The sequence below is a fragment of the Cordyceps fumosorosea genome, assembly GCF_001636725.1.
Source record: "Cordyceps fumosorosea ARSEF 2679 chromosome Unknown scaffold_2, whole genome shotgun sequence".
Taxonomy (NCBI): Eukaryota; Fungi; Ascomycota; class Sordariomycetes; order Hypocreales; family Cordycipitaceae; genus Cordyceps; species Cordyceps fumosorosea.
Window position 1 is genome coordinate 1 of NW_017387302.1, and position 438,195 is coordinate 438,195.

General features: G+C 53.8%; 128 protein-coding genes across 128 annotated transcripts; 59 read left to right on the forward strand and 69 right to left on the reverse strand.

Annotated features, from left to right (window-relative positions):
- Positions 1 to 31: 31 nt before the first annotated feature.
- ISF_01157 (serine/threonine protein kinase) lies at positions 32 to 1,135 on the forward strand (the record flags this gene model as incomplete). Its single annotated transcript, XM_018844764.1, has 1 exon — positions 32 to 1,135. One exon carries the CDS (start codon positions 32 to 34, stop codon positions 1,133 to 1,135), a length of 1,104 nt encoding a protein of 367 aa, XP_018707530.1.
- Positions 1,136 to 3,733: 2,598 nt separating this feature from the next.
- On the reverse strand, positions 3,734 to 5,068 carry ISF_01158 (hypothetical protein; the record flags this gene model as incomplete). Its single annotated transcript, XM_018844765.1, has 7 exons — positions 3,734 to 3,849; positions 3,912 to 3,982; positions 4,034 to 4,107; positions 4,161 to 4,192; positions 4,249 to 4,720; positions 4,807 to 4,882; positions 4,953 to 5,068. 7 exons carry the CDS (start codon positions 5,066 to 5,068, stop codon positions 3,734 to 3,736), a joined length of 957 nt encoding a protein of 318 aa, XP_018707531.1.
- Positions 5,069 to 5,827: 759 nt separating this feature from the next.
- On the reverse strand, positions 5,828 to 7,130 carry ISF_01159 (hypothetical protein; the record flags this gene model as incomplete). Its single annotated transcript, XM_018844766.1, has 3 exons — positions 5,828 to 6,350; positions 6,402 to 6,880; positions 6,936 to 7,130. 3 exons carry the CDS (start codon positions 7,128 to 7,130, stop codon positions 5,828 to 5,830), a joined length of 1,197 nt encoding a protein of 398 aa, XP_018707532.1.
- Positions 7,131 to 11,002: 3,872 nt separating this feature from the next.
- ISF_01160 (RNA-induced silencing complex, nuclease component Tudor-SN) lies at positions 11,003 to 13,654 on the reverse strand (the record flags this gene model as incomplete). The annotated part of the gene is made up of 1 exon (XM_018844767.1): positions 11,003 to 13,654. One exon carries the CDS (start codon positions 13,652 to 13,654, stop codon positions 11,003 to 11,005), a length of 2,652 nt encoding a protein of 883 aa, XP_018707533.1.
- A 1,957-nt stretch (positions 13,655 to 15,611) lies between these two features.
- ISF_01161 (candidapepsin-4 precursor) lies at positions 15,612 to 17,364 on the reverse strand (the record flags this gene model as incomplete). Its single annotated transcript, XM_018844768.1, has 2 exons — positions 15,612 to 16,612; positions 16,692 to 17,364. 2 exons carry the CDS (start codon positions 17,362 to 17,364, stop codon positions 15,612 to 15,614), a joined length of 1,674 nt encoding a protein of 557 aa, XP_018707534.1.
- A 1,828-nt stretch (positions 17,365 to 19,192) lies between these two features.
- ISF_01162 (copper-zinc superoxide dismutase) lies at positions 19,193 to 20,014 on the reverse strand (the record flags this gene model as incomplete). Its single annotated transcript, XM_018844769.1, has 3 exons — positions 19,193 to 19,215; positions 19,271 to 19,367; positions 19,430 to 20,014. 3 exons carry the CDS (start codon positions 20,012 to 20,014, stop codon positions 19,193 to 19,195), a joined length of 705 nt encoding a protein of 234 aa, XP_018707535.1.
- A 1,004-nt stretch (positions 20,015 to 21,018) lies between these two features.
- On the reverse strand, positions 21,019 to 22,572 carry ISF_01163 (Cytochrome P450; the record flags this gene model as incomplete). The annotated part of the gene is made up of 1 exon (XM_018844770.1): positions 21,019 to 22,572. One exon carries the CDS (start codon positions 22,570 to 22,572, stop codon positions 21,019 to 21,021), a length of 1,554 nt encoding a protein of 517 aa, XP_018707536.1.
- Positions 22,573 to 25,741: 3,169 nt separating this feature from the next.
- Positions 25,742 to 27,306, forward strand: ISF_01164 (Homogentisate 1,2-dioxygenase; the record flags this gene model as incomplete). The annotated part of the gene is made up of 2 exons (XM_018844771.1): positions 25,742 to 26,086; positions 26,158 to 27,306. The coding sequence occupies 2 exons, from the start codon at positions 25,742 to 25,744 to the stop codon at positions 27,304 to 27,306; spliced, it is 1,494 nt and encodes a 497-aa protein (XP_018707537.1).
- Positions 27,307 to 27,744: 438 nt separating this feature from the next.
- ISF_01165 (Short-chain dehydrogenase/reductase SDR) lies at positions 27,745 to 28,733 on the forward strand (the record flags this gene model as incomplete). The annotated part of the gene is made up of 2 exons (XM_018844772.1): positions 27,745 to 28,469; positions 28,712 to 28,733. 2 exons carry the CDS (start codon positions 27,745 to 27,747, stop codon positions 28,731 to 28,733), a joined length of 747 nt encoding a protein of 248 aa, XP_018707538.1.
- Positions 28,734 to 30,831: 2,098 nt separating this feature from the next.
- Positions 30,832 to 35,961, forward strand: ISF_01166 (Rho guanyl nucleotide exchange factor; the record flags this gene model as incomplete). Its single annotated transcript, XM_018844773.1, has 1 exon — positions 30,832 to 35,961. The coding sequence occupies one exon, from the start codon at positions 30,832 to 30,834 to the stop codon at positions 35,959 to 35,961; it is 5,130 nt and encodes a 1,709-aa protein (XP_018707539.1).
- An 856-nt stretch (positions 35,962 to 36,817) lies between these two features.
- ISF_01167 (UPF0041 domain protein) lies at positions 36,818 to 37,550 on the reverse strand (the record flags this gene model as incomplete). Its single annotated transcript, XM_018844774.1, has 3 exons — positions 36,818 to 36,959; positions 37,040 to 37,176; positions 37,266 to 37,550. 3 exons carry the CDS (start codon positions 37,548 to 37,550, stop codon positions 36,818 to 36,820), a joined length of 564 nt encoding a protein of 187 aa, XP_018707540.1.
- Positions 37,551 to 38,315: 765 nt separating this feature from the next.
- On the forward strand, positions 38,316 to 38,913 carry ISF_01168 (NADH-ubiquinone oxidoreductase; the record flags this gene model as incomplete). Its single annotated transcript, XM_018844775.1, has 3 exons — positions 38,316 to 38,401; positions 38,646 to 38,752; positions 38,828 to 38,913. 3 exons carry the CDS (start codon positions 38,316 to 38,318, stop codon positions 38,911 to 38,913), a joined length of 279 nt encoding a protein of 92 aa, XP_018707541.1.
- Positions 38,914 to 39,274: 361 nt separating this feature from the next.
- Positions 39,275 to 42,767, reverse strand: ISF_01169 (hypothetical protein; the record flags this gene model as incomplete). Its single annotated transcript, XM_018844776.1, has 4 exons — positions 39,275 to 40,631; positions 40,688 to 41,362; positions 41,444 to 41,909; positions 41,966 to 42,767. The coding sequence occupies 4 exons, from the start codon at positions 42,765 to 42,767 to the stop codon at positions 39,275 to 39,277; spliced, it is 3,300 nt and encodes a 1,099-aa protein (XP_018707542.1).
- Positions 42,768 to 43,310: 543 nt separating this feature from the next.
- Positions 43,311 to 43,881, reverse strand: ISF_01170 (Thioredoxin-like fold protein; the record flags this gene model as incomplete). Its single annotated transcript, XM_018844777.1, has 3 exons — positions 43,311 to 43,397; positions 43,464 to 43,829; positions 43,870 to 43,881. 3 exons carry the CDS (start codon positions 43,879 to 43,881, stop codon positions 43,311 to 43,313), a joined length of 465 nt encoding a protein of 154 aa, XP_018707543.1.
- A 1,622-nt stretch (positions 43,882 to 45,503) lies between these two features.
- On the forward strand, positions 45,504 to 46,056 carry ISF_01171 (ribosomal protein L14; the record flags this gene model as incomplete). Its single annotated transcript, XM_018844778.1, has 2 exons — positions 45,504 to 45,632; positions 45,742 to 46,056. 2 exons carry the CDS (start codon positions 45,504 to 45,506, stop codon positions 46,054 to 46,056), a joined length of 444 nt encoding a protein of 147 aa, XP_018707544.1.
- A 752-nt stretch (positions 46,057 to 46,808) lies between these two features.
- Positions 46,809 to 47,587, forward strand: ISF_01172 (Nascent polypeptide-associated complex, alpha subunit; the record flags this gene model as incomplete). Its single annotated transcript, XM_018844779.1, has 3 exons — positions 46,809 to 47,042; positions 47,131 to 47,189; positions 47,266 to 47,587. The coding sequence occupies 3 exons, from the start codon at positions 46,809 to 46,811 to the stop codon at positions 47,585 to 47,587; spliced, it is 615 nt and encodes a 204-aa protein (XP_018707545.1).
- Positions 47,588 to 48,132: 545 nt separating this feature from the next.
- Positions 48,133 to 49,001, forward strand: ISF_01173 (ATP synthase D chain; the record flags this gene model as incomplete). The annotated part of the gene is made up of 4 exons (XM_018844780.1): positions 48,133 to 48,141; positions 48,369 to 48,764; positions 48,827 to 48,913; positions 48,972 to 49,001. The coding sequence occupies 4 exons, from the start codon at positions 48,133 to 48,135 to the stop codon at positions 48,999 to 49,001; spliced, it is 522 nt and encodes a 173-aa protein (XP_018707546.1).
- A 354-nt stretch (positions 49,002 to 49,355) lies between these two features.
- ISF_01174 (ubiquitin-conjugating enzyme) lies at positions 49,356 to 50,062 on the reverse strand (the record flags this gene model as incomplete). The annotated part of the gene is made up of 4 exons (XM_018844781.1): positions 49,356 to 49,531; positions 49,603 to 49,734; positions 49,830 to 49,918; positions 50,010 to 50,062. 4 exons carry the CDS (start codon positions 50,060 to 50,062, stop codon positions 49,356 to 49,358), a joined length of 450 nt encoding a protein of 149 aa, XP_018707547.1.
- A 920-nt stretch (positions 50,063 to 50,982) lies between these two features.
- Positions 50,983 to 52,016, reverse strand: ISF_01175 (porphobilinogen deaminase; the record flags this gene model as incomplete). Its single annotated transcript, XM_018844782.1, has 3 exons — positions 50,983 to 51,249; positions 51,287 to 51,615; positions 51,749 to 52,016. The coding sequence occupies 3 exons, from the start codon at positions 52,014 to 52,016 to the stop codon at positions 50,983 to 50,985; spliced, it is 864 nt and encodes a 287-aa protein (XP_018707548.1).
- A 407-nt stretch (positions 52,017 to 52,423) lies between these two features.
- Positions 52,424 to 56,906, reverse strand: ISF_01176 (WD repeat protein; the record flags this gene model as incomplete). Its single annotated transcript, XM_018844783.1, has 3 exons — positions 52,424 to 55,770; positions 55,852 to 56,696; positions 56,746 to 56,906. The coding sequence occupies 3 exons, from the start codon at positions 56,904 to 56,906 to the stop codon at positions 52,424 to 52,426; spliced, it is 4,353 nt and encodes a 1,450-aa protein (XP_018707549.1).
- Positions 56,907 to 58,017: 1,111 nt separating this feature from the next.
- ISF_01177 (hypothetical protein) lies at positions 58,018 to 58,617 on the forward strand (the record flags this gene model as incomplete). The annotated part of the gene is made up of 2 exons (XM_018844784.1): positions 58,018 to 58,264; positions 58,358 to 58,617. 2 exons carry the CDS (start codon positions 58,018 to 58,020, stop codon positions 58,615 to 58,617), a joined length of 507 nt encoding a protein of 168 aa, XP_018707550.1.
- A 550-nt stretch (positions 58,618 to 59,167) lies between these two features.
- Positions 59,168 to 60,744, forward strand: ISF_01178 (c-14 sterol reductase; the record flags this gene model as incomplete). Its single annotated transcript, XM_018844785.1, has 3 exons — positions 59,168 to 59,214; positions 59,276 to 59,583; positions 59,645 to 60,744. 3 exons carry the CDS (start codon positions 59,168 to 59,170, stop codon positions 60,742 to 60,744), a joined length of 1,455 nt encoding a protein of 484 aa, XP_018707551.1.
- An 826-nt stretch (positions 60,745 to 61,570) lies between these two features.
- On the forward strand, positions 61,571 to 62,878 carry ISF_01179 (arrestin; the record flags this gene model as incomplete). The annotated part of the gene is made up of 1 exon (XM_018844786.1): positions 61,571 to 62,878. One exon carries the CDS (start codon positions 61,571 to 61,573, stop codon positions 62,876 to 62,878), a length of 1,308 nt encoding a protein of 435 aa, XP_018707552.1.
- A 3,169-nt stretch (positions 62,879 to 66,047) lies between these two features.
- On the forward strand, positions 66,048 to 67,289 carry ISF_01180 (hypothetical protein; the record flags this gene model as incomplete). Its single annotated transcript, XM_018844787.1, has 1 exon — positions 66,048 to 67,289. One exon carries the CDS (start codon positions 66,048 to 66,050, stop codon positions 67,287 to 67,289), a length of 1,242 nt encoding a protein of 413 aa, XP_018707553.1.
- An 847-nt stretch (positions 67,290 to 68,136) lies between these two features.
- On the forward strand, positions 68,137 to 69,260 carry ISF_01181 (hypothetical protein; the record flags this gene model as incomplete). The annotated part of the gene is made up of 3 exons (XM_018844788.1): positions 68,137 to 68,199; positions 68,258 to 68,464; positions 68,562 to 69,260. 3 exons carry the CDS (start codon positions 68,137 to 68,139, stop codon positions 69,258 to 69,260), a joined length of 969 nt encoding a protein of 322 aa, XP_018707554.1.
- Positions 69,261 to 70,406: 1,146 nt separating this feature from the next.
- Positions 70,407 to 70,860, forward strand: ISF_01182 (hypothetical protein; the record flags this gene model as incomplete). The annotated part of the gene is made up of 2 exons (XM_018844789.1): positions 70,407 to 70,433; positions 70,495 to 70,860. 2 exons carry the CDS (start codon positions 70,407 to 70,409, stop codon positions 70,858 to 70,860), a joined length of 393 nt encoding a protein of 130 aa, XP_018707555.1.
- Positions 70,861 to 71,421: 561 nt separating this feature from the next.
- ISF_01183 (RING-9 protein) lies at positions 71,422 to 73,908 on the reverse strand (the record flags this gene model as incomplete). Its single annotated transcript, XM_018844790.1, has 2 exons — positions 71,422 to 71,740; positions 71,798 to 73,908. The coding sequence occupies 2 exons, from the start codon at positions 73,906 to 73,908 to the stop codon at positions 71,422 to 71,424; spliced, it is 2,430 nt and encodes an 809-aa protein (XP_018707556.1).
- A 2,601-nt stretch (positions 73,909 to 76,509) lies between these two features.
- On the forward strand, positions 76,510 to 77,379 carry ISF_01184 (hypothetical protein; the record flags this gene model as incomplete). The annotated part of the gene is made up of 1 exon (XM_018844791.1): positions 76,510 to 77,379. One exon carries the CDS (start codon positions 76,510 to 76,512, stop codon positions 77,377 to 77,379), a length of 870 nt encoding a protein of 289 aa, XP_018707557.1.
- A 4,466-nt stretch (positions 77,380 to 81,845) lies between these two features.
- ISF_01185 (C6 transcription factor) lies at positions 81,846 to 83,122 on the reverse strand (the record flags this gene model as incomplete). Its single annotated transcript, XM_018844792.1, has 3 exons — positions 81,846 to 82,662; positions 82,734 to 82,831; positions 82,907 to 83,122. The coding sequence occupies 3 exons, from the start codon at positions 83,120 to 83,122 to the stop codon at positions 81,846 to 81,848; spliced, it is 1,131 nt and encodes a 376-aa protein (XP_018707558.1).
- Positions 83,123 to 88,601: 5,479 nt separating this feature from the next.
- ISF_01186 (Lanthionine synthetase) lies at positions 88,602 to 89,841 on the reverse strand (the record flags this gene model as incomplete). The annotated part of the gene is made up of 2 exons (XM_018844793.1): positions 88,602 to 88,815; positions 88,889 to 89,841. The coding sequence occupies 2 exons, from the start codon at positions 89,839 to 89,841 to the stop codon at positions 88,602 to 88,604; spliced, it is 1,167 nt and encodes a 388-aa protein (XP_018707559.1).
- A 2,470-nt stretch (positions 89,842 to 92,311) lies between these two features.
- On the forward strand, positions 92,312 to 94,257 carry ISF_01187 (hypothetical protein; the record flags this gene model as incomplete). Its single annotated transcript, XM_018844794.1, has 4 exons — positions 92,312 to 92,552; positions 92,605 to 93,824; positions 93,860 to 94,068; positions 94,122 to 94,257. The coding sequence occupies 4 exons, from the start codon at positions 92,312 to 92,314 to the stop codon at positions 94,255 to 94,257; spliced, it is 1,806 nt and encodes a 601-aa protein (XP_018707560.1).
- A 622-nt stretch (positions 94,258 to 94,879) lies between these two features.
- On the forward strand, positions 94,880 to 95,902 carry ISF_01188 (hypothetical protein; the record flags this gene model as incomplete). The annotated part of the gene is made up of 2 exons (XM_018844795.1): positions 94,880 to 95,706; positions 95,758 to 95,902. 2 exons carry the CDS (start codon positions 94,880 to 94,882, stop codon positions 95,900 to 95,902), a joined length of 972 nt encoding a protein of 323 aa, XP_018707561.1.
- Positions 95,903 to 96,627: 725 nt separating this feature from the next.
- ISF_01189 (DUF718 domain protein) lies at positions 96,628 to 97,108 on the forward strand (the record flags this gene model as incomplete). The annotated part of the gene is made up of 2 exons (XM_018844796.1): positions 96,628 to 96,766; positions 96,888 to 97,108. 2 exons carry the CDS (start codon positions 96,628 to 96,630, stop codon positions 97,106 to 97,108), a joined length of 360 nt encoding a protein of 119 aa, XP_018707562.1.
- A 3,587-nt stretch (positions 97,109 to 100,695) lies between these two features.
- Positions 100,696 to 101,944, forward strand: ISF_01190 (hypothetical protein; the record flags this gene model as incomplete). The annotated part of the gene is made up of 3 exons (XM_018844797.1): positions 100,696 to 100,878; positions 100,954 to 101,589; positions 101,822 to 101,944. The coding sequence occupies 3 exons, from the start codon at positions 100,696 to 100,698 to the stop codon at positions 101,942 to 101,944; spliced, it is 942 nt and encodes a 313-aa protein (XP_018707563.1).
- Positions 101,945 to 103,300: 1,356 nt separating this feature from the next.
- On the reverse strand, positions 103,301 to 105,136 carry ISF_01191 (methylcrotonoyl-CoA carboxylase beta chain; the record flags this gene model as incomplete). Its single annotated transcript, XM_018844798.1, has 3 exons — positions 103,301 to 103,423; positions 103,486 to 104,533; positions 104,601 to 105,136. The coding sequence occupies 3 exons, from the start codon at positions 105,134 to 105,136 to the stop codon at positions 103,301 to 103,303; spliced, it is 1,707 nt and encodes a 568-aa protein (XP_018707564.1).
- A 463-nt stretch (positions 105,137 to 105,599) lies between these two features.
- Positions 105,600 to 106,946, forward strand: ISF_01192 (Acyl-CoA dehydrogenase/oxidase; the record flags this gene model as incomplete). The annotated part of the gene is made up of 2 exons (XM_018844799.1): positions 105,600 to 106,786; positions 106,856 to 106,946. The coding sequence occupies 2 exons, from the start codon at positions 105,600 to 105,602 to the stop codon at positions 106,944 to 106,946; spliced, it is 1,278 nt and encodes a 425-aa protein (XP_018707565.1).
- Positions 106,947 to 108,757: 1,811 nt separating this feature from the next.
- ISF_01193 (NAD(P)-binding domain protein) lies at positions 108,758 to 110,063 on the forward strand (the record flags this gene model as incomplete). The annotated part of the gene is made up of 5 exons (XM_018844800.1): positions 108,758 to 109,130; positions 109,190 to 109,259; positions 109,340 to 109,648; positions 109,711 to 109,827; positions 109,883 to 110,063. The coding sequence occupies 5 exons, from the start codon at positions 108,758 to 108,760 to the stop codon at positions 110,061 to 110,063; spliced, it is 1,050 nt and encodes a 349-aa protein (XP_018707566.1).
- Positions 110,064 to 111,774: 1,711 nt separating this feature from the next.
- ISF_01194 (hypothetical protein) lies at positions 111,775 to 113,122 on the forward strand (the record flags this gene model as incomplete). Its single annotated transcript, XM_018844801.1, has 4 exons — positions 111,775 to 111,895; positions 111,959 to 112,149; positions 112,211 to 112,490; positions 112,716 to 113,122. The coding sequence occupies 4 exons, from the start codon at positions 111,775 to 111,777 to the stop codon at positions 113,120 to 113,122; spliced, it is 999 nt and encodes a 332-aa protein (XP_018707567.1).
- An 886-nt stretch (positions 113,123 to 114,008) lies between these two features.
- ISF_01195 (hypothetical protein) lies at positions 114,009 to 115,106 on the reverse strand (the record flags this gene model as incomplete). The annotated part of the gene is made up of 1 exon (XM_018844802.1): positions 114,009 to 115,106. One exon carries the CDS (start codon positions 115,104 to 115,106, stop codon positions 114,009 to 114,011), a length of 1,098 nt encoding a protein of 365 aa, XP_018707568.1.
- Positions 115,107 to 125,086: 9,980 nt separating this feature from the next.
- Positions 125,087 to 126,100, reverse strand: ISF_01196 (GTP-binding protein; the record flags this gene model as incomplete). Its single annotated transcript, XM_018844803.1, has 1 exon — positions 125,087 to 126,100. The coding sequence occupies one exon, from the start codon at positions 126,098 to 126,100 to the stop codon at positions 125,087 to 125,089; it is 1,014 nt and encodes a 337-aa protein (XP_018707569.1).
- Positions 126,101 to 129,261: 3,161 nt separating this feature from the next.
- Positions 129,262 to 129,909, reverse strand: ISF_01197 (hypothetical protein; the record flags this gene model as incomplete). The annotated part of the gene is made up of 1 exon (XM_018844804.1): positions 129,262 to 129,909. The coding sequence occupies one exon, from the start codon at positions 129,907 to 129,909 to the stop codon at positions 129,262 to 129,264; it is 648 nt and encodes a 215-aa protein (XP_018707570.1).
- A 3,826-nt stretch (positions 129,910 to 133,735) lies between these two features.
- Positions 133,736 to 134,428, forward strand: ISF_01198 (Alcohol dehydrogenase superfamily, zinc-containing; the record flags this gene model as incomplete). The annotated part of the gene is made up of 1 exon (XM_018844805.1): positions 133,736 to 134,428. The coding sequence occupies one exon, from the start codon at positions 133,736 to 133,738 to the stop codon at positions 134,426 to 134,428; it is 693 nt and encodes a 230-aa protein (XP_018707571.1).
- Positions 134,429 to 134,467: 39 nt separating this feature from the next.
- On the reverse strand, positions 134,468 to 136,729 carry ISF_01199 (Phosphatidylinositol Kinase; the record flags this gene model as incomplete). Its single annotated transcript, XM_018844806.1, has 2 exons — positions 134,468 to 134,658; positions 136,249 to 136,729. The coding sequence occupies 2 exons, from the start codon at positions 136,727 to 136,729 to the stop codon at positions 134,468 to 134,470; spliced, it is 672 nt and encodes a 223-aa protein (XP_018707572.1).
- Positions 136,730 to 137,957: 1,228 nt separating this feature from the next.
- On the reverse strand, positions 137,958 to 138,856 carry ISF_01200 (hypothetical protein; the record flags this gene model as incomplete). The annotated part of the gene is made up of 2 exons (XM_018844807.1): positions 137,958 to 138,646; positions 138,724 to 138,856. 2 exons carry the CDS (start codon positions 138,854 to 138,856, stop codon positions 137,958 to 137,960), a joined length of 822 nt encoding a protein of 273 aa, XP_018707573.1.
- A 5,714-nt stretch (positions 138,857 to 144,570) lies between these two features.
- On the reverse strand, positions 144,571 to 145,351 carry ISF_01201 (vacuolar ATP synthase 16 kDa proteolipid subunit 2; the record flags this gene model as incomplete). Its single annotated transcript, XM_018844808.1, has 6 exons — positions 144,571 to 144,613; positions 144,668 to 144,838; positions 144,903 to 145,015; positions 145,074 to 145,156; positions 145,224 to 145,254; positions 145,307 to 145,351. 6 exons carry the CDS (start codon positions 145,349 to 145,351, stop codon positions 144,571 to 144,573), a joined length of 486 nt encoding a protein of 161 aa, XP_018707574.1.
- A 1,742-nt stretch (positions 145,352 to 147,093) lies between these two features.
- Positions 147,094 to 150,030, forward strand: ISF_01202 (hypothetical protein; the record flags this gene model as incomplete). Its single annotated transcript, XM_018844809.1, has 3 exons — positions 147,094 to 148,975; positions 149,027 to 149,085; positions 149,926 to 150,030. The coding sequence occupies 3 exons, from the start codon at positions 147,094 to 147,096 to the stop codon at positions 150,028 to 150,030; spliced, it is 2,046 nt and encodes a 681-aa protein (XP_018707575.1).
- A 2,236-nt stretch (positions 150,031 to 152,266) lies between these two features.
- Positions 152,267 to 153,270, reverse strand: ISF_01203 (Pal1 cell morphology; the record flags this gene model as incomplete). The annotated part of the gene is made up of 2 exons (XM_018844810.1): positions 152,267 to 153,033; positions 153,087 to 153,270. The coding sequence occupies 2 exons, from the start codon at positions 153,268 to 153,270 to the stop codon at positions 152,267 to 152,269; spliced, it is 951 nt and encodes a 316-aa protein (XP_018707576.1).
- A 3,082-nt stretch (positions 153,271 to 156,352) lies between these two features.
- On the reverse strand, positions 156,353 to 159,776 carry ISF_01204 (GTPase-activating protein GYP5; the record flags this gene model as incomplete). Its single annotated transcript, XM_018844811.1, has 2 exons — positions 156,353 to 159,298; positions 159,351 to 159,776. The coding sequence occupies 2 exons, from the start codon at positions 159,774 to 159,776 to the stop codon at positions 156,353 to 156,355; spliced, it is 3,372 nt and encodes a 1,123-aa protein (XP_018707577.1).
- An 867-nt stretch (positions 159,777 to 160,643) lies between these two features.
- ISF_01205 (serine/threonine-protein kinase PRKX) lies at positions 160,644 to 161,889 on the forward strand (the record flags this gene model as incomplete). Its single annotated transcript, XM_018844812.1, has 3 exons — positions 160,644 to 160,797; positions 160,863 to 161,508; positions 161,562 to 161,889. The coding sequence occupies 3 exons, from the start codon at positions 160,644 to 160,646 to the stop codon at positions 161,887 to 161,889; spliced, it is 1,128 nt and encodes a 375-aa protein (XP_018707578.1).
- Positions 161,890 to 162,113: 224 nt separating this feature from the next.
- ISF_01206 (inositol 5-phosphatase) lies at positions 162,114 to 163,604 on the reverse strand (the record flags this gene model as incomplete). Its single annotated transcript, XM_018844813.1, has 3 exons — positions 162,114 to 162,319; positions 162,425 to 163,404; positions 163,468 to 163,604. 3 exons carry the CDS (start codon positions 163,602 to 163,604, stop codon positions 162,114 to 162,116), a joined length of 1,323 nt encoding a protein of 440 aa, XP_018707579.1.
- Positions 163,605 to 165,264: 1,660 nt separating this feature from the next.
- On the reverse strand, positions 165,265 to 166,134 carry ISF_01207 (Protein kinase-like domain protein; the record flags this gene model as incomplete). The annotated part of the gene is made up of 1 exon (XM_018844814.1): positions 165,265 to 166,134. The coding sequence occupies one exon, from the start codon at positions 166,132 to 166,134 to the stop codon at positions 165,265 to 165,267; it is 870 nt and encodes a 289-aa protein (XP_018707580.1).
- A 4,130-nt stretch (positions 166,135 to 170,264) lies between these two features.
- Positions 170,265 to 173,457, reverse strand: ISF_01208 (hypothetical protein; the record flags this gene model as incomplete). The annotated part of the gene is made up of 4 exons (XM_018844815.1): positions 170,265 to 170,410; positions 170,471 to 171,157; positions 171,943 to 173,055; positions 173,166 to 173,457. 4 exons carry the CDS (start codon positions 173,455 to 173,457, stop codon positions 170,265 to 170,267), a joined length of 2,238 nt encoding a protein of 745 aa, XP_018707581.1.
- An 8,591-nt stretch (positions 173,458 to 182,048) lies between these two features.
- On the reverse strand, positions 182,049 to 184,801 carry ISF_01209 (hypothetical protein; the record flags this gene model as incomplete). Its single annotated transcript, XM_018844816.1, has 2 exons — positions 182,049 to 182,470; positions 182,521 to 184,801. The coding sequence occupies 2 exons, from the start codon at positions 184,799 to 184,801 to the stop codon at positions 182,049 to 182,051; spliced, it is 2,703 nt and encodes a 900-aa protein (XP_018707582.1).
- A 2,016-nt stretch (positions 184,802 to 186,817) lies between these two features.
- ISF_01210 (peptidase C1B-like protein) lies at positions 186,818 to 187,651 on the reverse strand (the record flags this gene model as incomplete). The annotated part of the gene is made up of 1 exon (XM_018844817.1): positions 186,818 to 187,651. The coding sequence occupies one exon, from the start codon at positions 187,649 to 187,651 to the stop codon at positions 186,818 to 186,820; it is 834 nt and encodes a 277-aa protein (XP_018707583.1).
- A 1,328-nt stretch (positions 187,652 to 188,979) lies between these two features.
- ISF_01211 (woronin body major protein) lies at positions 188,980 to 190,788 on the reverse strand (the record flags this gene model as incomplete). The annotated part of the gene is made up of 4 exons (XM_018844818.1): positions 188,980 to 189,578; positions 189,638 to 189,948; positions 190,202 to 190,463; positions 190,752 to 190,788. The coding sequence occupies 4 exons, from the start codon at positions 190,786 to 190,788 to the stop codon at positions 188,980 to 188,982; spliced, it is 1,209 nt and encodes a 402-aa protein (XP_018707584.1).
- A 2,272-nt stretch (positions 190,789 to 193,060) lies between these two features.
- ISF_01212 (serologically defined colon cancer antigen 1) lies at positions 193,061 to 195,913 on the forward strand (the record flags this gene model as incomplete). Its single annotated transcript, XM_018844819.1, has 1 exon — positions 193,061 to 195,913. The coding sequence occupies one exon, from the start codon at positions 193,061 to 193,063 to the stop codon at positions 195,911 to 195,913; it is 2,853 nt and encodes a 950-aa protein (XP_018707585.1).
- Positions 195,914 to 196,059: 146 nt separating this feature from the next.
- On the reverse strand, positions 196,060 to 198,426 carry ISF_01213 (annexin ANXC4; the record flags this gene model as incomplete). The annotated part of the gene is made up of 2 exons (XM_018844820.1): positions 196,060 to 196,383; positions 196,444 to 198,426. The coding sequence occupies 2 exons, from the start codon at positions 198,424 to 198,426 to the stop codon at positions 196,060 to 196,062; spliced, it is 2,307 nt and encodes a 768-aa protein (XP_018707586.1).
- A 629-nt stretch (positions 198,427 to 199,055) lies between these two features.
- Positions 199,056 to 200,266, reverse strand: ISF_01214 (hypothetical protein; the record flags this gene model as incomplete). The annotated part of the gene is made up of 3 exons (XM_018844821.1): positions 199,056 to 199,562; positions 199,818 to 199,928; positions 199,994 to 200,266. The coding sequence occupies 3 exons, from the start codon at positions 200,264 to 200,266 to the stop codon at positions 199,056 to 199,058; spliced, it is 891 nt and encodes a 296-aa protein (XP_018707587.1).
- A 1,873-nt stretch (positions 200,267 to 202,139) lies between these two features.
- On the forward strand, positions 202,140 to 203,294 carry ISF_01215 (Methyltransferase type 12; the record flags this gene model as incomplete). The annotated part of the gene is made up of 4 exons (XM_018844822.1): positions 202,140 to 202,494; positions 202,564 to 202,768; positions 202,823 to 203,061; positions 203,125 to 203,294. The coding sequence occupies 4 exons, from the start codon at positions 202,140 to 202,142 to the stop codon at positions 203,292 to 203,294; spliced, it is 969 nt and encodes a 322-aa protein (XP_018707588.1).
- A 2,678-nt stretch (positions 203,295 to 205,972) lies between these two features.
- ISF_01216 (O-methyltransferase, family 2) lies at positions 205,973 to 207,710 on the forward strand (the record flags this gene model as incomplete). The annotated part of the gene is made up of 5 exons (XM_018844823.1): positions 205,973 to 206,410; positions 206,463 to 206,508; positions 206,564 to 207,235; positions 207,297 to 207,562; positions 207,615 to 207,710. 5 exons carry the CDS (start codon positions 205,973 to 205,975, stop codon positions 207,708 to 207,710), a joined length of 1,518 nt encoding a protein of 505 aa, XP_018707589.1.
- A 405-nt stretch (positions 207,711 to 208,115) lies between these two features.
- ISF_01217 (Beta-ketoacyl synthase) lies at positions 208,116 to 215,858 on the reverse strand (the record flags this gene model as incomplete). The annotated part of the gene is made up of 14 exons (XM_018844824.1): positions 208,116 to 209,177; positions 209,355 to 209,623; positions 209,673 to 212,952; positions 212,992 to 213,493; positions 213,575 to 213,691; positions 213,761 to 213,845; positions 213,894 to 214,089; positions 214,170 to 214,256; positions 214,317 to 214,666; positions 214,722 to 214,962; positions 215,040 to 215,242; positions 215,300 to 215,365; positions 215,428 to 215,545; positions 215,688 to 215,858. 14 exons carry the CDS (start codon positions 215,856 to 215,858, stop codon positions 208,116 to 208,118), a joined length of 6,747 nt encoding a protein of 2,248 aa, XP_018707590.1.
- Positions 215,859 to 220,955: 5,097 nt separating this feature from the next.
- On the reverse strand, positions 220,956 to 221,367 carry ISF_01218 (stress responsive A/B barrel domain protein; the record flags this gene model as incomplete). Its single annotated transcript, XM_018844825.1, has 2 exons — positions 220,956 to 221,192; positions 221,263 to 221,367. 2 exons carry the CDS (start codon positions 221,365 to 221,367, stop codon positions 220,956 to 220,958), a joined length of 342 nt encoding a protein of 113 aa, XP_018707591.1.
- Positions 221,368 to 223,521: 2,154 nt separating this feature from the next.
- ISF_01219 (Hrf1) lies at positions 223,522 to 226,018 on the reverse strand (the record flags this gene model as incomplete). Its single annotated transcript, XM_018844826.1, has 7 exons — positions 223,522 to 223,993; positions 224,067 to 224,146; positions 224,241 to 224,341; positions 225,005 to 225,050; positions 225,101 to 225,426; positions 225,478 to 225,679; positions 225,746 to 226,018. The coding sequence occupies 7 exons, from the start codon at positions 226,016 to 226,018 to the stop codon at positions 223,522 to 223,524; spliced, it is 1,500 nt and encodes a 499-aa protein (XP_018707592.1).
- A 578-nt stretch (positions 226,019 to 226,596) lies between these two features.
- ISF_01220 (signal sequence receptor alpha subunit) lies at positions 226,597 to 228,645 on the forward strand (the record flags this gene model as incomplete). Its single annotated transcript, XM_018844827.1, has 2 exons — positions 226,597 to 226,830; positions 226,888 to 228,645. 2 exons carry the CDS (start codon positions 226,597 to 226,599, stop codon positions 228,643 to 228,645), a joined length of 1,992 nt encoding a protein of 663 aa, XP_018707593.1.
- Positions 228,646 to 228,906: 261 nt separating this feature from the next.
- On the reverse strand, positions 228,907 to 236,138 carry ISF_01221 (hypothetical protein; the record flags this gene model as incomplete). Its single annotated transcript, XM_018844828.1, has 2 exons — positions 228,907 to 235,609; positions 236,041 to 236,138. 2 exons carry the CDS (start codon positions 236,136 to 236,138, stop codon positions 228,907 to 228,909), a joined length of 6,801 nt encoding a protein of 2,266 aa, XP_018707594.1.
- A 1,587-nt stretch (positions 236,139 to 237,725) lies between these two features.
- Positions 237,726 to 238,520, reverse strand: ISF_01222 (Mid2-like cell wall stress sensor; the record flags this gene model as incomplete). The annotated part of the gene is made up of 1 exon (XM_018844829.1): positions 237,726 to 238,520. The coding sequence occupies one exon, from the start codon at positions 238,518 to 238,520 to the stop codon at positions 237,726 to 237,728; it is 795 nt and encodes a 264-aa protein (XP_018707595.1).
- A 2,300-nt stretch (positions 238,521 to 240,820) lies between these two features.
- On the forward strand, positions 240,821 to 241,990 carry ISF_01223 (amidohydrolase; the record flags this gene model as incomplete). Its single annotated transcript, XM_018844830.1, has 1 exon — positions 240,821 to 241,990. One exon carries the CDS (start codon positions 240,821 to 240,823, stop codon positions 241,988 to 241,990), a length of 1,170 nt encoding a protein of 389 aa, XP_018707596.1.
- A 974-nt stretch (positions 241,991 to 242,964) lies between these two features.
- Positions 242,965 to 246,399, forward strand: ISF_01224 (Glycoside hydrolase, family 35; the record flags this gene model as incomplete). Its single annotated transcript, XM_018844831.1, has 8 exons — positions 242,965 to 243,473; positions 243,539 to 243,785; positions 243,841 to 243,873; positions 243,923 to 244,018; positions 244,081 to 244,215; positions 244,262 to 244,330; positions 244,391 to 244,982; positions 245,051 to 246,399. 8 exons carry the CDS (start codon positions 242,965 to 242,967, stop codon positions 246,397 to 246,399), a joined length of 3,030 nt encoding a protein of 1,009 aa, XP_018707597.1.
- A 178-nt stretch (positions 246,400 to 246,577) lies between these two features.
- Positions 246,578 to 249,238, reverse strand: ISF_01225 (hypothetical protein; the record flags this gene model as incomplete). The annotated part of the gene is made up of 1 exon (XM_018844832.1): positions 246,578 to 249,238. One exon carries the CDS (start codon positions 249,236 to 249,238, stop codon positions 246,578 to 246,580), a length of 2,661 nt encoding a protein of 886 aa, XP_018707598.1.
- A 3,176-nt stretch (positions 249,239 to 252,414) lies between these two features.
- On the reverse strand, positions 252,415 to 252,612 carry ISF_01226 (hypothetical protein; the record flags this gene model as incomplete). Its single annotated transcript, XM_018844833.1, has 1 exon — positions 252,415 to 252,612. The coding sequence occupies one exon, from the start codon at positions 252,610 to 252,612 to the stop codon at positions 252,415 to 252,417; it is 198 nt and encodes a 65-aa protein (XP_018707599.1).
- A 3,378-nt stretch (positions 252,613 to 255,990) lies between these two features.
- ISF_01227 (phospholipase C) lies at positions 255,991 to 258,202 on the forward strand (the record flags this gene model as incomplete). The annotated part of the gene is made up of 4 exons (XM_018844834.1): positions 255,991 to 256,398; positions 256,483 to 256,674; positions 256,777 to 257,963; positions 258,025 to 258,202. The coding sequence occupies 4 exons, from the start codon at positions 255,991 to 255,993 to the stop codon at positions 258,200 to 258,202; spliced, it is 1,965 nt and encodes a 654-aa protein (XP_018707600.1).
- A 15,406-nt stretch (positions 258,203 to 273,608) lies between these two features.
- ISF_01228 (dienelactone hydrolase family protein) lies at positions 273,609 to 274,586 on the forward strand (the record flags this gene model as incomplete). Its single annotated transcript, XM_018844835.1, has 4 exons — positions 273,609 to 273,726; positions 273,818 to 273,986; positions 274,047 to 274,194; positions 274,257 to 274,586. The coding sequence occupies 4 exons, from the start codon at positions 273,609 to 273,611 to the stop codon at positions 274,584 to 274,586; spliced, it is 765 nt and encodes a 254-aa protein (XP_018707601.1).
- A 203-nt stretch (positions 274,587 to 274,789) lies between these two features.
- Positions 274,790 to 275,760, reverse strand: ISF_01229 (4'-phosphopantetheinyl transferase; the record flags this gene model as incomplete). Its single annotated transcript, XM_018844836.1, has 2 exons — positions 274,790 to 275,605; positions 275,680 to 275,760. The coding sequence occupies 2 exons, from the start codon at positions 275,758 to 275,760 to the stop codon at positions 274,790 to 274,792; spliced, it is 897 nt and encodes a 298-aa protein (XP_018707602.1).
- A 485-nt stretch (positions 275,761 to 276,245) lies between these two features.
- On the reverse strand, positions 276,246 to 278,012 carry ISF_01230 (intramembrane protease 2; the record flags this gene model as incomplete). Its single annotated transcript, XM_018844837.1, has 1 exon — positions 276,246 to 278,012. The coding sequence occupies one exon, from the start codon at positions 278,010 to 278,012 to the stop codon at positions 276,246 to 276,248; it is 1,767 nt and encodes a 588-aa protein (XP_018707603.1).
- An 837-nt stretch (positions 278,013 to 278,849) lies between these two features.
- On the forward strand, positions 278,850 to 279,398 carry ISF_01231 (cyclophilin C; the record flags this gene model as incomplete). Its single annotated transcript, XM_018844838.1, has 2 exons — positions 278,850 to 278,882; positions 278,937 to 279,398. 2 exons carry the CDS (start codon positions 278,850 to 278,852, stop codon positions 279,396 to 279,398), a joined length of 495 nt encoding a protein of 164 aa, XP_018707604.1.
- Positions 279,399 to 280,334: 936 nt separating this feature from the next.
- Positions 280,335 to 281,663, reverse strand: ISF_01232 (hypothetical protein; the record flags this gene model as incomplete). The annotated part of the gene is made up of 2 exons (XM_018844839.1): positions 280,335 to 281,384; positions 281,595 to 281,663. 2 exons carry the CDS (start codon positions 281,661 to 281,663, stop codon positions 280,335 to 280,337), a joined length of 1,119 nt encoding a protein of 372 aa, XP_018707605.1.
- A 1,724-nt stretch (positions 281,664 to 283,387) lies between these two features.
- On the forward strand, positions 283,388 to 284,488 carry ISF_01233 (Acyl-CoA N-acyltransferase; the record flags this gene model as incomplete). Its single annotated transcript, XM_018844840.1, has 1 exon — positions 283,388 to 284,488. The coding sequence occupies one exon, from the start codon at positions 283,388 to 283,390 to the stop codon at positions 284,486 to 284,488; it is 1,101 nt and encodes a 366-aa protein (XP_018707606.1).
- A 361-nt stretch (positions 284,489 to 284,849) lies between these two features.
- Positions 284,850 to 286,671, reverse strand: ISF_01234 (glucokinase; the record flags this gene model as incomplete). The annotated part of the gene is made up of 4 exons (XM_018844841.1): positions 284,850 to 284,944; positions 284,994 to 286,371; positions 286,423 to 286,502; positions 286,575 to 286,671. The coding sequence occupies 4 exons, from the start codon at positions 286,669 to 286,671 to the stop codon at positions 284,850 to 284,852; spliced, it is 1,650 nt and encodes a 549-aa protein (XP_018707607.1).
- A 4,317-nt stretch (positions 286,672 to 290,988) lies between these two features.
- Positions 290,989 to 293,434, forward strand: ISF_01235 (Heat shock protein Hsp70; the record flags this gene model as incomplete). Its single annotated transcript, XM_018844842.1, has 4 exons — positions 290,989 to 291,564; positions 291,656 to 291,760; positions 291,816 to 293,187; positions 293,235 to 293,434. The coding sequence occupies 4 exons, from the start codon at positions 290,989 to 290,991 to the stop codon at positions 293,432 to 293,434; spliced, it is 2,253 nt and encodes a 750-aa protein (XP_018707608.1).
- A 2,404-nt stretch (positions 293,435 to 295,838) lies between these two features.
- Positions 295,839 to 296,627, reverse strand: ISF_01236 (ankyrin repeat domain containing protein; the record flags this gene model as incomplete). The annotated part of the gene is made up of 3 exons (XM_018844843.1): positions 295,839 to 296,318; positions 296,410 to 296,532; positions 296,607 to 296,627. The coding sequence occupies 3 exons, from the start codon at positions 296,625 to 296,627 to the stop codon at positions 295,839 to 295,841; spliced, it is 624 nt and encodes a 207-aa protein (XP_018707609.1).
- A 1,003-nt stretch (positions 296,628 to 297,630) lies between these two features.
- ISF_01237 (DNA-directed RNA polymerases III 12.5 kDa polypeptide) lies at positions 297,631 to 298,040 on the forward strand (the record flags this gene model as incomplete). Its single annotated transcript, XM_018844844.1, has 2 exons — positions 297,631 to 297,640; positions 297,718 to 298,040. 2 exons carry the CDS (start codon positions 297,631 to 297,633, stop codon positions 298,038 to 298,040), a joined length of 333 nt encoding a protein of 110 aa, XP_018707610.1.
- A 245-nt stretch (positions 298,041 to 298,285) lies between these two features.
- Positions 298,286 to 298,752, reverse strand: ISF_01238 (mediator of RNA polymerase II transcription subunit 31; the record flags this gene model as incomplete). The annotated part of the gene is made up of 2 exons (XM_018844845.1): positions 298,286 to 298,561; positions 298,642 to 298,752. 2 exons carry the CDS (start codon positions 298,750 to 298,752, stop codon positions 298,286 to 298,288), a joined length of 387 nt encoding a protein of 128 aa, XP_018707611.1.
- Positions 298,753 to 299,596: 844 nt separating this feature from the next.
- On the forward strand, positions 299,597 to 300,691 carry ISF_01239 (Metallophosphoesterase; the record flags this gene model as incomplete). The annotated part of the gene is made up of 1 exon (XM_018844846.1): positions 299,597 to 300,691. The coding sequence occupies one exon, from the start codon at positions 299,597 to 299,599 to the stop codon at positions 300,689 to 300,691; it is 1,095 nt and encodes a 364-aa protein (XP_018707612.1).
- Positions 300,692 to 301,159: 468 nt separating this feature from the next.
- ISF_01240 (Extracellular membrane protein, 8-cysteine region, CFEM) lies at positions 301,160 to 301,788 on the reverse strand (the record flags this gene model as incomplete). The annotated part of the gene is made up of 2 exons (XM_018844847.1): positions 301,160 to 301,648; positions 301,711 to 301,788. 2 exons carry the CDS (start codon positions 301,786 to 301,788, stop codon positions 301,160 to 301,162), a joined length of 567 nt encoding a protein of 188 aa, XP_018707613.1.
- Positions 301,789 to 305,465: 3,677 nt separating this feature from the next.
- Positions 305,466 to 307,229, forward strand: ISF_01241 (Heterokaryon incompatibility; the record flags this gene model as incomplete). Its single annotated transcript, XM_018844848.1, has 1 exon — positions 305,466 to 307,229. One exon carries the CDS (start codon positions 305,466 to 305,468, stop codon positions 307,227 to 307,229), a length of 1,764 nt encoding a protein of 587 aa, XP_018707614.1.
- A 148-nt stretch (positions 307,230 to 307,377) lies between these two features.
- On the reverse strand, positions 307,378 to 309,070 carry ISF_01242 (phosphatidylinositol:UDP-GlcNAc transferase PIG-C; the record flags this gene model as incomplete). The annotated part of the gene is made up of 2 exons (XM_018844849.1): positions 307,378 to 308,723; positions 308,818 to 309,070. 2 exons carry the CDS (start codon positions 309,068 to 309,070, stop codon positions 307,378 to 307,380), a joined length of 1,599 nt encoding a protein of 532 aa, XP_018707615.1.
- A 1,171-nt stretch (positions 309,071 to 310,241) lies between these two features.
- On the forward strand, positions 310,242 to 310,757 carry ISF_01243 (hypothetical protein; the record flags this gene model as incomplete). Its single annotated transcript, XM_018844850.1, has 2 exons — positions 310,242 to 310,588; positions 310,655 to 310,757. The coding sequence occupies 2 exons, from the start codon at positions 310,242 to 310,244 to the stop codon at positions 310,755 to 310,757; spliced, it is 450 nt and encodes a 149-aa protein (XP_018707616.1).
- Positions 310,758 to 312,168: 1,411 nt separating this feature from the next.
- On the reverse strand, positions 312,169 to 313,551 carry ISF_01244 (aspartate semialdehyde dehydrogenase; the record flags this gene model as incomplete). Its single annotated transcript, XM_018844851.1, has 4 exons — positions 312,169 to 312,236; positions 312,302 to 313,036; positions 313,105 to 313,362; positions 313,521 to 313,551. 4 exons carry the CDS (start codon positions 313,549 to 313,551, stop codon positions 312,169 to 312,171), a joined length of 1,092 nt encoding a protein of 363 aa, XP_018707617.1.
- Positions 313,552 to 314,094: 543 nt separating this feature from the next.
- Positions 314,095 to 315,267, reverse strand: ISF_01245 (vacuolar membrane PQ loop repeat protein; the record flags this gene model as incomplete). Its single annotated transcript, XM_018844852.1, has 5 exons — positions 314,095 to 314,303; positions 314,356 to 314,405; positions 314,459 to 314,912; positions 314,971 to 315,070; positions 315,142 to 315,267. 5 exons carry the CDS (start codon positions 315,265 to 315,267, stop codon positions 314,095 to 314,097), a joined length of 939 nt encoding a protein of 312 aa, XP_018707618.1.
- Positions 315,268 to 316,590: 1,323 nt separating this feature from the next.
- Positions 316,591 to 319,048, reverse strand: ISF_01246 (beta transducin-like protein HET-E4s; the record flags this gene model as incomplete). Its single annotated transcript, XM_018844853.1, has 6 exons — positions 316,591 to 317,062; positions 317,121 to 317,204; positions 317,439 to 317,734; positions 317,782 to 317,864; positions 317,911 to 318,106; positions 318,179 to 319,048. The coding sequence occupies 6 exons, from the start codon at positions 319,046 to 319,048 to the stop codon at positions 316,591 to 316,593; spliced, it is 2,001 nt and encodes a 666-aa protein (XP_018707619.1).
- Positions 319,049 to 320,271: 1,223 nt separating this feature from the next.
- On the forward strand, positions 320,272 to 321,382 carry ISF_01247 (nuclease PA3; the record flags this gene model as incomplete). The annotated part of the gene is made up of 3 exons (XM_018844854.1): positions 320,272 to 320,335; positions 320,454 to 321,119; positions 321,192 to 321,382. The coding sequence occupies 3 exons, from the start codon at positions 320,272 to 320,274 to the stop codon at positions 321,380 to 321,382; spliced, it is 921 nt and encodes a 306-aa protein (XP_018707620.1).
- Positions 321,383 to 323,975: 2,593 nt separating this feature from the next.
- On the forward strand, positions 323,976 to 325,526 carry ISF_01248 (hypothetical protein; the record flags this gene model as incomplete). The annotated part of the gene is made up of 3 exons (XM_018844855.1): positions 323,976 to 324,283; positions 324,340 to 324,425; positions 324,487 to 325,526. The coding sequence occupies 3 exons, from the start codon at positions 323,976 to 323,978 to the stop codon at positions 325,524 to 325,526; spliced, it is 1,434 nt and encodes a 477-aa protein (XP_018707621.1).
- A 2,550-nt stretch (positions 325,527 to 328,076) lies between these two features.
- Positions 328,077 to 330,908, forward strand: ISF_01249 (hypothetical protein; the record flags this gene model as incomplete). The annotated part of the gene is made up of 3 exons (XM_018844856.1): positions 328,077 to 329,877; positions 329,931 to 330,428; positions 330,481 to 330,908. The coding sequence occupies 3 exons, from the start codon at positions 328,077 to 328,079 to the stop codon at positions 330,906 to 330,908; spliced, it is 2,727 nt and encodes a 908-aa protein (XP_018707622.1).
- A 300-nt stretch (positions 330,909 to 331,208) lies between these two features.
- Positions 331,209 to 331,851, forward strand: ISF_01250 (hypothetical protein; the record flags this gene model as incomplete). Its single annotated transcript, XM_018844857.1, has 4 exons — positions 331,209 to 331,245; positions 331,363 to 331,474; positions 331,586 to 331,680; positions 331,757 to 331,851. 4 exons carry the CDS (start codon positions 331,209 to 331,211, stop codon positions 331,849 to 331,851), a joined length of 339 nt encoding a protein of 112 aa, XP_018707623.1.
- Positions 331,852 to 332,178: 327 nt separating this feature from the next.
- ISF_01251 (Cadmium resistance transporter) lies at positions 332,179 to 333,123 on the reverse strand (the record flags this gene model as incomplete). Its single annotated transcript, XM_018844858.1, has 1 exon — positions 332,179 to 333,123. One exon carries the CDS (start codon positions 333,121 to 333,123, stop codon positions 332,179 to 332,181), a length of 945 nt encoding a protein of 314 aa, XP_018707624.1.
- A 2,318-nt stretch (positions 333,124 to 335,441) lies between these two features.
- Positions 335,442 to 335,992, reverse strand: ISF_01252 (Dynein light chain-related protein; the record flags this gene model as incomplete). Its single annotated transcript, XM_018844859.1, has 3 exons — positions 335,442 to 335,546; positions 335,615 to 335,899; positions 335,975 to 335,992. 3 exons carry the CDS (start codon positions 335,990 to 335,992, stop codon positions 335,442 to 335,444), a joined length of 408 nt encoding a protein of 135 aa, XP_018707625.1.
- Positions 335,993 to 336,272: 280 nt separating this feature from the next.
- Positions 336,273 to 337,399, forward strand: ISF_01253 (hypothetical protein; the record flags this gene model as incomplete). The annotated part of the gene is made up of 3 exons (XM_018844860.1): positions 336,273 to 336,320; positions 336,368 to 336,440; positions 336,489 to 337,399. The coding sequence occupies 3 exons, from the start codon at positions 336,273 to 336,275 to the stop codon at positions 337,397 to 337,399; spliced, it is 1,032 nt and encodes a 343-aa protein (XP_018707626.1).
- A 599-nt stretch (positions 337,400 to 337,998) lies between these two features.
- Positions 337,999 to 340,288, forward strand: ISF_01254 (DEAD-like helicase; the record flags this gene model as incomplete). Its single annotated transcript, XM_018844861.1, has 5 exons — positions 337,999 to 338,231; positions 338,279 to 338,472; positions 338,524 to 338,961; positions 339,010 to 339,501; positions 339,549 to 340,288. 5 exons carry the CDS (start codon positions 337,999 to 338,001, stop codon positions 340,286 to 340,288), a joined length of 2,097 nt encoding a protein of 698 aa, XP_018707627.1.
- A 250-nt stretch (positions 340,289 to 340,538) lies between these two features.
- On the reverse strand, positions 340,539 to 342,405 carry ISF_01255 (Aldehyde/histidinol dehydrogenase; the record flags this gene model as incomplete). The annotated part of the gene is made up of 2 exons (XM_018844862.1): positions 340,539 to 342,276; positions 342,326 to 342,405. The coding sequence occupies 2 exons, from the start codon at positions 342,403 to 342,405 to the stop codon at positions 340,539 to 340,541; spliced, it is 1,818 nt and encodes a 605-aa protein (XP_018707628.1).
- Positions 342,406 to 344,160: 1,755 nt separating this feature from the next.
- Positions 344,161 to 348,805, reverse strand: ISF_01256 (phospholipid-translocating P-type ATPase domain-containing protein; the record flags this gene model as incomplete). The annotated part of the gene is made up of 2 exons (XM_018844863.1): positions 344,161 to 348,270; positions 348,326 to 348,805. The coding sequence occupies 2 exons, from the start codon at positions 348,803 to 348,805 to the stop codon at positions 344,161 to 344,163; spliced, it is 4,590 nt and encodes a 1,529-aa protein (XP_018707629.1).
- A 3,633-nt stretch (positions 348,806 to 352,438) lies between these two features.
- On the forward strand, positions 352,439 to 353,060 carry ISF_01257 (hypothetical protein; the record flags this gene model as incomplete). The annotated part of the gene is made up of 2 exons (XM_018844864.1): positions 352,439 to 352,537; positions 352,596 to 353,060. The coding sequence occupies 2 exons, from the start codon at positions 352,439 to 352,441 to the stop codon at positions 353,058 to 353,060; spliced, it is 564 nt and encodes a 187-aa protein (XP_018707630.1).
- A 444-nt stretch (positions 353,061 to 353,504) lies between these two features.
- Positions 353,505 to 354,611, reverse strand: ISF_01258 (hypothetical protein; the record flags this gene model as incomplete). Its single annotated transcript, XM_018844865.1, has 7 exons — positions 353,505 to 353,558; positions 353,643 to 353,705; positions 353,773 to 353,787; positions 353,850 to 354,014; positions 354,083 to 354,169; positions 354,240 to 354,428; positions 354,498 to 354,611. The coding sequence occupies 7 exons, from the start codon at positions 354,609 to 354,611 to the stop codon at positions 353,505 to 353,507; spliced, it is 687 nt and encodes a 228-aa protein (XP_018707631.1).
- Positions 354,612 to 356,341: 1,730 nt separating this feature from the next.
- Positions 356,342 to 357,448, forward strand: ISF_01259 (hypothetical protein; the record flags this gene model as incomplete). Its single annotated transcript, XM_018844866.1, has 3 exons — positions 356,342 to 356,470; positions 356,555 to 356,685; positions 356,764 to 357,448. 3 exons carry the CDS (start codon positions 356,342 to 356,344, stop codon positions 357,446 to 357,448), a joined length of 945 nt encoding a protein of 314 aa, XP_018707632.1.
- Positions 357,449 to 357,970: 522 nt separating this feature from the next.
- On the forward strand, positions 357,971 to 359,824 carry ISF_01260 (hypothetical protein; the record flags this gene model as incomplete). Its single annotated transcript, XM_018844867.1, has 2 exons — positions 357,971 to 359,089; positions 359,141 to 359,824. The coding sequence occupies 2 exons, from the start codon at positions 357,971 to 357,973 to the stop codon at positions 359,822 to 359,824; spliced, it is 1,803 nt and encodes a 600-aa protein (XP_018707633.1).
- A 358-nt stretch (positions 359,825 to 360,182) lies between these two features.
- ISF_01261 (ATPase, V1/A1 complex, subunit E) lies at positions 360,183 to 361,069 on the reverse strand (the record flags this gene model as incomplete). Its single annotated transcript, XM_018844868.1, has 3 exons — positions 360,183 to 360,333; positions 360,395 to 360,903; positions 360,950 to 361,069. The coding sequence occupies 3 exons, from the start codon at positions 361,067 to 361,069 to the stop codon at positions 360,183 to 360,185; spliced, it is 780 nt and encodes a 259-aa protein (XP_018707634.1).
- A 765-nt stretch (positions 361,070 to 361,834) lies between these two features.
- On the forward strand, positions 361,835 to 363,459 carry ISF_01262 (DUF803 domain protein; the record flags this gene model as incomplete). Its single annotated transcript, XM_018844869.1, has 2 exons — positions 361,835 to 361,876; positions 361,942 to 363,459. The coding sequence occupies 2 exons, from the start codon at positions 361,835 to 361,837 to the stop codon at positions 363,457 to 363,459; spliced, it is 1,560 nt and encodes a 519-aa protein (XP_018707635.1).
- Positions 363,460 to 363,854: 395 nt separating this feature from the next.
- ISF_01263 (tetraspanin) lies at positions 363,855 to 364,698 on the reverse strand (the record flags this gene model as incomplete). Its single annotated transcript, XM_018844870.1, has 3 exons — positions 363,855 to 363,961; positions 364,014 to 364,179; positions 364,291 to 364,698. 3 exons carry the CDS (start codon positions 364,696 to 364,698, stop codon positions 363,855 to 363,857), a joined length of 681 nt encoding a protein of 226 aa, XP_018707636.1.
- Positions 364,699 to 371,032: 6,334 nt separating this feature from the next.
- ISF_01264 (MADS box transcription factor Mcm1) lies at positions 371,033 to 372,008 on the forward strand (the record flags this gene model as incomplete). The annotated part of the gene is made up of 3 exons (XM_018844871.1): positions 371,033 to 371,281; positions 371,459 to 371,593; positions 371,727 to 372,008. The coding sequence occupies 3 exons, from the start codon at positions 371,033 to 371,035 to the stop codon at positions 372,006 to 372,008; spliced, it is 666 nt and encodes a 221-aa protein (XP_018707637.1).
- Positions 372,009 to 374,398: 2,390 nt separating this feature from the next.
- On the forward strand, positions 374,399 to 375,045 carry ISF_01265 (Ctr copper transporter; the record flags this gene model as incomplete). Its single annotated transcript, XM_018844872.1, has 2 exons — positions 374,399 to 374,877; positions 374,937 to 375,045. 2 exons carry the CDS (start codon positions 374,399 to 374,401, stop codon positions 375,043 to 375,045), a joined length of 588 nt encoding a protein of 195 aa, XP_018707638.1.
- A 1,117-nt stretch (positions 375,046 to 376,162) lies between these two features.
- ISF_01266 (Histone H5) lies at positions 376,163 to 376,489 on the reverse strand (the record flags this gene model as incomplete). Its single annotated transcript, XM_018844873.1, has 1 exon — positions 376,163 to 376,489. The coding sequence occupies one exon, from the start codon at positions 376,487 to 376,489 to the stop codon at positions 376,163 to 376,165; it is 327 nt and encodes a 108-aa protein (XP_018707639.1).
- A 1,791-nt stretch (positions 376,490 to 378,280) lies between these two features.
- Positions 378,281 to 379,366, reverse strand: ISF_01267 (Zinc finger, C2H2-type/integrase, DNA-binding protein; the record flags this gene model as incomplete). The annotated part of the gene is made up of 2 exons (XM_018844874.1): positions 378,281 to 378,376; positions 378,491 to 379,366. The coding sequence occupies 2 exons, from the start codon at positions 379,364 to 379,366 to the stop codon at positions 378,281 to 378,283; spliced, it is 972 nt and encodes a 323-aa protein (XP_018707640.1).
- An 8,655-nt stretch (positions 379,367 to 388,021) lies between these two features.
- On the forward strand, positions 388,022 to 388,400 carry ISF_01268 (hypothetical protein; the record flags this gene model as incomplete). The annotated part of the gene is made up of 2 exons (XM_018844875.1): positions 388,022 to 388,158; positions 388,286 to 388,400. The coding sequence occupies 2 exons, from the start codon at positions 388,022 to 388,024 to the stop codon at positions 388,398 to 388,400; spliced, it is 252 nt and encodes an 83-aa protein (XP_018707641.1).
- A 4,653-nt stretch (positions 388,401 to 393,053) lies between these two features.
- ISF_01269 (ATPase, P-type, transmembrane domain protein) lies at positions 393,054 to 396,416 on the reverse strand (the record flags this gene model as incomplete). The annotated part of the gene is made up of 1 exon (XM_018844876.1): positions 393,054 to 396,416. The coding sequence occupies one exon, from the start codon at positions 396,414 to 396,416 to the stop codon at positions 393,054 to 393,056; it is 3,363 nt and encodes a 1,120-aa protein (XP_018707642.1).
- Positions 396,417 to 399,717: 3,301 nt separating this feature from the next.
- ISF_01270 (hypothetical protein) lies at positions 399,718 to 401,298 on the reverse strand (the record flags this gene model as incomplete). The annotated part of the gene is made up of 2 exons (XM_018844877.1): positions 399,718 to 400,890; positions 401,017 to 401,298. 2 exons carry the CDS (start codon positions 401,296 to 401,298, stop codon positions 399,718 to 399,720), a joined length of 1,455 nt encoding a protein of 484 aa, XP_018707643.1.
- Positions 401,299 to 401,831: 533 nt separating this feature from the next.
- ISF_01271 (hypothetical protein) lies at positions 401,832 to 402,713 on the reverse strand (the record flags this gene model as incomplete). The annotated part of the gene is made up of 2 exons (XM_018844878.1): positions 401,832 to 402,363; positions 402,424 to 402,713. 2 exons carry the CDS (start codon positions 402,711 to 402,713, stop codon positions 401,832 to 401,834), a joined length of 822 nt encoding a protein of 273 aa, XP_018707644.1.
- A 327-nt stretch (positions 402,714 to 403,040) lies between these two features.
- ISF_01272 (streptomycin biosynthesis protein StrI) lies at positions 403,041 to 404,783 on the reverse strand (the record flags this gene model as incomplete). Its single annotated transcript, XM_018844879.1, has 9 exons — positions 403,041 to 403,298; positions 403,350 to 403,426; positions 403,479 to 403,653; positions 403,704 to 403,908; positions 403,956 to 404,139; positions 404,193 to 404,343; positions 404,396 to 404,480; positions 404,537 to 404,561; positions 404,654 to 404,783. The coding sequence occupies 9 exons, from the start codon at positions 404,781 to 404,783 to the stop codon at positions 403,041 to 403,043; spliced, it is 1,290 nt and encodes a 429-aa protein (XP_018707645.1).
- A 1,922-nt stretch (positions 404,784 to 406,705) lies between these two features.
- On the forward strand, positions 406,706 to 408,152 carry ISF_01273 (DUF895 domain protein; the record flags this gene model as incomplete). The annotated part of the gene is made up of 6 exons (XM_018844880.1): positions 406,706 to 406,828; positions 406,887 to 407,288; positions 407,368 to 407,662; positions 407,726 to 407,877; positions 407,942 to 408,002; positions 408,052 to 408,152. The coding sequence occupies 6 exons, from the start codon at positions 406,706 to 406,708 to the stop codon at positions 408,150 to 408,152; spliced, it is 1,134 nt and encodes a 377-aa protein (XP_018707646.1).
- A 1,280-nt stretch (positions 408,153 to 409,432) lies between these two features.
- Positions 409,433 to 410,862, forward strand: ISF_01274 (Cytochrome P450; the record flags this gene model as incomplete). Its single annotated transcript, XM_018844881.1, has 4 exons — positions 409,433 to 410,036; positions 410,094 to 410,114; positions 410,177 to 410,638; positions 410,702 to 410,862. 4 exons carry the CDS (start codon positions 409,433 to 409,435, stop codon positions 410,860 to 410,862), a joined length of 1,248 nt encoding a protein of 415 aa, XP_018707647.1.
- Positions 410,863 to 413,761: 2,899 nt separating this feature from the next.
- On the forward strand, positions 413,762 to 414,412 carry ISF_01275 (hypothetical protein; the record flags this gene model as incomplete). Its single annotated transcript, XM_018844882.1, has 1 exon — positions 413,762 to 414,412. One exon carries the CDS (start codon positions 413,762 to 413,764, stop codon positions 414,410 to 414,412), a length of 651 nt encoding a protein of 216 aa, XP_018707648.1.
- Positions 414,413 to 414,801: 389 nt separating this feature from the next.
- On the reverse strand, positions 414,802 to 416,388 carry ISF_01276 (Type II pantothenate kinase; the record flags this gene model as incomplete). The annotated part of the gene is made up of 3 exons (XM_018844883.1): positions 414,802 to 415,625; positions 415,672 to 415,954; positions 416,032 to 416,388. The coding sequence occupies 3 exons, from the start codon at positions 416,386 to 416,388 to the stop codon at positions 414,802 to 414,804; spliced, it is 1,464 nt and encodes a 487-aa protein (XP_018707649.1).
- A 1,807-nt stretch (positions 416,389 to 418,195) lies between these two features.
- On the reverse strand, positions 418,196 to 419,803 carry ISF_01277 (hypothetical protein; the record flags this gene model as incomplete). Its single annotated transcript, XM_018844884.1, has 1 exon — positions 418,196 to 419,803. One exon carries the CDS (start codon positions 419,801 to 419,803, stop codon positions 418,196 to 418,198), a length of 1,608 nt encoding a protein of 535 aa, XP_018707650.1.
- Positions 419,804 to 422,622: 2,819 nt separating this feature from the next.
- Positions 422,623 to 423,949, forward strand: ISF_01278 (hypothetical protein; the record flags this gene model as incomplete). The annotated part of the gene is made up of 3 exons (XM_018844885.1): positions 422,623 to 423,476; positions 423,630 to 423,847; positions 423,927 to 423,949. 3 exons carry the CDS (start codon positions 422,623 to 422,625, stop codon positions 423,947 to 423,949), a joined length of 1,095 nt encoding a protein of 364 aa, XP_018707651.1.
- A 212-nt stretch (positions 423,950 to 424,161) lies between these two features.
- On the reverse strand, positions 424,162 to 425,058 carry ISF_01279 (hypothetical protein; the record flags this gene model as incomplete). The annotated part of the gene is made up of 1 exon (XM_018844886.1): positions 424,162 to 425,058. One exon carries the CDS (start codon positions 425,056 to 425,058, stop codon positions 424,162 to 424,164), a length of 897 nt encoding a protein of 298 aa, XP_018707652.1.
- An 858-nt stretch (positions 425,059 to 425,916) lies between these two features.
- ISF_01280 (HET domain protein) lies at positions 425,917 to 428,034 on the reverse strand (the record flags this gene model as incomplete). Its single annotated transcript, XM_018844887.1, has 1 exon — positions 425,917 to 428,034. The coding sequence occupies one exon, from the start codon at positions 428,032 to 428,034 to the stop codon at positions 425,917 to 425,919; it is 2,118 nt and encodes a 705-aa protein (XP_018707653.1).
- Positions 428,035 to 430,933: 2,899 nt separating this feature from the next.
- On the reverse strand, positions 430,934 to 431,230 carry ISF_01281 (hypothetical protein; the record flags this gene model as incomplete). Its single annotated transcript, XM_018844888.1, has 2 exons — positions 430,934 to 430,975; positions 431,039 to 431,230. The coding sequence occupies 2 exons, from the start codon at positions 431,228 to 431,230 to the stop codon at positions 430,934 to 430,936; spliced, it is 234 nt and encodes a 77-aa protein (XP_018707654.1).
- Positions 431,231 to 433,455: 2,225 nt separating this feature from the next.
- On the forward strand, positions 433,456 to 434,127 carry ISF_01282 (Dual specificity phosphatase, catalytic domain protein; the record flags this gene model as incomplete). Its single annotated transcript, XM_018844889.1, has 1 exon — positions 433,456 to 434,127. One exon carries the CDS (start codon positions 433,456 to 433,458, stop codon positions 434,125 to 434,127), a length of 672 nt encoding a protein of 223 aa, XP_018707655.1.
- A 534-nt stretch (positions 434,128 to 434,661) lies between these two features.
- Positions 434,662 to 435,028, forward strand: ISF_01283 (hypothetical protein; the record flags this gene model as incomplete). The annotated part of the gene is made up of 2 exons (XM_018844890.1): positions 434,662 to 434,926; positions 434,985 to 435,028. The coding sequence occupies 2 exons, from the start codon at positions 434,662 to 434,664 to the stop codon at positions 435,026 to 435,028; spliced, it is 309 nt and encodes a 102-aa protein (XP_018707656.1).
- Positions 435,029 to 435,600: 572 nt separating this feature from the next.
- On the reverse strand, positions 435,601 to 436,993 carry ISF_01284 (Regulator of G protein signaling superfamily; the record flags this gene model as incomplete). Its single annotated transcript, XM_018844891.1, has 2 exons — positions 435,601 to 436,764; positions 436,820 to 436,993. The coding sequence occupies 2 exons, from the start codon at positions 436,991 to 436,993 to the stop codon at positions 435,601 to 435,603; spliced, it is 1,338 nt and encodes a 445-aa protein (XP_018707657.1).
- Between the last annotated feature and the right edge of the window lie 1,202 nt (positions 436,994 to 438,195).

Here is a 438,195-nt window from a genome sequence, read left to right on the forward strand (position 1 = left end):
CCTGCGGCGGGAGCCGGCGGCGCGGCCGACGATGGAGGAGGTCTGCCGCCACGCATACGTGGCGCCGGAAACGGAGGAACGGTTCCCGACGGCGTCGCTGGCGCAGCTGGTGCACGCGTTCCGCGTCTGGGAGGCTCAGGGCGGCGATCGGCGGTCTCTGTTCGCCGAGGGCGGCGCGCCGGGGATGCGAGACGACTTTGAAGACGTCGTTTTAGACTGGAACTTTAGTACAGCGGTCGAAGCCGATGTTGACGAGGTCCTCGACGCGTCTGATCATGGGGCGCTACCCGGCGCTTACGGGACTGATGTGGACGAAGAGCCAGCGCGGGAGGAAGCGACACCGCGGCGGCGCAGGCGGCGCCCCCCACGGCAAATCGCTGTCAAGTCGCCGCTCGAAAAGGTCTTTGACGCAAACACGCTCTCCAACTACGACGAATACTCGCGGCAGTACTACGCCAAGTTTCTGCCCGCGCCGCCCGTGCAACAGGCCCTACTGCATAGCGACCTTCCCGTGGCGGATAGGGAATCGATCATAGACCTGGACCTGTGTTTGGTCGACAACAACCTCAGCGGCGGCACCAGCGATGGCGGCTCGGCGTTTAACTCGGTTGACCTGGGCGTGGGCACGATGCGCCCTGTCACCGGGTCCGAGGAAGAGGAAGCGAAGGAGCAGGATCTCGGCGGCACGAAACGCGCGACGCAGGACTGGAAGTTTCCTTTTGCATTTTGCCAGCCCGCCGTCGAGGATGGTGGTTTTTTGCCTCCCTGCTGGGACGAGGCAGCTTCAGATGCTTCGCACAGCCGCTCAGAGTCGTTTGACAGCCTGATCGACCTAGACATGAGCGCGGCACCGCCGACGAGTGTTGCTAGTCACCAGACTTACCAGAGGCCGTGCCTGCGGGAGCCGCCGCCACCATTGGCACCACTGCCGCAGGTTCTGATGGGCCAGGCAGGAGACGAGCAAGTGAAGGCGGAGCTGTACAGAATGACGGCTAGCTTGACCGAGCACCTGAGCTACACCACCATGTGTCTTGCCGATATGCAGATCGGCCGGGGATACGCGGGCGCGAAGATGGCAGATGGTGCCGCAGGTCAGCGTCTACCGCCAAAACAGAAGGACATAAATTCACGGTAATCAAATCAGGATGTTATTATTCTCTCATAGCCATTGCAGTGTTTTTGTAAACATCTCAGTAGGGCCGTTCCGTAAACTTCGCCGTGGAAGTCTGTACTAGGCATGGTGATGATCTGCCCCTCTGCAAAGAAAGGCAGCCCAGTATACCAGGCCGCCACGTCTACCCAGGAACGTAATAGATACTTTCATGCCGCTGATGTTAAGTACCACATTAAGATAAGAAAGATATAAAAGATAACAAATAGAAGAAAGATAGGAAAGATGAAGAAGATGTAAAAAAGAATGATAAAATGGCAAAGAACAGTGTCATGACGCTGAAGTGGTCCAAGGTGGGGACTTAGCGGCTGTACAGTGGTTCCGGAGTTGTTTGGGTAATGGGGGTTATGTAGACGGATGCACCTGTGGGCAGTAATTGCTCGCGATTGGGTATCAAGTTGGCGAAACGAGTAGAAACGATGCTGTGGGATTACTGGCATGTCATTTCTATGATTAAAGCAAGGTAGGAATTCCATCGGCTGTAAATTTCTGCCGGCCATGACTTCATACTGGAGTATTTTCTGGTGTGGCGATGCCAGCCAACAACGGCGACAACAACCCACCACAGACCGTATTTCCTCTCCAATAGCCGCGGTCCAGAAATCGGATCAGGACGCCCCTGGGTTCAGAAGCGGTCAATTCATAAAAAAAAAAAAAGGCGTAGCTCATTCTACTAGAAATAATAAGAAAAAAGACCCAGACGATAGCTTGATGGAGCGAATTGAAGAGCTTTTGGCAGAGGAATAGGGATGCAGAGGCTGCAGAGGCGAAAGTGAAGGGCAAAAAGCGGGGGAATTAAAGAAGTGAGAAGTGGTGATAACCTCATGCCTTTACTAGAGTGGCACTATAAGAGAAACTTCAACAGTAAAGATAAATTCATTCTCCTTAGAAATAATATAAGCAGAAAATATATTCCTACAGCCCTGACTTTTCTGGTTTTAATGAATATTATGGTTCAATTCGATTCCTATCAACGACCTGCCAAAAAAGTCGTATCTTCCGGGCTGCTGTGCTGGTCCTCTATCGCTCCAGTTTATCAACATCATTGATTACGTTATCCAAAAACATGTCTAATTCAACATCTGCTGCCGCATGCTTCATCCTCTCCTGCACATCAACAGAGACCTCTTCAAAGGCTATAACTTTCGCGCCTCGTATCGCCATTTCTCTCAATTTAATATACCCGTGAACAGCCTCGCTGAGCAGCGTCGAAGCCGATGATTTTGGCGTGCTTTTTGACGTCTTCTGACGCTTCGCTGGTGGCGTGCGCGATGAAGATCTCGCCGGCGTTAGGCTCGAAGGTCCGTCCGATAGTACATCATCACCTTCATCCGGCGTAATGGAAGGGTCAGAATTGGTGCGTAACGCACGCAATCCTGCTATATCATCGACGCTGACTGTAGTCATTCCGGTAGGCTGGGCGTCAGGCCATATCTGTTAAAGACTATTAGGATCCGGGATGCCGTGTAGCTTTAGAGCCCTGCCGTGCACTGGCATGAGGCCTAGAAGAGTGCCCTAATGCTCCTCTGTTGCTAACACTCTTGACGTCTCTTCGCTATACGATACGCCCTATAGACAGAGATACTTTTATATGCCCTATAGAGGCCATGTAATTGTGAGTATTTCCGTTGAAGCTTCTGTATATTAAATCTCGTATTAGGATACACGGTTCGGAATTCAGTGATTATCGAATTAAACACTAGTGTGTGTGTGTGGTGCTGCTTGGCGATAAATTCGCCGTCGACGATGGCGCTATTGATGTGCTGTATGAAGGCTTTGACATGCTCTTCTGACCAGTAGGACCGGGTAAGAGAGCCCGAACTTTGTGAGGAATCGTCAGCTAACGAAGGGGAATAGCTACTGACTCTCTCTTCCGATACGAGATCTTCGAAGTCAGGCAGTGGCTGGCTGCCGCCGCCACAGGAATCCTGCGTCGAAGCCTGTGAATCCATAGCCTCCGGAAGCCTCCAAAACGCTCAAAAAAACGCATATCCGATCGAGTTGAACACATCAACACATCCCCACCAATTGTGGCCTCAGGCTACGAAATTTACATAAATTATGTTGTCGTTAAAAAAGGTACTTCTGCAGCCAATTTTGGTGGCATATGTACCTGTGGGCGCCCCGCTAAGGTTTTTCTGTGGGCTGCAACAAGAAACAAGACAACTCAGAATCACACTCTAATCTCTCGCCAGTCAACTGTTCTCTAAGAAAATCTCCACAAATCAGCGGCGGCCGTAGGAACATCCACTCCTGGCAACTCCGGTCCGGCGTCCAACAACGGCCATTCCGCATCCGCGCCGCCCGCAAATGCCGCCGTCATGCGCTGTTGTTCCTCGCCGAAGCTGGGCCGCTTGTCATTACGAAAACGACCGCCAGTGAATAGAATTAGCAATGAACAATCACCAATATCAAGAAAACTCGGTCCTTAGGAATGACAGTTTGCTTTGTAATTATTTGCATAACGGCAGCTATCCGCTGACACCACGCCTTCCCAAGCAGACACACCATGCGCGAATATCCCCATGTAGCGGTAGCCACTTCTCGCCACTCCATCAGCCATCACAGCTCCGGTTTCTCCGCCGCCTTGTCCGCCGCCGCACGCAGGTTCGGCGCCGTCTCCTTCGTCAGCGACGTGCTGTGCGCCTCAATGTCAGCCGCCCAGAGCGCCGCGCCAACTGTGTCAGCACCCTGTCAGTCCATGGCCGCCTACATCCTGCATTTGCAAATGCCGACTCACCTGTGTTTGTGTACGTAAAAAACATGCTCGCGATGGGGATCATTTCCAGGACGGTAGCGATGAGTCCGAAGCTGGACGGTGTTAGTGTTGGTCATACTGGCCATGCTTGCCGCGGCACTCACGATGTATAAGCCCCGACGTGCGTGTCAACCCAGTCCTTCTTTTGCGCGTTGGACCACTTCTTTAATTGAAAGTACTGGACTATTGTTAGTACACCGATAATACGATTGCATGATGCCGGCCTCCTACTCTCTCATGAACCGAGCGTCCGCGGTTGCGGCCTGTCAACCTCGTTAGCCACTGCCGCCGTAAACAGCGCATTCATTACGCATCTCACCCTGCAAGAACACAAACGCCACCGTTCCCACGACCGGGATGAAGTTGAGCGGCAGGTAAATCAGGTAGCGGATCATCGCCTTGGGCCCAAACTTGTCAAACGGGCTGCGCAGCACCTTTCCCAGGCGCCGCATCGGGTCGCGCGACGAGCCCGCGCGCAGCTCGCGGCCCTCGGCGACGATTCCCGCCGCGTCACGCGCTAGCAGCGTGCCGTCAAACGTGTCGAGGATGGCGTCCTGCAGCAACCACCCGCGCGCCACGCCGTTGATGATGGCCGAGCTCTCGCTCAGCACCAGCAGCACCGTCGAGACGACCGCCAGGGGCCCGTTGACGAACACGAGCACCGCCAGCTGCGGCAGGTAGGTGAACGCGAACATGGAGCCGACGACGCCGGCGGAGAGCGTCAGCAGTGGGCCGAGGCGCGACAGGAACGGTTTCCACAGCGACCGGTGCGAGAGGAAGTAGGCGATGCCCTGGGGTCATCGGTGGGGTTAGAAACGGGGTTTTTCGAAGCAGAAGAAAGATTCTTCGGGGTGTGAGGAGGTGGGATCGGGAGTACCTTGAGCGGGTAGAGGTATGCGCGACTCTTCATGGCTTCGACCGCGACCTTGCGCGCATTGCCAAAGTCCTCCTTGCTGCGCGAGGTCATGAACGTTAACTGCTTGAGCCACGAAACAACTCTCAGAAAACGTGTCGGAGCCTCACAAAATCTCGCCCGCCTTTTCCCCAACGGCGTCCATGGCGCGCGCGCTGCGCGTCTTGGGCTGATTCTTATCGGCGCCGCCGGCGACGGCGCCCGAGGATGAGGTGTTGGAACTCATTGCCAGATCGTGGGGTGTCAGTCGTATCGCTCGATCGATCGGGGTTGTTTGCGTTTCGGAAGTAAATAGCGTTGCGACAGGTCTTGGTGAGTGTATTGGTGCAACTTGAGGCAATTGAATGTTTTGTAGGGAATGAAACTTGAGATCTCTCACCAGAGAGGAGCTGTTGGGCTGTTATGACAAGCTTCGATCTAGAAACGTGAAGTAGCTATGTCGTCATCGAAGCGCTACTACGAACCAAGGCTAAACTTGGCGGGGGCGGGAAACGGTGTATACAATGGCCTGGATTGATGGCTTGAACAGTTGTTTCGTGCGCCATCAAGTTCCCTATTTCAACTATTGGCAAAGAAAGGATTTATTCACGCCTGGCCCTTCCTGCTATTGCAGCGATCTGGTGGTCACTCTATTGCCCACCCCCAATGCCGTCTTGGTCTTGCGTCAGACAAGGTAACTAGTAAACCCATTACTGTTGCTGGGCGGTACCTGGATCTTCTATCAGAACACCTTCACATTTCGGGCTCTTTTACATAATTGCGGTTCTATTGCGATACATGATCCTATTTTTAAGAATCATCGTGAAACGGTACAGCGCATGCTGAACCCCAGAAAGAGAAACGCCATGATCGCCTTTGACCCCTCACACTCCGACCCAACCCAAGCTGCCAAACGCCAGGAGAACCAAATACTTAGTTATTTGCAGATATGAAGTTCATTATTGTATCGTCGTTTCATCATCAAAAATTTTATGTGCCGATCGCCTTATGCGTCTAATCTGTTCATCCGTTGTCTGTGAAGCTCCTTTTCAAGGGACTCCTCGCTGAATCCGGCCGTATCGATGGCCCGCAGTTCGTAGCAGGTGGCCTTGGACTCGGCTCGTGTTGACTTGCTGATGGAATTCGTATCTGTCGTCTCTCCAAGCATGCCTTCGCCGTCAGACTCGTCGTGCAGTCTGTAAAAAGGGCTGCGGTCGGTATTGTTGTCAGACGGATCGTGCTGCGTCGTCATGACAGAAACGTGCGGCTTTCTGCAGCTAATATTCGATATCGTTGCAATTGTGACGTCTGGCGGCGCAGACGGCGTCGAGCGGGAAAAGTGCATGTTGATGCCCAGCTTCTTGGCAGCGGCATTGAAAACGGGCCGCAGTGTGGGCAGGCAGGCGGAGATGATGCCGGCGCACATCTCAACATCGGACCAAACAAGCAGCGGAGCCAGGGAATAAGGGATATCGTTTTTGTCGTAGTTGAACAGAACCCATGTTCGATATGAAGAGGTAAAAACCGCGCTGCGAAAATGTCAGTGATTTCGTGTCGACTGTGGATGCTGGAGAACCTACAAGAAACCAAGACCGAAAACCAATGTCAGGCCAATTTTTTCACTCTTCTTGAGATTTAGTCTCCAGATTTGAGGAATGGGCAGCATCAAGATCACAATATCACTGAAGATAGTGCTGCCAGCATTTGCCAGCCAGACGGCGACCTCGTTCACACACTTGCCCTCCAGTTCGGGAATCCACAGTTTCTCAATCGGCTTGCAGATGAAGGTGAAGAGGAAGGATATGGTAATGGCCCAGCAGATGACAAAGGTACCAACAACAATGACCTGCTTTTTGAAATTGGGGATGCGAAAGATTCGGTAATACATCATCAGCAAGCTGAGCTTAGTCCAGCAGAGATTCCAGATGTAAATGATTTCGGTGATGAGAAGCCACTTGGAAATGTTGTGGACGGCGTGCTTTGAGACGCTGTCGACATGGTAACCAACACCTTCAATGTACATGGCAAAGCCAATTCCAAGCACAACCCAGTTCCACATCTATTCAGTCAGTATAACCAACTGTCTCGGGCTCGGCCTGTTGCCTGTATCTTACCATGGAAAACATGATGAGATAGTCATCCCACCACAGTTTTTGACTTCTGAGCCGTCGACTAAGTAGGCGAAGAAAGACGGACGTTACCGCCAACGTTGTCACCCATGATGTGGACAGAATGATCCAAACTCTCATGGCACGCGGCTCGTAGTGTGGCACGCCAGGCACCTTGTATCCCGAAAGGTTGGCCACCATTGTGAGAGCTGGGGGGAGGCCAATTCCCTCTCAACGATGCAATTTCCAGTAATGCTGACGCAGAGTAGGAAGTGAAGAAAACAAGAGTTTGCCGGTCAAGGGTCAGTTTTCAAACAGTCTTACATCCCACTTAGCCAAATGGGAAAACGAGCAAGAGCGAAGACCAGGTACGGCGGGACCAGTGTCTCTGAATATATATAAGTGAGGCGTGCTATGGACAGGCGCGGGCAACACCAGAGATTTAGGGCCGGCGCAGTCGACCAGGATAGTAAAAGACGAACATCAGGCTGGGTTAGTAGGTAGGGCCATGGAGTGGTGGCGTCGCCACCTCGGCGCTTCTCGATGGAGTCCTTTTATTAGCAGTTTGCAGATGCACTGGTCACAGCCTTTCGGTAGGGGCAGGCAGAAGTGTCGCACTAGCGAAAAGAGGCGGCGGGCCAGACGCAGCTCACATGCCTTTTCGCTGCAGGCCCGGTCTGCTGCTTGGCTGGGGCAGGAAGCTGCCTGCTCGGGGCGACCCGCTTGATGAATCTTGTTCTGGTTGACTACCACGTGAGAGTTGTCCGTATCTGGATTTGAAGGTGGTACAGGTAGACAAATGGGGAGAAAAGGTGCTATTTATTGATGAAGAAATGAAGAAGTTGGTGATGCAAGTTTGGTAGTGGTTTTGGAGATGCGTGGCGTTTTCTGGCTGGCAGCTGGCAGATGGCAAAGAAGAGCGTCTGGCAGCTGGAAGCTATTAAGTACCAGCACATACAAACGGCCCCAACTTCAGCTTCGACCAACCATCAGCGCAACCAGCTATTTAAATTGTCATTGTAAAGATCTATCAACGCCAAAGCTCGCTCTTAATCTATGTGGCTTGCTCCAGAGCTTCACGCCACCTCCTGTCAAAAGTCTTCGCAGCCTTATACACTTCTAGGAAGCCTCGCTCACTGCATGTCAGCAAAGACGTTGTGGCTGCATACCAGCTTTTGTTTCGTTTCTTTTGTCACTCTCGAGCTAGAGTTGCTACTGCATGCACTTGTGCCAGTGTTGACAAACCTGAGTAAATTAGTAGGCAACCTAATTTCATAGTTCTCTCATTTCCACACCCTGGGCTCTTGAAATAGTACCAATCCACTAGGCAAACCCCAGCGGCGAAGTTGCGCCCGTTCAGACGATCTGAACGAGCTAGTTATAATTTATTCGTACCTTGACCAGCACCCTGCAAGGCATCTAGCAAGCGATAGTTGCGCCCCATGTCTAGTTATTAGCAAGGTCTGAGCGCAATGCAGACGATGGCGCGGGCCGAAAAATTAGTAGCCACCAAGAGCTCGTCGCCACTTTACTCCAGCGGACACGTTCGATGCGCCATTCGAAAGACTGAAACGCTCTAGAGGCAAGCTGTGTAGAGCATTCAGTTCTCCAGGTTTACAAACAATATGAAAAATTGAGAAATCGCGGGCAAGTGGGCTCGTTTGGCATCCAGCTCTTCGTACTCCCCTGGCATGGCATGCCCCTATCCCCCGCTTTCGCCTGCGAACTGTCTCAGAATATTGGCCACTGACGGAGGCTGCCGACGGCCTCCCTCCACATCTGCTTCTAATTAATTAGTAAAAGATCGTCCGCCGTTCATTTCATGCCACAAGCCCCAGCTTCACATGCTTGGCAATTGGACTCTCTCAATAGCCGACGTAACGAATTTCATAACGACGAGCAAGATCCGATTCCGTTGACGCGGTTCAACTCTGCGACACCAAGTCTTTGTTTACTACCGCCAGCGGTGTCTGGGGAAGTGGGCAACTTGACGAGCCTAGGGGCGGGGGATTGTCCAGATCAGGCATAAACCGCTGTCACCAACGCGCCATTGTGACAAGCTCCAGTAGTCACCACAAAAAGAAAACGATGCAAAACTACCACATGGAGTTGGAGAACTGCTATGCAACGCCAACAACCTCGCTCCATGCCCAGGGGGACCGAAAACCTAAGATGCGATGATTCAAAGGCTGCAAATGCATATCTAGCATCACCCGAAGGAGAAGTTGCAGTCGCAGATCAACCCATCGACGCAATTCACACACACAACTTTGACGATGGCCGCACCACCACTCACCCCGCCACTCTCGCCCCCCCCCCCCCTTCCGGTGGTCAACTTGAGCCAGCCGACCTGCAGATGGTGAAGCCTTCGCTGCTGCTCTGCCAGAACGCCATGGACGGCCCGGCGTCGCACTAGGCGATCACTGCGCAGCGAAGCAACCCAACCAACCTGACCTGTCGACAGCCGTTGCAACAGACACCATCGTTTGGTGTGCAGCACACCTAGATCGTCCCGCCTGGCGGTGCATAGCTCCGCGAACCAGCCACAACGAGCCGTTCGGTGGCGCTCGCCCCGAGATTTCGCGCAGTCTAGACTGGAGGAAGCTGTTCGTTGAAGACACGGCCATCGAGAAAGGGCTCGCCCGAAAGCTACAGGATAGGCCCTGCGTGGCGTGCAGCAGTCATGGAAGCTAGGTAGATCATCCCAAGAACCTTTTTAAAGCTGTGAGGAAGAGGCTGTGAAGAGGCTGAAACCAGCCTCTTCTATTCTGTTCACTTTCACCATGCCCCCCTCGTTCTTGGCGATGCTACCCCGCGTTACATCTCCGAAGCTGATCCATCACCGCTGCTGGCTGGATTTGCACCGGCGTTGCTCCCCAGCAGGACTGCGAATATGCCTTGCCGCATGTAATATAGCGCCGTCCTGGACCAAGTCGTGGTGTTGGCCCAAGCATCCCGCCATGACCAAGCATACGAGGTGGGAAAGGGTTTCCCCGCAAACAGACACCGACTATTCATAAACCTGGGGTTCTGAATGCAACGGCAATGTGTATTTCCTTCTCTGGAAAGAATTGGCAAGCTATCTTCGTCCCTGCGTCTGATAACATATAGGAGGCGGCCCGAAGTTACCCGAACTCGAGCAACGTTGGAGCAAAGGCGAACCGTGTCAGAGGGGAGCCGTCCTTTCCGTGCAGACTGCCCGATGCAGAGCGAATAGTCTGTCTCTCCTCCCCATCTCGTCGCTGTTTCTATGCACGCGCATGGACAGGTGATTGGAACAGCGCGAGCGCGTCACTTGAACGTCGTCCTGGCCTCACACAATGGTGGCGCTCTCATCCCTTGCCCGCCTCTTCCCTTGCAGTAGTTACTTTTCATTTCTTTCTCTTCTCCAATGGAGCCGCGTGTGCCTCCGTCTCCTAGCGAAGCTCCCGGGTTTTCTCCGCATGCTGCACCGGCCTCCCTTTCCCATATACCTGGCCTCCGGCACCGGAGAGCCGTGACCGACAGACGAGAGGCAATGCAAGAGTAAGTATGCGGTAATGGTGGGTGTGGTCTGTGAACATGGAAGCAAAGGAGAGTAGTACCGTTTACATACCGCCATTTGTGCCAGAGGAAAGGATAAAGCCCGTCGCAGCTGAAAGAATTCGTCGTTTCCGGGGGAGGGGTGTTATTCACAGCATATGCCTTTCATGCATTGATCTCATGTTTTAATCACTTTCTCTTACCAGAGTCCCACAACCTCTCACAACCTCTTCACAGGGTTTTCGTACCTGTCAAACCGCTTGTTAAGTTCTCGGTGGGTTGCTGTACAGGTGCATGTTTCGTCAATTCATGAACGTCTACCTCTTCTAGGTGGAGCATTAATCATCTTTACATTCTACCCCAGCTTCACGTGTCCCTTTCTGTTCATGCGGCGGCGCTTAAAATGCCAAAGTTTTCTTGAATGCAATCATGAGTCCCATCAAAACACTTTTATATCCTTAGTATGTCAGCCTCCCATACAGTTCCCATTGCCTTTTTTCAAATATATATCTATCGATAGTTATAAATCGTTTTTGGCATGTGCTTCAACTCTAGTCCTCAGTCAGGTCACCATACTCCCACTGGCCCTGGCGCTCAGCCTTGGCCTGGGTCTCCGTCTGGCGGAGGTGCTGCAGGACGGGCTCAAAGGGCTTGCTGCGCTCCCATGCCTTCAGCTTCTTGGGGACCATGCCGAAGCCAGCGGCGACAATCTCGTTGTTGACCGACTCGTTGGGGCCGGGGAGGCCGCCGTCCGCCTTGGGGTCGTAGAGCGTGATGTAGCTAATGTTCTCCTTGTTGTCGACATAGTCGAAGCTGCCGACCAGGCGCTTGCCCTCCGTCAGCTCGGCGATGAAGGCGACGGCCTCGTCAAAGTAATCGGCGCCAGTTGGGAGCTGCACAAAGGCCAGCGAGGCGTCGACGGCCTGCGGCTTGAGCTTCTGGGCACCGAACTGGCCCTGGTCAAGAGGGCGGAGGTTAGACCAGGCAACCTTTTCCGAGTTTCCGTAGTCAACAAACATGACCTCAGCAACCTTGGCAGTGCGGTCATTTGCACGGACACGAGCACGATACCACTGGCCGTCTAGAGAGAATTTGGCCGAGACGTAGTCACCGGTCTTGGGAGCATCGGCCAGGGGTTTGTTGTTCTTGGAGTCGAGATGGAACTTGCGGAAATCGCTCATGAGCAGCTCAAGAGCAGCCGTGCCTTTTCCAATCTCCTGAATTTTGAGCTTACCATTGCTGTCAATATTGGTAATGACAACATCGCGGTAGTCAGTGGGGCGTTTTTCTAGAGAAACTTCGGTCTCCAGTGTCTCTGCGGGGGCCTCCTCTTCCTCCTCCTCATCCTGAGATGGGTCCCAGTCCTTCCAGAGATTCTTGCGGCCTTCCTTGGCGCGCTTTTCAGCAGCAAATAGCTCGTTAGAGTTGCCCGATTTCTGTGCCGAATATGCATGCACAGTGGCAAGACCCTCTTCAACTAGGACCTTGGCGAAGTTCTCGCGACCAATGTATAGCTCTCCAATGAAACCGCCGACTTTGTCCATATCTTGAATGTTGACCTCACAGTCGCGCTGATTGCAGCGGCGGTTAGCCAGGTCGAGGGCCTCCTTGCCGAACGGTTCGCCACCTTCACCGTCGGGGCGGGGAGCACGAGGGCCGCGGATGCCACCGAGAACAAGCGTCAGCTTGACACTCTCACGAGGGATCAGAATAGTGAAGCGAGAGCCGGCCTTGCAAAAGTCAACAATAGCAGGAACCTTCTTTTGCCGTTGTAGGGTGGCGAGCATGATCTTGGCTTTTTGGAGGTTGTCCGAAAGATCGAGGTACTGTTTAGCCTTTTGGGGCTTGCCAGACCACATGCCCTTCTTTTCTTCCTTGGCTTTTTCCTGTGCAGCTAGAAGATCGTCATAGATGGGCGATCGATCGGTATCGTCCTTGCGATGACGAATAACGGTAGCCCAGCCAGCCTCAACCAGCTCTAGGCCAATATTCTTGCCTTTGTCGGTGATGGTAGCGACCTCCTTAGCCTCAAAGCCTTCAGTCGCAGGCTTGTTGCCATCAATGCTAATCTTGACCTGCTTGCCAATGACCTTTTGTCTCAAGAATTCTTTGGCTTCGTCACGGAATGGCGCCTCTGAGGCTTCATTTGTACGAGGGCCACGGACACTGCTAAAACTGATGCGCTTCTCGCCGCCGTTCTTAGTGCGCACGAGCACAGTGTCAGCAGCGAGGACCTTGAAGATGGCCATGTCCTGGTTTCCGCCGTCGGCTTTGGCAACGTGGTTCTTGTGCAGACGTAGCTTCTTGCCTTGTGCTTCCTTCTCGGCAGCACGCAGTGAAGCCATCTTTTCACCCAACATAGTCGAGTGGAAATCATTGCATCGAGCGAGACCCTCTTGAAGGAGAAACTCCGCAATATTTCCGCGGGGATGGAGCACGTGGGCAATTAGCTGTCCCTGGGGGCTCGCGCCGACGATTTCGACCTTGACAAGACGCTGCAGAAGCCTGGACTCTACAAAGGCCTTGGCCTCGTTGCCATGCTCTTCAGCAGGCTGTGTAGCTCCGGTTGAGGTCTGCACTCTCTCGGTGGCCGGGGCACGAACACCAGCAAGCAGGGTCATGGGCTGAACGTGCTTCTTCTCAGAGAGGAGCAGACGCACAAGAAGTCTGTCACCGCTGAGAACACGTTCGACGATACCATCGACGGTCTTTCCCTTCCATTCTCTGATAAAGTCAGGACTGCCAAGGTCGTTTTGCACCTCAATCATGCCACCAGTGCCAGCCCACAAGCCCTTGGACTCGGCCTTGGCCTGGGTTTCAAGAGCACGAAGAGTCTCGAGCTTATCAAGAATCTCTGGGGAATCTTCCTTCTTGCCAGCATCCTCTCGGACTTTTAGCCAGCCAGCCTTGACCAACTCATCGGGGAGATCAGTGCCGTCCTTGAGCTTGACAGTGCCGAACTCTCGTCCAGAGTTGGGGATTGTGTAGTGAATCGTGGCCTGAACGGCCTTGCCGACAACGAGGTTGCGGAGGTATTCGCGGGATTGGAAGGCAAAGGGCTCGTCGCCGTCGCGGCGCAGATGAGGGGCGGTGACGTAGGCGAGGGAGATGTTTCGTTCGGCAGCAGGATTGTTTGGGCTGGTCAAAACCAGAGTATCGCCACTAAGAACGCTCTTGACATTGCCGATGAAAGGCTTGGACATGATGAATAAACCGATAGGGATACACAGGGAGATCTATGAACAGACGCTGGTCAGCTGCATATACTATACGTGGTTGCAAGATTGGCAGAATGCAGGCGATAATTTCTCGGCACTATCCAATCTCTGGTGGAGGTTCTGGCCATTGCGTCTTGCAAATCATCAGAGGCATATGGTAGACGAATGTCCTTCCCATGTTCATGGTGCCATTATCTTTACACCGCCATCGAGCATCTTGTCGAGCAGTGCCTGGCTAAACCCCGCCGACGCAATTGGATTGACGTACCTAGCGGCAAGAGACGTGAGAAGAGCAAGAAGCAGACGACAAAGCCGAATTGAAAAGTAAAGAAACGGTCTTTGAAACAGACAATTGAAGAGACAGATTGAAGAGGTCAGTAGAAGCTAGCCGAATGGTTGGGAGACGCCAGACTGTAGGAAGGGGAGCTTGGATGGAGACGCCCCGCATTGTGGCCTGTCGTGTGCCTGAGAATCTGGTGAGGCAAGGTGGCCGTTCCTTGCACCACCAATACGAGGGTTGCTTTGTAACGGTCGCTTACTACGGTGCAAAAATAAGTTTCAAAGGCGTTTAGGCATGTGAAATTTGGAGACAGACCTCTCAAGCCAATATTTGTCCAAAATACCTGGGTTATCGCACAATCTGGCCACCGTCAACGGCGAGTTATACTCGAGTGTGGGGTTGTATCACCAGCCACAACGCAGCCGCCACAGTGAGGCGTATCGCCAGAATACAAGGAGCAAGAGTGTCAAAGTGAGCCATGAACCACACAGCCAACAACGCAATGCAACCGCCAGGGTTTCTTGTTAGCTCTCGTTTGTTGCGCCAAGTGCACAGTTTAATAGCAATCTCCAGCCCCTCGATACAATGACACACTTGTTTCCCCCGAGAAATATTAACATCCGCTCCTGCGGGAACCCGGAAAGCACCCCCTGCATTGCCAAAGCCGGACGGAGGTTCTCGTCAGAATATTTTTGCATTATAGTCATTTCAACATAGGTAGAATCAACAAAGGTGCACATGCGCCTGGCAAGAACTGGTCAGGCTGCTCAATTGACCCTTCAGCAACCTTTCAGGCTGCGTCCTGTGCCGTGCCGATGACACAGGCGCGAGTACTGCAAGTTGCCGCAACCAGTCATTGAGCAGGCAACAGTATCCTCGAGGCTATTCCATCCTCGCTTGCTCCGTTTTGTTTGACTTTCAACGGCTCCCAGCGTCGTTTGCCCTGAGATTGAGGGCGACAGATGCGGCTGGCCCGCGTCAGCTGGTCCGAACGAGTGAGTCGAACGTGGACGGATGTTTCGGCAAGCACCGACCAGAATCTCGATAAAAAAAAAGCAACAAAAAATATGTGCATATAGCTGCCAGTATGCGGTGTTTGTCGATGCGAGATCTCAATGGAGCGACCGGCGAGGCCGGTCATCGCCTTCACGCTGCGAGGTAGGATGGACGGGTCTTAAAATAGAGAGGTACGCAGCTGGACGCGGCCCGGAACTGCCAGCTCATTTTCATACCGAACTGGCCTCTTTCCTGGCGCGACGTTGGTTTAATGGAGCCCGCGTCATTGCTTTCGAGCCTCGTTTGGCTTCCTTGACGGAGGAAGAAGCAGTGCTTCGAGCCGGCTCATGCTGTAGGGTCTACTCGCCAATCACCCATTCGCATGTTGTCGAAGGAACTGAGCGGCTAATTGATCGGCTTCTTTCATAATTTAGACAATTGATCATTTTATTCTGTGGCTCGGTTCCTTCTTGATTAATTGTTGCCTTCATAATTGTATAGCTTGGAGACTTTATGCTTCACGGCCCGACCAGGTCGGCGCTTGCATTATTGTATTGCTACTTTCTTACTTGTCTGTATCTTCTTGGTACTTTTTATTTTCCCTCTTCTCTTCAGAGCTTACTGTAATTGTTTACCGGTCTCCGAGCTCTCCTACGCTCGGCTTCATCACGGAAACTCCTCCAGCTGCTCGCCCGGCGCGCCCGGGTCGCCCGTGGCCTGCGCGAACCACAGGCTGTTGTTCTCCAGGTCAAACACCGTGTAGACGTCCGTGAAGTAGACGAATCCCATGCTGTTCAGGTTCTCGTCCGGCGCCGACGCGAACGCGCCCACCTCGCAGAGCCCCTCCTGCGTGAGCCTCGGGTCCGCGATCTCGTCCGAGATGCGGATCTTGTCGAGCGCGAGCGTCGTCTGCACGCGGTCGTTGTTGAAACCCATCACGAGCTTGTTTCCGGCGCTGAGCAGGCCGCAGTCTACCGGCCCCAGCTCCCCAAACTCGTCGCTGAAGTCGGTGTCGAGGGCGCGCGCCATCTTGCGCAGCACGTTGGCGGGGAGCGTCAGGGCGACGCCGCCCGTGTCGAAGAGGGTGAAGGCATTCTTTTTGTTCAGGCCAAGGTCAATGAGACCGCTGCCACTCTTTCCGCTTCCGTTATTGCTGCTGCCCTGATTCTTGTTGCCCTTGTCTTTGTTCCGGTTGTCTCTTCCGTTGTCGCCGTTGTCGCCGTTGTCGCCGTTGTCGCCGTTGTTGTTGTTGCAGCTGCAGCTGCAGCAGTTGCCGCCATTGTTGCTGTTTCTGTTGTTTCCCTGGCCCTTGCTGTTGGAGTTGTGACCGCCCTCGCCAGCGCTCAAGACACGCGCTGCCTGAACGTCCTCCTCGCCGGTCTCGTCGCCGCCGCCGTACTTGCCCTTGGCCTTGCTGTAGCCTTTGTTCCGTGGGGCTGTGCGGCGAAATATCGAGCGTTTGAGGCGCATGTGCTCACGCTTCTCGCTCCTTGTGAGCCGCCTCGTCTGATTATTGCCACCGCTCATGTCCAGCCGTATGGAGCTCATCTTGACTACAAAGTCACTAATCTTGCCATCGGTGGTCCGGTCGATCGGAACTTGCTGCAGCTCGCCAGTGAACTTGGACCGATCGACGCCGCCAAAAAAGACGCTTCCGTTAGCGAGGGCTGCATAGAGTTGTGTTAGAGTCTGCCAGAGTTCTCTTCGCCACCAGCAGGTGGGGGTTCTCGCGGGGGAAGCACTCACGCGTCGGGTTCATGACCACACTATATGAGTTGCCCTTGGTGACGCCCGTGTCCTTCATGACCTGCGGCAGATTGTCGTACTTCTTGTCCGTGGCCTCAGCCTCGCGAGGTCCGACGCCGTAGATGGCAAACTGCGGAAAGTCGCCGGAAGGTTGGCCATCCGACGCCAGCGCCACCTGTGCGTTGGGCACCTCCTCGCCCGTGACGTTTCCGGCACCGCCGGCACCGTCAGCACCGCTAAGCCTGCCGGTACCGTTGCTGGCCCCGGTCCCATCCGGGGTGATGACCGTTACAGTTGTTTTGATGTACTCGCCATTGAACTCATCGCCACCGCTGAACCCGGCTTCGAATTCCTGCCCCGGTAGCTCCTCGACGTCGGACGTCAGCTGCTCGTCGAACTCGCCGCGGACGATTTCGGCCCCGTCGGTGCACTGCTGGTTCTCGACCTGGCATAGCTTGGACCCGGCCTGCGGGATGATGGTGTCGGACGAGCCCGAGTCGAAGATGCCGGTGATCTCCTGCGGCGGTGAGCCGAAGCCGAGCGCCAGCAGCGGCTGCCACGGGCCAGTGGCCTCGCTCTGGAAGTGCTGCACGCTGCCCTGAATGACGCGCTGCGCGGCGGTCGTCTCGAGGGCAATGAGCAGTGTGGTGGTGTACGGCCAGCTGTACCTCATGGTGTCGATATTATTATTAAAGGTTCGTTGGTTTGTGAGTTGTGACTTGGGTTCCTCCTTTATCCGGTAAAGGCCAGTGGTCCGCCGTCCAAAGAACTACAGATGCAGATCCAAACGGATCGTTGTACAGTTATATAGTAGATTCATACACGAACTCGCACATATGCTCTCCCAGCACAATCGTTACACACAGCACTTACACTCTGCGCTATTACACATAAATGGCATATGACTGCACATCGGAGCTGGAGAGTGGCTGAACTGAGCATTGCGCTCATCAATTCCGTATCTGACCAAGTCGGGGGCCCCCAAGTCTGGATATCGGGCCGTCACAATAGTGAACACGGGTGGGCTGAAGAAAGCAGAAGGCCGGGCCAGCACAGAGCGAGGGACGTCATTCCGTATGCATAGTACAAACAAGCCAAGAGCAAGCTTGGTTTTTTCTTGTTTCCATCTGACTCGAAGGTGTGAAACCCAAAAAAAGACTCATGGGCTATACCTGATGACATTCATCGGAAGACGTGCCTCTGTTTCCGCTGTCCTGGCTGGTTTCGCACATCAAGTCTTGTTGTGCCAAGAGGATCTCCTGCGGCTGCCTCTGTGTAAGAGACGTCCTGGCCCTTGGCACCTGCCATGGCCTGACTCATTTGCGTTGACGATCGCCGGGGCGGTAAATACGCGGCGGCATAGAGTGGCGAGCCCCTTCGCTTCGAACTACAGGAGACAGGAAGATCCTGAGACAAGGGTGCGATAGGATGAAACCGCCTAAATATTTCCATGCGGCCGGAGTTTTTCTGCACTCAGGGATGGCGGGGAATGCGACTTGTTGCACAGAACCCCCTGGTTGGTCTAAGATATTGGTCCTTTTGCCTCGCCTTTTTATGCGTTCTTCCTTGACAGTGAGGCGGTGCTGGGTTTAAGACGGAGGATGTTTCGTATGCAGCCGCACTACCTTAAACATTACAGTAGATTGCCCCATGTTCCAATAGAAGCGAATAACTTATAATGCGTTTCAACAGCATGAAGGATGTCCTCAGGGAGAAAACCACATAAATTACGCTCTGATGGTGGTTTTACCTTTGGTGTTATGGCCTAGTCACGGCTGGCCGGATCACCCTAACTTCTGCTCATTGTGTCTTCCCGTCTAATCAGAACTAGCCATTGGTCAAATAAAATCCTAAGCGTAGAAGATTGGCAAGAATAAAATCCCAGGGCAGAAAAGTTCCTCCAACATTGCCTCCATCTGATGTTTTGCCGCGTTCAGCCTTAGTCCTTCGTCCGACGCCGGGCCACGCCACATCCGCGCTGAGCCGCGCGCCGCTGCTGTCATCAGACTCGGCCACTAGCCGGACTTTCCCTAGCTATTGGCATGTTTCGTCTCTAAACTGATGCACTGTTTTATACACAAACAACCTTGGCGAGCCAATGTCGCAGATGGAATGTTCTACGGGCCCGTTAGAACTCGTCCCAAGACTGGGGTGAGACGACACCCGGGCTGCACGGCGAAGGTTCAGCATGGTAGTGAGATCCTTGCAGCCTTGCCTCGATGTGGCTTGAGGTGTTTCCAAAAAGGTTTTGGGGGTTGGCACATCAGGTGGCGGCCTCGTAGGGTGTCAAGGTATGTATAAAGATGGGCGCACCAGTGCGGCGAGGCGGAAATCAGCGGCGGCCAGCACAATCAATTCATAAAGTCAAAAGTTCCGAAAGTGAAATGTCTTTTTTTCATTGGGTGAAACTACATGTCAATCTAGTCAAGAATTGGTCCGGCTTAAGACCTTTCTCTCAAATAGTTGCCATCTCGTCATTTTGGTTTCTTGCGCCGAACAGCTTAGTTGGACACACCAATGACACCTGGAAGACAATTAGTATTCATTTCAAAGTGCTTTATTGGAGGAGCGAGGCTTACCGCAAGCGGGACGGGGACCAGCGTTGCCAGTTTTGAGGGACTCTTCGTTGCCGCCCTTGCCGAGGTCGTCAGTGCCAGCGTGGACAACGACAGTGCGCTGGAAGCAATGTTAGCAGATCGTGACAAGTACCGAGTGGCCGCATATAGATGTATACGCACGCCAATGACGCTGTGAGGGCCAATCAGCTTGACCTGAGAGTCCTGGATGGAACCCTTCGCGTTGCCCTGGGCGTCCGTCTTGACGTTGCCGAGGTCACCCACGTGACGGGCGGCGTCAGTGGGCGCACCATGCGTCTTGCCGTGCGGGTTGAAGTGCGGGCCGGCCGAGGTGCAGCCGTTGGTGTTGTCGCCAAAGGTGTGGATGTGGAAGCCGCGCTCGGCGTTGGGGTCGTTGCCGGTCAGGTCATAGGTGATGGTGGTGGGCGCCGACTCGGACTCCTGCTCGAAGGTGACGGTGCCGCCAACCTTGGCGTCACCGCGGAGAACACAGACTGGGGGCGATTGGTTAGAATTGGTTATGGTGAGAGACGGGGGTTCATTGGGGGGGGGGCTCGTCTGGAGGGGAGCAGTGCATCTGGAGGGGAGCAGTGCATCTGGAGGGGAGCAGCTGGATGGGCGGGCAAGACAGGGCGGGACAATGCTGGGTGCCATCAAGGCCCTCGAATCGAGAGACAAGTCTTGCAGCCAGCCAGCCCAATCCATCAAGGTCATCAATAAGATGGATGGATGGCCGTAACGGCACATGGCGGCGCGGCTAAAAAAACCAGCGCAAACCAGCTCGCATTTCCCGCCCAACCTATAAACATCCAGCGCAGCCGCCCCTCCATCAAATCTTATCACCAGCATCATCCGACGACGTGCAGATATTCATTGCGTACGCCTGTGGTGGTTTTCTTAATTCCTTACCTGCTTTGACCATTTTGGATGATTGTTTTTCTGTTTTTGCTTCTCGTTGATGTTTGGGTGAAGGAGATGATGCAATCGATGGAGGGGGAGAGGAGGGGGGAGGAGGGGGAGAGAAGAGGGGGAAGCTTAATAAAGCTCTCCTACGGCGGCGGCGGGCGGGCTTTTCCTGGCCGACGAAAACGCTCGGTTGGCTACGCCTGATCAGTGAGGAGGGGCAACGAAAGGCAAAAAGCTCACGAATCGACACTAGTTAACACAGCTCGAAGCTCCCCAGATTCACGGCCAATGGAGACGGAGCTTATACTGCGCCGCTCCCGAGGGCGGAGTTACGAGACGCCAGCTTTTGCTTGGAAATCACCATTCACGGACCAGTCTCGTCACTGCACGTATCCACAATGATAGCCTCGGAAAGGCCTCGACAGCGACGACAACCAACCCGAAGCCGCAGAGATGAATATTTCTTCGAGAGTCGGGGAATGACGAAGATGCGACATCTGGATTTCAGGCAGGCGTTTGGCGAAGCAGGTCTCAGCTGCCTGACTTGGCACAACGGTGCAGCGTCATCAGAAGAGGACCTTGAACGACAAAAATGCGAAAATTGACGAAAACAGAAAGGAGGAGAAAAAACAAAGACATGAGCAGGATGAGAATTTACAAAAATCGACGCTAGGGCGCAGGTTGAGTTTGATGAACATCGCAAAACCCATCTATACATTGGTTTCGCACTTGTTGCTAACCTAAAAGCCGCCAACAACATCCACATCACCACGAATCCAAAATCACTTGTCACTTTGAAGGACAGCTAGCGATTTATTCGTACAACCAGGGCGCCAACCACTGCCTTACAGCGCACGTATTAAATCAAGGCTCATGTCGTCTCGCAGTACAAACCTCGCGTCGAAACCGTCGGGTTGGCTGGTCAATCCATTCGTCAATTCCACCTTCGGCGTCACTTCATTCCCTTGGTCGTCAAGCGGCTTTTTAACGTCCATCGTGCTCAGAATGCCCGCAACCACTATCCACACGGTGGCCTTGGCAAGGTGCTGGCCGACACAGACGCGCCGGCCAAATCCAAATTGGCCATTTGGAAATGGCTCGCCGCGACCGCCTTCTTCCACAGGCGTATATCTTTCAGGGTCAAACTCGTCAGGGTCCAGGTAAATATCAAGATCGTGAGTCATAGCGCGTGCATTGGCATAGACAAAAGACCCTGCAGGGATAAAGTAGCCATTGTATACATCGTCTTCGATCGACCGATGAGGGATACCAATCGGAGAGACAGGGCACCATCTGAGTGTCTCTTGCACTAGGTACTCAATGTAGCGTAGGTCAGGATTCTGCCTGTCCTCGAAACTCGGTATCCTGTTGCGTCCCACAACTTGGTCCAAGGTTTGTTGCGCCTTGGCTTGAATCTCTGGGTGCAGAATCATGTTAATGACAAAAACCATGATAGTCGCCCATGTTGTGTCCTGTCCGGCGGCAAATACCGCCCCAGCCGCGCCTTTGATATCGTCTAGTTCTAGCTCTGGTGTTTCTCCTTTTCCAAGCTGCGCTTGTCGCTCATCCAGCATAGCCTGGATTATGGACTCTGTGCGCCGCCGGGTCGACACGGCCGCATCGAACGGCTTGTCGTGAAGATTGCGGATAGCCCAGGCCCAATCGTTGGCAAACTTGAGCGACCTGTCGTGCAACCACCTCGGCATGTATCGGAGAATCGGGAAGAAATCGACGGGCGTGCCGGCTGGGGCGCCTCCGTGGCCAAGGGCGTAACTGGCGTCTGCAGCCACTTGAATAAACGGATCCTTATCGCTGTCAATTGTGATGCCGAATCCGATGCCAAGAACGATCGCAGTAGCTAGTCGGCGCACAACATTTTCCCACTCTGCGGGATTCGCTGCCAAGCCTTTGAGCATGATGGCTGTTTCCCGCTCTTGCATTCGTCTGTATTGCACAATACTACTATTTGAGAGGCTTTTCTGTAGAATGCGTCGATGTTTTCGGAAATCAGGCCCCCATCGCAAAAATGTGAGCGTCTTGCCCCATCCCATTACCTCAAAAAGCACAAAGCGCGGCCGGTCCGAGTATTTGTGGCCTCGCTTATCAAGAAGGTCGACGGCGGCCTTGACTGAGTTGAGGACAATGACAGGCTGGCCAAGTATATTGACAGAGAGCACATCTGATCCATACTGGCGAGACCATTGCATGTAAGTGTACTCTGGGCTGTGAGAGGGCACGATGCGTAGGTGGCCGAGTATGGGTTCTGCGGGGGGGCCGGGAGGTAGGGGCAGGCCGTTGGTGCGGCGTCGATTGAGGGCGACTTTGACAACAAACAGGGCCATTAGCGTTGCCAGGATAGTTAGACCGAACGGCCAGGCATCAAAATCCGTGGCATCCATCTTTTCAAGGTGCTGGTTGATAGTTGCCACTAGCCGGCTGCTTGCCGACGGGGCCGGGCTTGCCGATCGCGTCCGAGGCGATGTGCTCGATGATGATTCGGGCACGACAGCAAGCCTCTCTCTACCAAACAGACTTGGTCGTTATCCTGGATTGGTGACGAGGTCAAACGACACGGAGGGGCCGGTGGATCTGGAGGGGATGCCGGAGGATCGGAGCGACGAGGGTGTGTGTGGGCGAGGCACGGTAGATTGGAGCTAAGTTAGGTAGGAGGCTGCGTGCGGCGCCGCCTCTTGGTGCGCCGAGCTGTAGAAGAGGACAAAGGTGAAGTGGATTGTGGAGGACGCTTCTCTGTTGGTGATGCGAGTCGCTGTCTCCTTGGATAACTTGCTAGTACTTCGCCACTAGGTAAGTAGCTCGTGGGTGGTGGGGCGCCTTCTCCTGACGGGAAGAGAAGAGAAGAAAGAGAGAAGAGAAGGCAAGTTAACGACGGGATGGAAAGAGGAGAGGAGATTACAGCCCAAGGCAGTAGTTAGTTAGCGTGGTGGAAGCTGGGCACGTACCGAGACAAGGTGCCGTCTGCCGACGAATGAGTAAACATGTCTACCAACGCAGTTTTCCGAAGCACGCAGCGAGAAGACCGGTACATGTTCGAGCTTGCATTGGAGGATTTCCTAGATTCATAGTTTGAGACCGTTTAAGAGGCTTGTCTTGTTCATGTTTGTCTATTTTCAGATTTTAGCCCGCGATGGCGCTAGTCGTAAGAACATGATCCGATCACCAACAAGGTGACCAACCAAAACGGCCATCTCTCAGTCTGCCAGTTCGTCTTGCCACAGAATGTGCAAATTATACATGTTGGTTCTCAGCTTTATCGCTCCACAGCAGTTTACTTTAGTAGCTTGCGGCGTAGACTTTGGTCCTCGTTTGAATGGAAACCATTAAACGGGCACTTCCGTCTCCTGTACAAAGAAGGAAGCACCTATCCCCGAGCGGCTACATTACAGAGGTATGGCGTCACGCTCGTCAGGATGGTGAGAGACGCACCCCCCGGGGGTGACTGAGAGTGAGCCCAGCCGGTTCCCCTCTACCAGTAGCACTCAGTCGCCGCCAACCTGCAGCCAGTTCATGAGGGCGAATATGGCACCAGTCACGGTTCCCGGCAGCAGTTGCGACTTATTAGCCAACGTAGGACAGAATAGATGCAGTGTGACGCCAAAGTTGCAAATGGTGCGATGATGCCTTGTCGTCGGTCGGCGTGCCCAGTTGTCCGGATGGAGCAACCTGTCATGGGATTGGTTTTGGGCGCGGCCAGTCTGGTTTGAGCTTGACCAACTTGGGCAAGCCCACGTCCCGATTTGCCTGCCGGACAAAGTCGGTGGCTTGATGTCCTGCACCTTGGGTTGCTTGGGGGGCCATCAATCAGCATTGGCTCCATCAGCCTGCATAGCAGACGGATGTTGCGAGTCGCGAGGAAAACGAGAAGCCACGGGATACTGTATAACGATGCGACGCTCCGTCGATTCCATGGCGTTGCGTGAAATTATGACCGGGTCTATGGGTATTCGGTGTTGAGTATTCGGCGGTTCGGCATCGCGAAAATGGACAGGTCTTTTCGTAGGTATCCTAGTAGACAACTAGAGACGGTTATGAGCTTGGAACAGTCCGTCCCGTCCGACTCTAGGCGAGGGAGGCTGGTCCATACATGGCTGCAGCATCTGCAGTATACCTAATGGGTATCGTGAGCGAGCGCTGTTGTGTCCGATGGCCGTCCACGGTAAAGATGATGGCGTGGCCCTTGACAGTTTGCCGCCCGATTAGAATCATTAGGTTCGTGTTGAGGGGCAGTGACTTGGTGCTAATCAGCCAGCGCCCCCCAACGACACCATGTACTTTGACAGAATTAGGGTGAGTGTGCATGATTTACTTGACATCAGCGGGGAATCTGGTTATTTAACGCCGGAGAGATTTGAAACACCATTTAGTGACAGGCCGCCGAGGGCTGCGTTTGGTGTTTGTGAGGACGTTCGTGTACTGGTTAATAATGCAGACAAACGGCAGCGATCCAATAGAGATGATAACTAATGTTCAGTTACCCAGTATTGGGAATTCGGGCGGCAGCTAGTGGTGCTGCGCCTGCTGTGGCGGGGCTGTGGCGGGGTTACAGGGACCTCTGGTGGGGTGATCGTGCAGGCTGCTGGGTTCACAACTTCACTGGTAAAAGGCAAGCGGCCAGCTTAGAGGTACCACAACACCTGGCAGCTAGCGCCATGGTACAACACTGTCTCAGGTCACACAGTGCAGGGCTGTCAAGGGCCTCGCAGATAGAGGTACGTAGTATTAGAACCCAAGAAATCAGCAAGTACCTTATCATTGCACCTATTTATGTACTTAACTTACTATCTGTTTAGCCAAGGTATTGGCTAAGGAATTAGAATTCCGATGCCTGCCGCAATCTGTCGTGATGCTGGGACTTGGAGTCAATTCACACTGTCGAGTTGATTCTCTTTCAGCCGGTGAATCATGTGCGCTCACTCACCACCGCTAAATCGACACACCCGAAAAAGAAAAGCACTACAATCATTTCTCAGGACCGAGGGGCATGGCCGATCTCCGCCCCATCAGCCAGCAGCCACAAAGCTGTCTCGTCTGCCCTCGCCTTTCACCCGGTTCACATCATGTACTGTACGAGGTCGGGTATCCGCCTGACCAGGGCAATTGGCACATCATACCTATCAACATCGGTAGCAAGTAGCACCGACATTTGCCGTGTTCTCCCAGCAAGTCTCCGCTAGGTAGCATCCCGCCTCTCAGCCGAGAAAGCTAGAGGTAATCAAGGTACCTCTGCCGCTTTGCCTGCCCAGCAAAGCCACCAGATTGCCATGTACATACAGGTAAGGTCAGCTACACCTACCAATGTGCTAGACTGTGGGGTGGTGGCACAGCTCAAAGCTTGCCCGTTCTTGATAAATATTTTGCCATGGCCTGCCATGGTCTGTTCCTCTCTCCTTCCTTTGCTCCGTGTATCAAATCCATGCTTTCCAATAGTGCCCCAGATCCTCATCAACGACCACTTCAAATCTCCATTGGGGCAAGCAGTCAAACACCCTCGCACACCCCTGCTCCAACAGCCAAGCTCTCCGTTTGTAGCTCCCACCAAACGTTGGCATCATGGTTTCCCTTCCATCAAAGGCATCAAAGCCGCCAAAGACCGATCAGAGTCCGCTTCCCCCGGCAGCAACTGCCAAGGCGGAATACACCAAGCCGCCTACAGTCGATGATCCATACTCTTATACGACCGGGTTTGGCAATCGTTTCATCAGCCAGGCACTCCCGGGTATCATCTCTTGGTCACAGAATACACCCCAGAATGTCAAGTATGACCTCTACTCGGAGCAGCTCAATGGATCAGCTGTCAACGTCAAGCGGAACGATGTTCGTCACGTTTGGATGTACCGAATTCGTCCCTCGGTAGCACATGGTCCCATTCGTCTTGATCCTAGCATCAATGAACATGTAAGCACTCCCGCCTCTGCCAGAAGAACCTCTCCAACTCGGCACTAACACCTTGCTCGCCTGACACCTAGATTGAGTCCTCTTTCCTCTCCCCAAACCCTAATGTTGAATCGTGTGCCGCTCAACAAGCCTGGGACCCCTTTCCCATTCCCGGAGGCAACAACGTGAACGGCGATATTAAGCCGATAAACTTCGTCCAAGGCATCCGCACCATCGGTGGTAAAGGAGATGCCGGCTTGCAAGAAGGCCTCGCCGTTCATACATACTCGGCAAATTCCGACATGGCCAGGGAAGCCTTTTGCAATAATGACGGAGAGATGCTTATTCTCCCCCAGCAAGGTCGCCTGGATATAACAACTGAGCTTGGAAACCTCATGGTCCGTCCAGGGGAGGTATTCCTAATGCCGAGTGGTATGCGCTTCAGTATCAGGCTGCCTGATGGACCGTCACGAGGTTATATCCACGAGGCTTTTGCTGCTCACCATGAACTCCCCGACCGTGGCGTCATCGGACCCAATGGCATGTCCATGGAACGAAACTTTTGCGCTCCACTTGCTCGCTACCACATTGATGAGAATCCGTGGTCCATCATACACAAACTCGATGGCGCTCTTCACAAGTGCGAGCAAAATCACACTCCCTTTGACGTTGTTGCCTGGCACGGCAATCACGTTCCCATTAAATACGACTTGAACGAGTTTATAAGCCTGGTCAACTCGACGAAGGATCAAGCTGATCCAACCCTTTACACTGTCCTCTCTGTCAAGTCGAACAAGAAAGACACCCCTTTGAGCGAATTCTTAATCTTTACCGAAAAGTGGATTACCGCTGAAGGCACTTTCCGCCCTCCTTACTACCACCGCAACATGAGCACTGAGATCATGGGGCTCGTTTTCGGAGAATACGGCGGCAGCAGCCATGTCCTCGCCCCGGGTGGTCTCAGTTACGAGGCGGCTTACATGCCGCATGGCGAGACCTATGAAACATGGCAAGATGCCAGCCGACGGAAGCTTGAGCCAGTAAGAATTTGCAACGGAACCATGGCTTTTATGTTTCACGTCGGCGGCCCGGTCAAGTTGACGAAATGGGCCATGCATGGCCAAGGCGCCAAATCCCTCCATCCTAGCGACCCTACCCAATGGGACAGCGTGAGGCCTGGTTTCTTCGATCACGCAGAACAAATTGCCGCGGATATAACGGCTGTGAATGGGATTCACTAGCAAAACGTGTCCATATAGGATGGAAGGAATCAAAATATGCAATCATGCAGCGAGACTGGCGGCTCCAGCAATGCTTTTCTGCTTTGGCGTAGCCGAGCAAATAGAGGGGCGTTGAGCTGATATCTGGGTGTTGCTCCTCTGTCATATATAAGATCATGTATTCTAATCTTTGTATGACTTATTTGATCAGCATGTAAGGATGGTGACATCTAGGCTGGCTGGCCGGCTGACTTACACAGCCCTCGCTCAATAAGGAGTGGTCAAAGTTCTTACCCACATGGTTGCCCCCTCTCAACAATGACTTACAGGCACACTCTCCCACTTACATCTTCATCAAGTGCAACATTTCGACGCGTCCAACCATAATATTGTTGAAACTCAAGAGTACTTTTTGCTTATCCGATGTCACAGCTTTTACACACTTTTTTACATTATACAATGGCGAATGCAAGCACAGTTTATGTTATCACTGGTGCCAACCGTGGCATTGGTCTCTGTATGGTGCAGATTCTTCTCGCGCGTCCGCAGACAACTGTCATTGGCACGGTGCGATCCGACGACGGCAGAGCTCAGCTCTTGGCCGGCTCGGCCGACGTGGTGCGCGGCGCAGGGAGCAAGCTCATCAGCGTTCTCGTCGACTACGCCGCTGGGCTCGAGTCCCAAGATATCACGAAGGCATTCAGCGCGGCGCTGGCGGGGAAGGGCGTGCGGCATGTTGACGTGCTCGTGGCCAACGCCGGGCACACGATGGTCATGGGGGGGGTGCTGGAGACGACAGCGGCGCAAATGCGGGAGCTGTACGAGATAAACGCCATCGGGCCGCTGGTGACGCTGCAAGGTCTGTGGCCGCTGATGACGCAAGGACGGGTCGGGCAGGGCCGGCCGGGCAAGGGTGCGTATGTACTGGTCAGCTCCTCGGTGGGCTCGATCGGTATGATGGAGCCCGTGCCGGGTGGCGCGTACGGGCCGAGCAAGGCTGCGGCCAACTGGATCGCTAAAGCAGTTCACGCACAGCTGAGCGGCGGCGACGGCGGCGCGGGTGGCGTGGTTGGTGTTGCCGTCCACCCGGGCTGGGTCAAAACTCCTATGGGCGACACGGCGGCCCGGTCATGGGGTATGCCGGAGGGCCAGGGGCCGACACGTCGCCCGGAAGACAGCGCGAAGTACGTTCTGGGCATTGCGGATAGAGCGGAGGAATTTGGTGGTCGATTCGTAATGGAGGGAGGCAATGACCTTCTTTGGTAATTGGCTCATGTTGTTGACGGAAGCCACCCGTTCAACCCGGTGGATGCGGCAGGGTCGATTTCAACAATTTGGTCCCGATTGGTAGATGAGAGCTGTCCATATGATGTGTTTGGAAACTAGTATAGCTGAGATGTAAATGATTGGTAGTTGGTATTTATAGTCAAACTGTTGCGCTTATATAGAGGAGATTTTCCCGGTCGGGGAGACTATATCGAGGACAGCGTATCACAATAGTGCATCTTGATATCTGCATAATTGTGCATTAGTTCCATACTAATTGTACTAATAAGTTATGAATCGATTGAATCAAAACGGGGCAGTAATAACAGTGTCGTGTTATCGTCATCGCATACTGTGTGAAGGAGGCGAAAAACAGGGCTCGTTGGGCTGGGCTGGTCTGGGGCTGCTCCGCAGGTTGCAGGGGTGGTACCTTGGGAGGGTGATATTGGGTCGAGGGGATAAGTAAGACCCGTTTGTTCCTTTAATGCTTTGCATGGGGATATTTTTCCTTCTCTCAACATTCAAGGCAAGCCAAGTTGGGCAGGGCCGTCCGATGGCGGGGGCGGGCGCAATGAAACAAGGACGTTGCAAGCAAGGATGTCATGGGCAGGGGTTCATTGGTGTTGTTAACCATGTGGTTTGTTGAGAGCTGGGAAGAGAAGGGGGATTATTGGTGCGAAGAAGAAATATACGACGAGACGAGTTTCAATTTCGTCTGTGGTCGTAGTTTGCTGGAGACGCGATGAATGAAGCCTATCTAAGACAGCGGCCCACAGACAAGCTACAGGGTGGTGACAGACTTTAAACTTGTTTGACGTGAGCTCTTTTCCCAAAGGCCCTTATGAAGGATGATGCGAGCCTTGTCAGAAGAGACAGAAGATGTATTTACCTGGTTTTTAATTTGTAGTGTTCCTGTGGCAGCTACGGGAGGCTGAGATCTGTCGGCACACGCCCAGGCTCTTAGGTATCAGTACCTCACAGCATGAATACTGGTACTCCCTACTGTTAGGGTAGTATTGCCTCAATTCGTACAGAATATGCATACGGTGCAGTTGGTTAGATTAGGGCATTTTCGATATCTCTACGAATATACACGCAGATGAACCGTCTGATGTCTCAGCATCAAACAAGCCAGCGCTGGGCGGCCAGCACAGACGGACAGGTAAGTACATCCGGCAAGTACCAAGCAGCGCCGACAGGGCGCAGGATGCTGCAGACGAGTACCTCCGGGTACATTGGCGTCTCGCAAGCTTGGAGGGGAAGACGGGAAATCCTGGACAGCGGGTTGAGCGTAATCTTCGGAGATTTTTTTGCTCTTCCCATTCGTCACTCAAAGAAGTCTTTATTTTTGATAACTTGTACGGATTACTGCCATCAAAATTAGGTAGTTTATATAGCCTCCTCGTCCCTGCAAGGCCCAAAGCAAGGTTGCCTCCTATGATATTCAGCTGCCCGCCCACTTCAAGGCAAACGCCGCCAAGCCACAACGCACTGAAACGTCAGCGACGCCCAGGACAGCGTCGCGAGACAGTCAGTTCCTTTGCCTTTTCGATCCAGGATTATCATGGGTAAAGAGAGGAAAAAAGAAGGGGAACTCTTGTGCTATTATTTCTTAAAATCGCACAGCCCCCAATCAACTAATTACCTATGTAGGTAGAGATAACTATCTGCCACTTGTGGTGATTGCTCACCAGGCCCGCTGCAAACCAAAGCTTGGCTACAGCCTCCTCCTCTCCTGCTCCTCTTCTCGACAAGGCCCCCACTGGCTGAACCGAACCCGACCGACGTCGACACTACCAACCAAAATCCCTGCCAAACCACAACAACAACGACACCACCAAACTCAGCATTCACAACACGCCTTCTATCCTTGTCATCCATATCACCCGTCCCTCCCCCTTCGAACACACATGGCGCCTCACAGGTGGTAACCTATTCCTCCAGCCTTGGGACCTGTCCTCCGCATCCTCCTCTTGAGTCGAACCATCCAACAAGTCGTCGTCTCGATCTTTCTTTCCGCGCGCGCTTCAGCGCCCTAGCGCTTTACCTGACGCATAAACTATTTGTCCTGGCCGCAATCCGGTCTGCCAGCTTTGACGAGCAGAGAAAACAAAACCCCTCCTCGATGACCAGCTGCTGCCGGCCCCCTCCATCCTCGACCTAGGCCAAGCCCCCTCTTCGCGAGGCCCTCAGCTCTCCCTATTGTCTTCCGCCGGGTTTTTTTCTCACGATTTTGCGCGCGAATTCTATACTAACGCCAGCTCGCCGGCCATCGTCATCATGTCCTTTCGCGGCGACGACCAGCGTCGCTACGGCTCCGTTCCGCCCGTTCAGTATCCCGTCTCGGTACCCTACTCCGCGCAGCAACAGCAACATCAGCTACCGCAACAGCATCAACAACAGCAGCAGCAGCAGGACCTTGGCCGCCGGCCCAGCTTCAACACGGGCGACGACAGGAACACGAGTGCCTACTACTCCCACCACGCTGCCGCTGCCGCCATTGAGAGAAACGGGCCCAACTTTGCTCATGCCGCCGCCCCGGCCGGCGCCGACGAGCTCTTCCTCACCAGCCCCTCCACTACCGCCTCGTCCGCGACCAGCCCACTCGCCGGCTTCCAGCATCGCTTTCAGGATGCTGTGCCCCAGTCGCATGCTGCCCCAGCCTCCTCCTACAACCCGCAGACCTTTGTCGCCAACGATGGTACCGCCGGCTCTGGCGCCTTCTCCCGCTCCCAGTCCACCAACTCTGGCTCCTACTACTCGCACGCGGCGACCTCAACCGCGGCCGTCTACGGTGGCACGTCCCCGCCGACCTCGTATACGCCCCAGTCCTATAACCCTGCCGCCTACGCCGCCCAGGCTGCCAATTCCCCCCAACGACAGCCCACTTACCATGGCTACAGCAACTACGATAATAACCCGAGTACCTACGGCCAGTCGCCCGCTGCAACCTATTCACCCTCCTTTTCTCAGGCAACCCAGTCACCCGGCTTCTCCTCTGGCTACCAGTATTCAACCCAGACCTCGACTGCGTCCTACACGTCATCCCAGATTCCCACCCCGACCTACGATCCCTCTCATTACTCATCATCATATCAGTATCCTACAAATGGCGCAGACCACCAAGATACGCAGTACGCCGCCACGGCTGCGCCATATCCAACCGCATCGCAGATTCCCGTCGGTCCCGCCTACGCCTCCAACGACCAATCATTATACAACAGCCAGCCCGTGAGGCCCGGCTCCCAGTCCTCCCAGGGCGGTGCCGGGTCATATGTCCAGCCCCTCGGCTCTCCCGGCCTACGCCGCCATCCCACCAACGCTCCGCTTCCCAGTCGACCTGGCGAATCCACCTGGAATTCAACGGCGCCGGCAGACAGGAACAGCGGCGAGCAGCGTATCACAACCGATAGCATCCTCCAGGAGATCGAGAATACCTTTGGCGAGTCCACGATATCCGGCCGTTCACGACCCGCGCCCATCGATGGTCGCACAGCCGAAGATCAAGCGCGCATGTTTCGCCAATTCAATTCTAATCCCACCACACCTGGGCTCCCTGACGAGAGACGCTCATCGAATCAGTCATATTCCAACGATCTCGATGACGATGAGGCCGCCGCCGGTGCTATTGCTCTACAACAGGCAAACTCGAGCATGAATGAGCCTCACTACTCGAGCGGCTTCGCCTACGCCGATATGCCCGCCATGCCTGACGAACACAACCTTCCGTCTCACCCTGAAGAGCAAGATTATAGTAGCGATGAGAGTGACTTTGCGAATGTTGACTTGGCTGGACTGTCAGGTGGATATGCTGGCAACCTGCCCTACGGCAACATCGACGCACCGCTACCGCCGCGCTCGTCGTCCAGCCAAAGACCGCTGCCGACGCCGAGCTACTTTGGCAATCTCGGGATGGGTGGTCTGCAGCTTCCCACGCGCCGAAGCTTTGACTCTGGTCCAGACCGTGTCTCGCTCCACTCACATCAAAGTGGTGGAGAATCTCCTATGCAGGAGGAGTATCAGGATCTATTCTACCACCCCGGTCTCACAAACAGACCTCTCCCCCCGCCACCAGGCTCAGACAGCAGCTCGTTACTGTCGGCGCAAAACAGCCTGCGCCAACCGCAGCGACCACACTCGCACTCTCTCGGCACCGATGGGCACTCTCTGCGACCTGATGGCCCCGAGTCTTACTACACTGGCTCCAACCAGCTTCTTCAACCCGAACGGTCCATCTCCCTCTCCAGCCACAGCAACGTACCATCCGTGCCGCAGCCCATCCGCTCCAAGACAGACGCCGCAGAAGATAGAAGAAGACAGGGCCACCATCGCCATGCTTCATCATTTGGTGCCCCAGGGCCTGCCGACTATGGCGCAGCGGCGCCACTCATTGGGACTTTTGATGGAATTACGCTACCGACTGGGCGCAAAAAGAAGTTCATTCCTGCGAAGCTCGGGCCGGCAGACTTCCTGCGCTGTGCGGAGCCCTGGGCACTCAGCAATATTGAATCCTGGATGCGTGAGATGGCTTCCGGCGAGGCTGACCTAAAAACTAAGACTGTGGAGGACGGTCTGACTGCACTGTTTACGTTCAAGGTGCCGACGATGAACGTTGCCGATGCCGAAGTCCTCAGCAGTTCCATCCTTGCTACTATGCTGCAAGCAGGCGTCCTCCTGCCCGAGGAAGAATGGGTTAAATTCGGTGATGGCCAGATATCCGGCGTCCTGTGGCAGCTTACCGGAACCGGCTGCTACGCTCCGAAACTGCACGAGTACAACACGCCGGGACGATGCTACTCGATGCATTGCACTCGAACTGTCAAGAAGGCAGACCTAGACGTGTTCGGCGAGGGGTCCAAACCGTCAGATGATTGGCACGTCTTCTGGGGCCTCTCAAAAGAAGACTTAGAATCCAGGCCGAAAAAGGAAGTCGAGCGACAGAACATCCTGCACGAAATCGTCACTGGCGAGGAGAATTACATTAAGCAGCTCGACATCTTCCGCACCGTCTGGCGCGATGACTTGCGCGCCCAGCAACCGACCATCCTCGGGCCGGGGAGGGGTGACAAGTTTTTGGCCATCGTCTTTGGCAAGATCGACTCCGTCTTGGAAATTAACAAGGACTACCTCTTTGCGCAACTCATTTACCGGCAGAGAGACCAAGGCCCTTGGGTCTCGGGCTATAGCGACATCTTCCGGGAATGGATTCGGAAAGCCAAAAAGGTCTATGTCGAGTATGCGAGTGGCTATCCGTTTGCCGGGTTCAATGTGATTAAGGAGGCTTCGCGTAACTTGCTGTTCAGAAAATTCTTGGAAGACAAGCAAAAGCACAAGTTATCACTGAAACAGGACTGGAGACATTTTCTCATTTCCCCTGTGACGCGTCTCCAGCGATACACTTTGCTCCTGGAGACTGTGGAACGCAAGATGATTGGGGATAGCGAGGAGAAGAGCAACTTGCAAAAGGCGATCCTAGAGATCAAGGCGGTCACGCACGAATGCGATGCCAAGGTTGCAGAAACCGAGGAGCGCGTCAAGATGATGGAGCTCAAACGCATGCTCGTTCTCCGTCCTAGTTTCCAGTCCGAGTTGAACCTCGATCATCTGGGTAGAGCCCTGATCACATCGGGCGAATTGCAAAGACTAAGCTCCAAGGGTATGCGTTGGGTCGACACGCACGCGCTGTTATTTGACCATTACTTCATCCTCGCCAAAGTGGTGCAAGGCAAAGACGGCAAAACGGAGAAGAGGTACGACGTGTCCCGGGAGCCCATTCCCATGCCTCTGCTCCTCCTGGAGAGCAATAACGACGAGCCAATCATCAAGCAAAAGGGTATCACAGCGCCGCTGGGCCGCACAGCACCTGCTGGTGCCGCGGGTCAGCAGCTAAGTAAAGTCACCAGCAATGGCAGTGGGCGGCCTGGGCTGGAACACACCTCTACAGGCTCGTCCGGAACGATAATGACCCAGGCGCAATCAAACGACAACGCTGAGAACAAGGTTTTGTACCCCTTCAAGGTGAAGCACTTGGGTCACGAGGTCTACACGCTCTATGCGTCATCTTTAGAGAGCCGCACGATGTGGTGCAGCAAGATTATCGAGGCTAAGACCTTGCATGCCAAAGCTTTGTTCTCCGCGAACGCCGAGCCATTCAGGCTCCGTGTCCTAGCGGACGCGTCCTTCCACTACGACACCACCTCGCCTCACGCCAGGAGCCTGTGCGTGCCGGTCAAGGGTACTCCATTGGACCGTGCGATCCAGGACCTAGAGAGCGTTTTGGGCTCGGCACAGGGTGTTGCGGCAGTTTGCCGCGCTCAAGTCAACTGTGCGGCGGGTTTTTCGGCCTTCGGCAAGGCCTTGATTGCTATCGGCACAGATTATGGTGTATTCATTTCCGACCCGTCCAACCCGCGCGGCTGGCAACGAACCGTGAAAGTGTCAAAAGTTACACAGCTTGCTGTGCTTGAGGATTTCAACGTGTGCCTCGTTATCACTGACAAGACTCTCATGTCATATCCTCTCGACGTGGTGGCACCCGTGTCCGATTTTGCAGCGCCGCCCATCTCAGACAGCGCGCGACGGGCGCCGCACAAAATCGCCAAGGACGTGACTTACTTTACCACGGCGCGCATGAAAGACAGAACGTTGATATTTTACAAGCGCAAGGAGGGCCTTCATACCTCATTCAAGGTCGTGGAGCCGCTATTCCACAAGGCGACAGAAAAGCGATCGCGCGTCTTTGGTGGGCGCAAGTCGGCGGCAGGAAGCACAGACACATTCCGCGATTTTGACGGTTTTGCTTTCCCGGTCGAGTGCTACTCGCTCAGCATCTTCCAGACGTACATTGCCGTGGCGACGTCCAAGGGCTTCGAGATGTTGACGCTGGACCGAAAGCACCCAATGTCGGTCCCGGACCTCAAGAAGCCAGAGATTGCCAACATTGCGAGCCGGATCGGGACCCAGCGACCGCTAGGCATGTTCCGACTCAACGAGAACGAGTTCATTCTGACATATGAAGAGTGCGCCGTGTACGTGGACAAGCACGGCGACGTGTCGCGCACGCTCATCATGGAGTACACGGGCAAGCAGAAGAAGGCGCGTGGCGCGACCATGTATGGGCAATACCTACTACTGTTCAACGAGGAGTATGTCGAGGTGCGCAACGCGGAAAATGGCCGCCTACGGCAGATAATTGCTGGGCGCGATGTTCGCGTCATTGACAGCGGCATCCGTGGCCCAACGGGCGACAATGCCGCCCAGTCGCAGCAGCTCCACGGTCACAACGGCCAGTTGGCGACGGCCGGCGACACCTCCAAGGGGACCGTCAAGATTGCCATGGCCCACCCAGAGCTGCCAGGGCGACAGATTATCCTTGAGATGCTCCTCAACGATGGTCATTCGGAATCGTAAAGCCGGTTGGCTGATCCTTTGTTTTATGTTTAGTTGTGTGGAAGGGGAGCTTTCATGACGTGATGGAGAATGATGATTGCTACTTGACAGGAAATTTCTTCTGGCGCTTTGGACAGCGTGTTTCTTTCTCTTTACTTAACCTTCTTTTGTTTTTCTTGCAATAACCTTTTTTTCTGTTGGATTATTTTTTGGCACGGGATACCCGGAGGTACGCAAAGCACACACACTACAGGACATTATTTGGAAAAAGAAAAAACAAATCATGTCTTCCTGTTCACGCCAAATGCTCATGCCATGTTATTGGACTTTTGATAATCCGGTTCCCTCTTTTGACTAAGGATACGATGTTGATGAATGGAGTTGCGGGCAAGTAGGGGATTTGAATGAAGCATTTACGACCGTCTCTGGAATAAGGGAAGCCAGGGGGATTCTATAATTGAATATTTTCTTGGAGAATTGCATACGCTGATGTCGATGACGCACGCTCTTTGCCACGATGTTACATTTTCTTCCCTACTGGATGGAGAAATGATGGGATATGCCTCCATCTCGTCTGTGATTCGTAGCGGATGGAAACGATGCGAAAAGAAAATTGAGCATTATCTTAGGTTTGTCGGGATCTGGTCCCGACCTTTGTGTGTATTTTTGTGTACAAGAAGCCAAGACGCAATGATTGCCCTTTCCGTTTCGAGAGACAAGTCTTGGCCGTCGCGACCTCCAGCCTGGCTCTTTGATGACGAGGTTCTCTGAGGGGTTTGTTCCCTTTTCCCTTGCAGGTCTCGATGCTTTGTCCACCTTCCACTTCCATTTCCGCAGTCACGTCCCTTTCCTGTCATACAGGGTGTTTTCGGTCGCCTCACGCCTTGACCTGCTCCTTGACCTCCTCCTTGGCCTCTTCCACGGCCTCCTTGACCTCAGCGGTGACGCCGCGGGCAAGCATGATGCGGCTGACCTGCACGATGCCGACGAGGCCGAGGAAGAAGTTGACAGCTGCGAGGCTGTGGTTTTATCATGTTAGCGAGTGTCCCCTTTGTTTCTTTATGTGTCGAGTAGTATCGGAGACGGGCGGACGACGTACAGGTAGTTCTTGGGCTTGATGATCAGGCACCAGCGCGTCCAGATGAGGCCGGTGCAGGTCAGGGCAAAGTTTTGCGTAAAGGAGAGCTTCTCGACGGGACGGGCAAAGTCGGAGATGCCGGCGATGACGAGGCACCACTGCGTTGATGTTAGCCGTCGGTCCCCTCTTCTCTCCTATAGCCAACAGTCCATGGTATACGGATCCTGGGCATTGTGGGAAAACGCACCTTCATGACGGGAGCCCAGAAGTGCACCGTCTTGATACCGATCTCGCTCTCCCACATGCGCTTGAACCAGCTCTGCTGCTGTTGCTGCGACTGGGATCCGGCGCCACCGGCGCCGGCGCCGGCCTCGGAGCTCTGCCACCGGCGGCTCTGGAAGCGGAAGCGCATCATCTGCGCGTGCTGCGACTGCTGGGTCGCGCGAGTAAAGGCCTGCCGGGCGGGCGAGGCGATGGCGGACTGGCGGAACATAGGCCGCGCGGCGCGGAGGATGGTGCTCGTCGAGGCCATGCTGTTCGGAGGAAGGGGGTTGGTTAGTAGTCGTATTTTTTGTTGTTTCGTTGGGTACGGTAGGCGTTGCGCCTGGGGGAGTTTGTGGAGGACGGTAATGCGGGCACGGGGGGGAGAAGGAATCGATAGGACGGTGAATTGAGTAGGGTGATGTTGTCGCGATGCTTGGCGCGCGCGTGATATAACTTCGTCTCGTTTGCTTTTTTCTGCTCTTCTGCTTATCATTTCACGAAATGCGCAAGCGCAAGCGCAAAGCCAGCGGGTAAAAACAGGACAGGCGAGGGGATACGGGAGAATAACAAGGATATGGGGCGAATTGCACTCACATGTTCTGTTCTGAAGGTCGCGAAAGACGATGGCTGTATTGTTCAGACGAAGTCGTTGGCGCGGACTGGATTTCCGTTGAGAGGCAATTCGGGGGTGGATCGCCCTGGCCGGAGATAAACCGCCCCAGCGAGACCGGCGCTACCTTTTTTTTGTGAAGAGAGGTACCACCATTTTATGCAGCAGGCGGAAGTGCATAACATACACACGTGTCTCCACTTTACATTACTTTTGTGCAAAGGCACGGCCAATCCAGTCAATGCCAAAAGTAACAGCCAAGTTCGGAATCCTTGAATCTCGAAAGCTTCCAATTGAGATACCCACGACCGACCGACCGACCGCTACGGACCTGTGCCCGTCGACCTTTTGTGTCAACTTCTTCGCCTCCTTCCGATTCTCTACCTCCCCCCTTCGCGACGAATCAACGACTGCATAGCAACCATGTCTGGAAAATACGCCTTCACCAAGTCCCTCAAGGAGCTTCGCTTCCTCTTCTGCCAGACGTCCGAGGCTAGCGCGCCCGTACGGTACGTCTATCTTTGCGCTCCGGTGCAAGCCTTCCATGCGACGGCTCAGGAAGAGGCAATTGGCGCGAAGTTGGCAAAATGCCTACGCGGCTGGGGTTAGGCTCGCACACAAGCATGAACGAAGCAATTGCGACGAAACGCTCTCTGCAGCCTCGACCATTGCCCCAAATCCTACAGATTTTGTCCCCCCCCCCTGCTTCGGTCACAGCCCCACGAGATTTCATCAGCTGACAACTGACCACAGGAACTTCCTCGTCCGCGCGTACCCCACGATGAAGAAGAACAACCCGAACATCCCCATCATGATGCGCGAGGCCGCCGGCACCGTGCCCAAAGTCTTTGCCCGCTACGGTGCGTATCCTCACGAAACAAAAACATTTACTCAAACACGGTGACAATGGATTGCTGACGTTTTCTCTTATGCAGAGTTTGGTGTCGAGAAGGCCCAGTCCCTCGAGGGCCTGTCGGATAAGCAGATCGAAGACACCATCACCGGCCTTGTCAAGCAGTGAACGGAAATATATTACGGATCGAGCCGATATAAGCATGTTTTTTGTCAGACTAGAAGGTTTCAAAGCATTACCAAGCGTGGTAACGAGGACGATGGGGTCGGGAGGATGACGATAAGAATCGTCGTCGTTGTATATATCGGAGCTAAAAGAAGAACCAAAGCTGTACCATCATCACATTTTATGACATTGTCTCAAGATAACAAATATCAGAATCTACTCTGCGCGTGTATCCTACTCCCTCCTTTCCCCCCCCGGAATGTCGGCCATCCAACTACTACTTTAACCAAAGCAAAAGCAACCTTATCCACAATCCATTTTCACCTTGAGTAGCAAAAAAGAGAAGCCGCCTTCGGCAGCTCTCTCACAGTTTGTGCTCCTTCTTCGCAGGTCCCTTGAACTGCGCATCCTGCTTGTTCCTCTTCTTCCGGGCTGCCTTACTGCTCTTCTTGGGCGAGGTCGAGGGTGGCGCGCTCGGCGCGGCACCTGGATGGCCGGCATCCGAGCCAGATTTGCCGTCAGACACCACATACTGGGGCGCCTCTAGGAAAACTTCCTTCTGCGCGCTGACTGTGGCACGGCTCTGGTCCTCGTCGGAGGAATTTGCCGCCGCTGTCGTCTTCGACGGCGCGAGTATGGTCACAGGGAGTGACTTGGCGCGATCGTGGCCGGGTTTGGCGGGCAAGCGGCGCGCGGGGCCTGCTATCGCAAGAATTTGCTTGCGCGGCGAGATCAAGGGCACAACAATCCTATCCCATGCCTGCTTCCTGTCTCTAATCTCGTCTGGCGTGAACAGGGAGGGCCGGCGATGTTCCTTCTCTTTGGACGCGGGGGCAGCAGCAGCAGCAGTGATAGCAGAGGCGATATTGCCACCAGAGGTAGCTGCGGTGGGCTCTGTGCCTTCGAAAGCGCCAGTTTGAAGCTGGGCTGCTTGGCGTTTCTTCTTGGAATGTCTCACGGGTGACTGGTCTGCTCGCGGGGCAACCACGGGTGCAGCGGCAACCGGCTCATCCGTGGTCTTCTTCGGATAGCATCGGCCCGAGACAGTAGACGATGGAACTTCAAGCCTCTCGGGTAGAGATACTCTGGGCTTAGCAGTTTCTCTACACTTTGCACTCTCTTCGGGTGATGGGACTGATTGGATGGCTCCCTCAACTCCGCTAATCGCACAATCGACTGCAGACGGTGCCGGGGTGTCTTGCTGAGCTTGATCCAGTTTCTCGGCTTGGGTAGGTGCAAGCATGGAGACAGCGCTCTGTTTATTGGCAGCTTCGACGGGAAGGTTGTGGTACTGAGCCTGGGGGTGGAAGGTATGGAATGGCTGCTGCTGCGGCCATTGAGAGTTGCCATCTGCGTTGACAGGAAATCTCGGCTTTTTCCCAAAATATGGTCCGCTTTGGCCAAAATTTCGAGACTCAATTTGTCCAAAGGATCTGTTGGAGTGCATAAAGGGGCCGCCAGATGTTTTCTGAGCAGACGAGCCTCCACTTCCCATGAAGAAGTCTGGAGTAAGGGAAAGGTCACCGCGACGCTGGGATGGTGCCTTGTAGACTTGGTGGATGGATTCTGGCGGTGCGATCCGGCTACTCGTTTGAAATGCAGACGGTTGCAGCACCCACTTGGACCGAAACATGGCAGACATGTTGATCTTGATGCCCTTTTCGTCGATGCGACCTCGCCCGTAGACCAGGGCTTGGGGGACCGAGTCTTCAGAGACAAACCTATCGAGTATGAGATAAGTGCACAAGATGTAAAGATTGAATACACGGGGATTTACCTGACAATAAAGTTCATTGACTCGGGTTTGCCTTGTCCTGGCGCGTGATTCACGTCTTCAACGCGGCCAAATCGACTCTCAACGCCATAACGAACCCTGGTCTGCACGTCCATGAGAGGTAAGTTTTGCTTGTCGGCGACTCTCACCCAGATACTCCGATTTCTCATGGCGCACTGGAAGCAGCCACATGGCAAGTAGCTAGAACGGTCAAGGTTGACACCCACGTTTGGGCAGTCCTGACCGTCGCCGGCATGAAGGAGAGTGTCATTGCGCCGCATGCCTGTGTTTGGAAAATACTGCATGGTATCATAGATTGGGCCAAAATTATCCTGACGTCGGAAATTATTGCTCCATTTTTGAGAGAATTGCTTGGCTCCTGGGCTGAACCCACCAAACTGCGGTCTTGACGATGGTGACGAAGTGTGTTGCGAAGAGTAGCTGTCTGCCCGTCTACCTCGACGTGGAGACCCGATCTTGTTTTCCAGTCCTGCGCCGCTAAACGAAGTCGCACTGAGGGGTTCCTTGTTCGCGTGTGCAAAGTGAATCAAGTGCCTCTTCGAACCGATTTCTCCAGCTTGGCGCGGAGGGGTGCCTGAAGTATTGCTGGCCGCTCCGCGCTGCGGTTTTGACTGATCGTTCCCGACACTCTTCTCGGGACTCCTTCTACTTCCGGATCTTGACACGGCCTTCTAGGCTTGGCCAGGAACAGGCAGAAGAGTATGGTTCTGGTGCTGAACAACAGGGACGGCAGCGGACGGAGCACCGCCCGTGGGAACGAAAGCCAGGGTTTGACCCATGTCGGGGCTTGGAGGATTACTAGGTCGAATGGTAGAGTCTGACATTCTTCGCGGAGAGCCAGACTGAGAAGTGGCGCGTGAGCAAGTTGGCATGGCCAACGAGCCATCGCTCGAGCTTGGACGTGTCTGTCGGCTGTCGGAAGCCACAGGTTTGACGGCAACGGAGTCTTTTTTAGCCACAGCCTGGTTCACCTGATGATGTCTGGGCGGTGACACTTGGGAGCCATTCGCCACAATGATGTGGCCGGAAGCAGCTTCCACAGATGCTTTGAGGGCCTCTACGGCTCCCTTCGATCTGGGACGTGGATCGTAGTAATGCCTTCCATCAAAGACAATACATGGGTGGTAGGCGTGTTTGTCGGAGTTGATGACCTCCTCAGGTTTTGATTGCTGCAATCCACCTTTGCGGTGAATCACTTGACCAGCTAAAGAATAGTCAGCATGAACGGTCACTATGGAGCTGCCAGCGCGGTTGACTTACTCATCCAATTTTCGACGCCGCATTCGCTTTCGAGAGAAGAGAGAAGGCTCCGGGGCTCAGTCGTTTCAGTACGAGTCGGCGACAAGAGATGGCCGCGTCGGCAACTCAGGGCGTTTGCTAGGATGGACACGTCTGCATCGCTAAGGCATCCCAGAGAGTCCCGGTCTGCTGCATCAAAAAGCTTCAGGACTGAGCACTTAGATATGTCCCACCTTTTCAGCTTCTCAGCGTTGTCCTTGACTTGGAGCCACTGCTGAGACCAACGCCCGAGTTCCAGAGCAGAGTTCTTCGACACATCAGCTTTTATAATTCTGTTTTCGGCGTAGAGATGATTGATAATGTTCCAGAGGTTGATGGCACCGTGGCTGTAAAGATCAAATGCATCGAAATACTTCCAAAGATCGTCCCAGCAATTCGGCTCAGTCATGCCTCGCATGGCCTCCCAGTGCAGCCTGCGGATTGAGTTGCAGTTTTCTTGAATCTCATTCTTGGACCACAGATGCAGTCTCCGGCGTGGCAGGATGTGATGCATGGGGCGAAAAGCGCGCTGCCCGTTGCTCGTCGAGAAGATGGCTTTCGCGCCAACCGGCGGGTTCGTGTAGAAACCAAGTGGGAGATTGTCCTCGATGTATTTCACCGGGACTTCGTCAATCGGCGCACCGCACATCTTGTATTCTTTTGGCAGTCCGCAAGGATAGAGTCTAGCAAAGGGCTCCTTGAGTTCATCAACCTGGTCTTTAGCCGTAATTCGGTGATGCGGCTGCGGAATAAGACGCCGAGGGAGTGGCATAGCTTCATCCATCGCGGCGAGGAGGAATCTCAGATCAAAACAAGTGGGCGGTTCTGTCTAAGGTAGATTGGAGGGTGTGAGGGAAATCGAGTGTAAAATTGTGTGGCCGCTGTTCGAGCTTTGGCTGAAGCCCCGTGCAGGTTGGGTTGTGAATATAGAGACAACATGCACGCAAACGGCGAGGTTAGTGGGTGAATAAGTAGGCGCCATACCTGTCCTACGCGTTTTTGTTAGAGTCTTTGGTAACTTGGGCATGGGGCTGGTCGCTGATTATGTTGCTGAATGAGATGTGAATGAAGTGTGAGGGAGCAGAGTTCAGGTGAAAGCTGTTTGAGGGCCGGCTGCCTGCTCAGCTTTGCCTGCGCCCCTCCCCTCCCCCGCCCGCCCAATATACAAAGCAACACAGTTTAAGTACCTCTTTCATTTCACTTTGAATCTAACGCTTGCCGCCCGTAAGGTATCTTTTCGTAGATCCGGTGAATGTCGAGCTAAGCTAACAATAATCCAGAAAACCGTCTATCGTACATAAGCAGAATAACGCCAACGTTGAAGGTTTTAGTCGTTCTTCTTAGCATCGAGAATCTTGAGAATTTCCGATTCGTTATCGCCGGCGATGGCTTTTCCGTTGTTCCAGTCGACGGTCTGCACGGGGTACAGTTAGCAACTGATTAGCAAGTCAAGGGTCGCGCCGATGGAAGGCGCACTCACCAGGGGTCTGAGGAAGTTTTCCTTGCTCTCCTTGAATCGCTTCAGCGCATCCTTCTCGTCACGGGCACCCTTGATGACCTTGGAGATGCCGCCAGTGCCAACGTAGCCGAGGATGGTTTGGACCTGGTCGGTGGTGGGGGCGTCCTCGGTGATGTTGAGCTCAAAGGGCTCACGGCCGGGCTTGGTCTGGGCGGAGTGATCGCTGGCTTGATCGATCGTGGCGCCGACCTGGGCGTTGGCGGAGATCTGCTTAACGAGGTTGGCGACCTTTACAGAGGCGGGTGAGCTCGCCTTGTGGAAGACGGTGACGATGTCGAGCGTTTTGTTCTGTTTAGCGGGCAGTCTTGTCAGCTTGCAGTCGCCAGTCTATCGACGTGGATAGTTGGATTGGTCCAATCTGACTTACGAAGCGAAACATTGTGGCGAATTGAGCTTTGCAGAGCTATATGGGTTCTTGCGACAATGGAAAGAGTGTTATGCGGAAGCTTTCACAGGTATGGCTAAATGACGTTTTGCTCGGCATTACTAACACGGAGCTCTGCCTAGCGTCGGTGGTGGGCATGGCTACCGCTTGTTTCCGATAGGCGTGCCGAGATCCTGTCACGAGTTTAATCCAGATGCTTTATGATAAAGAATAAAAACATCAAGTACAGCAACGCTCAAGCAGACAGGGGTAGTATTAAAAAGCGTACAATGAAATCTGTGTGCATAGTACCTCCTTCCATTTGATGCATATTTCGAGCTCAGTTTCGGCCACCGCACTATCAACCTGCCACTTTAGGGTAACTGCACCGGAAAGCGACACCGGAAAGAGACACTGTAAAGCTACGTCTTGTCCTGCTCGCCCAAATTGTTCCTCGCAACATAGCACGCTATGCTCAGCTGAAAACGGTATCTTCTGTCTCATCAAGGGTACTAAGAATGTCGTCCAGTTAGTGTATTCGAGTTTCTTTAGATTGCTTGAAGCGTTTCCATGAAAACATATGCACACTGGGCAGTAGGGACTAGGAGGATGGAGCAGTACGCGCTCCATCACGGCTGCAAATAAGGTGCAGTCAAAGCATGGTATCAGGGTGCTACGCTGTGACGAAACCCTTTGCCATCGTTACTTCGGATCCAAGGCAGCAACGCCAGTGCACCACGCTGGTGTATGAATCGCGCCGGGTTGTATTCATCACATTCACGATCAACCAACAGTTAGGCTCACGAACTCGTCAACAGTTAGAGAGAAAAGAAGAGTATATTAACTGCAGCTATTGGCATGCATAGTACCACCTACGGTGGATGGGCTACGGTTCGATAGTTGGGAAGAGCGTTGCGAGTTTAAGACCTGAGTTCTTTTGCACCAGTTAGCCAGCCGTCCACTGCCATGAATGCAACAAAAGTTTGAATAAACGAATGAATGTCAGAATATGTAAGAATTGAATATCACTTGTCTGGCCGATTTAGCATCTCCGGCGAGAGAGCCACCGGCCAGAATCAATCGCAAATTTACCTCATCAGTGTGATTGCGAGCAGGTGAAGAGAGAAAAAGAAGAAATAATCTTACCATTAGTACCGGAAGAGAGAAATAGAGACTGTCGAGGCACGCTACGCTGCGTCACATCTCGTCATTTCAGCAGCTTGACGTAAATCAACAGTCAGGAAGTTGAATCACGGGCGACCAAAAAAAGTTGAGAGAGAATATTAAGTAGGGATGAAAAGAGTGGAGAATCGACATGTTCGGCTTAGACCGTAGGGATGTTCGGAGTAGGGCAAAACTAATAGTCCGTGAATTTTCGTTAGGGCACGTTGTGATTTTCATAACCCACACGCCTTGCCTTAGCCGAGACCGTCAAAAAGTCATTTGGTGCTTTCAAGGTGTGCACATCTCCAAACTACATCCACCCCAGACCATATCCGACATTTGGTACGAATAAATATTCCCCGTTCTCGAGAGCGCAAACGATTCCTCGCTGTTTCGAACACAAAGACGTTGCGCCGTACGAATAGAGCATTGCGGGCTGACCGTTCCTCCCCTCCAGATCAACAATAGTCACAATGGGCGACGCAGTCATTGAGGGATCCAACTGGCGCCTCGTCGAGGTCGGCCGTGTTGTGCTGATCACCAGCGACCACCCCTTCACCGGCAGAATCGCTGCCATTGTCGAGATCATCGACCACAAGCGCGTACGTTCGCCCCCCGCCGAAAACCGCACCGACCGTGGAAAGCAGAGCTACATTGGTTTTGTGATGGAGTAGTCATTCGCTGACATGCAATTTCGTTCCCCGAATCTAGGTTCTCGTCGAAGGCACCTCCTCAGATGAAAGCCTCGTTGTCCCGAGACAAGCCGTCCCCCTCAACAAGGTCCTCCTGTCGCCCCTCACCATCCCTGGCCTCATCCGCGGCTCCCGCCACGCCGCCCTGAAGAAGCAGTGGGAGAAGTCCGAGATTGACGCCAAGTGGAAGGAGACCAACTGGGCCAAGAAGCGCGCCCAGCTCGCCAAGCGCAAGGCCCTGTCCGACTTTGACCGCTTCAAGGTCATGCGCCTCAAGACCCAGCGCCGATTCGAGGAGCGCAAGGCTCTGGCCAAGATCAAGGCTGCCGCGTAAACCGTCACCTTTTGTCATGGAGTTCAATTGTAATGTTGGAGCCTTGAGCAAGGGACGTGGTTAGGGCCGGAGAACGCATTGAAGAGGTCAGGGGAGGATTTCACGGTATAGATGGTTGCGGTATGAAAAATTCCGGGACAGGCAAAACGCATTACGGGCAGCACGACAGCGTTTGAAAAGCTGCTTGCTGTTTATCTTTTTATAAACCCCCAATCCCCGTTCTGGAAGGGCTGTATGTCACATTTCATCGATTATGATGAACGGAGTCAATACGGAAGTTCAGAGATTCAAATGAATTACAAAAAAAGAACAAAAATATTGGCACACACTGCAGTGAATTTCGCATGGCTTTGAATTTGTAGCATGTATTTTGAATAATGAAATGATGTTTTGAATGTTCGCGCGCGTTCAATACCACCACTCTTTGTCATTCTTTCTGGTTCCCCAGAAGACATGCCAGGAAGTGGTGGATTGCCTAATGTGGGTTAGCGCCTGTCCACCACCAAACCCTAGAATTTCGCTGTGCAGTTTTGGCCTCACAAAACGGCGGCGGTAGTGAATCGTAGCTCGAGCACGACCCCATAGGATTTGACAATAATCTGTGAGTAGCCAACGCTCCAGTGATTGAGATGCGGCCAATTTTACACCTAGAGAAAGCCACATCAATGGGCCTTCATTTGGAGGGAATTTGATGGTGATGCGGGGATGCGACGGCTTGCTAACCAAGCGAAACAGCACCTACATCAGACACAATGGCCAACCCCAGAGTCGAGGAGCTTCCCGACGACGAGACCCAGCGTCCCACCGTCGACCAGAACGACAGCAGCGACGAGTCCGACGTCGAGGAGGGCGAGGCCAACCTGCCCGCCGGCTCGACTGCCGTCGTCCACTCTCGCAACGAGAAGAAGGCCCGCAAGGCCCTCGAGAAGCTGCACCTCACTCGCGTGCCTGGCATCACCCGCGTCACTCTCCGCCGCCCGAAGAACGTACGTCTATCGAATTTATAAGGCTGGAACCGCAGCAGGAACTATAATGCGGAATTGATGGGAGAGGCAAGCTAACCAAGCCAAACAGATCCTCTTCGTCATCAACAACCCCGAGGTCTACAGGTCCCCCAACAGCAACACCTACATGTGAGTCTCCCCGGCGACTTGGTCGATGAAAACTGGCCGCGCAAAGGAACGGAGGTGCTGACCGGGCTGCCTGCAGTGTCTTTGGTGAGGCCAAGATGGAGGACATCAACGCCACCGCCCAGGCCGCCGCCGCCCAGCAGATTGCCGCCCAGGCTGCTGCTGACGGTGGTGAGCATGCCGGCCACGACCACGCCGGCCACAGCCACGCCCAGGACGGTGATGCCAAGAAGGAAGAGGAGGAGGAGGATGACGATGAGGAGGTTGACGCTGAGGGTATTGAGGATAAGGACATCGAGCTGGTCATGACACAGGCCAGCGTCAGCCGCAACAAGGCCATCAAAGCACTCAAGGAAAACGACAACGATATTGTCAATTCCATCATGGCTCTCAGTATCTAGCCCTTGATATGTTTTGAAAACCTTTATCTTCTTTTACTGCAACGCATACGAAAGACGGCGCGGGATGGGAAAAAATGTTCACATGTTGGTAGTGCGGTAGAACGCATATACTGGCCATGTATACCTAGATATACCTTGGTACCTGGACATGAATTTTATGTCTATAATGGAATCAAACTGAACAAAAACTTGTCTCAAGTATGGATATTGGTCCGACTGACTGCTTGCATAGCTTGGCTTGCTGGAGTGGCGTTATGTAAATTGAACAGATCGTCGTTCACTATATGTCATCTAAATAAGGAAACAACTTTACGGTATCTAAAAATATGCCATAATGTTGGAGGCTTCAAGCCGGGATGGCATTCCCGTCCATGGTACTCCGTACTTGCTTACCTTCGTTTCTCGGAACAAGCCGCGATTGAGGTCACGTGATTTAGTCACGTTTGCGCCTCGTTCCTGGCCGCTCGGGTTGCAGCAAAGTCAATCAACACCTTGGACCAGCAATATACCTCTCCACTCCGAGAAACCTCACAAACAACGACAAAATGGCCACGGTAAGTTGAAAACTTTCCAATTGATGCGACCTGCACGCGAGGTCCACTCCGAAGCAAATCCGAGCGATGCAAACCGCCGCCACGAGGCGCCCAGCTCGACGGAAAAAGGGAGCCTGGCCCCCCGACCGTGCGGATCCGCCGAAGCATCCCCCGAATGCGAGTCCAGCGATGACGAAGCCGAAAAAAAAATGAAGGATTTGAGAGTTGGAGACTAACTCGTTATATAGCGAAGCGCTGCTCTGAAGCTTGACTGGTCCAAGGTGACCACCTCGCTGGGCCTCCGCGGCAACACCGTCGCCTCGCTGCAGGCCTTCAAGAAGCGCAACGAGGACGCCCGCCGCAAGGTGCAGCTCCTGTCGGAGCAGGCGACCACGGTCGACTTCGCCGCCTACCGCGCGGGCCTCAAGAACCAGGCCGTCGTCGACGAGATCGAGAAGCGCTTCACCGCGTTCAAGCCCACCACGTACGACGTCAACCGCCAGCTCAAGGCCATCGACGCCTTCGAGGTCGAGGCCGTCAAGAACGCCGAGGCCACCAAGCAGGCCGTCGACCTGGAGCTCAAGGACCTGGCCGCCACGCTGAAGAACATTGAGGAGGCCCGTCCGTTCGAGGAGCTCACTGTCGTATGTTTATGCTGCTGTCGGGTAGTTGGTGACGGGATAGGTGCTGATGAGATATTTAACAGGACGAAGTTGCCGCTGCCGAGAAGTCCATCGACGAGAAGGCGACTCAGCTCATCTCCAAGGGCCGATGGATGGTCCCCGGCTACAAGGTACGTTTTTGTCTCGGCTCTTGTGAATTTTGGATAAGAGTGCTGACACCCCCGATAGGAGAAGTTTGGCGACCTCGCCCTTGTATAATCAGCTTACGCTGCCCGGCTTTGCAACCCTACAGCTTTCCTTTGTGTACTCTAGCATTGTAGATACAATATATCAAAGTGGTAGGGCTACGTCTCTACTTATACCCGACTTCTGTTTAATTCTTGCCAAGTGATGCGTTGAGTGTCTACGCTGGTTCAACATGGGGCTAAGGCTAATGCAGATAGAACCATGGACGTAAATGAGTTTCATATTTTTTTATTTGTTGTTTTTATAGTTGCGGATTCTAAACGGGACCCAACAAGGAAGCTCCAAATGCAATGCTCTTCATACTAGTATCAACAAACGCTTCAACTCAGCTGCTACCGTGCGTCTACCATGATTTTATGAGCAATATCAAGACTTGGCATATTTGGTAGTCCACTCCTTGGCCGTGGCAATGGCGGCTTGCTCGTCCTCCTTCCAGCTCTTTGCGACGTCGGCGGCGAGGGGATCGTCGGGGTTGGGGGCGCCGAGGAGGGCCTGGATGGACAGCAGGATTGTTCTGATTTGCAGGGCGGGGGACCAATTATCTAGCAGATATGAATGTCAGCCAAGATTACAATGTGCTGGGCTTTCAAGGAATGTAATGGTGGTGCCATACTTTTCAGAACATCGAGACAGATGCGCCCGAGCTTGTCGACATTGGGGTGGAAGATTTTTGTGAGGAAGCGAATCTTGGGGGGCGTCATGGGGTAGTCTTCAGGGAGAAAGAGTTCGAGCTTGAAGATGCCGCCTGCGGATGGGCACGCGCGTCAGTTTCATATACGGATCTATGTCACGCTGGCTCGTGAGCGAGGCGCGGGGGAGGGGACGGCCAGACGGACGGACCTTCGTAGGGCGACTGCGCAGGGCCGTGGATTTCGACGTCAAAATAACGCAGGTTGTCCTCGTGGGGGACGGCGCTGATTCCTGGGACACTGCAGGAAGAAGAAGGAGGAAATGGAACGGTTAGTATGGGAGACCGCAGTGGCAGGAAGTAAGAAGAGCTGGGCGACGGGTTTGACGTACGGTTCGGCCATGAGGCGTTCGGTCTCTTTTATTATTCGCTTCGGCAGCGCCATGGTGACAGGTTCGCTGGACAGAAGACTTGAACCTTGAAATAATGCGTAGTGTTCTATCTGCTTCTTCGGCGAAATGTCGTAGTCGTAAAGGAGAACTCTGAGAGGAGGTTTTGGACTCGTCAAAAACTATGGACTTGCTGGGAAACGGCGCGCAGAGGGACTGGCTGCGTGATCAGCTGCAGGTGGCGGCGAGGCGGGGCATGCGACACCTCTTGCAAGGCAAGACAGGGTAGAGTCAGTGAATGGTGTTGTTGCAAGCTTGCTGGGGCGGAAAAGAGTAAAAATGTCTATTGATAAGCAATTTGTGTATAGTGACTGCTGCCCACGATGGAAGGAGAAAAAAGCCGAAAGGTTACTTTGACTAGTTGGGCGAGGCTTCTGGCGTAGCGAGGAGGGAGGGGAAAGGAACTGAACGCCTTGTTACAGTGGCAGTATAAGTAAGTGGCGGGGTTTTGCGACAATCACCAAACCAAAGCGTACATAGGTACTGAACCCCTCAATCTGGCGGCTATTTCGCGGTGGGCATTGCAATAATTGGCAAAAATAATACTTGAAAAAAAAAACCGCATATATAGCCGGATAAATAGAACCTGGATGCCTGTATTTTTCAGTTCTTTCAATTCTGTATACCTGTCGCTACGCAAACCTGGCCGATGACACGGATGGCGTGTCTGGTGCGCGTACAAATTTTGGATTGCATCGAACAGCTCCTGAAGAATTACAGATTGGAATCTCGATAAAAATTTCACATATTTATGAACCGTATACACCTTCTATATGGAAAATGAGGATGTCTTAACATCAATTTCCACGGAAGGGATTTGCTGGCTGAGTGAAGAGTGCAGCAGCCCAACCAGGCCGTGGGTCGCCGGCTTTCATGGTATCGTCTATGTAGGCTATGTACATTCCCTCTTCTACTATCAATTGGCAGTGACATCAACAGGCTGCTGTTCCTTTGGCAGTCTGTTCGCAATTACCTCTCGTAGAATGTCCTGCGCGCCCGCCTTGACCAAGAGCTCCGCCAGGTCGTACCCCAGCGCCTCGGCCTCCTCCTCCGTCGCGACCGTCCTCTCCAGCACGTCCTCGACCGCCGTCTGCCCGTCCAGGCTTACCACAATCGCGCCCAGCCGCAGCCTCTCGCCCGGCAGCCACGCCGTCTCCACGCCCACCGGCACGGTGCACCCGCCCTCCAGACGGCGCAGCAGCGCGCGCTCCGCCAGGCACGCGCGCGTGGCCCGGGAGTCCGCCCATGCGCTCCAGCCCGGCCGCGGACATGATCATGCACGCGTACTCAGAGGGGGAGGAGTGGTCGATGGTGGCGAGTCGCGTGTCGACGTTGCCGCGGAGGTTGGCGAAGCGCAGGTGCGGGTGGCGACGGCGCAGCTGCGCGGCGCGGCGCACGGATGAGGTGCCGACGACGGAGCCGGCGGGGAGGCCGCTGACGCTGGTGATGCTGGACTGCAGGTCGGTGCGGACGACGAGCGCGTCGCGGGGGTCGTCGCGCGCCGGGATGACGGCGAGCTCGCAGTCCTCAGGGAGCGTCGTGGGCATGTCTATACCCCGCGGGAAGGCACACACACACATGTCAGCAACTTTGCTCTTCTTAAAAAGGGAATAGAGAGAGAGAGAGAGAGAGAGAGAGGCTGGCAAGAGAGAAGGAAAGGAAAGAGGAAGAGGTTTACTGACCTTTCAGACAGTGCACAATGACGTCAATCTCGCCGGCCCGCAACTTGGCCTCGAGCTCCGACGTCCACAGGTTCTTGCCCTCGAAACTGTAGAGCGCCGTGACCTTGTCGCGGTCCCCGAGCGTGCGCATCGCATCAACGGCGAAGGAGCGCGCGGGGTGCAGCGCGGAGAGCGAGGCGCGGACACCTTCGGCCTGGATCTTGGCGAGGATGGACTGCCGCGTGCCGATGCGAACGGCGGGGGGCGTCGCCGGTGCCGGATCTGCCATGGCCGGGCCCGGGGGATGTGAGGTGAGGTGAGGTGAAGTGCGGGATTTGCTAGATGAAGAAGTGATGGGATGGAGGCCAATGGATGAGTCGAGGGGATCTGTACGATTTTTGAGTTTTAAATGAAATGTGTAAGATTTTACCGGTTCGAACGAGATGAGGCTCTGCTTTACCGGGGATATTTTCACCGAGACCCGCCTCCGGCTAGTTCGTTGTGAGAAAACACATTGAAGGCCGAGGCACATGCACATGGCTAGATCGTGAATTTTATACATTGAATTATTTCATTGTTATTACAGGAGTACACTGGCACGACAACCGCTGCTCGCTGGCATCCTTGGGAGGACGGTCAATCAAGCCTCTTCGGGGGCACAACGCACAGAAGCCCGGGCTACCCGACGAGGGAAAACTAGCCTCCTCGCCGGCCGCCGCGCTTCTGGCCCGTGCCCCGTGACCACGACCCGGCCGTCCGCTTAAACGGGCCGAAACCGAGCGACACGGGCGGCGTCACCGGCAGCCTCGACTTGCCGCTCCCGGAGCCTGCCGCGGTATCGAAGCCCAGACGGGCCCATCCCCGAGGCTGCTTGTCCGGCACGGCCACCTCCTCCTGCTCCTCGCCGCCGCTGCCGATCGCAGGGTCAGGAAGCAGGCTCATCGTCGAACGGCCCTTGAGCATCGCTGCCTGCAGCGCCGCCCACGATTCCACCTGCCCATTTGCCGCCTCTTCCACGCAGTTGCATTCGTCGCCGGCCGGGCATTGCGTCTCGCCGGCGGCATGCCATTCGCCTAAACAGTCCTCGTGGCTCGCACAGCCGCACGCAAGACAGGTCGGGAACAGCGCGTCGACCGGCTCCGTGCAGTATACACAGAGGAGCTTGTTCTGTCGTTGCTGGCAGCGGTCGCAGGTGCCGACGGCGCCTCCGACCCTGGGATCAGAGGACGTGTACTGCAGCGGCTCCAGCTGTGTTTCGTGGACGCGGCAGAGTCCGATAATGTCGAGCCCGCGGCCTGACGCAAGGAGGGCCTGCAGGTTATCCTGTTTGCCTATGACTAGTGGTGATGACTTGCTGGGTAGGATGCCGCTGCCGCTGGCACTGAACGGGCTGTCTCCGAGCCCGTTTGGCGAGGCATCTTCCTTTAGAATGTTGAACTTCATCACCTCCAACCGAGCTAAGGGCTGCTCCCACATCTGCAGCAGCTCTGCATATGCGTATCTATAGTTCGTATAAAGGTCGGACAGCCTTGGATCAAGGAGCGGGTAAGACATCCATCCATCTTCGTCAAAAATGCTCTGGTCCTCTAGAATAACCGCAATGTTTGTGGGGACTAGTGTTGTCAAGTCTTCCTTTAGAGCATCGTCATCCGACATGGACGTCCTGCCACCTCCAGAGCCAACCACGCCTGCAGTTCCTCCACCGCTGCTGCTCACTGTGCGCGGTGCAATGCTGTTTAAAATCATCTCAGCTGGACTGGGCTTTTTCTTTCCCTGCAAAGGCGGTGATGTAGACGTCGCGGTTCCAGTAAATGAGCGAGGAAGATTCGCAGCCAAGGTCGACGCAAATCCGGTGCTTCCTTTCTGCTGTATTGGCCGCGAGCTCGGAGATTTGGAAAGCACCACCGTAGATTCTTGATCATTTAGGAGGCTTTTCCCCTTGGACGGCGGTGTTTCACCACATGAGAAGGAATTCGGCCCCGTCTCTGCGTTCCATACACCATCATCTGATGTTTGTGACCTAGCGTAGTTGACCGGAGTATGAAGCGTCCCAGGTGTTGTTATCGCAGAGTTGGTGAAGCTCCTGCTGTAGATGTTCCACGACGTAGCATCTGCAGGGAAGTAGTCCAACGAATATGATGGTGCCTTTAAGGGTAAAGGAGTTTCCTGCTTGGGCAGGTTTGATTTGGCGTATGCGACACTGTGCTCTGCTGAAGCTTCGCTGAAAATGCACGCAAGCATGGCTAGCATTTGGATGTCAGCTGTGCTCTCGAAATGATCAAATAGGTCGGCAATGAGATCCTTCGCTAGAGGATGCTGGCCCCATCGAACCCTGCCAAAAAGCGCGTTGTCACGCGCCCAAGGATCTGGAGGAGCATTTTTATCGATATGGCCAACTCGTGAAACAACGTCTCGCGCAATTACTAGGATCGAGTCGCCACGCGGTGTATTGCCGCCCAACACCTCTAGTGGGATGCCCTGGCGTAGAAGAAGGGCCAAGTACAGCCAGATATTTGAGAGATCGGCAAAGCCATGCTTCTCAGCAACGCGGGCATTATGGTTGCAGACATCTGCGCCATCTCCGAAGATGGCATACTCTTCAGCAAATTCGCGTTTCGAGGGCAAATCTGCGCGGAGGTCATGGATCGAGATGACATTCCGCGCCTTGACGATGCGGCGGCGGCTCATCCCAGTACCAGTAGCTGTTCCAATGCCGGTGCCTGTTCCAGTACCGGTGCCAGCGCCACTGGATCTTACGGAACGGTCCTCGCTCCATGCCTTCTTGGGTTGGCGACTCGGACGATACCACATATTCATGTTATGAATAGAGGTAGATTCTGAGTCGCTAGAGGAGGAATCCGAGGACGACCGGTCCGAATCGGAATCTCCAGATTGGTCATCGGTAGCAGACGCTTCCTCGGTATTTTCTCGCTGGCGTGGACTCTGATCATAAGATAACCGCCCGAATCCTGCAAAAAAAGGTTCGTTCTTGGGCCTGTCCCTGGCGACATCTCCAGTAGACGAAAATAGAGCTCGGAATTTCTCTTCCTTGGTGGGAAAGAAGCATACAAGCTTTCCATCATTGGAGAACCGGGCACCACAGGTTCGAGGGGGCGGCGGCATGATTGCGCGACCATGAGGAGCAATTGTCGTGTCGACTTCGCCAGTGCTGGGGAGTTCTTGCGACATGGACGCCGATCCGGTAGCTGCCGGATCCTCGTCCTCGCTTGAGCTGTCGTCTGCCAGACCATCCAAGTCGTCGTCCAGATCACGCACGTTTTTGAAGAACGTAGTGCTCGACTCCAAGTCCACCTCACCAAGAAGATATGTGAAAGCAACTTCGAGGCAGTTTTGCTTCCGCAGTAGAAACTGACTTGCCAGTTTGTGTATTTCGCGGTGCAATCTCTTGTGCGTCCCTTCTGGCATGAAGGAGGACTTTTCAATGGTGAATTTGGGCGCCTTGCGTTTGGGGTATCCTGTTGGAACATCAATTTTGACTTTGATGAAAATCGAATCGGCATCAACGCCCCAAGGACCAGTCAATGATGCGTTAAATGTCAAACTGTCCATGTCGATGTTGTCCCATTTTACCTTGGGAATTTGCGTGCTAACGCGCAGAAGCTCTTCTTGGATAGTATCAGGCTCGCCCCATTGGTCCTCTGGAAAGCTGTGGGACATGAGACCAACTTTCGATGGGAGACGACGAAAGGTATCTGTTGAAGTTTTGCGCTTGTTCATTGTAATGCCTTTCATCCACCCAATCGCCGACTGGCTGTCTGTGGTCTTTCTACTTGAAAGCGCTTTAGCCTTCATTGACGGACCACGCCAAACAGGCTGTGAGTATCGGTTGTACGGTAGACTCGCTCGAGCGCCAGCGTTGGCGCTGGCTCTTTGCTGGGGATGTCCAGATATCCTTTGGTCACTCATAGTTCCAGTTTTGCGGTCCTTGCTGGATGAATCATCGACTGCTCGGAAGGTCCTATAGCTCGCGCCTTTTCGGGTAATTTTCAACCCTTTTCTTGCAGGGCCACCTCTCGCATGGCCTACAGAGCTCAGTGTAGTCGTGTCGATGCAGTGCAATCGCAGCTCGTTGTCAGTTCCCCACGACACTAATTGAAACTCACGCTCATCCATGCCTGCTTCCGAAACACCGCCGCGACTTCTCCACAGGAATTCCTTTGCTTTGTGCTCTCCGTGACCAGGGAAAATGGCTGCCGGCGGAGGCGAGGCCTCGACCGGAGAGTCGTCCGACCAGAGGCGGTCGTAGAGGAACAAGTCACCCGGCTCATTCTGAGGCATGGCCAGAAGTCCCCAGCCAAAGGGTGTATGCCGCGCTCGCCACACAGGGTAGTCAGTTCGGATTATGTGTTCTGGTTCGTCGCCCCCGGTTTCGTAGTCCCAGAACTTGATGCTTTTATCCAAAGAACATGTGACAATTCCTGTCGATCGCGTTCGGTTCCAGTCGATACCGTAAATCTTGGATGTGTGTGCGGTTATGGAACGAATAGGCTTTGAGGCCTTTCGCTCGTCCCAGATATGGAGCCATCGGTCGTGTGCTGACGCAACGATGTGGGAGTCTTGTCGATTGTACTTCACTTGCGTCGCGCCGGCGAACCAGTCGTAAAAGGTAAGTACAGGTTGACGAGGCCGTCGGAGATCCCACGTGTGAACCGAACCGTCAACTGAGCAGGTCGCAAGAAGATCGGGATGGTGGGCGGAGAAATTAACGTCCGTGATTGCTCTGCTATGCCCTTGAAGAGAATGTTCGATTGGTCCGGAGCTTGAATCCTCCCTCATGTTAAGATTCCATACCAGGGCTCTGTGGTTGGCTGTAGAGACGACCCAGTAGTCTCGGGCCGCGAACGGTGACCATTGTACGTCGACGACAAGCCATGGCATTCCAGGGCTTCGGAGACGGCGAGGCGGGTTGTACGGAGAGTCTAGGTCAATGATTGCAAGGCCGTCGGGACTGTAAATGTTAGCGCAAGCGCTGAACGTGGCTCAAACCAAACACTCACGATGCGAGGGCAATATCTCGACCAGACGGAGAGATTGTGGCCGAGCCGACGAGGCCGTCCACGTGGATTGTGCCATCTGCTTCAAAGCTCTCGCTATCAAAGGCGGATTTAATGATCCTCCCCTTCTTCGGCTCTTCAGCTGTTTTGTCGTGGGACGGCATGTTGTCGCACGGGCGCAATGGTCATGACGCCGATTGATCAAGTCTTGCGCTCGGTGGCGGGGGAAGATCCCTATGCCATGACGGGTGCCACAGGCAGCTCACAGATTAACTGAAGATCGCCGAGCGAGCTGTTTCTGGTCGACACGGGGGTCGCGCGGGACTTTGTCGCAAGTCGATGCCAATGGTAGATGGCTGCTGGAGATATGCGGCAAGATAGCTTCAGAGTGGAACTAGTGACGATGAGTGTGGCGCGGGGGCGTGCTGAGCCACACCACTCAAAACCTCTGTGGCGTTCCTCTTAAGACCAACAAGTTAACAAGCGACAAGGCGCTGTTGCAATCAATCTAATCTGTATTCGTGATTCCAAATAGTCTGACCCGCGCGAGTGATGGACTTTTTTTCTTAATCATGAAGCGGTTACTCGAATTGCGCTTCCATCATGCTTTGTCGGGGATCGTTCCGAATAACTAGTCTATGGCCAGAAGTCTATAAGTCTGATGCATGCAAGAACAAGTCCGAGATCCATTCTTGTCGGACTTCGACATCAATGACTAGCCCTACGAGGATGCCAAGAAATTGAAGAGGGGATTATGGCAATCGCTGAGGATTGACCCCTGAGTTACTTCGCCTGGGGGCCTGAGGACGAGTTGAGTCGAGCTGTGACGACCCAAGGCAACCAATTAAACAAACCAGGCGCACAGATTACTGGTAAACTTTGTCATGTTTCCCTTGAGTTAGGCGAGGGCACTAAGCCGGGCGTGTGGTCTCAACTTCCAAATTGAGCTGGAATGCGAGGAGCTGAAAGCCCAGCGGCACCCAGCGGCACGAAAAAGCCGTCGAGAAGGCTTAGCGCAGAGCAGAGGACAAATGGAAAAGTGACGCCCAGACGAAAATAGCAGTACCCCAGGAAATTACTGGCTGATTTGTATCAGCTTTTGGGAGGACATGAGAGCTGAGGTCCTGGCTTACTAGCACATCCAAAACAGTTTTAACCAGCCGGCCGCCACTCCCCTCAGCGAGCGTTTCTGGCCCCGTAGTAATCGTACAAGTGTATACAAACCTTGCTGTCGAATCTCGATATACTGCCTCGTCGTTAGCGAAACAATTCAACATGCGATTCTCGACTCTCTCCGCTGTCATCATGGCCAATGCCATGGGCGCGCTCGCCATCGAGTCCCTCTCCGAGTCGGTCAAGGACTTCCCCCAGTGCTCCTATTCGGCCTTCAAGAACGCCCTCAGCAAGGAGGGCTGCGATGTCAAGAATATTGGAGCCGGGACGTTTGACTGCCTTTGCAAGCACCTGCAAAGCATCGTCGTGACCATGGTCACGTCCAAACTCGACGCCAACTGCCAGGCCAGTACGTCTCTCTCTCTCTCTCTCTCTCTCTCTCTCTTGCCCGACCCTAGCGTGACAATGCTGAACCATTGACCGTGCTAACCTCATCGTGTAGACTGGAGCCAGGCTTTGACTGGAGTGTGCGCGCAGTGGGAGCTGGCTAGCACGACTGCTACCGACTTCCCGGAGGCCACCAAGGCTCTCGCGTCTGAGCTCGGCGCGGCTGGTGCTGTTGCTACCAGCACCGGATCTGCTGCCAGCAGCGGCTCAACCGCAGGCGCGGCTTCGACGTCGTCATCCAAGGGACCTGCTGCCGCCGCAACTCCTGTGATGGGTCTTCTTGGTGCGGCTGCCCTGGCGGGTATGTTGGTGTAAAGCAATAATCTAGCGAAAGGGAATGTAATGAAAAGCGACGAGTAATAAATATTGATAGCATGAGGTTGGCTGTTCCGTTAGTTATGTGATTGGATGTTGTTCGACTAGCTTTCGCCGGTGTATGAGGCAATCAAGTCAACGTCGTTTGTCGTTTGAATTGGAGAAGGAAAGAAAAACGTCTCGTATCCGCAGGAAATGTCTTTCGTACTCGCACTCTGTGCATTTAAAAAACGGGTCCAGCTATTCAAGTAGGCTTGAGTCGCGTCTCCACCGCCGACGCGACCGGAAATCTCCAAGCCGGATGACCTGAGCTGCGCCGTACATGCACGGCACAGCCACATCAAAATCTTGCAACTAGATCGAGCACGCAAGGAGATCCGATACGCGTATAGCCAAGATTCGGGGCGGCTCCGTACAACCTCATCGACTCTGAACTAGTTGGAGTTTGCTTATATATATTCCTCCTCTCGTGCTTCTCCCTCCCAAGGCTTCCCAGCACATAACCAAGTAGACCACGCCAGTCGTCTAAAAAGGGGCAACACCATCAACCATGGCTCCCAACAACCCGAAAAAAATCGACTATGAATTCGGCGGCCCGTAAGTTGGAAATTCACAAGCAAAGCAACAAGAAAATACAAAATACTAACGCCCTGGCAAGGCTGGGTGCTGCCGCCATCGTCTTTGGCCTGCCCGTCCTCGTGTATGCCTTCTTCTTCGCTTGCAACGACGTGTCCGGTTGCCCTGCGCCCGGCCTCTTCAGCCCCCGCGACCTCACCTGGGACGCGCTCAAGGCACAGATTCCTTGGCCCGAGGATGGCCTGGCCGGCTTCGTCAGCCTCGAGGCCGCAGGCTGGACGTTGGCTTACTACCTCCTGAGTCTGGTGCTCTTCCGCGTGCTGCCATCGCAAAAGGTTCTCGGCACGAAGTTGCGCGAGTCCGGCCGCCCGCTGGATTATAGCTTCAACGGTATGTTCTGTTGTGAGTTTTGTAATTAATGCTACCCTCATGCTGACTGGATATTCTGCAGCCTTCTCCTCCACCCTGGTTCAGGTCGCTGCCTGCGCTGTTGGCACCTACATCTATGGTGCTGACTTTATTGTCTGGCGATGGATTGATGACAATTATCTGCAGCTGCTCACGGCAAGCATTATCTTGTCGTGGTCTATTTCCATCTACGTCTATGTTGCCAGCTTCTCCGTCAAGACTGGCAACAGCCAGCTTCGCGAGCTTGCCAAAGGAGGCCACACCGGGAACCTCATCTACGACTTTTACATTGGCCGCGAGCTTAACCCCCGCGTCACGCTACCTCTTTTTGGCGAAATTGACATTAAGACTTGGCTTGAGATGCGTCCCGGCCTGACCGGGTGGCTGCTCCTCGACCTCGCCTTCATCGCCAAGCAGTACCGCAACTACGGTTACATCTCTGACAGCATGGTCTTCGTGACCGCCATCCAGGGCTACTACGTGCTGGAGGGCCAGTACGCTGAGGCCGGCATCCTCAGCATGATGGACATCATCACCGATGGGCTGGGCTTCATGCTCACCTTTGGCGACATTGTCTGGGTGCCGTTTGTCTACTCGACCCAGTGCCGCTACCTCGCCGTATACCCGACGCACCTAGGCTGGCTGGGAATGGCCGTTCTCAGCAGCGTCTTCGCCATCGGGCTCTACATCTTTCGCGCGTCCAACACGCAAAAGGCCGTCTTCCGCAAGACACCCGACCACCCGAGCGTCGCCAACCTGTCCTACCTGCAAACCAAGCGCGGCACCCGCCTGTTAACGTCGGGCTGGTGGGGGGTCTCGCGCCACATCAACTACTTTGGCGACTGGATGCAGTCACTTCCCTTTAGCCTGGCGGCGGGACTGGCCGGCTACGTGATCCTGCCCTCCGGCGCCATGGCCGCCGCGGACGTCCTGGGCTATAGGATGGCTGATGGTACAGAGGTCGTGCAGAGTGTTGCGAAGGGATGGGGCGTCATCTTTACTGCATTCCACGCCCTGTACTTTGCGGTTCTCTTGATTCACCGCGAGGGTAGAGACGACGCTGCTTGCGCGGAGAAGTACGGAGCAGATTGGGAAAAGTACAAGTCGGTGGTGCGATGGAAGATTCTTCCTGGTGTTTACTAAAAGGACAACACTTAGTGAGGGATTCCCAGCGGCGACGGGGAACGATCGCGGCGGTGTACCAAAACTGACATGACACCATCATACTGAGTTGTTGGGGGCAAAAAACAACTGACAACAAATCTCTGTCAAATCACCTTCTAAAATCCAAATTCAAGCCAGATATACACAAGTTAGTTTGATGTGCCTTTCGGAAGTAGCCGAGTTTTGCGCATAGAAAGATGTGCCGTATCGCTCGTTAAATGAACCAAAAGGGTCATTTTCCTCTTTATTTTAAGACTTTACATATAATAAACTGACACTTTTAACCTGAATTATACACATGCTAGAAGGCACTTTCTTACGGCTGTTGAGGAGGCGAAATAGCGCGTGCTATTTTATTACTACTTATGACTTTGAGGCTCACCAGCTGGCATGTATGTACATACATGCGTACTCGCATCACTTATCGTGATACCGAGCTCCTTCGTCCAAAACGTGCTTGCTAAGCTCCTGCTTGCCAATTCAAATTCCAGTTCACCAGCTTAGAATAAGCATGGCATTCACATACGATATTCAGCATCTGTCTCTGCTAATCTGAAGCCACATGAGTGCCATTGCCCAAGTTGCGTTTAGCTTGATGCGCCAAAGTCGTTCGGCCCACTGCTACCCGTCGGGTGATCTAAACCGAGACAGGGCGATGAATTGCATTCCAGCTGCCGTTTGCTAAAGCTGTAGCAAGTCGGTGTGATCCCCTGTATTTTGTATATAAATGATATAAGGGCATGCCAGTAGGTGTATTTTGAGGACTCTCGGTGAGTATTGAATCTTCCCAACTGCGCAACCACTGATGGCCGGCAATCCATCGACACGACGCTTACGCGAGCCTCGGCAGGCACTGCAAGTGACCATATCCATTGACGACAGCTCTCGCAATGAGCCCCAAGTATACACCACCGGATCCCTCATCTCGGGGCGAGCAATCATCCGCAGCGACATTGACGCATACTGCGAAGATGCAGAGATCCTCCTCCTCGGCCTCGCTGGAACGAGGCTGGAGCTGACGAGACACAAGCCCACACGAGCGTTGTCGCCGTTCTTAAAAATGTACATGATGACCGAGGCCGGTGACGGAGGGATCCTGGAGCTGGAATCGCCCTTTCCCGGGCCTATCGCCGCCGGGGAGACCATCTCGATACCGTTCCGCTTCGTCGTGCCTCAGTACCTCCTCGAGGGCTCGTGTCGCCATCCCTGCGCCAGCCACGCCGTCTGGGAGCGGCACTCCCATCTGCCCCCGACACTCGACGGCGCAAGCGACATAGAGGAGCACGAGTTCCTCGCCCGCGGTCGGATACAATACTACGTCGAGATGCGCCTGCGATGCTACGACGACGACGTCGGCTCCGGCGCCGGGTGCGGCATGTCCAAAGTCGTCGCCGGGAGGCAGGTGGTAACAATCCTCCCCGCGCTCCCGGAGCTGCCCCCCCTGCCGCTGGACTCCGTCGCCCCCGGGTCGTTCCTGCCGAGCAAGTCGGTCGTGGTCCGCAGGAACCTGGTGCAGCGAGCGGGCAGGCTCGCGGTGTCGAGCGCGCAGCCGCCGGCCATGATGCTCGACCCGAGCGGCCGGTCCTCGCCGTGCTCCGTCGTGCGTATGGATCTCGACTTCCGCCCGGGCGACTGCTCAGCCCGGCCGCCGCCGAGCCGGCTGGTCGTGTCCGGCACGGCGCTCGGCACGACGCACCTCTGCGCCGAGCCTTCGGAGCTACTCCCGGAGCTCTCGGGGGAATTCGGCGGCGGCGGCGGCGGAAAAAGTCCAACGACGGTGCAATATAGCTCTACGTGCGAGCTGTTCCCGCGGACGCCGCTGAAGCCGGCCTGGCGCTGGAGCCAAGACCCTACGGATGGTGGTGGTGGTGGTGGTGGTGGTTGTTATCGAGCACAGCTAGAGATGCCGCTCTTGTTGCCGGCGTGTCAGCGGAAGCCGATCCTGCCGACGTTTTATTCCTGTCTAATTTCACAAACGTATATATTGGAGGTCAAGATTTCTCTGGGCTGCGCCACGTCGGATCTCTCACTAACGCTGCCACTGCAAATCGGGGTTTGCAGTACAGACTTTAGCCCATCGCTCACACCGGCCACTCTGGATTCAAGATACTAGATACCTTCATTCTAATTTTAATTTGAAAATCCATCTATTAAATTTCAATGCACGTGGCATGTTGCCATAATCTGGGCATCAATCAATGCATCGCTAATCGGGCAGGTGCTCCTACCCGCCGAGTCCTTCGGCTATGCGCTCCAGCTGAGCCACTGACACCATAAAACCATTAAAAGTTCCATCAACCATTTCAGCTCTTCCTCCGTATATCATTAGAGGCCTTACACATGCCTAGTCATCTTTGCTGTAGCTTTCCATGCACTCCTTCAGTCACAAGCCTGCCTGGTCTGTTTAACAGGAAGACAGGCCAACACCTTCTCAGCGGCCCGACCCGTCCCCCTTACCAACAAAACTGAGAACTGAGCGTGATGCGTTGCCCGAAACACTTTTGGGGGCAACAAGGCTCACTCACCGGAGCAATGCCCGAACGACAGGGGAAAAGGGCTGCTTGGGCGCGGTCCAACAGAAACGAGGCCAGCAGTTTTTGATGGGCGGCACGACGGACACTCACAGCCAATGCCATTTGGTGGGTAAGGATTGTTATTGGCTGTTTCGTACCTGTGTTGGGCACCACGTCGGTGTGCGAGGCGTTCATTCATGCACATCGCGAGGCGTCAGCTCAGCCATGTCACATGAGGAGAAGCGGCGCACCCTTTGTTGCCACTCTTGAAAACTCGACTGATAGGCTACGGGATGGCATTTTGCTACCCACAATGAGAAGCTTGGCTATGTAAGGGAACCAAGAGAAAGGGGCTCGCATTGGTCGCCTTTTTTATCAATTTTGAACCCAGCCAAGGTCGTGGCGCCTTCCTGCAACCGATTCGAAGGCCTGCAGGCTCACAACCAATTGTTAAACGTATTCCAAAACCTCCAAAGTAATATGGTTTGGCGCTGAACATACGCAGTACTGCCGAGAGTGGTTGGCGAGTGATGCAATGGGCTTGAACATGAATGTGGCAAGGCAAATGCCTACATCGCGGCCAACATTAGAACCAAGACGTATTTCTTCTGTCCAGTAAAAGAAAAATTGACGAGAAGCTACGGGCTACTATGTAGCAATACATGGCCATTATTGAAACTCACGACCAGATTATGGTGATGACTGGGTGCGACACAGCTCACATAGGTTTTTGTGGTGAACAACTTGGCAGAAGGCGCACGTTCCGGCACAACCATTACTCCGTATTGGGCAGGGGAAATGCAACCAAGACATGGTGTAGATAAATTTCCATTCACAAGAGAAACAAAAAAGTGGTGGCTGAAACAAGGAGCAAACAAACTATGCGCATCCCAAGCTACCGGCCGAGGGTCCTGTGCCATCTCTCCGGATCTTTCAACATAGGTCCGCCTCCATGATGGATGGAGCGAGGGACATCCATCAATTGAGAGTGGGAGGAATGAGAAATAACCAACCAAAAACAGGCACAGGTATTTTGGCTGACCGTGAGTTGCATTGGGTGGTGAGACACAGTTAAATATGTCGGTGCTACGCGGCAAAGCCTGCAAGTTGGAAGCGAATGAGGAATGGGCAGCCAAGTTGGACCTTGATAATTGGAAGGGGATCAAGTAGGGACACGAGGCTTGGCCATGTACTGTGCCAATGTAGGATGTAAAGGGCATATCCTCAATCCCCCAAGCTGAAGCACGCGAAACAGTGCAGCTGTCATGCTATCGTTGGGCCGATACATAATAGTTAACTGATTTGCGGTTTGCACGTCTGTACGTACATAAGTTACTGCAACGCCAAATGGATGGCAACCTGCAACGGCGAGTCATTCATCTGTACTATGTACGCAGTGTAACTAATATTTAGTTGATCCAAGACCGGTGTGCCGAGTAGGCTAGTTGGAGGAGGTGTTCTTGTTGGCCTAGAGTCGGCGACCCGGGGCATAACGCCCGCCATCACATCTAGACCGACCTCCACGATAACTCACTCCTTCAGGTCGAGAGTAGACGGCCAACTTGCTCCTCCCGCATTGACAACTTGCATCGACAGCGCCACTTAACTAACAGAGGCAACCCGGCTCGGTCCCTCCCTTCCCTTCCCGCTTCTTTTCTGCTGGTCGAGTCGCCGACTGGCCAAGGTCCCCCCCCTCCCCCGGTCCCCTGCTGCTCTAACTAGCTAGCCAGACGCGTGTTTACTGAAGGCGTTATTATCCACTTGGATCACCACCCTGTCAAAAATGTCAACATCGTCTCACGGGAGCGACCGCGGGCGGGTGGGCGAGCGGGCGGCGGGAAGCCCGGCTCTGCTTGCGATGGCTTCAAACATCCTGGGGACGAGTCTGCGACGCATGCATAGGCAGGCAAGCAGGGCAAGCATAGTCCCTTTGGACACGTACCCCGCCTACCCCCATCCTGGAGCCCTGTGGCAAAGAGGATATGATGATATAGAGTGTAGGGGGGTGGCCGTGACCCCCGATTGTACCAGTGCGTGTGCGTGCGTGTGCGTGCGTGCGTGTGTGTGTGTGTGTGTGTATGTGTGTGTGTGTGTGTGTGTGTGACGAACAAGGGTGCTTATTAGTCTGTATCCCTTGTCTCTGATGGAGATCCCTTGTCAGATGCCACTGACGCGCTCGTGAGCCATTACCATCACATCGCATCGGTATCGAGGCATCGGACATGCGGTGTTGCTCAGCTTTTTCCATTCTGTTGCTTCGTCGCACAGTGTCAGCCCTTTTGGCGTTGTTGTACCGATTGCTGCAGCCGTGTCAAGAGGCCACATTTATGCCTGCCTCGCTTTCGCTACCAACTTGCTTGTTAATTTACTGCCTACTACACGCCCATCCCGTCCATATATATGTGCACCATGCCCTCGTGCCCTGCCCGGCTTGACCGCATCTCTCTCGTGTGCACTAACCCAACAAGGCCATGACTTCCTTCCGTCGTCGGTGTGCAGTCTTCACCGGGGTTCCGAAATCTTAACTCTCACATATCATAAAAAAAAGCACAAAATCAAGGACAAAGAAAACGCCCGCTCACTACCCCGGAGGGAACCTGGTAGGGCCCCGGCCGCCGCTCTACCGGTGTGAGGCTAGCTTTATTGCAACCATCGTCAAGAGACCCCAGCTCGCTACTACTACTACAAGCTTGCAATCTTGTCCATCCCTTTCGTCAAAGGCAGAAAAGGGCGGAAAGAACACGAACATCGCTTGGCGAGCGCAAAAGAATGTTGGAGGAGACACCCCCTTCCGGAGACACTGACATTGTCTCCCCGGCTTTAACAGCGGCAACCATTGGCTGCGACACTTCATCCAAGGAGGCGCCAATAGCCTGGAAATCATCGGTTGCGAGGAACTTCAAACGCTTGCCGGCCGAGCTGCGTCTAAAGATATGGCGGTGCGCGGCCGAGCCGCGTGTCGTCATCCTCGACGACGTCCTCCGCAGGCCGAAGGCGTATCCTCTGCCCTCAGTCGCCCAGGTCAGCCGCGAGGCACGGCACGAGTCTCGTGACGGCTACGAGGCCGTCGGTCCGTGCCGCTCCTCCCACGTCCACTTTGGCCGAGACATCTTCGTCTGCGACGCGAGCATCACCGAGACCACCTCGAATCAGCCCCTGGAAGCACTCGCCACGCGAGTCGAGCGGCTTGCTTTTTGGGACTGCTTCCCGGACGACAACCGTGTGGAGCTGCCCTACTTTTACTCGACGTACCTCGCGGCGAGCCAGGCGGCGGCGGCCAGCGCCGCGCGGATATCATCGGGCTCTACACCATCGTCCTCGACGGCTGGGATCGGCGTACCATCCCCCGGACCGAGGCTGCCGGCCGTCGACTTCGACAAGCTCTGGTTTCCGAATCTACGAGACCTGTGGATCGTCAAGGTCGGCGGCGTGGACAGGGCGTGGCTGATTGACGCAGACCTGGGGGAGCAAGAGGCGGCGGCAGCGGCCGCGCCTCCTAAAAACACATCCGCGACCGGCCGCGCGACGTTACATTATCCCGTGCCGCTGTCTCAGCATCCACACTGTCACCGGACCGCTCGCAAGTTTCGCTACTGGGTGCAGCATAACGTGGTGGAGATGGCGCCCCTCAGCCTGGACGATCCGGACACTCGTCTCGTGCTGCGCGAGGGGCGGTGCGGCAAGCCAGACTGCCAGGAGCTCAACCGCGGACGCTCGGTTCTGCTCTCCAAGGTCACTTTCATGGAGGGCGAGTATCGACCGTCGCAGGGGTGGCTGCGCATCGCGCCGTGGGACGGGTGCGACACAACCAGCGCCGATGCCGACGGGAGTCGCATCACCGACAGGGATGCGGTGGGCGAGGGCAGCGGCATCAAGTCCAAAGACGGCTCTCGCGACTCGATGCGGTGGGTAGTAGTCGAGAGGATCCTTACGTTTTCCCTCCGGTGGGAATCATCAGATGATACAGACGAGGGCTCACGCCGACACATTGGGTCTCGCACCCATGGGTAGCAGACACATCAGGACCAGTCTGCCTAATCTTTATTTTTTTTTTCGCCTTTTAGCTGGGCCTCTTTGAATGGGTGTGAAGATCCACTTCAAATGAAATAAATGAAAGGAAAGAAGGTGCTGTGATGAATGATTGGCATGGACGCGACGCCACGCGGAAGATACACCGCAAGATTGAGGTAATGAATGCTCGGCTGCGAGTATTTGCCTTTAGCTCGATGAAGAGCATGGCAAGAATAAACAGAAGGTAAAACCAGACTTGCAAAAGTACGCTAGATATGATCATGAGCAGAATTAAGACGGGAAAAGAGAAGCAGTTCTTCATACGCATCATTCCATATTCCCGTCTTGGTAACTGTCCTCTCAACCCCTCCCTCTCAGGTTCGTCGGCGCAAGGCTGGCTCGTTCACGGCTGCCTTGAGCAAAAAAAGGCTAGTTTAAAAATCATGAAGAATGACGATTCGAAAATCATGTTAACTTTATAGAACTTAAGCGCGTTTTTCGTGATAGCCTATGCGCGAATCTGCGCCGTCAAAGCCTAATAGGCTAGATGGGATGGATGGTTGGGAACTCTGTGTTGGCCTTGTCTCAAACCTTTCTGTTGGGACAGATTTCTCCTTCTTTTGTATTTTCTCCCTTTTAATATATTCTGAAGACTTACTATCCCGTGCCACAACCCTGACATCTGCGAAAACGAAGACTGGGCACGTATTGGCCCCAGCCCGCGAGCAGCTTCGGGCATTTACAGCAATCAGTGACCCGAGGCAACTTGTTGAGAAAAACATTTTCCTCAATATTTCCACTTTCCGCCGTCGACTGATCAATGTCACCGCGCAAAGACAAGACAGCCATGCCTCAAAACGTTCCACCGCCCAGCCCCCCGCCGTCCGACCGCTGCGACACCCCCGAAGTCGTCCCCGCAAGGTGCTTCTTGCGAGAAGCAGCTACAAGGATCCTCATGCTTCGCCCAGCTCCCCACGCACATTCATGCTCTGATCGTCGAGCACTGCGCCTCGGTCGAAGAGGCAGCGCGTGAGGAGGAGGAGGAGGAGGAGGAGGAGGAGGAGGAGTGCGCGGCAGAATCGCCGCAGCTCTTTGAGGGCTTCTCGAAGCTCCCCACCGCGGTGCAGACGAGGATCGTTCACTTTTGCATGCCGTCCGGCAAGTTCCGATATCTGGTACGTCTCAATACGACAAATGAGTGCTCCGACTCGACGCTCTTGCGATGCCCGCCGCCTGCCGCGCAAGCGAGCTGGCTATTCTAAGTACTTCAAGGATCAGCGGAAGCTGACCTCTGTCGGCGCAGAAGGGACTAAGAGCAAGAATAACACGCTCTCATACTTTAACTTTTCCATTGACAAGCCCATCATCGACATAAGCCGTTCCCTGATCTCTCTGAGCACAGCGCCGTACCAGGTACATCACAACAGCGGTCAACGACCGGGGCCTCTGCCGCCGCACGTCGACGAGACCTGGGCTCACACCAAGGCGGAAACAGAAATCAGGTCACTGCCCGCTCCCTTCTTTGCCAGTCTGCCGCCCCTCCAAACGTACTGGCTCGTCATCGGCGACCACGGCGTCGCCGCAGCCGCGGCCGGCGAGCCGGAGTGCCGATGCGTCTTCTCTCCCATGATCAAGTGCCTGTCCGTGTCCACCATCACCGCCAAGCGCCACGTGTTCCGCTACCATGTCGCGCCGGGCCGGGTGGCGTGCGCGGAGATGGGCGGCCGCGACGGCGACTCTGAGGAGTTGGACGGGATCCTCGCGGCGTGCGGCGAGGCGAAGTACCCCGAGTTTGCCGCCCGCGTCACATTTCTCCGCGGCGGCGAGGACAAGCTTCTGGATACGTCAGATGGGCTTGAGTGGTGGGACCTCCCCGCTTGGGGACTGCTGAACTTCAAGTACGACAAGTTGAAGGAGAGATTGGACTGGGGACTGGTGATGGACGTCTTGAAGCAGCAAGTGTCAAACTAGAATAATACGACAAGTGTATGCAAGGTGTACTGGAGGGGGTTGAATTTGGGTATGGAGTTAGGAGTTTTGATAATTGAATAACATGTCCAAGCTTTGCACTACGTGAACTGACCAATCTTCTGCTGTCGCTGACGGTAAAATCATCTTCTGCACCTTTACTGTCTCTCACTCACTCATCCGTAGGTTACAGGATGAGCTTGAAGAATCTTATACTAGCGAGAGACGTAGCTAGGTATTCGCTTGGTGATATCTACTCAATTCATCTGACTAGCCTGTAGGCCACCTGATAAGCCTACCTATGATTTATATCAATGATGTATATAAACACCCGCAGCGGTTAACTAACCGCCCAGCTGCATTATCCAACGAATGGCCACATGGCAGTGGCCGTCGTCCCGAAGCTGCCTTGTCAGCCCTGCTAGTGACCCATGCAGCTTGCCCATGCGTTTATTGACAAATCTTTATTCAGCTGCAGCCTTAATTCCACCACTGTGGGACTGAACTTGCGGATCAAATCCACCGCAAGCTTCTTTCTTAGTTACTCTTCCTCCGCAGTCTCAACGTGCGGTCGGGCGGTCCCGCGGTCGGTCGCTGGTCGACGGTCTTCATTGGCCATGTTACCGCGAAGAGTTGAACCCGTTGGGGCATTTCTAATCAAGTCTCTCCAAAATTTAAATCAAGACGAATTTTTCGGCTTCCTTGGACCTCTGAAGCGGTAACCGCGATCCAGCTTCCCATACGGGTCCATGCTGAGCCAAGCCCACGCCACTCATCCACTCCGGTGTTGAAATGAGCTTGGAATGACGTATCAGAGCAGCAAAAGGATCTCTACTCTATGAATTGCCTCCTATATTGTTGTTGTAATATTGGAACTTGCATTTAGCTACTGTATTTCCCCCCTGGAGCGTGGGGATTGCCAAGATGGAGATGCCTAATTGCGGTAACATCCGGCTTATCAGATGACGGCTGATGCGCGCAAAGAATACCGCATCAGTCCACAGGCTGTAGATAAACCTCACGAATTGATGCCTAAATATATGTGTAACCTTATTTTTCTCTTCTATATAAAGGTCATCTATATTCCTCTGTCACTTACACAAGCCACAACACGCTTCTCAACTTGAAACTAAAACTCACTCAATCAAAATGAAGGCTTTTACTTGCAACATCATTGTACGTTCTCTATAGTTCTCTATATTGAAAAGTCATTTCATATTGACTCAGACTGCCACAGGCTCTCCTCGCGCTCGTCACCACCAATGCCGTAGCTGCCCCAGCTACCGTGAGCGACAGCGTCGACCTAGCCGTCGAGACAACTGCGGGCTCGACATCCGAGCTCTCTACCCTCGGTGAGGAGTCTGTTGATGAGGATTACGATGATGACGAGCCATTCAATCTTTCTGAGCTTCTGCCGGAGCTGTTCCCAGAATTGGTCGCCCGCGCCAAGCCCGGCTGCATGGGCGGCACCTGGAGGGCGTGTCACGACTGGACCGTGAGACAGTGCCCGCTGAGGTGCACCGGCCTGCCGAGGCGTCGGCACCCTTGCACGCAGCGATGCATCCGAGGAGCCGACATCCAATGCCAGAAGGCATGCTCTTGAACGAAGAGTCGTTCCCGAAAGGCAAGGAAGGTGATGACCCGGACAAGGACGCAAAGCAGACAATACAGTCGAGCGGATACCGGAGGTAGCCATCACCTCATGAGAAAGTACATAGACGAGAACGAACGAAAACAATGAGTTGGTTGAGCTTCAAATAGATGTCAATGCATCCCCATTCTCAGTATGATGGTGGCAATTTCTTCCAGGACTTCACGTTCCATTAGCTAGTAAACATGTTTCGATAGATAGTCGAGTTCAAGGACAGTTGGCCATTAATCTCTTTGCTACTTATCCCTTACTAGTAATTCCGAAACAAGACTCGCCGAGGGGGGATGTACGAGATGCGTGTTTTGAGGTATACCTACCTCACTCTAGACACTTTAGCAAAATAGGACTAGATGATAACATAGAACGCCCAAAGTATCAACAATGCCAAAGTACGCCGAAGCTCCATCGCAGAAATTAACAAAAAATAGAACAAGTGGACGCGGTAAAAGAACAGTGTATCCTTCGGGGTTCACAGAGGGGGACGATGTGTGATTGTATCGGCTGCGCGCTGAGCTAGGGGTCGGGATTTTGTCGACGAGGGGCCGGAGATGGTGATCTTGACGGCACGCGCTGCCAACCATTACTTAGGCTTTGAGAGAAGGCGCCAAACCAGCCATCGCCACGAGAGGAGCTCTGGCCATTTCGCGAGGTCGATTGGTTGACGCCCTGCTCAACATCGGATGTTAAGCTCGAAGAGGCGGCGGCATCGTCGTCGCTGTCCTCACGGTATGGCTCGTATCGCGGCATGGAACGGGATGAATGGGCCAGAGAGCGGACAACGTCGCCTTTGCAGATGGGACAGGTGCGGCGCCGAGTTGTGAGCCAAGGGGTACTGCGATCTTGTGTTAGTGGCGGTTTCGTAAGAAGATAGGTAGATAGTTGGACTCACATGCACTCGGCGTGAAATTCGTGACCACAAGGAAGACTCATCACGCGACTGACGCCGTCTACATACTCCTCCAGACAAACGACACACTCGACCTGCCGCCCCATGTACTTGCGCCATTCAGCAGAGAAGCCGCTGGATCCCTTTTCATGCTCGTTTCCAGTGCGGTTTCGGGACCCGCTTGAGGCAGTCGGGATGGACGCACTGGGGACGGTGAGATTTTCACTTTCGGGAACGCCAGTAGTCGTGCGTGAGCGAGGTCTGGGCCGCGACGGGCTATGCTGAAGCAAGGGGGTGGTGGGCGATGAGTTGGAAGGCGAGGACGTCTGTGGCGAGAGACTCGGTGTAGCTGCTACGGTGTGATAGGTGCGCACCGGTAAGCGCTCGACGACAGATTTCGGGGCGCGCCAGCGTCGGCGACGAATGCGCGCTCGCAAGATCAACAACGCGTAAACGACGCTGAGGGTGACGAGGGGGCTGACGACAAGAACGAGCAAAGTGTCGAAGAAGGGGCTCGTGCCGCTGTTTGGCGTGATTGTTACCCAGAGGCCGTGATGAGGTTCGGGGGTTGGTTCACCGTGTTTCGGAGGCTCGCCTTTCCCATCGTCCACTTCAGCTGCCGGAATCTCGCTGCCCTCATCTGGTTCATCTTCACCAAACATCTTTGTGAAGAGGCCACGACCCTTGCCAGACTTTTCCGGCGGGTCTGCATCAGCATTTGATGATGAATCTTTGACCGAAGGCTTGCTGGTATGTTTGCCTTCTGCCTTTCGGGAATCAGAGAGGGCAGTATTGGATTTCTCGCCCGAGCGCGACTTGTCAACCAGATCTGGATCACGCCAGTCCTGGACCCCAATGCGAAATTCGTCTCCCACTGCCTTGGTTGGCTTGTGCGGCTGCTTTTTATTGCTCTTGATGTTGTCCGAAATTTTCTTGTCATTTTCGTTGTCCCATTCATCAACTATCACCCACTCTAGTTTACCAAGACCAGCTGGAGAGTCGGTGGTAGCACGGCGCGAGCTCGCTCCGAGGCCAAGCAGGCGGGAAAGCCAGCTTCGGTCATCCTTGGTTTCAGGTGCGGGCCCCTTGGTAGCACGGCTGGACAGCCTGCTCGACGTTACGGCCGATTTCGCCTTGATTTGAGCAGCCGATTTCGTCTTCTCTGTGGTCTTCTTCGTGGGAGACTTCACGCCCTTCTGGACCTTTAATACCGGATTTCCGCCTTCGTCAATGCTATCCTCGATGAAGCTGCCGGGCTGTGTGAGAGAGGATAGGAGTTGAGCGGTGGTTCGCGCGGTGAACACGGACGGAATGGTGACATTTTCCGCATCCTCGCCTCTGGCAAACATGTTTACGAGCGGACCGCCTCGCTGGTTATCGCCAACAATGACAGCAATAGCGCCTCTGCGCTGTGCCCACATGACCTTTTCCAAGAACCCGCAGCCTCCACGCATCAACAGCACTACTTTACCCTCGATTTCTGCAGATTCTTGCATAGACTGAATATCGGCGTGGGATGATGCTGAAGCGTCCCGTCGGGCGAGGGAGCTGCGGACTGTCTCGTGAAGATAGTTGTCGGTGCCGTCATCGACAGCCCGCGGATATTTAGGCGTACGGTTGTCTGATTCGATTTCTTCGGGGGTACTGTGACTGCCCTTCTTAGTTGCACCGGGTTTGCTTTCGGCAGGCGAGTGATGCGACACCACTGATTTTATGGAGGACTTGAGCATTGCTTGGGGGCTGGCGCCACCCTCCCAGCCAGGTATATCGCTGCAGCCAAGCTCGCCATGAGACTCGAGGCTGTCCTCAGCAAATCCGCTGCCAACCCAGAGCTGTCCACTCAGCCCATGGGCTGCCAGCTGCGGGCCGAATGCGGCAGGGCGCGCAGCAAACGACGTGCTGTTGTCATCCGTCAAGCTGATGGCGGCATTGGGCTGGAAGAGGGAGAAGGGAGGGTTGTAGTAGACGAGTCCTAGAATGGACTTGTGAGAACTTCCGGGTTTCGGACGAACGACATTTGAGGATCGGGTAGCGGCAACGAATACGGCTCGAAAGAGGACGAAGAGGGTAGCGGTAAAGAAGATCGCGAGAATAACAATTCGCGTGGTTCGCATCTTGTCGTTCGCACCTTGAACGGGGTGTATCGGAGGGTTCAAGGAGGTCGAGGAATGCGGCAAGCTGACGAGGTGACACCTGAGTCACCTCTCGCGGCCAGCAAGGGCAGCTGTGCGTGGTTGGCTCTTTTACATCGGCATACGCCGATTGACGCTGGAAAGGTAGATGAAGGGAGCTGATGTGATGGGGGAGGCAGCCAACAACTAAGAATGAGAGGTAGGTAAGTCGGTAGCGCGAAAACTCTGCCGTAGTTTCAGAGGGGCAATCGCTCAGCGCGCAGGGTGATGCAACGGGGATGGAAGGCGAATTAACGGGAGCAAAAGCACGAAGGGAGGAGTGGCAGAGAATCAGGAGGAGATGAAATACACAACGGCGGAGAACGAGCAGCGACGATATCATGGGACTGCGTTAGTCTACCTGGTGCAGCAGGCCTGGGCCAGCCAGTGGCGTGAGGACGCTGTCAATGGGGCCCCGTCCTGTTCCGGGGCTTAGCAGCTCCTCAGGAGGTCAGGCTCGAGTATCTGCGCCTAAAATGCGCTGGCGTCCACAGAAAGACAGGCCATCGTGACCCACCGAAGCAAAGCAAAGGACTTGAGAGGACCCCTGGAACAAGGGCGTGGGCCTCATGACGTCGACCACGGGCTGGCTATGCTAAAGTTTAGGGCAAAGTTGCAACGACAACTGCTTGAACACTAAAACAAAACTCTTCTGGAATGCGTTTCTATCGATCGTTTGAAGAGAGAGAAAATATTCTAGCAAGGAAAAAAAAAGTAGATTTTACAACCCGGCCGCTTCATTTTATCGCGCACATGCACAGTAACATCCTATTGTACCCCGCGTTTGAGGAGTGCTTTGGATGCGCCCCCTCTTTTGGCGTGGTGGCATGGTCATGATGCAAGTTTGTACATGCCACTGATACTGGGATCACGCACCTTGGTCCTCGACCGTGTCAGCTGTATGCCAGACTACCAACCATGTTCCTCTATTCCGCCATGCTTATAATATTGGTGGATAAGTAGTTTATTATACTCCCAGACAGTTTGCGAGCGGAAATATAGGAATGTGCACATGCCAGACATATCTCTTGTATTGCGAACCACGGACTCCAGATGACGACACAGCATTCACAGCCCGAAAAGAGAATGCGCCTGACAAAATCCTTGATAAGTGTCGCTATGCCATATCCAAAATTACAAAAATTCCTCCTAAAGGAGCCCTTGTCCGTTAATCATCTCATCGTACCGCTCTATCTTTCATAGGCAATCAACCTGAGCATGGACTTGATCGTGGCTCATAATTACCTCCGTTCTGACCTTCTCATTTGATAGTGAATGTAAGGTATCGACGACCTTATGCGTCAACATCATCATCGCCTTGTATGTCCTCTCTTGGGTCATACGACGCCGAAAACCGTCTATCTATTCCTGACGATGAACCAACCGCGCCACGGCCGCGAATCTTAGGGGGCAGGGCTGGTCCAATACTCTCATCTTGTGAGTGGCCTAACATATCCTCATCCTTTGTTGACACTGTCGATTTCTTTCTCTGCGGCGAGCGATGCCGGTGGCGTCGGCGCTCCGCGTCTCGGCTTCTAGTTCGTCTAGATCGATGACCGCTGTTGGGGGATCTGGATCTACCATCTCGATAGCTTCTACTCCTGCGAGATTGATACTCATCATCGGACGGATGCTCCCTCTGCCGCGATCGCCGCGCGCCATCGCGATGTTGGCGATTATGCTTGTGGCTGTCGCTCTGGTGACTCGGTGAAGAGCATTGCGCTTCTCCTGCACCATTCTTGGGTTCGCGAGATTTCGATTTTTGTTTCGACTTCGCTCGATCGCAGCTATCCTGTTCTTTGTCTTCATTGTCGTCGTTGTCATCGCCTTGGCGTCTGCGCGTTCCACCACCCAAGATGGCTCGGATGTCACCCATATGTCTCTCTCGTATATCTCTTGTCGTGGGATTTATCTTCTTTCGCTTGATCTCTTCGGCGTACTCCAATTTCTTCAGGCGAGCCTTGGACTCGGCAGCCTCCCTGGCCAAGAGTGCCTTGTTGTGAGAGTCGGTGCCTTTAATAATATTGCGCAAAAATCTCGTGTTCGGCTTGGGTATGTTCGTAGGTCTATGACTTGTCAGAAATGGGTTCTAACGCAGCGGTGCAATTCGGCGCATTACTTTTTGGAGTGGGAGCCCTTTCCTAGGAAAGCATCGACGCCCATGGCAGAATATTTAATCGAACAGTCTGAAGCTTCGCGGCTCAGCAGGTCTGCAACATATTCGTCTGTGAGGATCTCTTCGTTCGACATCATGAGCAGTGGATGTAGCCGCCACGATCCTGTCCAAAGGGAATTACAAAAGAAAGGTATGGCAAAATCGTCTCAGGCTTGGCAGACATTATCGCCAGCCAGTGCAGTCACTGAAGTGGGGTGGTACATCCTAACCGGATTAGGCTACAAGTAAACAGGTGTAACTTTCGCGACCGACCTGGCACTCGAAAACATCCCTCCAAAATTTTGTGCCGACGCGCGAGTACTTGTTCAAAGAAACTTCTGCAGTCTCGGAAACTCTCGAGATATTCATTCTCCTAATTGATTACGGCAATGACGACCTCGCCGCGCAAGACGGTGGCCAAAGCGCAGGACGTGCTCAAGGCGCTGACGCGACACCAAGCCCACCACGAGATTTCAATCATCAAGCTGAGTGAGCCTATCACGAGCTATAGCGCCGAAGAACCGAGACAAAGAACTTCAGATGCTTCGAACTCGGCACTGGAGGGCCCGACGCCGGCAGGCCTAGAAGCCGACCTGGCGCATTACAGCGAGCTCTTTTCAAAACTGCGATTCTCCTACGTCGAGCAAGTCACCAAGGAGAAATTCATACGCGCCATCGTGGGAGACCCGCCGCTGATTGTCAGCATGCGGGAGAATCTCGAGTTGGAGACGCAAAACTTGGCGGCAAAGGCGGAGCTAAAGAAGCTCAAGCAGGACGTTGCGAGCATGGTGGACGACTTGGAGCACAAGGCCCGTGAGCTCAGCCAACAGTACGCGAGCATCCAGCTGGAAACGGCGCGTCTGGAGGAGCTTCCCACAAAAATCCGCGATCTCGAGGCGCGAGTGGCGGAGCTGAAGGCCTCCAGGGCCACAGCGGACTCGAACCCCGAGCTTAACTTGCCGCTCAGCAAGACGAGGCAGCTCGTGTCGCGTCGGCAGGCAGAGCAGCAGCAGGTAACGCGCGAGCTCAAGGCCCTGCAGTCAAAAGTCCCTCATAAGAGGAAGGAGGTCGAGCGGCTGGAGGCGGAGCTTGGTCCTCTGGAGACGAAGAGACAGAACAGCAGGGCCGCGGCGCGCGAGGCGAAGCGGAGGAGGGAGGCAGCACTCGGCGGGGTGGGCGACGACCTGGAGCAGCGGGCGAGATGGTGGCGAGCCAGCGAGAGCATACTCACGCAGCTGTTGGATAGCAAGAGCGGATGAGAAAGATGTGCTGCTCTGTTGGCGCAATTTTGCACACCGGCAAAAGAATGGAGGCCGGTCTACAACAACGGATGACCCAAGGGCTGGCTGCCTGGTTCAGGCTGGGCGTCCAGCCCTACGAATTGGCGTTTGTTAGCGGGAGTTTATGGAGTTTTTTAACTAGTGTATAGAAGTGAATTAGCTTCATCTTTTGCTGTTGATCTCCGACTGTGCGACGGAGGCTAAGTTCCGGCCACTGCCCTTTTCTGCTTTAAGTTAATGTTGCGTAGGGTGCGTGCCGTAGCAATGTTATCTACATAGCTATGTAGCAGCCAGAGCGCTAACAGGCAGGGCTGTCGCAAGCCGCCTCAACGATGATCCTTTTAGCTGCTAATATTAGAAGTAGTTAATGGTTGCACTGTCACAACAAGCCCACAGACTAGCAATGAGTCGACCAACTTGACCAAAAGAGCTTCCCTGTCATCAACGGCATGCGGGGTCGTAAGCCTTGGCTGACCGCCTCATGGCTCCTCATACAAAATCGGGCCAGCAAAGCATTTTATTAGCGTTGGATGCGAGGCCATTGTCCGAATCCGAGTTTCGCGGAGCACTGCCCGCCAGATGGTGCATGCACGAGCAAGCCCGTCGCGGAATGGTTCCTTTTTGGGGGGTTCTTGGCCCTCGCGAAGCAAGCGGCTTGGAAACAGAATTCACGGCTGCAAACTGCGTGTGCCAAGAACTTGCTTGTTGTCTAGGCAAAAAGAAGTAAGAATTTCGGAGGCTGGCGCAGAGGCCAGGCCAAGGGTAGTTCTTCTCTTGGCTGCGGATGCAATGTCACCAGTGGGAAATGGGCAAAGGTAAATTCGAAAACCGTGAGTAAAATATGAAGTGATTCAAAAGATTCAACGGCCTTGGTTAGAGCAATACGCGTAATACGCGAGGCCCATGCTTGGTTCGTTGAGGTAGAATGAGGCTTGCGGAGAGGGGAAGGGGTGTGGGTGTAAAACGGCCATTTCCCGCGCATTTACAGCGGACAACGAATATGCTCGGAAACTTCAGCCACTTTCGGTCCCGAGGACGATGCAAGAACAGATCCATTCAGGACGAGGCAGTGCCCGCGCCCGTGCCCCGGAGAGATTTTTCGGCCCGTCAACAAGGGGAGTTGGTTATTTTTCTGCCTTGCTTTACGGATATGATGCATCGCGGCGAACAGCCACGAGACAGAGTTTACCAGGGGTTTCTCGAGTCTCACAACGCTGAATGTCACGGCTGTGGAGGGTCATCGAGATAGATGATGAGGGGCCGCCACTGTCAGTTCATATTCGTCGTATTCTCGGGGCATTGTCGCAGGTGCGTAGCACTCGCGTACCAGGCAAGGACTGACGCTCCCGTGTTTTTATACGAGCAAGTTTCTCTTGTACACTACTACATGTGAGATATGAGATTGCCCTGGACTGAGATTGGGGTAATTGTGTACATAGGAACTTAGCTGTACGAACTGTCACTTCGTACCTGCCCTGGCAGCTAACACCGGATGCAGCAACGGCGATAAAGTCTAAACACTTGCAATTCGGCAATTGAATGTTGAAACAAAGGGCAAATGATAAGTGCGCTTATCAAGTACCCGGATGGATAAAGATATCTACTATCTCGTTCTTAACTGCAACTCTACGATCCCCTTCTGCTAGCACAGATCAGATCATATCAATAGCTCCAGCCTCAGCTCTAGTAGCGGCTCATACTATTGCTTCTAGGTTTTGCTTGCTTGCCTCTAGGGCGGTGGAATTGCTGTAGATAAACGGATGATGCATTAATGGTGTAGCGACCGAACAGGATGATAGATAAGTAAAAAGACTTCCGAGAAAATCGGTGGCTACTCAAAGCCTGATGTAGTTTAGGATCGCAATATACGTAAAGACGCTAGTGGACGAAATGTGAACTTTGCGGAGGAATAGGCTTATTTGGAATCGAACATTAAGCTACTAAAGTCAACGACTGGAAACGATTCTTGATTAAGCGAGCCTCACTTTTGGTAGAGTTTTAGTGATGGATCGAAACTTCATCACGCAGACCGATTGTCGACAGTCGTGACTTTATCGTTGAAATCGAGAAAAGCCAATTATGAAGAAACAGATATGCAAAAATGTAAGATAAGGTGGACCAATTGCCGCTTGGCATCTGTGTTGAGTTAGTTTTTCGAGAAAAGGAGTTTAGATAGTTAGCTGGGACGGTTGTCAAAAGCGGCATGGATCCGCAAACGCTAGGTTCCAGATCGATGACAACAGAAGGCTATGTATATTGCAACAAGAAAAAAAGTCAGTTCAAACACAGTCTGATGAAACACGGCCAGGCTGGTTGGAATACTTAGCTTCCAAAGTTAAAGGAAAGTAGCCGCATAGCACGCCGCCTCTTTGTGCGTTGCTATTCGTCAATTGAAGGACTGCCACCTGAGCAGAATAGATGAACCAAGGCGCATGGTGACGGTGTAGTGTATAGTTCAAGGTGATTGTGTACGGTCTCTGTGAATGGCGTACTCTATCCCTCCAGGATGCACACGTTCCGTCGGATTTTGCTCTTCTCACAAGTCGCCGTGCATGAGTCGATCGGCACGTGTATACAGCACGGCATCTCTTGTCGCCGGCCCGCTGGCCCGTCTGTGACGAGTCAGCCGCCTTCCCCATGCTGCAGCTTGCTGAGAATCCCGGAGACCGGCTCGAGGGCTGTGCCTCGAGACGGGGGGCCTGCTGCTGAAGCAAGGTAAACCCTATAACTAGCCGAAAATCAGGCGCCAAACGAAACTGCATTATTCCACGGTCGCGTCCGCAGGTTTGAATATCCCCTCGGCTGCTTTCCGGCATCGCATCAACAAAAGTGAAGCGAACAGATAGAGGGTATTTTGTTATGTCGATGCGCGCCTGCGCTGCAACCCTCCCTAACAGGTGGGAACTCGTTCAAGTAAGACACTGCGGGATGCATCCTGGTCTTATTTACACAACTCCGTCGTGGGGACACCGTGAAGAAACGAGTAAGCCGTATCTTGCGTATAGCCCATAAGATATGTAAAAATCAAGGGGTGTGTCCATGCAGGTCGTCTATTAATTGGAAAGGCGAATTGTGTATCATGCCGTGAGGGTGACTCCCTGCTTCTTTGCAGATGGAGTGATCGACAAGCGGTGCCATCCTTACCGAGTTATTATAATCAATCACTTTGCCTGCAGTCGCAAAACGACAGTCCTATACCCCGCCCGCTATAGGCTACTGGTGTTTCTAGACGATACTAAAAAGAATCATCGTAGCAACATTGCCTCTCGTTAAGGAGGAGCGACATGGATCTTTTGAAATACTAGTAATTAGAGGGTCTAGGCAACGATATTTTTTGTAATGCAACATTCGTCTATTTCCGATGCCTTCTCTCTCATCATCACATAAGGTAGCACTCAACCATTGAATTAAGCATTGTCCGATTGCGGGGGAGGCCCTGGGGAAGGAAGACGAAGCTTATTACGGCGCGCTTTGTAATCGCAACAGTGGGATAGCCAAATGTTCAACTAAGGCTGACAAAAAATCCTTCAACACCACTGGAAGTGCCCGAGAAAGGTAGGCGCGTTTTTCTACTCCATCACTGTCCTACATAGGCCTAGCCCATGCAGGGGTTCTTCATCAAATTTGAGAATTTACGGCATCTTTTTTTTCGGGGCACCAAACCTTTTTTTCTTCGTTCCCTTTCTGATGAATGTAGGTTTTCCTGATGATTTCAAATGCTTTGGTGAGCGAACCTTTATTAGAAGTGGACTGGCTTTCCCCCAAGCGGCCAAGCCACAAGACGCCGTCGTCCTCGCCGTTGTTGTCGCAAGCTCCTCCCTCAGCCCGGCAACTTTTTGCCAGAATGGCACGGATCATCCACCAGTCGTAGATATAACGCCCACCTGTGAGTGGCCCGCCTTGGCGTCAGCTAGATTGGGCTGTGTCTGCATGTGTGTTTTTGTTCTGGGGATCGCAAAATCGCCAAGGGTCTACGTGTATCAATGCGAGCGACGTACCACGCGATGACGTGCGCGCTTTCATCTAATTCGCTGGTTTGGTGAGTCGATCAGGGACTTGGGCACGCGTGTTAGGATTTCGCTGTAAGTGGTTATGATAATCATATTCGTAAATCTATAGTCGCTGCGCAGAAGAAACAAAGGTAAAAAAAAAAATCGGCCCAACATGTGCAAGGCCCAGAACTGAAAGCAATTGCAGGTCCTCCCAGGGCCCAGGTCCCCGTCCCCTCTAATGTCATATACCCTTCCTAGTCACCCAAACACCGTTTTCTTGCAGTAGTCACTGAATCAAAAACTCCGTAACCCATTATACAAAAGTAGAAATCATGTACACGCGCAGCCTCTCAGACTCTTACGCCTTTGCGGCATGGGTCGGGTCTGTCAAGGCATCCGGAATCTTCCTCCATCGCATAACTCGTAGCCGTAATCTCGCCCCAGACTCCCACACTATAGCCTCATGTTGTCGTTTTCGAAGCCGGCGTAGATCATGGGGTCGGCCGCCATGCTCATCATGACATCAGTGTTAGCGTACGACAGGATATCGGGCTTGATTGTCGCAAAATCGGCGTCGAGGGCGTCCTGGTTCATCATGACGAGGTTCTGCAATGAGCTCGGGGGTTGCATAAATGACATGGACATGGTCGCCGGCGATTGTTGCTGCTGCTGCTGCTGCTGCTGCTGCTGCTGCTGCTGTTGCGCTTTGGGAACCGCGGCCCAGGATGATGAAAAGTCCGGCATCGATGCGGATTGCGTCGAGAACATGGCACCGGCGTCGAGGTCGATGGGCGTCGTGCTAAACTCAAAGTCGCTGCCGCTGGCGAAGCTCTGCGGCGAAAGGGACAGCGCGTTGTGGCTGCCAAACGCCATCTTGCGGTAGTCCTGCTCCATGTCGGAGTGGTCGAGGTCGGACGACGACGCGCGCTCGGTGGAATTGTACGCCGAGGGGTCGCCGCCCTCCGTGTTGGCGGAGCTGGCGGCGGCGGCGGGGTTGGGGACGTCGTGCGGCTGCTGCTCCTCGAGCTGGCGGGCGAGCTCGGCCATGCTGGCTTCGTCTTCTGGGAAGACGGAGTGGACGGGCAGGTCAATGTCGCTGTTGGGACGGATGCAGCCGAGGCGCTGGGCAATGTTGTGCACGACGGGCTGGCCGCGGTCGTTGAGATCTGGCTCGCCCAGCTCCCACGGCTGTGCGCTGCGGACCATAGAGTAGAGCTTGTGAATGGTGGCGATGAGTGTGAGCTGGGTGTTTTCGAGAACCTCGGCGTATCTGCGTGAGGTGAAAGTGTAAGTGACGGTTCGTGAGCCGGTAAGGTTTACTTATTGTGTGACTTGACGTACCCTCTGGGCAGCTGCTTGTACTCCATCTTCTTGCGAATGCCAGCGGTGCAGACGAGTCCGTCGTCCTTGCAACGCTTACAGGGAAACTCGCCGTCACACTTTATTAAAGAGCAGAGTTAGAATCGATGAGGCCTGAGTGAGTTGAGTGCCATAATTCTATGTGACAAACGCACCTTGGTCTTCTTCATCCGACAGCGCTCACAGGCCTTCCATACTCTCTTATGGCGGCCGTCCATGCCAGTGGCGCCGGCAATTATATCATGGTGATGAGCGGCAGATGCGCTGTTAGCACGCTTCGAAGCGCGATGAGTCGGCTTGGTGGTCTTGTTCGTCGTCTTTTTCGCCTTCGTGTCCTCGGTGGGAAAGGGGGGGGTGTTCTGGGCGCCCATTGTGAGGGTCGAATCTGAAAGTTTTTGGGGTGGTGGTTTTATATAAGTGGTGGCGATGATGCTGTGGTGTGTTTGTCGCTTGGAGGCGTGCGACTGAGAATCCGACATGTATATATGTCAGCGGGCAGTGAAGAAAAAACGTCTGGACGGTAGACTATGGGGAGATGGGTAAACGGGCACAATGTATACAAGAGGTATATCTAAGTCCGAGACGGCGGAGGGAGCGCCGTGTTTAAGGAGGATATGAAGTGTGTTGTATGGGTGTCCGCTTAATAATGGGTGGTAAAGACCACGAGGAGGAGGGCGTGTGAAAAATGGGGCGCTGGGCATAGTAGGGAAAATTCCATGACTTCACCAAAGGGGGGGGGGAGGGGTGCGAGGAGACACGATCGGGTTGATCAGATTGGGTTGCTTTATAATTCAATTTTAGACAAGCTTCGCACAGTTTGTGGTGGTGACTCTGGTGGAAGAGAGGGGGGATGGGCAAAACCTGTAGTGACCTGGGTAGACCTGTCATAAGGAGGGTGTGGCGTTAGCCGCGTCGGTCACCAACCTATGTCCGAGAGTGCGACCAGCCAGCCAGCCAGGCTTTAGGGGCTTCTTCGTCCACGGTCGAGCGCCCAGCGCCACCCAGCCCAAGCAAGGTAAACTTTTTATCTGTGGTACAGGCCAAGGGTTGGCATTTTAGCCCTCAATTACAATACGTGGACGTTCAGAACTGGCTTCCATGCGACAGCACAACAAGGCTACAGACTGCAGGACTGACTGTGGGCTTCACTCATAGCTGCTGCGGACAAGACAAATAGGTGGCTGGTGGCTGAGGCTTGGAAAACTTGTCGCCAATTCTCATCGCTGTATCAACAACCACCACCACCAGTCTTGATAGTTGTCCATCATCAATCCCCATCACCATCACGCCCTCACTATCTCCAACCTAGTTCATACCTAATTATTCATCCCTATCCTCACTACCCTCCACTGTAACTGAACTGTGGATGCTGATGCTTGCAAAAACTCCCTCTGGACGGGCGTCTGTGGGCCTCCTCCAGAAGCCATTCCCTCCCACCGTGGACGTCCATGGCCTGTATTTCCCCGCCAGCCAAGGTCTCGTCCGTCCTTGTCCCTCGAATGATCCTGTCGCTTAATTAAGAAAACTCCGCACTTCTATCCCTGCGCGGACTTTTACTCTTGCCGTATACGGTATACGTAAAATCGGCGGCCACTCCAAATGCGTGGCTTGTCTCACTGATGTTCACGGCCTCACTTGTCTCGTTCTCATTGTATCACTGTTGTTGACATTGGTGCAAGACAAAGCCCATAGCCATTATTGTCTTGTTCTTAATGTAATTCGTATCGCCGTTGACCTTCACGCAAGAGAAAGACCGTAGACTCATTCTTCGGTCAGTCAGTCCTGACTTAGCATTTGTCATGTTATTTGTCGCTCGTCTAATCATCCATCATCTTGTTCCGTTTCATACGCGGCTCCCAGTATCTTAGAATGGCCCGTCTTTGGAGGCAATACTGGTCGCAAAACGATCTACCGGTGAGGTGCATGAAATCATTCCCTATTCCATTGAGGATTGCCTCAACGGGTAAACCTTTTCCATCCTGACGGACGTGGCATTTGCCATGTATTCAAAGCCCGCTCCGTCATTTATCATTTTCTTCTGCTTCACGCGCTCAGTTCCTGGCATCTTCGACCCGTCTTCGAAGGCAAAGCAAATGTCGGTCGCCAGAGCATCTACCGGTGAGATACCCGGGATCATGCCCTCTTTCATCGAGAATGTCTCAACTACCAAACCTTTTTTTTTTCGTTACCCGTCGACGTGGCATCGAGAATAACGCATGTCGCATTTATCGGGCTGGTATAACTGGAGCAACAGGCTGTGAGGCGGCGTTATGCTCTGAGCCAAACCATAAACAGCGATGTTGGCGCAATGCTAATCATGAGCTGAACAAGCACATCTTGAGTGGCTGGAACCTTTTTTGGTCTTCGTTAATAATTAACAAAGAAAGCAAAAACTGAAAGACAGTGAGTGATCGGTGTGTTAGTTGCTCGCTCCTCGCTCCTCGCTTTCGCTCCTCCTCTTGCTTCACGTCATGGATCAACTCAACAAGGTTCTATACTTAACGTTCTTCCTAGTCTACCCAGCGAGGTGGAGCGTATCTGTCAGCGGCGGACGAAAGAGATGATTCATCGGACATTTCTCCAGCCAAGAATTTGACGTGAACAGTGAGTGTGGATGCCCGGACGCAAATAGTCTGGCTGAGTCCCAAGCCACACACAATTCACACCAACACTATCATCGTCGCTCCTGATGGTTTTGTGATCTTGGGAAAGAGGCTTGAACCCCTATGCAGATCTTATGATCCAACTTGTCACTTGACAAATACTGCGTTAAATCCTCATCTCTTCAATCCCCTGGCTCTGGAGGAGCTCTACCGGTTTCCTTCCAACGACGCTCCCAGCAAAGTTTTCTTCACCCTAGATCAGACCAGACCGACAGGCCAATGCAACGCTACGCAATCAGCGCTATGGCATATACAGTGCTTATTCGCGAGGACTGCCGTACAGGCAACGGGGGGGTGGGTGCCGCAGCGCCGGTACGGTACCGCGCGCAGGAACTAAGAATAATCATTGCAAACTCGAATAGCGTACACACACCCCATTTCAGGTTCAGGCCCTAGCCTTGTGGGCGATCCGCCCGTAATTATGAAATGCTGATTCACCGGGCCCGACATGCCCACGGCCCACGGCGCTTTCTTAGCCCCGAGCCCGACTACCGTTTTCAGTCCCGCGGCTCCGCGGATATGGGCCGGGCGGGTGCCACTTATTCTGCTGTCTCTTAGATTCTGCGACTAATGAAGTGCTCCAGTTTCTTAATAGCCTGACTTGAAAAAGAGAGTCTTTTCGTTGTTTCGGCGTTGTCGTCTATTTACCGGTTTAGCCATTTTACCCGCACCAGCACCGGGCGTGCATTTTCGTCTCGTCAACGGGGCCTATTCCTTTCTTTTCCGAAAATACACGACCCCCTCTTCAAGACGTTGAGCATCGCATGCTGCTACCAAGGCACAGGCAATGAATTGACAAGAGATACTCCAATCGTTCATGCATTGCTTGGATCGTCGTCGGTCAGCAGCGCCAAGAACAAACAAGAACGTAGATTGCAGGTTCCTATAGCAGCCGCACAACGTCGTCTTCGTATCCCCTAAATGCACCCGTATGTGTGCACCCAGTTCCGTCAATGCGCCCCTGGGGGGGGATGTGACAACGGGAATTAGACTCACATGGCAGTGGGCCATGCAAAACCAGTGTGGCGTGACTGCGTGCCATGATTCAGTTATCACGATGAATTCCGAGATTCGGGCGACGAGCGCAATATTTTTTTCTCCAGACGGGCATATAATGAACGCGGGAAAGATGAGGAACTTTTCCTTCTCATCCCGTAAACCGCCATAGTTAACTCGCGAACCGCCGAGACGCGGGAAACTTGATTTCGTCATGGCGATCCTGGCGACACGTTATCTCCCCGCCAAGGGATAAAGTCCGGACCAAGACATGCAATCTTGTCTCATGCCCAAAGCTGCATCAGACCGTTCGATAACTGAAAAAGGTAAAGAAAAAGAAAAAAGCAACTCGTCACTTTTCCGTTGCCGATTTTGTGGCGTCGTATCACCGGGTTGCCCGCCGCTCCGCACACGGGATGCGCGCCACCGCCGTCAAGCTCAAAGGTAACATGACCTCCAATTCTAGCAAGTGTACGGACCCCCAGCACTTTCTTAGTATTCGCGCTTCCCTTGCAAAGAGGCTTTTGTCGCAAACTCAACTGCCCGTAAGTCCGCTATGCGCTATAAACTCCATTATCGTGTTACTAGCTATAGCTTTTCATGTCCCTGGCCGCCTTCCGATTCTCCAAGACAGCCCCGGTACGATACCTTCCCACGCAGTACTATACGCCGGGCGAGGACAGATTTATTACAACACTCGAGGTTACCTTAATAAATCTCGGTGCGGCAGCTTCTTTCCTAGAAATGCGCGGCGTTTGGTGGACCCGTCGTTATGCAAGGGCTCGCAATATAACCACAGGGTGTAAAAGCCACAAACAATGCTCGAGAAATTCGTAAATAAAGCCCCGCTGCAATGACTTTGTTTTCGAGTCTATTGGTATCAATTTTTGCATAAGGTAAGCATACTTCTGTATTTTTTCAAGACAAAAAGACAACCCCGTCACACATCGCTGTCAATGTCAGCATCCTCTGGTGATCAGCACCATGCCGGTTGACCCCTGGGTTATAGAAAACCTCCGTCTCTCCAGTCTTTTTCCGGATGATGATTATCATAATCGGGTTGAGAATATAATAACAGACGGATATGACATAAAATGCCCACGTCGGCAAACAAGAGCCGAAAAATGGCCCAATGAAAAAAGCCAAAAACTCCGTACGGCCGTCGCCGACGCCGCCAAGAGACCAGCCGGGTTGCAGCCGGATCCAGTAGGCGAATAACAACAACGTTCTTTCTGCCCCCTAATAAGCTGCTTATTTAATATTTTCCTTTTCCTATCGACTGATTGACTCGAGATTAACGTCCAATAGACGTTATTCGGAATGTACAGCTCACACGCCCCCTCCACTCCTCGCATGTTACTCTCAGCTGCAAACGGCTTCTTGATCTCCGCCGTTGGGCATCTCACTAGGGACTACCAACGATATGCGCTGCGATTGTTACAATTATGGGTGCTTTTCGGGGCTGTTAATTTTAATATCGGTTATGATCCTCAAGTGTGGCGGACGCGTGCTGTTCGTTCGAGTAGGGAGAGGCTCCGACAACTTCTACTTGTTCTTATGGCGCGGAATTATTTATATCTAAAGATTACTCTATTTGGATTCTACTTACTTCGGCCGTTTTAAATCCTGGTAAATTATCTACGTATATTGAAAATTTTGGAGCGTAGTCGTAGGATCCACGGACGCTCCGCGGCATCCACCTCGAAAACTTCGATCTTCTTTGACATCATGGTTGAGGGCTCCATTCTGAGTCCAGGCCTTTATATTACGTCGGTTTGCATATGAGCCATCGATAATCGATAGCGATTTTATTGTCAACGTCAGTGAATCTTAATTAGGTCACGCAGTCCTGACGTAAACAGAAGAAGTGTAGGATCGCCGCCCTTTTAGCGCATGTGTTGGCTGGTGGCTGGCTCCAAGTGCCGACGTGAAAAGACTAAGTTAGTTCCAGAAACTTATTAAGCAGATGCAACTCTAGGTCTGTTATTCTCTCGATCGATGTCTCTTTCTTGTTTATTAGTTTCGCTTCCTTCACCGCATTTGTGGGGATATCGAGCTCACTGTAGCGCTGGTAGAGTCCCTGACACATTCATGACGCACGCCCTGTCTCTTTAGTCTTTTGAATGGAATTGTGATCGGGTAAATATTTCATGACAGTTTGATATTGGCTTTCTGTGGAATTCTAAGCGGGCTATACATCGCTGAACGCAAAAAAGGGAGGGCACTCCTGCTCACAAACACCCCAGACCCAGACCGCACTCATCGAGTAAATCATGGGGATGCAATATCTCATGCCGTAGTTTGCCGTGCCGAAAGCATCCGGGTAGTTTTCCTTCATCTCCTCAGTTGCCTGAGGCTCGACGAGTGCCAAGAAATGATCGCGCTTCTCTCCTCGCGGCAAGGCCCTAGTATAACTGCATCAGCGGATTACTTTCATCTTGCAAATCGATCCCTCATCGCTGATCCCATGATACTTACAGTGCATTTCCCAAAATTCCATGGCACAAGGCCGGCTCCTTAAGCAGCAGCCCCTTGGTCCAGATAATATCGATCCCCTTTGCAATAGCCTTGTCGAAGGCGGCGCTCAGGTGCGGGTAGTAGGGCCGCAGCGCCTGCAGACTAATCACGAAACCTGGGGCGCCGTGGCAGAACTGGACAATTTCAGAGGCCGTCTCGCTCCCGTCCGTCAATTTCGGCCAGTTTCCGTCATCGAACTGCATGGCCAGCAGTCGCAGCAGGTGTGGCTGGAGTACCGGCGCCAAGTGTGGCAGGCACAGCACCAGTTGCGTGATGATGCCAATATCGCCATGGACGGCGCCAAGAAACTTCTTGTCCGCCCAGACCCAGCTGTCCTGCCCGTGGTTGTTGGCCTCCATGATGCGATCGGCGATGGCCTGCATCTGCATCTCCAGCCTCGCCCTGCTCCCCGGGACCCAGTAGCGGACCAACCTCAGGAGGAACAGGACTCCTGCTCTACCGTACAGGATCTCGTTTGCCAGCGTCTTGGATGTCGGGATAGTTGGACTAGCAGCGTCAGACGTGCTGGCGATGAAGCGCTCCACGTCCTTGTCGTCGCCGGACAGGCAGGCAGTTAGCGCTTCTCTACCGAGCTTTTCACTAATGAGGCCGCATTCGATGTCTTGTTCCAGCATCGGGGCATCGGGGGGAACTTTCATGTAGCGCTTGGCGAGCTGGAGAAGACTCTCGCCATGGACCTGCAGGTCTGGGTGAAGCTTGGACAGCTGAAGAAGCAGGTAAGAAATACCAGTAAATCCAGCAAATATACCAATTAACTGCCCATCTTCGAAGGTTTCCGGTACGCCGTTCTTTTCGATGAACTCCTCCAGCGCAGCTTGGAACAGCTCCTTCGGGGTCTTTGACAACGCCCGAAGCGGCTGGTCGTTCGGCATATATCTCGGAACGTCGGTCATGATCGAAATAGGATTCGGATGTCGGGGCAAGTCTCGTTTGGTCTCTCGTAGAAGGCCTTGCTCAGCCTTTTATGTGTCCTTCGGCTTTGCTTACGGGGACACATTATCAACAGAATACCAACCGACTTGAACACGGTTGCCTTGTTAGCGGCAAAACCCCACCATTCAGCAAGATGGCCCTCACAATATCTCTCGAAATAGATAGTCACACTTGGGGCCCGCCCGGCAGTGAGTCAGCGGCCGAAGTTAAACGCCCAGTTCTTTCAGCTGAATACAGCTGAATACAGCTGAGACTGCTAAGATATGGATGGTGAACTATTCATATCATGGTTGCGCGTCGAGCTACGCGTCTAGGTAGGCATCAACTACCCCACAATACACCAGGAATTCGAGTCAGGCGCAAACTGAATCTCATCATAAATCCGCCGCAGTACCCAGATTTAACTACTCATCAAACATAGTTCTATTTTTCTACACATCACGTTGTTCACACATATTGCGCTGTAAAACAGTACACGACTAGCATCACCATATATCTTGTGTGTATTCAGGTCTTTCTAAGTGCGTACCAGAGCCGAAAGACGTCTTAACACAGAGTACCATCACAATACATTGGCCACTTATAGTAGCAATTAGAGCAACAGTTTTAAGCTTATTACGCTAGTTTAATATTCAAACGGTAGGAAATCGCGATGCATCCCCGAACAAGTCATACCAGTACATCGAGGTTCCAGGATGAATCCGGGGTACCCCGCACTACTTTCATATACATACTTCTGGAGCGTTAGCTTTTTCAGCAACTTTGCTGTTACATTAGTTCCGATCTTGATACTTAACGCCATCTCTGCAATATAACAGGTGTCGACTGCGCTTCTTACGGTAGGGTTAGGAAAAAATCTCACCGCCAACGAAGAACGTTAATAGTACAACTCAGGGTATCAGAACCTTGGCACATGGCGCACCAGATCACAGCCGTTGGCTTGCTTACTCGGGCACCCTTGTCAGAATGCCGACGCTTGCATTATCTGGTACGCAGTACACTCTTGGTAATGTCGGTCGGCCCGGTTTGTTTGGAGCAGGGAAAACTGACATGGCATGACGATGGATACACAAAACTTCATGTAATAGTGCGGAACGACTCAATCTAGCTATCACATTATTCCTTTGCTACTACCTAAAAGGTAGCGAGGAATAAGTCTGATGCCGATCTAGCTGTGAGTACTCCTACACGCAAGACTTGGCAGCTCGAGATGCTTTCCACGAAGGGCGACAACTTCAGGAGCCGGCAACAGATCAAGCGTGATGAAGAAGAACCTTCAATAAACACTTACAATTAGAACGGTATTTTTGTAGGCACTTCTATAGCGACAAGTCAAGGTTTGCGTTGTGTCCGGATGAACAGGTCCGAGTCGTTTGCCCACATGTTTTTTCCTGGTGGAGATGGCAGTTGTGAAAGCAAGCACCAATTGCATATTTATCATCTGAACTTTGTGAAAACTCAAGATTTTAGAGCACGGAGTTTTAGAATCTCTCGTACATGGTACTTAAATCGTACCGCTCGCCAGAGCAGAGGATGCAGTCTTTGAACTGGGTAGCTTCACATGGCTTGTCTGCATGAAGCTATTTCCAGAGGTAGACTGCTTTACAAGCCATCCTTGAAACATCCGGGCGGTATCAACTCTTTGATCGGCCTACTTATATGCTAAGTAGGTAGGTACTACTTGTTTGACGGATAAACGCTCTACGTCGTACATAATTTCTCTCAGCAATGCTTGCACTTCGGCTACTTGGGTGACACTGCATGGCCGGTATACTCGACACACCGAGAGCAATCGAGCAAGTCTATCCATATGTAGGTCTCATTTAAAACAATTTGCTATTTGTATCCTTTGCCTTCAATTGCGTATGTATCGCCGCAATTGCTGTTCTTTCACAAGAACACAAGCATAGTGCTTGCTTCGCACCAAAATGTGTGCACCTTCTAACTGAGATGCGGAGAATGATGGCCAATATTGGGGTCGGCAGAGTGTCCCGTGAATGTTTCGAATCTCCCAAAGAGGAATTCCTAACGACGGGTTCTGGTTCACAGGGGTTTCCGAAATCCACGGATCAGTATATAACCCTAGCAGTCTTCGTACCAATCCGTTTGCTTGAAAACTGTCCGTACCTAAGTTGCCACTCGTGCCGTTTGTATGCCTCTGGAGTGAAAATTTTGCTCTCACTTCCTGCTCACATCCTTCTCTGCTCAAGTTTGACAATTGGACTCCTATTTTGATTCATCAACAGCTCGTGCCAGTGCTGCAGATTCTTCCTCCTCCAGTATCCACCATCACCCTATTGAAGACTCAAGTTCCTCTATCACCAAACAATAGCCTTTCAGCAACAGGTACGAATATTCTTGTCTCCTACCTCTCAAAGATATATTCATGCTAACTGCCGATCAATAGCTTTCATTCAATCGTCCACCACAATGAAGTACCATCCCGCTTCTGGTGGGTTCTGGGCGTTCCTGGCCATCGCCTGTTTCGCCGTCTTGTCCAACTGCTTGCACCTTGGGGATCAAGTTTTGGTTTTAAGACCTTCCTACCGTTCACGAGTTCTTGACCGTTCCATGCTTCTCTTGGCTGCCTCTGCACCAGATGATGAGAACGACTCCCCGGCTGCGTATGACTTTGGTAACCCAGACGACTCCACCGCACCTACTGCTGCCTGTAGGAAATTGCCCATTTTGATGTGACTTCCTCTGATATTGACAAATCATAGATCCTTTGCCTACTTCCACAGCTGATATCGATGACGAGCCGTCTTACAACCCCTATCCGGCTCCGACCAGTCATTCGTTGACTGCCACGACCAAGCCCAGATCGCCCGGAATCAGCAATGGCTCGGAGATAGAATCTACATCTACTGCTGTCACACAAGAGCCATCAACTGGAGAGGCACTATCATCAAACACCACTACGCTATTTGACTCTAGCGCAGACCCTGCTTCGCAAACGGATGCGCATGGAGACGAGACTGTCACTGTGACGGTCACAAACTTCGTCTCGAGCGAACCGACTAGCACAGGAGCAGCAATTACCTCTCCCCCTTCAAGCTCACATGCCTCTTTTAACGCATCTACCTCCTCGACAGTGTCAGATAGCTATGTCTCTGTTATCACAATCACGTCTCTCCAGACGATCACGTTGTCCATCGATCGCACTTTCTCTAACGCAGAGCAGACGTCAAGCCTTTCAGGATCGCAGGTAAATACTACATCAACTGTCAAAACTACATCGAGCCAGACCTCTACGTCTGCGGGCCCTGTTACCTCCTCCGCAGCCAGCATCATCACCATCACGCGGACGGAGGCTCACGCAGGCATGTCAAAGACCACTGGAGATGCAACTGATCCAGTTACGTCCAAGGAAATTGCCACTTCCACCATCGAATGGCCCACTCCAATCTCTCGCATCCCCCCCTTCTCTGCTTCGTTCAATCTATCATCTGTCACAGGACCAGCGCTGAACTCCGATGCCAGCGGTGCAGTGACCTCGCTTCAATCTATTTCCCCATCAGGTACTACACACACGGTGTCTGAAAACATCACTGTCACTTTGACCGACCGGCCAGGGACAAGATCGTGGGAGGCGGATACCACTCGCACAGAAGTTCCAACCAACACTAGGAGCATCAACGCTACAAGTGTAGCCTCGGGCACACAAAGCACTGGCACTATGTCTCCCTTGTCGGATCTGCCGAGCAGTCTCAACAGTACAACATCTACAGCCAATTCTACTGTTTCTGAGACGCCTGTTGTGAGCGTCTCCACGCATTTTGTTACCATCACTGTGTATCCTACGCCCCCGGAGACAACAGCTTCGACCCATGAGACCTCGGTGACTCTGCACAGCAGCAGCACTACAACTTTGACTGTCACCCCTTATCCTTGGAGCAACGCCAGCTCATCGGCGTTTCCCACGACGGGAGGTTTTTCAACGGTAAGTAGCGGCGTTCTTACCACTGCAGGAGTCAGCGGTTGGAGCACCAGTCTTTCAACGGTTTCTGCAACCTCCAGCGTGATTGGAACGGTTCTGAATACCACCACCTGGGCTTCGACCGATGGCACTCGGCCAACATATGTCAATACTACTTGCGAGCACACCCAAATTGGTTCAAAATCTGCGTATGCGACCAACCAAAGCACTGCAACTTCGTCCAGTTCTGCTGGCACCAGCTCGAATGGTAAGAGCTATCACACTTGAAAATACGCAACATGGGCTAATGTTAGCAAACAGCAACGGTGACAGTGACAGTGACATATCCCGCCCCATCAACCTTCGGAACCACGGTCTCGCCTACCTCATCCGCCGAAGACGATTGGACTTCGGCCTATCCTTCGCCTTCTGGGAAGAGAATGCCTGGCAGCCCTAGCTGGCCAGATCCCTGGGGTGGAAGTGGGCCGCTCCATCGCGTTCAGGAGCCCGATTTCTGATGTGCATTCTGATCGAAAGGAATCACCGCGACCCCAGCGAGCAGAGGGCAGTGTCTTGGAGATGTTGGTGGGTCACTGAGTAGGCCCCCCAGATGAATCGTGTGTTGAAATCATCCGCCGGAAAATTAATTATATATTGGCTGCCACGGTTGCTTGAATTGTTGAGTATTACTCAGATCAAATAGTTCTTGGCAGAATCATCGAATGAATGAATCAAAGAATGACAACCTATTGAGTATGCAACTAAGAAAGCTAACAAAGAAGTGTCGCGTGTTCCTCTCGATGGCTGGAACCAATAAGCACACGCAACAGCCATTACGTCAGCAGCTATCTTCCCTGATTGTGGGTTGTGTCACTTTGGTGGGGCAGCAGCCATCTCCGCGTCTTCCGGCGCTGGACTCGTCATGCAGTCCAAGTTCCTGTGTCGTGTCGCTGCCCTCCGGCAAGGTTTGCCACCTAACTTGTCTCTTTCAATGTCACCATCAATAGCGTCCGTTTCCATCACGAACAACGGCCGCATCTCTTAGCTTAAAATCCAAATATCGATATAAAGCCTACACGATGCTGTTCAGGCACCTTGTGTTGGCCGCTGTCGCCACCGCATTCGTCATCATCCCCGAAATATCCGAGAATGACGAAAATATATTCAAGGCGCTTCCGATCGATAATCCTGCCGGCGCGCTCCCTTACGGCATCCCAGAGTCGGCCCTCCAGCAAAGTGTTTCCGTCCCTTGCCCCGGTTGCAAGGGCAGGCACACAGAGCTGCGCTTAGACTTCATGATCGAGGATGAGACCAAACTATTACTCAACGGGTTCGAGCTGTACCCGGACGCCAACCCTTGGAGCGGCGACTTGCATGCTGCGGTTGTTCACGGCCACAGACACAGAAAGCCAAAGAGCAAGAAGCTGGGCTACAGCCTGGCCGTTTACCCCAAGGCCACGGCAAAAGAGGACAGCATGGAGTTGATCGAGGTTGATCTGAGGATTATCGAAGTCGGCACCCGATTTGTGGACGGGATCCCTCCTGTCAAGGTTGGGCTCATCAAAACTCCAGGTGGAAGCCTCGCCATGGCCACGGTCGTGTTCGATCAACCAGCCAAGTCCTCATGCACCACGATCTGGTGTCGCGCGAAGGAACTAGCAGACAAGCTATGGGCGCAGGCTCAGAAGGTCAAGGGATGTGGAAAGAGCTCTCCCCCGAAGCTGGACTCTGGGGTTGAGAGCACGAGGCCATCTGAAACCGACAAGACTAGTGCAGAATTTATCCCCGACATGCCGGAGCCAACCATTAGCTCCAAGGAAGAATGGCGTCATTTAATGAAGAGCGTTGCTGGGCACATTATCATGCCTATTGTCATGGGAGTAACAGCTGGCGTTGCTGTCGCTTTGTACGTACTTGTCCGCTTCGTTCCGTTCTATCCGTTTACTAACTTGAACAGCCTTGCACTCTGCATTCAGAGCATGGCCAGGCGCCTCAGCAGCCTTATCCGCGGCAAGCGCAACTGCGATCATCGCAGCGAATCGCACAAAGTGCCACATAATGAGCAGGCCACCTCGGAGGAGAAGGCACAACTTATGGCATAGCTTGAATGAAATCACGGGGTGTCGTCCATCCTCCTGCAACAATATCCAGACTGCATGTACGTCTTTCAACGGCGTAGTCCACTTTGTTTCCGATGTTGTGCCCGTCGTTGAGGGAATTCGATGGTCTTGGGGCGGAGAAAGCTACCTTGCAGCGTGCGTTCAGGTGGCTACTGCATCTTCGCGCCGGGCGGTTACTGATGTCGGCCTTTGTCATTGTGCTCGTTTCGAGTTGTAATTTATTTGTATCGATTACATGTTATGCGTGTGTACCGTCTGTGCTTGTAAACTGTGTTACGATCGCGCCGTGGTAACGTGATTATCTTTAGCTGCTCAACCGCTTGAGCACTCTACCCCGCAGCGGCATCAGAATCGGTGCTCCAGATAGTACTCACCAGACAATCGTAGTTCTATCCTATAATTACCCGAGCACAACAACAGCGCCATGTTTCATCTAGTGAAGGCGATCTAAAAAAAAAAAAAAAAAATAAGCTCAAAGCCGCTTTATTTGTGAGTAGCCACCCTCTTCTTTATACAAGAGGTAGGGTATAGCGAAGCTACCCTGAAGCCCGGACTCGACGGGCCGGTTGGGCAGGATTGAGCGTGGTCAAGTACCATTCATTTTTTGAGCTCCTGTTCATTTCACGGGCAACTCCACATATTCATTTTCGAAGTCGATAAATCCTAAATCATGTTACTGACAATCCATTGGCATAGTCGGTGCCACAATGTCACAGCCAACCTCCACAAGACGTTTTGGTCAGGTCATTCGCCTGAAGAAAGACTGCGTGGAGCAGTACAAAGCTTGTCACGCCAACGCGTGGCCAGAGGTGCTGAAGCAGATTAAGGATAGTAATATTCAAGACTGTAGGTTCTCAAAGGGAGCGCACCATCCAAGATGCAGTCCAACCGCAAATCAGTCACCTAGTTAATATTTGTTACGAGTCAACGGGCTAACCACGGGCCGCATGTCGTATGGTGCTTATAGTTTGCATTTGGTATGACGATAAGCATGGACTTTTATTCTCATCTATGAAGTACGTTGGAAACGATTTTGAAGGCGACATGCGTCGCATGGCGGAGAATCCCAAGGTGCGTGAATGGTGGAAGATGACGGACAGTTACCAAGAGAGCCCGGTGGACGGCGCGGTGAGCTCTGAGATGGGACATTGGTGGAAAACGCTCGAAGAAGTGTTTTACTTGGCATAGAATATGGAAGATTAAGAAATCTGCTTTGCGAGTATGAATGAGATTGGCTCATGGGCTGAGAGATCTGCGTCCTGTACAGCACCAAAAAATAAAACCCGTTGCTGTGACGGAGCTGCGATGTATCGCGTTTAACTGTCGAGACTGATCTCGCCCCGCCAAACGTATTTGCGTCGTCGCGGACTTGACAAATACCACCGCAGCGGCGGGTCAATCCGCCAAACCGGGTATACCTCACCGTCAATATATACATTCGGGTGGCGTGGCACGGAGAGCGCCAGTGATGGGCCGTGCAGCGCAGTATATTTCATCCAAGCTCAGTCCACCGTCGAGTAAACGTCGTCCCGTACACCCGCAGCTGTCGTCAGCTTTGATGAGTACACTTGATTGACGTCGTGTTGCTATCGAAGTCGGCAACGTCACGAAGGTTGCAAAAGGATGGGTATGACAACGACGAGGGCGGATGAAGAGTCATACAAAGGAGGCGGAAACAATATAAATATATTCTAGGAATATAAGGACAATAAAGATACAATTTGAGTTTGTTGACTGTATTATTAAAGGAGTCAAAATGGCGACTGGGCGCCGCAGCAAACCGATTGAGCGCGGCCCAAGCCAACATTTTTCGGCCGCGGGGACATTGACTTGACTGCGGGAACAAGACGCTAGTGTTTTGGATTTGGCTGTCGTGAGCAAGGCCCAGTCCAGTTGCTCTTCGTACTGGGGCTGGGTAACTAACGGGCCGGACTGGACCAGGGGTCTCCCCAGTGCAGCACAATCCTTTTTAATTTGGGTCTGTGCCATGGCTAGTAGGTACTGGTATTGGGAGCAGGCAGATATTTTGGTCCAATGATAACTATTGGACGCCCGCTGTTGCGCACCACGTTAGGTTTGCTGCATGTCTGGCGGATGACCTGTGACTGGAGACTGTCCCGGGTCCGTCTCAACTTGGAACAAGCCACGGCGTTGCAGATGGAGGCCATCATGCCACCCTGCGCGTGGCGATTGGGTGCCTTTTTCCCTATCCTTCTCGCTCTGGCCCCGCCAAGGAGGATGCAATTTAATCAGAAGAAAAAAAAAGGCGCTGAGTGTCTTTTGATGGTTGGCCAAGGCGAATAGCTCCAGGCTATACTGTTGTTTGGAGGACGTTCGATAAGGCTGGAGGCGCTGGCTGAACCAGCACCTGGTAATGGGAGGAAGGACTTTTCTGGCAGAGGGAATACTTTGGCAACCAATTAGTATTCACCCCTCTTCCCCTCGACCCGAAACAAGCTGCAGGTAACATTCCCTGTCATGCTGCTGAGACCACGTATACGACGTACATATGAATACACAAGGTACCCTGATGAGAACGGTAACAACCTATGTATACCTCGGGAATATAGGTATGAGGAGTCTTATGGCAAACCAATACGGAGCTATTCTGGAGTGTGTAAAGACAATGTTTTCGGTTTCCTTGGACAAAGCGCAACTTACTTATCAACTGACCTGTCCTCCCAGCATGTAACCACCAACAAAGGAACTTCACGACACCTGGGGCCGCCTCAACGAATCCAGCAGGCTTGGCCCCTGACAGAAACTCCAGTTTTCTGGCGAGCCGTTCATGCAAGCCGCCGCCGCAGGTTGCTAGCGCTGCGTGCTGGTGGGCTCCTGTGCTCCCGCCGCCGTTGGTGGTGGTATGAGTGCGACCCCCCTGTAAATAACCAAGACCGCCCCCTTGCTTCCGTGTTGCCCAATGGAGTAAAAAGTACTCCGTACGGGCCAACGAGATCGTGGGATCGCTTTTGCAATACGACCTTCGTCCCTAACCCGCGAGACAGCCTGCGTTTTTTACGCAGCCACGTCCTCCGTTTTCTTTCTTCTTTCTCTCTCCCTTCTTCTACTGGCGTCTTTTGCTAGCGCGTTTTGGGCGTTAATTGGTGCTTACCCGTTCTGCAGGTGCCGCTGTTGGGCCACGCCTCCCCTCAGGCAATCCCCAATCAATAACTCAGTGACCTCTGCTTGTCGGCCTCCGCCGTCGCAGGATGGCTTTACAGTAGGCAGGATTTTCCCCATGTTAGTGGTAAACCAACGTAACTTAAGGCAGTTTCGTAGTGTCCATAGGCTCAGATAGCAGTTTTGTTATTTGTCACTTTTCCAACTCTGCGTCCTCTTTCGCTTCCCCATCTGCCGTACCTCTTTTATTCTAGCGCTCATCTCCATCTCGCCAACGGCTAAATTACCTCCCGCAACACTCTTGCAGAGGGCTGTGCGCTTCCCTGCCTCTCCCGCCTCTCTTTCTCTTCCTTTCTACTTCCTACAACAAAGGGTACCCTGGTGGCGCCACTATCCTCCATCAGCGAGTTGATTTCTTTCTGTTGGCTGGTGCCTGGTATTCCCACATCGCCGAACTGCCTTCTTGACCTTTCATTTCCTCCAGCACCGTTCCTTTCTCGCGCTGCACAGCCTGCCGCTCCTTCCCAAACGCTCATTTTTCTTTTCGTTCTTTCGCTTCTTTCCTTCATCCTTTCGTTTACCGTTCGTGGCTCTCTCTTGGTCTTGGCCTTGTTCGTTCTTTTCCATACACCGCGACGGCCGATTTCCTGCCATTCTTTCCCTCGAACGCTCCTTTCGCCGATCCACCGACACACTCTCACTTGGTACTCAGCGCCTACCGTTCCTCGCACTCGCAGACGCGGACTTCTCTTCCATTCCAGCACGTTTTTTTCTCATCCCCGAGTGGCTGCAGCATCGTTAGCATGCGGCAATAGTTCTACTGCTGCGCCCATACCACAACATTGCTCTGTTGATAAGGCTGGTTGGTGCCTGAAACACCACCACTCTCGGCGTGCATTGACGTTCAGCGAACAACTCGACTCTCGGGATACGACTTTCGAGCTAGAGTCGGAGTACGCAAAATCTGTTTCGATCTTGGCTGGGCCGACGACACCTGTGAGATTGACACTTGGTTTTCACCTTTCGCGCGCGCAAACGAGAAGGGCATTGTAGTTATTGTCTCGCGACACATCTGAAAGCCGCACCCACCAGGTCCAGTAGGTTTTCCATTTTTAGCACCATGTCTCACTGCCACTCCACCGGTTGAATATAGTTGGACAATAGCAACTCGATTATTGCCCCCCAGGATCTGCTCTGACAGCAATATAATCGCGGCGCTTTTACTCTTATACTAATCAGTGGGAAGCTGCAGACAAAAAACAACCCGCGCCCTCGCTGTTACACGCCGCGCCACAAACACCGTTGTTCTGTTTGCATCGACGTCCAACCTCAGCCTGTGCACCCTGTGCGACCCAACTCAGCCCAGATATCCGAAACGATTTCTACTGCATAGTGGTACATTGGCAAGCTAGATGGGTGATCGGTATAATGGCAGTAGAATGGACTCGCCAGTACTAGAACCCGGTTCTGTCGCTAGAGCACGAATGCTGGCCGAGCAGCGGCAAGCGGGAGACACACAAGCTCCTTCACCTGTGTATCCGTCTGCACCCGGCACAGCAGATTCAACATCATCATCTAGTTCCAGGAATTTCAAGCAAAAAGGCATAGCACAGTATGAAGGTGGCGCTGGAAAATTGATATCCAGACCGAGCCCGATGCCTCAATACCTGCCACCCGAGACCCCCTCGCCGACTGGAACTGCTGGCTCTCCCAGCTCGTACCGACCTCCTGCCAACAGACCACCCCAGGCACCTCAGCGACCTCCCCGACCAAGCCGAATTCCTTCCATGGTTGATCAAACTCGCCTGCAAGAACCAACCCCTCTATTCATTGCACCAGTACGCACTATCAAAAGCCCACAGGACAGCGTTTATAGCCAACCTTCCCCAGGCTCGCTATACTCTTCTGTACAGTATTCCCCCAGTGCCGGATACATAACGGACCTCCCTTCAGCAAATTCTATGAGCCAGGCGAGCCTACAGAAAAAAGGTGTCATTCTCGGACCTCCCCCATCCAGCCGAAGGGGCGCGTCGTCGTTTTACTCCAATGCCTCTTTCGTTTCTCCCATCATCGAGGAGAATCCGTATGCAAGGTCTCACGGCTCTTACGCCTCTAGTGCTGCGATGCCTGAGAACTGGCCCTCCGCTATAGAGGACAACCGCAACCCGAATGCGGAGACATTTTATGAAGAATCTATTACGGACGCCAGCCCACGGTCAATTTACGGAGACTTTGGTGATGACAGACGACTGGTTCAACCGGTTGAGCTTGACTCTGCTGCCATTCTCGTCCCTCCGAATCAGCAGCAACCTATTGGCACAAACAGGACAGTCGGAGGCGCCGGTGTCAGTGATAAGAGGATGTCTTGGAACGTTCTTGGCACTCAAAGACAGCCTTTGGACGCAGGAGAGTCAGGCAAGGATGACATTATTCAGGCCTACGCTGCCGCAAGTTCTGGCGCTCCCGCTGTTTTTCGCATGGGTCAAAGCCCACCTGCAAATCCTCGCAGCTCAGCCCTCAAACAGGGACTTCGCATTGACATGGACGCAGTAAGAGAAGCTGAGTCACGAGGTAGCCTTACCAGCTTGCCGGATCTCATTCGCAGAGCAACCAAACTTGCGGCTATGATAGATAAAGGCAAACGGCCCACCAGTCGAATGGACAACCTGAGCGATTTTCTTAGTGAGAAGCAACTCAGCAGCGAGGGGCGTGGGGATACTCGAGGTAGGTTTCTGTATTCATGAATATGATTCAAGTATCAGCTAACACATCTTCATTCAGGTGGCCGTCCTGGTTCTGGACTCTCCGACATGCTCGCAGCCTTCCCACCGCCAGTATCAACGCCCCAATTCAACAACGGTCCGAACCGCTCCTCATGGCCTGGGCAAGGTGGATGGCCACTAAGATCTGGCCCGAATGGCGAAGCTGAGAAAGCAAACAAGAAAGGTGGTCCCAAACGTCGTTGCTGCGGACTTCCACTCTGGGCCGTTATTGTGGCCGCGATCCTGCTTCTCTGCATCATTATTGCCGCTATCGCTGTCCCACTCGAACTGTTTGTCTTCAACAAAAATGATTCTTCAAACAAGAGTGAAATAGACAAGTGCCGAATCGATCTCACTTGCCTGAATGGCGGTACCAATGTTATTGCTAATGGTACCTGCTCTTGCATATGCACTGGGGGCTTCACTGGCCCAGATTGTGGTACTGTCGGATCAGCGGGCTGCACAACGACGGATCTCGTATCAGCCGACAAGACATCGATGATCAAAAACGTGACCCTTGGCCAGGCTCTTCCAAGGCTCATTGCTGAGGCAAATTCCAACTTTTCTGTTCCACTATCAGGGACCTCGATATTGGCTAATATCAATGCTAGCGGCCTTTCTTGCATCGCGCAAAACTCGCTTGTTACATTTAATGGTCGCTCATCCTCGGCGACCTTTGAAAAGCAAGCGATCCCAAAAGTGAAAAGGGCAACACGACAACTCAGCACCGCATTGCCTGGGCAAATCACCAATGGAGAGTTTGGATCTGACAGCACAAACACGAACCCACGACTGGCCAGCCCAGAAACTGATGCCGGCATCATTCGTATTCGAAACAACGACGACCAACCGTTTAATGCCACTGATACTGTTATTGACTTCTGCCGAGTTTCTGTACTCTTTGTTCTCCAGGAGCGCGGCGTGAACAATGCACAAGATGCGCAGAGCGATGTGCAAACATTCCTTACAAAGATCATTACAGCGTATTCCAGCAACGCCCCCAAAATTACTCAAAAGGAGGCTTCTAATATTACTATTGGTAATGGTAATTCCATCAACCTTGTCGACCTTCGCATCGATATCGGAAATGGACTTGTTGGGGGTGTAAAGACTGGGTGAGTTCTGCAGGGGGCAGACACGACTGCGGAATCTAGCCCGCATTACGATGCAATTGCGCATGAAGATGAAGGGATCAAGTCTTGTATAAGGATTGGGAATGTGCTGTTCTTATTTCGTTTTTTACCATGAACTGTTTATAGCCGCACAGGCGATGATAGCACCGGCCGGCGTTGATGAGCTCCGGACTAGATACCACGTTACATCTGTAGCAAAATTTCAGAAGATAGCCCTGTTTATTTCAGTGTCAGTTCTGCTCACGCACACAAAGTATAACCTTCGGAAGCTGGTGGAAAAAGCACCATGCAGTTGTTTGGCGACAGAAGCCTCGTTGCATGCATTTCGTCTAAATTGCTTTGTCATGGTGTTTCCCTATTATATTTTACATTCTAAAGACACCGAATTTAGTATCTCCTGCCTTGACCTCGTTTCTACCGCCCATGGCAGCCTTGAGACCGAGTCCGAGGTAATGTCTAGTGTGCTGGGGAGGGATGATGCCGTCGTCCTATTCCAGCAATGTTAGCGTGTGTATGAGGGAGAGGAAACAATTGTTGTGTCAATACGTACCCAGAGACGAGCGGATGAAAAGGTGGCATCGCTCTCGCGATCGATCCTTTCTCGAAGTTCGGGGTCTGCCTTCTGTCCCACCGTCTCCATGACGGCAGTCAGCTGCTCGCCGCCCATGACGCCGATGCGGGCATTGGGCCACATCCAGAGAAATCTGGGGCTGTAGGCGCGGCCGCACATGCCGTAGTTTCCGGCACCGTAGCTGCCGCCGACGACGATGGTGAACTTGGGCACGTCTGCACAGGCGACGGCAGTGACGAGCTTGGCGCCGTGCTTGGCGATGCCCTCGCGCTCGGAGGCGGAGCCGACCATGAAGCCGGAGATGTTTTGGAGGAAGACGAGTGGAATGCCGCGCTGCGTGCAGAGCTCGACGAAGTGGGCGCCCTTGACGGCGGAGGAGGCGAAGAGGATGCCGTCGTTGGCGACGATGCCGACCTTTTGGCCGTAAATCTCGGCGAAGCCGGTGACGAGCGTGGTGCCGTAGTCGCGCTTGAACTCAGAGAACTCGGAGCCGTCGACGATGCGGGCAATGACTTCGCGGATGGGCATGGGCTTGCGGAGGTTGGTGGCGGCGATACCGAGAAGCTCCTCGGGGTCGTAGAGGGGTTCGGAGAAGGTGGTCGCGGGCGGTGGGTTGGTGGCGGCGGAACGCTGCGGCCAGTTGAGGTTGCTGACGCTGCGGCGGGCGAGGACGATGGCGTGGGCGTCGTCGACGGCGAGGTAGTCAGTGACGCCGGAGACAGAGGAGTGCATCTTGCCGCCGCCGAGGTCCTCGTGGCTGACGACCTCGCCGGTGGCGGCCTTGACGAGGGGCGGCCCGGCGAGGAAGATGTGCCCCTGCTCCTGGACGATGATGCTCTCGTCGCTCATGGCGGGGACGTAGGCGCCGCCGGCGGTGCAAGGGCCCATGACGACGGCGATTTGCGGGATGCCCTGGGCGCTCATGCGCGCCTGGTTGTAGAAGATGCGGCCAAAGTGGTCACGGTCGGGGAAAACGTCGGCTTGGTGAGGCAGGTTGGCACCGCCGCTGTCGACGAGGTAGATGCAGCTGGGACAAGGTTAGCAAGATCGGGAGGCGGAAGATGGAGTTTCTGGAACTAGGGCTGTAAGCCTACGGGAGCTTGTTCTCTTGAGCAACGGCCTGGGCGCGAAGGTGCTTCTTCACCGTGATTGGGTAGTACGTGCCGCCCTTGACGGTGCTGTCGTTGGCGACGATGACGCAGGTCACGCCCTCAACGACACCGACGCCGGTGATGATGCCGCCGGCGGGGACGTCGGCCTCGGGGTACAGCTCGTGGCCAGCCATGGGCGAGAGCTCCATAAAGGTCGTGCCAGGGTCGATGAGCGCGGTGACGCGGTCGCGCGGCAGCATCTTCTTGCGGGCGAGGTGCTTCGCGCGCGCCTTCTCCGGCCCGCCGAGCTGGATGCGGGTGGCGAGGTCCTGCATCCGCGCCATGACGTCGGCCATCTGCGCCCGATTCTCACGGTACTCGTCCGACGAGGTGTCGACGTTGCTCTGGATCCGAGAGATGGCGGCCGCTTGGTGCGGCGAGCTGAGGTTTGCGACGCCGCGCAGCGCCGGGCGGCTGAGCCGGGCGGCGGACTGGCGACCGAGGCGTATCGCCTGTTGCGAGGGTCGCGAGAAGGACATGGCGTCTGTGCTTTTCGATGCGCTGGCAGGAAGGGAGGATGAGGAGGTCAGATATTGAGTTTCTGCGCAGGCAGTCCTTGAACAATTGTACCTGCTAGGTCTCTTCTGATGCGTTTTTCCTTGGGTAAATTGAGCCGAGCGAGGGAGGGAAAAGTGCTTGGTGTGTTGTCTCGCACGCAAACGGGGACTCGAGCTTCTAGTAAGATGGGTTGGCAGGTCTTAAGCCGAACCCATCGCCGGTCGCGAAACCTGGGGTAACCAGCCGCCGCGTCCAGCCGCATTAAGCCGACACGTGAGCCGCTGAACACACTCGGCCGCCAGAATCCGGGGAACCAGCACATTTGCAAGGCAACGCATCCTTCTTCCTGCATTTTTCATCTCTCCCGCCGCTTTTCTTCTTGTGCAATATTTTTGGCGAGCTGCCTTTTTATTTTTACACAAAATCCGACCGTACGAACTCACAATGTCAAGCTTAAAAGCATTTAGAGTACTGGCGCGCCCTACCGCCAGACAATTGCGTCCCGCCATCACCGTGACGTCGCTGCAGTCTCGCCTGCACTCGTCGAAGCACCCCAAGGGCTTCGCGCCGCCCGCCACCGAGGACTTGGAGGAACTCCGCGAGCGGGTACAGGAATTTGCACGACGCGAGATCTCCGAGGAAGTCGCCGCGCACACGGACAAGTCCAACGCGTTCCCCCACGAGATGTGGCAGAAGCTGGGCGATGCGGGCTTCCTGGGCATCACGGCCGACGAGGACGTGGGCGGGCTGGGGCTGGGCTACCAGGCCCACTGCATCGTCATGGAGGAGCTGTCGCGCGCGTCGGGGTCCATCGCTCTGAGCTACGCGGCGCACTCGCAGCTCTGCGTCAACCAGCTGCAGCTCAACGGCTCGCCGACACAGAAGGAGAAGTACCTGCCAGGTCTGATTGCAGGCACGAGCATCGGCGGGCTTGCCATGTCCGAGTCGGGCTCGGGCAGCGACGTGGTGAGCATGCGCACGATGGCCAAGGCGGTGGACGGCGGCTACGTGCTCAACGGCTCCAAGATGTGGATCACCAACGGGCCGGACGCGCACGTCATCGTCGTCTACGCCAAGACGGAGCCGGAGAAGGGGTCCAAGGGCATCACGGCCTTCATTGTCGACACGACGGCCAAGGGGTTCAGCTGCGCGCGCAAGCTCGACAAGATGGGCATGCGTGGCAGCAACACGGGCGAGCTCATGTTCGACAACGTCTTCGTGCCGGCCGAGAACGTGCTCGGCAAGGTCAACGGCGGTGTCCGGGTGCTGATGGAGGGCCTGGACCTGGAGCGGCTGGTGCTGAGCGCCGGCCCGCTGGGCCTGATGCAGGCGGCGCTCGACGTCGCGCTGCCGTTCAGCCACCAGCGGCGCCAGTTCGGCCAGCCCATCGCGCACAACCAGCTCGTCCAGGGCAAGCTGGCCGACATGCACACCAAGCTGCAGGCGTCGCGGGCGTACACGTACGCGACTGCGCGCGCGGTCGACGAGCAGGGCCGGATCCGCACGGAGGACTGCGCCGGCGCCATCTTGTACGCGGCGGAGCGCGCGACGGAGTGCTCGCTGGATTGTATACAGCTCCTGGGCGGCATGGGATACGTGGAGGAGATGCCGGCCTCGCGGCTGCTACGAGAGTAAGTGCCCTGGTACCTTGATACATGACTTGAGCTTGTTCATTTGGCTAACAAAGTTGTTCTCTGCAGTGCCAAGTTGTATGAGATTGGTGCAGGCACGTCGGAGATTCGACGAATGGTCATTGGGCGCGCGTTCAACAAGCAGTACGCGAATGCCTAATGGTGTTTGAGGGGCAGTTTGTGACGACGCTGGCGGTTGGCAGAGAAGCCGATGCAGGAAAATACACTTGTAGAGGATATTAACATGACTGGCGCACAGCGGAGGCAGACATGAAGCTGCATGTATACTTGTTTATTCGTTGCAATTGACGCATTTAGAAGCCGATGTGCATTTCGCGTATTATGTCCGCGCTTGACGAACATGTAGAGATCAGACGGGGAGATGGTCGCCAGTCCCCGACACTCCGACAGTGGAGGGAGCTGTGGCTTGCAGAGCTAGGGGCGTGTACTGCTTTGTCGGCTAGTGAAGAATCCAGAAGGGCCATTTCAAGCCACCGGCGTTAAGAGGTGGTCTGAGATTTATTTTGCTGCCTAGAAATGTGGACGGCCATCGGGGAAGTCGGAGCGCAAGTTGTCCTTGTCGGCGTGAGGGCGGTGTCTATACACCGTGTATTGAAGACGACTTGTTAGTATTTTCTACCCGTTTGAGTGACGTGTGTGTTGATGACAGAGTCTGTCTTTTTTTTCTTTTTTTTTTCTTTTTTTTTTTTAAAAAAAAAGGAAAAATCTCGTTTTAGTGGTCGATCCAGAGATGCGGTGGAGTTTGGATCCTGTCGGAACCGGTATTGATAAACTGTTGACTGACACGAGGCAAGGCATTTTATTGCTGTAAACGGGACTGGCAACGTTAAAAGATAATTCGCGGACTAAATATGGATAATTAAGTCATTGGTGATTACTAGGTACCACAGAAAACCCATCGAGGGCTGTCTAGTTATTTGGGGCGATGGAACGAAATACTGGAGGAGTGTTTTAGCAAGGTGGAAAAGATAGGCCTTGACGTACCCTGGTTTCGTCATTTATGCTACCTGTACTTCCAATTGGTAGCGATGAAGCTTTCTACGCGCTCTTTACTCAAGTCTCTGGACGACAAAGCGACGACAGTATCTCAGTGCCGAGCCTCATATCTCCTCAAGATACCACAATACGGTAAGGAGTAGTTAGACAGTTCGGACTAGAAACTTCCGGAAGAACTGCTCATTATATCACCGGCTATCCCTATTCTGTCACTAGTATTACCTTTCTTCACACCTCAAACAATTCTACAGAACAAGCCCTTCTTCAACCTTCCTTACCCATATCCCCGACTTACTATTGTGCAGATCAACGCGAGCCGAGCTCGCAGGCCCTCTTGTAGCTCTTTCTTCTCCACCGAGAGGGGCGTGTAATAAAGCGAAGCTCGAGGCGTGCAACTCCATAAAAAGAAATCGTGGCGGGGAAGACCTAAATGGCCAAAGGGTAGACAAAGTGACGAAATACAGAGGGATGCTGACCCCGGCAGACGTAGCGAATTTTTACCTAGACGTAGAGGCAAGCGATCATCGGAGACTTGTCAATTGCCTTGAAGCTTTTCTGGAACCTAGTCATGCAGGCAGGGATGCTTATAATTTTGGCCAGCCAGTCCTACCCACGTCCCGCCCAGCTACACTTCCATCTCTCTCCCTCCTCTTTCTTCAAAGTTCTTTAACTGCAGAGTGTTTCTCTTTCTCCTCCTCCTCCTCCTCCTCCTCCTTCTTTCCTGTCTCGAAAAGTTGAAATTTTGCCTGCCGCCTTGCCCCTTTCTCTGGTCTCCCTGCCCTGCTTGAGAGACTGAATCTCTGTCGTCACCATCAGCGCTAGTCCTGCGGGAGGTGCTTTTGCTGGCTGACCCCTCAGCTCTACACCGAGCAAGACACGTCGATTTCAACCAATTGGGTGCATCGAGGCAGCTCAAGGTTGATATAATACATTATCGAAAACAAATCCTACGCAATGGCCCCGCGCTTGTTCTACCCGCTCATGCGCAATGCCGCGCGCCGCTGCACCGTTGCCAGCTCGGCCTTTGCGGGCCGCCCGGCGTCGTGGTCGCCCGCTGCCGCCCTGCACAACGGACCGCCGCGCCGCAACACACCGGGCAGCCACTCGCAGACCGACTCGGACATTGAAATTCCCTTCCCGCCTGAGGAGGAGCTGCCGAGCGAGCCCGTGCGCCGCGCCGGCGGCCAGTACGTCAAGCCGACGCTGCAGACCTTCTCCCTGGACAGGAACGTGGGCCTCGTCACGGGCGGAGCGCGCGGCCTGGGACTCGTCATCGCCCAGGGCATGGTGTACTCGGGCGCTGACGTCGCCCTGGTGGACATGAACAGTGAGTCGGGTCGTGTTGAGGCTGGTGACCGCCGTGTTCTGGTACTGATGCATTTACAGAGGAGGAGGCTGAGAAGCAGACCAAGATTCTGGTCGAGGCCTTCATGCGAGAGAATCCTAATGCTGAACGGTGAGTCCTTTGCTGCTGTTTATTCTTCTCTCGCAGGACCCTTCCCTCTCAGCTCATTCTCTAACAAAATTGTGCTCTAGTGTCCCCAAAGTCACCGCTCACTTCTCGGACGTCTCTGACCCTGCCTCTGTCGATGCTTGCATCGCCGAAGTCATTGAGCAGCATGGCAAGATCGACAGCCTCGTCACGTCGGCTGGCTTCACCGAAAACTACGAGGCTGTCAACTATCCCATTGACCGCCTGCGCAAGCTGTGGGCGGTCAACGTCGACGGCACCTATCTATTCGCCACGTCTGTCGCGCGTCATCTCATGGAGCGCAAGGCGCCTGGAAGCATGGTCCTGATTGGTAGCATGTCTGGCTCTATTGTCAACGTGCCCCAGCCTCAGACGTGAGTGGTGCTTCGTAGCGATGATGATATAGTGTAATGAGGACTAATCGGCTGCTTCATAGGCCTTACAACGTCTCCAAGGCTGGTGTGCGTCATCTCGCGGCTTCCCTTGCAGTTGAGTGGGCTGACGCTAACATCCGAGTCAACTGTCTGAGCCCTGGATACATGATGACGGCTTTGTAAGTGGTCTCCGGATTGAACGGGATTTTGGAGTACTAATGCGGTTAACTATAGGACTGCGAAGATTCTTGACGAGAACCCGGAGCTCAAGAAGAAATGGGTATCCCTCATTCCGATGGGTAAGATGGGCGATCCTAGTGATTTGATGGGGCCTGTCATCTTCTTGCTCTCGGAGAACAGCAAGTATGTCAATGGGGTTGACTTGCGCGTGGATGGCGGATACACTCTCACGTAATGAACTAGTTAATAGCTTCATGAGAGGCACCAAATAACTGCTGGAGATGATGGTGTGCTTCAAAAGAAGATGCAATGCGGTGCTCATATATGGCCCATAAGCCACAATTGATATTGCCTAGAATTTCAGCTAGGATAGAAGAAGGGTAATCCAACATTGGTACTCGGTGCGGATCGTGGCGCTGCAGAAGCAACTTCCTGGCTAGTTGCACGTACAGCTTCCTTGTTTACCACGAGGCAGATGCCCCTCGATTCTTGTTTGTGTGGTCGGCCCCTGGTGCAAAAAGGGCCGCGTGACGCACTGGCTTTTTTGTGAGACACTTTCTTGGTCACTTGCTCTTTGTGAGACGCATTCTTGGTGCGGGTTGCTCTCGACGGAGTAAGAGGTGTGTGTTTATATTGTGACTTTTGGACAATGCCCATGTGCTCGCTATTCCCTCCGCCTCTGCCTTTGTGAGCAGTGTTGGTTCTATCGTTGCTATGATAAGTAATGTGGCATTGGGGGAAGCAAAGTTTGCCCTAGCCGTGGTACTGGGCTCGGCCGTGGCGGAGTGCACGGTCTACATAAATTAATTGCATACCTGACTCTCTTGATGCTGCTGGCTGCGATTTTGGCTGTTTCCTGGTATCTTCCTTTGCATGGAAATCCTTCTTCGAGCTCTAGCAACCCGCAGTAATAGATGGATCAATCAATCAACTCTTTTCGTCTCATTAGTCCGATTACCTGGCAGCATTTTATCGCGTGTGGTAGCACCCTGGAATTTATAAACGCTATTCTAGACTAACAACTGACTAGACGGCCGATAATAATGGCGGGTATCACTGTGTCGCGGCCGTGATTTTCTCGACCTGAAAGATTGCATCGAGCCCTGCTAGTAGATCAGGTCACCTATCAGATGACCAGCCAGCCAAGCTCCTCTTTCTCCTCTTTCTACCCACGCAGTACGAGTTATTAGTTGATTAGTAGCTACGTAGGCCTTCTCCCTACTTCACTCTGCCCTGGCAAATCCCCTCGCTCAACTCAAGCCAAGGAAGGGCTTTTGGCAAAGAACCCGCCCCATCCATCATCACACCCGTCCGACCCTGATTCATCAGTGAGATTCAAATCTCCTTTGAACCCCATTCCTCTTAGCCGCCTCGTTTCGTCACTCCCAATCGAAGAAGCAGTTCAACGTGCCTGAATATCATTCAGCCTGTCCCGTGTATTGGTCGCCGCTTAATTTATCTCGCTGCTCGCATCTCGGCCCCGCATTATAACTAGCAAGGGGGGGGAAGGACTTGTTGCTGCTAGCGCTATCTCGACCTCGTGCTGCGCCGACTTCTTCCCGCCTCGGTCTTGACGGACAGTCGAAGCCAACCAGGCCTCCAAACTCTGAAGCATTCGTCTCTTCTCTCTCTGCATCTCAATAAACGACCACTTAAATGTTCGACAACATCAAACCTTGGACTACTGCAACAATGGACTTTCATCATCGGGTATAGCCTCTGACAATCGCCACCTCTCCGGCTCCGGTATCTGCATTTGCGTTCCCATCATCGGCTACACAACAGCACGGCGGTGTCGTCCGACCCAGGTCCTCCTCTCAGGCACGCGGACATTGAACCCGTTTTCCCTCCCTCCATCCTCGAAGCGCCCACCCGCTCGTGATTCTTCCATCCTTCAACCCCATACCCTGCTGCCCTTTGCAGCCGCCCCTTGCACTATCTGCGCCATGGACATCCCCGGATCTATAACGCTGCCAAAGGGCATCCTCACCAACTCTAGCACCGTCTACGACGAAGTGGCCGCCTACTCTACCCTGCCCGCCGACAAGGTGCACCAGTACTGGCACGGTAAGCCTGACTCACCGCATCGCGGGGCTACCTACCTACTGACTCGCATGTTTCCGCCTCCAGTATACACCACAACCAACAAAAAGCTCAAGGACCCAACCGCTCGTCGTCTAGAGAATTTCTGGTGGCATGTCTGGGGCAGTGACCGCTCTAAACTGAGCGGCCCCGTTCTAGCCCGAATCTTTGAAGACATTTCCCTTGGGCCGACAGTTGTCCCGTTAAGAGGGCCGCCGAATAGATGGGAAGGACCAGATGTAAGCCGTTCTGCCTCTACTTCTCTCCATTCCTGCCCGACCTCCGCTGACCCTAGATTAGGCCGCACCGTTGACCGTTGAAATGATTATGGCTCATATACAAAGAAATCTGCACAACGATGCCGGAAAAAAATCGGCATCGACTAGAAGACACAATGAGAGAGCTGCCGCCAGAGTCTCCTCCTCCAGCGCTCTTCGTCCCTCGCAGCCGCCTCCTATCCTGAAAAAGGCAGGCAGCTCGTCTACAAACGTTACCAGGCATACTGCTACTGCTCGCTTCGTTTCGCCCCACGAATCCGCAGAGGAAGATGATGCCGAGAGTGATATTCCGTCATCAGGAAGTACCCTGGCAAACGGCTCTGATACAAAGAACTCACAGCTACCCACGGCAAACACTGGCCTGACTTCCAAGTTATCTGCGACCAGAAATCAGCCCACATGTAACGGATCCCCAACCCTGCAGGCGCACCAAAATCGGAATGATGGCCAACCCACCACCAGTTCAGGCGATGCCAGCCGCCAACGCTCAAGTAGAACGACGCAAAATTCTAACAGTCTTACACAAGATGCAGGAAAAGAGCCATCAACAGCGCCAGCCCGCGATAAAACTGCCGGAGGAAAGCAAAAAGCTACGCGTCGCTCACAGCAAGAAGCGGCGTCCGATCACACAGAGCTGTCCATGGCCAACCCAACGCGCTCCCTCTTTACCGCGGCGACTTCTTCGACAACCAACGTGGCCGTGCAGGGTACCATAATTGACCAGTCTGGGAGCATACCGAGCCTGCCGCAGATATCGATATCGAACTTTCCTAGAGACGAGCCCAGCTCACACGGGGGGTCGTCCACGTCGTCCTTGCGAGAGACGCGATTGACACCAACGCAGCCGAGCAGCTCCGTAGTCCTGCCCCTGGGGCGCACCAAGAGTCAGCTCACGCTTCTCTTGGAACGTGAAAAGGAAAGGCCAAGAAGTTGAGGGCCGAAGAAGAGACGTGTTTATGGCCGCCTCAGGCTAGCAGCTCGTGGCGGCTCTCGTGGCGGCTCGCGATCTCCATATATATAAAGACGTGCATACTATTACAAACACGGTAGTCTATAAAAATAAGTTGGAAAAACAGGACGGGATGCATTCATGGCGTTGATGTAACTCTAATTAAACTGGGGAGGAGGACAAATACTACACCTTGGGGGACGTAACTCGTTTCGAGATTCATTTCATCTTGTCGGCTTCACCGACAATGTAGAGTAGAAAGCTGCTGCGGTATTACACAAAATAACATTAAGCTGTCGTATCAACTCAAGAAGGCGAACAAAAAATCCAGCTGGTTTCAAACTCTCAAGGTTAAAAGATGTAGATCCCCCCAAAAGACGAACCCATCCCAAACGAAGTTCCCTCCTACACGTTATGCCAGCGCTCGAATGTACAAATCCAGTGATGGGAATAAATCGCCCCGATTTTCGTTTTGTAGAATCGAGATTTATATATATATAAAAGTGGCAACAACAAAATGAACAAGAAGCAGCGGAAACGAGGCAAAACGGAACCTCTTCAAGACTTTTCTGTATTGCAAAAAGACACAGGTTGAGCCTCCCTATGTAACAAAAGATAATAAAGACTCGTGTAGAAGACCAAGGTAGGATAAACGAAAGACGGATGACGCAAAGGGGTAAAAGAACCAAACGCAAAAGAGTAAGCCAAGCTCTCTTAGTGGTTTCTCGAAAGAAGAACAGGCGAGAAATAAACGACGTAGTAAAGGAATGAAGTCAAGGGCCATGTTCCAGTGAAGCATGAATGTACATTGTCGGGGGATGCCTCGACGCTCTGCGGATTGTAATGCTGCTCAGCAGCAGGCGGCAGGTCTCTAGTCGTGCAGTCTAAACATCTTGCGCAGAGCGCCAAACTTCTTCTTCTTCTGCGGCACGGCATCTGTAACCAAGTCGTCGTCCATGTCCACCGTGTCTGCCGGGACCATGCCGTGCGATGCGCTGCGTCGTCGCATAAATTTGGACCTGTTGGAGCTGGTGCTGACAATAGCCCCTCCAGCCGTAGATGGACGCTCCGGGGATTGCTGGACGCTCCCCGCACCAGTCGCCTCCGGCTCGGGGAGTGGCCAGCTCGGGCCGCGCTTGTGCAGTGACGCGCTGCGGAGCGCCTCCAGCTCTTCCGGGCTGCGTTCAAGCTTCGTGTCTTGGCGAGCAGCACTCTCCGACAGGTCGCGATTTATCTTGCTCGAAGAATCCTTCTTACGCCTCAGTAGCGAGATAAAGCTACCTCGCCTGGTATGCTGGGGACGGAACGACTTGTCACTGTCATCAGTCTGCGGTAAGGGCACTAGAGCACCCCGGCCAGAGCCAGGCTGGCCAGTAGCAGCTTGTGTTCGTTTGGGCTGCATCAGAATGGCGGCATCAAGTATGGGGGACTCACGCCCGTCGTGATCGAATGGCAAATCAAGAGCACTTGAGGCAGCACGAGCATTTGGCTTCGCGCGTAGTGATATGGGTATATTCTTGCCCTTTGACTTGGTGTGCGATTCGCCATCCTCGGAGCTAGAGTCGGCGAAACGACTCTTGAACAAGTTCATACGCAGGGGCCCCTCGTCTTCGTCACTCGAGTCGCCGAACCGGCTGTCATTCTTTCCTTTCTTTGATTTACCCGAAGTCGATTTTTTAAATTTAGGGATGCGCCTTCTGGCAGGTGGATCTGCAGACTCTCGCCGAAGGGACTGGCGCAGCCGACCTCCGCCAAAGCCGGTCCCGGATGGGAGCGATGAGATAGAGTCGCGCCGTGTGCCGACGGTAGGAGGCGACAACGGGCATATGCCATCAGACGTGGCCAGTGGTTGGCGCATGCTGCCTCGCATCGATCTGCGAAACTCATGTGTACCCGAAGAGCCAGCCCGCGCACGTGTAAAGCTGCTCTCGCTCGAGTCCGAGCCACGGCGACGTAGCGTTGCCTTCATGTCGGCCCCTTGTGCCGCAGCCGCAGAACCGTTCACTCGAAGACTTGATGTGTGCCTGGTGGAAGAAGCTGAGTCCACGGCTGCATGATATGACGCAGGGCGGTCAGCTGCGCTATATGAAGGACGTGATTCAGAGCTAGTCAGGTCCATCGAGCTATGGCGAAGTGAACGCTTCATGCGGGGAGAAGCGGACGAATTCATCGGCTCTGCCAGACGCTGGGGTGCAGATTCTGCACCAGCAGAAACAAGGTGCTCCGATCGCATGGATTTTCGAAGGCTGCCACCAGGCTTTCGAGTTTCCGCTTTGGGCGGTGAACTAGGTTGGTTGCCTCTCATTGACTTTCGCATAGTGCTGCCGTTTGTCTTCGACTCCTGAGCGGTGGGGGTAGCCTCAGGAGTATTATCGTATGGCTGGATCGTACCCGGTGGAATTTGATAAGAGCGTTCTTTTGTGGGCGTCAATTCAGTGGTGGGTTGGGTGGTCTTTGGCGCCTCAGCGGTCACTTTTTTGGCATCTTCTTGATGCCCTTCCTCGCCTTCCTCTATGGCCTCTCGTTCTAGCTGTCGCCGCTTTTCGGATGAAAGACTCTTCCAATAAGCCTTTGCATTCCCCCAGTCATCCGGTGGCTCGCTTTGGTTCGTCGATCCAGCAGCTGCTGCTTCCCTCGCTTCAGCTGCGGTTTTGCTGCTGGTGATCTTTGAATTTGGTGAGCTTGTTGGGCTTTCTAGAACAGCATCCAGGGATAAGAAGCCATCGCCATCCGGTTCGGCTATCTCTTCGTAGGCATCGCTGTACATGTCTCCTTCCTCCTCCTCTTGTATATCATCCATAGGTTGGCCAGTGCCATGGAGATGAGGATCAATTGTCTCAAGGTCTTCGCTTCCCGAAGAACTATCATCATCAACAACATCTATGGGTGCCATCTTCTCGAGCTGTTCGGTTTGAGGCGGGCGAGGGCTTGCGCGTGAAACAGCTATTGTCGGGACTTGATTTCCAGATGAACCGTTGATCTTTCTAGTCGCACCATTCGCAGCAGCTTCGACTCCAGAATCCGGATCCTCATCCGATGTATCTTCCATTAAGGCATCTTCGGAGCTTGAATACTCCTCACCCTTGTCCACGGATGAAGGAACATTCATCACGGGTTCTCGTGGCTTGGAAGTGCTGGGCTCGACTGGAGACGCCGTTGATGCCGTTGCAGCTGTTAGGGAAGTTTCGGTCTGGACAGCATGCTCAGGGCGAACTAGTCGTCTTTCTTCCTGCTCCTTTGGTTTCTTCTCACGTACACTCCCAAAACTAGGTAGAGTTGGTCTGGGAGACATTGTCTCCTCTTTTTCCACGGAAATGGCCTCATTTTTGCTACCCTTTCCAACAATGCTATGCCAAGTCTTCTTCGCCTGTTGGTTGGGGCTGGGGGCTTGTTCAACGGCGTGTTGCATTGGATTTTCGCCCACGACGACTGTATGACGATCGTCCCAACTGACTCTAAAACTCTTCTTGCGAGCGTCGTCGGGCGAAGCTAACGAGCCGGGTACTCCGGAAACATCTGACCCATCGTCGGAAGGCGAGACAGTTCTGGTGGGACTGGCATGCTTCAACGCAGATTTGCGAGGGGAAAGTGATCGCGGAGGTGGCTCATGTCGTATAACTAATTGATCTGTTGCTGATGCCGCGAATCTGGCCGATCGAGCAGGGCTCTCGGAAGGTTCCCTAGCGACAGCTTTCACCTTGGATGTCCTATGTGGCGAGGGAGTTGCACCATTCGCGCTATTAGAAGGTGCTTTCGCCTGTTCCATGGCAGATGGCAAAACAGTACTGCTTTCTGTGGTTGCAAGCGGTTTCTCTGCTATCGTATTTTCCGGAACAGAGCTGCCTGACCTTTCTTCTGACGTTGACTCGGGAGCCACCGAGTCAACCGACTGGAGTTGCTTCCTCTTCTTCTTTTTTTTCGCTTTCGGTTTTGGTGGTGCAGTATCTACCTGGTCGATTTCTTGGCCAGAGTCAGGCTCAGGCATTGTGCTTGAGGGTGATTGAAGCTCTGCTGCGCTCATGGCTTCTAGAGCTGGTGCTTTTGTTCTTCCGACGGTGCCACGTGAGAGATGGGAGCCTGCTCTCGAAATGTGAGCTGGTCTCGGCTCTTTTGGCGCTTTGGGCTGTCTCTTATTGGGTTGAGGTTTCTCTACGGCTCGATCATACTCTTCGTCGTATAAGTCTTGGGATTGAGCCTCGAGTTGCGCTCTCGAAACCATGCGCCGAGAGTTAGGATCGTAGACAAGAGCTTGGTCTTCGGGCTGCAGCGATCTCAAGCTTCCGCTAGGCGATCGCAGTCTTGCGCGAGGATACGAGAAATTTATTGACGGGCTGACGCTCCCAGGTCTTGGGTCGGATGGCGCGCGGACGGAAGAGAGCTGGAGTTCCGAAGTCGTCCGGCGCACCGTATGCAAATCGTGGGCAGTAGCAGCGCCAAACCATGAGCCCCCTTTACCATCTCTCATCCTCTCGCTTGCTGTCCGGAAGTTTTGGGTTTGCGGGCCTTTGCGCGAGGAGCTGGTAGGCCGAGAGGAGGGTTTGTGATTATCGTCATTGGGGATGCGCGGGATAGGAGGTACGTCATGTGGCACTTGCGCCGGTCTGCGGCCGGGCGAAGGTGATCGAAATGTACGCTCCATCATTGAGCCAACACTCGGAGTGCGTGTCAGCTCACGCCGCTTGCCCGTGGCGGAGGAGACAGAAGGGCTTCGTCGCGACAGACGTTTTGATTGTACATCGGCAACATTGGTCGGACTTGTCGGTCGAGCTCGTAACGCAGCTGCGGCAGCTGCGGAGGAAAGAGAGGCATCGGAGGCGCGACGCATGAACGCCGAAGCGGCGGCGGTGGCGGCATTCGCATTGGCTGTCTCCTTGGTCAAGGGCTGCGGCGAACGAACAACATACATGATTAGCACAGTGTGATGATAATGCAGGAGGGAAGCTTCTGATCCGTCTGACTAGGCCTGATCTTTGACGAATGAATTGCAGCCGGTACACCGGGAAAGTTTAAATTCCCATGGCCAGACTAGACAGGCGCGAAACTTACCTGCACTGGGGCAGCATGTCTGCGACCAAACATGACGGGCAACTGGGCCGCTCGGGAGCCTTGTACGAGTTAGGAGCGGGTGGGCATCAGAAGATGGGGATCGATCGATGTCTTTATTATGAGCGAGGTTTGAGGAGCGAAGAGCATGTATGCAATGCTAGACTTTGCCGAGGAGCGCGCACTGCACACTTCAGGGCCAGAGAGGATAACCTGGACTACCTTACCTTAGGTGTAGCACACCTCCTACCTACCTAGGTAGTACCTATGTATGTATGTATGTATGTATGTATGTATGTATGTATGTATGTGGGTAAGTTAGTAGGTACCTGCCCACTCATTTGCCCAGTTTGGGGGACAAATCACTGAAACTCAGGCAGGGGGGGGCGCTAAAGGCCGATGACGACACAGAGTCGTCCACACCCAGGGAAGCCAGGCCAGAAATCGGCCACCGCCGCCTCCACTCTTTTTCAGTTGGCTCGGCCAGCAAATCAGGAAATGCTGCCAACTTTTTGGGAGGCTATAGCCAGAACAGGATTGGCTCCTGTGACTTCAGCTCATTCGTCTTCTTCTTAGTCTGTTAGTGAGATTATCACGAATACATCGTGTGCCTTGGCAGCAGTTCCATCGCGTTCCCCTGGAACGTCCGTTCGTACGCGTTTCATGCATTTCCGAAGCGGCTAGGGGCTCAGGCTTTCGGCCAGCTGTTTACAAGTACATTCATACAAAGAGAAAATTGAGGAGTAACGACAGTTGAGGTAGAGCACGAATAAGCTTGTGAACCAATAGCAGGCAAGCTTATGAAAGGTTCAATGGAAGGGTACTGTCCGTCGGCGCTTCCTCTAACATCGAGCTACGTTACCTTGTGAACGTACATTCGTAATCTAATTCTAGACACGTAACAGGGCAACTTGATCCAGAACAACTTCGGCGAGTAGGTATGTACATAGGTATTTGTACTTGATTTATAGGGAGTCCGTCAAAAACAGCCATTCACTTGATGACCTGCTGGCACACAGTTACGCGCGCGCGAAATCCAACACAGAGCACGTCTCTACCGACATCTCCGCTTCTGAGCCTTACTTCTCACCAAGACAGCCCACTTTCTCTTCCAACAGATTCCGTTCAAACAGTAAGAACACTCTCCAGTGCTGAGTCCTTCATATGCAATCCCAGTATATCAGGAGGGCCTCGAGGCCGAGACTCAGCAGCCTTGTCTTCATAGTCAACTTCCGACTGTGTGGCGCGGCTCTGCGTAGGCTTCATTGGAGCTGCTTCTACTACAGCATGTTCCTCTGGTACTTGACTGGGGCTTTGACTTGCCGACTGCGCGCCATTCGTCCCCTTAATACTCTTCTTACCTTTCCGGCTCTTTGCTTTAGCTTTTTCCAGCAGGTGTCGTCGATCCGCTTCTTCTTGACGAATCTGGCGGTCTTTCATCTCGTACTCCCGTATCAATGCCTTTGGGGGGCTACCGAATATGCGTTCGTATTCGCAAAACTCGCATATCCAGACACTCTCAAGCCTCGGTGGGTGGTGAAGGTAAGCATCGACAGCAGCTTGCCGGCGATCACGAGCTGCCAGCATGATATCTCTCTCGAGTTTGCGGCGGCTATTAGCTCGTGATCTCCTTCGCCCTTCGTTAATAGCCTTGCTGTCTGAGACCAGTGCTGATGGTACGCCTTTTCCATGAGCTAATTGTTTTGATTGCTGGCATTCGGCAGGGCCGCTCGTCGCGGATGAAGCATCTACTCAAGTTATAAGTGACTAGCCCCAGCGTATCCGATTTCAAAGGGCCATACTGGACCAAGATGTACCTTTTACATGTATTCCGCAGGTAAAGGTGAACTGGGAAGCTATTGGGGTAGTTTTTTCGGAGTCATACGGCTCTCGTAACATGCTCCTATAATTCTCCTGCCCGGAAGGGGCTAGTCGCTTTGCATTTGCGATGGCGGTTGAAATGATGCCGTTTGTTCCTTGGCCTGCGGTAAGATGTCAGTCTTCGGACTTGAATGTCACCAGAAGATCACTTTAGAAGTCGAAGAGCCTACCGGGTCCTAGTCCTGTCTTGGATTGTCGATTTGGCCACACATTGTTCCCGTCAGAAAGGGTCCTTAACGGGCTTCTTGCGTGTACTGCACGACCTAGTCTCCCACGTCCAGGACCAGCGATTCCCTCATTGTGCACAGGTCGTATCTCGGACGCAGCTGGGGAAGATGCTGTCCCACAATCCGCTTCGCTTGCTGGCTCCAACCTCTCAGGAGGGTCGCTGGTAACAAATAGAGACCCTCGCAATATAGAATCAGAGGCAGACGGGATCTTTCGCTTCTTCTTATTATTCGTATTCTCGAGCGAATCGTAGCCATCTACTGAAGAAGTAGCCGAAATGTTTGGGCACAAACTGGTTCCTTGATCAGGTGGAGCAACACATTTGACGTTTTCTTGCAAAGTTGGCTGTGGTTTCCTCGCATAGGAGGCCATAGACAAGAACTCGAAGCCGTAGGGATGCAATGATTCCGCACAATCGGGTATCTCGTTCGCTGGCTTCTGACGCACCCCAAGTGCTTTCGAGATATCAGACGCCGGAATCCTGGCGGGGTATGTGGGGTAAAAAAATAGAGGAATACTATTCGCGGTTACGGGAGGATATTCGATCGTTTGAATAGCCTCGGGTGACAGCTTCTCTCGGAGCTTTCGCTTCGGGAGTGGCCGTATTGGCCTCCCCGGGAAGAGCGAGGGTACTCGGTCTGGTGACATATTTTCAGCTTTTTCTCATACTGCGGTCCGGATTTATTAGCCACAAAGAGAATTATTAGGATAAACCACGGTAATTAGGTGCAGAAATGTGCCACGTAGGAATCAAAGCCCCTCCAATTTGATCCTTGCAACGACACTCGCACGTCAATGCTGATTGCGACGTTTCCAGAAGACTTGGTGTTCGCAAAAGAGGACTTGGTAGGCAGTCTTCGTAGCAATCTTACCTTTTAAACATTGTAGGTATTCAGCAGAAAGCTTGGTGTCGAAACGCAAGCGCCGCGGCAAAGCTGGGCCGATTATACGTCGCACCTGCAAAAGCACTGCTCTGATTGGCACCAGTATTATCCAGTCCTTTCTTCGAAATAAACGCTCGTCTCGGTCGGCAGTCGCGGCTTTCGCAACCATGAAATAGCAGTTTGGATTACTCGGACTTCCACTGTGAATCGTTAGATCTTCGCCCAGTCCACAAGAATGGCCGCCATCCTCGGCCCAGGAAGTGTCATTTGGCATTTCCGGTCTCGTATTTGTGTGCAAAGAATCCACCGTCAGAAATCCTCACCTATTTCACGAGCCAGTGCCGAACTCAAAACCCTAGGGTATAGCCTCTTGCAGATGTGACTTAGTCGACTGTTGCTTGCAGTTTCGAAATATGCCGCTGGGGCTGACTCTCGAGCAGGAGGGTTGTATGGGAGGCCTGGTCTTCACAGTCCTTTATACGAGAGATAATGACAGAGCTTCGACTGCCTCTCCGGAGCTGCACCCTCTTGATGAATGTTGTCGTTGGGCATTCCACAGTTTGTGGATAAGGAGGTGTGCCACGCCCAGGGCAAACACTGAAATTAGGTAAGCAGCTGGTGATATCTACAAGTGCTAAACAGAAGAAGATTTAGCTTAGAATCCAATGGAGTGGCTTGTGACATGACCTAGGAAAAATATTCTCTCCTTTCGAGCAGCTCGAGTCTATATCGCGGGCGTCGGCGCCGGTGTCATGACGAGGCCAGCAAACAGCCGTGGTCGTCATCATTCAATTGCAGTGTAACATTTGACACCGGGAACGAATCACCAGTAGCTACACAAGTTGAACATTATGCAAAGTTGAGATGATAAATCTGAAAAATATGAAGAAAAAGTACTAATATCAAGATTAATCTTACCATCCCTATTTAGAGCATGATCAACATGGAAGGCTTTCTAGCAAAGCGGAAGCTTCTGCTGAAGTTGTTGAAGACAATCCCTTACTTACACACATCTGTCCAACGCATCCCCCACGTAGCAACCCATAACCCCGCAGGGTCTGTACGTACATACCTTCCCCTTCATATGTATCTACCCATGTATGTATGTACAGTAGGTAGGTATGTCCTAGGGTACCTACCTCAACAAGGCACCCACTTACTACCATAGTTACCCAAGGGACCCAAGAACTTGACAAACCAAAAAGCAATGAAAGTACGGAGTACATCCGTTCGCAGGCGCGCGACCATCTAGGCCGCCTTCAGCCAATTCATCATCCTGCATCACTTTTCGATCCTACAATTGGGAGCCATTCTACAACCACTACGACAGCCGCAATGCCCTATTGCTGCGTGGAAAATATTAATCAATTCGGCAGCGTTTGCGAAATTATTTTTTCACTCCCGCACATTCGTGCCACTCAATATTCACCATCCGCGGCCGTGAGAGCAGCAGAGTGGCACACAAAATAGCACCCATTCAACCAACGCATCCAACATTCACGAATAGACAGTTGTTGCGCTACTGTGATCTTCCCAGACTACATCCGGAACAGCTGCTAGACTGCTTGTCTCGCGTGCCAGAACGCGCAATACTTTCTTCCTTTCTCAATGGCGCCTCCGTCCCCCAGACGTTCCTCTCGAGCTCGCGCCGCCCACCCCCAATCACAACAGTCGTCCTCAGGCGTCTCCAGTCGCTCTGAGAGAAACACGCGATCCCTTCATCGGCCCGCTTCCGATAAATCTACCCCGAGCGCTTCCTTATCTTCTGAACCACTGGAAGATTTCGAGGACGGCCCAATGCCTCGCCGACGACGACGCGGACTCGACGACGACACAGAAAAGATGCTACAAAGTGATACGCTGGACGGAATTACCAATGCGAGCGACGACATGCAGGACGAGGAAGATGAGGCTGTCCGGTGCATCTGTGGCTCGGACGAATACCCGGGGCGGCCGCCAGTGGATGGCCCCGACGCGGAATTGTTCGCATCAGTAGACCTTACTGCAGAGGATGTGACAGGCTTCTTCGTTCAATGCGATGTTTGCAAAGTTTGGCAGCATGGTGCCTGTGTGGGAATATTCAGCACCGAGAGCTCGCCTGATGAGTACTTCTGCGAGCAATGTCGACAAGATCTTCACAAGGTTACAATCGCGAATAACGGGTATGTTTTGTCGCCCCATTTTGATCATCCATGATCGCCACGTCTACTGCAAACTCCTCAGGCGCTTTTTTTGCTATGAAACAAAGGTCTCGGCTCTATGTGCCTGTGAAGCCTAAAATGGCTGGTCCTTTGGGTCTTCCGTAGCTCTTCGGCTAATCTATTCTTCTTCAGACAAAAATATTCAAAATATTTACCTCTGCATCGACAATCGCGACCGACCTCCCGCGCAACTTCGGTACACAAAGATGGCACGAAATCCCCCAAACCGCCAAATAAAGCATCACGCGCCGAACAAGCTCTTCAAGCTTCAAAGAGGCGCTCTACCATGAATAGCCGTGACGCAGCATACGACGATGAACTACTCCTTCGGGCAATCGAGGCGAGCAGAGAAGATGCACCACAAGATGTTGAATCTGGAATGCGTAGAGCAAAACGTGGGCGCAGTGACAGCGAAGAGTGAGCCAAACCATATGTGTTTCCTCAACATGTGTTAATCATATCCACAGGAATCAAGCCAGCGTTAAACGGCAACGTACTGCATCACGTTCTGCATCTCCAGCAGCACAGCCTTCTACGGAACACATCCAGGACGACTCTGATGACGATGCGAGCACAAGAAACGGGACGAAGAAGAATAAGACTCAGAAGGTTTCCAAGGAGAAGTCAGAAAGAGACGAGCGAGACCGCCAAAGGCAGGAGGCCGCAAGTAAACGAAAGAACCGTGCCGAGCGACGTCGTGCCGAAGGTAACGCACTATGGTTGCGCTAATGGACATACTATGCATACTAACTTGCAATTAGATTCAGACATATCGGAAGAAATGCCTCTGGCTAGCGCCAAGTTAATGGTGCCGAAGATTAGCGAATCCTCATCAACTTCTGAACCAACACCGACCGTCACCAATACCCCCGGAACGCCGCCGCCAACGAGTGTGGTAATCGGCAGTTCTCATAAAAGAACTGCGAAGAACCATCACAAACGAGCCAGAGGTAAAAATCAGTATACAAAAGACCGAGATGAGAATGAGGAGTCACCCAACCGCTCAGTGTCTCGAGATATTCAGCGGCCTGCAGAGGAGCCGCAACCGAAGTCTCCCTCGAGCGATACACGACAGAGCTCCAAAGCTAAAACCGCGGCCGCGAGTAAAATGACGATGCTGGACATGAAGAGAAGAGTTGCTGCGATTATGGAGTTTATATCTCGCACACAGCTCGATCTTGCGGCAGAGGCAGCTTATCAAACGAGCTCCAGTTCCGGTGAAGCTAGCCCACATAAGAGGCCGGTGGACGACGAAAGTAATCCTCGGGATCGTGGTAATGCCTTGAGTGAACCAGTGGAAGGCTCCGTCACCGACAAGGACTTTGGTCATTTGACGTGCGTGGAAATGATGGATGTTTTGACCCGAGACATGGTCAAATGGCAAAACCATTATTCATAAGTGGGCTGTGGGTCATTGTGTTTTTGTCTTGTTCTTCTCGGCTTGGTTTACGTTGGCGTATATTTGCCTGGATTGGTTTGGAGTACTGGGGTTTCTTGTAGGGTATGCTATGAGACGCTGTGTTTTTCGCGATGCTGGTAGTTTTCTTTTTTTTCTTTTTTTCGAGAGCGTACCCGACCTTCCTTCATTCTTCATTTGCTTGTGATAACAATGTATATGCATATGGAACGACAGAAATATATATGGATATTGTACAACTCAAGGGCCACCACGTTCAAAGCACAGGGTGTCATGCTATCGACTGGTATATAGACTAGCTTGACTCTTTTGTCTGCTTCCTGTCCAGTTTCTGATGCTTCTTTGCTTGGCTCATGCTTTGGGATGGCCGTTCAATGTTGGCCTGGTGCGCTCGGAGGCTATTTTCGGAGAGATCGTCAAGTACATAGCGTCCGAGCTTGCCTTCCCGCCATTGTGAAAGTACTCTCGCGGCTGCTTCGGGTATATTTGGGAGGCCGCCTGCTCTCAACTTGCCGTCCTTCTTTGCGACGGCAACGAGAAACTCATGAACATCATTTGTTGGCGCGCAGTACCGCCTGTACAGTGTAGGGTCCCATCGGTTCATGCTGTACAAGAGGTAGTCGGCAAGAATTTCATCATGTATCAGACCCTTCTTGATACCATGAGCCAGGGCGACTTTGATCATGGTCTCTCCGTCTTCGACATAGGGTTGGAATATACCGGGCGAGTCCATGAGGAAGACACCGCCACCGACACCACCTTTGTCATCGGACGGAACAATACGCACTGCGGTCCCAATCTTGCGCGTCACTCCAGCCTGGTCGCCAGTTTTTGCAGCCTTTGCCACCTTGCCGGAAATGCCAACGTTGCGAAGTGAGTTTAAGAGTGTACTCTTACCCACGTTTGGCATCCCAACGACAAGGGCTCGCACGCCGACTAGGGAGTCCATGGTGCGCGCTGAGTCCTTTAACCTCTTTAGCAACGCGGTGGTGGTAGCAGGCTTGTTTTTATCCCAGAATACAGCGTTATCTCCATAGATCCTCTTTAGGCTTTGGCGCGCGGCGCTGCTATCGGTGCCAAGGTCGCATTTTGTGTAGACCACAATGCGTCGGCGCCCAGCAACTGCTCGCTCGAGGCTTGGGTTCTGTGTAGACAAGGGTAGCCTAAAATCGCGGCATTCAAGCACGACGGAAATGTTTGGAAGAATGGTTTTGATCTTGCTGGCGCCAGCATGGTGATGGCCCAGGAAGTATGTTTTGGGTACGGTTCCAGGAATTTGGAAGGACGATCTTGGCACGAATTGTGCCATTTTCTGGAGAAGAAGCTAGTTCAACGAAGCTTTGCACCCTTGATCTCATGCAGGTGTTGAATTCGATTTTTGGTGTTCACTGATCAGTTCCCTGTCGTTGCTTCTGCTCAATAAGCTACTTCTGTAGCTAGGTAATTATTGCACTGAATGGTTATCAGGAGACACGCTCCAACGCGCGGCGCCACGTGCCGATAAGATTGGGTGCTAGCGACTACAGAAAAACCACCCATTTATTTGTCAAGCCACTCAACAGCTTGGCATAAAGAATTAGTGATCTTGGCGAAGTTTCTTTCTTTAAAGATTCGGGTACACTGCAGCGCCGGGTTATTGGTCTTTTATGGTACATAGTTACCTGGTTCCTGCTGAAGAGACGGCCACCGCTTTGCGGCGGCTGAATACCACCTCCGTAAACATTCCTGTCAAGCGATAGCCCGTCGTCACCTGAACATCGAAACCTTGGTTTTTAGCAATGTGGCGTGCCGTAGCTTCTTCTACCTAACTGCGTCGAGAATGTTTCGGTACATTAGTCACTACTCAACCGCTTGGCGAACTGCCATGACATTTCTCCCTGTGCATCTCCAGCCTGCTACGCAACTTGATTCCTCCCTCTCTCCTGTGCCACTTCCCAGGAATTCCTTTGCATATTGAAAATGGCAGGGCAGTACGATGATAACAGCGACACTGACATCTCCCCCGCAGGGGCTCCAACTAGTGGTGTGGAATTCGTCTCGCAGGACTCTGGTACTGGCGGGGTTCTGGAGCGCCGCAGCCGTCATCAAGAACCTACCACGCCAGCTGCACCACGTACACGGTATTTTGCCAAAGGCGGTCGACTCCGTCCCTTTCGACTCCTGAAAGTCGATTTTCGCAATTTGAGGCGTAGATACGTCTCTGACTGGACGGTCTTCAATCAGCAGGTACTCGCCAGTGCTGTGTATATCTTCTTTACCAATATCCTACCGGGCATCACTTTTGCCAGCGACTTGTATGTTCTCACCGGCAAGTCTTGGGGAACTATCGAGGTTGTTTTCAGTACTGGATTATGCGGGTTGGCATTTGCATTGTAAGTCTCTTGGACTCTGTCGATGCTTAGCAAGTCTCATGTTTGTTTAAACAGATTCAGTGCCCAGCCGCTATGTATATTGGGTGTTACCGGACCGTTTTCTGTTCTGGCTGAGAACATCTATCAGCTTTGCAATGAGCATTTCCATGTATGTCGGGTTTTTGCCATTGCATTACCGTTTTTTAGCCCCTAATTCCCTGAGACAGGTTGATTTTCTATCGGTCATGGCCTGGTCACTCATCCATGCTGGTTGGATGCATATCCTATTGGCCATATTCAATGCTCACGACTGGACCATGCAATATGTCACGCATTTCAGCGCTGATATATTTTCGTTATTGAATAGTATCATTTACTTCCATAAAGCCGCTCTTGAGCTGAAGCGCACGCATTCACAGGTATCATTGGCAGCCTTTCTCTACGCAGTTATCGGTGCATTCGGAACATGCCTTTTAGCCATTCTACTCTCAACAGCAAACTCATGGCAGCCCCTTTTTCACCGCTACGTTCGATTAGGGTTGTCCGAATACGCCGCGGCAATATCGATCATCATATGGATCGGTATTCCGCGTATTGGAGAGCTCGCTTATCTGGACCACGAACGCCTGGAAATCCAAACAAGCTTTCGGCCAACCAACCCCCAACGCAAGACTTTCTTCGTCGAATTCTGGAAACTCGATATGGGGTGGATCTTTCTGTCTATTATACCCGGGGCGATTATCACAGTGCTTTTCTACTTCGACCATGAAATTAGCAGTATTATTTGTACTGTTAAGCGTTATGGCACCCGAAAGCCTGGCGGCTTTGCATGGGATATTGTTCTCCTGGGTATCACCACGATCACCTGCGGAGTTCTCGGGATTCCGCCCGCTAATGGCCTCCTCCCACAGGCACCACTACATTCGGAATCGTTGATTCACTATATGGAAGCTGACACTACAGAAATAGAACCGGAGGAGGGCAACACACGATCCAAAGTTGCTCGAGTATATGAGCAGCGTTTTTCTCCCTTCCTGCAGGCTGCTTTCATTATGATATTTGTTTCTCCACCATTTCAAAAAGTCTTGGGGCTCACACCGACGTCTGTACTTTCCGGTCTCTTCATGTTTATGGGATACCAAAGCCTCTCTGTCAACCCGATACTTCCAAGAATCGCCAATCTCGTCACGCCCAGGGGCGAGCTGCCGCCTCTCCCTACCAACGTGACTTGGCTGGGGATGCACACCTATACTATCATCCAGATAGTCCTTACGGCCATTGTTTTCGGTGTGACTTTGACGGTCGCAGCTCCAGCATTTCCACTGATAATTATCGCACTGGTCCCGTTGCGGCTTGCACTCATGAACAAGATATGGACTAGGGAAACGCTACGCGCTGTCGACGGTTGGGCTTGCCGCCCTGGTAAGCCCGAAGACTTGCATGATGAGCGGCCGATCCCAATGGACGATAAATCACGGCCCTAGAAGTCCAGAACCCGCTTTGTTCCACATTCTAGGATAAAAGTTATTAGACTACAGGATAGGGGAAAGAGCTACTGTAGAACAGTAGAACGTGGGGTCGGTCAGTCTAAATGTTCAGGCATGAATTTTGTCATATGGAATCAAGAGCAGCTGCTGCCAGCGTGATAGTTTGTATATGCAATTTCTTTCTTAAACAGATGAATAGATGATGTAGTTTAATCTCGTGTAAACCAGCTTTGCTAGCCAAATATTTTGTTCTTTGGCTGTAACTGAGAAATATTCGCAACACAAGTGTTAAAACGAGTGCTAGGTCCCAAAAGGAAGAATGAATCCAGTTATGAGGCCTGGTATTGCCGTAAATACAAAAAACAAATAAATAAAAAGGGCAGAGAGCGACAATAGGGAGTATTGATGCTGTTGTGGGCAAAGAAACAGGCTTCTAATGAGCGGGGGTATCGTAATTCGGACACTGCGGCCGTGATGTTTGAGCCGTCGACTCTATTGGCGGCAAAGGGCAAAGCTGAATATATCCAAGAAGGTTCGCTGCGAACAAGTTTCTCCGCGCGGGCATATTTCTTACGCTCGCATCATACAGGCATATTGGATGCCCTCATGAATTTTCATACCGTGGGGGGTTGTTATTTTATGTTTCGAAATATGTCGGAGCCCAAGCTACCTTCGTCCTTCTCAAGTTCCCGAAGCTCGGGGATCATTGGCGGCGGCGGCTCCAGCGGCTTCGAGGTATCGGGCAAGTTGCTGGAGCTGCCGCTAAAGAGGAAGCTGGACCGTCTTGACGAGGGCGGCTGGTCGCCGTTCCTGAAACGTTTAAACCAGCCGCTATTGCGCTTCGATTTTCGATCGCCCATCAAGCTGAAACCACCACGGCTCTGCGGTCGGTCGACATTGTCCAGCAGCAGCGCGCTTTGGCTGCCGGGGAGCCGGCTTTCTGCAGCTGTGTTACTCATGGTGCGCTTGCTCAACATGCGCCGGAGTGTGCCCTGTTGAACAAAGGGGGTCGGGCTCAACGGGGCAGGCTCGTTGGGGTGGTAGGTACCAGTACTAATACCATTGGCTTTATTCGCAGCGGCTGTGCCATGAGCCTGGGCGTCTTTGGCATCGATCGCGGGGGGCGTTTGCGGGGGCGTTGGGACCTTTGGCGACGGCAGCGGTGGCGGTATATTGGTGCCATCCGTGATGTTGCCAAAGTTGAGATCGAGTGCGGGTAGTTCAAACCGCGGCTTCTTCGCGCCGTTCTTTGGCCGATGTGACATTGTCAGGGCGGGCATGGCGAAATGAGTAGGAAGTTGGCGTAAAGACGGATAGACCGTAGAGAGGTCAGACCACAATGGCCTTTGTAACAAAGACAGGGACGTCCAGAACCGGCAATCTCACCTGTCCGGCTTCTCTTGCAGTTTCTTTCACGGTGAATGAAAGAAACTAGGAAGCAGAGGAAAATTCGCAAGATTACCGCGGCAATGAATCAGGTAACGTGCAGAAAGGAGGTCGGTCGCGCAAGGCCAAGGGTCGAAGCAAAATTGGAGCTCCCCAGTGGCTGGACGCTTTGCAAGGATAATGGACGCTGGTGGCTCTGGTATCCTCAAAACTAGTGGCTCTTGACGAGGTTGCCAGCCAACCCTGACGGAGGTCTTTAATAACGAACGGGGCACAAGTTATGATCCTGGAGTAAACAGATGCTAGACCTGCGTAGCAGTCGATAAAAGTGCTCCCAGTGGCAGGGCATGGGTCGGTCGCTGGGAGGAGGTGAGTCGCGCACTCCGAAGGCCGGACATGCTTGAGGAGCTTACAAACACTTGGGTAGCGCTATGGTGCGATCTGCATCAGTGCAGTGGCAACAAATCACTTATTGTTATCGCACATACATGCGACGAACGGAACCATAGCTTGGCTGCATGGTCTCGTAAGAAGTCGGGTCGTGTGCCAACCAGGTCGTTGGTACAGAGGTCAATTAACTTGTCGAACTTAGTTACAGGTAGTAACAAACCCAGGTGCGCGCTGTCGCAACGTTGCCAACTGTCTTGTGCTCGCCACCAGAGCACATCTCCAACAGAAAAAGGGGACAAAAATTGAATAAAAATTGAATAAAAATTGAAACACTCGGAAGATGTCTCTGTTCTAACTCGCATGTCCTGCGCCTCTTGACGATCACTGACTTGCCCGCCGGCCTCGTTAACCCCCTTGCACCAAAAAAGGAAAAGATAGATTACTTTCGTGCCGCACATCGGCCATGTATCGGGCGGGGTACCTTGACAGAGATGATGGTTCATCTGTCAATTGAATTTTTTTTTATTTCGACACATAACGGGCAGGCTTAACATCTCATTGTCGAGCGGCCCCGATCCTCGTGCCATCTCCAACCTCCCAAACTAGTAACGTCGGCCACCCACTTCTGAGCCACACCCCCTTTTGAGCCACCCAACCTCTTCATTTTCCGCGACAAACCTCCCTCATTAGAAGCGCGTTTTTTGGCGCCTAAAAAATCTAATAATTATCATTTTTTTACTATTGAGTTATTATGAGTCAATACACCGAACAAGACCTTCAAAATGCTGTTCAAGACGTGATTGGTGGCATGAGCACACGAAAGGCAGCAAATCGCTGGTCCGTACCTCGAGGAACGCTGCAGCATCGCATCAAAGGCACAGCATCACGGAAAGAGGCTTTTGAGCCGTTGCAACGGCTTCCGGCCGCTCAGGAATCACATCTCGTCTCTTGGATCCTAATTCAGGATCATCTTGGCAACCCCCCTACCCACCAGCAGGTCCGGAAGATCGCTTCAAGTCTCTGCCGAGCCAATGGCGATAATCATGACGTTGGAATCAACTGGTTATAAGGCTTTTTAAACCGTAACCCAGAGGTCAAAACGCTTAGAGGCAAGCGCCTTGATTTTCAACGTCTAAATGGGGCTTCAACTTATACAATTCAGACTTTCTTCAAGCTTCTCAGCGTCCAACAGATCATCGATATACCCCCCCGCAACCGATACAATATGGACGAAACAGGGCTTGCAATAGGGCTTCGAGAGAATGGCCTGGTGCTTGGGTCATCACAGAAGAGAATTGCCCTGAAGAGACAGTCTGGCCAGCGCTTTTGGAGCACAATCTTCGAGTGCATCTCAGCCATAGGGAAGAAGCTGAATCCATTAGTTCTTTTTGACGGAAAGAACATTCAACAACAGTGGTTTCCTGACGAATTAGGAGCCTTTAAAGACTGGCATTTCCAGGCTTCTTCGAGGGGCTGGACGAGCAATACTATCGCTGTTAATTGGCTCAAAACGATCTTCATCCCCGAGACGAAGCCGATAAGAGCGGAGGAGCGAAGACTTCTTATTATCGACGGCCATGGCAGCCATTGTACGGACGAATTCCTATCCGAATGTTATAATAATAACATATACCTTCTATTCCTGCCGGCTCACAGCTCTCACATCCTTCAGCCTCTTGACGTAGCCGTCTTTAGTGCCGTCAAAAGAGCCTATAAGACCGAGCTTGGAAAACGCCCTAATGATAACGATTCTTCGCCGGTTGGAAAGAGGATTTTTCTCGAGTGTTATGCTATCGCAAGAGAGGCTGGAATAACAGAAAATAACATTCGTTCAGGCTGGCGAACGTCAGGATTATGGCCTGTCTGTGTGGCGCGCCCATTGATGAGTGAGCTGCTGCTTAAGGCACTAAAAACAACGCCTCAAGCAACGCCTCCACGGCCGATAAGAGCGCCTAATGAAGGCCTTCCGCTATTCAAAACACCTATTAACAAAGAAGAGCTTCGCCACCTGTTTTCAGAGAGTTTGAAGCGCTCAACTAATGAGCGCACGATACGGTTGATGCAGCAGAAAATTGAGAAGCAATTCGACATCCAACGAGCCAGAATAACGCTTGCAGAGGGCCAGATCCAACAGCTTGAAGCTAAAATCAAGCTCATCAGGCCCAAAAAACGTCAAACAGTTATTACAGATCCTAATAAATTATTCCTTCAAGTCATAGAGGTTGAAAACACACGGCGGCAGCTTGATACGCAATTAACTGGCAATATCACACATCCAATTATTGAGTCAGCTATAGATTGATTTTCTAGCTTCTTAGCTATTGATTGATATAGCTTTTATATATTCTGAATTTTAATTGTATTTATTATGAAGCTTTTGCGTTGTGCCTTATGTTGACGATGGGTGGCTCAAAAGGGGGTGTGGCTCAGAAGTGGGTGGCCGACGTTAGTTAGTTAGTAACCCTATTACTATTAATTACTGGGTAGTCCGTCACTGGTACGTACTAATAAGGTAGCACCTATGTAGGTGCAAGCGTGAACGTCCAAGATCCATTCCCCAAAAAACGCTCTCTGTCAAGTCAATGAAAGCCCCGCAACGTCATTGGTAACCTAAGAAGTTCATGCCTTTAATTATACGCAAGCCGAGCCAATTTCCTCTTCCGCCGCCAACCTCATCGCAAGGCAACGCATAACTATTATCTAGATCCAATGATGGCATACGCATTAAAGTCTCCTACAACAAGTTTATTGTCACGGACGCTGCGGCTTTCCGCCGCGAGTAACGCCTCCCGGCTCCCCCTTTCCACGAGACGAAACAAATCTGGCCCTTACGGCTATACCCAAGCCAAAGCGCTCGTCTTCTCTAAGCATGGAGAGCCGTCTGCCGTTCTCAGGTAATGGGACGACTCCTTCCAGTGTTCCTGGGTTCTGGCTGACCAATTCCCCCCGAGCAGACTCCATACTCATTCTATATCTCCATCGATCCCGCAATCATCTGTTCTCGTCCGTTCCCTCGCCGCGCCGATCAATCCAGCCGACATAAATACTATACAAGGCACATATGGCACCAAACCACCCTTCACCTCGCTAATTGGCACCGCCGAGCCATCGATCACGCCGGGGAACGAAGGGGTTTTCGAGGTCGTCTCCACAGGTGGTGCTTCCAACGAGCTCCAAAAAGGTAACTGGGTCATTCCAGCTGCATCGCAGATGGGAACGTGGCGAACACATGCTGTATTTGACTCAAATCAACTCCTCAAGGTTGACAAGCAAGGTTTGTCGGTAACCCAGGTGGCAACCGTGAGCGTCAACCCGTGCTCTGCCTACAAAATGCTTCGCTGCTACGGACCAAGCGCGGGACTCAAGGCGGGAATTGAAATGAAGCCCCTTGATGTGGGTAGTGGACAATGGTTCATTCAAAATGGTGCCAACTCTGGTGTTGGTAGGGCGGCAATTCAATTCGGAAAGCTTTGGGGCTTGAGGAGCATCAACGTCATCCGTGATAGAGAATCCACCGAAGAGACTGAGTCTCTGAAGCAAGAGCTTTACAAATTAGGTGCGGATGTCGTCGTTTCAGAATCCAAATTTCTGTCGCGCGAATGGAAAGACCAGCTCGCCGAAATCACCCGCAATGGGCGCGACAGCATCGGCCTCGCTCTGAACTGCGTGGGTGGGAAATCCGCCACGACACTCGCAAGGGCTCTGGGCGATGGTGGTACCTTGGTCTCGTATGGTGGAATGTCCAGGCAGCCAATTGCCCTTCCCGTTGGGCTGCTGATCTTCAAGGATATTCGCTTCGTTGGATTCTGGCTCTCCAATTGGAATGAGCGCGACGCAGTAGGCAAGAAGCACATGGTGAATGATATTCTCGACATGATACGCCAGGGCAAATTTTCCGACATTCCCATTGAAGAAGTCCCGTGGAACTGGGAGACCGAGGAGAAGCAGCTTCAGGAGGCTGTGCAGAGCGGACTCACGGGCTTCAGATCCGGGAAAGGTGTGTTCCTATTTGGTGAGACCTGAATACCCCCAACCAAAATGTATATTAGAGTCTAAACGATCTCAATTTCTCAATGCCTGAGCCCACTCGTGCAATTTGTCAATCACTACCGGGGCGTAAGATGCCAGGGCGTCATCGATGATCCTCCCAAGTGACAACATTGCTTCCTCCTCGTTCAGCTCCAGATGGAAGCGTTCCCGCACTTTCAACACGGCCTTATCCGGCTCAAGTCTAATGTCAGGGATGTTGGCGTCTACCATCAAGCTAAACAGGTTCAAGATCAAGTTAGAGGACTTTCTTAGAGCAGCATAGGCCAAGAAGCAGTACTGCCGAAATTGTTTATAGGGTTCGGATTGCACTCCCCCCATACAATCAACCATCTCTTTGGATAGTTTCATTAGAGGGGCAAATGGCTTCGGGTCGCGGCCAAGAATGTACCCGAAGTCCGCATGGAAGAAGTGACCGTCGGGTGCTAATAGCAAGTTGTCGAGATGACGATCGCCTACGCCAAGGATATATGTAATAACACAGTATCCCGCGCAAGAACGCACGTAAGTGTCCAGTGCCTCTTGGCGAACCCCCAAAGGCTGCGTATTGTCTGGGTTATGGTACCTCAAATACGCCAGAGCCGGGTTGTTTTTGAATTTCCCGACAATGCTAGACAAGCTCTGGGATTGCACAAACTGAGAAGCTCCGGCAGCCGTGCTCGTGGCTAGGATCTTGTATGGAAGAAGCTTGAGATCCAAATTTTCTTTCTGGAGCAGCTGGTCCATAAGGGTAATGATTTGTATCACAAGTTGATCTTGACGTAGATCATCACCCACTTTGAAGATGATTGGATAAGTTTGACCTTCAACAGTTCTGAAGGTACATTTGATGGGGCTCAGTGACGACTTGAAAACTGTAACTTGGTCGGGAATAATGCCGGTTATCTTGATAGAAGGATCCAAAGGTAACCGAAGCGGAGGGTCAATGACGATAAGCTCGTTGCTTGGGTCCGCGAAAAGCGCCTTCACTTTATCGGCCCTCTTAGACATTGATTCGCCAGATTTTCTCACATCGACAGCTATTTTTGACAACGCGGCAACAAGTTCCGCTTGCCGAAGTAGTGTTTTTCTTTCGTCGTCCCCATTCGGTCGATCGGTTAAAATTCGCATGAAGTCATACGCCACTTTTCTGTAGATGTCGCGGCTTTGAGTTCCCTGCTCCGGGCTATTGTCGTCGCATTCTACCATGAGGTACCAGTAAAAGTAGTTACCGAGCAGAAAGCTTGCAGCTGCCCGTTGTATCAAAAACCGGGCCAGCGACGAGTCCGCAAGGGCGCCTTCTACAGACTCTGTAGAAATATGTTCGTATTTCAACGCTTGCACAAGCTGCAGCAAATATAGCAACAGCTCATGGTCGTCGGCTTTGCGCAAACGATCCACGGCATATGAACGCACGGCAGGGTTGCTGAAAGATGACCCAAGCAACTCAAGAGCATCATCAACATCAATTTCAGTCCACCGCCCAAGGACTTGAATGGCCTGCTTTGATTCACTTTGATCAGCCCAGTTTACAGACTTGGCAAATTTGGTAAGAGCTCTCTTGTCCCTTGTAAGGTGATATCTGAATTTCCAAACAAGATCCATCTCTTCGGGAGATAAGAAGTGAGTTGGTGAATAGTTCATAATGGTGTTGAGTTCATCTCGGACTTTTGCATTCGGCCTGAGGTCTTTGTCCAATATTCCATGACGATGAGAGCTTCTGAACAGCCGTCTGTGCTTTGTTTCCGCAGGGTTGTCTCTCTGGCCGACTTCTGGATCAAAAACCTTCGCTATTTTTGCACCTATTGCTGACATACTGTCATCAACAGCATTGATACCGGGCCCAAATTGAACCTCGGGCGCTTGGTGGTGGTGCTGACCCGGTTGATGAATGTGCACCGGTGCATGTGCAGATATTGGGGGAACATCATACTCATGGTCTGCAAAAACAACCGGAAAGTCAAATTTCGGGAGTTCCACATTCAATACAAACGCTGGCGGGCTCGAGTATTCGCTGTTTTTATATTCTGCAAGGTCTGTGCCCTCAGTTTTGAGCTTGTCGAGTCGTCGTCGTCGCTGCAGCATCTGCAAGGAGGATTCTGCCGCTTTAAGGCCGCGGTTCTCAAAGTCGCGGAACACCAGTTGATCGAGCCAGTCGATTCTGGGAATATCACCCATTTCGTGCTTCTTGAAAAGGCCCTCCATTCGCTCCAGTTCCTCCGCATCTCGAGCAGCTTGCACTCCAACTTCTCCAGTCATGGCCTTCTTCCTGGCTGTGAAGATCGCTGGGGTCTCCATTCTGATGGTTCCATCGGCGACTTTATGCCTGTGTACCAGGCACTTTTGGCGTCCTTTTCGAATTTGATTCTCAGCGTCGAACAGAGACAGGGTCGTTCCACCAAATGGAATAGCATGCCCTTGTGAGTTTTTCCCGCCGCTTGGGGAAAGATCCCATATTGTTATGGCGATGCAAGAGTCTGCCGGGAGCGATTTGTAAGAAATGGGGAGTCGCAGCCATTCGTTCCACCTATTATTGAGATGAGTATACTCGCACGGGGCGCGAGAAATAGATGGCATACCGTCTCTCCGCACGAAATGGTTTGTACGATGTCTGCACGGGAACTGTGAGAGCTTTGGAGCCGGCCCAGACTTGGGCCGTGGCATAAAAATCTGAATAGACACTACACCATGTTAGTCGCATAAAATCCAATGCGGGAGCGGTGGGTAGACGGGTACCTCATGTTTGATCCAACGTGACGCAAATCAGGACGACTGAGCAATGTAGACTGTTTTAACGCTGCTCCTTCTCCCTCCAGGCTCATTCTACGGATGGTTAGCTTATACCCATCCACCGATATGTCATAGCATGGTTGGACTTGCATGCGGATGCTGACGCCGTGGTCGACATCATTCGAGCCAGCGAATGAGAACGGCTCCATCTTCCCGTATTCCGTCATTTTTCACTCGGTTTACATTCACATGATCTGGAAGCTTATACCCTGTGGAGAGAGCAGGGAAGAAGCCGTGAGTGCTGACTTTTGAGAGAAGCTCTGGGGATGTTGAGAGGGAGCAAGAGCAAGGTGATGCTGGTGCGGTGGCTGGCGCGTGAGATGAGAGATGCGGGGCCATGGGTGCTGGCAGGCTGCCTGCCCACCAAAAGTGTACATAGATTGGTGTTCAAGCCTTATGTATGTCCATACATAAATAGGTATGTATGTAGGTAGGTAGGTAACTCATTCCGAGTACCGTGTTGCAGCGCTGTTCCACCTCAAATAAGGAAGGCTCCCAGGCTTCATTTTAACGAACTTGTTCAAGGGAAATATTCTACTCGCCCAATATTCAGCACCTATCAACCTACATGGATTTTCTGCACCCAGCTCACAGACTTGACAGAAAGTTTCCATCTCATTTTGCGACAAATGCAAGATACATCTGGGGTATAACATCATGAACTCGCACACCCATTCGCTTCCACCAAACTCCCAATTAAACTTTTGCCAAGTTTTGCACTATCTGTATGTTGCGCTCATTTCTTCCCATCCAAGTGCCAGTTGAATATCTTGTCAAAAACCTGTTTTGCGTCACCCTCAATAACATCGCCGTGGCAGGGGATCAAAGTATTAAAATCCCAGCCACCAATCACCTTAAGACTATCGTTGTAGCTCGGCCTATCCTTGGCAAGAACGTACCAATTGAACCTCTTGATCCATTTGCCTTGACCTTCGGTACTCTGAAGCTTGGTAAACAGCTTGTCTACCACACCCGATGCTTGTCGTTCGCCTTCTGGTACTTTACTGTACTGTTCAGTTGCAGGCAAGTTAAACAACAGGTCCGCTTCAATCAAGACCTTCTCGGGCTTGTAGCAGAACACAAGTTCGCGGTTGGCATGGCCATCAACATATTCGTAGTCGAAATCGGTATCGAACTCTTCACTGACTTTGGTCTCGCGTTTCTTCTCTGGCGTAAACACGACAGCGAACTCCTCTTTTCCAATCTTTGGGTCGTCCTGCTGGGCTCGCTTCTCGGGCAAGCCATGAGGTCCAATGATCTTGGCACCGGGGTACTCCTTCGCCCATTCAGATAGGAAGATGTGGTGCTCAATATCCAGGGCGACCAGGTAGCCGACTTTGCCGCCCATTTCGGTTACCTTGGCCTTGGTTGCGTCTGTGAGTGCTACCGGAGAAAACGCAGCCAAGGAACCCGATGTCAATTTCACTGTAGCAAGACGTTAGCTAACAAGCCTAAACCCATAGTCATTGCACGGTCTGGCGATGGCTCTGCGATTCACTAACCAAGCGTTCCTCGACCGCCGATTTTAGCTTTGCCAAATCTAGCAAACGGGACAGAAAACGTCGCAATGTTGGGGGTGACATTGCGGATGACCATGACATCCGATGGGTTGGGAGGAATAAGCTCTGCCGACATTGTGCACAGTGATCTCTCACAACAGGCTAGACGTATACGTGTGGAAATAAAGCGGCAGCTGGTATTTCGAAACATGTGTGCTGACAGACCAGCGACGAGCCTGTAGTTTTATATTTAAGAGATGCAAGCGGCTGGCGGATCCAGGCCAGCCTCGACTGCTTCAGAACCCTTAACTTACTAGTTACCTGTTAATCTACCCACTAACTTCCTAGCCTAGTACCTACCCTAAGTAGCCACCGAATTTGAGAAGCGTCAACATTGGCACTATTAAGGTAACTATTGTATATGTCATCACTGCATCACTGCATCGGCTCGGCCGGGGCTACCTACTAGTTTCGATAGGTAGGCACGTACCGAATTCCAAATCGCGGCACTACCTACGGGTACGTACAGATATGTACTAATAGCTATTAGCACTAACTGCTCGTGGCGCCTGCTAATGAATTATGGAAGCTATGTATGTATGTATGTATGTATGTACATATGTAAATCGGTGCACTTCGGTACAGCAATCGATGACCTGCTTGATTATATCTAGGAGCGCAATTGTTACATAGTTACCTCATCAGCCTTGCCCGGTCAGCAAAGTCAGCAGCCTTGGAGAGCCAAATATTACGAAACATGTGAATTTGGAATGGTTATTCCTCCTATTCTATCTAGATAGCAGGGCATTCCTCAGCCACTTCCCTCACTAGACCCTTCGCGCTTATCAATCACCCAAACTTTGGTCCGATTCGTCCGTCGCCACCTTTTGGAAGCTTGTTATTAGTTCCTTATTAGTCAACGCTACCCGCGGGAGCTATCGCCAGCAAGTACGCCCTCGTAAGTCCGTTCGCTTGGAGCCACAAATTTCGCTCCTTTTTGGCTTCCCGTAACTGCAAGGATGCCGCGATGATCATTGCAATACCAACAGCCAGGAGAATGGCACAAAGTGACCATGTCAGAGCCCGACCAGGACAGTCTAGAGACCGCGGCAGATGGGCGGCTCTCATTAGCCCACACGCCTTGCATTCTGCATCATTATTGCGTGCGCCTCCAGGTGGCTTCAAACCGACTTGCCTCAACGCTGGCCTTTCGTTGGGAGCCTTTAGCTTCTCCTCCTTGCCAAGGCGCGCAGGGTAGCCTGGATTGTTAACTCCCTTTGTTGAAGTTGCCGTGGTGGTGCTGGTCGTAGCAGGATGACCCGTAAATGACGGCGCGAGAGCGATGCCCTCCTTTAAGCACTCCTCACCTTTCAATGTGCTGCAATGGGTCATCCGCAGTTCTCTGTCGATTGGACTCCCGAGGTTGTCATCCTTCAGCCACTTTGCAGGATCTATCTTCTCTCCGTTTTGTGATAGTACTGCATCGCCGTAGCACGACGCTTCCTGCTCGCCACCCATTCTCATTTCTCTGTCTGTGCTGCTGAGGCTTTTCCGCATATCGCTCTCTGCACTCATAGCCCCAACCATCCGCTGTGCATCTTCAAGGACCTTTTTCTTCTCGGCAAGATCTCGCTCATCCTCTGCCAGCTTCTGTTCATGAGCTTTGACTTTGCCCCAAGCGGCTACGACTTCGGCCCAACCAGCCGCGAGAGCCTCTCTTTTGATTGACTTATGCTTCTTTTGCCCGCCTCGGTCGCTTTTGGGTACGCTGTCGCTGATGTACTGGCTTTTTTCGTTAGCCTCGTCCTGGGCGTCTTGCGCTTTTCTGACAGCCAGTAACCGCGCGTTAGTCTGCTGTTTTCTCCAAGCCTGTTCTTCTTGTTCTGTTTCAGAAAGCCCGGAGCTCATGATGCTATCGTCAGCTTCAGTGACGGGCTGTGGCGTATTGGTTAAGTGATCCATTTTGACTTGTCGGGCACGCGGGGTGAGGTTTTTGCGATGGAATTTCATTTTCAAATTTGCAAGCCCGGTATGTTGAGAAGCAAGAAGCGGCTGATCTTCTTATGTACAATTTAGTGTGTCCCCAAATGATGACAATCCACTTATGCAACAGGAGAGTTAACATTGGTGCTGTCCTTCCCAGAAATACTTTCTCCTTGGTCGTTATAGTTTCCTTTGACATTCCCTGCCTGCATCGCTTCGTGCCGACGCTTTGCTTTCGAGTGAAAGGCCCTTTATGTGCAGGCAGGTTTTCATTCACCTTCTGGTTTGTCTCTTGCCATCAAACGTGCATAGCATTCAGATGAAACGTGCTTGTCAGCATTCAACTATACCAACCTCTCGCCCCAGGGCCGTTATTTACAGGTTCTTGCCTGTGCTCGATCATTGGCTCTTCGATCTTGAAAATTTCGACTATGTCTTTCCAGGCCTGCATATCGATGGATAATACTGCCTGGTGCTTTGCAGAACTCTGACGAGCCAGTTCATCCTCGTGTTCCTCCCCAAGAACAGGCGCTGTGAGCTTTCTGTGAGCTGCTTCCTTGGTACGTGCAAGAGCGCATCGAACTTACCTAATGCAGGGAGATCGTATTCGTCGTATTCAATCTCAATCCTTCCGTCCCGAATCAAAAAACTAACATAGAAAATATTCTCGACTGTTTGTCCGAACGATTTAGGGTTGACCACGAATCTCATGAGATCTATACCGCCAGTCCCCCGGAGTGCGTGTCTGTGCATTATCTCTATTTTCTCTTCGTCACTCATCTCGTCCTGTATGGCCTCGGCCACTGCCTCTTGCAGCTGCTCTTGTGTATTTTGAAGTTGCTGGAATATCTTGCCACATATGGCGGTGAGATCGTTTCCTTTCTTGGCCAAGTCTTCTGTGTTCAGAATTTCTGGTCGCGTTTCAGCAAGATTGTTCGGTCTGAACGGAGCACTGCGTTTTGTAATTCTTCGTTTTTTCCTCTCCACCGATAGCGGACCGAGAAGCAGTCCAGCTAATGCTGGTCTCCTTAGGTGTGGGAGGCACGCGAATCGGCCTAGGTGATCCCAGTTCATCATATCGCCATCCCTGTCTTCGGGGTCATCCATTCCGTTGGAGTTTTCCCTTCTATGTCTTCGCTGTGTCGTCGTGCGGCCTTCTTCGTCCCCGTCTTCGTCTTCCCCTCCGCCCGAACTTCCGCGTTCCTGGCGCATGAATGTTATGCATTTAGAGACGAGTTCATCCACGTCAATGCCTTGCGAGAGACTGCCCTGTGTGAGTCGTAGCGTCTTCCGGTACGAGAGATCTGTCGTGCTGACGAGTAGTCGCGAGTCAATCGTGGCTTCTGTCGTTTGCCTGACTTGTTTCGTGAGTTCGTTTGCCTTGATTATCGCGTCGTATAGTCCATGTGAGCCGGACTGGAGGTATTCTTCCGAGTTTTCCGTTATATCGCGGAGGAGTTCTCTGAAGCTTTTCTGAACCTTCCGGCGCTCTGCAAGCGGCTGGTCGGGGTCGTATACATCCTCGTCGCAGCTAGCCATGCTCTCTGGTGTTTGGTCGCGGCTCGCTGCATCTGAACCGCCCTCTGCACTGCCATGGTTCCTTTTTCTCTTGGTGCCGGGCGGGGGGTGCTCCGCGTTTCGACGCGTGTTCTGTTGCGCACTTGGGGGGGAGTTGTCGGTTTCCCATTGATTTCGTGAATGCGCATCCATCTTCTCGCCGCGGCTATATGGGGCCGCTCTCGATTCGCTGGCCAGTTGACGGTTGCATGCGTTTCTGATTGTCGATGGTGGTGTGTTACTTTCAGAGGTCCGTTGCCGTTGTGGGCGGGCGGTTGCGGAGACGCGTTAATCAGTCCGTCGCGCTGGTGGTGCTACCCTATACCTGGGGGGCTCCCTCGCATGGGAAGTTTGTATGACTTGCCGGATGCGTAGGTGCTGTAGTGCGCGTTTCTACCTGTTTTGTATCGTCTGGTTTTTTTTTTCTGCGGTTCACGTTTACTTTGCTCGCAGTCGTGGCAAACCTTCCACACCCAGTGGCAGGCTGTCGTGTGCACCAGCATCTACCCCACTACGCCTTTGTATTGGAGAAATGAGCCATCAGTAACCTTATTCAATGCCGCGCAGCAAAGGACAGGTATGCATTAACCACTGCAGACATACTAGGCTCACACATGAACGAAAGAATAACCACGCAGCATCCGTGACGAAGGCGGAAGCGGTTGGTGGTCGTAATTCAGCATGTGATACCCCGTCGCGATAAAAAGACGAACTAACACCAAAGGGAGAACAGACGACAAGGCGCCAGTCTTATGGGCCACTAAAACCGCGACTCAATGCCATGTAAGTGGTCTATCTCTCAGCCACCAGCCATTCATCACGCCACTAGAGGGCTGTTTTCCATGCAACAGATAACCACTACGCCGCCGAGGTCACTCATCACCATGACGCTCTGCGTGGCGGGGTCGCGTGCCCACGCCCAAATCATATCAACATGCAGTTACTAATACAGGTCCACTGCGCCGCATATGAGAGGAGGTCAATATTGTACACAGTCAGAACTTCCCCCGCACATGAAGGAAATGAGCTGTTAACATATAGCTCGCAAGGCACACTCTGCACCTCTACTATCAATAGAACCATACGCAGACCATCACCGGGCAGTGTATGTACACCTTGGCAGCTACCTAGTAGCGAAACAGAGAATAAGGATGCCTGTGGCAAACACTGCACCAAGATACAGCACACAAGACCTAGAAACGGCTTCGATCAGATCGGCGGCCCCATCATATGGTGAGCGAGGAAGATGATCATGAGACAGACCGAGCGAGGGAGTCTTCGCAAACGAGAAGACCGCACAGCGCAGTCGGCTAATCCAACGGATAGTATCCGACACGCCGTCATACCACTCGACCGTCCCAAACGCGGATGCGGCACCACTTTACACGCCTGGAAGACACCCAATCCCCACCCAAAGCAACCTCACCGTAGAAGCAGGGTCGCAGGTTGACCAGCGTCTTAGAGAGTCTGCTCGGCCCGAAACGATCGGTCTCCCACCTATACCGGCACGCCCGCCTACTAGGGTGCCGCCGCATTTCCCGATGTGGTCGGCTGCTGATACGCCAACCACCAGGCACTATCTGAAGGTGGCCGAGCGTCGTGTGGTAGACGGAAGATACCAAACAGCCGGCTCACCAGAGCGCCAAAGAGCAGCAAGACTGACTGAGCAGCGGAACGCAGCCCACAACGAGACTTCTCGGCCGCTCGAGGATCCATACCTGGTGGGCGAGCAGGCTGCCGCCGAAGCCAGGAGGGAACGGCTTGCGAGAGAAGCATCAAGCACAACGCTGCAGCAGGAAGAACGGCAGTGGGACTGGTTAATTGGTCAGTACAAACTATGCCGTCATATCGAGAGGAACAGAAATGCACCTAACGGCCGCGAAAGCCCAGATGAGGGGTTGGGAAGAGCGAGAGCGTAGCTGGACCAGAATACGCGGAGAGGCTGATGCCCTTCAACGAAGACGGCTCTCCCGCCGAATTGGCGAGCGCATCTTACCCATTCATTGACGCCACACCCGTGGTGTTCGTCCAGTGCACGCAGGGGTTCCATAGGCATGACTGGGACATCCCGGGCGGACAACAGCGATCAGTATTCGAAGTTAATGTACATCATGACTTGGTATTCTACCACCTCGAGACAGTTATACACAAGTCCGAGGAATATCGACTTCGCAGCCGTCCTATGCTAAGCCTCCCCAAACGTCACCCAAATCGTACAGTATAGTCGGTCACAACACAACCCCTGACACGGCGCAGAAAACTGCAACTCGCACAGTAGCCTGCTGCCAGCGGCGACAATTGAGCCGTGTTTTAGCCCTTGCTTTGAGTGTTGAGAAGCAGCGCCACGATGAGTCTATCAATCTAGTCAGTAATCGTGCAACGGAATTCAAGGGTAGACATCAAATACCCATAGAGTCCAAGAACCTCTCCGAAGATCAAAATCAGTACCATGCCAACGAATACCCTCGACTGCTCCATATATGCTCGAACGCCGGCTTCACCTACGACTCCGATGCAATATCCCGCAGCTAGACCTGTCATTCCTACAGCGATACCGCAACCAAGATGTAGGAATCCGCTACTAAGTGTTAGCGGTGATTGTAAGTTGCATTTGTGCATCACGATGCATGATTCACACTTACGCAAACAGGCTGTAGCTTCCCACGGATGGCGGTGTTAAGTCTTCTGCGATCAGGACCGATATGACTAAAGAGTAGACAGCTATAATGCCTGACATAACGACGGGAATTAGGCACTGCGAGAGTTAGAGCGTTGAGTCCGGGAAGAAAGAATAGTGCGAGCCAGAAATCTACCTTCATAATCAGGTCAGGTCGGAAGGTGCCCACTCCCGCAATACCGATACCGGATTTTGCGGTCCCATATGCAGCACCGATAGCTGTAGAAGATCAGTCAAAATTTCTCAGTTGATATTGTATAATCGGGGTTGGAAGGATCGGTCGTACATCCGAAAACCATTGCTGCAGCGATGCCACCCTAGTCAATGTGTTAGAGGTGTTTGGCCACAGGGCTTCTTCCGGATTCTCACCATGCCAATGAAGGGCGCAAACTTTGGAGCAACCTCTGAATCCATATTGAGTGTGAATATGCCGGACGCTGCGTGTGAGTGTTGCCTGTTGGATGATGCACGTCACTCTGAACACAGGAGCTAGGCGTCTAGGCAGGGTGTAGGTAGGTGGCTGCCATGATTGGCGCCTGCTTAGCTACACCAGCCAGCTGTGTCCCATTTATGCACGTGACTCATAGTCCGAGAATCTCAGAGGTAAAGCAGCAATGCGCTTATTACTTTGTTAATTTGGAGGCCAGAGTATGGTTCGATCAGTGACCCAAAAGAAAGAATCATTTTTTATAGATTTTGGTATAGTCTATCTCGGTTCATGCATCACTCAAAGTGTCCTTTCGCGTCCGGTTTTGGCCCTGAGCTTACCAGCCACCGTGCGCCACAGCGGTGCTGTGGCGCGGTTTAATCACTAGGTACAACGCGAAGATGGTCTAAGCCACATACAAAGACAATTGACAGCTCGCAACCAATCCCTCACGGCGTCGGCGAGGCCTAAGGCGCGACCTGATCGAGACATACTGCAAAAGTACGACGCGGGTGGGAGAGACAACTGTCCAGGGACAAACCGTTTCACTCCGGGCCTACACATCGATACTGCTGTCTTAACCTCTCTTCATCTTGCGGCTGCCCCCTCTTAACCGCCGCACCTACCAACACAGACCTGGGTTGAGAAGCGTCTACAGCTGACCTGACACGACGAAAGCCAAATCCAGCGCGAACCTTCTGGACTACAAATTACACGACCACCGCGTATCTGTTCCCATCGGAGTTTGGCCTTGGTGGTGAGATTGTCTAGTAGATTCGCCTGCCTCTCTATCTCGGTCGCGCCCAAACCACCCCCAAGGTACTGTCACCACCTCTTTGTGCACAAAACCTATCTCACCAACAAGTGACTGAACTCTGACATATCTATAGCTATGGCGGACTACCCTTACGATTCGCGACCCCCACCACGGCCACGAGGCTACCCAGACAACAACTCACAGCGCGATGCTGCCTTCTCTAATATATTTGGCGCCGCGCCACCGCCAGGAAGGTCGCAAACCATGACCTCATCCACAGCACCTCCGATGATGGATCAAGGAAGAGGTCCGCCGAACGCTCCCCGGCACCCTCCTCAGCAGCGGCATCTCCAAGGCTACTATGGTGAGCACGAGTACCCAGCCTCCGCTGGCAGCCGGATCTCCGAAGGTAATATGCCTGCTGGCTATTACCAAGGCCAACGATCTATCTCTGGCGGGCAGTATCCACCAAATCAGTTCATGCCGCAGGAACGACGCCAGTATCCAAATCCGGGAGGCCCGATACCTCCCAGGATGGAGTCTCGAGGTGGCGGACCACCCCAGGCGGCAGGCGGCAGGCACCCTGGGCATAGAACGTATCAGATACCGCACAGAGCTGCCTTGAACACCGACTCTTATCGGTCTCAATCCTTGGCTTCCACCTCTCGACCTCAAATTTACCCACAGTCACAACATCCTTATCAACAGTCGCCTGCAAACCAATCTCGCCAGGCCCCCTATTCGCAACCGCATTCTGCAAGGACCACTGCCCAGGGCCGTATTGTCCCTGAAAGGCACGAGGATCGATCCATGTCAATGACCGGCCCATACAACATGCAAGATAGAGATGCCCATCAGACGATGAGCGGGCGCATCATTCCCAACCGACGAACGCCGTCAGACATACAGACCGCGAACGGATATATGCCACATGGTGGATCGTATGCACATGCGCAAGGCAGAACTACGAGCATGGCTTCATCGACAAGCACCTACGAGCATGCTCGAACTATGTCTATGGCATCTAGTATTGCGCCTACTGTTGTTCCTTCCGACTCTGATTCAGCGACACTTGTGCAACGCCCATCTCGCAGCAAATCTATCGAGAGCGAGCGCCCACAAACGGCAACAAAAATTCGCCCCCCGCTTGTTTATCCTGCGTTACTCTCCCGAGTCGCCGAGTGTTTTAGACAAAAGATCTACGTCGGAGACCGCACCAAGAACGAACTGACGTACAAAAATGCCTTTAGCGGCTCTGAGGCTGTCGATGTGTTGTCTTACATTATCAGAACGACGGATAGAAATCTTGCACTTCTTCTTGGTCGTGCGTTGGATGCACAAAAATTCTTCCATGATGTTACCTACGAGCATCGCCTGCGAGACTCCCAGTCCGAGATGTATCAGTTCAAAGAAACCTTGGTGGACGAGCCCGAAGAAAAATCATCCGTTAATGGTGTCTTCGTCTTACTTTCCGAATGCTACTCGCCTACTTGTACACGAGAGCAACTTTGTTATTCGATTGCGTGTCCTCGCAGATTGGAACAGGTGTCACGCTTGAATCTCAAAATCAACCCTGGACTTCGAAAAGATGACGCTACAAACCTGCACGATGATGAGGCAGACCAGACTGATGAGCAAAAACTCTGGATCAACTCAGTACCGAAAGAAATAGCGGATGCTGTTGGCGAGCGAGAAAAGAAGAGGCAAGAAGTCATCTCTGAGATCTGCTACACAGAAAGAGACTTCGTCAAGGATCTTGAGTATTTGCGCGACTTCTGGATTCTCCCTCTGAGGTCAAAGCAGTCGCCAATACCCCCACAACGTCGCGAGAAGGTCGTCAAAACAATTTTCAGCAACATCATCGACCACCCCAGCATACATACTGTCAGCTCAAGATTCGCATCATCTCTCACCAACCGTCAACAGAAGGATCCGATTGTTCATAACATCGGTGATGTTTTCCTGGAATTTGTACCCCAGTTTGAGCCCTTCATCTGGTACGGATCCAAGCAGCTTGAGGGCAAATTCGGGTTTGAAAACGAGCGGTCAATAAATCAGCAGTTCTCCGGTTTTGTCGATGAAATTGAGAGAAAGAGGGAATCCCGCAAACTCGAACTCAACGGGTATTTGACCAAGCCAACCACTCGATTGGCTCGGTACCCCCTCCTGCTTGAAAATGTCCTCAAATATACAGAGGATGACAATCCCGATAAAGCTGACATACCCAAAGTGCTCACCATGATCAGAGATCTCCTTGGCCGCGTGAATGCAGAATCTGGCAAGGCTGAGAATCGTTTCAATCTGAGACGCTTGCACGAGCAGCTACGTTTTAAACCAAACGAAAAGGTTGACCTTCGACTGACTGAAGAAGGACGTGAACTCGTCTTCAAGAGTCAATTCAAGAAGTCACCGACAGACCCAGCTGAGATTACAGCATTCCTGTTTGATCATGCCGTTTTGCTGGTTCGTATCAAGCAAAAGGGGAAGATAGAAGACATCACTGCGTACCGGCGACCGATACCTCTGGAGCTCCTTGCGATTCGAGAGATGGACGAAGTGATACCTTTGCAGGGCTCGATAAAACGATCGTCCTCAAGTCTTATTCCGTCAATCCGAACAACCGCGTCAGATACCAAGAAGGGCGAAGGCTGGCCCATCACATTTCGACATTTAGGGAAAGCGGGCTACGAACAGACTCTCTATGCCTCTAATCAAGCAGCAAGAAAGAAATGGCTAGAGTTTATCGACAATGCCCAGCAGCGCCTTCGCGCTCGCGCCGATTTCTTCAACACGACTCCAATTTCGAGCAATTTTTTTGGAGGCACCAACCAGGTGAACTGTGTTACGCCGTTTGGTAAGAGAAGCCTGATTAGCGGTGGAGAGAATATGTATTAACCGGTTACAGACGGCGGGAGGAAATTACTCTACGGCACTGATAGCGGTATCTATGTCTCCGATCGCAAAGTAAAGGAGCAACTGCCGAGACGGGTTCTTGAGACGCCGAACGTCACGCAAATCGATATATTGGAGGAATATCAGTTACTCCTTGTTCTGTCAAACAAGACGTTACAGTCATACGCCTTGTCAGCTCTGAACCCCGACGAACCAGCTTTGGCTAAGAGACCGAAGAAGATACAGAACCACTGCAGCTTCTTCAAGACTGGAATCTGCTTAGGCAGGCACCTTGTTTGCTGCGTTAAGTCCACCACACTATCGACCACCATCAAAGTTTTCGAACCTAATGACGCGATGACGAAGGGAAAGAAACAAAAGGGACTTGGTAAGTTTATCAGTAGTGGTCATGATGAACTTAGACCATTCAAGGAGTTTTACATCCCCACGGAATCCACATCAGTCCATTTTCTCAAGTCGGTTCTTTGTGTGGCGTGTGCGAGAGGATTCGAAGTCGTGTCCTTGCAAACTCTTGAGACGCAATCTCTTCTTGATCAAGCCGACACTTCCCTTGATTTCGTCGCTAGGAGGGAGGGAGTGCGGCCTATTCACATTGAGCGGTTGAATGGCGAGTTCTTGCTCAACTACTCGGAATTCTCGTTCTTCGTCAATCGCAATGGCTGGAGAGCTCGGCCAGAGTGGCGAATTGACTGGGAAGGCGCACCACAGAGCTTCGCATTGAGCTATCCATTTATTCTCGCTTTCGAGCCTAATTTCATCGAACTGCGCAACATTGAAAATGGCACCGTCCATATTGTGCCGCACAAGAGTATAAGGATGCTGCACAGCAGTACTCATGAGGTATTCCAACAGCCCCCACCGCCCATGCAATGCTAAACTAACCATCACCAGATTTTGTATGCATACGAGGATGAAAAGGGCGAAGACGTCGTGGAGGCAATTGACTTTTGGAAGAACAATAGACGCTCGGATGTTCCTGGCTCGTCTTCGCCCTGATTGTATGGGAGCTTGTTTCATATCCCAGCAAACGAGCTGCAATAGGATTTGCTGTTCAACTCCTTTTTTTTAGAAGCGAAAATGAGCGAAGTGTTTTTTTTTGTGCATTTGATTGTTAATGGGATTCTACGTCCTCGGCGGCAGATAGTTTTCCTCCGGATGTCTTTTTTATACTTCGGTCAACATCATATCAAGTGTAGAGAAGGCGTCGCAAGATATGTAACTTTGATCCAAAAATTCCCTTTTCAATCATGCCGACTGTGTTTGAGCTATAGTTGAACTCTATACAATAAAGACAGATCATGAGCTATTGAGAAAGTTGTGGGAACTTGCAACTCATGAGCATTGATTTGGATTGACACAACTGGTAACTGTCAACTTCTGCAAATACTAGCCTACCACGTGGTTCTGGTGTCAAGTCTCACAACCATTTACAATTTGCAGGTTAGACACTTTGAAAACGGCCCATCGCTGCTCGTGATGTCTGTGAAAATGGGCCGTTTGGAGTCCTAGATCGTCTTGCAGAACTTCTACCAACGTAGGAGAGTGGCCCTGACGGCCCTTCTTTGTTGAGATGAAGGATTTCTCAGGTAAGAATGTTTTACTTGTTTGATTTTTCTCAAGATCAGTACAGAGAAGATGTAAATCAAGAAACTGGTTGAAAACGAGACCGAAACTTGGTCGGGAAGGGCGTAGGGTACGCACCGAGGCGAATATCGAATGCGGCATATGTTCGGGGCTCCTGTGATTCGAAATCAAGCTGCTGAGGTCTAAAGTTGATTCTTTATACCTGCTACTAGTCTCTTCTGTGGTAGAATTGACTAGGAGTAACAGAGGACTCGTGATCGAAGAATGAGCCAGCCTACGTAATTGCCCTCTCAAGACTGCCAGTGATCTATGAGCCTCCGTCTTCTCTCTCGAGGCAAAGAGAGAGCTAAGCAGGGCCGAGAAATGCGTCACGACAATGACTTCTGGAATGCATCTGGCTGACGAGCGCGAATTATGAGCTTCATGCGCTGACGCGCTTGATTGCTGGCACGGGGTGGCGTGAACTTGTCCAACGGATTGTGACGTGTCTTCACCCTCGCTTTCCGAGATGGGGATGGGCATTCCCTCCGGTCTCTCAAGAGTAGTAGAAGGAGACGCAAGTGCGGTGAGGGGTTGTGGAAACTCGTATAGCGTTTGCCTTATGCCGTCTATGTCAAAGACGACTGAAAGCAACACGCTATCCAGCACAGCCCGGCATTTCTCTTGAGTTTGGACTGGGTTCAATCGGTGTTTTGACAACTCAGATTTTGAAATCTCCACGATCAATTTTGATATCGATGCCAGCGGCTTTGGCGTTATAACCAATGCGCAATTCACTGAGCCTTCTAGGATTGCCCGTATCATACTTTGCAACCCCATCTGAGCGCTTCAGCATCCGTCCTGGAAGGTCCGGGGGAAGGCAACGTACCAGTAGACCAAAACCATCTGCGTCGTCGGCGCTGATGCCTACAATGGAGCCTCTCTGCAGTCCGCCAAAAAGGATCGTGCTGTCCAGGTCCGTACACCCATACTTGACTGGCTGCAACCTGCCAAGACGATTATGCAGGCTTGCTTCTGTTTCGGCGAGCATTGGCGCGCAAACGGGAATAGGCTCGCGATACGAGTCATTTGCAGGCGGTGTCGAAGCATCAAAGGGATTCATCTCCGCCAGGCTAGATGTAGCTGATAAACAACGTCCTGCACGCCTTGTCGTGTACAGTAAAACGGTGGAACAACCTACTTGCTGGTAGCTTATCGGGCCTAATTGTGTCAATAGGTCCGTGGCCCTCTGGTGATGTGGTCCAAACTAGCCCCACCTACATCAAGGCGTGTTACGGTAACATGGTCCGTCGTACATATTCAACACCAACAGCAACTTGATGGATTGTCAATTGAGTCATTAGAACTACTTCTGCATTTGCAGATAGGAATATCGATGTTACTACCGGCCCACCCGTCGTTGTGACGATCACCGACCAAAGCCAGCCTCCTCAGCTGCTGTGTTGTTGTCGGAATAACCATTTTTGGCGTCTCACACGTTTCCGCGAACAGAACCGGTCCGCAGCAGACTCGTACCAGTCTCCTGCCACAACTCAGTGGTGGTAAAACTGATGTGCCTGCTGCGAACACCGCCACACTTCGGCTATCATGGCATAGTCAATGGTGTCCTTTGCTCGTCCGCTGTTCAGTCGTTGGCACCTTTGCAGGTTCAGCCCTGGTTCGCTGAAGTGTTGTTGACACTGTCTACATTCCTGGGCTTTCTACCACCCTTCAAGCTCTTCATTCTTCCCAGAAGGCTGCTTTGCTTTGCAGGAGCCTCCTCTGCTGGGCTGGTAGCATCTGTCGTGGCTCGCCTTTCAAGCGTCGCACCAGAACCACGCCTTGGGACCTGCGGCGGACTGACAGGCGAAAGTGTGCCGTCTCGACGTTGTACCGTTATGCTATCCTCGCCCTTTCCGAATTCGGCGAAGTAGCTTTGATTGGGCTCAGAGCCGTCAGCAGGTCGAGACGGCATTGTGTCAGGTGAATATTGTCCGGTGCCGTGGTATTCACGGGGACCTTTGTTCATATGACGGATGCGGTGCGCCAAAGATTTCTTTCGCTGTATACCCACCGTCATTGCCTCCTGCGCCTCCTCGGCCCGATGTCGAGCAATAGCCGCCCGAGCGGCCGGGGTTCCTTCCAAGAAAGTCGAGGTGCCGAGTCCATGGCTTTCGTTACCATGAATCACCTCACCACGAGATACAGGATTGAATATGGCGGCATCCTTGGCTCGAGCGCCAGCAGCATAGTCTCTGAATGCCTCGTCGGTTTGCCCCATGAACGTTGAATGGTCTGGTTGTTGATTCAGCGGCCCAGAACCGCCAAGAGAGTTGTTGAGGGAGTCTTTTGGAAATGCTTGCATCGGGGCGCGGCGGCTACTTTGTCGATTGCGGTGCGGGTTCAGAGCATCGAAAGGGCCATCGTGGTGGAACACTTCCAGCTTGTTAGTATCATGTATCCGGCCCGACAGTCGCGAGAGTACTTACGTCCAGTTCCGTAGATGCTTGTCGCATCGAGCTGGTCAATTATGTCGATTCGGCGGCTCGGTCTGCCGGACCGGCCTTTATCCTTTCCATCGCGGCCCTCACGCCGCAGCCTGTCCTTTCCGCGCCGCTTTTCTTCAATCATCTTCCGCTCTTCCTCCGTGATGGGCTTTATATCGAAATCCATCACCGAAGACTCAGAGTTGCGTCGCGGACGGCGCTGGGGCTTTCTTTGAGGAGATTTTGACGACCCAGGCTGCAAGCCTTGGGCCTGCCTCTTTGCTCTGAGAGCCTCTTCTTGGGATTTTGTTGGCCGATGTTTCTGCATATTGAGCAGAGGCTGAGGTCCAGGCTTCTCGCCTGGACGGGGAGGCGGTGCGCGTCGTTCCATTGGTCGCCTCGCGTTGGGTAGAGATGATGGCTGAAAATCTACAGGCTTGCTATCGTCTAGAGTCAATGAATTCTGCACGATACTCGTTGTCAGTAGCGTTCATCACAGCTAAGCGGCACGACTCTGGAAGGAGGCACCAGACGGCCTGGGGCTGCAAGCAGGTGCTATGCGCGAGCTGCGGGCTGCCAAGGACGGTCTGTTGCCGCACATACAAATATATCCTCCGCTGACAAACTCTGAGAGTCGGAATGGGTAGATGCTACGCCCGGTGAGCGTACAGCAGGAGGTTGATCGAGGAACGGATTGCGCGAAAGCGGTCGGTGAGGCGCAGGGTCATCAAACGGAGAATTTGACACGCCGGTCGCGACGTTTGACGGAGAGGCGGCACGGTTTCGGAATGGATTGTTGGAGAGGAGATTTGCAGACAAGTGAGTTCTCTTGACTCCCTGATGTCCTATCGAAGGAGATTAGAGATGTATTTCGAAACGAGACAACCCGCTTCGAAACATGTGTCTGCGACCGCGGGGTCCCGGCAGCGGACCTGTTGAGGAAGTGCCTGCACTCTTACCTGGCGGCTCAGAAGAGCCAGCGGTTGACATTGTGGTGTTCTGTTGCAGCAGGATGCTGCTGGCGTATGGTTGAGAGAAGTTCACAAAATACCGAGATATCACGGTCGATGAGGTTGCGTGTCTGATTGAGTGTCTGGTTGCGTGTCTGGGTGAGGGTGTTGAAAGGACTTGGCCTCTGGCGCCGTGGGGTGACAAGCCCCTGGCACAAAAAGGGGCTGCCAGGGGGCTGTTTGTCCCGCTTTAGCACCCGCGTTCAGTTGGATAAACTAACTTTTTATTGACGATCCACCACGAGGAGCGGCCGCATTATTACCTAGTAGGCACCTTGGTTATTTTTAACGGATTCATGAGACTAATAAATGTGTGCGGACGCAACCTCAGGGCGTTGGTTGCAACTGTAGAACCGGACCCGGGACCATATCCATCATTCCAAGGTGCCTCTCTATCGACCAGTACAAACAACATGGTGACAAAAGCGGTATTGCAATCTACAGACAACTACCAGTGCAGTGCAGCTTTACGTAATAGGATCACCACTCACGGATGACTTGAATGTGCAGAGTGTGTGGGCAGACTCTTAAGAACGGGTTAATCCTGTCGCAACAGTGACCATCCTGCTACTGTTGTTGGCAGAGGACTCTTGAGATGTTGCGGACGAGCTCGCCCTGGGCATGGCTACCGTACAAGTCTATTTTAGCTCTTTGTGTTAAAACTAAAACAGTGACCTGCCAAAACATTCTAGAACCCTGCCAAAAAAAAGAAACGTATATATTAAACTTGGGCCGCGAAGCCGAAAAGAAAAAGAACTAAAAAACACGAAGCAGGAGCGGCCAAAGTTCAGTAAATTCTACTGCAATAAATAAAGTAATGGGCCGAGATGAGACTTTTTATTATTATAGACTCGTAGCAACCATTAAAAAGTGTAGAGCACATTTTGTTCTCTTTTCTTTTTAGCTCTATTGTTTAGTACGGTAGGCTCAGCTGCCGAGCCAAAAAAAAAAAAAAAAAAAAAAAAAGTGTTCGCGCTACCGATAAGGGTAATTAGGCCAAAGAAAAAGAACTACGTTAATCCAGAGTAAAGTTTCCTCCTCAAGAACTAATTGAATCCAGCCGAATAGTAGCACCTTCTTCGAACACTGCAGGTGTAGAGGGAGCCTTCGGAAATAAAATAAGGACACAAAATAATAGCCAAACTCAACTAGAATGCTGCTGTTGTTATAGAGGCTCCTCAATTAGCTTCGTTAAAGTTTCTCTCGCGACTTAATATTCCGAGTAGATTATAGACATAGACAGACAGACATACAATACTTTCTTTTCTATACTAAAAATCAAGCTGCCTACGATTATGACTCCTCACCGGTGAAGCTCTTTGCTGTGAATAGTCAGTCCAGCTCCGTGTCGTATGGTCACCACAGCAAAGATTTCTATCGGCGAGGAGTCATAATCGTAGGCAGCCCCCTTAGGAAATCGCGTGCTATATCTTACGATGACCACTATAGATACGTGGATGCCTATTCATCTTCCTTGGCAACATTGACCGTGTTCTTGTACAAACCAATACACCTACAGTATGGCGGATACTGCAGCTTCGGTAGCAGACAACGCTGATGCTGGAGAACAGCCCTCAGAGAACCAGCAGATCCAACGTTTCATTCCGGCAGACTATCTTATGATCTCATGTGGTTGTGTGCCAGTTGATCCTGCAACGCGGAAGATTGCAATTATCTATGACCACAACTCGGGCTACACGCAGTTACCCAAGGGCCGCAAGAACATTCACGAGGATCTCCACGTTGCCGCCATTCGCGAGACCTGCGAAGAGACAGGATTGGACTTCTCTCCACTGCCATTAAAGGTTGCTACAAGAGCGACACCAACACCGGATATGATGTTGGGGGACAGCACACTCACTGTTACACCTAATGGATTAACAGCGGGGTTCGTCAACTGTGAGCCGTCCTCCGTCTGCGTCTACCGATGTCGGGACACGCACTCGTTCAAGATAATATTCTGGTTCGCGGCAAAGGGTGATTCCGCGACCAAGCCAGATGACAACACGAGGGAAGCCTGGGAACAAGGGTTTGAACTCGAATGGGTTGATGCCAGAGATGCCGCAGCACGAATGAGCGCCGAGGCTGATGGGAAAGTGATAGAAAAAGTTCTGGCAGATATGTGCAACACGGGCTACGACATATAAACGTGGCCACAGGCCCCAGTCGTTGGGGTTGATGTAACTTTCTGAGCAGCTTCGCAATGGATAAAAAACTATAAACCCGACACCTTCCTCGTCTTACGATGCCTCCTCTGCCTTAAGTGTCAAATTCCACCACGCCCACGCCCACGCCCACGCCGTCATGTGCTGCAGATTTGGTAACAGATCCATCTTCTGCTCCCATGTCTACTAACTGCCCCCCGTTTTCTTTCATCGAGGCACCAGCGGAAGCGTCCGCACCCTCCAGCAAATCCCGGTCGGAGCTTCGGACAGAGCGGCGCTCGATGTCTGCACTCTGAGATACCACCTCCGCACGTAGAGCCATGTCATCATCATCATCGTCATCATCAGAAGCGCGTTGGCCAGGAGCCGCATTCCTTTCCAGCTCTCTCTGCGCCTCTTCCATACGCCGTCGCACCTCCGTGGCGACTCGCATGCCGTCGGTCACTATGTTGTCCAATACACCACGAAGTCCCCGTCCCGCCCCGGGTGGGCCGATCTGTGGCGATACTTGATGCCTTGTGCCAAAGCCCAAACTGGAGAAAGTTGTGAGAGAGCCAGTTGGAGGGAGAGTGTCTGAAACTCCTTCCACGATGTGAAATGACAAGGGGAATGAAGACTCGAAGAATTGCTCTAAGAGCTCATCTGCCAACACTACCATCCGAAACGTAGGCAGGGTAATGTGAAGTGGGTGAGCGGGATCCAAGGCCGCATTGGCGGCTTCTGCCTTTGCCTTGCTGTTATCGCGGCTCAAAGAGCCCTTCCCCTCGGCTTTGGAGGCGGTATTGTCGACGGCTGCAAGGCCAAGTAGGTCGTTCTCCGCGTGTGCAGCTGGCCCGGGATTGTCTTCATCATCATTGACGTCGTCGTCATCGTCACCCACAGAAAACGCGTCTTCGCCCTTGGATCCTTGGCCGTGGTCACCGTCGACCGTGATTAGATCCTCATTTTCGTCTTCCTTCGTCGGACAGTCTGGATCTGCATATTCAAAACAACGACGAATGAAGGCGCTGACGCTCCCAAGGAATTTCTCGTTCGCTGACGCACTGGCTGCCTGGCTGCCAGAGGGCTCGTTAGTGCCATCGGTGCTGCCCAGGGCTGACGGATTCAAAGAGCCCTCCAAACCGCGTCGCGATAGGAACAAGAGCGCTTCTGAGATGCGCAAGATGCCTTCTCGGTCAACCTTACCATCTCCATCGTCGTCGTAGAGCTCAAAGAAGTACGTGATGGTGCCCATGATATCTTTCTTGCCTTTGATGCCTGCCAGACCAGACACAACATTTTGCAAGGTGAGCGCCTGGTTACGATCAACATCCCATTTCTGAAAGAGGCGCTGCAAGAACTCATGCTCGGCCGGCTCTGGTCCAAATCCCCAAGGAGAGCGCGAGAGGCCGCGGCCGCCGTTGACTCTGCCATGTCGTTCGGTCTCCGCCCCGGTGCCCCTCCTAGACTGGCCGGGCGAGTCAGACACTGCCCACCGGGACATGCTGGCGAGGAACTCGCGGAAGGCGTCGTAGTCCATTAAGCTGGTGCTTGGCCCTAGCCCCACGCGACCTTTTTCCACCTGATCCGGGGCACCAGCGGCGAAGATCTCGGATGCTCGCATCCGACTGGCTTTGGCACGACGCTGCGCCTCCTCTTGTATCATACGATCTCGCTGCTGGCGCTCGTAGAGCACATTGTAGAACCTGTCATATAGAGAGGCTAGCTCATTGTTGGAGAGAAGCTTGCTGTCTGGGCCAAGATTGCGGATAGCCGTTCTCTTAGCGAAGTTTTCAATATTGTTGAGGACCGCATCCTTCTTCTGCAGACGCAGCTCTGTGATGCTACTGTGGGTGATGCCCGAGAACTCCTTGAAGGCGACAACCATGAGTTCCTGGAACCGCGTGACAGCGCGAAGCTTGGGATTCTCGGACTTGGGGTGGGCAGATTGGTCCAGCCGCGCAAAGTACGTCTTCAGAACCGATATGAAGGCACCATCGTCTGCGGCATCAAGCAGCTCCTCCCCGTTGATGCGTAGGATGGCCAGACCAACCTGAAATAGCACCTTCGGACCCTCCACGAAGAAGACGTCCAAGACACGAAAAGCGAATACAAGCGGCATGGAGTTGATGTACAAGGAAAGGAACCATGGCAGCGAAACCACAGACAGCTGGACGTCGCTCTTGACAAGATGTTCCCAGAGGACAGGCATGGTGCGCTCCACGAGAGACTCAAAGACCTTCTGATCTAGGAGGGTGCCGTACATGGTGGTGGAGTAGTATCCCGGTACTAGCCGGTCGCAGAGAGCAGAGAGCAGGAAGAAGGCCTGGGATTCGGACATGTATATGAGGAGAGCGGCCACGACAATATTCATCGCCTGGCAGTAGCCGACATCCGTGTTAACCCAGCTGTAGGCCGTCAATACGCGGCGGAGACGCCCGATGCCGTCTTCACTCTGAAAACCAGGGTATTCGGGTAAGCTCCTGTTGAGATCCTTTTCGATCTCATCGATCGCAAGCGACTCCTGGCCCTCGAACTTAGCTAGCGTATCGGCGTACAAAGTCGGGGACTCCAAGCGCAGGTACAGCGAACCGGAGGTCAGCTCCCACATCTCGCCTCGCAGCCGGTTTGGTAAGCCGACCCGAATAAGCTTGTGGAAGGTAGGCTGCCGAATGAGCGTGGCGGCACGGCCGTTGTCGCGAAGGTACTCTGCCCAAAGTCGCATCTTCGCCCGATCCCTCAATTTCTTCGGGTCGCCAGGGTAGCGAAACGTGAGACCGAGTCCTGCGTCCGGAGGGGTACTATCTCTCTTTTCTTCCGGCCGCAAGAGGTATTCCGAGTAGCATTCGGCGATGACCCTACGCAGTTTTCCCACGTTGCCCACCCCGGCTCGTAAGCCCTTCTTCAGGCCGTCGCAGAACCTCTCGCACGCCTGTCTAGAGCCCGCGAGGTGAATGGTTATTCGCTGTTCTTTGGTTTCTCTGCTATCTTTCGTCCCGGTGTCCTTGTCTTTCTGGTTCTCCGCGAGGAGGCCGTTCCAGGTCGTGATGGCCAGTGCAAACTACATAGGCGCTGTTAGCAACTACCTTATGAGCCCCGAGCCTCTCCAGTACCTGAAAATTTTGGCTGTTGAGCCTTTCTACACGCCTGATGGCGCATAGAGGGAAAGTAAAACCATTCCCACTGGGCCCGCCGCCGTGCGTCTGGCCTGTGAAGGCAGCTGAAGTGCTCGTGCTCGCCGACTGCAGGAAACTTGTGGGTGTCGTCGAGAAGCAGATAAAAGCTTCGGAAAGGTGCAGTTTTCCCGCATAGTGCCAGCCTCGATCGTATTCTCTCTCGCCCCCTGTTCCATTCAATGGTGGGATGGTCAGTTCGGCGGTGATCTCGTAGAGGGGGTTCTGGGAGGCTGGGAGACGGAACTGGCTCTGGAAGAGCGACGCCTTGGAGGGATTTCGATCGGAGCTGGAGAGGTTAAGTCCTTGCGTGGGGTCAATGAGCTGCTGTGCCTTCTGCACTATATTGGTCAAGTTGGAGAACATGATTTCTGCCTTTTCACCAGACGCGCATGGCGACGAACGGAGCCGTTGTCGTTTCAACCCTCGCCACTGCGGAAGAGCCCACCAAATCGTGTGTAGGTGAGTGCAGATGATGGAAGCGCGATCCGTGAAATGGCAAGCGAGGCCCGATGTACTGGGAGATCCTAAACGACGCCGGGGCTGCTCCGGCTTTGGGCGTGATGTGATGCTCTCTTCGCTTGTGTGGCTGCGAGTGGTACCTATGTCATCGCCTGCACTCGAGTCGGTGGAGCTCCCTTCTACTAACTACATGAGAGAGCTTGTATCAGTCGCTAGTGGGATGTGATTGGTACCTACACGACAGGTTGCTCAGGGGGCCTAGGCCGTGGCGCCACACTCTTTCTGCGCCGTCAAGCCACACTTGTCTGACCCAGACTGCCCCGCCTTGCACCTCTCTCCACTCTGGAGGTACCGTTCAGAGCCGCTGTATGTACCTGCTGTCGCGACTGTAGGTACATCGTTGCGCCCGCCACTACCCCACCTTGCACACTCGCGCCGGCGTCGTCGATGTCGTCGCGGTCGAAGGATCCAAACCTTGCATCGCATTCAACGCACACACGTCTTTCTGACCCGGACTCAACTGTACCTAAGAACCCGCTGGCGCAAACATTGCTACAAGCGCCTCTTAACCTGGAGTTAGAACCTTATTTCAGCCCGCCAATTCGTCTGCTTGGTTGCGGCCATGGATCACACCCGATCGCAGCATTGATCAATCGTCTGGCTGTGCTAGACATTGCGGTTTGTACTCACAGGATCGGTCACGGGCTACGAATGGAGGTTACTGCTTTTTGATCACGCCACGGTCGAGAAGTCCGACACTTTACCCGAACCATGGCGTCTTCTTCTGTTGCTCAGCATGCTGGCTATGGTATGGCGGGCGCCGAGCCCAAGGGGTCAGCTCATGGCAGTAGCACAGTGCACACGCTGCCGCCAGCGCGTCCCCTCAAACTGTCTAACTTTGAGCTCGTCAGAACGCTCGGCACAGGTTCGTGTACCCTCAATCTACAGTCTCGCGCCCCACTGCTGTCCACGAAACTGACCTCGCTTTAGGCACCTTTGCCCGAGTCTGCCTTGTCCGGCCGGCTGGTGCAACTGTGGCACTGGACCGGCAAGACGACTCCGAGGTGTACGCGTTGAAAATTCTCCGAAAGACAGAGGTCATCAAACTTAAGCAAATCGACCATGTGCGTCACGAACGAGCTGTCCTTGCAGACGTTGCCGGCCACCCCTTCATCACGAATCTGATCGCCTCGTTCGCCGACACCGATTCCCTATACATGCTCCTTGACTATGTGCCTGGCGGTGAGCTTTTCAGCTATCTCAGGAAATTTCGACACTTTGAAGAACCAGTTGCTCGATTCTATGCCGCGGAGATCGTTTTGGTGCTTGAATTTCTCCACGAGCATCAGGGTGGCGTGGCTTACAGGGATCTCAAGCCTGAGAACCTCCTTCTTGACAGAGAAGGTCATATTAAACTTGTTGATTTCGGGTTCGCCAAGCGACTTGGGCATCATGATGACCGACCTGTGGAAACGTACACGCTTTGTGGGACACCGGAGTACTTGGCACCAGAGGTGATACATAACAAAGGGCACACTACAGCTGTGGACTGGTGGGCGCTGGGCATTTTACTATTCGAATTTCTCACCGGATATCCCCCATTCTGGCATCAAAACCCGCTAGAGATATACAAGCAGTGAGTAACACCGTGGCTTGTCGTCGCAAAGCTGTTCCTAATTATCGCTGCAGGATTGTAGAGAAGCCTATTACGTTCCCAACAGACCCGCCCATTTCCCCCGCGGCGAAGGACATTATTTGCTCCTTCTGCACGGTCGATCGCTCGCGGAGACTTGGAAACATTAGTGGTGGAGCAGGCAGGGTAAAATCGCATTGCTTCTTCCAGGACCTTAACTGGGATGATATCCTACAACGACGAACTTCGGGGCCTATTATCCCGCCCGTCCGCTATCCCGGCGATGCTCAGTGTTTTGATATATATCCAGAGGACGATGGGAAGCGGGACACGTATACATCAGAGATGGCCCAACAGTATGATGAGTACTTCCGGGACTTCTAGGTCAACCGCCTTGCTGGCGTGGGGTTGGTCTCTGCCCTATCAACATCCGAAGAGAGCATGGCACGGGCAGTTAACTAGTGATTTCTGGATAGGCGTCCATGGTACCTGAGGCGAGCCACACACACGATAACGACGATGACCACTACACAGAATGTTGTTGCATTCATGAGCTTTACGATCACGAGACAGTTCAATAGATGCCGTATGACGACGCGTGAAAGTTTCTATGCCGAGCGATATACCCAGTAACCGCCAATTGAGGCAATCAAAAAAGTGGCCAAGATACACGCACCCTCTTTTGTGCTCCAAAGAAACATACTCCAGCCCACAAGAAGCTCGCGCCGTCTCGCCACCATGCGACGCTGCCATGCCTCCGGGTCCAGCTCTGTTGGCAGCCGTACTCGGGGATCTGTAGAGGTGGCCAGCCACTCTGCGGTTGGCGTCAGATCCGATAAGCTTAGGACGGGAGCTTCGATACGAAGAAAAACAGGTCGGTGATCGCTTGTTCGCATCAGCGGCAGAGCATCGTACTCACGGACCTTCATGCTGCCCACTTGCTTAGAAGTGGCCCAGTTGGGCAAGTCCAAATACAGAATACGATCTGTCCAACTAGGATAGCGATGCGACGCAAAATTCCAAAGCACAGGAGCCATCTCGTCCTCGTCCTTACCATCACTCGCTAGTACATCGTACTTGTAGGTCGGAGGAAAGTGTACCGGGGCTTCGGTCAGACCATGTAAAGTTCTCCCTGCTGCCTTTTCTCGCGTAAGTTGGTCCAGCTCAAAAAACCTGGGGTAGTAGTTCTCTGAGCCAGGTTCCAAGCTAGGAAAGGCAGCGTTGGGAGGCGGGGAGCTGGTTGATATACGATAGTTGAGATCCCCACCGACGAAGAGATGCGACGACGGTTTGAATAGTGATAGCTCGTGTAGTTGCTTTCGCAGCTCGTCCATGTCTGGTGCAACTTGCTCTCCTTGTAGCAGTCCTGCGCCTTCCCCTTGCGCGTCGCCTTCGGGTGCCGTAGGGTTCTTCCCACCGCGCATCATCTCGAGCAGAGGCAGCGGGTCGCCGAACGTCATGCACCGCATGATTGAAGCCCAGTTAGCATTGCGCCGAGGCAGGTTCCACTCCATGGCAGCCAAATGCGTCGCAACAAACGTCATTTCGGCAAACCCATTTTCGCCTGCATCATAAATAGTTCTGAGGCCAACGGCACCCTTATTTCCCATGTCAGCAGCGCCAAAACCAACTTCTGCCTCTTTAATATCCATAATGCGACTTGGATCCTTTGCAAACAGCAGTATAGCTGTGTATCCAACGTTCTTGGACTTTATTAGCTCGTACCGCTTTCTTTGTGTCGTTCTTTCGGCGGTGGACATGGCGGGGACAGGAGCTCCGCGCTGTAATCCGTGCTGGGAAGCGGCTAGGTTAATAGCGGTGTCGAAACGCTCGATGTACGGCCGTAGGAAATAATCACCGATGAAGGCGTAGCTCAAGGGTGCAACTTCTTGGAGAGACCTTTTGCGATAAGTTAGCACAGAGTTCGCGGAACAGACATTGCGTCGCACCACTGATACATACAAGACAACGAGGTCTGGCAGCTCTGTGGCATTCTGCCCAAAGGCCACCTCTAGGTGGTTCGCGAAAACCGGCGTATTTATCAATGCTTTTGCGCAGTTAAACGTCAGAAATAAGAGATCAACAGTCGACGGTGCCATTGCGTCTTGCTGCTCAGCGCACGCACTCTGGTCGGGGAGAGTTTGAAGGTTTCAGTAATGTAGGTAGGAAAGTACTAGGGTGTAGGTATAAAGGCTACGCTACGGAGGGGAGGGTGGAGCGCTTCGATTGCGTTGTGGAACAAGTGGGCTGTGCAACGCTGCGAAGTTACAAGGCGAGGTTCGCTTATCTGCATTTTGGGCATGAAACATGCTGGCCTGCTACTAACTGCTGAGAGCTTTTAATAATAATAGGGCAACGGCTATGTACATACCTCCTAATAGTGCTGTTGATATAGAATTTATTCCACATGTCGCTACGACTACAAATTCTAGGTAAGTATCGAGCCAAGTGACGTACAGGCGGCAAGTTATCGTGGGCCAAGCGGTCATGCGGTAAAAAGCCACCAGTCCATCCAACAGAGCTGAAAGGCCGCGTGATGAGCGCGTGACAGGGGCGCTGCCGCAAATTACACCACGTCTTTACGGGTAACTACGTGGGCTAACAGCCATTCGGGCTGATTCTTTGGTAGAAGATAGCATAGGGGATAAAACAATCTGTTAACTATCGGTGCACACTTGTACTATGGGTAATAGGCTCCTCCAGCGCGTGTCTTGAAGCGCATTCTTTTGATATTCCGTGCGCGATGCATAACCACCACCATTGTGTTCCATTTTCCCAGTGATCTTCAGCTGCCAGGTTCTATGGAACGCTTCCGTCTGACACCGGGCACGCAGTTGTCCGGCATCCTTTCCGGTATGGGCACGGCAGAGCTTTTCGTCAATATAGATTGAGTAGCGGAAACGGGTCGACATGGTCGACAACTAGGCAACGAGGTTGCGCTGTCGCTCGGCACCCGATTTACAGCCGGGTTGGTGGCACCTTCAAGCCTGTACAGGCTTGCGGCAAAATCAACCAGAAGACCGAGGAAGCCAGATTCCCATACCAAGATGAAAAAAAAAACACGAACAGCGACATAAAGAACAAGGAAAACTGAATACCGAACGCATCTTCCGCATCGACGAGCTTGATTTCGTAGGACCACAGAGGTTCGGTGCGTAGTCTACCACGAGAGAAAGCCGAGAAGCTTCCCTTTCTCAGCGGTGTGACAGATGGGCCAGGAAGTTCGGGAATGCCAGCGTGGCATTCCCGGACATGCCTTTCCGATGGAGCATTGACGGGGATGTACAAGCACAGACTGCGTGTAAGCCTGTTTTGATACTGTTTCCCACGTGCAATACCATCCGAGCCATGGCTGAAGTCGTAAATGTATGATGCGTTGAAGAACAAGATAGTGTGATGCGTTGTTTAGAGATAGACTGAGAGCCGCTTTGTGCGACAGAGACGGAACTTCCAGCAATTGCCACAACATAGCAGCCGTTCTTTGGCTGCCCTCTGCTGGCGAGTATCGTCTCCATCATATCCCGGGCTGCAGTCTCAAAAGGGTACCCGAAAGCTGAGCCCTTGTAAACGTCATTCTTGTCGGTAGCTGCCAGAGGCGTATCTCGCTCCTTTTGAAGCAGAGCGAAGCCTGTTTATCGTCCACTGAGTCAGCCGCACTTGTCAGCAAATGTCTGTTTCCGCGTAACGTTCGAAAGCGAAGTCCACATATTCGTAGAAATGAGAGTTGTTGAAAATTAGTTTTAGGTTTGATTAAGAAACTCACATCCTATCGCTTCCGCCGATAGCGCGGTTGGTGTCGGGAGTGTCAACGCCGGCACCGGATCCACGTTCAAGCATCTTGCGGCGAGAGCTAGGGATGGCACCAGGCTTGGCAGCACCAGATGGAGTGGCTGCAGTGGCGTTTGCTCGCGAGGCACGTGCTTTCTCATCGTCATCAGCAGCCTGGCCAACAGCCTGGGCAATAGCCTGAGCATTCTTCTGGTACTTGTACACAGTCCAATCGAAGACATAGTCGTACTGGAAGCCCTCCCGGACGAAGAGGTCCCGGAAAATCTTGCGCAGATAGCTATAATCCGGCTTGTCGTCAAATCGGAGAGAACGTGTGTAGTTCAGATAGATGGCAAATTCGTTGGGGAAGCCTCGGCAAAGGACTTCGGTGGGCGTCGTCATCTTCTTCTCCATGATCCTGTCATACTTCTGCTTCTTGGTAGCAGCCTTGAGTCCCTGCCAGGGAAGAGAGCCACGGCAGAAATAGAGCATGACGTAACCGAGAGACTCCATGTCATCCCTGCGAGACTGTTCCACGCCAAGATGGGTATTGATGGAGGCGTAGCGAGCCGTACCCGTCAAATTCTTGTTCTCGCGGTAGGGGATATGGAAGTGAGTCTTCGGGTCGCGGTACTTCTTAGCGAGACCGAAGTCAATGACGTTGACTTGGTTTCCACGTTTACCGATGCCCATCAAGAAATTATCAGGCTTGATGTCCCGGTGGATGAAGCTCTTGGCGTGAATGTATTCGATGCGGGAGATGAGCTGGTCGGCAAGAAGAAGAACAGTCTTCAGCGAGAATTTGCGGTTGCAGAAGTTGAACAAGTCCTCCAGACTGGGTCCAAGCAGATCAAGAACCATGGCGTTGTAGTCACATTCAGTGCCGAACCATCGGACGAACGGGATACCTACACCGCCAGCCAGCGACTTGTACACGCGTGCCTCATATTCAAGCTGAGGGTGCTTTGCTTTCACCGACTCCAGCTTGATTGCAATCTCTTCTCCAGAGATGATGTTGGTGCCCAGATAAATGTCGCCAAACGAACCAGAACCAATCTTTCGACCGATTCGGTATTTGTTGCCGACGCGGAGATCCTGCTCGCCTGTTAGGGCAGATGTTCTGCTTGGGGCTGCTAGTTTTTGAGGGAGGGCCCGAGAGCTATCCGTTCAAAAGGCGCTTTATTTGAGTCATACCATGGTCGTCATTCTGAAGCAACTAGTTGTGCAGTCGTTCTAGGGCCCGATTACCCAATGGGTCGATTTTCGAGGGCGAGGGTTGTTAGGATACCTGGGACAAGCAAGCAATAGGTGTCAGCAAGAAACTGAAACTCCAAACGCAAGAGCGGGTATGCAAGGTGATGTAAAGATGCGAATAGTTCATTGAAAACCACCCAAATTTGCCTCGGCCCATATTGGCAGTGAGAATCAGGCTGGTATCATGCCCAGCCCAGTACACAAGAACAATTCGAATCCAACCGTTGGGAATCATGCAACTAAGAGTACTAACCGGCAACCGCACAAAATACAGAGATGAATGGCACCCGTCAGTGTCGGATGGAGAGGCTCAAGCGGTGACGGCTTTTCGGCTCGATGATGGCGGTAACGAGATGGAGAATTCCACGCAAGCGCAGGCAATATTTCCGCGGTCAAGGACGCTGCAACGTGGTTCAAATCAATGATGAGGGGAGAATGGCCTCAGAAAGTAGATGCAAAACGATCTATGAAGAGGTTGGCAGATGGGGGAGAGGGTGATGGGTGGAGGACGATAAGTGGCAGAGTATCTAGGTAGGGAGGAGAAGAGGGAGAGGCGCCTTATGAACGAAGAAGGAATTTCGAGGGGGCTACTGGGCTTGTGTCAGCCGGTGGAGCGGTGTTGCCGCCCTGTGCGTGGCCTGTGCAGTCCAGTGGCAGGTACATTTCTGGGCTGTAGAACCTGCGACTAATGCCTTGTACCAAACTCCTTTGGTAGGAGGTACCTTGCCCAGCTAGATAAGCTGCCCAGGTACCTAAGCATTTTGCTAGTGCCAGGTGAGTGAGCCCAGCCCAGCACGTTGCCCAACAACCAGCAAAGCAATACCAGTATTCGGCTCTTGGCAGCACACGCGATGCAAAGCGCTGGCAAATGTAGTAGTATGAAAGAAAGCATAGCAATCTATGCTCTGCATGAAGGAATGATTGTATGGTGTGTCGGAAAATCCAGTGGCAACTGAGGGCGGCGCCCGCCTGGGCTCCACGCCCTTCCTTGTTCATAACTCGTTGGGCGCGGTCAACATCCACGCGGCCGTCAGGCTTGCCTCAGGTAATACACCCGATGTACAGTTATCACGCAAGGGCGCAGAGCCTTTTTCCTGCCCTTTCTTGATATGGAATGCGGATGTGCAGCAAGGCTGGAAGGGACGCGGCCGCCATGCGAAGCGTCTGGTTTGCGCCTGAAATAGCATTTCCACGTGCCAATGGAAAAATCGACGCGTCCATAATCTGAACTACGAAAGACGCGTGATATGATGCCATCATCTTCACTGAAAAGTTACATTATGGACCAGTGTATAGTGCGCACGTACTTGTCAAATACTGAGCAGGTGGAAACGTTGGGTGTTACGCCTTACGCAGGAAGCGCTAATGTGAATGAAATACCTGGATAGAAAATACACCCTGAAAAGCCAGGTTTGAATAATTTTTAAAATCTATGTATTGGTAGAGTTTATATATAAATGTTGCCAGATTTGATACATTGAGGACATACAAAGGCAAAGGCAGGGCCCAAGCTATGCAAAACACAGCCGAACGCTTAATCCAGCGATCAGCCAAGATTTGCTGGACTCTACCCACATTCGTTCAGATGTTATAATTTCGTCTTTCCTGAGTTGAATTATAGAGGCCCATGGATGATTGAGGTGTTTGTTGGCTCGAGTTTTGGGCAGGGCGGCTACTGTAGGCAGGGCGGCTGGGATGTCCCGCCGGGCCCTGTAACACAGCATCCAAAGTATCTTCTATAACTTGATTTGTTTTCTCAAACCACTTCTTCGCCGATGAGCTCCCTAAGAACTTTGACGGCGAAAGTGATGAAGATAGCATCGGTCGCTGCGGGGTTGGCGGTGAAAAACGTGATGGTGTCACATTATGCCTTTTTGGAGGAGGGGGAAAAGCAACATTGTTATGAGGTCCGTTGCTCAGACCTGTCATGAATTTTGTCTGAGTGGGATGTCGCGGCGGTAAAGGTGGCGCCTCGGGAGGAAATCTAGGCTCAGCAGAAAATGATTGCCCTTGAGTATGAACAGGCGCGGAAGGTTCCGGTACGATGACCGATGGCCGGGCGGTATTGATGCTTGATGCAAATGGGCTCTGACTTTGAACGTGGCTTTCAGTGTGCATGTTTTCGATGCTCGAGGCTGTGGATTCTTGGAGGGAGTAGGGTGGTGGTGGTTGAGAGTCCATCCCGGTTGACATTTGCCATCTTGGCTGAGAGTGCAGGGGTTCGTTCAAGGTGACTTGATTTTGCATTTGGAGATTATGAGATGAGTGTGTAGGAGTTTCATGCTCTCTCTGAAATCCAGGTGTTTCCTTGGTGAAATCCAAAGGCTTTTCCGGCGAAATAGCGGCGTCTTCCTCCGAATCTGACAAGGTGCCCTGGGTACAAAGTGTGATATTATCTGGCCCTCACTTGTTAGTGGATGTATTTCCTGGAGTTGCGTGTGGAGAATGGGGGCATTGTTTCTTCAAACGTACTCAAGTTTTCGGATGTGCCACTGCAGCGCAGAATTCTGCGAATCCGAGGCTCGCAAGTTGTATTTGCAGGACTGTTCAGGAATACGATAGTAGGATTTGTATGTGTGCTTGTCGACGCTAGTAATTGCAGCGGGGCCGTAGTTTCGCTGTCTTTGAAATGGGATTCCGGCATATCTAGGCGTCGATGTTCATCGAAAGCGAGGGGGGCACGATCGTTGCTGCGGTCTGTCGCGAGCCCATCCAACTCAACCACTGGTTTGTCACTATGCAAGTCCGAGCTAGGTTTCCTGGCCACTATTCCGTCACATTCAGCACGCGATATTGTCGTGTCAGTTGAATTTTCATTAGCTTTTTTATTCCCTGCGGCATTCCCAATGTCAAGGCTATCGCTCTCAATGCCGTGGTATGGCCACGGGTTGGCGAGACGGTAGTTGGTGTCACTTGTCACATTAGTGTCCCGTCGTACTTCGAGACTCCCAGTTTTTCTCGATAAATCATCCAGATGGAACGGCCAGGGGTTTGCTTGCGGCAGAGCGCCCTGGCCTACGCGGAAGGATGCGCCGTGCAGGATGGACTGCGTCGGCAACGACGACTCGCCCGGAAGCTCAAAGACAGCGGTATCCGGGCTGGTAGGCTGCGGGAGTCTGACATGCGGGGCTTCCAGCTCCGCGGGGCAATAATGATCATCCGACATATTCGTTGCTTGATGCTGGTGCGACATTTTCGGCGTAGCAATGTGTGTCTCGCAACTTAATTGCGGAGAGTACGTTGATACGCACGTCAGCGTTTGGTAGCGCGAAAGCTGAGCAACGGTAGTCGTAGCCACAATAGGTATGTATGTACAGTAGGTAGCCACTACCAACACGGGTTGGGTGCGTGGGTACATTTACCTGCAAACCTCGTAACAATGAAAGAACACGACGAAAACCAAGCGCCACTGCAGCCTGTTATGCGGCTACCCAGTGGCTGAAGGCTACTCACAGTGAGTATCAAGACAAATTGAATTTAAAAAGCCACTACAGCGTAGGTAGCCTTAGGCTATATAGCATAACACCGAAGGCGTTGAAAATCCAAACATTTAGATACATCAGCACCGCTACGAGGCTGAAAAGAATGAGAAAATACTATCGTAGAGGCTCCTAAAATTATGCGATTACAGATAGAAACGCCCGGAGCCGAAGTAAGGGAGCCGTAAAGTCCAACCAAGACGCGTTGCAACGAGGATCGGGTTCTGCTCGTTGTGAGGGGAGTGATTGCATGCTGCTCTAATTTGCTGATCTGTCGGTGCCATGGCGACTACGATCAACCCATCTGCGCTTGCCTGTCCGCAGTTCAAAGTGTGCAGCACTAGCTCGGACGTCTTGCATGTTGCCTTCGATAGCAGCGCAGGTTTTGGTCCGGTAGCAGTCCACTGGAATGATTTGTTAGCCTTGAGTATATGGAGTTTGTCACAGTGTCGCAAGAAACTTACAGGCGCGTTGCAAAAATAAATTTCTGCCCGAGAAAACCCTGCTCTGGAGCCAGGCCATACGGTGACCCATGTCGTTGAGCTTCAACTCCCTTGCGCGCCTTGACCTTCTCATCCTGGGAATCATAACCTCACCGTCCTGACTGTCCGGCAGTGGTACCCTGACGGAGGTCGACGAGGCGAGCTTCGAGCCGCGTCTGCTGACATCGCGCCCGTCGGTATCCTGAATACCATCGTCAGACGCATCATCTGAGAAGAAATGTGCTCCAAGGGCATTGGGTGGCGGATTTTGCATCTCTCGAGGGAAGAAGCTACGCGGGTAGACGCTGGCACGTGTTCGGAAGCTATCCGGGATTTCGTTGGTATCCACGCCGTCAAGGGTCACGCGCACTCGGAGGCGAGAGCCGCGTCTGCTGTCCTCTACAAGGACGAATTTGCGCTTCCTCGCCTCCGGCAGGTCGGGAAAAAGACCATCCTGGTCATCGCCAGAAGCACGGCTTCGTTGCTTTGCGGGTACCGCGGACCCGGTGTGAGGCGTATGCGAAGATACCGCACCTGCCGGTGTGGCCGAGGGGTAGTTATGGCCACCATATCCCGTGAATACGTGGGCAGTCCGTACGTCTTGTGTGTTCGTGGTGCTTTGGCCATTGCTTGGGTATGGCAGATCACTTTGATGCGAGTTGCTATCCGCTGCACATGTATGTTAGCTTACACGGCAGATGGCGGTGAATGATGCGAGGGCGTGAGCGGAATGCGAAGGAAGACATCGGGTCTTAAAAGGATAGGTCGCAGCAATCAGGGAATCCAAAAAAAAAAACGACTAAAAATGCTCTTGAGTGTAACATTGATAGTCAAAGAGGCTCAGAAAGCTCTTCTAAAAATCAGCCAAAACCCTGCAGCGTTCTGGAGCAGAAGTAAACAGAATCAGCTGCAAACTGAGGTGTTGGTTTTAAGACAATAATGTACAGGATTGTGTGCGGAGAGAAAAAGGAAAGACAACTCGGTTTCGCGACAGCCCCTTGCCTGCGAGGCGGAAATGTGTAGAGAACAAGTAAAGCAACGACCCGACTCGATTTCCCGACATATGAAACAAAATCAGTGGTAACGGACAGAATTCAACCTTGTACAGAAACGAACTCTCGTGGAAGTGTGCCCCCCAGCGTAAGCCCCAAGATAGCGACAAGGAAATAGCAGCGAGAGGACCAGATATAGGACAAGTAGAGGGATTTGAGTAGATGAAGTATCAAGTGCAGTGAGTCCAAACTGAGGTGAGAATAAATAAACCGACGCAAAACTTTTCTCCCTTGGGGGTGATATATAGCAGAAAATGGGTGGTATCATCAAATCAGAACGCATAATGGCGACAGAATGCGACCAGTTGCAGTGAGGGCAATGCGATGATGAATAAAGAACAAAAAAGGCAAAGTGTGGCAGATGCAAGGTGTATGCAGGGTATCACATCTGGTGGAACATACCGACTTCATCTCCTCCTCCAGTGGCGGCCGCAGGATGACCACCTGCATGATGGTGATGCATCGGTTGACCCATGCTCGCCAAGCTAGGTTTGCTTTCCATCGTCGGTGTAGGACTGGGCACCATGGAGCTAGGTCCATTCGCCAAACCTGGAGGTGGCCCGTGGCCAGGCATATGGGCAGCGGGCGGGTGAGCAGGACCTTGGGACTGTTTGCGATTGTTCATCTTCGCCATCCTGCGGACTCGGCGGCTTCGTAGACGGGGATCTTGGTTGCTGTTGCGCCAGCTATCAACGGCCCTCTGAATCAGACCTCGCTTGCCACGGAGCGGAGCATTAAGCTGGGCAAGAGCCCAGCCAACGCGGTTGCAGTCCGTCTCATACATCAGGCGGTTGCCACGATACTGGTCCTTGGGGCAACAGGCGCGAGGGTAAACACAGTTTTCCTGTTTGAAGTCGGCCGACAACTCATCTGTGTTCACGGATTCAACATCACAGCGAATGGTGTATTCCATTTTGACTCGATCGCGCGAGTACTCAAACGCAATCCATTGAACACCGTTGCCATCTTGCCTCACAACAAGTGGCGTCGTGGCGGGGATCGGACCAGGAGCGGCATTAGGGTTAACGGCCGTACTATGGTTACCGGGGCTCTGCATCTGAGGTGGTTGTTGCTGGTGATTTGCTTGGGGCATTGGAGATCCCTGAGCTTGCTTCTGCATCTGCAGGGGGACCTGAGGCTCGATCTTCGGCCGGGGGCTGCTGGTCATGCCAGGTTGTGTATGCTGAGGGGCATGCTGTTGCATTTGGTTCGGCGCAGTCGTGTGAGACATCATCAAGTTGGCTTGCGAAGTCATCGGTTGTTGCGGATGGTGGGCATGGTGGCCATACGGAGAGTGTCCGGTCTGAGAAGGCATCGGCTGATACGGCGGCTGCGGTTGGTAGTACATAGATTGAGACAAGTGTTGGGAAGGCGCTTGTCCATAGAGGCTTCGGTGCTGGTCATGCTGAGAAGGAGATGCGACAGAAGCAGGAGAGTTGGACTGCGGCGTGTGATAGGACATGGGGGGGTAGGGCGGTCGGGGCATCTGCGCTGCGGCCATCATGTCGGAAGTGTCTGTGAGCAAAGGCTACTATTAGCAACGCCATGCCACTGGAAGATCTCGGCAAGATCGAATCGAGAAGAAAGGGCCGTAGCACAAAGAGAGGCGTATCAGGAGCACTCACCGGCGGAAGTATATCCGCTCGTCGCACCAGGTGTGCTGTACGGACTGGGGTGGTTGTAATAGTTGAGATTGTCCTGCGTGCTTCCAGTTTGATTTCCCTGCTGATACGCAGAAGGAAGGGATTGCGATGGCGGGTGATAGGCACTGTGGTGACTGGATTGCTGTTGTTGGTGAGCTTGGCTGGGATGCTGCTGGTGAACAATGCTAGGCGGCCGGGAGTGATGCAAATGCTGCGTAGGCGAAGGACCTTGCTGTTGCTGGTGGGGAGGATGCTGCATAGAAAGGAGGCCCATCAGTAAGACATTGACATTAATGAGAGAATAAAGAAGAGAGGCTCCAAGGCGCAAAAGAAAACAGAGCCTGGTGAAGCAGGTTGTCAGGCAGTGGTGGTGTTTTATTTAACCCCTTGATGGTCCAAGAGAGAAAAAAACGAAGAGGTCCGGGGAGGCGTGTGGTGGAGCGTGTAAGTCCCCTGGGACCAGACTAGGATGCCACGGGTGAGGCGTGCTAGGCCTAGAAAGGGGGCTGATTAAAGCAGACTGGGTCGTGGTGCAGGTTGTTTGCCCAGTCAAGAGAGCGTTGGGGGGTGGCGGGCCACAACGTGGGGAAGTAGCACCAGCCCGGCTGGGACAGAGGGGGCTAGGCAAGTACTACCCAGGTTGGTAGGTGCTGGCAGGGATTAATTCCTTTCCATCGAGCAACCAGCCCTTGCGCGTTCAACACTTGTAGAACAGGCAAGGATTCGCCGCATCTATGATGCTAGATCACGACTTGACGGGGAACCAGCAGCTTCGACCAGGGGCAGATCAACACATCTCAGCAGAGAGGCAGATTGGCAGACCGGGGACGGGGATGAGCTTGCTGGCCGGGCAAGGTGGCTAAACGAGCCAGTCTAAAAAAACCTGTCTTGTCGGGAGTCTGGACAGCTCTGGAGGGGGGAGAGAAGAGAGGAGAGTCCAAAGTAGGAACTGAAGTGGGTAAGAAAAATGAGCTGATAAAAGGACTTGGGCGCTCCAAATGGCCAGGAGCGGGGTGGTGGAAGGGGAAGATGCCGGCTTGGGTGGTGATTGGCACCATCCCAGATGACACAGACGAAAAACGGCGCGACCTTTGTGCTGGGAAATAAGTCTGAGTAAAAAGTTGAGTAGTAATGTCCATCAGCAGTGACGGGCTAGTGCCAAGTCAGGGTAGAGGAGCGCTGGGCCTGAAAGCAGTGCCGAAGCCGCGGCGCCCTGCCGTTCACTTCTCTTCTCCTATTCTTGCATTCCAGCGATGGCAGAGATCGCAGTTTTGCATATATGGCATATTGTCTCCTTTTTTGCTTGCTTCCTCGCGTCCTCTTATCCCCTTGGTTGCCGGCCTGGTCAACAAGGGGGTGGATGCAACCAGGACCTGTGTGAAGCGCTCATGCAGCGCCGGGGGGTTGTGGATACCGCAATGGACTGGTACGAGTCCAGTGGTGGAGATGGCGTTTGCTGCACAGCGCAGAGAGTGCCCCGAAAGGCAGCGAGCCAGAGTTGACCAGCGACACTGGAACCAAGACAGGCTCCGGCTCTTGATTAAATAACCAATGGCGAAGTATAGTGGCAAGATTGCAATAACGAAGACCAACGGAGCGCAGCGACGAAGCGCTGCGTCTCTTTGGCTGGCGACAGCGGTGTGCAGGTCGCCGCAGGGTTGCCCCTGTCTCGGGGGGGGGCACCAGGTCTTCCCCATCCTCCCATGCCCACGTCTGCCGCCCTTGTCGACGGCAAGCAACCAGGCACAGGCAGGCTTGGACTCGGGTAGGCTGGCTCCCCATCCATCGTGACCGGCCTTGATCACGATGGAGAATACCCACGTCACTCCCCACCAGTTGCAGCGACTGCCATCATGCACGAGCAAGCAGCTGTTCGAATACCTCCGCACACAACTGCTCCCATCTGCAACAGCAACTGACAGTACCTAAGTAGGTACATGGTCATTTTGTGATCGGGGGCGCCGCGAGCCTGAATCAGGGCCTGTCCGCCGAGCTAGCATGCTGTGGCGCAACAGCTTTCGAAGGTTGTCCTCATAAGGTAGCAAGCTGTCCGCGCAGAAGTCGTGGCGTGGCGCTTTCGCGCTCAACGGTACTTGCTCCTCAGCCGTGCTAGACTTCTTCTTCTTGCCATCGGATAAGCCCCTTAGCGGGCCCACAAGAATGTGTTTCTGTGCAGCCACTGGCTGGGGAGGCAGCTTGGTATGCTGGCAGGCTGGCGCGGCTTGCAAGTGAAATCAATGTCCCGCTGAGCCCGTTATGTCCAACCGGCCCTGGGAGTCAGGGTCCAGGGCAAGTTGCAGCTTCGCAAACCACCACTCACGCTGACAGCCAGTCACCCACAAGTTGCCTATTGGCACAGTTGGCTTAACCATTTTTCAACCACGGCGGCCATGTCGCCAAACGTGGATTCCATCACTTGAAAGAACCGTGAAGCTAGTCTGGGCGTTGAATTGTCGAACATTGTGCACGCGGATGCGCACAGAGTAGCACTCAGCCGCCTCGAAATTCGCTTCCTTCACCACGCAATGTGAACATACACCAATCCTCAGCCACTTGGATGGTATTGGTTTTCACCGTGCTCGCAGTCTCCGGTGATTTTCCATTGGTGTTTTCTTGCTCATGTGAAAGAACGCAACAGGAAGAGATTTCAATCAACTTACCAAATCATCTTTAAAGTGGTTCCGGACCTGCTGAGACGTAGCCATGATTGCGACGCTTGACATGAGCGTTTCGTTTGGGTATTGCCTAGTCCACCATTAGCAGATATTCTGATAACACAACGCGAATATTGCTCAAGATTATGCCGATTGTTTTTCTCGTGGCAATGGTCTGAAGCTGCGGTTCTACCTGGCTGCATGTTTTGCCAGTGATGGCGTGTTGGACTACATGTAATGTAGCTCCGTGAAAGAACAACTTACTCGAGATGCAAGATTCAGTGTAGGCAAACGCTCGTATTGTCAAATTCCACAAAGGTCCGACGTTGAAGTCAGCGCAAAACACTGCAAGGAAAAAAACCCAACGGCGTAAATATGGCAATAAAGTTGGGCAAAATGTCGCCCACGTCGAGAAGAATACACCTCGTGAGGGACGCAAACTATCGCCAGGTCATGTCAGTAGCGCCCTGGTTTCGCAAAGAGGTTTGATCAGCCCCTTGCTGTACAGATGTTGCATTCCAGAAATCCGATCGTAGAACTAGCCCCTTACCTAGTCTGCAGAAAGAAGCGAAACGCGCAGTCTCTGTTGCACTTGAATGTGACGACGTAGTTTGCAGTTTTTTGGTGATATCAACTTGGTATGTCGGTAGAATGCAGTGGGACCGTTGCGATAAAGAGTGGGACTAGAGGCCGGGTCAGCACTAGAACCCCCTGTCGTTGCTTGATGTTGTGTGTACTACCTAGGCTGCTTGGAGCTTGGTGACGCCAAAAACTACCAATTGTACAGTCGAGGTATGACTGGGCAGTTAGGAAGGTTGGCGGTTACCAGACGCACTCCTCCAAGAACATTGGTTTTGTGTGTATGTATGTATCGTAGGCGGTAGCGAGGCCTTATGATGGGGAGCGCCAGAAGAAGAGTAGGCACGAATGTAGAGGCTGTCTCAGCAGCACTTTCGCGCCGGTTGTGGGTGTGTAGAAGCGTATGGGCGCAACGATCAAGAAGATACTGCGCCAGTTTGTGTGTACTTCGAGCCCGCAAGGGATATGGTGCTATCGAAGAAGGCGAAGTCTCGAGGTGATTCGAGCCGTCCCAAGAAACGCAGAGCGACGTCGAGGTTGTCGATTAACTGGCGCACCAGAGGGCCTGGTATGAGTTGAAAAGCTTCGCGATTACACTCTTCCAAACTCTGTCCTTTGGTCAGCGTCGAATTGAAACCCGGCTCGTCAAGATGGGCGCAAGAAACACGCTGACACGTCCAGATCAGTAGCACTTTGTAAACAGTGAGAAAGTGAGGAAGTTGGAGAAAAAAGAACGGTTGGCGCAGAACAAGGTCAGGGTGGAAAGGGAGGGCGGGTCAGCAAGGCAAGGCTGCCCCTGTTTTCAAATGCAAGGTCCTCGCGGAGCCGTTGGATCAGAGGAACGGACTTGGGTTGGTGGTCAGTCAATGGGAAGCTCACTTCTATTCTCCAAGCCCGTAACCGAACAACTGGTCCCCAAATACCTACCATGAAGTAACCTACCGGCATGCCGTTACTGCAAATTGGCTAAAAAGTCAAGCCTGCCTGGTGGGCCGGAAAAGGGGGACAACAAGTCTCACCTCGGGCGATATTAATAGCATATTGTCCTCATCCGAAACATCTGCCATGACAATTGTAATTTGCCTGGCGAACCTACGTTCTACATGGTACATGTGCTCTAATTGCCTGGAGGCTTGCATTATGCCCATGTTGCGCCTCATGCATCGCAAGATAACTGCTGGCAGCGAGTGAGGTGGTGGCTTTTGCTTTTCTTAGGCTATCGTCAATCAATCCTTCCGTCATATGTATGCACAGGCACGCACGCGGCACACCCACACTGGCTGCCGTGTGAGCGCCCACCTCCACTCCCCTTTCTTCCCTCCTACTAGCACCCGCATGTTAATAATTAGCGACGGCCCTTTCTAGTTAGTAGTGAGTTGGACCAAGCGCTGGAGCTCAACCTTTCGGGACGAAAACCGGAAGGCTTGGCGTAATGGAGGAGTCTTTGAATGGGGCGCTGGCGGATTCGACGAAATTGGCGTGGGACAGTCTGCCTGTGCCCCACGAAGCTGGCCACCAACTTACCAGCAGTATTGGTACGGCTTGTAACTCCAGATAATGCCTTTTTACCTTCAAAGCAAAGTTACCCAAGATACGTGACTTGTCCTTGGCTCGCTATGCTTCCGAGGTGGCGCTCCTCGTCATACCTACTTGCGTAGCTAACATCATTATTGCTAATATTAACAGCGTACCATGTGCGGTAACTTCCACGAAATGGATACAGAGCATCCACTTCAATATCTCAGTCATTACAGACCAGCGTGTGCAAAAGATAGGATGGTAATGAAACTACATAGCTACTACCCAGATATCCGTACTCGAGTCTTTGATGACCTGCAGACAGCATCAACTTACTGCGACTCCCCCTCCACCCCTGTCCAACCAATACATACGTAACTAGTTAGTATGCAATGCCCAAGCCTTCATGCGGATGCGTGACCCGGTGGCGTGGTTCAGGCTGAAGGCTTAATCAACATGAACTCGTTCTACCAGTATCCTCTCCGCCAAGACACGACAGAATGGCCAGGATGTTGGTGGTGGCGAGTGTGTGGGTGCCGCCGCCTCAAGTGCATGTCCTCGACTGCCCGACACTCCCTTGCTCCTTCATCGATGTAGTCAATGCTAGTCCAGCCAATGGGCAACTTTGCCACGATCATCGTTCCTGGACAAAGGCTACCACGTTCATGTGCTGGCTGGGCCTTTCCCCTCGTTCTGTGCACGACAGGGTTCTTTTAGATCGTTGTTCAACCTGGTAATACGCCACGATCTCATGAAGGCAAACAAACCTCCAGATGCGTACATGGGCGGAGCTGCAGGTGGATTAAAAGTTAAACCCTTGAGGTGTTTAGTGATCGGCATATCGTCCCTGATTAGGGCTGCTACCTTGGATGTCGTATCCAAAAGACATAAAAGTCTCTCTGTCACCGCTCAACACTCGATCTCACATACTAACCTCAGTCACCAGCGAAAACACGTATTCATAGGGTCGAAGAGTGTCGATTAATATCGCTGAGTCAGCTCTCGCGCGTTTGAATTCGTGCATCTTGAATCCTGGCTCGTATTGTATCTTATCATGCTTGACCACGTGGTGATTAGCATCGCTACCACACTACGCCGGACAAAAAGGTCTTCCTATGCCGACACAGGAAGCCATCTCAAGGTACACCGTCTTATAACATCCCAGTTCAGCCGTTGCGGCAACATCAATATACTCGGCAACAGCCTCGATCGTTGCAGAGCCTGGCATGAAGGCAGGGGCTCCCGATGCCTGCACAGGGTCAGGGCCTCCATGCAGGAGCCTACCTCTAGTACCACCATACCACTGTAAATACACATTGTATTATCCAAGCTTTTGGGTGGTGGGCTTCCCACCCCGGCTGCCTCTCCCTGCAGCACGGGTAGGTTGCCTGGCGAGACTGGTGCAAAACCTGCAGAAACTAATTTTCTTCTAGATCTGGGGCAGAAACGCTAGAATCCTTCTACGGTCCCCTTGACGAGAACACCTATGTAGTGGTGTCTCTGTTTGCAACTATGTAAGCACGGTAGTTACTGTGCTTAGCTAGTTGGAGGGCTTGCGACTGTCAACGTAAATCCTAGCGCCAACTAGCGGGAGGAAACATATCAGTTCAACACGATCAGAAGTAGAGGTGCATTCATGCCATGGATACGCGGTAGCACAGCTAGCATCGCTGCACGATCTCCTGCATCTAATCTTGTGTCTCCGAGAAATGTGAGTCGCATTTCGGTTAATAAATCAATTAGTTAACACCAGGGGTCTACTTGTGTGTTGCGACCTACCCAGTCGTAATAACTTTCTAGAGCGCCTGTCGGTGGTTAGCTGAATAATTGCAACACCGGTACGTACCATCGTGGTGAGTAAATCCGGCTGACGGACGACGGGTTACCGAGAGGCTCGGCCCTGGCACAGGCAGAAATCGCAGAACATGAAGGGAATGCAAGGACAGTATCCATTGAGGTGGCGCTAACGAGTACAGGCGAGAAGATGAAAAGGGGCTGGAGCGGGAGGCAACAAGGGGTGGCGCAATTCGAGGAGTTGAAAAGCCCACCCCTGATGAAACGTCGCCTTCTCACAGCAGCCAACATATTGTCGCACATGAATCAAAATCGTGCGTATCTGATTCAATCATCATTGTGGAATCAATCTTTCTTTATTAATGCTAATGCAAGATGCGTAGCCCCGCGACCATGTGAATGAATACATGCACCCGTCTGGACGCCCTTTTCACTTTCCATGATTGCTGATTTCAGCCTTTATCTTCCTCGCACTAATTCGTACCTTCGCCTTATTATTACTATTACCTACCTATGGAGCAGGCAGGTACCCTCCTTCTCGGATGGAGTGGGCTCTGCTCACACGGAATGCAGCCTTCGTGGGGCCTCTGGGCGAAGACTGAATCGCGCATGTTGCTGTGGTCACTTGTAGCGGCCAACTTAGGTGAGAACAGCGCGCCCTCCCCGAAGTAAATAATTACCTACCTAGTTGACTTGGTAGGCGTCGTTATAGTAGTTGTCATGTGCAGTGTTCAGTCGGCAACGCCTTTGATTAACGCACAATGGATGCCTCATCGAACCGGCGCTATACTTAGTGATTTCAGCTGGCCTGGCTTCAGCACGCCAACAGATCTGCACCAAGGGATAACCACCATCCCTCACTACTCCGTATTATGTACTAACTGCCAGTTGCTTCCTAATACTCCATCCAGCACGACTGCGCCCCCGTTGGGCAGCCAGGCCGCAGTGTCTGGCAGCCTTTCTCTCGATTCTTCCGCCCTACTAGTGCAAACTAGAGACCCGACCGCCACTACCAACCAATAAAAGCACTTGTTGTGACTATCAGCGCGAAAAATGCTCGTAGTGCGAGGTGACGGGATGTGATAATGGCTGGCAGGCGTTGTCAGCTTGCAAGTGCCGTCCCCACTGCTCTGTTTCAGGCCGTCGTCACTGCGGAAGACATACGCGGTTGTCACGCACTCGGTTTTGGGGCGTCGGGCGTTCGCTGCCATTTCATTTTATTTGATTTTACGTTTTCCCATTTTCAGGGTTTTTTTTTTTTTCGGCGCGCCTCCGTGTACCATCGGGACTCGAGCCCGCCACTTGCACTTCGTTCGGGTTTTCTTTCGATCTTGTTAATTTAACACTAGTGCGACTATACGAGGTCGGCAGTATCATGGTTCTGGCTATGAGCTCCTTGCCCAGTTCTCTGTCTATTTGACGCTGCTTCTTCGTCGTTGCGCGACACCATTCCACCCCCAATCATATCATCCCGTATTCGCAGCCATCACTGGAAGCGGCCACGTAAGGCGCCGCCAAGGCCTTGCCAGGCTGGAGTATGTATGTAGTTCAAAATACGGTCTCCATCATCCGTACAAATACCTCCGTTGCAGGCACATACTCTCAGGCTTTAAGCATGTGGACCTTCCCTTGCCTGGGCAGGTATTCTTGGCGGCCTTTCTCGTGATTTATCCCTCATGTCATTACTTGATGGGATGGAGAGTCTGGTCGATATGGCGTGTCTTTTGGGGGGGCCTCAAATCACCGCCATTGTCCACGGTCCCCATGTCACAAAACCACTTACATGGGCGTCAATGCATAGTCCCATCGCAACACTTGCCCGTATAGCCAGCAGCGACAAGCAAAATCTAAACACACTGTGTATTATAGCATGGTCCTCCTACTCTGGAGCGCCGCCATGTGGTTGTGTGCATACACGCTGTCCAGCCAAACAGGTGGTGGTGGCTAGGGGGTGCCGCCCTGCTACCCTGTAGTACGCCGGTTGGTGTCACCTGGGCTGCTTCGTTGGTTTTCCTGTTGCTTACTCACATGGCTTGGCTACCCGACCTCGTCCAGCGTCTCCGCGGCCCAGTCCTCGAAGACAAGCGTATGCTAGGGGATATGCACGCCGAGGTCATTGGCTGTAGTCCGGCGCCACTTGTGATGGTTGTGTAAACCGATATATTTACAATAATTAGAATAGGCATGGCCTATCCCAGCAAAGATTGGCTCAGACACGTGGCTCAACATACAGTAATCACAAAGGAGAAGCCCACAGACACACAGCATGACAAATGGTATGGACTAGGCGAGCACAAGGAGAGCTACCGAACTACCGGCCCTAACGGCGATATCTATCGCCATCACCACGATGCTGTTCACGCCCATTGTCATCATCCCTCGCAGGCCTTCTCCGTCGCTCAGAATCCCCATCTGCATTATCATCACGGGCCCTGTCTCGCCTTCTAGCCGCCGTATCACTGTCCTCATCCTCCTGTCTCGATCGCCTCGCCCGACCACCCTCGCCATCGACGCCCACCAACCCACCACTAGGACCGTCAGTCCCGTCATCACTGGCACTTAGTTGCCCCCCATTGGCGTCAACGTTGCCATCAATAGCCCGTGTTTTACCGTCGTTGGAATTATTATACCCATCACCCCACCCATGAGGGCGATGTGAGCGATGATGACGGGAGCTGTCGTCGTCTTGACGATGCCTCCGCTCCTGTTCACGGTCTGGCCGATCCCGCGTTCGCCGTCGCTCTATAGCAAGTTAGAATCATACGTCTAAGCAAAGCAAAATAAGAGCTTACCTCGAAGAACTTGAGTCGCGGCAGCATATGCTTGTATCTCTTCCTTGCTGAGGACTCGCAAAACAATCACGAAATCATCTCGCTCCTCAAATCGCTCCTGCCCAATAGTAAGGGCCTCGGGATTGACCACCTTCCGGTTAATTTTTGTCCACCTTGCCCCAGGCGGGACTTCCTTGAGCTTTTTATCCTCCTTATGAGGAGCAACCCCCTCCCGGACAGGATTAGCCTCCTCAGGGAAGCTGGCGCTTGGCTGCTTGAGGATACCCCTCAGAGGCTTGTCCTCTCTTTTATCACGAGGAGGTGAAACGACACGGGCATGTTTCTTGTCGGCTGGAAAGCCGACAGCATAGTTCTGGTTGGCATTATCTGGTGCAGGAACACCCGGGGCCTCCTTTCGCGGGGATGGGGAGCGGGCCGAACGCTCATTTTCACCGCACGGAGTAGCATTACCCTGCTGTTGACTGTCTTGCATCCGCAGAGCAGCAAGTTGCTCCTTCACCCGGCGGAGATCATCAGCATCTCTGGGGTTAAAAGAGTTGGACGGCCGCGAATCTCTTCCAACTCTGCCCCTCCCCGCATCATCTGAGTCAGATACAGACGGCGTACTGTACTTGACCAAAGAAGCTCCCCCGTTATCCGAGAGTCCACCGGAATCTTCGTTTATTCTGGCAGCTTCTGGTCGTGGGCTATACCGATCCCTCGTAGCCTCTGCAGAGCCTTTGGGTGAAGAAGTCCTCGCAGCGTCTGATGTCTCACGACGGATCGAGTCCCTAGTAGCGGAGCTGGGCCCAGCGTCTCTTTGCTCACCAAGACCGCTGACCGGTTCGGGCTCATTGTCTCTCCTAGACGCAGAAAGTGCGGCCGTGGCAGCGGTTATGCCGAGGCCTGTGCCCGCGGTTTCAAGAACACGGTGAGAAGTCTCTCTGCTATTATCCTTTCGGTTGCCCTCCAGATGTTTGCTTTCACTAGTGAAAAGCGTTGGGCGATCCTGTGTAGATTTGCGAGGTTCAAAAAGTGGCTTCTCCCCAGAGCGTACATGATCACTTCTCCGAGGTTCGTCTCGGTCACGCTGGCCATCACGTCGGCTATTCGGTCGGTTGTCTGGGGCAGCATCCGGGCTTGTGCGAACACCAAAGCCACGACTTGGATCACTGTCATCGTAAAAGTGTGTGGAATGAGGTCGCCTCTTCTCCACTCCCCTGTCATCACTGTTATCACGAGCGTGGCTGGGAGGATCTCGCAGGGCCTCTCGACTGGTATATGAATTGTCCCAATAGGATGGCTCCTGACTGATGGAAACGGGTCGCCGGTGCCTCACTCCTGTGTCCCGTAAGTTCCCAGATGTTTCGGAATATGGGAGTGGCCGCGGAGGCTTCGGCGCGGCAGGCGGGGCTTGGTGATCTGGGTCGAGGGTGTAGTCCCTGTGCGTTTTGTCGAATCTGCGGGTGGATGGCGGGAGGCCGCTGCGCGCATCTGGTCGTCCATGAGGCACGGCATAGGCCCGATCAATCTCGTGTCTCGCGCCATCACTCCTGGGGTCCATGGCATACGATGCTCGAGGACGATAGTAGCCCCGTTCAAAGCTGTCGTATCGCTGGGACCGAGATGGTTTAGGGTGGTCAAGATCATACCGGACCAACTCTCCAGCATTTGTGTACTTGTACCCGTCATCTCCATAGTCGATCGATGCTGCACTATGGCGGGCATTGCTGGAGTAGGGGGCGGAAGGCCGGGGTAGACAATAAGACTCAGCATCGTTGGGGCTTAGGAGGCTGTCTCCACGGCCTCTGCGGTGAGTATGGCCTTCAACGTAGTAGGGCCGCGCAGCACTGCAGGAACGGCTCGTGGAGGCTGGCACTGCATAGTACTGGGAGTTGGCATGGCGGTAGTCGTCGCGGACGGGGCTGCTATTACGAGCACCGGTGCTATGAACTGGGCTGTTATGAGGTCGATCGACTTGTCTTGTAGTTATAATCATAGGCGGCCTTGTTACCGAGTCCATGGTTGATCGCCTGGTGTGGATGTGGTCGCGGGTTGCAAGGTGAGATCGGGGATTCTGAGGGAAAGCGTAAGTTCTTATCGTGGCGGGCTGGCCAGAGGAAGCCGCGGAGCTGGAGTGGCCACGAGGCGAAGTGGCAGGATGGCGGCTGCTGGCCGCGTTCAAATATGAGTCGTCTGCATATGACGTCTGATATACCACCCCAGCCGGCACAGAGGATCGCGAAGGGTTCGTACTTGCCGGGCGGCTGAGGTGATGATAGTTGCGATGTCGATCCGCCATGATCGAAGCCTGAAGTCTCTGATTCAAGCAGCCTTGGCAATAGGCAGCATCTAGGGTCGGTAATGCAGCGCCGTTTTATGCAACGTGGAAATCGGAGGAATCGTGGTGGTCGCGAGCGCCCGCTCTATCGGTGAGGGGCTGCGCACAATACTAGTGGGAGCTGGTATTGTGCACGGGGCTTTGTCGTTAAACACTGTGTGTTGTTTGGTATAGGATTTTCAGGGCTGTAGGATCGCACAGGAGCTGGAAGAGAGCCAAATATCCACCAATGCGATGTAGGTTAGCTAAATAGTTAGCTGCGGGTTGCTTTGAAGCGCGTTAGAGCACTGGTAGATTCCATGGTATTATGGTTGGTAGGTAGGAATGGATGGGTATTGAGTCACTGCCAAGGGCGACAATGGGGAGCGTGAGGCGGGCACATACTCGTCTATAGTAGCTCAAGGGAGGTGACAATTGTGATGCAACGCTAGAAAGCTATATGAAAAAAAAGTCTGATTGCCCTGCAACGAGCGGAAACTCAGAAGTTGGTTGGTGCCAGACACAGATTATAATGGAATGGGAGATGGAGATGGAGCGGGCGAAGGTTGGATGGTTTTCTAGCTCCAGCGAGAGGCTGACCACCAACGACGTCACCCTGCAAAAAGCAGATTGTTACCTAAATAAGTTGGCACGTACTTAGGTTAAGATACTGGGCGTAGACACCACTTACTGGAATTCAAGTACTTGAACAAGTGACAAGGAACGGGCACGAGAAAAAGTTTTCGGAGAATACAAGGCCGCATCCCCGCGTTGGTGTAAATGCTGCGCTGGCCACATACCTATGTACATGTATGTACATGCGTACCTATGTACATACATACATAGGCAGTACCCTCAATTCATTACGAGTGCCAATATGTAACCTACATAGGTACGTGCAGGTCAGGGAACGTTAGTACCTTAGGGTCGGTACCTGCAAAGTGAGTACCTAGGTATGTATGTGCATAGGTATACCTGTAGTTTGCAGGGGCTACAGGGCTGAGTCCCGACTGTCAACAGCAACCAACTTATCCGTACCATGGCACCACATTAGCCAAACGACCCCGCCAGAGCGCCAACTCTGTATTTCTTCCCCCGCCCTGTCTTGTCGTGTTACCGCTGATGAGCGAGGAACAAACTCCTCGCCTGCTATGTTATACATTTTACGGATACCAGCCGCGAGTTAGGTTTTAGAAACCTACCAGCGCTCCCCTAACTAGGGCGCTACTTGCATTCTCGGAACGTGGGCTGCATGACCGGCATGGGTTCGGTGAAGCTAATAACACTACATGGCCTGTCCGATAAACCACTATTGCGACTGCTCGAGGTATTAACCAGGTAGTACGTGTTGGACCATCAGTGACCTCCCACTTGCCTTGCTATCGCCGACATGGCTGCCTTGATTTTGAATTTATGCCGCACTATCGTGAAGGATGTCCAATGGCTGCCCGACATTGGCGTGACAAGGTTTCGCCAACCCCCAAAAAGTTATGCATTCGAGTAGTTCATACTACCAGGCACTGTAAAGGATATACATAGCAGCCCATATCTGTACGACATCATTGGGCACCACTTGTTACTGGCACCGGCCCCATCATGATGCCCAACGGCAGGGATGCTAGAGACATGGCATCCCTACTCCGTATGCAGCATCGCAATATTCTCAAAGCAATTCTTCAACCAGCATATTCGCGTGGCTGCGTCATAATCAAGCAAGAGAGCCCATAGGATCCCACAGTGGCAATGAAATGGGGTCCTGCTTCAAGACATCTCGCACTGCCCGCGTGCACAGTCGTGGGTCAATAACCGCCTGATAAACAAATTCATCCATCCAAGCATCCGTCATCACAAACCAACCCTTGTCACCAGCCGCTAGCCCCCAACTATTCTAAACTCTCCATCGGATGGGTTTTTTAGTCGCATCGTCAATATGCACGGCCGTCAAAACCATGGCATGAGTCATCTTACTCTCTCCGGTTACCAGCCTTTCGGCCTTGCTCATTCCCAGCATATTGGTGTTAATACCGACTTGATAGTCAAAAGATCTGTATCCATAACACCTAGATCCTTGTCGCTGAACTGACCGACGTCGCAGCCAAAGAAGATTGGCATACCAGCCTGAATCATCCTCACACACGCAAATTTGAGAGTTTCCATGTCGACGTTGACATATTCGACTTTACGGCCTCCCACAATATTGCCCAGCCGGTCGACTGTGAGGAGAGACATTGGCTTGTGACGCGGATCATGAACAAGCGAAATCATCCCGCCCAAAGTCTCCGAGTTGACGTGGATCGCTGACCCGTAGATATCGCGAGCAAACGCTTTCGGCGAAGTGCTCAATCTATGAGCCTCGCCATTTTTATCGTTGTATTCCCAGATGAATGACTCGGTGCTACTTGGGGGCGGCCCCAGGAGTAGGGTCATGATCATCAATACTTCCTGCAGAAATCTAGCCTTATATCCCTCAACCATCGCCGGGAGGGGCTCGACAGCAAGTTCTCCGCGCAATAGCTTCCGCAGCGTGAGCGCGTTTTGACGTAGCTTTGTTTTCAATATGGAGTTCAGAACACCTGAGTTCATCGCATTCCAATTGTCAGGATAAATGCCCTTGGGAACCAAGCCGTATTTGGCAACAAGGCCCTGTACCATGCTCATTTGTCCACCATCGCTGATTTGATCAGCGAACAGCTGCTGGACAACCCGACTTTCAATGTCATCTTGGCTGGTATCAATGATTTGTTCGAGGAACCAGTTGGCTTTTTCAAACTTGTCCCAGAAGAACAGGTATGCCTGGGAGAGCTCGAAGGACTCAAGTCCATATTTTTGCATGAGCGCGATCCTAAAAACATTTGTTGAGGCGAAGAGCCAGCAGCGACCACTTGATCCTTGGGAAGTAATTGGATCTCCCTCAAACGGGATCTTATGGCTGAAAATCTGCTGATCAAGCTGGGAAACAGCCGAGGATAATAACACTTGGCGTGGGTTCGACGAGCCCAGCGCTGTAAGAGCAAGTCTGAGCAGAAGTTAACAACCGAGTCATGGATACGGACATTGCTTCTTTTGCTGGAGTAGTAATGTGTACCTGTTTTTCGGGTCTTCAAGCACCTGTCGAATGAATTCGTTTGAAGTGATAGGATCGACACCCTGTGGAGGTCTCAGGTGCAGTTGCAATGTCCACCGATCTGTTTTCTCGTTACATACTTGAGCGTAATCTCCCTCTATACAAAGCTTGCGAGCACGATCATATACCGCCTTTTCATGCTGGCTCAACTGCTTGCGACGTTTTGGACATCTGGCCACCCATGTTGTATTCTTGAGTTGCTGTTAAAGGAAGTCCAAGTTTACCGATGGTCATGTGTATCGTTCGATGTATCAGTGTGAGGCAGCTGAAGTATCCTGAACAAGGCTGCTTGGGATGCTCGCGCTTTAAATAATCACCCTGGCGGCTGTCTGCAACTAGGCCACGGGATCTAACTAGAGCCCAAGCTGGGGTCTAGACTCCTGGATTGAAAGCAACCCGGGATGATAACCCTGCCGCCGCGGCCATTCCCTGTGATCGAACACACCATCACGGGTCTGTTACCCGTGCTTACCACTCGGTAGGGAGAGTAACGTTAGGGAAAAACGTTAGAATGTTTACATAATATACCATACGTTTTACATTATAGCATACGTTTTACATTATACCATATAAATATCAAGGCTACATTCTTGAAATGCCCCCTGGCGATTAATAGGAAATTCTGACGGTTCCCGGTAGCGGGAGAGCACAGTTGGTATCTGGACGGCTTAAGAACCTTGATGGCTCAAAGAGCTAGTTTGTGATACAATGAGGCATGTGCTGACAGTCAGTCCGATAAGGTACCCGTAGTCAATGACCATGTCATGTCACTGACTTTTAAATGGATGTTTACATGTGATATACATGAATGACAGCGCTAGGTTATTGGACAACGGCATTGGAGACGTACAAAGCAGGATGGACCTGCCCAAGAAAAGAGCGGTGACGTAATGAGAGCACTACATGAGGGTGAAAGAGAGGCACAGAGAGACCAGAGTCTTTCATCATATTGTCGAGGCCGACAAGGCCGATATAAACTAGCTACATATCCAAGTAATATATCTGATCTGATTCATACACGAGCGAGCGACGCTCTTTACAGACGAGAGCCGTGGATGACCTTCATGTCAACAGCGAGCTCGCGACCATTGTCGTTGAGGACGAGAGCACGGACGCTGCCACGACCAGACTCGAAGGCGCTGCTAAGGCGAGACCACAAGTTGGACTGGTCAATGACGGCCAGGTTCTGCTTGACATCGCCAGTCTCGGTCATAGCAACAATGTTGCCGCCCTGGAGATCAAGCACGCGGTACTGCTTGAAAACAGGGCCAAGCATGGTCTGAACAACTACGCTGGGAGCGGGGTTGGAGACAAAGGAAGACTCCTCATGCAGCTGGCGGGTGAAGAGGTCAACACCAAGATAGCGGTACTGGCCAGTGGCAGAGGACGTAGAGATGCGGATGACCTGGCAAGGGCGTCCTTGCAGCATCAGGAAGTCACCGATGCGAATGTGGTGGCAAGGGATGGTGACGGTGTTGGGCAGGTACTGGCCGGCTTCAGAGGGGCGACCGCGAGGAGCGGGAGCAGGACCATCGCGGATCTCTACGTCAATGTGCTCCTCATGATGATGTCCACGAGGGTGAACAACGCGGTCAGCAAGCTTGTGGATGCCGTGGCGGAAGGAGTGGTAGTGGCCTGGCAATCATGTTAGAAGCTGGGAGCTTGCGCTGGGTAGCTTGCTGGGCAGGACATACCGTCTTCGTCGTAGTAACCCATCTTGGACTTTTGATCAGCGCGACCGAAACGGTAGGGCTCAAAGGTCTCCTCGGTGATCTTGATATCTTCCTTGTGAACAGAGGAAGGGCGTGCGCCTGCGTCAACGGTGTACTCGTCGACGTGGATGTGCTCGGACTGGAAGGTCTGAGCAGGGGGGTCTACAGTGGTGTTGTATCGAGGGCGGTAGCGCTCGCGATATTCACGCTCAATGTTGTCAATGGGAGTGCCGTAGGACTGACGGTGAGTATCGACCTCGATGTGAGTGTCTGCGTACTCGGTGTGTGCAGGTCTGGGAAGATCGTTAGTACCCGTACTTGTCTGGGAGAACTTTGGCAAGTAGTATGTAGGTAGGTAGATGGATAGGAGGCATGGTGCCTGGGGCAACTGAAACCCCTGGATCGGGGGTGCGTCGTGGCGAGGCTTCACCGCACCTCTGACCTTGGGGGTGCGGGTAGAGCCTGCATGGATGGGGAAAATTGTGGGAAGCTGGCAAGCAGGTGCTGCAGAGGGGCAAATGTGACAAGAGAAGCGTATGGGCTTACCTGCGATCTTCCCTGACGTACTGCTGCTCCGACTGGAAACCGGGACGGCGGCGAAGATCTTCTTCACGGGTAAAACGGACTTCTTCCTCGTTGACCTTGTGAGAAGAGAACTGGCCTTCCCGTCCGGCTGGCTGATTGTTGGGAAGAGTGATGTCAACCTCCTCGTGGGTCTGGGTGGTTGTCTGCGACTCGCTGTCCCTGTACGTCGAGGGAAAGATGCTGAAGGGCACGGGGACACGGGCTTCAAAGTCCAGATTGGCGACTTTTGCCTAGCGAGAGAATCTTCTCATACAACCTTCCGTAGCGAGCACGAAAGGATGACAAGAAGTCCTCTGGCTTTTGTCTTTGGAACAAAAGTCGAAGAAGGGGGAGAAAGAAAAGGGAGGGAAAGGTCCTCGACGAAGTCTTTTCTTTCAGGAGCTGTGAGTTTGCGTCTGTGTCTGGAGGAAGTAATTTGGAAAGGGGAGGATGGCGGCCTGACGGATGCAGCAGAACGATGGCTTTTGAGGACCGGGGGAGACGGGGATTCGGGCTGGCTACATGTTATTACGTGGGCCTGTCGTTGCTTGGGTCTGTACTCCGTCCATGCTCTTGATTCGATGCCTTGCGGCGTGTTCACTGTTGACACGGGCTGGGGGTTTGTTTACTTTCAGCGAAACCGGAATAGTCTGATGATACCTCCCCACTGGGGTGCGCCTCAGCGTGAAGCTACTGGTAGGAAATAGAGATGCACGGCCACCAAAAGCGCCGGCTCAGGCAACCCGGCACTTCCCTTGCTGATTCATCTGCATGGAGGCTGGCAACTGGGAGGCGGTGGGCGGCGGGTGGCACCGTGACCCAGGCGAGGCAGTAAAAACAAGGGGGAAGCTCTCTGCAATACGACCCAACCTATTATTAGGGTGCACAACGGGACCTATCAGGCGAAGAGAAAAGCGGAGAGAATCATTCTGCCTAGGACGTTTGTCATGTCTTTCTCGGGGTTTTCTGGTGATTGGGCTTTTCGGCTTGCATTCAACAATGCTTGATGAGCTGGCTGTTGCCCACAATTAGGCCATGCTGGTATGTGGGAAGGCTTTGTTCAAAACGGGATCTTTTCAAAACTGTCTTGGATAGGCTCCACTGTCTCGGAACCTCATCAAGTAAATATCCCCGTCCCCGTATTCGTAGGTCCAGTAATAAATGACCAGCACTAATCTGTACCTCGAAAGGACGTGATTTGGGCCCAAGGCTTGAAATTCCGGTGCCCAACGGTTAGATCTGGCGAGCAATTTGGCTCTGGCAGTCATCTTTAAACATATATGTGTCATATAAAGGTATGTAGGTAGAAACAGCTTCCATGCTGAATGAAGCTTACCCGCACTGCCCGATCAATCCATGGCCCAGCGAACCCGGCCGCTCCTGGACTCTAGCGGTGGACGCGTCTGATCGCACAACCGAGCAAGCTGTAGCAGGGTTGCCACGACAACCAAAGGTAGCAATAGGGGCTGGCCCATCTTGGCACTCTTTGCTGCCCATTGCTGCTCTCACAAGCTTACGCCGTCAATCAAACAAGCACTCTGCCTGTTTGTTTTATGAACTTGAGCCCGCCTCGGCGATATGGTTCGCCATTAATTAACTATGTGGCGCTAAGAGCGACATGACGGCACATTGTAAAGTTAACTTCTGTGTACGTTTATGCCTCGGCTGTGATTCGTAGTAGATGTACGTACGGAGTATATGTCGCTGCTAAAGAATTGTATTGATGGATGCATACACCTTGCTGATTACGAAGTATTGCTGCACATATCTGGATACCTAATACATGCAGATTGTACCTGCAAGCCACTACATCTGCATATCTGTTACCATCTATGTGCTTTTGGGCTAAAAATGCTGTGAAAACAACTGCTTAATTACGGCAAGGTATACATATGTACGTAGCTCGTTGCTGATATCGGTTCCCGGCTACCTATTTAGTTCATTGTGGCTAACATGTGACGCCAAGGTCTGGTTCGCTGCCTGCAATTGACGACACTGGCCTTAGCCAGATAGTTACCTGCATGGAGGCTCGCTCTCCCGTCAACAAGGGCGTGGACAAGGGAAGCGTACAGAACTCGTAAACTCGCCACAAAAGGTATGTTGAATTAAGCAACAACAACGGTGAAAATAGTGAAAATAGTGATTGGAACGATAGAGATCAATGAATCACGATATGTGGTGATGATACTGCTGATTCTCTGTCGATACACGTGACAATTCAAGCTCCCTACCCGGAAAGAACTTTCAGAGTTCGCCGCGTCTTGCTACCCCGCCATGTAGAAGGTTGGTTGCCCCACGTATGACTACCTGTACTTACTGGTGGCGCAGAACAGAACGAGACCAGCAAATTCACAGACGAAGCTTGCTTGAGATCCTAGTTATAGGCGAGCCTCCAATATGAAGCAAAGGTTCTCCTCTCTAGATGTCAAGGTGATAGCAATTATTCCCCCACGCGCCACACTTTCTTCGATCTTGCTGACGGCTAGCTTGCACGCCATAGGTGATTGCTCATGAACTGAACCAGAGCCTGACTTCGCTTCGAGTCGCCAATATTTACGACCTCTCGACAAAGATATTGCTATTCAAATTTGCGAAACCGGATACGAAAAAGCAACTGCTTATAGACATCGGCTTTCGTTGCCACACTACGGAATTTGCTCGCGCGACCGCAGGAACTCCCTCGGCGTTTGTTTCTCGACTGCGCAAGGTCCTCAAGACACGACGCCTTACTTCGGTATCTCAAATAGGAACTGACCGCATCCTCGAATTACAATTCAGCGATGGTCAATACAGGCTGTTTCTCGAATTTTTTGCTGTAAGAATGCTTGCGGATCCATGGCGATGTATGCAGCCCAGCAATTGACTGAATATGCACAGAGCGGAAATGTAATCCTTACCGATTCTGAGCTCAAAATACTTGCCTTGTCTAGAAATGTAACCGAAGGAGAAGGTCAAGAGGCGCAGAAGGTTGGGCTACATTATTCCCTTGAAAGCAGACAAAACTTCCTTGGAATACCAGATCTTACGCAAGAAAGAGTTCGTGCTGCACTGGTTGAGGCTGTTACAAGGTCGTCAGCCGCAAAAGCTCCCACATCGAAACCGATCTCCAAACCAGGAGATGTACTCCGAAAATGCTTGGCTTTGTCGATTACGGAATTGCCCCCTATTTTGGTCGACCACATTCTACAGGCGAACAATTTCGACACTTCTGTTAAGCCTGAGGTAGTTTTGGAAGATGGTTCTCTTCTCAATGATCTGACGGAGAATCTGCGCCAAGCAAGAGAGCTTGTTGAATCTATCACATCACCTGCAGTATGCACTGGGTTTATATTTGCAAAGAAAACACACCAGGAACAAATCCAGCAGCGCAAGGACAGCGACTCCAGGACCGGCCTGCTTTACGAAGATTTCCATCCCTTTGTCCCAACCAAATTCGAGAAGAAGAGCAATATCGAGCTTCTCAGATTCCAGGGCTACAACAAAACTGTCGATGAGTTCTTCTCATCTTTGGAGGGCCAAAAACTAGAGAATCGCCTTGCGGAGAGAGAAGCAGCTGCTCAACGGAAACTCGATTCAGCTAAACAAGATCAAGTAACCAGAATCAAGGGACTGAAAACTGCCCAGTCTGACAACTTCCGGAAAGCAGCAGCGATTGAAGCGAACATTGAACGGGTCCAGGAGGCTATGGACTCGATCAATGGCCTTCTAAGACAAGGAATGGACTGGGTCGACATAGGGAAGCTTGTTGAAAGAGAACAAAAGAAAAACAACCCAGTTGCGAACCTGATTTGCCTGCCTTTGAATTTGGCCGACAATATCATCTCGGTTCGCTTGAGCGAAGAAGAAGATACCGAGAGCGAAGAGGAGGACCCATTTGAAACAGATGACAGTGATGAGGAATCTGTAGACGGTTTGGAAGCTCTCAAGGAGGATCGGACAAGTGCAGACAGGACTCTGGTTGTTGAAGTGGTCCTAACGCTCAGTCCCTGGAGCAATGCAAGAGAATACTACGATCAACGAAGGACGGCTGTTATAAAGGAAGAAAAAACTCAGCTGCAGGCCGACAAGGCCATCAAAAGCACCGAAGAGAAGATTAAGCAAGATTTGAAGCGAGTCTTGAAGCAAGAGAAGGCGTTACTGCAGCCTATTCGGAATCTCATGTGGTTTGAGAAGTTTTATTGGTTCATTTCTTCTGATGGCTATCTTGTCGTTGGCGCAAAGGATAAGTCTCAAGCAGAGATTCTATATCGGCGGCATTTGCGTACTGGTGATGTCTTCTGCCATGCTGACGCAAATAATGCTGCCGTTGTCGTTGTGAAAAATAACCCGAACACAGCGAAGGCACCAATTGCACCAGCCACGCTCGCTCAAGCCGGCCAACTGAGTGTTTGCTCCTCCGAGGCCTGGGATTCAAAAGCTGGGGTTGGAGCTTGGTGGGTTACTTCTGACCAGGTGTCTAAGTCAACTGCAACAGGAGACATTCTGCAACCGGGCAACTTCAACATCAGCGGCGAGAAGAACTTTTTACCCCCAGGGCAGCTGATGCTCGGTCTCAGCGTCATGTTCAAAATTAGTGAAGAAAGCAAGGCGCGCCATAACAAGCACCGTGTACACGAACAGGGCGCTCCTCAAAGGGAAACTGATTCAAAGTCTTCACACGCTGAACCGGCAATGACAGCGAATGATACCCCACAAGACACCACTACCACAAAAGCCAGCGATGAGTCCAATAACGAAGGAAATGCAACTGACAATGAAGATGAGGATGAAGAACCCGTCAGAGCCAATCCTCTCCATAGCGAGGACCTTGGCGGCGAGACCACGCGGTCTGAGGAACATAAGGAACAAACGATACCGACACTGGCTTCTCTGAATATCACAGAGGAGAGTGATGAGGGCGCTAACGAGCGGTTTGCTGTCCAATCGGCGGCTGTCATCATGGAAACTCGCACAGAAACGAAAAGTACTGCCACGGCTGCGGCCAGTAGTGGAATACCGCCTGAGTCTAAGAAGCTAAAGAGAGGCCAGAGAGGAAAAGCGAAAAAGATCGCTGCAAAATACAAAGACCAGGATGAAGAGGACCGTGCTGCTGCTGAGGTGCTGATTGGATCTGCTGCGGGCAAACAGAAAGCTGAGGCTGAGGTGCAGGCGAAGCTGAAGCGAGAGCAAGAAATGGAACATGCGAAGGCGAGACGTCGCGAACAGCACGAAAAGAAACAAAAAGAGGTAGTTGAACACGAGGAGAGGAGACGTGCCGTTCTCGATCACGAAGCAGACGACGAAGAGGAACAGCAGGCGCCAATCGACCTGTTGGTCGGCACGCCTCATCCTGGTGACGAAATTTTGGAAGCCGTAGTCGTATGCGCCCCCTGGGCTGCATTGGGACGATCCAAATACAAGTTTAAGCTCCAGCCGGGCCCCGTGAAGAAGGGCAAAGCAGTGAAGGAGTTGCTGGAACGTTGGAGGGCGGACGCGAGCCGAAAAGGTGCTCTGGATGAAACGAGCACGGACATGGAGAAGATGTGGCCTCGAGAGGTGGAATTGATCAAGTTCATGAAGCCAGAGGAGATTGTCAACACTGTACCTGCTGGGCGAGTTCGACTCGTCGTTGTTGGTGCGAACTCCGGCTCCAAAGGCGGCCGTGGCACCGGGGGAGGCAAGAATCAAGCAAAGGGTGGCAAAAAGGGCAAATGACAGGTAAAGAATAATCTGCATAGAAGACAAATTCATTTTCTTATCTAGTTAGCTCTATATAGTCCACCGTGGAATACGAAATGGAATTCGGACATACACGTTTGTGCAAGCATACCTGTACCGTTCAGGTAACACATTACGTCCGCCTAGCGACCACCTCCGCTGACCCTTTCGATGCGGCGAACGTGGTTAGGCATTCGCGCAATGCACAGTTCCAAACAAAATATACCCCATTCTCCGCTGGTTGCATCGCGGACGGCGTCTTGAAGCTCGCGGCCGTACCTCTCGCTGTAAGCTCTCTTGACCGCCTGCATGTGCATAGGATCCCAATGGTATCTGACAAGCCGGGAAACGAGCAGCTCGCGACGCAGGGCGTCCTTGCGCGAGGCTGTAAGTGCGTGGTGTAGTAGCAAGGCGTCTCGAACAGGACGGTTGATTACCCCGTTCAAAATATGAGCGAGAAGTTCGCCCTTGGGAAATTAGTCCTCCATGTTCGGTACTTAGATATAGCGGAAGATGGAAGTACTTACCACAAGATTGCCGCTCTTCTTGAGCGCCTCGCGGGCAAAATTGCCTCTATAGTGACGCTCATATTCCTTCAGAACAGCTCTGAGATGAGTGTCGCTGCGTTGCAAAACGATCGCAATCATCAAAGTCTCGCCACCTTTCTCAGCCTTGACTGCTTTTCTCAGCTCATCCACATCGCGATCGACCAAATCATAATCTAGCGGAACTGTACGGCCATAGTGATCATAATCTTCCATCCGTCGCTCCTCTAAGACCGTCAGAACCGCTTTTTTAAACTTGTCCTCCTTCAATTCGGTCTTCATGCATTTAGTAAGGCTGTTGTCGTATTTCTTATCAGTGAATGCATCCTTTATACGGCGAACCTCGTCGTTCGTGCGCCCCATCAACGTTTCAATGAGCAGTTCGCGCCGCGTCTTGTCTCCCTGATACCAGAAATTAGCCCAGTAGGCTTCACTTTCCCACATTCCGAGGGCAACGGAGTAGCACGCTTTCATCAGCATGGCATCTTCGTCTTTGAGTCGCGCTCGAACATGCTTCGCGATGTTAACTCCCTTGCGCTCGGAGCCTGTCTTGACAATACGCTTGTACTTCGTCCGGAGTTCCATCACTTGATCGTGGGACAAACTGGGGAGAATCTCAATGAGAGGCTCTGTATCAGGCGGTCTATCGCCCTTCAAAGCGCGCGCCAAGCGTGATGCGATGTCTTCTGGGTCATGGAAACGAGCTCTGCGGTTGCGTTTTCTGCTGTCTCCCTCGACGTCAGAGTTGAGAGGGGAGAGCGCGTCGACAATGTTTGGGGCTTCATTGGCTGCTTGCGACGCAAGAAGAAGCGGCGATGGCATAGGAGAACAGTCCTGGTAGGTGCCATGGTATGACTCAAGGAGGGGGGATCCTGGAGCTGCCGCTAGCGACATGCTGACGGGACGATTTGTGTCGACTGTGAGGGTTGACATCCGGGTGGTGGGTGGCATAGGCGAGGATTCTCGCTCGGATGACCGCCTGTCGCGAGATCTCTCGCGAGACTTGCCCCGTCCATGCTTGTCAGGTTCGGCTGTCAACAACGCTGGGCCTGGTGAGGCAAGCCTTCTGGCATCCCTTGAGCGATCCCTTTTTCGCTGAGATGATTCCACGGCCAGAGCGCTCGATTTGGAGCTCCTTGGATCGTCCAAGTACTCCCGATAGGAGTTGCTCTTTGGCTTCCTAGACAACCGATCTTCTGGTTCGAGGCTGTACGAACGTCTCCTATTATCATGGTAATCGTCCTCGTACTTGGACCTGCGCTTGTCACCGGCGCTTGACCCGGGAATGTAACTCCCATACGTTGGAGGAGAGCTCGAACGTGCATCAAATGGAGGCGGGCCGCCATAAGTCAAGGCTTCATCTTCAAAGTCCGGTCGCGTGTGTTTGACTTTTCCTCGAGTATCTCCCTTGTCATCATAATTCTGACTGTATTTTTGTGGAAGATACTTCAGTCGATCGTCGCTGGCCTCAATTGTGTCTTGCCTGTCGCGCCTAGCTTCGGAGTGGCGGTTGTCTCGCTTATCATCATAATCATAGTCGTATTTGCTGTAGTTTCTTTCCCCACGGGTTTCTTTGCGACTCTTGTGACGAGCATCCTTCTCGCCTCGGCGAGGCCGGTCCTCGTCAGGGAAAGATCCGGGAAGGTGGTTCGACTCCGGGGAGTCTGACCGAGAATAATTATCTCTATATGAAGAACGCTTCTCGTCGTACTGGTACGCCGGCTGGGCACCAGACATTAACGGTTCAAAGTTGCTGCCCGAGGGATACGCGAGCCGTTCATTTTCAGGCTGTGTGTATTTATCGTCGTATCTGTCGCCATAAACATCGCCGGGGTAGCCATAGCCTGATCCTCGAATATCTGCATATGAGATTGCCCCTCGCTCAGGTTCGTCTTTGGGTCGTCGGTCACGCGACCTGGACCTGGACCTATCGCGGTGCCGTTCGCCTTGCACCGCCAGAGACATTGTTCAAGCGGGGTGGACTATGCGGGGTCGGGAAAGGGAGGGTATTGGAAGGGCGCGTTCACCGGGAGAAGTAGCGGTGTTCAAATGGGCAGTTCCTCAGCACTGGATGCGGGAAATCAGCTAGAGGACGCAACTCCTGCGCACTTGGTGATGCCGAAAAACGAGCGCGACGTCGTAGCTGCTGAAAGTGGATGGCCGTGTGCCCCCTCTTAGCAACGCTTTGCTTTTATAACGCTAGTAGCCGCTAATAAGCTAGCTGCAGCGTGTGCCGTTGCCTTGGAGCATTCATCATCCTGCGGCTGGAGGTGGGGGTGCTGAGTTGATAATTCCCTGTCAAATGACGAGTTTAAAACTCTTGACGCATGTCAGCGATTGGCGCACCCATTTTGATGTCGGATATTCTGTTACAATGCTATTTCTGGCTAGGTAGTGCGACTCACCACCTGTAGATAAGTACCTACGCACCTATGTACATACATACATATGTATACATACCTGAGTACCTATATGCTTACTTGTGCTACAGAACAATGGCTGTAGACGAACTCAGTCGGCGGCGCACTAATGTAAGAAGTAAACATTGGATGTATGGATGACAGAGATAGAGAGAACTCTTGCCTACCTAAATACTATTGGTTGAGCTCTGTTTCTAGGTAAGAGACGCGCTCGCCTCTCTGGAAAATGAATAAGGCCTCATCTTTGCCGCCAAAGCTGGGGAGAGGTATTTGGACGACCTTGATCCAGTGCGGCTGCTCTTTCTCCATATATTCGGCCATTGTCAAGCCTTTGAACCCAGTATATCCATTTTGATTCTGGGTGCCGACCACAGCTATGGTATCACCGTCGTATGCGTTGACTAGGTTTCTAGTAAAGGCGCCTTGTACGCCACCACTGATACTGCCTCCAACGACGGGGTAGACAAGGAGCAGGACCATCTGCTTGCCATTTTCGTGCCGCTTGAGCCAATTGACACCTTCTGATACCGCTGTGTCGTCAACCCAGGATACCCGCCAAATACTTTGCAGGTTGTCCACCGGGTGACATTTCAGGCCGTATGCTCTCAACATGTAACTCCAGTACCCGTTTCCGGAGCCAATGTCAGCAATGTTGCGGCCATCTGCCAAGATTTTGAGCGTCTGTAAAGCCTCATGAGAAGGTGTCGCGCAGCCGAAATGATGCATAAAAATCGGTAGCACATGATGACTGGTAGCTACCCTTTCAGAAGAGGCACACGGACCGCACCACTGCAATGAGCGGCATGACCATTCCCAGAACTGGAAATACGGGTTGTAAATTGACGAGGACTTTAATTTCGGAATTCTCAGCTTCGATTCCAGAGCCTGGTGTATGAATCTTTTGTCGGCGAGATAGGTGGCGCACTCGGCTCGAACCGAGTCCTTCTTGGCGTTGGTCTTGAAGTTTTTCAGAGCGGAGAGCGTTGCTGTCTTGGGATCGAAAATTGATGTATACGCGGCTGTATCCGCTCGCGACGGTGCATCTCTCTTTGCACAGTGGGTGATTAGCAATTGACGCTCGTTCTGCGCGCGCGGCGCCATGGGGGACTTACTCGCGTCCCATCTATGTTTTTATACCAATCGTGCAGCCCATTGACATCCCCAAGCTGTAATATGTGCTGTACTTGAGCAAGACTGACGCTGGCAGTGGCATGGTATATGTAGCCGTCATTCTCCGGGAGCTTAAACAACACCCTGCTGGCACCGAGAAGGTCATCTTCCTTTAGAAGCTCGCCGATTCTGGCCTGTAGGCTATCATCACCGGCCACAGTGGAGGGCTCGAATTCTGCAGAGCCGACACAGTATTTCTTGAATTCAAGTGCCATTTTGAGTCGGGCTGTGTCACACGTGGTGAGACGAGTCTTTTAACGAAGGCAGTCTGTTGTGCCGTTTCGAGAGGTTGCTTTTCGTTTGGGTCGGTGGGTCGCCCACTGCCTCTGACGGACACCTATGTACAACATACTACCTTATTAGTACCTCCTTACTACTAGGCAGTTACTGGTTACCCACGTACAGTACATACATAAGGTATGTGTGTACATACCTCATATGTATGTATGTATGTACGTCCATTCGTAAATTCGCATCTACCTACTAACTAGACAGGTAGTCATGAAGGTAGTCGACGTCCCCTAGGTACTCTGTATTGAAGCGTGAGGGGAAGACTCATGTGTCCTCTATCCCAGTCGTTTACTGCACGCTTTAGGTGGGTTGTTACCTGTATGTTGCTTTATATGGGCCAAGTGTTCTAAAGCCGATATTGTTCGGCTCGCCGCCACATCGTCAGATCTAGAAGCAGGTGGAAACTAAACAGTTTGTCACACTGAATAACTGACAGCCGAATAACAGATGATTGAGGATTGCTGATTGCACACATGAATCACGCCCAAACCGCCTAGCCTACCCAAAGTAAGGGGGTTGCAGACGCTCGGGGTGGAATTGTACCAGTGCAGGGCATGGAGGGTTCCTTATCCCTCTGCATAAGGGGAGGATGGGAATGTAAGAAGCCATGGGAGACTGATAATTGGAAGGTCCAAGCAAATGACTACCTGCTGATAGCGATGCGGTCGTTTGGTACCTGCGAGAGCGGACTCAAGATGTTAGCAGGTACCTTGCGTAGTAGGGAGCTTAGCGAGTTTATCTAGAATGGAGGTTGGCGGAGCTCCAGGCGTGACCCACAAGCGGCCCCCGAGAACTCCAAGGCTGACCCTCGGGATAATGGAGCAGCTCTCATCACTCGTCCGACAGCACTCCTCACGAAACTACGACCTGCCGTCCCTTCACTTCTCACTCCGAACATTCTCTCCACTACCACCAGGAAAGGTTTCTTTCGTCTTTCTTTGCTTTGCATCGTACCGGCGCTGCGCAACACTGGGAGACTGCGTGCATTCGAATGATCTCGACATAATTACTGCGCCTACACATCTGGTATGCTTTGTCGCCAGCATTGGCCGCCTTCTGTCGTGCTAAAGGACTCCTAGTCTTCGGCACAATTGCGCCGCGATAAGCAAATACGACCAGCACGACAATGTGCTGCCGATGCGCATGCGAATAAACTTACACCGTGCCCGTACAACCGAATACCGTGACTAGACATCAGCCATTCTTCACTATCTTTGTGGTGTGGATAACGAAAGCCGGGAATAATTCGTTAAAACGTCATCACTCACGGAGATGGATCTGAAAAACGACATCCAAAAGACCGACACAACAAACCAAGTATCAATGGATATTCTGGAGGGAACGAGCAATGGTGGCGGTGGACGGACGTCCACTATCGACATGCCCCCAAAACACGAGTCCTCCACCGAGGACACGTCGACAGCAGTATCTGGAGCCAGAACCGGTGCGGCCCAAGGCATAATCAAAGGCGCAGAAGGGACATTATTGGGCACTGAAGCGAATCGTGAACATGTCAAAGCTCCCGACTGTACCCTCGACTCTACAACTGCGAGTCACCCAACGAGCAAGGAGCCCAGTGACACAGTGGAACACCATGAAACACAAGATAAGGGCCAAAAAACAGACTCGAACCAACGCGCAGCGTCTGAGGAAGATTCGGCTGCAACCGCAGAAACACTGTCAGAGACTGGGCGTTCGCAGGCAAGTGGTAGACCAGAATCACTTCTAGTGTCGCCTCTTACCCATCCGAATGGTGTAAATATGTTTCCATCACTCTCGGCGACGGAACAAGAACAAATGTCATGGGAAGCCTTCACCCAGGCGGAGGACTCAATTGTTGCTGAAGACGCATCGCAGGACTTCCGAGACGATGCGTCAGACGGAGGATACGCAAGCGAAGGGTTCAGCTCTGGCAGTACTTCTGCAGAATCGTCCGTCCGGGATTACATGTATGAAAATGGTCGCCGCTACCATCGCTTCCGCGAGGGAGCCTACAACTTCCCCAATGATGACGTGGAACAGGAAAGAGAAGATATGAAGCATGCCATGGTAAAGCTTCTCTGTGGCCAGAAGCTGTTCTTTGCCCCGATTGGAGATAACCCACAGCAGATTTTGGATATTGGCACTGGAACCGGAATTTGGGTCATTGAAAGTGAGTCCCCTAGGTTCCCGGCTAAAATGCAACAAACAGAAGCTGACATCGATTGGCTTGCTCGTTCAGTGGGCGATCAATTTCCAAGTGCCAGCGTTCTTGGAATAGATCTTTCCCCAATCCAGCCTGATTGGCTACCGCCCAACGTTAGATTTATTGTCGATGATGCCGAGTCTCCTTGGCTTTACCCTCGGAATCACTTCGACTACATTCACTCCCGACACACGGTCATGGCTTTGAAGGACTGGATGCGACTCTTCCGTCGAGCATTGGAGTAAGTGTTTTGCCACTTCTTTATAGAATCACTATACTAAAACACCTCTTCAAGGCATCTCAAACCTGGAGGCTGGATAGAATTGCAAGAAATTCACCATTCACCCCGAAGTGCCAATGCTGAGCAAGACTTGCCGGAAACCCACCAAGTCGCGCAATTCTGGTCTCACGTTAGTGCTGGGCTGGGAAAGCTTGGCGTGGATCTCAACATTTCTTCAGGCGGCCAGCTGACCAAGATGCTGCAAGAAGCAGGCTACGTGAATGTGACGGAGCGCGTTTTCCACGTGCCAATCGGTACGTGGCCAAAAAACAAGGTCCTTAAGACGGTCGGACTGTATTGGCGCACAATTCTTCTAGATGGCTTGCAAGCAATCGCTCTTGGACCAATGATGCGCGGATTGAACTGGAATCGTGAAGAGGTAGAGGTTTTTCTGGCCGGTGTTAGGACAGCCTACCACGACAACGCCGCACTCATGTACATGCCTCTTCACATCATATATGCACAGAAGCCAGATAATATGGGATGAAGGCTAAGGGAAGTACTCGAGAGGCACAAGGGGCCGTCGCACTGCGTCAAGGCTGTTGAATAGAATTGCCGACTATAAAAACAATGCTGTATTTCTTTTATCAGGGCGTTGAAAATCGGTGTTTATGGAGGCTCGGACACTGGTTTGGGAGCATTTATGATGGGGGATGATTGACTTGTCGCATTGCGTACGGGGTAATCAGCAGGGAATCCGCGGATACCATGTTCGTTACGTACTGAGTCTTGCTTGGATTTTGATTTCTATTATTGTTCTATTTTTTTCCTGCCGCCGTTGTTTGTCTGTACTTTTAGCAGCGTCGATATAAACTTGATCTCAGTTCCTGTCTTGGAGTGTCTTGGATTGCGGTGGCTGTCTTGGAAGACGTCTAATCTCCTTGGGCTATCAGGCGATATGGGTTAACGAAGATTGCACGTAGAAATGATGGGTGGGTGGTTATTGAGGTAGCTACCGAGATTGTTGTCCGGTTATTGGCTTTCCAGTATATCCAACCCTGAGTTTCGGAGGCAGGGGAAGTTGGCGGCGTGCGTCTCATCAGCGGGGAGGTATAAGTTACATAGCAAACACGGAGTATAGAGAAGGTATCTTCTGGGGACACCACGACGGGGCTAGTCGGCACTGATACCAATTTTACAGCGCCAAATGCGCGGAATTTACAGAGCCCAGGCAGAGAAATCGTCTGGTTCGCGGCTGAGAAGGCACAGGGTGACTAGGGCGAGGAAAAGAAAAGAAAGGACAAAGCAAGACATGACTATACCGGATTATGGTATTATACATGAGGGTAACCTGCAGGACACTGGACGAGCCAATCATGAAAGACCAGACACATGGTCCAATGGCGAAAGTGTCCACGCCATTGGGACAGAAACTGCCGGGGCGCCGCCCTTGCATGCAAGCCAACGCGCGGGGGGGCTGGAAGTGTGGGAGCCTGACTGTCTGACTGACCTGTCATAATTGGTCCATGTGGCCTTTCCAGATTCCAAGTTGCGCGGAGCCGGGCTGGTCCGGCCATTGCTGAGACCCTACATACGCCCGGCCGAGCCTGAACTGCCGCCAGGCGAGGCTGGCTGGTTTGGTGTGGTGGTGAAGTGACAATGGCCCAGCCAGCCGGCCTTGCTGCGCATGAATGCCACGCACGGGATGGGATGGGGTCTTGCTTGTCCGCAGCACGGTGAAGAAGCCGGCAGGATGTTGGCTGCACCGCCCAGCGTTGCAGTGCATTGGAGCGGTGGGGGTAATTTGTTGTCATTTGCTATTATAATTAGTTAGGGGCCGCCATGTGGGAGGAAGGCTTCTCTGTGAGCTTGCGCGCGACACAAAAGGCAGCCAAGAAGGAGCAAGGCCACGCCTCTTTAGTGGCTCTTGCAGACACGTCTCCTCACGAAAACTGGATATATATTTGCGCCAGCGGGGACGATTAACCCGACTAAAACAATCCGTACCTAGATAGGTACTATACCTACCTTATGTTTGTAGTTGCCGAGTTACCTTGACTAGTTAGCACCAGCGGCACTACACATAGTACTATGTACTAAACTAGTTACTGCTGCCACTCGTTAGCCAGAGCACAGGGAGGCAAGTTAGGTTAGTTGATGATTCAATAGTACCGCTACATACCCTCCACCGCCGAGCTGTCCCGCCGCCTCGGGTGAAATAAGCAGTGGCGCCACTTTCAATGGATGCAGCTCCTGAGCGCTTTGTCCTGCAACCTGCCTACCTGCCTACCCAGGAGGTACAGCAACCCCCCCCATCCTGTCCATAGTTATGTAGGCAACTAGTGCCTTGCTACCTCAGCTACCACGTTAACACAATATGACACCAAAGGAGCTGCACCTCTTCTATTTACGCTCTCCATACTCGATCCCGCAGCGGTACGATTCTCTGCCGAATTGTTGCTTTACATCGCCTTGCTCTCGGACCAATACATGCTTCTGGACTGCCATTGAACCTTGCTACACCCCAGCAGAGGGCGCTCCGAGGCCGTTTATGCATCACTTCCCTCCCGTCAAATCGCTTGGCCTTCATCAGCATTTCCGCAAGGTACTGCCAACCGCAAATGTAGGAAATCATCACCTCATACTGCATCAAAACCATCCTCCTACCTTTTTTTTTTTTGGCCCTGTGATTCTTCCCATTTCACCGGGGATGCCGCCGCCGCCGCTCTGCACGACGTCCGAGCTGCCTTACTGATCCAGCTCGGGGTGTACTGCCAATCCCTGGCGTCTCCAAGGAGCACAGCTCGGCACGCATATGCTCAAAGCAGCAATCTACCGATTACTTACTCGGTAGCTATCCAAGTTGGGTTGCTTGCTGAAGAGGATCTTGCGAGTCTCTCCTCTTCACGTCAACATGGACAACCAGGTAGAGACTAGAACTCGAAGCTGCTGAACGATTCTCCTCCTATCGCGACTGCATGGGCTACCGACTCCATGATGCAAGACACTAGACTACGGCTTGCCCGTCCTGCCTGCCACCAGCGTCACCCTTTCTCCTTGAACTCTGTTAATTCTTGCCTGTCATTGTCTCATGCTACCGATGCCCATAACGCCACCCCAATGCAGCTCCAATTCATGTTCCCGATTGCGTTGCTGACCTCTACCAGACTTAGATACTCCCCTCGTTAAAGAAACAGACAAATCTCATCCTTGTACTTGCTGGAAATGGGGAAGTTTAAGTCTTGGATCCAAGGCTCAAGTGCCGTGTCGTCACGGTCGGCCACGACAGAGGAAAAGAAGCTCAATCGGCGATCTTTCTCGGGGATCACAAATCTCAAATCAAAGCGAGAAAACGACAGCCGCGTAGGCGTCAAGGAATCGGACATCGAATCCAATTCGGCAACAGAGACGAAGCCTGACACATCAGTCGATTCTCGTATGATTCATCTTGCAAAAATCATCAGCGAAGAGTCCAATAAACTCGACAGCTTTTGCAAGAGCCAAGGCATTGCGCCACCGTCATTTGACGCAGATGCTCCCGAAGACTTTCCGAAGCTCCCTGCTCATATTCAAAAGAGCCGCCAAGAAATCATTTTTGCTGCTAGCGAGCTCTCAACTTTAGTTCGCGGCCCGCGTGAGAGTGTGAGATGGGGTGTCTGGGGAGTAAGTTGATAGCTTTTGTGTGTCTCACGCGACTTGCACTTACATTGCACAGTTCTTGGATTCGTTGACTCTGCAGATTATCAATCATTATGATATCGGTAGGTATTGCAAGATTTCAACTACGAAGATGCCAGCAGTCTAACGTCAGCGTAGCTACTCTCGTGCCTGCCTCGGGCACCGTCTCCTTTGCCGAACTGCAGTCTAAGACTTCTCTGGACGCGATAAATCTCGCTCGAATCATGCGGCATGCAATGACAAATCATATTTTCTGCGAGCCGACCCCAGGGCTCATTGCGCATACTGCTTTGTCTCGCTGCCTCGCCCAAGATACGGCACTGCAAAACTGGATAGGCTTCAACTCGGAAGACATTTTTCCAGCATCGGCGAACGTGCTAAAGTCTCTTAAAGCGTATCCCGAGGCGACCTCGCTCACCACAACCGGCTTCAATTTCGCCTTTGACACCATCGACAAGGAACCCATGTTTGTGACATTCGGAAAGAACCCAAAGGCCGCGAAAAGAATGGGCGCCGCTATGGCTAGCCTCACCGGGGGCGAAGGTTACGAAGTCAAGTATTTTGTCGACAATTATGATCTCTCGGAAATCGACAAAAGCAACGGAACATTCGTTGATGTTGGTGGTAGCCATGGCTTTGTTAGCGTGGATCTGGCAAAGAAGTGGAAGAACATCAAGTTCATCGTCCAGGATTTACCGAAAACCGTTGACAGCGCCCCAAGTCCCATCGCCGAGGACGAGTCTGTCGCAAGCAGAATAACGATGCAAGCTCACGATTTCTTTACCGAACAACCCGTCAAAGGAGCGGACGGTGAGTCATCCATGCACCTGTCAGTAAGCTGTCCGAATTGGCTGACGCATTTGAATGAAAGTGTACTTTTTCCGCTGGATCATCCATAATTACTCAACGCCATATGCGATTAGCATTCTCAGAAACCTGATACCATCTTTGAAGCCTGGAGCGCGAATTGTGATCAATGATCATTGCTTGCGACTGCCTGGCACGGAGAATCCTTGGGATGAGAAGCTGATTAGGGGCATGGACATGATCATGCTCACTCTGTTGAATGCCCAGGAGCGTGACGAGGATGAGTTCAAGGCACTATTTGCTGCTGCGGATCCGCGTTTTAAATTCCGGGTGAGCCTAGTAGCGTGCAGTAATTACTCAAACTCAGACTAACTTGCGGCAGGGTGTTACAAGAGTAGAAGGCTGTCGCATGAGTGTGGTCGAGGCTGTATGGGATCCAGAACAGGAACCTGTAGCCTTGAACAACCCTACCGACTAGAGGATGGGCTGAAATTTACTAGTAAATATGCAAATATAGCGATAATACTCAAGTCAAGTAGTATGTGAACTCAAGGTAGCCCTCATGGAGTGGAAAGTTCAAATCGAAACTATTATTCAAGTTTGGGGGTCTGCATCTGATACATTATATGAATTTAAATACGGTTAAGGTATGTATCAGTTGATCACAAGCGTGATTGGTTTAGTGGTAAAATTCTCCGTTGCCATCAGCAACGTCGGGGAGCCCTGGGTTCGATTCCCAGATCACGCATTTTTGCTCCGCCCATAATTTTTGCTGTTGCCCGACCTTTGTCTTTGTGCTTCACCATTGTAGTTGGATTTCTTTTTAGACGAAAATGTTACTCGAAAGTAGAGTTGATTGATTCATCGTGCACTATCTATTTCCCTATGGCTTTTGGGCTCGCAACCCGAACTTGCCAGTCTGGACCACCAACCTGGACAACTCGAGAACGGTCAAATCGCTCATGATTTCAAAAACAGAGACGTCCACTCCGCAATTCCCGGACACCCAGTTCCGAACACCTACGGCGACCAGGGAGTCGACCCCGTACGCGCTTGGGGTCCGGGATGGGTCGATCTCCTCTGCGGCCATGTTCATCGACTTGGCCAGCATGCTCGACAGGCCACCGCAGACAATGCTGGCGGCAGCCTCGGCATCCCCGCAACTCATCAGCTCAGCCTTGATGCCCAGAGAGGGCGTGGCTGCAGGAGCGTCCAGGTTTGGCTCCGGAACGTCGACGATGTTCAGGTACGAGTACATGGCCGTGCGCGACCAGTACGGGTCTGCGGGCTGGTTCTGCAGCATCAACCCGCCGGTGCCGACGCCGAGAACGATTTGCGACGGCAGTGGCACGCCTTGGAATGTCTCCCCGGTGATGGCGTGCTTGATCACGGTAAGGAAGTCGGCATGTCGAATGCCGTAAAACCCGCTCGCCCGCAGGATGTCAAGCAGGGCCTCGTCCTCTGCCAGCATGCCCGCGCCGAGAATGGGGCCTAGGTCGAGAGACGTGGCTCTCTTGCCGCGAATACGCAAGTTCCCGGCCAGGGCGTCTAGGAAGGCGTTGCCGGCCGAGTAGTTTGCCTGTCCGCGCGTGCCGATGACACCCGCAGAGCTTGCCAGAAACACGTAGAAGGGGTCGTCGGCGACTGCATCCACTGCTTTGACGAGGTTGTCTGCCCCCAAAGCCTTTGGCTTGAACCCGGCATTCCAGTTTTCATATGTCATGTTGTCGAAGACGGCATCCTTGATCACAGCTGCGCAGTGGAACACGCCAGCAATTGGCGGCATGGTTGCAGAAACAGTGGCTTTGAGAAGATGCTCAAGAGCCGCCTGGTCGCATATGTCAATGGAAAACGCCTTGGCCGTCACCCCTTGTTCAGAAAGCCACTGCAAGAACTCTGTCGATGTCGAGGATGATGCTCCGGATCTGCTAAGAAAGGCGATATTCTTTGCCCCGTTAGCGGTGAGCAGCTCAGCAATACTTCTTCCAAGTCCTCCTAACCCTCCAACTAAGACATATGTTGCGTCGTCGTGTATGAAACCGCTCAGAGACATTGAAGATTTTTGTTGAAGAATTTGAACTGGGCTTGCACATTCTTGAGCCATTTCCGCAGTCACACACACAGACCCGATGTGAGGAGATTCATCGACGGCTTCCAGTGCGTCTGGCAGTTGAGATATATCGAACTGCTGCTGGAGAGTGAAGTCCGACATCCACTCCAAGGATGTACTTGCGGCGAAGTCATTTAGCGCACCAATCATCTCTGTCGCATGATCCAAATCCGCGAGGAGCAAAGTGGCTAGATCAAAGCCAACCATGGTCACCGGCATTCCAGGCGCATTAACAGGAGAGGAGTCCTCCGAAGAGTTAATGAAGTGAACAACTGTCCCGCCTGATTCTGTTAGCAATGTTCGAGATGTGTGTACACTTGTTGAACTTACATTGACGAACGCATGCAACCGAGAGCTGGGTATCCATGTGCGTAGGGTTATAGACGAGGTCAACTCCCCGACCTCTGGTGAGAAGCCTGACAAGAGAGGGATAGCTGTCATGGTTACCATCGAGGATATGATCATGCCTAATGCCGCGCTTTTGCAAGATATCTCTTTGCCTGTCGGGTTGTGGGCCCCTGACTGTGGCCAAGACAACGGCTCCAGACATGAGGGCGAGTTCGCTGGCGGCCAGACCGAAGCCACTTGCGCCAGCATGGATCAAAATGCTCTTTCCTTTCCGAATTTTGCCAATGTCGAAGAGCGCATAGTATGCAGAGAGGAAATGGCTAGGCACGAACCCAGGCTTGTGAGGCATGACCAGCGCCGCGTCAACTCGGACTGTGGTCCGCAAACCGTTGCCTCCCGGAACCAAAGCCATCACTTTGTCGCCTATTGTGTAATCTTCTATGTCCTTCCCTGTAGCAGAGACGTAGCCAGCAACATCATAGCTTTGCCATTTGCGAGCCTCTTGACCCGTGGCACCAGGGTTCCCATCCACCAAGATGGCGGACTCGAATGAAATAGCAATGTCTTGGGGGCCTAATTCACCCATGTCAACCTCTCTGAAACAAAAGGGCGAGTCTAGTTCTGGTGGTGAGTCCTGCTGGTGGAGAGATGACTCGAGTACAATTTGACGGCCGGCCTCACTTTCCGTAGTCCGAAAGCTCCCTTCCACGATGCTATTGAGTCTATCGCCCTTCTCGATAAAGTTGTTTAAAGTGCTCAAGGTTTCTAATCTTGGGATGAATAAGGCACCGCCGCTCTCTGCAAAGTCCACCTCACAAGCCCCGGCGCTGAGAGTAGGGTCTGTCATGCTGCGGCAGACGGTGACAAGCATGTCCAGAGTTTTCGGCGCAGACAACGAAGATTCTTGGCTTAAGTTGAATGTAGCAAATTTCTTTTGCAGGTCCTCAGACATGAGGGTTCTCAGAAGACCAATAATCGGCGAGGCGCGGGGGGCAGTTGGTATCATGCCAGCTCCCCTAGTAATCCAAACAATTGTCTTGACGGTGCGCTGTAGAAGGTGGAAGGCATTGAAATCTGCCTCACTCCAATTGAAAATGCATCCCTCCGTGGCTTTTTCTGAAAAAACATCGACAAGGGAAATATAGAGCGCTTCGGCCTGAAATGAACCACGGCGTGCTGCATCTGATAGCTGTTGAGCAGAGAGAGTGGTCGCTGGAAAGTTTACGGCAGCATACTCGCCAAATTGTGCCTCGAAAATAGATGCCTCTTCAGTGATGGTAGAAGGAAAGAGAAGAACAACACTCTGTGGCAAGTGTAGCCCTTGACCGCGAGTAGAGATTCTGCGCAGAATTGGTCCTGAGCTTTCATCCATCTCCAGAGCACATGGCGTCCCAGTGCGCCGACGCCACTCAGTTTGCAGATCACACCGGCTCCAACCAAGGTCAAACTTGGAGGTGGTATTGTTGCCGCTTGGCGTTTCAATTCCGCTACCAACTGCAATCGATTGGAGCATTATGCCGTCGGGCTTTAAGAAGCGTTCAGCTTCGTTGAGCTCGTCCTCGGCGCACCCATTGAACAGTATGAGATCGTATTTGGACTGAACGAGAGCCATGTCTGGAATCTGCTCCAGATATCTGCTGTATGGAGCTGTATTGACATCATTGAAGTCCAGGCTGGACTGCTTTTGATCGATGAAAGAGTACCTCCCAAGACGTATCGGCTGGTCTGCATTCTCCGAAGCCGCCAGCAAGGCACACTGCGCAAGTGACAGTTCGCCTCCAATTTGGAGGATAGAAAGCCTGGGGTTCTTGTGGCAGAGCAACGAAATCGCATGCCTCAAAGACTTGAACTGTGCGGTGTCGCAGTGCTCCCGCCACACTATCTCGGTGGCTAAATTTCGATAGTTTGGGAGGAAGGAAGACTGACGAGACGTGGCAAAGAGATTTCCACTAAAGCGAAGCCCCTTTATGATGATTTGATCCAGTGGTCTATCCGTGCAACACATTGAGATCTGCGCTACGGCCTCGTTGCGCTGCTGTTGTTTGGCAACGGCGTGGCCGACAAACTCTTGGCTGGTGTTCATATCCAGCTTATCGGAGACAAATATACTCTGAACCGAGCAAGGGATTTTGGGTACCGGGTCTAGAGCAAATAGCGTCTGGAACATTGAATCCAGGGTTGCAGGATGAAGCAGGTGTGGGTGCTCGAAGTTGGCTGGCATCTTCGATCTGGTGTCTGGGACGCGAATCCTGCTGATGCAACGGTCAGACCCTTTCTTGACCTCGAGAATGTTTCGAAAGGTTGGGCCGTAGGAGATGCCAGCGCTATCCAAGTGCTCGTACATTTGTCTCGGGTTGACTGATGCGGTGCACGCCTCGCTCACTTGGCCGTGTTGGTTGTGGAAAGCGGCAAGGAGCGCCTCCCTATCCTGCGATTGACAGCAAAAGTGCAGATTTCCCGTCGCATGCCGCTCCCATTCTTTCTCCAAGGCCTTGGTATAAATGGAAAATGTAAAATGGCCATTTGGGAGACGCTGATTCCCTGCGTCGGTTTCTGCTCTCATATTCAGCGCCATCTCAACGCCGTGCGCAGTGTCTGGCACAACAATCGCTTTCTCGAAGCACATGTCACGAATCTCGTAGCCTATGAGATGTTCAAAGCCCCGTTTCAGTTGCCGGGCTCCCTCGAGGACCATAGAGATCATGCCGGCGGCGGGGTAGATGACCGTCTTCTGAAGCTGATGATCTTGGATCCAAGGGTTTTCAGAAATTCTGAGAAACCCGCGCCACCGAGGCTCAAAAGAGACGGAATCTGCAGTAGGTGCTCCAATGAGGTCTAAGCGGCCATATTCTCGAAATCTGTTGGCTAGACTGAGATGGGACTCATGCCAGTAGGACTTGGTGTGGTTCCAGGGATATGACGGTAGATTTGTTAGGCATCTGGGCCGGCCCTGTCCAAATCGGCGAGATATAGCGCTCTTGATATTGACCTCATGGCCAGCTGACCATAAACCGCCGGCAACATTGAGGATCGAGGCCACGCCGGGACGACGCTTGTCTAGTGCGCTGAGAATCTGCTCGGGCTTGACACGTATTCCAAGAGTATTCAGAACTAGAGTTCGTAGAACAGCCGATGGTCCCATCTCAATGAATGTAGACGGCTGTTGGTCCTCTGGAAGAGCCATCAGTGACTCTATGGCCGAGGAAAACTGCACCGTAGACACCATGTTCCTGCCCCAATAGCCAGCATCGAGGCTGGAACCCTGTATCTCACAGCCAGACACGGACGAAAACATCCGCACGGCCTTTCGACTGGGTCTTGGTGAGATGCAGTTGATGTTGTGCACATAATGGTCCTCAACATTCTTCATGTGAGTAGAATGATAGGCCATGTCAACCGGGAGGACGTGCTGGCGAATGTTCTTTGCGGCAAGGTCGCGGGAGGCATGCTCAATCGTCTCACGCCTTCCGGAGAGGGTAATAGAGCTTGGGCTATTGACACACGCTATTTCGAGAGGATCGGAAAATGTGTGGATGTACGAGGTTGCTTGGTCCAAACTCATGAACACTGCAATCATGCCACCCCGAAATCCCGGACGCCTGCTTTGCAATGTCGATGAAGCGAGCCCACGATAATAAGCGACTTCCCATGCCTCTTCACGAGAAAGGGCGCCGGATGCGTAGGCAGCTGCGATCTCACCTGATGAGTGTCCAACAACAAAATCGGGCTCGATCCCCAATGATTGTAGTAAATCCACGATGGCAATCTGGATCACGGTGGTTGCTGGCTGCGAGATGCGAGTGCTGGATATCGCAGAGTCTTGGGTATCCTTGGAAATTTCCTCTATAAGATCAAAAGGAGACCCCAAAATTGTTTTCAAGTACCAGGCCGCAGAATTGATGCTATTCCAGAAGACGGGAAACGGCCTCAGATCCAGGCCCATGCGTGCCCATTGAGCGCCTTGACCGCAGAACAAGAAACAGAGCCGTGGAGATGCCTGCCTGGTAGATCGTATTACCGAGTGCTGTGGCTGGCCCATCTGCTCAGCCAAGTTCGAAATCGAGTCAGACAGAAAGAATGATCTCCATTCAAGACGTGAACGGCGGCATCCCAGCGTGTAGGCGTAGTTTGTCAAGAAGTCGTCGGCGAGATTGTCTGATTCGCGAAGCATCGAGGCATGCTGGGACACCAATCTCTCCATACCGGAGCGCTCATGGGAAGAATAGCAAAAGATCTGCCAATTTTCTTGACCCAGCCCCTGGTGCTTTGAGTGAGAAGATGCATTTTGCAGCGATCCATTTCGCAGTGGCAAGCCGTTGTTGGCTCGGGGACTTGCCGAGGCGTGGTGGGCAACAAGCTGTTTCGTCTGGAGATACTCGGCGGCTCCGTCCAAGATGACCTGAGTGGTGTGGAATTTTAGCCTCAATTTTATGTAGTAGTAACTGATGGAGAAGAATTCGAAGAGTGTCAGTCACTTACGTGTGCGTTTGTGCCGCCAAAGCCAAAGCAGTTGACGCTGACCCGCTTTTTCAAGTTGGAGGGCCAGGCCGTTGCCGCTCGAGAAACCTGATAAAGAAATGCATGTAAGCCTCAGACCAAGATATGCAATGCAAAGGAAATGTCCACCTTGACTTTCCATTCCCTGAAATCTATATCAGGATTTGGCGTCTCAAAATTGACGTGAGGGGGGATCCGCTCTCGCTCCAGCATGAGCACAGCTTTGATCAAACCAGCCACGCCAGCGGCGCCTTCCAGATGTCCTATATTTGGCTTCACAGATCCGACAAATATGGGATTATCTGTAGTACGAGATGCTCCGAGTGTTTCCGAGATGGCCTTTAGCTCGCGCCAGTCGCCTGCCTGTGTGCCTGTTCCGTGGCACTCGACGTAAGCAGTATCGGAGAAGGAAAGCCCAGCAGCGGAGTAGACAGACCTGATGTTGGCCACCTGTGCTTCTTTACTCGGAAGAGTGATACCTGCAAAGTAGTTGGTATATGTAAAGATATTTAATTGCATGCGACCTGCACTCACCAGGAGTTCGCCCGTCTTGATTCACGTGTGTGCCGCGAATGACAGCTCGAATAGTGTCATTGTCCCTGATAGCATCCGAAAGACGCTTCAAGATGACAACGCCGACGCCTTCGCCGCGTCCGTAGCCATTTGCCCGAGCGTCAAAGGTAAAGCACTTGCCGTCTGGGCTTAGAAAGCTGAGTGCTGTCATTGGCATAATCGTGTTCGGTGTCAGAATCAGACCAGCACCAGCAGCGATCGCCTAGGGAAGTCAGCATTTATAACAGAGATAAACCCGAAAGCAAACAAAAAAAAGTGAAAAGGAAAAGAAATTCATACTAGAGATGATTCACCAGAACGCAAGCTTTGCGCAGCCAAGTGAACAGACACGAGACTTCCGCTACAGCCCGTGTCGATGGTCATGCTTGGACCATGAAGGTTGAAATAATAAGAAATGCGGTTTGCCATGATGGCAATGCCGTTGCCGGTAGCTGCATACTGAGGTTGCCAATCTGGATCACGCAAGCAGATTTGCTCATAATCTAGGTGGTCGAATTAGGACTTGATCTTGAAAACCTTCGTTGGAGGAGGACTCGTACCTTTGACGAACGACCCGACATAAACGGAGGTGTCGGTACCGTCAATATCTTCTGTTGTGCAGCCAGCTAAAGAAAAATAATCAGGAAAAAGTATCCCAGCAAAGGTGGAGGGAGTATGAGCTGCATACCATTTTCAAGAGCTTCGTAGCATACTTCTAGAAGCAAGCGTTGTTGCGGGTCAATCGCCTTTGCATCGGCGGCCGCGATGGAGAAGAACTGGCAGCTTGGATTAGTCGTGGGGACACACTGATAATGGTAAATTGTCTACTTGCCGAAGCATCGAATTCTGCAACATTTCCTTTGAGGAAATGAGCTCCCTTAAAAGAAATCTGGTAGTGAGTTAGCCCTGTCGTTTGGGAGGCTGCTTCTTACGATGAGGGGAACTTACAGATCCTTGGCGCTCACCACCAGGGTGATGATAGCCATTGATGTTCAGTCTGTCCTTTGGAATCTCTGACCACTGAGATTCTCCATGCTCTAATATCTTCCATAGAGACTGTGGAGATGAGGCGTCACCAGGAAACCGAAGTCCCAGCCCTATTACAGCAATGTCATCCATGATGAAGACGGACACGCCACGATGTTGAGTAAAGAACAGGGCAAATATGAGAAAGCGAAAGTGCTGAAGGGAAAAGAAGAGGGTTTAAGAATGAATATTAGCCAACGTAAAAGGGCTGCCACTTCTTTTTCTTTTCAGGGTCTCGGGCTGCTGGTCCGTTATGCCGTGATTAGGAAGAGCCCCAAGGAGGGAGCGGAGCTCAAGCAAGAGTATCAGCAGAAGCCGGCACGGGGTAGTTGACTGTGCTATCATCAACTTCGACCAAAAGCGAGCACTTAAGATGTGATGCCTGCATAAATTACCGGGTTGGGTGAGCGGACCGATGGAGGCGTCGTGGAAATACCGCCGCGCAGGATGGGGATGTCGCCTGCCGTATCCAAAACTCCGAGCCAAGACAAGGACGAGGCGGATCCGATGCCGACAAGGGTTGGTCCTGAGAAACAATATTAAAAGTGAACAAAGAGGCAATGACTCGATCGAGAGTCGCTGCGGACGGACGGGAAGAGACCATGAATGGATATATCGGCGCTTGCCCGCCGTCTCGGTCATACAGCAAGCATGCCATGTCAACGGATGCGCCTCGAAGAACTGCGTTGAAGAAACCTGTTACTCATTAATTGATTAATTAACACCTGAAAAATACAGAGGTTTACAATCCCGTGGTTACTGGGCGAGTATGTTATCAACGTAGAAAAGCGGAAGGGCCGCGGCTCTTCTCGCAAGATTCCCCAGAGCTGGTTAAGCGGACACACGATGAGGCTAATCTTCAGCATGACCCGGACTTTTAGTGAGGTATAAAGACAACTGAAACTGAGTAGCAAACAAAGCAGATGCCGATATGCTCATTTAGCCGTCTAATCTTGGGAACTTGAAACTCCCCAGTGCGGGCCGGACATCAATCAGTTGGCCACCTACCGGGGCCACATGGCGAGAGATCCCAGAGCGCGCGGGCCCGTGAGCAAGTACGGTGTGCAAGTCGGGGGAGCACAGAATCAGGCTGGGCATGAGTTGTTACTAATTAGAATGGTTCGAAAGTGTGGACAAAGCAGGGCTCTCGGGCTCTCGGGTTCGGGTTAGCTGATGGTGATGCGCTCGCAGGACAACCCGCGCCGTGACTGGGGCCGCAGACGGTGCATGCAGGTTGTAGACAAACAATTCCGAGAACACAAGGCCGTAAAACAACCTCTTTATTAATGGGTATATACATAGATATGGAGTGAATCGATCTTGAGCATTGCAAGTCATGTGGTGGTGTGGAGTGTATTGTTGCCGCGACGTAGGCCGTTTGGTACGAGGGGAGGGTTTCGGTTACACGGTAGCAAGACAAGAAGGACAAGAAAGAAAAGAAAGACAAGAGTCGACCCAAGCAAGACTTGTAAACTTGGATGGAGCTGCGACCGCGAGTCGCTCCGCAAGGTGTATCACGCCGAGCAAACATGATCGAAGCCCATTGTCATCATCATCATCATCATCATCATCATCATCATCTCCTTCATTCTTTTTCCCCTTTTTCTTTTAAAAAATATTTTTGGCTTAATTTCTTTTAGTGTATTGGTTTGTCAACTCCGAAAAGACGTGCGCAAACATGCCGTGACGACCAAGTAGAACAAGAGAGAGCCATACTGGCCGGTACAGACCAAGGCATGGACCAATCGAGAACGCGTACCACACGGGTAGCTGCACATCATCACACATCACACAATCACGCATCACACAAAAACGTGCACGTTCCATCCCAGACATGTCAGCAAGCCGTTCTCTCTGGTACGTACCACTGCCACTGCTTCGTCATCCTGCATTTGCAATCCGTCGCCATCGACCATTCTGTCACACCAGTCACCAGTCCTTCCTCCCACAAGCGATCTCTTCACCTCGCCTTGGCAGCTGTGCCACATGGCATGCCATTTATTAAACGGGCGACGCGACGGGAACATGGTACACGCCACGGGGGCTTGGGCCATCGGCGAAACAGAACGGTGCTTAAGCCATGCTAAAAAACGACAATGTTTGCGAACAGGCACGAGATGCAGTTGATGCTTGTAATCTGTATACACCGGTAAAGGACCTCGAAAACAAGTACGGATTACATCAAGGACCAATGACATGACAACCGCCGGCCCTCCTCGGTCGCATCATGCAACTGACATCCGAAATTCAGGGGATGAGACAGGGATGGCGAGGGCGATACCTGATTGTTCTGAAGAAAATGATATCCATCATCAACCCACTCAACTACTCCGTACTCCGCACACTCCGTCGAGTTCTTCTCATGTTAACTAGCAGAGCAATCATATTCCTTGTCTTGATAAATCATCCCGCATGCACATGCATGTCTTTGACGAACCCCCTACCAACAATAGACAAGCCACAATACAAGTCAATTTAGAAACATCACAAAGATGGACCAAACGTTTGTTCTGTTTCTGCTGGGCAATACCCACCAGTCGCTAACTACTATTATCCTCGGGCTGCTCCCGCATCTTCGCCTCCGGAGTGAGTGCTTGCTGCCTTGATTGGTAGCCCAACTTGCCACACGGAGGCGACACGGGAAACGTAGGTTTTGAAAGGCTAGTATTTGTACCACAGATCAAGACTCAATGGGCAGGCTCGACTAAAAATGCTCCAACAGACGATGGCATGAAGCTGCATGGGGGGCCAATGCGTACTTACTTGACTGCCCTCGGTCGCTCCTTCCCCATCACACAGCATCATCAATGCTCTCCTTTGACAATTTATCTCTGCTATCAAATAAATGTACATACTTCTTCACACCAAGTGATAACCGGCCGACATCTCTCCGGACACCAAGACGAAGCAGCAGCTGGGTCCCCTTCGTGCCATCATGCCAAACGCAATGGATAACAGCTTCCGTCTCTCGTTGACATATCCAAACCCCTCCCTCTGCCAGATGAACAATGCAATAAACGAAAGAAGAGATAGCGATGAGCAACCCTTGACAAAGCCAGAAGAAGAATCAGTTGTTATTGCGAAGCATTCAACGAGCCGGCTTAGCCAGACTGTCCTGGTGACATGGTACGTCGCAAACCCTGAATGTTAAATGGTCGCTTAAGCTAAATATCAGTAAAAAGTCTCCTTTTGGGGCTTCTTTTCTCTAGTCTGGATACTTCGATAGCCTCCACCTCCTTGGTGACTATATCGCGAGAACTGCGTGATTTCGCAAACGCACCTTGGATCGTGCTGGCTTATCTCTTGACATACATGGGTATGTAAAGGCAAATTCGCCGCATACTGAACTCATACATCTAATTGTTCTTTTTGCAGGATTTGCAGTCGTTATATCCAAATTGAGTGACATATACGGCCGAAGAAACATGCTCGTGCTGTCGTGGGTTCTCTTCACAGCATTTTCGATGGGCTGTGCCTCGTCCAAAAGCATGGTAGCACTGTATGTGTACAAGTGCCACTCTGAAATATTCATGATATACTAACTCGACAACAGAATAATTTGTCGCGGGTTCCAAGGCATCGGCGCATCTGGGCTTTACAGCCTGACCCAGATTAGCTTGGTTGAAGTTGGCCCATCTCATAGACCAAGTTTGATCGGCGCAATGGTCGGCGCTACTTTGACTATTGCGTTCGTATTGGGTCCGATTATTGGCGGCGTGGTAGTGCAGTTCTCGGACTGGCGGTGGCTCTTCAACATGAAGTGAGTTTCGGAGATGTCGCTCGCGTGTGAGCCGCCACTAACAACCACCAGCATCCCTTTCGGATTGGTGGCAATGCTTGCCATTACCAGTTTCTGGCCGCCTGAAGATGCCGCCAATATGCTTTCTTGGGACGCATTCATCAAAATTGACTTCGTCGGCAGCATTACACTGCTGGCTGGCTCCGGCCTCTTGGTGTTTGCCGTTCAGCAGGCTGGATCGCAGATATACACTTGGAACAGCCCGGAGATTATAGTCACCCTCATAATGTCCATAATATGTTGGATATTATTTATTATGTGGCAAATTCTCCTCGAGAAGAAAATGTATCGTGGAATCGAGCCAATATTCCCAATACGGCTTATGCAGCGACGAGTGTATTCCGCTGGACTACTGTGAGTAAGCCGGCCCGGCGGGATAGTCCCATGCACGTACTAACAAAAGAGCGCCGACAGTGTCACCGTTCTGACCGGATTTCCCTACATCTCTCTAGTAATTACAATTCCCGAGAGATCTCAAATCGTTGAGCGCCAGTCGGCCTTGATGGCTAGCGTTCACATATTGCCGTTGCTTGGGGCATGTGCCACGGGCTCCTTCTTGGGCGGGGCAATCTCGAGCAAGAGAAACAATACTTCTTATACTCTGATTGCAGCGGCATGCATTCAGCTTCTTGGGATAACGCTCATGGCAATCATTGAGTCCAATATTCAGGCAACCCAGTACGTGTTCCAGGTTGTATTCGGACTGGGAGTCGGGCTGTGTTTCTCAGCTGCGACTATCATGACAAACCTGATAGCTCCCGAGCAAAAGACAAGGGCAGCTGCTCAAGGGGCTGTGGCACAGGCTAGGGTACTCGGTGGTGCCATTGGATTGTCGGTTTGTACCGTTGTGTTCAATGCCCACGTAAATGGATCGTTGAAGTCAGAGCTGTCGTCGGAGCAACTTGCGCAAATACACAGGTCACCAGTCGCAGCACTACAGTTTCCTACCGAGAAACAGGATATTGTGAAGCATGTATATTCTGGCGCATTTACAGAAGATATGAGGCTCATGGTAGTCATATGCGCAGTCATGGTGGTGGTCTCGCTGTTCACTCTGGAGAGGCATCCGCCCTCACTGGAGATTTTAACATCATTACCGAAAGAAAAGATGGGGCCCAGTAGGAACAGCGATTCCTCGACAGAGCTCTATGAGTTCGCTAGGCACAGACCCATTGTTTAGGTCGATGAGGTGCGGTTCAAAGGCAGCCGGCGCCTGTCGAGAACACCGAAAGTGCTGAGGAAGTTGTGAAAAGATAGAGGGTCTGTCTACTGAAGCAATGCTATGCGCTAGTGGAGTCGTAAAATGACAAAGGCGCAAGTTCAACAAAACATATTTGATCTTCAAATTGATGAATATATTCAGTGATGTTAATAATTTCCATAATGGCTCCTTATTGCGAGATGTTGGGCTTGTAGATGGTGGGTGTAAAGTAGACGCTCATTGCGCCCTCCAGCGTGAGAGATTTGGCGACGCCCTTGAGCGTCTTGTGAGCCTCACACTCCTCATCATAGTACTTCATATCTTCGGCGCTGGCGAATTCAGTCTTGGCGCACAAGGTATAGCCTTGAGCCCGAGGGTCAGCCTCAGGCTTGCCGATGACGACGGATTGCAAGTACGGCTTGCCGTTCTGCGAGGGAGTGATCAGTAAGCATGTCTATCAAGACAAGAACCTCAACTGTTGACCGAATTGGACGAACCTTTTGGTGTGTAGCCTCGAGAATTTTGTACTGCTCAATCAACCTGTCGACATCCTCGGGCTTGGGCAGCTTGAACAGGGTAACTCGGTGGACACGCTCGGCCATTGTGAAGGTACTGTTGGAGATGAGATTTGGGGTTGGAATGGCGAATGGGCTGGCAAGAAAAGAAGTTCCTGGCAATCTTATTTATAGCAGAAAAAGGGGAAACGGAGTCTTAGAGGTATTCGTAGCAGAAATTGGGTTTTCGGAATTGGGATTTGTCGGAGGTAAGTCATGCCTAGTTACTGCTCATGAGAGCGGCTTGAATCGGATGGCACCAAGAGGCACCAAGAGGGGCAGGCGGCTTCGATTCCTTATTCCGACATTTCCGCTTATATATGGATACTTTACCCCGCCATTGCTAGGTCTGGAGAGGAACTGCGGTTCATCAAGTGGCCAATCAAAAATCCCGGGAAGCCAATAAATAAAGAATGCAGGATGGAATTGTTCCATGGGACTTGGCTATGTTGAATGAGAAGCCTGCTTGTAATAGATGGCTGTCTGGGCTTTTCATTGCTACAGGATCCGGGATTGGCGCAGAGAGACAAACCAAGGCGGTGTGCCAAGTGCGGGCATCAATTCACGGCTTGAAGAATTCACCAATGCGAGCAAGGCAGTGATTTTTCCGAGAACCAAAAAGCTGCACCTGGAATGCCATTATTAGTTGAGCGTGAGTCGGAAGGCAAGCGCGTCAGGGGACACGATTTGTGCAGCTGGCAAGGTGGTCCGTGCTTGATCGCCCCCTTGTGGTTCCTTCTCTTCCCATCAGTCTCGGACTTGCATCATCTTCATTCATGTTCACCGCTCGTTAGCAAAACTAGATTATCATTACTCTGACCTCTTCTCCGATTTTACAACCCGAGAACATAGTATTACCACTCGACCGTATCTCGTCATGGCCTGCCCCGGACGGTGCTATTCCCTGCCTTATCGAGACGTCCATCATCACAGAAGCTCACGCCGCGGGACAACCTAGTACCACTGCCCTCTGCATCGGCGATATCATGCGATACGCTTCGAGCACAAAACTGCGCAGCCATTATGTGGCGAATGTGCTGCGCTATTCTTCTACAAGTCCCCCTCGGCGGTCTAGCAGCGCACGGAGGACTCTGTCGCTCGCACAACGAACGAAGACGCTGTCGTACAGCACGCCATGCTGGACCTGACAGCGCTTTGGGCCGAGGTCCGAAGCGGACGACGAGCCGGATCCTCAACCGACAGCGGCTCAGAGACCTCGTCCAGCGAAATAATAGACCTCCGCTATCCACAAGGAATGCACGACGACATTTTCCAAGAAATCCCCTTTCACGATCCAAGCTACGCTGCAATCGATGGAGTATTGATCGAGAGCAATTCAAGCTTGGGCATTCGATTGTGCCGCTTCAAAACCTTTCAAGGTCTCGAAGCTCTTCAGCCCTGCATCTACGACGACGAACAAGTGAACATGTTCAATGCTCTCGCTGAGTGGGAGTCCACCGGCCATCAGATCTATAAAGACGCGAGACTTTGGGCATGCATGGCTCAATCTAAACCCAATCTTCCCACGCCGTGCAGATGGCTGGCTGCGACAATCTTCAATTTCGCGAGTGACATGCTGCGACCTGATAACACACAAGACTTTATGTGGAATATGCGAAGCTGGTTAGAACACTGGCTCAATGTTGCCAGATTAGTGTTTGAAGAGCTTGATGCTCCTGTGTTTGTCCCCGAACTCGACTGGTTTCAACAAGCCTATGGGAGTGAACATACTACGTCTGTGGCGACTCTAGAAGAAGCAGAGGATGACTCGACCAGCTCGAATGGAACGGTTGTGCACCACGTATTACGACCGGAGGCTCCCGAGTTTATTCCGGGCCTAGCTACCACCCCTTAGCCCGAGGGTAGCACCGGATCGCGAGTTCTACGGTGCTAACGAGATATGCTAAGCTGCAAGGCGGGCATGACCGAGATGAGATCCGAAATACTGAGCCATTCTTTGCAGGAAGGTAGAAGCGCTGATTTGTTTACGCCATATGAGTAGAATCCTCTGGTATTTCTTACCACGATCAGGTTAGCGAAGCAGGTGGGTATCAATTTAGCGATATTGAAAATTTGAAATGTTTTACGGTCTATTCACATAACGTGCTGCGTCCCACGCGTCCGCAGCGTGATTCAAATCATGCCATACGAGCATGAAAACCAAGACTTCAAGCAATACAAGGCAGAGAAGCAAAGTTCGTCTCAGTTTGACGAGAACAAACAAATGTAGACACCCCATACGACTCCGGCCAGCGCGCCGAGCAAGTTCCGCCCCTGCACCGACTTGACCAGCGTAAAGTTGATGAGTGAGACGGCCGGCCAGAGCCGGTAGCCCGCGAGGATCAGGGGACAGAACTCTGCCCTGGCCTCCGCCCACACGGCGTCGAGGTCCACCCTGCCAAAGTAGACGGCGTCTGGGCTGACCCAGTAGCGGACGGCCTTGGCCACGCTGGTGACGCGCGGCGCGTGGCCGCTCGCCATGCGCAGCGATCGTGTAAAGGTGCTGTACAGCAGCGTGTTGACGGCGGCGCCGACGGTCTGGTCCAGCAGGAACTTGATAGCCGTGTTGCGCGTGGACAGCGGCGGTTGCTCTGCGGGCTGGCCGCTCTTCTTCTGGGCGGGGGTGGCCGCAGGCTCAGGGTGCGAGGGGAAAGTAGCCTCGATGAACTCTTGCCTGCAGCGACCTGTGTTAGCATTTCTTCATGATGGGTGGAAGGGGGCAAATCTGCCCCGGCGGAGATGGTTACCATAAGAAGTTGGGCGGCGTGCTGACGATGATGAAGAGCAGGTACTGGAAGACGGGGATCCAATCAATCGACAATGACGCCTGCGAAGCCCGTTAGAAACTCATTTCCAAAAATACAAGAAAACCCCCCTAGAAGAACAAAAACCGTGGAAAACTTGCACCGCGGAATGCTTACCGCTTGTCTGTACGCCGTGATGCACTGCGCTAAGATGCTGCTGAGGACGCCGAGGCCGGCCGACTGTATCGTCGCCTCCACAATTGGAGAGGGCATGGCGTCTAAGTCTAAGGTCTCAAGGTGGGTGCAAAAATATATGGTAAAGTACGTTTTGTCGGGAGAACTAAGAAAGAGTCAATTGCCTAGGTGAGGCCGAATAGGGGGGGTGAAAGGTTGATGCAGAACGGGTGCGACTTGGCTCTTGGTTGCTGTCCAGCGTCGTATGTGGGGCGTGCCCTGAATCACTTGGAATCCCAGCACACCGACCTTGACATGCAGTGATGCAGTAATGTACTGATGGATGCATTTTCAGGCTAAAATCAGAGGAGCAGAGGCGGTGGTATTAAGTACGACTTCAATTGTCTGCTAGTTTCACGATGTTTCACGAGGGGAGAGAACATGGTATCAACCAAGGCTTTGGTTTCCTGAGAACATGTCACGTATACTTCATTACATTTCTCGTCGAGATTAGTCTAATTTTATCTTTAGGTCCGTCTGCCAGGGAGATACAGTTCACCAAGAAGCTCGCCCTTCTTTCCCACCTTCGATACCAGATCACAGTCTTCCTTGATCCTGTCTACTGACAGCCGTCTTGGAACTGTGCCGGGATTATGCTCGTGTCAACACCCACATAAAGAAAAATTGCACAATATAGGAATAGAAGAAAAGGAACTGAGTTCTCTGGTTGCGCTTCGCCCTTGAGTCGGTTTGCATAGGGCCCCCACTGCTGCCAGCGTTCTCAGGCAGTAGAACGTATTTCAGAGACCGCATCTGTAGTAGCGTTAGCAATGCCATACCGGAACTCTCAATGTGTTGCATACCAGGAAGAGGGAGTTGGCTAAGAAGGTATAAAGGAATACAGTCCAGCCGATCCAACCGCCGGTGCCCTTGCCACCATTGACAATTTCGGCAACAGCGATCGTGGCGATGATGCCGACAAACTTGTAGCCGGAATAGGCAATCAGATCGAAAAGCTGAGACTGGCTGGAGATGCTGAGAAGATAGCATCCAAGTTTAAGAGCAATAATTTCGACGATAACCACGACCAGTCCTTTTGTTGCAGTGTAGCCTAGGAGCTCGGGTTGGAAATCGCCTCGAAGACCGGCAATAAGAGTTGAGAGGAGGATAAACGTGACGATGGCCATGACTAAGACTCAATTTAGTACATGCCCGCAGAGCGCGCAGCAGACCGACTAACCTGGGATATACATGTCGGGGCTGTTGATATCCTCGCGCGGGGGCAGGTACCAGCCTTCCTGGCCATTGGTCGCCGTGGCCTGCTTTCGCGCCCATGGCTTGTGCCGCCAAGGGAAGAGCACGAGGAAGAGCTTATTGATCACATAGGAGTTTGAGACGTTGAAGTAGTGCTTCAGAGCCGATACGTTGACATATCGACCGATCTGGCGGGTTGGTTAGTCGTCGTGGCCGCAGAGGGACAACCGGAGGGGTCGGGGACGGTGGCTCACGTTCTGCTCGACGTATTCCTGGCCGTGCTTGAGCGCCGTCTGGCCAAACTGGGCGGCGACCTGCGCGGTAGGATCGTTCATGAACTGTCCGTAGGCGCCAAACACGTTGCCCGTGCCGCCGCCCTGCTGCTGATACGGGTTGCCGCCATAGCCTTGTTGCGACTGCGCGGAGCCTGGCGGAGGGGGGGGCGACCGGAGCTGGGGCACAGTCGATACGTGCTGGGGTACGGGGTGGTGCAGGGGCGGCGACTGCCCATAGTTGGCTCGCTGCATGTCGAAGTTGAGTTGTCTGCAGCGTGCAGACGGAGATGGCGAACGGAATGGCGAGACGAGAGATGGATGCGACCGTGGCCAAAGGTGGACGTGGAGGATATGTAGTCGCGCTGGCCACTTTTTCTGGCAGTAGCAACAAGGGGAGCTTTGTTAGCGCTGAGCTCCCTGAAGTTCTACCACCAATTTGGCAGCCTGCAAGTTGGCCCCTACGCCACGACAGCAGCAGCCACACCGATGGTGTACATAAGTGGCTCAACAACCTGGCTACCACACGTGATACGGGCCAGACTCTCCCGGAAGGCACCACTTTCAACTGCCTGGTGCCAGCAGGTGAGGCTAACTGATCCGTCGCGCCGCTATACCTCCGGCGACGCCGCCAGCTCTCCAATAATCCCAGGTTGCGAATTGCAGCACCCACAACATCGCAGCGAGTGTTCGAGACAGACGACGAACCTTTGCTCCTGCATGGCTTATCTTTCCTCTTAATCTCATCTTCACCGCCGCACCTTCTTTCGATCCCTCTCTTCCCCTTCGTTTCCATCTTGCCACTTGTCGCCTCCCCACCAAGTTTAATCGCAATGCTGGACACGTTCGAAATCATAACGACTTCGGGCGTTGTCCTCTGGTCCCGCACATACAGCCCGGTGAACCCTTCGATCATTAACAATTTCATCACCGATACTTTCATTGAAGAAAAGCACTCTGGCAATGTCGTCCAAAGTTCTCAATCGGCCTCCTCAAATCCCGCCTACAAGATGGACCATCACACCCTCAAGTGGACCATGGTAAAGGAGCTCGGAGTTATCTTTGTTGTAAGCCGATGGCATTTCCAGTGCGAAACAAAATCATAGATACTGACGAGCTGCTAGGTTGTATATCGATCACTTCTTCACTTAAGCTGGGTGGATAAACTCGTCGACAACATCCGTACCATCTTTGTCAGTCTCTATGGCGAGCAGGTCAAGAAACCACGCACGACACTGGTCGAATGCCACGGGTTCGATGAATACTTTGATCAACAACTTCGGGAACTCGACAAATCCAGTACCTCGGATCCTACCGAGGCTATTGATGATGTGGGCGACTCCCCAGAGAGCAAGAAACTCTCCGCACCAGGATTGACTTACAGAGGCCGAGCTGTTTCTAATGGCGCTGGCAAAGAGGAAGCATCGGCCGATTCAACGCCCAATACGTCGCGGCCATCGACACCTGCCAGCAATTTAGTAGTTGCTAAGGCCGGTCCCGTAGCCAAGATGTCCAGGCGTGCGCGCAAAGCTAAGCACAACTCGGCGCCTGTCTCGTCGGGAGACGAAGCCTCTCGCCCGAAGAAGGCTGCGGGTGGCAAAAAGGGTAGAAAATGGGACGCCGACGGCTTCGCAGACGAAGATGATGATGTGCAGCTCGACTACTCTGCACATGATGGTGGCGGCGCAGGCAAGTCTGGCACAGTAGAGTCAGTTGACTCATCTACCTGGGGCACATCGGCCAAGGGTAAGTTCGTGCTGCGTGACCTGGGCGACGAGGTACAAGGCATCCTTGCCACTGCGCAGGCAGAAAAGGCGGCTGCATCGCGTGCGGCGTCGGCGAAAGCTGGTATCCTCGGCTCGGGTGTAAACGCTATCAGTGGACTCTTCCGCAACGTCGTTGGCGGCAAGACCCTGACATCCGAGGACCTCGCAAATGCCATGAAAGGCATGGAAGAGCACTTGCTTCGCAAGAATGTGGCCAGAGAAGCTGCTGTGCGGCTTTGCGAAGGTGTGGAAAAGGAACTAGTAGGCACCAAGACTGGAACCTTTGAAGGCAAGCTTGCGAACACAATCCACCAACCATCGCTAATACTAACGTGGCTCACAGGTATCAATGCGAGGATCCAAACGGCCATGGAGGCCTCTCTTACCAAGATGCTCACGCCGACATCATCTCTTGATCTGCTCCGCGACATTGACTCCATCACTTCACCACCTGTTACATCTCTCCGCCAGCGCCGCCCCTATGTCATGTCGATTGTTGGCGTCAACGGTGTGGGCAAATCAACTAACCTGTCCAAGATTTGCTTCTTTTTGTTGCAAAACAAGTACAAAGTGCTTATCGCGGCTGGAGACACATTCCGTTCCGGCGCGGTCGAGCAGCTTGCTGTGCACGTTCGCAACCTCAAGGAGTTGACGGCGCGTGAGGGCGGCCAGGTCGAGCTGTACCAGAAGGGCTACGGCAAGGATGCCGCTACTGTGGCCAAGGACGCCGTCACCCACGCCGCGCAGGAGGGCTACGACGTGGTCCTCATCGATACGGCCGGCCGCCGGCACAACGACCAACGCCTCATGTCGTCGCTCGAAAAGTTTGCCAAGTTTGCTCAGCCTGACAAGATCCTTATGGTCGGCGAGGCCCTTGTTGGTACAGACTCGGTCGCCCAGGCACGCAACTTCAACGCTGCCTTTGGTGCCGTTCGCTCCCTCGATGGCTTTATCATTTCTAAATGCGATACTGTCGGCGATATGGTGGGCACCCTCGTCAGCCTGGTCCACGCTACCAATGTACCTGTTCTCTTTGTCGGCGTCGGCCAGCACTACTCGGACTTGCGCAACTTTTCCGTCAAGTGGGCTGTTGAGAAGCTTCTCAGCAACAACTAGAAAACTTGACTTGGACAATTCTGGATAATAGATATATGCTCGATCAGATGGTACACCAATCGAGAACTACTTGTATATTTATATAAATAAACACTATAAACTCATGCCCTTATTCCCAGTCTAATAAATCAACAATAAAAAAAAGAGTGTCAATGAAAACGTTCGCTGATTCGGCGCTTTTCTTGGTATAATTAATACACACATCTGCTGGTGAAAACAAAAACAAAGGAAAAATAGAATTAGTAAGTGAATATTGAACCCTTAATCCTCAAAAAAGTCGTGATTAAGGTCTTCAGCCCCCTCAACCTCGCGAGCTGTAGGTGGTGTTAGTAGCCCGCTCCTGCTTCGCGTCCTGCTCTTCGTCGGCGTGTTGAGCACGCTAAAGAACGATGAGGGCTGGCTTGACTTCCTCCATCGGTCGAGCGCATTGATGCCGGAGCCAATGGTCTGAGCGACGCGCGGGGTGGCGGCCTGGATACTCTGAGCAATGTTGGGCAGGGTGATGGCCGAGCCACCATTAACGGCTCGTTCGCGCTCTTGCTCCTCCATCTGCAGGTTGGCTTTGAGTCTTATGGCGGCGTCCTTGACTCTCTCGCGATCAAACGAGTCGACAGCCAGGGCCGTGATGATGTCCTGCAGATCGCTGTGTCTCACAGCAAGGAGTTCACGCAGCCAGGTAATTTCGTCATCACGCTTCGAAATCTTGGTAGGTCCTTCGGGGTCCAGCTTGGCAACGTCCTGCTCAAGCTCTTCGATGCGCTGCTCGCGAGCTTGGAGCTGCTCTTGGAGGACCATGATGGATTCGCGTAGTGCCTGGGGTGAGATCTTTTCGGGCAACTGAGAAGCGACTGCAGTGCGAGCAGCAGCAACAGGGGCAGCGACCGGGGCAACAGCAGCCTTGGCAGCCTGAGCGGCAGCGGCAGCAGCTTGCTTGGAGATTTCGAGCTTGTCCTCGAGGTGCAGAACGCGGTCCTTGAGATGGTCGATCTTGGACGAGGATAGGCTGAGGCGCTCCAAAAGGGCCTCCTCGGCTCGTTGACTGTCCTCGGCAGCATTGTTGATTTGGCGCTCGTAGCGGGTTTGCATATCCTCGACTTCGTTCTGATGCTTACGTTCCAGTTCCTCCAAGAGCTTGGCCTTGGTGGTCTGCTCTTCTTCCATAAGCATTTCATTGCGTGCTTTGGAAGTGTCAGCCTCGAGTCTGATGTTGTCAACCTCAGCGCGAAGCTTGGCGTTTTGTTCCTCAAGCTCTTGTCGGACAACATTGACCTGGTGGTTGGCGTTGTCGATCTCTGTCTGCATGGCAATTCTGGTGCGTTTGACTTCGCTGGCACCGGATTCTCTGGCCTCCTCAAACTCGCGCAAGTAGCGCGAAGCAGTCTGCTGGAGCTTATCTTTCTCAGTACGGAGCTCACCAAGGATCCCCTCAAGGCGCGTGCATTCATTGAGTGCGCGCATGCCGCTTCTTTCGTTGGTCTGAAGGCGTTCCATCTCAACCTCCAAGCGCTCGCGCGTCTTGGCCTCAGCCTGCAATCTGGCATCCAACACTTCTTGGCGGGCAAGCATAGCCTGGTCTTTCTTGATGCGCCTGGCACTCTCCTCAGCGACCTCGCGAGCAGCATTTGCCATGTCTTCTTGGAGGGACATAAACTTGCCTCGCCAGGATTCACGAAGGCGCTCATTTTCTTGCAACTGAGAAGTGAGGGTTTGTATGGTCTGTTGGAGGCTCTTGTTCTCGTCACGGACAACCGCAAGCTCGCCCGCACTGCGACGAGCATTCTCGTCAGCTCGCTCAGCCTCGGTGCGCCAATGTGTGTTGTCTTGGCGGACCTCCTTTAGGTCGCCTTCGAGAGCATTGAGTTTGTTCGTCATCTCACTTTGGGACTGGCTCGCGTTGTTGGAAGCGGCTTCTAGCAGAGTCATGCGCATCGCTTTCTTGCCAGCAGTTTGCTCTAACTCTTTGATTCTGCGATCACGCTCCTCAAGGGTCTCGGTAAGACGACTTTCCTCCTCGGAAGCATGCTTGAGCTGGCGCTGCACATCACAGAGTTTGTCCTCGAGAAGGCGGCGTTGTTTAAGCTCTTCCTCCGTCTTCTCTTCCTGCAGCCTGAGGCGCTCTTCAAGATCCGCCACGCGTTGGTCATAGACACTCTTGTTGATGATCTCAACCTCGACGCGGGTTTCGGCAGCGTTTAGCTTACGGTTAAGCTCAGCAGCAGCATCTTCCGCCTCACGACGTTCCTGAACTTCCTTCTCAATCTTGTGCTGCTCGAATTGCAAGCGCTGTTCCAGATCAATATTCTTTGTCTGCAGTTCATCCAGTTTGGCGAGAATAGCATCATCAGACTTGGATGTGCTAGGCCGAATGTCCTCGTCATTTTCGTCCTCTACTTCACGGTCAAGGTGCGATGCGCTGGCGAGTGTGCTCATATGAGCCTTCATCTCTTCAAGTGAAGTCAAGATGGCCGTGTGATCGACAGGTGGCGTCTCGATCGGGGCTTGGACATTCTGTGCGGCTAAAGCCTCAGCTATGGCGACGCGGATTTGATCCATGCGGCGGTCTCTGCGCGGGCTCATGGAGCGATTCACGATCAGCTCGTCATCCTCGTCATCAGCATCGCTTTCCTGGTTTTCACCAGTTGTACTTCTGATGTCGCGGCGCGAGGAGGGAGCGCGACGACTCTTGCTGGCGAGGACGGATTGGATCGAGAGCAGAGTTCTCTCCATAGGCTCAAGGCGGGACGTCAACAAGTTACCAACAATCTCGTTGACTCTGCCGTCAAAGAACTGTGTCCTGCTCTCAAGCTTGGAATGCTCATCCTCTGAGAAAGCACCTTCCCAGTCACTGGGAGGCATAGCCTCATGTTGTTGTCCATTGTCCCAGGCGCTGGGCGGGTCAATGAAAGGGTCCTCCAGTTGAGGGTCCTTGGGGTAAGGAGGAACTGGCTGGTTGAATTGGGGGACAAAGTCGTGTACAGCGGGGCGAAGCGTGTACGAGGCCTGGCGGCTGGCAACTGGAGTGGGTTGATTCCAGATCGATTTTTCCAAGGGCTTCTTCTTAACACCCATGGTAGGATCGATCTCCATTTGCTGCATGACGGCGTCAATCTCCTCAAAGGTTGGCTCATCTGCCTTGGCATCGGTCTTAACGGACTCTTCGCTGAGGTCAACCAGGGTGTTTTGAGCCTCAATAGATGGTATGACATCGGTGGCTGTGGGTTGGACGGTATCCTGTTTGTATTCAGGCTGTTCGGATTCAGGCTGTTCGGATCCAGGCTGTTCGGATCCAGGCTGTTCGGATCCAGGCTGTTCGGATTCAGGCTGTTCGGGCTCCGGTGCAGAGGTAAGAACAGGAGCAGGGGCGGGAGAAGAGGAAGGAGCAGGGGCAGGAGTCGCGGCGGCGGGGATGGCCTCGACATGCGCAAAGCGAGAGGCTTTGAGGCCCTTCGGCTTAGCAGAAGGCATCGGCGAAGAGAATTGAGACTCGTCAGAGACCTTCGGGGAGTCTTTCTTAAGCTCGGAGATAGAACCGGAGTGCGTCATCTTTACAGGGCTTGGCTCTGCACGGGTTAATGTCGCAGGTGACTCCTCTCCATAGGAGAGAGCTCCAGGCGAGAACGGGATGGCAGTAGCAGAGAGCGAGTTTCTCTTATGAGCGTGCTTCTTCGACTTGAGCTCGGCAGAATGTTGGGCCTTGTGGCTGTTAATGACAGCATCCTTTTTGGCCTGGAGGGGTTGCCACTCATGTGTATTTGTAGCCGGCGAAGTCTCAGAAGGAGCGGCGGTAGTCTGATCAGTCTCTACAACGTCCCGAGTACCAGCGGACGACATTGATGTGTCAATGAATAGGGCGTTATCATTGGTACTCTCCGAGATGCTAGTAAGAGGCATCTGAGCAAATGAGGCGACATCCTGGCTTTCTGGCGCCAGAGACTTTGCGCGCTTGGCTCTCGATTCATCCTGAAGGGGGCGGCCATCGCTATCCATTTCATCCTCGCCAGATTCTTCGGCAACACCCAAAAGGGGCAACTCGGCAGACCCTCTGCTAGACGGTCGGATGATGGGAATGGCCTTTGATTTGCGGACCGGGCGGACCATTTCGCTCGTGTCAATGTTAATGTCCCCAAAGATAGAGTCTGTGCGCCCTTGGTGCCCTTTGCGAGGGATTTTGACTGAGCTGGACAGTGACTGGAAGGGGGTAAAGGACGGGGCGTCAGGTCTGAACTTGGGTCCCGAAGTGGAAAAGCTGAATTCGCTCTGGTCTGGGTTAAGTGATGGAGAGCCAGCGGCGAAACCGAAACTGTTGCTGCCAAACTGGGCAACAGGAGGAGCAGGCTCAACGTAGTCGCTGACGCCAGCCTGGAGGACTGCAGGTTGGAAGCTTGCTGCGCCAGGCTGGAAAGTCGCAGCAGAGGAGAAATTGAACAAGCCAGGAGTAAAATTGCTTGTAGGATTGAACTTGAACTCAGGCGCCTTAACGTTGAGCTTCGATGTCGATGGTTTCCTCTCATGCTCAGGAGCCTCGACAGATTCATTCACATTGTTCCAAGGGTTGCTTGCAGTCGACAGTGTCTTCTGATGTTGATGAAGCATGGCGGGAAAGTCAAAGTTTTGCACAGGAGTGCCCAAGTCGCTAGGGTTTGTCTCAATCTCATAAGCCTCGTCGCCCTCGGGCTTGTTAGACTCGGGGATGCCGTTGAGCCGGCCAAACGTGGATCCATCAGCCTGAACATCGTGATCTCGGAAAAAGGTTTGCGTCAGAGATTGGCCACGGCTATGAGGACGGGGATGATGAAGGACGACAGGCTTGACTTGGTCATTAGCAAAGTGTTCAGAAACAGCCAAATTGCCAGAGGCTTGGCGGTCGTGGGCCAAAGCGAGATTCTCATGGTTGGTGGCAGAGTTTCCTTGGGCCTGCGGGTTGTAGTCCTCATGTTCGAGCTGATTGCGCAGCTGCTCCTCCAGGTGATATTGAGCGTCCTGCATTTCAGCCTGCATTGAGGGCTGATGCGTCTTGGTGGGCTCTGGTGTCTTGGAAGGGCTCTTAGCATAGTCATCCACCTCTTCTTCCTCATCCTCGCGCACTTGCTGCAGGTGAGGCGACGCCCTAGAGATGTGTTGAGGAAAGTACTGCAAAGACTGGTGTCTTTGGTGAGCGTTGAAGGCAGGGCTTGCCGAAATGGGAAAGCCGTCCAGATCATAGGGAGACTGTGGCGAGACAATTCCATTCAGACTGAGAAGCGGTGAATCGATGCGAGCAAGGCTTTGCAAAATGCCGGCTTGGTTCTGCCACCCTTGAACATTCGACAACTGGAAGGGAGAGTTGCCTGTTGGTAAAGAGATAGACTGACGAGGGTTGAACTTGCCCTGTACTTGCCCAAAGGGAATCGGAGAAGCAATTGCAGGGCTCTGGGTTGTTGTTGTAGTGCCAGAGAGCAGTTGTGATTGGAAGTTGAAGCCAGGGTTGCTGGACGCGGACGAAGTGGGAATCGGTGGCGAGAAAGGCAGCGGAGGGTATTGCGCGGAAGCTTGTCGCGAAGGAATAGTAAGCGACGGCGATATGGATGGTACAGGGGGTTCCTCAGTAGCATCAGAAACGCCAAGCGCTCTGAGTTTGGCTTCTTGGAGCTCTTGGACGTAGTTCTTCCATGCGTTCAGGTCTGGCAGATTGACCGGGTAGTGACGGCTCGATCGCTCCTTGGTCAAATCGTCGGTGGAGGGCCAGCAGTCTCGACTCTGAGAGTCGTCGGTGCCGAGGGGCTGGTAGTCTTTGACTACAAGATCGAAACCGTCCACGTTGTATCCAAGTTCCTTCCAAGAGGCAAACATGCGCTCAATCTCATCAGGGCGCAGCGGCATGGGGGTCTTGCTAGGCTTACCACGGTCGTCATCGCGAGGGACTAATATCATGATATTTTTCCCTTTCCAGGGAACCTTTTTCTTGATTCTTGGTGTCATGGGAGGCTCTTTCGGTAGAGGCTTTTCCTTCACTCTCTTTGGCGTCGAGGGAATAGAGGTCGCGGCCAGAGTCTCCGCGGCGGCTTTGGCGGGCTTGTCAGCCAATTTGTGTGAAGGTTCTGATGGCGGCCTCGAGCCCGCATTTGTCGCATGTTCTGACGTGATCTGTCCCTCCTCAGCAGACTGGGCGCTGGCCTCGTTGCGCTGGGGAGGGGCCTTGGAGGCTGGCTCAAGCATGAGCTCTGATTCTGCCGCCATACTCGTTGAGTTACCCAGCTTGATACTCTTTCCCTTGGAAGGCTTGAGAGTTTCGTTGCTGGCACTTGCGCGTGGTTGTCGCGTGTGCTTTTTGGCAGCCTGAGCAGCCTTGACGGCTCTAGGAGTAAGCTCGCCTAGCCAGGCTAATTCGGAGCCGCTCAATGAAGAGTGCTCGCTATCGCTTCCGTCGCTGAGCCAGAGACGGGGTTCGATGTTTCCTTCTCCGGCAGCGGTGTGCGCGCGGATCCAGTCCTCGGTGAGTCCTCTGTTGCTGCGCCTGACCCGGTTGGCGAGAACGGCGGCAGCGGCGCTCAGCGGCTCGCGGGCCTCAGTGTCAACCTGTAGCGGGAACTGAGGAGCTGGGCGAAGAAACGGGGTGTCGATGTCCAGGTGGTGAATTGGCGAGTCCTCGGAGAGGTCGCTGCTGGAACTCTGACGACGTACGTTGCGGTCGTGCGGGGGGTAGGGTGAGCCCCAGCTGGCCGTCTCGAAGACGTCGTCGGTTGCTCGGGTTGGCGATTGGAGCAGGGCCGAAATTCGGTCAGGCAGCTTTGGCGCTGGGAGTTCCGGGGCAGGAGGCGAAGACTCAAGGTCTGCGTCGTCGTCTCCGTCTGCGGTGGAGGCGGTAGACAAGGCCGGAGATGCTGGTGGTTGCTGCTTGGGCTGATAGTCTCCAGAACCGTCCAGTGCCCGCGCACGTGGAGGGCCGGTAGTTGACGGCTTTGGGGGCGACGTCGTAATGAAGGGTCTAATTATGGGTGGGAGCAGTCGGTTAGTCGGAGATCATTATGGCCGAAACGCATGTAAATCAAGACGGCCCGTAGTTCTCGGGTCGGTGGCAATGCATAAGACAAGGCGAGTCTATGCAAGGGGTAACGGGCGTTTGCTTCCTTACCAACCGAGATTCAGCGCAGACGAAGGACTTGTCGCCTGCCACTGATTCTCTCAAATGTGTCGTATAAGTCCACTCTCGTGCTCCCTCCTTTTTTCTTTTCGAGATGCCGAACCGGAGGATCGAAAAGGGAGTTGGCTCTGGTGTGTGGGTACGCGTCGCGCGTCGATTTTATGACGACCCTTTCTGGGAATTTAAAGGGGGCGGGTACGCAAAATGCTACCGGCGTATAGCGACAAAAGCAGCGGGGGTATCAACAACGGACAGAGACGAGCTGCTTAAAAAACGAGGGCGAGATGAGTCGATGCGCCCGAACACATCGGAGGATAGACAATCGCGACCGAGGTGCGAGGGATGCTGGAAGAGAAGTTCGAATTGGCGGCATTGGAGGATGGGATGGGGGGATGGGGTGGGTGACTTGTCTTTAAAGCGCTGGCTGGGGTGACAGCAAGAAGGGTACCTCCCCACGAAGTATCAAGGTTTGTAATTGGACCAAAGTAAGTCGGCCAGTCTGCTGTATTATTAGCGACTTTTGGTTTTGACCACAACCTGTGGCATTTTTCTTGCGGTAGTAACCTACTAGGCAGGTACCTGGTATAGCCTACGGATTACCTTGTAACTTAATCTCCCCTGCGATAATTTTTCTTGTGAATGAGAAGAAGGCTGGAAGAGCAGGGGTCCGGGCCATCATCAGTTGAGCGCTTTTGCCAGTTGAGTTTGCCACTGGCCACTGGCCTTTGCGTACAGATGTTGTCAAGGGCCAGCGCATGTACTGATACCTACCCTGGACATGTGTATGTACATAGTAGGCAAGTAGGTAGGTAGTTGAAGATAGACGCCTCTCAGGGTCAGCAACGTAACCAGATATATTGGTGCAGATACCTGAGCATCAACCTAGGCTTTTCTGACACTGAGTTCACCAGTAGCGCAGGTGCTGGTAAAACCTGGTCTCGGGAGTCGTTCGTTTTCTCTTTTTGCACCTTCTACCAGTAATTACCTCTCTACAATAGATGGCGGTGACTTTGACAAGCTGTAGGTCAGTAATTCAGAGGAGAACGAACACAAAAAAAAAAGTTTGAGGGCGCCATCCAAAAAGTACCTAGTTAAATGATGACGCCCACTTTCTGCCCAAGTTGACTCCACAAGAAAGGAAGGCACGGGGGCTGGTGGGGTCCCAGAAAGGGTTAGGCCCAGGGGACCAGCCGAGCGCTTCCCGCCCAAGGCCCAACCTTTTCAGCGGGTTTCTGGTGGTGGTGGGCCAGAGGTTTGGGTTGAAGAGAAAGCTGCGGACTGGTATTCAAAGCCGCCAGTACGAGAATGACAGTAGGCATGTGAGCCATGTAGCTAAGAGCTTGCAGTCGACAAGTGACGGGGACTCTGGGGTTGGCTTTGTTAATAATAAAGAAGGTATGACGTAGGGCCGGAGCGTCCTTTGGCACACCAAATGCACGGTCGCCGTCAGTGACATTATCATCGCCAACGCGAGCGCTATGTGTAGATAAATCTAACAAGTTCATCAAGTCAGTTCGGTACCGCGGCCTACTGCATTGGGTGCAGGACAGCCAAGCACCACACTCACATACCGGTTGCCTGCAGCATCGCAAGAAAGCACAGCGCCGCGCCGGATATTGGTATTCATGCGATATAGTATTAAACGGGTCTAAGTACAATAGTGACAGCAATACTCGCTATGTGGCGCAAAAGGTAACAGTAACAAACAATGAAAAAAGATATAGATGAGGCACTGCGCCCGCGGCTCGCCATGACCGTGGGTCTCGCTTCATTTAATAAACCAAACAAGCAAGCAAGCAATCAACCACTCGAATCGTGCGTATAATGTGTAAGCTGCGCTGGACAGTTTGCCGCTTCTATGCGCTTGCATTACCTCCTTCCACTTCATTCTGTTTTTCAATAACCTGGTCCTTAGGTACAATGCATAGTCCGACAAGCCCTTACCTCAAAGATGCAAGGCTTAAAAGTTGGACGAGGGATTGACGTTACTCGGCTGGTGGTAGTTGTCCAAAGTTGACTGGAAAGGCGTTCGCTGATTGTTGCTGCTAATCGAGTTGGACGGTTCGTGCTTTTCATAGCCATTGGTGCTCATATCGTAGCTCATCAAGCCATCGCTTTCTTCTGAGTGCTTCCTGCGGCCCCAGATCCGATAGGCAACCATGCCAGCGGCACCCAGCAGGATGGCACCGCCAATGCCGACCACGACGCCGATAACCGTGTTGCGGGTCTTGACTGGCATGCCCGAGGAAGCACCGTCCTTGTCCGAGCTGAGACCGGGTGTCGACGTAGCCCCAGAGGTGCTAGCCGGGGCTTGAGTGGTGGTCGATGTGACAAAGCTGGTCAAGGTCGACTTGGGATTCGAGTCCCCTTGCGAAGTCGGCTGCGCGGTAGGCTGCTGCTGCTGCGATGTGGGCTGCTGCGATGAGGGCTCCGCGGCGGTGCTCGATGGCTCGGCTTGCGTGGGAGTCAGCGAGGGGGGCGAGGTAGGAGTCGCAGTTGACGAGGGGGGTGAGGAGGAGGACGGCTCGGTACTGCTGGAGCTGGCTGGCGGCGAGGTCGAGGCTGAGGCGGGGGAGGAGCTCGCGGGTGTTGAAGCCGGTGTCGTCGCACCTCCAGTCGACGAGCTCTTGCTGCCAGTATCCGACGCGCTGGCGGCGAGGTCTGCGCGGCGTCCGAGATGGAAGTGATCCAGAAAGGCCGCGTCAGCGACGCACAGCGCTGCCACAATGAGTAGTAAGAAACGAGGCGAATACATGGCGAACAATGGCTAGTGTAAGCGTATCGAGCGATTGATGTGTTGGTTATGTATGCGCAGGGCAAAGATGAATCCCGTAAAAGAACCAGTTGCGGCCAAGATGCCGTTTGGTTCCGTCGTCGTCGCTATGGATGGTTGAGTGGGTAGGAAGGAAGGCGGTTGGTGGTTGGCCCGCTTCAAACGGGAGGGGGGGGGCGGAAATACTACAGCAGCAGCTTGCCAAGTGCTGTCAATGTCGCTACTGGTATTTCAGGCCAGAGCAGCGAGAGTGCAACGATGACGGGAAAGTGAAACGAAAAGAATAGCAAGGCGTCGTGGGTCTTTGTTGTCAGGTACTCGAGTATGACAGCAAGGCGGTAGCGAAAGAGTACGAAGGAAAAGAGAGAGGAGTCGGCCGGGCAAGCGAAGAAGAGAAAATGACGAGAAAACGACAAAAAAACGGAGAGATTTATTCGAGAGCCAAGTGATACACTTTAGAAGGGAAGAGAGATATTAAAAAGCCATGAACCAGGGCTTGCAGATTGGCGCTGCAAAAAGGAGTGTGTGAGGGCTCGTATTCAAGCGGGCGCCACTTTGATACTTGCAGATACTGACACGGTACTTTCAAGCTGGGGTGAGGGAGCTGGAACTAGCAAGGTCGTGGTGCTACACCGTAAGTACCAAGTAAGTACTGCCACCTGCTACAGAGGTTACGTGGTAAGCCGTGACCGTTTCACTTGACCCTTGTTAGGCTTTAACTTGCTGGGCGGAACCGCCAAGGCTTGCTCTGACGTGTCGCTCAACGGGAGCAATAATAATAACACTATTCGGTATCATGTCGCGATATTTCACGGCGCCAACGAACCCGTCCATAACCATACTGGGTAAGATATCGATGAAATCTGCCGGGAGACACCGCGTAACACCATCGCTTTGCCGCCGAGGAATCTTCAAGTGCAGGCTCATGGGAACGCAGGCTGCCCTGGCGGCTCGGTTTGTCACGATGGACTCATCGCAACCCAAGCCAACTATTATCGACACAAGCATTAACGACGGCCCCGCCATTCTCTCCTGACTGGTTGACCAGTGCCTGGCTCCAGCCTCTCTTGATGCACCAGCCATCATCAGTTGACTCTTTGTCTCTCACCAACCTTGTTGCCAGTTTGGTCCCGGGGCTGCTCATGTCGCAGAGTTGCAGGGGTCAAACCAGGCCTTGCAACTTGACCGATTGGGATGCAGAAAAAACATCTCTGGCTTTCACCAAGCAGCTACGGAGTAAGCATTGCGCATAGCATCAATTGTTTATTTCATGATGCTTGCATACCATACAAGGCCAGTTCAGTTGTAGGAGTGCTCAACAGCAGCCTCCAAAAATAGAACTTGTGTCTTGGCCCCGTCAATACAGAGAGACCCAGCCAACATGCAGCCTGCAGCCATCAGTTCTTACATTCAATTTGCATTCTCTCCAGTTGAACTTGTTCCGGTGTGGTGGTCAGCGACTCAAGGCTGGATGTAGAATCACGGCGCTTGTCACAGAATCGGCCTTGGTCCACGGCAACTTTCCCCGGTTTCACAACACAAACTCCCAACTTGGCCCAGAGGTCGCTGCTGGCTGGCACCATGCCTCCGTCACAAGACGGTCAAGCATGGGCAGTACGTCTGTTGTCAGCTCGCGGATCAGGCACTGGCGTCTTGGCACAAGATGCACAAGATTGGTTGCCGCTCTCCCATCCTTCCGTGCATGCATCATTATCCCCCGCCCAGGTTCGAAGCACATAGCCACACAAGGCTATAACCACTCACGGCAGGGCGTGCAACGTCAATCAATCCTGCAATTGCCTTTTAGATGGCTAGAGCGCAACTGCTTACCGAATATGCAGAAGGTGACTGCACCAGAGCACTCACTCGGCGACGCGTCTGGCCAATTCCGGTGTTAGCTTGGGCTAACAAGCCTGACCAGCCAGCCAGGATCCGTGGCGCCAAATGCATCTCTGCTACAAACAACGTTGGAAATCCAAGAAGCTCGCATTCATAATTCTTCTTCCCTGAAAATTCCTTAGCTCAGTGTGCAGTGCAGTCCGTCTTGATTTGTCTCTTCACATCTCGCAAGCATGGCCACCGCCACGTTCACTGTTCATACTGGCACCCTTTTCGACCCGACCTCTAAGCAATTCAAAAGAACATATCCATCGTCGTCAACCCCGCCTCAGGTGCCATCGAAGATGTCATTCAGCGAGACAGCATTACCGCCGAGGTGAAGCCTGGCGACATTGACTTGCGTCGCAGGGTCGCCATGCCTGGTTTTGTAGATGCGCATACCCATGTTTTCCTCCATGCTTATTGGTACGCACACCAACAAGTGGTGGAAAGGCAAGGATAATGCCACTGACCAAGGACACAGCGAGCGCTCATCAGCGGAACAAATGCGAGATGAAAGCATTGTAGAACGAACCGTCCGTGCCGTCAGCCACATGCGCCTCGCACTGCTCTCGGGATACACTACGTATCGCGATCTGGGTACGGAGGGCCTGTCTTCCCACGATGCCAGCCTTCGGGACGCGGTAAATCGCGGCCTCACGCCTGGACCGCGCACATTTGTCGCGACAAGTTGCCTGGCTACGACTGGCTCCTACGAAATCCGCACGGAAAATTATGCCAATGGCATGAAGCCCCCACTCATATGTGATCCTTGCGATGGTCCCGATGGAGTGCGACGCGCCGTCCGCAGACGAGTGGCCGAGGGCGCCGACATTATCAAATTCTATGCCGACTACAGGCGCAACACCTTGCGTTCCCCTTTATCAGGAGACGCCATCTTGTTCCCTCCAATGAACCGAAACCCCGCAACGGTCATGTTTACCCAAGAAGAGATGAACGCCATTGTCAGTGAGGCCAAGTCTGCCGGCCTGCCTGTCGCCTGTCACGCCGGCACCGTGAGGGGTGTTCTTATGGCAGCCAAAGCCGGCGTAACGAGCATCGAGCATGGAACCGAGGCCACCGACGGCGCGATTAAGGCCATGGCCGACAACGGATGCATCTACGTCCCGACTCTCGCCATCGTCGAGTCCGGAGTCAAAGACAGGGTCCCAGAGGTCCAGGCGATCGCGAGAAAGGCCCATTCTATGGGCTTGCGCCTTGCAGCCGGCGGCGACACTGGTGCCTTCAACCACGGGCAAGGCGCAAGAGAAATGGAGCTTCTGATGGAAGCCGGCGTCCCTGTGGAGGATGTGTTGGAAGCCTGCATGCTCGGCGGCTGGGAGTCATGTGGCAAGGACGCGTGCGGATATCGATTTGGCTGGCTCGAAAAGGGAGCCCGCGCCGATATCATCGCCCTCGACACCGACCCCCGCGTCGACAGCAAAGCGCTCCGCAAAGTCAACTTTGTCATGAAGGACGCCCATGTCTGGAAGCAAAATGGCATTCCCGTCGGCTTTATTGACCGCATCATGGAAGAGTCTGCTTACTCCGACGCTACCTGGGAACTTGTGTAACTATCACATTTCGGAGATTGAAATGAAAGGGCGTCCATCTTGACATGCCTATATCCAGTACTCATAAATATTGCATGCAAGAGGCGCTGCACAACAAGGGCAACACGCAGTTATTCATGTAATAACTCGCCCCGAAACCACACGACCTGCGTCGCGCTCCTAGCTAGCATTTAATGATGGCACACCGGAACCTAGTCAGGTTGTCAAGTCTCGAGCGCAGTTCACGGTCGTATTATGCCGAATGTGACGCTGCAGATGCAGGCCAAAATGAGCACTGGACCTGGCGTCAAGTCTTCCCAGCCCACGACAAAGGTCGACGCTAACAGTCCAGCGCAATCTGCAATCCCAGACGAGCTGTTGACTCAAAAAAAGTAGCGGCACAACATTTGCTACTACGGATAGTGAGAACCGATAGAGAGCAAGGTTGCGGCCTTGGCCCCGTGCGACTCTCCCATCGCCAACCTCGCCCCCTTCATTCCAGTGATAATAGCGTTTCTCTCTAAACTCCGCTTCTGTCCGACCAACTTCCTTGCTAGAACCACTTCACCCGTTTTTCCCATCGTGACTCAGACTACCGGTCCCCTCGGCGTCCTTCGTACACAGCCCACGGGAGACAGTAACTCGCTTCCACTTTACCCTCGTGCTCGGCGTCATGGGGGACGCGAGTCCATCGTCTCCCGGGAGCAAGTGCGAAGTCGCCAATACCCGTGCTTCAACTTGGTATCTCGGCATTGACCTATCCGAAATGGCGCAGCGCGTCAGCGGGGAGCCGAGACGGCGTGGCTCTTTTGCATACGTGAACAAATATTGGCTGCAAGTATGTATGTAGTGTCACTGCTATAAATTAGCAGGATGAAGAACTGGCGCTTGATCGCTTTTTAAAAGGAGCCCGGTGCCAGTTCTCCCCCTACACGACCCTGTCCTTGGCGATATGCTGCTGTAATGAGACAGACAAACTCCTCATTATCCAAGTCATGAAGCTTTCTTTTACCTTGCTGGCGGCTGTTGCCGCGCCGGCAACCCGTTGCCTCACACTCGGAAGTCGCTCCAAATCGTACAACGTGATCCACGAGCCCGGCAAGCGCGAACTCCTGCAGGACCTCATCACCTGGGACTCGCAGTCGCTCTTCATCCGCGGCGAGCGCGCGCTGCTCTTCTCTGGCGAGGTCCACCCGTTCCGCCTGCCGGTACCCTCGCTCTACCTCGACGTCCTCCAGAAGATCCGCGCGCTGGGCTTCAACACTGTCTCCTTCTACGTCGACTGGGCGCTGCTCGAGGGCAAGCCGGGAGAGTTCCGCGCCGACGGCATCTTCGCGCTCGAGCCCTTCTTCGAGGCCGCGACCAAGGCCGGTATCTACCTGCTCGCCCGGCCGGGGCCGTACATCAACGCCGAGGTCTCCGGCGGCGGCTACCCGGGCTGGCTGCAGCGCGTCAAGGGCCTGCTGCGCACTGACGCCCCGGACTATCTCGCGGCGACCGACAAGTGAGTTGCGGACCGACACGTAAGGGTCTTGTGTTCCATGTCTGGCTAACTACCGGGCACGACAGCTACATGGCCAACATTGGCGCCATTATCGCCAAGGCCCAAATCACAAACGGAGGGCCGGTCATTCTGTTCCAGCCGGAGAATGAGTACAGCGGTGCCTCCGTGTCCCCGTTCCCAAACAAAAAGTACATGCAGTACGTCATTGACCAGGCTCGCAAGGCCGGCATCGTGGTGCCGCTGATCGACAACGACTCCTATCCCGGCGGCACTGGTGCGCCTGGCACCGGTGAGGGCGAAGTCGACATTTATGTATGTAAAACTTTCGAAGATGGAGACAAGTCCTGTACTAACTGTTTTTTTTTAGGGGTTTGACTCTTATCCCCTTGGATTTGACTGCGTAAGCAATCTCTTGATAATAATCAATTCTTTTGACTAACACACAGTAGGCTCATCCGGATGTGTGGCCGGCAGGTAACTTGCCCACCGACCTGCACAAGACGCACATGCGACTAAGTCCAAGCACGCCCTTCTCGATAGTTGAGGTAAAATACTTTTTTTTTCTCTTTCGAGAGAGAGCTAAGAACTAAAGTTTCATGCATTACAGTTCCAAGGCGGATCTTATGATCCTTTTGGTGGCTACGGCTTTGATCAATGCTACAAGCTGGTGAACCACGAATTCTCTCGCGTCTTTGACAAGAACAACCTTGCTGCGGGTGTGAATATCTTCAACATCTACATGGTAAGTGCAAAAACAGACGCCACAGACGGATGTCTAACGGAGGCAGATCTTTGGCGGCACCAACTGGGGAAACCTAGGTCATCCCAATGGGTATACATCGTACGACTACGGTGCTGTGAGTTACTGTCTTTCAGTCTGTGCCTGGGAAAGACCAGTCAACCTAATTCTTTCACAGAGCATCCGAGAAGACCGCTACATTGACCGCGAGAAATACTCTGAGACGAAGCTGGAAGCGCAGTTCATGCGCGTTTCCCCCTCCATTCTGGAAACAACGCCTGGCGATGCCACCACGGGTGTGTACAGCGACAGCAAGGACATTGCTATCACGCCCATGCTCTCCAAAAAGGCCGGCAACTACTTCGTCGTCCGACATGCCGACTACCAAAGCCTTAACTCGACGTCGTACGTCGTGAAGCTGCCTACCTCGCAAGGAACGCTGTCCATCCCGCAGGCCGGCGGCAGGCTGACCTTGTCCGGCCGCGACTCCAAGTTCCACGTCACCGACTACGTGATGGGAGACTATACTCTGCTCTACTCCACGGCTGAGATCATGACCTGGCAAAAGTTCGACAATCGGACACTTGTCATCCTATACGGCGGCGCCGGCGAGATGCACGAGTTCGCGCTGAAGAACGCCGTGCGGGTGGGCGACAGCTACGGCAGCAGCGTGGCCTATCAGCAGCGAAACAGCTCCGTCATCGTCCAGTTCACGCCGACGCCGGAGCGTCAGGTCATTCGCATCGGCGACCTTACCGTGTTCATGCTCGGTAAGTTAAACAACAACTCGCGCAAACCCTAGACATAAATGGCCACCTACTAACACCACGCCACATAGATCGCAATAGTGCCTACGACTACTGGGTGCCGGTCCTCCCCAAGGACGGCTCCGCGTACGGCAGCTCCGTGATGAACCCCGACACCATCATCGTCAACGGGGGCTATCTCGTCCGCTCCGCCTCCGTCAGCGGCGCCACCGTGTCCATCCAAGCCGACTTCAACCAAACCACCTCCCTCGAGGTCATCGGGGCGCCCCGACGCGCCTCCAAGCTCTCCGTCAACGGCAAGCCCACACGCTTCAAGAAGACCGCCGACGGCACCTGGCTGTCTACGCCGTCCATCCGCCTCCCTACCTCCGTGCCGCTGCCTGACCTCCGTGCCCTCAACTGGCACGCCGTCGACTCGCTGCCCGAGATCCGGCCCGCATACGATGACGCGCTCTGGACGCGCGCCAACCTCACCGCGACCCCAAACCCGCGCGGCGCGCCGCTCCGCACGCCCGTGTCGCTGTACGGTGCCGACTACGGCTTCAACGCGGGCGCCCTGCTCTTCCGCGGCACCTTCACCGCCGCCGGCGATGAGGACCAGCTCTTGCTCACCACGTCGGGCGGCACCGCCTACGCCGCCGCCGCGTGGATCGACGACGTCTTCGTCGGGTCCTTTGCCGGCCGCAAGGACTGGGATACCGTCATCGTCACGCACACCATCCCACCGCAGCCCGCCGGCAGCCGCCACGTGCTGACGGTCGTCGTCGACAGCATGGGATTCAACGAGAACCTGACGCCCGGCAACGATGACATGAAGGCGCCCCGCGGCATCCTCGACTACCAGCTGCACTCCACCGCGAACAGCACCCGCGGGCCAACGCCCATCACCGACTGGAAGATTGCCGGGAACCTCGGCGGCGAGGACTACCGGGACCGCTTCCGCGGGCCGCTGAACGAGGGTGGCTTCTTCTTCGAGCGCAGCGGCTACCACCAGCCGTCGCCGCCGCTCGACCGCTTCGCCAAGGCCTCGCCGTTCAACGGCACCGCCGAGGCCGGCGTCAGCTACTACGCGGCCAAGTTCGACCTGGACCTCCCCGCCGACGAGTACGACATCCCCATCGCGGTGCGCTTCGACGGCGACGGCAACGCGCCGACGTACCGCGCGCTGCTCTACGTCAACGGCTTCCAGTACGGCAGGTACGTGAGCAACATTGGCCCGCAGACCGAGTTCCCGGTGCCCGAGGGCATCCTCAACTACAATGGAGAGAACTGGCTGGGCGTCGCCGTCTGGGCCATGGACAGTGACGGCGCCAGGATCCCAGGCCTGTCCCTCACTTCCCGTCCGCCAGTCTTGACGAGCAGGAACAAGGTTGAACTTGTCAAGGGGCCGTCGTATACCAAGCGCGATGGCGCATTCTAACTTTTTGCTGCATCTTATGTTGAATCTTATTGCGTGGTAATTATGTGGATTAAATTTTGGAATCCTCTTATTTTAAATTAATTTATATGTTATACTCATAAACCCATCCATGGCACGATCCTTCGTTACACCTCTATCCCGTTCTATTCCTATCCAACACATAGTCTCTTCATCTCTATTACCCCCATATTGGCGCGTTGCTATATGCTGGCGAATAGTAGCTATGCAAGACGCGATACGGCGGCCGCCACACTGCCGAAGAAATCTCGGCGCCTCTGCGCGTCCCGTTGCGATAGACCATTGGCGGGAGGCTGCTGTCCCGCTTGACAAGAAGAAGCGGCGAGCCGTAATACTCGTCGATTGCGCTCGCCGTCGTCGGACGATCGGTGGAAGCTTGCTCGTCAAAGGCCGGAGGTCGAGTCTGCTGCGGCTCCAGCGACGGCCTGCGCGATTGCTGCTGCACTTGCTTACTCTGCTGCTGCTGCTGCTGCCACCGCTCAGCTAGCTCCTGCGCGCGGCGGCTGGGCGTGTTGACCAGTGGCGGCGCGGGCGAGCGAGTCTCGCGCTCATCATCGTCGCCGCCGCTGCGAATGTTGGACAGCGATTTTGCTTGGCGTATCGGCGATACCTCGCGGGGCTGAAAATCCGCGTCGAGGGGCCAGAAGTCTTCGCCGTCGTCGCTCAGCGGCGATACATACGGGCTGTCATTATCGGGGAAGAACAAGCGTAGCTTGGGGGTGTCGTCGTCGGCGGCGCGGGTTCGCATGTACTGCCGGCCCTCGAGAGGCATCCTATCAGACTGGACCTGCGACGGCATAGGGGGATACAAGCTCTGTGTACTTCGCCCCTCAACGGGGCTCTCCTGAGAAACTTGGGTCCCAAATACAATGGGTGGCGGTGCAGAAACCCTGACCGGTTTTCGCCTTTGCGGCAACTCGGGCTTTGGTGTGGGCAGAGGCTTAAACTGCGCTGTTTGAGACCGCCGCAGTTGTTCGACTCTGGCTGGTCTATACTTTTGCTTGGGCAAATCCCCTTCGAAATTGACATGCGGTCTCGACGTCGCTCTCGCTCTATCAAGAAGTATCGGCACATGCTCTGTGGTCGTCTGATAAGACTCCTGGCGATTGCGGAGTATAGGCTCCGGTTGACGATGGGTACGAGGCACAGCAACCTTTTCAAGACTGGAAGAGCGCATGCGAGGTACTTGGCTATCCGAATGACTCCCGACATGACGTTTCCTAGGTTCGCCAGCAATATAGCCACTAGATGTTCGTGGCCGATGCTGCGCAGTCTGGGGATCATGAGTATTCGCGCTGGATAGCAATGGTGCTGAGGGCGGCGCGGGACCATGGTTCTTCTTGGCCAGCTTGCGGCGTGATTTTACCGGGCTCATTGCCACCGAAGCTATAGAAGAGGCGTCTTCTTTAGATGCTGATCTTGAATGCGAGGGCTTGCTGATGATTGCCGCTTTGTTATTTGCCTGCAGATAACTCTTGACTCTATTTTGTCGAATAAGATCTCGAAAGGATTGAAAAGATAAATGCGGCCCATTGCTGTTGTCGGTATGAATATAGTTCTGTTCAGCCGCGATGTCGTCGGAAATCATAACAGGAATGAGGTTATCCGAATATATACTGGAGCTGTCGTCTGTCGTCACTAGTGTGCTTCGTGGTCGTCTAACCAGGTTCAATTGCTCATCGCCAATGACTTCGATGACAGATGATATTCTATTGCGTATTGTTTCCACCGAAGGCCGAGGAGTGTCGCTCGACATTCGGCCCTGCCGCCCTCGAACGGCCTCGCTGACGTGCATGTTGTTGAGAGGCTTCTCTGGGGACCAGTTTGAATTGGCAGGAGAGAAATGTTTGATGGGAGGGGGCTCCGATGGCAAGATAAGATGTGCGTTGGTGGCATCACTCGACGAGCCCTGATTCACATTCATGTCGCCGTCGAGATCCACCAATTGGTCGGCACTGGTTTCTTCACCTCTCCGCATTGAAAGGGGCGAGCCATTTGTTATACGGAGGGAGCCAAATTTTATACTTCCAAGTTGCCTGTAATCCACCTCGGAAGCGTTGCCGAGGTCATTGGCGTCGTCGTTCAGGACAAGGACAGGGGTGGGGGTGGTGGTGGTGAGAGAAGAAGCAGGATCGCCTCTGTCCTTAGCCTGGTCGGGGGGAGAGTAAGGGTGATGTGGCGGCGACGTTGGCAGGTTTCGGCGGCGGATCTCTTCCTTTCCGGGCCGCGTGGCGAGGCCGGGTATTTGTTGCAGGGAGCGGCGCCGATACGGGATGTAATGAGGCGACTCTCGACTGGCGTCCGAGTCTGAGGACAGAGTTCGCCCGGATTCAGTCGACGATGAACTGCTCAGGTCGGGAGGCGACGAAAAAGACTGCTCGTCCAGCTTGTTTTTTTCCACGTCATTTCCCGGCGCGTCACCCTCCTTCATGCTGGCCGCCCGAGCGCTCCCTGACACGGGAGCGCTCCGAAGTGGGTGGAATGCGTCCGTGCTGTGGCGGCTGGGTCGACTCTTGTGTCCACCAGTTGCGGCTGAGAGATGCTGGCCGCGAGCAAGGGTCAAATTTCCCTTGTTGGGTGGTTCATGAATGCGCGACGGGCCCTGGCCCTGCATCGACGCGAGACTTGGTACCGTCGGGATCGCTTCGTCGAGGCCGCGGTAGCCAGCACCACTTCGTGGCGTCGTCGGCGCATCATGAACATGGTAGTCGTTTTCACCCACCACCTGCACCCAGTTGATGACGGCCTGATGCTTCGAGAGACGCCTTCGGGGGCGACATGGGCTTCTCGGCTCCTCGAGTGCTGAAGGGACATTCCCCATTGTCGCAAAAACGAGGTGTGGCTTGGAGGGGGATCCAAGCCCAACAGTGGCTGAGGCAGTATGTTGGGGACAAAACGACGACAAATGATGAAAGCAACTCCCCAACAGCCAGCCAAGAAAAAAAAAAGAAATGAATCAAAGGAAAGTGGCAGCATACTTGCATTTAGACAAACGAGCACAAGGTCAAAAAAATAGCCACGATGAAGTCCAAGACTCCGTGAAACAAGCTAAATCGCGAAACGGCAATTTGAGGGGTCATCCGTCCATGCATGCTATGGCGATGCCGTTTTCAAGGTTCTCATGCTCGGCCCCCCGTGTTGGACCCAGTGTTGCAGAATGCACCCATGCGAGAGCACGCGGAGCGGAATCGTCCGAGCAATGGTTCTGGCTATTTTCGGCTTTCTGTTTTAGAATTGTGTTTACACTGATCGTCTGCCCTTGTGAAAGGCATCCTGCCAGCAAAAGGACCATCCGTCTCGACTCGCCACGTTTCATCCTCTCCTTCCGACGCGAACCAGCACGTGAAAACGTAAATTATACTTTCCGAGGTCAGGCTATTTCTTTTTGTCGATGGTTTTTTTTGTCTAGATAAGACAATTACTTCTAGGCGATTCCTTAGCCTACTCTATACAGTCGCCGCTTTGTTGCGCTCAAAGCAGTCCTCTGGGCGGGAATCGATCATGCACTTGCACGAGGCGGGCAGCCTTGCTGACTCGGTATCGAGCGGGATGTAACTCATACTTTTATCTATTGCTCGGCTCGTCAATGTCAGCTGAGCTTCTGGGAATAGATGTTACCATGCGACAGGCGATTCCTGTCGCATCCTACCGCATGGACTCAGCAGTCGCAACTCATCTGATATGTTGCCTTCTTGGCTCATCACGCACGCGATAGAGTTACAGGTAAGCCCAAAAGGTAAATGAAACTGATTATGGAAGCTTATCTCCAGTTTTAGACAGATCTGTGAGTTCAGTATGCCGTTGGTTCTGAACAGTGGGTGTGAGCATCCCACGAAGACGTACTTTGAGTAACACTCACTATCGCGTTATTCCCAGTCCCGCAAAGAGTGATATAGTATAGGATACAGTATATGTTCCAGGCCCCTCGACCCCGCGTGCTGACCATTGATGGCGACATATTCCCTTGAAAAATGAAGCTGGGGTTGGTCGGCTTTTGGTCCAGCATCGATCCAGCCCCCACGCGCCATGCTATTACCTGGCGTGCTTGGATATAATATCGGGCGATCCCCGTAGCTCAGTCGCCAAAATCAGTAATAGTGATAATGCCGCAGGAGTGCCGCAGGACAAACAATGGGCTGGAGGGGTATAGCACGACGTGCTATTGCGTTGGGCCGTGCATGCGTGGGTAGCACCATGTGTTTGTCCCCCGCTATGTAGGTAACTTGGCTATTGCTACGATAGTTGTGTACTTAAGATACCTAGAACGGTAGAACAGATACCTTGAGGTCCGACCAAATATACCATGTTGGGGAGAGGAACCAACTACAGGGTAGGAACTGACTAAACGGGGGTGGCTTCGGTGATAACTCAAGGCCGTCCAGGTAAACACATGGCTAAAGCCCCATGATTTATCCTTGGATTCAGCTTCCGTAGTAATAGGATGGCGTCTCAGGATGGCGCAGAAGCGTCGATGACGGTCTTGCTGTAGTAAAATACTCGTATTATGAGGCAGCGCAAAGGTGTGGCAGAAGGTGACGGGCTGACTGTCGCTGGTAACGTACCAAGGTACCTGGTTTCAGAAGTGTTAGGCACCCTGGTAAGCTGCCCTGGCCTGCTACAACTAAGTTAATTAGGTAATGTAGATAATGCATATTCTCTAACCTTGTCACCTTTTCTGACAGTCCAAATGTAAATACAGTAAATCAGAAATAACTAGAACCCCGCTGCATAAAATACTAAGCTATCACCCAATCGGTATTCCTCCTTTTACTCCTCTTGTGTAGGTATAAACAAGTGCGATGCTACATGTACATACAAGGTACAATACATTCAGACATAGCTAACACCCAGCGGCCGTAGGTTGGCGGTCAGGTTCAAGAGGCAATTCCCTAAGATTGAGATAAAAACAGGCAGAAGAATTATTTTCATCTCAAATCACCGCGACCTCTTGGCACCCGGCTCTATATGTGGTCGAGACTGACTGAGAAGGCCGCACAGCGACTTCAAAAAGAGTAGATTTAGCAGGTAGCCACGGTTGTGCATTCGCAATGGCCTGATAAGCAATCCTTTTTACTCCATATGATAAGTTCGGTAACATCTACGCTTCCTTTCAGAATAGAAAGCCGGCTCTATCAAAAGCTAATGGGATAAAATAAATAAGGGCTGTCGTGATATTGCGGCTATATAAACGGCGAGCTCGGACTTCGCTCATGACTGAGTCAAGAGAACTTCTTAAGTGCTGAGATTGCTGGAGACAGAATACGGAGATGAAGCTTACGCATGGCTGCTATGGTTGGAAATAACGACTCTGTAGTGTCGTTTAAGCAAAAATGCCCTAGCTTTCACCATGCATGTATTGTAGAAGATGGGGAAAAGCGATAAACGATGCTGTGAGGGGGATGTGGATCACGGTGCGGATCACGGTGCGATCACGGATCACAGCCCAAGCTCTCGGGAATCTCGTGCATTCTGGATTCACCATGGTGGATCATAACATTCAGTCAAGGAGTACCCTTATTGATACTGCGCTCCGTTCAGATATTTCAACACTGGGTGTTTTGGTTCATTTTCTGTAGTCCTATGGCTTTGGCAAGCAAATGCAATCGCACCATTGGGTGTGTGTATGGGAATCTTGCTTCCCAGCGTCTTTTCTTCCTAACTAATGAACAGCAGGCATTTTCTAGAGCGTCATGGCTTAGAAATATATCGTATTGGGAAACATCCGGTGATACATGCTCGCCCCCGGAGCGGTAGCTGTGCATTTCGCACCCACGACAGCTTAGATGATCCCCTGGGATTTTACAAGCCGAGTATCAAGGAAGTTACTTGATCAAAACTTCCTCTTCACGTAGGTTTCCTTCTTGTCCTTGTACATGCAGTGATTTGTACCATGCCAGGCCTTGATGCGATCATAAGCGAACTCTATGAGCTCGTCCACATTGAACGCCTCTGCCCAGGAAGCTGGTACCTCTGTAGTAGATGGATTCCATCTTTCGTTCAACTGAGACAGTTATCTTCATTGATTTCGGCTGGTAGCGGAACCTGACTCAGAAGAGCTTCAGTCTCCGGGAAACCCCTACCGGCTGGAAGTTTTCCGATCATTATCCGCCCAACTAGACGGCTGCTGGCCATGGAAATGGAGTCACGCAAGCCAAACTTCCAGCCTCCGGGAATTGGGCCAGTCGCGCTGTTCATGGTCTCATGTTCCTCGACTTGATATATACGTCCTGATCCGTTGCTGTTCTTTGGCTCCACCCAGATAGACCAATGATACATGGCGTGACCGTACGTTGCCTCCAAAGAAGCGTCCTTCGTGATGCCATCGCGCGTGAAGGCTGCGACCGAAACTCGATACTTGTTGCCTGGCATGATGCAGAGCTGACCTTGACCATTCGCAGGAGTAGCAGGAGGAGTCTCACTATAAACTGGGGCATGATACCATACCGAACTCAGGGCAGAAAGTCGGTTGGCATAGGGTCTTGGCAGGGCCAAACGTTCTTACACCCTGCCATCAAATCGAGGCCTTATAGGAGAAACAGCCGGGCGTGACAAGTCGCTGTGTCATTTCAGGCAGCGACCACCTACATGCCAAACAAGAACTCAACCGGTTCGGCGTCCGGGACCCGGTTGCTGGTTGTTTCTCTGGAAAAGTTCCTATAGTGTAAAGCTGCAGAGCTTGCCAAGGCACGCATCTGCTGCGCTGGGAGCCCATCTCGGGCTTTAAGAACGTGACATGGAGTATTGTTACCTGTTTTATATTTTCTTCTATATATAGAAGAAGTGGTCCAAAACTTCTCGCGTGGTTATTAGTTGACGTGGTATCCTCAACTATCGCCGGCCAAGCCAAATCTGCGATTCAGCTTCACTCCTCATACAGTCTTAACGATCACTAACCGCACTTTCTCCACGCTGGCCTTGCGTGCCAGTAATGGATTTATTGAATGCAGCAATATTTTCTGGTTTCCATAGTAATCGTCATATGCCCAGGGGCTAAGGCGTCGTCAAATATCCCGTTCAGCTTTAAGCTCCTCCGGATACATTTCAATTGTCGAATTGCCCTCTATGGCCTTAAAGAACTCCTGATGAGCGGGACGATCGACAAACCACATCTTAGTATACTCCCAGTATTCAGGGTACCAGCCCGCGGTTTCCCAGTCAATGATGCCGGTGATGCGCCCGTTGTGGTATTGAATGTTTCTTGGGCTGAGATCAGCATGTGTGAACTTGACGCGGCATTCATCCGATCTTCCATGAACTGTCTTGACCACTGAGTCGTATAGCCATGCATAAAGAGGCCCGCCGAGACGTAGGTACGACTGAAAGTCGCCCACGCAATGGAAGAGCCCGAAGTGAATATGACAAGCCCGGTGGTCCAGTAGCGATCCTCTATTCACCGATCCGATGAAGTCCTCCGCGGGTGGTTCGAGGTTTCGTAGTTGGTGGAGACAGGCAGAAAGCTGCTCGCCAAACGCACGAGTTTGTTCTGGGCCCATGGCCGAGTAGGCGATGTCACTGCCTTGGACTCATCCCATGACTACATGAATAGCACCATCAGGCCGCTCATATACATCGTAGACCTTGGGGACAGGTACCGATGTATGACCGCGGACAAAATGCATGGCCTCTACCTCGTCCCAGGTGGTGTTGAGCTTGATGACCTTCCTAAACGGCAGGCGGATGACGTTGCCCATTCCACAGCGACTCCGGCCGAGGTGAGATAAACTGGCTGGCCCAGATGCGTATTCGAATGGACAAGGGCAGCGTGTTTGATTTCAGCGCTACGCGTCGGGGACTGTTCCCAGTTCTTGACGAGAATAAGATTGGCATGTTGAGATTGAGATTGCCGGTGCAAGGAGGAACTTGGTGCGCCATCCGCATCCGCAATCAGTGTTGAAGTTTACAAAACGGGTGCCTTGGTTTTGAGGCAGAAGGCAAGCCTTTGAGCTGGAAACGAGTTGCCGCACTTCCGTAGGCACTGATTTTGACCTCAATATCTACGCACAACTCGGCACGCACTCTACAGCGGTGCCAGCTTTTGTCATGGAAAATACGAAGCGGTACAATGCAAGGCTACAAGATAGTTGCTATTCACATCGGCCAAGATGTGGATCTGCATTCTTGAATTTTGGGCGTACAGGCAGTGCCACTCACCAGCCAGCGGGCCTGAGGGGGCTGAGTGGGGGAGTCAAGTCTGCGGGCACTTCATTATGTGAGTGCCCGTATCAGTAGTATGTATGTATGTACAGTACATACATATGTACTGTAGGTACTCGGTGCTAGCCGCAGGCACGATAGGAACAGTAGTTGACACGGGGCTTCGGCTTCCAACACATCTTCAACATTTCATGGTTTAGATAATAGGTAGTTATTGTTCCAAGAACGGAATACAGGTTACAGGAGCAGGCTTAGGGGTTTAGGGGTACAAATCGCAGAGTGCCCATAGTATCTCGGTACTAAATAACGGGCCGGAGACAACCTCCCCAATAGGCATCAAGAATCAAGATACCTCTATGCATGCACTGACAGGTACCTTGAGGGGGCTATGTACAGTATGTACATACAGAAACCCACTGTAGGTTCATGTATCGTCCAGGGACATTTATTATTGCAGGACGGCAGGGCTCTGTTTGCATGATCTTCCTTCATCCCTTCATTCCATGCCACGGGCAATCCGACTTCTGCCATCTTGCACGCATTGCCAAGTGCCGCCCGGTATCAAAGTTGCACTCTTTTCAAACCGCCTCACTTTCCCTCCATCCAATCACCGCCAATTGCATCGTCCACCGGACGACTCAAGCCCAAGCCTCGTCAGCGTCGTCCATCCACAACATTGAACCACTGCCCCAGTACACCCAGCACGCGACTCAGAGCTGAATCTTTGGTGGTCAGCACTGCCCCGGCCACCACCCACTGGGAAGAGCCGTCCGTCCGTCCCGTTGACGCCGTCGTCCACCGAACAAGCCTAACAACAAAACTAGTCCACAGCCTCATCCGACCTGCCAAAGGCTGAAGACCACTTGCTTGTCGCCCCGTACCCATCCCGTATCCGTTCAGGGAAGATCCGCCTGGCCAGTTCAATTATAATCATGGCCTCTCTTAGTCGCAAATGAGAGACTTCCCTCTCACTTCGCCCCTTCCAGCAACAAAACTAGGCCGTTCGCTGCTTTTCTCTTCGCCCTTTCTCACTTCTTGTGCGGGCTGCATTAGCACCTACACGCTGCATGTCGTGCATTCTACATACGTCTCAGCTTGACGAGGCTGCGCTACTGCTATCGTTGACCTGCGTCGCTGCCTGGCCTACCACCCCGCAAACTGCCAGCGAGTCTTGTCTGCGAACGCGCCTCGGCTGCGCCGTCAGGCCACCATGTCGCTCTCTTGCGGCCTTTGGGTATGTTCGAGCGATCGCAGTCGCACCTACAAATGGCGCCTTGGATCACCCATCAATAACTGACCAAGTCTCTTCAGCCACGTCGTAAATCTCGCCAGTCTCGCCCCGAAAACAAGCGCGGCCGTATGCGAACAATGTCGATTTTCGGGAATACACACGGCCAAGCGACCGGCGCGTTGCACAAAATGGTCAAATTTACGGCCTTTGCGTCCCCCAAAGCAGCTCCATTGGAGGGCCAGTTCCCGGCCGACAGTCGCACCGGCACCGTCCATTTGCCCGCCGATATCACTAGCGTTCTCAACGACATTTACGATGAGCTGCGAGGCAACGACAAGACTTTATCCAAGGCCAAATTCGAGCAGTTCCTCCGCAATATGCAAGGCGAGAAAACGGTCTCCTTACAAGATAAATGCTATACAGTCGGCGACTTTCAAGCGACGTGGTACTTCAACTATTCTTGGAATGCCGCTGCGCCGCTGCCCGACAAGGACTTGACACGGCCTTTGACAGACTACTTTATAAGTAGTAGCCACAATACCTACCTGGAGGGACATCAAGTGTTGTCCAAGAGTTCACCCCAAGCATACAAAAATGTGAGTGCAGCAGGTCGCAGACCGCAGACGCACGAGTATAGAGCCTCGTGTTTACAGCTTTACTGACCATGTCTCTCCCCAAAGGTCCTGCTCAAGGGAGGCCGATGTATAGAAATTGACGTTTGGAACGGTGAACCGGCAACTCCGAGGTCAAGCTCAAAGTCTCCCGCTGCGATGCATGATCACCAGGCATCGTCGACCTCTTTGACGCACGTCTATGACGAAGTTCGCGAAACCACGAAGAAATACCTGGGAAGCGCCTCACACTCTAGAAGTGTGAGTGCCAATAGTGCCACTCTAGTCGAAGATTCGCCAAAATCGAGCCTACACGCATTCCCAACTACCGCTGATAGAACCGACCGTCTGCATCTGCCACAGGCCCCTGCCCCCAGAGGTCGCAGCCCCCCCCGAGGTCGCAGTCCCATTGCCAAAGGAGAACCTGTAGTTCGCCATGGGCCCATGTTGACTTACTACTGTGGATTTCGCGAAGTTGCGGAGGCCATCAGAGAAACCGCCTTTGTGGCCAGTGAACTGCCCGTTATCATTAGTTTTGAGATGCATGCAGATCTGGAGCAACAGGAGGTCATGGTCAACATCATGGAAGAGGTATGGGAAGACATGCTCCTCGGATCTCCCCACGACGAGTGCGATCCCCAATCTCAAGTACCGCGGCTGGAGCAGCTGCGTGGCAAAATTCTCATCAAGGCCAAGAGGGCACACGAAACCTCGTCACAGCCTTTCACGTCCATCTCCGCGCCGACAACACAGATGGAATTCGGCCATGACTGCGAATTGCCGCAACCCCATGCCAAGCTGGGAAAATCCTTGTCTGCCTCTGCGACGTCCGCTCCGCCTCACGACTCGAATTCGAAAGTACCAATCCATGAAAAGCTCAAAAATCTGGCAATCTATACTCGAGGTGTCAAGTTCGAAGGTCTAGACACGAAGCAAGCGGCCCAGCCTAACCACATCTTTTCCATAAGCGAGGACGACATTTTCAACCTTGACCAAAAACACCATCGCGCCATGTTTTTGCACAACAAGAGCTTCTTCATGCGGAGCTATCCAGATGGCCTCAAGAGGGTCAACAGCTCGAATTATAACCCCGCCTACTTTTGGCGTAAGGGCGTGCAGATGGTTACCATGAACTGGCAGTATCCCGACGATGGCATGATGCTCAACTACGGCATGTTTGCTGATGAATTGGGCTGGGCTCTCAAGCCGCCTGGTTATCGAAACTCCGACACTTCGAGCCAGACGCAGCACGAGGCGGCCACCGTACGCACCATGGACCTAGCCCTGACCATCTTCAAGGCGCAGCACATACCCGTCAAGGGCGCCGGGGACGACGCCGAGCGACACGGCGCCGCGTTGCACACCTTTACCAGGGCCGAGATTCGCACGGGAAGATTCATAGATTTCAAAAAGGACAGCACGCTCACGGACGATACGCACGCCAAGAAGACGCAGGTCTACAAGTCAGACCATCCTTCGTTTGGCAGATCTGGCGAGACGCTGACGTTCCATGACATTCCACACGTCGTGGAGGAGTTAAGCTTTCTGCTGTAAGTTCAGCCGCCGTATTGCTAGCTAGAGACTGGGTTGGACTAACACTCACGATTGCAGAATCAAGATTGACGAGGTGGGCGTCACTGGCGTCATCAACTGGCCGACGCGGGCATGGGCGTGCATACGACTGGACCGGCTCCAACCAGGCTATCGGTTCATCCAGTTGATGGATATGGCAGGCCATCCTGTTAAACAGGGCCGGTTGTTCGTCAAGGTCGTCAAAAAGCTTCGGTGAGTCAGTAGACCTATTCGCTGTTTCTTGATGTGCCACAAATGTCCGCTGCTCTGCGTCCGAAATGTTCTTGGGCTGGTTAGCCAGCACAAGGGTGGGTGGGATCGAAATTGTCACAATTACACTGTACCATTGATTACACTATCTTTCTTTCGTGCATAAATTGCGCCAGAATCCAGGAGTACGGGTGCATTCATGGGGACATCACCCCACAAGCATTGTTGTCTATTTTGTGTTTTCTTAGCCATTTAGGTTCATTGAGCCAGATACCACATCTATAGCTAGTTACTTTTGCAAATCACAAGCCATGATTAAGGTTTTCAACCGCATTCGGTCCTACGAATACTCACCAAACCAACTGCCGGACGTACAGTACATATCTTGATGTCCATCTCGCCACGACAGCCGAAGCTACCCATTAAATAACCTTTTTCCTGCATATAAAACCCGTCAAAGGGACCGAAAAGTTTTTTCATTCTCCAATTTTTCTTTTTTTTCAGCTGTCATCAACATCCATTCCCCCCTCCCCTACCGATCCGCGCTGTCAAGCCTCCCACTCTGTAATCGCGACGACGACGAAGAAGAGCCAGGATCACGGTCCAGGGTCATGTCAGGGGCGGGGTGGTGTGATTGTCGGCGACCAACAAATGGTTACGGTTCGGAGCTGCATTGCCTAGTTAGATGGATCGCGGGGATCGGGTCATGCAGCCGCCGCACGAGGCGTTTCTCGTAATGCGTCAGTCACGAAAGAGGAACAAAAAAGTGAGATACGACGAGATTGCCAAGGTTCCAAGCAGAAATGAGGCCAGAAACAAGGGCATGCATTGTCCGTGGTCGAAACGACCTGCCCAAAAGAGGGGACGTTCCCGACGAGACGCAACTCAAAAATGAAAAAAGAAAGAAAATAAAAATAAAAATAAAATCCTCATCCTCGGGGACTTATCGTGAACATCGTCCCCGATGGCGATGGCGTAGAAAGTTTATAGCCGCGCCGGAAAAAAAAAATCATCTGGGAGCTGTGCTCGTCTCTGCCGGGCTCATTTTTCAGCTCCTTAGATGGAACATGACAGTAAACCTTAAACCCGCCATCTTCTCTCTTCCTTTCTCTTTCTCTTCAACACGTTTCCCCGGCTTAGACGGGAACACATTCCGAGGTGCGGCCCGAACTTTCCGGTGTCAGCGATTCTTGCGACATGGAAAACAAGAAACTGATATTCCTGGTCGTCTTCTTTCTCCCCTTAATTAAATTAATTTCACGTTCGTGGCGCATGAAACTGCAGATGCTCTATTTCGGGAGTATTATGCTGAGAGGGCGTCTGTCAGGAGCTTTACCCACTCGAAATAACCGGCTCAGCCTTCCCACCTGTCTAGTGAATAAATTAGTGCCAGGTCAAAGTTCAAGAAGAAGGAAAAAAAAGCAATGACGGCCCAGAAGTCCACTTGAGCCACAAACGCCAATCGCCCCGGAAGCCAGAGGGCCGAGCCGTGGTACGAATAATGTCGTCTTCCTGCCCAGCGTCGACCCCTCTTCCCCCGTTATAACGCTCGCTGCGACGGTGAAAAGACTGGAGAAAAAGCGAAGTAAAAAGCAAAGTTTAAAAAAAGATGCAAAATTTGTACTGGCAAGTACAGAGCTTTCGTGGTAAAGGCTGGCATTCAGCTGGGGACGGAGGCGGTTCGTTTCCCCGAGTAGGGATCAGCTATTTGATTGTGATGGTGTGTGGTGTATGGTGTATGGTGATGGGAAAAGCATATTGTTACTTTCCCATCCCTTCTCCGGTCCCTCCTGTCAAGCTCCGCTTCACGCAGATACCTTACCCTGTCAGGTTAGTATTCGTCCCTTTCTTGTGCCATTATCCCTGACCCAGTTCAACTCCATCTTGCCTGCGTTACCTCTGTGCGTCCGTTTTCCCTTCCCCTCCATAGCCACAACGAATGAGGGCCACCGCAACTCGTTGCAGGGGCCAACGCAGCGCGCTTGACATTCTTGTTTCACACCCCTTTTTGTTGACACCTCTGTTTCCCAATCCTGGACTGCTGCTCTGTTGTTGCCTCTTTCCACGTTGAATTCACTGGTGGATATTGAAGTGGCTCCGACGACTGCTCTTTTTATGTCGCTGCGCCAATACACAGCCAACATACACCCAAGGTCAAGCATCCCAGAACTGAGCCGCAAAAGGCGGAAAGAAGCCCGTGAGACTGCTTCCATCATAGTGGCATGGGACCCCTGAAACATTGCTTAGAGAACTTGCTTCTTTTCTTCTCTTGGAGTTGAATGAGGAAACTGAGACACTTTTAAAGTGCAGCCCCAGCCTTGTGGCCATTGCGCTGTTTCTGGGGACCTCCTCTTCTTTCTGCCTGGCGTTGTCCAGCGCCCCATCCGAGAAGCATCCAGTGGTTTACAGTGGACTATCCTCGCTACCTCGGAGGCCAAACGGCGATAGTAGCTTTGGATCGGGAGTTTGCCAGTTGTCAAGGTTGCGCATGTAGCTTTTATTCATGTACATTCGTAGATCAAACTCTGACATGGCTGAGTCAATGGTGGCAGTGGTGAGAATGCACTGCCAGCACTAGCCAACCGGCGATGAAACGAATGGTGAAATAGAGGCTCCGCGGTCGGTGTTGCGTGTATGTCTTGTTAGCTGGATGTGAATCGCATACCACACTAGTCGATAGGGCGAGACAAACTAACCTCATTTCTCGGCGTGGAAACTGTACGTTGTTGACGAAGGGTGAAGCAAGAGCCAGCCTGGTACTGAGACGCGATGTACTTGGAATTCCTTTTGGAGCAGGTTCAAGTTGGCGCAAATGATAATGATGTCTTGAGGTCGCTACTGGAAATCTGCGGTGTAGAGTTGCTTTGTTTCTGTTGTTGTGTGTCAGCTATTGCCCCTAAAAGGACATATCTGTCTCTGTCTGTGAGAGGTTATCGCGGTGGCAATGCGAGACGAGGCAGCATATTACATCTTAGACGATTTTCACAAAGAGATGCCCCCTTAGCCAAAGATACAGTTGACTTTCTTCTTGTATGCTATGACATGGCTGACATCTTCAGGCATAACACGACGATTGTTCGGCGATTAAATCCAAAGAATGCGATTGCACGTAGCAACCCTTATCTTGTATACGGGGCATTGGGGGAGCCCTGCTGCTTAATTTCGAGTTAACACCACGCTCGACCACTCTCAGCGTGAGAGTTGATACCACATGCGTTGACAGCAATTGCGGGTAGTGACGTGCAAGACAGAAGAGAGGAGGCTCAGTCTAGCGTCACCGCCCTTCCTCCAATATCGCAATCACGAGCGTAGGAGCAGCATATACCACTGCAGGGTGGCCAAAAGAGTTCCACCACGGATATGCGTGGTGGGGTAGCCATGGGCGATCTGACAAGAACCGACGACGCGGACCTGGGCCTCCGCTGCGTGAGGCCATGGAACGCTAACATAAGCCTCTTCCATGGGCAGGCGCAATATTCAATGCACGTCTCGTTGAATCAGATGCCATCGCAAAAGTGATCGGTGGGGAGCTCTCGCGTTCAAGCCGAAAGAGAGAGAGAGTTCTCAAAGAGCTGCATGGGTCCCTTTAATGCGACTCTTTGGATCATGCATCACATTCTCAGATTGCTCGATCATGACAGCAGGAACCGGACTGTTGGAATACGCAGAACAAACCTCAGATATTCGAAAGACGCATCCCGCAGCAGCAACCCGCGAGGCCGGTTGTGAAACTTTACCGAGCTCGATCGGTACTCCGGTGTAAAGATATGTTCTGCAACATCGCTATGAGGCTCTTGATACTTTCAAAGCTGCTGAACTTCGTTGTTCTGCAACCGGGGGCAAAGAGATGTGATCAGCTGGACACCAAAGCCACCTCCTCCACTGAGCCGAAGAGTTTCGGTGACATCAATCCGTGGGCAGGGGTGGCGGGTGTGTTCGGATGTGACAACTGTTGACCGTGGATGAGACTACGATCTCAACACAGCTCACCCATCTGATAGCAAAACACAATTCAATGGCCTAGTTCCGGAATTGTAGAACCAAAAAGAGTAGAAACTTACGGAAAACTAGGGCTTGGTGAACGCTGAATTCACCCATCCGGTGCGCTGTTAAAAAAAGGTAAGTCAAGTGAGCCAAAAAAGCCAAAACCTCGATTCATTAGACAAGCTTGTTCTTCAGGACAGATGACAGTGTCGAATCATCCTTTATTGGTAACAACTTTGAATATCAGATGAAGCATAGTCTGACCGCGGCGACCTTTGCTAACCGGCGGACGGTGTGTGCGTTGCGCCCCTTTTCGTCGCAGGTCGCAACTCGCTTGTTGGATCAGCATCATGGTTAGTTTTCAGCGTGGGGGTCGGCTTGCCCTGCAAGGATGTCTGTACATCCATCATCGGCAGCGACGAGGGAATACGACAAGTATTGCTGGGCAAATGGCAGCCGAGAGCTAGTTTCTCACTAGTGAGATGGGATCGCTGATTTGTTAGGGGTGCATAGGAAGGGACTCAGTTGTGGATGTTGGGAGGCTGAAGAAACCTGTTATTGGCATCTGCATGGGATCAGTAATCACGACTCAATGCTGTCTATCTTGGACAGCCATCGAGTCTGTGCGCGTATGCAGTTTTGTGGTGCTGCAACGGTCATGGGGCGGAATGTTAGACCCTCCTCAGCTACGGGGCCAATACAGTGCCGTGAGTAGGCGATGCTGCAAATTACTTTGACGGCCACAGCATTGTGTTGCTGCTGGGGGGGCACGAGGCCCAGTTTCCTTGACGCGGCTGGCTAATGAAAAAGCTTAGCAAGGCTCTTGCTGCATTCCTCGTATTAGACTCGGTGAAGATGCGGTGAGGAGATGTTGCTGGGAATAAAAGAGGCCATCGGCGACCATTGTGTACAAGCTGAATCGCTGTGCGAGGTTGTTCCTTGTGGCAGGCAACGCAAGAGCCCAATTATAGTGCCTTGATCCGAAGTTTTGCGGCGGCCTAATCCCTGCACCTCGTGCCCTGACTGGAACAACGCATGGAGGCGACATCGACCAAGAAGTCTTATAGGCCGAGAAGGTGGTCATATGGAGTTGGTGGAACATGATCTGGTCTTGATGTTGCACGGATCTGGCGGTGATCGATTGGTGATCGGGTATGTACATACTTCAGGCGAAACGAGAAGGTTTTTTCGGGTGAGACATTCGCGAGAGCCGGTGTGCACATTGAATATGATGTGCTTGTTCGACTGCATTGCCCCTTGGTTGGGGACGTTTCAGTATCCATGCCTGAGCGAGTAGTGTTGGTCTGGCGAGGGATGTCGACCACATTCCAGCGGCTTAATCTGCATGTTCGGACCATAGGGTTGGTCACAGAATGCAATGCATCCTTCAGGTAATATTGGAATTTGCAAAATGCTTCTCCGAGGGATGCTGAAACGTTGATGATTGGTCGTTTGCATGCCGGTGTCGCAATGAGGGCTCTGACGTGGCCGTGTGGTGGAGGTTGGTAGTCCGCCTACAGCCGACCGGCATGATTACTTAGTCTGGGAGGTCAAAGCAGTGCAATTAGTTTGCGCGGGCGAGGGCAGATGAATTGAGATGGATGGATGTATCGGCAGAGGTGCATTTGATGCAGGACGAAAAGAAGGTGCTGGGGTGAAGCCACTTGGAGTTGAGCCAGGTTCAGCCACTTGCCACTGCACTGTATGCTGGGCCAGCGATATCATTGGTAAGAATTAAGCCACACAACAAGCCCGTGGCTGGTGAGGCAGCTAGGGGAAGAAAGAATGGCACAGAATTAGAATGACTCAGGATAGCAAACCCACGTATCCGGTTCCCGTGAATGACTACCTGCATTGGCATTGCTTTCAAATATTCTCGGGAGGATTTGACACAGCAGGAGCTGAGACTTGGCGATTACTATTCCCCTGATACGAAATGCCCACAGCCCGGATCCTTCGAATTCGTCCTTGCTACCAGGTGGTTGTATCAGCTCAGCTTCGTCCGAACTCGGCTTCTATTGCGAACTCAAGGTAGTGTGTTTTCTTACACAGACAGCAAGCATTGTGATCAACCAACGGGTGTGTCATAACTCGCACCACAATAAACCTGCAAGGATTATTCGCCATCACACCGGATGCTATCAAAGCATCCGCGAAACCCCATGGCAAAAAGGAAATAAAAGGAGAGCCGCTAGCTACGAAGAACTGCCCTGAATGCAGAAAAGATGGCCAAGGGCCTAAGCAGCTGCCACACCAACTTACCGCTCCGTCGTCCGTTGCAGGTGCTTTCCCGAGCGTTCGGTTGGGGCTCTCCCACCCAATCGATGCCCCGAGGTTGCCCCGCTGCTGGGATCTGACACCTCAATTGACGTCTTTTTTTTTTCTTAGGGAGGAGGGAGGGGGGGGGGCGCGCGCCAGCTAAAACCAAGTAGGGCAGAAGCACCCGGTACCATGGTGGTGGGATGGTGGTGGTGCGTGCATGGACTCGCTGTCACCTCTCTCGCAGGGGGCGCATGGCGATGCGACGCTGCGATTGATGTGAGCTGTTTTCTCGTGCAAGAGTTTTGGATCGTGGCGCGCACAAACGAGCGAAAAGACGCCATTTCACTGGTGACCTGATTTGTTGCTCTGTCTTTTCGGCCAAAACATTGTCTGGCTAGTCGGGCAGTTACCAGTAAGCAGCCGATCTGAATAGTCTGCCAGCTTTCACAAGCCGGAGAGGTCACAAGACTGTTGGTCCGAAACATGACTGATACCGATATTAATCCAGATATTTTTCACATCTACGATGCGAATCTATCGACAGCCTACCGTTTTTACCGGGAGACACAGACATCAGGTGGTGTCTCAACACGGAACGGACTTGATCAACCAACCGATGGCTTGTGACAAGAACGAGAAGTAGAAAATCCCAAAAAAAGAAAAGAAAAAAAAGGGACAGGGTGTGCGTGTGCGTGCTCGACAAGCATCACCCCTTGTCACCCTCCGTTATTATTCGGCCACTGATGAGTTGGTCGGAGCGGCTGCCTCATCGCGCGTGTGCACAGTTGTGTGTGAGTGCTGCTCCCGCCGCCCGCCGCGCAAGCCACAGGCATGATTGATTGCTCTGCGGATGATGTATTCTCGTCACTTTGCGAGACAAGGCTGCGAGAAACAGCAGTCTCGACCTAGCTTAGCTGTAACTTGAGACGGTAAGCTAGTCGTCGTCGTTGTCGTCTACGGCCCGATTGGTATAAGACGTTGCAAATTTGTCAGTTGCGTCACAGCCCAGCCATCGTCAGTTTCTATACGGGTATTATTAGTTTCTTCTTGGTTGAGACCCGTGAGCCGTCGACCTGGGCATCACATTACGTACGTGCGTACCCTCTTCTCAGCTGTGACTTGCACATTGTGATTCCACATTTTCCTTCTTTGGCGTTATTAGTTTGACTTGACTTTTTTCCGTCCTCTCGTCTCATTGTTCCTCATGTGTCTCGCATTGGGGCTTTTCTTTTCGTTTCCTCTACTCGCCGTGCTTGTTTCCGCATTTACGCCTGGACAGGGGGGAGGGGCGTGAGCAAACCCCTCCCCCTTCCCATATGCTAGTTTGTATTAGTGCTGGTTGCCAATATGCTAGTTGACCAATAATCAGACTGCAGGAGAAGAGAGCTAATATGGAGCATTTGGCTACTCCGTACAGAGTACCTTTGATCTCTCTTTCCCAGTGGCTTTGCGGCTTGTAGCTGGGGAGTCTTCTCTTCCCTGGAACTATGTTTTAATAATACAGTGCCAGTTGTGTTATCCACTTGCCGGTGCATTCACCCTGGCCAACTTTTGCATTTTCTCTCGCTCTCACTTGCTCTTGATTGTTTGAAATTTTTTCAGCAAAAGAAAAACTGACTTCTTTTTCTCCAATGCTCCTTGTTCATTTCTCAGCTCCGTTGCAGACCATGGTGAAGTTGCTCAGTCGTGACGGATCGACGGATCGAGGCAACACAAGTAAGTAAGTGAGCATCAAGGAAAATAAATGGCCTAAACTAGTAACTAATCGGCGCGGTTGATTTTTCCCTCGCTTTTTCCACCGGTGACCGCAGCGGCTCCCGGGCCCTACCCAGTTCGCAGGCTGTGTCGCCTGATTTGTTTCCCGGTTGTTATTCTGGCGGCGACGTGATCATGGTCGTCGTCGTCGAGATGTAACCCGGCCGCAAGCTTGTATGGTTTGGGACCATGTCTGTCTGTGACTTGCTGCATGGTGTGCATGCGACCATACCGTAGCACCGAATTCTAGGGTCGAGGTCTCTCTGTCTAGGCTCATGATACAGAGACCTGCGTGACATGCAGTGCCATGCTGCACAAGCACAAGCACAAGCACAAGCCCATGGTTTGCAGCCAATTCCGGGCTCGCAACCATGGCCGCTCCCAGCTCTCTGGGTTTGCGGTAACACCAGGGCGCACAAGCGATCGAGCAAGACACACACATCTCGATATACAGTGTACTAGACACAATCTCACATCATGAGTGGTGCAACACCTTGCTTGACCGGACAAAAAGGAACTACAGCATCACCGCCACTTCTCGCGCTTCTTGTCCGAAGAAGAATCCCCCGTGTTCTACCCAGTAAGCAAGCAACAAGCCAAAGCGTCTCACAGGTGAGATGACACGGCCACGTCTTGCTCCAGACTCAGGGCTCCGCTTCGTAGAAGCTCCCCGAGACCTCGGCCGCCCGCCCGCCTGGCTGGCTCCCGATCGTCAGATACCGTGGTCCGTCCACTCCCCCTCCCCAATCCCCAATCCCCAAGTCTTGGTTCGCAGGCCCTTTCCCATTCCCGTCACGCCTTGCTTGTCCCAGGTGCCTGGGTTCCACCGCGCTTAATGACCACCCGGAAAGGCCGTGTGTCTAGTAGTTATCCCAACCCGGGCTGGCTTGCCTGGCCGGCTCATTGCCTTTTTTTTTTTGGTCCTGCCTGTGCCTCCTTCTCCCGCTCTCCTCTTACCCTTGTTTTTGCTTTTCGTCGCAATTCGCGAAAAACCATAAATGACATCGGCCCCCACTCCCTTAGCATCTCAGAACAGCCTGCTTAACCATTGGCAATACACAGCAACAACACCTTCAAGCTCTACTCCTCTCCAACTTATAAAGACTTGCTCTCCAGCCATCTCTTCTTTCCCAATTCCTTTACACATTACCAAACTCCCTGCCCTGTCCCTTCTCGGTGCCGTCAGCTCCAACAAACAACCCACTTTGTTACTCTGACATCACCCGCCTTACACAATGGTTCCACCTCGCCGCGTTGTTAACACCCTTCCCTGCCCTGATTGGCAAGAGGATAGCGACCTGCGTTATGCTCCTGTGATGCTCGAGGCAATTGATATGGAGGGAATCCTTTCTTTTGGACCAAAGGTGAGTTCTAGCGAAGCAACCTTGCTCGCCTATCCTGCATGCGACATGATGCGCCTGCCCACCTGTCGTGAGTCCCTTGGCTGACCAGAGCCTCGTCGCGTGCCATAGATTCCCGGCACCCGATGCCCAACCTGCGCCCTGGCCGGAAAGGAAGTCTGGGTGATTCCCGGTCGCTGCTGCGGCTACTGCGGAACGCCCTGCCAGTAGCTTGAGCTTCCTGGTCAAACAGCCGGCCGCCACTTCAGCGCCTGTGAGGAGCGAGCGGCTGGCTGGCGCAACCTGTCCGCCCGCCGGACAGGCAAACGGTTCGAATGCGAATGGACCGAGCAACGAACAATATCATTATCGGCGCGCGATTGCGCCATGCCACTCTCTTTTTATCTATCACGTTTGCACCAAGCTCGCTGTCACGGCGACGACTTGGAGGCACCTACAGGACGGATCAGCAGCCCATCCTTTGACGGTTGACGAGCGCCGGCGCTGTCAAGCAAGGCACACAGTCAACAATGGACAATGGCGGTAGGGCGCCTTTACCATGCACTGGTATAAAGCCCTACAGTTCACGTTTTATTAAGCTGAGACGGTACCCCATACACGCTGCCCACGAGACCAAACGAGCCGAGACGGATGCGAGATTCGACAGCAAACTATCCACGATGAAAAATCCGCCCATCCTGAAGCAGCGCGTGTTCGACGACGCAGCAGGGCAAGAGCAAATTCATTGGCAGCCTCTCTTTTCACGGATACGACCAGCTAGAGAGACTGGCAATGACATGGGAATGCGCCACCTGAGACAACCCCTGTAACCATGATGCCCAGCGGCCAGAGTGCCCCGGCTGCGTCGTCACTGGTTAGTGCGGGCGAGTTAGGATTGTTGGGGCGGTCTGGGCAAATTCAAGCGACCAAGAAGCCGGGGGTCATCGTACCATACGCACACCCTCGCTCAATCCATGCGCCTGCCGGCCGAGGGTCACGACAGCCTCACCTCGCACGCCGCCCAATCTATCTCGTCTCTCTTTGTCTCTCGAACGCTCTTTGGGCACTGGTCGTTGGCGAGCTGCAGGCAAGCGGGGGCATATCGGAAACGCCCAGGTTTATACCCCCACCGTGATGGCCTCTGCGTATTGAGATGCGCGCAGCGAGCAAGCAGGGCTGTGGCCGATGCAGGCGGATATGGATATGGATTTGCCGATGGCGACGCCTCGAGCGCAGTGAGGCACGGACACGCCTCGTCTCTGGGTACCCGTCGGGAATTCGGGATTATGGGAAAATCCTCAAAGGAAGGAACTACGAATTGTGCAGCCTGTCTTACGATACACTCGGGCAAGATGGGTCTATCAATACGTTTTTTTCAAGCAAAAAGGATCTTGTGCTGGAGACTTGCCACGGAGCACTTCCGCGGGCCAGGTTTGACAGGTCACAAGTGAGGTGGGCTGCTCCGTTAGTTAGATATGAATGAACTACCAATCAATATACTGAGTATCTGCATTTTCAAATTATCCATCCTAAAATAACTAGTGCAGGGGCAATGAATGTGCGACTGGCAACTGCAATGCCATCCTTGCGGAGTAGCCTCAATCAGCAAGCACGACAAGCACAACATACACCCCCCGATCTACCTCTCTCTACAGGTTCACAGACTGAGACACAGGTGTACCAAGCACGTACTCGACAGTACAGAGTACATGCATATGTGTTCTTATTGGATGGGCTGGCATGTGGATGGACGGACGACTCACAGGTCACTAACTACGTACATACTAGCTGGGTAGGGTCTTGCGGGAGGGCTTCAGCAGATAACTAACTTGCTTAGCATGCATGGATGGGGGTTGGGATGACTTGTGGCCACCCCCCTGCCGCGCACCAAAGTTTGGGAGATGCAGCACGTCTTGAACCTTTCTTTTCTTTTCCTTTCTTTTTTTTTTATGGGAGGCAGAGAAAGGTCAAAGAACATGCGAATTGCCGCTCGTCAACCCACTTGCAGGGTTTTCTTGGCGCTCGTTGACTTCGACTTACTTGCGTATGACGGAGCCATCACCGTCCCTCACCTACATACTGACATAGGTGTGCGTATACTCGGTACGGCGTTCTATTTCAAGAAGCCACAATCCAGATTCGCCCCCGAAACCTTTCGGATGCCCATTTATTTTATTCATTTTCCAGAAAAAGAAATGCGGCGATGGCCCTTACCTATGGGCCTGTGTAAAGTCCCGTACTGGGTTATAGGACCTCCTAAAGCGCAATCCAATGCCCTGTATTCCACTCTGAAGCCTGCCTTTCCTGAAGAAGAAGAGACTTTTATTTCTTTGAAAAAAGGAAATACGGCTTAACTGATAATCTGGTAAGCCAACATGGCCTCCTCCACACACAGAAAAAAAAAACTCCATATTAGTTTATATTAATTAAAAATCTGACGAGCAAGGTGGGCGTCTCGGTTTATTTACTGATTGGGCCACACCCACAGGATGTCCAGACCACATGATCATCCCACAAGCCTTTTGCAGGGGTTGTGTGGTTCTGCTGTTCCCGTTAGAGGTACGGATCATATCTCGCAACTCTCAATTGCCTATTGAAAGAAGGCCAGGTTTCAGCTGCCCTTTCCCACGAAACAGTTCAAGATCGCAAAAAGGGAGCATCTCGCAAACGGCTACCTGCCAGCCAATGAAACGACGTACCAGGGGGTTGGGTGCCACGCGGCACCGTTTGCTGCGGTGCGCATGAGCATCGAGAGAGAAAAAAACCTGGTTGAGGCACTTTTGCTCCTTTGCCATGGGACCGCTAAGGTTTTGCCTGCTTCTTTTTCGGCATTTGACCAGAGCGAACTTGGCGAGGTGACTGACTGGTTCGCTTCGCTTGGATACCTACGAAGCAAAGGAATCTTGAAACGTGACCGCGCTCGTTCACGGCCGACTAGGCCTCCGGTTTCCGATGGAAGGCGGGGGGGTTACGACGGATGGACGGTTGGACGTATGTACTTTGTCCAAACTGGCTACGGTTCTCGCCGCCGCTGTTTTCCCCAAATCTTGATCGCCCTGGGGCCGTTATATTGTCAAGGTCAGCCCTGTCGCTACCCGCCTTCGCCTCCGCGGGGAAAGCCCTCCTCCCTCTGCGCACGGAAATCCCCCCGTCGATACCGATAAATGAAACACCGACCGGTAGGAGAGGCTCATGCGGGTTGACACTGTACCGGCGCCTGTTTCTATTCTTGGGAAACGAGCAGGTATGATGGTTTCCAGCCTCTCTTTCCAGGGTCTCACCCCCATGATGCGCCGGCTTGTCAATTCCACGCCATGTAACCACACAGACAGCGCCATCTTTTTCCTCTTCTTGGAACCAACTCGCTGGCAATCCGGGTATCCTTTTTCATCTGTTGAACTGGCCTCCCGACGGCTTACTCCACTGGCTAACTAGTTACTTCGTGCCCGGCACGAGGGAAGAAAAATGACGAGTTTCCTTGCTAGGGCCCGTTGTCAAAGTCAAAGCCCTGTTCCTAGCTCCAGGCCACGCACGCAACGGACAACCTACTTGCTAACTACCAGTATTTCCTGAAATTGAAACAGGTACATGCGGAAAGCATTAGCCGGAACCAAGCATGTCTCGGTCGTCGTCTTTTCGCGATTACTCGGACCGACGCGGCAAGCCTCAACTGCCCACCGCGCGTCGCCCGCCTTGCAATACTTAGGCGAGATGCATTCGTTCCTTGGCACTCAACGGTCGCTGTTCCGCGCACGCATCGTCATGTCACGCCCGTCTATTGTCCGTCTAGCAGCAGTTTAGTCCAACGCTTGGATCTACGCCTTGGCATCTTGCGCCCTCTGCTCTTCGCGCCCATCTCAGGCTCCGGTGCCCAACCGGTCCGACGCCACTTCTCTCCCCCCCCTCCCGCCGCCGCCGTGTCCCGACTGTCGGGATGATGGGTATTCTCTCACATCTACTTGCCCGAACAAGCAAGGCAAACCGGGGCCGAGTGGCTGAAGTATTGAGTCGCGAATTGATCCAAGACGGTGCGGCTTTGTGCGCCGCTCTAGCGTCTTGGCGGTTAATGTTTCCCAGCTGAGTCGCCTTGCTTCGCTACCTTGGTCACGACAAAGAGCACTCGGCCTTATCTCGTCCGTGCAGCGGATGGGAAACAGGGAAAACGTGCCAAGCTGACAATGGCATTTTTGCCATGGCATTTTTTACTAATCATGCTCCTTCCTCGTACAGCTACCACTGTTCTTTTTATGCCCGCCTTGAATTAGTAGCTCGGTCCTCGCGTTGCCAAGGCATGACAGCATACGCCTGCTCGGCCACATGAGCGTCATCTCCCCTCGCTTCCGTCCCTCGCCCTTTATGGTAGTTAGACAGAGCGAAGATTTGCGCAGCGATGGGACAGAACCATGACTAGATACCCGAGGTGCCTGACTCTTGATCTGCACCCCCCGCAACTCTTGATGCACGCCTCGCTGCTCTGCTGTTCCGACGGTATGCCTCCAACCATGAGCATTGGGCACGGCACTTTCTCACGGGCCTCTAATGAAATCAATCACGAGTGCAGGGCATCCGACGCTTCAATTTCGCGGATCATTCGGCGACGCCGCCAGCTGTCGTGGCTGAAGCTGGACGGTTCGACGTCGGTTCTGACGGTAAAATTATCAACGACGCATTTCCTACCCTGCCAACTGCTCAAGACCGCCTAGAGGCTTTCAAAGAGCAGTCCTGTCCATTTTGACCCATTCTCAACTCAAAGTTGTTGTTGTTTGTTCTATTCGCTTTTGTTCAGAAGACTGAGAGCAATGTCTGTGCGAAGATCAGGGATGTACCAAGTCATTGCTGCTGAGAGCCAGTCCTAAGCGTGGCGATAGATTGCAGCGGAAACATTCCGGTTAAAGACAAATGAAAGATCAGGGTATCAGAACTTGAAGACTCATGCATATATTCCACTTCTTTGTTTACAGGGTGCCATTGGAAGCGGTTGGTTTGCAAGGCTCTCCAAGTGTTCTCAGCTTTTACGGCGGCGTCACATCAGGTACGATGCGAGCGCCAGACCGAAGCTGACTTATTTCAGACAACATTATTTCAGCGCTACACAAATCGTTAGTTTAGGGTCAATACTGGAGTTTGCGGGAACATGCGGCATGCTGAAGTATACAGCGGGCCGCGCGTTTTGGTTCCCGTAGTGCTCAGCGATATCATGTGGCGTTGCGCAGAAGTACCCGTCAAGAAAAGAAAAAGAAAATACAATGGTATCATTCAAAATAAAGATTCAGGTTGCACGCTGGGAAGAATTTTTACGGTTCGAGTTAGCAAGCTTGATGCCGCTCGTTGAACTTGCGCATGCCTGGTTTCAGCAAGTAAAATACCCGCGATTAACCTAGATTGGTAATACGGTGGTACCGTGGGCCCCGAGGAAAGATTTTTGAGTTAATTCTGGTACTGTCAACCAACAACTATTAAAATGTTATAGTTGCCGCAGAATCTCCAGGTAGAAGCACCATAATAATTTACCCTCGGCCCCGCAAGTGACCATTAAGTCGCTTACACAAACAGCGAGTTTGTCCAAATCTTGCCGGACGATTATTCAATGAGAATCAGTACAGCCTTTGAATATACCAGCTTCAAACGGCAACCAATATTAACTACGACCCTGCAGTGCGACGTCGTGATGATCGAGTTCAATTCCCGCCATCGGAATCTATCTGTGACATCATCCGAAAACATCTCCCGAGGCCCCCGCCACCTTGGCAACCCCTCAGCACCCCACCATAGCTCCCACGATCAACATAGATAGATTACAGATAGCTGCGACTTTTTTTGCTTCCTTTCCAAGCTGTTTTTCCAATCCGTTGCGCGAAACTTCAATCTACAATCTTCACCACGATAAAACTCTCAGGGTATGTACTCTAGGCACAGCCTTCGTCCCGGCTAGTCATCCAGTAACCTCTCACCTTTGCTTTGGCTTCACCCCGACCACCACCCCGCGCTGAATCCCGAACCTTGCCGCTGATTCGAAAGGGAAGATTGATCAACTCTAGAAATATAAAGCACAGCCGATTCGCATCTGTCACCATGTCTGCCATGCCCGCCACCTCCGGCCACTCTGCGGCCTGCTGCAACCTGCCCCCGATCGTGACCAAGGGCTACAAGGCCAAGGGCAAGTACGAAAAAGTTGGCGACTACAAGACCTGTACGTACAATTCCAACTCGATCGTCATCCATCCGAAGTTGGATCCCGTCAATCCCTGACTCAATTGCGATGCTAACAACTTGCCGCCAAGATGTCACCGGTCCCGCCGACGCCACCAAGGCCATTGTCATCATCTACGACATCTTTGGCTACTTTGAGCAGACTCTGCAGGGCGCCGACATCCTCGCCCACAGCGGCGAGCAAAAGTATAAGGTCTACATGCCCGACTTCTTCAAGGGCGAGCCCTGCCCCATTGAATGGTACGATATCCCGCCCGTGTGCAACAAAGCCCGCCACCACCCGAAACTGACCGGTCCTAGGTACCCTCCCAACACGGAGCAGAAGAAGAAGGACCTTGGTGCCTTCTTCGAAAAGAACCCTCCGACCAGCGCTGCGACCCCGCTCCCCGGATTTGTCCAGGCCATCAAGACGCAGAGCCCCTCCATCACCGCCGCCGGTGTCCTCGGCGTGAGCAATCCTCCCCGCCAAACCGCAACAGGATAACGATCGTACTGACTGAAACCCTGTAGTTCTGCTGGGGCGGCAAGGCCGTCGCCCTGAGCGCCAAGGAGTCGTCCAACCCGTTCGTCGCCGCCGCCTCGGTGCACCCTGCCATGGTCGACGCTGCCGATGCGCCCGCCATCAAGGTGCCCTTCATCCTGCTCGCCTCGGGTGACGAGCCCGCCGAGGACGTCAAGAAGTTCGAGGATGCGCTCACCGTGCCCAAGCATGTCGAGACGTTTGCCGATCAGATCCACGGCTGGATGGCAGCCCGCTCCAACCTGAGCGACGATCGTGTCAAGGCCGAGTACGAGCGCGGCTACAAGGCCCTGCTCACTTTCTTCGGCAAGCACCTGTAAACGGTACGCGATGATGGAATTCGTGACGAACAATATACGACTTTGCGCTTCAATATGACCAAAGAATGCTAAAGATGCGCAAATAAAAACCCAAAATAGTAAAAATAGGAAATGGCTCGTTCCCTCAAATATCTCAGCTCCCTCCATGAACATGTGAAAGTTCCATTGTATCCTACCGCATCCACGCTCTCCTACGCATCGTCCTATCTCAGCGCCTTGAGCTCCTCCGCCTGCCGCAGCACCTTTTCTAGGTCCAGAAGCTCAAAGCGCCCCAACCGCAGCGGCGCGGCCGGATCCGGGTTCCGCACCGCCGTCGAGATCATGTACTGCCTCCCGAGGAACCACTCGATGCGCAGGTCCACGTCCGCCACGCGCTTCCCCCCCGCCGGCCCGAACAACACCTCCAGCTCCGTCTCCCCGTCCCCCGGCGGCGCGAAGCCGCGCATCTCCAGCTCGCCCAGCCAGCTCGCCAGCAGCGCCTCGCCCGTCATCTTGACGTACGCCTCGCGCAGGCACCACAGCGCGTAAAAGTACGCCAGCCTGCGGTCCGCCTCCGCCTCCTCCGTACCACCCACGTCCCGCGGCTCCATCTCCCGCAGCCGGCGCGCCTCCACGGGCGAGAGCACCGAGTCGTGCATGTCCACGTACTTGGCCCACCCATCGCGGCCGTCAAGGACGGTCTCGAGGTCGCGCGCGCGACGCTCGCCGGGACACACGACGTCGACGCCGAGCTGCGTGCCGGCGGCGCCGGCCCGGGCGGCCAGCAGCACCACGAGCCCGGCCTGGTGGGAGACGTTGAAGAGCACCGGCTGGGCGCCATCCGGGCCGCGGAAGACGGGCTTGGTGTGCTCGTCGCGCACGGCGGTGGCCGCGGCCCAGGGCAGGCCGGGGACGTGCTGGGCGATGACGAGCCGCTTGAGCAGCGCGGAGCCGAGGGCGAGCTTGGCGTCGCGGACGTGGAAGTAGCGCAGGACGGCCTCGCGCTCGCCGGGGAGGAGCAAGTCCATGGCACGCGCGGCCTTTGTCAAAAAACATTGTCAGAGGACATCTTCATTTGAAGGGAAGACGAGTTGCCAAAGGGGGGGGGTCTTACCACATGCTCAAGCTCCGCGGTCTTGGAGGCTTCTGGCCATAGTTTTCGGGTGTCAAGCACCCATTGAATGGCTGTGGCCATTGTTCAGCTGCAGTTATCGAAAACGTGATAGTGTGGAGGAGGCTCGGAGCAATGTTTGAGGAAGCTGACTCGAGCGGGACAGTTGGTGATCCTTGGCCGGGCCAGCCACTGGAGGTCGCTAGTTAAGACTAGAGAGCAGCACTTCAACAAGGACGTATATGTATCTGAGAACCGCAGAGATATGAAGGAGAGAAGAATAATCTAGGCGCTGGATGCAGATGTAAGATTGGGCTTGTGGTGAGATCTGCTGGTTGGTGGTGTCTGTCGGCGGGGCCTCCTTGTGCCATGCTCCCAACCCCACCTTGCGTGCAAGAAGTGTGCGATGATTATGGATCAGAGGAATCTATGCGAATTATTGGAGAAAGATTACCTCCTGTAGTTTCTATTCATGTATTTGTGTCAAGTTTTGCGATTTCACATACACTCCCCCGAGTCTATATTAGATGGTCATACAAGTCCCTGGAAAGTGCAGCAGCTGCGGTTCTCTAAGCCTCCCCATCGTCGGGGGGCGCTTCCAGTGAAAACAGAAAGACGTGGTGATTTTTTCCCTTCTTGCCTTCACCACCAGCCTTCTTCTCATCCCCCTTTTCTTCGGCGCTACCGTTGATTTCCTTCGAGGCAGAGTCCTGCTTCGAACCAGAGTCCTTGCCCTCCTTCTTCGTCATGTCCACCACCCCATTCTCCAGCTTGCCAAGCGCCTTGACTGGGTTCCCATCTGCGTCCAGCTCCACGACCACGTCCACCGTGTCGAGGCTGCCGTCCTCCGTGTACCGCAACAGATCCCTGAGCTCCCCGCGGGCCACGGCCGTGACATACGTCGCGCCCAGCACGCTCGGGACCAGGTACAGCAGCGCCGGCTGGCCGCGTTTGAACACCAGCAGCATCGCCAGCGTGGCGAGCATGCCGAGCAGGTAGCCTACCATGGACGCGTAAAAGTACGTCTTGCCAAAGGTGCCCGCCGCGACCGACGGCGGCACCACCGTCGCGGCGCGAAGGTGCATGAGCCGGCGCGTCCAGAACCAGTCGCCCCAAGTACCCTTGACCTCGACATACGGCGCTTTGACCTCGCGATGCTTCGTCTCGCTGCGCGTCACCAGCTCCCCGGATGCCGCGTCCTTCTCCACAATGCGCAGGTCCGTTGACTCGTACTTGACCAGGCGCTTGTAGTGGAAGTAAAGGTCTGCGCGGAGCGCCCAGGCGACGAACATGCCGGGGATGACGATGTCACCGAGCCCGAGGATGCTCTGGCGCTGCGCGGCCTTGAATTGCAGCTTGATCGGGACGTCGAGGGTCGTCGCCACCGTAACCATGTACGGCGTGTAAAAAACCATGAAGATATCGTAGAAGAAGAGTCCCCCGAGCATCAGCGAGCCTGTGAGCAGGTCGGTCGGCGACAGCACGAGGAACGAGCAGTAGCACATGCCGTAGCCCAGCATGTTAGACAGCAGTGGCGATGTCGTGGTGAAGTACAGGGCCGCGGTCGCGGCTGCCAGCGGTAGCGCCATCATCGTCGCAAACTTGACGTGCGCCTTCTCCTCCCCAACGCCGTGCAGGAACAACCGCAGCAGCCACTCGCGTTTGAACGTGGCCCTAACGTTCCATGCCGTTCGGTGCAGCCTCTCCGTCGGCGCAAGCCAACCGAGCACACCCGGCAATGGATTGCTACTCCCCGCCGTCGGCGCCGCGGCGGTCACGTTGCCGGCGTCGTCGCACCGGACGATGACGCGCGTCCTCTGGTCCGCCGTGAGCAGCACGCCGTCGTGCCCGCGCCAGTACCGCGGGAACGCAAACGCCGCGAGAAGGTCTGCGCTGTGCGCATAAAGCGTGACCAGGCTGGCCACTGACACGATAGACATGTACCAGCGCAGGACCTTGCTAATGATGGCCGGGTCGTTAAGCCACTGGATCAAGTAGTACAGGCCCACAAGGACGACGCTTGCCATGACGGGGAAGAGGATGGCGTCCGACATCTCCAGACCCTGCGCCAGCTTGTCTTCCTCTTCCGTCTTGCGCCGGGCCTTCTCGTCCCGGGGTGGCGCTGCCGATGGCGGGCGGCGTAGCGCCGCGTGCGCGCCGACGTAGATAATGCCTGCGGCGCTGAGGACGAGCTTGGTTTCGAGCAGCAAAAAGTCAAAGTCCTGGAGGGTGGCAAGCCATGTCTCCGGCTGGGCACGGGCGCCGCTGTGAGAGGTCGAGTTGAGGCCGTCCATGATCCCCCCACTGGGATCCATCAGGGACGAGTTGGTCGCCATGGCCCTGGCTAGATCTCGAAAGCGATGTCGAGAGGCTCTTAGGTTCGAAAAGCTTCGACGCGCAAGACTTGAGGGCAAAGAATGATGTTTGCTGCATTGACTGTTGCGTGAAACGTGATAAGATACGTGGTCCTTCGAGGCCTGATGACTAAGGATTGGGCTACCCGCAGTGTGACGAAGTCACGTTTGCCAGATCAGTTGGGACAAGGATTATAGATACTAAGATGTCAATTTGATGTTTGAATTCGGAAGTTGAAGCAAATCCGGGTTTCCGTCTTTTTTTTTTCTTTTTCTCCACAAAATGACGCTGGTGAAGAAGTAATGGTTCGTGGAGGCGCATTAGCTGTGATCCCTACAGAACCAAACCGGGGATAACTCGATCTTAGAATTGAAGTGCACAGCAAGCTTAGTTAATATCATTATTATACAATTTAAAACACAGTTGTATTATTTAAAAATATTTTTTCTCATTACTGCATAGATTGAAGTCCAAGGTCAATCTCCTTACCAACTAATCTGGGTTGTGTTGGGTTCGCTGAGTTGTTTGACCCCAAGCTCACATGATAGCGGGAAGAGACCGCCATGAGTTGATACATGATGGCCACTTGAACATTTTATGATACCTTTGCTTGTAATAGAACGAGAACACTCAAGATGTATTTAGCCGCTATGCGTCATTTTTGCGGTGCCCACTGAGCACGTCTATTGTGATGTAAACGATGAGGCTACCCTTTAGGCGGCGCCCCACAGTGACAACGTTTGCATCTCGACATCTGCCTTGCGACAACCAGCGCTCTCTTCTCTCGCAGTATCACATCCCCAAACCCAATTCTCACAATGACGACGAATGTAATACTTGAGACCACTATGGTAAGTCCCCACCCCCGCACCCCTCCTGTTCCTCCCTGACCCTTCCTTCCACAGGGCTCCATCACACTGGAGCTGTACACCGAGCACGCGCCCAAGACGTGCGCCAACTTTACCGCCCTCGCGCGCCGCGGCTACTACTCCGGCACCATCTTCCACCGCGTCATCCCCAACTTCATGATCCAGGGCGGCGACCCGACCGGCACCGGCCGCGGCGGCTCGTCCATCTACGGCGACGCCTTCGCCGACGAGATCAGCCCCGCGCTGCGGCATGCCGGCGCCGGTATCCTCAGCATGGCCAACTCGGGGCCCAACACCAACGGCTCCCAGTTCTTCGTCACACTCGCGCCCACGCCGTGGCTGGACGGTAAGCACACCATCTTTGGCCGCGTGGCGCGGGGCCTGGCCACGGTGAAGCGCCTGGGCATGGTGCCGACCGGCGCCGAGGACCGTCCGGTCGAGGATGTCAAGATTGTGTCGGCGAGAGTGGTGGAAGGGTCAGAGGAGGAGCGGGTCTGAAACTTGGGAAGTGAATTGAGGGTATTGTGGAAAAAGGTTTAAAGCTCGTCAGTAATGATACGCATATAATGAATACAAAACAGACAGAAATGTTCACACGGCTAGCACATGCCTCGATAGTCAACTGAGACGAACTTTACGTTCGCACTCATACGTGCATCTCATTGAGCTGCGCAGTCACAAATTATGCATCACCAAACGATGTGAAGAAAAGAATACCCATTCTACTCCAATTGACTGCATACACTTCTGGATCCGCCAGGAAATGTCCATCCATCCATGCACCAACAACCAAACAGAAAAAGAACAAAAAAACGTCTCTTTTCCAAGGGGCAGCTCACTGTAGCCAGCAGAGCAAATCGTAAAAGAAAAGCAATGGAAGGACATGAACGCCATATTCTCCAATAAAACGCCGCCAGGCCCGCATGCGCGGAATGCTAAAGATGTGTGTGTGTGTGTGTGTGTGTGTGTTGGCTGTCTGCCTCTCTCTCTCTTCTCTCTCTCTCTTTTCTTTTATAAGTTCATTCCCGCAAAGCCGAGTGTGTATCATGTGCTTCTTCGCTTTATCTTATTCCGATAAAACAGCTAGCAAAACAATCAGCGTCGAAGCGCACGAAAAAAAACACCAAGAGTCAAGAAAAGCCACATAGCCAAGACAATAAAGGTAATGGGGTAGTGAAAAACAGTGGAGGGAACAAGCCTGTCCCTGATGCAAAAAACGTATATGATGGGGAGGGAAACAAAAAAAGTCCGCTATAGAGACAAAATAGGCTCAGGGATGCACCGGCGGATTGTCGTAAGATTGGCGTGCATCCTCGAGCTCCGATAGTTATCCAAAGGGTTACGTGTTAATACAAGTTTTCAACGCAAGGGCAGAGACCCATGACTTAGAGGACGGCTATCAGTCAGTATGAAAAGGTCCTTCGTCCTTGGCCATCATCGACCTGGGGGTGAAGACATTGGATCTGAGGACTCTGACCTCATGTCAATGTCCCTGCCGTTGCGGGACAGCGGCGAGCTCGTAGGCTTTTGTACCTTGACTTTTTTCAGAGGGCTCATGTGTTTGTTGATGAGCTTTGTTGGAGTCTTGTCAGTCGCCGAGTCACTGTCGTTGAACTTGTGCTCTTGCTTGAGGTGGGAAGAAACGCGGGCCTTATCCGGCTTCATGTTAGGTTTCGTCTTAAGAATGACCTTTTTCGTAATGGCATTTGCAGCGCTCGTCGGTTTAAACTTCTTCTTCTTAGGGCTCGCCTCGGAGTCTTCGTCATCGTCTTCTTCCCCATCATCACTCGGGGCAGCGTCTCGTTTCCGGGGGCTCGAGGCGCGGGACCCGGGGGCGGGTGTGGCCTTTTGCGACGAGGGCGGGGTGCTGTCGTTCTGGGAACCGCCGTTTATCTTTTGGGCGGCGGCGCGACTAGCGTTACGACCGCTGTTGCCAATGCAGGATCCCATGTGGTTGTTGAGTCGGGTGACGAGGATGCAGCGCTTGCATTTGCTGCAGGTGGCTGAGGGGAACGATAGCACGTTGGCAGGTTTCTCGGCCGGATCGGGCTTCTCCATGTCCTTCTTCTTCTTACCGCGGCCAGGACCAGGAGCAACCCAGGACTGGCCGTAGATATCGCAGCCGGGCTTGTCGATGTATGGGTGTCGCTTGCAGTAGATGATGGTGGGATCGGGCTTGACGGCGCCCTTGCCATCGGTGGGCGCAAGCAGCCGGGGCAGATGGCACTTGGGGCAGAGAATCTCGGCCGTCGTCTTCAGCGGGTTGCCCTTGAGGGTGACCTTGCCATCCTCGTACACGGCTGCGTCGGTCTCGATCCGGCCGTCGGGTTTTGAGTCGGGGGTCGAGCTTTCGGAGGCGTCCGAGGCTAGCTTTTCGACGCGGATGACGGCCGAGGTAGCCTTGGCCTGCTTCTCATCGCGATGGACCTTGACAAGGAGGTCGGAGATGACATTGTGTAATATGTCGTCGAGGACGGAGTGTGCCTAGAAGGCAGGGAGAGGGCAGAGCATTGTCAGCAGAGGATCACACAGGCGACACGGGGGCAAGGGCAAAGCGCAATTCGGCATGGCACCGCGGGCAACAGTCGCCCAGCGGCGTGAAATGGATAACCTTGCTGTATCGAGGAGGACAAGAGCATGTGGAAGGGGGTGGGAGGATCGGGATGGGCGTTGGTTCGCGGGCCGAGATCATACCAGTTTCTCCATGCTGCCGGCGTCGTCGCGAGCCTTGATGAGTCCAGCCCGGCCGGAAGGGCTATTCATGATGGGCAGGCGAGCGATGATGCGATACGGAAATCAAAACCCAGGCCAAAATAAATAAATACGGGCTGGGTTTCGAGTGGCGGCAGGCCCAGGCTGGCTGGGGGGTGTCGGCGAGCAACGGCGCAGCGGCGGGAGGATGGGACAATGAATAGCCTCTCTCTGTGTCGCTACTGTTCAGATGCGGGAAACAAGGGCTCGTTGTCGGGATGAGCAGCAGCACAAGCCGCGTATCGGTCGAGGAGAAAGAGGAACAATGAACAAAAGCGACTTCCCCGACAAGATTCGAGATTGGAAAAAAAAAAATTGACGATGCGGCGACCCAAGGCGAATCGACCAGGGGTGGATTTTGGGTTGCCAGATGTCGGGTGCAAGAGGTGGATTTAGGTGGTTTTGGGATCGATGCAGCCTTTTCGGGGATGGGCTAGTGAGAGGAGGTGCCAGGTGTAAGTAAGCTAGGTAAGAAAGAATACAGCGGCGGTCCCTAAGCGCGAGACAGGAAATATTTACTGATGCATTGAGAACGACGAAGAGTTGAAGAAAGACTATAGAATGAATGCTCTTCATGGCCGTATATTCGTCCATTAGGTACTGCCTCATCTCTCAATTCCCGACCCTGACCTCATCATCACCGACGACACCGGCTCATTCGCCCTCTGTGCTGACACCACGCTGTGGCACTCGCATCAGCCTCATCTCAAGGGTACAGCTGTAAACCAATTAAAAATGCACCACGCGATTCAGTCCCATTTGCTCGTGCGGACGATTCATCACAAAAATAATTCGCCACCAATTTCCTACCGCAACACACAATAATATAAAACAGTTGCTTTGCTACCACCCTTTACTCAACATCATGCAACTCGAAGCACCACCCACCCACCGAACACCCCCCCCCTCGCACTACTGCACGCAAAGACACGGGGAAGATTCACCATCTGCTCCTCCATCACTGCAGATCGAAAGCCACACGATCCCGCCTCTGCACCCGTTTGATTCCTTTCTGCCCCGGACAACGGCCTCACTGCCCGCTTAGCACGTGCTCACCTGCCCCAGCCGAGCCGCAGGGCCTAGCCGTTGCAGTCGCCGTCCCGTGCATTGCGTGTGATTTCCTGCGTTGATAGCCATCAAAGTTCCTACCATTCGGCAATCCTTGCCCGGGTACGTACGGATACTCCCCTTTCATGGCCGCTTTGCCGCTGGATCAAAAACACGGGTGGTTAATAGATGTGCCCGTGACGCCTCCTCCCACAGCCAAGCCTTGTCGACCCTGTCAACTCAGGACTACCTACAGCAGTCTATGCATCTTCAAGCAAACAAGGTTCGTTCCGTCGCTGCATTACAAAGTTCAATAGTAGTGGCCTTTGTTGTACTTGCACCCTACGCAATCAAGCAAACGATGCCATGACCGCCACCTCCTCACATTCAGGTACCAACCGCAAGAACCTCAATACAGAGCAACAAATAATAAAAACCACTGTAAATTGAAAGATAAATTGCTCCGTAATGCAGCCAGCTTATTCGCCGCCTTGAGCAAACTCTATCGTCACTACCCCGGTCCATCCAGGCCGGCCTCGCAACAATGCGCCTGCAAAACCCAACTAGCATCCACCCCGATAGCCCACCCTCGTCAACACGCTTCCTTCCTTTCCCGCAAACTGCCCAGCCCAACGTTCCTCTCTCTCACTCTCATTCTCTAAACCACACATATCCACATTCCCCCAGCCATGCCGCTCCCAAGTCAAGGCAGCGTACCGCAGCAAAAGTCGATACGATCCTTCTTTCAACCTCCCAAGCCACCCACTTACGCCCCTCCTCCCTCATCAACCACAGCCACCCCTCCACGACCATCTTCACCACCGCTGCTACCGATACCTCCCCCCCTGACCTCGGCCACGAACCCCTCTCTCCCGCGCAACGCCACCATCCGCGCCGTCGAGCCCGCCGACGTCCCCTCCCTGCGCCGCCTCAACTCTCTCCTGCTGCCCGTCGCCTTCCCCGACAGCTTCTACGCCGCCGTCCTCGACCCGGCGCTGTCCCACCGCTACTCGCGCGTCATCACCTGGGCCGGCGACGGCGACGGCCGCCCCGAGGAGCCCAAGGTCGTCGGCGCCGTCGTCTGCATCCCCGAGCCGTCCGCCGCCAACCCCGCCGAGACGAACCTCTACATCCGCAGCCTCGGCGTCCTCGCGCCCTACCGCGCCCTCGGCCTCGCCGGCGCCGCACTCGACGACATCGTCGCGCAGGCCGCCGCGTCCGCGCTGCCCCTGCGCAGCGTCACCGCGCACGCCTGGACGGAGAACGAGCAGGGCCTCGCCTGGTACCACCGGCGCGGCTTCGAGAGCTGCGGCGCCCCGATCCAGGGCTACTACCGTCGGCTGCGGCCCGACTCCGCCATTCTCGTCTCTCGACCCGTCCGCGCCGGTGCCGTCCTCCGCGCCGTCAACGTCCAGAACGGGACCTCCCCTGCGGACGCCAACATGGGAAGTCAACCGTCCGCAACACAACCACCACCAGCACTGAAGCAGGAGGTAGCGGCCGCCACACCACCACCGAGCCGCCCGCCCACGACGTCCGCCAACCTCAACAGCGACGCCCGCCCGCCACCGCCGCGCGGCGGCTCCTACCAGAACCAGCGCCCCGAGATGGAGTGGAACGACCTGCCCTCGGATATGACGTCGCTGCCACCACCGCCGCGGCGGAATTTCGTAGGTGGGAGCGAGCCCGTCTCCGGCGCGGCCTCGGGCGCCAGCTCCCGGAGCAGCTCAAGCGCAGCACAGAGGAAGAAGCGGGATCGGTCCTATCCTGCGGCAGCGTTTGGCGGCTGATCAAACCCGTGGCTAGATGGAGAGGCGGAGTGGTTGGGACGGCTGGAGGAGGCCGAGAAAAATGTACTAAATGTATGGGAAATGTATGGGCAGGGCATAGGAGAGTGTTTGAACAGCAGCGTTCGAATCTTACAGGGGCATGACAATACAGTAACGACGGATAGACTCATATAGACAGCTTGCATTTCACCCCGCTACATCGGCAAACCTAGATACTTTAATCATACATTCGCAAGAGGCAAGAAAGCGCAAGCTGGTGAAGAAAGAAGAAATAAGATGACTGCCATTGTGTAGATATACAAAGGTAACCCGTTTTGAAAAGATAATAGACGCCATAACCAGACTCCAGCGAGAAAAATGCTTATTGACGCCTCAAGTACCACAACGCCGCGACACCAATAGCTGCAGCGGCACCGATCGCAAGCAAGGCATTGTTCGACAAGGGCGACTCTTCGACTAGACTGCGTTAGGCATGAAACAAAATGAATGACGCGGAATGACATACTTTGTTGAGGAAGACGGTCAAGGCCGCGCTTGATATCAGTGCGCAAGTCGGCCAGGAAGTCGCCAGGCTGTTCGCGGCTCGCAGCGACCAGTGCAATCAGAGCAGCGCCGACACCACTGCCATCCTTCGCAATACCGATGCGAATCTTTTCCGCGCCCTTGGGACCAATGCCGTCCATCACTCTCAGAGCTTCGTAAATCATGTCACGGAAGAAGGGGTAGTGCTCAACAAGACTGCCGTCAACTCCGATGTCGACAAGCTCGCACTCGGGGTCGTCAAGCTTTCCTGATTGGATGGCGATGGCACCAATTGCAACAGCAGAAAGTCGGGCCGCGCGCCGCGCAACAGCATTGGCAATGGCCTTGAATGCCTGCGCATCCTCCAGAGAGGACGAGTAGATGCCCAGAGCGTTCTCCAGCTCCTGTCGCAGGGTGGAGAGCTCGGGGGTGTTATCGCTGGCGGCGACCGACATCACCGCACTGTCGAGACCCCATTGCGTGAAGAGAGAGGACTTGGGATCAATGCTGGTTGTAGTGACACGATCGTTGAAGCTCGAGTTAGTATCCTGGAAGAGACCGATAGACTTCTTCTCGAGCATGTCTACGATGGCCAATCGCACAATTTCACCGAGGAACATGCCCGAGACACGCTTCTCGAACATTTGGAAGCCCTTGTTAACGCTGTCCTGGTCGAGCTTCTTGTCCCAAGGTGTGTTGGGGAGGACGTTGAGCTGGTTGTCGAACGAGCCCCATTCGGTGTTGACAACCATTTCGCCGGTGGAGGTGTCATATTCACCGGTGATGGGCTTTTTTATTTTGGCCGTCTTTTCCATGTACGCACCATTGGTTCCGGTACCGAAGATGGCACCGAGAATAGATTGATGCTTGCCGACCGATGTGTAGGAGCGGGCCATGAGGGTCCCGACAGTGTCGTTGACAAGGGCTGCGACCTTGACAGGGAGACGCAGCCTGTCAATTTCGTCCTGGAGTAGAGCGCAAACATCCTTACCAATCGCATCGGGGATATCGAAGCCCTTGGTCCATCGAATAAGCTTGCCCTTGTTGATTCCAAGCTGCTGGACAGGGAAGCTAAAGGTAAAGCCGAGTCGGAAAATATGTTCGTCGCGGTAGCCCAAAGGGGTGCTAGCAGTATGGCGTCGGCGGACGTGGCTTTCGAAATGGTCGGCGTGGTGCTCGCGCAGGAAGAGCTCTATCTGCTTGGCCAGGAAGGCGAAGAGCTCCTTGGCCGTCTTGGCAACCATGAGCTCCTTGGGGATGGCGACCTTGTTGTAGGTCAGGTTGAAGGTGGTGTCGCCATTGAGCATGATGGAGCAGACGCGGAAGTTGGTGCCGCCGAGATCGACAGCGAGGTATAGTCCCTACGAAATGTAAGTTTGAGGCAGTGTAGGCTTGCAGAGCGGTTGAGGAACCTTTTCAGTGCCATTGGGAACGGCGGTGACGTAGGTCGGAATCTGGCTGACGCTGGTGCCATCCTGCTCGAGGCCAGTGTCTGGACAGGGAGTCGTTAGCCATTGCGCAAGGCAGGGCAGATAGGAAGGTGGTAAAATCCTGGGAGTCATACTCATCTGTTGAATGAATTCGGCGACATGGGAATTGACGTCGGCGTCGGAGAATTCAAACTGCGACACGACCTTCTTGGTTTCTTCTTGCAGGCCCATGTTGAGGGGCCACGAGGCAGGCTGTATTGTGGGAAAAGGAGCTGGGTTCTGGCAGACTGGCTCGATTGTCGGGGCTGTGGGAGAGAATAAAAGTCGTGATATGAAGAAGCCGTGAGGGGAAGAGGTGGAGGAAGGATGAGCGAGCTGGAGGTAGGAGAGGAGAAACTTGGCGTCGTTAAGAAGCAGCTGGGCGAGCTTGTTGAGTCGTTAGCGGCAGAAAGCTGGCTGGCGGATGGACTGGATGGGATGGAGCGAGCATGGCAGGGGAGGTGTGTGTGGGTTGGGGGCGCATTTTGGGTCAGTGGCAAGAGTGCCAGCACCCAGTGTGGTCAGGTTTACAGGCTTGTCTGGCCTGAGCTTTTTGGTGTCTGGTCTGGGGGTGGTTTTTGGGGGGATGCGGGGAGCTCCAGGTTGTGGCGGGAGGCTTGTTTTTGCTGGTGTCCTGCTGTTTTCCAGCGCTGTCTGGCACTGTGTGTCCCATGTTGCCTGCAGCCCCGGTGGTTTGCCGGCTTATTAGCGGGTGCCCCAGCGCACTGAAAATCCGACGCCTGGTCAGACTCACCCGCGGGAGCTTGGCAGCGGTGGGATAGAGAGCCCCAGCTAGGCAAACAGACAGCGACAGGCAATTGATTTGAAACAAGACGATAAATCAGGGACAACAAAAAAGCAAGAAAAGAAAACTCACTGCAAACATGACCAAAAGCCCAACCACAGATATGACATTTCCCACCGCCGTCCTCCTCAGTCGTTCCTTGGCTGCGACATCCTGCCTCCAGCCAGCGCGCCACAAGGCGCTAGCTTCTGATGTAGACGCCGCCGTGGTGATGAATTGGCGGGGGTGCGCAGTAACCAGCACCCGTCCTCCAGTACCAGTTTCAACGACTTCAACGGCGCTAGACTGACTGTGCACTAGATTCCCTTCGTCCAGAGTGTTGTAGGCAGTATTGACTGATGTCAGGTCGTTCGATGGCAACGTCGCAGAAAAGCCCCAGGCTGTGAATTTCACCGAACCGGCCGGACCAGGGGCCTGCAAATTGCGGAGAGACTGCCCCAACAACTCGGGTCGAAGCGTCACTAGAACCAGGAAAAACAAGAGGTTGCTATCAAATGGCGCAGACGGGAATTGGTGATAATTGACGCAAGGCAATCACCGATTGGTATAACTCTGCCGGTCCGGGATTGTTTGGCGGGTAATATTTGGGTCCTGATATGGGGAACGGGCCGAAAGAAGTACAAGACAGTCAGTGTTGGACCGTCGTCGTTGCAGCTCGGCTTGGTGAGATTCGGGTTCAACGTCGTTGATGAATCGCTCGCGGGCGTGATCTCGGTGGGCTTGGCTGGTCTCAGGCGGTAGGCGGCTGTTGTCGTCTTGAGCTCAGTGAGCCATGATCGAACCTCCGTTTGTATCGTGCACAACGGTCCCTCCGAAGCTTCGATTCCTGCAACCGCCAAAGGGCCCGTGTCTTGACGGAAATTCGAGGCGGCAGCGTTGGAGGTTGACCGAGAGCAGCTGGTGTTTGTCATTTTTGAGCAGTGCTGGCTCTTTGGCACTAATTAATTCCTTTCCCTGGCTGACTTTGCCGGCTGGCAGGGGCGTCTCACCTCCACTTGCAAAAGTGTCAACGTGGTATCAATTTGTATAGTACGTAATGACTTATTGGCCGATACGTCGCAGGTAATGGTTGTTATAATGCTACTGGAGCTATGGATGCAAATGCTTTGCATGGAAACATCATGGCACCGTCTGACAAGTTGTATGGTACACGGGCATCGCATCGTTTTCCTTGCTCTATCAATGCCTGCGCTGTGTGGGGGAAGAGCTGGTCCCCCGCAAAATGCAGTGCGCTGTAACACGACACTCACCGTGTCAAGGGAGAGCCGCGATCGGCCCTTGTTCCGATGCTAGAGGTTTCTCTGAAGAAAATCAAACACAATTTAGGGGGTACAGAAACACTTCCCTCGTTGCGCGTCTATGCACCCGCCGCCAGCCATCATCAGCTGAGCCGAATATGATATCCCTACGATTTCAGGCTCCACGATCAATCGGAAGGTGATGACGACAGTATCGGATCCCGAGGCGAAGTACGAAAAAGGACGCCACATATGGATTTACGAAAAGCCACTCGTATCGACAAGCTGCGCCGATTACCAAATACAAGAAGCAGATACAAATACAGATCTATCTTCATTTACACAATGAAGCTCTAAATAAGTAACTACTGGTATGGCGGCATGCTCCACGCGGCACAGCTTCTCATGATAACGGACGAAGAGATTGTAACTAGTTCTCAGAATTGAAGAAGGTTCATGACCAACTTTCCAATTAGCTTCCCCTTACCATGAGTAGGCCAGGGTATCACTCTACACTTCACGTCATTAGTGGTCGAAGTCGTGACGGCTCGTACTCGCTGCCGGATAACTACAGCGCTGACCTCGGATACGCGCTAACTGGTCTCCATAGCAAAGGGAAGCTTACCGGCAAGCTCACACTAAGCTTCCTTATTCATTTTGATAACCGCAACCCGTTTCTATCACTGGTTAGGAAGCCGTATCGCGTGGAGCATGCGGCCAAGCAAATTGTTCATGTTGAACCAAGTTAATTGCAAGCAATACGCTTGAGTGTCACGTGCGTCGCTGACGGAAAGCGCCTGGCCTGCCATTTTAGAAACGAGGCTGAGCTGCAACACGACACCAACAGGGCAGAATCTCGTCCCCCATCGGCCAAGGCATGGTGGCTGGGCACAGCCCCGGGATCGAGGGCGTTGCTATTTATGAACGGGCCCAAGTGCGGCACAACGCGCCATATCGACAACGGTAGAGAGCGCACATGGCTTTCCTTGATGAACCTTGTTTTCAAGAGGCAGCCGCCGCAGGCCTTAGAATCGTCAACAGCTCTTGCTAGCGGCAACTTTGTTAACCACAAAGTGGCTTGCCAGCCACGGGCAACCACCGTTTCATACTTTGGCTGTGTGTTTGGGAAAGGTGCCCTTCCAAGTCACTGGGCGTAGGGCTGGGTTGTATCCAGTATATAACACGCGACGATGGTTTGCGTAACTACTCTTGGGTGACGTACTACGGAGTATGAGAGATTGCGAGAACGGCGAGACGCAGCAGCCAACGGCAATGAGACGGCCTTGGCGAGTAAGAGGTGTCAGGTTGAAGAGCGCTTCGTACTGGTAGCTTGAGGTAGAAGTAAACGGCTCAGGGATGTCGAAACAGTAATGCATTGATGCACATGTCTAATCCGTACGATGCGAGGTTTGACTGCGCCTCGTCTATTCGACGTGCGGTTGGAGGCAGGTCGGGCGGCACAGTGGCTGATGAGCGTGGCGTCGACGGGCTGAAGTCAGGCAAATTAGACTACCATCCTCGAGATTGCTAACTGTTGCGGGTACCAACTCAAAGAGGTGATTAAAAATAAAACAAAATCTGACATGATGGAGGCCCGGGAGCCAGTAACCAGGCACTTGAAATAGCACTTGGAAGAAGCGGCCTGTACTAAAAGGCCATGGTCGTTAATACTGCCCTGTGGGCATTTGTGATGTGGCCTGCTGGAAGAGGGAGCCAGTGTGGCATCGGCTCAGCCCCCTCGTATACCTGGGAAGGAAAGGCAGCTTGCCATTAGCACCTTTACACAGGTACTTGCCTCATCAGTCAAAGATACACTCAGTCACTGTACCACGTCGACATGCATCTTGGGTTCAGCTTGGCTTGGATTCCATATAGGTTACACTAGATGGCATGGTTTGGACCACGGTGACTGTCAATCTTAACTTGTATTTCTTCTTTTTCCATCTCATTTCCCAGGCCTTACTTGAAATCCCCTGCCATAAAATCTTCTCTATTCTTGACCCCGTTTCGTCATCCATCTTCGTTACTAGCTTCACGAGCTGCGCCTTGCCAGCCCACTCTGGTTCGCACGCCCAGGCCGACCGAGCCTGACGCAGCGAGCCGTCTCTCGCTGCTGCTGCTGCTGCTGCTGCTGCTGCTGCTTCTAACCAAAAAAAAAAAAAATACTGGTGCTTCTGTGCTTTGTTGCTCGGGCAAAAAAACCAAAGTTCCCCTCCTTCAGGTACCTCTCAAACGCCCGCTCACGCACGCCGCAACCTCCGCCCAAGAAAGCCAGCCAACCAACCAGCCTGCCAGCCCCTCGCCCGCATCCTGCGGCCTGCCTGCTTACGAGCTCACGGCTTTTCCTCTCCCACACACCCCCGTCTGGTTCATAGCTGTTTTTTTGCTCTCCCTCCCCTCCCACACCCGCTTTCCGCTTCTTCTTTTCTTCCCTCTTCCCCTCCTCTTGGTCTTCTCTTCTTCCTTATGAGCTCGATCAACTCTCGCCTGAAAAACTTCGGGTTCGGAAAGCGCAAATCCACCGCCAGCATCCAGACCGTCGACGGCGTTCCGCCCACCAATACCCCTCCTCCCGGCCAAATACCTCAAGCCAACGTCGCCGGCCTCGCTCCCCTCACCTCGTCCACCTCGACAACCTCGCTTCCAATGAACCATCCAGGGGCCGGCAACCGCCCGCCAAGCTATACCGCCAACTACCCGCAAAACCCTGCTGGTCAGCCTCTTGGTCGCACCAGTCCCCTCACCAACCAAGGTCCCAACCGCACCCCGCCCTCGCAAATGGTCAACGGCCCTCCTCCCATCAACACCGGCGCTCCCGTCGGATATCCCCCCAATATGGCTGGCATGGGCGGCGGCCCTCAAATGGGCCATCCTGGCGGCCCTGGCGGCCCTCCTCAGGGCTACCCTCCTCCAGCTGGATATCCTCCTGGCCCTCCTCCTCAGCCTTCCGGTCCCATGGCCCAACAGCAGTTTGGCCAGAACCGCGCCGAGGTCGAGGGCTCTAGCCAGAGCAAGGCACAGCTCATCGTCGGTATCGATTTCGTAAGTTCCTTCTCTACCCCGCCGCCACGATTCCGCCAAAGTCCGCCCTGAATATGCCCAACGCCAGCGCGCCAACTGACCGCTCCAACAGGGCACTACCTTTTCTGGTGTCGCATTCGCCTTTGCTACCAACAACGAAGCCAAGGAAGACATCATTACCGAATGGCCGGGTGCCGGTTCGTACACTAAGCAAAAGGTTTGTGGTCTTAGTCCCCTACGCTCGCCCTCTTCCTAACACCCTCATTCACCAGATCCCTACCGTGCTCTACTACGACCAGTACCAAAAGGTTGTTGGCTGGGGTCCCGATATTGCTGATGCCCTCGCCCCGACTGGCTACCCCAAGCCTGGAGTGCAAAAGGTTGAGTGGTTCAAGCTCCAACTTATGCTGAGCGGCAACACCTACATCGACCCCATCAACCTCCCTCCTCTGCCCCCGGGCAAGTCCGAGATCGATGTCGCCGCCGATTACCTCTTCAAGCTGCGCCAGGCCATGCGCGCAGCTCTGCAAAAAGCCCTTGGCGAAGTCTTCAATCGCGAAGAGCGCAATATCCGATACTACCTCACTGTCCCTGCCATTTGGAACGATGCTGGCAAGGCTGCTACGCGTGCTGCCGCCATCCAGGCTGGTTTCTTGCGCGACGAGAATGACAACCGTCTCACGCTTGTTTCTGAGCCTGAAGCCGCTGCTCTCTTCTGCTCCAAGACTGGCCTTTTGAACCTCAAGGTTCACGACGCCGTCCTGATCGTCGATTGCGGTGGTGGTACCGTCGATTTGATCGCCTACGAAGTCGAAGAGGAGAACCCCTTCACCGTCGCCGAGTGTACCGCCGGTTCTGGTGACTCTTGCGGATCCACTGCCCTAAACCGCAACTTCAGCAACATTTTGCGTACCAAGATTCGCAAGATGAAGCTTCCTGAGGGCTCCAAGACCGCTGGCCGTGTCTACGCCAAGTGCATCATGGACTTTGAAAACAGAATCAAGGCCGACTTCCGAAACAACGGTCAGAAGTGGGCCGTTGATGTCGGTATCGAGGCTGAGTTCCCCGAGGCCGGCATTGAGGAAGGCTACATGACCTTTACCAACGAGGAGATTCTGCAGTGCTTTGAGCCTGTTGTCAACCGTATTCTCGAGCTGGTTCGCAACCAGATCATTGCCATTCAGGCTCAAAACAGAACCCTCCAAAACATCTTGGTCGTTGGTGGTTTCGGTGCCTCTGAGTACCTCTTCCAGCAGATCAAGCTCCACGTTCCCCCTCAGTTCCAGTCCAAGGTTGTTCGTCCCATGGACTCGGTCGCCGCCATTGTCAAGGGTGCGGTCACTGCCGGCATCAGTGAGCGCATCATCACACACCGTATCGCCCGTCGCCACTACCTTATGGGTACTCTCCAGCCCTTCAAGGAGGGTTACCACCCAGAGGCGTACCGCGTGCCCTCTCTCGACGGCAAGGACCGCTGCAAGTTTACTCGCCAAATCTTCGTCCAAAGAGGCCAAAAGGTCAAGAATGGCGAGACTGTCAAGGTCTCCTTCTTCAGACAGGTCGCACCGGGCGCCACCCTCCTGTATGAGGATGTGCTCTACGCTTGCGACGAGGACCAGTGCCCGGAATACACCAAGGATCCTCGTAAGTCAGATGCAGACATGCTCCGAATAATTACTAACAGCTACCAGGTATCAAGGAAGTCGTCACGCTCACATCCGACTTGTCGCGCAAGAACCTTGAAAAGGACTTTGAGCGCATGGACACACCACAAGGCACCTTTTACCGAGTCTACTTTGATATCTACCTTACTCTGGATGGTTCCGAGTTCAGCACCGAACTCGTTTGCCAGGGCGAGGTCATGGGTCGCTGCCGTGCCCGCTTCAGGTAGAGGGCTAATGACACACGGATGGGGGCACCTCTTGAGCTGTGAGAGGCACGAAAAAGTACGGAGAGCATTGATACCTAACAGCGCCTGAATTATATAGCAGAGGAAGTATTGGATGTTTTTGGAAGCACGTGTCGGGGCTGCATGTAAGCACGTTGCAGCGGCTTGCTGCTCTATTAGGCCGAAAGATTTTTGCATGTTGCACGCCTTGGTGGATTTGACAGAAGCTGCAACCATGGAGTGGTTCTTATTATTATTTATGAATGGTGATGATATTTCCTTCATCTTTATTTTCCATAGAAAATGGACATATTTTGGCTAACGCTTGGACGCCGAATTTGAGTTGTGTGTTTGTTGTATTTGGGGGCAGTCGTAACAGCAACCTGACCTCCTTCCCCCAGGCAGGCAGCCGAGATTGTATACAGCCTACCGATCCTGCCTTGCCAGCGACTTTGTACCTACACTACAGTCTGTTTGTTGCTTGGTTCTGACTTTCATGTCTGATGTCATCAATCTATTCCTATTCAACCTCGGTGCATTCGAATCATCCAACCTCAATCTGCTCATCTACGCACGGTGACGATCATCCTCTATCACCAATCCGCCACACTACCTCATTCTTTCAATATACTTTGCAGATACCTCTACAAATCTGTTCGCCGCACAAAGTACACTCTACTCTGGGCTTGGAGATTAGACTGCCACCGCCGGGCTCTTCTACCTTGACCATCCTCGACTGTCCCTCCCTCCTTCGGCCTTCCCCGAGCACAAGGCATACATATACCAGTAGCAGATCCCGAAAATCTCCGACGGCTTCGAAACAGTTTACTGCGATAGACTCTTGATATGTGCAAGTAATGGAGACAGAGTCGCCGCGGTTGATTCAAAGCTTGGAGCGCTTTTGCCTCACCAGCTGGTAGACATGCCTCAACCATCTCACCGGTGCGACTGGTCTGCATACACGCCCAGTCGCTTTCTTCTTCGACTCGGCATCCTCCTATACATTCTCCAGTGTATAGGCGCAAGAACAAACCACTCCTACCTTGAAAACTGGCAAGCGAGATTCATTGAGCAAACTCCACGACGTGATACTACCCGACGAGGCCCGCCTAAGACTAGCGATGACAGAGTCCCGCTAGTCATCACCAACAGATGCGATACGACCATATGGCCGGGTACAGCAACACAGGCTGGGCTAGGGCCGGGAACTGGCGGGTTCGAGCTGCAGCCAGGCGAAAGCAAGAACTTGACAGTGGGTTCCAACTGGCAGGGAAGAGTCTGGGGACGGACAAATTGCACTGTCAATGGTGATTCTTGCGCTTGTCAAACGGGGGACTGCTTTGCCAAGCTAGACTGCCAGTTCAGTGTAGGTTGATCTCACCAGAGCTCAGTACATTGCGCTCTGCTGACCAGCATAGGGCGCCGTACCGGCAACTCTTGTAGAGTTTAACCTCGCAGGTGGTGTGAATGGAATGCAAACATTTTACGACATTTCACTGGTTGACGGTTACAACCTGCCAGTCGGCATCGAGCACCTTCCGTCTGAAAACACATCTTTCGTTCCTCCAAACCTCACCAACTCGGCCTGTGTCGCAACAGCGGGCTGGCTGTACGATGCTTCACGCTCAGGTACCTATTACTCTAACGAAACGTATCCTATACCCCTAGAGAGGAACGAGACGAATGATATGCTGTCAAAGTGGTGTCCGTGGCGCAACCTGGCATTCCCGCCTCAGAGGCCCAGCGACGGCATCTACCCCTATCCAGACGACAACATTCAAAGACCTTCGTTTTCGCCATGCAAGAGTGCTTGTGCCACAACGGGGAGTGACAAGGACTGTTGCATTGGCAAGTACCACGATCCGAACATTTGCAAGCCGTCCATATACAGCGAAAACGTCAAGGCTATGTGCCCCGACGCGTACAGCTTTGCCTTTGACGATCGCAGCTCGACATTCATTGTGCCCAAAGGTGGTGGCTGGAAGATTATCTGGTGTCCGGCTGGACGCTCAACAGATATCCTAAACCAGCTGGCGGCACAGATGTACGAGCTGGCGAGTGGGGGCAAGCTGTCAGAGCTGTCAATTAGGAGGCTTGGTAATGCTTCCTTTGTAAACGAAAACAAGCAGTCCGTTGACGAGACGTCTTCTAGAGAGAGAGCGCGCAGCTCGCTGTTTATTCTAACTGCTGCCTTGGGGGTTGTCTTGGCTATGTCCTAGTTACCACAAATAACAAATTGTGTCGTTGAATTGAAATGTGCAAAGTTGTGTATGGCTTGATCTACATGGTACTAAATGTAAAGACTTGACTCATGATTCGTATCCATGGTCCTTGCTACCCATGGCCTGCTTGTATTTTACCAGAGACGCTCCCACAATCCCATCTATTTTCTCTTCTCCTCGCCCCGCTACCTCTGAGCCGTCTCTCGTTTCCTCCTCTCCCACTCCGCGCGGTCCTCATCATCACTACCACTAAACTCGGCGTCCTCATCCACCGGCAGTCCCGGCGCCGCCTGTCCCGGCGGCGGCGGTGCCTGTCCCGGCGGCGGGGGCGGCGGGGGCACCGCAGCCGGCGCTGCCGCCGACACGCCGGCCACTTCGACAAAATCGCCCGCGTTCTGCGCCGCGTACTGGTGCCCGTCGATCAGCGCGCGCAGCTCCGCGTTGGCCGGGTCCACGAGCTGCGCGGGCGTCAGCCCGGCCCTGTTGCGCCTTCGCGGGTCCGAGCCGGCCTCGAGCATCATGCCGACGAGCGCGGCGCCGAACTCGCGCTGGGCGGGCGGTTCGCCGTTGAGCCAGCGGACGGCGGCGTGCAGCGGGGTGTCGCCGTCGCGGGGGCGGACGGGGTCGCACTCGAAGTCGGGCTGGTCGAGGAGGAGGTCGATGATCTCGTCTGTTTTTTCTACCCTGTCAGTGGGAAGGCGCGGTGAAGAAGAAGAGGGGGGGGGGGGGCGGGCTTGCAGGGTGGTTGCCGAGGACGGTGGTGGTGCGGTTGAGGAGCGCGGTGATCTCGGCGTCGGGTCGGCCAGCGAGGACTTCGGTGAGGAGGTCGGTGTTGTTGCGTCGGCAGGCCTCGATGAGGAGCTCCTGTGGTGAGGCGCCCTGGTGGTAGGGGGGAAAAAAGAGGTTCGTCAGTATAGGATTCGGATAGCGTGTTGAGAGAAGCTTCGTCTCACCTCGTGCTCTTCGTTTGCCATGGTCGCGCGGGGCACTTGGGGAACGTCGGCGCTTGTGAGGGGTTCTGTGTCTATATGATGCGTCTATCGCCTCTATTTTGCTTTGGTGTATACAGTCAAACGAGTATCAACCTCTCCGGCCAGGCAGATGCGAACGCGGGCGGTTAACGTGCTGGTTGATGCGGCGACGTTTTGACGCTACGCCAGCTCGGCCCCTCGTTTTGTGGCGCAGGACGGCAAGCAGCGGGGCGCAGGTTGTGGTTGGTGGTGTGGTCAAGTTGGCCGCCTGAAGCTTGCGTCTGGCGCTGATTTTTCCGTAGTTATTATCGAAAATGTCGTAAGGGGCAGGGCAGAAGAATCTTTCTTGCTTCAATTGGCAAAGATCGGTGTCTAGATTGAATAGAGTGTGGCTGATGAGTGGCCACGGGGCAGGACTGCGACCTGAAACCGGGCTTACACCAGGACGTCGCGGCATGAATGGTTTGCTCACGGCGCACGCGAGGAGAGAGGTTATTTTTATCTTGATATTTATCCAATATTTTGATTGAAGACAATTTTTGGGACAGATTATTCATTTCAATAACCCTAGTTCTTTTCATGCAAAGAGCTGCAACTTACCTCCAATCAAAGGACTGCAACACAGTATAGCATGATAGACAACACATGAACAGAAATGCTTCTTTCTTTCTCACAGAGACAATTTTGCTATAATAAATAATGAATAATATATTTATTATGCATCATGTAGATGACTCCATGTAGCAAAGTAATCGCATGTTGGCTTGCTGTCAACGAATGGTGGGGCGCGGGCCAAATCGTCACCAACCCCACCATTATCTCAAAAATTAATTCAAGACGCAACTTTTTTGGCCGCCAGCTTGCGCAAACGCTCTCCACGACTAGATATCCTGCGATAACACAGCCGCTGCTGCATTCGACATCGGTCTCACACCAAGCGATCGCCGCTCTCCTCCCAAGCCGTGACTCATCCACCCACAGTCACGCCGTCGGCGACGCCGCCATCATGCTTCTCTGTACCATCCCCCAAGGCCAAGCCCTCTCTCTCTCTCTCTGCGTCAGCTTCTCCTCCTCTAACATCCCCTTCCCATAGTCTGCCCGCACTGCGCCAACATCCTCACCGTGTCGCGCACCAACCAGGGCACCAACCGCCTCGAGTGCCGCACCTGTCCGTTCGAGCACACCATCACCGAGCCCGTCTTCTCGCGGCGCATCTACGAACGCAAGGAGAAGGAGGACGTCTTTGGCGGGCCGGGCGCCTGGGACAATGCCCAAAAGGCTCGCGTCCAGTGCCCTGCCGAGACCTGCGACGGCCTCGAGGCCGCCTTCTACCAGGTCCAGATCCGCAGCGCCGACGAGCCGATGACGAGCTTCTACAAGTGCATGGTGTGTGGGCATCGGTGGCGGGAGAATTAGGGAATCCGGGGCTGCCCGTCCGCGTTTCTCTCTTGTGTTTTCGTTGTCTTTGATATAGTATCGGTGTCTAGGTCGGCATTGCATGGGTTGGCGTTACAAATAGCACTCGCATAGGATTTGACGTTCTCTGCCAAGGTTTCAAATATGCTTCTTTCTTGGTCCCTGTCCCGTTGGATTTTATACAAATATTTCCAAATCCTAATATACAGATAATCGTAGCTTCGTCATTCACCCTTCCCGCTTGCTCAGGCCCCCTCCCGGTGCCACTGCACCGCGCTCCGCATGCCCTCCTCCACCAGCCGCTGCACCAGGTCTGGGCTCATGATATCCTGTCGGAAGCGCTCCTGTTGGAGCAGCTCGAGATGGCGAAGCGTTGGCCCCGGGTACGTCAAGTACTTGAGGTACGGCGGGCGGCTCCAGTACTGCAGGTAGGCGAGGTAGGCGACGAACGCCGGCTGCGTCAGCAGCTTCTGCGCCGCGAGGTGGTTGAGATAGAGGGGGTTCGCGAGAGACTGGACAAACTACATGGAAGTTTGCTGTCAGCTTGTTGTCGGGATTGGGCCTCGGGAGGGGTTGGTGAGATGGGACAGGGTTGGCTTACCTCGAGCTCGATTTCGAATCGCGAGTAGCCGCCGTAGCGCGGCTCGCTGGACTCGGGCGGCGCGGGCGGCGGGGACGAAGTCATGTGCACGTCGCTCGACTCTGCCGCCATGGCGTCTAGTTCTTTCGACAGATGTGGCCGGCGCGAGGTGCGGTGCGGCCTCAAATGCTCGATCGCGGTTTGTTGGTGCTAGGTCTTGGTTTGACGAGGCAGCACCGTTTGTTGGCCCCGCCCTACAACAGTGGGTGTCACGTCACTGTCTGGCTATGTTTGCGCGCTCTCGACTCGTTGGGTAGAATCACGCACGATCGTGGGAGAGAAAAGTTAATAATTTTGGCAAAGATTCAAATTCTATAAGCAAGGGGATCGAAGCTGTAACCAATTCATCTTGGATCTGCCTCTTGTTCGTGGATTTTTTGCAATGTGCGCCGCAGCCGTCTCAGCCTCGTACCCTGTACCCTCCAAGCAACAGCATGTGGAAGGCATTGGCAACGCCACGAAGGCGAAGAAAGTTCGTCTGCCCTGGAAGACGATGGGGCTTTCTGTATTGTTGCAAAATCCGCATGCGAATTGCCTCCAATTCATACATGAAGAAGCCACGCCCGCCAGCCTGTCCTTAAAAAAGGGTAACGCTACCTGGGTGTGAATAACTAACAGAACAACATATGAAGAAAAGTGCGGGAAGGACAGACAGAAGAATACAACAAATACAACCAAGTAGAATACCGCAGCAATATGAGAGAGGACAATTAAAGAAGAAAAGAAAGAAAATCGCAAGGCATATGACTTCAACCATCCGTCGTTCAATTCACGTACTCCAGCCCCCACGGTCACGCCGTGTTAGACATGCCCAACGCTGTCTTATAACCGTCCAGGCACCAGCGCAACATTGTCTCCTTCCTCCCACCTTTATCCTTATCCACCATCTCACACACCCGTCTTGCCGCTGGTTATCATGGCACGAATCAAGACACGCATCCTCATCCTGTCCGACACTCACGGGCACAGCCCCGAGACCACCGCGGCCCGCGACGCCCTCACTGCTGAGAGCGACTTCGTCGTCGCCACGACCGGCTACCGCGCGCCGCTGCCCGCAGCCGACGTCGCCCTGCACTGCGGCGACCTCACCACACACAGCACGCCGAGCGAGCTGCGCCGCACCCTGGACATGCTACGCCGCCTGCGCGCGCCGCTCAAGGTCGTCATCCCCGGCAACCACGACCGGCTCCTCGACGCGGCCTTCTGGAGCCACGACACCGGCGCGGGATACAAGGACCCCGAATACCGCACGGAAGCGCTGGAGATGATTGAGGAGGCCAAGGAGGACGGCGTCGTGTACCTGGGCGGGGAGAGCGCGCACGAGCTGCTGCTCCCCAACGGCGCGCTGCTCCGCCTTCTCGCCAGCCCGTGGACGCCCGCCTTTGGCGTCTGGGGCTTCCAGTACGAGCCCGCCGACGGCCACGCCTTCTTCTCCGGCCCGCTGCCCCGCGGCGGCGTCGTCGACGTCGTCATGACACACGGCCCGCCGCGCGGCGTGCTCGACCTCGCCGGCTTCTCGCTCCCGCAGTACGGCTACGCCCCGGAGCACGCCGGCTGCCCGGAACTGCGCGCCGCGGTGGCGCGCGTCCGCCCGCGCGTGCACTGCTTCGGACACATTCACGAAGCGTGGGGTGCGCACCTCGTCCGGTGGAAGAAGAAGAAGTCGACGACAAAACCGGATGACATCAATGGACGGCAGGGGCAGGAGACGGAGGAGGAGGGGGGGTTTGCGGCGGAGCGAAGCATCGTCAAGCTGAGCGAGGTCAAGCCCATGACGTGGTTGGATCCCCCGGCCACGGAGGCGCAGATAGCGCAGCTGTTGGACTGGAGCGCGCAGATGGGCGTGCGCGTCGACTGGGAGGAGGAGGTTAAACCCCTGGACGTGGACGGGGAACGAGACGGAGAGCACACGCTGTTTGTGAACGCGGCGATTCAAGGGTACAGGCAGGAACCGTCGCAGTTGCCGTTTATTGTCGACATGGAGTTGGACGAGGCGCCTTCAAATACTTGATGCAACTAGTGCTGCAAGATGGGATGAGATTAGTCTTATTCAAAGTGTACATATGTAGTGCTTCTCTCGTTAAAGTTGTGACTACTAGCGTTGGCTTCATCTTATCTCGCCAGCCACCAGATGCTAGCTGTGACAGATCGGGGCTCAGGATGCACGCCAAGACGATGCTGCAGACATGCTCAAGACTCTTTACAAGTAAGTACACTGACATGGCCGAAGGTAATAGTGTTGGGAGCATAGTCATACATTGATATGATTGCATTAATTAACGTAGCGGCCGGCTTAGGGCCAACTTTTACACATGGTAGGCCATAGGCCATTCTCGTATCCACCATCCGTCGATTCCCACGTACATTTGTGAACTCCCAGATTTGATCCACGTATTAAAGGGAGTTCCACACACACCTTTCCGTCTACACACCCGCCATGCAGGCCTGACCAGTCTATACAAGGAACTGCGCGAGACGCTTACAGAGCAAAGACGGCAGCAGCAAGGGCAGCGAGGGCACCAGCAACGGGGCCGGCGGCACCGCTGGAGCCGGGGGCGGAGGTGGTGGTCTGGGCGCCCGAGGTGGTGGCGGTGCCAGAGCCGGAGCGGGTGCTGCTGGTGGCGTGGCTGGTGGAGGTGCCGTTGCCGGGCAGAGCGGTGCTGCGGCCAGTGGAGGCGGTGGTCGCGGGAGGGACGACGCCAGTGCCGGTGATGGTAGCGCTGGTGGTGGTGGGAGCGGCGGTACCCGAGGTCGAGCCGGAGCCGGTAGAGGAGGCCGAGCCAGAAGCAGAGGAGCTGCCGCAGAGCTGATTGGCGAGGCCTTGGGCCTTGGCAATATCGGCGGCGTCGCACTTCGAATCAATGCAGGGCTTGGACGCCGATTCGAGCTGGTCCTTCTTGCCACAGAGACACGACAAGTCGGTGAGGGAGCAGCCGGTCGAGGCCACGGCCGTAGTGAGGCAGCCAAGCTGTGGAAGCACTGTTGTTAGTCGGGGCTCGCAAGTTTGGTTGGTACGCGAGTTGCACATACAGCACACGAAGGGATCTGGGAGATGTCAAGCTGAGCGGCAGCAAGACCGGCGGCAGCAAGGACAATGGAAAACTTCATCTTGATGGATTGATGGTGTAGGTAGAGGAGAAAGAAAAGTTGACTTGGATCGAAGCAAGACTGAGATCTGGAGATAGGTGTGTGGATGAGGGAGGACAGAGGCGGGGGTGAAGGGATAGGAGGGAAGCTGGGCCTTTTAAAGTCTGGGAGAGGTGCAGGAGGTTGACCAGGGGGAGAAGATATTTTTGTTTTCTGCTGGGCAGCTTGTTGCTGGGAACGACGAGTACCGTTGACTACGTACCAGTAAAGCGACGGGAGGATTACCAGAACAGACAAGAGACGTGGAGCTTTCCTGCCAGGTGGGTGTGGAGATGGTGTGGAGATCTCGGTGGAGAGGGAGCAGGCAGTGGGTACCTAGGTACAAGGTACTTTTCTAAACAGCTGGGGGGAGAATGCAGCAACAGGCTCGCGGATCAATGTTGTGGTGTGTGGTTGGCCTTCGAGGACAGAAGGCAATTGGGAACTGAAGGAGGAGGAAAAAAAAGCTTGAAAAATTCACTTGCCGCCGAGATGGAAAATATTGTGGCGGTGGTGCAGCTCGCATAATCTTTTGGCGGCTGGCACCAAGTGCGCTGTCGCCGCCCAGGTACGCGTGGCGTTGCCGCGTTTGGTGCTGAAAGAGCCTCGTCTCCAGGCCATCACTTGGGTCCAGCGGTACATGCAATGGTCCAAAGGGAACGAACTCTCAAGCGCAAAAGGTACCTGATCAACTGGATGTACCACGTCCCTTCGGCCGACGCAACAGTAACAAAGCCAACTTTTGTTGGCCTAGTTTTAACCTACAGGTTATACCCAAGGGCAGCTCAAACGACCGAGGCGCCATTCCCATTGGCGCGCCGAGGCTTGGTCTCGACTTATCGGCTTCCCCTCGAAACTCTGGAAGCCAGCCAGGATTGACTTTTTCTTGGATCTTCTCTCTCTTCCCCATAGTGACGCCAGCAAAGCCAGCCACACAGCCGCTGCTTTACCTAACAAAGTATCCTAAGCAAACCAGGCCAAGCGCTTGGCCTTTCTGCGGCCTTGGTCTGGCGATGGGGTTGGGGTTGGCGATGACCCGACACCCCAGCTGGAAACAGCTGCTGCAAAGACTGGGGGCGTGTCACCGGTGGGGGGTGAGAGACAGCGGCGAGAACTGCACAGAGCCGCACGGCTGCTAACGGCCCAGCCAACGCTCAAAAACGCCCAATGGCCTGGTAGTGGCCGCTCCCTCCTTGTCCGCTTGCATTGTCGATTCAATTTTGCACCCTCTCGCAAATCGAAAACTTTTCTCGGCAGAGTTTCAGGCAGTGGCATTGTTGACCACCTTGTTTTTGCAGCAGTGGCGAGAAGCCAGTGGAGTCTTCTCGCCTCAATATGGGGGAGCAAGAGCTTGGCCCCCACTTGGCAGCTCCTTTAGCAGGAGCTTGTTTTCTTTTCCATCTGCCAAGTTTCGATTCTGCTACGGGGTTACATGGGGAAGGGAGGAGGCAAGGAGCAATACTTTTAGCTCTGTCTAGGGAACGGCAGAAAAAGGAAATAAGCTGTTGCTGGCAAGAGACAGAAAAAAGACAATGAAATGAATTGACTCGGATTTCTGTCGTTGGCCGGAATCAATAATCATGTCGCCCCCCGTAACGACCCTCGTTGCCCTGCCATGCGTTCTGCGACAGTGGGGTTAGACCCCGATTCTAGACCAGTCAACAATTCCCAGGTACGACAAGTGAAAGTGGTGACAGCGTCACGCAGGGTTGCATTACGTTGAAATGTACAGATTAGAACCAGAGCGCTCTTCAACAAGCGTGGGGAAGCTGGTTGAAGTTGTTGATTTCCTCCCAGTCATCTTCAATTTGAATTGATCCAAATCCCATCATTTCCTTCTTGGCGCTGGAAATAACTCATGGCTTGCCAGCCTTCAGGGGCTGTGCAACGGCTTGGTACAGGTAGTACATCAGTACTGTGTTCTGCAGCTGCCCGGCCGGACAAACCGTCGGCCCGCTCTGTGTGCCTTGCCCATCATGCTTCAGCATCCAGTCTTTTTTTCTATTAATATCTTGGACCTCTGGTTGCGTCGCCCTCCACCACGTCCACGGGTCCTGCTCAGCCCCCCAGCGAGCGCCTGCTTCCCTTGTCCTTGTTACAAAGATGTTTGCGTGTACATGGTCGCTCGTAAAGGCGCCCACTGACCTTCCTTGCAGGCTGACTGGACAGGATTCCCATGACATCCCAACAACGTTCCATCCCATTGTCGATTTTGGCTGCAAGCGCGTGCATCGCCCGTATTCATCCCACCATCCCAGCATCTTTTGTTTCAGACAACGGAAATGTCGCTGCACCCGGCAACCACACCAGCGAACCGTCCCTAACTACCACTACACCACGCAAGACAAACCACCACCACGACTGCGTAGCGCCCGACGCTTCAGCGCTAGCGCACTGTAGATCAATGCGACCGGCCAGACTGTCACAATGCGGCCGTCACACCAGCTTGACAGCCCGGCGCTGTAGCTCAACAACCACATCAGACCAGCCTTCTTGGCCCAGCCAGCCATTAACCTCACAAGCCGAGGCAGAAAACTATTTTCTACCAATCGACCCCTGGATTACGTGTACGTCAGGTTCAATCAGTGCTTTCCTTTCTCCTTCTTTCCCGCCTGTACCCAACGTTGCTTCTCGCTGCTATTGTACCACGACGTACCAACTTAGGAGTCTACATGCCGCTCAGTGCTATTGCTGGCTGTGCGAGCTTCTTGCCGAAGCACATGCTCCATCGCATAACTTTTGAATACGAGGTCGCTTTCCAAAATAGACGCAAGGGTTCGCGTCGTCCCTTTGCAGTAAATCCTAGTCAATCAACTCGCCAGCACATCTGCAAGCCAGCGTACGAAGCACACGAAATCTCGGATCTGTGATATGCACACATCACTGGTCCTCGACAGCTGATGGCCATCTCGTCCTCCATTTCACAATAGTCACGTTAGTCAAACGCGACACACCCTTGAGTGTGCAGTCCGTGATGATCGACAAGCTTGAAACTTGGCTCCAGTCTTTGACAGGACAGTCCCGTCCGCCCTGGCCGCGTACTTTGACTTCTGGCCAAGGACTTGAATGAATAAGGGTTGCGATTTAATTCAATTTAACTGAGATTTAATTTCGTCCCAAGGTCTTTTGTTACAAATACATAGAAAGCGCAAAAATGCGCTGATCTTGGTTTGAGGTGAGACGCTGAGTGGCTCCGCTTGCCGAACCCCTCACAAACCGGGGTCAGAAGCTGGAGATTGCCAATTTGCTTCCTGGCATCAGTCAATATCGCTGTAGGATTATGCGCCTCTTCACCCCGCGTATGCGAACTGTCAACTCGATGGCATCTGTCTGCACAGTGAACCCCGAAGCTCTTTGTCTCGGAGCTCTCGCGATGCTTCCCTTTCTCCGTTTGTCGTTTGTCGTTTGTCGAGCCAACCTTGCTTCCATCATCTGCGGCTGAAGCCCTGGCACCGTAGCTGAAATAAATCCCATATTAATATGGATTTGCGAGCTACAGCTGAAGCCATGGGTCACCAAATAGGCAAGTAGGCACAGCCGAGGACAAAATGGCAAGTATGCTTAAAGTTGTTTATATCCGGGCTGTCTATCCATTTCCGTGCCCGCTGACTATCTTTATAGAAACCTCGCGAGAAGCTCGTGCTAGATAACCTACCGATATGAGGCTCCTCAACGCGTCTACCCTCGCCCTCGAGGAGTTCTTCGGCAGCGCCGTCCCCGAGTACGCTATCCTCTCGCACCGCTGGCTCGACGGTGAAGTCTCCCTCCAGGACCTGCAAGCCGGCCGGGCCGCCTCCAAGGCCGGCTACGCCAAGATCCAGAAGTGCTGTGCGCAAACCCTGCGCGATGGCCTTGCCTACGCCTGGGTTGACACGTGCTGCATCGACAAGACGTCATCAGCCGAGCTCTCCGAGGCCCTCAACTCCATGTACGCCTGGTACCGCGACGCCGCCCTCTGCTACGCCTTCCTGTCCGACGTACCCGACGCCGCCGCCGTACCCGCCGCGTTCGAGGCCAGCGCCTGGTTCACGCGCGGCTGGACGCTCCAGGAGCTCCTCGCCCCCGCGCACGTCGTCTTCTACGATGCCGCGTGGGAGGAGCTAGGCACCCGCGACGCCGAGCCCCTCACCGAGCGCATCGCACTCGCCACCCGCATCGATGCCGACGTGCTCCGCGGCGAGGCAGCTGTCACCGACCGCAGTGTCGCGCAGCGCATGGCCTGGGCTGCCAGCCGCGTCACCACGCGCCCCGAGGACCGCGCCTACAGCCTGCTCGGTCTCTTTGGGGTCAGCATGCCCACGCTCTACGGCGAGGGCGGCGCGCGCGCGTTCCGCCGCCTACAGGAGGAGATCATGAAGGATTCCGACGACCAGTCGCTGTTTGCGTGGGACGCCGGTGATGGCGGGGCTCCGGACGAGCGCAGGACCGGCCTGCTCGCGCACTCGCCCGCCGACTTTGCGGGGTGCGCCGACGTCGTCGTCGCCCGCCAGCGCTGGAACCACCAGCCGTACAGCGTGACGAACCGTGGCCTCGCGCTCGAGATGCCCGTCGTGCCGTGGGGCCCGGAGACGTTCCTGGCCGCGCTGGACTGTGAGAACTACGGCAGCGCTCAGGATCCCCGTGTCGGTATCTACCTGCGCATGCTGCCGGAGGAGGGACAGTACGCGCGCGTGCGTCTCGACAACGAGAACGACGACGACGCTGGCCGGGAAAGTCGCGCGCTGCAGGGGTTCCCGCGGGGCCTGACGCAGACTGTCAAGTACCGCAAGATATACGTCCGCCAGACGGACCCCGAGCCGGCGCGGCCGAGGACGAGGCGGACAGCACCAGGCACGTCTTCCCCGACCGCAGCCAGTAGCAGCAGCAACACGACGACCGTCGCCGTCCACGCCAAGACCACCAGCAGCGCTGTCCCTGCCCCCAAGGCCCCCCTGGCTCCCAAGGAGGTATACGGCTTCTACATCCGCAAGCTGCCCGTGCGCGTCGTCACCGTGCCCGACCCCGCCGACCCGGACTACCCGCTGTCCGAGGTGTACCTGGCGCCCGGCGGCCGCGCGTGGGACGACTCGGCGCGCGTGGTGACGCTCCCGCCCGGCGGCGGCGGCACCGTCGCCGCGCTGTGGGTGCGCACCAAGACGCGCAGCTACGCGCTCAAGGTCGGCTTCGACGCCGACTTCAACCCGGTCGCGCAGTACGGTGGCATGCTGTCGAGCCCCGGCGTGCGGCCCCCGATCGCGCCCAACTCGCCCGAGGCCATCCTGCACCCGTCGTGGATGACGGTGCCGCGGAGCGACTACCTCTTCCGCGGGGACCGCCGCGCCGGCGGGCTCCGCCTGGAGGACTTTCCGTGGCGCGTACGCATCACCCACGAAGTGGTGCTGAGGGAGAAGATGTGGGTGCTGGACATTGAGGACATGGATTAGTTGTGACCGTGATTCAGTAAGAGAAGACGGCTAGCGTAGACGAACTGATGGATGAATTACTATCTATTATCGTATCTGCAGTAGTCGTGGTGCATCGTGATTACAGCCAGTGTACAGAGTTTCGTCCGAGACAGGCGCAGCATCGCCCTCAGTCCCATCGAGGCCTGCTCATGATGATGGGCCTGGCCGGGTCCCACGGGCCGCGAATCTCATTCTTGTACTTTTGCAGACCAATCAGCCACCAGCTGCACCCTCCCGCCGCCAGCGCCGCGATCAGCAAGCTAACCACCATGCCGACCAGGCCCCTCCTCCACGGCCACGGCGCCCCGTCGTCGCCCCCGTCGCCCAGCACCATGCCGACGCCGAGCCCCGCGCCGAGCACCAGCAGCACCGTCAGCAGCACGTGGTACCGCCACGCGCGGTGTCGCACGTGCCGCCGGAAGACGGGGAACAGGCCAAACACCTGGATGCTGAAGAGGGTGAGCGAGAAGACCTGGGTGGTGTCGGGCAGGCGGCTGGCGAGCACGGTGGAGGCCATGAGGGCGGCGTTGGTGGAGAGGGAGGCCGGGAACTGGGAGCCGCCGCCGGCGGCGACGCCCGCGCCGGCGACGGGGACGCCGCCCGAGTAGTCGAAGAAGAAGATGTTGATGGCGAGCAGCCAAAAGGACATGGCCCAGATGCTGTCGCTCGAGGTGGAGCGCGTGAGCGACTTGAGGATCGGGCTGAGGCCGAGGAGCGTCGAGTAGATGAGCACGGCCGACTTGATGGTGCCGAGGCGCTGCATGAGCCGGCTCTCCTCGCCGGGGAGCACGGTTGGGTAGGCGAACTCGACACGGCGGACCTCGGAGCCGGCGGAGCTGCGTGGAGGGAGCGACGGGCGCTGCTGCTTTGACTCGACGGCCTGGTCGCCACCAGTAGTCGTACTGGTGACGTCTGCGGCGGATGTGGCGCGGCTGATGCTGGCCGGCGGCGGCGACACGGCACCGAGGGTCAGGTTCGTTGCGGAGCTAGCAGCGGACGACCCAGCCGTGGACGGAGGCGGTATGGGTAGTACGGGCCGCCGCAAGCTACCAGCGCGCGTCCTACGGCGGGCAATCGGGCCTGCGGGAAGTGTAGCAGCAGCAGCAGCAGCAGCCGCAGTGGTGGTAGAACCGGAGCCAGCACCAGACGGTGAGGCTGCTGCTGCCGCGGCGGCTGTCGACCCATTTAGCAACAGCAGCTGCTCGACCTCAAGGTCCTCCTCCTCGGCGACCCAGCGCTCCCAGAGGATCCAGCCGAGAAAGGTGCCGACGGAGCTCCAGCTGACGACGGCGACGGGCGAGACGCGCGAGTGGAAGATGGCGACGAAGCTGACGACGAAGATGATGACGGAGCAGACGTGCTGCAGGATGACGGTCGAGTCGGCGACGAGCGGCCAAAAGTCGTACGGCTTGAGGCGGGGGTTGCGCTGGAGGTTCTCGAGAAAGGTGGCCTGATCGGTGTAGTTATCGGGGTCTTTTTTATCATCGTCGCATTAGCATATTTGACTTGAGTTCCTCCTTTGCCTGACTAGAGGCGCGCGTGTGTGCATGTATGTGGACAAACGTACATGATTGCTTCACCCACATGAGCTTCTTCCACGTTCGCTTGCGTCGACGGCTGCCGCTGCGCTCGCCGTTGAGTCGTCGCATGCGCATGGCAGAGTCGGCCGCGCCGTCGACACCGCCGCCGCTGGTTCCGCCGCCGCCCTCATACCGCCGCGGGGGCGAGACGCACGCGTCGTTGGGGGAGAGGTGGGAGCGATGATGATGATGGCTGCTTAGCGGCGGGAAGGGGATCTCGTCGTCTGTAGGCGACGGCATGATCGCGGGCTGCCCCTCGGGCAGTTCCCTTTGGCCAGGTCCCGAGCGATGTACGTTTCTGTCTTCGCAACCGTGTATTTGATAAACGGGGTCGTTCGAGTATGCGGCACCGAGCACGGTTGCGTTGTCGTCCAGGGGGTTGCGCGAGGAGGGGGGAGGAGAGGTGGGAACGGCGTGGCTCGGCGCGCGGTCCGTGGACGATCGGGACAGAAAGTGCGGTTTCAAAGTATCACTGTCGGTTACTCGAGCCGACTAGAAAAGTTGATGCCAAGATGGTATGGAATTCAGCCCCAGACAAGTCGTCACCGTGGTTCTAGATTCGGCACTGGCGAGGTGATGGCGCAACCAAAATAAAATAGTGGAGAGCTTCACGGGTCGCACTACTGGAACTGCGCTGTTGGTGCAAGCCTTGGCGATCTGCTGCGGCGAAGAGTTGCATAAGACGGTTCTATTAATATTTACGGAAATTGTTTGCCTGAGTCATGGAGAAGAGCAAGCATAAACTTAGATAGTAGCTGGTACTAGTTACGTATTGCAAAATAATCACAAGACTCCCGCGCCACTTGGCGTGATAGGCGGCAGTCCGGTCTGTATAGGGCCGTGGATGGCTTATACGAAATCAACTCTAGCCACCTTGAAACAAGAGTCTCCTGTCTCTCCTGTTGAATCTACCTAGCTAAGAAATGTAAATATCCCTTGTTTCTCTTATTTATGCATCGCCTCTTTCTCAGTCCAGATTTAATACATTCGTCGCACAACTTGGCTGCCTTGCCTGCCTCCTCAAGTACAAACCATCGAAAAGCCTCCCAAGACACAACACGCCCGGATATACATACTGTGTGTACTTTTTATCATCGCAAACTCCAAGCCCAGGGTCTGGCCCTATTAGGCTTTTTCAAAGATCGTCTATACATCAAAACGCTACTGGGAACAGCACTACTGGAGAAAGTTGGCCGCCAAAACCCAATCCCAGAAGTCCTGTCAAGTGGCAGAATTTTGATCTAAATGCCAAAAAACTTTGTTTCCAAGCGAGTGTAAGAAACAGACATTTCCCTGGCTCCTGCTTCCAAGTTTGGGATTGAAAAGTGAGCGTCCTCAACTTCATCTGAGCCAGGAAGAACCAACATCGACAACCCAACACGGACACCTTCACCCCCGTCTCTCCCACCACATGAGACCCTTTGCCCTCTTTGCCGCCTTCGCCGCCGGGGCGATGGGACTTCCCGCACAAATTTTCTTGAACCCCGGAATTCCAGCCAGCAGCCGGAAGCTGGTTCGTCCCCACGGCTACTCATCCATGTATGCCAAGGTGCACCCTGTCGACGAGCACATCCTCGTCTACAACTGCACAGAGCTGGCGCCCGGCGGAAGTCTCAAGTGCCATGAGACCAGACTAGACACTACATTATCTGACCTCCTCGAGACTGCGGGAGGGCCCACCGATTCGCTGCTGCAGACGGCGTTGGTCTTTGCGATCGCCTGGCTGTGCGCATATCTGGTCATCGACTTGGCCCTATTGTAAGTTGGCCCGCCTGATAGCGGTGCTTCTCGCGTATCATTTTATGCTGACCGTATATTTTACAGCTACGTCTACGGGAAAGAAGCAACCAGCGAGAAGGAAGTCGTAATTACATTGCGCAACGGTCGAGTCCCCGATGGAGATCACAAGACGAATGAGGACGTATAGGGCCAACGTCACACGGGAAATCACGCACGGAGAACAAGACTCTTTAATTTTCCCCTCTTTAAGGTTTTCTTTTCAAAGGAAGAATTAGTTGGGATATTTCTAGGAACTGGGTATTGGCGACGGCGGCATTCAAGGATGGTAATGGAGGGCGACAACTCTGCAGGACTAGATGGCAGATTATCGACAAATCAACGTTGATGATCTATTGCCCTTACTTCCTCTGTTTTCTTCACGTGCATAGTTGACTGCAGTCTTGCTTCCGAATACTTGGTGATAGGAGGAAGGTAGAGCCAACTTGGAGAGTAAGCAAGGCAAGAGCACTGCAAATGGGAGGTCTGGGAAACCAATCCATCCATCCGGAAGCATGTTCAACTTGCTACATTTTTCTAACGTGTCATACATTAAAGATCAATATCCATCCGGAAGCACATTCAACTTGCTACATTTTCTCAACCACGCCATACACTAATCGTCGATATCTCTGGCAGCGTACGGCAAAAAGAAAATGCCAGGTCGTCCCATCGGCAGCCTCATACTTCCTCTCCACCTGCAGAGACTGATAGCCAACGGCGGGGTTAGTCTCCCCGATTCGGATGGCGATCGGAAACATTTCAGCGACTCACCCGTCTGGGATTCCAGGGAACATGGTGCCACAGTCCAGGACCATCTTCGTTGGCATCCTGACTGCCTGCTGTCACGGAACACCCTTATTTTCATAGGTTTTTCTCGACACCTGACTCTGGACATGTGGCGGCGTTGGCGTGGTGCAATCTACGCCTCGGACGTCTGGAATCCCCATCATCCCGGCAGGTCCGCGCGGACTATGATGTAGCTTATCACCGATTTTGCGGTGTATGTCAAGGGGGAGATCGAAAGGAGGGTTAACGCAGGGACGCAGGCCGACCAGGAGGCCGCCCTCGACCACTGGTCGCAGGAGTACACGGCCCCATGGGGCGTCCGACAAGACTTGCAAGACGTTTTTCTAGCGCATACGAAGGAACTCAAGATGCGCACCTTGGGGGACCTCGCATATCAGCTCAGGGAGTTCATGGAGTTGCGCTGGCGCAAACTGGAGGCGGCCTGGTGGCGGTCGCTGGCGCATGAGGTGGCCTTGCTTGAGAATTTGGCGGAGCTCAACCCGTGGGACGAAGAAGCGATTGCGAGGTGGGAGGACTTGCGGACAATACATCAGGTCTTCGGTCCGAAGCCGAATCCGTCCGGGGCCGAAGCCGTGGAGTGATTTGCGAATCTCGCCGTCAGCTGTCCCTCTACGAGACATGTCATGTCGATAGCGAAAGTGCATAAAAGCCAGCGTATAATGAATTGATATTTCTCTTTTGAAGTGAGACTGTTTGACCAAGTCGCCGTCTATATGTGTTTACATCCTTAGTGAGTAGCGGACTCGCCGCGTTTAAATATAGCCCTTGAGGATGGCGGCCTCGGCATTCAGGATGGACGAGCCAGCAGCTCCAATGACGGCTATTTTTGTTCCGAAAGGTTAGTATGCGTAGTTTCCACGTCCGGCGTCCAATTTGACAACTTACTGTTGTGGCTCAGCGCGACGAACTTGATGTCAAAGAGGCCGCTCTCGTCCTCGCGCACGCGGCCGACGCTGACCGAGTACCCGTTGCCGAGGTCCCTGTCCAGCCGGGGCTGCGGGCGGTCCGCCTCGTCGAACACGACGATCGGCGGCTCCGGTGCCGATGGGCACCCGAGCGCCTGCGCCTCGCACCTGTACCCGCGCAGCGCCTCCTTCACCTGCTCCGCCGACGGTGCCGGGCGCCTCTCAAACGCCAAGCTGACGCACGCCGTGTGGCCGTCGAGCACGGGCACGCGGTTGCACGCGGCCGACACGCGCAGCCCCTGCTGCTCGACGAACGCCGTCTTGGCATCGTCTAGGCCGCCGAGGATCTTGCGGGCCTCGGACTCAAGCTTGTCCTCCTCGCCGGCGATGTAGGGCACGACGTTGTCGAGCACGTCCATGGAGGAGACGCCCGGGTAGCCGGCGCCGGAGACGGCCTGCATGGTGACGATGCTGACGGTGGCGATGGGGCCGAACGCGGCCTGCAGCGCGGCGAAGGGGATGACGAGCCCGATGACGGCGCAGTTGGAGTTGCACACGAGGAAGCCGCGCTGGAGGTTGTGCGTGGCGCGCTGGTGCGGGATCAGGTCGAGGTGCGGCAGGTTGACGGTCGGCACGACGAGCGGCACGAGCGGGTCGCGGCGGTAGTTTTTGGCGTTGGAGAAGACGGGGATCTCGGCCTTGAGGAATTGCATCTCTGGGGTAGCATCAGTCAGACAAACTGCATATATATTAAAGACGGGGCGGGGGCGAAGGGGGACGGACCAATGTCGCCGGCCACGTCAGAGTCGAGGCCGGAAAAGACGACGTCGCAGTCGGCAAACTCGGAGGCCCGGCACTCGCGAACCACCATGTCACCGGTGGCCGCGCTCATCGGCGAGGCTTGCTTCCAGCGGACTGCGTCCCGGTAGGGCTTGCCGGCGGAGCGCGAGGACGCGCCCACGGCGTGCAGCACCAGTGAGGGGTGGCGCGCGAGGAGCAGGATGAAGCGCTGGCCGACGGAGCCGGTGGCGCCGAGGACGCCTGTTCGATGAAACCGGACGGGTGTTAGCAATCTCGGACTTTTGCAGTTATCCTTTTGCCATTGAGGCCGGGGGTGAGGTGCCTGGCCAGCATGGCACGAGGCGACATGGGTTTTGTCCGGAGGGGTATCGGAGCTCGGTCGAGGGAATGGGACGTACCGCACTTCTTGGGGGGTAGTGATGTGGCCATTGGGACGAGAAGAGACTGGCGGAGTGTCGTGTATCGATTCGATAGTGGAGGAATAGGCAGAATGTAAAAGTGAAACAGCGCAAGGATATATATGTCCCTCGTAAAATATTTCGGCAAGACTCATGAGCAATGCAGATTGCCCCGCCAAAATGGCGCTCTGCTGCCCCGCCAAAATGGCGCTTTGCTGCCCCGCCATCGGAGCATCGCCGCAACGAATCTCGGGGTCCGCTCTGCCTTATCAGCCAGACATCCATCCATCACGAACCTACGATGAAGGGGTTAGATAAATGACGATTCATTCATAGCTACTCTCAAGCGATTCTATCGCGACATAATAAAGCCTAACACATCATGTAAACAAACACAAACTGCAAAAACAACAACAACAACAACAAAGACTCAGAAACCCGGTCCAAGACCTGCCCCGCAGCAGTGCAGAGAAAACGCCTTTATGCATGCAGATTCCAACAAAGCAATGTCAATGCAAATAATTCCACCCCGGCCAAAAAATGTCTAAGCGAGGCATACATCCCGGCAACCTCTTTATACCGACGAGTTGGATACACGCGCGCTGTTGGCGTATATGTGAAATTGGACGAAGATGATGGAATCCTCGAAAATCGTGCCGACGGAACCAAGTAGCCATGGCACGGCATTGAGTAGGTACTTTTTGTCCTGCGAGTAGGTGACCAGGCTGATGCCGTAAGTGGCATTTCCAGTGAGCGAAAGGAGGAAGAAAAGCAGAGCGAGACCTGAGAGGTGTTAGCTGGTACTATGTAGGTTGCTAGGAGGGGGGCAGCATACCCTCGCATGACTTTTCGCGGTAGTTTTTGATGATTTGAGGCACACGAGCGCTTCCAACCGTTAGCGACACTACAGTTTTTATCGTTACATGCACGTTACTCACGCAAGATAGAAAAAGGCACTGGCGTAGCCTAGCATCAGGCCGACAACCTCGAGCGTCGTCCTCTGCTCGGACGGGTCGGACGGCGGCGTGGGATCCGACTTCCACGCCCCGGCCTTGTATGAGATGTACCACCCCAGAAAGCCAATGATGTAGACGGCCACCAGGCTGACGAGGTTCTGCACCCAGGGCTTCGTGTCCAGGGCGTCGTCGCCGATGGGCATCTTGGTCTGGGAGGAGTGGCTCGCGCGGCGCGACGAAGCGCTGTGACGGCGGCCGAGCAGCGGCGAGTCCTCGTTCGCATGGGCGTGGGCGTGGTGGTGGGCGGCGCGGGCGGCGGCCCTGCGGCGGTTGAGGTTGTTGTAGTACAGGCACTGCGTGATGAGGACACAGTCGGCGACGCAAAAGTAGCAGGCGAGCGCAATGGCCGTCGGTGCGAGGTGGGTGAAGAAGGCGCCTATGCGGCCGGGTCAGCTGGGCTTATCGCTGGGCATGTCAGTAAGGATCGGACTCACCCAAAAGATTGGTAATGTCGCCGAGCATCCAGACGACCAAAAAGGTCATGCTGATGCCGTCGGCGCTCTTGGCCTTGTAGTTGGCAACCATTTGAGGCAGCTAGGCGGGCGGGTTAGTTAGTGTTCGGGGTTTGCCGGAGAAAAGGAAAGGACGCTGAGCAAAATGCGTACCATCAGACATATCCACGAAGCCATGCTGATGCTGCCAAAGATGCCCGAGATGGCCTCGAGCAGCGGCATGCCGTCGTCGTGCGGCGCGGCGAAGACGCCGGCCAGGGCCGTTAGAGGGAAGCCCATTGCCGTGAGAAAGCTGTTATCTGCCGCCGACGAAGCGACGATTTGGCGACCAGGTAGAGAGCTAGTAGCCGGTTTCGGGTTAAGCACGGAAAAGACAATAAAATAAATAGAATGACTTCAATCGGCGAGATCCCACCGCAGCGGACAAATGCAGCAAAGTGTCGAATGTCGAATTTTAAAGAATCAAGATTGGATTGTCGGCGGTCAGGTCAGTCGGGGTTCACGAGATCAGGATTGGCGGCGGGCAGGCGCTGCAGTCATACGCAGAAAATGTCACGGATACAAGGTTTCTTATCGCTGGCGTGGGGCAGATTCGTAAAAGGCGACGCTCCCATTGGCTGGTAGGGTATGATTCAGCTTGTTGGCTTGTCACTTGGTGCAGCCGGCCTCGGGGGGTTCGAGCTGTCTTGGGCGTACGGTGGCTGAAGTGGCTGCATCGCTACAGTTGGCTTGGCGTTCGAGGGTCGCGCCACAGTTAAATTTTCTGTCCACTGACCGCCCAGTACGGTTACAGTACGGAAGCACCGAAACACATGATCAGTCATCTCGCATCTTGCAGCTACATATCTGCGATTGATTTGCTTATAGCGCAGCATGATATTTGAACCACCAACTTTGACGATGATGGCTGCGTCATGTCTTGGCGTTTTTGTGGCCTGCTGTTGATCCTGCTGCCGATACCGCTTCGGCCCGCTAGGTAGTCTGACCTACGTTCATGCTGTTTGACGCTCGGATGTGATCAATTCATCAATAGCAAACAGCATTATATACTGCCTCCTTTTAGACAGACTTTGCTACTTCACTGTCTCGATGAGGTTATAGTACGAAATCTTCTACCCCACGCTCACCATCGATACGAGTACCCTTTTGCTCAACAGCGACTCTACACACACTCGCCACTTCCTCGACCATCACCTCGCTGGTGACGCAGGCCACAGACTCGCTCATCCACAAGAAATAGGGTAGTTTGACGGCCTGCACAATCGGGACCGTGTCCTCAAAGCCGCGAAGATGGCCCCTGGCTTGAGGTTTCGAGTTGCGCACTCGTCCATAGGTGCCAACGGTGCTTCGAGGAGAGCAACGTGTATGCAAGAGCGTGAGGAACCTGACGGTGCGCGACACCTGACACCATTTTATGTGGCTGGCAGCACACCCCCAAGCACAGCCTCAGCAATATTTCACGGCTCTGCGACAATCTCATCTTCAAACAGTGCCTCTACACGTTCCTCCAAGTCATCCGTCACCAGCTGAACGCCTCCCTGAGTGCGCTCTCCTCTATGCCCTCCCTCCTCTTCGCCTGCCGAAATCTCCTCATCGTCGCCATCACTGTCGCCACTGCCGCCACTGTCGCTGCCTGTCGCTGCCTGTCTCGCGCGTCAACCTCCCCAGCATCCGTAGATCCTCCCGGAGCCCGCGCGCCGTAACGTCATCCGGCCCCAAGGACGCGCAATAACCATCGTACGCACGGCGGTAGTGTGTGCGAGACTCGCTGTACCTGCCTTGTCGGCGGCGCAGGCGACCTATATCGACTGCGGCGTTGAGCACCAGTCGGTACTGCGCAAAGTGCGTCGGCGTGAGCGCTTCCTCATACCCGCGCAGCGCACCCATCAGCAGCGCCTCGGCTTCGTCCAGCCGTCCCTGTTCCATGCACACTTGGCCGAGGCTCAAAACCAGCGGCAGCCGGTCCTTGTGGCCCGGCCCGTACGCCTTGTCCCAACCGGCGAGCGACCGCCGGTACGCGGCCCCAGCCTCGCGTAGCTGGGACTGTTCGTGGTGCAGCGGCCCAGTTTCCTCGCTATACATGCGGTGTTGAAGTGCATCTGACCCATGCCTTCTCCATCTCCGCCAGGAACGTGTGGCAGATGGCCTCTGCATCTGCTAGCCAGCCCCGTGCGTAGTCGAGTTTGGCCAGTTGGAGGCGCATGGCGGTCGTCGTCCTGTTCTCGCGGCCCAGTATTGCTTCATATAACCGGACCACCTCCTCGCACAACGCCTCCGCTTCGTCTAGCTTTCCCCGCGACTCGCGAACGGACACCAGGCTCACCATCGTGCCCAGTGTATGCAGGTGCTGCAGCCCGTGTAGCGTCTTTAGCCCGTCGAGCGCCTGCACAATCATGTCTTCCGCCTCCGGCAGCTTCCTTTGGAGCAGATACACGGCTCCCAGGTCTTACCGTGTCCACAAGGCAGACTCGGAACCCTTGCCGTTGATCGCCTCGAACCGCCCTAGGATATGTAGGAGCAGTTGCTCGGCATCTTCCACCTTGCCTTGTTCCGTGCACAGGTTCGCCATCTGACCGAGCGTGCTGAGCCTCCTTGTGTCGTTCGCCCCCCAATGTTGTTTCTGTATGTCCAATGTCCGCTTGTACAAGGCCTCAGCCTCGGCGAACCGGCGCTGCGCCGCGTACGTGGACGCCAGGCCGTTTAGTGTGGAGACCAGCAACGGATGCTCGGCACCGAGCACCTTCTCCTGCCCACGAATCACCCGCAGGAACATCTCCTCAGCCTCGCTCATACGCGTCTCAGATACGCACCGGCCGTGGCAAGGGCCAGTGGTAGTCCATCCAGCTTCTCAACCAGTTTCGTCGCGTCCGGATCTACTGCCACTGTTAGCGGAGTCTTACAGTCGTTCCAAGTAGAACACACCTTGGTCCAAATTGGAGCATCCTGATGTGGATGTGAGAATCTCTAGACCATCCGCCATGGATTCGAGCTTCTTGACGCGAATGACGTGCCCGATGTCAATGAGCGATAGCCGCGTCGTGATGATTATAGCACCCTGATAAGCCGTTGGAAGGAACTCGCCAATGTCGACTCCGGCACCGCTTTTGTCGTCCGTCGACTTTGTCTCGTCGTAATTGTCTTATACGGCGAGCCATCTGGTGTTGCCCGGAAGACTCAGCCACGACTTGACAGCCTCCACGGCCTTGCCGGTGTCGTCGCCCTTGCCCAACTCTGTAAAGAGCCGCGAATGAGGATATTGCCGCCGTATCTGCTTCGCCGCCTTGACGAAACTCTGTCGGATGGTGTGCTCGTCTTTGATGTTCAGCCAGAAGACGGCCGAGTACTCATCTCGATACCTTCTCATGTACGCTACGGCGAGCTGCGTTTTGCCGATCCCGCCGAGACCGTGAAGCACGACAACACGACGGCTTCCATCTGAGAGGAGCCGCTCTCGTATCTCTGCCAGCTCGGCCTCTCTTGAGACGAAATGCTGAACTTCTGGGGCTTCGGACAGGCTGAAAGTGATGGACAAGTCCTCATTTGGTGCGCCTGAAACGGTCAGATAGCTCTTGAAACGGGACAGGTCACCCGGGCTGCAGAATGTACGTACCCTTGGTTGCTTTGTGAACTTGTTCTCGCAGTCGCCTCTGTGCCTCGTCCCGTCCCTCGCCGTAGATGAGAGGCAAGAAGACGTGGAATATGCCGAGCATCGAGTAGACCATGTCCTCCTCGAGCGAATCCACGACTCGCGTTCCGCCATGGTGAATTCAGACAGCACGGTGCCGCGCAGCGCATTCACCGGGATTCTCGTAATGTCGCGAATCATGGACTCCAAAGGCTGCTTGTCGCCTAGGAATACCCCCTCCTTGAAGTAAAATTCAACGACTTTGGGCGCGATGAGTTCCTGCAGCGTCCAGCCGCGGGTGAACCATCTGCTGTTTCGAAACGACGCCCTCCAAGACTCTTTTCCTTGTTCCTCTTCTTTTCCATCGTCCTCGACCTTGGAGACATCTGTCATGTAGACGTAGCAGCGCGCCGCATCGCGGTACCACCGAAACATGCTGTTAATGGCCGTCTGCAGCTCGATGCTGTTAGACTTGTCGATGCAGTAAGTGTCCACCCAGACGCGTCGCAACCCATGACGCTGCGCCTGCTCGTCGCAGAATTCTATTTTGCGGTAGCCATCCTTCTGCTGCCACTAGTATTCGCCGGGGGGCGCCTTAGAGATCCGGGAAGATGACCTCGTTAGAGCCCCAGGTATGGGACAGGATCGCGTACGGCGGAATCTCGCAGGTCGGGAGGTCCTGGGTGAGGCTATAAGCCCCAGTATTGTCGCGTTACAGTGACTGCATAGACTTGAGCATGTGAGGTGTACAGCTCGATTGCCTGTGCATGAGAATGTTAAGGTGTTGGGCGGTTGTCCATGGCTAAGCGAGGCCACTGCATGTACTGTAGAGTGGGGTGCGTCGAATCAGGCTGGCGGCTCCTAGCTGCAGTCCATCTTGAAATCATTTATCAGGTATTCAAGCTCCCTTTTTTATTATTAGGAAAAGGCAGCCTGATTGCTGTCGCCATAGGGAGCGAAGGCTGTAAGCGATGCACCTTAAAGCAAGTACTACATAAGCCGCAACGAGAGATGTTGGCTAGGTACGCTCGGGATCATGCCCGTTCCTATAAAGGATGATAGAAACTACTGGGAAGAATCCCACAAATGCGACGTGCTTCTGCAAAGAGCGAAGCCTATGCTGAGCTTCCCGTAGCCATCACTGTAGGCGCGCCTAATTAGCCCGCCCGTTTGCAACCCGACTTGGTGCCTGGAGGCAATCACTCGCCCAATGTTATCTTGCCCATCTATGCATGCCCAACAAAAATTCATTATCATTAAAAAAGCAAGCCTACTGCAATTGAATCAGGTCATTTTCAATTAATTAATTTAGACTTCTGCTTCTTTCTTGATTATTTTTGCCATGTTGGGTGCAAGCAACTGCCACCTGATCTCGGGTGAGCACACTGTAGTTTCACGTGGACCACTGTTTTAGGCCATGGTTTGTCCAGGCTTCAGCCCTCGACTTGCCTCTGCACGCTTGCCGCCGTTATCCTCAAAACACGTCTGCGGCCCTTTCAGGCGGCCAGCTTTATTGTTTTCATCAATCATTTTTGGATATTTTCAAGATATAGATACATAGACACGCCCGGAAGACCTCCTCCTGAATCCATCCTCAGCTTATCACCCCTTCCCTACTCAATCCTCAGTCATACCCGTGTCACAGTCATCGCGACAACATGAGACTCAACGCCGCTGTGACGTGCGGCCTCCTCTCGCTGCCTGCAGTAACTGCATGGGGAAGTATGTCATCTTCAATCCCGAGTCTAATTAGAAAGCCAGCACAACGTTGAATCATTGAGAAGACCCCCCTCGGTACTCCCCCGGTCCTCCCTCGCTAACCCCTCTCCCTCCCGCATAGGCCTGGGACACATCACCACCGCGTACATTGCCAGCAACTTCATCGCGAATTCCACCGAGGTCTACCTTAAGGAGCTCCTGCAGCGCACCGACGACGACTACCTGGCCTCGATCGCCAGCTGGGCAGACTCCATCCGGTACACCAAATGGGGCCGCTTCACCAGCACCTTCCACTTCATCGACGCGCACGACCAGCCGCCGCACGCGTGCAACGTCGACCTCGAGCGCGACTGCAAGCAGACCGGCTGCGTAGTGTCCTCGCTGACCAATTACACGACCCAGGCCTACGACCGCGCGCTGCCCGCCTGGCGCCGCGCCCAGGCCGCCAAGTTCGTCGTCCACTTCGTCGGCGACCTGCACCAGCCGCTGCACAACGAGGACGTGGCCCGCGGCGGCAACGGCATCTACGTCCGCTGGGCCGGCGCGGAACGCAACCTGCACTTTGTCTGGGACACGGCCATCCTGGAGCGCTGGCTCGGGGGGTCGGGCCGCGGCAAGAGGGCGTACGTGCTGGGGCGCCGGTGGGCGGAGCAGCTGACGGCGGAGATTGAGACGGGCCGCTGGGCGGAGGAGAGGGATAGCTGGGTCAAGGGCATCGACATGGCGGACACGAATGGCACGGCGCTGGCGTGGTCGCGCGAGGCCAACGCCATTGTCTGCTCGCACGGTGAGTCACGGTTACCATGGCTGTTGTTGTTTGCACAAAGTGGGCTCGTGCTGACAAAGGAGCGTTGATTAGTTCTTCCGCAGGGACCGCAGGCAATTCATGACCAGGAGCTGAGCGGGCAGTACTACGAGGACGCCGCACCGATCCTGGAGAAGCAGGTTGCGCTGGCTGGCTATAGAATGGCGGCCCTGCTCGACAAGATTGCCGACGAGTACAACGCGCAGCGGGAGGATGCCACAAGTGCCGCCGAACTTGAGCTGTAACAGATATGAGGATTTTCCAAGGATGCAGAGAGACGAATTTTGAATTCATCAAATCTTGAATAGGAAATCTAGAACAACGAAATGTAAGAATGGGCTGATAAATGTATCCGCAAACCCGCCCATCGCCAAATCTCGCATATGCGACAAACCAGCTGGACCGTAATGCAGCCATCTACCGAACGGTGGGCAAAGGGAAGGGGAAGAAGGGCCCCAGAAACAACTGTCATCAACATGCTACACAACAGTACTCAGGCCCGTCCGATAAATGTGTCATCGGAATTGGTTCTTGGTATCAGACGAAACCCATTCCAAATCGGCCCAGGGAAAGGGAGGAGGACGATGGGGGGCCGAACTTGGGCCAACCTTGCCATCGAGTTCAAAACCATGCGGAGCCGCTCAGGTACGGGGAGCGAAAGTGTCTCTCTCCATGCTCGACTAGATTGAGTTGCGAATTCCAGAGCGAGGAAAAGTGATGGCCCACGTTCTGAGAGGGAAAAAAATGTTTCATGATGCCCGGCATCTTGGCAACTTGGCAATGCTGATGATGGCCTCCGGAAGGACGATGCCGTGCAGCGGACAGAAATCAACTTGAACCTCGAATGTAACTGAAAATCTGCAAATCCATTCTATAGCCACAGAAGCTTGCAGCCACCGAAACTTGGAAGAGGACGAGGCGTGGTTTGTGACCTCGGGGGCGAACCCGCTCTTACACTCTACTCGGCACGGCGGCACAGGGCTGCATCGGGTCGGATGTCAGAGGGCTGCATCTCCAAGACATGTGGCTTTTTTTTGCTTGTCTAATGTAGAGTCTGATTTTAAATTGCTAATAAAAGAGCTTTTGGTGTGTAATTGTTCCCCAGATAAAGCCGTGGCCACAAAGACCTGAGACGAGATGGATGCATGCACGGGGGAGACGGCTGAACGGCGATAGTTGCACCACATTGTTGGGCTGGAGCTCGAGCCAGTTACGAGGGAGCGCGGAATGAGAGGCTAGCGGAATGACGTCTTTGGTTTACCCATTAACACATAACTACTGTCTGGCTGCCATTGACTTTGATGGGAGTTACATACTAATAGTTGCATGGTTACTTCTCGGCCGGGGTCGGTGTGCGCGGGGCCGGGTGGGGTGCCCGAAGAGGCATGCCGGAGGAGGGAGGGGCGTGGGTTTATGAGTTGGGCTGAGTGGTGGTGTTATTACAGGTGTACAGGACCAGATGACAAAAGAAGCTTCTGAGCAGGATTTTTTTTTTAATTCTCAATTCAAATTCCAGTAACAACCAGACCAACACAAATTCTCCTATTCGCCTAACGATCCAATTTTTTCTCCCTGTCCCAGACGTCTAGCCATCGTTAGGGGCCCCTCGTCTTTTGCGGCGCCTGCCTCACCTGTGTAAGAGCCCGGCGGCGGGGTGGAGCCCCTCCGGCGGCCGGGCTCCCCCCTCATTGGTCCCCGGGCCGACCGCTGACCAGGGGCTGCCGCACGTCTGCGACGTTGCGCACCTCACCTTTTCTCGTCACCACCCTTCCTTCTCGGCCGGGTTTTCATCGGCGGAGAGAGGGCGCAGGGCGCGGACCACCTTTTCCTCTCTCTTCTCTTCCTGACAGTATGACAGGTTGACAGGTCCGGTCTGGGGCGAACCAGCCCCGCCCCGCCCCATCCTTCGTCCGGGATTCAATGAGATGCACAGCATCGGCGCGCGCCAGCACCGACCAAGCTGCGACTCCTCTGGTTTGGAGCCAGCGCCGTCGATCCTACTCAATTTCCCATCCTTTCTCTTGCGTCTGGTGCCTTGCTTGCCGGGCTTTCCCCAAACGTGAGCCCAATCTCATCGTCCGTCCGTCCTCCCTTACACCCCAGCATCACCAAAGCTTACTTGCACCCACACTCTCCGTGCGAACAGCCCGTATTGCAGTCTTCTCATCGATGCACGGTACACTAGCCTGCCGGTTTTGACCCCGTGGAGATGCGAGCAATGACTTCCCTGTCCATCCATCATCGTGGCAACGCACCTGGCAAGCCGTCTGTGCCGATGTGGTTGGTCCTCCCTCCTCCCACGCGGGTCGTTACACTCATGCAGCCTGCCACCCTCCGGGCACCTGAGGCCATCCCGTCACCGCCCTAGTGAGCCGAGATTCCGTCTCGTCCCTTGTTAGCCTCTCTTTTTACCTTAATGACGCCCCCCCGGAGGGGTTGCCTCTTCCTGCCAGGGTTCTTAAAGGCACGGCCTTGGCATTCTCCTCTGGCCCGCCCCTCTCGTCCTTTCCAACTCTCTTGACGTTTTAAAAACATCCCTCTCCTTTGGCCCTCTGCGCTCGTCCCTTTTCTTCCTCTCCTTTTTCTTCTTTCCCCTTCTCAAATCGCTGGCCGTACACCTATCCTTCATTCTTGAGCGTGCTGGGCTGCTTTTTGTCTTTCGCGTTTCGTTCGCTCCTTTCATCCGCCTTCGACGACAACGACCACGACGACTCTCGCTTACAATAATCTTCGGTCTGGCACCATAGATTGTGACTTGTGGCTTTACCCTTAATTCTTCTTGACAACGATACATACACCAGCCCACATCAACTTTGTCTAGACGACACTTTGATCAACATGCAACTCAAGGCCATCCTAACGGCCCTGGTGGGCGCAGCCATGGTTGTAGATGCCGCTGATATGCGCCGCTCGCCTATTCACGCTACCCTCGAGCGTCGTCAGCGCGGTGGCCAGCAGCAGGGAGGTGGTCGTCAGCAGCAAGGCGGTGGTGGCCAGCAGCAGGGCGGTGGTGGCCAGCAGCAGGGTGGTGGTGGCCAGCAGCAGGGTGGTGGCGGCAATATACAGCTGGACCAAGATGCTATTCAGGCCGGTTCCGCTGACGATGGCAACAACCCTGGCTCCAACGAGCAGGCTGCTTCTCAGACGTATGTCAAGAAGCTTCAACTTGATTTTAGAATGCGGCTGACTAACGTGGCTGCAGGTCGAGGAACAACTTTATCAACTTCTGTTCTGGTCAGACTCTGACAAATGGCAAGCAGATCGATACTGGATCTTGCAACGGTATTCGTAAGTGCCGCGCCTAATGTTAAATGATTTGCACTCGGAGCTAACAATACCTCGCTCCCAGCCATGGGCCAAATCCCCGCCCGACAGAACATGATCTCGGCCGTCATGATCAACCCCCAGAATAATGACCAGATCCCGGCCGGACAGACATTCCAGATTCAGGTGCAGCTGTCGAACCTGGCCGCTGGCTCCTTCACCAACGCCACCACCACCTACTACTCGGCGCCCCAGGCCCTCAACCGCCAGGGCAACGTCATCGGCCACACCCACGTCACCGTGCAGGACACCGGCCGCTCGCTCAACCCCAAGCAGCCGCTGGACCCCCAGAAGTTCGCCTTCTTCAAGGGCATCAACGACGCCGGCAACGGCCAGGGTCTCCTGTCGGCCACCGTCACCGGTGGCCTGCCTCCTGGCAACTACCGCGTATGCAGCATGACGTCGGCCTCGAACCACCAGCCCGTGCTCATGCCCATTGCCCAGCGTGGTGCCCAGGATGACTGCGTCCGCTTTCAAGCTGTCGGTGGCGGCGGTGGCCGCAACAACCAGCAGCAGGGCGGCGGTAACCAGCAGCAGGGTGGCGGTAACCAGCAGCAGGGTGGTGGTAACCAGCAGCAGGGTGGTGGTAACCAGCAGCAGGGTGGCGGTCGCCAGCAGCAGGGCGGTGGTGGCCAGCAGCAGGGCGCAGGCGGCCAGCAGCAGGGCGCAGGCGGCTTGCAGAACAACGGCCAAGTCGCCGGCGGTAATCAGCAGCAAGGTGGCGGCAACCAGCAGCAAGGTGGCGGCAACCAGCAGCAAGGTGGCGGCAACCAGCAGCAGGGCGGCGGCAACCAACAGCAGGGCGGCGGCGGCGGTCGCGGCGGCGCCAGCCAGGCCAACGCCCTCGGCGGCGTGGCCGCTCCGGCCATCACTCAGAGCAACGACCGCAACCGGCCCTTCTCCGTCGACGGCAACAGCTTCACGACCAAGGGCGACGCCGTCCAGCGCGCCTGCGACACGCAGCGCGCCGCCTGCCAGACGGGCATCCAGCAGGGTGCCGTCCGCAACGTGCAGCCCCAGCAGTGCGATAGCCAGCTCCAGCAGTGCGTCCAGGAGCTGTCGTAATGACACGGGAGCAGACGAACAGTGGAAGCTTTTAGATTTGCTCTTTTCTCTAGCTCGCAACGTGCGACAAGCTTCAATCCTGAGCAGAGATGTGTTTTTTATTTCATGATTTTTGTGTGTGTTGGGATCCGTTGGCATGTGAAAATTGCTTCAAATACTCTTTACTTATTTACTCTTATTTTCCCCCTTCTCTTTCCTATGTATCTCCAAGGGTCGGTTCATGGTTTTCCTGCTCTGTTGGCCTAGATGCTCTTGGCCTAGGGATCACTCCCTCCCCCCACACGTGTATTGCAGGTTTTTCATCATGAATGGAATGGTTCATCTTTACGTGCATGCCGTGTCTGTGTGTCTGTGTGTGACTTTGCAGGACCACAATCGATGTAAGCGGGTTCGCCCGATGGCGGCCAACTCCGTCAGGCCAAAGGTAGTCTTGGTAGTATTTTTCCGAATAAACAGCAAAAGAAACGGCATTTCCGCGGCATGCATTACAAATTGGTATCGATTTGCTGCTGGTAGGGATAAAACGCGGGTTAGTGGTGGTCTGAAACTCGGTGTTGGTTTCGCTCATCACCAAGTTTCATGATTCATCACCAGAGGCATTATTCGCGGGCTGCAGGTTGGCAGGGGACGTTTCAGACGGCAGCGGAAAGGCCTGTAAGCACAAGGTCTTTTAAATTACAAAGAGTAGAAATTGCGGAAAATATTGGAGCTGAGAGGCGATCTGATAAATGAGAGTTGAATTACTTTGTGGGTATGGTATGTCTATGGTATGTGGTATTATGGTATCCATGTAAAGAGTGACGCGCTTCATGCTCCTGGCATGTTCCTTTGCATTGCTTGCCTTTCATTGTATCTCGATTCTTTATCCTTTCGACAACTGGTGCTTTTCAGCCTCTCTTCGGTCTTTTGACCAGTTAGCATTTCCCTTGGTCCCGTGCTTATACTGGGAGAATGGCTTACCCGCATCCCTGGGGCGTCACGACACCGAAGAAGCAGTCGCCGGACGTCTTTGCGACTATTTGATCGTCGCGGATGGGCGTAATGACGATTCCCGCACTGACGAGCGAAGCCGCCCACAGCAGTAGAGCTGTTGACGAAAGTTGCATATTGTATTGTGTTGTCGGTTATTGATGTGGTTGCTTTGTCGTATATCTGCAGCGATTCTTGAAGGAAGAAAATGGAAGAAAAATCTAGAGAAATGAAGAGAGCCGCGGGGCCGAGATTATGACAGATAATGGGGGCTGTCGATGATTTTGACAGGCGGGCTCTGCGACACTGGACGACACACAGACTGTCTCCGCCAGCGTTTCAAGACGTGGGCGACTCCATCGCCAAGCTCGGTAGGCCACTAGTTGTTATGAAAAGGGGGCCCAGAGGGATCGTCTGGTACTGGAATGTGTATATATACGTAATAGTCTGCGGCTTATCGCCAGTTTTACTCTAGTTTCTCTTTTCTCTCTTTTTTTCTTTGATGGCCGACAATGGTGTTGGCCCTGTTGTACGAGAGAAGCTCGTGAAACCTTGACAACACACACAAACTGGCGGGATGACTGAGTCTCCCGGGGCCCCTTGTAAACCAATATTATCTAATATTAATATGTGTAAAACAGACTGGTGTCATTTCCCCAGCACAATGGTCCTGCGCCGAGCTGGTTTCCTCGGTGAGAGCGAAAGAGCAGGGATGATTCTGGAGCTCACATGGCAGCATCTTTAGGTCCAACTTTAGCGCTGGTTGGCACATTAGCACTCCTTTTGGCACTAAGCGGCCCCGTTCCAGTGGAGTCGACCCCGGAAAATGGCGTCACGGCCGCTATAGATGGCTGCTTTGTCCGCTGTAACCGCCGGAGGTCAGCTCTGTGCCTGTAAGTACCCAGGTACCTCGCGGGGCACTCATCCAGTGCCCGCCAGGCGCAGCAGCTCCCGGATTGCTTCCATCAACAGGGCCAAAAATGTAAATTCAACTCACCAAATCACTCATACTACCCATTCCTATACACACTGTAATTTTCACTCCTCGTACAATGTCCTGCATCGTTCAATGGCGCGCTGATCTCCCGCCCCAGGGCTGGATCAGTGCGCGTGCCCAGGTACCTCAGAGCTACCAAGTACCTACCTCAGCTGCCACAAAGTCCCTCGACCTCGCGCCACCACGGACCAGCCGGCTTGTCATTCGTTGAGTCCTTGCCCATGCTGCAACCAACCTCAGCCCATCATCAACCTGCATCTTGATGACCGGTTCGTGACCCTTGTCCTCCCCCGATCTCATCCTTTTCCCATGCCTCATTGGTTGCCTTCATCCTCGCCATCTACCATCTCACCGGCTCTTGCTTCCACGACATCATCGGCCGACCTTCTGAAGCTCCAAGCTTCCCTCCAGCAACCTCATCCCTTTGCAAACAAAGAGCAACCCCGCCGCAGCCCTCTCCCAACCGCTCCTGCGTCCTCCCTTTGCCGCCAAAGCCGCGCCGATCCCGTCCCGCCTCGAAACTCGATGCCATTGCCCCCGCCCCCTCGCCATTGCGCCCCCTGCACCTGACAAGACAAGACACCATGGCCACGCTGAGCCAGGACGACGTCGAGAAGCTCTTCTCCGGCGCCCCCCAGTTCTTCGCCCGCAACGACGGACCCTTCATCGCCGTCCCCAACCCCTCGGTCGCCTTCCCCTTTGATGAGGACCTGCAGATCCGTGACCTGACGGACCACTGCCAGATCGAGGCCCGCGCCTGGAGCGGCGTCACCGCCCACCCCCACCTCACCCGCGACCTCAACCACGATGCCGAGGCCGCCGCCGAGCGCCGCCGCGCCGAGCGTCGCGGCCACGCCCACTTCTTCGTCCGCTGCCGCGAGCGCCCCAACATGCTCAGCCTCCAGGGGCTCGAGAAGGGCACCATGGGCTACCAGGCTGCCCTCGAGCTCGCCGTCAGCGATGCCCTCGAGGAGGAGCAGTTTGGCTTCGACAGCATCGGCAAGAAGGCCCGCGCCATCGTCGACGCGCGCGAGCACATGCTCAGCAACGACGGCTGGCTGCACCGCATCCCCGAGGCCGAGGTTCTCGGTCGCTTGCGCCGCAACGGTCACCTCTACCGTGAAAACGACCTCAAGAACCGCAAGTCCTCCGAGTCCTACAACGACCTGTTTGGCCACTTCATGCGACCCCGCTACATCTCCCTCGACAAGAAGGACAGCCAGAGCCTGACCAACCAGATCGTCGCCCTCCTCAAGTGCCTCGGAGCCGCCAACGTCTGGATCGACTTGTCCCACGTCGAATGGCGCATCCGTCTCGGCCAGATCCTCTGGGGCGAGCCGCACGGCGACCGCCTCGACGGCGATTCCAGCATACACAACACCGAGTGCTCCGACGAGATGGCCGAGGAAAAGTACTGGCTTCTGCTCCAGATTCTCATGGCCACCGAGCTTCTCATTCGCCTTGACGCCGTCACCCAGGGTGAGGAGTACGGCGCGGGGTCGTTTCGGCCGATGGACGTCGTCCAGTTCGAGCGCGCCGCCAACTCGACTGTTAAGTGGTCTCTGCTGCTTGCTCGCAGCTGGCTCGACAACATTGAGATTGTCGCAGATGGCGAGTCGACCCAGAGCGAAACGGCCAAGGAAGAAGCCGCCACCGGCGACCATGACGCCACCATCATGCAGAGCATCAAGACAAAAAGCGCCAGTTGGCTTGCCGCCATTGTGAGCCATATCCCCTTCAGCCACCACCGCAACCAAAACCACATGACACCGGCGTTTCCCGCGCGCCACTACGTCATCAAAGGGAGAAACGGACGGCGCCAAGTGGATGGGCTCATTCATTTTGCCAAGAAGCTGAGATGGCCGGGCATCGACGACTATGAAGCGCGCATCACTACCCACATGCGAGAAGCCATCAAGAGGAAACCAGACACCTCCATGTGCGACTGCGGCTATGACGCCAAGTCTGAAGGAGACTCGAAAGACGACTACTTTGGAACTTGGGACGTCACCTGCCAGCGCGGCAACCATAAAGAACGAGCGAGGGCCCGGCGCAGGCGACTAGCGGCAGCACTGCACCCGTCTGGATGGATGTCCAAGTCTTACATCTTTGGACTCATGCTGCCGGGCGATGGGCTGTCTCACTTTCTCATGGCGACGTTGCTGGAAAATGACGACGTCGCTATGAGCAAGCTCGGGTCCTTTGCGAATCTCTGTGGTGGGTTTGTCTACTCTGGAATGAGTTTTTGGAGCACATCGTGTATCCTCGGGCGCGTGCTCGCCGCCGGCAAGGGCTCTGCCGAATGCATGGGGTGGGTATCGACGGACATTGTGCCCATGGGCGTGCAGGAAGGCTGGCTCAACATTGACGTCAAAGACGTGGCTGGTAAGAGATGTCCTTCTTCCTTGTTAAATTAATTGCCAGCTGACACACAATAGAGGATGTTGCACATCTGGGTAAAAAATCTAGAATCTGGGCGAAACGGCGACTCGAACGGGACGCGTCCATTGTCGGCGACGGACAGGAGGACTCGGCATCCCCGGCTGACTTTACGATGCCCTGGGAGAACCGATACAAGAACCCGCCACCCAACGTACACGTCGACTTTGCGTCTCTACAGCTGTCCCCGTCGGCCCTGTCGTTACATCCCACGCCTCTGCCCGAGATTATGGCCACGCCACGCCACGAATCGGCACCGGCGCCGGATCTCTTTTCTCAGCCCGCCTCCCTGACTTTCCGCGTCGGCATCGACGGAGTGCCCGAGCGGCAGCACATCTTCTCGCTGCTGTACGACGTAAACTTTGTCAATGCCCATCCTTGCTCGCCCCCGCGCGGGGTGCGCTTCGTCAAGTCGCCGTCCAGCCCAACGATTCGCGAAATTGACGTGTCCGGAGAGGCATCCCTGGGCAATTCAGCGCGGGCTCTGCATCGCATGGGTACGTTTACTCCTATCAGCTTCCAAGGTCCTTTTTGCTGACGTAGCCTTAGGTCATCCACTACATAAATTCTTCAACTACAAGGTTATGCACATCTCCGAGGTACTTCAGAAGAAGCAGCTGCCGCTGTCCGAGCTCCTTGGCGCGGGCCACCCGGACAACAAGGCGCCCGGCAACGCGGTGCTCGTCATCGACTGCATGACGCAGCTTGTTGAGCTGCCACAGTCGCCGGTGCTCGAGCGGCTCGCCTCGCCGTCGTCGCCACACGCAGACCGCAAGCACAGCTTCTCCTTTGCCGCCCGGATGCACTACGAGTCACACAAGCGGCAGTCAGGCTCCGACCTGGAGATCTTGGTGCGCGCCCTGTGCTCCGAGCAAGGCTGGAACGCAATCATTAGCCGCCGCAAGCGAGGCTGCCTCGCGTGCGCGATCCGCGAGGCTGGGGCGCTGGGCTACAAGGTCATTGTGCGCGTGGACTGAGCCCGCGGGGCGTGCAAAAAAAAGCCCGATGTATCAATAACTCTTTATGATTTTTATACCATGTTACGAAGCGAAAATAGCATGTATTTTATCTATGTTAATTTAGTTAAAATATTACCTCCAATTCTACTCTTTCTCTTCACCTGCTAATAAGTTGATGTGGGTTGGTCTGCACTAGTGAGGCCGTTGGGGTCCGCATCTTGAAGCTACCGCTGTGCAACCCCAGAACCCAGGCCGACTTCCCTCGCACAACCTTCCTCCCATCAAGCCGGTTCATCAACCTCCACGCGAACAGTCACAATGGCGCCGACCAAGGACCTCCGTCGTGCGGAACTCAGTACGTTTGAACCTACCCAGCTGCGCCAATTGCGATGCGCCCGGCAGAGATGAATCAGGAGAACAGCGCAGCCGCACGCAGGTGTCGTTTGTACCAAGATGCTAACATAGCCGGCAGTCGTTCCGTACCAGGAGCCTGTTTCCAAGGGCGACAACCCCGAGTTCAGCTCGACGTTGTCGTCGACGATGCCGATGGCCGCCATGTTTACGCGCAACAAGTTTGTCGGCTGGTACGTTTTGCCACCCCCCCCCCCCCCCCCCCCGCACACGCACGCATGCACGCATGCACGCACGCACGCACAAAATGAAAGCAGCGCTCATGTTTTTGACTTGTTTCACAGGGCCGGCGTCGTCTTTTCCATCCAGAACTGGCTCGGCGAGAGCGCCGAGGCCAAGAAGAACGGCACGCCCGGCTACTTCAACGTCGGTCTTTCCGGTACGTCAACTTTGCCCACCCTCGGATAGATGCTTCAAACCCCTTCCTGCGCGCCCTTCTCTAACGCGCTGCGCAGTCATGGCGCTGGGCGTCACGTACATGCCTCTGTTCATGCCCCCGCCCGATCGCTCCGGCACCGCCACGGGTGCGCCTGCGCCGGCTCCCGCGTAACAAGGTCGAAGTCGTCGATTCGAACGAAATGACAATGAGGGATTCACGGAGATGCGAGTCGCACAGTATGGCGGCAGACGACGGGTGAGTGGGGTGGGCGATATGTACAATACAAAACTAAAGGCGCAACATGGCGAGCGCCTTGAAGAGCCATCATTAGATTGGTCATTGGAAAAATGAAATTCCTTCCGGGCATAGAATGCGTTTGCTATGCCGATGCTAAGGTTGGGAGACGACTGTGGCGTGTGTTTCCGTCGCCACCTACATCAATACATTAAAAGTACATATAAAACTGATCCCAAAAGCAATAGTGTCGAGCGTGTGGAGCTAAACGTATTTGAATCTCATGGTACTGCCCTTGGCTCTCTCACCCTTCAACAGTGGTTCCGTAGAAGAGTGAAGAGTCCGCTTGCTCGGCACCCCGCGCGGCTGCGAAGCGCAGTCAGCTTCTTCCTCGGCAGCATTCGGTTCTGCACCGCCATCTCTCGCCATCACCTCCTCCTCCTCCTCAGTAGCCACTGCGTGCCACCTTCTCCACTTGATGCAAAACATGAGCCCCATGCACAGCAGGAGGAGCGTCGTCGTCGACACGGCCATGACGAGACGGCCCGGATGCGCCGCACCCTTCTTGTCGATGCGCTCAATCGACCACGGATAGCAGTGGGACTTGACAATGACAAAGACGCCAAGGCCCATGTAGAGGAACGGTATGAGCCTCCTAGTGTGCTTTTGCGCCATGAGCAGCACGTGCTCCTCCTTCATGATGAGCAGCCCGACGAGGAACCACACGCCCAGCATGACGTAGAACACCGCGACATAGACGACGATCTCGACGCGCTTCGCCTGAGCAAAGAGCGGTATGTAGCTGCTGACGTTGTCCCCGCCGTTGATCAGCGTGATGGCGCCAACCTTGACTATGCTCCTGAACCAGGTGGACGCCGTCATCGGCAGCTCCGGCTGGTCTGCCTCGACGCAGCCAGTGGCGTCCCGGCCGAGGACCACGTCGAGAAGATTCCACAGCCCGAGGAGGAGCGGCAGGAAGCCCAGGAACCCGATCGGCTGCGGCGCCAGCGCCAGCGAGACGGCGAAGCCGACCAGGCTGACGGCCATGATGCCGGTGAACCCGGCGTACTGGCCGATGAGGATGGTCGCCGGCGTCAGGTGCGTGTTGGTCGCCGACTCGGCGAGGAAGGTGACGAGGACGAAGATGCCGTCGACGTTGGTCGCCGCGAAGGCGATGCACGCCGTGCCGATGGCGGCGCCTAGATTCATTGCCGGTGGTCGGCGGCGGAGGCTGGGTGAGGAAGAACTTGGATTTGTCGTCGCATTGTTGAGCCTTGGTAGTCTGATTGGCGACAGGTAAAGGAGCGACGCCAAACCGTTGATACTATGGCCCAATTGAAATACCGGGATGGCGTGTTTAGGGCCAGAGCCGCACGCACACGTACGCTCGGAGGCCTCCGCGGGGAGAGGACCACACCCTCACCTCCCAGCGGGATGCCGCTTGTCGATTCGGGCTACCGGCGTGCGTCAACTGCCTAAATAGATATTCTCGGTTATCTGTGGCGATGTTGGAGGAGGCAAAACCTTATTTACTTTAGCCAGGGATAGTTTGGATATGTGGCTGCACACTCGCCTTGTACATGAGAAGACGACGAAATAGTCACACGAAACGAATTCCGGGAATTTCATCTCGGCACACAGAAGGAAAATTGAACGAGTGAAAGCAGCGATGCTTCTATCAGAAGTGTGCACAAAATAATTCGTACCAGCTGTGGGGATGGGCAGCTGGATGCAGGAGGCGTCTGTGGTGTTGCTCGCTGTCGTCATGGATCCTGCGAGGTAACGCATTACCCAAGACCCCCGGATCGTCGAATCGATGAGCTGCAATGTAGAAATAGCATGTAAAAGAGAAATGCGAGGACTCCTTTGTTGGTCGGCCCCCAAGGCGGTTTCGGTCATTTTTGAACCTTGAAGGCGGCTGTTGCCTTGTCGATCGATCGATGGGCATTGCGGGCGCTCTTTGCTGAGGAAGTGGTGGCTGGATGTTCCGCGTCTATCCCATCCATGCCAGCCTCGCTCTGTCATCTTTGTACCGTATCCTCTGGACTGCCAGCTCTGACGCGTCGGTCCACTACCAAACACTCTGGGGGTAAATCACTAGACGCCCAGAGATACCAGCATTGTGCCTGCTTGGATAACTTGCAGCGCCTAATTGACTCTCGCAGGCTCTTTCAACATGGCGCCCAACATTCTTTCCGCTTTATCCAAGTACCAAATAGACAACTTTTTTCGCGAACACTCCTCTGTCACACAAGAGTCTTGTGACGCAAAGGCTGAAGAGATACTCGGCCGCTCCGTCACTCCAACCGCAAGCCAGGGAGGAAGCAGATATACTGTGGCCGACGATCGTCTTGTTGTTCAGTTCCGGACTCTGCGGGCGCTGTCCTAGACATGAGATCACTCGCATCTATTGGGGCGGCTTATCGCGGGTTTGTACCACATCACAAGTACCACGGCGACTTTGGCGGCACCAAGGTCTATACCATGAATAACATGGGCGGAGTCTGCGCATACATAGCGCTAAAAGAGCTGCAGAGCAACAATTATCGTCTTCTATGGGTGACTCTAGATGACTATGCGCGGTTTGCCGCCATCATGTAGCCCAAGATCAAGCTCCAAGCTCAGAATTAACCTTGCACCGTAGGTTCTTTGCATCCGCTTACCACAACCCGCCTACTCAGATGGTACGCCCAGACCCCGAGCAGCTGTTGCAGAAATACGCCTCACAGCTTCGACAACTACGTCAGGAGCTCCCGGTGTCTTTTCACTCCCACCTAGATGCGATTATCCCCGAGCTCCCGAGTCTATTCACCGACGGCTGGCCATTTGTGCCCAATCACACTGACCTTTATGAGAACAACATCCATGTTGATGCCAGTACCGGAAGGATCACAGGCATTTGCGATTGGGGAGGCGCCGAGGTCAGTCCCTTTGGCCTGTCGCTTGGCTACCTTGAGATTTTGCTCGGGACTCTCATCAGCAGGGGAGAATTTTGGCGCTACCACTCGAACCATGGCGAGCTTCGGGAGCATTTTTGGGCGAGATTCTATCACTACCTGGGTCCCGTATCCGCCGATGGTAAGCGAACAATTGAGGCTTCCACCCTCATAGGCCTCTTCCTATCCAATTGTTTCGGACTTGACGGAGTGGCTGTCGAAGGGAGTGAAAGCTTGGGCTTTCTTGGCGCGGTTTTGCGAGACAGCAAGCTACCTCTAACATCGCGGTAGAATAAATGAACAAACGGGGCCAAGATAGCGATATGGACATATTTGATTTGTATTTGCTCTATTCCATGCCCTTCAGAGCCTTAGATGTGGCTGGCTATGCTGCTTGAAGCCATTCTCGGCAAGGACATGACGCGAATGTATATGCCCCAGTTCTCCTTTCTCAGACTTCCGTCATGGTAGCGTTTTGTACAACTAATTCGGAAAGGGTATCTTAAATCGCGTATGTAATGTTATGGATGCCATCGCGTGGGCACCGCCTCCTGCATTCATCTCTTCCCCGTGTCGGGGGCTTAGCCGGTCTCAAGAAGTAGGGGTATCGTGGATGACTGTCAAGAGGTATTTTGGGTCCAGCACAATGACGATCTCGTGCTTCTTCGTTCGTAGTCGCAGCAGTCGCAGCTCGTCCTAGTAGTTGGTCAGCACCCCCCCTCGCTGGCACGCTCTGCGCAGGTCTGCTCTCGGCATCAACGTACATCTTTGTCCATTTCCTCCACCATCTCACCCGAGCTGTTGACAAACTTCCAGATCATGGCCGCAAAGTCGTCGATGCCCTTAGAGGTACTCTCCTCGGCCGCTGCCGGCTCGTTTGAGAAGGACGCTGCCGTCGAGGCCGTCCGCGACTGTGTCGTCCCCAGCACCGAGATGTCACCGCTCGTCTTGAGGATCGAGCCGCTCCCCCTGTCAATGACGATGCTGGCCTTGACGCCGGGCTTCTTAGACAGGCGCGACAGCTTCTCGTCCAAGATGGCACTGTTTCCCTAAAAATAGCCCAAAGTCAGTAGGAACCGGCCGGCGTTGAATGTATACGCATCTGCGCCCTTCGTCTGACGTACGTTGGTCACATCGGCCATCATGATGCGGTAGTAGCTCCTGCGAATATGTTTAGAAAATGCGAGGCTTGGTCATGACAAGCTATCGTCGGGCCCCCATCCAGGATGTTCCTTTGGTGGGGAGAGTGGGTGCAGTGACGATGCGCCAGCGCCAGCTCCAATTCTGCCTAGCGACACCGCCAAAATTTCCTGCCCCTCTACGTTACAAGATGTCAAACCCAAGGTCTTGAATAATTACAATCTTTGTGAATACGACGACTGATACGAGTATTATTGCCTTCAAATTTCTACATCCGTCACAATGGGCTCCAGTATGAAGAAAAAGAAGGAGAAGCAAAAGGACTTCCAAGTATGCGCTATGCTAGACTTTGGCGATACCGCTGCTAACCAGGGCAGAAAACAAAATTGAAAGTCGGAAAGACCAAGGCCAAGGCCTCCAATTTTACAGATACTAGCTTCAAGTCGAAAGGTACTATTCCCTCTATATTCCTCTTTATGCGTCGCTGACGATTTCCAGCAATTGTTATGGGACACCAGTCCTTGTCGACAGAAGCACCAGACGTCATCCAGCAGTTCAAGCACAACCTCTCCCTCGCCTCCTCCCGCTCCGACAAGCAGCGCAAAGATGCTCTCGCCTACCTCACCAGTCAACTCGCCCTCGACCCGCCCGTCAATCCTGTCGGCACCGCTGCCGTCCTCACAAAGCTCGTCCCCCTCCTCTCCGACAGCGCGACGCCCGTCCGCCAGCAGCTGCTCAAGCTGCTGCGCGTGCTGCCCGGCCGCGACGTCCCGCCCGTCATCGAGCACACCATCATGTTTATCCGCGCGGGCATGACGCACCTCTCGAGCGACATCAGCGGCGACGCCCTCGCAGCCATGGACTGGCTGCTTGACGTCGCCGCCGACGAGCTCGTGACGTGCCCCGGCGGCTGGGTGCGCACGCTGACGACGTTTTGCGCCGTCATGGGCTGGGCCGTGGCCTCATCAACTAAAGGATGGACGGCGGCGGCCAACGCCCGGACGACGCTCAAGCCCAAGGACGCGCAGAACCGCGCCAAGCAGATAGCGACGCTGGCCAGGTTCCTGCAGGCCGGCTTCAGGGACGAGGTAGCCGCCGAGCCGACGAGCGCACAGTTCTGGGATAATTTATATAGGATGCCACGCTCGGGAAACGCGTTCGAGTATCTGAACCTGTTCGTGGCACAGCGAGACGAGGATGCGGAGATGTACCCCAATAAAGAGGCTAGACAGCAGATCTTTCACAAGCGCTTTTTGGACGCGATTTTGAAAGGGATAGACCAGGCCAAGAAAGAGGGAGGCGTCACGGGGCGAGCAGCGGTTGGGTTAGAGCAAGTGCTCGCAAAGGGTATGAAGGATTTCGAGGTATCGACAGCACTGGATACGCAGGACTTGTTGGATTTATGGTGATGGGATACACGATGAAGAAGCTAAGAGCCCGAGTACAAACATCCAATACGTTAGAGCATCGGGAGATGATGTTATCCTTCTCTGGGCGCGCAAGGATTCACATACCACTCACTGTGCCAGCACTCTCGCAAAACTTCGAGGTTGGCTAATAACACACATGGTAATAAAGGCTTAAATAACAACAATATGCATGTAAAGAATACATTCAATCTATTTCATTTAAGTTTATTACAAACAGAAATTATAAGCCTCTCAAAAATTAAAAAATAGTATCAAAATCCCAAGTTGGAATCGCGTGCAAACGGATGAAGCTGCAGCTGGCAGCTGGCAGCTAGCAGCCGCCAGCTGGCAACAGCACCTGTTGTTTACCTATTTCAACGCGCGCGCATTGATTTTCTTTCCCTCTTCTTCTTCCTCCCTCATATCACTCTCTTCATAACTGTGATGCTCGAACTTTGGCCCTCTTCCCTCAAGCTCTTCCCTCTCATCTACCCGCTTCAAGGTCTGTCCTGCTTCCTGCCTCCATTCGCAATCCCGCGCCCCTTCCCCCATCTGACATCTGGCAGTACTCATCATTACGATATCGTTTCTGATTCAAAATGGATTCTGGGTACGCTCAGGCTGCCTTGAATCAAACCGCTGGCGATGAGCCACCACCAGCCGGCGCAACCGACGCTGGCATCATCTCTTCCGACGCCTTTGACGGAAGTGCCCCGATCTACCAATGGAATGACGAGTACGGAGACGTTGGCCCAAAAATAGAAGGCCTGGAGCTCGAGCTCTTTGGTGATCCGGCTACTCGCCACGAGCGAATGGGCCTTGACTTCCGACGGTTCGTTTGACTGGCTCCCATCTACTTCCCCTGCTAACATGTTCAAGCATCGAAAGCATTGAGGTTAAGCAGGAAGGCCCAGTCAAGATCGAGCCCATCAAGACCTTCAGAGACGCAGGCCTGCACCCCGTCATGTTGGAGAACGTCAAGTTGGCAGGTTATGATTATCCCACTCCGATTCAGAAGTTTACCATCCCAGCCATCGTCCAAGGTCGGGATGTAATCGGCATTGCCCAGACTGGTACGTGTTTTCCCTTTTTCGCTTTGATGTTATCTAACACATCTCTAATAGGATCGGGTAAAACGGCTGCCTATTTGATTCCCATCCTGAGCCGTCTCATGGGTAAGGCAAAGAAGCTTGCCGCACCTCGCCCAAACCCCGCAACCTTTTGCAAGGGCAGAGACGAGGTTACTGCGGAACCTTTGGTTCTCATTGTATCTCCAACGCGCGAATTGGCCGTTCAGATCTTCAATGAGGCCCGCAAGTTCTGCTACCGCACCATGCTGCGCCCTGGTGTCGTTTATGGCGGCGTTCCCGTGGCTGAGCAAGTTCACCTGCTCAATCGCGGCTGTGACGTGCTCATTGGAACTCCTGGACGACTTGTCGGCTTTATCAACAAGCCTCGTGACTTGACCTTGCGGCGTCTAAAGTATTTGATCATTGACGAGGCGGACGAGATGCTTGACATTGGCTGGCAGGAAGATCTCCAGAAAATCATACTCGGCGGAGGTAAGCGCATCTGTTTCACTTTTATCCTCACTATCTAATATTTTCTAGACCAAGACGAGGGCAATGTCAAGTACGGTCTCTTTTCTGCCACCTTTCCCAAGCTGGCTCGTGACTTGGCCAAGGAGCACCTTGCCGCTGCCCACGTTCGATTCCGTGTCGGCCGTGCTGGGAGCACAACTGAGAACATTAAGCAAATTGTTCTCAAGGTCGAGCCTCATGAGAAGCGCAATACCCTTATTGCACTTCTCAACGAGATGCACGGCGTGAGAACAATCATCTTTGCAAACAGCCGCCAAGAAGTTGACTGTCTTGACGACTTCCTGTTCAACATGAAGCTCCCCGTGACTTCCATGCACAGCGATCGAACTCAGCTGGAGCGCGAGGCCGCCATGCGTTCGTTCCGCGCCGGAACTGCTCCCATCTTGATTGCAACTGGAGTCACAGCTCGAGGCATTGATGTGCGCAACGTGATGCACGTCATCAACTATGATCTGCCTTCCATGGATCATGGCGGTATCGAAGAATACACGCACCGAATTGGTATGTATTTCGCCTTTCCTCGCTGCGGCATTAGCTAACGCTCCCAGGACGAACGGGTCGTATTGGTCACCGTGGTGTTGCCACATCTCTCTTCACGGATAGAGATGAGGCGATTGCCAGCGTCCTGACTCGCACTCTTCTGGAGACCAAGCAGGACATCCCGGAGTTCTTGGAGATTTACAAACCCGCCGAGACTGGCAAGATCCAGTTTGAGACGGAGTCCGACTTTGATCCAAACGAAGTAGCTGGTCGAGATGTCGGCGATGTCCCAGCTTCCAACGAGACGATCGAGCCTTCCGGTTGGGGTCAGCAGCCTCAAGCTGTCACCGGCACCAACGGTGCTATTCCTCAGGGCGGCTGGGGCGAACAGCCCATTTCGCAGCCCGCTGTGCAGCCCGTTCCCGCCCAGCTCAATCCTGCTGCCAACGGCTGGGCACCTCCACCAGGTACTCCTCCTCCGGCGTACCCTCCCTCGACTAATGCTGTTCCTCAGAGCGGCCGGGGTGGACAGCCCGTTTCACAACCCAGTGTGCAGCCCGTTGCCGCCCAGCCAGGCGCCGTCGCCAATGGCTGGGGAGCTCCGCCAAGTGCTCCTCCTCCCGTCCCCGTCCAGGCAGTCCAGGCTAACAATGGCTGGGGACCTCCCCCAATTGCTCCGGCGCAGATCCCCCCTGCTCCAAGCTCCGGCGGCTGGGGAGGCCCTCCCCCGCCAGCAGCTGGCCCGCCGGCCCCCGCCGCCCGTGCACCTCAGGCCTGGGGAACTGGTACCCCTCTGGCCTCTTGGTAAGGCTGACATGATCAGAAACTATTCGCAGCTTGGTAGAAGGCAGAAATTTTCGGGGAGAGCATAATTCGTGCTACAAGTTAATGAGAAAGTAGTGGCAATTTCGAGAAAAGGTAGTTTAGTGAATTCAAGGCCGCGTATCAAAAGCCGTCCAGTCCCGTGGCCCGTCGTGTGACTGCCAAGCTTGTCAAGCTTTAATTATTATCTATTGTATCAGAGTACCTCATCATTACTGTTTAAACACCCTTGTATTTTACATGTTTTTGAGTATGCCCATCAGACCCTTGGCCTTTCTCGCCCCGTCGCCGTAGCCAAGCTCGACCACGCCCTGCGCAAACTGCCAGCTGCGCTTCTGGTCGGGCACCGGGTACTGCATGGGCGGTGGTATGCCCGTCCTGACCCCGAGCCAACCGAGCCTGTCCTCGCAGACGCTCTTGATATTGCAGAGACCGCGGAGGCCCTCCTCGCCCGCGAAGCGACCGTAGCCGGACCCGCGGACGCCGCCAAAGGGCAGCTGGACGGCATAGTAGACGGCAAAGTCGTTGACGGCGACCATCCCGGCCTTGAGGCCGCGGACGATGGGATCGAGCTGCGGGTCGCTCTCCGCGCCGTGGACGGAGGCGCCGAGGCCAAAGTCGGGCGCGTTGGCGACGGCGAGCACAGCGTCGGCGGTGGACGCGTCGGCGCGCATGAGCGTGAGGATGGGGGCGAAGCACTCGCTGCGGGCGATGGCCATGTCGGGCGTGACGTCTGCGAGCATAGTCGGCGCGAAGTAGGAGCCGCCGGGGTAGTCAGGGTGCTGGTGGCGGCGACCGCCGGCGAGGAGGCGTGCACCGCGAGCGACGGCGTCGTCGACGAGGGCCTCGAGGCGGTCGAAGGAGGCCGGGGAGATGATGGCGCCGACGTCAGCGTCGGGACCGAGGCGCAGGGCGCGGACGCGCGGGGCGAGGGCGGCGACGAGCTTGTCGTAGACGGGACCGCGGGCGGCGATGACGCGCTCGATGCCGATGCAGTTCTGGCCGGCGGCCTGGAAGGTGCCGCGCAGGATGACCTCGACAATGCGGGCGAGGTCGTGCTCGGCCGAGTCGAGGACGATGAAGGGGTCCTTGCCGCCAAGCTCAGCGACGACAGGCGTGAGCGCCTTGGCGGCGGACGCGGCGACGGCGTGCGCAACGGGCTGGCTGCCGATGAAGGTGATGTGGGCGATGCCCGGGTGCGCGGTAAGATGCTCGGCCTGCGCCGGCCAGCAGGCGAGCGTCTGCACGAGGTCCGGATCGAAACCGTGCGCGGCGAGGGCACCCTTGGCGATGTCGGCAAAGTACGCGCTTGACCAGGCTGTCTGCTCCGAGACCTTGACGACGATGCCGTTTCCAGCGAATATCGAGCTGATGACGGGGCCGAGCAGGTTGTGGAAGGGGTAGTTCCAGCTGACGAGCGCGGCGACGACGCCCATGGGCTCGTAGCTGACCGTGTTCCGCTTATGCATCATCAGCAGGTTGGTCGGGCGGCGCTCCGTCGCCAGCGCGCGGGCGCCGTGCCGCAGCGTCCACTGCAGGCGCTCCGCGGTCACCATGATCTCACCGAGCTGGGCGTCGACGAGAGTCTTGCCGCTGTCGAGGCACGCAACCCGGCAGATTTGCTCCGCGTGGTCGAGCACGTGCCGCAGCATGGAGCGCAGCACTGCCTCGCGCTGGGGCAAGGTGGTGCGGCGCCAGGCGCGCTGGGCGGCGGCGGCGGCGGCAATGGCGGTGTCAATGGAGGCGGCGGAGGCGGCGGGCACATTCCCGAGGAACTGGCCCGTCGCGGGTGCGTAGCAGGGGATGTGGGAGGAGAGCGACGCGGCGGGCTGCGTGGAAGGGTCGGCGTCGGGGGTGGGCGGCGAGACGACGTAGAGGCGGGGACGAGCGGCGAGGGAGGCTTGAGCGGTGCGGAAGAGGATGGTGGTGAGAAGGATGGCAATTACGGCGACGCTGGCCTGCAGAACGGGCTTCCTGTAGAGTGTTAGGCAGTGCTCTCAGACAAGGGGAAGGGGTGTCGTACGGGACCTGTTGGAGGTACGGCTGGGCATAGTCGCTGCCGCGACGGAGGAGCGACAGCACACAGGCTTTGGGCGCTTCCATGGCGGAAAGACGACCAATGTGCACGCAATTGGCACTCTTTGGGAGCTTGGTCTTGAGATGATGGTGTTGAATGGGCGAGTCGAGGAGGGGGTCAGTTCATTTGGGCAACTTTTTGGAAGCTTGGTGTGGGGCATCATGTTTCCGAGTACGAGGTGAGGCAGTTGCTACTTCTGGGGCTCAATCAAGCAGATATCGACATCGTCATTGTCATCATCATCAATACTATCTTCATCATTAATGTCTTCATCATCCATCACAGGCACCACTTTACCATTATGACTACTATTAGAAGCACCAATACACCGCCGCCAATACAACTCGAGTGATCCCTCCGCGACACGTTGACGAAGCAAACGCCCGCCGAGGCAGCCCCTCTACCGTCAAGCTAGGCAGCCCAATTTTGCGTATCAACACCCAAGTCAAGGAGATAAGGCAATGATCAGAGTGCTAAATTCCCCGCTGCAGATGCAGAATGCGGGGGTCTTTTTTTACGAGCCGTTGATGCGGCATGCATCTCAGCTCGTACAGTTCCGCTCTCCGTGGCGGTACAGCAAAAAATTGGTCGCTGCAAGTGGAATGTACCAACGTCAGCGGCATGCCGATATATGCATAAATAACCCCGAGGCTTCTGTGCAGGGAATTCTCCGATAGCCTATGATGCTCTGTGGCGTTTGAGATGAACTGCCAACAGGTTCCGAAGGATCTCATGAAGGAAAAATTCACGGAGAAGTCGCCGGGTAAAGCCCCGGAGAGCAGGTTTCTCGTAGATGGCGAGGGCTTCAGTCCTCAGCGGCATCAATCGCTAGTGTGACCGAAATCATCATAACTGGCGGATCGGTTGAGACGTTTCAGCAGTTGAGGCAACGTATCACAGAAATGTTTTCGACTTGCAAGCAACACATTGAATACGTCATGCCCAAAAAGTCGAGAATGCACCGAGTTCAAGATAGCTTTCTATTCTCAATCGTCTCCAAAAAAAACCTCCTCTGAACGCTTGAGCTGGACGATGCTATGTACACTTCATATCCATCTCTCGCTGTTTCGCTCGCTTCCTCTCGGTTTTTCTACTGAATCGGGACCAAAAAGCATGCAAAACAAGCCCAGCTTTTGCTTCCTCCTCCCTCTCTCGTACAACAAAGACAAACAGGCCGCCAGCAATTGATACAAAAAACGCCCGAGACTGCGCGCATCCGGTGTCCACCACTTCGGTAAACCCCAGGCAACGAGAAACAAGAAAAGTGTATAGAAAAAAAACTAGTAAATAAAAAAAGGCAGTAGTGTGTACCGGTGTGTGTCGGCTCCGCATGTTGAAAAATGGGGAAAGGAATCTAGGATGCAAATCGCAATTAAAGGAAAGGATGAGGTGACGGGGTGTATCAAAATATATATATAGTGTGCGCGTGAAAGGACAGGACGACGAAATCATCCGCAGAAAAAAAACAACGCCAAGCAGCAAATGACGAGCGGCTCGCAGCAATCCTCTTTCCGTGAGGACTTGTGCCCGCAAGTCCACAGGCTCGCTCCCATCTGTTTGTATTCCAACCAGTTGTAAGAAATGTGGTACTGTGTAGTACTGTAAATGGCTCATGCGAAGTCGTCAACAAGCAGTGCTCGTGTCGCAGTGATGAGGGTGACACGGCTCCGCAGGCGAAAGTGGTAAAGACATGGTGGCATTATGGATCGTCGATTATGTACAAGCGGATGCGTAGACTCGTGCTACGAATCGCCCCCTGATGAAAGGCGTTCAGACGGCCACTAGGCGTCCGACTTCTTGGACAGAGAGGACAGCGCGCGGAGACGGCTGCGAATTATGCCCGTGTGCGAGTGTGAGTTTCCGCGCGAATGTGAAGACTCTATCCGCGACAATCGGGCAGCCGAAGTGAAGTCGTTGCTGGCTTCGAAACTGGCGCGCGTGCGGTCCATCGAAGCACGCATGCGGTCGTACGACGGTCGCGGGCGGTCCGTCGAGATTCTGTGCATGGGGTTCTCAACCGAGTACCGGGGCATATTTGTCGTGTCGGCACTTCCTTGCTGGCTGTGTGCCCCGTTGTATGTGTTTTGCGTCACCGTTGAAGGCGGGTAAATTGGTCGCAAGTCTTCGTCAACGCTGGCATATGGGACATGCCTCGATCTTCTCGAGCTTCTGTTGGAGCTGCCGTGAGATCCTTGACTCCTGGAGTCTGTCTTGTTGTCGTCCTTTGCTTTGGGCTCCTTGAGGTAGTCAAATTTGCCCATGAAGACCTGCTCGCGAATAATATCGACGTCGTAAGGGTAAAAGACTTTCTGCATAGCCTTGATGGAAAATCTGGGGAACAGGCAGAGGACAGGGACGATGAAGAAACAGGCCCAAAACGATGCTTCGCCGTAGATCTCAGCGCCTGCCTTGTAGAATGTAGACGAAGAGGTGAATGATGTGTAGACACCGGTCCAGAAAAAGACGAACAAGTCACTGATGGCGATAATCAGCAGCATTAGCCAGTCCCACCTATATGAGTTTATCATAATGTAGGCGTTGATGGTCAACACAGCAGGGTGCGCAACGTAGGCTCCGAGTCGATATCTGTCGTCGACGTTGAGACCGTTGAAAGTGACGGGGCGAGAATTGCTAAAGATCAGGTAAGGCACGTAAAAAGCCATGACTGACTGGTAGACACCGTCAAACATGTAGAGCCAAAACTTTCTCTGCGTCCATTCCAACCGTTCAATACCGGTGCGGTAGAGTTCAGGAACGGCCAGAGATACCTTGTCCGAGACGTCCTGGTCGAGAACACCAAGGACACCGACAGGTACCGAGGTGAAGAACAGGTTGAACATGATGATGTAGCTGTATTCGAACAGATACGTTATGTCAAAGTCGCAGTAGATCTGGAACCAAAGCAGGCCAAACACCCAAACCATGTTCTTGTAGAAGAAGTTGCTTATACTCTCTGCCAGACGGCGGTAAGACCATCGCCCATGGACCAGGACCAGGCGCTGCAGAAAGCGGAATTGACCAATGGCATAATCGGAAGACATGGCGGCTTGTCGGCCCTCAAGACCAGCGATGCCGACACCGACGTCGGCCTCTTGGATCATGGCGACGTCGTTGGCACCATCACCAATGGATAGAGTCATGACATCGAGACCATTCTTGACCATGGCAACAACGGAGGCCTTTTGGGCGGGGCTGACACGGCAGCAGAGAACAGACCGGCACTGTTTGCAGAGGAGGAGGAACTTTTGCTTGAGTCGGTCGTGGAGAGCCCAGCGAAGGGCGAAACCGTCAATAACGAGGCCGTGCGTGGGGCCAGGCGGTTCGTGGTTCTTCTTGGCGGCCTTCAGGTCCTCGTCACTGCCTGTGATGCCAAAGTGGCTAAGGTGCTGGTCCAAGCCCTTTTCCAACTCGTCGAGCAGCATGTCATCGGAGACGTCGTCGCCAGCTTCCTCGTCCACCTTGAGGTGAATTAGCTCCATGTCATTGTTGAGCAGATTGCAGGAGAAACCAATGTTGATGGCGGTCTCGACCTTGTCGCCAGTCAAGACCCAGAGTTTAATGCCGGCCTGTCCGAGAAGCTCAATGGTATCGGGGACACCAATCTGGAGGCGATCCTCGATAGCGGTTCCGCCGAGAAGCAGAAAGTCTTGTTCAATGAGCTCGGCGGCAGCTTCCAACTTCTCTTCGCGATCTTCGAGAGCAGAAGCAGCGACGTCGTGTTCCTTCTTCCAGGATCGGTATTCCTCTTCAGTGATCTCCTTCATAGCAATGCAAAGCGTGCGAAGACCCTCACGAGCAAACATTTCCAAGTGTTCAGCAGTTTCTTGGCGGAGCTCACGCTGCTCTCCTTTCTTGAGGCGAGAGTAGATGACCGAGTCGGCACCCTTGCAGAAAATGACGATGCGGCCGTCGGGCATCTTGACGATGGAGCTCATTCGCTTGCGAGTAGAGTTGAATTCGATCGTGTTAAGAATCGGGTAGTGGCGGTCCTCGCCCATGATGTTAACGTCGATACCGTCGCCGGAGCTTCCGAGAACCGTGAAGCCCATGTCGCGTGCGGTAGCGACGAGAGCTTCCTCGTCAGGAGACTGAGCTTTGAACAACATGCGCGGCGTGTCACCGGGTGCCTTTTCTGCGATGACACTGTGGCAGAGAGCCAGCGCGAGCATAAAGGTTTCATTGGCTTCTTTTTGTGCCTTGCTGGACTCACCGCCGAGGTCGGCGACAAAATCGGGGGCGACAAAGGTAAGAGCATCGTCGTAGAAGTAGGGATTGTCGTACATCTTGCGTAGGCCGGCAATCGAGTCGGCCTTGGCTTTGGCGATCTCGGCGTGGATGCGTTCAGATTCGGAAGAGACGTCGATGCCGGCACGTTTTTGCATGCCAGCCTGTGCTTCGGTGTAAGCCTCGCCGTATGGATGTCCGTTGATCGTTGCCTTTTTGAACTCCATCACATTTTGCGTGAGGGTACCAGTCTTGTCGGAGAAGATGTATTCAATTTGGCCAACGTCGTCCGAAATGTTCCAAGTTTTGGGTACACAGGGCTGGTCGATTGGCTCGTAGTACATTTCAACATCGCTGAAGATGAAGATGGCCTGCAGAGTACGGACAATTTCCAGAGTGATGTAAAGCGAGATGGGAACCAAGTTTTGGAAGTTGATGATGGCGGCCCAGAAAGTGATGAATCCAGTGACGGGAGGGCTGCCGCCGATGGATCCGAAATCGAAAAAGTTCTTGGACGTGTCGGTTCTGGCCCAGGCGGCTCCGTTGATGATGGCCGACACCAAGCACATGACGAAAAGGATACCAAAGTTGCAGATGACGTTGAAGTTCATTTCTCGGGCAATTCTGGCACGCTTGGAGGGAGTCATACCAGTATTCATCATAATCTTAGTGTCGTGACCGGTGTAGACGACGACGCCGAGAATCCACTCGGTGTTGCGAAGGTTGCAGCCTCGGAGAAGCAGGTTGTCGATGGTGATGGCCTCGGTCATATCCTCTGGCTCGTCGTCCTCGTAGCCAGGCACGGTCTGCTTCCACTTGATGGCGCCGTTAAACTTGTACAGGTTGGATTGTGGGGCTTCGCTTTCGACGAGGAACTCGGATCGTTCGCAGTCGCGGGCATGCTTGAGGGCGCGGCTGCATCGAAGGGCCTGTCGGACTTTCAGGTTGGTCTCGCCGTCCAGGTTCTTGGTTTCGACATAGCAAGCACCGTCGGGATCAGACGTGGAGAGGATAATAACATCGGCGGGCAGTTCATCATCGTTGTAAATACGGACAAAGTCACCGACGACAATGTTTTTCCAGGCGTCCTTTTTGAAACGAGCATTAGTGGGCGCGCGTCTATAGTTGATGATGTCGGTCTTCATGTCCTGCATAGCAGCAAGGCGTGCCTGGTCCTGCTTGTCGGGCTCCTGGATCTTGATGTGACCAGGGGGCGAAGGGGAAGGCACCGGGGTCATCTGAATGTCCTCGTGGGTGGACCGTCTGTTGCCAAATGGTGAGGTGATGGATCGGCGCATAGACATGCGGGTTCGCTGGGTCTCGACAGAAGGTCTAGGCTCCTCCTCCTCTTCGCCGTTGGCCTTGGCTTTGCGCTCGATTCTCTTTTGTCTGGCCTGCTTGGACCAGATACTTTGAACGGCGTACCAAATGCCACCAAAGAAGCGAGAAGTGGACTTTTTCACTTTTCGCCACGTAGAGACGTCGCCAACCTCGACGTTTACGTTGTCCCAGTTCATCAGACGATGGACGGGCGCGTTGTTGAGTTCGATATCGGTGATAGTTCGTCGGTAATCCTCGATGGCATCTTTGATGGCGGTGAGACAGATAATGACAATGAGAGGGACGGCGCTGAGTCCGGGATTTACACTGCCAAATATGGGGAAGATCTGTACATTTGCGCGTGAGCAAAGGTCAAGGCAAGCCAGGCGTAGCTTTACTTACAACCAGGATGATAACAAAGAGGAAGAAGATGTTGGCGACATTGTGGAACTGGAACCAAATGTTTTTGGGTATAAAGGATAAGGGCGTATATTTGGCAGTTCGAATCTTGTTTCTGGCATAGCTGTTGGCAGGATGCCCCTCCTCGTCAAGCATGTCGTCGGGCAAGGGCAGGTTGAAGTAGAGGTGGCGGTTCTCAGGCTCGTCGTCTTCAGTTTCGGAGGCTTCGGGATCGTCGGCGTCGCCGTTGTCGTCGCCATTGGAGAGGGGACCATGGCCGTTGTCACCGCCGCCAGGCGCGCCGACGCTCTTTTCGCTAGATGACGACTTTTTGCGGTTGTGTCGATTCAAGAGGGAGTGGCGTTTGGTGCTGCCACTCTTGACCGTCATTCTTCGCGTGGCCCATCTCGCTCGTTGTGTTTGGACCTTGTCGAGGTCAGCGCCGTTGCCGGCGGCACCCTCGGGGGTCAAGTTATCGGGCATGATGGGTAGGCAAAGGCGAACATTCGCCGTTTAAGCCGTTTGGTTTGGCCAGCCTGGGGTGCGGTTTGAGGGACCGTGGCTGTCTGAGCCGTTGAAGCGGGAGGCGGTTGACTGGAGGACTCGAATGACGCCTTTTTTGAGACTTGAATTTTTCGCGCTTGTATTGAATTTTTGTCCGTCCGTGAGTTCTGGGCAAGGCTCCTGGAACACGATTTCGGTCGGATGGGGGGGGGTGGTCAACGAGACGCGCCGAGTAAAGGGAGAGAAGCGGCTAGACTTGGCGCGACCGGTGTAGAATACAATTGACACGAAAAGAACGACTAGGGAGCTGTTTCGGCAGCGAGAGGATAAAAGAATCGAGGTCGAGGGGACTAGTCGATCGGAGAAGGATGACGGAGGGAATGGATGGATAAACGACTGGAGGCAGGTAGGACAAGAGGGAGAGGAAAAAGGAAGGGTCGGGTAGCGGACATTTGGCGAGCGAGAGAGCGAGCGAGAGGCCAGCGCAACGAGAATTGTTAGCACGAACAGGCAGGCGACTGCTGGCTAGCTAACTGGGCTGGGCGCGAGCTGAGCAACCAGGCTGACGGGGTACCTACGGGACCGACGGGGTGCTGGTCGCTGGCCTTGATTCAGTGCATGCTGCCCTCCTAATTGGCCAGTTTCAGTAGGCGACCCGGCCTCCCAGCACACTCTCCAGTGTCGGACTTATCCCGCATCCACTGTAATTATCTGCGGCGAGGGCCTAAATGGGTAAGAGCCTCACTGGAACCCACGATAACCTCGCTACAACGGCGCTGGCTTGACCCCTGTCTCCGAGCCATCCGAGTGTCCATAACTCGTCAGTACAATTAGTTACCGTTGTCCCTGTGAACCTCGCAAAGAATCCCATAAAAAGTCCAAAATACAATAAGAAGACAAAAACAAGCATTTAATCTCCACTGAAGCACGCGGTGAAAATGCCAAATGCACATGGCCACTTAGTCACGGTGTTCTGCTCTCCCCTCACCGTCGTCGGATCCCGCATAACATATCCCCCCATGCCTTCCTCCATGCCCCCAATAAACTCTGTTTCGTTCCCAGATACCTAGCTTTATAATCATCATGCATATCACACTTGCTGCTGCTGCAGAAATGAATCTCTCCCGCTGTTGACGATTACATCACATCCTCCGCCCTGCTTTACAAGCATGCCAGGTCTTTCATCCCGCTCCTGTCCAGAGACACTATCATCAGCACATGCCAACTGTATTGATGTCTCCCTTCCCGCATCACCCGAGGCCCAACACTCCCAAGCATTACAATATCAAGCACAGCTTCTTGGCGGGCAAAAAGAAAATGAATTCACAAAACAAAGCCCCCTGAGCCTCTGCAGCGCCGCGCCGCGCCGCGCCCGCCCACTGCGGAGTTGCCCAGCGGGGTCAATGTTCAGCAAGTACCTCGCCACTGGTCTAACCAGCGCGTGTACCTCTCTTTCGTCCGTGGCCGCCAAATTATCGCCGGCAGCCTCGGGCGCGACGGACAGCTACAAGTATCCGAAGCGGCTGCTGAGAAATCACCACGACTGAAAAGATTTTCGTGGCTGCTAACCAACCTGGGAACCCGTTTGGCGTTCCCCAGAGCAGCCTCATTTTGAACACTTTTCGCAGAGTACGGACACTCCGAACTGGTACTGGTATCACCAGGGAAGATGCTTGGATGCTTCTCGACTCTACCAATGACCAGGATTTCGTAGGCAGTGACGACATCAGGCACCCGTGTCTCCTCACTCATCTTGCCGCAGCCGATCTCATCTCCGGATCCAGGGGCAGACGCAATTGTTCGGGGCGCTGTGTTTTCCAAGTCCTTTTTATACATTCGTTTGGGGTCCCTGGCAAGTAGGAGGAACGCACAGGACCAGCCTACCCCTCCGCCTGTATCCATGATTCCATAGGCGAATGTTTTACCCGCAACTCATCTATGGATAACACAAGGGGATGGGTTCTGAAAGAAACGCTCTTCAAACCGCCACGGATGAGATATAGTACTGCTTCATTCGAGTAGTAGTTACTCGACTTGCTGGTGCACTTAAGCCGCGACTCGTCTGTGGTGCCTCACTACCTAGCCAGCTTGCAATACCAGTCGGACACGACCCTTATAGCGGGCCCCTACTCGCGTCAGGGTCTACCAGACTACCAGTAATAAATTACCAGGTTCCTCCATTACGATTTACGAATACTGACTAGTTGAAAGATGGTCGGAATGGCCTAGAAACCATCGCGCCTTGTTGTTGTCTCAAGGTCATCCTCGTTGCGCACCGCTGGGCTGAGACAGCGAGCGCAGGCATAGTCTCACTCACTCGACATCTCATTTGTCGCGCGCATAGAGGTATTAGTTAATCGACAAGTGTCTATTTCGTTACTTGCCCAGTTACCGCTGAGACTATTGGGCCCAGCGCTGCTTAATCTTGGCACACCCAAGATGTCACATCGTTCCCCCTCACAGTCCTCTATATTTGAGAAGGCTATGGACACTAAGCCTCGTCACCCGCATACGGCTGCTCGGATTTCATCTCCCCTCGGACTCGAGGCCCAACGCCCGCCTGCGGTCGCTCTGCCGCGCCCTCCCTTCAAGTCGTTACCAACATGTGTTCTTTGCTTGCGCCATGGCGACTTCGCTTGGCTCACCTCGCAGGCCATGGGTGCTGATCGTTGCGTCCCCCTGTCGATGATGATGACCATCCGTGACCATCCATCCCGTGATTGTTGTCGGGTGCTTTTCTCCTTGGCTGACAGACACGGTGCCCAACGTAATTTCAAGCATTGGCGAGTCGCCAACGACACGCATCAGATTCACGCCTGCTGCGCTGCGCCGCTGCGCGTGCCCTCCTGCAAGCCACCCTGTCCTGTTTCCAGGCCCAGCGCGTCCAGGCAGGGAGGAGGAGTTGCCGACCGACCTGCATGAATGCCTTTGTCAAGCTTCTCCATTGTGATTGTGGCCATCTTGCTTCGGCGGGGCTTCCCTGCCCGACAAGAGCGAGATGCCCAATACAATTCAGCAGACCCCGTCTTGCCAATGCCTTGCGCCTCGCTCACCAGCTCGAGCCCACTGTACCGGACCCTGAGACAAGCCCAGACGTCCTTATAGTCTGCCCGTCTTGCTTCTGGCAATGCGAGCAATACCAAGTAAAATACGTGCACCACATGAACCAATCCGTGATTTCCCCTCCAAGTCTCGAAAGTTCGAAAGTCCACAACGACAACTGCGAGTTCTTCCTGGCCTGTTCCCAATTAACGATTGTCTTATAAACATCGAGCTGGGCATTTTGCGCGTCTGTCGCCACAGCTCTTTTGTAACGCACTTGGCGCCGATTTACCAATTAAGCTTTAGCCTGCCACCCTCTAGCGTACCTCTCTGTACATGCGAATTCTTCAATCAAGTGTCCAAACGGCCTTCGCTGACCTAGTTGCTCACATTAATTCAATCGCATGTACTTACTAATAGACAGATAAACGCCAGCTGGCACGTTTCACCTTTTGCTTGCTTGACTCGCCTTCCAAAGCCGTCCATCTATCCATTTAGTTGGGCCTCCTCCCACCGCCACTGCCGTCAACATTATATTCCCAGCAACATTAAAATTTGGAGGGGAAAAACATGCAAGAATCACTCTCGTCCCTTCTTTGCAGCGAGACATGGCACTATGACTCTGACTACGCGAACCACATCATCTTTCATGAGAACGGCACAGGCAAGGTAAGCCCAGCACGCACGCATATCCATCATATAGTCCTTGTTAATCGTTTGTGTGCAGTTAATATGTCGCACGGAGCTCAATGTCTGGATCGCCGCCGAATTTGACTGGCAGCCACACGACCAACAAGCATTCAGCCAAACGGTCGACATTGCCAAGTATGACAGCTCGCCAGCCAGCCTTCAGACAACAAAAGTCGACATGACGCTCACGCAGCGCCGCATCCCGAAGCTCGGGAATGTGGACATGAGCAAGTATAAAATAAACGAGTCGTTACTGGTGGAAGCCGCCTTTCAGCCAAAAACGTACACGTTTACTCTTGAAAAGGGAAACTTTTTTACACCCTACGACGCTCAGTCTCCGGAGGGCTTGACGGAATTCACGCCGAGGTTCCAGCTTCGTCTGACATTTGACACGTCGCCGTACCCGCCGCGGGATGAGTGGAAGAAGCCGGAGGAGGGGCCGGACTCGATCAAGTTTTGGGAGTGGAAGCAGTTTTGTGGGCGAAGGTTAGGGGATCAATGAATAATCGCAAATAGCTTCCAACGAAATTTTGCCTTTTGAGACTCTTCCTTTTCGTTTTGTGAACAACCACTTCACTCCATCCAAGTTGCGCTCGACCTTGCTCGCGTCTTCCACCAAAAAAACTGGCTGATTTTAGAATATTACCAGGAAGCCATAGTCTCTTATATGTATCCGTGACAATGAAGAAATAAGTTGATGTTCTCGGTTTATTTTGGGTACCGTTGCAGCGAAATTTGGTTTGGTCCATTCTGGAATATTGGCAAGCAGCCTGCATCCGTGAAAATGAAGAAATACGTTAATATTCCTGGCTAACTCGACGCATGAAGGCCTTTTCTATGGGTTCTCCAACGCGCTCCGAACGTTTTTGCCATCGCTCCATCACCATGGCCTCTCTCGCGCGCCAATCTTGAAAACTTGGCAGCCCGGACGTACCATCAACAACTTCTACGCCATGCACTTGTTGTTGAACTCCAACAGGAAGGTTTGGTTAAAGGGGCCCTGACATTCCATGTTAGCGCGATGCCGTCCTAACCTTGGAGGGGAGGGGAGGAAAGGGAACTCTTTGCATCGAGGAACACTTACAGAGGGATCCCTATCGCGATTGTCACAGCATGCCTTCTTGTCCGTGGCACTCTTGCACTTGGCCTGTAACGCGTAAAAGATTAGTTGTTGCCTTTGCGATTTTGTGAATGTCACAGTCCCAAATACATACGTTTTGAATGCAACCCTAGAGAGATGAAGAAATTAGTAAAACCGCAGAATGAGTCCAAGTAAAGGTTGAAAACTTACAGCTGCTTGCCATGAGCGGAACTGGCAAAAGTACTTGTTCAAGCCAGTGCAGTCGAAGGGGTTGAGCTTCTCGCACGGGAGGTCCTTGAAGGTAGGCTCATCAGTCTTCTTCAGCGTGTACTGCGGCACGGCGGCCCTCATGTAACCCGTATAGTAAACACCGGCCTGCATTGTTTTCTCAAATCAGCAACTTTCATGATTTTATTGGCGCTCTTTCAAGAGGGAGGACTTACACCAAAGGGAAGAACGTCTCTGTCATCAGCGCACTTCTTGGCCTCTTCGCCACTCTTGCCTTTACACTCGGGTGCCTTCTTGCATCCCTAGATAGATAGTCTCATCTTAGTTTTGTGTTCTTTTTTTGGGAGGGGAGGAGGGTTCGTGAGTACTTACAGCCCACTCCCAGTTGCGGAGCGTGCAGCCCTTGTGACTCAGACCCTGGCAGTCGATCTTGTTGCCATTCTTGAGCACCTCGGCGCAATTGATCTTCTTGACCGGCTTGGTCGGTGCGACTGGTTTCTTGACGTCCTCCTCTTGGATTCCTTGGCAGTTCCTCATGTACATCTCATAGTCCTTGGTTCCCTATTGCAAGCAAGTTAGAAACTCTCGACCATGTACTTTGTGATAGTTTTTGCAGTCGAGTCAACGCACAGGTGCGGGGGGGTGGCCATCGCAGAGAACTTCATTGTCGATGGTGTTTGCTGCGTTGGTAAGGCCGGCGCCGAGGAGTAGCAAGCCGGAGACCAGAAATGATGGGACATGCATGGTTGCTCTGTAGAGATGTGTCGGTTTGCTAGGTTTTCTGAAGGATCTTGCACAAGTAGAGGCTTGGAAGAAAAGAGAGTGTGATGGCTGGAGGAAGAAGGCTGTATAGTTGAGACGGACTGCACTCTTAAATCACAAACGCTGAGTATGACTTTTAAAGAGACTCGAGTTTTGATCAATACAAGTTGCTCGTCCAGAAAAGTGAGAAAGTCGCAGAAGAACAAGCCATTACGCATGAAAAGCATGAAAAGCATGAACTGCATAACTGCAAGGATTTGGCTGCCGAGGATTATGCCATGTAGTTGGAGTTCTAAGCCTTGGCCGATAAGCCTAATGCGAGCTCAAAATAATTTTATAGCAGGGCCATAATCATAATAGAGATGATAGCATCGTCGCCCGATGTTGAAGCGACCTCCCGTAGAGTCAAGCCGACATGGTGTTAGTACTTAGTTTTTCATGTATTTCCCACCAAAGTTTGTGTACCTTGGGGGTGCAAATTGTCACCACTTTTAACCTTTTAACACCACAATCTCGAAATGCCACCAACTTCCAGCCATTATGAGCGGCTCAGATGACGAGAAAATTCCTTCTCCAGCATAGCCTATATTGTTTAACTTGGCTATTAAGCTTCATGACTTGTTATGGCATTTTTATGAGCGAATTAACGCCGTACTTGTCAAGAAAAGGAACAGCGCTCCTTGGCTAATAATAGCGTTCTAACTGTCGCAATTCATAACCACCGTTGTGATCGCGAGAAGTTGTAATTCTTTTATTAGAAAAACTATACTAAAGCTCAACTGCTCGTTTCAGATTGTTGCCAAAACCATGCAAGCTTCACAAGGCAGGTGGACGTACAATGCTGCACAGCTACTCGGCCTCGTCGATCCTGTCACACATCCTGTCCATCGAAAAATGCAAAGTTTATCTTTGTCACGTATATAGTGCGCATAGAAAGAATATGCAGTGCAGATAGAACTACTCAATAACATAAAACTATCGGGCGGATCACCAAGGAGAAATGGATAGGAAAGGCCAGCTACATAGGTCAGCATGTTCCGGTTGAGGCTCCATAGAAGCGCCGAAGTCAAGGGTAGAGGCGCATAAAAAATCGGATGGCAGTGCGAACAGGAACAGCATTACTCGGTAGCATAATATTATCAGTGGCATATAAGGCTACTAGTTTACGCGGCTGCCGGAAAGCGCCAAAAGAGCGCATGGGAGAGAACATGCCGTGCGAATAGCATTGCTTAGTGGCATTGAATTATCAAGATCATAAGGCCACTTTCTCCGGCAAACGACAGGCGCTGGGCTTAACGGTGGAAAGCGCATAAAAAAGAACGTATAGCATTACTTATTAGCATAAAACTGATAGGAACAATGGGCTACTTTACTCGGTCAACGGCAAGTGCCAAATGTCAAGGTGGAAGCATGAAGTGATGTGTTCATGTCTGAAAATCCTTCGTCTATTGCCGGCGTGCAAGGGCGGTTGTATTGTCATGGGTCGCAACGCAGGCATCGTCGCTCATGCAAACATTCACAATGCTGCCAAGGTGTTGTAATGCGAAGTGTCTTGGATATTGGCAGTTCCAATGATGGATGTAGTTTTCATATAAGTAGACAGATGTGTGCTCTACATTTCTCCCACGCCAATAGAGTACAGTACAGTCATCCCGGCGAGAAACACTCCTTTCTCTTTCCCTCTTTAACAGTCACTCGCCAAGTTTATCAAGATGATTTTCCCAAAGCTCGCACTCGTAGCCACTGTGCTCGTTTCCGGCATCGCGGCCTCGCCCTACCATACAAAGTCTGTTGACAAACGAGGCCAGAATGTCATCATCGGGTACAGAACTGTTGCAAAGGTGCGTCACGAAATGGATGATGTTGCCTTTGGACCTTGGGATGCGTTGCATTTTTTTCAAGACGTTACTGACGGTGCTCCTCAGGAACAAGCACAAGATTACATGGCCAAGAAGACGCTCACATTGACGAGACCTGCTAATGGCCAACAAATCGGCGACGGCGTTTACACGTCTCCCGAGCCTGGCGAGTGGCCTATTCACGGCTCTAACCCTTGGTACGTAGTCATGCCGAAACAAAAAGTGGATTGAACAAGATTCCAAGCACCATTCATTGCAGGACTAACGGCTGGCAGGTACTGCGCCATCTTCGCCGATGCGGAGGCTCTCGCTAGCACAGCCAAGGTGTGGGTGCCGAGGGAGACTTGGTGGAAGAGTTCAGCCATTGACGGCTTCATCTCAGGCCAAGGCTTGAACCCCGCAAAGACAATGCGCATGGCATTAGTTTACAATGAAGAGCACCTTCAGCAGATGTTGATCCCCAAAGCGCTGCTCAACAGTGAAGGCGGTGGCCTGGGCATCTCGGTGCTGTGCAAGGAGAAGCTGGAGGAGCTACCCAGGGCGCGAGTCGACTATGAGAGCCGAGAATGGAAGAACGCCAAGGGCGAGGTGCAGAAGCCTGTCAAGGCTGCTGAAGAAGGGGCTGTTGAAGAGGGTGCTGCTGAGGAAGGTGCTGCCGAAGGAGCTGTCGAAGAAGGAGCTGCTGTTGAAGAAGGTGTCGCCGGAAATGCGATTGGCGACGCCGACCTCCAGGCCGCGCTCAAGGCAGGCGAGGTTGGCGAGTACAGGTTCTATGCGGCTGCTCTCGAAGGTGCCGGGGCGGCCGCGACTGCCGCCGAGGAAGAAGCTGTGATTGCTGGAGCCGACGCCACGGCTGTCGAAGTAGCTGCCGAGGAAGCGGCAGCAGATCTCGCGCTTGCTGAGGCTGGTGAATCCGCCATCACTGGGGTGGTGCTGCTCGAGGAGATTCTCATTGTTTAGTCGTTGAACTGGTAACTTAGTGCATGACTAGGTAGTAAGTGGATGGGCAATGCCTTGGTTAGAAATTGGAACCACGTGGGTACGGTTTACTTTACTTGTCTTGTTTGCTTGCCTAAATAAGCTATAAAAGTACTGAAAAATATTACCAGCATCATTGTGTAGCCTCAAAGGCCCCGATCCCGTTATTTAGCAGTAGTCGGACTTTACAAAAGAAAGGAGAGCTTGCCACGCTGCATGTTGGCATCCTGTCATCCCGATATAGGGTAGGTTTCTTGTAAACGGCGGTAATTCAGCCTCAAAGTTAGTGGGGCTAGATCTGCATCCACTTCATCCCATCGACATCAACATCGGAAGTCACAAGACAAGGCGCTTCTGCATCAATCTTGTCTGGCATCTGTGCAACAAGCCCATATCAGTCTTTAACTACCAAAACCAGAAACCCCAAGACGTAAATACGACATCACATAGCCACGCCAACTCAGCACCCGAGATAGACCAACAGATCTCAACCGCCACAGCTGCATGGCCTCATCACAACTCGGCCGGCCGCGGACGCCGCCAAGCCTCGTCCGGGAGATTGCCGCCTCCGACGACGAGGGTAGTGACGGCTCGTCCTCTGACGACTCCCTCCAGGATCTTACCGCGCTTCTAGGTGGCCATGGACCATCACCAGCACCACCCACTGCCGCCAACCACCAGTTGCAGCCCACCACGCCACAGAGGCGCTCCAAACGCCCTGCTGCTGGATCATCCCGCCCAGGGCATAGATCGCCGCTGGTAAATATCCCACGGCACCGCTTCGACCTCGCAGCGCTCGCCAAGGACGCGCGCCGCGACACGGCCCTGCAGGCGAGCTCGCAGCTCGCCCGGGTCCCCGTCAGGACAGCGACGCCATCAATGCCCGGCGGCAGCGGCAACGGTAGCGATCTCACTGGTCTCGTTAGTAGCGCAAGCAAACCCGGCGATGCGCACAAGGTCCTTCGCGCCGTGCAGAGGGCAGACCCGGGCCATCAGGAGCTGCGGTACTGCTTCTTCCGCCCGTCCCTTGACGAGCCGGACTGCCCACCGCCGCGACGGCCGCCGCCGCCGCCAGAGGCCAGAAGAATCCCGTGGACCCTGCTCACCGAAGGCAACCCGCGCGTGTGCGAGCAGAACCTCGTTTCAGGCGTCCCGTTTAGCGTGGTGGAGAGACGGGGCGCCATGCCGCCTTCCGTCTTCCTTTGGTTGCTGGAAGAGATTTGCGCGCCGGGGGCCTCGCCCGTGACGCGCGCGGAGCTCTGCCACCTCATCGCCGCCTGTCCTGAGCAGGTGGCCGCGCTTCTCACCCCAAAGCTCCTCAAGTCGATATGGGAGCGCATCGGTGCCGCGGACGCGTCCCTACAGCGCGGTCGAATCAACGTTGCCAAGGTGAGCGACGAGGTCTACAAGGGCAGGGACTGGGCGCCGCTTCTCGCCATCCTGTCGCTCTTGAGCGACACGGCGTCGGCGCTGCCGTTAGAAACTAGAACATACATGTTACAATTGCTACTTCGAATGGCCATGGACATGGTTGTTCTCACCAATATTGACATTGACGATCAATTCGAACACACTTTCAAAAACCTCATCGAAACCATCCCGCCTAGGGACTGGGACGGCTTTGTAAGTTCCGAATCGATGCACAACACGCCAAGCACCCACTAACAGCAGCAGTGTCATGATACCTGTGCCCTGCTCCTGAGCAATTTCTCCTCGCCGTGCATCCGCGTCAGCGCCCTCCTCTGCCTGCCGACAAGCTCGTCCCGCGCGCACGACCTCCGCCGGCGCCTCGCCGCCACCTTTCTCTTCCGCGACGCCTCGCTCGCACGCCGCGCGCCCGAGGCCGCCATCACGCTACAAGCTATCATCGACCGCCTCGGAGAGCGCGACTTCGACGTCAGCCCGGGCACCGAGTTCGCCGAGCTGCGCGCCGCCGTGCTCATCCTCGACATGGCCGTCGACGACGGCTCCGTCCTGGCGGGGCCGGCCGACCACGCCGAGGAGGACCGCTTCAACGAGCGCGTCGACGAGCTCGCAGCCCGCCTCGGCGACATCTGGCGCCGTATCAACGACGCCGGCATGAAGCTCGCCCGCACCGAGGCTAAGTCGGTCGTCGAGTGGGTGCAGAAGCGCGTCACGCACACGGTCCGCACCCGCCGCCGGCCACCCACCAGCATCTTTGACCTGCCCGGCCACCAGGAGCAGCAGCAGCGGCAGCGGAGGGATCTGCCTCGGCAGCAGGAGTTTATGAAGAGCTTCTTCCGGAAGAAGATGCCCTCGCCGAAACCAGCACCGAAGCCAGGGTCAGAGTCAGAGCCGGAGGAAGTTCTGGATTGTATTGAAGTCAAGCTGGAGTAGGGTCGCCAGCCACAGCTCCCGTAACAGCCGAAAGTGACGAAAGCCACGTGTACGATTGCAAGATACCCCAAGTTTTTTTAGCTTCAACGCATTACGAGTGTAGCGGGACCAGACCTGTAGGAATGTTTATGATACAACCTCTAAGCTACATATAATAAAAAGAGTTTCAAAAACCAGGCCAAAAACAATGCAGACGATGAGGAACAGGGGCGACATCAAGCATGCGTGCGTGTGTCAGTTGCTCCCCCCCCGGCCCAGTTGAAGCCCGTTATTTGCTTTCTGGGGGCCAACAACCAGGCATTCTCTAGGGACGCACCGTTCTATTTTCCAACACGAGGGTGCGGAGCGCGGGGGTTGTTTAGTCGAAGAACTTGCGGTTCTCGTTCTTTCCAAAGAGGGATTCGCGGACGGCGGGGGCGGCCGAGTCCTCGAGCAGCTTGAGGCGCGTCTCAAAGGTGTTGTCGATTTCAATCTTGCCCTTAGAGCCGACGATGATGACACCACCAGAACTTTGCACCAACCTTGTTAGCAACGGCGAGACAAAAGCATATTGCGCGGGCTGAGACCTACCTGGCGTCCGGTACGGGATTCTCTTCGTCGATGGTCACCGTGACATCCTTGCCCAGCTGCTTCTTATACGTCTTAGCGGCGTCGTCGAGGGCCTTCTTGACGACGTCGGCGTCCTTGCCGCGGGCGCGGACCTGGACCTCGGCCTCGTTCATCGTGTAAAGGCCCTCGAGGACGAGGGCGGCGAGCACCTTTTGATACTTGGCCTTGTCCTTGGTGCCGGCGGCCAGCTGCTGGCGCGTGGTCTCGTATATGCTGTCCAGCAGCTCCTGGCGAGCGCCGAGCACCCGGAGACGGGTCTTGTTGGCGACGGTCGAGCGCGTGATCTGCTGGGACATGGTGGCTTGCTTGAACTTCTTCTCGTACGTGGCGTCGATGGCGTCCGTCTCCTGGCGGACCAGCTTGGACTTTTCAATCTCAAACTCCTCGTTGGCCTTGATCTCGATCTCGCGCGCCTTTTCCATGGCCTCCTGCTTGATGAAGGCCGTCATCTTGCGGAGCTCATTGTCGACCTATCACGGAGGGGAAGAGCGGTGTTAGCTAGAAACTGTTTTCTACCATAGTCAGAGGTGATCGAGGCCGGGTGCGGGCATTGACTGTGGGATTGACAATGCTCGGCTTTCCACGGCTGGGGGATTCAAGGCGCACCTGCTGGTCGGACAATGCGTGTTGCGACATGCTGGCGATTGTGTATGTGCCGTGGGTTGTGGAGGGAAAAGGAGGCGAGATGAATGGTACGAGATTAAAGAACGAAGCCCCGATTGTCGATGAATCGCCGCGGTCTGTGCAAGCAAGTGGCCTGCTGCTGTCGTCAGTAGGTGGTAGAGGGTGGAGTGTTGGAGCGGCAAGGAAGCTCATCCCGCCTGCGGCCCCAAGGCGGCGGTTGCTGCTCACCAGCCACAGCTGTTTGGTGGCAGGCAGCCTGCAGCGCCGTTACCCGCCGATGGCAAGCCTAAAACGCTAAAACGCTGGCGGTGCAATGACATCCACTGGTGATGTCAGGTGACGACACCAGCCACACCTCTGTCCAGGCAAGATTCTGTGGCGCGCTTTGACGGGCCCCATCGGGGGGGTCATGCTGTAATTGAAGTGGAAGTGCGACGCAATGCCGCTTGCATTCCACATGCGCCTACCCTTGTCTCCCACGTCAGGTGTACAATACACGTCTCTTTTGCTCCTTTAACCCTTGGATATCTCGCCGGCCTTTCGACACCTCGACGGCTTTTCCCTCACGACAGCATATTTCCCACTACTCTCCCGATACCCGAACGAACGCCTTCTCCGCCACGCACAGCCGAAACGGCGGTGGTCCCATCCCAGACCCGTCTCCCAACAGAACAGCCAGACTCCTTTGAGAACACCACCAGCGCCTCTCATGCGGCGAAACTGATCACGCCTCTATATACACCCGACCCCAGATGTTCGCTATCCCCCAATAGCGCAATGGAGCCGTTTGGCGGCATCTCCCCTGGCGGGAGCATTGCTGTACGTCTGAGCCAACTACCGGTTGACTGCGTCTCTGCATGGGTGTGCTAACGCGAGGACCACAGCTAGGAATCATCGTCGGCCTCATGTCGACTAGTGTGCAGAGCCTGGGGCTGACGCTGCAGCGCAAGTCGCACATCCTCGAGGACGAAAAGGGCCCCCACGACGTCCGCCGCCCGCCATACCGCCGCCGCCGCTGGCAGGTCGGCATGGGCATGTTCGTCGCCGCCAACATCCTTGGCAGCTCGGTGCAGATCTCGACCCTCCCGCTGCCGGTTCTCTCGACGCTGCAGGCCGCGGGCCTCGTCTTCAACTCCATATGCGCCACCCTCATCCTCAGCGAACCCTTTACGCGCTGGTCGCTCGCCGGCACCTCGCTCGTCACCACCGGCGCCGTCCTCATCGCCGTATTTGGCGCCATCCCATCGCCCGCCCATAACCTGGACGAGCTGCTGGTCCTCATGGCGCGCAAGCCCTTCATCGTGTGGATGGCCCTCCAGGGGCTGTTGGTGGTGGCCCTCGCCGTCGCCACCGATGTGACGAGTAGGATATCCAGCATCTCGCACAGCTCTCGATTTCGACTCATCCAAGGCATCTCGTATGGTGTTATCAGCGGCGATCTGTCGGCGCACGCGCTGCTTTTCGCCAAGTCGGCCGTCGAACTAGTCATCAAGACGGTCGCCGGCAAGAACCAGTTTATTTACTGGCAGGCCTGGGCCATTGTCATGGCTCTCGTATCGCTAGCTCTTTGTCAGCTCTATTATCTGCATAGGGGTCTCAAGCTCGTTTCGACATCGGTCCTATATCCCCTGGTATTTTGCGTTTACAACATTATTGCCATCCTGGATGGCCTAATATACTTTGACCAAACAAGCTTTATTTCACCGCTGCGGGCCTGCATCATTAGCCTGGGCACGGTGATTTTGCTAAGCGGTGTTCTTGCCCTTTCGTGGCGTCTCAGCGATGAGCAGCATGCGCCTGGCGTTGGCCAGTCCACGCTGGCACCCGGCCTCGGCATGGTGGAGGACACGGAAGGCGAAGAGGAGTCTCTCCTCAGCGGGGAGGCGGCTGTCGAATCCGACGAATCGTTCCCATCCTATCACACGTTTGGACCCGGCGAATCGACGGCCATGACGCCGACCAAAAAGACGTTTCGGTGGGCAGAGGACGCTGAAATCTGGGGCGAACTGGAAGACCAAGAGCATCCCAACTCGCCGGCGAATCGTTTGCGGGCGAACACGATGCCGGGCCTCAGCGAGTCCACAAGTCTCCTGCCTGGCGTCCGCAGAGCCGTGAGCGGCTCATCGACCATCCCGGAAGAGGGCAGCACGCACTCAGATACCTTCGCACGACGGGTACCACGGCGGCGACGCAAGAGCACGGGCTTCCCCGGGCTCGTCGCGCGTCGTCATCTCAAGAAGCGGGACTCATTCATGGGCGACTCGGTCAGCAACTTGCTTTCCTTTTCATGGTGGAAAAACAGCGACAGGCGGGACTCGACGCACAGCTCGCCTCTTGGTGGATCATCTACGCAGCGGCCGACCATCAACACGCCGACGGGACGAAACGACTCGCCGGTGTAAACAGCATCATCATGTACTTTCTTTCGTCGCTCATCTCTTAGAAGCATCCGGCGTTGTATAGGCGCATACGATCGTCATAGATATCGTGGTGACTGGCCATCTGGCTAGGGGGCTCCTTGCAGGTCTTTGGATAGAATCAGAAACTCGAAGCCAACCTGGTCCATTGTACCTCGAACCAACTATTTTTCTACCTTGGGATCACCTTTATTTTTTTACGTAACATTAGATAATCTGAATTATAAAGACGACATTTTTAGTTTTCAATTAGTAGAAAGGACGAAATGAGTGTTCTATTCTGCGCTAAATGATGGAAAAGAGGTGGATTAAACGAGGTGCGTTATGCACAAAACGAAGGGAGCGTGAGGCTCGGGAGCTGCCGTGACCGTGCACGGCGTCTAGAATTGCTGGAAGCCGCCCTTTTCGTCAATGTGGCGGTAGCGCTCGCGCTCCTTGCGGACCTTGAGGAGCGCAGCGATGGAGAGGATGAAGATGGCGTCGACGCCTACTGGTGTCAGTGAGGTCTGGGGATACAACGGCGTTGGGAAGAAACTCACCAACCATGCCGAAGAGGGCGGTAAAGATGACGTCGAGGGCAATGTTGGCGAAGCTCGAGATGGAGGTCGCGCAGCCGCGTAGCAGGGCGGCGGCGGCAGGGCTCGGACAGGTAGGATCGGTGATGAAGGCCGGCGTGGAGGCGTTGAAGTAGCCACAGCATCCGAACTAGACATGGCGTCAGTTTTCCGCTCCTTCTCATGATCCTCTTCCTTTCTGTTTTTTTTCTTGCTTGCAACCCTCTTTTGCCGTCGAACAAGACGCCCACCGAAAACTTACCGCAGTCTGAATCGCCGACTGAACGGACGTCTCCTGGTCGAGGTACGTCGGGAAGAACTGCTCCTTGACGCGCAGCGTCATGACCCAGAGGACCACGCCGAGGCAGAGCGTAAAGATCGCACAGAACGCCGTCAGGTAGCCCGTGAGCTTGAGCACGGAGCGGCCCTTGGAGGCGAGCCCGACGAGCGCCAGTGCGAACGTGGCGAGCACGATGCTCGCGTTGGCGATGCCGGCGCTCAGCGGGAACTGGCGGTACAGCAGGTGCCGGACGACCTCGCGCCCGTCGTCGGGTCCCTGGTCGGACGCCAACATGCCGCGCGCGACGAGGCAGAAGCCGAGCTCGAGCGCGCCGGTGCCGAGGAAGAGGAAGTTGATGGCCAGCGTGGCGAGGTGCACCTTGTCAGGCATGGTGGGCGGCGGTTCGGATTCGCAGGTATGTATATACGAGGTTAACGTGGGGGTTATGAGATATCGGAAAGATCGGCGGCGTTGAATTGAAGGCGGATATAGGAAAAGTTTGTCGTTTGACGACCGGCGTCCAAAGCGAAGCGGAATGGAAATAGTTCACGAGAGTAAGAATAGAAGAAATGTATCGACGAGATCAACCCGTGCCGCCAGAAACACACACACACAGTTGAAGGGATCTACAACAGGAAAGATTCAAGATCACGAAGGAGAGGAGGAGTGCAAACGGGCAAGCCGGCGCAGCCAGGGGACAGAGAGACCGCATCGCCCAGCGGGCCCGTCAATTTCAGATTCCGTCTACTTTTTCGCTACACGTTTCTCGCCAAGTATCAAGGGACAGGAAGGCTATATCGGAAGCGGGATCCCTATAATGTGCAGGCTTTCCTCTTTGCCTCTCGGCGCAGGAGCCGTATGAGGTTGCGTTTCAGGACCGCGGTGGTGAGGGCCTGGTTGTCGGAGGCAGTTTGAACCGACCAATCGCGGGCGTCGAAGTGGTGCAATACTTCACCAAAGGGGAAGCACATCTTTTTCTTTGCCGGTTGCGCTTCAAGCGATTATTATTTTACTCGGTATTGCATGCATTACAAAAATCCTCGGATTTCGTTTTTCTTACGCAAAAAGCGTTCTGTCGAATTGACCTGTCATGGGAGATGGAAATTACATCAGGAACGTGAATGGGGCAAAGTGGTGCAACTGCGCCATCAGAAAGAAATCCTGGGCGAATAACAGGAACAAAATAAATTAACACAGCTTGTCGCGCGTAATTTGTTTTCTCTCCCTCTCTCTTTCTTGCCGGGGGGCTTCCAAAACTCGACTTGCATCTGATAACGGCGATATCAAGCACCAGAAGCCCCTCACCAGCTTCAGGTGCTCCGGCTACACATACTGAACTCGTCAGAGATGGAGCGCGGCACCGAATGACCAGAGATGCTTGACGAATCAGGACCTGGGGATTAAAACGATAATAAGCTGCCCGTTTCCTTCAATCATGATTAGATGGAAGAATATGGAGCCGACAATGGTGTCGATCTACGGTTCGGCTGAGTGGCATGTCGAGTATTCCGTGGTGTCGCTGGCAGACATGAAGCTGCCAGAGTGTCCAGACAGAGCTATTCGGTATGGCGCGATACAGGACAGCAAAGGGTCCTCCTGTCTTGCCCGCCTGCCGCCTCGCAGCCTTGGCCTACTATGCTGACTGGCATGTGCGTTATGTCTGTCACAATGAGCCGCTTTCAACCAGCTATTCGAATCCCTTCACCTTTTGCAAACCTGCCTCGCAATATAGTCGGCTGCTTGCAGCCATCTCCGGACCTTGGCGCGAGACTTGGGACGGCTTACCCCCCCTCGTCGGTTCCAGCGTGGAGGTTCGCCAATGTCCGCCAATGTCCCATCGGACTGAAAAGAACGGCGGAAGCTAGGCAAGGGTTTCCTGCACTTTGGTAGGCTGCTGCTGAGTTGACAAGCGAGGGCGACAGGCTTCGCAGAGAGATGAAGGCCCCAGCCTGGCTCAGTCTATTGCTGACAGCCCAGTATTCGTAACGCAGCGCCCAAGCTTGGTCGCACTGTGATGCCCCCTCCGGAGACACAGGCCCACGAGTTATGCACATACCGGGGACCGCGCCGCCCCGCCTCGTCCATTCCAGCCCAGCCGTTGGGTGTTTGCTTCGCCGCAGATCCTTTTTCCACAATTGTGGACAGTGCGGCCAGTACTGTCTGTACTGTTTTACAATGTTACCTGCTATTTCGTTGTCGGTGGCCTTTTGTCACGATAACTTGTTTCTTTTTTTTTTTTTTCTCAAAATTATTTCTGATGATATTGTCATATGTCGCCTTATTCTTTTCTGGTTTTGAAGATTTAATATAGGACTATGCAGGCCTCGAGACCACAGCACTGATCCCCTCACTGCCAACTGCTGAGTGAGTCTGTCCTGCGGTGTGTGTGGGTCGGCCTGACACCACAAAGAGGGATGCCGAAAAGACACGACACACGCTGACCATCTCGATACGCTCAGCATCTTGACACGAATGCTGGTACGTAGCTGTTCTGGCCCCAGAACCTCGTCGTGCTGCCGCCTGCTGGAACCCGTTTCACCTTGCCTGCCAACCTGCGCAAAGTCAGCGCGCCAGATCCTACAGCCAGCTGCACCATCAAAGTAACTATCAACAGACATGCCTCACACGACCCATGAATCCTTCCCACAGACCATGGCCCATCTTGCAAAATCCCCGTCATCCGCCCGTAATGACCCCTCGTATAACTTGTTCCCCATTCTCACGCCGCGTGAGGCCCCTGCAGCTCTGTCCACGCTCATCAGATTCCAGTGCTCAGTGCTCGCTCACCCCGGCGGCGGCTGAAGCCCCATGCTCGTCTGCCTTCTCGCCGCCGCTGCACGCCTGAGACCTGTGCTTGCAGCTTCTCCGGTCACATCATCGTGGCCAGATTGAAATGCTCTCCTCCTGCGGCCTCTTTCTTCCTTAGAGGGGCATTCTTCGGGTCGATGGACAGACCGCTCGGCCGAAAGCTCACAACTTCCCACACCATCGCGTCAAAGTCGTTAGAGCCGTTGGTGGCGCTGCACCTTGCTCGACTTGGCAGTCAACTAGAAGCCGACAACCACTGGCAAAAGTACGGATAGACTGAAACCGATAGAGTGAGCACGTATCCACTCGCCCTATTCCCTGCTCCGTGCTGGTCAGCAGCTCACTACTTCGCGCGGCCACTTTTGACAATTGCTCTGAGCCTGCTCGTTGCGGCGTCTTGCCTTGGATCATCACCCGCCGCGGAGCCTAAATCCTCCAGCCCTGTCGTCGTATCTGGAATTTCCAACCAATCATACTCCTCGCCTCGTTCCTAGCTGCCCCCTCAACTAATAAGCTATGTCCCAGTATCGACACTCGTCACCGCGTCGTGACACGAGCCACGCAGTTTGTTCCGTCTGACAATGTTCCGGATAGCAAGCCTGTCCTCCTCCATCCTCCACTCTGTATCCATTGGACCATGTGCATACAAGACACTCGTATGGGTACCAGTACGAAGGACCGCCAGACACAAGCGACAGCCTGCTTTTTCTCACCTGGCAACCTAGCAGCGTTCCTGTGTCGCCCTTTGTCTGCGGTCTGGAACCTCCCAAGCCCAGATACCTGCTGAGCTGCTATTCGTGAGCCCTGCGAATGCGCTCCGCTGTCATCTTAACCCTCTGCTCTCATTAGCTCGTCATTCACTTGGCTGCCGACGAACCCCTCCAAAAACACCAATCCCTGTTGTATCCACCGCGCTGAACTGCACCTTGATGCACCCTTGCTGGCCCTTCTCTGCGCGAGCCAGTTGGCCTTCTCCATGTGCCGTGTCGTCGTCGCCATCATCGAGAGCCCCTGTATCCTGTTGCAGAACCTCATCTTGCTCCTCATTTCCAACTGTAGGGGTGTCGAAATCAATGTGCGACGTGCTGGCTTGCTTTTTAATCACCGACAATCGAGATTCAAATACCTTCACATTGACCTTGGTTGCTTAGCGCTGCCCTTCAGACTATTCCCTATTCATTGAGCCTGATCCCCAACTGCCATCCGCCTCTCCCGAGCTCTCCTTGCCGCCAATTACCTAGTAGCTTACTATGCACACCTTGTAAAGTTGCACCTGCGTTAAGCCAGACGCGATTCGCCATGCTCGTGTCACCACAACCTGTACGCCGCTGTCCTGGTCACCATATACATTGGGATTGTGCATAGTACTTGCCTCTGTACAGGGACTTAGGTGGCTTCTCGCATTGATATTTGTACACGCCTCACATGCCATGGCTTTTGTCTGGCAAGGTTGGGCTCGTTTTCCCTTCGGCCGGACAGTGCTATGGCGATGAAGGGCGGTGTCAATGACGGTTCGACTCATGGTGAAAGATGCGCTGTTATGGACTCATGTTTGGTACTCCGTAGTTGGCACCAACTTTCTGAATCGATTGTACGTCTGACTCTGCTTGGTGGCACTGGAACTAGTTGGTGGCTATCGCGTCCGCCAATAATGTTGCACCTGCGGTCCGAATGAAGGAATAGGCAGGCCAAGGCCAGGTCAGGCGACGCGACTGGTTTCCACCAACTCGCCAGGGAGAGGCGTGATCTTCCTGCAAATACAATCAAGTCCGTGGATAGCCTGGGGCTCGGCGTCCCGCATCGGGCAGGCTGCCTCCGCTGGTTGACGGTGGAGTTTGAAGCTTGCTGGCTGATGATAGCGCGAACAGCTGCAGGTGGTTGGAGACTTGGTGGTGGTCTAGGCTGGACACGAAAATGAATGGCCTGATGATCACCGTGATCACCGCTAGACGCGAGAGTGAGACAGACCCTTCAATTGCCAGAGAATCCCAGTTGTTGAGAGGCTAGCAATGGCCATTGCTGAAGACCATCTTCAAAATTAGAACCCAGACATTGGCAGCCACGCAACGTGCGCGCCATTTCGTCTAATTGTGCTGGCTAGTCCCTGTCAGTTGGTGCAGTCTCAGTTGTGGACCTGCAGCAGTAACTAGTGCAGCGACTAGCAGATGAGCAAGGACTGCCGATGTGGTAATTGAATTTCAATCAGCGTCGAGTCGAATGTCATGTCGTCGTGGGGTAGCTACTAGCTTTTCTAGTCTTGTCCGCGGTGCGCGAAGTGAAGCTTCCTCTTCACAGGCAAGCCAAGGTTTTTAAGCCGATGAGCAGCCAGAGGGAAGATGAGTGAAAGTCAAAACTAAAATGGCTTGCATCACTGCACTGAGGGCTGGAGCTCATAGGGTTTATGATAAGCCAGGGACCAGCCCACTTGAAGTCGTGGTGGCGGACTCGTGTTTAGCGTCCATATGACCGGACCATGATGATTACGAGCAGGTGAATCTGCTGGTTCGGCGTAGAGCTGGTAGCGTTCGGAGTAGTTGGCCATGGCAACAACAAGGCTGAGTTTGGGATGTTGGTGGTCGAGGCGCAGACTCGTAGGGGACTGGGCCGACTAGGCAGATAGTTAGCGGGAGAGTCAAGGGATGCTCGGAGGCGGCAAACATGTGCGAGGCCACATCACGGCCTGCCGAAGCAGGCAGATGGTGCAAGCACAGGTGCTCGAGAAGTATAGAAAAGCAAAGCCTCACAAGGCGGTGCAGTTTGTTGGCGATGAGGGGTTCCCAGTACGAACAAGTATCGGTGGTCGGCACTCGGATGACATCCGAATGCCCGGTTTCCTTCTGGAGGGGAGGGATTGAGAGTTGGGGGCGCAAGGTTGTCCTGCTGGTGGTGGTTGGTTGGATGGCTGTGAATGATGCTGTCAATGCTTGCCCTTGTTGCCTTGCAGGTTCGAACTTGAGGCGGCCTGCTGGTAACCTGGCTTGCGGTGGCGGCTGGCGTACTGCAGTAGCGGCCTCCACTGTGGGCATGGCGCACACCATGGTGCATGGTAAGTTTAACCTGCCAGTGTGCACAGCGCACTCCGGTGCGGCGCGCTGGACAGTGGCAACTTTGCAAGGTTTTGATTTCTCTCCGCGCACATCACTTACAGTGGAGGGGTCAGCGGAGGTGATTGAATTTGCAATGCTGGGAGAGGGCTGAATTGGCACAGCCAGCGCAACGATGCGCTGACCACCTTCACCGCGAATCTGACATCTTGGTCCTCCTCGCACTGTACGCGGCGGAGCCTCCGACAAGCGCCCCGACAGTTGCATCTGCATGCCACAGCGCAAAACGCTACCAGCTAATCATGGGCAGTAGCCATAACATGGGCGAGGTATGTACCTGCTTATGCCAATCCCGGTACCGGTACCTGCTGTCCAACGGTCGAGTCCAGTGCTTTCTAGTACCTTGGAACAAAGTTGGTCTAGACTGAGTACCCGGCCGACCCTCTTGATGGTGCGTGGTTACCAAGGTGCTTGTGCTTGTTAGTAGCGAGTGCTTTCAGCCCTCAGCGTACATAGCCCACGCCACGCTCAATACAGAAAGAGCTGCCCATCCGCCTGCTCCTTCCCTGCTTGCCAGGCATCCGCAATCAATCAAAAATAACCCCCAAATTTTTCTCTCCCTTCCCAAACCAGACCTGGTTTGTTTCTCTGCGACACACGGGCTGCTGCTCCCTCCTCCGCTCGACAACCCAGATCCAGTATAGATCCATCGGCACCACGCTCAAAGCAGCATCTCCACCACTTGTTGCCTTTTCCAGAAATTCACTTCAACGTGATACAACGGCTTCCTCGTCTTGTCCAATTCCCAATATCGCTTGCCGTATTCTACCTCCAAATACCGACCCTGCCGTATTCATATCCCCCCCGCAGCCATGGCCGACATCACAGACCAGCACGACCAGACCTCCCCTCACGACATTGATGATGCAAACTCGGTCGGCAACGGTGCTGCCGCCGAGTCGAGAGGCGTAAAGCGCCAGCGTCCGACGCCCGGCGACGATGACGACGATGATGACGAAAAGGGCGGCCGTGAGCGCCGCAAGATTGAGATCAAATTCATCTCGGACAAGTCTCGCCGCCACATTACCTTTTCCAAGCGCAAGGCCGGTATTATGAAGAAGGTTCGTCACCACCACAATCTACTCATCGCCAACGCCACTGGCTTCCAAACCGCAACGAAGCCGTTGCACGTTTTTGCTTTTTGCGCCACCTGCTATCGAGTCCGCCTCGAGCCCATTGCCTGGTCGCCGCTGCCTCTCCATCTCCCAGGAACCTCCTGCTGACTGTGACCCCCTCAGGCTTACGAATTGTCCGTCTTGACCGGCACTCAAGTGCTCCTCCTCGTCGTCTCCGAAACTGGTCTCGTCTATACCTTCACAACGCCGAAGCTTCAGCCCCTTGTGACTAAGGCAGAGGGAAAGAACCTTATTCAGGTACGTATCTGCTACTCGCTTCGCCCCTCCCGGGCTAGATGCCTACGACTTGCCAGGACGCGTCGCCGCGCGCGTCCTCGCGCGACACTGGCCCTTGAAAACGTCTCGAATAGGCTGCTAATATGTTTTTCAGGCTTGTCTGAACGCGCCTGAACCGGCAGCTGGCGGCGAAAACGGCGTCGACGGCGGCGAAGGCGGCGATTCGCCTGAAGAGTCCGGCTCCCACATTCCCCCTCCCGCGAGCCGGCCGGGCATGCCCCCGAACCCACACATGCCTGGTAACTATATGCCCAACATGCCGCTCGATCCCCAACAAGCCATGGCCTACCAAAATTATGTGCAGCGCAACCAAGCCTATGGCTCAGGCATGCCCCAACAGCCTGGTATGGCTCCCAGCGGCCACCACCAGCCTTAAGCAGACGCGTTGTGGTCAATTTTTAGCTTGAAGGGACTCGCTTGGGATGCTATGGGCTGAAATTTTAATGGCGGATATGGGTTTTATTGCGCGGGGCTTGGGAGAACTTTTTTATTTTCTTTGGCGTTGATGCAGTCTTGACGTGCTGTTTTCTGGTGATTGACTCGCTGGCTGCTGTTGCGGCCACGCTCACTTTCTTTTGTCTGGCTACGGATCGTGCGTTGAGTGCGCAAGAAAAGAAAAGCCATGCGGGCTGCGAAAACAAAACAAAAAAAAAGGACGGCGACATGGATCTACGCCATGCCTCGACGTCACGGGTGACAGCCAGAGGCGAGCTGTGCTGGGGCAATTACTTGAGACCCGGGTGAGGGTGGAGAGACGAACTGGCACCGTGGCCCGGGATGGATCAGCTGTGTAAACTGAATGAAATGCATCACGATCAAGTTGAGTCCAAAGTGTGTAGTCTCAAGTGTAGACAAGTCGTAAACTGCTCGACCACGGCGCTGGATTTGGCTTGGTCACGAAATTAAGGTTAAAATCTTGGCATCAATCTATCATCGATACGCGACATGACAAAATGCCTTGATGCGACCTGCACGGGCAACCAGAAGGGGCAAGGTTGGTTCAACGCCGATGCATCTTACTCGATTTGTCGACGTCTCAGACGATGAATGGGCAAGGCGACCCTGTGCGTTGTGCGTGCGGTGCCAAGCTTAGTTTAGAACGGGACGGGAATCTTGCTTGCAGACGGAGGGGGCATCATCGCCCAAATCAGGCAAACGTTTCCGCCTTTTCGTCTTAAACCTGATTGGGGAAGCGTGTTACCGCAATCTTCATGCCCGGAAAGATGCGAGGCAGCCGGGCCAGGATGGCATGGAGGGAGAGCCGAGGGGGGAACGATCGTATCACCAGAAGCGAGCTGGGGAGGAGCGGCGGCTGTGTTGTTTTTGCCGAGGGGAGGGTTTGGCGATGCTCGCGGAAGCGGAACCTTGGCGTCGCCAACGATCAACGGTGTAGGGCGACCGCGCGCGGGCTGATGATGCCAGTTGAAATGGGGCTTCCACTTGGGACAGAGCTAGGGTAGAGGGTGACATTCATTTGGAAGTAACAAACCATTGAGAGACCACAGTAGCGATGGTTTTCTGGCAAACGTGGTAAATGGCGGCTGGTGCTGAGCGATATGCCGGACCAGGCATCCTATCGGCATCTGGAGGCAACGTCTGGTATGGGCTGATTAAGCGGCACTAGTATTACATCATGTCAAACTTACAACAGATCAAACGGTCCAAAGAAGCATTTGTATAGCCGACGCTGGAATACTGCATGTTTATTCATATATTCCTCCTGGTGAATCGTGAGGCATTACCAGGCACGTGTGGCTGGTGATGTGGCTGAAGATGTGGCTGGTGCTCCGGTGCCTTCTGGGTGCGGGTTAGCGCGAGCATGTTTGAGAAGGTTTCTGTGCGCTGCATGTACTGGTACTTTTGAGCACGAACCGTGATTTCTTCTCATGGACGGAAGGTGAAGACAAGAGAACGAAGCTTATACATAGAAAGAATGTGAGAACCACCAGTATTCAGGTATTCTTCAGCAGAAGGTCAGGGCAATTAACAGGCAAGATCTAATGACAAAGGAGGTGCGCCAAGTGTGGTGTTGTAAATCTGTCTGGCGGCAACACTTATACTTAAACGAGGTGGATGCAAGACATAACAGCAGACAGCTCCTCAAGATGGCGGATGATTGTCATGATCTCAATGCCTAGAAAATCTGTCAGCGTTCTTTTCGTACTTTTTGATTTGCGTCTAAAACGGGCCTGAGACAGTTACTCATTTCCAACGTGCATCTTCAATCCTGTAACCAAATCCAAGGTTCAGTCGAAAGAAGTACCGGTACCTGTCCTCCCCACCTCCAAATCCACTAACATCCGGCCGCCGCTCAGCCTCCTTAACAATCGCCCACCAAAATTACCACTCGGTGTGTTAGTATCCAAGACAGCCGCATCGCTTGCGGCTTCCTTGGGACATCTGAGCGACGGCGACCCGTGCAGGTTCGGGAAGCGATGCTTTTCCCTTGTTGTTCTGTGTGGCTCGTTCTGACTCCTTCATACCTCTGCCAGACACGAGCAGCAAAATAACGGACGACCCCCGAGTGTTGGAAAAGACGCCACCTCTGTTCGAGCAAAGGACGGCAGTACACGGGCGTGCTTCAGAAACCTGCGCACATCTTGGCGACGACGTACCTGGGCGCGAGGCATAATATATTCCAAATCGTCTACCTTTTCGACCTTGATATTTCCATCCCCCCCTTCCCCTCGCAAGCAGCAATTCGTACGACCAAAGACTTCCCCTCTCTGCACTCACTCACACACACAAACAACCACATACGCCGCCATGAACTTCAACCCCCGCCACGCAGGAATGGACATGGACATGGGTTCGTCCGCCGATTCTTCCGGCCACTCCTCGATGATGGCCATGGTCTTCCAGACGCAGACGGCAACGCCGCTCTACTCGGACGCCTGGACACCGCGCGGCGCCGGGGCGTATGCCGGCACCTGCATCTTCCTCATCGTGCTGAGCGTGATCGCGCGGCTGCTCGTGGCGCTGCGGGCGACGCAGGAGGCGCGTTGGCTGGACCGCGATACCAACCGGCGGTACGTCGCCGCGCGCGGGCGCGTGCCGCTCGCCGAGGCCGTCGCGCACGACCCGGACGCCAAGACCATGGTGCTCTCGGCCAACGGCGTCGAGGAGTCGGTGGTGGTGGTGGCTGCGCGCAAGGAGGCGGCGGCGATGGCGCGGCCCTGGCGCTTCTCGGTCGATCCGGTCCGCGCGCTGCTCGACACGACCATTGTCGGCGTGGGTTACCTTTTGTAAGTGTAAAGACGGACAGAGGTCGTGAAAGGAAAGCATGGGCTAACATGTGGCATAGGATGTTGGCGGTCATGACGATGAATGTCGGATACTTCATGTCGGTCCTCGGCGGTGTCTTCCTGGGCAGCTTGGCGGTCGGTCGCTTCGGAGGTCATATGGACCACTGAGCGAGTCGGGGACGTGCTGGATACTAGGCGTGGATGGTTGAGGATTGGCAAGACAGCTTTGCGTGCTGCATTTTGTACATTGGCATGGCGCAGCGTTGACTTTAGGGACTTGATTTATGCTTGCTGCAATTGATTCGTTTCAAACTACTGATGAGAATGGTGATCAAGGGGCTGGGCACCGGTTGCCTTTTGCGCCGCAGCATGCCGTGCTATCGCCGACGCGACTATGCCTCAGAGCACATGTCCGGCATTTCAACCTCGACATAGGATGTGAACCTGATGCACGAGGAAGCGAGAAAGCAGCCATCTACCCTGCAGCGGTCGAGTTGCGCAAACGCCCTCGTCGTCGACGTCGTTTGGCCGCACGTCCGCCAGCTCTCGACCCAGGGCTTGTCGAGGCTGCCCGCTGCCAAGTCTCATAACCGATGCGACGCACAGGAAGCGAGCATCATTGACTTTTTTTTTTAAAAAGAAAAAAAAACAGGAACAGTTCAGCGTCGATGGTTGGTGCTGGCCTGCTTTCGTGTAATGCATTATCGAGCGGGGACAGCAAACGTCCGGGGGGGGGCCATCTCTCATATCAAAGGACAAGGAAGAGAATATGATGCTATTGGTGTGAAGAGCTCTCCGCCAACGTGGTCCTCGGTCGTAGGCGCCCGAGCCAACTTGCGAACCCCGTCAACTGCGTGCAAACGCCGGATCACGGCCGAGCAGGGGCGCTTCATACTCGGGATTAACGGCGTGCATGAACTTGCTACAATTGGAAATAAAACCGATCATATATGGAGCTTCTTCAGTTCTTCAGTCTGAAAAAAAAAAATACTGCCACCGGTGCTCGTCTTCCAGCGAGCGCTCTGCTCCTTGAAACGTCGCCGTTCACTCGGGGCGTTCAACTTACGCGCCTCTCTCCCCAGCTTCCTCGGTTGTTCTCGTCAGAAATACAAGCCTTTTTTTTCTCCTTTTGTCAATTCCTGCGACCCCCCTTTCTGCCCCTGCTGCTGTTCGTTTAATCCCAGAGTTGCACTGTCCTGTTAAGTTCCTTGCGCTGCAGCTGCAGCGTCGCATCCTTTATTTTCCCATTTTGATATTGCACATGTATGTATATGCACCTCGCGCATCATCTGCCCTCATGTCCCTCTATTATGCCCGCACGTTTGTGTGGCGTCCTTTGCTTCTTCTTCTTCTTCTTCTTCTTCTTCTTCTTCTTCTTCTTCTTCTTCTTCTTCTTCTTCTTCTTCTTCTTCTTCTTCTTCTTCTTCTTCTTCTTCTTCTTCTTCTTCTTCTTCTTCTTCTTCTTCTTCTTCTTCTTCTTCTTCTTCTTCTTCTTCTTCTTCTTCTTCTTCTTCTTCTTCTTCTTCTTCTTCTTCTTCTTCTTCTTCTTCTTCTTCTTCTTCTTCTTCTTCTTCCTCTTCTGCTTCCTCCGGCTCGGACTTTCCCTTTCCATCTCTTCCGTTGTCTTCTTTCAGCTTGTCCTCTTTTTCGGCGAAAAATCCTAGCAACGGGGCGCGGCTCTTTCCTTGTTTGCCTCCCCAGCTGAGCCAGACTATAGAAAAGGAAAATACTCCGTAATATGTACATGGAATCAAAAAGTCTTTGTCGTCCATATTAATCCATAATATACATTAACACACCACCATTTTACTCTTTTCTTTTTTCAGCAGACCTCTTTTGCTGCCCAAGACGCCCCCTCCCTCCTGAAGGATTTTGCACCAATGCAGCGGCCAATTTATCTGTGAGTTATTTGACCCGTGTGACGTTTGAACGGCGGCCCCCTTTGTTTCTTCCTCTTCCTCTTCTTTTTCCTTTGCCCCTGCACATCATGTCAAAGTTAAGGCAGTTGTAGTCCGAGGACTCGGGGGTGGCTCGGCGAGCAACACAGCCTCACGTGGTGATGACGTGTGGCGATCCGTTTGATCTCAACATCATCTTTTCACAGCATCCTGTCACTTCCCATTTTTTTCAATCGTAAATACGGATAGTTGACAGTGCATCCATCACAACCCTTGGTTGAAGAGGGGCTGTGTGCAAAGACATGCATATTCACCACCGCGTGAAATACCCCTGCCTGCCCTCACCGTCCAATGCAACCTTGCAGAAAGCAAAGACGACTTCAAATGGGCATCGTCCCCACCCTGGACCGTGCTTTTCCCTCGTCTGCCTTCCGTTGCCCTTCTCTTACAGTACAAGCAAGGGAGTGTGTGTATTCCTTGGTCACGAACGGCCAATCCACGTTCCTGGCTTGGAAAACTGTAGATGCACATGGCCGAACCCTGAGAATGAAACCAGCAATTTTCAGTACCCGCAGCAGTGGTAGAATTTGTCCCATCTTTTCCCCCATTTGGTGCTCCGAGACATTGCCATGAGCCGCAAATCAGGAACTAGGCAACAACAACCATCAGCTCCATCAGGTCCAGCAGCTCCAGCAGCTCCCCAATACTCTGGGTTTCCGTGTGACGTGCCACATACGCTACATCATGTACGTATCCTGTTCTTGTTTCGGGACCCTCATATACGTCGTCATACCGAGTCACACCGTACCGACTCCATGGTCCGACCCCAATTGTCCCGAACCCATCAAAAATATTCGACAAGTTGTTGTATCGCCAAGTGCACGAGCAACACAAATCACACAGGCCACATGTCATGTTGTACACGGGAAGAGGGCACTGGCAGCAATAATAGGGTACACATTATTACATATTCCATGTGGTGCATACATGTAGAGAAACAGAATCACCGACAGCCAGCAGGTGCATGATACGACAATTTATCACATTGAAACCACCGCTGGTGACCAAGTCATACCCCAAAACAATAAAATCAGGACAAGAGACATCCATCAAAACCACGAGTCTCTTCATCCCCAACTCCAGTTAAACAAGTCTGTCGCCGTCGTGCGGCTCGATTCAGTACCAGGGACCATCAACCCAATAAAAAGTCCCAAAACAATCATAACATGGCGCAAATACAAGGAAATTATCGGCTCAAGCCGTATAAGAAATGAAACAGAACGCTGGACAACCCCTTTAAGTGACACCGTGACGCCAGTACCCAATCCTGTGCGCAGCTGAGATATGCAAGAAGGCACTGCCAGGGATATGATGGTTAAGTCATCTGAGTAACCTGTCTTTGCTGCAGAGTCCAAGTGGTCCAAGGAGTATCGTATGCACTCCCAGATAGACCGACACTTCAACTGTGGGCTAAGTCGCACTCCTCGCCATTGCCAGCGTGCAACCTAATCACGAGGGCGGTCTCCCGCGCGTCGGCTATCGTCGTTCTGCTCCCCGTTCTGTTGCGAACGGGTCTCACAGCCCTTGACGAGGCGATGTCTCTGCAAATAAAGTTAGCGTGGGCCGATGTTATGGTTGGGTGTCAAGGTGGTTGCTGTCGGCTCTCGACTTGTTTCGAGGCCTGCAACAAGCCCACCGCTCGAATTGTGACGTACCTTGAGAGCATCCTTGCGAGAAAAGCTCTTGCTGCAGTAGTTGCAAGGGAATGGCTTGATGGGCAGGTGGATTCGCTTGTGGCGCTTCAGGTCGTGGTTGCGGCTGAAGGACTGGACGCATTGGTCGCAGCGGAAGGGTCGCTCAGAGCGAGGCTGAGGAGCGGCAGCGTGAGGGTAGACCATCTGGCTCCCGTAGCCCTGGTGCTGGCTCATGCCGGGAATCATGGACATCTGGCCACCGGGGTGGTGCATGTTGGACATGACGGGAAGAGACTGGCCGTAGGTGCCATAACGGTAGTTGAGGTTGCTGGGAAGCGAGCCGATACCACGGCCGCCAGGGCTGCCAGTGGTGGGAGACGGCTGGGTCGGCGAGTGCTGAGGCGGAGCGTACGAGGAGAACTGCGAATGGCCAGACGACGCGTAATAGCTAGGGTTGCTGCCGGGCCGCGTGTGTGTTGGGGCGTAGGCATGGGTGTAGGCGTCTGAGTGCGCTGAAAGGGGGGACTGCGCAGGTGGCTGTGAGGACGTGGCCATGAGGCCAGGGTGCTGAGGAGCGGCGGTGGCCATGGAATGAGCGTAGTGCTGCTGGCTCTGGTCATAAGGAGAGGCCGAGAGCCCATCAGGACCGGTGACGGGGGATTGCGTGGTTCGCGGGTTGCTGAAGGACATGGCGTTGTCATTGGCAGGGTTTCCGGCGCTGCTGATGCTGTGGCGGCTGTAAGGCGAGGTGGGTAGGCCTTGTTGGCCCTGGGGGTAATTGCTATTGCTGCTCCATGAACCGCTCCAGGAGGCGCCGCTGGCACCGCTGTTGGGCATGGAGCCTGTGTTGGACGCGTTGCTGGGCATTGAGGCGCCGGAGAAGGTGTAGCTATTCATGTTTTGGTGGTGTTGGGAGGCCTGTGATCCGGCTGTGTGTACAGAGGAGAGGCTTGGGCTGAGGCCGTCTGCAGTTCCTTGGTAGTATTCGTTAGTAAATGTGGCTGAAAAAGCGGCTTCTCTTGGACAGCCGGTGCTCTGATGCAACGAGGCGCGCTTCGCAAGAGCCAAAACGCAGAAAGTGCCTTTTACAGGACTCCCTGGACCAAGGCAGAAAGAATGTGGAGAGGTGCGCTCGATGCACCGATCAAGGGACAATAGCTTACTAGGGATCTCGGAGTTGGGGGGGGGGAGGGAGAAAGCTGGGAGAGAGCCGGCGGCCGGGCGTCTTTGGGCGAAGCTGGTGATAGTTTCCATGTCTTGGCCAGGGCGCATATGCGGGCGAAGGCAGCAGGGTGGTTGGCGAGAGGCCGGGTGAATTGAGTAAATGCGGCTGCTCGGAGAAGGCGAGGGTCAGAACCAAGCAGGGCGGGTGTGTCTTTTCCAGGTGCTGGGAGTGACGACGATGTGTATAGATGGGTGTTGGCCGAGATGTGTTGGCAGGTGGTCGTGATAATGGGAGTTGGTGGCGTTTGTAGTGGTGGTATGCTGTTGATGTTGCTCGAGGCTGAGGTTGGTCGAGGTCGGTTGGTGATGAAGAAGTCGGGAGCACAAGATGGGTGGGATGGCCAAGAGAATATATAGATCTCGAGAATTGGCAACGAGGAGTAGGAAGAGCAGCAGTCTCGTGCTCGATGATGGCCTGGAAGGTAGAGAAGAGAAGTGCGAAGTGGGGAGACTACGAATAAGTAGTAGTCCAACGGGTCAAACGGGGGGGAGAAAGAAGCCTCGCCCCAAAGACTGTACCCCGGGCGTGTGATATGCAGCTGAAGCGAGTCCAAGAAAGAAAATCCACTTGTCAACAATTGTACTTTTTTATTATTACTTTTTTTCCTTTTTGTCTCTGGGGGAGGAGAAAGGATGAAGGAGGGGAGGGGGGGTGTGCCAAAAAGAGGCAGCCTCGAGTCGGGCATCGTGCTGTTGGGCGGAGGGATGTGGGTGGTGGAGATGGGATAAGGTGTGGGTGAGGGTGTGGATGGGGCGTGTGGCTGTTATGTGGTGTGGCTAGTGGAAAGGCGTGGCTGCAACGAGATGAAAGGGGTGGGTGAAGGAGGCATGTCAGGCGGGAGGAGAGGGGGATGGATGGGTTGTGTCTGTCTGTCCAGCTGGGGCTTACAAATGAATGTAGTTGAAAAAATAGAACAAACGTGGCTAAAAGGAGATTCATCAGGGAAAGGGCCAAAAGAAAAGAGAGAGTCAACGGAATAGCGTGGGTTCAGATGAACAGGGTACAAGCATGGCATCCGCGTGCGCTTGACTCGGCTGCTGTTCGTGGTATCTGCTTGGTAACTGCTGTCTGTTACTTGCTGCAGGCCAACACACTGCAATTACGAATAAAAAAGAAGGCAAATTAGATTAAGTGTAGATATAAAAGCCCGCGTCTGGAACCTGTAGCTGAGAGGATCCCTGAGCGGTGCTCCCTGTGCTTACATGTATACGTACGTATGTACCAGCATCCGTATAGATCCGTAGGGAGGTACCAGACTTGAATTCTCCGTACCCAGGCCTATCCAGTGACGAAGGGGTGGTGTGTGAGTTGTCCTGCAATTTACATCACCTGCTGCATATGTTGATAATTATTCTTATATCCTGTCTCTCTTCCTTTCCGCCAACAAAGACTAGGAATAAAAAACCATCCAAAAAAGAATCGTCACCGCTAAAAGGTCATCTTTCAAGAACGACAAGAACCCACCTCTCTCCTTGTATCACCAGAAAATTCCATTCATGAGCTGTAATTCGCTCGTTCGGCCGTGACCAACTGAAATTGACGAGAAAAAAAAAAGAGACAAAGCGAAACCGGAATAATTCAAAAACGGAGCCATAAAAGATTAAAATCTCCAGGTTCGCGCGGATCCTCCAGCCCACTCGTCGCGCCGCAAAGCACATGGATGCCCTGCCCGGCACCACCGGCCCTGGTATGAGCAGGAGGAGGAGGGTCCTTGTCCCAGCGTTATTGCAAGATGCAAGAGAAATGTAACCAAAAGCTGAAAGATGACAGGAAAGAAACAGGGCTTCGGGCAGGCAATCAGTTGTATCCCATCCCATCCATCCATACCCGTCGTCGGCGCATTTCCCGATTTCCCTTCCCCCGCCGACACTCTGAAGCCAAGCACGTCCAAGTTATCATGACCTTGTTGCCAATAACACCATGGCAGGCAATGAACAAAGAAATCTCCATCCTCTACCCACTCCGTGCCCACCTTCCCCTCCATTGTCGTGTGGAGCGACACAGATATGGCTTGCAGCCGACTAACACCATCAATCAGCCATCAGTCCATCTCCATCCATCCATCCATCCACCGCCCAACACCATCTCTATCATCTTCGCGGTCCAACAAATGTCTCAAAAGGCCAAAAGTCACCTCACTTGTTCTCTAATCAATGACGTCCATCGTCCCTCCTCTGTTGGGAATGCTTGACTCGTATGCCACATGGACTGGCGTAGGCTCATTCATGCCCAGCAAAAATAGCCCCTTTTTTGCATGTACCAGTATTTGTAGCTGCTGCCACGGATCCGCCCTTGATAAACTTTTCGTCCAACATGACGGGATCGTCCTGTGCGCCCGCTCATCAAAAACGAGTCTGACAGATCCCAACAACCGAGCCGTTCGTCAGTCTGTGTGTACTCCGTACCGTATACCGTGTACCATTACGTACCAAATCTGTGTACGCTCATCTACACTCAAATTGCCGATACCGAATCATCTTCATCAACCACCACTGACAGCATGACCCCTTGGCGCCATTCTGCACGACGCCCGCATCTCTCCTTTTCCAGCCATGCCGCAGCACCGCACTAAAAAACTCCGTAGCTGCAGGTAATCATCTTAGCCAGCCAGCCATCCAGCCAGCCAGCAGCCTTGCTCACTGTGGACGACGGGCAGCCTTGCTCTGCCACGCCTGGGGGAGGCTGCCAGCGCCCAGGGGGATGCGACCACCCCGGTGCCACCGCAGCTGTTGCTCGCAAAGCATCACCAACACCCTCGCCCGCCCAGCCCGTGTGGACAAGTCCATCTGTGGGACTGATGGTCGGCCACTGAATTGCCCAGCTTTCGTTAGCGCTTCCCGCTAACCGGTTCTGTACTTGCACACCGCACCAGTCCTTCATTCCAGCAATGAGCTGCTCGTCGATGAGATTCCCCAGTCCAATGCTCACTTATCTTTCTTGGCCAACTCACCCATGCTGGTCGTCCGCCTGGTCCTGCTCCCCGCAGCAGCTTTGGAAGGCGTGCCTCGTTCGAAACAGACGACGTGATACCAAGCGACGCACCCCAATGTCTCCTTGTTTGTCACCATCACATCCTTCTTTTTTTCCCCTTCTTTCCCCTTTCTTTCCCCTTCTTCTCCTTCCTCGTCCTCCTAGACCCCTGCGTTCTTCCTCCGCCACCATGCATCTCTTGCCAGTCAACAAATGCGACATAAAAACCTAGACCTTGGTGGAGGTCCTGATCCCAGCTGACAAGGGCCGCTGCGAAGTGGGACAGACTGTCGCTCCGCATTCTCTAACCAGTAAGACCACCCAGAAATAGCTGCCAGCCTGACTCTCTTCATCGCAATCGCAGCCATTCATCACCCATCCTCCTTACCAAGAGCACACTAGCCCTCACTCGCTTTACGTGCCCTACTTCGCCTTAGCGTCCTCCTTCCCACTCGTCTTGCATGCAAGCACCCTAGCTCGTCGCTGGTCTCCCACATGAGAAGCTCGGTGTTCTTCCGTGGCTCGTTGCAGTGTTTCCAATAGTTGCGTTCCAACTCTGCAAAACCTGCAAAAGAGTACGTCGATGAAGGTATCTCACAGCTCGGGGCCATCATCTGATGCCATTGCTCCAGGGATACCGCTCCGGACAAGTCCGTCATGACTGTGGTCCGATTTGCCCACATACCGAATGTCCGCATCTTTTTGTGGGTTTCCCCAGCGCCGCCCGTTGCTTCAACGCCTCCCGCCACCCAACAAGCTTCTGACAAGAACCGTGCTCACTGCATGGCGCCCCCTTCCTCAACCGTTCGTGCGCCGTTCGTCCAATATCAATGCTACTGCTCCAATAACCGAGAGCTTTCGCCAGTGCAAAGTGAGAGCCTCAATTTGAGATACTAGTAACTCGTCCTTCCGTGTCATACCCGCTGGAGCCTCGCACGCCCAGCTTCATCTTCGGGTCCTCGCAATAGTAACCAAACGCGGCACCCTTCGTATTAGGTTTCTCATACATGCTCTTCCAGCTCCTGATTTGTGAACGAGCGCTGTTGGTGCAGACATTGTACTCTTGCTGCTCTTACCACTGCTCTCCTTCGAAATTCCCTCCTCGGCCAAGCCACACGGACCGTCCAATCTCTCCTTTCTGTCGGACTTTGCGGAGACTAGCAGAGGAGGGTGCTGACACGGTCGCTCTGCCCGACCCGCGCGCGTCTGCATCCTCCCCCCGATGGTGTGCCGCTCTGCCGCGGTTCAGGTAGTAGTCGAGAAATTCTCGTTGCGACGGGCGGGTCACCCCCTGCTCGAGCTTCCTCCCACCTCCCTGATAAGCTTGGTCGCCGAGCGGTGACATGCTAACCAAGACCGTCTGGGAAAGCGCCGTAATGACCGTTCATAATGATATCAGCGACTGCTCCTGTTGTGCCATGGGCCGCCGTGGCCTCGTAGACGAAGTGCCGCATTGGTAAGTGTCACTTTGCAGCCTTTCGAGTCATGCGTTCTGGAGCAGAGCGCTTTTCTGCAAAGCCGGGCCGCGTCGCTCTCCGCGTTTTGGCGAAGGCGCTGCTCGCCGGTCGGCAACATGGCAGCCATTCATGCAACCACCGCCGTTACGCCAGATTCCCCAATCCAAGTTCCTGGGAATTGTCTCCAGCCTCAATGCCACCACAGGGTTAAGTCGCGCAGCTGGTGGCTTGATGAGGGGCGATGCCAGACGGGCGTGCAGACAAGGCGACCCCTAGTTTGCCCCTGCCTGTGCGCTAACTTGGCCCAGCCAACTTGCGATGTCTGCCCATTCTTCGCTCACTTGCTCTCTTCGTCGTAGCCTGCCTCGTTGGTAGAGCCTGGCATTTTTCTTAGCAATATGTTACCATTCAGTGCCTGCCACTTCAGGAAGGTGTACAGAGCACGACTTCGTTGCCGAGCCGGTGTGTTGCTGTTTCTCAATCCTTTACGACATCGTATCGACAGCCTGGTCTCATTCCCAAATCTCGCGGGTGCTATGCGACAGTTGGATAGCACGCTCGCCTCACCTGGAAACGCCCTGTGGCGTTCTTGCTTGGCCAGAACCCGAGGCTGGCTGTCAGTGCTCTGTCACTGTCGACGCCATCCTGTGAGCTACTTGATCTGGACAGTCCCCATTCGTTATTAGCTGCTGCTCCTGGAACAACATGAGTAGTCGTTGAATGTGTCACAGCTGAACTTGCGCAAGTCTGCCATGTAATTGTGGCCATTGCAAGTATGTATAATACCGGCCGATAAGTTGCACCTGCTCGTATACCTTGCCAGTCCGATTATACACGGACAACCATTAAAAGTCTGTGGCACACCCATCCACCGTCCGAGGATCAGTTTTCGATAATAATTCTTGGGTCACGCCAGCAATGAAGGCCCGGGCCCCCTGCAATCACGCCGTTGCTGCCACCCCCGTGGGGTTCCGAGCCACCCACAGCACCAGCGTTGCAAGACAACACTGACAACTAGCTAGCCCATCTGTTCTGAGCAAGCCACGAGCGCCATCCAGCGGATAAGCTCAGCCATGGCTTGCACTTTTCCAACGGCGAGGAACAAGCCATCCATGGCGGCTCGAGTTTGGCGCCTTGGCCGTATGAATAATTTCCAAGGGCACATGTAATCGCATCAATTGTCGAAGAAAAGTCCAAAAGCGACGTCTTGTTAAACGACACTGCAAGTCAACTGCCGACAAGGCACTAGCTCACTCACGCCAGCATTGGCATTTCAGCCCGTGTCCACGGCCGCTCGTCCGAGCAGCTTTACTGCGGTCAAGTCGTGTTAGTGCTCCTTTGGGCTAGCATGGACCGAAGGTTGTCAAGTGTGTAACTCAACGGAGCACGGAGTACTGGTAGGAGCATGTCGGCCATGTGGAGGCGAGCCAGTGAGCGAATCAACGCGGTGATGGCGGGGTCATTGGTACATCAACTCTATCGGGTAGACGGTTGCAGTGAAGATGCTGCGCTAGATTGCTCGGTGCGGTCTGGATTCTCGCCCTGCAGTCGTCACTGCTACTCTTGACAAGTGATGAATGATTGCAAGCGCTGATCCGAGTTAGTTCCACTGGTTAGTGAAACACTGTTAATAAAAATGGGCAAGAGCGACAAGGTACAGGAGCGACAAGGCTACTCCAAGCTAGCGAAGGACGGTCCACCGATAGACATTTGGGCAGCGCATCAAATACACGCTATTTCATGTTGGCATAGGTGGGTGTGCGCTGTGCATTAGAACCAGTTCTGGTGAGTTCCTGATAGTTGCTTACACGGTGCATCGCAGCTCTTTGTCAACGTCTGATGGTGGTTGTGCCGGGGGTACAGGGACTGGCCATACGAGGCTCGTGGGAGCGCAGAGCGAGACCGACACACCCATTCAGCAGCTTGATGAGAGAATCCCAAGGCTTGGCAGCATTGTTGGACAATATGAGCAGCGTGTGACCTGTCATTCTCAGGCCGACAGTCGCTCGGGGTACGGAGGTATAGTGCCCACAAAAGACGAAGGTGCGAATCCGATGCATGTACAAATTAGCCGTAATTAGTACTGACAATAGCACCGGACTGGTTGGAAGGCAGTAATGTGGTATCATACAACTAGAGGATAAAATTAGAGCAGAGGGCCGAGCGAGCCGGACTAGGCTGAGGAATGTCTCTTGCGTGGCTAAGACATACCTGAACAGTAATCTTTATCCGTACGGGGTAGGGAACGAGTGCAGACACAAGTCAAAGTTAGAGGTCGGACATCGGACAAGATGTATCCCTAAACGTGTAATTCAAAGCTCCAATAGACGAAGGCCTGAATCGCGAGCCTTTGCATCTCGGGCTCTGACCAATGATAAATGGCTGCTGGGTGGGTGGAAACAGCGTCTAGCCGGGAGACACTGATGCGCGTGTTGCGGGGTGATTGCAAGCCCGGCTACCAGTATTCAACGGCCTCGACCTGCGAGCCTGCATGTATTCCAAAGTTGAGAAGGTGGAGGGCGTGTTCGGATTGTGGAGGAAGCTGAGCGGCGGAAGAGGCCAAAACCAGATGACAAGGCGCAGATGGTGGCTCATGCGCGAGAACAGAGGAGGGTATGGCGTTATCAATGGCGTCTAGATGGCGTTGACTCTCGATCTGGGTGTACAAAAGGACTTGGGACTCAAAAAAGGGAGGTGTTTGCAAGGCCCTGGGCTGATGTGGTGAGCCAATATCGAGAGCGACGGCGGCTGGGAAGACGAAGAGGGAGGTGGCGCAGCGGGCATTTCAACCCAGTCAACTGCGGAAGGTCGCTCTCTGCTGGGCCACAGGGACGGCCAGCTGTTTACAGGGGAAGGCGAGCTGGCCACAGGGGAGGAAGGTACCTTGGTGACCGGCGAAACTGCTCAGAAGAGTAAGTACCTCTGCATCCTGGGGAAAGGCTCTTTCCTCTGGTTGGGGCGCCTCTGGTTGAGGCGAGACGAGGCGAGTGGCAGGTGCGGCGCATTCCGCCATTCCCGTTGAGCCACACTCAGCAGCGAGAACGGGGGCCCAAGGGAGCTAGTCCACTTAAGGAAGTGTTAGACGAGTGAACGGATTTTAGGGGATTCTTGTCAACTGCAAACTCTAGAACGGGTGACTTTGGTCATTGGTCATTGGCTATTGGTCATCGGGGGCCCAAAGCATGCTGAAGCTTTCGACGGATGCATACCGACCAACCTTGCAAAACTCCGCCAACTGCTTGGTGCTCTCATCAGTCTGACCGAACAACCTCACACGCCCTCCCTCCCAGCCAGCCGGTAACGCGGCCTCAGCTGAGTGGCACCCGGGTGGCAACCAACGACGCCCCGATTTGCCTCATCTCCCCAACCTCCAGCCTGGGTAGCGTACCCAGCATCAGCAAACGCTCCCACTGCATGGCTCCGTGATGCTCTGACATGGCGGTTCTTCCATTGCATTTTCTAGAATTAGCGACGAAGCGCGGCGAGCATCCATGTTTCACCCCCTCAGCAGCCGAAACGGCACCGCCGACGTCGACGCCCATCGCCATCTCACTTTGCAGCGAGCACTAAGCACCGTAGAATCAGTCATCAACTTGAACAATCCAAAACAATACTTTATCCCAACTACATTCAGAATCTCTACCAGCCTCAAAGCTTGACGCCTCCTCAACTTCGGACCCTCGCCGTGCACGCAGGACCCTCAGCTGAGGCGAGGCCAAATAGGAGGTAGGCTAGTGGCTTGAGGGAGGCTTTCTCGTCCCACAGATAGCTGCCACGCGCCAGACTTGGTCGCTCGACTATCTCAGCCGTTTTCGGCCAATGCTTCCATACTGGAATTGGTATGGGCTACCTACCCACGTTGCCACGATATCGAGAGCCCCGTGCCACCAGACTGGCATCATGTCTCGATCTCGAGAGGCGCACTCGTGGCTGCGCATGGTGCCACGGCATGACTACCCCGACACCGCCCCCGGCGACCGACATCACCAGCTGCCCAAAGCAGACTCGCGTCCTCACAGCTCACCAAGCTACTTGCAGTTAGCCACAGAGTTGGACCACCGGCACAGGGTCCTCGCTAGATTTTGGCGTGGCCTAGGGTCGCCATGGGCAAACCCCAGACATCGGAAACTTGCCGTCTCTCACAACTCAGGAGACAAAGCACAGGGTGTGCACTGTTCTGGAGCACCCGTCGAGCGCCATGCGCCACCACGCCGATCCGCGTACTTGTCTCTGCGCCGTCAGCGCCGCCTCTCAGCTAGAGGACCCGATAGCCAGCTAGGGTGCCACAGCCGGCTGTCGTTGAGACACCTTTGGCACGGCCTCGACAAAGCTTCATTACGACGCCTGTTCCAGGTTGCGGTCGGCATCTCTCCGAGACTAACCATTTAACCCATTTAGCACAGTAGCCGCCAAAACATGGTAGTTATCGAGCATATTTTGGGAAATCTAAGCCAGCCTCGCCCACACACCTCAACAACCAACTCCCGAGACAGGATAGTCCTGGAACGCCTCAGTCCGTTCCCGGCGTTTGAGTCCTGGCCAAAGTCATTCTTGCGCCGCCGCGCCGCCGTGCTAGCTTGCCACTCCTGGCGGATAGATTCGTCCAATACCACATCCTGCGATGTCGGTAAACTTTGGTTATCCATAGTATTGGATTTATTGCGTTTTCTCTTGGCCGACGGTCACCAAATTAGAGCCACCCTGCCAAGTCGTGCGCCTAACGAGCCTCGGCAGCGAATCGGCGGCGAATCGGCGACGAAACGAGCAATTCGTAATGGCCGTGACGAGACCGGACTTGATGGGGGCAGCAATCAATTTTAGCGTGCTAGCGTCAATATTGCGCTCGACGTGCAAAAACTGATAATGAAGGGTGCGGCTGAGGAGCCAGGAAGGCATTGCGCCATATCGATCCCCCAAGCCCCCTCAAGCCCACCGAGCATGCAGTGCGTGTGGAACCAAAGCGAAGCTGCGGGATATTCCAGAGTTGCACCACGGCAAGGCAAACTGCTAGGTTGCCAGGGTCACGTTGGTAAACTTGATCAATAGCAAGGCTACGGATACGGAACCTTGACTGCAGGCAACGAAGGGCTGGTAGACGCAGAAATCGTCTTGAGCTATCCCGACTATCCCGACTTGCCAGCGCAGTTGACAAGATAAGCAACGACCGGGATGTGCAGGGATCCAGTCATCCTACAAGGGCACTGCTCCGAAAAAGCATACAAATGGTCATAATATACACGATATGCTTGACTGCGACAAACAAGCCAGCAAGGATTGTAATTGCTAGGACAACTCAATAAGCAGCGACAGACTCCGAAACCACGTTGCTGCTACATGTGCGATGACATTCAGCCGTCCTCTGTGTGGTTTGCTGCATTGCAACTGGTGGAGCATCACATTGGCTGCGGAGATTCTCACCAGACTGGCCTTAGTCGCATGCTTAATAGAGCTGCGCTAACGCAAGTGATTTTGTCCAGACATCAACCGCCGCCCGTTTCCATTGCCTAACAGCAACGAGAGGACCGCTTGTTGGTGCGGATGTTACAGGCTATTGGGGTGGCGCTCCAGTGGACCACCCAACACGTGGAATACTGACTTGGCTGGGTCTTGGAAATGGGCTCGTTGCTGTTAAGGACATGGTTGTGGCCTTTGTGGGTGTCCTGTGGGTGTGTCCAGTGATCCAAGACGCGGAGAACGGAAGAGAGACCAAAGACCCCAAAAGCGCAGAGTCTCACTTGAAGCCGAAATTGCAGCAAATGCGTGGGAACGGATGAAAGGATGCCTCCATCATACGCCTCCATGCCAGCTCAATGCTGCCTCGGTCGCGGGAGACAGACGGGAGGCCACCCATTGGCGGACAAGGCTGCAGTTGGGCGTCGCTCCCCGTACGGGTGCAGACGCCTTTTACGCACATGAGGATCCCCCTCTTTTTGGTTCCAACGGACATTTATTGACGCCCAACCTTTTCCAAGCCACCGATAATACGGAGTACATAGCATCCATCACAACGGCGGGGGAACTTTAACTGAAGTATGGCCATGATCCGATCGAACAAGGTTTCATCTTTGCAGTACTTCGCTCTGGATGCTGCTGCCGGCCATCGCAATTACGTACTGCTAGCCAGCTCTGTCGGCACCCTGTTCGTCGTCGCGACCCCCTCCTTGCGACTTGACTTGTCCATCGCCCCTGCCCCTGCAATACGCACGGGGCCGGGGCCAACTCTGCAGCCGGCCTCTGATCCTAGTCGAGCATCATACCCTCGCATGACCAAGGCCATTTGAGAAGAGATTTGCGCTCGAGAGAGCCGCCGGTGTCGGACGCTGGTGCAGCCGTGCTGCTGAACCCGTTCCCTCGGTCGCCTCTCGGTCGCCAACAAGAACCGCCAGGTTTGATGAAAAACAGAGCCACTTGGTGATGGTGAAGCGATGACCTCGTCGCCAAGAGTACCGAGAGGTCGCCACCGCCCGATGTTTTGGCTCCCCTTTGCTCTCCATTGCCACGCGACGAGGCTTGCTCGATACAGGCGCCACATTGTAGCACCTGGGGTCGCCCTATCTTTTGACAGCGGAAGGGAAATTGAGAGCGCCACCCAGCTCCAGAAAAACACTCCCCCAGATTCGGTCAGCTAGGCGGGAGCAAGCCCTGTCGAGACGCAGGACAGCAGGCACAGGCACACTGACACGGGCCTCAATATTGTCGTGCACTGACAGCTTGTAGGGAGTACAAAGTAAGGGTAGGGCCGGTACCAGGTATTGCGATTCATTGTGCGACGAAACCTCTACCTTGCGCTGACCCTTGATCTTGCCAGAAGATCAGGGAACGGGCTGTACTTGGTGCTGGTTTGTGTGAGCAGCACGCTGCCAGATCGAATAGGTTTTGACTAAGCTGCACTTCGTACGGTCTGCAGCACAGACTAGTTAGCACCAGACCTGAGACTGAGAGGACATTTATGCGAGGCCAAATTGTCGTACCATCACAGCCAAGGCACAGTATGTTTAGGGTTGCCATGACGGTAGGTGTCGGTAAGTCAAGGCTTGATTCACAGCCAACACTTCTCTGGCCGTCCCCTTTTCTTCTGTTGTCATGATATTATTACTATTATTACTCCGTCCAGATTATCGTTGTTGCTATTATTATTCGGGCAAAGCTGAAGGCTGAAAGCATCCATGCCAATCTTATTGCTGAGGCATCGCTGGCCGGACGATGGCCGACTGCGCGCTGACGGGGACGCTGTCTCCTTTTTGGTGTTTAGGTTCCATGCACTTGGTGCGCGCTCGTCAGCCTCAGACAGGGTCATTTGAGGTTATCCAAAAATGGAATCAGCTCTCGCCCCCCTCCACCAAAGAAGCTATTGCGGCAGAGGCGGCAGAGGCGCTGGCATTCCAATGCGAGAGCTGAATTAGCCAAAAAGGACATGAAAGAAATGGCGTGGCCGATGAATACGGAACCTTCCGTGCCTACGTACGCTGTGGCAGCGTTGCGCCCAGAAAAAGGATGGTGCAAAAGCCACGCACACCACCAGACACCCCTCAGGCGAAAGAGTCAGTCGTCACAGAGCACGCTCATCGTGGGTAGCGGCACATAGTCCTGCCACAACCCGGCAGTCGCGGCACCTTGAGGCAAGATGGTTGGAGAGTGAGGGGACGAGGAATAGGAGGCAAACAAGGACGATCATGGCCTGTATCCGGGACCAGACTCATCTAGTTCAGGACGTGTCGATGCCCATGACGCGGCAGAACAAGGCAATATCACTGACACTAGGTTTGTAACACACCCCTCGAACATGCTTCTCCTCGGCGTTCGTCGCAAAGCTTGACCTCACAAATCGTCGGCACTGGGACATGCAAGCATCAACGCGCAGGCCATGGCATGCCACGAGCGCTCGACATCACACCGATGAAGCGTTACTGGCACATCTATCACGTCTAACTCATCTTGGCCAAAACAGGCGATGCCGTAAAAGCCATTGAATTACTCCCCGCCAAGCACCAGATGTACTCAATCCCCAGGCCCTCTTCACGACGCCAAGACGAGCAAACCCGACCGATTGGCCCATTCGAATGTCTGTGCAAAAATACTGAATTCACCCGCAGCAGCCAGCTCCGGGGCCTGCACCCCCTACTCACCCATTCTCCCGCGCGCGCTGTTCCACCGGTGCGTGCGTGCGACAATGCCGCAGGCCCTGTCGATCGACACTGCGGCCGGTGGATAGCACATTTCTATTTTTCCTTTATCTTGTCTTGGATGGGGAGAGGAAAAAATTCAAGACACGCCCCTCTGAAGCTACCCAGTAAGAAATGAGACTAATCTGACGGTGAAAATGCTACGCTGAATGGCGCCAAAGAGCAATGATTTGCAGAACAAGTTTCAAAGGCCTAAATTGACGGGGCCGGGACCCTCTTTCGCCTTGTCCGTCGTTTTTGCCCTTGCCGGCCGCTGGCCGTTGGAAGAGGCATACGTCAGTCTTTTCTTGGGAGAGTTTATGTTGCTTTGGCTGATGCAACTCTCTCGGCACCGATGCGGCTTGCACCACCACCGCCATACCCCGGAACTTGGCCGCCTCAGGGAAGATGGACGGGTGGCGGTCGATCGTGGAACTGGCGTGATGGGAGTCAGCCTTGGTCTGTGGCGTCTCAGGCTGACGAAGTCTATTGCAACTATCACGGTCCGAAGGAGACAGTAGACGTAGGACATGGAACTTCATTATCATGTGTATCCAAATATCCGTGTCAGTATTTGTATGTACTGTCTATGGGAATCAGCTGTAGTGTATCCAATCTATCCATTGCTGTAACTCCAGGGTAGCTAGCTCCAGGGTAACCTGTTCAAATCGCTTGTGCGCGTGTATGCCTTAATCCCAACATAACAACAAAGAAAAATGAAAGAAAAAAGATGTAAAAGATAAATGTAAAATGTACCTGAGATCCCGTGTTTACCAGGCAATCTTTGCAATGGGCCCGTCGGGGAAGACGCGGACAACCAGCTTGCGAATCTCATCCATGGCCAGGATGCCCAGCGCCAGCGGCAGCGGGATCAGCCAAAACTCGATCGGCACCGACGCGGTGCCGAACAGGCTCTGGATGCCCGGCACCTCCGTCACGAAGACGGCGATGGCCAGCGAGATGAGGATGCTCACCACCAGCCACGGGTTGCGGCGCTTCGCCGTGAAGGGATCCGCCTGGAAGATGCTCAGCCTCCGGTTGCGCACCGACAGGATGTTCCCCCACTGCAGGATGACCAGCGTGACGAAGTAGACGCTCTGGCCGACCGCGTTGAAGCGCGCCAGCTCCTCCTCCGAGTACCCGTGGAAGCCGGCGCCGTACCCCTCGAACAGGAAGAACATTTCGCTGACCGGGATGCGCGCCGCCCGCCAGTAGTACAGGAAGAACATGCTGTGCGCGCAGAGCGTCTCCATGGTGCCGGTAAAGAGGTAAGCCTGGATGTAGATCTTGAGGTTGATGAGGTGGTCGCGCCTGTGGTCGCGCGGCGGGAGGGAGAGCAGGTCAAACTCCTCCTTCTCCATGATGAGGGAGAGGGAGAGGAAGAGGTCGGTGAAGACGCAGATGATGATCATGAGGAAGGAGGAGAGCGGCAGGGGCACGCCGAAGAAGACGTTGAGCAGCACGGGCCAGATCTCGGACCAGCTGCCGGCGGGCAGCAGGTAGGCGATGACCTTTTGCAGGTTCTGGAAGACGAGGCGGCCGAGGCGGATGGCCTCGATGATGGAGTCGAACGTGTCGAGGAGGACCAGGTCGGCGGCCTCGATGGCCACGTCGCTGCCGGTGACCACGGCGACGCCCACGTCGGCCGCGCGCAGGGCGGGCGCGTCGTTGACGCCGTCGCCCGTCACCGCCACCACGTTGTCGCGCTTGCGGAACTCTTCGACGATGCGCAGCTTCTGCTCGGGCGTGGTGCGCGCGAAGACGATCTCGGCGTACTCGCAGATGACGTCCCAGTCGTCGTTGGACAGGCCGTTGAGGGAGTGGCCCTCGAGGAGGAGGCTGGTGATCTCGCCGGCCGCCCGCTCGGCGCGCAGCTGCGACGACACGGCGCCCGCGCTGCCCGCCGCCGCCGCCGCCTCCTTGCCGTCGTTGTTGGTGACGGCGCGGATGGTGTCGATAGTGTCCGGGTCGCGCTCGCCGGTGAAGATGCCCGTGTTGCGCGCAATGGCCGCCGCGGTCAGGCCGTAGTCGCCCGTGACCATGAAGAAGCGGGCGCCCGCCCGGCGACACTCGCGTACGGTAGCGGCCGTCTCGGGACGCGGCGGGTCGATGATGCCGAGGATGCCAATCACCGTGAGCTCGCTCATCACGCCCGCAGCCACCTCGTCGCTGAAAGCGTTGGTGCTTACCGCGTTGGCGGGGGTGATGGTCTTCTCGCACAGGACAATGACGCGCTCCGCATTTCGAGACAGCTTGTCCTGGTACTCCTTGAAGGCCGTCTTGGCCGCGGCGTCGAGCGGACGGACGGCGTTGGCCTCGCGCGACCAGTACGCGGTACACGCAGGGAGGAGCACGTCCGGCGCGCCCTTGACGAAGACGCGCAGCTCAGTGGAGGCGGGGGCATCGACATCGCTGTGCACCGTCACCATGTACTTGTTCTTGGAGTTGAAGGGGATCTGGAAGACGCGCGGCAGCCTCGCGGCGTTGGCCTCGCTGCGGGGCGTCGAGGCGGCAAACTTGAGCACTGCCGCATCGGTCGCGTTGCCCTGCACCTGACGGGCCGCAACGGGCAGGGCGACGGTCGCGGGATCGAAGACGGCATCGTTGCAGAGCAGCGCGGCCTGCATCAGCTTGCGGTTGCAGGCGTCCGGCTCGTCCCCGTCCACGTCGGCGACGATCTCGGAGACCGGGACGGGCCGATCGACAAACGCCGAGGAGCTCACGTGCATCTCGTTCTGCGTCAGCGTGCCCGTCTTGTCGGAGCAGATGACGCTGACGCAGCCGAGGGTCTCGACGGTGGACAGGCCCTTGGGCAGGACGTGGACGGCCTTCATGCGGCGGGCGACCATCATGAGCGTCAGCGCGACGCCGACGGGCATGCCCTCGGGGATGAAGGCGACGACGCAGCCCATGACGTTGTTGAGCATGGCGACGACGTTCATGTACGTCGGGTGGTCGCGCCGCAGCCACCCGAGCCAGGTGAAGAGGATCAGCAGGGCGAGGACGACCGTCAGCGCGACGATGATGCGCACGAAGCGCCAAATCTCCCGCTGGATCAGCGTCGGCCGCTCCTCCGTCGACGCCGTGGCTTTCGCGATGCGGCCCATGACCGACCGCGCGCCCGTCAGCACCACGACGCCCACGCCGCTGCCGTTGACCACCAGCGTGCCCATCAGCGCAATGTTGCGGCTCTCCAGGAACGACGCGTCCGTCACGTCGACCGCGCCCTCGATCTCGTCTGACTCGCCCGTCAGCACCGACCGGTCGAAGCGGATGTCGCCCGAGTGGCTCAGGATGCGCAGGTCCGCCGGCACCTTGTTGCCGATGCTCAGGTGCACGATGTCGCCCGCCACCAGCTCGACCGCCGAGATCTTGACCGTCTGCCCGTCGCGCACCACCAGCGCCTCGGACGGCAGCAGGTCCGTGATGGACTTCATCGTCCGCTGCGTGGACCAGTCCTGGAAGGCCGAGAAGCCCGCCTGCAGCGCGATGACGATGATGACCAGGATGGCCAGCGCCAGGTTGACCGGCGACGGCGGGTTGCTCAGCGGCTTCCAGCAGATGAAGAAGATGACCACGCCGACCCACAGCACCGAGCAGAAGCCGCCAAAGACGTAGCCGAGCACCTTCTTCCAGTAGTTGGTCTTGGCCTTGGGCAGCGTGTTGCGGCCCTCGCGCTGCTGCCGGTGCCCCGCCGCGCTCGCCGACAGGCCCTCGGTGCGCGACACGTTGAGCTGCTGCGTGATCTGGTCCGTCGACAGCTGGTGGTAGGACAGGTTGGCAAAGTAGTCCTCGTCCGCCTTGTCGCCCTTGGCCCCGGCCGCGGTCTTGGCGTCGTCGGCGGAGGACTGCTCCGTCTCGACGGCGCGCGACTCGGCCACGTTGATGGACAGCGTGCGGTACTCGATCTGGATGCCCGTGTACGGCGACGACGGCAGCTCGGAGCGCGACATGTTGGAGCCGCGGCTCACGGAGCGGCGCCGCGAGCGCGAGCGGGAGCCCTCGTCGCGGCCGCGCGTGTCGGACCGGCCGCGCGCGAGGCGGGGGTGGTCGGCATCGTGGAAGGTGATGCGAGTGTCTCGCTCGGCGGCGGCCTCCTTCTCGGCGGCTTCGGGGACGGCTTCTTCAGGCATCGCGGGTGTATGTGACTCGCAGGTGGCTAGCGTTGTCTGGGTTGTCCGGGAATGTAGAATGTACTCGGTACGTACAGCTGCACTCTTGACGAGACAGACGAATGGAACAGGTACAAAGGGCAAAGGGTAAGAGGGAATTAAGAGACGAGACTAATGCAGAGCAAAGTCGAGTATGGTCTCGAAAGGGCGGTATTGGCCAGCGAGGTAGGATGCAGGAGCAGGAGGGAGCAGGAGCAGGGTGCAGCGAGGCGGTGATGATGTGGCAGGGAATGCAACAGTACGCAGCCTGGTGACCAAGTATCCTGCATGTGTTTGTGTATTTATATTACGGCAAGGTCAGGATCCCGAAAAATTTCTCTACCTATAATTATTCACGCAGCTGATGGGCTGGATCCGGGTGAGAGGGGGGAGACGAAACGACTCTAGGCCGCCGCGGACTGCGGAATCCCATTGTTTTTTTCTCACCTCTTGCCCTAAAGTTAGCTGAGAGCGTGCAGGCAAGGGAAATGGGAAAGGAGGCGGGCCAAATATTGAAGCCTTTGAAATGTCCCGTTGCGGATGGTTATGAACCTCGTTAACAGACGGCCATATATCTGGGAGCTTGGCGCGGTTATGGAGGAACAACCAACCACAGGGCTCATATTACGTTGGCGTTGCCCGTTTAGGAAAGGAGGAGCTGAGGAGGAGCGGAAAAAAAAAAAAAAAGAAAAACAACGAGGCTCAGGCCATCCAAACGAGCTCGCCGCGGTCTGGAGGTGGGTGGATGGCCGACTTTGGTGGTGGTTGTGCTGGCGTCGAGTCGTGGGTGGCTCTGGCTCGTGGGTGGGCAACGGCTGTTTGCCGAAGACTGGTAGGCCTGGAACATGCTGTGACTGACCACCAGTTTGACTTGTACAGGAACTACAACTGGCATCAGCCTGGCTTACTGTCGGCTGGCTGATGCCGTTTTGGCGTTGGATCGGCGAGGCGGGCCATCAGGAGCTAGTCTTGGAAGGCGGCGGGCTGCCTCCGGTGTCTGGTGTGTCTGGTGTGTCTGGTGTCTGGTGTCTTTGGTGTGGTTGTCTGTTTTCACTAGTTCTCTTTTCCCAAAAGACAAAAGGCTGATCTGCTCGATGGAGTCTGTGAGCGGCATGCCGAGTAGCCGCGGCCACGACAGGTGGGCAGTGCTCGCCTTGCCTTCTTGATCTGGTCTGGCTGCCATCATCAACTGGTATGGCTGATGAGGGAATTTCTGGGCGCCACGGTGACAAGTCGTCGATGGAATATATTGTTTGCAGTGGCGCTCCTGCTGCAGATACTCTGTCTCATCCACAGCAGCCTGCTCTCCCACTTCCCACAGTCCTGAGTCTCTCGCCCTGCCTCTCAGCTGGTGTCTGCTGTGTCACCACGGCCTCGTGCTGAGCCTCAGCGCAACTCGTCGTCGCATCGCCAGAGATGGATGGGATGGGATGCGACAGCTTATCTGCCACGGTTCACTTCAGGCGGTCTGATGTCATAACGTGGCAAGGGGGCGCATGAGACCCTTTTCGGCAGCGTTACCCGTTTCCACAAACTCAAGCCCTGTGGTCGATATCGCGGGAGGGGACGGCGGCGAACAGTTGAGAGCAAGGGTACCGACACCAGCCGCATTCATACGGATGGAGATGGTCTGTACAGCGAAATGGTTTCTTGTCCGATACCATTCGGCGTCGCTTGCAGGATTGACGGTTGACAGCTGGTCTCCCTGGCCTGTCGACTCTCATCTCTTCTCTTCTTCCCTCTCCTTCCCTCTTCTCTCTCTCTCTCTCTCACTTTCACTTTCTTCTTGTTCCCAGTCCCTAATAATTCAATCAAGTAAACAACCACTGTCTCAGTACCCATCGAGGCTGTGCGGCGCGTAGCTGGATCGATGCTAGCGGCGTCGCAATACACTTGCCCAAATTTAAATGCCTCTCTCATTTTTGGGATCCTCTCTTTGATTACTGCTCACTTCCCATTCGTCCTCGTCCCTCTTTTAAAAATTTCAGGGCCACGGGATCCCCCATACAGCAGACTACTGCCACTATCCATCGACTGACAGCCTTGCCATGTTGCTTCCCTCGACTCCCCCGTCACCTCCTCCGAGGAGTTGTCCTTTTCTCGTCTCTTCTCCAGACTTAAACTCTTGCCAAGCTTTCCGCCCGCCATTTAAGCTTCCTGCATGTTGCACCGATCCATCCATCCATGTGGCTAGTGCCTGGTACCTGGTTTCCTCTTGGCGTCTGAGTGCTTCTGAGCATTCCGTTTACTTCTGTACATTCTGTTTTACCATTTTAGAAGTGCTGTATCGTGTGTTGTACTGTCGCTGGAATCCGCGTGTGCTGTTAAATACAGAGGAGACAAGTGTAAATGTGCTATTACTTGCTAGCTGATTATTTTTAGCTAAGCTAAGGGTTCTATTAGATACTACTAATAGGAAGTTACTTACTACTATAAGTCCTATATAAAACCAAGTATTATTATAGATAATATTTATAAATTTATTATATACTATTAAATAGAGGATAGCATCTGCGTAGTCTCTTCGGAACTTATCAAGCTCGTCGTCGAGACTGCCCAGTTGCCCTGTCTCCATTGTCTCCCCCGTCTGCCCTGTCTCCTGATTGTTCACGACGGTGCTGGAAGTACTTGGGTGGGAATCAATTGGGCTGGATCGGACGGGAATTCTGAGACGACGTCGACTGGCTGTCGAGGAACTCAGATTCGCTGGCTGAGACATTCTTTTCCACGTCGTGTTCGGGGTTGTTTTGACTGGTTTTCCGTGAGAAGTTTCGAATCAACGTGCAATGTGCATGCAATGGGCTCTTTGCACCTCGTTTTCGGGGTTGTTTTGATCGGTCCTTCGATGTGAGAAGTCTCAACGTGCGCATGTGTAGGATGTGAATTTTTTCCACGCTGGCAGCACTGGTTGAAAACACAAACGGACTGCCAGGCCGCCGGTGTGCTTGCTGTTGACCAGAATGTTGGGCACATCGGACCGGATGAAGATTCTACTGGAGCAACGTATGTAGGCACACTATGTAGCAGTCACAGATAACATCAATCAACTCATTCTCTGGACCGTCAACTCCAATGCACTGTTCTGCAAGAGGCCAGACTTGAACTCTTCGATGCGCTTCAGACGCGCCACCACTGCCCTCGTAGAGTTGCCTGCTACGAGAACACTGGTGGAGAGCAGATCAATCTTCTGCAGCTCAGGCTGCTCCAGGGTTATCTCCGGATCCAGAGAGTAAAGCGTGTGCAGAACTTCCACCTGAGTCCAGATTCCGCCTTGTAACCACAGTTACACAGGGAAAGAACCCGTAGTCCCGAACAGGGTCTGCAATTCAGGCGTGAGGGGGTCGCTCTGGCCCGACAGCATCATTGTGAGAGCATGATCCAAAGCCTTGCGCAGATCTGGCTTGTTGAATACTGCATCGATACCATGTCCAGCACGCTCAGTCGTAGCAATAGCCGTAATGTAAGCTATGGCGCGCTGAGCTGACTGGCTTGTTTGTTCGTCGCCTAGGCCGAGGGCGAGCAGCCAGGCGGCCTCGAAGTCGTAGTCCAACAATGGAAGCAGTCGTTCAACGCACCAAACTACCCTCTCTCGTGGAAAGTAGATTTGGAAGTCGTGGCTGCGAACCTGCCGATATTTTAAAAACCCCATGGAATCGAGTTGCTGCAATGTGATGTAGAATCGGGACTCGTCCACAAAACAGCCAGCGATTCGCTCCAGCCTGACTTGGTCGCCCTGTAAAGCCAGTGCGAGATTGGCGATGAAGGCCCAGAGTTCACTGCTCCCTAATTTGCGAGCCGGGTTGAGAGGCAGGTGCTCGATGACTGGGTGCCTGATTGTCACCTCGGGAAACGAGCTGTGGAAAACGCAGGACATGGCCTGAAAAACCTCGCGCTGTGATCGCGGCGCACGGTCGTATACAATACGACCTGTCTCCCAATTCGCACGATAGACCTCGATTCCAATAAAGACGCCGGCAAGACGATTCAACTGCACCGGTACTTGATTTGTAGTAACGATGCAAAAGATATACATTTGATCAACCATTTCGTGAGATCGAGGAACTTGCTGGAAACACTGAATAATGTTTTGAGTTGTACCCTCCAAGTTTGAAGTACATGGGGGGGCGTTATCCTCCCTAATGGCATCGATCTTGCCACGAAGTTGCGCGTACTGCAGTACATTACACACAATGACTGACGACTTGTGGCGGATGGCATTGTCCACGACAGAGTGCGCAACAATCTCGACGAAGTCTTCATCTTCGCGCCAGGGCTCAAATGTGATGGTAGGACTGTTTGTGTCCTCGGCGGAAGAAAGCTTGGTGCGTGGGAGAAGCTTGACATGGTCGAAGTTTGATGTCGATCGACGCACACGGGCCAAGCACTGCCATAGAGACGGCTCGACCTCGTCCGAGTCTGACAATGTCAACACTCGCAGGCGTGCAGTGGTTGTCGGCTGCTGAGCCCAGAGCATGATTCATCTCATGCAGAGGGCAAAAGCGGCTGAGAAATGCAAATCAACATTATATATGACAGTAATGTGCGATCGTTTCCAGCCTTGCCATGCAGACCGGCGACGTACAAGGGCATAAAAGATCGCATAGTCGAATATCTCCAAGGTATTCTTCGCCGCTGCCATAAACTCTGGCTTCTTTTTGTTGAGTTCCTTCGTTAGAAGCTCCATCTCCAACGCGCTGGCAACAAGGTATACAACCACGCTGTCGTGACGCACGAGGCTGAAGACATCCTCAGCAAGGTGCTCGACTCGATCGATCGGGGACTCTTCTTCTCGCAGTCGGGCGTGGCCAAATGAGGCTTGGGCGGTCAGCTGAAACCAGTCGGCGAATTCTTCTCGAAAGGACATATTGACGGACTAAATATACGACACTGTTAGTATAAGGCCGCGTCAGTTGGGTAGATAACGCACTCTCAGCGAAGGATTTTTGATATGGTGGAAGGAGAAAAAAGTCGGTGTTGGATTGGGGAGCCGTTTGCTGCTTGGATAAACGGTTGGTGTTGATTGCGCGTTTGCGTCAGCCTTCAAGACTGTGTGAATGTGAATGTCACAGGCAGCCATGTAGGCAGTATTACTTGGTATTATTCATTTTGTTCGTCGTTGGATATTCAGTATAGCACACAGAGACTTTTTATTATCAAGCGGACCGAGCGTGAAATTAAACATAGAGACTCTCGTGGGAGTAACACGGGGATGGATTACGAGCATCACAGACGAGAGATGGGATATGGATTACGAGCATCACAGATGGCACAGGTCATAACAGAAACACCCATTATATTAGGTACACCTGATAAAAAGAAAAAGGGAAAAACAAAGTAAAAAACCGACGGCAATTTATGACACTTCATTATCAAGCAAAAGTAAAGAAACAAAGCCATTTACTCCTGCTTGATGGGCAATGGGGGCACCGGCGGTAGAGCCGTGGTGCCGTCCCAAGGACCGCCAGTCGTCATCACCTGGGCATCTTCCAAGACCCGGCCCAGTGTCGCGCGACCATCGGCTGTCCCGCCATGTGCCGTCGAGATGGGGTCGGTGGACAAGACTCGGTAATTGTTCATTTGGTAGTTGAAGTCGATCCATGGCATGTTCCTTCCCTCAGCGGCAAGCCTCTGCGCCATGTATGGAGTCCAAGGCAGCGAGACCGCGGGCTGTATTCCTTGCTCGAATGCAGGATGATGGCCCAGTTCTTTGAAGGCCAGAGGAGGAGGCCGGTTAGCGCGCTTCGTGATGGCCATCGAAAAGTTCTTCCCCAGCTTGGAGGACCAAATCAAGCTGCAGTCGACAGCGTTCCAATGGTCCGGGGAGTTGCAGACTGGGCAGCCGTGGACAAAGCCGTCCGCCCAGGGATGAACACAGATGGACGACGGTGTGTCCAGGGCGACCGCAGTTGCCACATTTGCGTTGTCCTGACTGAGGCCTTCCCGCTGGAGCGGGGGCCGGAGCCGGGGCCGGAGCCTCCTTCTTGCTCACGCCGGCATATTGATTCGACCCTTGTCGTGGGCCTGTGGGAATGTTGCAGGTCGGCGCAGTGGTACCGACGCCGCTGCCAGAGGCCCGCGTGGACCCCTGGCCTCGGCGGTGGTCACGTCCGCGCGAGCCGTTTCTTGACGCCAGTGCGCCCGCAATTTCCCTCGCCTGCTGCTGCTCTTGTTGCTGCCGTTGCTGCCGTTGCCGCTGCCGCTGCCGCTGCCGTTGCCGCTGCCGCTGGCGCCGGCGCCGGCGCCTCCGTTGTTGTTGTTGCTGCTGCTGTTGCTGCTCATGTTGAAAATATTGTTTTTTAAAAAAAAAGAAAAGAAAAGCGTTGTTGTATGTGTGCGTGTGTGTGTGTCTGTATGTGTCTGTGTAGATTGTAGATTTTTCTCGGACTATGGCGATGGTTGAAACACAAACATGTTGCCCGGCCACCAGGCTCATCTGCTGTCCACTTTCACAACCCCCCTCCCCAGCCCCCGTCAGTCTGGGTCTCTGTTTGCAGTCCGTTTGCCGTACGGCACTTCTCCGTATGCCCCATGGACAGCAGTGAGATTGCGCAGATAGTGAGAAAATCTAGCTGAACAGGAACAGGGAGGTCATAATCAGTAATGTATCTATTTGCGATCCAAGCTAAGCTGTTTAAATTGTGCAAAATCCACGACACAGCTCTCCTTGCGTGCCTTTTCGGCCGCGAAGACAAGCAGATGGGAATCCAATATGTCATCGATTGTAACTTGCAGCACGCTCTGCCGTTCCTCGGCGACCGCGCTGACAAACGCACGAGCGAGACCCGTGTCGCCGCCGCCGTGGTAGCCGCCATCGAGCTTGGGTGCGTAGTGCTTGCTGGTCCGGGAGAGAAAGTCGAATACGTCCTGAGAAGTTGTCAGTTTATGCATAAGTAAGGTTGGGAATGAAAAGCTCACGAAAGTAGTCATGTCGCCAATCAACTCGCCCTTGGTGCCTTGGATGCGCGTGCCGCGCTGGCAAACGGACTCGGTGACTGGAGCAGTCGTCAGCAAGGTCTATTGGGGTCCAGTCTGCCACACACTTACATGCAGACATGGTGACGCTGGCTGTGGTGCCGCCCTCGTATTCGATGTTTACAATTTGGTGGTCCACGACATCGTTTTCGCCCTCGTACACGCAGGTGCCGTAGTTCGTCCTGTTCAACGCCTTGGTAACGTTTTCGATGTCGAGAACTTCGGAATCAACAAAGTGTCTAGCCCACTGCAGGTAAAGTTAGCTTTGAGAAGAAGGTCGCCATCCAGGAAACGCACCTTCTCAACATCCCCCTTCAAGGTATCAATGTAAATCTTCTTGGCGCTCCATACGCAGTCTTGCTCGTGTGGGCACTCGAGACAGCGCTTGGCCAAGCCAGCGGCGGCCGGCTTCTGCGATTTTTTGAAGTGGCGGAGGGAGCCAAACGAGTGCACTTTGGTGGGCTTGAGCCCGGAGAGGTAAAAGTTGACAATGTCAATGTCGCTGTAACGGTCAGTCGTGTAAACTTGCCCGTAGTTTAGTTTTCATACTGGCAAGATTTCGTCATGAGCGAAAATGAGGAATCTGCCTCCTTGTGCCAGTTTCCACGCACGTATGAGTGTGCAAAGTGCTGGTTGCCGACGGGTTCAATGTGCTGGATGTTGATAATTTCGCCGAGAGCACCAGAGTCGATCACGTCCTTGACGGCGCGATTGTATGGTGAGTAGCGGAGGACTAGAAAAAAAAGTAAGCGATAGGCGAGGATGTTGGGCTGGGATGCCACATACCATGGCCCATGCCAAAGACTTTTGGTGCCGTCGCCTGCGCCAAGTTACGGATCTTGACGCAGTCGGCAACCGAAGTGGCCATAGGCTTTTCGCATAGTATGTGATATCCCAGCTCTGCGAAATCTTCGACGGCTTCGACATGTTGGTGGTCCTTGGTCGTGTAAGTGGTTGCGCTCGGAAAGTGGCAACAACTGGTATCCTACCTGGACGGCGATGACGACGGCGTCAGAAATTTTGCCTTTGGCCTTTAGGTCTTTCCAGCTCGTGAACTGTAGGTCTTCCGGGATGCTACATGAATGGTAGGCGTGTTAATGGCCACGGGCTGTCGATACAGGCGCACCTACTTGCCTGTGTTTGCGGGAAAAGACGCTGCGCCTGTGTCGGCTAGGCTCGGCCACGGTGACGACCTTGGCGAGCTGTGGGTTCTCAAGAGTGTATGCGGCATACGTCTTATTTCATACGATGGTGAGCGGCGATGCCAATCAACACAAGAATGCGGGGAAGGCTGACAGTGCCACGACTCCCAGCGCCAACGACGGCGATGGTGACGGGTTTGGCTATGCAGCCGTTGGGTCCCGGTGCGGGAGTCATGTTTGGTACTTGGCAATATCTTCGTGATGCTCCTGATGAGTTCTAGAATTGATTCTGGGTCGCAAAAGGCGATGCAATGTAAAGCAGACGGCGATGAAATAGCGGAAGGATGATAAATGCGGGCGCAGCCATTGGCCAAAGTTGGTTAAAACGTTACATGGCCCCCACGTGGGGGGATGCCTTCTCCTTTTGATCTAAACCTCGCCTTTCGACTACAGTTCACTTCGATTTTATAGAAAAACTAAATCGCACTCCCACGGAGCTATATAACATAATCAAATACCCAACCATGAAAGGATAACGCTTGGTTTCCGCCACCCGCGAGTCATCTACCACTGACACCGTTCATCCCATTTAGACATGCTGCTTCGAAACCAATTGTATTCCCGTGGCATGGACTATTAGGGGTTGTTGTCGGCATTGGCCATGGGATCAGCCATGTTGATTTCCCAGGGGGAAGTGTCCTCTGGATGCGGTTCGAATGCCCACCAACAATTTGTTTCGTCGAATGTTTGCTGAGTGCAGCCCCAACACAAGTATTGGTCCCTTGGATCCGTATACTTCAGGGTACCGCAGTGGCACCGTCGACAACAACCAACCAGTATATGCGATGAGCAGCCCAACTTCTTGGCACTTATAATTATGCTTTATTAGCTTTACTGTATACTAAAAACTTCAGCCCAATCGTGTGGGGTTCTCCGCACCATGTTGACACAAGCACGCCCGCCCTCGAGAGCAATACACCTGCTTTATTACATGGCAGCGCCTCAGAATTGAAATCTTTTGCTAGAATTCGGCTCGACTACGCGCTTCTGCTTCTTTTCATTGGCACAGCCGTGCATCCGTTGGCACAGAGTTGGTTTCAGGTCCAAGCTGCACAAAATTCCTCTGCCCACTTCGGCAACTACCATCGGGACCCCATCCTCAGCCAGTCTTCACACCAACATGACGAGCCCATCTCCACCTCCATTGGTGAGGTGACAGGGCGAACGCTATTTATTGGACATATCAGCGTCTAAAGGCATTGCGGGGGGCGGGGGCTATTGATTTCTATTCGGGAGCCGCAGATAGCATTTCTACCAGGTCTGAGGGCTGAAGTTGGGAAGAACAAGGGCTAAAAGTCGCGTGGCGTCCATCCACATAGTTGCTGTTGGAGGTTCAAGGACAGGAGAGAAAAAGCCAAGAAGTGGCAGTCGTTCATGAAAGGCATTGTAGTCACAAAAAGAAATGATCCACTCGGTAACCAAGTATTCCCAACATCTTTTACTATCATTGGCTACTCTCCTTGCGAGTGACCGTCGAATCTACTTTATCGTCTCATCATCAATCATTCTCAGTGGATCTGCAGGAGAAGGGCGAGCCAACAATGGTTTTGGTACGAGCCCAAGCCTGGGCCCAGACACTCACTATGTAAGTTAGTATGTTGGGGCATGAACGAGAACCAAGCTTCTATAGCTCACCTCACCCACTGACTAGCCAATAGGTGCAGAGAAAAACGAAGAAACGTAACTTCGCAATTGCATCTAGGAAAGAAAAACTGGACGGACGCGCGCCGTCTCTCGACCGACGAGAGCCGCTGGCGTGTTGCGGAGACCCCGGGTTTTAAACCGCCGTTGGCAAAAGAGTCTATCTATACCCAGCAAATCTTGAATCTTCATCCATCTTCCTTCATCCTCCCTTCCATCCACGCTCTCGCAGCGCATCATCCGCCATGATGGACCTATCGCAGGTCAAAATTGGACGCCTCCAATGTCCGTGGCAGTTCGCTCTTTCCCGAGCGCGCGCGCGCGACTCGCGTCCGCGTCCTCCCCTGACCTCATCACGAAAAAAGAAGAAGCTAACTACCGAGCTTCACCTCCACGGACAACTCGCCATGGGCACATGTCACCATCGTCGGGTTCGTCGCCTTTTGCTCCGTCGGCATGCACAGCGCCATCAGCAACCTCGGCGCCGGTGGCATGCACGACGTGCAGCTGAGCGACATCGCCAACAGTGTCCTCTACGGGTGCTTCTTCCCAGGCGGCTTCTTTGCCGGTAGCGTTAATGTTAGTACTTGTCTCCCCTATCAAATTTTCGTTGGAGATCGGAACTTCCCTTGCTCAGACTAACCGCTTCCCGTGTCGTGTAGAACATCCTTGGACCGCGCCTGACCCTCTCGATAGGGACCACCGGATACGCCCTCTAACTCGGCGCCCTCTAGAACTACCAAGTCTCATTCTTGCCGGCGCCATCCTCGGTCTGAGCGCCTCCCTCTTTTGGGCAGCCCAAGGCGCCGTCATGATGTCCTACCCAACTAAGCGCGACAAGGGCCGTAGCTACAACCTCTTCTGGTCGCTCTTCCAGCTCGGCACTCTCGTTCGGCACCGGCGTCTACACCGCCATCATCATCATTCAGCTGACGTCTGTCGCATCCAGCTGTGCTGCCGCACCGCGTCATCCGCGGCGACGGCGCAAAGGTCGAGGTCCAGGCATCTCTGGGACCGCGGCAGGGGCGCTGTCGAGTTTGTGCGCATGTTTAAAGACTGGCGCATGCTGGCACTGTTTCCCATGTTCTTCAGATCCAACTACCTTTTACTCATACCAGGGCGCCATCACGTCATTTCTCTTCAACGACCGCACGCGCGCCCTTGTCGCGCTGCTCACGGGCCTGGGGTCCATCATTGGCTCAGTCATCATTGGCCTGTTGAAAGACACACTGCCGTTTCCGCGACGAAATTCTTCGCTCGTGGCAAGCGCGGCCGTTTTCCTCATGGTGTGCGCAGTATGGGGTGGCGGCGTCGCGTTCCGCTCGACTTTCAGCGTGGCGATACTGTGCTACGGGGGAAGCCTCTTCCATGGGACTGGATGGACAGTCCTTCTGGAGGACCCGATGTTCGCGTGTGAGTAGAGGGGGAAATACTCGTGCAATCCTGGAACGCTGTAATAAACTAACCACGGAATAGACTATGTCGTGGACGCTGCTTTCAACGGTCTAGCCCACTACACCATGTCGGCAATCACCAATGAGCCCTTTCGACTTGCCCGTACGGCCGCATACTACAAGGCCATCCGGTCTGCCGGTGCGGCCGTGTCGTTCGGCATGGACGCAGTCGACGTAAGCCCGCCTGCCCGCTCCCACTTTGCAGGTGGAAGAAGTTGCTAAAACATGTGCGACGTAGACACCCTACCTCGGCGAAATTCTTATTTCCTGGCTCCTCATTGTCATCGCGCTGCCTCTTTGTGGGGTGGTCCTCATGAAGATCCGCGAGTCCAACTCCGAGGCCGAGAGCCAGGACATACGACGACGACGACGACGTCGAGAACGCTGGGCTCACCAAGGTTGTGAGCCCGAAATCGGCGGCTGCTGCCCAACGCGCGGAGGAGAATTAGAGGCAGTGTATATTATAGACTCATATTGCATTGCATTCATGTACCTGCTCTTGCAGCATTGTAATCTTCGAACCCGTTTCATCCGCTATCAGGGCTGCAAGTCCAGCTCGCTCGTTTCTTAGCGGGTATAGAGGCTTTTGTCTTTTTCTGTCATTTCTGCTGGCCTGCGTCATACCCTGTCTGCATAATGAGCGTCATAGATATGCAGTTACCTAACAAACGGACAGCAGGGCTCCATGGTCTCGCAGGGGACCACAGACTCGGCATACCAGGGCAGATGCTCGCCCAGACCCGGCTCAGACCACGGCTGCCAACTTCCGTGAAATCTGAGGAATCCGAAGCCCCGGTATGGCATTTGACTAAACCTGCCCGGCATCATCCGCGCTGGTTTGCCAAACCGTCCGCCAACAATGCGCGCAATTGGCGCCTTATCCAGAGTGCAGCCGTACTCGTGTGGATATACCCGCTCTGCAAAGTTGGATAGTTCGCATGAATGCGTCCATTGACGCCCTTCACATTATGCTTCTCCGTCTTCTAGGCCCCTATACTGCAGTTTTTAATGCTGCAACTTGACGTGGCAGCGATACCGGCCGGCTATGTCTATTCTCTCCGCAAAAACAAACAATGAGAAACAAAACAAAACAAGTTACAAAACAAAACAAAATGAACGATGATAAGAGAAGATAAGGAGATCAAAATCCGGACTTCGAAATCTCCTGCCAAGATAACGAGACTCATCGCTCTGCCTTCTAGCCGGGCTCGATTAAGCTTAAACGTCGCCGTGCTTTTCTGCAGCCACATCATCCAACACCGCCAAGATGGAGTTAATGCACCATCTTCTCACAAACGCAGTCTATTCCCTATCTTTTATGGGAATTACTGCACTGCTGATCTGGAATATCCTGATTCGTCCCGTCTGCCTATCTCCGTTGAGGTCAGTTCCTGCGGCGCATCCCCTGGCTCATGTAACATCCCTCTGGATCCAATGGCAGCGTTTCCGGAGGCGCGAATTCGAGGTCGTCACTGCCGCACTGGAAACGCTTGGCCCTTTTGTCAGACTCGGCCCGAAGGAGCTTGCCATGAACTCCAAGGCGGATATGAACGACGTGTATGGGGTTGGCAAACACAACTTTGACAAGCATCCGAGCTATGATGTATTCATTACGCACGGGTATGTATTTTTTCTTGTTGATCTTGTCTACAACTTGGTCGAGTACTCAGTAATTTGGATTTTCAACAGCCAGCGTAATATCTTCACTGCGCTATCCCTTGACCATGCCATGCCTCGACGTCGGGTCGCACCCATCTACGCGCGCAAATTCGTCCAAACCAATGCCCATGTGCGTGCCATCATGCGCGAGATGATTCATCATAGGATGCTTCCCCTTTTTCAGATGACCTCGCAATGCGCCACGCAGGCCATCGACATTCTCCCCGTCCTACAGTCGTACACGATTGACTTTACGGTGGCGTTTGTCTTTGGCCTCTCGCGCGGCACCAACTTCATGCTGAACGCTGATGCACGGGACGAGTGGCTCGAGGCATACACTCAGTCTTATCCCGCCGATAGCATGTTTTGGCTTCAGGAATGCGCCGCCGTGACCAAGTTTGCGCAGCGCCTGGGCCTGGGCGGATGGCTGCTGCCCGAGGGCCACGAAGCGGCGCGCATATTTCTGGACGAGTGGGCGCTAGGGAAAATGAGGCAGGCAGATTATGCACTCTCTCTTAACGAGGGTGTTGAGAGCAAGTTTGAGAGTGGCGATTTCCCCATCCTATACGACGTGGTGAAAGCAGGGCTCGCCAAGTCTGCCGACCGCGACCCCTGCTTTACGCCAGATGCGCAGGAAGAGCTCCAACTTGCTAGCGAATGCTTTGATCATATCGGTCAGTCAGTTTGTTTGCATCTATTGCGAAAACAATTAAGTACTGACTCGACCACAGTGGCCGCTAGGGACACGTTTGGTAAGCAAGCCGTCATGGACCAGGCTGGGCAAAGACTCAAAGACTCACCTCACCTTGACCAGGCATCTCGTTTACGTACATTCTCTACAAAATATCACATCATCCCAGTACGCAAGAAGAGCTTCACAAAGAGCTCCTCTCCATCAACTCACCCGTCCTTGATACTGCTAGCAGCGACCGCGTCCTACCAGAAGCCCCCGAGCTCGCCAACCTGCCGCTCTTGAACGCCGTCATCCACGAAGGTTTACGACTGCGAAACAACACGCCCGACGCGGAGCCACGGCTCACCCCGCGCCGCGAGGGTGGCTCCCGCATCGGCAGTCTGTATGCGCTTCCGGCGGGCATCCGCGTGGGCGCGTACGGCTGGAGCCTGCATCGCGACGAGGCCGTGTTTCCCGACGCGAGCGCCTGGGATCCTCGCCGTTGGATGGGCGTCGACGGCAAGAACTCGAACCCAAACAGGTATTTGTATGCATTTGGGCACGGGAGCAGAAGCTGCGTCGGACAGCAGCTAGCCATGGAACGTAAGTTGAAGTTGTTGCGGCTTTGCCTCGTGGCATAACTGACGATAATTACGTTGTATGTAGTTATGCGCTACGCGGTAGCGGCAATTTACACCAATTACAGGACGTCAGTAGCGGACGAAAGAGAGTACCCAGGCGACGATGGCTTTGTCGGGGGCGACTGTCGGGAGAAGTTGCATATCCGTTTTGAGCGAATCTGCGATGATGCTCAGGCGGCAATTTGAAAAGGAATGAATTATGTTCTAAAGCCAGGCTGTACTCTCGGGACTCTCGGGGTGTTATGATGAAGGTGTAGCAATCACCTGCTAAAAAAGTCACGACTGGCTCTTCAGGCGCGAGCGAGCTCCTACTCTATGGCTTGCAAATACACCTTCTTGTTACATAACAAGTCCATTACATTTAGAATATTTACTTATCTACGCTAATCGGCAGTTTGCAAAGTGTATCTTGCTAGCCGTGCAAGCCCCAGCCGAATAATGCCCACACACGTACTGTGTAGGCAACTTGCACGACACGGCTTCGCCTAACTTCTGGCTGCTGAGCTGGTGGGTAGCGAAACACTCTCCTGTACGGATCTGTACACAATCTTGTGCGAAGACGAAATCCCCCTCGCCGGCTTTCCCATGAGCAGAGCTGGGGCTTTGTCGCCTCTGTTGCTGTTGAATTTCCAGGGCATGATGTTATGCCCATCATCGCGGCCTTTGTAGACGATTCCATCACACTCCGTGGTGTAGTAGATCAACTGACCAAGATGAAGTGCTTGCTGCGCTGTCCCGCGGCACCAGACCGGCTGCTTCCAGTCGACTCACAGGCGGTATCCTATTTGACACGCTTCTTGCCACACGTGCAGCATGACATACGCATTGCCTGGTTTCTTGCGTTGGGTATGGCGTCAGAGAGTGCGTCCATGCCCGCGAGGAGAGCCATCGCGCACATTGCAGCATTGTCGTACCATGGCTTTTCGATGCTAGACAAGACGCGTGTCAGTAGTTTGGACAGAAATGCTTAGCAGGTCATGCAGATCTTGGCTAATTTCTTCGTGGCACCTTCAGCATGCCTGACCACCTGTACATGAAGGGCATTGTTTGGGTCTCTCTGGCAGTGTGGCAGAAAGTCTGCGCTTCCCAGGATCTCTATAGCGGAGAAGGCTGTGGTAATTCTGATCTTCTGGGAAACGGAGCATTCGTTCTCAAGACAGATTTGTGCAAGCTGGTTCGCAGTACCTTGGTTGGCCTGGTACGCGACACGCCGCTGGAGACCATCGTGGACCACACGGTCTTGCACATGTCCGAAGACGATGTCGCTCATGTCCATAGCATCATGATCCAGGCTTGGATGCATGAAGGCTTTGTGTTATACAGCCATCCGAACGACCCAGAGGATATCATTCATGTAGATATCACGACGCGAATTGTCAATCTCAACGAGACCTCTCTGAGCCACGGGCCGCCGACTCAGCCGTTGGACGCCGGAGAAGGTGGCCGATTCGCCTTCATTATACCCCGTCGCGTAGAACGCAATCGTTTCTGCGATTTGGTGCTCCAAGACGCAGTTTCTATTCCGTTGCGCGAGATCAGTCAATGGCAAGAGCTTCGCCAGTGCAGCTTTGTGAACGTTGCGGCGACCACAACGCAGCCGTGATCGACACTGCATGTGAGCCCAGACTTTTCTAGCTACAGCGGGTGGCAATATGTATTTGTCCCCTGTTGGGTAGCCGAGCTCTCTTAATCGAAGTATCTCTTGTCCCCTGCCATATTAGTCGAATGGAATTGAATGTACCGTGAGATCTTTAATTGACATGTGCCGCCCTTCCTGGCCACCACCTGTCTCCCCTTTGACCTTGTGACTGCAATCTTGATCATGACAGCGGTCTGGTCCGGGCTGAGCTTGAATGGAGGGCCGTGCCATAATCCTGTCGAAAAACAATGTCTTGGATGATGTAAACCTTATCCACTGCCGCGGTGCGATACTTATTTACGTACAGCTACGGAGGAGGTAGCTTGCACTATTGCGTGAGGATGGAGTGTGTAATACGCCACATGATTCATTTTTTTTTCTCAGCCAATGCGATGAGGAAGTCTATCTTCTGTATGTCAGGCGCGCTCTTTCCTACCCGCTATTCAGCAGCAGGGAGGCCTGAGAAGTTACGTGGCGTCAATAGGCGGGCGCTAGCAGGCTGAGAAAAATAAACGCCGCACAAGGTGTATTTGAACTCTGCCTCGTGCTTTACATACGGATGTTCAGGTAAATACAAGACTATTTACAAGCCGAAAGCTCTACACATTAAATTCTGTACATTACAAAACACAGCAGTATAATTTTTTAACTTTGATTTACCGCTTTATGGGTTGTTGTTAGGAGGTGTATTTGCGAATTCTCTCTAATATAGGGACGCGGATAGGTCCGAACTTTAATCGCGACAAACAGGTATATTTGATTTTTCAAATTTCATGTACGAGTGCTGAGTTAAAATGCATGTTATAGAGTTATTTTCAGTGCAGGCGAATTCGTTGGTGCCCTGATAATGCAATGTGTATTTGCTCCTTCTATCGAATACAGGGACGCGGATAGATTCAGAGTTTGATCGCCACAGGTAAACTTAATTCCAAAATTTTATGTACGAACCGCTCTATTGAAAAAAAAAAAAAAATGCTCTACAATATTTCTTAATGCAGGCAAATTCGTTTAATGCCCTGATGTTGCAAGGTGCATGTGTATTTCGTGTTCCCTTGGCGATGGGAATAGCTGGCTGACGCCTGAAGGGCCCGCTGCGATTTTCTATTCGCGGGTGATTGCTACCTTCATCGCGCAGGGGATTGACACCCCCGAGGGCAAAACCTAGCTTTACAAAACAATTCACTTATTTTTCTCTTTTGCATTTGCATTATCGCATCTTTCTTCTTCTCGCAACCGTCGCAACCTTTTTTTTTTTTTTTTTTTCCCGCGCGATATCGCTCCACCCGGGGACCCAACTTTTTTTTCGACGTTCCCGCGACCTCGAAACATCTCTCATCTCGCATCTCATCCGACCACCAAGCCACAGCGCCATCTTTCCTCATGATACCGCCATCCATCTCATAACACACACCCTACACACACGTACAACACATAACCGCCCCGCCGATGGGGTTCCTGGCGAAGCTGCTGGCGCCGCACGTCGTCGGCACGCCCGAGCAAGCAGCCGCCTCCCCTTCACCATCGCCACCACCACCCTCCTCCTCCTCCTCCTCACCAACACCCACCAGCACCGCGACCTTGCCGCCCACACACTACACGCCCCCGAGCATCGACACCAGCAGCACCGCGCACCTCACCCCGCTGCAGCGCCAGGTCAAGCAGCTCAGCCTCCTGCTCCTCGGCGCCGGCTTCGTCGGCGCCTCCGCGTTCGTCACGCGGCGCGCCGTCCTCCGGCGCCAACTCGAGGCCGTCCCGCGTTTCTTCCACTCCTCGTACCTGCCCGCCGGCAGCCTGGACAGCGGGGAGCGGTCCGCGCTGGCCGCGCAGGCGCTCGGGCTGGCCACGCTCAACGTGGCCGGGTTCGGGGTCCTGCTGGTCGGCGGCACGGGGTGGGCGTTTGACCTGTGCTCGATGGCGGAGCTGCGCGCGCGGAGCCAGGCGGTGACGAGGAGCCAGGCGGGCGTGAGGGACGAGGAGGAGGAGAGGGAGGTGGACAACATGGTGATGGGGCTAATGGAGAGGCTGGGCATGGACGTGGAGGAGTTGAAGGAGAAGGATCGGCGCGCGGTGGAGGCGGAGAGGGCGCCGAAGGCGTGAGAGAATAATATGAAAGACGTGATGTAAGGTGCGATATGGCAAGAGGGGATTCCACGGAACCATGTTATGAAGGATGCTACCACTACCAGCATGCGAATCTAGAGGTTGCGTCGATGGCCACGCAGATTATGTATATTAGTGTAAATGTACAAAGGTTGCTCTCCTGTTGTTCGAGGAGATGAATGATACCAAGAGCATATCTGGCAACAAGTCCCATGCTATCCAAAAGAAAATTCAAAAGATTCTTGCTTCCTCATGTTTGTCTGAAATCCAACCTCGTATCGAGGGTATTCAATGCTTCCTCAACCCCACCCGTCCACCTCTATGTGTATATGCCATCTTTTTTTATGGATTTTTTTTTCGTTCTTTCTTTTTTTCGTTTTCATCGCTCATGATGCCGCCGCTGCCTCGTCCTTGGCACGCTGCTTGCGCCATTCTTGCAGCTCGTCGAGGGCTGCAATGTTTTCGAGACTACCGCGGCGGCCCCAGTTCTTGGGCTGCCTCTTCAAGAACGCGCCCACGGCACCCAGGTAGCCCTCGTGACGCAAAAAGTAGGCCTGCTTTGCGCCCTTACTCCAGAACTTGATGGCGTAGCTGAGGGTGTTGATGGTCTGGCGGTGGCCGCGGATGAAGGACCCGCCAAAGTAAATGTCGGAGAGGTTGTGGATCTGGGACTGCAGGAGCGCAATTTGGCCAATGTTGTTGGAGACGGCGTAGAGCAGGGAGCGGGCAATGTCGCCGTCGGTGAAGCCGGGGCCGCGGGGGAGGGCGCGGGGGGTGGTACCGTTGGGGTCGTGCCCATCGGCAGCCGCAGCAGCCTCAGCATCCTTCTTCATCTTGAAGACGCGGCCAAAGGACGACGCAATGGTGGTGCTCTTGAGACCAATCTTGCCGTAGTCCTGGCCGTAAATGTCGCCGACGAGCATGTCGACGTGGGTGTTGTCACCGTTACCGGCCTGCTCGAGCATCTCGTCAAAGGTGCGCGCGCCAGTCAGCAGGGACAGCAGGCCCCAGAGGGTGCCGCCGCCGAGCGAGGTGCCGCCGACACGCTCAAAGGCGCGTGGGCCGGTGACCTTGAGCATGGAGACGCCAGAGCCAATGTTGACGAGGAGGTAGGGGTATATGGCGTCGCGGGGGCCGACAAAGTGCATGGGGTCGGTCTCGGAGTAGGTGAAGACTTCACGGGGGATTTCGGTGATGAAGAAGTCGAGGCCTGGAGTGTCAGTACGGTGATGGTAGGTTTCATACTAGAGACTCACCAATGATGAGACACTCCATCTCGTCCTCGCGGGAGACGTCGACACCTAGGGCATCGCGAATCTTGTCGTAGAACTTGTAGGCGCCGCCGCCAGTGGCCATGACGGCGAGGTCGCCAGGGCGGGAGCCGGTAAGCTTGGCCTGGCGGTCGCGCAACTCGCGCATAAACTCGACGCAGTCATCTATGCGGTCCGTCTCGAATGTCTGAAAGGTGAGGCGGCCGCCGGGGTCGGTCTGGTCAACCTCGCGGGAGAAGTAAACAAGCTTGATAAGGGAACCGCCGATCTGGTGGATCTCGGTTAGCAAACAAAGAGTCGAGCACTGGCGAGGGCAAACAATTGAGTAACAAGGCAAGAACGTACATCGACAGCGATATGACTGACAACCGCAGTATGGTTGGGCAGGCGAATGTCGCTCGTCTCGTGGTGTGTGGTCGGGGAGACGCGGCCGTTCTTGGGGGTTGCCGTGTCCGGGTCGACGATGAAGGCGCCGGTGACGTTGATCTTGACGCTGCCGGGCTTGGCGATTGTGCTGTCAATCTCGGCGGTGGTGGTCATTGTGCGGGAGCGGGAGATTGTCGGGCGGAGGGACGTGGGAGCGGCGGCATCGAGGGACGAGGGATCCCGGGCGGTGGTGGTTGCTGTCGTCGTCTCACCTTGTTCCTCTCGTCCGGAAGGGTGGTCGGCGGGGGGGATCTGGAGGGGAGGAAAGGGCGACATGATGACGAAGGAGAGGAGGAGGAGGAGGAGGATGAAAAAGAAGAGTGGTCGACCGCAGTCGCAAAGGAAAGAGAGGTATTAGCGGAGCATCTGTGATGGAAGGGGTGACGAGAAGAGGTTGTGTGTCGTGTGTGACTGTTTGAAGGACACACGGGCGGCGGCGGGCCGACAAAGAGAGAAATGGAAATGGTAAATAGTGGTGATGGACGAGGGGCATTTTTGGCGGGTCGCCGGCTTATTACTGCCATTTGTCCAGGGCCCTCGGCAGGAGGAGTGCTGACTGTGGACGCTAAATTGGTCCCTGGCACTGCTGAATAAGCCTTGTAATCTGTTGCAGGTCGCCACTGTATCTGCTGCAACCCGGGATGAAACCACTGTAACCTGCCGCGGGTGAGACTGCTGTAACCCGCTGCGTCATTGAGTCACCCTATCTGGTAGGTACAGGCGGCAGTCATACTCGGGCAAATAAGCCGCAAAGAAAATATTCATTTTTAATGCAAACCCAGACTTGCTTTACCAGACTTTTTTATTGCCGACAACAAGGCCTAAATTAGAATAGACTTCACCCCAGGTCCTCCGCGGATATGGGTGCAGTTGTCCATCATCACCCGCCATCGACAGTAAAACGAACACAAAGATCCACCTTGAACCGAGGTCAACCCCGAGTTTCTCTTCCCTTCCCCGTAACCCGCAACTTTAACCCGTCTCTCCCCCCAAAGAGCCATTTAATAACTGGTCGCTATGGACATGGCCTCATCATTCGTCTCTCATTGTCTTATCGGCTCCTCGGCAGATCCGCTCAACCCCAGCACCGCGATACCTGCCTTGTTACAAGCTTACTGGCTCCTCCGCCCGCGGTGACTAGCCTCGGGGATCAAGGAGATGGCCAACGTAAACTCCGGTCTATAATGGCAACCCTTAGCACCCACGCCCATAGACCACCTAATTATCCAAACTACCCATCTGATCCCAGATCTTATGCTGCTTTCTTATGGCTGGGTTTCGAGCTCCAGCGGCAACTACCGAAACGCAAAAGCTTGGCATTGTTCACCTGCAGGTTCCCTTGCATTGTGGTGGCTACTCTAAATTTGGCTTACGTTGCTCCAATTCTACAACTGAAGGGAATGCTAGACACAGAAACGTATCAACGTGGCTCTCAGTGCTGCATTTCAGTATCGTTTTCTCACAAAGAAACTTCAGTGCGCACCGCATACATCAGTCGCGATTTCCAGGCTTTGGCAACAATCTGGCACCGAATACGGTCTGGTTCAATTGAAATTCTTTATTCACTCTACATTATTTTCATGTCGTAAATGAGTATTATTCCGCCCTCTTCAAACATCCTGCACTATGACAGTGCTGGCAAGCACCCGCTCACCATACATCACAAGCAACCACAGTCTTGTCTCGGGGACAGCGAGCACCTGGTTGGGAGGCAGCTGCTGGGTAACGGTTGGAGCAACCTTACTTTTAGCCGGTAGCCCAATGTAATACGGCGACTTTGCTTCTGCAGCCAGCGTATGGCACAGCGACTGTTCCTGCCGGACATCCTGCTACATCACACCAGGCTCCGACATGTGTTCCAGAAGCGTGTGGTGTTTATTCCCTGCCTAACTGACGAGCACCCTTAAGCGGTTGCTCGCCCCACGACGCTCCTTACGGGTGTTGCTTAGCTGCATTCAGAGAAGCGGAAGCAGTGCCAACGTGTCTAGTCTTTTCCTCCCCAGGCTGTCTTGTATTGATACACGCCGATGTTTAAAATCGGGAAGAGCAAAACCGCCCCCCTCCGCCCGAGCACACCAAGAAGTCATTGCAACCGGTTCACAAGAGGATTCTCCATTGAGGGAATAGCCCACGACTGCTCATAAGGTTGATGTTGTTCAACTAGCATTCCTGAACTACCAAGGTCCACGCACTGCTCGACGATGAGCCCACCCATGGTGATGCATGGCGAGCCATTCGGGGAGTAGGTGATGGCATCCCAGCCATCGGAGGGACTCGGCTCATAACTGGCTTGTTCATATTCCGCAAAAGTACCTGACTCACCATCCACCGGCAAGCTGTCAATCATCTGGTCTGCTTGGCTCTCCGTCCCATCCGCGGCGCTCTCTCCTGTTTGGCCGGGTTTATTTTCAAAGTGATCCTTGACCTTGTCCAGCATCTGTGACATAAGCATCTGCAGGTCTGCATCCGCCAGGTTCCGGCCAGATCTCGGCTTCGAAAGACTCGGAAGGATGCGCTGGCCTTCGTTTTTCCAAAAGTCCTCGAGCATGCTGAGCATCTCTGTGACAGGTTTTCCAACGTGGGCATTCGGCGGCGGTGTTTCTCCCGGGAACACGAGATTCCATATGCCATACCACTGCTCAACGGGGCTGAGCCTGCGGCTAAAGCGATTCTTGAGAGAGTCCTGAACTTGCGCAGAGATTCCGTCGCTGCTGCGATTGGAAGATGTCGTCTCTGGTTTGATGCAGGAAGCCTGGCGTATGTGGTCATCCCTAGGGTCAGGCGAGACGAAGACTTTGTCACAAGTCGGACAGTAATGCGGCGGCTTTGAATGCCGTCTGTAGATGTGCTGCTTGACATCTTGAATGCGCGTAAGCTTGCGATTCATACATTCAAAATGACGCGTCGGCCATCTCCGGTAGAAAGGACAGGCAAAAGTAGGCTCCTTTCCCGCACCCTTTGGTCTGTGGCGACTGTCTTCATCTTCAGAGCTCAACACATCATCGTTGGACATTACTTCCTCCTTGGCAGGGGAATACCTGCGAGTGTGGGCATCTGCGGCGGCCTTTATATTCGCCGTCGATGAGGCCAGAGGGTTGGAGTTTCTTCTGCACGAGCTTCCACGCATGGATTTGCGTAATTTCTTCACGCCCGCATCCGTGGGAGGCGTCACGACGCCAACGATGGAGCGACTGCGGGAGGCACGATCCGGGTCCGCTTTCCAAGGGCTTTTGGAGCGCAAATCAACAGGAAACGACGCTCGGGCATTCCTTCCAACTGCCTCAGCACTCAATGTCGAGTCGGTCCTGTGTAGCGCTGTGATGGGGTCGTGGTACAGGTCCACGCTGGCCGCGTCCGAGGTGTAGCTGCACCACGCAGCCTGTTGGCACACGGCAAAGGTGTCTCCGTGGTCTGGAGAGAGAAGAGGGTTATAACCCTGATAGAAAGGAAGGGGAGACGGATTCGATAGGACAGTCGGCGCACTCAGAGCGGGTTGTATGCTTTCCAAAGACTGAACTGGGCCAAAGCCGTTGACGGGTGGTGCTAGCACTTGTGACCAAATTGACGGAGGCGAGAAGGCGGGCACATCACCCTCGTGGTATGAGGTTTGGCGAGAAGGATTGCGAGAGTCTACCCAGTCCGCGGACTCTTGAGCTCCATCACTTGGTGTAGAGGAAATAGTAGACGACATGGATGTTGCGGGTCAAGCCGGGAGAGGGGCCGAAGGCGAGCAATGGTGTCGTTGTTATTGTTGTTGTTGTTGTTGTTGTTGTTGATTTTCAAGCAGGTTTTTTTCTATCTCTCGTACCGCGAACGAGCAAGTCTTTCGTCAGCTTGTTAGCCGAAGACGAGGGAAAGTGTTGAGGAGAGAGGCCGACATGATTTCTTGCCAGTGTTTTGCACATAATAAGGCGGGCTTCGCAGCTGGTCCGAAGGCCCACAAATCCATGAAAATACCACAATTGTGACAGAACTTGGTGTGCATAAAAGGCAGGGCCATGTCTGACCTTGAGGAGGGGCGACGAAAGAAATGATTCTTACTGGTTCGGCCATTTTATTAGCGCATCGTGACCTGGTCATGGATAAAGGAGAAGGCAACTGTGGCCTAACGAGATCCATGGGATGGGTTCTGGGGTCGAGGCTATTGGCAAGCTCGGGTGTAGAGACTCCGAGGCCGAGATTGCGGAAGAGACTGCTGAGAGAAATTTTGAGGGGAATGCAGAGCTGATTGTTTGCGGAGATGGTGATGATGAGGTCTGTCGGTTTGAGTTGCGAGGTCGTTGTTGTTATGAAGGAACCGGTAACTAGTGTTCTCGCAGAGAAGGGATGGCCTTGGCTGGAGGGAAACGGCTGCGTAGCTCAGGACAAATCACGCGTAAAGATGCCTGAATCCTTGTCGGAAGTATCCGCGCGATATAACATTAATAGATTGACTAGTGCATATTCTATCACTTGTTGATCACGACTTTTCTATTCGGCATTAATTTATCGAGCACATACCTGCAAGCGACCTATAGCCATCTTACTGGTGAGGGAGGCAAGGACCGTAATGGCGGGTCGTACAGTGCAATGCTGAATTGTGCACTGTAACATTCTGGCCAAGAGCACACGAAAACCACGGGGATGGTACGCTATCTGATGGGACACTGGGCCCTGAAGATTTGGCTGCTCGGGAGGCCCCTCGGGCCCATAATCAGCCGCTAACCACCTCCCTAGTTGGGCACAAGGTCCTCCGTACACGCGATGGTTGCCTCCACACTCTCTTGGATCGAGGTCCTGCCACAGAATGTGCCACAGTATGATGTCATGCCGCGAAACACTGTATCCCTTCATCACGTCAGTCAGGGTATCCTTGGCACAACGTAACGGCCAAAAATCCCGACAAACGGCTGCCTTGGTGCCAACCAGCTGCCATCTATCCGTTCTGGCCCCTCTTTTCTCTCCTCTCCCAGTAGCGACTGTCCTGAAACAACCTGTGCATCCCTCCTCGCCCTTTAGGCTCGTCTAATCCAAGTCAAACGCCCAAAAAAACCACGCAAGGCAGACTTCCTGCCTTCATCATCAAATCACCACCATCGATGGCGGGCCTCGAATGCGACTCGCACAATCCCATCTCCCTGTCTCTCGGAAATCTTGGCATTGCCACCGTCGAGTTCCCCCTCCAGCATGGGGTGATCGACACAGAGGCGCCTCAGCGGAGTCCATCCACAAACGCCTGGTCATTCGCTGCACAAGATTTGGATGTTCAAATGCAGCAATATGCAGGGGCCACGACACGTATTGGGTCGAATTCGACAGTCTCGCGGTCCACTTGCTCACTCATCAATCGCCCTCATGACATGGCCGCACGGCTACGAACGGCCAGTGGCCTTGAAACAAGCATCTTCCAGCCTTTCGACCACCTGCCTGTCACATCCCTCGGTCCTTCCGCCTACCGACCCGCCTTGAGGCGTCCGCGAACCAGCCAATAGTGCCTTTGTTACGTGGCCCATGCCGCCTCGCCGCCTCGCCGCCTTGATATTTGCCTTACTAGGCGTCCTCGCCGGTGGCAAAAAAGTGACCCTGGCATTCATTCAGCGGCACAGATGACAGACAGAAGAGCACCTAGCCTGGTCTCGACGGCCTGGATCTTCCTTCAAGTCAGGCCATGCGAGTCTAGATTCTATCGGAAGCCCACGGAGAGGGCAACAACGGCTTTGATGATCTTGATTCGGGACGTTTTCACCACAATTTCAGAACGAGGAAATTCATTTTCGAGCAAAAATCCAATTCGGGGGCTAGTTGCGGCAACCTCGCAAACTTTCCGGGCTCTGCCGCTGTTAGGCTGAATCTGGCTGGCCACGCTAGTTACATACAGTACAGCCTACTGTAGCTCTCCCCAACCCATCATCAAGATACTGGCAGGCGCTTCACTTTGCGGCGTTGTCATTGCGCACCACGACAGCTGCCGAAGCACGCAGGGCAATGAGCCGGAACTCGATGCAAAATTGACAAATATCGTCACTCATCAAACCCGTATCGGCCGTACTTCAGCCGACGATGACAATTACCCTAATTAATAAACAGCAATTGTTGTATTCTACGTGGCTTATACATACGCAGCGACGACAGGTGCGGATCCGCTGGATGCCACCTTTTGGCTGGCCTATCAAGGCAATTGGCAACCCACCCCACCCTTTCATCTTCGAGCATCATTCTTCCAACATCAGAAATGGATATATTCTGCTGCAGCACACATTTGTGCAACCCTCTCCTCGGGGTGCGGGGCCTTTCATTGCAAACCCGATCCAGCTTTGCAAGTGGCCCATGTCCTGTCATCGCATGTTGCTACCCTCTTTCTCAAAACCAGCCGAGCGCCTGGCCAAGCCTCTTCCTTCGAACTTCCTCCAAGTATAGCCAACTGTACTATACTGATACGCGCGCACCAGCTCACTGCTTCGTTTTACAATCATCAACTTCAAGAATTGTCAACCATTCATACACTGATAACCCAGGAATGCTGAGGTAACCATGATTGTTGACGTATGGAGTGGCACTCTCTCAGTTGCCTATACGGCGACCCTCATGCTCATCAACTTTCTTGTGAAACTGTTCCACGACATGACCCGAAACTTGTGGTATCACATCTATCGCCCTCCCTTGGGCAACAAAGGGCTCTACAGCGAGTCTTGTTTTGATACCTCTCTCCTCGCTGCCGCTTTCCGCGAGAAAAACTCCTTTGCACCTGTCAGCAAGAGCCTCCAGCCTCACTTCAATCAGCATGTACACGACAGCGCACTCGATCGACTGCTGGCCGACCCCCACGCACTTGCCGCTATAAAGCAGAACTCGACCACCGCTCCGACTTTATCACTGGTATATGCTATCAACCTGGCACAAAATCAGTCATTCCCTGCCAGCTGCCTTAATCATGGTCTTCCCAAGCCCGTACCCAAAGACAAGACGAACACAACACTCAAGGAGGTGCACGATAGGATTAGCTCCTTGTCGCCGCGCAAGGGTCTGCCGGACGCACCAGTCACCTTCAAGTACCTCCTTCCCTTCAAGGAAGGGCTCGTTCTTGTCGGCTTCTCCAAGGCCGTCCCATCCGTCCTCTGCTTTTACGTTTATGCCACTACAGCAGGCCCCATTGGCAATTCGCGTGCTGGCCGTGGAAAGGTCAGCAGTGCCGGGCGACGAACTGGTGCTGGCGTCAAGGGCCGTGGGGGTGGCGGCCGTCGTGGCGGAGGTCGCGGCGGCCGCGGTGGTGGTCGTGGTGGCCGCGCAAATAAAAACTTTGTCCCCGGCGGTGACGGCGGTGACGGCGGTGACGGCGGCACCGGCGACAGCGGTGACAGCGGCGAAGATGCTTCCGGCGAACCTGTGTATGCTTGCCCCTTCTACAAGCTTGACCCCTCGACATATTTTCGCTGCTATCGGAAGTACGAGCTGAAGAGATACTCTGATGTTAAGCAGCATATCTTGCGGTGCCATACCCTTGGCACTATGTACTGCTCAACCTGTTGGATAACTTTCAGGCGGTCAAACGAGTGGATGGAACACCAAGCAGGGCGGAGTTGTCAGCCCGTACCCAAGCCGGAGAATTTAATTCCTGATGAGATCAGGGCGCTTAATGAACTTGAATTCGGTCACATTGGCGACGCTGAGAAGTGGTACACTATGTGGGATCTTCTCTTTGAAGGTCATACCCGTCCTGACTCGCCTTACATGGATCGTGGCATTGGAGAAATCCGCTGTATGTTGGCTCCCCGCGGCACGGAGTTGATGCGGCAGCTTCCCTCCCTCCTTATTCCCATCCACGCCGTTGTTAACAGTCCGGAAGCATTGTCTACCCTGATCGAACAGATTGGCGGCCAAATCCATAACATATACATCTCTCCGTTTAGGCCGGATCAACCGCGCCCGTACAGACGCCAGGCCGAGATAGATCGGCAGCAGCTTCAAAGCCAACAGACCCAACAATCGCAGCACGCTCAGCACGCCCAGCTTTATTACGAGGGGGCTCAGCAGGATTACCAGCCAGGCTTCGAGATGTTTCAGCCGCCTCCCTCAGGGCTTGATGACATCCCTGACTTTGATGGCATGGAGGATGACGACTTTCGTCAATTCCTCAACCCAGGTGCTTTTGAAGAGTTTGATGCTACTGTAGAAGCGCCTGTCAACTTTATGCCTGGACCACCGCCGCCGCCACCTCAACCGCCTCAGCCGCCGCAGCCACCCCAGCCACCTCAACCGAGGATATAGAGGGCCATGAGCCTCACGGCAAAGCGGCGACAGAGCTCTTTCTTGCCCGCTCATCAGCTTGCCACGAGTCCTGTCTTCTGACTCCTCTGCCTCCTCCATCTCGTCCATCTCATCCATCTCATCCATCTCATCCATCTCATCCATCTCCTCCATGTCATCCATCTCCTCCATGTCATCCATCTCCTCCATGTCATCCATCTCCTCCATGTCATCCATCTCCTCCATGTCATCCATCTCCTCCATGTCATCCATCTCCTCCATGTCATCCATCTCCTCCATGTCATCCATCTCCTCCATGTCATCCATCTCCTCCATGTCATCCATCTCCTCCATGTCATCCATCTCCTCCATGTCATCCATCTCCTCCATGTCATCCATCTCCTCCATGTCATCCATCTCCTCCATGTCATCCATCTCCTCCATGTCATCCATCTCCTCCATGTCATCCATCTCCTCCATGTCATCCATCTCCTCCATGTCATCCATCTCCTCCATGTCATCCATCTCCTCCATGTCATCCATCTCCTCCATGTCATCCATCTCCTCCATGTCATCCATCTCCTCCATGTCATCCATCTCCTCCATGTCATCCATCTCCTCCATGTCATCCATCTCCTCCATGTCATCCATCTCCTCCATGTCATCCATCTCCTCCATGTCATCCATCTCCTCCATGTCATCCATCTCCTCCATGTCATCCATCTCGTCTATCTCCTCCATCAATCTCCTCCATCTATCTCCTACGTTCATCTCCCCCGTCTCCTCCGTCTCCTTTGTCTCCTTTGTCTCCCCTGTCTTCTGTCTCTGGTCTCCTGTCCCCGGTCTCCTGTCTCTGGTATCTTGTCTCCTGTTATTGTGGGTTGCTATTCTTTTCCTCTTCACTGTTTCTTTTCTTTTTCCATGAGATCACGTGGTATGGATAGCATTGTTTCGGTTTAGAGAAAAGGGCGCCTCCTTTGGGTTCGAACTAGTTTCTTGTTTCTGCCTTTTCGAATTCAATGCGCTCTTGGCGAAGCATGATGTGATCCTATGGCACTAACACTACAACACCATTTTCCTTTGTTCCCCATTTTCCTTTGTTCATCATTTTCCTTTGCTCACCATGGTCGCGTACCATCGTCATGAGACTATCATAGTACGCTACGTCCGTTTCGCGCCTCCCATTATGACGTTTCCTTGACCAATTCATGTGGACTTAGAGGCCCATAGTTCAGGCTTCCAGGCCGTCACTGTCAAACTACGCATAGTTATTCACTTGATCTTTTTCTTTAATAGCCTTGGCTATTAATTTGTCATGTTAACGTTCTATCTAAATACTAAATAAAATCAGTGCGGCAGTCTTTTTCCTTGCGTATTTCAGAGTGACCGCATGAACACCCGTGACCAAAAGTGCAGTAATCTGGCATAAAGTTGTGCAACAAATATTTCATGAGCCTTTTGAAGGAGCCATGAGTAACATGAGATGAGACAAAATAAGAGGGGAATAACAAAGTCGATCAAGAGAAGAAAAGAAGAGGAAAAGAAGAGGAAAGGAAAGGAAACAAGACAGAAACTAAGGTTTTAAGCCTCATAGTATTCCTCCATATGGTGTTCATCACTTTGTTCCTCCGCCTCGTATTCATGATAAAGTGTGGAGACGAGTTTCTTAAGACTCCAGTCCCCGATCAATTCATCAGTCTCGTAGCCGGTGTTCTTGCTCAGGGGCGGCAATTGGTCGTGTCTGGGCGCGACATAGTCCAAATTGGTTGTCTCGAGCAGGTCACGCACCACCTCGATGGTCTTTTCGAGAACCTTCTCACGCACTTCAGGCTTCATGACGATGTCCTTGGCGCTTTTGTTGTTGTCCGCATCCTCGGCAGAGGTGCTGCGCATCTCAGTGGCCATGGCGTCGACGTGCTCAGAAGGGGTCGTCGCACGGTAGAGGTAGTTGTGGTGATGGTGGTGGTGGTGGTGGTGATGGTGGTCGACGAGGAGGAGGCGGCGGCGGCTGTGAAAGTAATCGTCTCCCCAATCCGACTCGGTCGCGCTGGCACTAGCACAGGCACTGGTGCTTGCGCTGTTCGACGTCATACTTCCTGGGTCACTATCTGCAGAGAAGTGCGCGTCGTCTTGCAGTGCCTTCGACGGTCCTACGTGCACGTAGCTGCCATCAGAGTGATTGGACGGTGGTGTGTGGCTCGGCTGAGGGGAAAGATAGAGCACGGCTTCGTCATTCTCCATCTTGACGTCCACTTCTTCCTCTTCTTCCTGCTGCTGCGTCATCGGGCTGTCCTGTCCCACGCGAGGTAGCCCTTGTCGCGAGGCATCGTCGTGCGTGGCCGGTTCGACGCGACACTGAATTCTGTTGGAGGTGCTGCAGAGAGACACGGCGCGGCCGTCATCGACGTCACGTACAACGGCCACGGAGCGCCAGGCAGAAAATGACGATGCGGGCACACGGAACACCCGCGGCGTAACACGTACAAAGACACCACCGTTGCACTCGCGCAGGCACAATGCGAGTCTTTTGTTGGCAATATTGCCTACTTCATGCCGTTTCTGTCCGATGGAGACCAGCAACACACCACCAGGTCCACGACGCACGCGCGACTCGAGCTCGATACCCCTGCTGCTGAAGCAGAGCTTGCCTTCAAACAGCCAAGGTCTCTCAACCGGTGCCTCACTGCCAGCTGGAGCAAAGTGGCCAAACTCTTCCGGAGAGCGCGCGAGCAGACCCCTAGCCTCGCCACCGCGGCCGCTGCGCCAAGCCAGCAGGGAGCTGTCGCGGGTGTCGCGTAGCAGCTCTTCCTGGAGACGGAGGAAGGCGCGGGTCACACCCTCACCATAACGAACACGCAAGGTGGCTCCGGTAAGGGCGATTAGAGCGTATACCTTGTCTTCCTCGCGCGTCGCTTCACGACCGGCGGACCAGGCGATGCGCGCGGCCAGGGCGACGTCGGGGAGCGGATGGCTGCCGAGGAGCACGGCACGCGGGATGCGGGTGATGCGAGCGAGCAACGGCGTGAGCTCTGGCGAGTCCTTGGAGCCTCGGTAGTTCCACTGGGCGTCGTAAAAGAGCACACGTCGTGGCATGATCAGCTCTTGCAATGTCCATGAGCAGTTCCAGTATCGGCATCGGCCCCACACGGCGGGGTCCACGGCTCCGGGTGGGGTATGTGTCATCGGCATCGTCGACGCCGGTTCGGCCGGGAGGTCGTGGAGGTAGACGAAGCAGACGGTGGCGTTTTGTAGGCGTCGCCCAGATCCATTGATGGCGTAGTCGAGGTCGGTGGTGGACGTCTTGTCGATGCAGAGCTCGGCGATCCAGATGTAGTCGACGCCGCTTCGACGCGCAAGCTCGCAGGCCTGCTCGAGTCTGTCGCTATGAAAGGTCGGGGGTGTCGCCTTGGAGTTCGATGCACGCGGACGGTCCTTGATGTGGAGCGGAAGGTCGGTGGTGGTGGTGGTGGTGGTGGTGGTGTAGGGTGGTGGGGAGGAGACAGGGTCTGCAGGGTGTGGAGGGGTGTCAGGGTGAGCAGGAAGACCAACAACATCGACGACGGTGTTGGCGGTGTTGGCGGTGTTGGCTTGTAAAGACAGGTTTTGGTCGTCTCGGGTGTGGGATAGGATCGCGTAGGGTGGGAGGTCTACATCGGGAAGTTCGACGAGGGTTCCTGTGTGTGCAGATACCAGCTTCATGATAACTCGGGTTGGCGGAAAGGGGAAGAGGAGAGGAGTATGAGGCGGGGTATGAGGAGGAGATGCTTGCAAGCAAGGCAGGAGAAGGGAGGATTAAAGTGTTATAATACATGGCATGGCAATGGGTTTAAACCATTGCAATTCGAAACAATAAACCAAAAACTAAGGTGTGCAAAGATTCGCCAGGAGAAGGAGGGGGGGGAGTACAGTTTGAGAGACGGAAGGAAAGACTTATATAAAGAAATAGAAAAACACAAATGTGTCCAAGGGGTGTGTGCCTGTGATACGGGACAATTAAGGCAGGGGGAGAAGTTGGGAATTGGAAGGTACACCAACCTACCTTAGCAAGAGCCTCACAAGCTAGGACTTTGGAAAGATGGAAAGAATGGATGGCGCTTAGAAAAGCAATTGAGGAAAGACAGCAGCAGCAGCAGCAGCAGCTCATGGCAGGACACACAGCCCCACCCTACGTGCAAGCCGTAGCAAGGCTGAAGAGGGGACAAGGATGCAGCCTCGCATGGCAGACAAGAAGAGGCCATTCAGGGCTCGTCTAAACCCCACAACATGCCGATCCAACCAATCTTGTGAGTGAACGAACCCATGGATCCAATCAGAGTCGAGTTCTTATATGCAGATTCGATCGGTGCGAATTTTGGGTATTTCCAAAATATTTATTTCCAACGATGGCAGTTCCCAAATCTTCCCACCGCAACGAAAACAAAGCTCGGAACGTGAATCAAACTTCCCTTGCCCGTCATGGACTCTTTGCACACCCACACCCTCCCTACTACTCATGACACACAGCACGCGCCCAAGTCTCGTCTTGCTTGGTCCCAGTCGGCCGGCCGCTCGCTTTGCTGAAATGCACTGCCCAAATAAGCGGGGATCGCAAAGCATGAGGATGATATGTATGTATCACCACTACGGCATGCATTTGGGTGCGTTGTGCACTTTCCCGCCTTTTTCCAACTCATTGGGAAGGACCCTGTTGCTTCTGACTGCGCCTCCTTGGTTTGCTTGCTGGACTGCTGTCGAGGGAGGAGGCTGCGAGATTCCGGTGGTTCGGTTTCTGCAAGTTGACATACTCCATGATTCCTTTTTTTTCCCGTCGCTTGAATGGTGACGGCAGAAAGAGGTAATCCGCGCGCAGTTACCGCACAGCTGTGTCGGAGTTGGCCGAAACCCCTGCACGGGACAAGCTCGGGATGGGACATGGGCAGGTAGGGAGGGAGAGGGGCGAGTTGCACTTTTGTGAGTGATTCAAGCGAGGCAAGTTCCAAGGGCCATTCTCTGCTGTTTACCAGCCATTATCAGGCCTCTCTACAAAGGGCGAGGTGGCCAACTTATAAACTCACACAATTGTGACAAAGACTCCACACAACCTCTACCCCACTCCTCAACCTCCAGGCGGGAATCGTGCAAACGCCATTTGTTGGTCTAGATCTCGTCCTGTCACGGCAACCATCCAAAAAAAAAAGGGGGGGGGAATGAGGCCGGCAGAATCTACCGGCGGCCTGCAGGGCCTGCAAGGGGCAACGACGAAGACGACGAGACGCCGCCGCCGAATCCGATGGGACTCGTATGGCCCAACCGCAGCACACCCCGCGAGGCGAACTCGTTCTCGGATCGCTCTATCGCTCTATCGCTCTATCCAAGTCTGCCTTGGGAAAGAAGGGGTGTCATCTTGGGGTCCTAGAAGGCCATTTCTGGCTCCTGCAAGGGTCATCGAATGTCGCCGTCCCACACAACAATCCTCAAACTGGAGCTCCCCCTCCCACCACACTCGATACCGTATATCCGTTCCGAACCTTGTACACTGCAGCAGTTCGTCTGCACGTCCACCGATACGCTAGTTTTCTGGCCTCCGTCCTCCGTCCCTAGTCGGTGACTATACTTGTTGCGGTGAAAGTGGGAGGCTCTGTTTGACGGATGGCATCATCATCACGCTCCCTTGGTCCCCCATCGGCCTGACCATTGACGCCTCTTGCCCAACACACGACAAGGCTTCTGCTCTATCTGTGGTGGGGGCTCTGAAAAGAGGCTCTAGCTCTGCAAAGAGGCTCTAGCTCTGCAAAGAGGCTCTTGCGAGGCTCTTTCTCTTCCTCGACATCGCTGAGTCCTTCTAAGCACTTGGCCCCAATAAGGAAGCCACAAGCCCTTTCGGCTGGAATAGCCTTTACCTGAGTCACGTTCCTTACTCCCCAATGAAGCTCTCGCATCAGGCAGAGGAGCCCTCTCTGGACCGGCCCAGACCGCCGACCCTCGACGTGGCACACAACTGTGTCCTCCCGCCTGCATACATGCGGACGCCATGACAACCAAGCATTTGCTTTGCCCAGGTGCGGGTATCAGCAGCTCCAGGCGATACGCTTGCATATGTGGCTTATTGTTGTCCAACCCCACCCCTCTCCCCCATGCAGCCAACGACATCATTCATCACTGAGGCTGATCCCCTTCTCGTGATTGGCGCCGAGGAGCGGGCTGAAAGAGCTGACCGCTGCCGACACCCTCACTCTAAACGATCAACGGCTGCCTTCGTCAGTGATAGGCACATGCTGCTCCGCACCTGATGATTTCTGGTCGTAAACGTTCTTGTTCATATTTTACTTGCTTATTTACACATTTGACATATCCCATGTACATGACGAGGTCAACGTGTCCCGGGAGCCGCACATCCCACGCGCTGCCACAACATCGATGACGCTTCCCGCTCCGATACTGCCTCGGCTGATGGGTGTGTGGCTCCTTTCATGCTCAGCATGGAGTACATTTAAGCCTGGTGATGCGGTCAGCTGCGCTCCCTCGCCAAGTCGGTGAGCAATACTTACGCATTTCTGTCAAAAAGGGGAAAGAAAGTGAGGTGAGTCGTTAGCAAAATGATCCCAGTTCGTGCACATATTTACCATTTGTCGTCTAGTATTATTGCACTTACACCGATGCTCTGTTGGAGAGACTCCCGTCAGTATTCGTGTGCTTGCACGGTTGGAACTCGGTAACAACTTACGACAGTGGCGGAGATGCCCCCGACGGACACGGGGCCGGAGCAGTAGGTATTGCAGGTGCACTTGGGGTAGGTGACGGTCTGGCCGAGGACCTGGACGGTACCGCACGGGGAGCCGGACGAGGTCGGGCACTCGGCGCGGATGGAGAGGGCGGCGGCGCCAGAGATTATGGCGAGGATGGTGGCAGCACGCATGTTGGCGGCTACGGGGAGTTGGTTGGAGGGTGAAGTATTAAGAAGAGGAACTTGCTGATGAGATGATTGCTGAGATAATTGCTGATGCGATGATAGGATATCTTGATGAGCCAGCCCGACCTCCAGACGGGACATGACGGTTTTTATAGTCGACGGTTCTGTAGTCGACCGCCGCTCCCTCGAGTCCTTTCACCTGCTTCGCGCGTCGGCGAACCTCTGGAATGCCTCTCCCTCTCCAAGAGACAGTCTCACCGTCCCCCATCTCCACTGCATGTGCAACCTTGGCAAAGCTACGTCGGCATCGTCCTCATCCTCTGCTGCCGACCATGTGCTATCCAGACAGGCAGGCAGGAGTTGTTTGCAATCGGCTCTTGAACCATACTCGGCAAAAGATGATCAGTCCTAACAGATTGTTCGGCCGTAGAACTGCCAAGTTACTATACGCATCCCTAGTGTCTGCCCGGACCCACGGTCGATAGCACCCCGGCGGGCGAAATAGCACGATGCAACGCTAAGTCCCGGAGATGGTGAGGGGGTTCTTGCCCGCCGCCGACTCCTCGGGGTTCGTCGCATAGCATCGTCTGAACTGGGAAACAAGTGCCGATAGTCCGGCCCAGCTAGAGTTACGACGTAGAAGAGCGAAGCTCCGTCTAAGTGGAAAAGATCACCAATCGGACCATCAGCCATTGTACTTTGGCGTTTATACACGGAGTAGGCTTTGTTTCCTCGTTTCCTACTTCAAGCGACGCATCCAATCTCCCATTCATCGAGCACTGCCAACAAATCGACCCCGCGCTTGTCATGTCCTGAACCTGTAAGCTCTCACATCTGCGCACATGGGGGCTGTCGGTTCCCAGAGGGGAAGCTGTCAAGAACCCTGCAAAAAGGCGGGCTAAAACATAGCACGATATGCAGATGATCGACATCTTTGGGGGTTGACCGTACGACGAGCTCAAAATGTACCACAACGGGCCATGGACGAGTTTCCCCGGCCCTGCTTGTCTTGGTGTCCCTGGTCGTCCCGTGCAGCTGTTGATTCGCTTCCAAGTCTCGGCGCCGATGCTCCGCAAAATGTCATTGCATCGTGGAGAACATAAGCACCAATGTCAGTTTTCCTTTTTTTTTTGAATACATTTCGAAAGAATTTCTCCGGCCATCACGAACAAACGGCGGGGCTTCTCTGACGTACGGGTGCAACGAGCGAGAGGCGTCCCTTGTTTGCGGCACATGATGCCACTCCCCGTTGCATCGACTACCACCTACCCAAATGGTGTGTATCTGCCGACCCCCTTTTGGACAATTGATTGTCGGTGTGGAGGGCCTAAAAAAAGGAACGGCGGACGGCAATGGAGGAGCCTGGAGCTAAAACGCGGGGTTGGGCGATGTAAGCTGGATTGGGGGAGAGATCGGACCGAGGGGCATTAGTGTGTAGACGACGAATCGACCGGCGCGTTTCACGACTAAGAAGAACGACGACCATTTGAAGGATCCATCATCAGATGCCAAATAGCATCTTGCGAGAAGGGCATGCTGCCTCGGTCGTTCGCCCGCCGCACTTTTGTCGAGAATGAATAGCGCGTACGATGTAGATGATGCTGGTGGGAGGGGTCGTTCAAATGCCAGAAACCATGTCCGAGAATGGGATGCTTGTGCTGGCTTGGCTGCGTCGCCTGTCTTGGCCGCTCTGTCTGGCGAAGGTAAGTCACGGAGATGCGCCGGTAGCTGTTTGTCTGGGACGGGCTCGTCGGGGGTTATCGTTGTGCGTCCGCGTCCGCGTCCGTTGAGTACTTGCTATCCTTGCAAGCGTACAGTACAATGACCAAGGTCTCTCGGACAGCTCACAGAGAGACGGGGGGGTGATTGAGGCCATCTCTCGCGATCGATGGCATTGCTAAAGTCTGCTCGTTTGAAGCTTGACGTGGTGGTGCCTGAGGAAGCAAGGGTCACTTGCAGGTTACCACGTACGTACATACATAGTATAACGTAGTTCCTTGTACTCTTGTGGCTGGCTCCCTTGCTCACTGTGGCTACCACAATCGAGCACGACACAGCGAGATCCAGAAATCTACTCCGTACGGGCTGTTCCATCAGCAACCACTGTTTCATCCGGGTGAAATAAATTCCGCTCCTGAAGCCGAGTTTAGAAATTAATGTGATGAGTTGTTCGAATTAACCAACACGACTTTTTAAACTATTCCTATCACGAACTAGTCAGTCACTACCCCATGTCGACCCCAGATCGCCCGGATCTTTCCGCCCGATTGGCTCCAGAGCCTCAGGCTCAGGCCCGGGCACGCGCATACGCAGCTCCCGAGGCATCCATATCAGAGATCCGGCCGCATCTCTTCATCGGCAACATCTACAGCAGCTATCGGCGGGAGGCGCTTGAGCCCAACCACATCACCGCCATCCTGTCCATCCTCGACGCGCGCCACGCCCTCTGGAGCTCCCAGCGGGTCCGGCGACTCGTCCCGGAAGAGAACCACCTCTACGTCCCGTGCCTGGACAACTCCACCATGAACCTGCTCCCCTTCATGGCACGCGTCTGCGACTTCATCGACAAGCACGCGACGGCCGGCGCCGACTCCAACGTGCTCGTGCACTGCCAGGCGGGCGTGTCGCGGTCGGCGGCCGTGGTGGTCGCGTACCTCATGCGCAGGGACGGGATGGCCCTGGACGACGCCATCGAGGCCGTCAGGGAGAGGAGGAGGGTGAGGCCCAACGCCAACTTCATGGACCAGCTGCGCGTCTGGGAGGCGGTCGGGTACCAGATCTGGCAGGATGAGCAAGGGGCCGTGCCCAAGGATGCGTACCGGGCGTTCCTCGACAAGAGGGCGGCGCTGCTCGAGTCCATGGGGTTGACGGGCGACGAACCAATCGGAATGCCTGGTCTCTAGCAACTCGCGCTGGTGCATGTCTCGGGGACATCTTTCCGTGGCAGCCTGGCGCGCGTATCCGCAAATCTACTGCGGGTAAATAGAAGTCTGCAGGAGTAATACCCCCGAGTACCTCTCAAATAATGCAAGTAATAGCAAGGAAGGTCAGTATTAACACCAAACAGAAATCAATAACAGAAAGGAGACATGCATACAGTAAATGTCTGAGCCTGAGTCCGCGCGCGTTTATAGGCATTTCGCCATGCCTCCTGATTGGGGGAGGGGGCCAGCATGCAGCATCCCTGTGACGGATATCAAATCTCTTTTCCGAAGGAATACATTGGTTTTTTTTTTTTTTTTTTTTTTTTTTTGGCATCAAACCAGTCACATCTCACGTCCGTTCCATGAGCCCCCTTCCCTCAAAGCGGTTGGGCCGCAGAGAGGCGTCGCCTTCTCTTTTTATCTTGGGCGGGGAGGCACCGTCTTTTGAGCTTCGGTCCCCTTGATCGTCGCTTTAGCTGTACCTTGTCCGCTTCTACTTCAACTACCCCCGCAATGTCCGTCCAAGACTGCGAGCTTTTGATCCAATCCCGCCTCATGTCCGAGTACACGTCCAGCGTGGACAACATCTTCATCCACGCCACGGCGGAGTTGATCCTGGGCGACCAGAGGGTGGGACTCTGGGCCCAGAGCCTCGAAACTGAGAGTGTCCTGGTGAACATGCTGATGCCTGGCATCAAACGCTTCCTTGCCAGGCTCGCCACGTACGGGACAGGGTATCCGGATGACTATAAAGGCGTGCGGTACAAGTTTATGCCGAGTAAGCAGGCTTCACTCCACGCAAGAGTATTGCTGTTGACTGACCAAGACTGCCAAAGCAAATCTCAATTCAGGAACGACCTCACCTGCCGGCAGTCTGTAGCATGGCACCACGATGTAAGATGGAGAACGCTGGCAGGCCAGCTGCTGGTCTCTGGATAAGGTACCTCTCTCGGCGTTGTCACAGTTATCTTTCTCAAGAGTCATCTTTCATATCATTCATATAATATCCAAAGCTAATTTTATGCATCTCTTCTTCATTCTTGAAATTCCTTACAATAATCTTCTCTCTTTACTTCCGTCGAAACGGTTGCACTATCGAAGGTGTTAAACGCATTTGAGCGGCAACTTTCGTCCTCACCATCAGTACAGCTCTCTGCATAAAAGTTGGTAATCAGCGTCATCGGCTGCCCTCATACTGCCAGCGGCCACTCTGGTACAGTTGCTACTGTCGTCGCGGCCGTCCTTAAGACACCGCAGCCGTCGGTGCACGAAAATTTAAGCATCAAGCGAGGTCTGGTGCATATTATTCGCTAATATTAGATATTTTGGGGCGTCGTCATCATTATTAACTAGGCTACCAAGGCCGACGATGCGGCTACCGCAGCAGTGAGCTAAGGAAATACAAATCAAATCCTGTGCCGTGTCGTATACAATACCAAAAATACAAGTGTTTTAGAAGAGATGGCCGGCGGGAACAGCGACAAAGATCCCCGTCAAGACGCCGCCAAACAGCAGCGACGCGAGGACGGACTGGATAAATATGATATCTTGGATCTGGCGAAGCGCCGGCTCTTGGATCCAGACTTCACGGTCAAAGATCTTGCGAACGACGTTGCGCTTCTCATACTTGACGACCCAGGGCTCGTCCTCGTAGCTATTACACGAGTCAAACGACTCAAGGCTCCCTTTGGAGATGCCCACGCTTGCAGCACCGTCCTTTTCTGTGTCCTGGGTGAAGAGCTCCCACGGCCGCACGTGGCGGTGGTGCATGCCGTGCAGCACAACGCACATACCCTTGGAGGCGGCAACGAGGGTACTAATGCCAACGACAAAGGCGACTGCGGTCAGAGCGCGCCAGGCCCGCCCGGCACCACTCAGGCAAAGTACCACGCCAGCGACGACGCCGAGAAGGGCAGTCCCGACGCCGAGGCAGCGCGCAAAGAGCACACGCGCCGGGTTGCCGTTGCAGATGGACCAGCGTACAAAGTTGGGGTGCGCCTGGCGGCGGAGCGTCGTCTCGACCGAGGCGGCGATGAGACGCAGCGCCGATGGGTGTGTGGTGTGCGCAAGGGCCTGCACAGCAGCCTTTTGCTCCCAGGAGGCGAGGTTGAGCTGGCGCGGTGAGCCATCCATGATGTACGTGGCGATGACCCGGTTAATCTCCTCGCGGAAGGGCTGGATGGAAAATGGCTGCTTGGCACCGGCTGCGTTGAACGCCTCCGAAGCCTGCGAGCGGTATGTCACGGTGGTGGAGGATGGCGCGTGCGAGGCCGCGTAGAGGGACGCCTGGTCGGGGGTGTCGTGGGAGCCGCGTGGGGGCGTCGTGAATGGATTGTGGCCGCCAGCCTCACGCCTGTGCTTCTCAAAGTCCGTGCCCTTGAACAGCTCGGCGGCTACAGTATTGTCTGGACGCATCTTGTCGGCGTTATCCCGGCGGAGGCGCGCGACGACCTCGTCCTCCATGGACTGCGTCCACTCTGGGGACAGGCACAAGTCGGTGGTGTCGGCGCCGCCGAAACGCTTGATGTAGTCTTTATACCAGAGGAAAAACTGCAGGTTTTCGGCCGAGTGCTCAATGTAGATGAGATAGTTCATAAAGTCGCGAACAGTCACGGGCTAGAGAAACACATGTTAGTGAGTGTAGGTTGGTATGCGCAGGGGCGTGACTTACCGGGCAGGTTCCGCCGTTGATGATGTTATCGAATCCAAGAGACTCGGGAATTCCATTGACCGAGCCGCCAGAGTGCACCGAGTCGCCCGTCTTTGAGTCGGCGGCAGACGCGTGACTGGCAAGACTCTGAGCATCGACATGCTTGGGTCGGGTGTATGTAAGAGGAACGCCCATTTTGATGTGGATAGAAGTGCAGTCCGAACAATGAAATGAGATGCGAGCGTCAGACTTGTGAGCACTGGGTGCTACAGGTTGAGGGGAGCGGCGGGGATATATAGTCGCTTTCAAGTTCTTCGTGCCCAGAAACCTGACGGTGAACGCGAGCACCTAGTACAGGCGTTCGGGCGAGACCTCGCACACATGGCCAAAGAAGAAACAACCTGTCCCAGTTGGCGGCTGGAAATGGTGGAGAAATCGTGGCTGTAGGTTACACCTGCATCCTTCAACTGCTAGCCGGTTCAAAAGCAAAGGCAAAGCTGTGTTGTACATGATCGAGCACGCCGCCTCCTGCATTTAACAAAGTTGACTCCCTTGTCGGACCCGAGTCCAGCCAAGCCAAGCCCTCACCCCCTGTCAAGAGAAACGGGGCCGGTTAATCGCCCGAACCCTGTGCAATGGTTGTTGCGGCCCCGTCAATCGGGTTGATGGTTTGCGGACCAGGCTGTGAGCCTTGTAGTACTCCGTGCCAGTATGATCTGTGTCGAGCGTGCCCGCCTTTTCATTTCACAAACAAAGCGCGGGAAATTGGTGCGTAGGGCACCCTGGCGGGCACGAGCAGCATCGGAAGTAACATAAGACGAGACGAAGACCATCCGACTAACAGGCGGGAGTGCGATGGTTGATGGAGTCCGAGCGGCAGGTTCGACAGCGACTATTGTTTGAAGCTTGGTGATGTGAGGCTGGGACCAGCGTCTTGGCCCGCTAACAAAGCCCAGCTAACAAGCCAACCAAATGCAGAAAACAACGAGATGAGGCACACCCGCGGCATCCAGCCGTCTCGGCCAGTTGAAGGCTTCGTGACGAATTATCAGCCCGTCGTATTGGATCAATTTGACGCCTTGTGACGACGGGCAGCCACAGCAGCGGCAGTCAATATTGATTGGGCACAGTTTTTGCTTTGCAGGCTTGAATTCTTTTTTGCAGCGATGCCGCCTTCCAGAAAAGCAAAACAGGCAGCCTGGGACAAAAGCAAAACGCGGGCCTGGAAGCGGGCGTTTTAGCCACGCGGCGTCGCAGCTATGCACCTATCGAGCATGGCTTGCTGAGAACGGCACAAGTTGACTGCCTGGAGGTTGAAAAGAAAATCCGATGAGAACGATATCGCTGTCGATTTTGGGGGTGCTCCAGGACCGTGGCGAGGGAGTCTGGCAAGGGGT